General features: G+C 47.3%; 2 protein-coding genes across 4 annotated transcripts in view; both read left to right on the top strand.

The window, feature by feature from the left end:
- Positions 1–9493, top strand: part of LOC144780850 (putative N-acetylated-alpha-linked acidic dipeptidase) — a 375697-nt gene extending 366204 nt beyond the window's left edge. For both annotated transcript variants that reach the window (XM_078659346.1, XM_078659347.1), the window contains exon 18: positions 6339–9493. In XM_078659346.1, the coding sequence (XP_078515472.1) occupies positions 6339–6543 (205 nt within the window). In that variant the 3' untranslated portion in view covers positions 6544–9493. The remainder of the gene's footprint in view (positions 1–6338) is intronic.
- A 124876-nt stretch (positions 9494–134369) lies between these two features.
- Positions 134370–461769, top strand: LOC144780849 (putative N-acetylated-alpha-linked acidic dipeptidase). Of its 2 annotated transcripts, XM_078659344.1 has the most exons (17): positions 134370–134646; positions 146067–146355; positions 213319–213444; positions 241823–242006; positions 247392–247482; positions 265699–265794; positions 271767–271852; positions 291805–291924; positions 296172–296254; positions 316947–317010; positions 317930–317997; positions 319842–319942; positions 320196–320286; positions 383339–383591; positions 395155–395236; positions 436694–436786; positions 460440–461769. In XM_078659344.1, the coding sequence occupies exons 1-17, from the start codon at positions 134450–134452 to the stop codon at positions 460642–460644; spliced, it is 2229 nt and encodes a 742-aa protein (XP_078515470.1). In that variant the 5' UTR covers positions 134370–134449; the 3' UTR covers positions 460645–461769. The 2 variants fall into 2 exon arrangements, with proteins under 2 accessions (XP_078515470.1, XP_078515471.1); XM_078659345.1 differs by lacking the exon at positions 291805–291924.
- Positions 461770–576716: the final 114947 nt, after the last annotated feature.

The raw sequence follows: 576716 nt of genomic DNA, 5'->3' as shown, positions 1-576716 counted from the left end.
TGTCGCCAAGTGTAGGATCACCTTTGCAGTATTCAGAAACCGTGCCGTGCGGCGGATCCGCATCGCCGGTCCCAGCAAGGCCGAGAGTCATGGGGCCGGCCGCCATCTTAGAAGCCCGGCGGGGCCGCTGCAAACACCAACCCCCGCCCGGATACCAACGGGGCCAAATAGGATACCGGCAGCCACCGGCGGAGGTGCCACCAGGGCAGGAAGAGGGGCCACCAGAAGAAGGCGATGCGCCGGCACCCCACACGCCGCCGGCACCGTTCTCCGAGCCCGGGCGGAGGCACTCAAAATGGCCCGGTCGGAGAACAAAGGGGAGACGAGCCAGATGTACGGTTAACCCCGTCCAAGGAAGGCAGCGCCCCAACACCAGGCCGCAGGACCGCCGGACCAGGCCCGGGGGGCCGCAATCGGTCTATTAGCACATCGGCCTCTCCGACCGACTCCACACCACCACCAAGGGCCGGCCACCGCACCCCGTCCAGCCCGGGCGCCGCCAAGGAGTGCCAGGCCCGGCCGCTCCGGAGGCCCCGAAGCAGACAGGGGCGTAACTCAGGATCCGTGACACCCAGGAACCACCGGAGCAAACGGTAAGCGCCTGTGAGGTATCGTCGTTCCACGGCACATCGTAGAATACTTCCCGGGGCAGGATAAAGTACAGGATAGTTGCTGCAGACAGGAGAGTGAACGGAGCCGAGCTAAAACGCGGCCATCTCGGACGCGAGCTTGGCTCCTCCCCCTCTTTTACTGCTTTTAACCATGGTATATAATGTGCCCTATCACATTTTAGGCAGTCTAATATTATGTCTTGGGTCAATATGGCTGCCGGGTTCGTCCATAACTTTAACCAAACAAGGGCAGGCCTTGATCTAACAAAGTCCTCAATATAGGGGATGTTTAATTCACTATGACATATATAATTTGAAGCACAGATAACTCCTCCCAACGATTTCCGACAGAATCTATTTTCTTCCGTCTGAATATGGAGACAATTTGTATATCCCCATACCTCGGCACCATAAGTGCCGGTAGGGATGCATTGTGTTTGGTAAATCTTAATTAATGGTGTTATCACATCCGCATGGTTGGGTTGACGTAAAGAAATTATGGAGTTAATGGCTTTACCAAATTTGTTTCTGGCATAAGAAACGTGCGGTTGCCATGAACCGCTGTTCGAAAACACCAGCCCCAAATATGGAAAAGTACATGTGCTATGTAAAACATTCTCCCCTGAGGTTATCTTTGTGATTTTATGCTTTTTTGGGCCACAGGACATAATAAGGGATTTTTTTAAATTTGTACTTAAACCCAGATCAGCCATAAAACTAACGAACCCTGAGATTAGAGTACGCAGGGCCTTTGGAGTGCGGCCCATTAGGACCGCATCGTCAGCATAAAGAAGGGTGGGTAACGGCATTCCCTTAATATAAGGTACATCTTTAGTTAGGATTCCTAATGAGCTGCTCAATTCATTAATATATAAGATAAAAAGCAGCGGGCCAGAGTCAGCACAGGCAACTTCTGAACCTCCACGTGGCCTAGACCATGAGGAATAGCGACTTCATGCGCCCTGAAGAGGAGTAATTTTCCTAGCAAACAGGAATATGAATTTGTGATTGCCTGTAAGCACAAGAATACTGCACAAGTTGTGTAAGTACCCCTCCCTTTGTGTTTTGTCCTGACGAAAGCTCTTTAGATCCGGCTGGACCAATAAGAGCTGAAACATGTTGACTTTTTTTACAATGTCATATATGATAATCCAGTAACTTGATTATCGAATATACCCAGTTATTTTATTAACAGTACTCACCTTTTTTAATAAAGTCAATTCCGGTGAATAGCTGTTTTTTAATGCACCCTCTAAGTTTGGTTTTTGGACATCTTCCCTATGGAGGTGTCATCTGATCTCTGGACACTTCTACATTCTCCAGAGGTTGCCTCGGGCGAGGCAGGCATACTATACCTTTGACCACCCAATGACTATGCCATGACGCTAGATGAGGGGCGGAAAAACAAATATACCGCATCGTTACAATCTTCAGCGTCTATGAGGGTTGTCAAAAGATAACCAATGGTTACTGTAGATACCAGTGTCCTTTTCTGATTGATTATAAGTAATTGTCCTTGGGGAACTGAACAGGACATGAATTCCTCATCCCTCCTTTCTGATGAATGTCCTTTGAAGTACAGCATTTAATTTTCATACAGAGTCATTTTCTTCATTGCTGGCTCCAGTAGCAGTAGAAAAGATTAAACTCCAGTGTCAGAACGTTTGGAGCTTGGAGAGAATATTTGCAATTTGATTTGTCATAGACTCTGTGAATTTAGAATTCAGCTCCATTGATGATGAACTGCCAGACTGGCATCAGAGGCAATTCTTTTTTCTTTCTTGGATTATTTCTTAAAACATTATTTTGCCTCTCGCTTAGTAAGTAAAAATACATATATATATTTTGCCTACCACCTCACTTATCCAGTCGCTTAGTGGAAAACCAGCATATTAATGGACTCAGAATCTACCTTCAGTTACTACAGCTTCATTTAGTCCACAAGAGAGTAGCTAATCACTGATCAGACAAAGGTAAGAGACATGACAGGGAGGTTGGGGAGCACTCGAAGGGAAAGTGTAGCATGAGTTTAAAGGAAGAGAGCTAATAGTTGTGTTTGTGTGTTACAGATACCTCTCTAGTTAAAAGGAAGTAGCACCACCTGGAGCAGCAGAGGTGCGAGCAGTGGAGTCTCTCTTTTCTCCCTTTCCTCTTTTCCCCCTTTCTACTGGTAGTTGACATTATCCGTTCCCAGTGGGGTGTGGGGATTTTGGGTTAAGTCATCTGCTCCCATGGCAGATCAAGTTTTAAGGTACGTGGTACTCGACACAACCAGGGAAGCTCAAGGAAAATCAGAATGACCTTCGTGGGGACCCACGAGTCAGCGGACCGGGGATCGCAAAGGAGCCCAATGCACTAGGAAATGTGCACGCTGTCCAGGGGTTCCGCTTCCACATCACTCATGAGGGATGCGGGTCTCACCTTTGCTGGGGACTCGTGTCGACCTTCCAGAAATCTGGAAATCCTCTTCATGGGCTGCAAATACTTCGGAGTCCGGCGGGAGCTTTGGAGATGCAGACCAGCAAATGCTTCTTTGGTGCCTGCTTGAGCAGGGGAGTCACTACTTGACCCCAAGGGAGATTCTTCCGCCCTCTAGTCTTTAGTAGAGCATCGAAGTTCCAGGATTTCATTTCAGAGTTTCGTCCAGGTGTAATCTAAAGTCCTTTTGCCAGGAGTTGCTTACTCATACTAAAGAAAGGGGTTGGACATACTCTGGGGAACCACCTATGGGGGGGTTTGGAAAGAGGGGTGGCTAAACCCATTTCCTTTGTCCAGTTTCGTGCCAGTGCAGGGGCTGGGTGTCCATGCAACCGGTTTGAACTGGACTATGCACAGGGACACCAAATGTGCCCCCAGTGCAGACATCAAGGCACTATCAGAGTGTACCCACCCAGCCCCAATACACTAAACCCAGTCTGGGAGGTGGGCACACCTCACTATGACAGGAAACCTATTGTCCAGGCCTCCCCTGCCAGAGTTTCGTCCAGCGGCAGGAGGTCACAGACGTGTCTGTGGCTGCAACATCCATTTTGTGATGCCAGGGCTCTTTTAAACGATTACCGGGCAGACCAGTGTGTACACGTCTCTCCCTCTAGAAGGGTGGAATTCTACCCCCGCTGCCAGGACTGGCGGAGGGGGGGTATGATTCCAACACCAAACACCAAACACAACATGTTTCCGTGCAGCCATTCCAAAGTTAGCATTTACAGCGAGGTTATAATGCACGTATGGTCTGGCTGCATCATTGAACAGCCTCAGAGAATAGATTCCGAAAGCTGCAAAGGGGTCCTGCTCATGCAAGGGAACCCTCTCACACAAAACCAAGCACCTTGCCTTCAGGATTGATAAGGCCTGCCATAGGAGTGACTGATAGATTTATATGTGTCAGTGATTAAAGGTAGTTATAGGTAACCTATATCTTAGTAAGGGGTGCATGCACCACCTTACCCAAGCTGCAGTAGCCGTCCTGTGGTGCCAATTTGGAAGGCTTCCCAGGGGTGGCATAATACATGCTGCAGCCCCTGGTAGGCCTCCGGGGTACCTATGCCCTTAGTACCTAAGGTACCATATACTCGGACTCACAAGGGTACCCCAGTAACCAAACTGGAGAGTACCAAAGTACATGCAATCAATTTAGAGCGGAAGCAGCTAGGATGGGGTCCTGGATAGCAGGGCCCCAGCCAGACTAAAGTCGAAAAACAGCGAAACACCAGCAAAAAGTGGGGGTATCCATGGTAAGCAAATCCTACTCTCCTACATTCATGTTATATTGATTTGTGTGTGTGTGTTGAATACAAACATTATTTATATAAGTCTCTTTTGTGAACCTCATTGTATTTATTGTGAGTTAGTGCTGTGCCAATGCTTTAGACACTGCCTCTGTGGTAAGCCTGACTGCTCAGTGCCACGCTACCCAATGGTGAGCGCCGGTTATACAGGGAGTGTAATCACCCGCTGTTAGATTTGGGGGTCTCTAGTTGGCACAGGTAGGTACTTGTGACAAATAGGGACCCTTGCCTCTAGTCAGGATAAGGGGGTACACCCCTAAAATAACCCCTACTCACCCCCTTGGTAGCTTGGCACGAGCAGAAAGGCTTATCTCAGGGACACTGCGCACTACTGGAGCTACCTCATGTCCTTGAACCTCCCGGTGTATGTTAACCCCCTCCTTCAAGTCAGGCGCCACATCTCTGGGTGTATGTACTGCTCCCTCAGCACTAGATAACTCACTTTTGCTGCCACCATCTGAGCTGTATTGCACCATATACAACTTCTGTCCGTTACAATTGAGATCACGTGACAGGTCACTCTTTCTCCTGGGAAAGGAGAGCCCAGATGATGAAAAGGGCGGCACCGGAAGGGAACTGATGGGCACCTTTTTTCCTAATTTAGGACTTTAGTGTGTCTAGTTATAATTTTGTATTAGTCACTTGGTAGTCTGCTTTAGTTGCGTCACACGTTTGGTTGCACAGTAGAACCACATTCCTCCTTTTCTTTGACCAACAGATATAATTTGTTGTGTATCCACTGCCTCAGTCAACCAGAACGGGCCAGTTTCAAACCTGGGGGAATTACATATATTGATGCCCAAGTACCAACATGCGCGAGCTTCCCACATTATTCAGTAGGAGTTCACAACCACTGTTGCACGGGCAGCCCAGGTGTAGAAGAAATAATCATCCCTTGGCCCAGTTCCCTCCGAGACACAAGACCGCCTTAAACACAGTCGAATCTCCCAGGATTGAATCTGCACCAGGTCATGTTCCTTTCACATACACCAGGACATCACCTGTATATAGTGGAGCAGCGTGTATCTGTCCACGGAGGGTCAATCCCGTTACCATGCCGACTGGTGAAATCTCTGCGCTAGGGGATACGTCACCAGTGCAAAAAGCAGTGGCGACAGTGCGTATCTCTGTCGCGTTCCACACCGCACCAGGATCGGAGAAGAAATCAGCTGTCCAATTTTGACTCTGGCTGTTGGCTGTGTGTAAAGTAACAGCCTGCCGAATCAGGCCCCATCTTCTTCAGTACAGTGAGTGTAAATGTCCATTCTAGTGCATGAAGCTCCTTTTGAAGGCCCGAAACCAGACCAGCAGCAGGGGTATGTAGCTCCAGGGGCCCCCTCAAATAGCCTATGAAGTTGCCCTAAATTAAGTGATGTCGATCTCCCCGTGATCAACCCATTTTGGATCAAATGCGAGACGCAGGCCAGTAAGCACGTGTCCAATACCTAAGTGAGGATCTTATAGTCGGGTCCCATTAAGGCCTGGGGCCGTTAAGAGCCCACTATCAGTGGGTCCCCACCCGTCTTAGGCACGGAAACCAGCAGTGCCTCCTTCATGGAGCCAGGGAGGATGCCAGTGAAGGGGGCTGAGGTACGCTGACTTGGGGATTCTTGGGGTTTTCTTCCATGGGTTGCAGTAATTGGTTGACAGTTGTTATTAAGTTGATGAAGTGATGGGATGGTACCAATGGATAGGATTGTAGCCCTTGGGTTGAATGGATTGGTAGTCTGTGGTTTCCGAGTTGTTTTACATGGAGGAGTTGTTGCCTGATGGTGCGTGAATTGTCTCGTTAGTTCTCCTGATATTTTGTGGGTGACTAAGCTTGTGTCCTGCTGGTACAGTGTGATTGTGCCCCGACTGGTACCTTAGGTGTGTGACGCTCTCTCTCTGTCACATGCTAATCTACTGTGTCTCTTTTACCCTTCTTTGCTTTCTCCAGACATGTCATTTATGCTCCAAGCCAGCACAACAGCTATGCCGCCTCCAGCTTCCCAGGGCTGGCGGCCGCTCTCTTCGACATCGAGAATGATGTGCAGCAGACGGTGCGCTGGGATCAAGTGAAGAAGCAGATTTCCATCATCATCTTCACCATCCAATCAGCTGCTAGTACCCTGCGAGATGCGAGTGATATTGGAGGATTATAGACTGGACAAATGGTCACTCATGGACCACCAGCACCTTGAGACCGTCACGGGTGATTTGCTGTGCTTTATAAATCATGATTGATCAGTGTAATCCACCCCGGAAGACACCAATATGAAACACGCAACACTGTAACTAAGAGGAAATAAAAGAGAAGTAAACAATGTAGATATGGATGAGAAACAACTAACAAAGCACACTACATGAGACACCAATGAGACACAAACAACGCAGGACACCTCAGAAGACAATAATGAGAAACAAACAATGTGAATGAATGAAGTAGTTTTATAGAGTGCGCATTACCCAAAGATGTCGTAGCCCTAGGCGAACCAAGGACTAAGGAACGAGCATCAAACCGAGGTAGGTCTGAGTGACCTTGATGTTTACAGGCGGAAATTGCCAGGTCTTTAGCTGCTTTCTAAATAGCTGCAGGATGTGTTGGGACCGGTGGGCAAGAGGAAGGGAGTTTCACAACTCCCCCCCCCCCGTAAGGTCAGTGTTCATCCGCCCTAGTTTGCTCGTTTAATTCTAGAAATCAGGAGAATATGTGCTGAACTAGATCTGTGTTCTACTGGGCGCATACCAGGTAAATCGCTCATGGAAATAGAAGGAGTCAGTGCCTGGAAGAGTCTTGTGCATTAAGTACAGAGTTTTAAATGAGATTCTCTTCTCCACCGGTAGCCAATGAAGGCCGTGTAACAGATGAGATGCTGGTTTAAACTGAGGGATTTTCAAAAGGGTTCTGGCTACCGCATTCTGTAGGGACTGCAATTTTTTAACCAGGTATTTCGAGGTGCCAAGATAAAGGGCATTGCAGTAGTGCAGTTTATAGCCTATGAGGGCCAGCATTAGTGTCTTCTGAAGGTCCTTGGAATAAAAGGGATTTTTTGAGGATCCGTAACATAAAGTATCCCCCAGAGGGTACTGCATTGATCTGAGCAGCAAAGCATAGTTTGGTGTCAAAAATGACTCCCATGTTTTTTGCCTTCTGTACCGGCTTGGGCAGGTCACCCAGCCCCTGGGGCCACCAGGATGCATTCGAGAAAGAAATCTCATTCCCAAAGAGCAGAAATTGTTGGCATCATTTTCTAACTGAGATGAGACAGACACCACTATCTGTGTGTCATCTGCGTAAGATAGTACGGTCAAGTCGAAGCTCAGAATAAGCTTCACCAGGGGGGTGACGTACACGTTAAAAAGAGTAGGGCTAAGCGCTGAACCATGCGGCACCGCACAAGGGAGGGAAAAGGGGCTGGATTTTACCTCTTCCATAATGATCCACTGTTGCCTATTTTCGAGAAGTGAGCTCAGCAGAGATAGAACAGTGCTCCTAAGTGTTTCCTAAGAAGCACGTGTTGGACCATATCAAAGGTGGCAGAGAGATCAAGTAGAATTAATGCAGCTCTGCTGCCCTTGTTCACCCTCACTCTGATTTCCTCCGATGCTTCCACAAGTGTGGACTCCGTGCAGTGGTTCACTCTAAACACGTATTGAGCGGAATCCAGCAGTTAATGGGTGTCCAGAAAAGTTAGAATTATCAATGTAGACATTCACAAGAAACAAACATATCAGCAAACTTCAGGAGACCTCACTGAGAAACACCCAACGCAGGACTCCTCAGAAGAGAACTATGACAACCAACACAGACACCAATGTGAAACTAACAATGTATATGTGGATGAGAAACATCTAACAAAGCACACTACATGAGACACCAATCAGACACAAACAACCCGGGACACCTCAGGAGGCAAGAATGAGAAACAAACAATGTAGCATACCTGACAAGATAGCAACAAGAAAACACACAGACACCAAAGACACTTCGACACTAAGGACAAACAAAGAACACAGACAGCAGTAAAAAATTAAAAATGCAGTGCACCTCAGAAGAGACCAATGACAAAGAGCATAGACAGCAATAAAAAATAAACAACGCCGGGCTTCTCAGTAGATACCAATGAGAAACAAACAGTGTAGATAGCAATAAAAAATAAACAAACCAGCACACCTCAGAAGTCTCCATTGACAAAGAGTGTACACAGCAATAAGAAATAAAACAAGGCAGCACACCTTAGAAGACACCAATCACAAACAAAGAGCGTAGACAGAAACAAGAAATAATGCATAGTGTTGCTATCTACACTGTTTGTTTCTGATTGATATCTACTGAGAAGCACGGCATTGTTTATTTTTATTGCTGTCTATTCTCTTTGTTTGTCTTTGGTCTCTTCTGAGGTTCACTGCATTTTCAATTTTGTACTGCTGAGGGTGCACCTTATGCACTGGCCTTACCCCCCATTTGCCCTGAGCTTAAGTCCAGAAGTTTTGCTCCCACAACTCAGTGGCCTGCTCATCAGCAGCCACCAACTGGAGGCTCCCTATCCCCCATTGGGCCTCAGCATTCTGCACCCAGCGCTCTAGTGCCGCTGAGGGTATAGCAAGAGTGCATCCTTGACTCTGAGGGACCCCTGAGTCTAACCTCAGAATACCAACTCCCACAACAAAGTACTTATCTGTTAACCAATAAAACTATTTTCCTCCATAGGATAACATTGACTGTTTTTCTATGAAAAGTTTTGAAGTGTGGAAAAGGAAAATCCAAAAAAATCCTTTCAAAATTGTACTAAATAAAAATACGCTTTCACTCACTTGTTTACAGGAAATGTCCCAATGCAGTATCCAGGTATACTGTACTGTGTAAGAAAAGTAATCTGCAACACATCTACATGTCATTTTCCTAAAAAGCCTCTACACGTATATGTACTGTATTTCCAAAGCATTGCATTTTCAGTAACAATACTATAATCAAAACAAAGTACATAAACAATTGCAACCCAAACTGTGTTACAACTGCATTACTACTGTAAAGTATTTATTGCGTACCTGTGCAGGCTTGCTTAGTTTTAGGAAATAAAATTACTAAAAGAATATTTTTTTTATCAAAAACAGTTGGTCTGAAGTTCAGTCGTTGAGTGTGTGAATTCATTTGCTGACTGAGTGTGTACAACAAATGCTTTACACTGTCCTCTGATAAAGCCTTACTGTTCGACCCCACTACTACAAAAGGAGAGGGAGGTGCTATCTACTTTACCTCTGCACTCCTTTGGGGTTCCACTATTCTCTGTGCACACTATAACTCACTTTGGTATAGTATATGCAGAGCTAGCGTCCTACAGAAACAAATAGTGTAGTAAGCAATAAGAAGTAAACAACTCAGAAGACACCAATGAGAAACAAATAGCGTAGACAGCAATATCAAATAAACAATGCAGCGCACCTCAGAAAAAAACTATACGATACAATGTAGACAACAACAAGAAACAATCAACACAAAAAACATTGAGACTCAAACAATGCAGCTCACCACAAAAGACACTAATGAGAAACAACCAATGACGTACACCTAAGAAAACATCAAAGAGAGCACTGCAGCACAACTGGGGACACACCAATGAGAAGCAATGGTGATGCCAAGAAATAAGCCACAAAGAAGAAACCAATGAGAAAGAAACAATGCAGTACACCTCAACAGACACTAATCACAAAGAGCGTAGACAGCAATAAGAAATAAATAACGCAACACACCTCAGAAGACACCAATGAGAAACAAAGGGCGTAGACAGCAACAAGAAGTAAACAATGCAGCACACCTCAGAAGACACCAATGACAATAAAATAGCTTAGACAGCAATAAGAAATAAATAATGGTGTGCATTTCAGAAGATACCAATGCGAAACAAACAGTTTAGACACCAATAAGAAATAAACAACGCAGTGCACCTCAGAACCAGACTACTGCAATGACAAAGAGTGTAGAAAGAAATCAGAACTGAACGCAGTGCACTTCAGAAGAGTAGACTCCAATGACAAACAAAGAGCATGGACAACAACAAGAAATAAGCAGACAAAACATTTCAGAAGATACCAATGACAAACTAAGAGCGTCAACAGCAATAAGAAATAAACAGTGTCTCTGTACGGTAGGATCTGCAGTGTCTCTGTATTGTAAGATCCACTGTGCCTCTGTACGGTAAGATCTGCAGTGTCTCTGTACGGTAAAATCCGCAGCGTCTTTGTATGGTAAGATATGCAGTGTCTCTGCATTGTAAGATCCACAGTGTCTCTGTACTGTAAGATCTGCAGTGCCTCTGTACGGTAATAATACATTTCTTTATTCGGCTTTACACATTGGAAAACCATAAAAGCAGCATTTGATAATACAATTTCATATAAAAAGAGAATTAAAAAGATCATGTTACAGGTTAAAATTCAGACAGAGGCAAATTAATGCATTTAGAACAGAGGAGCGAATTATTTCATTGCGTCATCTAGAACTACGTCTGGCATGGGTTTTACAAGTTTTTCCTGTGCTTCATGACACATTTTAGAAAGTTCAGAACATGAAAGCAAACAGGTTCAGATTCTAACAATTGAAGACGTAGCATTGCAGGACAACATTGTCTAAGTCCCCATCGCCTTAATAGTGGAAATAACCAGATTTTCCGATGTGGATAATGGAATTTACAAAATAATATTGTGTGTAGATTAGTCTGTATTGATTCCTCATCACAGGGGCAGGCAGGGAGAGTTGTATCCCACCTATTTCTGTCGGGGAAAGCTACTAGTCTATGAAAAAAGTCTAACCTGAACCTTGTCAGTAACATTCTATCATACGTACTGATCTGTGATGTTAAATAGGGCTGGATAAGGTATGTAACCTGGATCATATTGGCATGGAGTACCGAGGGTTTTGTAGCCTCAGAGGTCAACCTCAAGGACTCTAGGTGGCTCAGAGCCAGTTGTTTCAGCGCTCTCTTTGATATATTAATAATACCTTCGGGTTGGAGATAATACCTCTCAATGGCAAGGTCCTTGAGGAAATTTCGAATATACCGAAGCCATGTTATTTTTGAAGTTTGGTCGAGAGCCATTGCATCTGCCATAATTGTCTGTGTTAGTGCATTTTTTTCTGAGGTCCAAATGCGTCGCCAAAGCAGTAAGGGTTGGATCTTTAACAAATCTTCTACATAGGGGATACCAAGTTCCAGATGGGATGCGTAGATTGAGGTGGATCTCGGTATTGCTAGGAGAAATCTGAGGAAAGAGTTTTCTGTCACCTGGAGGGGGCTAACATCTACGTGACCCCAGACTCCCGCCCCATATAGTGCAATCTCCTGGCACTTTGCACTATAGATTTTTAATAGCTCCACTGGTGCCCTCCTCCCCAGTCTCTGAGAGAAGCTCATCAGGGCCACTATAGCTCTTTTAAAAAGATGACACCTTGCCTCTACTGCTGGCCACCAATTCAGCCTTTCATCAATCATAATACCCAAGTACGGGTACTGGGCAGTAACCTCAAGTTTTTGGTCTTTGAGGTAGATATCCTTTGCTCGTTTTTTCCCCCTACCTGCTACCGTGACAAACGTTTTTTTAACATTCACATGTAGGTCCAGCCCACCGATGAAGTCCGTATACCTATTCAAGGACTTCTGTAGTTCACGCGGAGTGCGCGCCAGAATGACAGCATCGTCTGCATAGAGCAGAGCGGGATTCAGGCGCTTTTTTACCCGTGGGAGATCCTGGCCCCCCCTCAGCATCTCCTCCTCCAGGCCGTTCGTATACAGTGAGAATAGGAAGGGGGCGCGTACACACCCCTGCCTGACTCCACGCTCCACTCCAAAAGATGCTGTCAACTCTCCCCTCACTCCGAAGCGCACCCTCGCAGAGGCTTTGGAATAAAGTTCTCTCAAAAAATCTAAGAGGGGGGATCCACTCCCATTTGACTCAGAACTATCCAGAGCTTAGCGTGCGAGACGCAATCAAAGGCAGCGGACAGGTCTACGTATACCATATAGACCGTGTCCTTCTTTGCTTGGGTATATTTTCCCACTATGAGGCTAAGATTAAGGGCCTGCTCCACCGTACCAAACTGAAGATCGGAGATAATGCCTTTCTCCTCAGCCCACTGCTGGAGCCTCTCAAGGACTACCCTGCCAGCTACCTTGCCCAGAGAGTCCAGCAGTGAGATGGGACGGTAACATGTGACATCCTGACGATCCCCTTTTTTGAAGATTGGGACCATGATAGAATTGTTCCGAGATTCTATCAGACCCACCTTTGTGGCTGCGGTACACACTCTAGTAAGAATGGGGGCCCAGAGATCCAGATTGTATTTAAAGAGATCCACTGGGACCCCATCTGGGCCTGGAGCTTTCCCATTTTTACTTAATTCCAGTGCAACTAATACCTCAGAGATGTCAAATTGGAGGGATATTGGGTATTCAACTGTTGAAAGTATGTTTTCTGTCCCTACTGGTGTTACTGTGTTTTTAAAGATTTTGGAAAAGTGGGACACCCAGGTGTCTTCCCCTATAGCCACTTCTATCTTGGGACTGTTATCGTCAGTTAAATAGGGAGATCTGACTGTTCGCCAGAAAGCCTCACTGTTTTTGGCAGCAGCACTAGTATGGAGATCGCCCCATAGTTTCTGTTTTAATTCTTGTATTCTTAGTTTACGTGCCCTTCCGTATTGCTGTCTAAGGAGTTGGACCTGGTCCAAATCTCTAGGTGTTTTTTTAAAGCCAGCTTTAGGTTAGGTAGGGCCACGGTACAACTATGATTAAACCACCCTTTGGTAGTTGGGTTCGAACTCCTTGATTTTACTGTAAGAAGTCCCTTAATTTTCTCCAATATCTGGATAAAATTATTTAGGACTTCTTCATCTGTTACTAGTAAATCCAAACATTTAATTATGTTTGGGTATGCCACTTTTACCAATTTTCCGGTTATTTCAGCCGGATTTATCTTCCCCCATTTTAATGTAAAACCGCTTTTTTTACCTATCTCTAGTTTGTTCTGGGCAAGAGTTTTCGCTATAGCTGTAGTTAGGGGTTTGGGATTAGTTAAGTAAAGATCCATCTTCAGGGCAGAATGATCACTTAGTGTGTTAATCAGGACCTCAAAAGATCTAGCTATATGTAGCAATCCAGGCGACAGGAGAATGTAGTCGACTGTCGTTTGACATCCCCTTCCCACATACGTTGGTTGTAGGAAGTTTAAACCCAAGCTTGACCTATTGGCTATTACGAGATCTAAGTTCGATAACATGTTGTTCATAGCAGTCCCCGCCTTAGTATGTGCAAAATGCATGAGTGGAGCGTCATGTTCATCCACTATCCCACATCGATTATTATCAACGTATGGGCATGGGTGCAAATTAAAATCCCATCCCCATAGAAGATGAATCGCCCCTTTTCCTGCCTTAGATTGTAGAAACTGGGTTAGTTTCTCCTGGATGTTAGAGAGAAGGGTTAGGAATTGGGCCTCTTCTAAGTTGTTATACAGGTTAATTAGAAGGATAGATTCCTTGTTCTTAAAGGAAAGGGAAAATAATTGAAAATTTGGATCAGAATCGCCTATCGACACTTTTAGATGGTTCACGGTGTTTGCAATATACGTAGTCAGCCCTCCCTTCGGTCTGCCTACACTACTGGCCAGAGCTGGAATAAAGTATGTTTTATAGCCCAGGAGGTGTAGCTCCGTCGTGGACCATGTCTCCTGGAGGCAGATAATTTTACCCTGCTCCAGAAAGTGTAAGGCAGTTCCATCCTCAATTTTAGGACGGAGACCCGCAACATTCCAGAAGGGAATAGGTAAGGGCGGTGGTTCTGGATTAACCGCCACAGCTTCGTTCACTGAAGAAATTGTTTTTGTTTTTGACATTAGAAAGGGTGGGTTAAGATTAGTAGGTTCAGTCGCCGTTAGTGGTCAATCGACCATTTCGAGGCCACTAAATCTATTCCTCGTCGGAATACTGAACCAGGAGTCCCAGCGGGGCGGTTGTCTATGATCCGTCCTCTGCGTGGGCGGTCCCCAGTCATCCCATCCACCTCCCCGATGGCGTGGGCCCACTGTGTGCCAGGAGCTATCATAGTCATGGCGACGAGGGCCCGCTATTTGCCTTGTGTTACCATAATCAAACGGACGGGGTGCTGCTACTTCCCAAGGAGTGTCATGATCATTGAAGGGGCCATTAAACAGTCTTGCAGGGTAGAAAAAGGAAAGTGGCTTGGTGCTTATACCTCCATTAACACTTGAGTACTCCCAGGAGCAAATGTAGTCTACTACTCGGGGGTCTTCGAATGTGATAACAATACAGTCTCCCGGAATTATTTTTCTACCGTTTCCCACCCAGGGAGTCCTGCGTACCATCAAAATCCTGGATGGCCAGGTTGGTGGGATGGGACGATTGATATTTAGCCAATGTTGGGCCTTGTTTTTCAATGACCACGTAGGTTCTACATTGTAGTCCGCTAACTCGGGGACGCCTGTCATTACCACCACAAAAGGAGATGCTTCCGGTGGCATCTCAACAGGGAATCTTACTTCGGGAGGTCCTCTAAGGCCACCTCTGTTGGATACTGGGGCCGAGGTTTTTTGAGCTGGGTTTTTAGAACCCGGAGTTTTGGAGGCCGGAGTTTTAGGCGCCGGGGTTTTAGGCGCCGATTTTTTAGGCGCCGATGTCTTAGGCGCCGATGTTGTTACTGACGGGGCGTTACCCTGGGGTAGAGTTATGGCAACATTACTGGAGGGTTTCGCTAATCTATTATTATTTGGTGTGTCAGGGGGTATTGGTTTAGATGTTACATTTGACAATATAGGTGCATTGTTTTGTGTGACTGAATGCTTGGGAAGGATCTGTTTGTTATGTTTATTTCCCCCCGTTTTTTGGGCCCCCGGGGCTTGCATGGGTTTTATGAGATTTGTGAGATTTGATAGCTGGTTCTCTATGTGCACTAGTCTTACTTCTACTGGCTCAAAGAAGGATTTCAGTATGTCTGCTAAGTTATTTAGCAGCTGTGAGTTACTATTTTCAGTTATTTCTTTACTACAGGATAGATGGATAGGGGATTCTATGCTAATAGGGTCAGAGGAATCATGTGCTGAGTGGAGTATTATTGCAGAAGCTGCTTCCTGCTCAGCTCTAGAAGGTGCATTCTCTGTCGTACTAGCCGTGTCTCCAATCTCATTGGGGATAGAATTTTTCTGATCATTCTTTCTTTTCCTATGGCGCCATCCCTCCTCCCTCTTGCTTGCCTTATTTCATCCGGTGTAATTTGGGGTAACAGCTCTGGTGTCCTTTCTAAGTCTAAACTTATCTTGGCATCCGAGAGTTGGGAAACCGACAGGTCCACGTTATTTGGTAGGCTACGTCTACCCTCACAAAGGGTCCTTTGCCCAGAATTGCTATCTGTTACAGGGGTTCTTGCGTTCGCTAGGTTACCCATTGAGGATCTCTTAGCGTGCGCTAAGTCCAAGGACACCCTACCTTCCATCAAAGTGATGCTTTGATCAATAAATAGGTTTGCCTTGGTTATGAAGTCATCCATGGGGCCTAGCAGCTTGTCCCCACCCCCCGGGACCTTGGTTTTGTTACCTCTAGTTAGTACCATTGTTCCTGTTAGGCCGGTACGGGAAGTTAGTATCTCGGATAAGCAGGAGATCAGTTAAGCTGGATCTTAGGGGAATCACAAATGCAAAGTTAGTAGTGAAACAGTACTTGCGATTTCAGTATGAATTCCGGGGAATAAGAGTTTAGGGGGGTGGCCCGGTCCGGTCTCTGCCGTCCTCGAACGGCCTCAAACGGCCCGCCCTTTGCCCGGGCTTCGCACGGGCGCATCGCACGTTGCGCGTTAATAGTTGCTTATACAGTTGGTTAGATTGAATTAAGGGAGGGGGGCGGGAAGAGTCCCAGGTGCGCTGGATCAGCTTGCGCACTGCCGCCTGGGACTCGCAGTCCCGCTCCGTCAAACACGCTGACAGCAGCCCTCCTTCGCCGGTCACAAATCACCAGGGATGAGAGCAGGGTCCCCCGAGGTCTTCCAAATTACCAGGAGACAAGAGTTTGCCCAGAAAACGGCTACGAGCGGCGCCCGCGGAGCAGGGGCCGCGAGCCATGAAGTACTGCCAAGGGGGAGGGGGGCGGGAAGAGTCCCAGGTGCGCTGGATCAGCTTGTGCACTGCCGCCTGGGACTCGCAGTCCCGCTCCGTCAAACGCGCTGACAGCAGCCCTCCTTCGCCGGTCACAAATCACCAGGGATGAGAGCAGGGTCCCCCGAGGTCTTCCAAATTACCAGGAGACAAGAGTTTGCCCAGAAAACGGCTAAGAGCGGCGGATCTGCAGTGTCTCTGTACGGTAAGATCCGCAGTGTCTCTGTATGGTAAGATATGCAGTGTCTCTGTACTTTAAGATCCGCAGTGTCTCTGTACGGTAAGATCCACAGTGTCTCTGTACTGTAAGTTCCGCAGTGTCTCTGTACGGTAAGATTTGCAGTGTCACTGTACGGTAAGATACAAAGTGCCTCTTTACGGTAAGATCCTCAGTGTCTCTGTACGGAAAAATATGCAGTGTCTCTGTACTGTAAGATCTGCTGTGTCTCTGTACTGTAAAATCCACAGTGTCTTTGTACGGTAAGATTTGCAGTGTCTCGGTATGGTAAGATCCGCAGTGTCTCTGTACGGTAAGATCAACAGTCTCTCTGTACTGTAAGATCCTCACTGTCTCTGTATGGTAAGATCCGCAGTGTCTCTGTACTGTAAGTTCCGCAGCATCTCTGTACGGTAAGATCCACTGTGTCTCCATGTGGTAAGATCTGCAGTGTCTCGGTATGGTAAGATCCACTGTGTCTCCGTGCGGTAAGATCTGCAGTGTCTCGGTATGGTAAGATCCACAGTGTCTCTGTACGGTAAGATCAACAGTCTCTCTGTACTGTAAGATCCTCACTGTCTCTGTATGGTAAGATCCGCAGTGTCTCTGTACGGTAAGATCCACAGTCTCTCTGCATGGTAAGATCCACAGTGTCTCTGTACGGTAAGTTCCACAGTCTCTCTGTATGGTAAGATTCACAGTGTCTCTTTACTGTTGTTATGTATTATTTTAGGACCTTATTGTAAGTTTCCTGATTCATGCCCTTAAATAGGTATAAATCACTATGGGTTGGATGTAGGTAAATCTTTTTTACCGATTCTAAAATACCGAATTTTACCGATAGAATCGGTAAATTAGATGTAGGTAATAATTCGGTATTTTTTACCGAATCGGAGATTGCCATTCATTCCTATGGGCCTGTAGGCCCAGAGGAATGAATGGCAAATACCGAATCGGTAATTACCGATTCGGTCAATACCGGTCTCTGCATCGCGTTTGTGTCCTAGGAGGTTGCTGCACCGTTGGACGATCCTGCTGGGCTGCTCTTTATGTTACTAGCCTACTGCTCGCAGAACCCGCTTTGCGGGTCCCGCTTCGTGGAGGAGGTCTACGAGGGAACTTGCTGCTGTTGCTGGGGAGCGCAGGGGCAGGGCAGGGCTGCGAGCGATAGTGCGGGGACTCCATCTCCCAGGAGTCCCTGCTTGGCCAACTTGAAACACCTGGCCCGCTCTCCCTGCTAGCCCCGCCCCCTGCACACAGGACATTGAAAAACTCTCCCTAACTGCTGACCGACGGGATTCTCGGCATCGCGTTTGTGTCCTAGGAGGTTGCTGCACCGTTGGACGATCCTGCTGGGCTGCTCTTTGTGTTACTAGCCTACTGTTCGCGGAACCCGCTTCGCGGGTCCCGCTTCGTGGAGGATGTCTACGAGGGAACTTGCTGCTGTTGCTGGGGAGCGCAGGGGCAGGGCAGGGCTGCGAGCGATAGTGCGGGGACTCCATCTCCCAGGAGTCCCTGCTTGGCCAACTTGAAACACCTGGCCCGCTCTCCCTGCTAGCCCCGCCCCCTGCACACAGGACATTGAAAAACTCTCCCTAACTGCTGACCGACGGGATTCTCTGCATCGCGTTTGTGTCCTAGGAGGTTGCTGCACCGTTGGACGATCCTGCTGGGCTGCTCTTTGTGTTACTTGCCTACTGCTCGCGGAGGAGGTCTACGAGGGAACTTGCTGCTGTTGCTGGGGAGCGCAGGGGCAGGGCAGGGCTGCGAGCGATAGTGCGGGGACTCCATCTCCCAGGAGTCCCTGCTTGGCCAACTTGAAACACCTGGCCCGCTCTCCCTGCTAGCCCCGCCCCCTGCATGGTTCATACCCAATAAGAACAAGACCTACCCCCGCTACGCGGGAGTGTCCCGGGAGAAACCCGGGACAAGGGCGGGACAGTCTGTGGCCGTCAGAGGCCGGAAGAGACTGGACTGGGCCAAGGCTCTTGGCTCCTCTCCTGAGACTGTGGTAGCTTTATTATTATTATTATTTGCTGTGCAAGTGTTCCTTTCTCGTATTGAGTTCAACGCTAGTTAGGGATTTTCTGAGTTGCTTAGCTGTCATTTTAGTGAAATATTTATGAGAGTCTAGTGTTCGCGGTTCCCACTGTTTCTTCTCTTAGCTCTGGTGATGAGCATGGAGTATGGCAGCGGCGGGTAGTAAAAAATTGACAGGCACCCTAGATGATTTTATTGTGTGCACCAACTCGTTGATCGATGAAGGTATTGTACTTATGGAAAGAAGGGTTTCCCAGGATTTGGCTTTTGCCAAAAGATCATCTTTGGGTCTCATTGGTTCTGCCCGCACTCCTGATACTTCATCCCATATACCCAATCCTGTGCAGGTCCTTGCTGATATTCACAACGTGAATTGTAGTCAGTCAGGCTCACGAGTTCCATCACCCCTTAATCCCCAGGTTCAGGCTCATAACCTCACAGGGATTTGTTCGGACATTAACCAGGCATATCATCAGGCAGACACCCAGGTAGTGACTGTAAATGAACAAAAGAGGGGGAGGCGGGAGGGGGCAATCCCTAAACGAAAACTCCCAAACACTAACATCACTGGAGCCAAGAAAGCCCATGTTACTATAGCCGGGAATACTAGTATTGATTCGAATGAGAGGGATGGACGGGTAGAGTCGAGAGATCCTGGCAATGAAGTCATTAGTCAGAAAACTGGGACGATAGTAGCCCCGGCTGAGGTTGCCAGTTTACCCCTGAACATCATCGATGATACCATTTTGGATAACTCCCTAGCTGATATCCTCGAGGATAGAATTATAGCCAATAGGGCGAGGGTTGATTCATTAGGGGTGGCTAATGGGGAGGAGGAGTCTATAGGATGCATTATATCCAAAATCGTTAAAACCCTACACGCACCCCTAGAAGCTAGGCTCCATGGCATTGAAAAAGTGCTTCATGATATACATAAGGACATAAGGTTTCATGATAGCAACGTTTCCAATAGGACCACCAATGCCACCATTGAAGCCAGTAAATCAGGGCTTGCGGGCAAGAGCGCAACAGCGACAAAAAATAAGATGCCCAAAAAATCGGTAACAAACCCCCCCAACCATGTGATTATTAAAGAGAACACCCAAACCCCCACATTAAATAAGCCCATTGACCAAGCCAACGTAAAAGGCCCTACCTCAAAGCCCGCCTCAGCCCCCCATCAAAATAACTTGACATGGCGAAATATCCATCTACCCCCAGATGCTTGTCCATATGTGATTATTTTGACAGGGGTAGCGAAACTGGCCCCGCCAATTATAGAAAACTTCAATGCGCTCAAAAATAAGGTATGCCACTTGAGGTTCCGTGACAATTTTAAGTGATGTTTTCGACTCGCACGAATATGGTCGAGTCTGGTATCTAAGAACCGCAAATGACGAGTTTAGTAAGTGTGCGCAGTTTCGCTGTGCTAACTTAAACCGTTCGTTTGATATGTGGGTTTTTCATCTGTACCCACGGGTTCCATCTTAGATACGGCATCCATTTTGTCTCTTGCCCTCAAGTAGCCAGCAAACGGACACTGTCCGCTTCGTCACCCTGGGACTCTCAGGATATTTGTGGAAGACACATGTACTTTGTAAATATCTTTTTCGATGAGGGGGATGATACTGTAAGGCAGATGGCCCCGCTCGAGGCTCATCTTGCCGTCCGGTTTATTGTCTCAGCCGTGCATCTCATTAGACACGTCCCTTTGATGCCTGTATCTCGTGTTTCCCGATACCTCCCCTTTTACACTCTTTTCAATCCCCCACTGTCTCCATCTTCCTCTGCACCTGTCCTTGTCCCTATTTCGATCTGTTTTATTGCCGATTAGAATTCACTAATGTTGGGAAGATGGGCTTTTACAGTTGGGAACCGCCAAATGTTTCCGCACTTATGTTCCGGACCTTATGTGTACCAAAGTGACCAAAGCGACCCCTCTGGGGGATAATTATGGGAACCAGGTTGTAAACTTTTGTGTACCATGTTGTCCTATGAGTTAATTTTGTATAAAAGGAGCGATCCACAGAACCAATTTGAAGCAGTCTCCCCAAGTTGCACGTGTTGTACTTGTCGTGACTTCTGTGTTCCCTGCAGTAATAAACCTTGAATCTTTGACGCCGAAGGAAGTGTCCCGTGTCTCTGTAGTTTGTGCGCCGAAACAGGTATCCCATGAAGGTTATAGGTGTTGTTCCCTGGCACCGCTGGTACTGTAAAAAGTCCAGTCCTTCAGTTGGCGCCCAACGTGGGGCTCGACTTCAGCGGTACCGGTCCAAAGCCTGATGATCGTGAGGAACTTCGTGTGAAATCTCCGAGGGAAGGTGCACCCCGCTTCATCGATCCTGTTATCGAAATAAGTGGCCCGAAGTTTTTCCCTGCGAAGATTCCCGCCTCCTGACGGCTGCGACGGACCGATGCCCTGACTGTCGACCTGTCTTCGACGCCAGGCGTAGACCTTATGTACAAGCGAGACGATAGACGGGCCTTCCTGGTGACGCCATTAAAGTTCTGAGTTAAGTATTTGTGGGTCGCTCCCAGTCCTTAGTGGTTGTTCTAGCTTTTGAAAGCTTTGTGGTTAGCCTTTAAGGCTTTGTGGTTATAGCTCACTGAGCTTTGTAATAGCCTCCTCAGGCTTTGTGGTTAGCTCTCCGAGCTTTGTGATAGCCTTAAGGCTTTGTTGTATTGCATGGTTCCATTGCATTTGTGGTTCTTAGTATTGGTTCTTAGTATTATTTGACAGTTGCAATTGCCAAAAACCGAGGGTTTTGACTTACACGAGGTTTCATTGCTTCGGTAATCCTTGAAGTTTGATACTAGGTTAGTGTGCACGATGCCTAGCCATAGTAATTTGTTTCATATTTTCAAATGTTGCGCAATGGATTCCCGGTTGGAGGACTCGTGTCCGATACCTCCAGTTGGAACTCCGATACATGATCTATATAGTCGACATGGGGTGGGTCCTATAATCTATAATGATTACTGGGTCCGCTATACAAAGAAAGACGGTGACCTTAGATGGCCACCACACGGAACTTTTGAACTTTCGATTTTAGATAATCTTGAGGCTAAATTATTTTTAAAGAAAGCTAGGCCAGCTATGTTTGATTCCTTTCGGATATGGCGTAAAGAGGCCAAGCAGAAAGAAATCAAACAACTTAAAAAGAATCAAAAACAAGAGTTTGTTCCGATAATGCAAGCTATAAAAGAATATAGACAAGACAAAGAAGAAAAAGATATGGAAATCGCTACTAGATTGCATCACATGAAAATAGATAAATGTTACCCAGTTTTACCGAATAATCTAGAAAAGAAAGAAGAAGATTTGAAGGAGGATTCCTTGTTATCATACTTGATGAAATCACCACCTCCTTATGTACAGGGTGCTACTGCTCCTGTAGCTCCTCCTATAGCTCCTCCTGTTGTTCCTCTTGTTGCTCCAGCGGCTGCGGGCCAGCCCGCTGTTAACCCTACGTTTGTTCCACCACCTGTCCTCGTTCCTACTGCTCCTGTACCTGTACCTTCGCAGACTGTTGTTTCTGCTACTCCGACTATCTTGTCCGTTCCTACTATGCCTTCCTTCACCTCCAGTGTTGTTGCCCCTGTTTTTCTTTCCCCTTCTGTTCGTAAGCGTGTTCCTAACTCTGTTGCTACCCTTTATTCACCTCTTTCTGGTCCGTTATTTTCGTCTGATTCATCTGAAACTCCTCAGAGACGGAGTCAGATCCCTAGTGGTAGGGAGAAAGAGACGTTAGTAACAATGGCACATAGGTGGATAAGACATCCTGCTAATTACACTCCACGTGTAGTCTTTGATACGTTTTCTCAGTTTAATGAGCCTACGCAGAGATTCGTATTTGAGGAGATGTGTAACTTTTTGAGGGAAGAATGGTACAATAATGATGTAGATGATGTACCGTCCGACATAATTGAACTTCAAAGTCACTTTTCGAACGGTATGATTATAGGAGACGATGTACGACGTGCAGTGGAACGCTTATTAGCATTCAGATCCACAGCACATTCTCGGGTGACATTAGATGATACCACTGAGAACTGGAAAGCGGTTCCAGGTCAGTATCCCATGAGAGAAGTTCCGCCACTGTGGGTGCCTGGTGATCCTAATGCGAACCCTGTGGTGCTACCGCATTTTCGAAGGGTGTGGATACATCTTCCATGGAAACGATCGGAAGTTTTGCAAGTGAAGCAATCCTTACCCGATCCGCGTAAAAACCCGGCTGGTTATTATAAGGAGTTATCACAACTGATAGAAGCTTCTATTATGAATATTGCCGACATCGACATGTTGTTTGGCAATGTTGTACCGCAACCAGTTTGGGCTAAAATTCGTCAAGCCGATCACGCAGTTGAATTAGGGGGTGATTGGGCTGCACTGCAAGCAGCTGATGCATTACAAGTCGGTGGGGCTAAACCTGAACAGTTGATCTTGGATTTGCCTCAGAGAATCATTACGCTCATGAAAACTCTCATGCCAGCGATGAAGGTGAACTGGGATAAGTTATCAGCTTGTAAGCAAAAGAAAGACGAGAGTGTCTCAGATTTCTTTACAAGGTTTGAGGGAGCGTTTGTCGACCACAGCGGCCAGGACATGGGCGCTGAGGGAGGCCAGCGGTTATTCGTTGACAAATTCGTGCCAAATTTGCTGCCTGAACTAAGCAACAAATTGAAGAATTCAGAGAGTGCGTGGGCAGTTTCAACCCCTGCGCAAATACTAGCAACGGCCCAGTATTATGAGAATAGGGAAAAGGAAGAAAGTGATCGTGTAGAAAAGAAAACTAAAGAACTCAAAACGAAGGTTTTGTTGCAGCAAGCATACCCTCCACGATCAAACCAAAATGATTCGCAACAGCAGTATCGACCACGAGCACAGCCCGATAGGACACAGCCGCGCTCTGACAACTTTGATTCCAGATCTTCACTTGGGTATAATCAGTGCGCATATTGTAGGAAAGAGGGACACCTAAAATATGATTGTCTTGCCTTACGGGACCGCCTGAATGGTGTGTCGACACGTGGAAACCGTGGTGGTGGTCCTCAACAGGCACCACGTGGTAGAGGTCGTGGTTCATCCCACAATCAGAGTGATCGTTATCAAAATCAATCAGACGCAAATAATTGTTTTGACCAGCGAAATGCGGGGTCAGTTCGATCTGCACAGTATAATGTGGATGATTATTACGTAGAGCACGAGACTGTTGTAAATGACCATTACTAGGACAGCCAACGACAAAGAGAGGGAGTAGTGTCAGTTCCGGTCGATCAGAGTGGGCCTTACGTTGCAGTGGCTACATCGGGTGTAGTTGAGCCTTTTCTGTTAGACACTGGTGCGACGAAAAGTTCCATCATGCATTCAAAACTCCCTGGCGCACCTTTGTCTGGCTTAACGAATGTTTCCGTTGGATTCTCTGGCGCCCCTGTTAGTAACCCAGTCTCTAACCCTTTGCCTCTTATGATAGGACCTCGTGAGCTAACCGCTCCACTGATTCTCTCTACAGGTTGTGGTGAAAATCTTTTGGGCCTGGATTTGTTGAAACGATTATATGCAACATTGTATTGTTCCCCCGAAGGAGTGGAACTTACATTGGGACGGAGAGTGATCTCTCCCATGTATTTATCGGTTGATAAATTCCCACCGGAATTGAGTTCCCTCCCTGCGTCTTTATGGGCCACAGGTCCCAATGACGTGGGCCTGTTAGACATTCCACCCTATGTGATTCAATTGAAACCGAATGCGCGATTACCGCGTTTACCTCAATATCGTATTTCTCTTGAGGGCGAACGAGCGCTGTTAGCAATCGTTCATGATCTCATTGGAAAAGGTGTTGTTGAAGAAACTCGTGGAAACGTGTGTAATAGCCCTGTATTGCCAATTCTGAAACGAACTGACCCAACTAAACCTCCTGTGTATCGCTTTGTTATAGATTTGAGAGAGGTAAACAAAATAGTGGTTCCACAATTTCCCGTGGTCCCTGACATTACGGCTTTACTAACAATGATTCCGGCATCTGCCTCCTGGTTCACAGTGATCGATTTAAAAAATGCTTTCTTTAGCATCCCGATTGCAGAGGAAAGCAGAGACCTATTCGGATTTTCATTAGGAGGTCGCAGTTTTAGGCTAAAACGCGCTCCACAGGGCTACTGTGAGAGTCCGTCAATCTACAGCCAAGCACTTAAAGGTCAGCTTGATGCCTTTGTATTACCAACGGGTGCAGCTTTGATTCAATACGTGGATGATCTTTTAGTGGCAGCTGATACAGAAGCTATTTGCAAAACGGCTACAGTATCATTGTTGTACTATCTACATGACTTATACCACAAGGTATCGCCTTCAAAGCTACAGTATTGTTGTCAAGAAGTTACCTATCTAGGTCACTTATTGTCAAAAGAAGGGAGAAGGTTGACCCCAGAGAGAATTGCAGCGATTTCCCGAATGACTGTGCCAAAAACCCAGAGAGATGTTCGCGCCTTTTTAGGTATTACGTCCTACTGCAGACAATGGATTCCAAATTTTTCATTGTTGGCGAAACCATTGATAGCCCTTACGTGCAAGGATGTTTCATCCCCAGTACCTTGGTCTGAAGAATGTCAGAAAAGTTTTTCTGAATTGCGTGATGCGCTGTGTTCGGCTCCTGTGTTGGGTACCCCTGACTACAGTAAGCCATTTACACTATACGTTCACGAGAGGGATGGTTGCGCGTTGAGTGTTTTGACACAACCTTTTGGTGGTAAGCAACGCCCATGTGCCTATTTTTCTTTGACTTTAGACCCAGTAGCAAGAGCCTTGCCGAGTTGCTTAAGGGCAACAGCGGCAGCTGCGGCGTCCATTCGACAGTCCGCAGGTCTAGTCATGGATAATATGCTCACGGTAATGGTTCCGCATGCAGTCGACACTCTATTGAACCGAACGAAAACTCAACATCTGACAAGTGCAAGATTGTCTGGATATGAGTTGACATTGCTGGCCAGTCATATACGGATAAAACGATGTAATGTGTTGAATCCAGCAACATTGCTGCCGATCGACGCAGAATCAAGTGGTGAAGCAGTACATGACTGCTATCTCAAAACTGAAGAGGAAACCAAGGGTCGCATTGACCTAAAAGATACTCCATTGACAAATCCCGATGGTACTTTGTATGTGGATGGTTCTTGTTTCAAGTTGCCGAACGGTGATGTGACGACTGCGTATGCTGTAGTTACATTGAGAATGATTGTGGAAAGTGCAAGATTAAGTCAGAATTCGGCTCAGGCTGCTGAGTTAATTGCTTTGACGAGAGCGTGTGTGTTGTCTAAAGATAAACGGGTGAATGTGTTTACAGATAGCCAGTATGCGTTTGGTGTGGCACATAGTTTTGGACGACTGTGGAGAGAGAGAGGATTCCTTACGTCACATGGTACGAAGATTCAACATGGCCAGCTTGTAAATGATCTTTTGGATGCACTTACGTTGCCTAAGCAAGTGGCAATTGTTAAATGTAGTGCGCATCGTAAGGTGACGGATGATGTTGGTCGTGGTAATGCGTTTGCGGATGAGACTGCTAAGGAGACTGCCCGGAACCTTAGCACTCGAATGTATGTGACGAGTTCGGTTAGGTGGCCTGCAGAATCAAGTATGTGTGAAGACACTATCGAGAGTGTGAAAGCAATTCAGAATGAGGCCACCGAGACTGAAAAGGCGAAGTGGAAAGAAAGTACGGGAAAGTTGGATGCGAATGGTTGTTGGATTGACTTATCGGAACAGAAAAGATGGATGTTGCCTGATGCGTATGTGCTGGCTGTTGTGACTATGGCACATGGGTTAGCACATATTAGCGCGAAAGGTATCTGTAAATTGCTGTTTCCTGTGTGGAAGAATGATGGTATTACGAAATGTGCTGAACGCTTGGTTAAGAATTGTATGGTGTGTTTGATGCACAATCCTGGTAAGGGCACTCCCACTCCACCTGGCCATTTTGCCCCTCCTGCGTACCCTTTCGAAGTTATCCAGTTGGACTTTATCCACATGGAGAGATGCAATAATTTGAAGTATGTGCTGGTTGTGGTGTGTGCATTTTCTAGGTGGATTGAGGCCTACCCCCTTAAGGATAATACGGCTTTATCCACGGCAAAAATTTTACTCAAAGAGTATTTTTCCCGCTACGGAATGCCTCGGGTTGTCTGGTCAGACAACGGAAGTGAGTTTGTTGGGAGCGTGATGAAGAGTGTGTGTCGCGGGTTAGGGATTGTACAGAAATTTCATAGTGCCAATCATCCTCAGTCAGCCTGTTTGGTTGAAGGGTACAATGGCACCCTTAAACTAAAACTAGCAAAAATTCAGGCTACGACAGGTCTTTCGTGGCCTGACGCTTTACCCTTAGCATTACTGTCAACAAGGGCAACTGTACACTCCCGAGTAGGGCTCAGTCCCTATGAAATAGTGTTCGGTCGTCCTGCCAATGTTTGGGGGGTCCCTAGACCGGGTGCCTTTTGTGAACTTGAGTATCCAATGTTGATCGATTATCTTTATGACTTGACTGCTAAACTGAGGTTAATTCACCAACAGGTTCACGAAGCATTGCCGACACAGACGGAGGGTCCAGGCCACCAGCTCCAGCCCGGAGATTGGGTGGTAACGCGGAATTTTTCGCGCAAGAACAATTTGGATCCCAGGTTCACTGGACCCTATCAGGTCCTCCTTGCCACGAGAACTGCAGTTCGTCTCGAGGGGCGGAAGAATTGGGTGCATGCCACCCATACCAAGAAAGTCCCCATTCCGTTGCCAGCAGACTCGTGGGTAAGGAAAGGCATTGCATCAACTGAAACCGAAGGATTGCCGGCGTTTGTACCTTTCAGCGACGCACAACCTGTCGGAGAATCCTCAGTGCAGCAAAAAGGCATTATTGAACATTTGTCATCAGAAGACTCAAGACCAGAACATTTAGCTGATCAACAGGGCGTTGTCCCTTCAACGGATCTTTTGTTTAACGAACAGACACGTCCTGGGAAAACCCGATATTTTTTGAGATCCAGCACTAAAGACTAATAAAAAAACCCCGTTCTGTCCCTTGACAAGTGCATTATCCCGTTTTCCATGATCAGTTTGAACACTCATACTATTGTAAATTATTTTGTATATATTCATTGAGCTTCGTTCCTTACACTTTTTGTTTCCACAGCTGAGAGACATTTGTTTTTTTTTATATATATATATATTTGTGAAATAAAGGCCGTAGGGCCGCGCGTGTACTTCCTCCTGGTTAGTAGGTCTTGACGCTAGGTTAAAGACCGTCGATTTCTGGGAACTCCTAGGAATTGACTATTGCTACACAGAACGAAGTGCGTCAAGAAACGTTGCGGACAGTCATAGGGAATGGCATTTTCGAAGCTGATGGACTTGGAAAGAGCTCAAGCACAAAGATTCAAGCTGCAGCAACTCAGTCGTACCAAATGTTTTGTGTTCCAAATATTCGTACTGTTTGTGACTGTTTCTGCGTTATTGGCGGGTGGAGTGTATTACACAATGTCTTACTTCTTGCCTTCTACTATACCTACTCTTACCCCTGACCTTAAACTCACCTCCACTGTTTCTCCTCATTCTTTTCACATCTTACCTGAACACGAGCAGGCTAGACGTGCAGAATTCCGCAATAATTCCTTTATTCAGCTCCTTCATCAGCATCAGTTAGTGGTTAACACTACTAATTGTTGGGTGTGTGGGTTGATGCCACATACTACGAATAAGGGAATTCCATATCTGGTGTTACCGTATAGCTCCCAAGGGTCTGCTCGAGCATTTCAAACAATGTTTCGAAGCGCACTGGGTTTCCACCCCATTCGAGAACCACGTTCCCCCTACCCTGGTCCTACCTCGTACCAAAAATCTTTGTCTATAGCAATAGAGGATTTAGATAGCGATATCTATGATCCCTCGCTTATCCCTGAAGAAGAGGTACAAGCCTATAGGGTCCTAAGTAGAGGCGAATATAGTGTGTTCACTGGTGAAAAACAGCTTAAAAGCTCGCCTCCGATATGGGTCGTACCCCACACTGGCAATTTTTGTTTAATAGGTCGCGGCCGTAGATCGAAATCCCGACTTGGAGAGAGTGCTTGCACTGAAAATTATATTTTGCCAATGGTCTCGTCCCCTGTATTTTTGGCTGCCAAGGGTACATACTTTATTTGTCATGATCGTGCGTATGCATGGTTGCCCTCTGACTTCATGGGCTCATGTTTTATCGCAAACTTGTTGCCTCCGACATTTACTGTAGATGCAGATCATCACAAAACTAGAGTTGTGAGGGGCGTAATTAGCGAAGAGGATACTGCCGGTCAAGAGGCAGGAGACTTTTTCAAGGGTTTCCTCCCATTTTGGGGACCTATGGTTAATAGTAGGAACCTAAGACAGTTGACTCGAGTGGTAGAATCGACACCTAATATTACTGCCAGTGCCCTTGGTAATATCACCACAGAACTTCAGGCGGATAGACTTATGACGTTACAAAACCGTATGGTTTTAGATGTGATCTTAGCAGATCGAGGTGGGGTATGTAAGGTGATCCATTCGAGCTGCTGTATTTTCATTCCTGATAACGCTCCGACTGTCTATCAAGCCATCTCGAAGTTGCATAAGATCTCCGAATCCATACACGTGGATGTAGGGGATTGGACGCTACTTGGATGGTTTTGGGGCCTGATGTCGACTTGGGGTTGGAAAATTCTGACGATCATTGGAGTTGTTGTAGCGTTCCTGTTCACGTGTTGCCTTTGCGTGCAGTGCGGTCCTGCCTTATGTGGCCTCTGTGCTACAACGTGTATAAGACAGCCACCTGTTACCAAAGGGTCTCAATTGGACAGAGCTATGCTACAGCAACATCTCGAGGGTCTGATGAATATCGAATATGATTCCGACTAGTGCTTGCCTACATGAGGGCAAAAGGAGCGTCTGAGGTTCCGTGACAATTTTAAGTGATGTTTTCGACTCGCACGAATATGGTCGAGTCTGGTATCTAAGAACCGCAAATGACGAGTTTAGTAAGTGTGCGCAGTTTCGCTGTGCTAACTTAAACCGTTCGTTTGATATGTGGGTTTTTCATCTGTACCCACGGGTTCCATCTTAGATACGGCATCCATTTTGTCTCTTGCCCTCAAGTAGCCAGCAAACGGACACTGTCCGCTTCGTCACCCTGGGACTCTCAGGATATTTGTGGAAGACACATGTACTTTGTAAATATCTTTTACGATGAGGGGGATGATACTGTAAGGCAGATGGCCCCGCTCGAGGCTCATCTTGCCGTCCGGTTTATTGTCTCAGCCGTGCATCTCATTAGACACGTCCCTTTGATGCCTGTATCTCGTGTTTCCCGATACCTCCCCTTTTACACTCTTTTCAATCCCCCACTGTCTCCATCTTCCTCTGCACCTGTCCTTGTCCCTATTTCGATCTGTTTTATTGCCGATTAGAATTCACTAATGTTGGGAAGATGGGCTTTTACAGTTGGGAACCGCCAAATGTTTCCGCACTTATGTTCCGGACCTTATGTGTACCAAAGTGACCAAAGCGACCCCTCTGGGGGATAATTATGGGAACCAGGTTGTAAACTTTTGTGTACCATGTTGTCCTATGAGTTAATTTTGTATAAAAGGAGCGATCCACAGAACCAATTTGAAGCAGTCTCCCCAAGTTGCACGTGTTGTACTTGTCGTGACTTCTGTGTTCCCTGCAGTAATAAACCTTGAATCTTTGACGCCGAAGGAAGTGTCCCGTGTCTCTGTAGTTTGTGCGCCGAAACAGGTATCCCATGAAGGTTATAGGTGTTGTTCCCTGGCACCGCTGGTACTGTAAAAAGTCCAGTCCTTCACACTGGTTGGCTAATAATTATCCTTTACCCCCAAATCTTTGTGGCAATATCTTAATGGTTGAGAGAATGCCTTGGGTAGGATAAAATAGGAAAAGAATACAGGGGGACTGCATAGTAGTGACCTTTGAGGATTCCCGCATCGCGGAATATATCTGTGGGGGAATCCTCGTAGCAACAACAATACTTTGGTCACGGCTAGGCCCCTGTCCTATTTTTATATGCCCAATGACCAACGGGATAACAGATCGAGTTGGCTTAAAGACCCAAATCATCATAGAGGAGCGCTGAGACAAGAGGTGCCCAGGGGAAAGAATCCTTATAGCTGGGGCAGGGGTGGTGAGGAGGGGTGGAACCTGGTTCAGAGAAGAGGAGGCAGACAGAACATTGACAATAGACATCATGCAGACAGCTTTAGGGCCAATGGTATGTTTTCTGGTCAACCTTACAACCATGCCCAGGTTTGTCATCCACTAGATAATTTTGGTAACATCCCAATGACAAATCAGTATGACTGCCTGTCCCAAAGGAAATAGGACCAACCCTGCCTCACCCGTAAAAATGGTCGCGGAGACCGGGGTCTTATGTGTAAACATCAGGGAACTAGTTCCCGCTGCCCATGAGTTGGGTAAATGTAGGGATCTAGTATCTAGCCCAAACATTCAACGGATGGGTACAGACGCACCTAGAGATAATAGATATATAAAGGTAGGAACATGGAACATCGCCGGGCTAAGGGACAAAGTCGATGACCCCGTCTGGAGGGAATCTATAGGGACCACAGATATCATTGCCCTACAAGAGACGTGGGATACAAAGAACACACTCACCTTGGATGTATACACTACCTATTCTCTCCCTGCAGTCACCACCACTAGAGGAAGAGCGAGGGGGGCACTGGTAACCTTGGTGGCAGCTAATATTTCTGGCACACACACAGTGATTGCCTCAGGGTCCCCCTATTGTCTGGTAGTCAAAATTGCCCGCAAAGGGGCATATAATGTTTTAATCATTAATTTTTACAATTCTTTTGACAGAGCCACCTCAACTAGCAATCTGACAGCGTTACATTCCTTTTTAACAGATTATAAGGAGCTGTCGGAACAAGAATGCTATATAATATTACTAGGGGACTTGAATATCCATAGATGCCCAGACAAATGTTTGCCCAATGATCCTTCTGCCCCTATTGAACAGAGTGAAGCTCATTTTGAGCATGCGGAGCAGGGAATTCTATTGGAATACATTTTGGCTGAAAATGGTTTAATGTTTCCCATGGGGGATGAGGTGGATATACCAACTTTTAAAGGAAATGGTACTGGGTCAACTATCGATTTTATTTTCACAAGTTTAACGCTAGGTAGTAATATTGTAGACTATTCTCCGGTCTGGTCTCATTTCAGCGATCACAACCCTGTTACTTTACGTGTTAGAGGTGTCCTTAGTGGATCTGAGACACAACCGAACAGGGTTGACAAACAAGACATCCGCGCAACAGACCAGGCTCGCAGGATTAAATGGTGCAAAATTGTTCCTGAGGATTTCCAAGGTAACCTCTCCAATAGCAGAGGTGAGGAGCTGCAGGTATGCATGGATAAGGAAGCTGGGGACATTGAGGTAGCGGAGGCTTACCAAAAGGTTTGTCACCAGATCATGTCTGACCTAACATACCCTGGCAAAAGCAAGGATTTAGGGTCAGTTGGCTGGTTCAATCATAACTGTTCAGCAGCCAACCGTAATTTAAAGGAGGCCTTGAAATGTAAGCCCGTTGATAGACAACGCGTGGCATTGCTAAGGAAAGCATATAAAGCAGCAGTAGAACAGAGGAAACGGGAGATCAGGGAAGATGTCTGGGCAGATTTGACCTCTATTGACGTAATAAAAAACAGCGCCAAATTCTGGGCAGTGATCAATCAACCCTACTTTGTTGACTTGAGCAATAATGTTTTAGACTGTGGCATTCAGGAAGGCAAGTGGCTCACCCATTTTAAGTCAGTTTATGAACAGGTATCCAAAGGGGATGACGATTCAACCTCGGGGGTTAGTCACCCATACACTTTGGAGGTGAACGAGGGTGAGGTGGCTGAAGCCATCAGCAAAATGACAAGCAACAAAGCCCCCGGCCCTGATGGCGTACCAGCCGACCTTTTTAAATCTAACACAGCAACATGGTCCAAAGTTTTATCCAATGTATTTAACAGAATTTCTAAATCTGGCATCCCAGCGACCTGGTCGCAGTCGGTAATTGTACCTATCTTTAAGAAAGGCAATAGAGAAGAGCCGAGCAATTACCGCCCAATTTCCCTTATAGATTCTGCTGTGAAGGTCCTAGGTAGAGTGATCCTGTGCAAAGTATCTGACTGGCTCGAAGAAACAAACTCCCTGTCACCATTACAGTACGGTTTTAGAAAGGGGAGTAGCACGATAGATCAGAGCCTCAATCTCCAATTACTGATTGGAAAGTATACCATAGCGAAGCAAGGCTGTTTGTACATAGCATTTATGGACCTGTCCTCGGCCTTTGATCGAGTAAACAGGTCCAAGCTATGGGCCTTGCTCCTTAGGAGGGGCATCGGCGAAAATATAGCATACTTTCTAGCTGACCTCCACAGAGACCTCACAGCCACAGTAAGATATGATCGCAAGGGGAATTGCACGGGTAAGATAGGTATAGTTAACGGGGTCAGGCAAGGTTGCATTTTAGCCCCTTTACTATTTACCTTGTATATCAATGAGTTAGCCAGTGTCCTGGGAGCAGTTTGTAAGGACATTCCAAAAGCAGGCAAGTTTTCCCTTCCCGCATTATTATATGCGGACGATGCCGCACTCATAGCGCGCACCCCAGTAGGCCTACAAAGTCTTTTAAATTCCTTCTTTGAGTTCAGGTCCTCTTTGGATCTTAGCGTCAACTATACCAAATCCCACGTCATGGCCGTGGGCGCAAAGGGCAGGCACAGGAAGTTGATGACACTCCACTGTAATGGGAATAGGTTATCTAGGGTAGCCAAATTTCCATACCTTGGGGTGGTTTTCGATGAAAGTTCCACTTGGCTTCCTCAATTGTCCGAGAAAAGAAATGCATTTGTTCGGACCATCTCTGCTGTCCTGGGTTTTTCCCGTAAATTAGGGGTAAAACCGTTACAGGCAGTATTACAGGTGTACGATGCAAAATGTGTCTCCATAGCAATGTATGGCGCAGATTTGTGGGGTTTTAAGAACGTTAAGCTGTTACAGGTGGCAGAGGACAAATTCTTAAAGTCCATTTTATCAGTACCACAATCAACCCCAGGTTTTATAGTTCACCAGGAATGTGGGGTGGAATACTTAGAGGATCGGATTGCCATCGCACCCCTTTTAAAGTGGATTATGGTCTGGCTGAACCCAGAAGTGGATGTGAACCACGAGATCCTGAGGGACTGTCTTAGTTTAAAACACTGGGAATTTATCCCGTGGCTAAATTATTTTAAAAAGGTAGCAGTCTCATTAGGGCGCCCAGAAATATTTGAGGAGCCGTCTAAACTGGTTAAGGCCGATATAAAATGGGTCAAGACTGCTTTTAAGCTTCATAGAGGGATGGACAAAGAGGGCTACGAGTTGATTAAGCCGACTGTGAGAGCCCATCAGCTAGTCGTAACAACTGACAAGGACCTGGAATTATATCTGAAGGTTGTTAACAATGCCAACCACAGATATCTACTAACCAAGTTTAGACTTAATAAATTCCATTTACTCCTCTCTGGGCGCCCTTGTTGGACCAAGGTATCAGACCTGAAACTATGTACCTGTGATGGTTTCTCCATACTGGACACTGCCCACTTCATGTTCCTTTGTGGCTATTTTATTAAGATACGGAAAAAATTCATTGTACCGCTACTAAAGGATAAGGGCTTTAAACAAGTAAAACCAGCCCTATTATACCTTCAATTGCCGTCTAATGTGTGGGAAATTAATAATGTTGCCACTTTTTTAAATATAGCCATGAGACTGAGGAAAAAATTAGCCGGTTTGAGTTGATGGGTTTCTGTGATCCTCTCTTATAGTTTGTCAAACAATGAATATTTATCCTCATCTAGATGAATTGTGTATGTTTGTAAATTTAAATATGAACTTGACATCCAATTTTTAATGTTTTTTAATTTTATATTTTCTCTTTGGATGCTGTGTTGTTGTAGATAGCTAGTCATATTATAATTTTAAATGCTTTTTTCCCTTTGTGGTTTTCTGTATACTTTTGTGGTTTTTGTTATGAACCGAATAAAGTATTTTGACTGACTGAGTAGACTCCAATGACAAACAAAGAGCATGGACAACAACTAGAAATAAGCAGCCAAAACATTTCAGAAGATACCAATGACAAACTAAGAGCATCGACAGCAATAAGAAATAAACAGTGTCTCTGTACGGTAGTATCTGCAGTGTCTCTGTACTGTAAGATCCACAGTGTCTCTGTACGGTAAGATTTGCAGTGTCACTGTATGATAAGATCCAGAGTGCCTCTTTACGGTAAGATCCACAGTGTCTCTGTACGGAAAAATATGCAGTGTCTCTGTACTGTAAGATCTGCTGTGTCTCTGTACGGTAAGGTCCACAGTGTCTTTGTACGGTAAGATTTACAGTGTCTCTATATGGTAAGATCTGCAGTGTCTCTGTACGGCAAGATCCACAGTGTATCTGTTCGGTAAGATCTGCAGTGTCTCGGTATGGTAAGATCCACAGTGTCTCTGTACGGTAAGATCAACAGTCTCTCTGTACTGTAAGATCCTCACTGTCTCTGTATGGTAAGATCCGCAGTGTCTCTGTACTGTAAGATCCTCAGTGTCTCTGTACTGTAAGATCCTCACTGTCTCTGTATGGTAAGATCCACAGTGTCTCTGTACTGTAAGTTCCACAGCATCTCTGTACGGTAAGATCCACTGTGTCTCCGTGCGGTAAGATCTGCAGTGTCTCTGTACAGTAAGATTCACAGTGTCTCTGTACTGTAAGATTCACAGTGTCCCTGTACGGTAAGATCCACAGTCTCTCTGTATGGTAAGATTCACAGTGTCTCTGTACTGTATGTTCCGCAGTGTCTCTTTACTGTTGTTATGTATTATTTTAGGACCTTATTGTAAGTTTCCTGATTCATGCCCTTATATAGGTATAAATCACTATGGGCTGGATGTAAGTAAATCTTTTTTACCGATTCTAAAATACCGAATTTTACCGATAGAATCAGTAAATTAGATGTAGGTAATAATTCGGTATTTTTTACCGAATCGGAGATTGCCATTCATTCCTATGGGCCTGTAGGCCCAGAGGAATGAATGGCAAATACCGAATCGGTAATTACCGATTCGGTCAATACCGAAAAACGCAAGGGTGGCAGGGTGTCACTTTGACACCCTGTTGCACCCCTGATAGTGCTTGTGTGCCATGTGGCACACATACATGCCTAGGGGCATGAATGTCTGTCACATGGCACAGGTGTACATGCACAGATTTTCATATACACAGGTATTCGTTATTTACCACCAACTAATAGTTGGTGGTAAATAACGAATCCTTAAAGTCCTGTGGCACTGTTTACAGGGCCACCTACATCTCAAAATACAGATTCTGTAATTTTACCGAATCAGTAAATTTTCCGATTTGGTAAAATTACCGAAACTGTATTTTAAGATGCCCTACATTTCAGTATCCAAATACTGGTCCGGAACGGCCGAAAATACCGACTTTCGGCCGTTCCCGATCATCATCATCAGGATACCTACATCTGGCCCTATATCCCTATATAGGCATAGAAATCATAATCATATTTAGGCATAGCTCATGCAGTCCAAATACGGCAGGGCTACTTAGTTCCGAAAATCCACAACAATTTTTTGGAAAAACCCGCCTTCACCAGTCAGGGACTTCCCCTTGCTTGAGCACTGACTTATCCAAGAACTCATGGAGTTTTCAAAGAACTGAGACTCTTTGATGACCTTATTATGTCCAAGCATAAGGCAAACCAGGCACCTTTAAGGTATAAATATGCCCACACTTGCCCAAGCAAATACAAGGTGGTTTGGAACAGTTGGACTATCTACTTGACCGACGCAGCCTCCTACAGCAAGTACCGAAGAAAGCCGACCCGCCAGTAGACACACTGAGAGAGATGCTGTCTTTTCTCCTGCCGAGAAATCCAGCTCCAGTGTTTGCAAGTTACCCTTGCAGGTTGTTTGGAAATCGAGTCCCGAGACCAGCATTCTCCATTCTAAACTAAGGTACAGAGCTGATTAGACCCTTAGAGAAATCTTGGGCAGATTCTTGGCAAAAGAATACTACATTTATGCTACACCTCACTTACTTCTTCCCTCGTACCAAGCTTAGGTTAGATACATCGGGATAGGCGTATTTTAGAAGCACCAGTTGAGTAGTTTTTTAGCCTCTGTTATTTATGTATGTATTTTTCTATGGTTTAGGAACCATACAATGCTCTTGCAGTATTATTTTATTCTACTATTTATACTGTACGTATTATATTTTGCAAACTGTGTTACGATTGTAGCAGTTCATTTCTTATGCTTGAGAAAGAAGACTGTTCAATAAACCTTTTATTGAAAATGCCCGTCTCTCTATTTTCTGCACCTCTAGTGAAACGAAGCATGCACGATTGACTGAGTAAAATATCTATCTATTGTTTCCACGACTCTGAAAATACGTTTTATCTTGGGGAAACAAAGTTGTCATGTTTATGCGGTTGTCAGAGACTAATCCCTTCTAGTTTATTCGAGAAAGTTTCTAGTGACCTCTGAGCTAGCTGGCACTCACAATTAAGTTTAGAATATTCGGTAGAGACCTAGTCGACCTCAGTCCTACGTCTAATCTATAGGATATATTATTCCAATGCGCAGAGCCTATTGGGAATATAGGAACTACACTACACTGTAAGATCTGCAGTGTCTCTGTACTGTAAGATCCCCAGTGTCTCTGTACGGTAGGATCTGCAGTACCTCTGTACTGTATGATCTGCAGTGTCTCTGTACTGTAAGATCAACAGTGTGTCAGTATTGTAAGAGCCGCAGTGTCTCTCTACGGTAAGATCCTCAGTGTCTCTCTACGGTAAGATCCTCAGTGTCTCTATACGGTAAGATCCTCAGTGTCTCTATACGGTAAGATCCTCAGTGTCTCTATACGGTAAGATCCTCAGTGTCTCTATACGGTAAGATCCTCAGTGTCTCTCTACGGTAAGATCCTCAGTGTCTCTATACGGTAAGATCCGCAGTGTCTCTGTATTGTCAGATCCACAATATGTCTGTACTGTAAGATCCGCAGTGTCCCTGTACGGTAAGATCTGCAGTGTCTCTGTACGGTAAGTTCCGCGGTGTCTCTGTACTGTAATATCCACAGTGTCTCTGTACTGTAAGATCCCTGGTGTCTCTGTACGGTAAGATCCGCAGTGTCTCTGTACGGTAAGATCCTCAGTGTCCCTGTACGGTAATATGCACAGTGTCTCTGTACGGTAAGATCTGCAGTGTCTCTGTACGGTAAGTTCCGCGGTGTCTCTGTACTGTAATATCCACAGTGTCTCTGTACTGTAAGATCCCTGGTGTCTCTGTACGGTAAGATCCGCAGTGTCTCTGTACGGTAAGATCCGCAGTGTCGATGTACGGTAAGATCCGCAGTGTCTCTGTAAAATAAGATCGACAGTGTCTATGTACTGTAAGATCCGCAGTGTTTCTGTATGATAAGATCTGCAGTGTCCCTGTACTCTGAGATCCACTGTGTCTCTGTACTGTAAGATCAGCAGTGTCTCTGTATGGTAAGATCCGGAGTGTCTCTGTACAGTAAGAGCCTCAGTGTCTCTGTACGGTAAGATCCACAGTCTCTCTGTATGGTAAGATCCACAGTCTCTCTGTATGGTAAGATCCACAGTGTCTGTACTGTAGGCTCTGCAGTGTCTCTGTATGGTAAGAGCTAAAGTGTCTTTGTCCTGTAAGATCTGCAGTATCGCTGTACAGTAACATCCGCAGTGTCTCAGTACGGTAAGACCTGATGTGTCTCTGTACTGTAAAATGTGCTGTGTCTCTGTACTGTGAGATCCGCAGTGTCTCTGTATGGTAAGAGCCACAGTGTCTATGTACTGTAAGATCCGGACTGTCTCTGTACGGTGAGATCTGCAGTGTCTTTGTAAGGTATTGTTAGACCTGGCACCATTGGCGTGGGTCTCCCTTCCATTTTTGCTGTTGCCTCATTTGTTTTTGCTGGTGTTAGATGCTTTGGGCACTGTGCCACTGCTGTTCAATGCCACAGTACAAGTACTCCCTATTGTAAATTAATGTATGGATTAGTGATTCCATGTTTGGCTATTTGGTTTATTTGTCAGACCCTAGTCTAGTGCACTGAGTGTGCGCAGGGCATGTAAATCCAAATGCTGCTGGTGGGCTTGCAGCACTGGTTGCGCCACCCACAGAAGCAGCCTTTTAAAATGTGTCTAAGGTCTGCAGTTGCAGAGCCTGTGTGCAGTCTGGTACTGTCATGCTGACTGGACAAGTGCACACACTTGCCAGTCCCTAAACCTTCCCTTTTCTTCATATCAGTCACCCATATGGTAGGCCCAAGGGCAGGGTGCATTGTAAGTATTAGGTAGTACGAGCCCTGATGTGTGTGCCATGTCCTAATAGTGAATTACAGCCATTTTCGTTTTTCACTATTGCAAGGCTACCTGTTCTCAATAGGCCAGAATGGGCTTTTAGAACTATTACATTTTATAATCCTAACTTACTCAGAGAACATGGTAGAAATTCGAGTTTAGTATGCCTGAACTCAGAATGATAATATGCATCTTTTAGTGCAGTTGGTTTTAACATTCTGTGTTTGCAAATACAATGTTTAGAAAGTAGGTATTTGCTTGCCTAACCTTTCAAGCCTGCCTCTGCTAGGTTGTGTATTCCTTTGTCTGGTTTTGTGAATGACAGGGCTCGGGGATTCCCAGAGACAGGATGAGTCAGCCTACTGGGGAATAGAGAGATCTGCATCTAGATGGGAGGGAAGAGTTGCACCTGGGACCTGAATAGGGCTGGGCCTTCCCTCTACAATGCTGGCTCCACCTCCTGGGGAACGGCTGATGTCTCTGCCCTGCACCCTGAAGGAAGAGAAGGAAGACTGTCCACAAAGTGCTCCAGGACTGTACTTGCCTTCCAAAATGCTGGCTCCTCCTCCTGTGGGGCGTCTGATGTGCCTGTCCTGCGCTGTGAAAGGAAAGTAGAAGTCTGGTAAACAGAGTGCTTCAGAACTGGTTTGGACTGGGCACAGGCCCCTCTCCCCTCAGAGAATACAGGATTTTGGGGTATAAATATTGGGACCCTGATCCCAAGAAATTAGATCACTTTTGGGCTACAAGAAGAAACCTTTGCTGAGGAGAGGAACCTGAAGAAACTGAGGAGAGACTATTCCCAAGCTGAAGTGCTGCTTGGGGGATTGGCCTGCAGTGGTTGCCTGACTGCCAAAGAGAGGAGAAAGAACTTTGTGTACTTTCAACTTCTGCAAAAGATTTCCAAGGGCTTGGAAGAGAGCTTGCCCCCTGACCGAAGTCTCAGGACCAGTAGACTTCACCAGCCTTTGTGGATTGCTGCTGGAAACGCTGCTTCAGTGGCTACAGAGGCAGGGAGCTGTGACCGACTCTCACGACCGGCCCGGTTTCCTGTAGGCACCGCATCAAGAAATGTCCACCTCAAACAACGCAAGTTCTGAGCTCACCGACTCCGTCCTGACGCCGTCACCGACCCGTTGTCTGCACCGCGACAGTTGGACATCATGACCTACAACGCCTCTCTACACCTACTCGTACTGTTCTGACCGACGCGGTCACTGCTGCTGACTTCGAGTCCTGTGAACGCACCGGAGTTGGGCACCACCTCACACCCTTCGTGACGCACCGCCCGACTCACACCGCTGTCCGGACTGATCGACGCCAGTTCCAGAACTCCAGCTCTGTTGCCACACCGCAAGCTGGGGGTACCGCAACGAAGCACTGTCTCACCCTGCAACGTACGCCTTGGATCCACAGACTCTGTCAATGGGCCGCTGCCTGCACCGCATCGAGGGACAACGTGTCCTGCAACGCTTTCTTTTCTGCACCGCGACGAACCCCTGGAACCGGCTCGCATGTCCGTGCCGGCCGCATCAAGTAAAAGGTACAGTGACTGAGTCTGTCAACATTTGAGTGGGCCCAGACCGACGCGGTCCGCTGGATTTATTAGACTCTGTGTTATTTCAACAACGATGTAGCCGGCAACCGATTCGCACAGAACTTTGATTTAAGCCTTTTTAACCAGAACTCTTGAATTCTAATAGTATTGTGGATTCTTTTTGTTGTTATTGGTCTTGTGGTAACTCTATATTAAATATACTTATTTTTGATATAAAACCTTGTGTGGTGTCCATTTGTAGTGTTGTCACTGGATTACTGTATGTGGTCACAAATGCTTAACTTACAACACCTCTGAGATAAAGCCTTGCTGCTCGTGCTAAGCTACCAAGGGGGTGAGCAGGGGTTATTTTAATCCCCTTATCCTGACTAGAGCCGAGGGTCCCTATTTGTCACAAGTACCTACCTGTGCCAACTAGAGACCCCCAAATCTAACATCTCCCATCATGATAATCAATGTGCATCCTTCTGACGTGGCTCACTGGTTAGAGGAGGCAGACCTGGAAGCAGAGGTCAGCCCGGGACCAGGGTTCAATTCCCGGCTCGGCGGGGTCTTGAGTCCTAAAATGTCCATGGACTCGACAATTCTCGCTCCGGTGCCTACTCGATTCACGGGTTCACACTCTGCGACTCTGGGCAATAGCTTGCTTAATCTCCACAACGGCCCCTCGCGGCGGGATGCCTGGCTTTCACCTTGCGGATACCCTGCCGGGGTTATCTCACAGGGGAATACCAGGACGGGTTCCCTAAGCAAGCGCTTAGAAACCGCTTGGTGATTTGCGCTATATAAATTCCTGTACATTTACATTTACATTTACATTTACATGTACAAAGGTAGACATGGATTCGACTAGGGAGTCTGTGGTAAATAAATAAATAATACCCTATTTTTGAATGCATAAATGAATAACAGATAGCTCAATAAATAAGAGTCAAGATTCGAGGTAGTAGGAGTTTTTGCAGGTTTAATATAGCATAAGGACAGGAACAGGACGACCTGCACGGGAATAGGATGGCAGCTGCCGGGGACAGGATCGGGACAAGGGAAGCATAGGAAGGAAGGAAGGAAGGAATAACTTTTAATAACAGTACATAAGCATATATACATAACGCAAACACATAGCATTACATTGCAATAGGCGTAGCAGTGGGTGGAGCAGAAAGCGTGAAGCGTAGCAGTCGCGAAAGATAAGGGTGAAAAGTAGGTGTAACAGGGCGTATACATAGACATGTGATGCAAACGTAACAGAATATGTCATGAATGGGGCGGAAACCATGGAGGGGGCTACCTAAGGAGCCGGGACCTCTAACCTGATGGTGCGCGCAAACTGGCAATGACGTGTTACTAGGAGAAGCTGGGGGCTATGAACTCTGTGCTAGGAGCAGAGACTGAAGTCTGGAGAGTCAGGGCGACATGTACCTAAACCCTATCTAGTATCTGATGTTTAGGGAACATGTTGATATAAACTAGAAGTCAGGAGGGGAAAAGCTAACAGACTCTAAGACTGGAGCATGCATTATTCTACATGTAGTACGTGATGAAGAATATTAAATGACCATTAATACAGTATTTCTCTTACATGGGGCCGTAAAGGCTAGACAATGACGGAAACTATTGATGCAGTTCAGTAGCTTAGGAATGCAGAGAAGGAGGGCTGTACTGATAACTCGAATCATACCATACTCTTGGCAGACTCAGAGGCAGAGCCAAGCTGAACCGGGCACTGCGATGCAGGAAATAAGTGAAGGGTCAGGGATACAGGTGGGGGCTGTATCGCTCCTCAGCGAGGACTCAGAAGACAGGAGCTGAATCTGGTGTCCAGGCCCTTTTGAGGCCTAGAAACGGGGACTTTTCAATGGAATAACGTGCACACTGAGAAACGTGGCAACGTAGCTTTACATAGGCCTGATATTCGTAGTATTCACGAGGACTGGAAACTGACATACTAGAGATGGACACAACTGTAATTGCGTCTTTAATCAAACATGGGGAATAACATATGCATATTAATCATGCACATATAACATATGATGGAGGACGCGTAGGGACACAGAACATGGCAAAATTTTACTTTTCCACATTCCCTCCTTGTCACTACGTTTCCTTCAGGAAACATCAATATTCATGATACCATCTATCATTTCATACAGTATCATTTGCTCGTCTCGAATTTTCTTGGAACGGGATTTAGAACGGGGCTTGGGACTAGAAACACATGATGTAGCACAAATGCCGCAAATCGCAGGGCCACATTGTATACAGAGGCAGCAGCTAAATATGATCGCTACTGCAATACCTAGAAAGGACAAGACCTTCCATCCCCAGGCGGAAATTATATTCCAGAACCAACCGGACCAAGTCCAGGTGCCTGGATTTTGGTGTAACAGATGGGCAATTTTATGAAGTCTGGTTATAGCTGAATAAACAGACGGCGCGTTATTTGGAATGAAAATGCAGCAACTAGATCCGATGACTCTACAGGCCCCGCCCCTATCGGCCAATATGACGTCAAGGACGAGACGATTCTGGAGCACGACAATTCTCATAAAGGATTGTTCTTCGGTTAAATTACTTAGAGCAGAAGTAGTCTCAATTACTACTGCTTCGAGGGTTCTGGTTAATCTACGTATCAGTTTACTATTCACAACTGTACCTAAATAAGGAAAGACACCTTTATTGATATCTATATATTGTTCTAGAGCAGTTTCAGTATAATCGACAATCGGGAGGTTTCTCTTGTGTCTAGTATGTACTAGGTGGGAATTCCTATGGTAATCGGGTGGGGCTAGAAAAACCGGTGGCAGTAGGAAGGCAATGTAACAGGTTCCCTCCCAATCGAGGGGCAGACGAACATATGCGGTTTGACCACAAATAAAATAAGAATGACGTGAAGCTTTGAAAATAGATTTCCTACTGTCACTATACTTGACAATAGTAGTACAATCACTATGTCCTACATGTATGGAACCATTATTTCGGACACATAATTCGCCTTTGACTGGTAGTACTGAAATTGCAGGTAAGTCTGGAGTAGTATCAGACTGAACATTCAGGACCATGAAATTCGGAGAATAATTACCTAAATTATACACTTCATTTTCTAGATCTAACCCGGTTCTGTGGGGGAGACCTTGCTTGTCTGGAAAACATGTACTGTTAAGAAAAGACATATCTGTTGAGGATGACGTTAACGTGGACCATGCTCCACACGAACCATTATGTGAAAACGGATAAGGAAAGAGTGGCAGAACTCCCTTCGGTGTCTGAAAAGGGGGGAGTCGACCACACACCCAACAATTAGTGGCATTGCTGGTCTGGTGTGAATAATGTAACATGCGGATGAAAGAATTATTTCGCATAGCGAGGCGGTAAGAGAGTTCATGAGGAGGCAGATCACTAAACGTGTGCTCTACTGTAACATTAGAAGACGTATTTACATGAGAAACTGGAAAATACAGGTAAAACGCATAACTGGTGCAGGAAATCATAATGCTGAGAAATAATATGAAACATAGAAAAACGATACATCGGATTGAGTTTTGACTAACTCTCTCACTATGGGGGTCTATTTTATACATGTCAGAAACAGTCTAACCGTTTCACCTAGGGGAGGACTTAGACAATCAAACTGGCTGACTTATTTTACTAGACCGGAGTTTCAACTTATACTCCTGTTGCGGAGTTTTCTCTAACAGGGGAGGGTTTGTAGCAATGTCTTTTGCGGGACAGTCCTTAAGAATAGTACTTTGGCAATCCTTCGAATCCTGGGAAATGTTCTTTGAGACGGGTTTCAGTCCATAAAACTTCTTTACGTGCGAAAGGTGCACCCAGCCTTTGCGTCCCTCCAACTTCACGGCCGTACGGGTGGCGAGGAGGACCTGTCGGGGCTCCTTCCAGCGTGGCTCCAGCGGACTTGAGCGATCAAAGTTGCGAATTAAGACCATGGATCCTGGAACAATTTCATGCGGTGCCACCTCGGTATTGTCTGGAAATGCGGCGGCAACCTGTGAACGACAAGAGTTGAGGGCAGACATCAAGGAAGCTAGGTAATCTGTCAGCATATTACTTGAAACATCGGTAATACTTCGGGGTCTAGGAGTACCCCACATGTTAGGGGGGCGGCCGAAAACGACCTCATACGGGGACAGACCTGATCTGGAATGTGCGACCATGCGCATATAGAACAAAGCGACTGGCAGAGCTACTAGCCAGTCCACACCTTTCTCTTTACAAATTTTTGCAATGCGAATTTTCAGGGTCTGGTTATGTCTTTCTACGAGACCTGCTGCTTCAGGATGGCGTACACAATGGAACTTCCACTGGTACCCTAACACAAGGGAAACGTGCTTCATTAACTCTGAGGAGAATGGCTGGCCGTTATCAGAATATATGACCCTAGGGAGTCCATAACGGGGGAAGAACTCACGAACCAACTGCTTGGCAGTGGTCGCGGCTGTGTAATCTGGGACTGGATATGCTTCTGTCCACCTGGACAAAGCGCATACAACTACAAGGACATACTTGAAACCTCGACATCGCTCCATCTGAATATAATCCATCTGGAGGACTTCAAAAGGGTGGTCAGGAGGTTGGAATCCCCCTTGTTCCACCGGGACACTTTTACCTGGATTAAACTGACAACATATCATACAGGTACGGACTTTTTGCTTGGCTGCAGCTCGTAAATGCTTGTTGAACCAAATGTTCTGGATACTGTCTAACATAGCTTTTTCTCCTAAATGTGCTGGACTATGTGCAGTATTGATAATGACTTGAACCATAGAGTCGGGGAGAAACCAAGTGGCTTTTCCTTTCGTTACCCATCCCTGATCTGTCTGGACCCCTCCTTGTTCGGACCATTTCTTGATTTCATCGGGAGTAGCATGTAACTGGATATCTATGACATCTTGAGTAGGGTCCTTAACTGTCATACATGTAATCGGATCTGGAGTGTGTGTCATGTTAACTGGAATGTCTGGAGTCTGTGCTGTAAGCTTGGCTGTGCGATCTGCTAGATCGTTACCCTGGGAAATAATGTCAGTAACTTTCGTATGTGCTTTGCATTTCATGATAGCAATGGATGTCGGTAAATGTATGGCATCTAACAGAGCTTGAATAAGGAGACCATGCTGAATCTTGGTTCCATGAGAAGTCATGAAACCTCTCTCCTGCCAGAGCACTCCAAAGTCGTGTACGACTCCAAATGCGTAGCGTGAATCTGTGTAAACATTAACTTTCCGGTTCTTAGCGTGTATGCAGGCTTGTGTCAGAGCAACTAGCTCTGCTGCTTGAGCGGACAGGGTGTCAATACGGTGTGTCTCAATAACTTCGGTGTCAGTAGTCACTGCATACGCGGCGACTAGTTCTCCTGTACTTGTTCTCATACATGAACCATCCACATAAAGTGTCAGGTTGGGATCTGGTAATGGAATATCTGTCAGATCTTGTCTTGGCTTTGTCATGATGTTGACTACTTCCACACAGTCGTGTGTGTCCGGACTTAAAGTAACTGATGGTAACAGTGTAGCAGGGTTCAGGATGTTGCAGCGTCTGATTTCTATGTGTGGCTGGAACAGTGTCAATTCATAACCTGTTAAACGTGCGATTGTCAAGTGCTGAGTCTGTGTTCGATTTAAAAGAACTTCCACGGAGTGTGGAACTTGTACTGTTAGGGAGTGTCCTAATACTATGGAATCACTTTGTCTGATAGCTAGTGCTGTGGCTGCAACTGACTTGAGGCACGCAGGCAGAGCCTGGGCTACAGGATCTAATGTGCTCGAAAAATAAGCACAAGGCTTGTATTGTCCCGCTTGATCTTGTGTGAGAACAGATAATGCTGTACCTTCACGTTCAGTGACGAAAAGTGTAAAAGGCTTACTGTAGTTCGGTGTGGCTAGAACTGGAGCTTGACATAGGGCTTTCTTTAACTCATTGAAACTGAGTGTATGTTCAGATGTCCAAGGGAGGACAGACGATACGGCTGTCTCCTGTGTCGTTAACTGTATCAGTGGCTTGGCTAGAAATGCATACTGAGGAATCCATTGTCGGCAGTAAGAAGTGAGGCCGATAAAAGCACGTACCTCCTTCTGGGTCTTGGGCTGAGGAAGACTCGCTATTAACTGGATACGGTCAGGTGTCAACTGCCTACCCCTCTTGGACAGTAAGTGTCCTAAGTATACCACTTGCTGGACACAGAATTGAAGCTTCGAAGGGGACACCTTGTGCCCCATCTCGGCTAGGAAATACAGAACCGTCAGTGACGCTCGCTCGCAGTCACGTTCAGAACGGGCTGTGATCAGTAGATCATCGACATACTGGAGCAGGGCAGTGTCAGTTGGCATGTGAACATTATCAAGCTGTCTCTTGAGTGCTTGACTGTAAATACTAGGACTTTCTGTGAAACCTTGAGGAGCTCGTGTGAACATATAGCTCCTTCCATTTAAACAAAATCCGAAAAGAAACTGGCTGTCTGGATGAATGGGAACACTGAAAAATGCGTTCTTGAGGTCGATTACAGTAAAGAACGTGGCTTCGTAATCAATGGCTGTCAATAAGGAAGAGATATCTGGGACAACTGGGTACTGGGGAACAATACATTTGTTAAGTTCTCGTAGGTCAATCACTAATCGATATACTGGGGGTGCATTTGGATCAGTACGTTTCATGACTGGAATGATCGGAGAATTGCATACATTGGAGTCAGTTTCTACAACTACTCCTTGAGCGATGAGCTCGTCAATAATTTTGGATAAGGCTGCTATAGCCTCAGGTGGCAATCTGTACTGTCTGATTCGTGGTAACACTACACCTGGCTTGAGAGTCACACGATGGGGTGTGATTTGCATGTAACCTACATCAGTTGGACCTTGCGCCCATAAATGCTGCGGAACATTAGACAATCTCGGATCAAAATCTCGTAATACATAGTGACCCTTAAAGTCACGCAGGAACAATCGTATTCCCTCCGGGGAACAGCATATAACTGCACCTAACTCTTTCAGTGTTTTAATGCCCAATAAATTCTCTGGACATGACTTAGTAAGTAACAGGTCAGTAGTACGGGACAATGGACCTACTTCTAGAGTAACTGGCTTTGATATTTCATTTACGATGGGTTTTCCTGAAAATCCAAGGGAAACATTTCTTGAGCCTGAGAGCGGAGCCCCTGGAACTTCGGCGTGACTAATTGTGGTCCTACTTGCCCCTGTATCAATCAAAAACTTTCTGTCTTTCCCTAATACTTGACTATGAACATAGGGACCTTCTTGATCTACAGGTATCTCGATGAGAGGCAAGCCTACCTCCCTCTCTAGGCTGTTTCATGAGTATGGCTGGTACTCTGGATACTCAGACTGTGCATACTGATACATTTGCTGTGTAACATGCTGTGTTGCAGCGATAGGCTGCGGTGCTGTAACTGTCTGTGGTGCATTCTGTGGCTGAGGAATCTGTAAAACTTGTTCTTGTCTAGGCGGACGTGGTCTTTCTTTAGTCTTACCAGTAGCTATGTTGTGTTTCAGAACTGCACACTCGTTTATAAAATGACCTGGCTGTTTACAATAATTGCAGTTCCCTTTAACGGGAGCTGCCGGATGACTGGCTTGATTCGGACCCCTCTTCTGACTGTCTTGAGGAACAGATTGTGCAACTAGTACTTTCATTTTCGTGTCTTTCATACGTTTTCTCTCGTGTTCTTGCTCTTCCCTGATTCTATTCTGGTGGTACTGGAGCATTTGTAACATCTGGGACGGGGTATTAGCTTGCCAGGTACTTTCGACTTTCAAAACTCGATTTTTAATTGGTGGACTTGAATTCTCGACAATTTAGTAACAAAAAGATGAGGGTATGACTCACTACTTGTCTTGAGGCCACTGTTGATGCTAAAACATTTCTCAAATCTAGAATAAAAATCACTAATGTCGTCGTCTTGTTTCTGTTTACAGGCTGAGATTGCATCCCAGTCTTCCTTTTTCGTTGTTAACAATCTGGGTAAAACTTGAATCAATAATTCAGGTAATTCTTTACATTTCGCTCCAAGACCGGTACCTGGTACTCGTGCCTTATCTTCAGCTTCTAGAACTGCCCAATCGATCTTTTTCTCTCCCACCTCCCATTCTTTTTCCTTGAGCTTTTCATACACCCCTGCGGGCAGCAGAACCTTTAACATTTTAATTATATCTGGATACGTGTATTCTCCCATACGGAGCATGTCTTTTAATTCTCGATGGAACCCTGCTGGATCTTTATCATGACAGGGGATTAATTTTTTCATCTCTAAGAGTTCCATCTTTGTAATCGGAGTGTAAACAAACACTCGTTCTAGTTCGCCACCCGTTCCTCTAACTGGGTGGACTTCTCGTAACGGATTCTGTCTCTCTATGTAAAATGGTTTACTTTCTGGGGGTGAGACATGAACAAAATGCGGGTTCAAAAACGTTCTATATTTGTGACGCTGTTCTAGAATGACACTAATTAAATCGGTACCTAAACCTTTCCATCTATACTGGAGTAACTCGTTCAGGATATCATGTAACGGGCCGGGATCAGAGTGCTGACCCTCATACAATGTAATGAGGTGCTGGATCATATACATACCCACCAGTCGTTGCTCGGCTGGGGGCAGTTTCAGAAACATTTGTGCCACTATTTCGTCTGGAAAAGTGGTAGAATCAGTAATCCATCGGACTGCTGATCGGGCTAGTTCTTGTTCATGCATAGTACTTAACTCACTGTAACCGATTCGTGACTTCAGAATGTGATCGGTAGCTTGAAACACTTGTTCTAGAGAACCTTGTTCTGGTGCTGGGTGATGGAAAGTAGACTTGTGTTCTAGGCGTAAATGGCGATCTGGAAATCTAGATTTTCCTACATACGCTATTCTGGCGGAATTCTCGTCGTCTAACTCTTCAGTATCAGAGTTACTTTCTTTCTCGCTTACTTGTGCTGCTTTACGCTGTTCGTGTAACTTTATTATTTCTTTACGGATTTTCTTGTACATACTCTCCATAGCACCGACGGTCTTGTGCTTACCCTCGGCTATATTATCACTCCACCTTGTCAGGGTTCTCATTTCGGCTTGATCTTTGGACGGGTAATCTTGTTCTCTTATTAGACAGTTAATCAGAAACTTTAATATCATGAGCTGGATCTCGGCTTTCCTTTGAGACATGGCCTCGCTAATGCTTTCTGGATCATCCCCTGTACGGATGAAACGATATATTCTGTCTAGGTCTTCTTTCATATTCGGTAGGGTGACTAGATACTCGGCCACCTTTCTTACGCGAAATGAATATAAAACCATATTATCCTCGCCTGGGACTGGATCATAGCCGCATTCATTAAGGGCTTTTCATATTTCTGCTACAGTCTGATGTCTGGGCGTACGCTGTGACGCTTGTGCATGTAATTCGGCTGACGTTAAACGCTTATGTGGCGGCGGGGTCTGAGGAGGACCTCCTCCTGCGGCCCCTAAACTAGAATCGTCGACTGATCCTCTTCGTACTAGTGTGGCAGGAAATTGAAATGCGGGCTGAACTGGTATGGCGGGCTGGACCGGGGGGACCGTAACAGGTACTGCAAGGGGTACCCCGGTGTCTGGAGGAACGGGAAGTGCCTGATTTACAGGGACTGGCGGAGCGCGAACAGGATTTGCATATTCTGGGACTGTGTCGTCCAAATAGGACGAAATAAAAATATCAGCTGCGGTCGGTTTGTGACGTAGCTTGGTCGGAACTAATGGTGGCGGGAAATTACTGGATGACTCTGAGGTCGCTTTTGGCAAACCCTCGGCAAGAAGAGGATACATACCCTTAATAAGAGCATGCCTCTGTCTGTCTGACTGTTCGGTTTTAACTTGTTCACCAATCTCGATTAATTCCCTTTCTTGGGCTCGTTCTAAGGATTCTCTACTTAATTCTGACTTTCTGATTTCTTTTTCGGTTCTTTTATGAGATTCTTTGCGCCATAACTCGATGGCATCTTTCTGTGACTGTCTGGCTTTCTTTTTCCATAATGCTTCTTCTACTCTCATGATGCACTCGGCATCCCATGTGCCTGACACAGGCCATCTATACTTTTCCTCTAACTGTTTGGTATACTCGACCCATAAATCTAGATACAATATGGCGCTTATGCCATGCTTCTGATACATAAAATGACCTGGACTGTCCCTAGGCGGGACTGGAACTGCTGCTTCCAGCAGACCCTTTCTAGTTTTTAACTGACGTAACTTGGAAAACAAGGGCATGACTGAACTGTAATCTAGACACAATACAATACACAATGAACACGATACTTATTCCCCATTCATACCACGACATTAAAATACATGAAGAACATTCAGAATAACAGTTCGAACAGAATACTACCTGGAATACGGAAAACAGAATACATGAATTTTCACGAGAACAGAACTGACTAGAACAGAAACTAGATGCACTGCTGAAACAGTACGAAACTTACCGGTCTCATAAAGAGACACGTCAGGACCCGTATCCACCGGAGTGGACACTTCGTTTGTGGGTCTGTGTACCACCAACCCACGGACCAGAGTCAATTAAATTGACCCTGTCTAGATACTACCCCAGTAACGGTACTCACCGGGAAGCAAGAACGGAAAGCCTCGGACTGGACTGGACTGCTACGACGACGGACGACGAACTTCGGACTTCAGTTACGGGTGGACCTCCGGATACCTCGGACCTTGGACTCTCGGCTTGGGCTCTGGTCGGGACTCGCCGCGTTCCTCCACCGTCTCGTCTGGATGCTGGACCGCCTCCTCCGTCTCCTCCGTGGGCCTGAGGGATACTTGAAGCAGAAATATCTGCCGGTGCGCAGAAGAGTTCCGTCACGACTGCAGAGGGTCAGGGGGTCGGCGTGGCTTCACCGACGCGTGGGGAAAGGGCAAGTCCCTGTTCGGGCGCCATTATGTGGTAAATAAATAAATAATACCCTATTTTTGAATGCATAAATGAATAACAGATAGCTCAATAAATAAGAGTCAAGATTCGAGGTAGTAGGAGTTTTTGCAGGTTTAATATAGCATAAGGACAGGAACAGGACGACCTGCACGGGAATAGGATGGCAGCTGCCGGGGACAGGATCGGGACAAGGGAAGCATAGGAAGGAAGGAAGGAAGGAATAACTTTTAATAACAGTACATAAGCATATATACATAACGCAAACACATAGCATTACATTGCAATAGGCGTAGCAGTGGGTGGAGCAGAAAGCGTGACGCGTAGCAGTCGCGAAAGATAAGGGTGAAAAGTAGGTGTAACAGGGCGTATACATAGACATGTGATGCAAAAGTAACAGAATATGTCATGAATGGGGCGGAAACCATGGAGGGGGCTACCTAAGGAGCCGGGACCTCTAACCTGATGGTGCGCGCAAACTGGCAATGACGTGTTACTAGGAGAAGCTGGGGGCTATGAACTCTGTGCTAGGAGCAGAGACTGAAGTCTGGAGAGTCAGGGCGACATGTACCTAAACCCTATCTAGTATCTGATGTTTAGGGAACATGTTGATATAAACTAGAAGTCAGGAGGGGAAAAGCTAACAGACTCTAAGACTGGAGCATGCATTATTCTACATGTAGTACGTGATGAAGAATATTAAATGACCATTAATACAGTATTTCTCTTACATGGGGCCGTAAAGGCTAGACAATGACGGAAACTATTGATGCAGTTCAGTAGCTTAGGAATGCAGAGAAGGAGGGCTGTACTGATAACTCGAATCATAACATACTCTTGGCAGACTCAGAGGCAGAGCCAAGCTGAACCGGGCACTGCGATGCAGGAAATAAGTGAAGGGTCAGGGATACAGGTGGGGGCTGTATCGCTCCTCAGCGAGGACTCAGAAGACAGGAGCTGAATCTGGTGTCCAGGCCCTTTTGAGGCCTAGAAACGGGGACTTTTCAATGGAATAACGTGCACACTGAGAAACGTGGCAACGTAGCTTTACATAGGCCTGATATTCGTAGTATTCACGAGGACTGGAAACTGACATACTAGAGATGGACACAACTGTAATTGCGTCTTTAATCAAACATGGGGAATAACATATGCATATTAATCATGCACATATAACATATGATGGAGGACGCGTAGGGACACAGAACATGGCAAAATTTTACTTTTCCACAAGTCAGACGCCCTCCAAGGGGGAATATAATCATTTGCAAGTAACAAGGTGGAGTGCTGTCCTTCTATAAGATTGTCCAGGCCCAGCTTTATGCGCATGCAGAGATTTGACGGAAGGACAAAGACCACAGGATTCCAATTTATACAACCGCTGAATAAGATCGCTAAACCTCCGCTTGCATGACCTTTTATTGAGGGTTATGCTGCACAATAATAAACAAAATAACTCATTATTAAAAACTACACAGCTCCACATTTCCTGTAAACAAATTATCAATTAAAGAGAAGACATCAATGAACTTAGCTGAGAGCAGGGATGTCCCAAACCCGCCATATTCCAGGACAAAATTCTGCCCAGAGGGCTACCTTTGCTGCATAGGGAGTTTTATGTTTTCTTTGGCAGCGTTCAAGGAACCAGATACCCAACTCCAGGGGGCCAACTCATCCCCTCTCTAGACTCGCTGACCGTTTGACCATCATATCCCACAATGTTAATCACTCTTTTCCCTGTAATACTGCCAACCTAAATGATAATATCTTTAGGTTTTACCACTCCCATGCTATTAGATACAAAACTCCCCGAACCGTAGCTATCTTCCCTACAGGAGTTTACCTGAGCCACAACTGTCTCCTTGAGCGGGAAGACATCTATCCCCTTTTTCCTGAGATGATCTACATTCTCCAGGGTTAGCATTATCATGACCCTGGAGCTAAACGTTACTCCCGAGCTCTGGAGACTGCTTCGAGGATCTAGAAGAACTCGTTCAATATCTCCACTTGCTACCAATCTTAGGTCCTCGATAACAGCTGCAATAGACGGTTCCATTTCCCTTTATTGCCGCTTTAGTGGCAGTTTTCTGACGCTAAAGCGGCAATAATTTTTAACGCCGTTCTTGATAATTTGCCCCTAAGTTTGTCATTTGAACCTAGCTCTGCTTCAGCGTTCTCTAGTCGAGAGCCAATCCCCCCTGTTGATATCCTCCATTATTCCCATGTCCTTGAGCCCTTTCTTTTGCCCTTGTCTGCCTGAAACGGGAGCTTCTCTTATGATAGGGAGAGGGGGAGAGTTTACTTCTAGGACCCATCTCCTACGAGCAAAAAGTCCATCTATCTTCCACTCAATTCCCTTTAAACGCTGCGTGGTGTAATCGAACCCTTCAGGGCATTGGAGAACATCGGGGCATATAATCAAGCCCCGGAGATAAAATTATCACCTCTTTAGCATCCGTTTTCGGACGGAAAGTGGCAATAATTTCATCGCCTAATCAGCAAGGTCACGCAATCCAGTGCTTAATTTGTAAAATATGAAGTGCAGGTGCTCACAGTCTTTAACAAGGCCACACCCACTTCCCGAGCTCTGCCCACTCCCTCCAGTGGGCCCACCCACTTCCTTTATTGGCTCCACCCACATACACAAGCCTCAACACATCGGAGTCACCTCATCCCGTATAGAGTTCTGCAAGAAAATGAAGGGCTGGCTCTTCACAAAAGCAACTCAGGCCCCCACACCTACACACCTGCCCAAATCCCCGGATACCCTCCTGGGTGATTAGTGCGCTATACAAATCAATATAACATAATATAACATATTGGAAACCCATGACAAAAACTTAAAAGTGAACTCAAATTAGAGAAAGGTCATTTGAGGACTTGAGGCAGCCTTGCAAACAAAAGAAAATGTCCTTGCACTGCGCCGTTTAAAAGAAAGAAAAGAATGAAGGAAGGAATACATTAAAGAAGGCAGTAACAAATGCAGGCAGGAAGAGGAGCACTGGAGTAAGGAAATAAATAAGTAATGGATGAAAGAAGGAGGAAATCAGAAAAGAATGTGAAAGGAAGAAATGAAGGGCTAGAGGGAGAAACACACCATGTATGTTTGTAAAGCACATATGCACTAGAGGGGGCCTTGACACCAAATTAAACATGTTGTTGCCCAGCTCAATTGCACTCAAGTTTCAAGTTTATTTATTTTTATTTGCTTTGGCACTCAACTGAGGACCACAAATATTTTAAGCATAAAATTCCATTTTTACACCATTTAAAATTGCTCATGTTAATACAAAGTTAAAAATGATTTTAAAAATGTGTAAAATTTATGACAGACAAATTCATTTGGGGGAAATTTGCATAAAACGATCAGTTCCTTTGCCAAGTTAATCTTACATTTGACGTATATAGCTTGCAAAAACTTTTTCCTTGCCATTACCACTTTTGGATTTGGGCATACAAACATTAAATGCTCTAGGTCCTGCTCTCCACCATTACACAAGTTACATATCGAGCTTTCCTTTAAGTGCCATTTAGATGTTACGGTTTTGACTGGTAATCTGCCAAACCGGAGCAGAACGATCGCTCTTCTAACGCCATGATTAAGATTAAAAGTGATATACTGGGATCAAGTCGTAACCACATTTGTGGAGAGTCTCACTCTCCTTTAAGATGATTCCTGGTAAGACTGGAGACCAGAATTCAACAATTGCAGTTTTTGTTTTGGCTTTATCTGGGAACATTACTAGGTTAATTTCATTTCGCGTTAAGGATTGTAGTGGCTGAATCTGTTGTAAAAGATTAATGATTCGACCACGATTGAGTGGAGCTTCATCAGTAGGGAATAGCTCTGTGATTTGTAGATAGTTGGATCTTATCTCCTCTAGTTGTAATCCTTTTCTCTGCGATTCTGAAAGTCCTTTAGAGGTCCCTCTTAATGTTGAATTTACCGGACCATATGTAAATTTAGAAGCCTTTGGATTTAATGTAGACTGTTGATAGAGATTTTTGTTTCCGTGTTTTTCCGGTGACTTCTGGTGTTTTATCCTCGGTGTAGGGGACAGTTCTGGCGTTCCTTCATGTTCTGAAACGGCAGGTAAAGGAGTCGTGTTCTGAAATGTAATTTTATTAGCCTTCTTCCTTTTAAATCTTCTTATCGCCTTTCTCTTTTTTATCTTTCTTTGCCGTTGTTTCTTTTTTGTGTTTTCCAAGTTCTGTGCATCCTCGCTGTTTAGATCGGTATTGACGTTTATTTCAGGGTCAATTGCAGGACTGATCGTATTAGATTTAGTTTTGTTTTTTGTAAAAATTGGGTAATAAGCCACAGGGTGGTGGTGTGGTTCGGGATAATTTCCCTCTTTGAATAAGTTTCTAAGGGAATATGTGATGGTATCTCCCTGCTTACCCACAGTTTCCCCGGATGATTTCCTTCCGGTTTGTGTTGCAGTTTCTTTCTTCAGGGGAAATGGCTCGTTGTTGGTTTTGATTGTTAAGTTATCACCAATTTCCCCTTTACATTTGCCACAGATTCCTGTTATTTTTGATGACCTGAATTGCTCTTTCTTCTTTTTTTCCTCGACTAGAAATTTTAAAATTCCTATTTGTACGTCAAGTGTTTGGTCAGAGTTCTCTAATATGTTGCCTAAATGGTTAAGAACTGATTCCAGAATATTTTGTAGGGTAAACAATGACTTGGATACTGGAGTTTGGGTGTTGATCAAACCAGTAGTACTGAAGATAGAGAGATCTGGTGAATTATCAAGGAGACCCTCTTTATCTGGAGATTTTTGTAGAGTGCTCTTCGGTATGTTATCGGTCTCCGTTTGTGATCCCATTTGACGTACTCCGTCCTTATTGTTAGTATCTAGGCAAATGGAATAACACTCGGGGGACTGTTGTATCTTAAATAGATCCGATGTTTGTAGTCCAGTTGTCATTAGATCCAAAAGTGAATCCTCCTGATTAATTAGAATACTTTTTTGCTCTGCTTCAGAACTAGTATGGGTTTGACCTTGAGTTAGGTATATTCCGCCTTTTCCATCCTCAGTAATAACCACTATTTCTATATTTGTCTGATCTTTTACTTTTTGCTCCTGTTCGTCTGAAATTAGTTTAGAAAAATACTTTCTAATTCCAGGGGTTACTGTTGTCTTTCCAATTCTTATGGCCCTGTTGGTGCTTTTCCTAATTGCCTCATCTGTTCCCATTCTTTTCATGAGGATGGTTCTAGATCTGAGTTTCTTGTAAGCCATTATGCTGTAGTAGGTCTTTTGGAGTTGGCAAGTTGTTACTTAGGGTTCTTAACAGGGCGAAATCTTTATAGTCTATCCCCTTCAATTCAATTCAATTCAATTAATTTATATAGCGCGCTACATACCCAGAGGGTCTCAAGGCGCTTGGAGAAGGGTGGGGGATTACTTGTCGAATATCCAGGTTTTAAGTTGCTTTCTGAATGCTAGGTGGTTCTGAGTGAGGCGAAGGTGAGTGGGAAGTGAGTTCCAAGTTTTAGCCGCCAGGTAGGAGAAGGATCTTCCTCCCATGGTGGTTTTGTTGATGCGAGGTACAGCAGCAAGGGCTTGGGTGGAGGAGCGTAGCTGGTGGGAGGGGGTGTAGAAGGAAAGTCGTGTGTTGAGGCATTCGGGTCCAAGTTCGTAAAGTGCTTTGTGTGCGTGGGTTAGGAGGCAGAATGTTATCCTCTTATTTACGGGGAGCCAGTGGAGGTTTTTCAGGTGATCAGAAATGTGGTCGTTACGCGGGATGTCTAGTATGAGTCTGGCTGATGCGTTCTGGATGCGTTGGAGTTTTTTCTGAAGTTTTGCGGTGGTACCGGCGTATAGGGTGTTTCCGTAGTCCAGGCGGCTTGTAACCAGTGCGTGGGTGACCGTTTTTTTAGTTTCGGTGGGGATCCAGCAAAAAGTTTTTTTGAGCATGCGAAGAATGTTGAAGCAAGATGAAGAAATGGCGTTGACTTGTCTGGTCATCGAGAGTGAGGAGTCCAGGATGACGCCCAGGTTCTGTGCGTGGTCTGTCGGGATGGGTGCTTTTCCAAGGGACTCTGGCCACCAAGAGTCGTCCCAGGCAGAGGGGGAGGTACCTAAGATAAGGACTTCTGTTTTGTCGGAATTCAGTTTCAGACGGCTGTGCTTCATCCACTCGGCTACTTCTTTCATTCCTTCATGTAGGTTGGTTTTGGCGGTGTTGGGGTCTTTGGTGAGTGAGAGGATAAGTTGAGTGTCATCAGCGTAGGAGATGATGTTGAGGTTGTGTTGGCGTGCGATGGCCGCGAGGGGGCTCATGTATACGTTGAAGAGGGTGGGACTGAGTGAGGATCCTTGTGGCACGCCGCAAATGACTTCAGTGGCCTCTGACTTGAATGGTGGGAGGCGGACTCTCTGGGTTCTTCCGGCAAGGAACGAGGTGATCCATTCCAGTGCTTTTCCCTGGATTCCGATGTTTCTGAGGCGTTGTATCAGGGTGCTATGACAGACTGTGTCGAAGGCTGCGAAGAGGTCGAGGAGGATGAGGGCGACTGTGTCTCCATTGTCCAGTAGAGTTCGAATGTCGTCTGTTGCTGCGATGAGTGCGGTCTCCGTGCTGTGTTTGGCTCAGAAGCCGGACTGTGAGGAGTCGAGGGATTTGTTGGTTTCGAGGAAGGCGGCGAGCTAGTTGTTGACAGCCTTCTCGATGACTTTGGCCGGGAATGGAAGGAGCGAGATGGGGCGGTAGTTTTTGAGTTCGGTGGGGTCAGCTGTGGGTTTTTTCAGAAGGGCGCTGAGTTTGGCGTGTTTCCAGCTTTCCGGGAAGGTGGCGGAGTTGAGGGAGCAGTTGATGACGTCTCGGAGGTGAGGTGCTATGATGGAATCTGCTTTGTTGAAGATGTGGTGAGGGCATGGGTCTGTGGGGGATCCTGAGTGGATGGAGTTCATCAGGCGGATGGTGTCCTCAGTGGAGATTGGGTTCCATTCATTAAGGATGTTCAAGGGGGGTGAAGGTACGGCAGAAGGTTGGGTGGGTTGGTCTCCGCGTTGGTTGTCGAAGCTGTTGTGGATGTCTGCGATTTTGTCGTGGAAGAACGAAGCTAGGGAGTCGCAGAGGGTTTGAGAGGGAGTGATGTCGTTGGAGTTAGCAGTGGGGTTGGTAAACTCTTTGACGATGTTGAATAATTCCTTGCTGTTGTGGGCGTTGTTGTCTAGTCGGTCTTTAAATGCGGCTTTCTTGGCAGTCCGGATCAGTTGGTGGTGTATGCGGGTGGCGTTTTTGAAGGCGTCCCTGGTGCTGGTGTTTGGGTCTTTTTTCCAGGCCTTCTCAAGGGAGCGACAGAGTTTCTTGGATTTCTTAAGATCATCGTTGAACCAGGGGGCGTTTTTGTTGCCTAGTTTGATTTGACGTTTTTTCAGGGGTGCTAGGTTGTCGGCGCTGTTGGTTAGCCATTGAGTGAGGTTAATGGCTGCTTGGTTGGGGTTCGAAGAGTGGGCAGGGGGGTTTTGAAGAAGCGATGAGGAGATCTGGTTGATGGTGATTTTGTTCCAGTTTCTTCGCAGAGTAGGTTGAGGATGGTTGTGGGTTGTGGTCTTATTGTAGATAAAGTGAACGCAGCTGTGGTCCGTCCAATGGAGAGCTGTGGTGTGACTGAAGGAGATATGTTTGCTGGAGGTGAAGATAGGGTCAAGTGTGTGACCTGCGAGGTGAGTGGGGGTATTAACAAGTTGTTTGAGTCCGAGGTTGGCGAGATTGTCCAGAAGTGCGGTGGTGTTGCTGTCGTTGCTTTTTTCCAGGTGAAAATTGAGGTCTCCCAATAGAATGTAGTCCTCGGAGGGAAGGGCGTGTGGGGTGATAAAGTCAGTGATGTCTTCACTGAATTGTGCACGGGGACCTGGTGGCCTGTAGAGGAGGGTGCCTCTGAGTGTGGTCTTGGGGTCGGTGTGGATCTGGAAGTGAAGGTGTTCGGTGCTAGCGAGGTTGACGTCTGAGCTGGTTGAGATGCGGATGGAATTCTTGTGGACGATAGCGATGCCTCCTCCTGTTTGCTTGTAGCGGTCTTTTCGGATGATCTTGTAGCCTTCCGGGATGGCAATGGTGATGTCTGGGGATGAGGAGGCGTTCATCCATGTTTCAGTTAGGAAGGTGACGTCCGGAGAGATGGTGTCTAGTAGATTCCAGAGGTCGATGGCGTGTCTGTGGACCGAGCGGGTGTTGAGCAGGATGCATTTTAGGTGGTTGGTGTCAGGTCTCAGTTTGGTGTTAGTGGATGAGGAGTTGGTCTTGGTGCCGTCAAACTTGCAGGAGTTGCATGTGAAGGGTCCATGGGTGTGTCCAGGGGCGGCTTGGGCGCAGTTGGGGAGTCTGCCGGGGTTAAGGGCTAGGAGGGTGGGGGCGGCGTAAGTGATGCGGGTGGGGTGGGTGGGACGGGGGCCAGGGGGTTTGGCGCCGGGCGCGGTCCAGGCGCGGACGGGCGTATACGGGCTTACCTTTGGCGCACCTTCGGCGCAACTGGGGCGCGACCGCTGCGCGTGAACGCTGCGCGAGAATGCTTCTGTCATATATGGATGGAGGAGGGGGAGGGGCGAGGGAGGGTCAGCAGGGAGGCGGGGCGTGCTGTGGGGGCCGGGCTCTGAGGCACCAAAAACAACAACAACAAGCGGAAGATGGCGGCAGCGTAGGGAGAAAACGCAACTGGAGGTAGGCTGGGGCTCAGGTGACTGACTACGCTTGCAGTAGGATCGCGCTATTTAAATTAGCGTTAAAATATCAAGCGCCGTAAATACAATGCCCCCAAAGCTTTCCTATGTGTGCAACTATGAGCGCCGTGTCAGCAGTCCCCCAGAGTCTTTTAAAATGTCCCAATAAGGTGTAGTACCCCTCGCGCTGCAGCGTTATTCAGAGTAGTAGGCAAAACAGATAACAATGGCAAATCACACAACAATGCAGCTCAATGCAACGATACCGAACAGGAGCAAGGCAGCAGGGCAGAGGGAGCGACCGCTTCTGAGCTCGTCAGGGCGGTCCCTTCTGTTCCCTTCTGTTGACTCGCGAAAGAGGAGCAGCTCCGGCCTGTTTCCAGTTGGTGTAAACGGGAGGTTTTGGTTTCGGGGGCCGTGCCCGGTGCGCCGCTCATGCAACTCCGGCGCTGGCGCCCGATTCCGGTTCCCTAAGTCCGTTTCTTGTATATTTATACAATTTTGTAGAACAGTTTGGTGCTCCTCATAGCTCCCGCTGAGACCAGCGAAACTCACACTGGGAGGGGAGAGCTGGCACGTACAAGGGGGATCTTGGGCTTCAGTGCCACTTACGGCAGCTATCACGACCTGCGTTCTCTCTTCGCAGGAATACACCACCTAGCCTTGCCTCACCCGGTTCCTGGGCAATTCGGTGGCGAATTCGAGAACCGCACACCGACCCCCGTCTGGGGCCGAGACTAGAGGGGCTAGGGGGAAGTGTCTTCGGCTCCAGTTGCCAGAGGAATAAGTGATTATTGCTGCTGCACCGGCTACTGAGGGGAATTAATACAACTCCTCCCAGGTCTTCGGGGTCTTGTTATGTTAGTTAAGTTACACCATTTAATTTACACCATTTAATGCCTCTCACAGAAGTCACCCCAAATGACTCACCGAAGTCGGGCCGTACCCTGTTCGCCTGCTGTCCTGGCGGCTGCTCTCTGTGCTCCGGCTTGTCTGGCGGGGCGGCGGCGGTGGAGGGGGGGGCGGCGATGTTCTCACAGCGCTTTAATCAGCGCTCACGCCCAACCGCACCCGTAACATCCTCTCCTCTGCTTTGCTCGCACGGCGTCTGGCTGGACGCACAACGTGGGTTGGATTCCAACAATACTGGCTCAGCGGTCCTCGTTGCAGCTCTGTAGTCGGGGAGTGATTACCGGTTCCGGCAGCGCTGCAGCGCTGCCAGCCTTCGGTGCTGTGCTACCCCTTTCCAGGACTCAGCTTCCTTATGGAGGCAAAGCAAACACTGCCAGTTGGTACTGACCATTGGTTGGCAATCTACGCTATCGGCGTTGGTTCCTATCCGGCACGGGCCCTCTCCCGCCGGTGGGGGGGGGGGGGTCGGCGGCATTGTTCTTACAGCGTTTCAATCAGCGCTCATGCCCGACCACTCACGCCCAACCGCACCCGTAACCTCCTCTCCTCGACTCGGCTCACACAGCGTCTGGCGTCTTGCAAAACATGGACTGTGGATCTAACTCTGACTTCCACAGCTCCATCTGGTTGTACGGAAGAAGTCAGTGAGCCCTTGAAACACTCCTCTGCTCCGGTGCCACTGAACCTGCTGCCCCGGCGCTGGTTCCTGTCCGGCACGGGCACACTCCCGCCGGTGGAGGGGGGGGTCGGCGAGGTTGTTCTTACAGCGCTTCAAATCAGCGCTCACGCCCGACCGCTCATGCCCGACCGGGGGTGAGCGGGGGGGGGGGGCGGCGGCGTTGTTCTTGCAGCGCTTCAATCAGCGCTCACGCCCGTCTGCTCACGCCCGTAACCTCCTCTCCTCTCCTCGACTCGGCTCACACGACGTCTGGCGTCTTGCAAAACGTGGATTGTGGATTGCAGTTCTCAAGCCACACGTTTCAAGGCTTAATGCTCTGGCAAGCAAAAGATTTTCACCACAGGAAGTGCGGTCACTTTATCTAAAGATGAAAGACTGAGTGGTCACACCGAGATTTCAATTCATGACCCTGAGATAGAACACTGATTCCTGGAGTAGATATAAATATATGTGCAAGAAGGAAACAATTAAAAGGGAGAGTGAGAGCGGAGGAGAGGTCTAAAGGCAAAGATAGATGCAGTAGACAACGTGAAGAGAATTGTGGTAAGCAGAGTTTGGGATTGCAAGATTGGAGTGGAATGTGATGAGATGGAAAAGTGAAAAAAGTAGACAGGCAAGGGAAGAAAAGCGAACAGTGGGGAGGGTGTGAGATTAGAGTGGAAGGGAAAGATGGAAAGGTGAACAATGAAAAGCATTTAATGAGGGGAGGTGGCGATTAAGAGAAAACGCAGATGTAGGGCAGAAAGTAAAGTAAGATTGGAGAGAAGTGAAGGTGTGAGGTGTGAAGGGGAGGAAGAAAAGCAGATACTGAGATAGAGCACGCAAAGAGTACAGCTCTGCTTTATTAAATATACAGTCATTAAATTTTTTTTTTTTTTTAATCTGTTTATTGCGTTTTCAAATACAGGCAAGAAAACCAAAACAATACAAAAAGTAAGGCAATCACAAATGGGAAATGGACAGCCAGTAGGACAAGTGCAATGGCAGAACACAAAATGTCAAGAAGGCAATGAAGACATTGTACAACATATCAGTTGTGGTAAATAAATAAATAATACCTCTATTTTTGAATGGATAAATGAATAACAGATAGCTCAATAAATAAGAGTCAAGATTCGAGGTAGTAGGAGTTTTGCAGGTTTATTACAGCATAAAGGACAGGAACAGGACAACCTGCACAGGAATAGGATGGCAGGGCCCGGCAGCTGCCGGGGCTGGATCTGGGATGAGCGCGCTAGCATTTAATAACAATACACAAGCATATATAGTAAAACAGTTGCATTACAGTACATATGACAGGCGGAGCAGTGGGTGTGACGCGTAGCAGTCGCGAAAGATAAGGGTGAAAGTGGGTGTAACAGGGCGTATACATAGACAGGTGATGCAAACGTAGCAGAATATGTCATGAATGGGGCGGAAACACGGAGGGGGCTACCTAAGGAGCCGGGACCTCTAACCTAGTGGTGCGCGCAAACTGGCAATGACGTGTTACTAGGAGAAGCTGGGGGCTACGAACTCTGTGCTAGGAGCAGAGACTGAAGTCTGGAGAGTCAGGGCGACATGTACCTAAACAGTATCTAGTATCTGATGTTTAGAGAACATGTTGATATAAACTAGAAGTCAGGAGGGGAAAGGCTAACTTGATTCTAAGACTGGAGCATGCATTATTCTACATGTAATGCGTGATGAAGAATACTAAATGATCATTAATACAGTATTTCTCTTACATGGAGACGTAAAGGCTAGACTATGACGGTAACTATTGATGCGATTCAGTAGCTTTAAGAATGCAGAGAAGGAGGGCTGGACTGATAACTAGAATCATAACATACTTTTGGCAGACTCAGAGGCAGAGCCAGGCTGAACCGGGCACTGTGAGGCAGGAAGTAAGTGAAGTGTCAGGGATACAGGTGGGGGCTGTATCGCTCCTCAGCGAGGCTCAGGAGACAGGAGCTGAATCTGGTGTCCGGGCCCTTTTGAGGCCTAGAAACGGGGACTTTACAATGGAATAACGTGCACACTGAGAAACGTGGCAACGTAACTTTAAATAGGCCTGATATTCGTAGTATTCACGAGAACTGGAAACTGGCATACTAGAGATGGACACAGCTATAATTGCGTCTTTAATCGAACATGGTGAATACATATGCATATTAATCATGCGCACATAACATATGATGGATGACACGTAGGGACACAGAACATGGCAAAATTTACTTTTCCACATTCCCTCCTTGTCACTACGTTTCCATCAGGAAACATCAATATTCATGATACCATCTATCATTTCATACAGCATCAATTGTTCGTCTCGAATTTTCTTGGAACGGGATTTAGAACGGGACTTGGGACTAGGAATACAAGAGGTAGCACAAATGCCGCAAATCGCAGGGCCACATTGTATACAGAGGCAGCAACTGAATATGATCGCTACTGCAATACCTAGAAAGGACAATACTTTCCATCCCCAAGCGGAAATTATATTCCAGAACCAACCGGACCATGTCCAGGTGCCTGGGTCTTGGTGTAACAGATGGGCAATTTTATGGAGTCTGGTTATAGCTGAATAAACAGACGGCGCGTTATTTGGAATGAAAATGCAGCAACTAGATCCGATGACTCTACATGCCCCGCCCCTATCGGCCAGTATGACGTCAAGGACGAGACGATTCTGGAGCACGACAAATCTCATAGCAGATTGCTCTTCGGTTAAGTTACCTAGAGCAGAGGCAGTCTCATTTACTACAGCTTCAAGGGTTCTGGTTAACCTACGGATTAGCTTACTGTTCTGGATAGGGCCTATAAAAAAGAAGAAACCTCTATTGAAATCTGTATACTGTTCTAGAGCAGTTTCAGTATAATCGACAATTGGGGACTCAATCTCCCTTCTATGTCTAAGGTGTACTAGATGTGTGTTTCTATGATAATCAGATGGGGCTAGGAAAACTGGTGGCAGTAGGAAGGCAATGTAACAGGTTCCCTCCCAATCGAGGGGCAGACGAACATATGCGGTTTGACCACAAATAAAATAAGAATGACGTGAAGCTTTGAAAATAGATTTCCCATTGTCACTATACTTGACAATAGTAGTACAATCACTATGGCCTACATGTACGGAACCATTATTTCGGACACATAATTCATCTTTGACTGGTAGTACCGAAATAGCAGGTAAGTCTGGAGTAGTAGCAGACTGAACATTCAGGACCATGAAATTCGAAGAATAATTTCCTAAATTGTAAACTTCGTTTTCTAGATCTAACCCTGTTCTGTGGGGAAGACCTTGCTTGTCTGGAAAACATGTACTGTTAAGAAAAGACATATCTGTTGAGGATGACGTTAACGTGGACCATGCTCCACACGAACCATTATGAGAAAATGGATAAGGAAAGAGTGGCAGAACTCCCTTCGGTGTCTGGAAAGGGGGGAGTCGACCACACACCCAACAATTAGTGGCATTGCTGGTCTGGTGTGAATAATGTAACATGCGGATAAAAGAATTGTTACGCATAGCGAGGCGATAAGAGAGTTCATGAGGAGGCAGATCACTAAACGTGTGCTCTACTGTAACATTAGAAGACTTATTTACATGAGAAACTGGAAAATACAAGTAAAATGCATAACTGGTGCAGGAAATCATAATGCTGAGAAATAATATGAAACTTAGAAAAACGATACATCGGATTGAGTTTTGACTAACTCTCTCACTATGGGGGTCTATTTTATACATGTCAGAAACCGGTCTAACCGTTTCACCTAGGGGAGGACTTAGACAATCAAACTGGCTGACTTATTTTACTAGACCTTAGTTTTAATTTATACTCCTGTTGCGGAGTTTCCTCTAACAGGGAGGGTGCAATATCATTGTCTTTTGCGGGACAGTCCTTAAGAATAGTACTTTGGCAGTCCTTTAAATGATCTGAAATGTTCTTTGAAACGGGCTTCAATCCATAAAACTTTTTGATATGCGAAAGATGCACCCAGCCTTTGCGTCCCTCCAACTTCACGGCTGTACGGGTGGCCAGGAGGACCTGTCGGGGCTCCTTTCAGCGAGGCTCCAGCGGACTTGAACGATCAAAGTTTCACACTAGGACCATGGATCCGGGAACGATTTCATGCGGTGCCACCTCGGTATTGTCTGGAAATGCGGCGGCAACCTGTGAACGACAAGAGTTGAGGGCAGACATCAAGGAAGCTAGGTAATCTGTCAGCATATTACTTGAAACATCGGTAATACTTCGAGGTCTAGGAGTACCCCACATGTTAGGGGGGCGGCCGAAAACGACCTCATACGGGGACAGACCTGATCTGGAATGTGCGACCATGCGCATATAGAACAGGGCAACTGGCAGAGCTATTAGCCAGTCCACACCTTTCTCTTGACAAACCTTTGCAATTCGAATTTTCAGGGTCTGATTATGTCTCTCTACGAGACCAGCTGCTTCAGGATGGCGTACACAATGGAACTTCCACTGGTACCCTAACAAAAGGGACACGTGTTTCATTAGCTCGGATGAGAATGGCTGGCCGTTATCAGAATATACGACTCTAGGGAGTCCGTAACGGGGGAAGAACTCACGAACCAACTGCTTGGCAGTAGTCGTGGCTGTGTAATCTGGAACTGGATATGCCTCCGTCCACCTGGACAAAGCGCATACAACTACGAGGACATACTTGAAACCTCGACATCGCTCCATCTGAATGTAATCCATCTGGAGGACTTCAAAAGGGTGGTCAGGGGGCTGGAATCCACCTTGTTCCACCGGGACACTTTTACCTGGATTAAACTGGCAACATATCATACAGGTACGGACTTTCTGCTTGGCTGCAACTCGTAAATGCTTGTTGAACCAAATGTTCTGGATACTGTCTAACATAGCTTTTTCTCCTAAATGTGCTGGACTATGTGCGGTATTAATAATGACTTGAACCATAGAGTCGGGGAGAAACCATGTGGCGCTACCCTTCGTTAACCATCCTTGATCTGTCTGGACCCCTCCTTGTTCGGACCATTTCTTGATTTCATCGGGAGTAGCATGTAACTGGATATCTATGACATCTTGAGTAGGGTCCTTAACTGTCATACATGTAGTCGGATCTGGAGTGTGTGTCGGTGTCTTATTAACTGGAATGTCTGGAGTCTGAGCTGTAAGCTTGGCTGTGCGATCTGCTAGATCATTACCCTGGGAAATAATGTCAGTAACTTTCGTATGTGCTTTGCACTTCATGATAGCAATGGATGTCGGTAAGTGTATTGCATCTAACAGAGCTTGAATAAGGAGACCATGCTGAATCTTGGTTCCATGAGAAGTCATGAAACCTCTCTCCTGCCAGAGCACTCCAAAGTCGTGTACGACTCCAAATGCGTAGCGTGAATCTGTGTAAACATTAACTTTCAGGTTCTTGGCGTGTATGCAGGCTTGAGTCAGAGCAACTAGCTCCGCCGCTTGAGCAGACAGGGTGTCAATACGGTGTGTCTCTATAACTTCAGTGTCAGTAGTCACTGCATACGCGGCGACTAGTTCTCCTGTACTTGTTCTCATACATGAACCATCCACATAAAGCGTCAGGTCGGGATCTGGTAATGGAATATCTGTCAGATCTTGTCTTGGCTTTGTCATGATGTTAACTATTTCCACACAGTCGTGTGTGGCAGGATTCAAAGTAACTGATGGTAACAATGTAGCAGGGTTTAGGACGTTGCAGCGTCTGATTTAATGTGTGGCTGAAACAGTGTCAATTCATAACCTGTTAAACGTGCAATTGTCAAGTGCTGAGTTTGTGTTCGGTTTAAAAGAACTTCCACAGAGTGTGGAACTTGTACTGTCAGAGAGTGTCCTAATACTATGGAATCACTTTGTCTGATAGCTAGTGCTGTGGCTGCAACTGACTTGAGACACGCAGGCAGAGCCTGGGCTACAGGATCTAATGTGCTCGAAAAATAAGCACAAGGCTTGTATTGTCCTGCTTGATCTTGTGTGAGAACAGATAATGCTGTACCTTCACGTTCAGTGACGAAAAGTGTAAAAGGCTTACTGTAGTTTGGTGTAGCTAGAACTGGAGCTTGGCATAGGGCTTTCTTTAATTCATTAAAACTAAGTGTATGTTCAGATGTCCAAGGGAGAACAGTCGATACGGCTGCATCCTGTGTTGTTAACTGTATCAGTGGCTTGGCTAAGAATGCATACTGAGGAATCCATTGTCTGCAATAAGAAGTAAGGCCGATTAAAGCACGTACCTCCTTCTGGGTCTTTGGCTGAGGAAGACTCGCTATTAACTGGATACGGTCTGGTGTCAACTGCCTACCCCACTTGGACAGTAAGTGGCCTAAGTAGATCACTTGCTGGACACAGAATTGAAGCTTCGAAGGGGACACCTTGTGCCCCGTCTCGGCAAGAAAATACAAGACTGTAAGTGAGGCTTGCTCGCAAGCACGTTCAGAACGGGCTGTGATCAGGAGATCATCGACATACTGGAGCAGGGCAGTGTCAGTTGGCATGTGAATGTTGTCTAGTTGTCTCTTGAGTGCTTGACTGTAAATACTAGGACTTTCTGTGAAACCTTGAGGAGCGCGTGTGAACATATAGCTCCTTCCATTTAAACAAAATCCGAAAAGAAACTGGCTGTCCGGATGAATGGGGACACTGAAAAACGCGTTCTTGAGGTCTATGACTGTAAAAAATGAGGCTTCGAATCAATGGCTGTCAATAGGGAAGAGATATCTGGGACAACTGGGTACTGGGGAATAATGCATTTATTAAGTTCTCGAAGGTCAATCACTAATCGATATACTGGAGGTGCATTTGGATCAGTACGTTTCATGACTGGAATGATCGGAGAATTACATACATTGGAGTCGGTCTCCACAATTACTCCCTGAGCCATGAGCTCGTCAATAATTTTGGATAAGGCTGCTACAGCCTCAGGTGGCAATCTGTACTGTCTGATTCGTGGTAACACTACACCTGGTTTAAGAGTCACACGATGGGGTGTGATTTGCATAAAGCCAACATCAGTTGGACCTTGCGCCCATAGATGCTGCGGAACATTAGACAATCTTGGATCAAAATCTCGTAATACATAGTGACCCTTGAAGTCACGTAGGAACAATCGTATTCCCTCTGGGGAACAGCATATAACTGCACCTAATTCTTTCAGTGTTTTAATGCCTAATAGATTCTCTGGACATGACTTAGTAAGTAACAGATCAGTAGTGCGGGACAGTGGACCTACTTCTAGGGTAACTGGCTTTGATATTTCATTTACAATAGGTTTTCTTGAAAATCCAAGGGAAACATTTCTAGAGCCTGAGAGCGGAGCCCCTGGAACTTCGGCGTGACTTATAGTGGTCCTACTTGCCCCTGTATCAATCAGAAACTTTCTGTCTTTCCCTAATACTTGACTGTGGACATAGGGACCTTCTTGATCTACAGGTATCTCGATGAGAGGCAAGCCTACCTCCCTCTCTAGGCTGTTTCATGAATACGGTTGATACTCTGGATATTCTGACTGAGCATACTGGTACATCTGCTGTGTAACATGCTGTGTTGCAGCGATGGGCTGCGGTACAGTAACTGTCTGTTGTGCATTCTGTGGCTGAGAAGTCTGTGAAACTTGCTCTTGTCTAGGCGGACGTGGTCTTTCTTTAGTCTTACCGGTAGCTATGTTGTGTTTCAGAACTGCACACTCGTTTATAAAATGACCTGGCTGTTTACAATAATTGCAGTTCCCTTTAACGGGAGCTGCAGGATGACTGGCTTGATTTGGTCCCCTCTTCTGACTGTCTTGAGGAACAGATTGTGCAACTAGTACTTTCATTTTCGTGTCTTTCATACGTTTTCTCTCGTGATCTTGCTCTTCTCTGATTCTATTCTGGTGGTATTGAAGCATCTGTAACATCTGGGACGGGGTATTAGCTTGCCAGGTACTTTCGACTTTCAAAACTCGATTCTTAACTTGTGGACTTGAATTCTCGACTAGTTTAGTAACAAAAAGATGAGGGTATGACTCGCTACTCGTCTTGAGGCCACTGTTTATAATAAAACATTTTTCAAATCTAGAGTAAAAATCACTAGTGTCTTCGTCTTGTTTCTGTTTACATGCTGAGATTGCATCCCAGTCTTCCTTTTTAGTTGCTAATAGTCTGGGCAAAACTTGTATTAACAGTTCAGGTAATTCTTTACATTTATCTCCAAGACCGGTACCTGGTACTCGTGCCTTATCTTCAGCTTCTAGAACTGCCCAATCGATCTTTTTCTCTCCCACCTCCCATTCTTTTTCCTTGAGTTTCTCATATACCCCTGCGGGCAACAGGACCTTTAACATTTTAATAATATCTGGATACGTGTATTCTCCCATACGGAGCATGTCTTTTAATTCTCGGTGGAACCCTGCTGGATCTTTATCATGACAGGGAATTAATTTTTTCATCTCTAAGAGTTCCATCTTTGTGATAGGGGTGTAAACAAACACTCGTTGCATTTCACCACCCTCTGTCTTAACTGGATGCACTTCTCATAACGGATTCTGTCTGTCTATGTAAAAGGGTTTACTTTCTGGGGGTGAGACATGAACAAAATGCGGGTTCAAAAACATACTATATTTGTGGCGCTGTTCTAGAATGACACTAATTAAATCAGTACCTAAACCTTTCCATTTATACTGGAGTAACTCGTTCAGGACATCATGTAACGGACCTGGATCAGAATGTTGACCCTCATACAATGTAATGAGGTGCTGGATCATATACATACCCGCCAGTCGCTGCTCGGCTGGGGGCAATTTCAGAAACATTTGTGCCACTATTTCGTCTGGAAAAGTGGTAGAATCAGTAATCCATCGGACTGCTGATCGGACTAGTTCTTGTTCATGCATAGTACTTAACTCGTTATAACCGATTCGTGATTTCAGAATGTGATCGGTAGCTTGAAATACTTGTTCTAGAGAACCTTGTTCTGGTGCCGGGTGATGGAAAGTTGACTTGTGTTCTAGGCGTAAATGGCGATCTGGAAATCTAGATTTTCCTACATACGCTATTCTAGTGGGATTCTCGTCCTCTACCTCTTCTGTAGAAGAGTCATTTTCTTTCTCGCTTACTTGTGCTGCTTTACGTTGTTCGTGTAACTTTAGTATTTCCTTACGAATTTTCTTGTACATACTCTCTATACTACTGATAGTCTTGTGCTTACCCTCGGCTATATTCTCACTCCACCTTGTCAGGGTTCTCATTTCGACTTGATCTTTGGTCGGATAATCTTGTTCCCTTATTAGACAATTAATCAGAAACTTTAATATCATGAGCTGGATCTCAACTTTCCTTTGAGACATGACTTCACTAATACTTTCTGGATCATCCCCTGTACGGATGAAACGATATATTCTGTCTAGATCTTCCTTCATATTCGGTAAAGTGACCAAGTACTCGGACACCTGCCTAACACGCACGGAAAATATGACCATACTATCCTCGCCTGGAACTGGATCATAACAGCATTCAGTAAGAGCTCGCCTGATTTCTGCAATGGACTGATATTTAGGCGTACGCTGTAACGCACGTTCATGTAACTCGACTGCTCCTGGACGTCTATTTGGCGGCGGGGTCTGAGGAGGACCTCCTCCTGCGGCCCCTAGACTGGAACCATCGACTGACATTCTTCGTACTAGCGCGGCGGGAAATTGTAATGTAGGCTGGACCTGGGGTACCGTAGCAGGTACTGCAAGGGGTGCCCCGGTGTCTGGAGGAGCAGGAAGTGCCTGATTTACAGGGACTGGCGGAGCGGGATTTGCATATTCTGGGACTGTGTCGTCCAAATAGGACGAAATGAAAATATCAGCTGCGGTCGGTTTGTGACGTAGCTTGAGCGGAACTAATGGTGGCGGGAAATTACTGGATGCCTCCGGGGTCGCTTTTGGCAAGCCCTTGGCAAGAAGAGGATACATACCCTTAATAAGGGCATGCCTCTGTCTGTCTGACTGTTCGGTTTTGACTCGTTCACCAATCTCGATTAATTCCCTTTCTTGGGCTCGTTCTAAGGATTCTCTACTTAATTCTGACTTTCTGATTTCTTTTTCGGTTCTTTTATGAGATTCTTTGCGCCATAAATCGATGGCATCTTTCTGTGACTGTCTGGCTTTCTTTTTCCATAATGCTTCTTCTACTCTCATGATGCACTCGGCATCCCACGTACCTGATACGGGCCATCTATACTTTTCTTCTAACTCCTTGGTATACTCTACCCATAAATCTAGATATAATATGGCGCTTATGCCATGCTTCTGATACATAAAATGACCTGGACTGTCCCTAGGCGGGACAGGAACTGCTTCTTCTAGCAGACCCTTTCTAGTTTTTAACTGACGTAATCTCGAAAAGAGGGACATTGCAAACTTGAATCTGAACACAATACAATACACGAGGAACAATAACAATTGAGAAAACAATTCAGGCATACCACGACATTGAAAATACATTGAATAACATTATGAAGCAACAGTTCGGACAGAATACTACCTGGAACACTGAGAACAGAAACACATGAATTTCTCGAGAACGGAACAGACTAGAATTACTGGATGCGCTGCTGAAACAGCACGGAACATACCGGTCCCATAAAGGGACGCATCAAGACCCGTATCCACCTAGGTGAACACTTCGTTTCAGATCTGCGTACCCAGACCCATCAGACCAGAGACAATTTAGATTGACCCTGTCTAGATACTACCCCAGCAACGGTACTCACCGGGCAGCAAGAACGGAAGGCCTCGGACTGGACTGGACTGCTTCGACGCCGGACGGACGAACTTCGGACTTCTGTTACGGGTGGGCCTCCGGATACCTCGGACCTTGGACTCTCGGCTTGGGCTCTGGTCGGGACTCGCCGCGTTCCTCCACCGTCTCGTCTGGATGCTGGACCGCCTCCTCCGTCTCCTCCGTGGGCCTGAGGGATACTTAAAGCAGAAATATCTGCCGGTGCGCAGAAGAGTTCCGTCACGACTGCAGAGGGTCAGGGGGCCGGCGTGGCTTCACCGACGCGTGGGGAAAGGGCAAGTCCCTATTCGGGCGCCATTATGTGGTAAATAAATAAATAATACCTCTATTTTTGAATGGATAAATGAATAACAGATAGCTCAATAAATAAGAGTCAAGATTCGAGGTAGTAGGAGTTTTGCAGGTTTATTACAGCATAAAGGACAGGAACAGGACAACCTGCGCAGGAATAGGATGGCAGGGCCCGGCAGCTGCCGGGGCTGGATCTGGGATGAGCGCGCTAGCATTTAATAACAATACACAAGCATATATAGTAAAACAGTTGCATTACAGTACATATGACAGGCGGAGCAGTGGGTGTGACGCGTAGCAGTCGCGAAAGATAAGGGTGAAAGTGGGTGTAACAGGGCGTATACATAGACAGGTGATGCAAACGTAGCAGAATATGTCATGAATGGGGCGGAAACACGGAGGGGGCTACCTAAGGAGCCGGGACCTCTAACCTAGTGGTGCGCGCAAACTGGCAATGACGTGTTACTAGGAGAAGCTGGGGGCTACGAACTCTGTGCTAGGAGCAGAGACTGAAGTCTGGAGAGTCAGGGCGACATGTACCTAAACAGTATCTTGTATCTGATGTTTAGAGAACATGTTGATATAAACTAGAAGTCAGGAGGGGAAAGGCTAACTTGATTCTAAGACTGGAGCATGCATTATTCTACATGTAGTGCGTGATGAAGAATACTAAATGATCATTAATACAGTATTTCTCTAACATGGAGACGTAAAGGCTAGACTATGACGGTAACTATTGATGCGATTCAGTAGCTTTAAGAATGCAGAGAAGGAGGGCTGGACTGATAACTAGAATCATAACATACTTTTGGCAGACTCAGAGGCAGAGCCAGGCTGAACCAGGCACTGTGAGGCAGGAAGTAAGTGAAGGGTCGAGGATACAGGTGGGGGCTGTATCGCTCCTCAGCGAGGCTCAGGAGACAGGAGCTGAATCTGGTGTCCGGGCCCTTTTGAGGCCTAGAAACGGGGACTTTACAATGGAATAACGTGCACACTGAGAAACGTGGCAACGTAACTTTAAATAGGCCTGATATTCGTAGTATTCACGAGAACTGGAAACTGGCATACTAGAGATGGACACAGCTATAATTGCATCTTTAATCGAACATGGTGAATACATATGCATATTAATCATGCGCACATAACATATGATGGATGACACGTAGGGACACAGAACATGGCAAAATTTACTTTTCCACACAGTCATGGCAATAAATACAGTTTTAGAAGCAGGAAGGCAACCAGTCGCGCCCATTCCCCCAAAGCAAAGCCCACTCCCCACCATGACAACACGTCTAATCACACGTTCCATCATCCATTGACATATCAGGTTCAGCCGCAAAAGCGTCTTCCGCAGTCCCATCCCGCGCACCATCCTCAACCTCAGCAGCCTCATCATGTATAACTGGCAGAAACGTACCATCCAGAATCGCAGCCCAGAAGTTCTTAGGCCTCTTCTTGGGTGGCATCAGCTCACTGTATAGCTCAGTTTGGGTGCAGCAACACATCAATTCCCTCTTCCACAGGCTAAGAGTAGGAGAAGGGCCTCTCATCCAAGCTCTAGCCATACAACGTTTAGCCATAAGGAACGCCATATCAACAAGTCTTCGCTGTGAAGGACGCAAGGGTTTTGAATAGCCTAAGAGGGCCAATAACGGGTCCGGGACTAAGGCCAAGTTCGCAGTTCTGTTGAGTTCAGTATAAACCGACTGCCAGAAGGAGAAGACCACAGGGCATGACCACGCAACATGAAGGAAATCTGCCAGAGGGGCCCTGCATCTCTCGCACTCCTGGGACTCCCGAAGCCTGTATCAATGGAGCCTCTCCGGCGTGTAATATGTCCTGTTCAGGAACTTAAAATGTGTGAGCCTATGGCGGCCGTTGGGAGAGATTTTTCAGACATTAGCGTAGCAATTGCTCCAGAGCTCCTCACTCATATCAGTGCCAAGGTCGTGTTGCCAGGCCAATCACGGCTTCGTATATTCCGCGTATAGCTCAGCTTGAGCAACCCGATAGAGAATAGAAACTAATTTCATTGGGGATTTGGCGGTAACCACATAATCAAAGGTAGCGACCGTCACCGGTTCCTCCATGTCGGCACAAAGGAGCCCACGCAGGGCGCTGCGCACCCTGTGGAACTGAAAACGCGCCATCAAGGGGGGATCTGCCAACGCAAGGGTCACGTCATCCCATGTGCGCACTGTGCCACCTGCGAACAAGTCGCCCATAGTTTGAAGGCCAAGTCGGCGAAGGGCTAAGATTACTCCCTTTTCCCTACAGGGAGCCAACCAGTGGCACCACTCAAGACTCGCATTCGGGGAATACAATAACAAACTGCCTGTGCGTTCGCCATGAAGTGCCAGGCGTGGACCACCGAAAGTAAGGAGTCCAACAGGCCCGTGCGGCGATCCCGGGGTTGCATTAACAAGGCCAAATATACAGTCATTAATTATGTAAAGTTGAGAGGTGACAGGAGTGTATCATTCTTGGCCTGTCTCATCAATACACAGCAGTGTTGTCCAAGACACACAATAGCGATTCTTTAACTGTGTTAATTTTTATGACATCAAAAGATGTTTTGTTATGGCACAATCTGTATTCTGATAAAACATAATAAAGTGTCAGTTATACCATTGGGATTACGCCTTGATGGAGAACCACACTCTCATGCTTCAAACAAATAGTTCTATTACATGATCAGACTATAAGTCGCAAAATCCCACTGCCACCTATTTTCAAATGAAGTCAGACATTCAACTCTATTCAGACAAGGTTCCACACATACTTTTTAACTGATAAATCACAAAATTCAACTGAGTCTGCCGCCTGTGCTATATTAGGATTGTAATTTATGATCAGCGAGTAACAAAAGGACGTCTGTGACAAAAAACAGAAATCCACGGAGCTGTGCACATAATATAGTTCTGTCATCTGCATTGTACATGTTCTACATTGCCATTACCCCTATGTGCTACTGTCAAAACTTCCACTAGACAAAACTCTGACCTCTCTCCGAAAGGGACATAAGGCTATAAGTATCCAGCAGGGGTTTACAGGACATGGGTCTTTGGAGGCGAAGAGAAGGTGTGGGGCGATAGATCTCAGCAGGTTTGTGGGGGTAGGGGAAGGTACAGAGCGCCCAACACAGCCTAGCCCCTCTGATAGCACATTTTGAATCAATGCTATTGTTCTCCTGGTCAGAGCTGAGAAATTCCCTGTGTATCCTTTTTCTGGTTAGGGCGTAATTGGGAAAGCCTCTTGGTTCGAGTGGCCAAGACTGAGAAGGGCTGCGCGGTCTTACGTGCAAACTCAAAGTATGGATACTCAGGGCCCAGTGCATGCTTTAACACAAAGCGATGGTGGGGAGGGGTGGTCTGAGAGTGAGGGAGGGAGCCAAGGGGTACTGTAACAGGAGTGAGCGAGTGTTGTTTCAGGGAGGGACATTGTGATACATAGGGGAAGGGGACTGTAAGCAGAGGGGCGCTGAGATACTGGTGAGAAAGGTACTGTGGAGAGAGGGGCAATGTCAGAGGTAGCGGTGGGGCACAGTCACAGTGGCAGAGATGGGAGGTGTTCTTCTAGGTGCTTGTTGCTAGAACGGTGGCCATTGCAGAAGGGAAAGGACAGGTCCGATAGTGACGAGATGGTACTGGGACAGGGAGGAGCGTGGTACTAATACACTGACTGTCAGGAAGAAATGTTTTCACTTTCGGACCACCCATAACTGCTTCCCGTACTTTGTTATTACACTGCAAGGCCTTGTCTGGGGTCCTGAGGCAGACAGCTACTGGGCAGTTTCCTGCGGGTGCCACTGTGCAGGAATTTATCGATGGTGTCCCACAGCCAAGCACTATTCTGTCACCTGTAGGATAACAGTTGTGTGTAACCTTGGAGCTTTGGCTACACTGGAAAGCGCGGACTGCTGGGAGCACAGCTGAAATTATGCTCCCAGTTCATCGTTTGTGCAGTTTATACTGCGCATGACACAACACACCTGCCCTTCCCCCAACCTGAGGACCAGGCACTGGTGCGCGCCAATAAAAGCGCATTAGCACCATGCACCAAATCTGAACGTACAGCTGCACAAGCCTCGCTCAAGGCTGGGGCTTTTTAATGGCCTGTGCACAGTTCTGGCTGTGCATGGGAGAAAAATTCAATAGACCCAGCCATGAGAAATAGGTGCCGGTGCTCAGCACCCGAACGCACCTGCACAAATTAAGCACTGACGCTATCACATGAATCCTTGCATGATTCCCATTTCCCCCAAAGCAGGGACATATAATCAAGCCCCGGAGATAAAATTATCGCCACTTTAGCGTCCGTTTTCGGACTGAAAGCTGTGATAATTTTATCGCCTAATCAGCAGGGTCATGCTATTGCATGAATCCTTGCATGATTGCCCTTTACCCCAACGAAAGTATAAGAGGCCCCCTGTTGTGAAGGTTCAGGGACCAGGGGAATAAGATAAAAAGAGGTAGAGGTGTCCCTAACATCGAATCCCCCCGTGGGGTTGGTCAATGAAGAGTTCTAACACCCACTGCACTATTTTACTGCACAACCAACGAGAATGTATCTAAAGTCTTGTATCAATACACAACGTTTTATATATCTATAAGACCTAAACAAAGTGACAATAATTTCAACATTTACAGCTTCTTAAAATACTACAAGAGATACATTTTGCACAAATTTGCACACGATAGCATTACATTTAGTAGTTAAAAAGATTTTAGGTAGTATCCAAGGAAATTACAAAGAATCGGTACACAGTATACAATATATTGCACAAAATAAATAAAAAATGTTCAAAAAGACAATAGTCTATGGAGACTGTACAAAATCATACACAATCAATTAAAAATATTGTTGAGAGCAAAAGACTTTTGCTCTCAACAATATTTTTAATTGATTGATTAGGATACTACCTAAAATCTTTTTACATATCATGGGGGTACGGGATGATGGTCGTACTGGCTGCTTCACCTCCGTCGAGTCGGCTCGGTCGTGATGGTGCTCTCGATGGTCCAGCCGGACCAGAGTACTCCTCGAGCCGCGACGAGGTCAGCAGGACTCGATCTGGAGAAGTTCGTGAGGAGCCGCGACAGCGTCAGCAGGGCTCCAAAGGTTCAGTTCAGCTTGAGCCGCGACAGCGTCTGATGATACATTCTCGTTGGTTGTGCAGTAAAATAGTGCAGTGGGTGTTAGAACTCTTCATTGACCAACCCCACGGGGGGATTCGATGTTAGGGACACCTCTACCTCTTTTTACCTTTACCCCAACGCCCACGGGGGATCATTTTGTGGACGTATATCCTGAGCCGAAAAGGTACCCCTTTTTAAAAAATAGCGAAGACGAATAGTGAATTCCTAGGTGCAGATGGATTTGCGTTCTCCCCTTGGTCCGCGAGGCAGTAGACCTCCGGGGTCTGATTCTGGAGCAAGGGACAAGATAATTTACCTAACTGAGAAGACATCTTATCTAACTCTGCCATAACCTCAGGATGCCCCATGGCAGACGTTCCCGGGCACTCGTAAGAGCACGCTTGAGTTCCCATTTCAACCACCTCATGTGACACCACTTTGTGGGTCCGGAAAGACTGAGGTTTCGAAATGTCGCCTTTTTCCCTTTCCCTAAACACAGGCCAGCTGAAGTGAGGTGCTGCCCCCCATTACCATCGGAGACAGTGCGCCCAGCACATGGCCGGAGTTAGCAACTGATTTTCTAGCAAAGCCAAAATTGAGCAAAAAAAGGGTCAGAACTTAGCGCCCCCCTAGCCCCCTACTCGCCCATTCCCGCCAGTTCCCTCGTTCATTAATGGCCGAGAGGTTTAGACCCCTGTGCCTGGGGGTGGCTCTCCTTGCACCTAGTCGCTTCTAGTTGGGAACGCCTACCTTTCATGTCATTAGCGATAATCATCGCTGGCATGCAACGCGATAGGAAAACCGGCCGCTATCGTCAGAAAGCTGTCGACAGCTTGCTGATAGGGTGATAAAAAAAATTGCTGCTAAAGCGGCAAGAAAGCCCTTGCTAATATGCCCCTAAATTTTTCTCCATATGAGCCGCGATGTCCCGCAAGGAAAGGTACTCTGAGTCGCCAAGGTCAAAACTACCTTTTATATATAATTATATATATATATATAATATAAATAAAAAAAATATATAATAATAAATATATATTAAAAATAACTACCTCAACCAGCTGCAGACCCAAGCATGTCCGAGGAAGCGACCAGGACGCGGGCCCCTGGAGGGCATCTCCAGGCAAATGACCACGGATGCCACTCACGCCCTCTTTCCTGCTTTAGAAGAGTTCTGAGGCGCTTTCCTTCTTCAAATCCTGCAGTGATTTCAACATTAAATTCAACTTTATTCAGGGCGAGGGCTCACCAGACGCAGAGGGGGCAGAGAACTCCAGGGGGGACCAGGAGTGGTTATTGATGGTGTGCGTTTAATTCATTTCTTTACAATTGTATTGTCTTTAAAGGGGAGATGTGTAACATCCTATGATTTCATCTCTTTATTATTCTGCTGTGTGTTGCTGTAGGAGAGTAGGGTCTGCTATCCTATGGTCACCCCATTTTTTTGCTTTTTGCTTCACTGGTTTTCGACTTAATGTGGCTGTGGGCCTGCTAATCAGACCCACAGCCTGCTGCTCTCTCTCTAAATTCACAGACATCTACTATAGGTACATCACCAATTGGGGTTGGGTCACCTTATGAGTCCCTGTACAGAGTACTATAGGTGCTCAGGGCACAGGTGCACCCAAGGCCTACCAGGGGCTGCAGCATATCTTTTGCCACCCCTGGCTGGCACTTAAATCGACACAACTGGCTGTTCCCACAGCTGGGGCAAGGTGGAGTACTCACCCCTTGCTTAGATGTAGTATACCTATGTCTAACCCTATATCTGGACACATAGACACCTATAAGTCACTCCTATGGAAGGCCTTAACAATCCTCAAGGCAGAGTGCTTGGTTTTATGTGAGATGGTGCTCTGGCATGAGCTGAGCCTGTCTGCAGTGTTCGGAACCATTTCCTTACTGCTGTTCCAGGATATTGTCATACCATATATAATCCTCGCGGTTATTGCTAACTTTGGTTTGGCTTTATCAGAACATGTCGTGTAAGGTGTCATACGCTTTGGAATACTACCCCCTCGCCAGTTCTGGCGACGGGGGTAGCATTCCACCCTTCTAGAGGGAGAAGACATGTTACTTTACTCAAAACACGGTTAATCCTAAACAGAGCCCCAGCATCACAAAATGGATGCTGCTGCCACAGACACAAGTCTGACCTCCTGCTGCTGGGAGTCCTTCCAGCGAGGGAGGCTTGGACAATAGGTTTCCTACCTTGGGAGGTGCTAGCACCACCCCAGACAGGCCTTAGTGTATTGGGGCAGGGAAGGCTGAATGAAATGAGACACTGCCTGGGGCACACAAGGTGTCCCATGCATAGTCCAGTTCAAACCGGTGCTGGGGCACTCCAGCCCCAGCTCTGCCACGAAACTGGACAAAGGGAAAGGGGTGTAACCACCCCCTTCCTGGGTCCCACCCATAGGAGGGACCTAGCAGGTAATCCAGCCCCTTGATTTGGAATAAAGGTAGGAGCTGTGTCCTTAGACTTTAGATTATCCTGACTGAAACTCTGATACGAAACTCTGGACCCTTCGACATCCTACTCGACGTAGAAGACTGAAGAATCTCCCTTGTGGTCAAGGAGTGACCACCCTGTGCAAGCAGGCACCATCAAGCGCTCAACGGTTTGCTTTGTTGTTTCTCCTGCCGGAGCTCGAACGACAGAGACCAACAAGAACTGGACTTCCAGATTTGCAACAGCCTGATCCAAAGCCCCAGCAAAGCTGAGACCCATGGAGGCGACGAGAGACGTGGGACTGGCCATCTTGGAAAGCCAGCCAAGTGCTTTCTGTGCAGCTCCTGAGGCACCCTCGAAGCTGTGCATTGGGGATTGAGAAGCCCCATCCCCTTGCATCCTTTGCACCGAAGATTACCTCTCCACACTCACCGAGTGCTGTGTAGGGCCCTTTTGCATTTCCCTACTCGACGCATCTGTCCGGTCACTTGCCCGTTGGCTAGTGGCCTCTGTGACGACGAACCTTTGAATTTTCAATGCTGGTCTGGTTGCTCCAGACTGGCCCTTGGTCCCTTGAAAAGGAGCACCCGCTCTGACCTTGCTGGTCTGATCCAGAAGCCATCTTCGATTCCTGCGTAGATGGCATTTGCCAAGGCCTGTTGACTCCGAATTGAGAATCGACACCGCCGACAGCGAGAGCCTTTGTGAGACAATCCGTGTCCAGAGCTCCTGGTTGTCGTCGACACCTCCTGGTCCACGTGGCATCGGAGACTAACTTCATGACATCACCTGATCGCAACCCGACATCGCCTGGTTCCTTCCTGGTCACTGGCTAGTGACACGGACTCTGTTCCCTCTGCTTTCAGGTACTCTACATCTTCGATCCACCCTTGGATCCAACCGGACTCTTCTCTCCTGGTCGCCTGCAGCATCTTTTCTCCAAGGCTCCATAGAACTCCACGGCGAAACCGGACACACTTTGACACCTATGCACCCGCTTCCTGTGGGTGAGGTAACACGAGTACTGCGGTGCTCCTGTGTAGGTTTACTCTCCTAGTATCCTTTTCAAGTGGTTAGTTTCTAGTCCAGTCGGAAGACTCCTAACTCTTTAACTTTCTAACTTTACGCACCCATTGATTTCTATTGGTGCACGCGTGTGCATTTAGACACTGCACCCGCATCCGGTGGGCCTCCCACGTCCTAACTGCTGTTAGTCCAGTGTAGCCCCAGCGATTCCCAAGGCCCTAGGCCTTACCATTGTTCGTGACGTGGTTCTTATACCACTATTTTAGTACATGGTTTAACGGGCCACCAGGGCCTATCCATATTTGTGCAACTTTTGTATGTTATATTAAGTTACTTGTTATACGCTTGTGCTCCTGTGCTTATAAAGAGTTAAGGGGGTTGTTTAGAAATAAATACATATATATTGGTATTGAAAGGTTTGCATATGGTAAAACAGCTGGCTTCACATGCCCTCTGAAGTTTTAGCCTAAGACTGCTTTGTCCATGCTACCCCTAGGATAGCTGGTCTATAAGGTTGACTTACAACCACCACCATAAGGGTTGTTTGGACGGGTGCAAGGTGCCCACAGAACTGTGGACATCATATATCAGGCCAACGTCTCACAGTTGCCTCTTATTTTATGGATTGTTGTGAGTGACACCCCTTCGATGTTCCAGACTCGACCTGTGAGTTAATGGGGTGTATGATGTGATGTGATTGTGCGACCCCGCCGTGTAATACACTCACCTATCGCTTCAGTTCCACCTGGTTTCACCTGTAAAACCCTCAGCTCAACCCTCGATGGCTCTGAGCAGCGCGGCTCACACAGAGGAACACGTTTGAAGCATTTAAACGGCACCAAAACAATTGAAGTAAAAATCGACCGGACACTCAAGAAATCTGACAACAGTTTATAAAACTAGACTGTATTTTTATAGGAAGATACTAGAACAAACAAGCATTTGCAATGCAATAGGTCTCGCATTTACACAAGTTTGAGCTGTTGGCATTGTAAATAACAATGCCTTTTATTTATGTTTTGGTTTTTAAAACATAAATAAAAGCCCTACAAAAAAATGTCAGGGGGGCTGATTCTTCCAGCAATAAGCAGAGTGGAGATGCAGGGGCACTAAGAAGGGGTGAAAACACAATAAAGCCTCGTTAGCAAGTAAATGGTCTTTTAAAGACCTGTGAAGTGCTCGGGTGCGGCTGTGTGTGTGCCCGGGAAGCTGTCTCAGCCTGGGCTAACACACATGACTGGGGGAGGGGGGATTAACCCCTTTGAGACCGATGGGCGTTGCGCGCCTGCTTCTTGGTAACAAGCAGGTACTCTTAAAGAGTCAGCAGCAGCAATCCTATATTTCCGTTTAAAGCACTGGTTTTGTGCACTGGGGACCTCATATGTGTGTAGTTAATGATAACGAGGGATGTCAGTGTTTTTTTGTTTTAAATTATAACATTAATATATACAAAAAGCTGAGGCTTCAGTACAAAATGTAATGGAGGTAAAGTTGTATTTGTGAAACACGGGTCATACTCTGTGGTCGTAGGGCCCGATTCACAGAACTAACTTAAGACAAAATCCTAAACTTACTACTTTTGGTATTCATAGAATTTAGGATTTTGTCTTAAAACAAACTTAAGACAGACTTAAGACAGACTTAAGACAAAATCCTAACTTAAGTCTGTCTTAAGTCTGTCTTAAGTTTGTCTTAAGACAAAATCCTAACTTCTGTGAATACCAAAAGTAGTAAGTTTAGGATTTTGTCTTAAGTTAGTTCTGTGAATCGGGCCCGTTGAGTCCCAGGACATGGATTGAATCCAGTTGTTGGCCTCGGACGTCATCTGTCAGGCCAATCAATTTCCTCTTCAACAGACAGCTGGACCCGGATGCGCCAAACTTCAGTGCAAACACCTGTGTGACGTGCAGGGGCGGGACACAAGGCAAATTGTGAATATGACATTGACTGTCATAATTTGAACGCAAAAGGATTTTTCTGCCAAAAAGCTTTACCCCCTGCAGTGTGAAACCCCTGTCAAACTATGCAAAGTGGGCAGAATGGAAACACCACTGGTGGAAGCACAAACAGGAGTCCACGCACAGCGTCAGGCGCAAAGTGACGCAAATGTGTGCAACCTTTGCGTGAAATCCCACCGCCAAATGAATCCAGGCTCAACCAACGAACAGAGGGTAAATTGTACCATCATCCCATGGGCAATAACTGAAACGTCCTAGAAAGTGAGACATATGGTTGATTTACCCTTGGGGGGCTGTGTGTCTGCAAAGGGTTGTACAGGAGGGTGAGTAAGGAGCACACACACCCGCACCATTACACAATGATAAATCCTCTTTAGCCTTACGCAAACACATGACCAGTGATGTCAGCAAGTAACACGGGGTAAATGCAGCGCTGCGCAGTATTTGCAGTTTGCGCCGGTGCAGCGCTGGCAGTATTTGCAGTTTGGGCCTGTGCAGCGATGCGCAGTATTTGCAGTCTGCGCCGGTGCAGCGCTGCACAGTATTTACAGTCTGCGCCGGTGCAGCGCTGCACAGTATTTGCAGTTTGCGCCGGTGCAGCGATGCGCAGTATTTACAGTCTGCGCCGGTGCAGCGATGCGCAGTATTTACAGTCCGCGCCGGTGCAGCGATGCGCAGTATTTACAGTCTGCGCCGGTGCAGCGATGCGCAGTATTTACAGTCTGCGCCGGTGCAGCGCTGCACAGTATTTGCAGTCTGCGCCGGTGCAGCGCTGCACAGTATTTGCAGTTTGCGCCGGTGCAGCGCTGCGCAGTATTTGCAGTTTGGGCCGGTGCAGCGCTGCGCAGTATTTGCAGTTTGGGCCGGTGCAGGGCTGCGCAATATTTGCAGTTTGCGCCAGTGCAGCGCTGCGCAGTATTTGCAGTTTGCGCCGGTGCAGCGCTGGCAGTATTTGCAGTTTGGGCCGGTGCAGGGCTGCGCAATATTTGCAGTTTGCGCCAGTGCAGTGCTGCGCAGTATTTGCAGTCTGTGCCGGTGCAGCGCTAAAGTTTTCCGTGCAGTGTTGCACACGTTTCGGTGCATCCGGGCCTATGAAAGTGTCCAATGAAGATCACATCAGATACTCGGCCTGCTTCACCCCCGCCCTTCGATCCATCGGCTGCTTCCAGCGGAATGGCTGGCAGGACTGGGACACTGTTGGACCCGGCCTCGTGGCGTGGCCCGTCTCTGTCCCTCAGAACCCTGCGAGCATAGGCCTGCACCCTGAGCCCCTGCGCAGCGTCCCCACAAGAATAGCCTGCACCCAGCAGCCTGGTCGTCTCACCCCCGATGAGGCCGAACCCCCGTAAACCCACGACCAGGCCGCAGGTCCCCGTCCCGCTCCCGGCTCCGAGCGCCTAACATTGCATGCCCCACAAGGCCCGGACGCCATCTTCCCTTCCCGACATCCCTGTCTCCCTGGGCCTAGCGTGACCCCGGCCCCAGTGAAACCCAGCCTCCAAAGGCACGCCAGTCCCGGCTGGGGGGTAAAGGGCTCCCGAGTGAGATAAGCCAGGGAGTTTCGATGGCACCTCCGGCCTCCCCTGAGGGGCTGGTATCTGTCACACCTTTGGCCCTCCCCTGTGGCCCAGTTTCGATCACCCCTCTGGCCTCCCCGAGGGCTGGCTCCAGACCCGCTGGGCGTCTGGGAATTCCCGGACCCATCTTTCAAAGGGATCAAAGAGCCAACCGCCGGACCTCGCCAACGACCAGCCCCCAGGGCTTGAGACCTCCGCCTGTGAGGGTCCGGAGATCAAAGAGCCAAAGGACTATAACTGGGCCCGCCCGACAACTAGCGGGCAGTTGTATCTTGGACCTGAAGCCCTGCTGATCTGATCGCGGCTGACCCTAAGAAGACTCATCCTGAACCTCTGAGCCCTGCTGACGCTGTCGCGGCTCAAGCTGAACTGAACCATCGGAGCCCTGCTGACGCTGTCGCGGCTCGTCCTCTTGTAACCATCGGAGCCCTGCTGACGCTGTCGCGGCTCAAGCTGAACTGAACCACCGGAGCCCTGCTGACGCTGTCGCGGCTCAAGCTGAACTGAACCATCGGAGCCCTGCTGACGCTGTCGCGGCTCCTCACGAACTTCTCCAGATCGAGTCCTGCTGACCTCGTCGCGGCTCGAGGAGTACTCTGGTCCGGCTGGACCATCGAGAGCACCATCACGACCGAGCCGACTCGACGGAGGTGAAGCAGCCAGTACGACCATCATCCCGTACCCCCCGGCTCGAGGATTGAGAGCTGTGCGTAGGGTACGCCTCGTACTGTCCCAGAGACTAAAAGACTGTCCCGCTTCCCCCTTCCCGAATCCTTCAAGACTTTGTGGTCCCTTGACCCCTGTCTATATAAGAGTGCTACCTCGCTATTTGCTTATATAAAGATCTTGTTACTAAAACCCACCGGTGTGGTGTCTGTTCGTAGTGGGGTGTGAGCTCAGTGTGTACGATCCTAGACCCGAAGTCCTCCCCGGTGAGGACCTCACAATCAAGACTCGGCAAGTTCTGTGGAAGAGGTGGGTCCGGGTGTGGTCCGGTGAGCACAACCTGACCCTCGGGGAGCGCCCCTTCTTACAGTGGTGGCAGCGTCGCGATAAGAACCTACGTCTAGGGATCGTACAGTACTGACACACTACCCGAACGAAGAAGCCGCCATGAGCGTCACAGCCGACAAGACCACCTTCCAGATGGAGCTTCTGGGAGACTATTCGCATCGTGAGCTCAAGCAATTCTGCAAGGATCTCCGTATCCCGTCAACGGGATTAAACACCAAAGAGGACTTTCAACAAGCTCTAACAGCCTGGGTGGAGGCCGGAGCACAACCTCCAGCACCGACAGAAGCCGATGGGGGGGAGCCCCTCTGACCGAAACCCACGCTCCAGAGCAAGAAAGAACAGAGTCCCCGACGCGGACTCCCAGCACGGAGAGAGGTCTATCTCCAGAAGAAATGGCCGACCGAGAACGCAACCGAAGCCACGAGCTAGAACTAGCCCGTTTGAAGATGGAGGGAGAACTCAAGCTGGCCGAGAAAAAGCTAGCCATCGAGCAGTTGCGGCTGCAAGGAGAACTGGAGGAGAAGAAGCTCCAACGAGAACATGACGGAAAGAAGCTCCAGCTGGAGCACGAGCGCAGCATGTTGGAAATAGAACTAAAAGCCCGGAACGAAGGCAGCAAAACAGCAGCGACCCGAGAGGCCATTCCCCTGGTGGAACCCAAGGTCCACATCCCCAAGGACGTGGTCAAAGAATATTATAAAAACGATGACATCCAGCAATGGTTCAAGGCCTACGAGGTCGCCATGACCTCCCACCGAGTTCCGCAGAAAGATTGGGGAGCCGGGCTGTGGGGTCGATTCCTGAGTGAGGGGAGAGACACCCTACTCGACCTACCGTCTGCCGAACAGACCTCCTACAGCCACATGAAAGAGGCCCTCCTCACAAGGTACGGGCTCACCCCAGAAATGTACCGCCAACGCTTCCGAGACTGCAAGAAGATCCCTGGCACCACCTGGGTAGAATATGTCAATTTCTACAGCCAGGCCCTGGAAGGGTGGATCAAGGGCAGCAAAGTATCCACCTTCGAGGGGCTCATCGACCTCATTGCCTACGAACATTTGTCCCTGAATTGCTTTGTGGAACTCCGGCAGCACCTCCTGGACAGCAAGTTGGCTGACCCCCGGAAGCTGGCCATCGAGGCCGATCGCTGGGTGAGCACCAGAGTACCCCGGGGGCCCGGGGGAGACTCTGGCTGAAATGAACAGGGGTCCTCCCGCCAGAGGGGAGGAGGGAACCAGAATAGACAGAGGGGTTCCCAGGTAGGGTCCCCGCGTAGTCCCCCCAGAAACCAGCCCGGCACCTCGCCTCCCACAGCGCGCGCAGGGTTTCCCCCAGCTAACCAGGGCCCCGAGCCAGCCAAGCCTGCTACCATTGCCAGCAACCAGGGCACTATGCCAATGACCCCCGCTGCCCGTTGTTCAAAAAGCCTGCCGCTGCAGGCCCCCCAGCGCGCCACATCACCTCAGTAGCCCTAGAAGAAGAGGAGGGAGAAGAGGAGTTCGGGGGAGCTGACCCCGCAGCCATGATGTTAGTATCCCTGGGTGATAGAGAGATGGTCCCAGGAGCCCCCCTACCCGACAATACCGAGAAGTATCGACAGCAGGTGACTGTCAATGGCCATCACACAGGGGCGCTCCGAGACACGGGGGCCAGTATCACTGCTGTGAAACGGCATCTAGTAACCGAAGCCCAGATTGTCCCCCACATCTCCTGCAGGGTGATCGCAGCCGATAACTCCGTCCGCACCTGCCGGATAGCTCAAGTCCCGTTCGAGTGGGGGGGCGTCTCTGGGGAGTTACGAGTGGCAGTCCGCTCTGACATGCCCGTGGACTGCCTGCTCGGCAACGACCTAGAGAGCTCCCCATGGCAGCGGGTTGAGAAGAGGACCCACCTGGAGATGGTGGGCCTGCCCGAATGGGCCTGTGTGAGTACCCGGTCGATGACCGCCCGAAGAATCCCCCCCGCAGGGGCGACCTTAGAGGCGGCCCCAACGACCCCTGAGGACCCCGAGGTCCCTGAACCCTCCGAAGCCCCTGAACTGTTCCCCGGGGAGAGCTTCCCCTCCGACGCAGGTCCCCTCGGCCCTAGCGTCGAGTCGACCCCGAGTCTGGACGACCTTCCTGAGCTGGCCCAGTGGCGCCAGGAAGGGGGACCGTCCCGTGAAGAATTCTGCCTAGAGCAGACCTCCTGTCCATCCTTGGTTGGGCCGCAGCAGCAGGCCGCCGCCCAGGCCACCGGTGACCAGTCCGGCTCCCACTTTGTCTATTGGGAAAACGGCCTATTGTATAGCGAACAAAAGTCCGCCGAACTAGGGTCCGGCCGAGTGCTGGTGGTCCCCCTACGCTTCCGCGGCTTTCTCCTGAACCTGGCCCATGACGTACCCCTGGCGGGACACTTGGGACAAGACAAAACGTACCATCGCCTGGTCACCCACTTCTACTGGCCGGGCATGCGCTCCGATGTAGAAGGCCACTGCAAGTCCTGCCCCACGTGTCAGTCCAGCGGAAAGAGCGGAGGGAAGCGCAAGGCTCCTCTCCAACCCTTCCCCGTGGTCAGTACCCCCTTTGAGAGGGTGGGAATCGACATCATGGGCCCCCTCGACCCCCAGACCTCCTTGGGGCACCGCTTAATCCTAGTGCTGGTGGACCATGCCACCCGCTACCCCGAAGCCATTCCCCTCCGGACGGTGACGGCCCCCGTGGTGGGGCGGGCCCTCATGGCCATCTTCTCCCGGGTGGGATTCCCCCGGGAAGTCGTCAGCGACCGAGGGACAAACTTCATCTCAAAATACATGAAGTCCCTCTGGCAGCAATGTGGGGTGACCTACAAGTTCACCACCCCATATCACCCCCAGGGGAACGGTCTGGTGGAACGCTTCAACCGGACCCTCAAAGGGATGATCATGGGTCTCGAAGAGCCCCTGAGACGTAAGTGGGACGTCCTCCTCCCCAGTCTCCTCTTCGCGTACCGCGAAGTCCCCCAGAAGTCCCTGGGGTTCAGCCCCTTCGAGCTGCTCTACGGGCACCCCGTCCGGGGACCCCTCACCCTGGTCAAGGAGGGGTGGGAGGCGGCGGCCCCAGAGCCCCCTCCCGATGTGTTTCGATACATCTTGGCCCTCCGGAACCAGACGAGGAAGTTCCGAGAGCTGGCCGAGGCAAACCTCGAGGCCAGTCAAGAAGAAATGAAACGGTGGTATGACCAGAATGCCACTCTGGTCGAGTTCCAGCCCGGACAGTGGGTCTGGGTGATGGCCCCCGTAGAGCCCTGTGCCCTGCAAGACAAGTGGACAGGGCCCTTCAAGGTGATCGAACGCAAGAGTCAAGTGACCTACCTCATCGATGTAGAGTCCCCCAGGAACCCCTTGCGGGTCCTTCACGTGAACCGCCTCAAGCCCCACTTCGCCCGGTCCGAGTTGAGTTTGCTCCTCGCCACGGACGATGGGGAAGAAGAAGAAACGGAGCCTCTCCCCGATCTCCTGTCCACGAAAGAGAAAGATGGCTCCGTAGAGGGAGTGAATCTCTCCTCCTCCCTCTCTCCAGAGCAGCGTGAGGACTGTCGCCAGTTGTTGGGACAGTTCTCAGACCTCTTCTCCCTCACCCCCGGCGTCACCAACTGGTGCGTCCACGACGTGGACACCGGGGACAGCCCTCCAGTACTGCACAGAGCCTACCGCGTCCCTGACCGAGTCCGGGCCTGTATCAAGGCCGAGGTATCGAAGATGTTGGCTCTCGGGGTGGTCGAAGCCTCTGACAGCCCATGGGCTAGCCCCGTGGTCCTGGTTCCAAAGGCAGCCGCCCCCGGTGCTGTTCCTGAGCTGAGGTTCTGCGTTGACTACCGCGGGCTCAACGCAGTCACCAGAAGCGATGCTCATCCCATCCCCCGAGCCGACGAGCTTATCGATCGCCTCGGGGCTGCTCGCTTCCTTAGCACATTCGACCTGACCAGCGGATACTGGCAGATCGCCCTCACCGAGGGAGCTAAGGAAAGGTCCGCTTTTTCCACCCCGGATGGTCACTACCATTTCCCGGTGATGCCCTTCGGGATGAAGAACGCCCCCGCCACCTTCCAGAGGCTGGTGAACCAGGTCCTGGCGGGGTTGGAAGAGTTCAGCGCTGCGTATCTGGACGATATCGCGGTGTACAGTTCCCACTGGCCCGAGCACCTCCAGCACCTCCGGGCGGTACTGACCGCCCTGAGGGGGGCAGGTCTCACCATTAAGGCAGGCAAGTGCCAGATCGGACAAGGGCCCGTAATCTACCTTGGGCACCAGGTCGGAAGCGGCCTCGTAGCCCCCCTCCAGCCCAAGATCGATGCCATCGTGGCCTGGGAGGCCCCCACGACCCAGACGGAAGTGCGGGTGTTTCTAGGGCTCACGGGGTACTACCGCCGGTTCATCAAGAGTTACGGCAGCAACGTAGCCCCCCTCACGGAGCTAACCTCCAAGAACCAGCCGAAGAAAGTCAGCTGGACCTCCGCCTGCCAGGAGGCGTTCGAAACGCTGAAGGACGCCATGTGCACTGCCCCCATCCTACAGGCCCCCGACTACTCGCGAGAGTTTGTAGTCCAGACGGACGCGTCCGAGCATGGCATCGGAGCGGTCCTGTCCCAGGTGAACGAGAGCGGCCTAGACCAACCCGTAGCATTCATTAGCCGGAGGCTACTCCCTCGAGAACAAAGGTGGAGCACCATCGAGCGGGAGGCCTTTGCGGTGGTTTGGGCCCTGAAGAAGCTGAGGCCCTACCTGTTCGGTACTCACTTCCGGGTCCAGACCGACCACCGACCCCTCCGGTGGCTAATGCAGATGAGAGGGGAGAATCCCAAATTGCTGCGCTGGTCCATCTCACTCCAGGGGATGGACTTCACTGTTGAGCACCGGCCTGGTGTTGACCACGCCAACGCAGACGGCCTGTCCCGATTCTTCCGCCTCAGCCAAGAGAACCCCCAAGAGGATGGGTAGTTCTCCCCGCCTTCAGCTGGGGGGGACGCGTGTTGGACCCGGCCTCGTGGCGTGGCCCGTCTCTGTCCCTCAGAACCCTGCGAGCGTAGGCCTGCACCCTGAGCCCCTGCTCAGCGTCCCCGCAAGAATAGCCTGCACCCAGCAGCCTGGTCGTCTCACCCCCGATGAGCCCGAACCCCCGTAAACCCACGACCAGGCCGCAGGTCCCCGTCCCGCTCCCGGCTCCGAGCGCCTAACATTGCATGCCCCACAAGGCCCGGACGCCATCTTCCCTTCCCGACATCCCTTTCTCCCTGGGCCTAGCGTGACCCCGGCCCCAGTGAAACCCAGACTCCAAAGGCGCACCAGTCCCGGCTGGGGGGTAAAGGGCTCCCCGAGTGAGATAAGCCAGGGAGTTTCGATGGCACCTCCGGCCTCCCCTGAGGGGCTGGTATCTGTCACACCTTTGGCCCTCCCCTGGGGGCCAGTTTCGATCACCCCTCTGGCCTCCCCGAGGGCTGGCTCCAGACCCGCTGGGCGTCTGGGAATTCTCGGACCCATCTTTCAAAGGGATCAAAGAGCCAACCGCCGGACCTCGCTAACGACCAGACCCCAGGGCTTGAGACCTCCGCCTGCGAGGGTCCGGAGATCAAAGAGCAGAAGGACTATAACTGGGCCCGCCCGACAACTAGCGGGCAGTTGTATCTTGGACCTGAAGCCCTGCTGATCTGATCGCGGCTGACCCTAAGAAGACTCATCCTGAACCTCTGAGCCCTGCTGACGCTGTCGCGGCTTGATCCAGCGGGCTATAGAAAATATATCATAAACTACACTACCCAACTTCATAACCTATAAACAAAATTCTATACTAAATATGGACCCATTTATGAACCTGATATATTTTGGGCCTACTGAATCAGGTGGTCAGAATAAATCTATATACACATTATCTACACACTATATACATATTTATACATTTGCAGAAATAATATTGTCATTAGAATAAAACCCAACCATTTAAACGACCACCATAGGCGACGTGATCTAGCTAATGGTAACCTATACTTCTAAATAATCAAGACCAGCTTGTTTGTCAAAAGTAAGATTTTATTTTCTAAATTATGATATATATGTTGTAAGTTTTATAAATGAAATTTATTTGCAATAAAGTAAGCATGATGGTAAGAAATATGGAAAAATACAATTTAAGCAATTGAATAAATTTTAAAGAAATTATATAAAGTTTAGCATTTCTAAAACCTATTTCCCTAACTGAGCTAAATAGACAGAAATTAAAGTAAAGAATTTTTGAGGATTCTTACGTGCTCCACGCAAAGTCCAGCAGCACATCACCCTCATCGGAAAGTCAGAAAGCAGCAGCCAGCCCAACCCTAAGGGCATGACTTTTTATACCTTTCTACGCTAACTAAACTAGCAAAGGAAAGTTTTCAGAAATCTACGACGTCCCATTGGTTGAGAGTGACAAGTGACATGTCACCCGATTCTTAAAAAGTTCCACAAAATCATGTCTTACAAAGACCATTGTCTCTTCCACGTGAAGCCAAAAACTTCCTGCGATTGCAACTTTGTATTAAGTCATCCTCGCAGCTTCCATAGTCTTTCAGTGCAACTTCCGCGGATGCCAAGTTAAGGACTGACAAAAAGTTCACTTTCGACCTTGGCCATGTCCGACAGAATGATGTCAGCTCATCAGTTTTTGCTTTGTGAATGCAGCTTCAATAAACGTTTTAATTCAGAATGGGCGTCTCGTGACTTTCTGCAGAATTATAGATCAGCTCTTTTTCTGCGGCTCAAATAACTAGGCCTCAAAAGCAGGCAACTTATGATTTCTAGTATAAAACAAACACAAGAAAAGTATTAATGTAAGAAATAAAGTATATTCTGTATCCACCCCATGGTTTACTAATTAATTAACCCACCCGATTAATCAAAATGTTACCTAGCTAATGCAAACAAATAAAGCAGCGTTTATATTTACCAGTCTCCGTTTTTCAATGAGACCCATATGCACCTAGAATAGTAGAAATGACATCACACAGACAAGGAAAAGCAAAACAAGCACATGCTTCGTTTAAGTTTGCAGCAGTTAGTAATGACAAAAACGAAAACAATAAATTATTTTATTATTTTGCACGAACAAAAAGATGCAACATTTATGCACGTTTATGAGCACACATGTTAGTCCCCCCACGTGTAAAGTTTAATCTAAGTTGTATTAGCACGACATATCACAAATCATTAATAATTTTATTCATGTTATGGAAATGTGACTTCGCGAGTTTAAACAAAATTTTGTTTTCTATCTCGCTCCATCAACTCCCTCATCTGGTGATTAACAAATCACCACACCAGCACTCAAAATTTTGGTAAATTAAATTTTTAAGAAATCGATTCAAATTCAATTGTATTAGTAAACCTAAAAGTCTGTTTCAGCATAATCTTTGCAATTAACATGACGCTCTCTATGTAACTCCTGTAACTCGATCTCCCTTTCCTCTTCTTTTCTGAGTTTATAGATTCTCTTCTTTTCCTTCAAATGTTTCTTTCTTTTATGTAACAAACAACCTACTTTAGTCAAAATAAAAATGAATACTATTATAATCAAAGGTGCCAGAATCTTGCCAAGAATTGAACTTCCGATATTATGAAACCAGTTTTTAATTGCTTGAAACCTTTTTGAAAGTTTCCCTGTAAAATCTTCTTCTTCTAAAGGAATTATTTCTGAATGCATTTGTGTAATATTCTTAATATACATTTCAATATTCTTACTTTCATCAGGAATATATGTACAGCAATGTTGAACATGTAAAATGCCACAGACTCCTCCCTCTTTTGCTAGGAGAATGTCTAAAGCAAGACGATCTTGAATTACCATGGATCTAATAGCAATAACTTCAACATTCACTAATTGAAACCCATCAGCAGTGTCAGTTGATAATCTATCAACTATAGTGGACAATTTTCTGATTCTCCCTGCATTTAAGGTTATACCAACAAAAGGTATTACAGCTTGAAAAATATCTCCCAGAACTTCGGTAAAAGTTTCTCTTTTAGCTCTATTTACATAATTATGAATTTTAAACAATCCTTCTGAATCTCTGTCAACATGAAACACTTTAGGAAAAACAATTCCCACATAACAAGTTCCATACCAATGGTCTGGAAGGTTATAGTAAGCTTTGTCACCACAAACAAAATAAATTCCAGGGAAGATAGGATCTTTTCCACCTTTAAATCCCCAACCTCCCATAATCTGATAAGTATCTTCACAGTTGCTTGCACCTACAAAATAATTATCAAAAAGTGTATTATCTCTTCTAATGCAAAGCTTTCCACTAACAGGTTTGTCTATGTGAATTGCAATATTTTCAAGCATTTTGCCATTTAATTTCTCATCCTCTTTTTGCCAGAAGGATGACTTAGTCTGCTTGACTAATTCATTTCTCTTATAAATTGCTCTTCTCTCCTCAACCATATTCAAAAATTTCTTTCCTTCAGCACTTAATTTACATGTTAGATTATTCTTATAAGCATACTCATAATTGAGTTTGTTAGTAACAAGGAAATATTCTCTCAATTGCTTAGCTTTCTTATGCTTATTTAAAGCATTATCAATTTTAACATTAGCAAAAATTTCATCATAATTTGAATAGTAATATTCTAAACGACCAGTTTGATAAAATAAACTAGTTAATACACTACATGTAACAGCATAAGTGAGAGGAAGCATATTATATGTTACTCCCTCAGAAACAGAAGCAGGTAACTTAACACATACATAACAGTCCTTTGCATCCATTACCTTTACATATTCACTCAAAAGCTTTGTGAATGTATTGCTTGAAAAATCACCTATTGATTTATCTTGATGAATGTTAGGCTGATGATCAATTACTTTTGCAGATGTACTATGTTTAGTTTGGCTAACCAAAGCTTTGCTTGTTATGTTAACTTTGTGTAATTCTCTATTCATTTCTAAAGGTATAATCACAGCTAGTATCAACCAGAGCAGAACCAAAATGAGCAGACATACCAGAGTCATCTTACAGCATCTTTTAAAAACAGAACATTTTGAAGTGCTCTCCTTAACGTAAGGCATTTTTAGGTTAGTTTTAGCCTCAAAAATAAAAATAAATTTTAAAATTTATATACACCCCCCTTTTAAAATATATTTTTCTTTTATAATCCTAAACAAGATTTCTTCGACCTTATGTCATACATAAGTTTTCTTCTATTAAACAGTTTTTCTTCGACCTTGTGTCAACTAACAGGATTTCTTCAGCCTTTTGCCAATTTAATAATTTTGTACTTCAATCATTGTCACTAATTTCTTGGATTTCGTTTTCTTCTTCACTACTATCATATATGTCAATAACAGGTGGAATTACTAAGTAAGTCCACTCAGGAGACTTGTATTTCTGGTTTGGTCTAATTATTCTCTTTCCTTTTCTCGATATCACTTCAATTTTTCTTCCAACTCCAATTTCTTTTCCTGGACTCTTTTGACTACTTATTTCTTCAACTTGTTCTATTGGCTTTTTGATCAATCTGACTCTCAATCTTCCACCAGGCCAGTAGTCTGCTTTTCTCACGTACTTCTTCTTTGGTTCAGAATTATTTGATTCTGACTTCCAAGTCCTTTTCTTTCCGTTTTCACTTCCACCTTCCACGTCACTTTCTTCAGTTTCGTAGTCTGAAATTTCAATTGACTCAGGAACTTCTCTATTCGGCAATTTCACTCCTTCAGGAACTTCACTTTGTCTTCTATCACTGGTACTCGGTAATTCGTTCTCCTCTTCTTCTTCAATTACCTCTAGCTTCCCAGATTTTGGATTTCTGTTCCTTACTTCAGAGCTTGTTCTCTGCCTTTCGGTACTCTCCTGGTCTGAAACTTCTTTTGGTTCAGCTTCTTTGTCTTCAATATAGACAACTGAATCTTCAGTTATCTTTCCTTTTAACAGATTCTCTTCACCTTCAGAATCTATTTCAATTATTTCTAAGTCTTTTCTTGTCAGATTTCTATTCACTGGCACAGTTTCCAGATGTCGACTTTCTTGTCGATCTTCAGAATCTGGAATTACTTCACCTTCTGTTCTGTCTTCTGCTTCAGAATCAGAATCATCTGTAGTATCACTTTCAACATCAGAATTCTCAGGAGTTGGTATTGGAATAGTATGACTTGGATGAATCCAGCGCTTCAATCCTCTGCACTTTACAGCATTAGTAGTGATCAAGATTACCTGCCTAGGTTTCTGCCATCTAGGAGATAGACAATTCCTCCTCCGATGTACTTTCGTTCTGACCCAGTCTCCAGGTCTCAAATCATGAGTCAAAACTTTTTCATTTGATTGAGCTTCAGTTCCCACCTGATTAGACACAGAAGTTACCATATCAGATAACCTTTTACAGTAATCCAAAATTGCACTGTCATTTATGCTCAACAGTTTACCTACAGGTACAAAAGCTTGCCTCATAACTCTTCCCATTAAAATTTCATGAGGACTCAGACCTGTCTTTTTATCTGGTGTACTTCTTAATGACATCAAAACAAGTGGAAGAGCATCAGTCCACTTAACTCCTGTCTCTAGACACATTTTTCCAATTCTGTTTTTGATAGTTCCATTTATTTGTTCAACTACACCTGATGCCTCTGGTCTGTATGCACAGTGTATTTTCTGCTCAATGCTCAAAGCTTCACAAATTAATTTCAACAGTTTGTTATCAAAATGGCTTCCTCCATCACTCACAATCGTGACTGGAAAACCGTACCTTGGGATGATTTCTCTGAACATTAGTTTTGCTACTGTAATTGAATCACAATGTCGTGTAGGGAAAGCCTCTACCCATCTTGAGAATAAGCATACAATTACAAGTACATATTTCAAACAGTTGTGTAAGGGCATTTCAATGAAATCTATTTGTAACCTGGTAAAGGGACCACCCTCTCGTCCAATTATTCCTGTCCCCACCACTGATTTTCTGTTTGGATTCATTTGTTGGCATGATAAACACCTTTGACAAAAAGATTCTGCAATGGTTCTAAATTTGGTATTGAACCATGTTTCTCTAAAAAGTCTGACCATAGAATCTCTTCCTAAATGTGCAGGACCATGATATAATCTGGCCATGTCAGCAATCAAGCAATTTGGTAAGACTATTCTGCCATCTTTGTAAACCCACACTCCATCTTCTTCACGTGGTCTACAATCTGATCTTAACCATAGGTCTTTTTCTTCATCATCTGCTTCGTTTTGTAAATCTCTAATCTCATGCCATGTTTCTACAACAGTTGTTAGCATTAATGAATTTGAATCAGTTTCTTTACTCCTATTCCGATTGTAAGAATAATTTTTCCTTGCGCAGTACTTTGCTGTTTCGTCTGCGAAGGCATTTCCCTTGGAAATATAATCAGTTCCTCTAGTGTGCGCTGCACACTTGACTATGGCAATTTCTTTTGGCAATTGTATTGCTTCAATTAATCTTCTAATGAAAACTGCATTTTTAATTGGTGATCCTGTTGATGTCATGTATCCTCTCTGTGACCAGAGTTGTCCATAATCATGCACAACTCCGTACCCATACTGACTATCAGTAATGATGGTAACTCTTATATCTTTCGATATTTCACATGCACGAATTAAAGCAATCAATTCAGCCACTTGTGCTGAACGAACTCCTTCAAGACATGATGCTTCTTCAACATCTTCGACTGTACAAACTGAGTATGAAGCTTTCAAGACACCTCCTTCGGATCTTAAGCATGAGCCATCTACAAAGTAGACAAAATCCGATTCAGACAAAGGTCTGTCTTTGATGTCTTTTCTTGGTTTTGTGCAGAATTCCATGACATCTAAACATTCATGTTCTGTCTCAATGTCATCAACAATTTCAGAATCAGGCAGTAATGTAGAAGGATTCAGATTCAAACATCTTGAAATCGAAACATTATCTGCTCCCAGTATGATTTTCTCATACTTTGTCAATCTGCTACTTGTTAAATGTTGAGTCTTACCTCTTGTCAGTAATATTTCAACTGAATGAGGCACAAAAACTTTCACAGGAAATCCCATAATGATTCCTTCACTTTGTTCAAGGCTGATACTTGTAGCTGCAACTGCTTTCAAACATCCTGGTAATGCTTTTGCAATTGGATCAAGAACTGCAGAGAAGTATGCAATAGGTTTCTTTAGATTTCCATGTCTCTGTATTAACACAGATAATGCACATCCTTCTCTCTCACTGCAATACAGTTCAAAATCTTTCTCATAATTTGGCATACCCAAAGCAGGAGCTTGGCATAAGCTCTTTTTCAGGTTCTCAAAAGATTCCATCTCAGCATCATTGAGAATAATTGGATCTTTTACATCTGATTTGGTCAGTCTTTGTAGTGGTTTTGTAATTACTGAAAATCCACTTATCCATTGTCGACAGTAACCTACCATTCCTAGGAACATTCTGACCTGTCTTTGTGTTTTAGGCGGTAACATTGCTTGAATCATTTTTATTCTCTCTATTGTTACTTGTCTTTTTCCCTTTGCAATTCTGTGACCAAGATATTTTACTTCTTGTTTGCAAAACTGTAGTTTTGCTGGGGACACTTTATGTCCTTCTTCTGCAAGGCGATTTAACAGAATTATTGTGTCTGTTACACAATTTTCTCTTGTCTTTGCAGCTATTAACAAATCATCAATATACTGCACCATCGTAGACCTACCTGGTAAGTCTAAATCTTCTAATGATCTTTTTAACAATTCATTAAAGATTGAAGGACTTTCTGTATAGCCCTGAGGGATTCTTGTCCATCCAAGGGTTTTACCTTGGAATCTGAAAGCAAAGATTTCATAACTGTCTGGGTGTAAGGGAACAGTAAAGAATGCATTGCAAAGGTCAATAACTGAGTACCATTCAGCATCATGTGGAATCTGAAATAGTATTACTGCTGGGTTTGGAACCACAGGACAACATGGAACGACAATTTGATTAACTTTTCTCAAATCTTGTACGATCCTAAATGTTCCGTTAGACTTTTTAACTCCCATAATTGGTGAATTACAAGAGCTACTCTTCATTTCCTTTAATACACCTTGCTTGATTAACTTTTCAATTATAGGTGTAATACCTTCAATTGTCTCTAATTTCATTTTATACTGTGGAGTGTTTGGAAATTCTATTCCCTGTTTCAATGCAATTTTTACAGGATCTACATTTTTCATTAGACCCATCTCATTTCCAGTAAAATCCCATATTTCAGATTTCACTGTTTCTTTTAGCTCTTCAGGTAAATCCTTTTCTTCAAATGCAGGAAACAATTTTGTTTCTTCTGCTTCCATCATCATCATTGTCATTCTGTACAAACCATCTTCCTCCATTGTTTGTAACTCAACTCCTTCAGGAGAACAATATATTCTGCAATTCATTTTACATAGGATGTCTCTACCTAATAGATTTACTGGACTACTGTTACAAACCACAAATCTGTGTTTGTCTCTGTAATTTCCAATTTCAACTGGTACTGGATCAGTTAAGTCTGTTTTAATTTGCTGATTACTTACTCCCACAACTTGGATGGTATCCCCAGAGAGAGGTAGGTTTTCAATTTCCACTGATCTAACAGTAGAACGGGTAGCACCAGTGTCCACTAGAAAAGTGATGTCTACATCATTAACTTTCCCGTTTACATAAGGACCAGACTGGTCAACCTCAAGAGTGGCTCCAACAACACACTCTTCCTCCTCTCTCGGGCACCGTCAGCAATAATCATCAGAATCACTGTCTTGACTTTCTGTTAATAAAAATTGTTGTGAAGCATTTTGCATTTGAACCTTTTGCTGCTTTTGCTGTTTTTGTGGTTTTATTACCTGTTCACATCCCTGAAATCCCACGTTTGGATTATATTTTTGAACTCCCCCACAATTCGGAAAAGGTGGTTGTGGCAATTGGTCTTGACGATTATTCACCTGTTGTTGTTGCTGTTGTTGTAACTGTCGCTGAATATTAAATTCATTTAACCCCTGTTGCATCTGTAGCTGTTGCTGCAGGTTAACACCATTCTGCATCTGTGGATTCAATAAGGGATTCTTTGAGTTTCTAGGAGGATGAGGACACTCGTCCCTCCAATGTCCAATTTCGCCACAATTAAAACAAGCTAATCTTTGTTTCAGCTCTTCTATCTTTGGGCTAAATTTCTTTGGGAAATTATTATTACCTTTAAACTTTCCTTGTATCTGGTTTGTATTTCCAGTTTGAACAAAATTAGTGTTCTTGTTTCCCATGCTGGCAATCTGTTGCTCAGCCACCTTTACCTGAGCCCACATGGCTTTCTCCTTCAGCTTCTTCTGTTTTACTTCTAATTCATCGCTACAATATTTTGCTTTTCTTAGAATATCATCTACAGATAGTGCTTGCCATCCGACAATACTAGTTCTGATCATTTCTCCAATTTCAGGTTTTAGTCCATAAACAAATCTATAGATAAAATGACTCATGTCTTTTTCATCTAATTTTTCATAACCACTGTATTGTTTAAAGATTAACAATAGTCTTTCATAAAAAGAATGAACTGATTCTTTTGTTTCCTGTTCTGTTCTTTCTATTTTAACCCAATCAACTTCTTTGGGTGGAATTTTGTTTTTCATCCAAACAATTACTTTCTCGTAAAAATCCATTACAAGTGGATTTGGGGCACCTGTTTCTTTAATTCGTTCAGGTTCTGCTTTTGGCCAACTAATAGATATTTTACATTCTGTCCAAAGATCAGATGGGACTACAATGTCAAAAAATCCATCCAAATCAATCCACAGAACTTTTGACACTTTGATAAATCTATCGACTTGCCTGTACCACTCAACTGGTTTCTCCCTCAATTTTGGAAAGTCATTTGTGAATAATAGAATGTCCTGTCTTGACCATGGGACATGAACATATCCTCCACCTGCAACTTCCCTCATTGGAAATTGTTTTGACAATTTTTCCAATCTTTCATCTTCCTTCCTTTTGGTCCATTTCACTCTCCATTTGTTCAGTTCTCCTAGCTTTTTGATATAGACAATCAAATCTTTAATGTGAACTATTCTTCCCATTGAGTTCAAACTCTCAATGTCACTTTCTGAAAAGTCTAATCTGTAATGCTTTGCAAAATTCTTTTGTTTACTTACATCGATTTCAAGTTCTGCAGCTAGATCCTCTAATTGATCATATTTATTTTTCGTTTTCCACTGAATACTTTTGCAAATGAATAGTAGTTCATCATCCCGATAGTAATTTAAACTATCTGGGCCAATTGTTCCAATTATTAATTCTTCAATATTAGCTTTTAATTTGGCCACATCAAGTTTTGGTGTGGTTACCCTAACTTCAGGACTTCCTACATCTGACATAGCACCCATTGGTGTTTTTGGAGATAAATCCTCATTAAAGGTTAAATCAGGCATTCTCGATCTAGAAATGTTTAATTCAGTCAAGTCTGAATAAAATTTTTCAGCAGGTTTTTGAATTTCTGTATTTAAAGGAATAGTCAATCCGTTTTTGGTTGTATCTCTTTGATCAAATACAGGCTGAACAGGACCTATTGTTACTGGAACTGTGACAGCTTCCATGCCTTTTGTCATTCTTTTAATTAATTCTTCTTTAGACTTTAAATATTCATTATAATCAACATCCTCAACATTTCTTGTCTCTCTTGCATAATCTTTTGGTGGTTCCCTTGCTCTTGGAGTCATTGTAAAATGTCTACCTTCATTTCGAGCATTCTCAAATTCTGATCTTCTAGGAGTTTCAATGATTTCACTATTATTTGGATAAAGTTTAGGAGCTTCACTAATTGGAGGTGCACTCGGTGAAGTTTCAGTAGAAACCACCGGAGTAGACCATGATCTAGGAGGTCTCAAAGGCTGATTAGGCTGTTTCTTTCTAGCAGTTGTATATATTTCTTCCATAACTGCATCCTCAGATTCACTTTCCATAGATTTCCCTGTAGGAGAACCCATTACCATTTCATGAATTAAATACAATCCTTCACTCATGTTTCCCTGTCTCCACATTCGCAATCTATCTTCATGAGTTTCTCTTTTCCATGATGGATTTTTAGAAGGTCTTTTAATTCCACTAGCTTCTCTTTGTAACTGATACATCTCGTCTTCCCACTCAACTAAAGCTTCAAATTGAGTTGGTCTCGGTTTTGGAACAAGAGCATTCATTTTCTCTCGTAAGTTTCTTAAAACTCTTACATTAAATGAACCATCATCAGGCCAAGCTAAAACACCATCGTTTTTAGTATAACGTTTCCAACTGTCGAACCATAGGACAGTATGATATCCGTATTCACCTTCCATGTACGCTGCAGGTGTTTTATACTTATGAAGTAGTTTACCACCTCGCGTTTCGATTTTCTTGTCAGGTGAAAATAAATTCTTAAATTTCTGAAATAATGTTGTCTTTTTCTCAACATGTTTAAAATGATAACTCATTTTTAAGAGTTAAATTTAATTCACAAAATCGTTCGTAAAATATTTCCGGGATGTTCCGCAAAACAACCAATCCGTGCGCGAAACACACCAACAGGCCAATGGCAGTTGAGCCGCGTCACTTTTCTGCTCAACCAATAAATTTAGAGTTTTTCCGAACGACCAATCAGCTCACAGGCCGTCAGAGACTCAGGAGCCAATCAGAATACAGCTTGTGACGTAGGCCACCCAATCCCAACGCGGCTCTGTGACGTACACAGCAGCTGCGGTTTCTCGCTTCTCACTCCTGGCGCTTACCCCTCCTTCACAAAATCTTTTCACAGCGCCATTTTAAGAACACTTTTCAGTGTAAATTAATTCTTAACAATGACTATAAAGACAACATCTGTTCGTTTCACTAATTAGGATAGTTTACATACATTCAAGTATCCACACTTCGGAATAGACGGCGCTATTCACACTAAGGATAATATTCAATTGTCAGTAGAGTAACCTTACCCCACCCTTCTAACACGTATAATTATGAACTCGCTTTGCTCTGAACCCACCGCGAAGTGAAAGTTCTAAGAGTTCCACTTGATCATAAAATACAATTCAAACTCGCACTTTTACACGGAAAATTCCCTAAATTCAAACACACATGAAATCCGTACAGGACTCTCACCTGTTTATAGAAATCATGCACCGTTAGCAAAATAACGACGTTATCCGTACAGGGCTCTCACCTGTTTATAGAAATGAAACATGTACCCGTACAGGACTCTAACCTGTTTATAGATAATCATGCACCGACGTTAATTTTACCCTTCACTCAAGCTCGGGTATAACTAATACTCTCATCACAGTGAGTTTTATGGAAGGCGCTTTGTCCCTATTCTCATGCTGCTTTGATTTCTTAGAAAATCCTCACTATACAAGATTCAGACCTAGCCCTAAAACTGTGCTGCTCGGCGACAACACTATGGTACACGGCGATACCTCTTGTGATACTCGGCGATATCACTACAAACTGAACAGATGGCTTGCGTGACTAATTTCTCGCCACACAATCTATACCGGTATAGCTTACAGATAGACACAAAAAACGAATTTAACATGTGTTAAAACATCGATCCTATTTCCATACCATGACGCAACCCTTAGCAACCAACATATTACCTTGGTTACCTCTTAGCAACCATCAATTTCTGCTACCAGAGAATTGATCCAGCGGGCTATAGAAAATATATCATAAACTACACTACCCAACTTCATAACCTATAAACAAAATTCTATACTAAATATGGACCCATTTATGAACCTGATATATTTTGGGCCTACTGAATCAGGTGGTCAGAATAAATCTATATACACATTATCTACACACTATATACATATTTATACATTTGCAGAAATAATATTGTCATTAGAATAAAACCCAACCATTTAAACGACCACCATAGGCGACGTGATCTAGCTAATGGTAACCTATACTTCTAAATAATCAAGACCAGCTTGTTTGTCAAAAGTAAGATTTTATTTTCTAAATTATGATATATATGTTGTAAGTTTTATAAATGAAATTTATTTGCAATAAAGTAAGCATGATGGTAAGAAATATGGAAAAATACAATTTAAGCAATTGAATAAATTTTAAAGAAATTATATAAAGTTTAGCATTTCTAAAACCTATTTCCCTAACTGAGCTAAATAGACAGAAATTAAAGTAAAGAATTTTTGAGGATTCTTACGTGCTCCACGCAAAGTCCAGCAGCACATCACCCTCATCGGAAAGTCAGAAAGCAGCAGCCAGCCCAACCCTAAGGGCATGACTTTTTATACCTTTCTACGCTAACTAAACTAGCAAAGGAAAGTTTTCAGAAATCTACGACGTCCCATTGGTTGAGAGTGACAAGTGACATGTCACCCGATTCTTAAAAAGTTCCACAAAATCATGTCTTACAAAGACCATTGTCTCTTCCACGTGAAGCCAAAAACTTCCTGCGATTGCAACTTTGTATTAAGTCATCCTCGCAGCTTCCATAGTCTTTCAGTGCAACTTCCGCGGATGCCAAGTTAAGGACTGACAAAAAGTTCACTTTCGACCTTGGCCATGTCCGACAGAATGATGTCAGCTCATCAGTTTTTGCTTTGTGAATGCAGCTTCAATAAACGTTTTAATTCAGAATGGGCGTCTCGTGACTTTCTGCAGAATTATAGATCAGCTCTTTTTCTGCGGCTCAAATAACTAGGCCTCAAAAGCAGGCAACTTATGATTTCTAGTATAAAACAAACACAAGAAAAGTATTAATGTAAGAAATAAAGTATATTCTGTATCCACCCCATGGTTTACTAATTAATTAACCCACCCGATTAATCAAAATGTTACCTAGCTAATGCAAACAAATAAAGCAGCGTTTATATTTACCAGTCTCCGTTTTTCAATGAGACCCATATGCACCTAGAATAGTAGAAATGACATCACACAGACAAGGAAAAGCAAAACAAGCACATGCTTCGTTTAAGTTTGCAGCAGTTAGTAATGACAAAAACGAAAACAATAAATTATTTTATTATTTTGCACGAACAAAAAGATGCAACATTTATGCACGTTTATGAGCACACATGTTAGTCCCCCCACGTGTAAAGTTTAATCTAAGTTGTATTAGCACGACATATCACAAATCATTAATAATTTTATTCATGTTATGGAAATGTGACTTCGCGAGTTTAAACAAAATTTTGTTTTCTATCTCGCTCCATCAGGCTCAAGCTGAACTGAACCATCGGAGCCCTGCTGACGCTGTCGCGGCTCGTCCTCTTGTAACCATCGGAGCCCTGCTGACGCTGTCGCGGCTCAAGCTGAACTGAACCACCGGAGCCCTGCTGACGCTGTCGCGGCTCAAGCTGAACTGAACCATCGGAGCCCTGCTGACGCTGTCGCGGCTCGCCCTCTAAGACCATCAGAGCCCTGCTGACGCTGTCGCGGCTCCTCACGAACTTCTCCAGATCGAGTCCTGCTGACCTCGTCGTGGCTCGAGGAGTACTCTGGTCCGGCTGGACCATCGAGAGCACCATCACGACCGAGCCGACTCGACTGAGGTGAAGCAGCCAGTACGACCATCATCCCGTACCCCCCGGCTCGAGGATTGAGAGCTGTGCGTAGGGTACGCCTCGTACTGTCCCAGAGACTAAAAGACTGTCCCGCTTCCCCCTTCCCGAATCCTGCAAGACTTTGTGGTCCCTTGACCCCTGTGTATATAAGAGTGCTACCTCGCTATTTGCTTATATAAAGATCTTGTTACTAAAACCCACCGGTGTGGTGTCTGTTCGTAGTGGGGTGTGAGCTCAGTGTGTACGATCCTAGACCCGAAGTCCTCCCCGGTGAGGACCTCACAATCAAGACTCTGCAAGTTCTGTGGAAGAGGTGGGTCCGGGTGTGGTCGGGTGAGCACAACCTGACCCTCGGGGATCGCCCCTTCTTTTACACTGGCAGCAATCAGTGCCCATTGTTAGCTGTGCACTCCTGACTTCTGCAGACAAAGCTTCATAACTCACAAAATGACATATTAATCCGAGCAGAGCTGCATATAGTGTGTTCGCTGAATACAAGTTATTTAAAGGGACCACCGCACAGGAGCTCCGGGGTGTGCAGTGATGTAAAACAGATTACATACAAGCAGATCATGCAATGACCCGTCAGTCCACGGGTGGGGTTGAAGGCAGTGTGGGCGAGGGAGCATTCATGAAGCCCCTCATTCGCGCTCGTTTTTAGGTCTCGCGTGGCGTACTGTGCACATGCGCAGTCGAGCTCGCAAGATTTTATGTTTTAGAGTGAGTTTCTCTTGCAAGGGATAAGCCCCGCCCCTCTTCTCCATTGGCTGGCCTCCTAAACGGTGGCCAGCCATTGGAGAAGAGGTCGCCATGATGTATTTCTTTCTCTTTAAGCCCCGTCCCTTTCAGACTGGGTTCCTTGCCTTACGTTTGTGGTAAAAGCTTTCTTATCTTCTTTATGGGTCCAGATGGCCCCATAAAAAAGATAAGAAACCTTTTAAGTTAGCAGGAAGTCCGGGAGCCCTGAAAAGGACGGGCTAAAAGAGAAAACTCGTGTCATGGCGAGTGCTTGTTTCTCTTTGAACTATGGGTACTGAAGTATTTGTCCCACTGCACCCTTTTGTCAATTTATTTTGCTATATTTACACGGCTGCTAATGTATAAAAGCAGAGAAGGGAATGCATAACTTTGCCTCGTGTCCCTAGTAGAACTGAAGATTTTTGTTTACGAAGAATTCGAGTCTTATGTAAACGTGGTCGCTACAAGAACAAAACCAACTGCAGCCGTTGTTTTTTTTCATTTGGTTGTTCTTATAAACCCTTTCCAAGATAGGCCTTTATTTCTCAACCTAGTATCCTAGGGCGGGTCATGTGCCTGAGAGAAGGACACTTACGCATACCCACCAAATTCCCTTCTTGAGACGATCCACTTTGTGATGCCAACAGTGGGACAATCTTGAAACGCTAAATTCAAGATGGCATCCATTGTGACACCCCAGACTTGGGCAAGAGCCACAGACACCTTTCAAGATGGCCGCCAAAGTGACGCAAACGGAGCGTCATTTTGACTGAAGTCAAACCCCCGCTGCTGATGATAGTCTATTTTCTACTTCTAAGGAGCGAAGCAGGCCCTGGGAACCCTGTGTACACCGGCTACAGTGGGCGGCGGCGCTGCAGAGGCTCTTGTGGCGGCACTGGTGGCCGCTCCTTCTGTACGGTGTGTGAAGCGACAGCCATGCCAAGCAAGAAGAAGAAGTATAATGCACGCTTCTCACCAGTGAGCCCCCGTGCTTTATCCGCTGCCTACCCCCTCCCCCAAATTTGTCTTAACCCCGGGTAACCCACCCATCTCAAACCAGGTACTGGAAAATCAAGAGGTTTTCTCCGACAAACGTATCTTCTATGCAGAATCCTCCCCATTTTAAGAAATCTCCCATACCACCCCTCAAATTGTTAGTTCTACTATAGCGTGACGTGCCCGGAAATTGGCCTAATTTACTGAGTTCCGTCTACCGCCTTTGTTGCCAGTGGAAATCACTTGGTGCCTTAAGAAAAGTTACCGATCTCTGCATAGTCTCCACCTAGTATTGATAACAAGTGTTCTTCCTGGTCCCCCTCCTGCGACTGTCTTCAGCACCCAGTCTCCTTGGGAGCTTAAACCCCTCTACCCCCTCTAACCCCACACACAACCCCCCACACACACAACCCCACACAAATACAACCCCACCCACACACACAAACAACCCAACACACACACACAAACAACGCCAAACACACACAACCACAGAACCCCACACACATAACCCCACAGCCCCACTCACACACAACCCCACACACACAACCACACAACCCACACACACAACCCCCACACACACACAACCACATCCCCCACACACACAACCACAACCCACACACACACAACCCCACACCACGCAACCCCCCACACACAAACACAACCCCACACACACACTCAAGGGTTCTGGACTATGGGGATTAAACATTTAAGGCACTAGTAGTGTTGCTAAATGTCCATTGTAAACACATTCGTATACTATTTTGGGTAAGAGTGTGTGTGTTGCTCTGTGTGTGTGTGTGTGGCTCTGTGTGTGGCTCTGTGGCTGTGTGGGTCTGTGTGTGTGGCTCTGTGACTGTGTGTGTGGCTCTGTGTGTGTGTGGCTCTGTGTATATGTGTGGCTGTGTGTGTGTGTGGCTGTGTGTGTAGCTCTGTGTGTGTGTGGGTCTGTGCTCTGTGTATGTGGCTCTGTGTGTGTGTGTGGCTCTGTGCTCTGTGTGTGGCTCTGTGTGTGGGTCTGTGCTTTGTGTGTGTGTGGCTCGGTGTGTGTATGTGTGTGTGTGTGGCTCTGTGTGTGTCTGTGTGGCTCTGTGTGTGTGTGTCTGTGTGTGTGTGTGTGGCTCTGTGTGTGTGTGTCTGTGTGTGTGTGTGTCTGTGTGTGTGTGTGACTCTGTGTGTGTGTGGCTCTGTGTGTGTGGCTCTGTGTGTGTGTGTGTGGCTCTGTGTGTGTGTGTGTGTCTGTGTGTGTGGCTCTCTGTGTGTGTATGTGCAAATGTAATATGTCTCGCATTTGCGAGAAATTAAGCTATTGCCATTGTAAATGACAATGCCATTTATTTATCTGTTTTCAAAACCAACACATAAATAAAAAGTTTGTCATTTACAATGCCAATAGCACTAACTTTTGCAAAGGCGAAACCGTTGCATTGTAAATGTTTGTTTAAATCCCACACTTGGCTGTCAGCAGCACCGCTTTCTCTGCCCCCTGCAGGGCTGTCAGCTAGACATGGAAAGCCGAGGAGCAAGGCGCTTGACAGCGCAGACCACGCAGGGATGGAAGCCCGTGAAGGGAGAGGGGAGTGATGGGGGGGTCAAAGGAGGAGCCCGGAGCGTAGCAAGGATATCATTGGGCCTGGTGCAAGGAAAATAGCACCAATTATCAGGGTTAAATGGCCCCAGGGCTGTGGGACCGGTGCCACTGCACCTGCTGCACCAATAGAAGATACGCCTTTGGGCTTCACGTTTCTGCTCTCCGTTTGAGTACACTGAAGAGGCGACATACGGGAACTCAGCCGTTTGTGCTCTCGACCTCCTGAGATATGTGAATTAGTAGGTGCAACTCAGCTCTTCATCATAGTGAGGTCGGCAAAAAAGCATCCCTGAGCAAGAGAGCGCACATTATTGTTTAAGATGAATTTTACATATAAGGATTTAGAAGCAGTGTGGCTTGCGCGGGCGCTATAGAGTGTCTGAATTAATAAAATTAAAGAACAGGTCTACGTCAGACCTGGCACGAGCAGCGCCCACCGGAGCACGGTTCATGCACGAGCAGCGCCCACCGGAGCACGGTTCATGCACGAGCAGCGCCCACCGGAGCACGGTTCATGCACGAGTAGAGCCCACCGGAGCACTGTTCATGCACGAGCAGCGCCCAAGGGAGCACGGTTCATGCACGAGCAGCGCCCATAGGAGCACGGTTCATGCACGAGCAGCGCCCACCGGAGCACGGTTCATGCACGAGCAGCGCCCACAGGAGCCCGGTTCATGCACGAGCAGCGCCCACAGGAGCCCGGTTCATGCACGAGCAGCGCCCACAGGAGCCCGGTTCATGCACGACTTTTGCTTCTGTCCTGAGAAACGAAATCTGACCTGCTTGTGAGACTCGCAGCGAGGAAGTTCCTATTAGCTGCACTTTTATATCATCTTTATTAAAGCGGTTCTCCTTTCAAAGAGGCGAGGGCACCTTTTGAGTCCAGTAACATTACCCTCCTGTGTTTACCGTGCCCAGAGCAGGGTGCCAAGAGAGGAACTCTCCGCTGTAAGCAAACATCCCCTTGCATTATTCAAGGGCATTGAAACGCAGCCACTAAAGCTAAGCGGGCTACAGCACCTGCTGCTGCATTCCTACCTGTCGCTGCGTCTACGCTCCAGCGCAGCCTTTCATCTTCCAGTGGTTGATGAAAGTATGGCTAGTGGGCTGCGAAGGGGTAATGTTGCATCCTGGCGGTGCTTTGACGCTACAGACGCTAATTACAACACGATCAATCAGCCAAGTTTCGCCCCATCAACAACCAGCGCTAAATCAAAGAGCCCTGAACTTGGCACCCAGGGTTATCCATGCCACACGGCGAGCCGAGCCAGGAGGAGTGGGCAGAGACTGAGCCCAGCAGGCTGCAGGGGCAGCTCGAGCTCTGCAGAGACCAGGGGAGCCCCTCTGCTGCTGCTAACTAAATACTTATAAAGTCCCAAAAGCGAGACCTATTGGCTACGCCAAGGCTTGTTTTCTTTTGTTAACACGGACTGGCTGGATACAATCGGACTACGATTCATCGCTCTCTACGGAAACAAAAAAGAGTTTTTAATGAATAAACTTAAAGATCCAGGACAAACCCAAGATTCTGCAGAGGCAGAAGACCCGCACTCCCACTGCGGTTCACCTCGATCGATTGATTGATTGATTGATTGACTCCCACTGCGGTTCACCTCGATCGATTGATTGATTGATCGATTGACTCCTACTGGGAATAACAGGCTTACCTGAAGTACTTGCCATCGGGCATTGCCGTGAGGGGAACGGCGGGAGAAGCGAAAAGCGGAGGCACACGCCGGGAGGTGAGGGAGGCGTCCCGAGAGACCGGACCACACTCCCCAGCATTCCCTCTGCCACAAGCGCGCCCGTGACGCGCAGTGAGCGCCGGAGGCGCCGGATAAAGGCTGAACCCCCCTATCGCCCCGCGAGTCGCGCGCGGGAGAAGCCCGGGACAAGGGCGGGGCCGTCTGTGGCCGTCAGGGGCCAGAAGAGGCCGGGCAGGGCCACCCCCCTTGGCACGAGCTGTGAGTACCATTAAAGGATAATCCGTGGAAAAAGCCACATGTTACCCCTTGCATTTTAACTTACAGTCTACTGGATAGTGTCAAAGCAATACCAGAAATGTCTGTCCAAAGTACATTGCCGGATAATTATTTACTTAAAGTGGTGTCAAAAATCAACTGCGACAGGAGGAAGTCATTAGGGAAAAGTACTATTGCAGACCCTCCATTGACTCTGCCCGTCGATGTAAATAATCATGTAAACTCTGACAATATTGCTAATGATAAGGACGCTCCTGTAGAACTTGATAATAGCATCATCAGTATAAACGTCGAAGCGACTAAGGCCTCAGATAAGTCAATAATGGGGGAAGATGACCAAGGTGATAATGTTGGGGGGACACCTCAGCAATTTGGGAGGGCTTCCAAATTTATGCGAGCCTGTAGAAAACCAATAACCAAGCGAGGTAGTCATATCTCTAGAAGAAAAAAAGATACGACCCAACCGGAACATACCGATGATTTAGTTACCCCAAACCAAGATAAATATGCTTTCTTAAGGCCAGACCTAATTGACTCATTAACGAGTACTATTCTCAGCAAACTTAGTATGGTGGTAGAGCCATTGCTTATTAAGATAGGAGATCTCCAGGAGGAAGTAGCTAGGTTAAGGGGTTTGGTGGGTAATCATGCAGACAACATGGAAAAATCCCTAGCTGACATTAAAAAGTCAATCTGTTCCGTTACGGTTCCCAGTAGGGATAAGGAGCAGCCTCAAGTCTCTACTAGTGCCCCCCCCCTAATACTAGGAAACACACCTCTAATGAACAACCAAATCCACAGAAACCACTACCCACATCAACTCAGGAGGTGGGAAGAACTTCAAACCAATTAAATAATGGGGGTACAAGTACCTTGCCGGGTATTTAAACCATCAGTCCCCATGCAAGCCCCCACTCAAGTATCAGCACCAGTGGTGCTAGTTCCAACTGATACGATAGGAGGATCTAATGGGGTGCCCATTAGGACTTGTAGACGCCCTGTTGATCTACCACCCGACTGTGTACCTTATGTGGTGGTTTTAACTAATGTCCCCATTCTTGCTCAGCCCCCAAGTGAATATGAGACACCTGATTCTCTGAGAAATAAAACCATTTCCTGGCTTAACCGTCATTGTGGCTACCCAGTTGGCTATTCTGATCAAATTGTCTCCATCAGAAGAGTCAACTGGATAGGTAACAACAAAAAAAATTGGCAGAGGGGATTGTGTGATAATAAATGTTAAACATCCACAACATGTGGCAACAGTCTTGCTTAGAGCGGCCGCAATTACACAGTCGGAGACTGAAGTAATTGCAAGACCACTGGGCTACTTCTATAATCACCTTGGTGGGCAACTACCATTAAACGGTAAAGAGAGGGCTCCGAGTAACTCTGCCTATCCACCTATGATGAATAGACCAATGATGCCTAACTTCTTTTTTGGCCCACAAAATGGTTCATTCAACCCTCCGCTGCATATGGGGAATTCTATGTCTGGGGGGAATGTTCCCTTAATTTACACCCCCAACCCATTTGTACCATTTGGTAACACCCCTTTGTTTGACAACGGAATGGTTTATCAGGTCCCTACTCAGAATAGGTTTCAGTCCCTGAGTCACCTAGACCAGAATGATTGACATGAGATTGAACCTCCCGGGGATCTAAGGTTTAGTACTCCAATTGAAGGAGACGTTTTGTTAATTGAAGAAACGGGCACTGTATGTTTGAACTGTACTTTGACTAGGGGAGATATCCCAACCCTCACACCTAACATAGAGCTTTTTAATATAGAGAATAACATGCCCTTATCTAGTGTTGAATCGCCAAATGCTAGCAAAGAAAAAGAAAAGATTACCTGTTACATTGTTAGCTGGAACATTGCGGGAATTACGGCCAAGGAGGATGCCTTAGGCTGGAATGATTTTGTGTATCTGTTTGACATCCTGTGTTTCCAGGAAACCTGGAGTAAAAATGTTAAAGGCATTGAGGGATATGTGTCCTATGAACTCTCAGCATCACCCTCAATTCACGGTAGAGCTAAGGGCGGTCTGTTGGTGTTAATTTCTGTCAAATTACCTGTTCTTGTGAAAAAATTTGTTAATGTGGGGGCGCATTCGCAAATTTTATGGCTTACACTAGAATCTGGCAGAAACATTTTACTGATAAATTTCTATAACAATGTTTTTGACAACACTAGACATATAGCAATTAATGAATTAGATACAGCAGTGAACAATTTCGTGAGGAATTTTAATAGTGTTTTTGAATATATTTTTGTGGGGGATTTTAATGTACCTGTGTGCCCATTATCTACCCAGAAGGTTTGTGGTGTGTATAACCGACAGGGGGAAGCTGAAGTCCATTTTCCCCATCACACCTATGGGGAAACTTTGAATAATTTTATGACTCATTATGACCTGGAGGTCAAGGACAATGCTAAAAATGACATGGGTGGAAATATACCAACTTTTAAAGGAAGGGGCGCTAATACCGTCATTGATTTTATTTGCATGTCATCAACTATTGCCCCGCTATGTCCGATGCCCAAGGTGATAGACATTATGTTGAGTGATCATAACTGTTTGTGCACAGAATTAACCTTCTGGGCCAATAATCATGATTGTGAACAAGGTAGTATCAACAATATTGAACCCCATAGACAGAATGGTTATAGACTGAGGTGGAAAGGAGAAAAAGCTGCAGTAATATCAGATTACATTATTTGTAGTTGTCTGATGGATATTACGGCTATTTTAGAAGAGGAAGACACCTCGTCCGACAGTATTGATCACTTTAACAGTATTAATTACATCATCAACAAAAAATTCACCAAAGAGGCTGGGTCTAATGTAAGGGGCCCAAGGGGTTGGTTTGACCATGCCTGTTCAAATGCCCGGAAGGAACTTAAAGAGGCCCTTGCAGCTAAACCAAGGGACAAAGCTTTGGTGGTCCAACTTAGACAGGGATTTAATACGACCCTCAAACGTAGAAAAGCTGAATTACAGCAAGAAGCCTGGGATAATCTCGCCCAAGCAGCGGACACGAATAATTGTATCTTGTTCTGGTCCACGGTGAATAGCCCATTCTTAAAAGATGACAAGGTCCCAGAACTCACTTCTAACGTGAGCATGGATTCGTGGATCCAGCATTATTCTAATATCTTTGACTCTAGTAATCTATCAGATATCAATGGCGATAGATGGCCTATCCTAGCCTTGGATATTACCATCAGTGAGACTATGGCTAGTATAAGAGCCAGTAAAGGAGGTAAGGCCCAGGGGCCAGATGGCGTCCCCATAGACGTGTACAAGACTGCGCCAGATATTTGGGGCCCTCTGCTTACCAAAATTTTTAATGCAGCTATTTGCTACAACATACCGTCCACTTGGGAAGAGTCAATAATCATCCCTATTTTCAAGAAAGGAGATCGGGGGATGCCAAAAATTATAGACCTATATCCTTATTGGATTCTTCAATTAAAATTATGAGTAGGGTTCTCCTTGTAAGACTTGAAGAGTGGGCTGAAACAAACGAGATATTAAGTAACTGTCAGTTTGGCTTTAGGAAAGGCCGTGGTACCATAGAACAGTGTCTGAACTTAGAGCTATTAGTGGGAAAATATACCCAGGCGAAAAAAGGGTCGCTTTACCTCTGTTTTGCTGACCTTAGTAGTGCCTTTGATTTGGTAGACCACGCTATATTATGGGCCAAATTACTGGAAATGGGCGCTCCTGAAGGAATTATTTATTTCTTAGCCCGACTGTATGAAAAACTTCGCGCCAGTGTCCGCTATGGACCCAACGGGGAATGTACTACTAAGTTTGGGATAGGAAGGGGTATCAGACAGGGGTGCGTTTTAGCACCCCTGCTCTTTACACTCTTTATTAATGAGGTTGAATCTGCCCTGCAGGCAGTCGCTGCAGACGCCCCTAGAGTTAATAACTTTAACATACCTGTATTACTCTATGCGGACGATGCAGTGCTACTGTCTAGGACTCCCTTGGGTCTCCAACGTTTAATGAATTGTTTTGTATCCTTTATTAAGAACAGGAAATTGGTCATTAATAAGGCTAAGACTTATGTAATGGAATGTTATTCTGGAAAAGTCAAAAAAAGATGTAAAACCCACTACGTTATCGATGGGGAATCAGTGTAAAAGGTCGATAACTTTTGTTATTTGGGAATAACCTTTTCTAATAATGGGAGCTGGGACACTGAACATAAGGTGCTCAGAACTAAGATGATTAGGAGTGCCAATGGGGTCTTTCTGTTTGCCAAGAAACTGGGGAATAGACGCATTAAAGACATGTTAAATATCTACCAAGCAAAATGTCTTTCTGCTGCCCTCTACGGGGCAGGAGTTTGGGGTGTGTCATATGCAAAGAGCCTGCAGGTAGAGGAGAACCTCTTCCTGAAAAGGCTCTTATGTCTACCCAAGTCTACTTCCAATTCCTTGGTTCACAATGAAACAGGGATCCAAGCATTAAGCGATTTGATCATGCTAAGGCCCATACTACTGTGGCGCTCTATCTGGCTCAGTGATGGTACTTCATTGAATAGAGCAATAATTAAGGACTGTCTTTTACTGGACCAACATCTGAAGATCCCATGGATTAAATATATCATCGATTGGGTACAAAAATTATTCGGGATCAATGTATTAACGGACCCTCATAGTCTCTCGGAAATCCCCAAATCTGATGTGAAAACAACCTTTCTAAATTATTGTAATGAAAAGCATTTCTTAGAGGATTCCAAGCTGATTACTTGTGAATTATACAAAAGCTTGAATGAATTCACTGGTTTTAGCCCATATTTATCACAGGTGACAAGAACCTCGCACCAGTTTGTACTAACCAGAATGAGGATGGGTATAGTGCATTATCTGGTTGCGTATCCTAACACCAAAATGCGCCCTGTTGGCCCCTGTAAATGTGACAATAGAACTGAACAATGTACCAAGCACTTTTTGTTAACATGTGATTTGTACACTGAGCTAAGGAAATACTACTTGAAGCCATTATTCATTAGATTTGGAGTGAGAAATATAACGGAGGCTATGAAATTGATTTTCAACTTGAACCATCCGGACATTTGTTTTTTTACTGCATCCTTTTTGCTTAAAGCGATTAGCGCCAGGAAAAGTATGTGTTTTTAAAATACATGTATACTTTTAAATATTTATTCCATCCCCCTCTGGATGTTTTTATGTTTGTAATTGTAAATTCTTTATTTTTATATTTTACGTTTTTTTCTCTATGAAATTGTATGAAATGTCTGTATTATTTGTGCTTTTATGGACATGTTTTTTAAATGATCCGAATAAAGCTTTATGATGATGATGATGACTCCTACTGTGATGCACCTCGATCGATTGATTGATTGATCGATTGACTCCTACTGTGATGCACCTCGATCGATTGATTGATTGATCAATTGACTCCTACTGTGATGCACCTCGATCGATTGATTGATTGATTGATTGACTCCTACTGTGATGCACCTCGATCGATTGATTGATTGATTGATTGATTAATTGACTACTACTGTGATGCACCTCGATTGATTGATTGATTGATCGATTGACTCCTACTGTGATGCACCTCGATCGATTGATTGATTGATTGATTGACTCCTACTGTGATGCACCTCGATCGATTGATTGATTGATTGATTGACTCCTACTGTGATGCACCTTGATTGATTGATTGATTGATTAATTGACTACTACTGTGATGCACCTCGATTGATTGATTGATTGATTGACTCCTACTGCGATGCACCTCGATCGATTGATTGATTGATTGATTGACTCCTACTGTGATGCACCTCGATCGATTGATTGATTGATTGATTGACTCCTACTGTGATGCACCTCGATCGATTGATTGATTGATTGATTGATTGACTACTACTGTGATGCACCTCGATTGATTGATTGATTGATTAATTGACTACTACTGTGATGCACCTCGATCGATTGATTGATTGATTGATTGACTTCTACTGCGATGCACCTCGATCGATTGATTGATTGATTGATTGACTCCTACTGTGATGCACCTCGATTGATTGATTGATTGATTAATTGACTACTACTGTGATGCACCTCGATTGATTGATTGATTGATTGATTGACTCCTACTGCGATGCACCTCGATCGATTGATTGATTGATTGATTGACTCCTACTGTGATGCACCTCGATCGATTGATTGATTGATTGATTGATTGACTACTACTGTGATGCACCTCGATCGATTGATTGATTGATTGAGTGACTACTACTGTGATGCACCTCGATTGATTGATTGATTAATTGACTACTACTGTGATGCACCTCGATTGATTGATTGATTGATTGACTCCTACTGCGATGCACCTCGATCGATTGATTGATTGATTGATTGACTCCTACTGCGATGCACCTCGATCGATTGATTGATTGATTGACTTCTACTGCGATGCACCTCGATTGATTGATTGATTGATCGATTGACTCCTACTGCGGTGCACCTCGATCGATTGATTGATTGATTGATTGATTGACTCCTACTGCGGTGCACCTCGATTGATTGATTGATTGATTGACTCCCACAACGGTGCACCTCGATTGATTGATTGATTGATTGATTGACTTCTACTGCGATGCACCTCGATTGATTGATTGATTGATTGATTGACTCCTACTGCGATGCACCTCGATCGATTGATTGATTGATTGATTGACTCCCACTGCGGTGCACCTCGATTGATTGATTGATTGACTCCTACTGCGGTGCACCTCGATTGATTGATTGATTAATTGATTGATTGACTCCTACTGCGGTGCACCTCGATCGATTGACTCCTACTGTGGTGCACCTCGATTGATTGATTGATTGATTGATTGACTCCTACTGCGATGCACCTCGATTGATTGATTGATTAATTGATTGATTGATTGATTGATTGAATCCTACTGCGGTGCACCTCGATTGATTGATTCATTCATTGATTGATTGATTGTCTCCTACTGTGATGCACCTTAATTGATTGATTGATTGACTCCTACTGCAATGCACCTCAATTAATTTATTGATTGATTGATTGACTCCTACTGTGATGCACCTTGATTGATTGATTGATTAATTGATTGGTTGACTCCTACTGAGGTGCACCTTGATTGATTGATTGATTGACTCCTACTGCAATGCACCTGGAATAATTGATTGATTGATTGATTGATTGACTCCTACTGCGGTGCACCTCGATTGATTGATTGATTGATTGTCTCCTACTGCGTTGCAACTTGATTGATTGATTGATTGATTGACTCCTACTGTAATGCACCTCGATTAATTGATTGATTGATTGATTGACTCCTACTGCAATGCACCTCGATTAATTTATTGATTGATTGATTGAATCCTACTGCGATGCACCTCGATTGATTGATTGATTAATTGATTGGTTGACTCCTACTGCGGTGCACCTCGATTGACTGATTGATTAATTGATTGATTGATTGACTCCTACTGCGGTGCACCTCGATTGATTGATTGATTGATTGATTGACTCCTACAGCGGTGCACATCGATTGATTGATTGATTAATTGATTGATTGATTGACTCCTACTGCGGTGCACCTTGATTGATTGATTGATTGATTGATTGACTCCTACAGCGGTGCACATCGATTGATTGATTGATTAATTGATTGATTGATTGACTCCTACTGCGGTGCACCTCGATTGATTGATTGATTAATTGATTGATTGATTAATTGATTGATTGTCTCCTACTGCGATGCACCTTGATTGATTGCTTGACTCCTACTGCAATGCACCTATATTGATTGATTGGTTGATTGATTGACTCCTACTGCGGTGCACCTCGATTGATTGATTGATTGATTGTGTCCTACTGCAATGCACCTTGATTGATTGATTGATTGATTGATTGAATAATTGATTGATTGATTGACTCATACTGCAGTGCACCTCGATTGATTGATTGATTAATTGATTGATTGAGTGTCTCCTGCAATGCGCCTTGATTGATTGATTGATTGATTGACTCCTACTGCAGTGCACCTCGATTAATTGATTGATTGATTGATTGACTCCTACTGCAGTGCACCTCGATTAATTGATTGATTGATTGATTGACTCCTACTGCGGTGCACCTCGATTGATTGATTGATTGATTGACTGATTGATTGATTGACTCCTACTGCGATGCACCTCGATTGTTTGATTTATGAATTGATTGATTGATTAATTGACTACTACTGTGATACACGTCGATTGTTTGATTGATTGATTGATTAATTGACTACTACTGTGATGCACCTCGATTGTTTGATTGATTGATTGATTGACTCCTACTGCGATGCACCTCGATTGATTGATTGATTGATTGATTGACTCCTACTGGAATGCACCTCGATCGATTGATTGATTGATTGATTGATTGACTCCTACTGCGATGCACCTCGATTGATTGATTGATTGATTGATTGACTCCTACTGCGATGCACCTCGATTGTTTGATTGATTAATTGATTGATTGATTAATTGACTACTACTGTGATACACGTCGATTGATTGATTGATTGATTAATTGACTACTACTGTGATGCACCTCGATTGTTTGATTGATTGATTGATTAATTGACTACTACTGTGATGCACCTCGATTGTTTGATTGATTGATTGATTGACTCCTACTGCGATGCACCACGTTTGATTGATTGATTGTTTTAATTGATTGATTGATTTATTGACTCCTACTGCGATGCACCTCGATCGATTGATTGATTGATTGATTGATTGATTGACTCCTACTGCGATGCACCTCGGTCGATTGATTGATTGATTGATTGACTCCTACTGCGATGCACCTCGATTGTTTGATTGATTAATTGATTGATTGATTAATTGACTACTACTGTGATGCACCTCGATTGTTTGATTGATTGATTGATTGATTGACTCCTACTGCGATGCACCTCGATTGATTGATTGATTGACTCCTACTGCGATGCACCTCGATCAATTGATTGATTGATTGACTCCTACTGCGATGCACCTTGATCGATTGATTGATTGATTGATTGACTCCTACTGCGGTGAACCTCAATTGTTTGATTGATTAATTGATTGCTTGATTAATTGACTACTACTGCGGTGCACCTTGATTGATTTATTGATTGATTGACTCCTACTGCGATGCACCTCGATTGTTTGATTGATTAATTGATTGATTGATTGATTGACTCCTACTGTGATGCACCTCGAATTGTTTGATTGATTGATTGATTAATTGACTACTACTGTGATGCACCTCAATTGTTTGATTGATTGATTGACTCCTACTGCCATGCACCTCGATTGATTGATTGATTGATTGATTGACTCCTACTGCGATGCACCTCGATCGATTGATTGATTGATTGATTGATTGATTGACTCCTACTGCGGTGCACCTCGATTGATTGATTGATTGATTGATTGACTCCTACTGCGATGCACCTCGATTGTTTGATTGAATAATTGATTGATTGATTAATTGACTACTACTGTGATGCACCTCGATTGTTTGATTGATTGATTGATGAATTGACTACTACTGTGATGCACCTCGATTGTCTGATTGATTGATTGATTGACTCCTACTGCGATGCACCTCGATTGATTGATTGTTTGATTGATTGATTGACTCCTACTGCGATGCACCTCGATTGATTGATTGATTGATTGATTGATTGATTGATTGACTCCTACTGCGGTGCACCTCGATTGATTGATTGATTGATTGATTGACTGATTGATTGATTGACTCCTACTGCGATGCACCTCGATTGTTTGATTGATTGATTGATTGATTGATTGATTGATTGATTAATTGACTACTACTGTGATACACGTCGATTGTTTGATTGATTGATTAATTGACTACTACTGTGATGCACCTCGATTGTTTGATTGATTGATTGATTGATTGATTGATTGATTAATTGACTACTACTGTGATACACGTCAATTGTTTGATTGATTGATTGATTAATTGACTACTACAGTGATGCACCTCGATTGTTTGATTGATTGATTGATTGACTCCTACTGCGATGCACCTTGATTGATTGATTGATTGACTCCTACTGTGATGCACCTTGATTGATTGATTGATTGATTGACTCCTACTGTGATGCACCTCGATTGATTGATTGATTGATTGATTGATTGACTCCTACTGCGATGCACCTCGATTGATTGATTGACTCCTACTGCGGTGCACCTCGCAGAGAAGACCGAAACATATACCATATCCGCCCGCGGTTGAGGTAGGGCACAAGACAACCCACCCGAGGGTTCCAATGTGCCATGAAAATTCTTTACTTATTCCACGCCACACCTTCTCAAACACCCACCATGGAGCCGAGCCTCCCCACAAACCAACAGGCAGAAGCTGCACCGAATCGCTACTAAGTAACTCGCACACGTGTGATATGTTAGCACCTGGTGCAAGCCTCTCAAAGCTCTGTGTGGGCAGCCTTGAGAAGTGGTGTCCAGCCATCCCACTGGCTGCTAGAGCCCGCAGTTTGGGAACAGGACACAGCCTTTGAATCAGGATTGATAGAGTACCCGTGAAGTTAGCTACAAGTGGGCGCCTGTAGTTAGCGGCTCCTACATGCAGGGGCTGCTACTACACTGCAATGGACTAGCGAGCACGGGTCTGTTTCCCATGAAGCCTGCATGCTTCCAGTTCCCCGAGCTCCGCTGCAGGCGTGATCTCAGGGCTGGTTGCTAGGGATTGGAGGCATCAGGGTCTGGAAGGGTTAATGAGGGGGGGGGCTTGAAATGTGAGTAACAGCTGTAATTAGCTGGGACTCCTGGTCTGCTGTCTGTTCCAATTACCACGGCTGCTTGTCTCCCCTTGGCCTAATAATTTTTAAAAGGCAGCCGGCATCGCTCGTGCTGGGTAAATACAAAAGGGTCCTGGGCAGCCCTGATGCCTCTCCGAGCTGCTAATTATGAAGAGAAACAGGAGGAATGTGTTCACTTATGGGAGCGCTGACCTGAGAAGAATGGGTGAGACAGAGATATTATGATACTAAAGATGATTGCCCTACGTGAGCGCAGATCCGCCTGTTTGTGGCATGGCGGACCACAGAGAGAGCAGGCCGTGTGCCAGATTGTCCCTGGGAGTTCCTCTGCGCATCAGTTCACGCATGGCCAAGAACAACAAGCACAAGCGCGTGCGCCTCGCGGGGCAGGAGGGGAGAGAGGAGGGGGCCTGCACAATTCACTTGCGGGAGCAAGCGACTGGCACTGCGATAATTGATAACATATGGCACCAGCCGCTCGCTCCCGCAAGTGAATCGCCACACTTGCACGCATTGCCATTGAAGGCAATGGAACGCGTGCACGTTTTTGGCTGAAAAGCCTTAGCCATTGCTACAGGTCTTTTTGCCTATGCAGCGCATGCGCGCTGCTAGGCGAGACCTAAAAAGATCTACTGGAGGGTTCTGGAGATATAAATTTTACAAGCAACAAAAAAAATAAAAGCAACTTCACTCAACTGTGAACAAACCCTGGCAAAGTCAATTCACTTGACTATCAGAAACATTTTCAAAGAAACGTAGGAGAGTGTCAATATGGTCCGGTAGTGTTACTTGGGGTGACCAGCTCCAGCAGGGAGCTACGCAGGGGGACTAGCAAGTTCCTCCAGAACAGCTCCCTCCACAGAAGGAGCAGTATTCAAAGATTTTGTCCGCATTGCAATGGATTCGTATGGAGTGGTCCTGATGCAAGCATGGGCGTTCTTTAAATGAGGGCATAGGGCTCCGCCCAGGCCATATTTCCTACCTTCTCTTTCGTTTACTGGCACTTGCACCAGTGTCCATGTGCCACTTGTCGCAGGATGTACAGGGCTTACATTCTTCTAGCCATGGTCCTCTGTGGCTTCAACACTGTAGAGCCACACCCCTCTGTGATGAAAGGAGTGCCTCGCTGATTGAAAACAGAGTGGGCGCTATAAGCTTAAGCCCTATGGTGCCCCGGCTGTGTGACACTGTCAATCAGTCAGGGTGTCAGAGGGCGGGCTTTACTACAGCTTTTTTACGTCTGAAAACCCCTCCCTTGGAGAGGAGAAAGGCAAACTGTCACTATGGTGTGCACGTGATGGACTTCATATCTGACGCTAGTCACACGCTGTAAATGCATGGAGCGCTGATGCACGCAGTGTGCTCCGTTAAGAGGGCGGCCACCTTAGTGCCACATTTTGGCTCTTCCCCGCGCTCCACTTACTGGGACCCCCTCAGGAGACATCCACATCCACATCTGGCACATTAGCCGGGTCATTTCCAGCGCTCAAAGGGCAGTGTCAGGTATTTATTTGTATGCACTGCACCTTCGACTAGACAAATGGCTCTTCTCCACGCCATCGGGCCAATGCGATAAAATGTTCACGCCCTCTGCCTGTCATGGGTCCCAGAATCAATCAACAACCGCTTCCAGCACTTTCTGCTCCTCCACACAGCACAAACTGGACCCGACGGCCTTGGGATAAGGGTATTGCGTTGGCCACAAACAATAACTTATTAACTAATGTGCTCATGGCCTTGGAGGTGAACTCCACAATGATTGCTAGGGAATCCTGGAATCGGGGCCTGGGCAGTGAGGGGTAAATGCAGGGCTCAGCCAACCCCTAATCAGAAGGCACAAATTGGCACAGAAGGCACCATCGGGACGCCACTCGGTACGGTGGTTAAAGATGAGAACAGTAGTTCCCAACTCCCGGGGAGGCCACTGAACATTCCTACAGAAGGGTAAATAAAGCCACGTACAAGCCCGCCAGGCAGGAGGACTTGGTTCAACTCAAATCTAAAATCAAACAAAGAAGAAGGGGTTTGTAAAATGAGGCGTGACCTCATGAGGGCAAACACCACATGGTACCCCGATAGGGACGGGGCACACCTGCCAGAGGTAGATGGGGAATGGGTCCAGCTAGAAGGACTGGTAACTGCAGGTTGCAGAGCCTGCCATGCTGGGGGGCCCGGATATGTCGGAGGCCACATCATGGGCGTTGGTGGAGTTACAGGGTGATCCAGAAGCTGAGGGGTACTGTTAGATTTGAGGGTCTCTAGTTGGCACAAGTAGGTACGTGTGACAAATAGGGAACCTCTCCTCTAGTCAGCATAAGGGGATTACACTCCTAAAATAACCCCTGCTCACCCCCTTGGTAGCTTCGCATGAGCAGCAAGGCTTTATCTCAGAGGCGTAGTAGGTTAAGCCGTTGTGACCACATACAGTAACCCAGTGACAACACTACAAATGGATACCACACAGGTTTTATATCAAAAATAAGTAGACGTTCCGACGGCAGGCACAGCGTTGGCGACACGCTTCTTCTCGTTGAGTCACGCTTCCAACTTTGTGTGACATGCAGTTCCTCAGAAGGCCCAAAACAGCAGCAAGCACTTCCAAAGAACTCTGGGGAACTGGGGGTGAAGTCTGTTGTCCCTGAGACTTCAGCAGGAGGCAAGCTCTTTTCCAAGCCGTTGGAGATCCTTCACAAGTTGAAAGCAAAGTGCACAAAGTTCCTTTCTCCTTCCTTTGGCAGTAAGGCAACCACTGCAGGCCAATCCCCCAAGCAGCACTTCACCTTGGGAATAGTCTCTCCTCAGTTTCTTCAGGTTCCTCTCCTCAGTAAAGGTTTCTCCTTGTAGTCCAAAGTGATCTAATTTCATGGGATCAGGGTCCCAATATTTATACCCCAAAATCCTTTGTTCTCTGAGGGGAGAGGGGCCTTTGCCCAGTCCAAACCAGTTCTGAAGCACTCTGTTTAGCAGACTTCTCCTTTCCTTTCACAGTGCAGGGCAGAGACATCAGATGCCCCACAGGAGGTGGAGCCAGCATTGTGGAGGCAAAATCAGTCCTTGAGCACTTTGTTTACAGGTCTCCTTCTCTTCTTTCAGTGTGCAGGGCACAGAATATTAAAATCAACTTCACTAAAAGATGTATTTTATTATTCTTTGAGTCCAGGCATACTAAACTCTAATTTCTACCATGTTCTCTGAGACAGTTAGGATTATAAAATGAAATAACTCTAACAGCCCATTCTGGCCTATGGAGAACAGGTAGACTTGCAATAGTGAAAAACTAAAATTGCTGTAATTCACTATTAGGACATGCCACACACATCAGGGCTTGTCCTACTTTATACTTACAATGCACCCTGCCCGTGGGCCTACCATAGGGGTGACCAATATGAAGAAAAGGAAAGGTTTAGGGACTGGCAAGTGGGTGCACTTGCCCAGTCAGCCTGACAGTACCAGACTGCACACAGGCTCTGCAATGGCAGACCTTAGACATGTTTTACCAGGCTGCTTCTGTGGGTGGCACAACCAGTGCTGCAAGCCCAATAGCAGCATTTAGATTTACACGCCCTGGGATCACTCAATGCACTGTACTAGGGTCTGACAAGTAAATCAAATAGCCAAACATGGAATCCAATCAATACATACATTTACAGTAGGGAGCACGTGCACTGTGGCACTGGACAGCAGTGGCACAGTGCCCAAAGCATCTAACACCAGCAAAAACACACGAGGCAACAGCAAAATTGGAAGCGAAACCCACGCCAATGGTGCCAGGTCTAACAAGAAACATCTAAAAACAAACATTGGCATAGCCAAGAGGCCTCGCCTTTGGGACCTTATAAGTGTTCAGCCATGCAATAGTTGATGTTGTTGCAAAAAGGATATTGTGCTGCATACCTAAATACATATAAGGTCCCAAAAGGAGACCTATTGGCTATGCCAATGCTTGTTTTTCTGTTTCGCCTCTTGGCACCTTCGTCAGCTGTGGTGGTGGCGCCCAAGACCCACTAGAACCAAGGAGCGGGGCCCGGGGCTCGTCTGTTTCAAGTTTTCAAGTTTTGAAATTTGTATAGCGCACTACTCACCCAGAGGGTCTCAAGGCGCTTGAGGGAGGTGGATACTTCACTTATCGAATATCCAAGTTTTTTAGTTGTTTCCTGAAGGAGAGGTGGTTCTGAGTAAGGCGGAGGTGGGTGGGGAGAGAGTTCCAGGTTTTGGCTGCTAAGTATGAGAAGGATCTTCCTCCCATGGTGGATCTATGGATCCGTGGGATTGTGGCGAGGGCTTGATTGGACGATCGTAGTTGGCGGGGGGGGGTGTAAAAGGACAGGCGTGTGTTGAGGCATTCGGGTCCTAAGTTGTAGAGGGCTTTGTGGGCGTGGGTGAGTAGTCGGAACGTTATTCTCTTGTTGACGGGGAGCCAGTGGAGGTCTTTTAGGTGGCCGGAAATGTGAGCTTGGCGGGGGATGTCTAGTATGAGTCTGGCTGAAGCGTTTTGGATGCGTTGGAGTTTTTTCTGTAGTTTGGCTGTGGTTCAGGCGTAAAGGGTGTTTCCATAGTCCAGTCGGCTAGTGACCAGTGCGTACGTGATCGTCTTTCTAGTTTCGGTGGGGATCCAGCGGAAGATTTTTTTGAGCATGCGTAGGATGTTGAAGCAGGATGATGTGACGGCGTTGACTTGTCTGGTCATCGAGAGGGAGGAGTCCAGGATGAAACCCAGGTTCCGTGCGTGGTCCGTGGGGATGGGTGCTGTTCCCAAGGCCGGAGGCCACCATGAGTTGTCCCAGGCAGAGGGGGATGAACCTAAGATGAGGACTTCAGTTTTGTCCGAGTTCATTTTTAAACGGCTTTTCTTCATCCATTCAGCTACTTCTTTCATTCCTTCGTGTAAGTTGGTTTTGACGGTGTTTGGGTCTTTGGTGAGGGAGAGGATCAGCTGGGTGTCGTCTGGGTAGGAGATGATGTTGAGGTTGTGTTGGCGCGCGATGGCTGCGAGGGGACTCATGTGTACGTTGAAGAGGGTGGGGCTGAGAGATGATCTTTGTGGTACGCCGCAGATGACTGGGGTGGCCTCTGATATAAAAGGGGGGAGGCGGACTCTCTGGGTTCTTCCGGTGAGGAACGAGGTGATCCAGTCCAGTGCTTTTCCTTGTATTTCGAAGTTGCTGAGGCGTTGTATGAGGGTGCTATGACATACTGTGTCGAAGGCTGCAGATAGGTCAAGTAGTATGAGGACAGCTGTTTCTCCGTTGTCCAGTAGGGTTCGAATGTCGTCTGTTGCTGCGATGAGGGCTGTTGGACTTGGCCCGCAGGGCAGGTTCACCCCTAAAACTTTTTGCTGTTATTTGTGACCCTGTGTCAGTGATTTTGGGTCTCTGCGCACTTTTCCCTGGGTCCCAGAGTGAAAGTGCGTGCGTGTAGTATGGCTGGCCTGCCCTCCCATAGGAATGCATGGGGAATGTGTGTGTCCCTGGTAGTTCCTGATGCGTGGGGAGTGCAGGCTCGAGTTTAGTATGTGTGAACTCGTGAGAGTGAATGCTGCGAGATGGTGTATGCGGCATGTATGTGTCTAGAAGGGAAGTGCTACTTCTGGACATTGATGTGCGTGTGCAGTAAGGGTGCTGGAGCGTGATTGGCTGGAGCTGGCTGGCATGCCAGGCTCCAGGAAGTCTGGATGGGTCTGCCCGGTGGTGAGTGTGAGATTAGCATGAGTGATGTGTGGGAGGAGTGTACCTGTGTCCTGGATGGGCTGGGTTTTCCCCACACAATGCTGGCTCCGCCCCCCTGTGGTGTGTCTAACGACCCTAGCCTCCCCAGTGAAAGAAATGGGTGATTGGGACATCAAGAGTGCTCCAAAGCCAGCTGCAACTGGTTTTCCCCCACCCTGCACCTTGAAACAAAGGATTTGTTAGTATAAGAAGGGGCTGTGTCCCCTTAGAAAATGTTCTGCTTTTGGATCCTGCCAGAGGGGGCTGTTGCTGCTGCTGGGGCCAGGAGGACCACCACTTGGAGTGTCTCCCTGCCTGGAGACCCAGTGTGCTGGCTCTGGCCTAGCCTTGCCCCCCTGCCTGCCTCCAGCCCCTGCTGGAGCTTGTGCTGTGCCTACAGCACTGAGAGCGTTGCTCTCTGCCCTTCAGCGCTGGGGAGCGAGGAAATCCCCTGCCTAGCGCTTGGAAGAGCTTTATTCTGGCCGTAGCACTGTGAGCGCTGTATTTTGGCCTGTGGTGCTTGGGAGCGCCTACCCTTCGTTGCTAGCGCTGCTAGCGCTTGGTGTGCACAGCCGGTGGCCACCCGGCATCTGATCGCCCCGTGTGGTGATTTGGCGGCGCGGGTGCCACCCCGCTCATTGCCGCTTTATTGTGCCCGTTTTCGTACTTTATCACGAGGGAGCCCACTCCTCGGATAATGGGACCCCGCCTGCCTATCTAAAGCGAGCCGCCGCGCTGCCCGCGGCGACCCGGAAGTCCCGCCTCCAGACCCCCAGGGCCGCGCTGCCATTGGCGGCCCCAGAGGAAGTCAGGCGGATTGCTGCGTGACGGGGCCAGGCGGAGAAGAAGTAAAGCAGCCGGCCGCGTCATAGCCCGGCCGCGCTGGGATTGGCCCAGGCGGTCGAGCCCCTCTGCCGCGTCATCGGAGGGGAGGAGCCGAAAGCAGGAAGCAGCCTGCGCCGTCCATCCCGAGGCTCCCGAGCGAAGGGGGAGCCCCGGGGAAAGAAGACAGTCTCGCCACGGCCTGGAGAGTCCCGAGGAGCGGGAGCTCTCCTCCGACTGCTGCCGCCCAGGAGAAAGGACCGGAGTCCCCTACGAACCGCCCGGTAAGTGAAGGAGGGCTGGCGGGGGCTCCGTGACTGTGCAGGGCTCTGGGGGCAGTCCCTATTTGTTTGCCGAGCGGCCCCATTTGGCAGAGGGCCGCTCCAACGCTTCAGGCGGCATCTTCTTTTCGAGCCAGGAGGCTCAGGGGGCATATTCGTTCTCGGGTTCCCGTGAGGGACCCCAACAGCCCAGTGAGGCTGCATCTTTTTGTTTTAAAGCCCAGAGGAGGCTCAAGGGGGCATATTCGTTTTGAGAGCCAGAGAGGCTCTGGGGTGCCACAGTCATTTCTCTAGAACCCAGCGAGGCTCCTCCGCCCAGTGAGGCGACCTTCCTTCGTTCTGCGAGCCCAGAGAGGCTCTGGGGGTGCCATTTGTTTTGAGAGTCCAGAGAGGCTCCCGGCCAGATGTTGTTTCACGAGCCCTGAGAGGCTCAGGGGCATAATTGATATTCAGAGCCCAGTGAGGCTCTTGAGAGACAGTCAGTTGGGCAGAGCCTGCGAGGCTCCAGCGTTGGCCCATTATTGATGATTCAGCTGCCCAGCACTTTGTGGGCAGCTGCTACGTTTAGGCCCTGACATTGGGACACAGGGACAGTCACAGGTGGTGACTTGTGAATTTGACGCCATTGCAATTGTACTTTTCTTACACCTCTGAATGGGTAGTTTATTCATCATGTGTGGTGCTTTTACACCTCTGAATGTATTGTGATGCATCATGTCTTTCCTTCCTTAGACCCCTACAGGTATAGCGATACTTAGGTGGTTTCCTTCTTGTTAGTACAGGTGGTACTAGCCAGGGATCCCATTTCCAACAAGGGCGGTCTCAGTGCTGTGTTTGGCTCTGAAGCCGGATTGTGAAGGGTCGAGGGATTTGTTGGATTCGAGGAAGGCGGCGAGCTGACTGTTGACTGCTTTCTCAATGACTTTGGCAGGGAATGGGAGGAGCGAGATGGGGCGGTAGTTCTTAAGTTCAGGGGGGTCTGCTGTGGGTTTCTTCAGAAGGGCGCTGAGTTCGGCGTGTTTCCAGCTTTCCGGGAAGGTAGCGGAATCGAGGGAGCAGTTGATGTCTTTGAGGTGGGGTGCGATGATGGAGTCTGCTTTGTTAAAGATGTGGTGGGGGCATGGGTCGGTTGGCGATCCTGAGTGGATGGAGTTCATCAAGCGGGTGGTGTCTTCAGTGGTGATTGGGTTCCAGGCGTAAAGGTTGTTGGAAGGGGGTTTTATTTCGGAGGTGGGGGGGGTGTTGACTGGTTTTCTAAGCTGTTATGTATGTCAGCAATTTTGTTGTGGAAGAATGTGGCTAGAGAGTCGCAGAGGTCTTGGGAGGGAGTGATGTCGTTGGTGCCGGCGGTGGGGTTGGTAAACTCTTTGACGATGTTGAAAAGTTCCTTGCTGTTGTGGGCGTTGTTGTCGAGTCGATCCTTGAATGCTGATTTCTTTGTGGATCGGATCAGTTGATGGTATTAGTGGGTAGCGTTCTTGAAGGTGGACAGGTTGTCAGTGGTTGGGTTTTTTCGCCAGGCTTTCTCTAGGGTGCGACAGGTCTTCTTGGATTTCTTAAGATCTTCGTTGAACCATGGGGCTTTTTTGCTACCTTGCTTGATATGAGTGTTTTTCAAGGGTGCTAATTCGTCAACGCTGAGGGTGATCCATTGTGTGAGGTCGGCGGCTGCCTTGTTTGGGTCCATTGATTTGTCAGGAGGGTTTTGGTGAAGCGATGTGAAGAGCTGGTCTGTGGTAATTTTGTTCCAGTTTCTGCGGAGTAATGGTTGTGGGTGGTTGTGGGTTGTGGTCTTTTTGTAGTTGAAGTGAACGCAGCTGTGGTCCGTCCAGTGGAGAACTGTGGTGTGGTTGAAGGAGATGTGCTTGCTGGAGGTGAAGATTGGGTCGAGCGTGTGCCCGGCCAAGTGGGTGGGGGTGTCAACAAGTTGTTTGAGTCCGAGGTTGGCGAGGTTGTCCAGTAGGGTGGTGGTGTGGCTGTCATTGTTCTTTTCCAGGTGGAAGTTGAGGTCTCCCAGTAGAATGTAGTCCTCGGAGGGGAGGGCGTGAGGGCTGATGAAGTCAGTGATGTCTTCGCTGAATTGTGTGCGAGCTCCTGGTGGTCTGTAGATGAGGGTGCCTCTGAGTGTGGTCTTGGGGTCGATGTGGATCTGGAAGTGAAGGTGTTCGGCGGGTGTGAGGGTGTCATCAGAGTTGGTTGTGATGCGGATGGTGTTTTTATGGACGATGGCGATGCCTCCTCCTGTTTGGTTGATGCGGTCCTTTCGGATGATCTTGAAGCCGTCCGGGATGGCTATGGCGATGTCGGGAGATGATGAAGCGTTCATCCAGGTTTCTGTAAGGAAGGCGACGTCCGGCGATGTGGTGTCGAGTAGGTTCCAAAGGTCAATGGCGTGGCTGTGGACCGAGCGGGTGTTGAGCAGGATGCACTTCAGATGGTTAGTGTCGGATCTTTGTTTGGAGTTTGTGAATTTGGTGTGGGTTTTGATGCAGTCGAATTTGCAGGATTGGCAGGCGAAGGGTCCATGGGTGTGTCCTGGTGCGGCTTGGTAGCAGTTTGGTGGGTGGCCGGGGTTGAGGGCGGAGAGGGTAGCGTCGTCGTACGTGATGCGGGTGGGGGGAATATTGCGGGGGCCAGGGGGTCTGGCGCTGGGCGTGGTCCAGGCGCGGACGGGCGTAGACGGGCTTACCTTTGGCGCACCTTCGGCGCGCATGGGGCGCGTTTGCTGCGCGTGAACGCTGCGCGCAAAAGCATCCTTCATATGTGGGTGGTGGAGGGGGGCGGAGCGAGGGAGGAGCAGCTGTAAGGCGGGGGCGGGCTGGAGATGCTGGTTACAAGGCACAACAAACAAAATGGCGGTGAAAGCAAAACAGAGACTGGGCGAGATTGGGGCACAGAGAAGAAAGACGCTATGGGCAGTGGCACCGGCACAAACAGGTAACGATTTTTAAATTACACGCAAAACAACCTGAGCGCTTCGAGGTCACAGTGCAACTACAGACGGGGAAGCCTCATCAGTCCGTGGGTGGGAGGAGCAGCTGGGCTGGGCTGAGCAGTGGTCTGTCCCCTTCTAGAGATCAGATATGGCAGATTATAAGCATGAGGTGTGGCCGCGAGGTGCTGACCGGCCTGGAGGGGTAGGGCAGGGTCTACAGGTGCCGGTGGGGCCCGGGCTTTAAGTGGGCCGGGTCTCACCGGGTCTGAGCACCGGCAGTTTTTTAAAGGGGGCCTTGAAACCGGTCTCTATCGGGCTCTGTTTTGTGCCCTCGCACAGGCGGACTGCAGTGACAGCAGGCACATCCATGTGCACTCCTCACACTGTGTGCTGTTCACACTGTTCACTTCTCACTAATGTGCTGTTCACACTGCTCCCTTTTCACTAGTGGAGAAGTTACGGCATGATGTCATGCCAGGTGAGCCTTGTATTTGAAGGGAAATCCTTTAATGAGTCATTTTCTCTCTGGATTTCCCTTCTCTGTTTGAAACTCAGGGGCAGCACTATTGTCGTGGTGTCACCAGGGTTTCAAGTGGAAGCTTTTTCAATATTATATGCAACAAGCCATAGTTGCTGCTTATTCATCTTCAGAAACTAACAACCATTGACAAAGCCAATAATGCTGACTTGTTGTATCATATATCTGGATGCAATGACAGAAACAGCAAAGCACAAGTCGGTCGCACACTCTGCTAAGCACAGAGATTGTGGCCTGAAGCCTGTGGTAATATTACTGTCTTAACTACATGTGTTCCTTCTTGAACGGCAGGGGGCAGTGTAACACTGGCACCCCCTCCCCCCCAGTGGAGGGTGCCCCCTCCTTGGCTGCCTCCCCTCAGAGGTGGGTGCCCCCTCCTTGGCTGCCTCCCCTCAGAGGAGGGTGCCCCCTCCTTGGCTGCCCCCCTTCCCCCCGTGGAAGGTGCCCCCTCCTTGGCTGGCATCTTCAGGTCCCTCTCGCTGCAGCCTCTGGCACAGCGCCCTGAGGCCGGCGCCTCTTATTTTGGGCGCTGCGCCTGGGAATCCTGTCTTGACCTTTGAAAGTTGTGTCATGTTCTCGCCTTGGGGGAAAGGGGGTGGGGCTCTGGAGGAGGGGGGGCTCAGAACGAAGGGGGGGTTGAGTGATTCACCCGCGCGGCTCAGCCTGGCTCTCCTCACCCGTGCAGGCAGGAGGGGCGGCAGGTGGCAGAGCTCGTCGGGTGTTGGCACGGCCTCCTGCGGGACAGCTCCACCGTGAGTAGCGGCTTGAAGGTCTCCGTGGAGTGGGCAGCGCTTTCTGGTGCTCACACCGCCTGGTGAGGGCAGAGTCTGGTGAGGGCAGAGCCTGGTGGGGGCAGAGTCTGTGGGCGGGGGTACCCAGTGAGGAGAGGCAACTCTCTGCTCCTGTGGGTGGAGGGCTGGGGCGTCCTGGGGTTGTGTTGGCCCAGCCTGGTGAGGGCAGAGGGTGGAGGTCACTCTCTGCTCCTGTGGGTAGAGGGTTGGCACAGCCTTGTGTTGGCACAGCCTGCTGTGGGCAGAGGGTGGAGGACACTGACGCTGTGGGCAGGAGTTTGCAGATTCCCTCGGTGCTGGCTGTGGGTAGACACATGAGGCCTCTCGGGTGTTGGCATCCCCGGCTGTGGGCAGTAGTTCAGCCTTTGCTGAAGTGCTGTAGTCGCCGCCTGGTCACTACGGGACGTGTAAGGTCGCTGAAGTGTTGTGTTGCCTCAGTTGTTCATCTGCACACACCCTCCTCGTGTGCAGTTGTGCTGTCGGTGCTGGTGTCTGTGCAGTGTGAAGGCTTCCCTGGTGCTGTGCTGGCCCACACCACTGCAGGCTGGAGGGTGGATGCCCGTGGGTCTGTGTTGCTCACCCCTGGGCAGAGGCTTGGGGGTTCTCTCGCTGCAGGTGCACGTTCTGTTGTGGGCAGAGGCGTGTTGTCTCGCACAGGTGTGTGTGGGCAGCGGGTTGGGGTTTGCTTAGTGCTGTGATCTGGCAGCCTCAGTGGGCAGAAGTCTACAGATCTTGGCGCGGTTTTGGCCACGTCTGGTGTTGACACATGTTTGAAGTTCCCCTGGTCCTCTTCTGCTGTGGCCTGGTTTGTGCAGAGGGCAAGGTTTGTTCAGCTTCACGTTGCCACAGCTTGGTATCAACAGAACTCTGAACCAGTCCCTGGCGTTGCACCGGTGCAGACTTTATAAGCAGGAGTTTGAATGTCTCTCTGGTGCTGAAGACATCTCTACTTGTCTCTTCACTTCACTGGCGCAACACCCAGAGTGAGCCGAAAACTGATGGTGTCCCTGCTGTTGTGTTTGCAAGGTTGTCACCGTCAGAAGGTGACCGGTCTCCTGAGATTGTGTGCACACAGGCTGGTGTGTATAGAGGCTTGAAGGTTTATTGGTTGTGAGTTGGCACTGTCTGCTTTGAATAGATGTGAGATGGTATCTCTGGGGTGGTGTTGACAGAGCCTGGTGTGGGTGGTAGTTTAGTGTTCTCCTGATGTTGAGTTGTTATAGTTTGTTGTGTCTAGTGGCTTGAACGTTTCCTTGGTTGGAATTTGGCACTGCTGGCGGCTTTGAAAGGATGTGAGATGGTATCTTTTGGGGCAGTGTTGGCAGAGCCTGGTGTGGTTGGTGGTTTAACGTTCTCCTGATGTTGTGTTGATACAGGTTGGTGTGGACAGACTCCTTCCAGGGGTCCCCTGGTGTTCTCCTGCACCCCCTGCTGTGGCGTGTGTGTAAAGTCTGACCTTCAGGAGGATATGGCCACCCTCATTAAGGTTGTGGCCACCACCTTTGCTGTCGTCACCGCGTTCGTGATTGGACTCGTCATCGGGAGGTTTGCCATCGCTCCGGACCTCCCTGATTGGCTACAAAGGATGAGTCAGGATGGGGACCCCAAATACAGCCGGAGGCTCATGGAGGAGATCAAGGCCGAGAACATTGACAAGAACCTCCGGTGAGTACCACGCGGAACCAGAGAAGTACCCGTCATAGGAACCAGGGGGAAAGGGCTTGACTGTGAGCAACATAGGACAAGAACATTACTGTCAGCAACACAGAAACATGTACTTACTGTCAGCAACACAGAAAGTGGGGTCTTACTGTCAACAACATGGGAAGAGGGTCTTACTGTCAGCAACACAGGAAGAGGGGCTTACTGCTAGCAACACAGGAAGAGGGGCTTACTGCTAGCAACACAGGAAGAGGGGCTTCCTGTCAGCATCGAAGGAAGAGGGGCTTACTGTCAGCAACACAGGAAGAGTGGCTTACTGTCAGCAACACAGGAAGAGGGTCTTACTGTCAGCAACACAGGAAGAGGGGCTTCCTGTCAGCATCGAAGGAAGAGGGGCTTACTGTCAGCAACAGAGGAAGAGGGAAGAGGGGCTTACTGTCAGCAACACAGGAAGAAAGGCTTACTGTCAGCAACACAGGAAGAGGGGCTTACAGTCAGCAGCACAGGAAGAGGGGCTTACTGTCAGCAACACAGGAAGATGGAAGAGGGGCTTACTGTCAGCAACACAGGAAGAGGGGCTTACTGCTAGCAACACAGGAAGAGGGGCTTCCTGTCAGCATCGAAGGAAGAGGGGCTTACTGTCAGCAACACAGGAAGAGTGGCTTACTGTCAGCAACACAGGAAGAGGGGCTTACTGCTAGCAACACAGGAAGAGGGGCTTACTGTCAGCAACACAGGAAGAGTGGCTTACTGTCAGCAACACAGGAAGAGGGGCTTACTGCCAGCAACACAGAAAGAGGGGCTGACTGTCAGCAACACAGGCAGAGCGACTTACTCTCAGCAACACAGGAAGAGGGGCTTACTGCCAGCAACACAGAAAGTGGGGTCTTACTGTCAACAACACAGGAAGAGTGGCTTACTGTCAGCAACATAGAAAGTGGGGTCTTACTTTCAGCAACACAGGAACATGTACTTACTGTCAGCAACACAGAAAGAGGGGCTTACTGTCAGCAACACAGGAAGAAGGAAGGGGGGCTTACTGTCAGCAACACAGGAAGAGGGGCTTCCTGTCAGCAACACAGGAAGAGGGGCTTACTGTTAGCAACACAGGAAGAGGGAAGAGGGGCTTACTGTCAGCAACACAGGAAGAGGGGCTTACTGTCAGCAACGCAGGAAGAGGGGCTTACTGTCAGCAACACAGGAAGAGAGACTTACTGTCAGTAACACAGGAAGAGGGGCTTACTGTCAGCAACACAGGAAGAGGGGCTTACTGTCAGCAACACAGGAAGAGGGCAGAGGGACTTACTGTCAGCAACACAGGAAGAGGGGCTTCCTGTCAGCAACAAAGGAAGAGGGGCTTACTGTCAGCAACACAGGAAGAGGGGCTTACTGTCAGCAACACAGGAAGAGAGACTTACTGTCAGCAACACAGGAAGAGAGACCTTCTGTCAGCAACACAGGAAGAGGGACTTACTGTCAGCGACACAGGAAGAGCGGCTTACTGACAGCCACACAGGAAGAGGGGCTTCCTGTCAGAAACACAGGAAGAGGGACTTACTGTCAGCAACACAGGAAGAGGGGCTTACTGTCAGCGACACAGGAAGAGCGGCTTATTGACAGCCACACAGGAAGAGGGGCTTCCTGTCAGAAACACAGGAAGAGGGGCTTACTTTCAGCAACACAGGAAGAGAGACTTACTGTCAGCAACACAGGAAGAGAGACCTTCTGTCAGCAACACAGGAAGAGGGACTTACTGTCAGCGACACAGGAAGAGCGGCTTACTGACAGCCACACAGGAAGAGGGGCTTCCTGTCAGAAACACAGGAAGAGGGGCTTACTGTCAGCAACACAGGAAGAGGGGCTTACTGTCAGCAACACAGGAAGACGGGCTTACTGTCAGCAACACAGGAAGAGGGGCTTACTGTCAGCAACACAGGAAGAGGGTCTTACCTTTAGGAACACAAGTAAAAGGTCTTACCTTCAGGAAAACAGATACTGGGTCTTATCTTCATGAATACAGGAGCGATCATTGTCATCAGCACAGAGGCAGAGCATGTTATGCAGAAATGGATGCAGTGGGACCTGGTTGTCAGGGGCACAGGAAGGCTGACCATCGCGTACTTATATACGTGTTGATTTATGTCTGGCATGTTGTAGTAGTAGTAAATTTCTTTATTCGGCATTTCATAATAGAAATCCATAAAAGCATTTTTCTGCACATTATAGCATAAGAATAAAAAAATAGAACAGTATTTACAATAAAAACATTTTTCAGTTACAAAGGCCAAATCTTCCTCCATTAAGAACAATTCATTAAGATTAAGACAATTTCTCTCACAGATTATTCCTATGTCTAAAAATACATTTTAAAAAGTTGACCATGTGGTAGCAGGTAATTTCGGAGTCCAAAAATTGAAGGCGCAGCATAGCAGGGCGACACTGTCTTAGGTCCCATGATCTCAACAGTGGTACCAGCCAAGTTTTGCGATGAGCATGATAATATTTGCAAAACAATACTGTATGTATGGTGGTCTGTACAGATATATCATCGCAAGGACAGTGGCCTAACGTTTGTTCCCAGGTGTTTCTCATGGGGAAGGCTACTAACCGGTGGAAAAGATTTAATCTAAATCTGGTTAGTAGGAAGCGATCGAAAATGCCGATTTCAAGCGTTAGGTAAGGCTGAATTGTAGGGACAAGTTGGACCATGATTGCATGGTGAACAGAGGGTTTCCCTATTTCACTTGCAAGTCTTAATCCATCTAAGTGGCTCAGGGCCATTTCTTTTAACTCCTTCTTGGATATGTCAATGATCTTTTCCGGTGTTATATAATAATCCTCTAGGCCTAAATCTGTATGAAAATTTCTAACGTAGGCGAGCCATTTTATGTCGCCCGAATGATCTAGTGCCATAGCGTCTACCATAATTCCTCTAGTTAGCATGTTCTTTTCAGAGGTCCAAATGCGCCTCCATAATAGGAGAGGTTGAATTTTCGCTAGGTCCTCAATGTGGGGAATGCCTAATTCAAGATGGGCTGCGTATATAGAAATACACCTCGGTGCAACCAGAAGAAATCTTAAAAAGGAGTTTTCTGCCATCTGTAGAGCGCTGACATCGGCATGACCCCAAACCCCAGCCCCATACAGAGCAGCTGCCCGACATTTTGCATTATAGATGTTCAGCATTTCCATAGGCGATCGTTTACCTAGTTTTTGTGAGAATGCCATCAATGCAGCTATTGTCCTCTTAAGGGAGTGTTTTCTGGCCTCAACTGCTGCTTTCCAATTTAGTTTGTGATCTATTATGATCCCTAGGTAGGGGTACTGGGCCGTCAATTCAAGGTTTTGGTTGTTAAGGGATATGTTTTTAAGCCCTTTTTTCCCTTTACCCGCCTCCATCACAAAGGTCTTCTTGATGTTAATGTGAAGGTAAAGGCTGCCCATGAAATCCGCATACCTAGTTAACGCTTCTTGAAGCTCACGTGGGGTGCGGGCCAAGATGACAGCGTCATCCGCATAGAGCAGAGCAGGAATAGGGCGTGACTTCACTTTGGGGAGGTCTTGGGCCCCCCTCAAAAGTTCCATCTCCAGGCTGTTTGTATATAAGGAGAATAAGAAGGGGGGCAGGACACAGCCCTGCCTTACTCCGCGCTCTACTCCAAAGGACGCTGTCAACTCGCCCCTAACACCGTAGCGTACTCTTGCCGAGGCCTTGGAATATAATTCCCTCAAGAAGTCTAAAAGTGGGGGGGTCCACGCCCATTTGTGATAGGACTAGCCACAGCTTGGTATGGGACACGCAGTCAAAGGCTGCAGAGAGGTCGACATACACCATGTAGAGTTTATCTTTTTTTGCATGGATGTATTTCCCTACAATTATTGACAGATTTAAGGCTTGCTCCACTGTACCAAACCCCTCCCGGAAACCAAATTGTAGGTCTGACAGTATCCCCCTAGCCTCTGCCCATTGTTGGAGACGCTCAAGTATGACCCTGCCTGCTACTTTACCCACTGAATCCAATAGTGAGATTGGACGGTAGCAGGCAGGGTCCTGGCGGTGTCCTTTTTTAAAAATCAGGACCATAACAGACCTGGTCCAAGATTCCGGGAGCCCTTTTTTTGCAGCTGCCGTACACACCCTGATCAATATAGGCGCCCATAGGTCTGTGTTATGTTTAAAAATGTCCACCGGGACTCCGTCAGGGCCTGGAGCTTTTCCATTTTTGCTTAAATTTATGGCCATAAGGACTTCAGGAATATCAAATTCTATTAGAATAGGATAATCAACATCTAGTTGAGTTATTTCTTCACTCTCAGAAAACACCGGTTTCTTAAAAAATTTTGAGAAGTGAGAAGTCCAGACTCCTTCTTCTATGGCTACCTCTATTTTTGGGGCATTATCGTCAGCTAAGAAGGGGGATTTTACTACTCGCCAGAAAGCCTTGCTGTTTTTCTGTAAGGCACTTTTATGTAGTTCATCCCACAGGGTCTGTCTTAATTCAGCTTTTCTCTGCTTTCGAGCAGAGAGATATTCCTTTCTGAGTCTGGCGATTGTCCTTGAGTCTCTATTTTCGTTATTAAGGGCCAGTTTAAGCTTAGTATATGCCGAGGTACAGCTGTGATTAAACCAACCTTTTTGGTTCAAAGTATCTACCTTAGACGTTTTTGTCAAGAGGTCCTTGATGACAGCTAGAATTTTGCAGAAGTTTATTATAACTTCCTCCTCTGTCACAGTTAAATCAAGGCACTTTATAACGTGAGAGTGTGCGGCTTTAATCACTTTTTCAGTAATTTGCCCAGGGTCTATTGTCCCCCATTTTAGGCTATACCCATTTATCTGTGCCAACTGTAGATTATTCTGGTTCAGGGCTTGAGCTATCGTTGTCTCCAAAGATTGTTGATTTAATAAATTGAGTTCCATCCTTAAAGCAAGATGGTCACTCAATATATTTGCTAGAATCTCAACATGTTTAATCTTGTTTAACAGCCCATCCGATATGAGGACGTAATCAACAGTGGACTGGTGCCCTCTCCCTACATATGTGGGCTCTAAATTTCTTGTTTTGGGATTTAGCTTGTTAGCTATTGCAAGTCCCAGGTCAGACATAAGGTCATTCATAACTATGCCTGATTTAGTATGACAAAAATGCATAGGCGGAGTGTCCGTATCGCTTGATACCTCAGTGCAATTTTTATTGGGGCATGGGTGCAGGTTAAAATCCCCTGCCCAAAGGAAGAAGACAACATCTTTCCCTCCTTTTATCTGTCTAAAGTAAGAGAGTTTTTCATTTAAGTTTATTATTACTCTCATAAAGTCTCCTTTCTCCAAGTTATTATAGAAATTAATGAGTATAATAGTCTCATTTTTTGGTAAGGAGAGGGAAAGAAGCTGGAAATTTGTGTCTAATTCAAGAGTGGCTATTCTTATTTGGACAGTGTTTGCTATATAAATAGTTAATCCCCCCTTTGCTCTGCCCATCGTCGCAGCCAAGGCTGGCGAGAAGAACGTCCTAAAACCCAGAAGGTGCAGTTCCGTTGGTGACCAAGTCTCCTGGAGACATACTATTTGGTGCATGTCTAGGAAACTTATAGCACTACCGTCCTCAATCTTGGGGCGGAGACCGGCAATATTCCAGGACACGACACTTAGAGTTTGGGGATCTCTAGTTAGAGTCTTAGCTATTTGTGGTCCATTATGAGTCTCTAATTCCCTTGTTATGGAGCTAAGGTGTTTTTTATCCTGTGGTGGTCAATCAACTAACTCAAGGCCACTATATCTATTAGACATTGGGATACCGTTCCAACCCTCCCAGAGAGGTGGTTCTCTGTGGGAATCCCTATGATAAGGTCCTCCCCAATCGTCCCTTTCTCTGCCCCGGTGTCGGGGGCCTACTGTATGCCAAGGTCCTTCGTAAAGATAACCATTCCGATTTCTCGGCGGGTAGAAGAAGGAAAGGCGCTTTGTTCCTATAGCCCCGATTGGGGTCTGGTAGTCCCATGAGCAAATGCGATCAACTAGTCTGGGATCATCAAAAGTGATGAGAACACAATCGCCTTGTATCGTTTTTTTACCGTGTCCTACCCAAGGGGCTCTTCTTACCATTAGGATCTTGTGTGAACAGTAGGGAGGAGGTGGGCGATTTACATTTAACCAATGTTGAACCTTATTCTTTAGCGACCAAGTCGGTTCATTAGTTTGATCTCCCAGTTCAGGCACGCCCCTCATTACGACTGTGAATGGGGAGGCTTCCGGCGGGAGGTTGACGGAGAATCTTCCGTCATAGGGACCACTATCCCATCCTTTATTCGACTGAATTATTGGTGTTTTTGGAACTATATTATTGTGTGTCGGATTGGTGTTAGTAGTAATGGTCGGAGTATTATTTGAAGTGTTATCTAAAGTCTTTTTTTTAGTCACTAACGGTTGGACCGGTTTAGCTGCCGATGGAATAGGTTGTTTATTTGGAACATTTAAGATTACAGGAGTTTGCTTCCCCCCCCCCCCCTGTTTTTTGTCCCAACAGGTTCGTTTTTGTTTTTACAGAAGGTGTCAAATCAGCTAATACTTTTTCTATTTGCCCCAGTCTCAGTTCTAAGGGTTTGAGTAATTGTTTGAGGAGGTCTCCGATTTTAGTTAATAGATGGTCATTGGGATCAGTGTTAACATCTGCCTCCTTACCTAGTGGAATGCCAATTATAGTTTCACTGGTAATAGGAACCAAGGTATCGGATAGTGCATGGTGAACAATCACATCGGCATTTTCCTGTTCTTTTCTCTGTGGTTTAGTAGTTCGAGTCTCTCCTGTCTTATTAGAAGTCTTATATGTTCTTTTTGACTTTTGTTTATCGATAACTATCGTTTTTTTCTTACTTATTGCACCCTCCCTCCTCCCTCTTAGCTGTCTTAGGTCCTCTGGTGTATTTTCTATCACCAGATCTGGCGTCCTTTCTAAGTCCAATGATAATTGCAAATCAGAAAGGTGTGAGACCAATAGATCCACCGTGTTTGGAAGGCTAAGCCTTTGGCCACATTCTTCACTCAGTCCGGGATCACTACGTTGCTCCGGCGTTCGTGCATCCGCAAAATGGCCCATAGAGGACCTTTTAGCGTTAGCTAAGTCTTGGGACACTCTTCGTTCTATCAGGGTGATAGTTTGATCTATAAAGGTGTTTGTTCTCGTAATAAAATTATCTATAGGTCCTGTTAATTGTCCCTCCTTAGCAGCAGTTTTGCTTCTACTACTTCGTGTAGACATAATAAACGTTTATAATGCAGTCTTACACAAATATAGAACATTTTGCGGTATAAAAATGCAGACAATACCCCAAATTTCATAAATCCCAATATTGCAGGTAATGGGGCATAAATCAGCAAAGCAACAAATTAGTGGGGTGGCCCAGTCCAGTCTAAAACGGTCTCTAACGGGCACAAACGGGCCCGCCCTTGGCCCGGGCTACGCCCGGGCGTCCCGCGCGCGTCCCGCGATTGCAGGATTAGTGCTCCTAAAATAGAGCAGAGGGGGGGGAGGGGCGGGAAGAGGCACCAGGTGCGCGCGATAACAGGAGCGCTGGGAACCCTGGTCCTCGCAGTCCCGCTTCCCCACAGTCAGCAGCAATCCAATTAGGCGAACAGGGACCCGCTCTTCAGATCAGCAGTTTCCCATGCAAGAAGAAAGCCCAGGAAGGTCCGTGGAGCACAGGACTCGAGCAGTTCATGTTTTTTGATCCAAACAGAGACTGCAAGCGGAGTATTTCTGGATCAAAAAACTTAACTCTCTCCAACCAGTGGGGATGAATGATAGGATTGAATATGCTTGTTTTCTCTAATCCTAATCCCTACTCCATGCCTCGCATTGACAACATGAACTGTTCTGAGCCCCATCATAATGACTATTTGTGTGCTTACTACGTTGTTTTTTTTCTTGCAAAGTGATATATGGTGGTTACCCTAATTATTTAAGAATGTACAATATTATCGTGACTAGTGCCTGTATTTCTTTGCACATCGGTATATTTCTTGCGCACCTATCTCTGAATATATTTTTTTGTGCACTTATTATTTTGATCACTCTTTCTTTTTCTGTCTCGTTTACGACTGAAGCTTCGTGCAACCTCTTTCCTTTTTCGTCTATCTTAGGCAACACTAAACTTTATTGTACACGCTGTTTTCCTTTGTTTACATTCTTTGAAGCCGTTGTCCTCCTATCACGTGACTTACGTCACACGTCACACGTCAGAGCCGTAGTGCCGATCGGTTTAACTTTACAAATGGTTCCTACCATTCACGAACGCTGACACTGAGATGAGCGTCGTCCAGTCTGGATGTAAGTTTTCGGCTGTTTTCGTTTGTCTAACCTTCTGGTTGTGGGTCACTTTTTGCTTCATAGGCACTCATTATCTGCGTTCTCTAGCGAGGTCTAATGGACACTGCTTGCGACATATTTATTTATACTCCGACCGATCACGTACACTCCAACCCTTTAAGCATTCATCCTTTTGCTCATCACGTCGCTTTTCCATTGAATGCATGAGCATGCTCAATCCTTTGCCCGTCACACCCTGATATTGTGTTAAATTACTTTATTGAGTGAGTATTTACTTTGGTCCTGTATTATTCTCCCACAGACCCCTGATGAAGGGTCCTTATTATTGACCCGAAATGCATTGGGTATTTCGAAAGATTGGAATTTACGATCAAGAAATAAATTGATCATGAAGAGAATTTAAAACGTTGGAATAAAATTTTATTGGGAAAATTTTGGAACATTATTTGTTTCTATTTCAGCAACATCAAACATGAACTGTTAAGAAACCCTCCGGTTTCCAGTATGATTGAGCGCACATCCGTGTGAGAAGGCAATCTTCTCACGTTCACGTTCACATATCCTGGGGTACACATCTTGGGTTGCGCATCCTGGGTAAGGCAGTTCCCGGGTGGTGCACATCCTGGGTGGTACATATTCTGGGGGGTGCACATCGGGGGGAGTTCAGCCTGAGGAGTGCACTTCTTTGGGGTTCAGATGCTGGGGTTGCACACACTGAGCCCCGATGTACCAAGCGTTGCGTTAACGCAAGCCCTTAATCAAGATTTCAATCTGGAGCGGCTCTGGGTGGCTCAGTAAATCTAGAGTAACGCGAGATGCTGCCACAAATACTCTGCGTTGGGAGGGTTCCATGTGTAGAGAACGTGCGGTCCCTCACATCCACCCGTGGATCTTGGTGCATTCTCAGATTTATTAAGAACAGTAAACCTAGGATTGTGTCCACCTGGTACGCCGTCCTAACAAAGGTGTAACGAGGGGACATATGTTTATTTCTCCTCGTTATTTCCTCTCTTTACGTGGGCTGCATTATACACACATGAGCACACGTAGAAGGAAGAACATGCCTCAGAGGATTGTTTTTGTGCAGGAAGGCGTCCCTTCTCCTGCAAAAATAAAGGATGCCAACAAAGCAGACACCCGTGCACCGTGGTGTTGTGTTACAGCATGGTGCCAGGGTGCCAACAACGCAGACACCCGTGCACCGTGGTGTTGTGTCACAGCATGGTACAAGGGTGCCAACAACGCAGACACCCGTGCACCGTGGTGTTGTGTCACAGCATGGTGCAAGGGTGCCAACGACGCAGACACCCGTGCACCGTGGTGTTGTGTCACAGCATGGTGCAAGGGTGCCAACGACGCAGACACCCGTGCACCGTGGTGTTGTGTCACAGCATGGTGCAAGGATGCCAACGACGCAGACACCCGTGCACCGTGGTGTTGTGTCACAGCATGGTGCAAGGGTGCCAACGACGCAGACACCCGTGCACCGTGGTGTTGTGTCACAGCATGGTGCAAGGGTGCCAACGACGCAGACACCCGTGCACCGTGGTGTTGTGTCACAGCATTGTGCAAGGGTGCCAACGACGCAGACACCCGTGCACCGTGGTGTTGTGTCACAGCATGGTGCAAGGGTGCCAACGACGCAGACACCCGTGCACCGTGGTGTTGTGTCACAGCATGGTGCAAGGGTGCCAACAACGCAGACACCCGTGCACCGTGTTGTTGTGTCACAGCATGGTGCAAGGGTGCCAACAACGCAGACACCCGTGCACCGTGTTGTTGTGTTACAGCATGGTGCAAGGGTGCCAACAACGCAGACACCCGTGCACCGTGGTGTTGTGTCACAGCATGGTGCAAGGGTGCCAACAACGCAGACTCCCGTGCACCATGTTGTTGTGTTACAGCATGGTGCAAGGGTGCCAACAACGCAGACACCCGTGCACCGTGGTTTCTGTTACAGCATGGTGCAAGGGTGCCAACAACGCAGACTCCCGTGCACCGTGTTGTTGTGTTACAGCATGGTGCAAGGGTGCCAACAACGCAGACACCCGTGCACCGTGGTTTATGTTACAGCTTGGTGCAAGGGTGCCAACGACGCAGACACCCATGCACCGTGTTGTTGTGTTACAGCATGGTGCAAGGGTGCCAACAACGCAGACACCCGTGCACCGTGTTGTTGTGTCACAGCATGGTGCAAGGGTGCCAACAACGCAGACACCCGTGCACCGTGTTGTTGTGTTACAGCATGGTGCAAGGATGCCGGCCTTGGCACTAGGCAGCACTCTATGCCCCACTGCAGGGAGACCGCAGGAAAGAGTCATACCCGTAGTAACTATAGTGCATTCCTGCCGTCTCCATTGACGCAGCGCAGCTCAGCACGTTGTCTTGCTGCATTGAGCGACTTTTAGTAAATCCGGGCCTGGATTTTACACTATTGGGGCCTCCTTTACAATGAGGCTGCACCACGGAGCTTCACTTTTCTGCATTCTGCACCCCACGTGGAAAGAGGAGAACACCTCTCGTGGTTGTTTCTGTACAGGAAGGTTTCACTTCCTGCACTAAAACAATCATCCCTGCAATGCAGCCAACACCCGTGCACCCAGGCACAAAGGTGCCTGCATTGGCGCAAAGGTGCAGCCCATTGTGCGCCGGCGCAGGGGAAAAGGACAGGAATGTGCCATATCTGTTAGAAACTGTATTCCGGCCCTTTTAATTTGCCAGGAAGGCCTGCGGCAGTGCCCTAGGTAATAATCTTGTAAATGAGGCCCTTGGCATCCAGCCTCTTTGCCAGACACATTTGTCAGTAATGTGAACATGTCCATGGGAGGGGGAGGTTCCCTTCAAATTGTCGTGCCCCAAGCACATGAGGGAAGCCCTCACTTGAATATGCGCCCCCTGTAGGCGAGGGTGTGTTCAAGGGGCGGCGGCTGCTGTGATATCATTAATCTGGCCCCTGGGGTAGAGGCCCAGTTGTGGCCCTCAGAGACCTGCATTACCACCCCAGAGTCTGCCTGTAACACGTTGTGATCCTCTCAGTGCCACCTTTAGTGTGAAGTGCCACATACAACTCCCATGACCTTTTCTGTGTTTCTTGTGTAGGTTTTTCTCCAAAAAGCCTCACATCGCAGGCAGCTCTGAGGATGAGGAGGTCCTGGCTGGGTACATCCACGACACCTGGAAACAGGATCTCGACAGCGCCCGGATCTACACCTACACGGTTCTACTCTCCTACCCCAACGCCAGTGACCCCAACTACGTGTCCATCTTACAAGAGGACGGAAGCGAGACGGAGGAGTCGGCCAAAAGTGAGAAGATCCTCAGTCCAGAGCTGGACGACCCCTCTGTTGTGAACCCCTTCAACGCATACTCAGCGACAGGAGTGGTGGTGGTAAGTCAACATCGACAACTACTACCCTGAGGGGGATGCAGGCACCCTGACCTGAGCGAAGAGCCCCCGCTCTCGTAGAACCTCTACGGGGCCACTGACCCCCAAAGCTCAAAGAGAGGGTCCCTTACCTGTCCCAAGAACCAGCACACAACCAATCGGAGACTAGACGCAGGCAGAGGGTCTCCTCACAGGTAGAACTCTATCTCAACAACACTACAATTCCCAAACACCTGTGCGTAAACAAACTAAAGGCTTTTAGGGGAAGTAACAGAATCCAAGAGGGAGGGACCAGGCAATCTCCTATAGGGACTTTTAGACAAAAGATTGGTTCTTTGTAAGACTATCAACGTAACAAATATTGAGGAAAAAAGTATACACGGGTGCGTACAGATTTACGATTCTTAGCTTTACAGCTATGGTCCTTGAAAAAATAAATATTCACTGAGAAAAGCGAAACATTAAAGGGGAAACAACCTTTACAACGCAACTTTTATATCGCACTACCATTACAACCCAGTCATTACATAGCAACATCCCTTACATCGCATACCATTACAACACATGTCCTTACAACGCAGTCATTACAATGCATAACATTACAATGCAAAGTACCCCTACACTATCCAACACTTACCCTACCGTTGCACTCCCTGGAGTTAGAATAGTAATTTCTACCCTCATACTATCCAATACTTACCATAAATTCAATGTAATGGTATGCGTTGTAATGGAATGCATTGTAAAGGTAGTTTCTTAAAATGCAATGTCGTGTCTTGCAATGTAATGGAATGCGTTGTACCGGATGTTGCCATATGACAAATGCATTGTAAAGGCATGTGTTGTAAAAGTATGCGTTGTAATGTCATACAACCACATTAAAGTAGATTTATATGTAGGTCTTCTAATAATAAAAAAAGCTGAAATTCACCAGTTATACATAACTAACATAATTAAAAAGTGCACCGCCAAACATTTCAGATGTCATCAGCAATGTAATATGTGCAGTCATAAGCAGTGCCAGGCAGCAATGCACGTTATACTTATGTCAGATACGTACGACTGGTGAATTTCAGTGTTTTGTTTGGTTTTTAAAATGTCAGTTTTTTTATCATTAGAAGACCCACGTATAGTTTCACTTTAATCATTGTTTTTCTCGGTGAATGTCTATTTTTTTAATGTAAAGTAATATCTTTTTATTCCACGTCTGCGGTCAATCGCCCTGTCGGGGACAGCTTTGGCCGGGGTTTGGCCACCCACCCGACCCCCTTCCAGGACTCTCGCGGGAGATGATAAAATTCCGTATGAGAAACCCGCAGGACTGATAGGAGGAAAACTTTTATTTTGGCCCCTTTGGAGGTTCCTCTTGTACCATCCCATGGGGGCAGGGGATACAGGGTCCCCATACCCAGCCCTGTACCAGTTTGGTTTTGTTTAAATTACAGGAGACATGGAGACTAGAGGGCAGATTTACAAGACCCTTGCGCTACTTTTACGCCACCGTTGCGTCACTTTTGTCACACAGTGGTGGCGCAAAGCCAGTGCCATGCTGCGGGGTATTTACAGCGTGACACATCTGGGAGATGTGTCACCTTGTAAAGCCCTGCACCACATGTGGGCGTTCCGGCGCAGGGTGGGGGTGTTCTGGCGCAGGAACACCTCCTAAAAGTGGCTGAGTGTATCTACAAGATTTCACTCAGTCACTTTTAAGGCCATGCTGCGTCAAAACCCTGCGCCTGCTTAAAGCAGGTGTAAGGATTGACGCAGCATGTTAGAGATAGGGCACCCCTGAGCCTTACTGGAGCTGCATCGCGCTTGTGACGCAACTCCAGCAATGCGCTGCCTTTCCGACGGGGGATGCGACACGCATCTGCCCATCCGTGCACCAAGGTGCGCCACATTGCAAATGCGGCGCATCAGTGGTGGCGCACGGGTGGGCAAATCTTCTGGCGCATCTCTGCTGATTAGCAGACATGCGTCAGAAGTCGTAAATCTGCCCCTGAGTCTTTTAGTCCTGTAATGGCAGCCGCAACATGTCGGTTCATGTTGTGGCCAGCCAATGAGAGCGCTCGGTGCTGGCAGATGGGTAAAACGTTCTTGTGACGCTATCTTTTTTAATATGAGGTCCCACGGGAACAGCTGGTCAGATAGCTCTATTTTTTAAGTTTAATTTAACAAAAAACGAATGAATTATGTTCTGGTTCAAGGAGGACTTTCTCGTATTGGACAGGGCAAGACTGATTTGCATATGGCTGGGTCCAAACAGAGGTGGCTGGTGGGCAAAAGAATGACTTGTTAGAATGCTACCCTCAGTGACTGCCAATGGTTAGACTTATTGAAAGTATTCCTCCAATCACGTTTTGTCTGCTTGATGCACCTCCTATGATGGGGGGAGCATTCCTTTTTTATTTTCAAAAAGAAAATCCAGTTTGGGGATTTTCTTTTTGAAAATAAAAAAAGAATACTGCTTGTTGCAGGGTTGCGTCAATGATGACGCAGCTCTGCACCAAACAGCGGATTGCCTTGACAGAGTCCTCCGTGACGCGGTTACTGACGATGTTTTATAAATGACCACCAGCTCGGTGGACATTTATAAATTTGGAGGTCAGGACCTCCACCAGGGCGATGGAAGAATTGATTCCATCGCCCTGGTGGGACAACGGCCCGACAGCCGAGATCTAAATAAGGGCCTTGTGCATAATAACCGGACAGTGCCTACGGCCTCTGGTCATGCACAGAGGAGGTGGCTGCCCACAGAGGTTTGGGGGCATGCCTTTTGGCCAACCGCTGCTGCACACTGGCGAATGTTGTGCTCAACAGGAGTTGCCGGCCAGCACTTGTGCAGTGGGGATTGGCTGCCTGCAGAGGGTTGAGTGCAAGGATTGGCTAATCCCTGCAGTCAACCCTTGGGCTGTGTGTAGTGTGTTTGGTTGCTCGCGGAGGGTTGAGTGCAAGACTTTGCAGGGCACTGTCCCTGCGGCCAACTCTTGCTGTGCTCGGCCGAAGGGCTTCTCTGCTCACACAGAGTTAGACACAGGGGGGCTTATGTACAGCCCCTTGCGCCACCGGCGTATCACTTTTTGTGACGCACCACTGGCGCAACCTCCTGCCCCATGTTTACAAGGACACATAAAGCCACCCTGCGTGGCTTTTCCTGTCCTTGTTCTTGTGGCCCCTTCTCATGCACCACCCTGTGAAAGGGGTGTGACATGGGTGTTGTTGTGGGCGTTCCCACGCAACACACATGTATTCGCTGCATTTCCAGATTCAAGAGAATTAGTAAACCTGGAAATGCGTCAGAACGCTCCGCCACTCCAGGGGTGGCATAGTGAGGCCCAACAAGGAGATTTTCTATTTCTTAATTTCTCCTTGTTTTTTTGTCTTTTTAGGGGGGCTGCATTCTGCAGCACACATAGGAAGAGGAACGCACCTCTTTTTATAGTTTTTTTTATTGTTTTTGTGCAGGAAGGTACCCCCACAGCGCAGGCACTCTTGCACCATTGTGCATGGGTACCTGCGTGGTGCTCGGCAGCCAATTGTGCACCAGCGCGGGGGGAACGCACAGGCATGCATCATATTGTTGTAAATATGAGGTATGGCTGTGTTTTGAAAGCACTGCAGTGTGGCGCAGCCAAAGGGCTTGCGGTGCCGCGCTGCGGCACTTACTTGTAAATAAGCCCCGAGGGATGTCTGCAGTGATGTCCTCAATGATGTCATTTGAGATGTAACCAATGATATCATTTAACGTGTCATGAGGGATTTCATATGCAGGGCCACAGGAATGATGCACTTGTGCCGCCACAGCGTTATTCGCATAGGCACGGATGCGCCGCTGTTGCCACATAATCCGTCACCTGCTCCATAATCTGCTGATTTTACCAAAAAGATACTATTTCTCGCACAAACGGTTCAAAAGTTACTAAAAATGCACGTGGAAGGCCCTTCGCAAAGGTTGACTAGTCACGTTTCTGTTTTTATTGCTAAATTTAGGTGTTAAACTGGTACCAATGAGGTGCAACCTATGCGCAGACAGCGTCAACATGTGTAAAAGTGAAAAAAATGAAGAAATACTATCACTAAATGTGCCACATTACGCCACATGTTATGCCTTTTCTTGCAGCATGATTAAGTCATCCCTGCCGCATAATTCCAGTGGCCCTGGTAATATGTGATGTCATAAGCAGTGCATGGCAAGGGCACAAGTTATAAACTATGGCAGATGTAGTTCAGGAGTTTTGGGGATTTCAACATTATCTTGTTTTTCATTCAAAAAGCTAACAATAACGTCACTTTAGCCAATGCTTTTTTTGGGGGGGGGTTTCAATGAATTTCTGTCGTTTTAGCATCTAACCGAACTATCACGAAACTCTAAACTTTGTTTTTGCAGTGCATATCCATACTAATATAATAAAGAGAGAGCCCAAACCTTTGAGGCGGGTAATCTCAGGAACCACAGCACCAATCACAACACCCAATACAGCGTTGGAAAGGGCAGTTGCAGCAGAAGGACATAGGCTATGCAGACGCCCACCATATACATTTAAAAGGTAAAAGAACTGTGCCAGCAAAGTAGTCCCTTGTGGACGTGTCTGCGTTGTGCTGTCGGCGTGTGCTGGGGGCGTGACAAACGCTGGGGGCGTGTGGTACGTTCCGCCCTTCATGCCATGTCTCATATCGTGTGCTGTGGGCGTGTGCTGGGGGCGTGGGCGTGTGCAGGGTCGCGGGATTACGGAAAAAAAGTGACCGTTGTGCCCAATATTTCATTGTTTTTTTCTTCCCCGTTTCTGTACATTCCAGCTCCAGGTGTCCACCCTGCTCCCTTTAAATACCCCTGTACCCCATAATTATAACCCACACTTACTCCTTAAAATACCCCAACACCCTTAAACACTAACCCATCTTAACCCTATAAATATACCCTGTACCCCAAAACCCAAACCTATCCCTAAACCCTAAAAATACCCCTATACCCCAAAACCCAAACCTAGCCCTGAACCCTTTAAATACCCCTGTTCCTCAAAAAACACAACCTACCCCTGAACCCTAAAAACACTCCTGTACCCCAAAACCCAAACCTAGCCCTGAACCCTAAAAATACTCCTGTACCCCAAAACCCAAACCTAACCCTGAACCCTAAAATACCCCTGTACCCCAAAACCCAAACCTAGCCCTGAACCCTTAAAATACCCCTGTACCCCAAAACCCAAACCTACCCCTGAACCCTAAAAATACCCCTGTACCCCAAAACCTAAACCTAGCCCTGAACCCTAAAAATACACCTGTACCCCAAAACCCAAACCTAGCCCTGAACCCTTAAAATACCCCTGTACCCCAAAACCCAAACCTACCCCATAAACCTAAAAATACCCCTATACCCCAAAACCCAAACCTAGCCCTGAACCCTAAAAATACTCCTCTACCCCAAAACCCATACCTATCCCTAAACCCTAAAACTACCCCTGTACCCCATAACCTGAACCCTTAAAATACATAAACACCCCAAAACATATACCTCAGTACCCCAAAACATATACCCCTATACCCATACTTACCTTGTCCAAACATTAAAAAAAACATGCTTTTACCATTCATGCATTTACAACGAATTTCGTTGGAATTGTAGGCATGGTAAAAGCATATAAAATGTAATGCCATGCGTTATAATGGCATTGCGGAGTCATGGTACTTTCGTAATGAAAGTATGCGGAGTGATGGTATGCGGAAAGAAAGTTGCGAAATAATGGGTGTTTACCCTCCCCCTGTAAGTACATTGGTGGCACGGCGGCCCACATCTCCAGCAACATACTCATATTTTTTCACCACCCATTTGAAAAATGCACAGGTCTCTCTCATTGATGGCCAGCACCGACATACACTTTTAGACACACCTACCTCCACAAGTTCTAGAATTGCGAACTTTAGAGCTGGGGAGCTACGTTCGAATATCGGCATCAGCTCAACATCCTGTGATTCCAGGCAAATCGCTTTGTCTCCCCGTGTCTACCACAAATGAATGTGTTCTTCTGTAATGTAAATTGTGCTCATGCCATGTTCTCGAGTTTGCGCTATATAATATTGCAAGGAAAAATAAAGTAGGGAAACTCGAGTTCACACACTACTGAACGCGCACTCTTAAGTGCATCAGCAGTGCACTGTCGATCGGAGCATTTCACAGGCCTGTCACAGATAAGAAATGCTATCAAAACAAAATCCTACAAAACAATATACTACTGGCCGGCAGCAATTCATACCCGGACGGGACGGGCTGCTAGTATATATATATTTGGAAACCAAATTGTTACTATTTTAAAATGCGGGAGCTGATGTGGAAGGGGAACGCTGTACTTATACAAACGTCTCTCTGTTTAATATTTGTATCCCTTCTAAAAATATATTAGGCCTCAAATCACTAACAACCCACACCTCACCTTACATTTTTAACCCTTGTGTTTTATGCCTGTATTAACATCTCAATTCTCATTAACCTCATGTGCTAGGCTGCTGCTGTTGTTGGAGAACATGTTTCATTCTGCATGTCAGAATGAATGCTTTAGGGGTGTGTGGTCTGGCCGCCAGGGAAGATGGCCGCCTGAAGAGCGAGCTCCGCTGCGAGGGAAGCCCCTGAAGAAAGCGGCTCGCTTCCCTACATCAAAAGGGTTCCTCCTATCGTGCCAACCAGGGGGTCGATTAGGATTGCGGATTTTCCGCATCCTCCGGGCCGGCGGAAGCCACCGCCGGCCCGGAGGATGCGGAAAATCCGCTGCGGACCCACCAAAGACCCACCGCCAAATTAGGGTGGCTGGTGGGTCTTGGTTTCAGTCCGCCGCTTTTCCACCGCGGTCGGCTTACAACCGCGGCGGAAAAGCTCTAATATGGTGGCGGTGTCTCTCAGACACCGCCAGACATATTAGGATGGCTTCCCAGACATGCTTTTCCGCGGTGGGTTCTCCGCCGTGCAAAAGCATACGGATCTTCACTTCGGGGGCCCGTTGCTGGCCCCCTGGGTGAAGGGAGGTGGGGGGTGCACATGGGGGGTACCTATAGTACCCCCCTGCATTTACATGCAGAAAGCGGCAGGCACCGCGCGGTGCCTGGCGCTTTGTGCATGTAAATGCAATGCATGCGTTTTTAACATTGCGGCGGGTGCAGCTTGAAGCCGTACCCGCCGCAATGTTAAAAATAGAGGATGTGACCGCCAGGGTGGCGGTCACATCCTAATTGCACAGGAGGGAACGCAGCAGCACATGCGGACGTTCCTTCCTACTCAGGGCTCGCGGACGGACGTACCGTGGAGGACTTTTGTAAAACCTTGTCCCTTCTCAAAAGCGGTTCTCCTACTGACCCTGCGCCCATTCATATTATTAAGCTCATCTCTGATACCATCGCCCCTGTAGCCACGGAGCTTATAAATCTCTCCCTTACATGTGGTGTTGTTCCACCCAGCTGGAAGCAAGCCAGGGTGAAGGCTCTTCTCAAAAAGCCATGCCTTGATCCCACAGACCTGGGAAACTATCGCCCAATTTCACTCCTACCGGGGCTTAGCAAAATTGCGGAGAGAGTGGTCAACAAGCAGCTTTCCTCCTTCTTGGAAAACAACCTTCTGCTTCGCAACTCACAAACTGGCTTTCGCCCGGGTCAGGGAAATGAATCCGCCCTGATTGCAGTGGTGGAAGAGGCAAGATGCATCTTAGATTCAGGGGGATCTGCAGTTGCGATCCTCCTGGATCTAAGTGCAGCTTTCGATACGGTGGACCATGCCACCCTTATTCAGCGACTTGCGGGACTGGGAATCACGGGCATGGCGCTACAATGGCTGTCATCTTTCCTGAGCTGTCGCTCTTTCCAGATCTGCGAAAACAGCGCAACCTCGAAATCAATCCCCCTCCAATGTGGAGTGCCCCAGGGCTCTTCATTGAGCCCTACCCTTTTTAATATTTATATGTCTCCATTGGAGGAGGTGGTCAACCCTTTTGGGATAAAAATAGTTACCTACGCTGACGACACCCAACTAGTCGTCTCGCTATCCCAACAAGAGAGTTGCTCTGAGAATCTGTCCGCCTGCCTCTCGGGAATCCATGCCTGGATGTCAAGATCTCGGCTCAAACTAAAAGGAGCAAAAACAGAGATCTTGTTCCTGGGTCACCAACTAACAGCGCTCCCTAAGTCCATCTGGCCTCCCTGCCTGGGTGATGCCCCCGCCCCTAAAGATGAAATCAAAAGCTTAGGGGTCTGGTTTGAGCGGGACCTCACCTTTAAGACCCAAGCAAAGAAAACAGCAGGCATTTGCTATGGGTTGCTTCGGTCTGTTCGAAAGGTTCTCCCACTTCTGCCCTTTCAGTCCAGGAAGCTGTTAGTCCAAGGTCTAATACTATCTAGACTGGACTACAGCAATGCTCTGTTCTTGGCGGCACCCGAAGCAACCATTAACACCCTCCAGCGTGTCCAGAATTCAGCAGCGAGACTGCTGACGGGCTCCTCATTAAGAACCTCTGCTAAGCCAGCCTTAAGATCTCTTCACTGGCTCCCGATACGGGAAAGAATAAAATTTAAATGCCTGTGCATAACGCACAAGTCCCTCCAGGATAAGGGACCTCCTATCCTGAGGACTCTGATCCGTCCTTACAAGTCCTCCCGGTCTTTACGATCTGACCACGGAAACCTCGCCATTGTACCCAGAGTGAGGAGGGCACGCTCGGGGGGGGCGTCGCTTCTCAGTCAACGCGGCATAACTGTGGAACTCTCTTCCGGTGACGATCCGAACGGAACCCTGATCATGTGAAGGTTCGGAAACTTCTCAAGACTTTTCTTTTTCCATTGACCTCTAACTAACGTTGTCCACTTTAGGTTGCTTTTGGTTACCGTCCTGACGAGTTCAGAAGCGGTCGCTCCCTTCGCCCACAGCCATCACCTGGTATCGTAGTTACGCTCGGAATTGCCTTGCCGATTTTCATTTGCTGGCTCCTATATTGCCTAACGCTATAGCGCGTCAACCATTGTAGAACTTTATAATTACTTTTAGCGCTTTTAGAGGTGTAACACTGTGATCGAAATCGCGCATTTGCAGCTGTAGCGCCATTTGTGTTGCGTTATCTAATGTGCATTGCCTGTATTTACTAACGATCATAATCGCACTCGCAAGACAGACTGTCCCAGCCATTATTTACTGTGTGCCCCAGCCTATCTCCACTTTCGTTTCTCGCGGCCATTTTTCCTGTTGTTGTGCCACAGAGCCCGTCCTCCACAACCCGCCCCGCCTCCCAGCTGACCCTCCCTCGCCCCTCCCCTCCCACTATCCACATATGACAGATGCCTCTGCGCGCAGCGTTCACGAGCAGCGGACGCGCCCCATGGTGCGCCAAAGGTAAGCCCGTCTACGCCCGTCCGCGCCTGGACCGCGCCCAGCGCCAGACCCCCTGGCCCCGCCGTACCCAGCCCACTAGAGTCACATATGACGCCGCAACTCTCCTCGCCCTCAACCCCGGACGCACACCACAATGCTGCGAAGCCACCCCAGGACGTACCCACGGTCCATTCGCCTGCCATACATGCAAGTTCACCTGCTTCAGGACCCACACCAAATCCACTTCCTCCAAACACAGCTCCGACTATAACCACCTGAAGTGCATCCTACTGAACACCCGCTCGGTCCACAGGCACGCAACTGAACTCTGGGACTTACTCGACACTGCATCACCGGACATCGCCTTCCTCACAGAAACATGGATGAACACATCATCAGCACCCGACATCGCCATAGCCATACCGGACACTTACAAGATCATCCGAAAAGACCGCACCAATCAAACAGGAGGAGGCATCGCCATCATCCATAGGAACACCATCAAAATCACGACCAGCTCCGATGACAATCTTACTACCGCCGAACATCTCCACTTCCAGATCCACACCGACCCTAGGACCACACTTAGAGGCAGCCTCATCTACAGGCCTCCAGGAACCCGTACTCAATTCAGCGAAGACATCACTGACTTCATCAGCCCACATGCCCTCGCCTCCGAGAACTACATTCTATTAGGAGACCTCAACTTCCACCTTGAAAACAAACACGACTGCAACACCACCTCCCTTCTGGACAACCTGGCCAATCTCGGACTCAAACAACTTGTTGACACTAAGCATGGGCGGAAAATCCGTTCCGCTCGCGGATTTTTCGGATTTTCGGTAAATCCGCAATCCGCGAACTCTCGCGGATGTGGCGAAAATACGCAAATCCGTGCGCTGCGGATTTTTTGCTTGTGTTCGCACTGCTCGCGGGCCGCGGCGTGGGCAGCAACAACCTCGCACTCGCGAAATTACAAAAATTACAATTGGGGAGGGGTGAAGGAAGTGACCCAGACTCCAACTTCCTGTTCCTGTCCAGCAAGCTCCTCCCATTGCTTAGTCCATTTCCTGGCCACTTTGAATTCGATCTTGACTGGGAAGGATTACTTTTTGTGGATGCTGCTGGAGATTTGGCTTTGAGGCTTTTTGGATTACTTTTGGATTCGAAATTTGTTTTCACAAGTAAGTTGATAAGTTGATGTTGTTTGTTTGTGGTGATTTTTGTGTGTGTTTTTCGACTTTCTGGGGTGGGGTTGGGGGCTGGCTATGTTGGTGGGAGGCCATTTTGAGGCATGATCCTGCAGGTCCTGGCCATGTGGAAGGGGTCAAGCGGCCATTTTGAAGTCAGGCAGTGTGCTTTGTGCCCTAGGGGGGCTACCCAGTCTGCTCTGATTTTTTTCATTATGCCCAGGCGAAAATCGGATTTTTTAAAAAAAATGTGCCTGTGTTCGCACTGCTCGCGTCCCGCGCAGCAACAATCTCGCACTCGCGAAATTGTAAAAATTACAATTCTGCACATGAGTTGAAAACTACCAGGCTTAGTTATGGGTGCATGCATGATACAACTGTTTTGTTGAATTGTAACATGATTCTGGCCAGGGCATGGATGGCATTGGATTGTGGTGATATTTGTATGTTTTACGACTTTTTGGGGTGGTGTTGGGGGCTTGCTATGTGGGTGGGGGCCATTTTATTGCCTGGTCCCGTGTGGGTGGGGGTCTAGGGGCCATTTTTAAGGCAGTTTGTGTGCTTTAGGCCATAGGCCTGCACCCAGTGTGCTGTGATTTTATCATGCCCAGGGGGCCCAGAATCAGTCTGTTCGCGGATTTTGCTGGTTTTTCGCCACGTTCGCGTCGTGAAGCAACAACCTCGCACTCGCGAAATTGCAAAAATTGCAATTCTGCACCAGAAAACCACCAGCAGGCAGCATAAACCTTCTGAAACTTGATGGATGGCATTGGATTGTGGTGATTTGATTGGTGTTGTGTTTTTTGACTTTTTGGAGTAGGGGTTGGGGGCTGGCTATGTTGGTGGGGGCAATTTTGAGGCATGGTCCTGGCCATGTGGATATTTGATATTTATTTGATATTTATGAGCATTTGTAAAGCGCAAGCGTTCGCTCCCAAGGGAGCATCATGGCGCTGGGCGAGCTGCAGAGGAATAGCTGAAAAATGGAATGAATGGATGGAAGAGAGAACTAGATGGCTGCCAAGACAGAGGAGTCTGGTAGTTGATAGACCCATGTCTGGGGGTCAAGCGGCCATTTTGAAGGCAGGCAGTGAGCTTTGTGCCATAGGCCTGCACCCATTTTGCCTTGCTTTCACCCATTGTGCCCAGGGGGAGTCAGTGGTACATGAAACTATAACCCTCTCTGTGTGTGCTCTCTTGGATCAATGTTAAATTCCTGTTTCCCAAAAATTTAGCAATTCCTAATTTAGAAATTTCCATATTGTGTGGTGTGCACGTGTGTATTCATAAATGCCTACTTGCAAACTATTTATTGAAGCGCTACATATGCAACATATATTTACTGATGTTCCTCTGTCTTTGTTTGCTTTTAGGTGCAGAAAGTCAATAACTCCGCATCATCGTTGAGCATCAGTGCCTGGAAGAAGTCCTGCTGCGGCCTGTTGTTCCGACATCTGAAGAAGATGGCTCCAAAAAGAGGTGCCCGTAGCTCCTCTTGCAAGAAAGATGTCTCTACTAAGGAGAAGAAGAAGCAAGTGGCACCACTTACCAAGGAGACTGGTTGCTCCACCACTAAATTTTTGTGAAAAAAAGAAAGGCCCACCATGAGTGCTGCACAGGTAGCCTGTTTAGTGGTTCAATCACCAACGGCCAGTGATGTTGGCTCATCGCAAGAAAGTAGCAGCACACCATCAACACAGGTTGTAACTCATCTCACAAGTACTATTCAACAACCAAAGCAGCAACAACAACTGCATGGGCTACTAGTACAAGCACAAGTACATGCGCAAGGAGCTGGCCGAGAAGGAGCTGGCCGAGAAGGAGAAGGCCGAGAAGGAGAAGGCCGAGAAGGAGCTGGCCGAGAAGGAGAAGGCCGAGAAGGAGAAGGCCGAGAAGGAGAAGGCCGAGAAGGAGAGGTCCATGGAGACTTGCAAGTAGAGGTCAGTGAAGATGCCCATGTAGCGGCGCATGGAGCGGTGCAAGTGCCCACAATGGTTGTTCTTCCAGAAGTAGGGGCACAGGAGGAAATTGACTTTGGAGCCGGGGTATCATGTCAGGAAGACGAAGGCATTCCTCCTGATGATTCATTTTCTCCCAGCTCCCCACCAAGGAAAAGATCAAGGAGTGTGTGTAGAAGTTCCTCTTCAAGCCCCGCTCCATCAGATGATGATCTGGATCTAGATTGGCAACCATCTCCGACGTCTGAGAGGGAGGCACACCATGAGCTGCGAAAGGTATCAAATGTTAAAAGGAAGGGCCCCGGAAAGCTCATACTTATGGATCCGAACGTCCGACTTGATGAAGTGGTGCATTCTGATGTTGTTGAACAGGATGACAGCAATGACCTAGTCATCACACACGTCATTCCTGCCACACCGGCCATGCAGCAGACAGACATTTATACCCTATCCTGACGTCATGCTGAGCGTGACCCTGGCGACGTGGCACTGGTTGCACCACCAACGCAGTCAAGTAGTACAACAAGTTCAACAAAACCTACAGCTCCCATATTTTCTCCCCAGAGGGGGACTCCATCCAGCTCGACTCCCTCAAGTAGGGTTGCTGCAATAATTGCACAACCCAGTAGATGTCTGCAAGGCTCATCCACCACTGCTTCATCTGGCATTGGCAGTATCATCTCGTGCGGCAAAACCAGAAGTTTCCAGTCCCCAGTTTGGAACTTTTTTAGTGTCCATGCAAAGTATGATAACATAGCCGTTTGTTGCATTTGTAAGACTAGAGTTAGCCGTGGTAAGACTGATACCAACTATGGAACCGGAGGCCAGATAGGTCATCTTCAAAGAAGGCACGCTGTCGAATGGTTTGCGCACCTAGCAAACATCAAGGGAAAGCAAACCCAAAGGGCAAGTGGCCAAAATATACCCATACTAGGTGTTTCATCTGAAGATGACGGGGAGGTAGAAGAAGCGTCAGACATTTGTCCGGTTGCACCCAGTACCCCTGGCAGCACCACACCCTCCGGAACACATAGGAGGCACACTGAGAGTCTGGGAGACACACCAATGCGGAAAATGTCAACACTGAGCAGAAGTGGGTCGAAGAAGGCATCAGCATCATCCAGTAAATTTGTCCAGCGCACCATTACAAACATGTTCTCCTCAGATGCGCAATTTCAACGCAACCACCCAACTGTACGCCTGTATAACACTAAGCTGGCTAAAATGCTAGCGGTGGACCTTCTCCCTTTTTCGTTTGTCGAAGGTGTGGGTTTTCTTGAACTCGTGGCAACACTGGCCCCTAAATGGAAGGTTCCTAGCCGGTTCTATTTTGCCAGGGTTGCTGTTCCAGCACTACATAAAGAGGTGCTTGAGTTGGTTGGGGCAGCTTTGCAGAAGAGTGCTGTTCACACTATACACCTGACAACAGACATGTGGACCAGTTGCCAAGCCCTTGATTACATGTGCATCACTGCACACTGGGTCACTTTTTCAGGGGTTGCAAAACAGATAAATGCAGGTGGTGACTTGGTCGAGATTTTTAAGGGTGCTCGTAAACATGCAACATTAGCCATGTTTGGCATGGAGAAAAGTCATACTGCAGCCAACATTTTGGCTGACTTTAACAAAAAGGTCTCGCAATGGCTGCCCCCAAGAAATTGCAAGGTTGGTTATGTTTCAACTGATAATGGCAGCAATGTAGTTAAGGCCATAGAGGACGGTTACTATTTCAGAGTGCCGTGTTTGGCGCACTGTATGAACCTTGTCGTGCAAAAGTTCTTGAAAAAAGAACTTGCAGTCGACAAAATACTGACCATCTGCAGAAGAATATGCACACATTTCAACCATTCTTTTAAGGCCCGGAAGGAGCTGAGGCGCCAGCAAAATGAACGTAGAATGCCAGTGAAAGCACTTATCCAGGAGGTGGCAACACGTTGGAACTCAACCTTCTACATGCTTGAGCGTCTGCATGAGCTGTTTCCAGTAGTCAATGAGTATTTCTACAACCTGGGTGGTAATACGACAGAAATGATGCTAGCGGTGGAGCAATGGCAGCTAATAATAATAATAATAATCCACATTTGTATAGCGCACAATCACCCGTTTAGGGTCTCTAGGCGCTGGGGGGCCGTCGGGAAGATTAAGCAAGCTATTGCCCAGAGTCGCATGGTGCTGGGCTAACCTGCCGCCGGAGCCGGGGATCGAACCCTGATCCCCAGATTCCAGCCTCAGTCGCCCTGGCCGTGGCGCCACACCTCTCCCACCTCTCCCACCAGCTAGTTAAAAGCCTGACAGACATGCTTCGTCCTTTTGAGGTCTTCACGCGTGACGTCAGCAGGGAGGACTGTTCTTTGAGCAAAGCTATCCCATTGTTGCTGAAGCTCGAGCACCAAGTCAAGGTGGTGTCTTCAGAATTAAAAGATGCTGGAAAGAATGAAGCATATGAGTTGGCGCAGAGATTATTACAACGCCTAGTTAGCAATAAATGGCTTGTAAATATCAAGAAACAACAGCACTACATTTGTGCTACTATTCTGGATCCACGTTACAAAAAGCCATTGTTTGGCAAAGTAATAATTCCTTTTGAAACATCAGATGTTACAGAGTACAAAGGTTGGCTAGCTAAGTCAGCCATTCGTTTTGAAAGAGAGCGGAAGGAAACTAAAGGAGAAGACCGTACTACTAGTGAATTAGCAGGCCATCAGGCGTCCCAATAAAACACTTCTGCATCTGTGCCTGTGGCAGAAGTGAGTGACTTTTCCTCTGAGCCGTTAACCACACCAGCAACCGTATCATCTGCACCAGGCCCAGGCGATATGTCTGAAGAGGATTGGCTAAGTCAGCTAGGGTTTCCTTGTCCCAGAAAGGACACAGAAGTGCAAAGTACAGGAATCCGGGAGGACATTCTTTCAATGGTGCAGGCCTATCTGGATGACTCAACAGCGGTCAATATTACTGAGGACCCATTGGCGTATTGGCATGGGAAAAGAAACATATGGCGAGAGCTCACCAACCTGGCTATCAATTACTTGTCTTGCCCACTCGCAAGCGTGTCTTCAGAACGTGTTTTTAGTTCTGCTGGTGGCATTGTGACTTGCAAAAGGTCCCGCCTCTTGCCCGCAAATGTGGAGCGGCTCACCATGATAAAGATGAACCAGCACTTCATACCACCAGATTACAAAGTACGAGAATGCACGCAGGAAGAAGACGAGGACACCGACCTACCTGAGGAAAGTTCTCCTCAGTTACCAGAAGTACTACTGACTCAATTTGCGGAGTTTGAGGACGAGCTCTGCTTCCCTGACAGCGAGTTCTGAAAACGAGTCAATGATTCATTAATTTTAACATTAGTCCTTATTCACTTTTATTCCTGTGTGTCTGTCTTTCTTTTTTTAGCAAGTGCTTCATCACATTCACAACAAAACTGTAATCACCCAATCAAACAACAAGCCCATCAACAGAACTGTCTTGATTTTGATGCCGCAGCATTCCTCAGGTTCACAACAGTTAGTTGACAAGAACTCAGTCCTGGTCGTCTATCCTACTCCTCCAGACTCACCCTATCCATTTCCCGTAATGCTGATGCCTGGATTCTGCACAATGAAGAAACTTACGTTGACGAGTCCCCTAAAGAGGGACTGTCTGGAAGTAGTGAGTCCTCATTTAAATACAATTTGCTAAGTGTGACTTTTTTGCGCTTGGGTTTACGGGTCTTGGCTGGGCCATTGCTGGCAAGGTCTATTAAGGGATGAAATTGGTTAGGCATTTACTTTGGAAAACATTTGGCCTATTACACGTGAACGTTTAGGCGTTATTATTGCTCGCTTGCCTGTCTTAGGGGTGCTGTCTGTGGGGCTTCTAGGTTTTTGTGGTGTGTGAGCACCGCTGCCACATTTCTAATGTTGATTGCTTTTGTTTTGCAGAAAATCCACGCCGGGAAACTCCAGTTGGGGCCCTGCTGCAGAACGCCTTAGGACACTGTGAATTCCAGGTGGAGCCAGCCCTCAAACACAAATTACAGGTAAGATAAGCGTTTGGATGGGAGGTAGTATAATGGAGTATTCGGAGAGGCGAGAGAGTGACAGTGGTAGTAGTAGTAAAGTCCTAGGGCTCTTGAATTAACAAACTCTGTGACAGGCATTTACTTTGGAAAACATTTGGCCTATTACACGTCAACCAACACGATGACAGTGTTCAGTTAAATGAACTTACTGCAAAACCACCACCCACCAAGCTCAAAAGTAGTAAAAAACAGGTATGCTCAGATAAAGTTTGAAAAAGTATATTTTTATATCCCTAACAAAATAATCTCCCGCAAGACCCTCCCTAACCCCAACAAATAAATAGTCCTTCAAAAGTCCCCAAAAAACCCAACTCCCAATTCCCACCCCCCAAAAGTCTCTAAAAAAGGGGCAAGGGACACTCTAGGGATGCACGGTGTTGAGTTTGGCCTCCAGGGCATCATGCCTTAGGGCCAGGGCATAGTACTTCTCCTGGAGGGTGGCATGATCTAAGCGGAGGCCCTCCACCACATTCTGATAGTCTTTCCATTTCTGGACCTCCGCCTCTAGGTCGGACACTCTGCGGAGTGCACGGCGCAAGCGAGCCTTTACAGTACTGTGAGGTGCAGCCTTTGCTGCTCGGCGGTGGCGTCTGCCAGCACGGCTCCGTTTCGCCGGAGCACTGCGCTTACCGGCAGAACGTGGGGTCACGGAGGAGGATGCAGATGTCACATTTGATGCAATGGAGTGCGTGTCGTCCCCGTCCAGTTCCACCAGCCGCCGATATTGGGCAACAGTAGCATCCAGCCTCCGTTGCCGGGCCAGTACAGCCAGCATACTCCTCGTCGGTTTTGAGGTTTTAGTATTACCAACTATATGAAGAAAGAAAGACATAATCTGTAACCAATGCTCTTTAAGAATATGATTAACACAAAATGATTCAGCAGGAAGTTGTGTCACAGTACAACTAGCAACTAGCCAGCGCATTCTCCCCAGAGCTGTCCTCGGACTCAGAGTCAATGATCACCACCACCTCCGCGCTGGCCCCGCCACCAGATGTTCCACCTATAAAGTAGATTTAAGAATGTTAGATTACACCACTCACTAGTATTTGGTTTAGGAATGAAGAAATGTGAAAACAACAGAAAAATTAATTGACTGTCTACTCTAGTCTAAAGTAAAAATGTCCCTCCTTCCAGGGAAGGCTGTTGTCTTGCTTCACTTTTTTGTCCCAATTGTTGAATGCTTGCTTAATTTTAACACACACCATTTTTCTCTGAACAGACAGAAGCTGGACTTCTAAGGACAAGAGCAACATCAACTTCAAACCAGGTGAAAGCTCGGCTCGACCACAAGAAATGTGTTCCATTACTCATCAACTCAGCACCAAGCACTTTTCATTTTCCTGCTAACTTTATTTTAATATATGTGTTTACTTTTACTTTTAATAAAGCTTTTAAACTTGAATAGACTCTGTGGTTTTTGGTCCTCCAGACTAGAGTGACTGAGCGAAAGGTTTTGCAATTTTTGCAAGTAGGAGTCCGTGCCGCTGACACTACCAGGTTTATACAGTGTGCCAAACACGCCAGTCTGAAATATTATTACTCTGGTCTTTGGTGTCCATAGTTAGGTTTGTGGAGAATTGTCCCTGCAACAGTAGTATTATTGATTTTGCTCCTATCTAAACACTATTTCGAAAAAATTAAATTAGGAACGCTTGGACAATAGGTCTTCTATATTTAAATGAAAACTTACTGGGGCCAGCAAAGGAGCACTCGCCGCCCTGGCCTGCATCCTCCTCCTTTGGAGCCACTGCATCCGCTTTTTCTGTCCGCTTGCCCCTGGGCGGACCTGACGTACAACATGAAAGAATGAACAGAAAACATTGATGATTGCTGCTTGTCGATGTCCTTGTCAACCAAATCAAACATTTAGAAAGAACAAGAACCAACTATTTCAGCCAACATGAGGGCTACAAAGGAAGGACTGCACCTGAGCCTCTACTCTAGGGGCAGATTTACAAGCCCCTTGCAGCTCTTTTGCTCCGTTCTTGCGTCACTTTTGTGACGCAGCGCCACAACAAGAGAGGCGCCATGGTGTGGCGTATATTAACAACGTGACGCATATGGGAGATGCATCCCATTCTAAAGCCCTGCGCCATAAGGGAGCGTTCCAGCACAAGGGAGGGCGTTCCTGCGCAGGAACGCATGCTAAAAGTGGCTATGGGGAATATATAAAATTTCAATCAGTCATTTAGGACAATGATGCGTCACTGAAACCCTGCGCCTGCATGAAGCAGACTTACGGCTTGACGCAGCATTGCTGGAGCTGCGCCATCGTTGCAACGCAACTCCATCAATGAGCCGCCTTTACGGCACCGATGCGTAACGCTTCGGTGACGTTTTGGGACCATGGTGTGCCGCATTGTAAATACGGCGCACCATGGGTGGTGCTGGCATGCCGCACACTTTGCAGGGATGCGCAGGTAATTGCTAATCTGACACTTAGGGGCATACTTACGAGTTCTGAGCTGGACACCTCCAGATGTGCACCAGAACAAATGCGTAACGCAAAACTAACCTTGCGTCACGGCAGATGCGCCGCAATTACAATGCGGCAAACCCTGGCGCAAGGGTAGGCAGATGCGTGACGCATCTCGTGACGAAAGAGGGGCGCATCTCTAGAGTCGCGTCGCAGGCGCGATGCAACTATAGCAATGCTCAGGGCTGCCCAATACTCAACATACCGCATCAGTCCTTACGCCTGCTTCAAGCAAGCAGGCATAAAGAATTGACGTAGCAGCGTCGCGGAAGTGCCTGCCTTAAATCTTGTAGATTTCACGCAGGCACTTTTGCGAGGCGCACAGCTGCCTGACCGCCACCCCCCCCCCCCCCCCCCCCCCCTGAGTGGGAACGCACCCATTGTGGCGCAGGCCCAGGCCTTAACGTGGCGCATCTCCTTAGATGCATCTCGTTGTACATGACTCGCATGGATTCGGTAAGGCAGCGTAAACGTGGCGCAAGGGGCTTGTAAATCTGCCCCTTTGTGTCTAGCATTACGCAGTTCTGTAAAGTACACTCATACATTACTCAGCCCAATTAAATGAACACAAAATAGAAAACAAATAAGCAGTGGCACCGCCACAGAGAAGGAGAACAGTGCACCTGAAATGCACAGAAGATTTTGAAATATTAATTTACCTCTCTTATCAATGTAATCAGCAGCATTATTGCTCTGTGTAAAAAAGTTAAAGCAAACATTTGCAATATAACACAGTCACACAGAGCAGGAGAAAAAACAGAGTAGTGAGTGATGAAAAAATTGCTACTACTACTCACCAAGCCCGGGGACCTCCACTCCCAGCAGGTCTAGCAGGTCGCGCTCCCGGTCCAGGATATCGGTCCAGCGGTGGGTCACTTGATTGTAGGTGCGCTGGACCCCCGTGATGTTAAAAAGGGCCCGGCACACCTGCCCCCACCGCTTCCGTCGCTCCTGGCTGTTGGTATAACCAGCAGCGATCCTGCCGCCTGCCGCGATGGTCCTGGGGAGACGGCGCTGCACATAAAAAACGAGTGAGCCCACCTCCTCAGGGCTGAAGATCTCCCTGGGCACCACCATTTCCGCCCTCAAACGGCCACACGGGAGCCGGGCACGGGCTGCGGTGCCCGTCTTGGGCAGCTTGACAGCTGTCTTCACCATGTTCTGGGCAGGTGTTAGCAGTAAGGAGACAAAATGAAAAAGAATAAGAGTAGGGAAGAAGGAAATAAAAGTTTAAAAAAGTAGTTGAAAAGTAAACAAAAGTAGCCTAAAACACAAAAATATAGACCTAGAAAACTAGAGGGATAGAAAAAAAGTTAAATAGATCAAAAAATATTAAAACAAGCAAAGGATGGCAGAGATATACAGAGGATAGAAACACCATGCCCAGACACATAGGAATGAATGAAAAACAAGATGGCGGCCCGAACACGTGCGTGTAAGTAAGTTCGCACGCGATTTCTCTCGCGAACTCGTGCGAACTTGCATTCGCAAGGCGCTCATTGCGCAAGATTACACATAGCGGGCGGAAACGGAAATACGTCACGCAAACAAAATGGCGGCGCCCATACTCAACCTTGGGGTAACTCGCACGAGTTCGCGGCTTCCACGGTCGATTTCGCACGACGCCGCGCCTCGCGAATAGGGCGAAATTACCGAAAAAAGAGTTTTGCAAAAGCAAAACCAACGAGCAGGTGCAAAAGTTCGAGCTCATCATTTGTAACCATTTACCTGTAGTGCTTCCTGAAGGGGCCCTCCAGAATCCGGTTGCCTACTTGCAACTATTGTGTGACCCTGCTCTGACAGTCACAGAATAGTTACAAGTATGCCATTGCATCCTGTTAAAAAAAATGTACATTGCAACAAAAAGGAAAGGGAGCAGACAAGCAGGTGCCAGCCTTCATTAATGTCAGTTGGGGCAGGGCAGGTGTTGTTGTTTGCAAAACTTAAAGCACTTAGCAGGTGTGCTTGGCTTTGCCACAATAATGTACACTCACTGGTCAATCAGAGGGTGCTGTGATGATACCGAGGGTGGCATGGGTGTGCCAACCAGAGGGTGGCATGTGTGAACCAGAGTGCCAGTGTTGACAGAGGATGGCAGTGCTTTGCTTTGCCCCAATAATGTACACTGGTGAACCAGAGGGTGCTGTGATGACACATAGGGTGACATGGGTGAGCCAGAGGGTGGCATGGGTGACCAAAGAGAGTGCCAGTGGTGACAGAGGGTGGCAGTGATGAAGAAAGCCTTGCAAACAGGCTGGGCACGTAGAAACAACAAGTTCCCAAAACTGGCGACCCGACAAGTAAGTTCGCAATTTGCGAAATTGTACAAAACCCTCATGAACTTGCAGAAACCCGTGCGAACACACACCCCCCAAAAAAATCCGCAAATCCGCGAGAATTCGCGGATTTTGCGTATTGTCGCAATCCGCAAATACGCAAATACGCAAATTCGCGGATTGCGAATCCGCAAAATCCGCCCATGCTTAGTTGACACCCCCACCCATGCAGCCGGACACATGCTCGACCCTATCTTCACCTCCAGCAAGCACATTTCCTACGATCGCACCACAGCTCTCCATTGGACGGACCACAGCTGTGTTCACTTCAGCTACAAAACCACCTTGACCCACAACCCCCCACAACCTATTCCTCGGAGAAACTGGAACAGAGTCACCCCCGACCAACTCCTCACATCACTCAACCAAAACCCTCCCACCCTCTCATTGGACCCAAACCAAGCGGCCACCAAACTCAAGCAATGGATCACCCACAGCGCTGACAAATTAGCACCCCTGAAAAAGCACCAGATCAAATCAGGCAGCAAAAAGTCTCCCTGGTTCAATGATGACCTTAAAAAATCCAAGAAGCTATGCCGCACCCAAGAGAAAACATGGAGAAAAAACCCAACCACCGACAACATGGCCACCCTCAAGGCAGCCACTCGCAAACACCACCAACTAATTCGATCCACCAAGAAATCAGCATTCAAGGATCGTCTCGACAACAACGCCCACAACAGCAAGGAACTTTTCAACATCGTCAATGAATTCACCAACCCCACAGCAGCATCTAACGACATCACTCCCTCCCAAGACCTCTGCGATGCGTTATCCTCCTTCTTCTACAACAAAATTGCCGACATTCACAACAGCTTCGAGAACACTCCCTGCGAACAACCGTCCCCACTCCCCTCAGATCCTACACCGCCAACTAACAACCTCAGCGCCTGGAACCCAATCACCACTGAAGACACCATCCGCCTAATGAACTCAATCCACTCTGGCTCGCCAACCGACCCCTGCCCCCACCACATCTTCAACAAAGCTGACTCCATCATCGCACCCCATCTCCGCGATATCATCAAATGCTCGTTCAACTCTGCCACCTTCCCAGAAAGCTGGAAACACGACGAACTGAGCGCCCTCTTGAAGAAACCCACAGCAGACCCCTCTGAACTTAAAAATTACCGACCCATATCCCTCCTCCCTTTCCCCGCCAAAGTCATTGAGAAAGCCGTCAACAGCCAGCTCGCCGCCTTCCTTGAATCCAACAACTCCCTCGATCCCTCTCAGTCCGGATTTCGAGCCAAACACAGCACCGAAACCGCCCTCATTGCAGCGACAGACGACATCCGAACACTACTGGACAACGGAGAAACAGCGGCCCTCATTCTATTCGACCTCTCCGCCGCTTTCGACACAGTCTGCCACAGCACCCTTATACAACGCCTCAGCAACATCGGCATACAAGGAAAAGCCTTGGGATGGATCATCTCATTCCTCGCCGGGAGAACTCAAAGAGTCCGACTTCCCCCATTCATATCAGAGGCAACTGAAGTCATCTGTGGCGTACCACAAGGATCATCACTCAGCCCCACCCTCTTCAACGTTTACATGAGCCCACTCGCATCCATCGCGCGCCAACACAACCTTAACATTATCTCTTACGCCGACGACACCCAGTTAATCCTTTCCCTCACCAAAGACCCTAACACCGCCAAAACCAATCTTCACGAAGGCATGAAAGAAGTAGCCGAATGGATGAAACATAGCCGCCTAAAACTCAACTCAGACAAAACGGAGGTGCTCATCCTAGGATCTTCCCCCTCTGCCTGGGACTACTCTTGGTGGCCTTCCGCTCTAGGCACAGCACCCATACCCACAGACCACGCACGTAACCTTGCCTTCATCCTTGACTCCTCTCTCTCGATGTCCAGACAAGTCAACGCAGTCTCATCCTCCTGCTTCAACGTACTTCGTATTCTCAAGAAGGTCTTCCGCTGGATCCCCCTCGAGACAAGAAAGACTGTCACCCACGCACTGGTCACGAGTCGACTGGATTATGGTAACACACTATACGCCGGAATCACAGCAAAATTACAGAAAAAACTCCAACGCATCCAAAACGCATCAGCGAGACTCATATTGGACATCCCCCGCCAAGATCACATCACCGGACACCTAAAAGACCTCCACTGGCTTCCCGTCAACAAGAGAATTACGTTCCGTCTTCTCACCCACGCACACAAGGCCCTCTACAAACTAGGACCTGAATGCCTCAACACTCGACTGTCCTTCTACACACCCACCTGCCAACTAAGATCGTCCAATCAAGCCCTCGCCGCAGTCCCGCGCATCCGAAAATCCACCATGGGTGGCAGATCCTTCTCCTTCCTGGCGGCCAAGACCTGGAACTCACTCCCCACTCACCTCCGCCTTACTCAAAACCACATCTCCTTCAGAAAAGAACTCAAGACCTGGCTATTCGACATAGAATGAACCCCCCTCCCCAAGCGCCTTGAGACCCTCTGGGTGAGTAGTGCGCTATACAAATCCCTGAACTTGAACTTGAACTTGAACTTGGTTCTGCCGCGCTGGGACGCTTTCGGGCAGCCATGCGCGTTACAAATCTAATTTAATTTCATTCATTTCATTCATTCAAGTCCGTCCGCGATCGTAATGTGCCCCCATGTTAGGAAGTCGCTGTTGCAACTTTAGGTGGCTTTCCAGTAACTATCGTTGAAAACTCTCACCCTAATTCTGCACCAACTGTGACCCTCCAGCAACCTTGGTCATTGCGGCTTCTAGCACACCGCGCTTGCCGAGTCCGCGCCTCCCGCCTTTGTCGAGACTGAGCCTCCTATCCCACCCGAGGCAGCACCTCCTACTGGCGTAAAATAACGCTCCTGGAAATTGCAGCTTAAGACTCCTGTTTCTCCACAGTATAAGCAGGACCCACTGACTCTCTTCAGCCTTTGTTTACGAATAATACATTTCACAGTGTAATAAACTAGGAGTCATGTGAATCCTCACTAAAGAACTGTAATTTCAAACTAACTCTTTGAGAAACTAGCACCAAATTTCTGCAATTACAACTCTCTTGACCTGTACATTTATTTTATTGCGACAAACTACCACTAAGTTAACCAAATTTGTCACAGGGCATAACAATGTCTTTTTATACTCACATTTGAACTCAGAAATTCGTATTTGCATTATCTACAAGTGTTGATCACAGTACAAGTTGAATGTCTAACAATAAGTACTTGAACAAGCTCCCTAAACAACCCCTCTTTGCGCGAGTCCTCAAAAAATCCAATACTATGCCTGTGAAAGGAAATACTTCCACTGTAATGAGCTCACCACAGGTTGCACCTCCTGATGCTGAACGCATACCAAGAGGAACCATGGAACGCATATTGCATGAAATTTCAGGAGTCAGTCACCGACTGGATGGCATGGATATCACTATTACGTCTTTGGCTCCGGAGACCAAGTCAATTAGAGCAGACATTGAGGGCTTTCATACTAAAGTTGAAGGACTTGACTCTCGAATGGTGGTAATGGAGAACCGTCTTGACTCATTATAAAACAGAGACCAAGAACTCCTATTTCTTCATAGCAAAATAATCGATGTGGAAGATCGCAGCAGAAGGGACAACATCCCGTTTCTTTGGGTTTCCAGAATGAATTGAAGGCCAATTTACTAGCGCTTTTTTTGTTTGTGACATTCTTCCAAAGTTGACTGGCATTTCTTTTAATCCACCCGTAGAAATTCAACGAGGTCATCACATTGGTCCTCCACGTAAAGATTCCTCAGAACGCCAGAGGTTGCTTATTGCTTGTTTCCTCCGACATGAAAAAACAAGACAATTGTTAGCTGCAGCCCGTTCACAAGGTTCCCTTTCATATGATGGCCACCTCATTCACATGGCAGCTGACTTTTCTAAGGAAACAAATGAGCGGCGGAAGGCATTTCTTTCCAGGCGACCTCAGCTCCGACAGCTAGACATTAAATATGAATTCAAAATGAATGGAGACTCTAAAGACTTTTACGACCCAGCGGACCTTCAGAAATTGCTAGACTGTCTGAAATTCCAAGACATGGAAAAACAGTCTCTGACACAAGATCAGATCCAATCAACCTCTCAGTTCTTCCATCCAGTGCCGGACAACAGTAGACGAAATCTTAGCAGCTCAAAACAACAAGGTAGAGACTTAGAAAGACCTAATCGTTCTCAGGGAGACGAAAACTCAATTCTTCAATCTGCTTCTGCTTCTACCCAAGACACACACACAGATAAATCTAGGTCCCCTTTTAAATCCACATTGGACGTGAGTTGAAAATACTGTCACTTAATTTCCTACCATCACTTACAAACACAATAGCATCAAGGCCTTGATCTGGCTCCTGATCCTTTTCAATCCTACGAGTACTGTGACCACATTGTATATTCTCATATGAAATTATATTCAAGATTTGATAGTATACTGTAGTAGATTGTATTTCTCTATCTTGTACAAACGCTTTGCTTCCTCGTTATTATGAACAACCGGCATATATTTGCATCAAATACTGTTCAAATTCGACTTAGTTTGCCATAGTAGATCCTAATACACTATTTTATATTTATGGGATTTTGTTTACACAATGTTCTCCTTCCTTAGGTTAATTATCTGCTATTTCCTATATGCTCTGTTACATTTTACTATTCTAGGTTGCAATGTCTTATATTAATCTATATTTTTCTATTTGAGGTTTATATTGTTGATTAAGAGTGGGTTTTAGTTCCCCTTAGGATCTTCCTCCGCCAATTTAATGCTAATCACAACTCACATTTCACCACAGGCCAATCAGGCTTCAACCTTTTTCAATATACCATAGCTCATTATATGATTATATTTTGCACCTCTAATGTTCTACCGTAGTAGGTCTTTTGTTTGTTGCTCTTAATATTCTACATCATACTGTACAACTTTAAGCCATATTCTATTATAAATATTTAATTATTCATTTTTATATTCATAATTCCTTACTTATATCGACTTACTATTCTCTCATCTCTATTTATACATATATTGAACATTCGTTCAGAATGACCCATGAAATTAATATCTTTCTTTTTTCTTTACTATCATATTATTTACTTCATATTATCTTATTTTGTGTTTCTCAGATGGATTAATGTGCTATCATAGGCTTTCCTCCTGTAATCACTATTAACCCTCCTTATTATCTCGCTTTCTGATGGGGCCCACCACGTGGTGTTGCTCCAGTGAGCCCACACCCGCGGTTAACAGGTCAGAGTCCCCAGTCCTATCCCATTCCCACTCTCCTTTCCATTTCAACCTTTTTTTTTATCCCCACATAACGTCTCACATTGTTTCTACTTTACTATTTATGTAGACTATTTTCTCTCTCTACTTGATTGTTTTCTAATATCAACATACTGTTGTCTTTGTGGTACCCTCTTTCCTATTCTGCCCTGTATCCTCTCATTGTATTCTCATTAATTTATAGCTCTTTTCACTTTGACAAATATATTGATTCCTGAACTATTTAATTCCTTTTGACTGTATTTCAGCATGACGAGCGCTCACCCCCTACCTACCATTACATGGAATGTTCATTGCCTCAACCACTACATTAAAAGGAAAAAAGTATTTTCTTATCTCCAATCCAAACATGAAGCTATAGCTTTATTACAAGAAACACACCTAGATGCGCTGGAATCTGATAAACTTTGAAGAGATTGGGTGGGGAAGGTAATTCACAGCAGCATCCGAAAAGATGTACCTGCAGATACTAGCTCTGTCCGCAAGTCTGGAGTTGTAATCCTTATTCGCAAATCACTCCCAGTTACGATCTCCGAAACATGGTCAGATCCTGATGGCCGTTATTTGTTTGCTAAATTATGTATTGGGAATTCTTACATCTGCTTAGGATCAGTTTATGCTCCGCCAGGCACTAAAAAATCATTCTTCCTTCCGTTGAACCGCCTACTAACAGAGAATGATGCCTCGCGATATCTCATTGGTGGGGATTTGAAGCTGGTACGAGATTCTATTCCAGACAAAACAGGTCCTGCAGACAAAGTAGATGAGGCAGATAGAGCTATATTAAATGATATACTTTCAAATAACGGATTAGCTGATCATTGGCATCTTAGTCGTCCAACAGACACAGAATACACATTCTTCTCCCCTACCCATGGCACATTTTCTCACTTAGAAAACTTTTTGATATCACATAAATCGGTTTGATTGGTCACAGAGTCTCGCATTTTAGAAGCAGCTTTGTCTGATCATTCTCCTGTCCTACTATCTTTAGATCTAGGACTCTCTCGGCCAGGGCGCAAACCAAGGCGTATGAACATCCAACGACACAGGACACCCAAGGGTAAACTCCAATTACAATCTCATCTATAAGATTATCTTTCTACTAAACAGAGTCCTGTAACTTCCAGCAGGACTAAATGGGCTGCAGCTAAAGCCACAATTAGGGGCCAGTTAATGCGTGACGCAGCGCTTGCTAATAAGCAGAATGCTACTCGGCAAACAAAGTCAGAACAAGACATTCAATTTTATTCTCGCCTGTACACATCAACTCCAACCTGGCATAATCGTAAATTATTAGAGCATGCACGCATGTCCCTAAATAGCCTTTTTACCTCTAAAGCTGAATATGCTTTACATAGAATGAAGGGGCGGGATTACGAACGGGGAAGAGGCTGGGAAGTTGTTAGCTGCACAATTGCGTCAAAGGGAGGCAGCAATGGCCATCCCCGCTATCCGGTTAGCACAAGGCGACATACTCACAAGACCTCAAGAGATTGTCAATATATTTGCCTCTTTTTATCAATCCCTTCATACCCCATGCAACCAAATAGATCTGTCTTCTTTCCTCGCAAGGGTGGATCTTCCCCGTCTCTCTGATGATGGTAGAGCCCTGCTTGAAGGTGACATCACCAAGGATGAGATCTCTAAAGCCATTACTGCCCTACCTCACCACAAGGCTCCTGGGGAAGATGGATTTCCTGCTGAATTCTATGGATGGGCATGATACAATATTATTGATTCACTACATGCTACATTTCTGGAGGCAGATAATAAATCCTCATGAGGTCCTCTTTCTAACAAGGCAGTGATCGTCGTGCTGCCTAAATCTGGTAAAGGCCCTCTGCTATGCAGTAGCTATCATCCCATCTTGTTATTAAATTATGATATCAAAATACTAGCCAGCATCCTAGCGTCCCGCCTTCGCAAAGTCTTACGTTCTCTAATACACCATACTCAAGTGGGCTTTGTCCCGAGGCGTTCCTCTCGGAATCATCTCCGTACGTTAGCCCATACATTGTGGTCTGCTAAACACCTTTCAGAGGATGCATTAGCCCTTTCACTTGATGCAGAAAAAGCGTTTGATCGTATTGAGTGGGGATACCTTTTTTATAATAATGCAACGATTTGGATTAGGTGATCAATTTATAACTAAAGTGTGTTTATTATATGATAATCCCTCTGCTCAGGTGAATTGTGGGGGTTTTCTATCTGATGCATTCCCAATTTGGAGAGAGGAACGTGCCAGAATTGTCCTCTATCCCCCTTTTTTCTTTTAGCAATGGAGCCACTGCTGCCACAACCCGCCAATCTACTGAGGTCATAGGTCTTCCCCTCCCAAGTGGACATTTTAAAATCTACTTATACGCAGATGATATTCTACTTACCCGTACAAATCTTCCTCGATCTCTTCTGGCCCTCCTTCAAATCATTAATGACTTCTCCTCTTTCGCAGTTTATAAGATTAATTGGGACAAGAGTGAGGCTCTACCCATTTCTGATGGAACTACAAAGGCAGCTGTCTACGGCTTTCCTCTTCATTGGCAGTCTTCACACCTCAAGGACCTAGGAATTTTAGTTAATAAGCGTTTGGAAAACATGGTTGCAGACAATTTAGCTCCTCTACTTTCTCAAATGCAGCATGATTTTGTCAAATGGAAAACTCTGGGGTTATCTCTTTGGGGCAGAGTTCAAGGTGTCAAAATGGTCACTCTTCCGCGTTTCATCTATATTTGAGGCATGCTTCCTCTTGAGATCCCTTTCGCTACGCTTCGATCAATAGATTCCAAGATAAAGACTTTTATATGGGGTTCAGCTAGGCCACGCAATTATATGGAGGAATGGGTCTCCCATCTATTGAACACTATCCCTTGCATTTCACATTTCTCAATTCTCTTACTTCTTGCCAGGAATCAGAGATATTCCGCAATGGGTTTCTATTGAACGCCATCTTTTATCCATGGACTCAGGTCTCTCTCTTTTGTACGGCAGCAGCACTAGTCGACCTTATCCCAAAAACCCGATTTTATCAGTTATGCATAGATCCTGGCAAAGAGGACATCGTTTATTAGACTCAAACTCATGTATTCATATCAAAGCTTCCTTGTGGAATAATTCACATATACATATTAATGGTGGCACTTTATCCTGGTGTTTGTGGCAAGCAGCTGGCATCCACTCCCCAGATCAACTTCATCATAGGGGCGACTTCAAATCCTTCTCACAATTAAGGAGGAATTTAATCTTCCTACACTGCATTCTTCTAAATACCTTCAACTCCAACAATGTTTGAACAAATTTGTCTCTTTCATACTGCATTAGCTACAGCTAAAATGTGTGTTTGGCGCCATTGGAAGCCATCATCCCCACCCTCACAGACCCGGTCTCCTTTCCTTAATGAGGATACTGCGAACTCTTCTGTTTCTCCTAACGCAACCTGTCACGTAGACTAATTTACTGTTTTACATCTTTATACATTGAGCTTTTCCATCATGACTTGCTTTATTTCTTCTCTCTTCCATCCTTCCATATTCCTTTACTGTTTCTTTCCCTTCTCTTCTATTCCTCTTCCTTCCCTCTCCTCACTCTGGCTCCACGCTTCCACATTTCTCTTCCGGTTTACTTTCTTCCTCTTATCTTCTTCTTCTCCTTTTCCTTTCTTATATTATCCTACTATCCTTTTCCAAACTATTGTGTCCTAAACTCTTGCAAGGTGAATATTTTCTATTATAGAATTTTTCACTATTATTATGATGATCTTAAGTAATGTCGCTATTTCCTACTTGCACTTGATTTATTGATATTTTATCTATTATTAATATATATAATATCAATTTTTTATTTATATCATCTTTTCACTATTTTTCTATTTATTTATTTAATTATTTATAAACAACGTGATTTCTTATATATTCCATATTTATACGTCCGTATTGATCACAAATACTATTTATTTCATGTTACCTTTTATTCCTATAATATTTCTTAAGTATTTATTAACAATTCATTGCTTCATTGCTTTTACCAATTTTGTTTTACCATGTATTTTATTGTAAAACTCAATAAAAAATTCAAACACAAAACAAAAGAATGTTAATTAAGCAATTGTGAAACATCAATAAAGAGATTTCATATGATAATATGTTTTAAAAAAAAAAGAATGAATGAATGCTTTACTGAAATGGAGGAGGAGGTAATTTGAGAACTCATAGAAACTGTGTCGCGGTGTTTGCTTTCATCAATACTGTAACCATAATTTGCATGACAAATCAAACCCTCTCATTTTGTTAATTTATAAAGGAAATGTTTGAGGTTTTACAGCTTTGAATCCATCAAGAAAGCGTTCAGGTGTGCTGCAATCTTGTAATAAATACAGAAGGTTAGCGCTCTAGTTGTTCATTAGGACACTGTGGGAGGCTGCGGTGGAACGCTGGGGAGTTCATTGACAGGCGCTGCTTCTGGAAGTCTGTTTACGTAGAAAGTCAGACTTTGTTCTCATGTGGCTGAGGAAGATAGTGAGAACTCAAAGAAAATGTGCCTCTACGGGTGGGCGCAGGGCCTGGCTGTAGGTCCTTCTTCCAACCCGACCCCATATCTAAGTCTGTGCGTCCAGGAAGCCCACGAGGGGACTGAGTGTGGGGGTGAGGCCAACCTCACAATGCACATGGCTTAGCAGAGGCACACCCACCTAGTCACTCCACCCTGATCCCAATAAGTTCAGACCAGACCAAATTCACGTTTTATGGAAGAATTGAGGCCGCAGTTTATTAGGCATTTTTCAACTTACAAGCGGTCCTTTAAGCACCATTTAACTTATTAGGCAAGCCTCTGTCCTTGACCCATAAGCTCAGCACTGTGCCTTACATTCAGTGCTGGTCCATTTGCCCAGGTGATCCATCACCTCGGGACGCAGCCTTTCACTTTCACTCCGGGCAAGCTTCTGCTTCCAGCCCGACCGGCTAACCTTTTCACTTCTGGTGTCCACACACTCCCCAGGTAAGCATCCGCTTCCGACCCGGCTGAGTGACCTTTCACTTTCGGTGTCCACACATCTCCTTCTTGGTTAGCATTTGCTTCCACCCTGACCAGGTGACTATTCACTTCCGGTGTGTCCACACTTTTGTTACGTGGGTAAGCATTTTTGCTTCTAGCCCGCCTGACCCTGATTCAATGTTCCCCCACCCATCTCTGCGAAGGTGACCCTGTAACCAGTACCCCACTTCTTCGATGCCACAGGCTCTGCCCTTAATTGTCTACTTAAGTGTTCGCTTCTGGTTCTCGTGAACAAAGGCCATTGGGGAGCTTGCCCGTACCCCCTGGGTCCTGACTGTCACGTTTGTGGTCTGTTCCCGTTTCGCAACCTGTTTTATTTTTTGTTGGATTGCTTTGTAAGTACCACCATGCCTCGCTGGAAGCTTTTGCTGCCAGCGAGGCCCCCCACTATACCTGTGGCCCAGTTCTTCAAAACTACCAACAGCCCCTTGCATTCAATGCCACTAGCATATTCCATAGCAGGACATCTGTTCCAGTATCTGACAGGTACACCCCATCTGCACTGCAATAGTGTGGCTGCCGCAAGGTAATCAGGGTGTGCCTACTGCTGCCTAAGCCTTCCCCCCACAGAAATTTGGCCATGAGACTGTTTAGCCTCCTCCTTGACAACTCTATGCCCGATTGAGAGCGAGCACCAGTCCACACCCTTCTAGGAATGACCTCTGACCATAGAACTTCTGTGGCATCCATGCTCCTGGCTAAATTGGTGTGATCACTCTTTAGCATGTGAAGTAGTTCACCTCTCCCAATTATTGGAAGGTTATTTCCCCCTAGATGAATGACTAAAACATCCGCGTCCTTTGAGTGGGTGTGGAATGCTTGAATGATGCTCCCCAATTCTCTCCAGTGAAACCATGGCTTTCCCAACCATTGCACCTTGGTACGTTGAAACAGGAATGCCACATTCCACCCAATGTTGCGAGCACTGTTTGCCGCCCTGGACACGTATGAGAGCCCAAAGACCCACATGGTTTTAAGCTCTGTGGAGTAGAACAGAAGCACAGAAAGGTTGAGTAATGAGTCTTCAATATGCCCTTCATTACAAGTATAAACTTGGTGTACATAAATGTGGTAACGTCCCCTGAAAACTCACTCACCCCAAACCTGCCGCTTAATACTTTATCTGTTGGGTGTTTGGGCGAATGTAAACCTGAAACCTGTCTGATTCCCGTCTTCCTATTCGTTTTATTGCGTTTGCCGACATCCCTTCCTGGAAGGCTGTGGTGGCTGTCCCAATGCGGAAGGAATGTGTTCGTATAGTGATGCCCTTGGAGCCCTGCCATGTGCACAGTTGCCACTAACACCCTTTTAAACTGATAACGTGTCAGAGGAGTACCATCTTTGTGGGTGAGAAGGTAGTTGTCGCCATGGATCCCTTCCCGTTCCTGGATGTACCCCGCCAGAAGCTTAACTGGGCAACATGGGCTGTGTCCCTCCATCTTACTCAGTGTAATGCACTGTCCCCTTCCCACTTGATCTCTCTTAGAGTGTCGCACCCGTAGGGATACCTGGTGTGTGCCTAAGGATATGTCCTTAACCAACAGGGCCCGGCTGCTACTATCTCCATTGGCTTTGGCTCCTACTTCGCTAATGCGAAAGGCCCCAAAAAAGGCCAGTGAGAAAGTTTAACAAAATAGTGTACTTTCAAAGTCCAAGTGGCACACTAAAGGGAGGTGGTCAATCATAATTTTTAGTGTTTTAAGATCAATCGGAGACCAGGAATCCTCCTTTTTGCTTTCCCCTCTGGCCCAACCATTTAAGGCTTCCCTGAGAACAAATCCTTTAGTGGGATCGTGAAAACCCTTTAGTTTTGAATGGTATGCTATTGCTGCTAAGTGCTCTAGAACCGAGTACCTAGATTTACTGGCTCCCCTGGCCCACACCACAAACTGTTTGACCTTCATAACCAGTTTCTGAAAATTGTTTGGAAAATTGGACACGTCAGCTGTAACGTTCATAAAAGTCTCCACACAACGCCGGTACCCTTGCCGTGTTTCAACAGCCAGAGCCTTCTCCGCCATGCTTTGTAGTTGAATTTCTAATGCATTAGTTTCCAGTATTCCTCTTTGAAGGGCATCATTTCCTGTTGTGCCTGTGGCCATTCCGCCCGGAACCTTTCCCTCCACGGGACCAATTTCAAGTGTTAATGACCCCTCCTTGTTTGCCCGGCCTTTGTCCTCTCCCATTTGCCTACTTGGCAAGGATGCCCGCAAAACAGCTGTTGCTGCCTCTGAGTCTTCCCCTGTTATTGCCCTTCTTATGTCTTCCGGTGGCATCTTTGCCTTTTTTGCTCCTGCATCGCCCCCACCTCTCCCCCTCACCTTCTTTTCAATACACCGCTTCTCCCCCCGTGTCGAAGCGTAAGTATGGCCATTAGTTGTAAAAACTTTCCCTTGGAACTCTTCCATGTCCTTCCATTGTCCACCACCTTCTCTTGTAGAAATTCCCAGGAGAAAGAGGGCCCTGTGCCAGGCGCCTACTATTAACCCCTCCCATGAGCTGAGCTTGTCATCAGCCACGGTGCTCGTGTGCTGATGACAAGCTTAGCTAGTCATGGCTATTAGAACGCCCGCACGCTGGAATAATTCCCCTGCTGTGCTGAGCGTTCTAAGGAAACAGGTGTGGCCGTGACGAGCTCAGCTCGTCATGAGCACAGGAGCACTATAGCTCATGACGAGCTCAGCTTGTCATGAGCACCGGGGTGCTGTGCGCGCCCCCCAGCACAGCAGGAAAATTACCCCAGCAGCAAAGGGGTTAAATACCCCACACCTCCCTGCCGAATTCATTTATGACTGAGCTGGTCCAGCTCCTACCCTGCTTCCATTCCCTTGTCCCCACCCAGTACTGTCTGGGTTCTGCTCCTTGGAGGTGGCCTCCACTAAGGCCCCCGGTCCAGCCACTATCCCTCTCCCCTTAGGGAGTGGGGGCTGAACCAAGGGGATCCATGTTAAAATATTGATATCAAAAATATCGATGAAAAAAATATTGATGTAAAAATATCGATAACAAAAGTATTGCCTCCCTATACTCAAAAAGGTAGGTACAGTAATATCGACTCAAAAATATTGATGTAAAAAATATGTATGTAAAAAATATTGACTTTACAAAATAACATAAATTACATTAATTAAATATTATTATTAACAAATTAAATTAACTTTATTCTCACCAGTGCAGCTCACTCCTCTCAGAGCTGGGATTAGAGCTCAGAGTCCAGTCTTTACTCTCACCTGTAGAGCTCACTCCTCTCAGAGCTGGGATTAGAGCTCAGAGTCCAGTCTTTACTCTCACCTGTAGAGCTCACTCCTCTCAGAGCTGGGATTAGAGCTCAGAGTCCAGTCTTTACTCTCACCTGTAGAGCTCACTCCTCTCAGAGCTGGGATTGGAGCTCAGAGTCCAGTCTTTACTCTCACCTGTAGAGCCCACTCCTCTCAGAGCTGGGATTAAAGCTCTGAGTCCAGTCTTTACTCTCACCTGTAGAGCTCACTCCTCTCAGAGCTGGGATTAAAGCTAAGAGCCAAGTCTTTACTCTCACCTGTAGAGCTCACTCCTCTCAGAGCTGGGATTAAAGCTAAGAGCCAAGTCTTTACTCTCACCTGTAGAGCTCACTCCTCTCAGAGCTGGGATTAGAGTTCAGAGCCTGGTCTTTACTCTCACCTGTAGAGCTCACTCCTCTCAGAGCTCGGATTACAGCTCAGAGTCTGGTCTTTACTCTAACCTGTAGAGCTCACTCCTTTCATAGCTGGATTGGAGCTCAGAGTGCAGTCATTACTCTCACCTGTAGAGCTCACTCCTCTCAGAGCTGGGATTAGAGCTCAGAGTCTGGTCTTTACTCTCACCTGTAGAGCTCACTCCTCTCAGAGCTGGGATTAGAGCTCAGAGTCTGGTCTTTACTCTCACCTGTAGAGTTCACTCCTTTTAGAGCTGGATTAGAGCTCAGAGTCTGGTCTTTACTCTCACCTGTAGAGCTCACTCCTCTCGGAGCTAGGATTAGAGCTCAGAGTCCAGTCTTTACTCTCACCTGTAGAGCTCCCTCCTCTCAGAGCTGGGATTAGAGCTCAGAGTCCAGTCTTTACTCTCACCTGTAGAGCTCACTCCTCTCAGAGCTGGGATTAGAGCTCAGAGTGCAGTCTTTACTCTCACCTGTAGAGCTCACTCCTCTCAGACCTGGGATTAGAGCTCAGAGTCTGGTCTTTACTCTCACCTGTAGAGTTCACTCCTTTTAGAGCTGGATTAAAGCTCAGAGTCCAGTCTTTACTCTCACCTGTAGAGCTCACTCCTCTCAGAGCTGGGATTAGAGCTCAGAGTCTGGTCTTTACTCTCACCTGTAGAGCTCACTCATCTCAGAGCTGGGATTATAGCTCAGAGTCCAGTCTTTACTCTCACCAGTAGAGCTCACTCCTCTCAGAGCTGGGATTAGAGCTAAGAGTCCAGTCTTTACTCTCACCTGTAGAGTTCACTCCTCTCAGAGCTGGGATTGGAGCTCAGAGTCCAGTCTTTACTCTCACCAGTGGAGCTCACTCCTCTCAGAGCTGGGATTAGAGTTCAGAGTCCAGTCTTTACTCTCACCTGTAGAGCCCACTCCTCTCAGAGCTGGGATTAGAGCTCAGAGTCTGGTCTTTACTCTCACCTGTAGAACTCGCTCCTCTCAGGGCGGGGATTAGAGCTGAGAGTCCAGTCTTTACTCTCACCTGTAGAGCTCACTCCTCTCAGAGCTGGGATTAGAGCTCAGAGTCCAGTCTTTACTCTCACCTGTAGAGTTCACTCCTCTCAGAGCTGGGATTAGAGCCCAGAGTCCTGTCTTTACTCTCACCTGTAGAGCTCACTCCTCTCAGAGCTGGGATTAGAGTTCAGAGTCCGGTCTTTACTCTCACCTGTAGAGCCCACTCCTCTCAGAGCTGGGATTAGAGCTCAGAGTCTGGTCTTTACTCTCACCTGTAGAGTTTACTCCTCTCAGGGCTGGGGTTAGAGCTCAGAGTCCGGTCCTTACTCTCACCTGTAGAGCTCACTCCTCTCAGAGCTGGGATTAGAGCTCAGAGTCCAGTCTTTACTCTCACCTGTAGAGCTCACTCCTCTCAGAGCTGGGATTAGAGCTCAGAGTGCAGACTTTACTCTCACCTGTAGAGCTCACTCCTTTCAGAGCTGGGATTAGACCTCAGAGCCTGGTGTGGTAAATAAATAAATAATTACCGGTACTATTTTTCTAAACATTAAATAAAACAGATAGCTCAATAAATAAGAGGCAGGATCCGTGGTATCTGAGTTGAACAGGCTTTAATCAGGCACAAGGGAAGGGACAGGATCGGAATAGCCTGGCATGAAAGGGAATGGCAGCTGCAACGTCTCATTAACAGTACATGGTATATATAGTAAAACTTTACAATTGCATTGAATACAGTAGGCGGAACAAGTGACAAACGTAAGATAAGAACATATGGGCGTGAAAAGAAGGCGTGCACAGGGCGTGCACGAAGACATGTGATGAGAACGTCACAGAAGTGTCATAAATGGGTGGATACATGGAGGGGGCTACCTGGGCAGCTGGAACCTTTAACCTAGTGGTGCGCGCAAACGGACCATGACGTGTAACTGGGGAGAACTGGGGGCTCTGACTTCTGCACTAGAAGAGGAGACGAAAGTCTGGGATGTCAGGACGACATGTACCTATAGCATATCTGGTATCTTGTGTTTGGAGTACATGTTGATTGAATCTAAAAGTCATCAGAGCAAAGGCTACTTGACACTAAGACTGGTGCATGCATATATTCTTCATGTATTGCGTGTGCTATGAATCTTCTATGGATATTAATACAGTAATTCACTTGCATGGAGACAGAAAGACTAGACTATAGCTGAAGATGTTTATGCGGTTCGTTAGCTTAGGAATGTGAAGACGGAGAGCTGAACTGATAACTGTGAGCATAACATATTCTTGGCAGGCAGGCAGACAGAGGCAGGCCGGGCACCGCGCTGCGCGGCAGGAAGTAAGTGAAGGGTCAGGGATGCGGGAGGGGCTGCATCGCTCCTCGGAGTGGTTCAGGAGACTGGAGCTTGATTCTGGTGTCCGGGCCCTCATGAGGCCTAGAAACGGGGACAATTCGATGAATTAACGTGTACAATGTAAAAGGGTGTCAACATAGGCCTAGAAGCCTGATTCACGTTGCTTTCACGGGGACTGGATAACTGGCATACTAAACGTTGGACACAACTATAAGCGCGTCATTATTCGGTCATAGGGGAATATATGCATATTAGTCATGCACATATAACATAGGATGGGGAACACGTAGGGACACATGACAAGGCAAAATTCAATTTTCCTCACTGGTCTTTACTCTCACCTGTAGAGCTCACTCCTCTCAGAGCTGGGATTAGAGCTCAGAGTCCAGTCTTTACTTTCACCTGTAGAGCTCACTCCTCTCAGAGCTGGGATTAGAACTCAGAGTCCAGTCTTTACTCTCACCAGAAGAGCTCACTCCTCTCAGAGCTGGGATTAGAGCTCAGAGTCCAGTCTTTACTCTCACCTGTAGAACTCGCTCCTCTCAGGGCTGGGATTAGAGCTGAGAGTCCAGTCTTTACTCTCACCTGTAGAGCTCACTCCTCTCAGAGCTGGGATTAGAGCTCAGAGTCTGGTCTTTACTTTCACCTGTAGAGCTCACTCCTCTCAGAGCTGGGATTAGAGCTCAGAGTCCAGTCTTTACTCGCACCTGTAAAGCTCACTCCTCTCAGAGCTGGGATTAGAGCTCAGAGTCTGGTCTTTACTCTCACAAGTAGAGCTCACTCCTCTCAGAGCTGGGATTAGAGCTCAGAGTCTAGTCTTTACTCTCACCTGTAGAGCCCACTCCTCTCAGAGCTGGGATTAAAGCTCTGAGTCCAGTCTTTACTCTCACCTGTAGAGCTCACTCCTCTCAGAGCTGGGATTAAAGCTAAGAGCCAAGTCTTTACTCTCACCTGTAGAGCCCACTCCTCTCAGAGCTGGGATTATAGCTCAGAGTCCAGTCTTTACTCGCACCTTTAAAGCTCACTCCTCTCAGAGCTGGGATTAGAGCTCAGAGTCTGGTCTTTACTCTCACCTTTTGAGCTCACTCCTCTCAGAGCTGGGATTAGAGCTCGGAGTCCAGTCTTTACTCCCACCTGTAGAGTTCACTCCTTTTAGAGCTGGATTAGAGCTCAGAGTCTGGTCTTTACTCTCACCTGTAGAGCTCACTCCTCTCAGAGCTGGGATTAGAGCTCAGAGTCCAGTCTTTACTCTCACCTGTAGAGCTCACTCCTCTCAGAGCTGGGATTAGAGCTCAGAGTCCAGTCTTTACTCTCACCTGTAGAGCTCACTCCTCTCAGAGCTGGGATTAGAGCTCAGAGTCCAGTCTTTACTCTCACCTGTAGAGTTCACTCCTTTTAGAGCTGGGATTAGAGCTCAGAGTGCAGTCTTTACTCTCACCTGTAGAGCTCACTCCTCTCAGAGCTGGGATTAGAGCCCAGAGTCCGGTCTTTACTCTCACAAGTAGAGCTCACTCCTCTCAGAGCTGGGATTAGAGCTCAGAGTCCAGTCTTTACTCTCACCTGTAGAGCCCACTCCTCTCAGAGCTGGGATTAAAGCTCTGAGTCCAGTCTTTACTCTCACCTGTAGAGCTCACTCCTCTCAGAGCTGGGATTAAAGCTAAGAGCCAAGTCTTTACTCACACCTGTAGAGCTCACTCCTCTCAGAGCTGGGATTAAAGCTAAGAGCCAAGTCTTTACTCTCACCTGTAGAGCTCACTCCTCTCAGAGCTGGGATTAGAGTTCAGAGCCTGGTCTTTACTCTCACCTGTAGAGCTCACTCCTCTCAGAGCTCGGATTACAGATCAGAGTCTGGTCTTTACTCTAACCTGTAGAGCTCACTCCTTTCAGAGCTGGATTGGAGCTCAGAGTGCAGTCTTTACTCTCACCTGTAGAGCTCACTCCTCTCAGAGCTGGGATTAGAGCTCAGAGTCTGGTCTTTACTCTCACCTGTAGAGCTCACTCCTCTCAGAGCTGGGATTATAGATCAGAGTCCAGTTTTAACTCTCTCCTGTAGAGCTCACTCCTCTCAGAGCTGGGATTAGAGCTCAGAGTCTGGTCTTTACTCTCACCTGTAGAGTTCACTCCTTTTAGAGCTGGATTAGAGCTCAGAGTCTGGTCTTTACTCTCACCTGTAGAGCTCACTCCTCTCAGAGCTGGGATTAGAGCTCAGAGTCCAGTCTTTACTCTCACCTGTAGAGCTCACTCCTCTCAGACCTGGGATTAGAGCTCAGAGTCTGGTCTTTACTCTCACCTGTAGAGCTCACTCCTCTCGGAGCTGGGATTAGAGCTCAGAGTCCAGTCTTTACTCTCACCTGTAGAGCTCACTCCTCTCAGACCTGGGATTAGAGCTCAGAGTCTGGTCTTTACTCTCACCTGTAGAGCTCACTCCTCTCGGAGCTGGGATTAGAGCTCAGAGTCCAGTCTTTACTCTCACCTTTTGAGCTCACTCCTCTCAGAGCTGGGATTAGAGCTCAGAGTCCAGTCTTTACTCTCACCTGTAGAGCTCACTCCTCTCAGACCTGGGATTAGAGCTCAGAGTCTGGTCTTTACTCTCACCTGTAGAGCTCACTCCTCTCGGAGCTGGGATTAGAGCTCAGAGTCCAGTCTTTACTCTCACCTGTAGAGCTCACTCCTCTCAGACCTGGGATTAGAGCTCAGAGTCTGGTCTTTACTCTCACCTGTAGAGCTCACTCCTCTCGGAGCTGGGATTAGAGCTCAGAGTCCAGTCTTTACTCTCACCTTTTGAGCTCACTCCTCTCAGAGCTGGGATTAGAGCTCAGAGTCCAGTCTTTACTCTCACCTGTAGAGCTCACTCCTCTCAGAGCTGGGATTAGAGCTTAGAGTTCAGTCTTTACTCTCACCTGTAGAGATCACTCCTCTCAGAGCTGGCATTAGACCTCCGAGTCCGGTCTTTACTCTCACCTGTAGAGCTCACTCCTCCCAGAGCTGAGATTAGAGCTCAGAGTCCAGTCTTTACTCTCACCTTTAGAGCTCACTCCTCTCAGAGCTGGGATTAGAGCTCAGGATCCAGTCTTTACTCTCACCTGTAGATCTCACTCCTCTCAGAGCTGGGATTGGAGCTCAGAGTCCAGTCTTTACTCTCACCTGTAGATCTCACTCCTCTCAGAGCTGGGATTAGAGCTCAGAGTCTGGTCTTTACTCTCACCTGTAGAGCTCACTCCTCTCAGAGCTGGGATTATAGCTCAGAGTCCAGTCTTTACTCTCACCTGTAGAGCTCACTCCTCTCAGAGCTGGGTTTAGAGCTCAGAGTCCAGTCTTTACTCTCACCTGTAGAGCTCACTCCTCTCAGACCTGGGATTAGAGCTCAGAGTCTGGTCTTTACTCTCACCTGTAGAGCTCACTCCTCTCAGACATGGGATTAGAGCTCAGAGTCTGGTCTTCACTCTCACCTGCAGAGCTCACTCCTCTCAGAGCTGGGATTAGAGCTCAGAGTCTGGTCTTTACTCTCACCTGTAGAGCTCACTCCTCTCAAAGCTGGGATTGGAGCTCAGAGTCCAGTCTTTACTCTCACCTGTAGATCTCACTCCTCTCAGAGCTGGGATTAGAGCTCAGAGTCTGGTCTTTACTCTCACCTGTAGAGCTCACTCCTCTCAGAGCTGGGATTAGAGCTCAGAGTCCAGTCTTTACTCTCACCAGTAGAGCTCACTCCTCTCAGAGCTGGGATTAGAGCTAAGAGTCCAGTCTTTACTCTCACCTGTAGAGCTCACTCCTCTCAGAGCTGGGATTATAGCTCAGAGTCCAGTCTTTACTCTCACCAGTAGAGCTCACTCCTCTCAGAGCTGGGATTAGAGCTAAGAGTCCAGTCTTTACTCTCACCTGTAGAGTTCACTCCTCTCAGAGCTGGGATTGGAGCTCAGAGTCCAGTCTTTACTCTCACCTGTAGAGCTCACTCCTCTCAGAGCTGGGATTAGAGCTCAGAGTCTGGTTTTTACTCTCACCTGTAGAGCTCACTCCTCTCAGACATGGGATTAGAGCTCAGAGTCTGGTCTTCACTCTCACCTGCAGAGCTCACTCCTCTCAGAGCTGGGATTAGAGCTCAGAGTCTGGTCTTTACTCTCACCTGTAGAGCTCACTCCTCTCAGAGCTGGGATTAGAGCTCAGAGTCCAGTCTTTACTCTCACCTGTATAGCTCACTCGTCTCAGAGCTGGGATTGGAGCTCAGAGTCCAGTCTTTACTCTCACCTGTAGATCTCACTCCTCTCAGAGCTGGGATTAGAGCTCAGAGTCTGGTCTTTACTCTCACCTGTAGAGCTCACTCCTCTCAGGGCTGGGATTAGAGCTCAGAGTCCAGTCTTTACTCTCACCAGTAGAGCTCACTCCTCTCAGAGCTGGGATTAGAGCTAAGAGTCCAGTCTTTACTCTCACCTGTAGAGCTCACTCCTCTCAGAGCTGGGATTATAGCTCAGAGTCCAGTCTTTACTCTCACCAGTAGAGCTCACTCCTCTCAGAGCTGGGATTAGAGCTAAGAGTCCAGTCTTTACTCTCACCTGTAGAGTTCACTCCTCTCAGAGCTGGGATTAGAGCTCAGAGTCTGGTCTTCACTCTCACCTGCAGAGCTCACTCCTCTCAGAGCTGGGATTAGAGCTCAGAGTCTGGTCTTTACTCTCACCTGTAGAGCTCACTCCTCTCAGAGCTGGGATTAGAGCTCAGAGTCCAGTTTTTACTCTCACCTGTAGAGCTCACTCGTCTCAGAGCTGGGATTGGAGCTCAGAGTCCAGTCTTTACTCTCACCTGTAGATCTCACTCCTCTCAGAGCTGGGATTAGAGCTCAGAGTCTGGTCTTTACTCTCACCTGTAGAGCTCACTCCTCTCAGAGCTGGGATTATAGCTCAGAGTCCAGTCTTTACTCTCACCTGTAGATCTCACTCCTCTCAGAGCTGGGATTAGAGCTCAGAGTCTGGTCTTTACTCTCACCTGTAGAGCTCACTCCTCTCAGAGCTGGGATTATAGCTCAGAGTCCAGTCTTTACTCTCACCAGTAGAGCTCACTCCTCTCAGAGCTGGGATTAGAGCTAAGAGTCCAGTCTTTACTCTCACCTGTAGAGTTCACTCCTCTCAGAGCTGGGATTGAAGCTCAGAGTCCAGTCTTTACTCTCACCAGTGGAGCTCACTCCTCTCAGAGCTGGGATTAGAGCTCAGAGTCCAGTCTTTACTCTCACCTGTAGAGCTCACTCCTCTCAGAGCTGGGATTAGAGCTCAGAGTCCAGTCTTTACTCTCACCTGTAGAGTTCACTCCTTTTAGAGCTGGGATTAGAGCTCAGAGTGCAGTCTTTACTCTCACCTGTAGAGCTCACTCCTCTCAGAGCTGGGATTAGAGCCCAGAGTCCGGTCTTTACTCTCACAAGTAGAGCTCACTCCTCTCAGAGCTGGGATTAGAGCTCAGAGTCCAGTCTTTACTCTCACCTGTAGAGCTCACTCCTCTCAGAGCTGGGATTGGAGCTCAGAGTCCAGTCTTTACTCTCACCTGTAGAGCCCACTCCTCTCAGAGCTGGGATTAAAGCTCTGAGTCCAGTCTTTACTCTCACCTGTAGAGCTCACTCCTCTCAGAGCTGGGATTAAAGCTAAAAGCCAAGTCTTTACTCTCACCTGTAGAGCTCACTCCTCTCAGAGCTGGGATTAAAGCTAAGAGCCAAGTCTTTACTCTCACCTGTAGAGCTCACTCCTCTCGGAGCTGGGATTAGAGTTCAGAGCCTGGTCTTTACTCTCACCTGTAGAGCTCACTCCTCTCAGAGCTGGGATTAGAGCTCAGAGTCCAGTCTTTACTCTCACCTGTAGAGCTTACTCGTCTCAGAGCTGGGATTGGAGCTCAGAGTCCAGTCTTTACTCTCACCTGTAGATCTCACTCCTCTCAGAGCTGGGATTAGAGCTCAGAGTCTGGTCTTTACTCTCACCTGTAGAGCTCACTCCTCTCAGAGCTGGGATTATAGCTCTGAGTCCAGTCTTTACTCTCACCTGTAGATCTCACTTCTCTCAGAGCTGGGATTAGAGCTCAGAGTCTGGTCTTTACTCTCACCTGTAGAGCTCACTCCTCTCAGAGCTGGGATTATAGCTCAGAGTCCAGTCTTTACTCTCACCAGTAGAGCTCACTCCTCTCAGAGCTGGGATTAGAGCTAAGAGTCCAGTCTTTACTCTCACCTGTAGAGTTCACTCCTCTCAGAGCTGGGATTGGAGCTCAGAGTCCAGTCTTTACTCTCACCAGTGGAGCTCACTCCTCTCAGAGCTGGGATTAGAGTTCAGAGTCCAGTCTTTACTCTCACCTGTAGAGCCCACTCCTCTCAGAGCTGGGATTAGAGCTCAGAGTCTGGTCTTTACTCTCACCTGTAGAACTCACTCCTCTCAGGGCTGGGATTAGAGCTGAGAGTCCAGTCTTTACTCTCACCTGTAGAGCTCACTCCTCTCAGAGCTGGGATTAGAGCTCAGAGTCCAGTCTTTATCTCACCTGTAGAGTTCACTCCTCTCAGAGCTGGGATAAGAGCCCAGAGTCCTGTCTTTACTCTCACCTGTAGAGCTCACTCCTCTCAGAGCTGGGATTAGAGTTCAGAGTCCGGTCTTTACTCTCACCTGTAGAGCCCACTCCTCTCAGAGCTGGGATTAGAGCTCAGAGTCTGGTCTTTACTCTCACCTGTAGAGTTTACTCCTCTCAGGGCTGGGGTTAGAGCTCAGAGTCCGGTCCTTACTCTCACCTGTAGAGCTCACTCCTCTCAGAGCTGGGATTAGAGCTCAGAGTCCAGTCTTTACTCTCACCTGTAGAGCTCACTCCTCTCAGAGCTGGGATTAGAGCTCAGAGTGCAGACTTTACTCTCACCTGTAGAGCTCACTCCTTTCAGAGCTGGGATTAGACCTCAGAGCCTGGTCTTTACTCTCACCTGTAGAGCTCACTCCTCTCAGAGCTGGGATTAGAGCTCAGAGTCCAGTCTTTACTTTCACCTGTAGAGCTCACTCCTCTCAGAGCTGGGATTAGAACTCAGAGTCCAGTCTTTACTCTCACCAGAAGAGCTCACTCCTCTCAGAGCTGGGATTAGAGCTCAGAGTCCAGTCTTTACTCTCACCTGTAGAACTCGCTCCTCTCAGGGCTGGGATTAGAGCTGAGAGTCCAGTCTTTACTCTCACCTGTAGAGCTCACTCCTCTCAGAGCTGGGATTAGAGCTCAGAGTCTGGTCTTTACTTTCACCTGTAGAGCTCACTCCTCTCAGAGCTGGGATTAGAGCTCAGAGTCCAGTCTTTACTCGCACCTGTAAAGCTCACTCCTCTCAGAGCTGGGATTAGAGCTCAGAGTCTGGTCTTTACTCTCACAAGTAGAGCTCACTCCTCTCAGAGCTGGGATTAGAGCTCAGAGTCTAGTCTTTACTCTCACCTGTAGAGCCCACTCCTCTCAGAGCTGGGATTAAAGCTCTGAGTCCAGTCTTTACTCTCACCTGTAGAGCTCACTCCTCTCAGAGCTGGGATTAAAGCTAAAAGCCAAGTCTTTACTCTCACCTGTAGAGCCCACTCCTCTCAGAGCTGGGATTAGAGCTCAGAGTCCAGTCTTTACTCGCACCTGTAAAGCTCACTCCTCTCAGAGCTGGGATTAGAGCTCAGAGTCTGGTCTTTACTCTCACCTTTTGAGCTCACTCCTCTCAGAGCTGGGATTAGAGCTCGGAGTCCAGTCTTTACTCTCACCTGTAGAGTTTACTCCTCTCAGGGCTGGGGTTAGAGCTCAGAGTCCGGTCCTTACTCTCACCTGTAGAGCTCACTCCTCTCAGAGCTGGGATTAGAGCTCAGAGTCCAGTCTTTACTCTCACCTGTAGAGCTCACTCCTCTCAGAGCTGGGATTAGAGCTCAGAGTGCAGACTTTACTCTCACCTGTAGAGTTCACTCCTTTCAGAGCTGGGATTAGACCTCAGAGCCTGGTCTTTACTCTCACCTGTAGAGCTCACTCCTCTCAGAGCTGGGATTAGAGCTCAGAGTCCAGTCTTTACTTTCACCTGTAGAGCTCACTCCTCTCAGAGCTGGGATTAGAACTCAGAGTCCAGTCTTTACTCTCACCAGAAGAGCTCACTCCTCTCAGAGCTGGGATTAGAGCTCAGAGTCCAGTCTTTACTCTCACCTGTAGAACTCGCTCCTCTCAGGGCTGGGATTAGAGCTGAGAGTCCAGTCTTTACTCTCACCTGTAGAGCTCACTCCTCTCAGAGCTGGGATTAGAGCTCAGAGTCTGGTCTTTACTTTCACCTGTAGAGCTCACTCCTCTCAGAGCTGGGATTAGAGCTCAGAGTCCAGTCTTTACTCGCACCTGTAAAGCTCACTCCTCTCAGAGCTGGGATTAGAGCTCAGAGTCTGGTCTTTACTCTCACAAGTAGAGCTCACTCCTCTCAGAGCTGGGATTAGAGCTCAGAGTCTAGTCTTTACTCTCACCTGTAGAGCCCACTCCTCTCAGAGCTGGGATTAAAGCTCTGAGTCCAGTCTTTACTCTCACCTGTAGAGCTCACTCCTCTCAGAGCTGGGATTAAAGCTAAAAGCCAAGTCTTTACTCTCACCTGTAGAGCCCACTCCTCTCAGAGCTGGGATTAGAGCTCAGAGTCCAGTCTTTACTCGCACCTGTAAAGCTCACTCCTCTCAGAGCTGGGATTAGAGCTCAGAGTCTGGTCTTTACTCTCACCTTTTGAGCTCACTCCTCTCAGAGCTGGGATTAGAGCTCGGAGACCAGTCTTTACTCCCACCTGTAGAGTTCACTCCTTTTAGAGCTGGATTAGAGCTCAGAGTCTGGTCTTTACTCTCACTTGTAGAGCTCACTCCTCTCAGAGCTGGGATTAGAGCTCAGAGTCCAGTCTTTACTCTCACCTGTAGAGCTCACTCCTCTCAGAGCTGGGATTAGAGCTCAGAGTCTGGTCTTTACTCTCACAAGTAGAGCTCACTCCTCTCAGAGCTGGGATTAGAGCTCAGAGTGCAGTCTTTACTCTCACCTGTAGAGCTCACTCCTCTCAGAGCTGGGATTAGAGCCCAGAGTCCGGTCTTTACTCTCACAAGTAGAGCTCACTCCTCTCAGAGCTGGGATTAGAGCTCAGAGTCCAGTCTTTACTCTCACCTGTAGAGCTCACTCCTCTCAGAGCTGGGATTAGAGCTCAGAGTCCAGTCTTTACTCTCACCTGTAGAGCTCACTCCTCTCAGAGCTAGGATTAGAGCCCAGAGTCCAGTCTTTACGCTCACCTGTAGAGCTCACTCCTCTCAGAGCTGGGATTAGAGCTCAGAGTCCAGTCTTTACTCTCACCTGTAGAGCTCACTCCTCTCAGAGCTGGGATTAGAGCTCAGAGTCCAGTCTTTACACTCACCTGTAGAGTTCACTCCTTTTAGAGCTGGGATTAGAGCTCAGAGTGCAGTCTTTACTCTCACCTGTAGAGCTCACTCGTCTCAGAGCTGGGATTGGAGCTCAGAGTCCAGTCTTTACTCTCACCTGTAGATCTCACTCCTCTCAGAGCTGGGATTAGAGCTCAGAGTCTGGTCTTTACTCTCACCTGTAGAGCTCACTCCTCTCAGAGCTGGGATTATAGCTCAGAGTCCAGTCTTTACTCTCACCTGTAGATCTCACTCCTCTCAGAGCTGGGATTAGAGCTCAGAGTCTGGTCTTTACTCTCACCTGTAGAGCTCACTCCTCTCAGAGCTGGGATTATAGCTCAGAGTCCAGTCTTTACTCTCACCAGTAGAGCTCACTCCTCTCAGAGCTGGGATTAGAGCTAAGAGTCCAGTCTTTACTCTCACCTGTAGAGTTCACTCCTCTCAGAGCTGGGATTGAAGCTCAGAGTCCAGTCTTTACTCTCACCAGTGGAGCTCACTCCTCTCAGAGCTGGGATTAGAGCTCAGAGTCCAGTCTTTACTCTCACCTGTAGAGCTCACTCCTCTCAGAGCTGGGATTAGAGCTCAGAGTCCAGTCTTTACTCTCACCTGTAGAGTTCACTCCTTTTAGAGCTGGGATTAGAGCTCAGAGTGCAGTCTTTACTCTCACCTGTAGAGCTCACTCCTCTCAGAGCTGGGATTAGAGCCCAGAGTCCGGTCTTTACTCTCACAAGTAGAGCTCACTCCTCTCAGAGCTGGGATTAGAGCTCAGAGTCCAGTCTTTACTCTCACCTGTAGAGCTCACTCCTCTCAGAGCTGGGATTGGAGCTCAGAGTCCAGTCTTTACTCTCACCTGTAGAGCCCACTCCTCTCAGAGCTGGGATTAAAGCTCTGAGTCCAGTCTTTACTCTCACCTGTAGAGCTCACTCCTCTCAGAGCTGGGATTAAAGCTAAAAGCCAAGTCTTTACTCTCACCTGTAGAGCTCACTCCTCTCAGAGCTGGGATTAAAGCTAAGAGCCAAGTCTTTACTCTCACCTGTAGAGCTCACTCCTCTCGGAGCTGGGATTAGAGTTCAGAGCCTGGTCTTTACTCTCACCTGTAGAGCTCACTCCTCTCAGAGCTGGGATTAGAGCTCAGAGTCCAGTCTTTACTCTCACCTGTAGAGCTTACTCGTCTCAGAGCTGGGATTGGAGCTCAGAGTCCAGTCTTTACTCTCACCTGTAGATCTCACTCCTCTCAGAGCTGGGATTAGAGCTCAGAGTCTGGTCTTTACTCTCACCTGTAGAGCTCACTCCTCTCAGAGCTGGGATTATAGCTCTGAGTCCAGTCTTTACTCTCACCTGTAGATCTCACTTCTCTCAGAGCTGGGATTAGAGCTCAGAGTCTGGTCTTTACTCTCACCTGTAGAGCTCACTCCTCTCAGAGCTGGGATTATAGCTCAGAGTCCAGTCTTTACTCTCACCAGTAGAGCTCACTCCTCTCAGAGCTGGGATTAGAGCTAAGAGTCCAGTCTTTACTCTCACCTGTAGAGTTCACTCCTCTCAGAGCTGGGATTGGAGCTCAGAGTCCAGTCTTTACTCTCACCAGTGGAGCTCACTCCTCTCAGAGCTGGGATTAGAGTTCAGAGTCCAGTCTTTACTCTCACCTGTAGAGCCCACTCCTCTCAGAGCTGGGATTAGAGCTCAGAGTCTGGTCTTTACTCTCACCTGTAGAACTCACTCCTCTCAGGGCTGGGATTAGAGCTGAGAGTCCAGTCTTTACTCTCACCTGTAGAGCTCACTCCTCTCAGAGCTGGGATTAGAGCTCAGAGTCCAGTCTTTACTCTCACCTGTAGAGTTCACTCCTCTCAGAGCTGGGATAAGAGCCCAGAGTCCTGTCTTTACTCTCACCTGTAGAGCTCACTCCTCTCAGAGCTGGGATTAGAGTTCAGAGTCCGGTCTTTACTCTCACCTGTAGAGCCCACTCCTCTCAGAGCTGGGATTAGAGCTCAGAGTCTGGTCTTTACTCTCACCTGTAGAGTTTACTCCTCTCAGGGCTGGGGTTAGAGCTCAGAGTCCGGTCCTTACTCTCACCTGTAGAGCTCACTCCTCTCAGAGCTGGGATTAGAGCTCAGAGTCCAGTCTTTACTCTCACCTGTAGAGCTCACTCCTCTCAGAGCTGGGATTAGAGCTCAGAGTGCAGACTTTACTCTCACCTGTAGAGCTCACTCCTTTCAGAGCTGGGATTAGACCTCAGAGCCTGGTCTTTACTCTCACCTGTAGAGCTCACTCCTCTCAGAGCTGGGATTAGAGCTCAGAGTCCAGTCTTTACTTTCACCTGTAGAGCTCACTCCTCTCAGAGCTGGGATTAGAACTCAGAGTCCAGTCTTTACTCTCACCAGAAGAGCTCACTCCTCTCAGAGCTGGGATTAGAGCTCAGAGTCCAGTCTTTACTCTCACCTGTAGAACTCGCTCCTCTCAGGGCTGGGATTAGAGCTGAGAGTCCAGTCTTTACTCTCACCTGTAGAGCTCACTCCTCTCAGAGCTGGGATTAGAGCTCAGAGTCTGGTCTTTACTTTCACCTGTAGAGCTCACTCCTCTCAGAGCTGGGATTAGAGCTCAGAGTCCAGTCTTTACTCGCACCTGTAAAGCTCACTCCTCTCAGAGCTGGGATTAGAGCTCAGAGTCTGGTCTTTACTCTCACAAGTAGAGCTCACTCCTCTCAGAGCTGGGATTAGAGCTCAGAGTCTAGTCTTTACTCTCACCTGTAGAGCCCACTCCTCTCAGAGCTGGGATTAAAGCTCTGAGTCCAGTCTTTACTCTCACCTGTAGAGCTCACTCCTCTCAGAGCTGGGATTAAAGCTAAAAGCCAAGTCTTTACTCTCACCTGTAGAGCCCACTCCTCTCAGAGCTGGGATTAGAGCTCAGAGTCCAGTCTTTACTCGCACCTGTAAAGCTCACTCCTCTCAGAGCTGGGATTAGAGCTCAGAGTCTGGTCTTTACTCTCACCTTTTGAGCTCACTCCTCTCAGAGCTGGGATTAGAGCTCGGAGTCCAGTCTTTACTCTCACCTGTAGAGTTTACTCCTCTCAGGGCTGGGGTTAGAGCTCAGAGTCCGGTCCTTACTCTCACCTGTAGAGCTCACTCCTCTCAGAGCTGGGATTAGAGCTCAGAGTCCAGTCTTTACTCTCACCTGTAGAGCTCACTCCTCTCAGAGCTGGGATTAGAGCTCAGAGTGCAGACTTTACTCTCACCTGTAGAGTTCACTCCTTTCAGAGCTGGGATTAGACCTCAGAGCCTGGTCTTTACTCTCACCTGTAGAGCTCACTCCTCTCAGAGCTGGGATTAGAGCTCAGAGTCCAGTCTTTACTTTCACCTGTAGAGCTCACTCCTCTCAGAGCTGGGATTAGAACTCAGAGTCCAGTCTTTACTCTCACCAGAAGAGCTCACTCCTCTCAGAGCTGGGATTAGAGCTCAGAGTCCAGTCTTTACTCTCACCTGTAGAACTCGCTCCTCTCAGGGCTGGGATTAGAGCTGAGAGTCCAGTCTTTACTCTCACCTGTAGAGCTCACTCCTCTCAGAGCTGGGATTAGAGCTCAGAGTCTGGTCTTTACTTTCACCTGTAGAGCTCACTCCTCTCAGAGCTGGGATTAGAGCTCAGAGTCCAGTCTTTACTCGCACCTGTAAAGCTCACTCCTCTCAGAGCTGGGATTAGAGCTCAGAGTCTGGTCTTTACTCTCACAAGTAGAGCTCACTCCTCTCAGAGCTGGGATTAGAGCTCAGAGTCTAGTCTTTACTCTCACCTGTAGAGCCCACTCCTCTCAGAGCTGGGATTAAAGCTCTGAGTCCAGTCTTTACTCTCACCTGTAGAGCTCACTCCTCTCAGAGCTGGGATTAAAGCTAAAAGCCAAGTCTTTACTCTCACCTGTAGAGCCCACTCCTCTCAGAGCTGGGATTAGAGCTCAGAGTCCAGTCTTTACTCGCACCTGTAAAGCTCACTCCTCTCAGAGCTGGGATTAGAGCTCAGAGTCTGGTCTTTACTCTCACCTTTTGAGCTCACTCCTCTCAGAGCTGGGATTAGAGCTCGGAGACCAGTCTTTACTCCCACCTGTAGAGTTCACTCCTTTTAGAGCTGGATTAGAGCTCAGAGTCTGGTCTTTACTCTCACTTGTTGAGCTCACTCCTCTCAGAGCTGGGATTAGAGCTCAGAGTCCAGTCTTTACTCTCACCTGTAGAGCTCACTCCTCTCAGAGCTGGGATTAGAGCTCAGAGTCTGGTCTTTACTCTCACAAGTAGAGCTCACTCCTCTCAGAGCTGGGATTAGAGCTCAGAGTGCAGTCTTTACTCTCACCTGTAGAGCTCACTCCTCTCAGAGCTGGGATTAGAGCCCAGAGTCCGGTCTTTACTCTCACAAGTAGAGCTCACTCCTCTCAGAGCTGGGATTAGAGCTCAGAGTCCAGTCTTTACTCTCACCTGTAGAGCTCACTCCTCTCAGAGCTGGGATTAGAGCTCAGAGTCCAGTCTTTACTCTCACCTGTAGAGCTCACTCCTCTCAGAGCTAGGATTAGAGCCCAGAGTCCAGTCTTTACGCTCACCTGTAGAGCTCACTCCTCTCAGAGCTGGGATTAGAGCTCAGAGTCCAGTCTTTACTCTCACCTGTAGAGCTCACTCCTCTCAGAGCTGGGATTAGAGCTCAGAGTCCAGTCTTTACACTCACCTGTAGAGTTCACTCCTTTTAGAGCTGGGATTAGAGCTCAGAGTGCAGTCTTTACTCTCACCTGTAGAGCTCACTCCTCTCAGAGCTGGGATTAGAGCCCAGAGTCCGGTCTTTACTCTCACAAGTAGAGCTCACTCCTCTCAGAGCTGGGATTAGAGCTCAGAGTCCAGTCTTTACTCTCACCCGTAGAGCTCACTCCTCTCAGAGCTGGGATTGGAGCTCAGAGTCCAGTCTTTACTCTCACCTGTAGATCTCACTCCTCTCAGAGCTGGGATTAGAGCTCAGAGTCCAGTCTTTACTCTCACCTGTAGAGCCCACTCCTCTCAGAGCTGGGATTAAAGCTCTGAGTCCAGTCTTTACTCTCACCTGTAGAGCCCACTCCTCTCAGAGCTGGGATTAAAGCTCTGAGTCCAGTCTTTACTCTCACCTGTAGAGCTCACTCCTCTCAGAGCTGGGATTAAAGCTCTGAGTCCAGTCTTTACTCTCACCTGTAGAGCTCACTCCTCTCAGAGCTGGGATTAAAGCTAAGAGCCAAGTCTTTACTCTCACCTGGAGAGCTCACTCCTCTTAGAGCTGGGATTAAAGCTAAGAGCCAAGTCTTTACTCTCACCTGTAGAGCTCACTCCTCTCAGAGATGGGATTAGAGTTCAGAGCCTGGTCTTTACTCTCACCTGTAGAGCTCACTCCTCTCAGAGCTCGGATTACAGCTCAGAGTCTGGTCTTTACTCTAACCTGTAGAGCTCACTCCTTTCATAGCTGGATTGGAGCTCAGAGTGCAGTCTTTACTCTCACCTGTAGAGCTCACTCCTCTCAGAGCTGGGATTAGAGCTCAGAGTCTGGTCTTTACTCTCACCTGTAGAGCTCACTCCTCTCAGAGCTGGGATTAGAGCTCAGAGTCCAGTCTTTACTCTCACCTGTAGAGCCCACTCCTCTCAGAGCTGGGATTAAAGCTCTGAGTCCAGTCTTTACTCTCACCTGTAGAGCTCACTCCTCTCAGAGCTGGGATTAAAGCTAAGAGCCAAGTCTTTACTCTCACCTGTAGAGCTCACTCCTCTCAGAGCTGGGATTAAAGCTAAGAGCCAAGTCTTTACTCTCACCTGTAGAGCTCACTCCTCTCAGAACTGGGATTAGAGTTCAGAGCCTGGTCTTTACTCTCACCTGTAGAGCTCACTCCTCTCAGAGCTCGGATTACAGCTCAGAGTCTGGTCTTTACTCTAACCTGTAGAGCTCACTCCTTTCATAGCTGGATTGGAGCTCAGAGTGCAGTCTTTACTCTCACCTGTAGAGCTCACTCCTCTCAGAGCTGGGATTAGAGCTCAGAGTCTGGTATTTACTCTCACCTGTAGAGCTCACTCCTCTCAGAGCTGGGATTAGAGCTCAGAGTCTGGTCTTTACTCTCACCTGTAGAGTTCCCTCCTTTTAGAGCTGGATTAGAGCTCAGAGTCTGGTCTTTACTCTCACCTGTAGAGCTCACTCCTCTCGGAGCTAGGATTAGAGCTCAGAGTGCAGTCTTTACTCTCACCTGTAGAGCTCCCTCCTCTCAGAGCTGGGATTAGAGCTCAGAGTCCAGTCTTTACTCTCACCTGTAGAGCTCACTCCTCTCAGAGCTGGGATTAGAGCTCAGAGTGCAGTCTTTACTCTCACCTGTAGAGCTCACTCCTCTCAGACCTGGGATTAGAGCTCAGAGTCTGGTCTTTACTCTCACCTGTAGAGTTCACTCCTTTTAGAGCTGGATTAGAGCTCAGAGTCCAGTCTTTACTCTCACCTGTAGAGCTCACTCCTCTCAGACCTGGGATTAGAGCTCAGAGTCTGGTCTTTACTCTCACCTGTAGAGTTCACTCCTTTTAGAGCTGGATTAGAGCTCAGAGTCTGGTCTTTACTCTCACCTGTAGAGCTCACTCCTCTCGGAGCTGGGATTAGAGCTCAGAGTCCAGTCTTTACTCTCACCTGTAGAGCTCACTCCTCTCAGACCTGGGATTAGAGCTCAGAGTCTGGTCTTTACTCTCACCTGTAGAGTTCACTCCTTTTAGAGCTGGATTAGAGCTCAGAGTCTGGTCTTTACTCTCACCTGTAGAGCTCACTCCTCTCGGAGCTGGGATTAGAGCTTAGAGTCCTGTCTTTACTCTCACCTTTTGAGCTCACTCCTCTCAGAGCTGGGATTAGAGCTCGGAGTCCAGTCTTTACTCTCACCTGTAGAACTCGCTCCTCTTAGGGCTGGGATTAGACCTGAGGGTGCAGTCTTTACTCTCACCTGTAGAGCTCACTCCTCTCAGAGCTGGGATTAAAGCTCTGAGTCCAGTCTTTACTCTCACCTGTAGAGCTCACTCCTCTCAGAGCTGGGATTAGAGCTCAGAGTGCAGACTTTACTCTCACCTGTAGAGCTCACTCCTCTCAGAGCTGGGATTAGAGCTCAGAGTCCAGTCTTTACTCTCACCCGTAGAGCTCACTCCTTTCAGAGCTGGGATTAGAGCTCAGAGTCCAGTCTTTACTCTCACCAGAAGAGCTCACTCCTCTCAGAGCTGGGATTAGAGCTCAGAGCCCAGTCTTTACTCTCACCCGTAGCGCTCACTCCTTTCAGAGCTGGGATTAGAGCTCAGAGTCCAGTCTTTACTCTCACCTGTAGAGCTCACTCCTCTCAGACTCGGATTAGAGCTCAGAGTCCTTTCTTTACTCTCACCAGTAGAGCTCACTCCTCTCAGAGCTGGAATTAGAGCTCAGAGTCCAGTCTTTACTCCCACCTGTAGAGCTCACTCCTCTCAGAGCTGGGATTAGAGCTCAGAGTCCAGTCTTTACTCTCACCTGTAGAACTCGCTCCTCTCAGGGCTGGGATTAGAGCTGAGAGTCCAGTCTTTACTCTCACCTGTAGAGCTCACTCCTCTCAGAGCTGGGATTAGAGCTCAGAGTCTGGTCTTTACTTTCACCTGTAGAGCTCACTCCTCTCAGAGCTGGGATTAGAGCTCAGAGTCCAGTCTTTACTCGCACCTATAAAGCTCACTCCTCTCAGAGCTGGGATTAGAGCTCAGAGTCCAGTCTTTACTCTCACCTGTAGAGCTCACTCCTCTCAGAGCTGGGATTAGAGCTCGGAGTCCAGTCTTTACTCCCACCTGTAGAGTTCACTCCTTTTAGAGCTGGATTAGAGCTCAGAGTCTGGTCTTTACTCTCACCTGCAGAGCTCACTCCTCTCAGAGCTGGGATTAGAGCTCAGAGTCTGGTCTTTACTCTCACCTGTAGAGTTCACTCCTTTTAGAGCTGGGATTAGAGCTCAGAGTGCAGTCTTTACTCTCACCTGTAGAGCTCACTCCTCTCAGAGCTGGGATTAGAGCCCAGAGTCCGGTCTTTACTCTCACAAGTAGAGCTCACTCCTCTCAGAGCTGGGATTAGAGCTCAGAGTCTAGTCTTTACTCTCACCTGTAGAGCCCACTCCTCTCAGAGCTGGGATTAAAGCTCTGAGTCCAGTCTTTACTCTCACCTGTAGAGCTCACTCCTCTCAGAGCTGGGATTAAAGCTAAGAGCCAAGTCTTTACTCTCACCTGTAGAGCTCACTCCTCTAAGAGCTGGGATTAAAGCTAAAAGCCAAGTCTTTACTCTCACCTGTAGAGCTCACTCCTCTCAGAGCTGGGATTAGAGTTCAGAGCCTGGTCTTTACTCTCACCTGTAGAGCTCACTCCTCTCAGAGCTCGGATTACAGCTCAGAGTCTGGTCTTTACTCTAACCTGTAGAGCTCACTCCTTTCAGAGCTGGATTTGAGCTCAGAGTGCAGTCTTTACTCTCAGCTGTAGAGCTCACTCCTCTCAGAGCTGGGATTAGAGCTCAGAGTCTGGTCTTTACTCTCACCTGTAGAGCTCACTCCTCTCAGAGCTGGGATTATAGCTCAGAGTTCAGTTTTAACTCTCACCTGTAGAGTTCACTCCTTTTAGAGCTGGATTAGAGCTCAGAGTCTGGTCTTTACTCTCACCTGTAGAGCTCACTCCTCTCAGAGCTGGGATTAGAGCTCAGAGTGCAGACTTTACTCTCACCTGTAGAGCTCACTCCTCTCAGAGCTGGGATTAGAGCTCAGAGTCCAGTCTTTACTCTCACCTGTAGAGCTCACTCCTCTCAGACCTGGGATTAGAGCTCAGAGTCTGGTCTTTACTCTCACCTGTAGAGCTCACTCCTCTCGGAGCTGGGATTAGAGCTTAGAGTCCAGTCTTTACTCTCACCTGTAGAGCTCACTCCTCTCAGACCTGGGATTAGAGCTCAGAGTCTGGTCTTTACTCTCACCTGTAGAGCTCACTCCTCTCGGAGCTGGGATCAGAGCTCAGAGTCCAGTCTTTACTCTCACCTTTTGAGCTCACTCCTCTCAGAGCTGGGATTAGAGCTCAGAGTCCAGTCTTTACTCTCACCTGTAGAGCTCACTCCTCTCAGAGCTGGGATTAGAGCTCAGAGTCCAGTCTTTACTCTCACCAGTAGAGCTCACTCCTCTCAGAGCTGGGATTAGAGCTCAGAGTCCAGTCTTTACTTTCACCTGTAGAGCTCACTCCTGTACGAGCTGGGATTAGAGCTCAGAGTCCAGTCTTTACTCTCACCTGTAGAGCTCACTCCTGTACGAGCTGGGATTAGAGCTCAGAGTCCAGTCTTTACTCTCACCTGTAGAGTTCACTCCTCTCAGACCTGGGATTAGAGCTCAGAGTCTGGTCTTTACTCTCACCTGTAGAGCTCACTCCTCTCAGAGCTGGGATTAGAGCTCAGAGTCTGGTCTTTACTCTCACCTGTAGAGTTCACTCCTCTCAGACCTGGGATTAGAGCTCAGAGTCCTGTCTTTACTCTCACCTGTAGAGTTCACTCCTTTTAGAGCTGGATTAGAGCTCAGAGTCCAGTCTTTACTCTCACCTGTAGAGCTCACTCCTCTCAGAGCTGGGATTAGAGCTCAGAGTCCAGTCTTTACTCTCACCTGTAGAGCTCACTCCTCTCAGAGCTGGGATTAGAGCTCAGAGTCCAGTCTTTACTCTCACCTGTAGAGCTCACTCCTCTCAGAGCTGGGATTAGAGCCCAGAGTCCAGTCTTTACTCTCACCTGTAGAGCTCACTCCTCTCAGAGCTGTGATGAGAGCTCAGAGTCTGGTCTTTACTCTCACCTGTAGAGCTCACTCCTCTCGGAGCTGGGATTAGAGCTCAGAGTCCTGTCTTTACTCTCACCTTTTGAGCTCACTCCTCTCAGAGCTGGGATTAGAGCTCGGAGTCCAGTCTTTACTCTCACCTGTAGAACTCGCTCCTCTCAGGGCTGGGATTAGAGCTGAGGGTGCAGTCTTTACTCTCACCTGTAGAGCTCACTCCTCTCAGAGCTGGGATTAAAGCTCTGAGTCCAGTCTTTACTCTCACCTGTAGAGCTCACTCCTCTCAGAGCTGGGATTAGAGCTCAGAGTGCAGACTTTACTCTCACCTGTAGAGCTCACTCCTCTCAGAGCTGGGATTAGAGCTCAGAGTCCAGTCTTTACTCTCACCCGTAGAGCTCACTCCTTTCAGAGCTGGGATTAGAGCTCAGAGTCCAGTCTTTACTCTCACCAGAAGAGCTCACTCCTCTCAGAGCTGGGATTAGAGCTCAGAGCCCAGTCTTTACTCTCACCCGTAGCGCTCACTCCTTTCAGAGCTGGGATTAGAGCTCAGAGTCCAGTCTTTACTCTCACCTGTAGAGCTCACTACTCTCAGACTCAGATTAGAGCTCAGAGTCCTTTCTTTACTCTCACCAGTAGAGCTCACTCCTCTCAGAGCTGGAATTAGAGCTCAGAGTCCAGTCTTTACTCTCACCTGTAGAGCTCACTCCTCTCAGAGCTGGGATTAGAGCTCAGAGTCCAGTCTTTACTCTCACCTGTAGAACTCGCTCCTCTCAGGGCTGGGATTAGAGCTGAGAGTCCAGTCTTTACTCTCACCTGTAGAGCTCACTCCTCTCAGAGCTGGGATTAGAGCTCAGAGTCTGGTCTTTACTTTCACCTGTAGAGCTCACTCCTCTCAGAGCTGGGATTAGAGCTCAGAGTCCAGTCTTTACTCGCACCTATAAAGCTCACTCCTCTCAGAGCTGGGATTAGAGCTCAGAGTCCAGTCTTTACTCTCACCTGTAGAGCTCACTCCTCTCAGAGCTGGGATTAGAGCTCGGAGTCCAGTCTTTACTCCCACCTGTAGAGTTCACTCCTTTTAGAGCTGGATTAGAGCTCAGAGTCTGGTCTTTACTCTCACCTGCAGAGCTCACTCCTCTCAGAGCTGGGATTAGAGCTCAGAGTCTGGTCTTTACTCTCACCTGTAGAGTTCACTCCTTTTAGAGCTGGGATTAGAGCTCAGAGTGCAGTCTTTACTCTCACCTGTAGAGCTCACTCCTCTCAGAGCTGGGATTAGAGCCCAGAGTCCGGTCTTTACTCTCACAAGTAGAGCTCACTCCTCTCAGAGCTGGGATTAGAGCTCAGAGTCTAGTCTTTACTCTCACCTGTAGAGCCCACTCCTCTCAGAGCTGGGATTAAAGCTCTGAGTCCAGTCTTTACTCTCACCTGTAGAGCTCACTCCTCTCAGAGCTGGGGTTAAAGCTAAGAGCCAAGTCTTTACTCTCACCTGTAGAGCTCACTCCTCTCAGAGCTGGGATTAAAGCTAAAAGCCAAGTCTTTACTCTCACCTGTAGAGCTCACTCCTCTCAGAGCTGGGATTAGAGTTCAGAGCCTGGTCTTTACTCTCACCTGTAGAGCTCACTCCTCTCAGAGCTCGGATTACAGCTCAGAGTCTGGTCTTTACTCTAACCTGTAGAGCTCACTCCTTTCAGAGCTGGATTTGAGCTCAGAGTGCAGTCTTTACTCTCAGCTGTAGAGCTCACTCCTCTCAGAGCTGGGATTAGAGCTCAGAGTCTGGTCTTTACTCTCACCTGTAGAGCTCACTCCTCTCAGAGCTGGGATTATAGCTCAGAGTTCAGTTTTAACTCTCACCTGTAGAGCTCACTCCTCTCAGAGCTGGGATTAGAGCTCAGAGTCTGGTCTTTACTCTCACCTGTAGAGTTCACTCCTTTTAGAGCTGGATTAGAGCTCAGAGTCTGGTCTTTACTCTCACCTGTAGAGCTCACTCCTCTCAGAGCTGGGATTAGAGCTCAGAGTGCAGACTTTACTCTCACCTGTAGAGCTCACTCCTCTCAGAGCTGGGATTAGAGCTCAGAGTCCAGTCTTTACTCTCACCTGTAGAGCTCACTCCTCTCAGACCTGGGATTAGAGCTCAGAGTCTGGTCTTTACTCTCACCTGTAGAGCTCACTCCTCTCGGAGCTGGGATTAGAGCTTAGAGTCCAGTCTTTACTCTCACCTGTAGAGCTCACTCCTCTCAGACCTGGGATTAGAGCTCAGAGTCTGGTCTTTACTCTCACCTGTAGAGCTCACTCCTCTCGGAGCTGGGATCAGAGCTCAGAGTCCAGTCTTTACTCTCACCTTTTGAGCTCACTCCTCTCAGAGCTGGGATTAGAGCTCAGAGTCCAGTCTTTACTCTCACCTGTAGAGCTCACTCCTCTCAGAGCTGGGATTAGAGCTCAGAGTCCAGTCTTTACTCTCACCAGTAGAGCTCACTCCTCTCAGAGCTGGGATTAGAGCTCAGAGTCCAGTCTTTACTCTCACCTGTAGAGCTCACTCCTGTACGAGCTGGGATTAGAGCTCAGAGTCCAGTCTTTACTCTCACCTGTAGAGCTCACTCCTGTACGAGCTGGGATTAGAGCTCAGAGTCCAGTCTTTACTCTCACCTGTAGAGTTCACTCCTCTCAGACCTGGGATTAGAGCTCAGAGTCTGGTCTTTACTCTCACCTGTAGAGCTCACTCCTCTCAGAGCTGGGATTAGAGCTCAGAGTCTGGTCTTTACTCTCACCTGTAGAGTTCACTCCTCTCAGACCTGGGATTAGAGCTCAGAGTCCTGTCTTTACTCTCACCTGTAGAGTTCACTCCTTTTAGAGCTGGATTAGAGCTCAGAGTCCAGTCTTTACTCTCACCTGTAGAGCTCACTCCTCTCAGAGCTGGGATTAGAGCTCAGAGTCCAGTCTTTACTCTCACCTGTAGAGCTCACTCCTCTCAGAGCTGGGATTAGAGCTCAGAGTCCAGTCTTTACTCTCACCTGTAGAGCTCACTCCTCTCAGAGCTGGGATTAGAGCCCAGAGTCCAGTCTTTACTCTCACCTGTAGAGCTCACTCCTCTCAGAGCTGGGATTAGAGCTCAGAGTCTGGTCTTTACTCTCACCTGTAGAGCTCACTCCTCTCGGAGCTGGGATTAGAGCTCAGAGTCCTGTCTTTACTCTCACCTTTTGAGCTCACTCCTCTCAGAGCTGGGATTAGAGCTCGGAGTCCAGTCTTTACTCTCACCTGTAGAACTCGCTCCTCTCAGGGCTGGGATTAGAGCTGAGGGTGCAGTCTTTACTCTCACCTGTAGAGCTCACTCCTCTCAGAGCTGGGATTAAAGCTCTGAGTCCAGTCTTTACTCTCACCTGTAGAGCTCACTCCTCTCAGAGCTGGGATTAGAGCTCAGAGTGCAGACTTTACTCTCACCTGTAGAGCTCACTCCTCTCAGAGCTGGGATTAGAGCTCAGAGTCCAGTCTTTACTCTCACCCGTAGAGCTCACTCCTTTCAGAGCTGGGATTAGAGCTCAGAGTCCAGTCTTTACTCTCACCAGAAGAGCTCACTCCTCTCAGAGCTGGGATTAGAGCTCAGAGCCCAGTCTTTACTCTCACCCGTAGCGCTCACTCCTTTCAGAGCTGGGATTAGAGCTCAGAGTCCAGTCTTTACTCTCACCTGTAGAGCTCACTCCTCTCAGACTCGGATTAGAGCTCAGAGTCCTTTCTTTACTCTCACCAGTAGAGCTCACTCCTCTCAGAGCTGGAATTAGAGCTCAGAGTCCAGTCTTTACTCTCACCTGTAGAGCTCACTCCTCTCAGAGCTGGGATTAGAGCTCAGAGTCCAGTCTTTACTCTCACCTGTAGAACTCGCTCCTCTCAGGGCTGGGATTAGAGCTGAGAGTCCAGTCTTTACTCTCACCTGTAGAGCTCACTCCTCTCAGAGCTGGGATTAGAGCTCAGAGTCTGGTCTTTACTTTCACCTGTAGAGCTCACTCCTCTCAGAGCTGGGATTAGAGCTCAGAGTCCAGTCTTTACTCGCACCTATAAAGCTCACTCCTCTCAGAGCTGGGATTAGAGCTCAGAGTCCAGTCTTTACTCTCACCTGTAGAGCTCACTCCTCTCAGAGCTGGGATTAGAGCTCGGAGTCCAGTCTTTACTCCCACCTGTAGAGTTCACTCCTTTTAGAGCTGGATTAGAGCTCAGAGTCTGGTCTTTACTCTCACCTGCAGAGCTCACTCCTCTCAGAGCTGGGATTAGAGCTCAGAGTCTGGTCTTTACTCTCACCTGTAGAGTTCACTCCTTTTAGAGCTGGGATTAGAGCTCAGAGTGCAGTCTTTACTCTCACCTGTAGAGCTCACTCCTCTCAGAGCTGGGATTAGAGCCCAGAGTCCGGTCTTTACTCTCACAAGTAGAGCTCACTCCTCTCAGAGCTGGGATTAGAGCTCAGAGTCTAGTCTTTACTCTCACCTGTAGAGCCCACTCCTCTCAGAGCTGGGATTAAAGCTCTGAGTCCAGTCTTTACTCTCACCTGTAGAGCTCACTCCTCTCAGAGCTGGGATTAAAGCTAAAATCCAAGTCTTTACTCTCACCTGTAGAGCTCACTCCTCTCAGAGCTGGGATTAAAGCTAAAAGCCAAGTCTTTACTCTCACCTGTAGAGCTCACTCCTCTCAGAGCTGGGATTAGAGTTCAGAGCCTGGTCTTTACTCTCACCTGTAGAGCTCACTCCTCTCAGAGCTCGGATTACAGCTCAGAGTCTGGTCTTTACTCTAACCTGTAGAGCTCACTCCTTTCAGAGCTGGATTGGAGCTCAGAGTGCAGTCTTTACTCTCAGCTGTAGAGCTCACTCCTCTCAGAGCTGGGATTAGAGCTCAGAGTCTGGTCTTTACTCTCACCTGTAGAGCTCACTCCTCTCAGAGCTGGGATTATAGCTCAGAGTTCAGTTTTAACTCTCACCTGTAGAGCTCACTCCTCTCAGAGCTGGGATTAGAGCTCAGAGTCTGGTCTTTACTCTCACCTGTAGAGTTCACTCCTTTTAGAGCTGGATTAGAGCTCAGAGTCTGGTCTTTACTCTCACCTGTAAAGCTCACTCCTCTCAGAGCTGGGATTAGAGCTCAGAGTGCAGACTTTACTCTCACCTGTAGAGCTCACTCCTCTCAGAGCTGGGATTAGAGCTCAGAGTCCAGTCTTTACTCTCACCTGTAGAGCTCACTCCTCTCAGACCTGGGATTAGAGCTCAGAGTCTGGTCTTTACTCTCACCTGTAGAGCTCACTCCTCTCGGAGCTGGGATTAGAGCTCAGAGTCCAGTCTTTACTCTCACCTGTAGAGCTCACTCCTCTCAGACCTGGGATTAGAGCTCAGAGTCTGGTCTTTACTCTCACCTGTAGAGCTCACTCCTCTCGGAGCTGGGATCAGAGCTCAGAGTCCAGTCTTTACTCTCACCTTTTGAGCTCACTCCTCTCAGAGCTGGGATTAGAGCTCAGAGTCCAGTCTTTACTCTCACCTGTAGAGCTCACTCCTCTCAGAGCTGGGATTAGAGCTCAGAGTCCAGTCTTTACTCTCACCAGTAGAGCTCACTCCTCTCAGAGCTGGGATTAGAGCTCAGAGTCCAGTCTTTACTCTCACCTGTAGAGCTCACTCCTGTACGAGCTGGGATTAGAGCTCAGAGTCCAGTCTTTACTCTCACCTGTAGAGCTCACTCCTGTACGAGCTGGGATTAGAGCTCAGAGTCCAGTCTTTACTCTCACCTGTAGAGTTCACTCCTCTCAGACCTGGGATTAGAGCTCAGAGTCTGGTCTTTACTCTCACCTGTAGAGCTCACTCCTCTCAGAGCTGGGATTAGAGCTCAGAGTCTGGTCTTTACTCTCACCTGTAGAGTTCACTCCTCTCAGACCTGGGATTAGAGCTCAGAGTCCTGTCTTTACTCTCACCTGTAGAGTTCACTCCTTTTAGAGCTGGATTAGAGCTCAGAGTCCAGTCTTTACTCTCACCTGTAGAGCTCACTCCTCTCAGAGCTGGGATTAGAGCTCAGAGTCCAGTCTTTACTCTCACCTGTAGAGCTCACTCCTCTCAGAGCTGGGATTAGAGCTCAGAGTCCAGTCTTTACTCTCACCTGTAGAGCTCACTCCTCTCAGAGCTGGGATTAGAGCCCAGAGTCCAGTCTTTACTCTCACCTGTAGAGCTCACTCCTCTCAGAGCTGGGATTAGAGCTCAGAGTCTGGTCTTTACTCTCACCTGTAGAGCTCACTCCTCTCGGAGCTGGGATTAGAGCTCAGAGTCCTGTCTTTACTCTCACCTTTTGAGCTCACTCCTCTCAGAGCTGGGATTAGAGCTCGGAGTCCAGTCTTTACTCTCACCTGTAGAACTCGCTCCTCTCAGGGCTGGGATTAGAGCTGAGGGTGCAGTCTTTACTCTCACCTGTAGAGCTCACTCCTCTCAGAGCTGGGATTAAAGCTCTGATTCCAGTCTTTACTCTCACCTGTAGAGCTCACTCCTCTCAGAGCTGGGATTAGAGCTCAGAGTGCAGACTTTACTCTCACCTGTAGAGCTCACTCCTCTCAGAGCTGGGATTAGAGCTCAGAGTCCAGTCTTTACTCTCACCCGTAGAGCTCACTCCTTTCAGAGCTGGGATTAGAGCTCAGAGTCCAGTCTTTACTCTCACCAGAAGAGCTCACTCCTCTCAGAGCTGGGATTAGAGCTCAGAGCCCAGTCTTTACTCTCACCCGTAGCGCTCACTCCTTTCAGAGCTGTGATTAGAGCTCAGAGTCCAGTCTTTACTCTCACCTGTAGAGCTCACTCCTCTCAGACTCGGATTAGAGCTCAGAGTCCTTTTTTTACTCTCACCAGTAGAGCTCACTCCTCTCAGAGCTGGAATTAGAGCTCAGAGTCCAGTCTTTACTCTCACCTGTAGAGCTCACTCCTCTCAGAGCTGGGATTAGAGCTCAGAGTCCAGTCTTTACTCTCACCTGTAGAACTCGCTCCTCTCAGGGCTGGGATTAGAGCTGAGAGTCCAGTCTTTACTCTCACCTGTAGAGCTCACTCCTCTCAGAGCTGGGATTAGAGCTCAGAGTCTGGGCTTTACTTTCACCTGTAGAGCTCACTCCTCTCAGAGCTGGGATTAGAGCTCAGAGTCCAGTCTTTACTCGCACCTATAAAGCTCACTCCTCTCAGAGCTGGGATTAGAGCTCAGAGTCCAGTCTTTACTCTCACCTGTAGAGCTCACTCCTCTCAGAGCTGGGATTAGAGCTCGGAGTCCAGTCTTTACTCCCACCTGTAGAGTTCACTCCTTTTAGAGCTGGATTAGAGCTCAGAGTCTGGTCTTTACTCTCACCTGCAGAGCTCACTCCTCTCAGAGCTGGGATTAGAGCTCAGAGTCTGGTCTTTACTCTCACCTGTAGAGTTCACTCCTTTTAGAGCTGGGATTAGAGCTCAGAGTGCAGTCTTTACTCTCACCTGTAGAGCTCACTCCTCTCAGAGCTGGGATTAGAGCCCAGAGTCCGGTCTTTACTCTCACAAGTAGAGCTCACTCCTCTCAGAGCTGGGATTAGAGCTCAGAGTCTAGTCTTTACTCTCACCTGTAGAGCCCACTCCTCTCAGAGCTGGGATTAAAGCTCTGAGTCCAGTCTTTACTCTCACCTGTAGAGCTCACTCCTCTCAGAGCTGGGATTAAAGCTAAGAGCCAAGTCTTTACTCTCACCTGTAGAGCTCACTCCTCTCAGAGCTGGGATTAAAGCTAAAAGCCAAGTCTTTACTCTCACCTGTAGAGCTCACTCCTCTCAGAGCTGGGATTAGAGTTCAGAGCCTGGTCTTTACTCTCACCTGTAGAGCTCACTCCTCTCAGAGCTCGGATTACAGCTCAGAGTCTGGTCTTTACTCTAACCTGTAGAGCTCACTCCTTTCAGAGCTGGATTGGAGCTCAGAGTGCAGTCTTTACTCTCAGCTGTAGAGCTCACTCCTCTCAGAGCTGGGATTAGAGCTCAGAGTCTGGTCTTTACTCTCACCTGTAGAGCTCACTCCTCTCAGAGCTGGGATTATAGCTCAGAGTTCAGTTTTAACTCTCACCTGTAGAGCTCACTCCTCTCAGAGCTGGGATTAGAGCTCAGAGTCTGGTCTTTACTCTCACCTGTAGAGTTCACTCCTTTTAGAGCTGGATTAGAGCTCAGAGTCTGGTCTTTACTCTCACCTGTAGAGCTCACTCCTCTCAGAGCTGGGATTAGAGCTCAGAGTGCAGACTTTACTCTCACCTGTAGAGCTCACTCCTCTCAGAGCTGGGATTAGAGCTCAGAGTCCAGTCTTTACTCTCACCTGTAGAGCTCACTCCTCTCAGACCTGGGATTAGAGCTCAGAGTCTGGTCTTTACTCTCACCTGTAGAGCTCACTCCTCTCGGAGCTGGGATTAGAGCTCAGAGTCCAGTCTTTACTCTCACCTGTAGAGCTCACTCCTCTCAGACCTGGGATTAGAGCTCAGAGTCTGGTCTTTACTCTCACCTGTAGAGCTCACTCCTCTCGGAGCTGGGATCAGAGCTTAGAGTCCAGTCTTTACTCTCACCTTTTGAGCTCACTCCTCTCAGAGCTGGGATTAGAGCTCAGAGTCCAGTCTTTACTCTCACCTGTAGAGCTCACTCCTCTCAGAGCTGGGATTAGAGCTCAGAGTCCAGTCTTTACTCTCACCAGTAGAGCTCACTCCTCTCAGAGCTGGGATTAGAGCTCAGAGTCCAGTCTTTACTCTCACCTGTAGAGCTCACTCCTGTACGAGCTGGGATTAGAGCTCAGAGTCCAGTCTTTACTCTCACCTGTAGAGCTCACTCCTGTACGAGCTGGGATTAGAGCTCAGAGTCCAGTCTTTACTCTCACCTGTAGAGTTCACTCCTCTCAGACCTGGGATTAGAGCTCAGAGTCTGGTCTTTACTCTCACCTGTAGAGCTCACTCCTCTCAGAGCTGTGATTAGAGCTCAGAGTCTGGTCTTTACTCTCACCTGTAGAGTTCACTCCTCTCAGACCTGGGATTAGAGCTCAGAGTCCTGTCTTTACTCTCACCTGTACAGTTCACTCCTTTTAGAGCTGGATTAGAGCTCAGAGTCCAGTCTTTACTCTCACCTGTAGAGCTCACTCCTCTCAGAGCTGGGATTAGAGCTCAGAGTCCAGTCTTTACTCTCACCTGTAGAGCTCACTCCTCTCAGAGCTGGGATTAGAGCTCAGAGTCCAGTCTTTACTCTCACCTGTAGAGCTCACTCCTCTCAGAGCTGGGATTAGAGCCCAGAGTCCAGTCTTTACTCTCACCTGTAGAGCTCACTCCTCTCAGAGCTGGGATTAGAGCTCAGAGTCCAGTCTTTACTCTCACCAGTAGAGCTCACTCCTCTCAGAGCAGGGATTAGAGCTCAGAGTCCAGTCTTTACTCTCACCTGTAGAGCTCACTCCTCTCAGAGCTGGGATAAGAGCTCAGAGTCTGGTCTTTACTCTCACCTGTAGAGCTCACTCCTGTCAGAGCTGGGATTAGAGCTCAGAGTCCAGTCTTTACTCTCACCTGTAGAGCTCACTCCTCTCAGACCTGGGATTAGAGCTCAGAGTCCAGTCTTTACTCTCACCTGTAGAGCTCACTCCTCTCAGAGCTGGGATTAGAGCTCAGAGTCCAGTCTTTACTCTCACCCTTAGAGCTCACTCCTCTCAGACCTGGGATTAGAGCTCAGAGTCCAGTCTTTACTCTCACCAGTAGAGCTCACTCCTCTCAGAGATGGGATTAGAGCTCAGAGTCCAGTCTTTACTCTCACCTGTAGAGCTCACTCCTCTCAGACCTGGGATTAGAGCTCAGAGTCTGGTCTTTACTCTCACCTGTAGAGCATACTCCTCTCAGAGCTGGGATTAGAGCTCAGAGTCCAGTCTTTACTCTCACCTGTAGAGTTCACTCCTTTTAGAGCTGGATTAGAGCTCAGAGTCCAGTCTTTACTCTCACCTGTAGAGCTCACTCCTCTCAGAGCTGGGATTAGAGCCCTGCCTCAAGCTTTGCTCTTTCAGTTCCTTCTTCTTGTATGGGAAGGTGTTGGGTCTGGTGGGTCGTGACTGTATCTCAGGGCTTCAGAGATCTCACCTGACACACCTTGACCTTTGTCTTGCATTTTAGGGTGACCTGGTTTACGTGAACTACGGCGACGTGGATGATTTCCATTACCTGACGCGGAACCTGACGCTGAATCTGACGGGGCTTGTGGCGATTGCGCGATATGGGAAGATATATAGAGGAGACAAGGTAACCTGTGTGCTGCTGTCATGGCGACACTGTCTGTCTGTGGTGCGGGGGTGCTGGGATATGGGGCGACGTGTAAGTGTCCTCGAATTTCCTTTACTATGTCTGTTCCGCTGTGCTACCTGCCTTCTATATGTGCGCCTTCTATATGTGCTGCTCTGTCTTTTCTTCCCTGTTCTATCTTCTCCCTCTTGAACCTGTAGTAACTGTGTGGTCCCAGAGAGCTGCTTGGGAGAAAGAAACCTGAGATTTACACTCTGGTGTGAAGGTTTTGTTGTGCTCGGAGTATCTTTATAGGCTGGAGTTTTGATTAGTGACAGGGACCTAAACGTAGCAGCTGCCCACAAAGTGCTGGGCAGCTGTGTGAGACAAGGCTGGGACCAACGCTGGAGCCTCGCAGGCTCTGCCCAACTGACTGTCTCCTGAGCCTCTCTGGCTCAACCAACAATAATGCGCCTGAGCCCCTTGGGGGCTCTAAGAAATTAATGTGGCCCTCAAAAACCTCTCTGGGCTCTTAAAACAATGTGGGCACTCAAGAGCCTCTCAAAACCCAAAGTGCCCCCACGAGCCTCTCTGGGCTCACAAAACCAGGAAATGCCACCTGGAGCCCTCGTGGCTCTAAACAACAACAGAGCCTCGTGGCTCGAGCCAACTAATGCCCGCTTGGTGGAGTGCAAACATGCCCCTAAGATCCTCCGTGGCTCTGACTTTGCTCTGGCCTGCTCGTTGGAGTCCCACTCGGGGGACTCGAACCAGGATTTGCCCTCGGGCCCTGGGGGGGGGCGGAGACACTGCTGGAGCGGCCCGCTGCCACTCGGGCCGCTCAAGGACTCTGCCCGGGCTCTCACGACCACCAGCGCCCCAACACTTTAGGCCAGCGATGCGGGGGGGGGTGGGCACCGGGAATGTACCCCGACGCCTCCCCCTCCTTGAAGACCCAACACCACGTGGCCCCACTCACCGGGACTTGGCGCGGGGACTCCTCTCCCTTGCTGCTTCCCGAGCCGGCTCCTCTGGCTTCGTCTGGTGCGGCGGCCTCCTCCTCACACGGTCCCACTTCTGGGGCCGGGTACTGGCAGCGGCTTCTGGGGCCGGGTACTGGCAGCGGGCGGGGCTCTCTTCCTCGGGAGAGCCCCGCAGGGGTACCAGCAAGCTTCTCCTCGGCTCCGGGAGTCCTCTCCTCTTCCCAGGCTGCGGGGGCGGGACTTCCGGCCAGGCCACTCGGCAATTGGCCGGCCTGACAACCACTTCCGGGTCATCGCAGGCAGCGCGGCGGCCCGGCAGGGGGACAAAGGAAGCAAATGCCGGGTGGGCACCGGCTCCGTTTACAAGGAAGAATAGATCGAGGTGGGCACTCGATCGGGGCGGACAATGCCGGGTGGGCACCGGCCTCAGAAGATAAAGCGCCCCCAGGCGCTAACAGCAAATAAAGCGCTCACAAGCGCTCGGGGCATAATTACAGCGCTACCAGCGCTAAAAGGACATGAAAGCGCTCCCAGGCGCTATGAGCACAGGTAAAGCGCTTCCAGGCGCTTTAGAGGCCAAAAAGTCCAGCACAAGTCCTCCTGGAAAATGCAGCAAGATGGTGGGGTCAAGGCTGGGCCAAGAGCCAGCTCACTGGGTCTTCAGGCAGGGAGACAATCCAAGTGGCGGTCCTCTGGCCCAGCAGCAGCAGCAGCCCCCTCAGGCAGGATCCTGGAAGAGAACAACCTCTGTGGGGACACAGCCCCATTTTTATACTGTAAATCCTTTGTTCTGGCACAGGGTGAGGGGAGAAACCAGTTGCAGCCGGTTGGTGAGCACTCTTGATGGGCTCAATCACCCTTTTCATTCACTGGCAGGACTAGGGTCATCAGTCGCACCACAGGGGGCGGAGCCAGCATTGTGTGGGGAAAACCCAGCCTCATTCAGGACACAGGTGCACTCCTCCCCAGCCATCAGCATGCTAATCTCACACTCACCACCGGGCAGACCCATCCAGACTTCCTGGAGCCTGGCATGCCAGCCAGCTCCAGCCAATCACACGCCAGCACCTTCGCAGCACACACATAGCCATGTCTAGAAGTGGCACTTCCCCACTAGACACATACATGACGCATACATCATCTTGCAGCATTCAATCACACGAGTCCGCACATACCAGACTCGAGCCTGTACACCCCACGCATCAGGAACTACCAGGGACACATACATTCCCCATGCATTCCTATGGGAGGGCAGCCCTATCTCACACACGCACTCAGGGAGCGCACGCACTTTACACTGCGCCACAGTGAAAGTGCGCAGAGACCCAAAAATCACCATCAGCAGGTCACCATTACAAGCAAAAAGTCTAGGGGTGAACGTGCCAGAAGGGCCAAGTCCAACAAGATGCAAAGGAGGCGTGCCTGACAAAACACCATGGGAAAATATCGGTACCCCACCTTCGTGGTATCATCAACGAGGGGTAGCAATATTTTAAATCCCTTTAACTGTACCTTAACGCAGGAATTTAACGTCTGTTATATTCCTGACTGAGGCATAGCTAACATGGGAGGTGCATTATGGTGATACAACCACAGGTCATATCACCATGGCTATCTCCGTTTTGAGTGCAGCATCACTGGTTTTCCAGCGATGTTGGCCCATTTACCTGGAATATTATCGCCCTGGAGTAACACATTGTTAATAATGCATTACCAGGGCGATAAATTCCAGCGATAGAGGGTGATAAATAAATAAGCGCTAAGCGCGCTTTGCGTTTATTTATCGCCATCCTAGTAAATATACCCCATTGAGACAGAAGCTGGGGAAATAAAACACAATAGACACTACAACTCACACTGATGTACTCTGCCTCAGTACCACACACATGACAAATCCTACCTCTTGTACAATTGGTCCCACAGCACACACAGGGAAAATAATAACACAATAGACACTACAACTCACGCTGATGTACTCTGCCTCCAGTATCACACACCTGTAAAGACTTCCTATTTTTGACAGCGATGACTCTCCCCAGACCACGGTCCCTGGGACCTGTGGGCATCCGATCACCACACTGGGTTCTGCACTTCCTCGTGTTGCGTCTTGTGACAGGGTAGTACTGTTCCCCACTTTTCATTGCCACGGGGCCACAGCCCCCCTGCTTCCTCCAGTGACAGAGTAGTAGTCTTCTCAGCAGTGGTAACGGGGGTACTGCTCTCCCCCCAGTTGTACTCCAAACCCATGCTCACCCACAAGCCAATGCTGGTAACAGCATACAACACACCTTGAGACAAGCTACCTCCCTCCACCCCCATCCTGTTTATGCACAAGAATCGACACGATGGATTCATGAATCAACAACTCAGAGTTGGGAACCTAATACACTTCCCAAATCTGTCACCCCCACTCCCCTTCTAACTCAAGACACGGAATGTAAGCCCAACTCTCACAGAGCTGGTACCTTCAAACTCCCAGACCTGCCTTGCAGCCAGACTCAGCACAGCACAAGGTTTAGGATGCCACCACAAGATGCCATGCAGGGCACATGTCCCTAAGATTGTTACCAAAGCATCAACAAAAAAAGTCTAACTTTAAAAACCATGGCCTCCGCTTCAGCATAAATCTCCCAGTCCACCTGTGTTTTCAAACCAGTGTTTGTAGCGCTGAAGTTGAATTCACCAAACTGTACTGAACTAAGGGGCATATTCTCAAGGACTTATCACCGAGTTATCTGCACTTTAGCGCAGCAAAAGTGTCAAAAGAATTATCGCCCCATCCCCAAGCTGGTGCAAACTGCCGATATCGCCAGTTTTCCAGCGATAGCTTCCGCCAAAAACATGGCCACGGATGAGAGTGACAACTAATGCTAATGATATGCAGAGTAGTTGTTCCCGTGCAAAAACACACAAAAACACCACTTCGTGATATTCCCAACAACCAGTCAGATCTGCGAAGCGAACCAAAAACAGGTGACAAGGCGCGTTAGCAGCAGGGATTTAACACCTGCCTTGTACTGGTGTTAAGCAGGACGACAACCTGCAGTATGAAAGGAAGCCACGCCCAGAGCCACATCTGAAGACCAACACATGTCATAGAGACACTGATCATGCAGCTCGAAGACCCAAGAGGCCCACAACACCCACCGCCATCACCCACTTGCCACCCTGACCACAACCCCCCCCACCCCCCGGACTGCCACCTGGCAGCACAGAACAGGACAGCGAACGTTCCTAAAACACACCAGCTTCAGAGACTCAACGGCGGAGGAAGTCATTGCCCACTACAGGCACAAAAGGACAACCATCCTCTGCATCCTGACCATCTTTACCCAGAGCCTGACAGTACCAACACAGCGGACAACCAACATCCCTAGGCAGACAAAGCTGCTGGCTGTGCTGCACCTGCTGGCCCCTGGTACCTCCCAACCAACAACTGCCAGAGTCGGAGGACTCTCACGGCCAGCCCTATCAAACCTCCTCACACATGTCTTGGATGCATGTCCACAATAGCAACAGCGGGCCCCTGTATCCACACCACACGACAGTTCCAATTCGTAGTGTTTGTGCACAACAAACCCCTGCGCCAGCTGTTGCCAGATGCCGCTGTGCTCCAGATCCAAGCTTGTAGTACCTGAAATGGGGGTGCACACGGTCATGAAGTCCAGTAGTCAACAGTAGTTCAAAAACAGTCCTTTATTACAAATACACCAATAAACAATACGAAAAGCACAGCCAACGCCCAACGGTGAACTTCATCAGGGCAATGTGTGGATCTAAGTAACTACATATGCTGCGGGAACTCTTCAATACAATGCCATACTCCGGAAGTCAGTATTCAGAAACCTGTTAGACAAATGGTGACAATGGTCAAGCGTCTGTATAGTCAAAAACACAATCTGGTATAGTGTATAGCACTTGGATAAACCGGAATGCTTACAGGAAAGACAAATCCTGCACAAAAGACCGTAACAGAAGGACGTGTGGTCGTAACATTTGTAGGAAAGAAAAGGAACGTTATGGTCACCCGAACTTCTGTTACAGTCTCATGATGCAGGATTTCTCATTCCTATAAGCATCACAGTTTGTATCAGCTGGATACCCCTGCACCTTCACTCCACCCACCCAGCCACGAGGGCGCCACTGTGACCGGTGGTGCCTACGTGATCCTGTGCACCTGCTGCACCTCAGCACTGGTCCCCAGACCGGTCTGCCGCCCAGCGATGACTGCCTGCTCCTGCACACCCAGGCCTCAATGCTAACCTGCCGCCACCAGCGTGTCTCCAAGAGGGCCCCCACGTGCTGGTGCAACCTCCTCAGCCGATCGATGGATTCCACGCCACAGGCCCACAGCGCACCCTCCTGTACCGCGCCGCAGAGTCATGTCTGTGCAGATTGTTGCCTTTGGCGTACACTGTGGTCCAGCAGGGCTCACAATTCAAATCGAATCTGGATTGGCAGGACGGCGTATTGAGGCCTACACATCATCGCAGGCTGCACACCCACTCAGCTCTGGTGCCACTCACTCAGTGCACCGCAAGTCATCGCCACATGGCGTTAGGCCAGTGCTGGCCAAAGTGCCTCGGCTGCTACCAACTCTGTGCACTGCAAGTCACCATCTCATGGCGGTAGGCCCATGCCGGCCAAGGTGCCTCGGCTGCCACCAACTCGGTGCACTGCAAGTCACCATCTCATGGCGGTTGGCGCGTGCCGGCCAAAGTGCCCCGGCTGCCACCAACTCTGTGCATCGCAAGTCATGGGCCCTTTATGATTGAGTCTCGTGGTGCGGACGCCTTCATGTCACCTTGGCCTTGAGCAGGTGTGTCTGGCCCTTCTTATTGGCAGGGCCACATGTCCTGTGTGGGTGTAAACCAGCCCTCAGGGAGTGGCTGTAGCATGCTGACAACTAGACCGGTGATGAGCAGATCACTACAGGGAAGACCTGGGACATGTAGCGTTGTCATCCCCCCCTGTAAGCGTAAGTGGAGTGGGCTGTCCTGGCGTATGGAAGTCCGGCGTAGGGGTGTGAACAATGACCCTGGGGCTCTGGGCGTGGTTCCATTCTGGGCTGGACAAGAAAGTAACTAATGCGTGTGTCTGCGTTGTAGTGTCGGCACCACCCGGACCGCAATCTGCAATGTTGCACCCTGTGACCCAAGTCCCACAACATGAGCAACATGGACGTAAGGGGGAATCACTGACCCTACATTCATCCATACTTTCATACTTGAATGATCATAGACATGACACATCTGTGTGAATTAGAATGTTTAATGCACATTCAGTGGAGTGTTGCAGCTGGAGCAGTACAGAGCCAAGCAAACCCCCCTTTACATTGTTGGGCCGTGGAGGGCCAGCCAGAGCCCTTCAGGGAATGACAAGTACATCGGAAGAGGAGTACGGTCTGCAGTCTGATAGCTGTGTCATTGGTGACCAAACTGAATATGGCCGTCCATGTTGAGGTCCAAGGGGAGTGTCACAGAGTGCATCGGGGGACAGTGGAAGGTGATGATTCAGAGGTCAGAACCAAGCAGAAACAGGCCATATGGCAGAGATGAATGCTACTTCTTCCTTCTTACTAGCAAGGCAGAATCATCCGCATCTTCATCCTCTGATGTTTCATGTGCCTCACGTGTGGGTGGTGGTGTTCTGTCTCCCACACTGTGTGGCACTGACACTTCAGGGGTGGAGATGTGGATGTCGAAGCAGCAGCAGCATTCATCTGCGCCTGGCCTTGTGGCAGAGACGCCATTATGCGGATCTGCAGGGCATGGTAGATCCCAGCTACCTCTCGCTGGTGTGCAGCCGTGGCAGCCATTCTTTCCGCCTACACCCGCTCCATGTTCTCCATGGTCCTTCGCATGTGTTCCATCTCCCGGATGACACCGCTGGAGCTACTTTGAAGCTACTCTGACTAGACAGTTGTTCTTGGCTCAGAATCATGACACCAGCGATGTCATCCATGGATCGTTGGAGAGCATGGAGCAGACTGTGGGTTTCCGTTAGGGACAATAAGTGGTCCCTGATGGGAATTAGACACCCACGTATGGCATCTAGTTTGGCTGCCAGGAGGTCGAACCCTACACGCTCCTGTTCAGCCATCTTCTCCTGGCACCCTAACACACGTCGTTGGAAGGCCATGTGTTGCTCTTGTGGGTCCTGGGAGACATGGGGTGAGGGCTGCTGGATGCAGCTGGGCTGCCCTGCTCCTGGAGGTGAGGTGCCGATGCTGTCCATGAGCTGTTGGAGGGCTTTGGTGTCGAAGGTGGGGAGGTCCTCTTCGTCATCAGTGCAGAGTTGTTGTGTCTGTTCTGCAGGAAGTGTTGATTCTCCCCCAGCAATGTGAAGGGGAGATGCAGATTGACATTTTGTTCACTTGTATGTTGACACATTGAACAAGTTTACATACAGATTGCAGGACAATGTACACTGTGACTGTTTGGGAGGAGCTGCCTATTTGATACGGGACAGTGGACATTTCGTCAACATCACAGATGTGTGTTTGTACTTGTACATCATGATCTCACATGTCCCTGCTACGCCAAATGTGATTTGCCAATTCCTACACACAAGCAGCAGCGGTTGTGTCCTCTGTTCTGTTGTGAATGTGTTGCAGTTTGTACCACATTGTTGTCAATGTTGATGTGCTCTGCTTCTTATGTGTGTGTGCTGCATTGTGGGAGAGTCGCCCCAGCAGCTCTGATTTTGCTGGCCCTTATCCCTTTCAGGCAGTGTACCGTTGACTTCTGTGCTTATACAGTGCTGAGATGTTGCAGACTTGGGTACATTGGGCTCTTTGTGGGATTTGGGACTCTTGGGCATGGTTTGTCCGCAGATGTCTTGTTGACGTCACGGGTTGTGGATGTGTCAGTGTGACCTGCTCCTATACGGATGTGGTCCACACTCAGCCACCTCAGTGTCGTGTCGTGCACCATGTCATGATAATTGGACTGCAGCCATGCTAATCATCATGCAGTGTCACTTGCATTGTCAGTGTGGGTCACAGACCCGCAGCGTTGCTGGGTTCAGCACCTGTGCATGGGTTTGTTGTGAGATTAGTGATGTGTAGGAGGGCCCCCTCGGGCACATAGTCGACGGGGGCCTACCTGCAGTTTCTATGTGTGCTGCAGTGTGCCAAGAGGATCAGGGACAAGATCCAGAGTCATTGTGGGTGTGCACTGTGCTATGCTTAATTGTGCATCTGTGCCACTGTGCCCATCTCCCCCGTCCCCCCAGTCTCTGGTCGATACTCACCCTGTTGCTGTTGTGTCCGGTCAGGTTGAGCAGTGTCAGGTCCCCCAACTCCTGCCACCGTCTCCCCACTGATGACGGTGGACACCATTTCCTCCTTCTCATCCAGCTCCTCCTGTGACACTGGACTCCCACCTCCAGTCTTCATTGCTGCCTTCTGGTTGTTGGCGAGTTTGTGCTTGGTTTTACGGTTCACGTCATTCCAGCATCTCTTGACCTCTTCCATTGTCCTCCTCAGCACTCTGATTGCATTCACCTTGGCCACGATTAACCGCCATAATCCCTTTTTTGTCGCCATTGACACATTGGAGGTGACAAACAGTTGTTGATGGTATTCTATTACCTCCGTTATCAGGATCCTGTTTTCCTGTGGACTGAACTGCGTCTTCTTCTTCTTCTTGTCCTTGCCCTTCCCTGACCCCGAGGTCCTGGCCTGGTCCTCCGGGGGGGGGGGGGGCTTGTGGTGTTCTGGTCGTTCTCTGTTCCTGCTCCGGCTACCTTCATTGTGCTTCACAGTAGTTTTGTTTTTGTTTGTGTTTTTTTTCTGCTTTTATAGTGATTTTTCCCGCCTGACGTGTGTGAATTGCAGGCCTGGCACAGGTTATCACTGATTTTGTCATTGTGGTTGGCCCATTGCTACTTTTTTCACATTTGGGTTTTGATTTTTATCGCCGTCCCAGAAATGTTATCGTGGACATTTGCCGTGTTATCGGGATACTATGGCATATTGCCACTGTGTTGTGAATACAACGTTAACACTGAGTTATTTTCCCGAGGACAGACGCCAATAAGAAAAATTGTGTTAACCTATTTTGGCGATGATTATCGCATGTTCTTGAGAATATCCCCCTAAGAGTCACAAGACCAGTGTCACCGGCACTGTGAGATGTGTCCCGTTGCACTAATACTAGTGCTGCGACTATGAGAAGTTGACCTGATGTATGATGTCCACAATTCTGTGGGCACCTTGTATCAGTCCAAACAATCCCTTATGGTGGTGGTTGTAAGTCAACCTTAAAAGACAAGCTATCCTAATGGTAGCATGGACTAAGCAGCCTTCAGGCTAAACTCAAGAGGGCATGTGAAGCCAGCTGTTTTACCATATGCAATCCTGTAATATCAAATGAAAGGACACCACACAAGTTATATATTATAAAAATATATGTATTTATTCTCAGAATAATCCCCTGTACTCTTTATGAGTAATGAAGCACAAGCGTTTAAACAAAAGCACAGTTTAACATGTGAAAGTTGCAAGTTTATGGATAGGGCCGGTGGCCACTCAAACCATATATCAAAAAAGTGGTATAAGTATCACTTTACGAACAGTGGTAAGGCTTTAGGCCTTGGGAATCGCTGGGGCTACACTGGACTAACAGCAGTTAGGACGGGATTAGCCCGCGGGAATCGGGTGCAGCGCTAAAAGCACACGCATGCACCAATGCAAAGTCAATGGTGCGTAAAAGTTACAAAGTTACTGTTTCAGGAGTCTTCCGACTGGAATAGAATTACCACACTTTAAACTAGGACACTAGAGGTGTAAACCACTACAGGAGCACCGGCGTTCACGAGTTACCTCACCCACAGGAAGCAGGTGCATAGGTGCCAAAGTGTGTCGGGTTTCGTCGTGCAGTTCTATGGAGCCTGAAGATGAAGATGCTGCAGGCGGCCAGGAGAGAAGAGTCCGGTTGGATCCAAGGGTGGATCGAAGATGTATAGTACCTGAAAGCAGAGGGGACAGAGTCTGGGTCACTAGCCAGTGACCAGGAAGGAACCAGGAAGGAACCAGGCAATGTCGGGCGCAATCAGGTGGTTGTCGAGAAGATTGTCTCCGCTGCCACGTGGACTCGGGGGCATCGAGGATGACCAGGGTCAAATAACGAGCTGTCCCACGAAGGCTCTCGCTGTCGGCGGTGTCGGCTTCCGGATTGGAGTCAACAGGCCTTGGCAAAGGCAACCCACGCAGGATTGGAAGATTGCTTTTTTCTTGGACCAGCAAGGTCAGAGGGGTTGCTCCTTTTCAGGGGAGCGAGGGCCAGTCTGAAGCACCCAGACTAGCAGAGCAAATTCAAAGGTTCGTCGGTACTGGGGCCACTAGCCAACGGGCAAGCGACCGGACCAATGCGTCGAGCAGGAAAATACAAAAGGGACCCACGCAGCACTCGGTGAGTGTGGAGGGGACATCTTCAGTGCAAAAGCTGCTCAGGGCTGGGGCTTCTCAAACCTCAATACACAGCTTCGAGGAACCCTCGGGAGCGGCTCGGTCAACACTTTGTAGTTTTTCCAAGATGGCCGTCTCCACGCTCCACGTCACCTCCACGGGTCTCAGATTCGCTCGGACTGTGAATCGGGCTGTTAGGAGTAGAGGGAAGCTGGTTTTGTTGTTCTCTGTTGCTCGAGTTCTGGAGGGAACTGCAACAAATCAAACCGTTGGGCGCTGGATGGTGCCTGTTTGCACAGGGTGGTCACTCCTTGACCACAAGGGAGATTCTTCAGTCTTCTACGTCGAGTAGGATGTCGAAGGGTCCAGAGTTTCGTTTCATAAGTTTCAGTCAGGATAATCTGAGGTGCATTGGCACAGCTCCTACCTTTATTCCAAATCAACGGGCTGGATTACCTGCTTGGTCCCTCCTATGGGTGGGACCCAGGAAGGGGGTGGTTACACCCCTTTCCCTGTGTCCAGTTTCGCGCCAGAGCTGGGGCTGGAGTGCCCCAGAACCGGTTTGACTGGATTTTGCCTGGGACACCTTGTGCGCCCCAGGCAGTGTCTAGTTTCATTCAACCCTCCCTGCTCCAATCCACTATCTCCCGTCTGGGGTGGTGTAGCACCTCCCTGTGACAGGAAACTCTTCGACCAAGCCTCCCCTGCCAGGTTTCGGTCAGCAGCAGGTGGTCAGACTCGTGTCTGTGGCAGCAGCATCCATTTTGTGATGCTGAGGCTCTGGTTAGGATTAACCGCGTTTTAAGTAAAGTAACATGTCTTCTCCCTCTAGAAGGGTGGAATGCTACCCCCGTCGCCAGAACTGGCGAGGGGGTAGTATTCCAAAGTGTATGACACCAAACACGACATGTTTTGATAAAGCCAAACCAAAGTAAGCAATAACCGCGAGGATTATAATGCACTTAAGAGTATATGGTATGGCAATATCCTGGGACAGCAGTAAGGAAATGGTTCCGAACGCTGCAGACAGGCTCAGCTCATGCTAGAGCACCATCTCACATAAAACCAAGCACTCTGCCTCCAGGATTGTTAAGGCCTGCCATAGGAGTGACTTATAGGTATATATGTGTCCAGATATAGGTTTAGATATAGGTATACTATATCTAAGCAAGGGGTGATTACACCACCTTTCCCCAGCTGAGTGATCAGCCAGTTGTGTCGATTTAAGTACCAGCCAGGGGTGGCAAAAGATATGCTGCAGCCCCTGGTAGGCCTTGGATGCACATATGCCCTGAGCACCTATAGTGCACTGTACAGGGGCTGATAAGGTGTCCAGTACCAAATTGGTGATGTACCTATAGTACATGGATATTAATTTAGAGAGAGAGCAGCAGGCTGTGGGTCTGATTAGCAGGCCCACAGCCGCATTAAGTCGAAAACCAGTGAAGCAAAAAGCAAAAATTGGGGTGACCATAGGATAGCAGACCCTACTCTCCTACAGTGACCCTTCACACCCCAGAGCTTGTGGTGTACTTGAAACCCACAGGGATGAGTTGCACATTCTGACCGGTGCCACAGCCCCCCACACACACAGGAGAGGAAAGACCACTGGCAGCAGCTGAAGCACGTGACACCAGGGTCCCGCCATCTCCACTGGTGACTCCACACAGGAGCCTTCAAAGATGCAGCGTCTCAAGGCGCCTGCTAGTGCTAACCTTCCTGAAAGAGCCTGACGTATGAGGGGAAATGAATAATCCAGCGGCTTCCTGCTCCGCCGGCCACATAAATACGCAGGTACCACTTCTGAACTTCTCATGTTCGGTCGACACGTGTTCATCATAATCGTCATCAAGAACTTTATTTTGGTTCCCAGAGCCATAGAAGCAGGGCTTTAAGTGGGCCGGGTCTCGCCGGTGCTGAGCACTGGCAGTTTTTCAAAGGGGCCTCGAAACGGGTCTCTATCGGGCTCTGTTTTGTGCCCTGACACAGGCGGTCCATTTTTTTCTGGACTGCAGTGACCGCAGGCACATCGATGTGCGCAAGCTCACACTGCTCACTTTTCCCTAGTGGAGAAGTTACGGCATGACGTCATGCCAGGTGAGCCTTGTAGGGGAGGGGGAATCCTTTTAAGAGTCACTTTCCCTCTGGATTTCCCTTCTCTTTTTTAAACTCAGGAGCTGCAACATCGTCGTGGTGTCACCAGGGCTGTAAGTGGAAGCTTTTTCAATATTATATACAAGTCATAGTTGCTGCTTATTTATCTTATGCCACTAACAACCATTGGCAAAGCCAATAGTCCTGACTTCTTGTAGGTATGATGTTACTTGTTGTATCACATGTCTGGATGTAATGACAGAAAGAGCAAAATACGAGTCAGGCAGCACACCAAGCTTATGTGTTTTTAAGGCACGTCCTTAATTCCATTGGCCACGCCCCTCTGAGAGACCCCCAGTTTTTTCATCTCACATAAAGCCCTACATAGAAGTACACATACGAACATATAAGAACATAAAAATATTAGCAGCTCACGAAGGTACAGAATACAATGGCACAATGGCTACATTAATTAAAATAAGACATAGGAAGACAACGTTCTAGACAAATATGGTAAATAAGTTTAACCAGTCAGCAAAATCCTCGAAAAGGGTTTTAATTCCATTTATTTCCAGGCCATGGTTCTTACAGAGAAGACCTAGGCCCATATTTACCATGTAGTTGCGTCACACTTGCACCACACAATGGGGTGGCTGCGCAACGCAACTACTAAGTGCAATTTATCAAGCACGCAAAGCCATCTTGCGTGGATTTGAGTGGTTTGATAAATCCAAAGATACGCAAAGCAGTTCAATTTGTTGTGTTGCGTTCCTCTGCCTCAGGAGGCGTTCCATGGGTGGAGCGCGGTTGTTCCCACGCGACGCCCATAGATTTCGATGTATTCCCAGACTTAACATAAGTGGTAGACCTGGAATGCAACAAAACTCTTACGCACCGTGGGGGAGGAGACACATGTTTATTTCTCCTCGTTTTTTCCTCCTTCCATGTGTGCTGCATTGTGCAGTTCACATGGAACGAGGAGAATGCCTGAAGGGATTGTGGTTGTGCAGGAAGGTGCCCCCTTCATCACTAAAACAATCCTGCTTACAACGCAGGCACCCTTGCACCCTGGTGCCTGCATTGGTGCACGGCTGCAAGGTTTGTGCGCCAGCGCAGGGAGAAAAGACAGGAATGTGCCGTACAATGCTAACCGCGAAACAATCCTGTCCTTTCCCTGTCCTGCAGCGCAGGAAGGTGGCTCGTGCGCTGCGTGACTTTTGGATGAACAGGCTTCTAAATCTGTCCAGAGGTTACATAAGCCTTAGGGGTGTTTGAGCGCAGGAGCGTTTCACCGGCAAATGATAAGCCTGGGGCCTTAGAACCAGCCATTAGTGGTGAATGGTTTCACAGTTCATCAGGGAAGAGATACAACCATTAACAAACAAGAAGAGGGCCTGTCACTGGACACATCCCTGACGGACTCCTCTTCCGGCTGAGATGTCCTCCGTGGTTTCCACTTCTGGCCCCATCTGACCCCCATTTTGCCCAGTACCTCCCATATGTTTGCCCTCTGGACTAGATCTAAGGCAGCTCGCAAGTCTACAAGTGAGACCTGCTGATCCATGTCTGCGGACTTCCATTTTACAGTCAGTAACCGTAGGGCGTGGTCAATCTTTCTAATCTTGGCCTTAATCCTAGCTTGGAAGCATCTTGCTGTCAGATATCCCTGCCCAGAGTCTTGTGAGAATTTGCTTACTATAAACCTTCTGGATATTATCAATAAGATATATGAGTCGCTAAGTAGCAGGGATATTTCTAGCTCCTTTCTTGAAAATCGGAATGATTTCAGCTCTTTTCCAAGAACTGAGACTTGGGGCTCCTGCAGATATAGCGTTTGACAGACTATTTATATACGGTCCTCATATAAGTGGTTCGGAACAATATAAGTCAGAGGGGTCTGGTCAAGACCAGGCGCTTTCCCAACTTTTTTGGCTTGTATTGCATGAAGGGTTTCTTCTAACAGGAATTCTTCCAGCTCTCTCTTTTCTTCTTCGTTTGCACTATAGGACATAGGATCAACATAATTGTAGGAAGCTGGTTTAGTATATGGTGCTCCCTTATGTAAGTGTTGCACCTTGCACTAATGCAGACGACCCTTATGGTGATTTTAGGAGTCTTAGACAACCTTGGAAAGCTCTCTAAGTAGTAGCTGTGACAAGCAGCCTTCAGGGTTAGTCCAGAAGGAGTGTAAAGCAGCTTGTTTTATCAGAACATAATCTTATGGTGTAGGTTAAGTGAAAAAGAACCACACAGTGTAGTTATAAAAACATGTATTTATTATGAATACTTACTAACACACTTGTACTATCTCCTACCCAGAGATATAATCAGAATACACACAATACTTTAGTAATAGAACATGTAAGTAGCAAAAATACACAGTGGTCTCCAGGGGGAGACAACACCATATACTAAGAAAGTGGAATGCCAACCACGACCTAAGTCAAGACTGGACCCAGAAGACTTAGAAGAGCCGGGACCCAAGGAACCACCCGAGGTAAGTACGCAGGAACCCCACGGAGGCCGTGTGCAGAGTGGGAACAGGACCGCGTGCTCAATACAAGTCAATGGGCTAGTCGCACTTGCGGAGACCCTGAAGAAACCAAAAGAAAGATGGAAGGTTAGAGAGTCACCCCACCTGTGGGTATCCCAGGAACAAGAATACCTACACCAGGGAAGCCGGGTGCATAGGTGCGAAGTAAAGTTGAAAACGGCCATAGGCCACAACGGAGTACTTCAGTGACGATGCTGCTGGCGAAGAAGGTGAAAGAGTCCGGTGGAACCCAAAGGAGGATTCAGGAAGAGAGGTACCTGCAAGCAGAGGGACCAGAGTGTAAGCAACACAGGAGTGACCAGGAGGCACGGAAGACGAATGCCCACCGATGTTGAGGATGCAGGAGAGTTGACGGTGCCCTTGAAGTTGCAGCTGTGTGGACCAGGTCACGCAGAGGACCAGGAGCTGTTCAAGAGCTGTCCCACATCGGGTGTCAAGAGCCACAAGGTCAGTGTCCGTCAGGAGCACCAACAAGCCTTGGCAAATGCAACAAACACAGTATGCGAAAAAGATGCATTCTCAGTTCCCAAAGCGAAGTCCAGCAAAGTCCAAAGTTTCTAGATGGTTGAAGTGGTTTCAGATCTGAATCTGTCCCACAACAAATCTAAGGAACCTCCCACAGGTAGGCCCTTAAGTACACTAACAAAAGGGTTGGGGTGATTCAGTGGTCCCTCCCAGGGGAGAGGTCACACAGAGGGGAGGATACTCCCATGTCCTTTGTCCAGTTTTGCACCAGAGTGGGACCAATGACTCCCTGAATTGGTTCCAACTGGAGTATGCAAGGAGGGCACCAAATGTTTCCTTCAGAGCAGTCCAGTGGTGCTGGCAAGCTCTCCCACCCAGCCCCAATACACTAACCCCTGTCTGGGAGGTGGTCACAACTCCCTGTAAGAGAAACCTCTCGTTCTGCCTTCCCCTGCTCGAGCTTGGCTCAGCAGCAGGAGGGCAGGAATGTGTCTCTGGCCAGCAGCAGCCCTAGCTTGCTGTCCGGTTCTGGAAGATTGGTACTGGAAGCACTGACGGCCTCCCGGAGGAGCTTTACAGTGCATGGAATCATACCTTCCACACCATTTACGGTGTGGAAGGTATGTTTCCAACATGCTTGATACCAAACACGACAGGGTTCGTTACAGTCAGTTAATGGATAGCCATTGTGTAATGATGACCCATGGCCACTCTATATATCGTAATGTCCGATGCACTTACAACCGTGGAGAAGGGACTCTGAAAGTTGCTCTGGTGTCCTGCTCATGCAGCGGCACCCTCACACTTATAACAGAGCACACTGCCTTTAGGATTAAAAGGCCTGCCTTTAGGGTAGCTTATAGGTTTTCAGTGTAGAGACCAGTAAAAAGTGTGGGGTGACCATGAGCGCATATCCTACTTTCCCACAATTATCATCAACACATGGCGATTCTGAGTAAAGAGATCAAAAACACGCTACCCACTCACCAGGCAGTGTCTGGATTTCTCGATGAACATGATCCTTGCGCCCTCCGTTTGTAACTAATTGTCAAAATCCCTGCCATCTTCTAGCAGATCCTCCCAAGTTTTATTTTCCTACTTGGTCTCGCAAGGTTTGACATGAATTGCTTACCTTTGTCTGCATGCCATTATGTTGGTGCTAACCTTACTTTCTATAGCCTTAAAAATGCTGTGTGGCCTCTCTGCAATCATGGTTAAACCACTGATGCATTTTAAGGAAATATTTTCAATTTTTAATGTCTTTCCGAAATAATTCTTTCAGTCTGAGACGTGATTCTTCGTGAACAACTATGGTCTGAAAGATTGTACAATCCTGATCTTCAGGTGAGGCTAATCGTGCACTTAGAGCCTAATTATGAGTTTGGCGGTCTTGGAGCGGACCACCATGCCATCTCCCTGCTCCAAGACCGCCAAACCCGTAGTCAGCCCTCCCGCTGGATTGTGAGTTGTAGTCCAGGCGGGCAGTCCCACAGCTGTGCCTTTGTAAGGCTCATAGGAGAGCCTTAGAAAGGCACTGCACGGACAGTGTTGTGAATTTCTGTCAGTGCAGGAACAGGGGCTGCAAAAATGCAGGTGGGGCACAACATGTACCCCCTGCATGCACACCCATGCACAGAGACAACAAGGAGCCCTGTAGGGCCCCTTTGTTTCCTCACCGCCAGCAGTTTCATAGCGTGAGAACCTCTGTGAGACCGCTGGCAGTGAAGAAACTGGTAATATGCTTGGCGGTGCTGTAGCGGCACCGGCAGAATATCACAGCTTCACACCGCTGTGCCGGAGCTGCGGGATTAGGGATCCCCAGCAGTTGCGGCAGTTGCGGCAGTGCTGTGGTGGAACCATCACCATAGTTGTAATACGGCAAGTGGATCACCAGTGTGGCGGTCCAGGGACCACAACCATAGGTTCGGCAGTCCCATGGACCACGAAACTCATATTTAGGCTCTTAGGGGCATATGTATGAAAATTTGAAATTGCGATTCTCAAAATGCGATTTCAAGCGAATCACATTTTGAGAATCGCAAAATGCAATTGTAAATAAGAAAATCGCAACATTTTTGCGAATACCAAAATATCGCAGAATTCCTTTGCGAACTCGATATTAGCAATTCCTTAATTGCGAATTCGCAAATAAGGAATCTCAAAAATAGAGAATCTGCAATTCAGGTGCAGCTTGATGATATCACACCCAGGAAGTGTGACTGCCCATGCTGTTCCTGATTGCCTGAGGCTGTGTGAGAGGCTGAGAGGAGAAGCAAACCACTTTGGACTGCAACTACAACAATTTCAAATGGATCCCCAGGAGAAAGGGAAGGACAAGGAGGAGGCTGGGAGGAAAAGGAAGCAAAAGTTCAGCGAGAGGGAGCAGGAGGTGCTCCTAGAAGGAATGGTCCTCGGCCATGAGCTGCTCTTTGGCAAAAAATCACTCCATGTGCCAGAGTCACAAAAAAAGAAAAATATGGCTGGACATCCAGGCAAAGGTCAATGCCATCGGTGTCACCCAGTTCTCTGCTGCTGACCTGCGCAAGCGCTGGTACGATATGCACTCCAGGTCCAAGGACAAGGTAGCAACCAGGCTGGCAGAGGCAAAGCAGACTGGGGGGGAAACCTCCACTGAAACTGAATCTACGCCCCTTGAGGAGTTGGTGGAGTCCACTCTCAGCCCGAGAGCGTCAGTGATGTGGCTGACCGACAGCTCCGACCCTCCCAACACCAGACAAGGTAAGATGCATGCCAAATCAGCACTGGCACATTACCAACTCAATCACACACTCAGGAATGCACCAACTACAAAGTAAAAATACAACTCCCTTACACTTTTTCCAGCACACCCAGCAATGCATCATGGATGATGTAGTCACACGTATCATACAGTGGAGCAATGAGGCACAGCGATGTAGAATCAGTATAAGTAAATCAGTAAAGGCAAAAAAACTCTAGACAGTTCTTAGCAAACCCAAAATCAGAAAACGTTGTACAGTGAACACTGTGAAGCAGAACACACATTTAAAATGTGCCTTTTCGATTACAGTCCTAACTGAAACACAGGATGACTGTTCAGGAGCTGAGGAGGCAGCGGAGCAGGAAGGGTATGAGGACACACAGCAGACAACACTGCCAACACCCGTCCCACAGAGACAGCGTCACATTGAGCCGCCACTTCCCCTCTTAGATGCAGAACCAGATTCCACAGGGGATGAGGCCCAGCCAGACCGGGGACGGCATGCAGAACAGGTTCAAGAACAGCCCCCTGTGCACCTTAGGGAGGAAACACGCGGGACACGCAGGCCAAGGGCGACCCCCAGCGCAGCTGCTGCTGAGGATCACGCGGTGTTTGCCGGACTGGAAGGCATCACGGTAAAGGTACAGCGCCTGCAAATGAAATCAATGAGGTCAATACACTAGCAGCTGGTGTCTGCGAACCATAACCTGAGTGACATGTAGGAGGGCATCAGGGAAATGACGGGCGCAAATAAAGAACTGTGTGCCACCTTGAAGAGAGACCACACAGCCAGACGCAGGGGGAGACAACGTCTCTACAGCCGTTTGGACACATATAGCAGAGCGGTCAACCACCTGTGTACTGCCACTTCGCTGCTGTCACGCCGCTCTGTAAGCGTGCAGGTTGAAATGGCCCACTGCAGCCAGGATGTGGCCAAAGGGTTGGTGCAGGTGACAAATGCTGTAGAACAGCTGCAGACAGCTGCCATACTGGGCACAGGACTCCTGGGCTCAGGGGAGAGTGAAGAGCTCTCAAGCAGAAGCAGCATCACCCCACCTGTTGCCGAACACAGACGGTGCAGTGTGAGGCTGGGAACAACACCGGACGCCTCAAGGGAGGGCAGTCAGCACCCTGAGCGTGCGACAGCAGGACGTGCGCGCAAAAAATTAACTGGCACCACGGTTTGGCCTTCATCCATGCACTGTGGGCATAACATGTGCAACATTTTGTGACACACATGAAGTGTCTGTCAGGCTGTGTGACTGATGTTTTCTTGCAGCTAAAGGAATAATAAAACACAGTCATGCACAAATCCTCTTTTGCATTGCGTCATCATTACTCACCTAGAAATAGTTTTGTGTTATCTTATCACACCTCTGTTGTCCGGCAGCTGCCCCTACACCACCTGCTGGTCTGCAGTGTGGACCTGGGCCCTCATCCTCAGATGAATCTGTATCAGTTAGTTCCACTGGAATGCCTTTTTTCGTTGCCATGTTGGGGAGCATGGCACAAGTAGCCACGATTTTGCAGCGGGTCTCTGGGCTGTATTACAGTGCTCCTCCGCTTTTATGCCGGCAGTGGAACTGGCTCTTTAGTATCCCAAATATCCACTCAATTACACAGCATGTAGATTTGTGTGCGCGATTATATCTTCGCTCCCTGCATTGGGTGGACTGAGGTACGGTGTGAGGATGAAATCTCAACCGGCACATGCACTGTCTCCTACAGGATGGAAGACATGAGGTCAATCACTGTCCTCTCACGTCAGACCTCAACTGTATGTTAGATTGTTAGACATGCATTTACCTAGCAGGTAGCCCTCGCCAAAATCGCCCCCAGTGAGACGTCTGCATATCCCACTGTGTTTAAATATAAAGGAGTCGTGTGTACTGCCAGGGTATTTTGCAACTATATCCGTTATGATATATTTGGCATTGCAGATGACCTGTATGTTGAGTGAATGATAAGATTTGCGGTTCCTGAAAACGTACTCATTGTTTGATGGGGTGAGAGGGCTACAGGGGTTCTATGCAGCCGATGATGTGGGGAAATTGGGCCACCTGGTAGGAGTCCAGTTGTGTTTGCTGTAATGCCATGTGATGATGTAGCCTCTGTACCATTCCATCCAGGAATGCATGGAAAAAGCACGACAGGCAACTCTGGGAGACCCCTCCTGCAGCTGCTATCACCCCCTGTAAGCTCCCTGATGCCAGTAATTGCAGTGAACACAGGACCTGCACATGGGTTGGAATGGTTTGGGTCCTGCGTGTTGGGTGTTCCAGCAAGGGTTTTAGCTCATTTATCACGTCCATAATGGTGGCTGAGTCCAGCCTATACTTCTCATGGATCTCCTCATCAGTCTGCTGGAACAGAGTGATGCGCGCTCTGAAGATCCGATCCTGTCGCCTCCTCCTCTGTGCTGCTGCTCGAATTCGCATCCTCCTGGCTATCACATACAGCGCTGCCATTGAGGAAGTCCCTGTTGCATTGCGGGCTTGTTTAATAAGTTGCATCTGGTTATCACCTGCCTTGAGTTGGTGGTAAATTCCATGTGCAAAATTGCAATTTTCAAGAACTTGCAATTTGCGATTTTTTTTATAAATTTCTTTGAAAAATCGCAAGTTGCGATTGTGCTATTTGCGATTGCGCTATTTGCGATTATCGCAAATAGCGTGTCGCAAATTGTGATTTTGCAGTATTTATTCATAAATTTTGGGGGTCGCAAAATAGGTATTTGCAAAATTTGCGAATACCTATTTTGCACTGCGAACCTATGTTATACATAGGACAAGTCTATTTTGCGATCGGAAACACAGTTTTTTTGTGATTCGCAGTGTTTGCGACCTCAAAATAGCTTGATACATATGCCCCTTAATGTTTTATAGCTCTCTTGCAAAGAGTTCACAGCATTGTACATGTTCACCCATCTCACATTATGCCTATTGTTCGTTATGCTATTGTTTCGAGAGGCAATACTTCTGGACAAGTCATGGCTTTAATTCGAGACCCTTTTAATTCAAATATAAGAGGGTTATGATAACTTTCAGTTCATTCGATAACCTTCATATCGACTATTCCATGCCAGATTCTAACATCAATCAGTATTTCATCAATATTACTTTTGTATTCACCTCTCCCGAAGGTCAGTTTGGCAAATGGATCCGATGGAGAGCGACCATTACAAGCTCTTCGACCATGGGACACAACTAGGTCTACGACTTGTAAAGTAGGCGCAGTTGTCCTCTTATCTGTCGTCGAGTGGAGTAAAGGTGAAATCCCCCAACTCTCGTCCTCATCTTGAATCAGTTTCTTACATCAGGTCACAAGGCTCAAAACAAGTATTAAAATCTTCTGTGATGACCACAAAGTGCCTTTCCCAATAAGCATCTAAAATTGTAGTCCAAAATGGTTGAGGTTCCTTGTTGTGTGGGGTGGTCCTGTTGTATACATATTTATCGAAAGGTAGGGGATCCATTGTTTTGGTATCAATCTAAGACCTAGTAAATCCGGAGAGGCCATTTCAATTCGCTTGATTAATCAATTAAGTGCCTTTTCTATTTATTTACATATCCCTCCGGATAGTCCCCATGCCTTAGATGCTTGAGCCTCAATGCTATGTGTGATTGAACCTGTTCTGTAAACTTGATTGACAGCCCAGGTCCCTTGGCAAAGACATGTGTGCTCTTCATCTATACATCTTTTCCAATTCGCATCGACTACTTTAGATCTAATCGCAGCTGGGGTCCAATTCAATAACCTTTTAAAAGGGGTGCAAGCTGCAATTTGTTCATGTTTCAGCTCCTTAAGCCTTCCATCCATCATGGAACATTGTCGGGCAAGATTATTGTCCAAATGCTCTCTCAGTTCAGGTAAGCTCCCTTGTATATCAGGACGGAGGATCTCATCACTCCTTGTACATCAGGACGGAGGATCTCATCACTCCTTGTATATCAGGATGGAGAATCTCATCGCTCCTTTGTACATTAGGACGGAGGAGCTCATCGCTCCTTGTATATCAGGACAGAGGATCTCATCGCTCCCTTGTATATCAGGACAGAGGATCTCATCGCTCCTTGTACATCAGGACAGAGGATCTCATTGCTCCTTGTTTGTCAAGACAGAGGATCTCATCGCTCCCTTGTATATCAGGATGGAGGATCTCATCGCTCCTTGTATATCAGGATGGAGGATCTCATCGCTCCCTTGTATATCAGGATGGAGGATCTCATCGCTCCTTGTATATCAGGATGGAGAATCTCATCGCTCCTTTGTACATTAGGACGGAGGAGCTCATCGCTCCTTGTATATCAGGACGGAGGATCTCATTGCTCCCTTGTATATCAGGACAGAGGATCTCATCGCTCCTTGTACATCAGGACAGAGGATCTCATTGCTCCTTGTTTGTCAAGACAGAGGATCTCATTGCTCCTTGTTTGTCAAGACAGAGGATCTCATCGCTCCCTTGTATATCAGGATGGAGGATCTCATCACTCCTTGTACATCAGGACGGAGGATCTCATCACTCCTTGTACATCAGGACGGAGGATCTCATCACTCCTTGTATATCAGGATGGAGAATCTCATCGCTCCTTTGTACATTAGGACGGAGGAGCTCATCGCTCCTTGTATATCAGGACAGAGGATCTCATCGCTCCCTTGTATATCAGGACAGAGGATCTCATCGCTCCTTTGTACATTAGGACGGAGGAGCTCATCGCTCCTTGTATATCAGGACAGAGGATCTCATCGCTCCTTTGTACATTAGGACGGAGGAGCTCATCGCTCCTTGTATATCAGGACAGAGGATCTCATCGCTCCTTGTATATCAGGACGGAGGATCTCATTGCTCCCTTGTATATCAGGACAGAGGATCTCATCGCTCCTTGTACATCAGGACAGAGGATCTCATTGCTCCTTGTTTGTCAAGACAGAGGATCTCATCGCTCCCTTGTATATCAGGATGGAGGATCTCATCGCTCCTTGTATATCAGGATGGAGGATCTCATCGCTCCCTTGTATATCAGGATGGAGGATCTCATCGCTCCTTGTATATCAGGATGGAGAATCTCATCGCTCCTTTGTACATTAGGACGGAGGAGCTCATCGCTCCTTGTATATCAGGACGGAGGATCTCATTGCTCCCTTGTATATCAGGACAGAGGATCTCATCGCTCCTTGTACATCAGGACAGAGGATCTCATTGCTCCTTGTTTGTCAAGACAGAGGATCTCATTGCTCCTTGTTTGTCAAGACAGAGGATCTCATCGCTCCCTTGTATATCAGGACGGAGGATCTCATCACTCCTTGTATATCAGGATGGAGGATCTCATCACTCCTTGTACATCAGGACGGAGGATCTCATCACTCCTTGTACATCAGGACGGAGGATCTCATCACTCCTTGTATATCAGGATGGAGGATCTCATCACTCCTTGTACATCAGGACGGAGGATCTCATCACTCCTTGTACATCAGGACGGAGGATCTCATCACTCCTTGTATATCAGGATGGAGGATCTCATCACTCCTTGTACATCAGGACGGAGGATCTCATCACTCCTTGTACATCAGGACGGAGGATCTCATCACTCCTTGTATATCAGGATGGAGAATCTCATCGCTCCTTTGTACATTAGGACGGAGGAGCTCATCGCTCCTTGTATATCAGGACAGAGGATCTCATCGCTCCCTTGTATATCAGGACAGAGGATCTCATCGCTCCTTTGTACATTAGGACGGAGGAGCTCATCGCTCCTTGTATATCAGGACAGAGGATCTCATCGCTCCTTGTATATCAGGACGGAGGATCTCATTGCTCCCTTGTATATCAGGACAGAGGATCTCATCGCTCCTTGTACATCAGGACAGAGGATCTCATTGCTCCTTGTTTGTCAAGACAGAGGATCTCATTGCTCCTTGTTTGTCAAGACAGAGGATCTCATCGCTCCCTTGTATATCAGGATGGAGGATCTCATCGCTCCTTGTATATCAGGATGGAGGATCTCATCGCTCCCTTGTATATCAGGATGGAGGATCTCAGCGCTCCTTGTACATCAGGACAGAGGATCTCATTGCTCCTTGTTTGTCAAGACAGAGGATCTCATCGCTCCCTTGTATATCAGGATGGAGGATCTCATCGCTCCCTTGTATATCAGGATGGAGGATCTCAGCGCTCCTTGTACATCAGGACAGAGGATCTCATTGCTCCTTGTTTGTCAAGACAGAGGATCTCATCGCTCCCTTGTATATCAGGATGGAGGATCTCATCGCTCCTTGTATATCAGGATGGAGGATCTCATCGCTCTTTGTATATCAGGACGGAGGATCTCATTGCTCCCTTGTATATCAGGACAGAGGATCTCATCGCTCCTTGTACATCAGGACGGAGGATCTCATTGCTCCTTGTATATCAGGACAGAGGATCCCATTGTTCCCTTGTCCCTTGTAGTAATAATTGTACTAAAAGTTTGTGGAAATCGAACAAACATACTTAGAGGCACCTAGTGCCAAAGATGGACCTGTGCCCTCATGGATAGCCGAACAGGAAGCTTGAAAGTGGGTGGACCCAAGGCCGGGGGCTCCATTACTGCTAATGTTATGACTCTTGCTTCCTGTGTGAACGCAGCTAATGCAGTCAAAGCTCCCCTCCCCTCTGGCAGCGCCCATCAGACGTGATCCGGGGATGTTTCAGGGGATTCACTTCAGGTGTGTTGGATCCTCCAAGGGTACAGTGGTGGCAAGCCCTGAATGTGATGCCTATAAGACCCCCAGATAGTGTGACCAGAGTGTCCACCACCCTCAAAGTGACTCGCTTTAGGTGAATTCTCTTCCCTCTTAATGCTTCAAGGAGGAGGAGGCTTGCGGCCTCTGCGAGGGTTGTAGAAGAAAAAACCTTCTAAGGGGTTCACTGATACACCTGGTCCTTTAAACCAACAAAGAAGAGATTGGCACGGAAGCTGCAATATCAAGAAAACATATTTATTAACCTCACATGAGGGGGACTGTGTCACACAGTACCCTCAGGCCGATGTATGAGACAGTCTAAGGAGTACAGAGAGCAGGGGCCTTATATATGCATAAAACCAAGGGGAGGTCCTGGAACATAAAATCATGGTTATTTACAAATATGGGTATACAAAATTTGATTGCTCAACAAAGTGGGAGGGGAGACTAATCTGCTTACATCAGTAAAAATAGCCTGATAGTTCAATCAATCAATCAATCAATCAATCAGTGAACGGGGCGGGGGGATGCTGCTACGGCTCAAAGAGCGAGGTCTTGAGGAGCTTCTGAAGTTGAGCAGGTCTTGGGTCTGCCGCAGATGGGTGGGGAGGGAGTTCCAGGTCTTGGCGGCGAGGAAGGAGAAGGATCTGCCGCCGGAGGATGTTTGTTGGATGCGTGGGACGGCGGCAAGGGTGAGGCTGGTGGAGCGGAACTGGCGGGCGGGGGTGTAGAAGTTGAGTCTGGTGTTCAGGTAGGCTGGTCCGGTGTTGTGGAGTGCTTTGTGTGCGTGGGTGAGGAGCTTGAAGGTGATCCTCTTGTTGACAGGGAGCCAGTGCAGGTCTCTGAGGTGGGGGGTGATGTCTCTGCGGCGGGGGGCGTTGAGGATCAGTCGGGGGAGCTGTTTTGGATGTGTTGTAGTCGTTGCAGGTGTTTGGCCGGGATTCCTGCGTAGAGTACATTGCCGTAGTCCAGCCTGCTGCTGACGAGGGCTTGGGTCACCGTTCTTCTGGTTTCGGTTGGGATCCACTTGTAGATCCTGCATAGCATGCAGAGGGTGTTGTAGCAGGAGGAGGAGATGGCGTTGACCTGCTTTGACTTGGAGAGTGAGGAGTCAAGGATGAATCCTAGATTGCGTGCGTGGTCCGTGGGTGTCGGGGCTGTTCCCAGAGTGGTAGGCCACCAGGAGTCGTCCCACACAGAGGGGTTGGGGCCGAGGATGAGGACTTCCGTCTTGTCCGAGTTCAGCTTCAGGCGGCTGCTCCTCATACAGTCGGCGACGGCCTTCATTCCCTCGTGGAGGTTGGTCTTGGCAGTGTGCGGGTCCTTGGTGAGGGAGAGGATGAGCTGGGTGTCATCGGCGTAAGAGATGATGTTCATGTCGTGCTGGCTGGCCACTTGTGCGAGGGCGGCCATGTAGACGTTGAACAGGGTCGGGCTGAGGGATGAGCCCTGGGGTACGCCGCAGATGATGTTGGTGGCTTCGGATCGGAAGGGTGGGAGGCGAACTGACTGGGTTCTGCCGGAGAGGAAGGACGTGGTCCTGTCCAGGGCCTTCTCCTGTATTCCGGATTCTTGGAGGTGTGTTCTTAGTGTGTGGTGGCAGACCGTGTTGAAGGCAGCCGACAGGTCCAGGAGGATGAGGGCTGACGTTTTGCAGTTGTCCAGTTGGCGCCTGATGTCGTCTGTGGCGGCGATGAGGGCTGTCTCTGTGCTGTGGTTCCGTCTGAATCCGGACTGGGAAGGGTCTAAGATGTTGTTGTCCTCGAGGTGGCGGGTCAGCTGTGAGTTGGCGATTTTTTCGATGACCTTCGCCAGGAAGGGGAGGAGGGAAAGGGCCGGAAGTTCTTGAGGTCTTTGGGGTCCACTTTGGGCTTCTTGAGGAGGGCGTTGATTTTGGCGTGCTTCCAGCTTTCCGGGAATGTTGCTGTATCGAAGGAGATGTTGATGACCTTCCGTAGTTGGGGTGCTATGTTTGCATCCGCTTTGTTGAAAATGTGGTGTTGGCAGGGGTCTGACGGTGATCCTGAGTGGATGGAGTTCATGACCTTTCGTGTCTCGTCGTCGTTTACGTGGAACCAGGAGGTCAGCTGGATGGTGCAGGTGGTGTTCGGGGTGAGGTCTGTGGCGGTCGTGGTGGATGGGGTCTTGCGATGGAAGAAGATGGCCAGTGAGTCGCACAGATCTTGCGAGGGCGGGACGTCATTGGTGTTGGCGCTTGGGTTGGAGAGTTCCTTCACTATGATGAAAAGTTCTTTGCTGTTGTGCGCGTTGTTGCCCAGGTGGGCTTTGAAGGAAGATCTCTTGGCTGTTCTGATGAGGTGGTGATGTCTGCGGATGGCGTCATTGTGGGCTACGTGGCTGTCTGGTGTGCGGTTGTGGAGCCATTTCTTCTCCAACTTCCGGCATGTACGTTTGGAGGTCTGGAGTTCTTCGGTGAACCAGGCGGCTTTCTTGCTGGAGTGATTGGTGGATGGTTTCTTGAGCGGGGCGAGGGTGTTGGCACAGTCGTCGATCCACTGTCCGAAGTTTCGGGTGGCGGCGTCTGTGTCGGGGGGTCGGTGGGTGGGTTCTCTTTCTTGCTTTTAGGGTTATATTTATGAGAGATTTGCATCATGCTTGCTCCATACAACGTGGTACATGCATGACGCACACCTCAGAGTCCTATCTATGAGGCCACGCCAAGCCACTCTCCTTGGCTTTGAAAGGCTTCAGAAATATGGAGTAATGCAACGCAGCGCAAATCGATGCGTTGCCTTACTCTGCGCAAGGGAGCTGTTCTTTGGGCGCTGCATTCGATGTTCCTGCGCAAATCCCATGGTTTGTGACACATTCCCAGATTTACCAAAGCTGGGAATGAGTAAAAAAGATGCGCCTCCCCAGGTGAGGCGTAAAGAGGAAAAAATTATTTATTTCTCCTCGCTTTTCCTCTTTCCATGTGCGCTGCACACACAGAAGGAAGAACACGCCTTCATGGATTGTTTCCGTGCGGGAAGGAGCCACTTCCTGCACAAAAACAATCCTGCCTGAAACAGAGGCGCCTTGGCACCGTGGTGCAAGGGTGACTATGTTGGTGCTAGGCTGCAAAACAATGCCAACGCGGGGGTGAAGGGACAGGAATCCACCATATTATTATAATATGGCACATTCCTGCCCTTTCACTTTGACCTATAGCAGCTCAGCAGGTTGACTTGCGGTGGTGCCCTGCTCCACAAATCCTATTAACATGCCCCCAGTCTCTTGGTTCTGGTCGTCTATCCCCGTCCCTGTACTGTGCTTGTCTCTGACCTGCACCCCTCACTCTCCTGAAGCTGTGTCTCCCCCTCTCTCTTGTTTCCTGCACCCTCACTCTCCTGACACTGTGTGCCTCCCCCTCTCTTTTTTCCTGCCCCCTCATTCTCCTGACACCGACTGTCTTACTCCCTCCTCAGGTGCATAACGCAGAGGCCTTTGGCTGTGCAGGAGTGATCCTTTACTCCGACCCTGCAGACTATGTCTCGGGGGAAGGTGCCAGGGTGTACCCTGAGGACTGGTGGCTCCCGGGCACGGGGGCCCAACGAGGAAGCATCCTGCGGACATATGGGGACCCCTTGACCCCTTTCTATCCCTCTATTGGTAAGTAGTCCCTCCTTCAAGGGCTGTGTGTCTGTCTGTGGACCAGGGATTATGTTCAAAGCGAGGTCCCCGGGTGAAGAGGGAAACGCCCTCTCCACCTGGGGTGGGTGTGTGTGTTGGTGGGGTAGAAAACATTACAAGCAAAGGGGGAGATGAAGTTTGGGGTGGTGAGGTGGGGCCACCCGGTTGGCTTCTTCCATCATTACCTCCTGGCATGTCTTCCTCGCCATAAACACCATAGGGAGAGAAAGGGTCATAGGGATATTTAAAGACCTGCCAAGGTTCACAACCCCTATCACTCAATTATAATAACAAGAAAGAACCGGGGGTCTCAAGAGCCTCTAGGGTAGCTCACTGGCTGGTACTCCTCGCTGAGCGAGTCAGGACACAAGTTACCCACAAGCCAACAATCACAGGAAACCAAAGAAAAGCAAGAGCAAGCAATGAGTGATTACCAGTGAGATCCTCATGCAGCTAAATGGATTCCCATCAATTTGTCGTAATGATCAATATTCTCATTTGGTCGTCCATATGTCGGGATGGGATGCCTCCTGATCATCGAGCCTTATTACCATAGCCGGGATATTAGGCTGAATTGGATCAGACCCATAATCACTTTAGACCAAAAATGGTAGATCGTATGAGAATACGGTTGTAACAGTTCCAACCTCTTAACATTGTTTGTATGTTCACTAAGTTTTTGCATATAAATTCTCACTTTTGTACACATCTTTTTGCAGTCGCAAAGCTATAGAGCAGAGGCCCTGAAGAAAGCCATGGGATTTGGTTCCCTATTGGCTGAAACATGTTGGCCCGTTTCCAGTTATTTGTTGAAACTGCATTGTTTGCACTGTTCTTGTTTTTAAATTAGAGGCTGAGCCGATAGTCTAATAAAGCGCTTTGTTTTTCGCCTCATCACCCTATTTTATTCACCCCTTTTTTGTGTTTTTGCACTGCACATTATTCTCAAGGGCTATCTGAGGGTTCAAAAACTCCAACATCCAACATCTTCTGCACTTCAGTCCTGATACAGTCCCTGACATGGTCAGTTTGCCTGTAAATCGTATTTTAACAGGCAGAATGTCCTCAGTGTCCACTTCATGAGTGCACCGGGTAGTCTGACTTGGAGTCAGTGAGAACATGTTCCTATACTGATTGAGCACCTGTCTACAATCAGCTTGTTGTTGAGCAGTGAGACTGCCTGCAAAGGCTATACCATCAACTGACCCATCATCAGGGCTCTGTGAGAGCAGGTCAGGGAGTGGATCACTCTCTTCCTCCTGTCCCTCATCAGTAGCCATGAGCAAGCCCATGTTTGCCCTGTCAACCTAAGGTTTCAGTCTGTTGACATGAAGCACCCTATGGGGGCTCCTGGGAGTTCCAAGGTCTACCAAATAGGTAACCTCTCCCTTCTGTTCAACAATTGTATGAGGGCCACTCCACTTATCTTAGAGAGCTGCTAGGGCCACAGGCTGCAAAACCCACACTTTGTGTCCTGGCTTGTAAACAGTCCGTACAGTCTTTTGGTCATGCCAGGCCTTTTGCAATTCCTGGCTAGTCTCAAGGTTTTTGGTTGCCTTTTTCATGTATTCAGCCATCCTGGAGCGGAGACCAAGTACATAGTCCATTATGTCCTGTTTAGGGGGTTTAAGAGGTAACTCCGATCCCTCCTTCACCAGACACAATGGACCTCTGACAGGATGCCCAAACAGAAGTTCAAAAGGGCTGTAACCAATCCCCTTCTGAGGAACCTCCCTGTATGCAAATAAAAGGCAGGGTAGTAAGATGTCCCATCTCCGCCTGAGCTTTTCTGGGAGACCCTTAATCATACCCTTTCAGGTTTTGTTGAACCTTTCAACTAAACCATTGCACTGTGGATGATAGGGTGTGGTGAATTTATAGTTTACTCCACATTCCTTCCACATTGCAAACAAGGTTCCCATGTCCATGCTCAGCCCCCTGTATCCAAGCTCATCCCCCTGTGCCCATGCTCAGCTCCCTGTGTCTATGCTCAGCCCCCTGTACCCATGCTCAACCCTCTGTTCCCATGCTCAGCCCCCTGTATCCAAGCTCATCCCCCTGTGCACATGCTCATCCCCCTGTGCCCATGCTCAAACCCCTGTGCCCATGCTCAGCTCCCTGTGTCTATGCTCAGCCCCCTGTGTCCATACTCAGCCCCGTGTCCATGCTCAGCCCCTGTATCCATGCTCAGCCCACTAAGGTCCATGCTCAGCCCCCTGTGTCCATGCTCATCCCCCCTGTGTCCATGCTCAGCCCCCTCTATCCATGCCTAGCCCTCTGTATCCATGCTCAGCCCCCTGTGTCCATGCTCTGCCCCCTGTATCCATGCTCAGCCATGTCCATACTTAGTCCCCTGTGTCCATGCTCATCCCCCATGTCCATGCTCAGCCCCTATGTCCATGATCAGCCCCCTGTGTCCATGCTCGTCCCTCTGCGTCCATGCTCAGCCCCCGTGTCCATGCTTAGTCCTGTGTCCATGCTCAGCCCCCTGTGTCCATGATCAGCCCCCTGTGTCGATGCTCAGCCCTGTGTCCATGCTCAGCCCCCGTGTCCATGCTTAGTCCTGTGTCCACGCTCGGCCCCCTGTGTCCATGCTCAGGACCCTGTGTCCATGCTCAGCCCCCGTGTCCACGCTCTGCCCCCTGTGTGCATGCTCAGCCCCCTGTGTCCATGCTTAGTCCTGTGTCCATGCTCAGCCCCCTGTGTCCATGCTCAGCCCCGTGTCCATGCTCAGGACCCTGTGTCCATGCTCGGCCCTCTGTGTCCATGCTCAGCCCCCGTGTCCACGCTCTGCCCCCTGTGTGCATGCTCAGCCCCCTGTGTCCATGCTTAGTCCTGTGTCCATGCTCAGCCCCCTGTGTCCATGCTCAGCCCTGTGTCCATGCTCAGGACCCTGTGTGCATGCTTGGCCCCCTGTGTCCATATTCAGCCCACTGTGTCTATGCTCAGCCCCCTGAGGCCATGCTCAGCCCCCTGTGTCTATGCTCAGTCCCCTGTGTCCTCGCTTGGGCGCCTGTGTCCACGCTCAGCCCCCTGTGTCTATGCTCAGCCCCCTGAGGCCATGCTCAGCCCCCTGTTTCTATGCTCAGACCTCAGTGTCCACGCTCGGCCCCCTGTGTCCACGCTCAGCCCCCTGTGTCCACGCTCAGCCCCCTGTGTCCACACTCAGCCCCCTGTGTCCACGCTCGGCCCCCTGTGTCCATGCTCAGCCCACTGTGTCCATACCCAGCCCCCCCTGTGTCCATCCTTTTCCCCCTGTGTCCATGCTCAGCCCCGTGTCTATGCTCAGCCCCCTGTGTCCATGCTCAGCACCCCGTGTCCACGCTCGGCCCCCATGTCCACATTCAGCCCACGTGGCCACGCTCAGCCCCCTGTGTCCACGCTCAGCCCCCTGTATCCATTCTCAGCCCCCTGTGTCCATGCTCGGCCCTCTGTGTCCACGCTCGGCCCCCTGTGTCCACGCTCGGCCCCCTGTGTCCACGCTCGGCCCCCTGTGTCCACGCTCAGCCCCCTGTGTCCACGCTCAGCCCCCTGTGTCCACGCTCAGCCCCCTGTGTCCACGCTCGGCCCCCTGTGTCCACGCTCGGCCCCCTGTGTCCACGCTCGGCCCCCTGGGACCACCCTCGGCCGTCTGTGTCCACGATCAGCCGTCTGTGTCCACGATCAGCCCCCTGTGTCCACGCTCGGCCCCCTGTGTCCACGCTCAGCCCCCTGTGTCAACGCTCGGCCCCCTGTGTCCACGCTCGGCCCCCTGTGTCCATGATCAGCCCCCTGTGCCCACGCTCGGCCCCCTGTGTCCATGCTCAGCCCCCTGTGTCCACGATCAGCCCACTGTGTCCACGCTCAGCCCCCTGTGTCCACGCTCAGCCCACTGTGTCAACGCTCTGCCCCCTGTGTCCACGCTCAGCCCCCTGTGTCCACGCTCGGCCCCCTGTGTCCACGCTCGGCCCCCTGTGTCCACGCTCGGCCCCCTGTGTCCACGCTCGGCCCCCTGTGTCCACGATCAGCCCCCTGTGTCCACGCTCGGCCCCCTGTGTCCACGCTCGGCCCCCTGTGTCCATGCTTGGCCCTCTGTGTCCATGCTCAGCCCTCGTGCCCATGCTCAGCCCCCTGTGTCCACGCTCAGCCCCCTGTGTCCATGCTCAGCCCCCTGTGTCCACGCTTGGGCCCCTGTGTCCACGCTCAGCCCCCTGTGTCTATGCTCAGCCCCCTGAGGCCATGCTCAGCCCCCTGTGTCTATGCTCAGTCCCCTGTGTCCACGCTTGGGCCCCTGTGTCCACGCTCAGCCCCCTGTGTCCATGCTCAGCCCCCTGTGTCCACACTCAGCCCCCTGTGTCCACGCTTGGCCCCCTGTGTCCACGCTCTGCCCCCTGTGTGCATGATCAGCCCCCTGTGTCCACGCTCAGCCCCCTGTATCCATTCTCAGCCCCCTGTGTCCATGCTCAGCCCCCTGTGTCCACGCTCGGCCCCCTGTGTCCACGCTCAGCCCCCTGTGTCCACGCTCAGCCCCCTGTGTCCACGCTCAGCCCCCTGTGTCCACGCTCGGCCCCCTGTGTCCACGCTCGGCCCCCTGTGTCCACGCTCGGCCCCCTGGGACCACCCTCGGCCGTCTGTGTCCACGATCAGCCGTCTGTGTCCACGATCAGCCCCCTGTGTCCACGCTCGGCCCCCTGTGTCCACGCTCAGCCCCCTGTGTCAACGCTCGGCCCCCTGTGTCCACGCTCGGCCCCCTGTGTCCACGATCAGCCCCCTGTGCCCACGCTCGGCCCCCTGTGTCCATGCTCAGCCCCCTGTGTCCACGATCAGCCCACTGTGTCCACGCTCAGCCCCCTGTGTCCACGCTCAGCCCCCTGTGTCCACGCTCAGCCCACTGTGTCAACGCTCGGCCCCCTGTGTCCACGCTCAGCCCCCTGTGTCCACGCTCGGCCCCCTGTGTCCACGCTCGGCCCCCTGTGTCCACGCTCGGCCCCCTGTGTCCACGCTCGGCCCCCTGTGTCCACGATCAGCCCCCTGTGTCCACGCTCGGCCCCCTGTGTCCACGCTCGGCCCCCTGTGTCCACGCTCAGCCCCCTGTGTCCGTGCTTGGCCCCCTGTGTCCACGCTCCGCCCCCTGTGTCCACGCTCCGCCCCCTGTGTCCACGCTCCGCCCCCTGTGTCCACGCTCAGCCCCCTGTGTCCATGCTCAGCCCCGTGTCCACGCTCAGCCCCCTAAGGCTCGCTGCTCACGGCTCCTGGGAATGGATCCCATGAAGGGAGATCTGAGGGTGTGATCCCTCAGTGGTGGTCCTTGATCCAGTCCTCCCTGTAATCCCTCCGTCCACACTAATGTTTGTGCCTGAAAGACAGTTTTGGTTTCTTTTACAGACTCAGCCTTCTTCTGGGATGAAATGGATCTGCGTTTACCCTCCATTCCTGTGACTCCGATTGGGTACACCGACGCCGTAAAATACATGAGGTAGGTCACAGTTCAGGCGTTCAGTCACTTCCTGGACTCTATACCTCAAAACTTTTTAAATACTTCCATGTAAATGTAACCCCTCACTATCCAGTAGGCTAGAGTAGAGAGGCATAGTGCCAAAATCAGCAACATTCCCCATCCCTCCCACAGCAATAACCTGGAGACATAAACAGACCAGACACCTTCTCTGTGGTGAAAATTGCTACAAGTTTATTTTCATAACAAATATGCCGACATGGTGGGTTATTTTACAGGCGATCCCAGGGCAGGCAGCCCCTCGCCGCCTGCCCACGTGATGAGCCAAATTATACCGTGGACCTAGCCAAATGGTGTTTGCCAGATATGAGGAGGGGATAACCCCTCCCACCGGTGGACTGCCAGTCCACCTCATTACTCAAGTCCCCAATCAATCAAGAACATTTGTAAAGTGCGCTACTCACCTGCTAGGGTCTCAAGGCGCTGGGGGGGGGGTATGCTACTGCTCGAAAAGCCAGGTCTTGAGTTGCTTCCTGAAGGACAGATGGTCCTGGGTGAGTCGTAGGTGGGGGGGAGGGGGTTCCAGGTTTTGGCCGCCAGGTAGGTGAAGGATCTTCCTCGGGTGGTGGTTCTGCGGATCAGTGGGACGGTGGCAAGGGCGCGGCTGGCGGAGCGGAGCTGGCGGGTTGGCGTGTAGAACGTGAGGCGGTTGTTGAGGTATTCGGGGCCCAAGTCGTGGAGAGCCTTGTGTGCGTGGGTGAGGAGCCGGAATGTGATCCTCTTGTCGACGTGGAGCCAGTGCAGGTCCCTCAAGTGGGTGGAGATGTTGCTGTGTCGGGGGATGTCCAAGACGAGTCGTGCTGAGGCGTTCTGGATGCGCTGGAGTCTTTTCTGTAGTTTGGCGGTGGTCCCAGCGTAGAGGGCGTTCCCGTAGTCCAGACGGCTGGTGACGAGGGCCTGGGTGACCGTTTTCCTGGTTCCAGTGGGGATCCAGCGGAAGATCTTACGGAGCATGCGGAGTGTGTTGAAGCAGGAGGAGGTAACGGCGTTAACTTGCCTGGCCATCGTGAGGGAGTAGTCAAGGATGAAGCCCAGGTTGCGTGCGTGGTCCGTGGGCTTGGGTGGCGGGCCCAGAGCAGGGCGCCACCAGGAGTGGTCCCAGGCAGAAATGGATGGGCCGAGGATGAGGACTTCCGTCTTGTCTGAGTTCAGTTGCAGGCGGCTGAGCTTCATCTAGTCTGCAATGTCTTTCATTCCGTCCTGGAAGCTGGCTCTGGCGGTGGCGGGGTCGTTGGTGAGGGAGAGGATCAGCTGGGTGTCGTCGGCGTAGGAGATGATGTTGAGGTTGTGCTTGCATACAATGGCTGCAAGGGGGCTCATGTAGACGTTGAAGAGGGTGGGGCTGAGCGAGGAGCCTTGAGGTATGCCGCAGATGATCTTGGTGGCTTCTGCGAGGAAGGGCGGGAGACGGACTCTTTGGGTTCTGTCGGAGAGGAAGGAGGTGATCCATTCCAGGGCCTTTCCTTGGATCCCGGCGTGGCGAAGGCGGGTTGTCAGGGTGCGATGGCAGACTGTGTCGAACGCGGCCGAAAGGTCGAGCAGGATGAGGGCAGCGGTTTCTCTGTTGTCCAGCAGGGTCCGGATGTCGTCAGTTGTTGCTGGCGTTGGGGTTGGAGAGCTCTTTCACGACGTTGAAGAGTTCCTTGCTGTTGTGGGTGTTGTTGTCCAGTCATTCTCTGAAGGATGACTTTTTGGTGGTGCGGATCAGCTGGTGGTGTTTGTGGGTGGCGTTCTTGAGGGCTGTCATGTTTTCTGTTGACTGGTTGTGGCGCCAGGTTTTCTCGAGGTCACGGCAGGATTTCTTGGAGTCTTTGAGATCGTTGGTGAACCAAGCGGCTTTCTTGCTGTTGAGGTTGCTGGGAGGGTTTTTGAGTGGAGCAAGGGTGTCGGCACAGTCGGTGATCCACTGTGTGAGGTTGCGGGCTCCTTCATTGGGGTCCGTGGTGTTGGTGGGAGGGTTTAGGCTCAAGAAGGTGGTGAGTCGGTCGGTGGTGATCTTGCTCCAGCATCTTCGGGGGGTTTGTTGAGGGCGGTGGTGGGTTGTTGTTTTCCTGAAGTTGAAGTGTACGCAGCTGTGGTCGGTCCAGTGGAGCTCGGTGGTGTGGCTGAAGGAGATGTGGTTGCTGGAGGAGAAGACGGGGTCGAGCGTGTGGCCGGCGTAATGGGTGGGGGTGTTGACCAGTTGCTTGAATCCGAGGTTGGCTAGGTTGTCTTGTAGGGCGGTGGTGTTGTTGTCCTGGTCGTTCTCCAGGTGGAAGTTGAGGTCTCCTAGGAGGATGTAGTCGGGGGAGGCGAGGGCGAGCGGGCTGATAAAGTCTGCGATGGCCTTGCTGAAGTGTGAGCGTGGTCCCGGGGGTCTGTAGATGAGGGTTCCTCTGAGGGTGGTCTTGGGGTCGGTGTGAATCTGGAAGGGCAGGTGCTCTGCGGTGGCGAGGGTGTCGTCGGTGTTGGTCGTGATGCGGATAGTGTTTCTGTGGGCGATGGCGATGCCTCCTCCGGTCTGGTTGACGCGGTCCCTCTGGATGATCTTGTAGCCGTCCGGGATGGCAATGGTGATGTCGGGGGCTGAGGGGACGTTCATCCAGGTTTCCGTGAAGATGGCGACGTCTGGTGCCGTTTTGTCCAGGAGGTCCCATAGTTCGACGGCGTGCCTGTGGATGGAGCGGGTGTTGAGCAGGATGCACTTGAGGTGGTTGTTGTTGGCGGCTGTTTTGCCTGGCACGGTGCAGGACCGAGTACAAGTGAAGTAGCAGGCGTGGCAGGTGAAGGCTCCGTGGGTGCCTTTCGGGGTGGCTTGGTAGCAGGCTGGATGTCGGCCAGTGTTGAGTGCGTGGAGGGTGGCGGCATCGTAGCTCAGTCGGGTTGGTTGGCTCTGGCGGGGTCCAGGGGTTCTGGTGCTGGGCGCGGTCCAGGCGTGGACGGGCGTGGACGGGCTTGCCTTTGGCACGCAATCAGCACGCCAGCTGCGCGTGGCCGCTGCGCGTACGTGCGGTCCCCGCAATTTAAGGCGAAGTGGGAGGGAGGAGCAGCCGGGAGGCGGGAGCGGGGCGGCGAATGGGGAGCGGGAGACAGGAGAAGGGGGCGAGGCCGCAGGAGAGCAGCGGTGGGGAGCCGAGGGGGGGGGGTGGAAAGAGCAGGAAAGCGGAGCGGGGGAGAGCGAGGGCAAGCCTGGGCAAGCCTGGAGAGCGAGGGCAAGCCTGGAGAGCAGGGGTCCTAAGGAGAGGCGGCAGCAAGAGGGCCAAGCAGGCAGCGGCAGCAGAATCCGGGCACACGGGGGCCGTGCGGTAGTTGAGTGACCGGGTCAAGAAGGGGGGCAAAACGTTCCAGGCAACCCCCGGATGCTCAGATCCACAACAGCCCGTAGGACTAACGGGGCGCCGTCGCTCCTCCAGGGTCCAACGCTAGGACCTCCTTGGGAATATTTGGCTTTTGCATTCTTTTTGTGCTCATGCAGAGCGTACCCCTCTGTACCTTGGAGCCTCTGGATCACCCTGTAATTCCGCCTGCAACACAAAACTAATAAGTTAGTCAACACGCCCTCCCCACCCCTTGCCGGTATGCTGAGTAAGTGGTAGGGAGGGAAGCGGTGTCAGGGTGTGGTATATAAATAAATAATACCGGATCTATTTTTGTCTAGGCATAGCAATAACAGATAGCTCAATAAATAAGAGTCAAGATTCAAGGTAGTAGGAGTTTTGCAGGTTTATTACAGCATAAAGGACAGGAACAGGACAACCTGCACAGGAATAGGATGGCAGGGCCTGACAGGGGGGCCCCGACAGCTGCCGGGCAGGATCTGGGATGAGCGCGCTCTCTGGGGAAAGGACTGGCGTAACATTTAATAACAATACATAAGCATATATAGTAAAACAGTTGCATTACAGTACATATGATAGGCGGAGCAGTGGGTGTGGTCAATAGCAGTCGCGAAAGATAAGGGTGAAAGTAGGTGTAACAGAGGCGTATACATAGACATGTGATGCAAACGTAACAGAATACGTCATGAATGGGGCGGAAACATGGAGGGGGCTACCTAAGGAGCCGGGACCTCTAACCTGATGGTGCGCGCAAACTGGCAATGACGTGTTACTAGGAGAAGCTGGGGGCTACGAACTCTGTACTAGGAGCAGAGACTGAAGTCTGGAGAGTCAGGGCGACATGTACCTAAGCAGTATCTAGTATCTGATGTTTAGAGAACATGTTGATATAAACTAAGAGTCAGGAGGGGAGAGGCTAACTTGATTCTAAGACTGGAGCATGCATTATTCTACATGAAGTGCGTGATGAAGAATATTAAATGACCATTAAATGCAGTATTTCTCTAACATGGAGACGTAAAGGCTAGACTATGACGGTAACTATTGATGCAGTTCAGTAGCTTTAGGAATGCAGAGAAGGAGGACTAACTGATAACTGGAATCATAACATACTCTTGGCAGACTCAGAGGCAGAGCCAGGCTGAACCGGGCACTGTGAGGCAGGAAGTAAGTGAAGGGTCAGGAACACAGGTGGGGGCTGTATCGCTCCTCAGCGAGGCTCAGGAGACAGAAGCTGAATCTGGTGTCCAGGCCCTTTTGAGGCCTAGAAACGGGAACTTTACAATGGAATAACGTGCACACTGAGTAACGTGGCAACGTAGCTTTACATAGGCCTGATATTCGTAGTATTCACGAGAACTGGAAACTGACATACTAGAGATGGACACAACTGTAATTGCGTCTTTAATCGAACATGGGGAATACATATGCATATTAATCATGCACACATAACATATGATGGAGGACGCGTAGGGACACAGAACATGGCAAAACTTACTTTTCCACATTCCCTCCTTGTCACTACGTTTCCATCAGGAAACATCAATATTCATGATACCATCTATCATTTCATACAGTATCATTTGCTCGTCTCGAATTTTCTTGGAACGGGATTTAGAACGGGGCTTGGGACTAGGAATACAAGAGGTAGCACAAATGCCGCAAATCGCAGGGCCACATTGTATACAGAGGCAGCAGCTGAATATGATCGCTACTGCAATACCTAGAAAGGACAAGACTTTCCATCCCCAAGCGGAAATTATATTCCAGAACCAACCGGACCATGTCCAGGTGCCTGGATCTTGGTGTAACAGATGGGCAATTTTATGGAGTCTGGTTATAGCTGAATAAACAGACGGCGCGTTATTTGGAATGAAAATGCAGCAACTAGATCCGATGACTCTACATGCCCCGCCCCTATCGGCCAGTATGACGTCAAGGACGAGACGATTCTGGAGCACGACAAATCTCATAGCAGATTGCTCTTCGGTTAAGTTACCTAGAGCAGAGGCAGTCTCATTTACTACAGCTTCAAGGGTTCTGGTTAACCTACGGATTAGCTTACTATTCTGGATAGGTCCTATAAAGAAGAAGAAACCTCTATTGAAATCTGTATACTGTTGTAGAGCAGTTTCAGTATAATCGACAATGGGGGACTCCCTTCTATGTCTAATGTGTACTAGATGTGTGTTTCTATGATAATCAGATGGAGCTAGGAAAACAGGTGGCAGTAGGAAGGCAATGTAACAGGTTCCCTCCCAATCGAGGGGCAGACGAACATATGCGGTCTGACCACAAATAAAATAAGAATGACGTGAAGCTTTGAAAATAGATTTCCCACTGTCACTATATTTGACAATAGTAGTACAATCGCTATGGCCTACATGTACGGAACCATTATTTCGGACACATAATTCACCTTTGACTGGTAGTACTGAAATAGCAGGTAAGTCTGGAGTAGAATCAGACTGAACATTCAGGGCCATGAAATTCGAAGAATAATTACCTAAATTGTAAACTTCGTTTTCTAGATCTAACCCTGTTCTGTGGGGAAGACCTTGCTTGTCTGGGAAACATGTACTGTTAAGAAAAGACATATCTGTTGAGGATGACGTTAACGTGGACCATGCTCCACACGAACCATTATGTGAAAATGGATAAGGAAAGAGTGGCAGAACTCCCTTCGGTGTCTGGAAAGGGGGGAGTCGACCACACACCCAGCAATTAGTGGCATTGCTGGTCTGGTGTGAATAATGTAACATGCGGATAAAAGAATTGTTACGCATAGCGAGGCGGTAAGAGAGTTCATGAGGAGGCAGATCACTAAACGTGTGCTCTACTGTAACATTAGAAGACTTATTTACATGAGGAACTGAAAAATATAGATAAAACGCATAACTGGTGCAGGAAATCATAATACTGAGAAATAATATGAAACATAGAAAAACGATACATCGGATTGAGTTTTGACTAACTCTCTCACTATGGGGGTCTATTTTATACATGTCAGAAACCGGTCTAACCGTTTCACCTAGGGGAGGACTTAGACAATCAAACTGGCTGACTTATTTTACTAGACCTTAACTTTTTCTTATACTCCTGTTGCGGAGTTGTCTCTAACAGGGAGGGTGCAGTATCATTGTCTTTTGCGGGACAGTCCTTTAAATCCTCGGAAATGTTCTTTGAAACGGGCTTCAATCCATAAAACTTTTTGATATGCGAAAGATGCACCCAGCCTTTGCGTCCCTCCAACTTCACGGCTGTGCGGGTGGCCAGGAGGACCTGTCGGGGCTCCTTCCAGCGAGGCTCCAGCGGACTTGAACGATCGAAATTTCGCACTAGGACCATGGATCCGGGAACGATTTCATGCGGTGCCACCTCGGTATTGTCTGGAAATGCGGCGGCAACCTGTGAACGACAAGAGTTGAGGGCAGACATCAAGGAAGCTAGGTAATCTGTCAGCATATTACTTGAAACATCGGTAATACTTCGGGGTCTAGGAGTACCCCACATGTTAGGGGGGCGGCCGAAAACGACCTCATACGGGGACAGACCTGATCTGGAATGTGCGACCATGCGCATGTAGAACAGGGCGACCGGCAGAGCTACTAGCCAGTCCACACCTTTCTCTTGACAAACTTTTGCAATTCGAATTTTCAGAGTCTGATTATGTCTCTCTACGAGACCGGCTGCTTCAGGATGGCGTACACAATGGAACTTCCACTGGTACCCTAACAAAAGGGAAACGTGCTTCATGAGTTCAGATGAGAATGGCTGGCCGTTGTCAGAATATACGACTCTAGGGAGTCCATAACGGGGGAAGAACTCACGAACCAACTGCTTGGCAGTGGTCGCGGCTGTGTAGTCTGGAACTGGATATGCCTCCGTCCACCTGGATAAAGCGCATACAACTACAAGGACATACTTGAAACCTCGACATCGCTCCATCTGAATGTAATCCATCTGGAGGACTTCAAAAGGGTGGTCAGGGGGCTGGAATCCACCTTGTTCCACCGGGACACTTTTACCTGGATTAAACTGACAACATATCATACAGGTACGGACTTTCTGCTTGGCTGCAGCTCGTAAATGCTTGTTGAACCAAATGTTCTGGATACTATCTAACATAGCTTTTTCTCCTAAATGTGCTGGACTATGTGCGGTATTGATAATGACTTGAACCATGGAGTCGGGGAGAAACCATGTGGCTTTACCCTTTGTTACCCATCCCTGATCTGTCTGGACCCCTCCTTGTTCGGACCATTTCTTGATTTCATCGGGAGTAGCATGTAACTGGATATCTATGACATCTTGTGTAGGGTCTTTAACTGTCATACATGTAGTCGGATCTGGAGTGTGTGTCGGTGTCTTATTAACTGGAATGTCTGGTGTCTGAGCTGTAAGCTTGGCTGTGCGATCTGCTAGATCATTACCTTGAGAAATAGTGTCAGTAACTTTCGTATGTGCTTTGCACTTCATGATAGCAATGGATGTCGGTAAATGTATTGCATCTAACAGAGCTTGAATAAGGAGACCATGCTGAATCTTGGTTCCATGAGAAGTCATGAAACCTCTCTCTTGCCAGAGCACTCCGAAGTCGTGTACAACTCCAAATGCGTAACGTGAATCTGTATAAACATTAACTTTCAGGTTCTTGGCGTGTATGCAGGCTTGTGTCAGAGCAACTAGCTCTGCTGCTTGAGCAGACAGGGTGTCAATACGGTGTGTTTCAATAACTTCAGTGTCGGTAGTCACTGCATACGCGGCTACTAGTTCTCCTGTACTTGTTCTCATACATGAACCATCCACATAAAGTGTCAGGTCGGGATCTGGTAATGGAATATCTGTCAGATCTTGTCTTGGCTTTGTCATGATGTTAACTACTTCCACACAGTCGTGTGTGGCAGAATTCGAAGTAACTGATGGTAACAATGTAGCAGGATTTAAAACGTTGCAGCGTCTGATTTCTATGTGTGGCTGGAACAGTGTCAGTTCATAACCTGTCAATCGTGCAATAGTCAAGTGCTGAGTCTGTGTTCGGTTTAAAAGAACTTCCACGGAGTGTGGAACTTGTACTGTCAGGGAGTGTCCTAATACTATGGAATCACTTTGTCTGATAGCTAGTGCTGTGGCTGCAACTGACTTAAGGCACGCAGGCAGAGCCTGGGCTACAGGATCTAATGTGCTCGAAAAATAAGCACAAGGCTTGTATTGTCCTGCTTGATCTTGTGTGAGAACAGATAATGCTGTACCTTCGCGTTCTGTGACGAAAAGTGTAAAAGACTTACTGTAGTTCGGTGTTGCTAGAACTGGAGCTTGACATAAAGCTTTCTTTAACTCATTGAAACTAAGTGTATGTTCAGATGTCCAAGGGAGGACAGTCGATACGGCTGCCTCCTGTGTCGTTAACTGTATCAGTGGTTTAGCTAGGAATGCATACTGAGGAATCCATTGTCTGCAATAAGAAGTAAGGCCAATAAAAGCACGTACCTCCTTCTGGGTCTTGGGCTGAGGAAGACTCGCTATTAACTGGATACGGTCTGGTGTCAACTGCCTACCCCACTTGGACAGTAAGTGGCCTAAATAGATCACTTGCTGGACACAGAATTGAAGCTTAGAAGGGGACACCTTGTGTCCCATCTCGGCTAGGAAATACAAGACTGTAAGGGATGCTCGTTCGCAAGCATGTTCAGAACGGGCTGTGATCAGTAGATCATCGACATACTGGAGCAGGGCAGTGTCAGTTGGCATGTGAATGTTGTCTAGTTGTCTCTTGAGTGCTTGACTGTAAATACTAGGACTTTCTGTGAAACCTTGAGGAGCGCGTGTGAACATATAGCTCCTTCCATTTAAACAAAATCCGAAAAGAAACTGGCTGTCTAGATGAATGGGGACACTGAAAAACGCGTTCTTGAGGTCTATGACCGTAAAAAATGAGGCTTCGGAATCAATGGCTGTCAATAGGGAAGAGATATCTGGGACAACTGGGTACTGGGGAATAATACATTTGTTAAGTTCTCGAAGGTCAATCACTAATCGATATACTGGAGGTGCATTTGGGTCAGTACGTTTCATGACAGGAATGATCGGAGAATTACATACATTGGAGTCAGTTTCTACAACTACTCCTTGAGCCATGAGCTCGTCAATAATTTTGGATAAGGCTGCTACAGCCTCAGGTGGCAATCTGTACTGCCTGATTCGTGGCAGGACTACACCTGGCTTGAGAGTCACACGATGGGGTGTGATTTGCATAAAGCCAACATCAGTTGGACCTTGCGCCCATAGATGCTGCGGAACATTAGACAATCTTGGATCAAAATCTCGTAATACATAGTGACCCTTGAAGTCGCGTAGGAACAATCGTATTCCCTCTGGGGAACAGCATATAACTGCACCTAACTCTTTCAGTGTCTTAATGCCCAACACATTTTCTGGACAGGACTTAGTAAGTAACAGGTCAGTAGTGCGGGACAATGGACCTACTTCTAGAGTAACTGGCTTTGATATTTCATTTACAATAGGTTTTCCTGAAAATCCAAGGGAAACATTTCTAGAGCCTGAGAGCGGAGCCCCTGGAACTTCGGCGTGACTTATAGTGGTCCTACTTGCCCCTGTATCAATCAGAAACTTTCTATCTTTCCCTAATACTTGACTATGAACATAGGGACCTTCTTGATCTACAGGTATCTCGATGAGAGGCAAGCCTACCTCCCTCTCTAGGCTGTTTCATGAATATGGCTGATACTCTGGATACTCAGACTGTGCATACTGGTACATCTGCTGTGTAACATGCTGTGTTGCAGCGATAGGCTGCGGTGCTGTAACTGTCTGTGGTGCATTCTGTGACTGAGGAGTCTGTGTAACTTGTTCTTGTCTAGGCGGACGTGGTCTTTCTTTAGTCTTACCGGTAGCTATGTTGTGTTTCAGAACTGCACACTCGTTTATAAAATGACCTGGCTGTTTACAATAATTGCAGTTTCCTTTAACGGGAGCTGCAGGATGACTGGCTTGATTCGGACCCCTTTTCTGACTGTCTTGAGGAACGGATTGTGCAACTAGTACTTTCATTTTCGTGTCTTTCATACGTTTCCTTTCATGTTCTTGTTCTTCTCTGATTCTATTCTGGTGATATTGAAGCATCTGTAACATTTGGGACGGGGTATTAGCTTGCCAGGTACTTTCGACTTTCAAAACTCGGTTTTTAATTTGTGGACTTGAATTCTCGACTAATTTAGTAACAAAAAGATGAGGGTATGATTCGCTACTTGTCTTGAGGCCACTGTTTATGGTAAAACATTTCTCAAATCTGGAATAATAATCACTAATATCTTCATCTTGTTTCTGTTTACAGGCTGAGATTGCATCCCAGTCTTCTTTTCTAGTTGTCAATAACCTAGGCAAAACTTGTATTAATAATTCTGGTAATTCTTTACATTTATCTCCAAGACCGGTACCTGGTACTCGTGCCTTATCTTCAGCTTCTAGAACTGCCCAATCGATCTTTTTCTCTCCCACCTCCCATTCTTTTTCTTTGAGTTTCTCATATACCCCTGCGGGCAACAGGACCTTTAACATTTTAATAATATCTGGATACGTGTATTCTCCCATACGGAGCATGTCTTTTAATTCTCGGTGGAACCCTGCTGGATCTTTATCATGACAGGGAATTAACTTTTTCATCTCTAGGAGTTCCATCTTTGTGATCGGGGTGTAAACAAACACTCGTTGCATCTCACCACCGTCTGTCTTAATTGGATGTACTTCTCGTAACGGATTCTGTCTGTCTATGTAAAAGGGTTTACTTTCTGGGGGTGAGACGTGAACAAAATGTGGGTTCAGAAACGTTCTGTATTTGTGGCGCTGTTCTAGAATGACACTAATCAAATCGGTACCTAAACCTTTCCATTTGTACTGGAGTAACTCGTTCAGGACATCGTGTAACGGACCTGGATCAGAATGTTGATCCTCATACAATGTAATGAGGTGCTGGATCATATACATACCCGCCAGTCGTTGCTCGGCTGGGGGCATTTTCAGAAACATTTGGGCCACTATTTCGTCTGGAAAAGTGGTAGAATCAGTAATCCATCGGACTGCTGATCGGACTAGTTCTTGTTCATGCATAGTACTTAACTCACTATAACCGATCCGTGATTTCAGAATGTGATCGGTAGCTTGAAATACTTGTTCTAGAGAACCTTGTTCTGATGCTGGATGGTGAAAAACTGGCTTGTATTCTAGACGTGAATGGCGATCTGGAAATCTAGATTTTCCTACATACGCTATTCTGGCGGGATTCTCGTCCTCTACCTCTTCAGTATAAGAGTCATTTTCTTTCTCGCTTACTTGTGCTTCTTTGCGTTGTTCGTGTATCCTTATTATTTCTTTACGAATCTTCTTGTACATACTCTCTATACTACTGATGGTCTTATGCTTACCCTCGGCTATATTATCACTCCACCTTGTCAGGATTTTCATTTCGGCTCGATCTTTGGTCGGATAATCTTGTTCTCGTATTAAACAATTAATCAGAAACTTTAATAACATGAGCTGGATCTCAGCTTTCCTTTGAGACATGACTTCACTAATACTTTCTGGATCATTCCCTGTACGGATGAAACGATATATTCTGTCTAGATCTTCTTTCATATCTGGTAGGGTGACTAGATACTCGGTCACCTTTCTCACGCGTAATGAATATAAAACCATATTATCCTCGCCTGGGACTGGATCATAGCCACATTCGGTAAGGGCTTTTCTTATTTCTGCAACAGACTGATATCTGGGCGTACGCTGTGACGCTTGTGCATGTAATTCGGCTAACGTTAAACGCTTGTGTGGCGGCGGGGTTCCTGGAGGACCTCCCCCTGCGGCCCCTAAACTAGAGTCGTCTACTGATGCTCTTCGTCCTGGCAGAGTGGGAAATGGAAATGCAGGCTGGACTTGTATGGCGGGCTGGACCGGGGATACCGTAACAGGTACTCCGGTGTCTGGAGGAGCGGGAAGTGCCTGATTTACAGGGACTGGCGGAGCAGGAACAGGATTTGCATATTCTGGGACTGTGTCGTCCAAATAGGACGAAATGAAAATATCAGCTGCGGTCGGTTTGTGACGTAGCTTGGTCGGAACTAATGGTGGCGGAAAATTACTGAATGCCTCCGGGGTCGCTTTTGGCAAGCCCTCGGCAAGAAGAGGATACATACCCTTAATAAGGGCATGCCTCTGTCTGTCTGACTGTTCGGTTTTGACTCGTTCACCTATCTCGATTAATTCCCTTTCTTGGGCTCGTTCTAAGGATTCTCTACTTAATTCTGACTTTCTGATTTCTTTTTCGGTTCTTTTATGAGATTCTTTGCGCCATAACTCGATGGCATCTTTCTGTGACTGTCTGGCTTTCTTTTTCCATAATGCTTCTTCTACTCGCATGATGCACTCTGCATCCCATGTGCCTGATACAGGCCATCTATACTTTTCTTCCAAAACTTTGGTATACTCTACCCATAAATCTAGATACAATATGGCGCTTATGCCATGCTTCTGATACATAAAATGACCTGGACTGTCCCTAGGCGGAACAGGAACTGCTGCTTCTAGCAGACCTTTTCTGGTTTTTAACTGACGCAATTTTGAAAAGAGCGGCATGACTGAACTATAATCTGGACACAACACAATACACAATAAACACGATAATTACTTCACACTCATACCACGACATTAAAATACATGAATAACATTCAGAATAACAGTTCGAACAGAATACTACCTGGAATACGGAAAACAGAATACATGAATTTTCTCGAGAACAGAACTGACTAGACCAGAAACTAGATGCACTGCTGAAACAGTACGAAACTTACCGGTCTCATAAAGAGACACGTCAGGACCCGCATCCACCGAAGTGGACACTTCGTTTGTGGGTCTGTGTACCACCAACCCACGGACCAGAGTCAATTAGATTGACCCTGTCTAGATACTACCCCAGCAACGGTACTCACCGGGCAGCAAGAACGGAAGGCCTCGGACTGGACTGGACTGCTTCGACGCCGGACGGACGAACTTCGGACTTCTGTTACGGGTGGGCCTCCGGATACCTCGGACCTTGGACTCTCGGCTTGGGCTCTGGTCGGGACTCGCCGCGTTCCTCCACCGTCTCGTCTGGATGCTGGACCGCCTCCTCCGTCTCCTCCGTGGGCCTGAGGGATACTTAGAGCAGAAATATCTGCCGGTGCGCAGAAGAGTTCCGTCACGACTGCAGAGGGTCAGGGGGTCGGCGTGGCTTCACCGACGCGTGGGGAAAGGGCAAGTCCCTATTCGGGCGCCATTATGTGGTATATAAATAAATAATACCGGATCTATTTTTGTCTAGGCATAGCAATAACAGATAGCTCAATAAATAAGAGTCAAGATTCGAGGTAGTAGGAGTTTTGCAGGTTTATTACAGCATAAAGGACAGGAACAGGACAACCTGCACAGGAATAGGATGGCAGGGCCTGACAGGGGGGCCCCGACAGCTGCCGGGCAGGATCTGGGATGAGCGCGCTCTCTGGGGAAAGGACTGGCGTAACATTTAATAACAATACATAAGCATATATAGTAAAACAGTTGCATTACAGTACATATGATAGGCGGAGCAGTGGGTGTGGTCAATAGCAGTCGCGAAAGATAAGGGTGAAAGTAGGTGTAACAGAGGCGTATACATAGACATGTGATGCAAACGTAACAGAATACGTCATGAATGGGGCGGAAACATGGAGGGGGCTACCTAAGGAGCCGGGACCTCTAACCTGATGGTGCGCGCAAACTGGCAATGACGTGTTACTAGGAGAAGCTGGGGGCTACGAACTCTGTACTAGGAGCAGAGACTGAAGTCTGGAGAGTCAGGGCGACATGTACCTAAGCAGTATCTAGTATCTGATGTTTAGAGAACATGTTGATATAAACTAAGAGTCAGGAGGGGAGAGGCTAACTTGATTCTAAGACTGGAGCATGCATTATTCTACATGAAGTGCGTGATGAAGAATATTAAATGACCATTAAATGCAGTATTTCTCTAACATGGAGACGTAAAGGCTAGACTATGACGGTAACTATTGATGCAGTTCAGTAGCTTTAGGAATGCAGAGAAGGAGGACTAACTGATAACTGGAATCATAACATACTCTTGGCAGACTCAGAGGCAGAGCCAGGCTGAACCGGGCACTGTGAGGCAGGAAGTAAGTGAAGGGTCAGGAACACAGGTGGGGGCTGTATCGCTCCTCAGCGAGGCTCAGGAGACAGAAGCTGAATCTGGTGTCCAGGCCCTTTTGAGGCCTAGAAACGGGAACTTTACAATGGAATAACGTGCACACTGAGAAACGTGGCAACGTAGCTTTACATAGGCCTGATATTCGTAGTATTCACGAGAACTGGAAACTGACATACTAGAGATGGACACAACTGTAATTGCGTCTTTAATCGAACATGGGGAATACATATGCATATTAATCATGCACACATAACATATGATGGAGGACGCGTAGGGACACAGAACATGGCAAAACTTACTTTTCCACAAGGGCAATGGGAAAAGAGGGCGCCCAGTGGGCGGGAGAGGTATATGTACCTCGCCCCCGTCCACTCCTGCCCGGAAGTGATGCGCACGTGGACCCTAGGGGTCGCAAACACTGGGAGGCTACCTCATGTGCCCTCATGTGGCACTGAAAGGGGCCCGCCCTCTTAGGAGGGTCCCCTTTGTGGACCCGGGGCAGCCCGCAGTAATCTAGAGTACAGAGGCCAGTAATCTGGATTACAGAGGCCAGTAACCTAGAGTACAGAGGCAGTAATTGTAGGAGAGTAGGATCTACCTCTTATGGTTACCCCCACTTTTGGCTGGTGTTTCACTGTTTCTCGACTTTAGTCTGGCTGTGGCCCTGCTATCCAGGACCCCAGCCTAGCTGCTTCCTCTCTAAATTGATTTCATGTACTTTGGTACACTCCAGTTTGGATACTGGGGTACCCTTATGAGTCCCTAGTATATGGTACCTTAGGTACCAAGGGCATAGGTACCCCAGAGGTCTACCAGGGGCTGCAGCATATATTATGCCACCCCTGGGAAGCCTTCCAAAATGACACCAAAGGACTGCTACTGCAGCCTGGGTAAGGTGGTGCATGCACCCCTTACTTAGATATAGGTTACCTATATCTACCTTAAATCACTGCACATATAAACTTATCAGTCACTCCTATGGCAGGCCTTATCAATCCTGAAGGCAGTGTGCTGGATTTTGTGTGAGAGGGTGCCCATGCATGAGCAGGACCCTTCTGCAGCCTTCGGAATCTATTCTCTGTGGCTGTTCTGTGATGCAGCCAGACCATATACTCTTAAGTGCATTATAACCTCACTGTGAATGCTAACTTTGGACTGGCTGCACGGAAACATGTTGTGTTTGGTGTTTAGTGTTGGAATCATACCCCCCCATACCAGTCCTGGCGGGCGGGGGTAGAATTCCACCCTTCTGGAGGGAGAGACATGTACACACCGGCATACCCGGTAATATTTTAAATGCGCCCTGGCATCACAAAATGGATGCTGCAGCCACAGACATGAGTCTGGCCTAATGCTGCTGGACGAAACTCCGGCAGGGGAGGCCTGGACAATAGGTTTCCTGTCACAGGGAGGTGTACCACCTCCTAGACAGGCCTTAGTGGATTGGGGCTGGTTGGGTGCACTTTGAGAGTGCTTTGAAGTCTGCACTGGGAGCACAATTGGTGTCCCTGTGCATAGCCCAGTTCAAACCGGTTGCAGGGGCTACCAGCCCCGGCTCTGGCACGAAACTGGACAAAGGAAATGGATGTAGCCACCCCTCTTTTCAAACCCTCCCATAGGTGGGTCCCCAGAGTTAGTCCAACCCCTTCCTTGGGTATAAGAAATGAACCCCTGACTGCATGATTTTAAATTACACCTGGAAGAAACTCTGCTACAGAAATCTCGGAACTTCGACGATCTACACAACTAGATGACTGAGGAATCTCCCTTGGAGTAAAGGAGTTACTCTCCTGCTTGACAGTCACCAAAGACGCAACTGCCCGGTCTGCATCTCCGAAGCTCCCGACGGACTCTGAAGTAATTACAGCCCAGGAGGTGGATTTCCAGACTTCTTCGAGGCTGACCTGAGTACCCAGCAAAGCTGAGACTCGCAGCCCTTGTGAGTGACTTGGAACCACAGCCCCTGGACACTGTGCACATTTGCAAGTGCATCAGCTTCTCGATGTCCCTTGAGGCTGTGCTTTGGGTTACTCGTAGCCCAGACCCGAGCACCTTTTCCACCGAAGATTGTGGGCCTACACTTCATGAGTGTTCCGTGAGCCGGCCCTTTGTGTTTTCACTCGAGGTACCTTTGCGATCCCCAGTCCGTTGACTGGTGGGTCTCTGAGAAGGAACTTTGACTTTCCTTGGGTTTCCCTGACTGCTCCCGCAGTGTACTGACTCTCCACCACTTGGTGAGTCCCTCGGACCTTGCTGGTTCGCACCGAACCCTATTTTCTTTTCCTGCGTGGGTTGCTGTTGCCAAGTCTTGTTGGGGCCAATCCGGGCAACGACACCGCAGCACTTGACATTCTTTGTGGGACAGCTCAAATCGAATACCTGGTTGTCGTCGACGCCTCCTGGTCCTCGTGGCTGAAGAGTCACGTTTCACCTTCTTCACCTGAAATCACCCGACATTGGTGGGCATCTGCCTATCGTGCTCCTGGTCACTAGCAAGTGGTCCAGACTCTGCCCCCTCTGCTTTCAGGTTCTTCTTATCTTCGATCCAGGCTTGGATCACCCCGGACACTTTCGTCTATGACGGCAGCAGCCCTCTTCAGCAGATCGCCATTGAAATCAACAACGATTTCCGACACCAAAAGACACCTATGCACCCGGCTTCCCTGGGTGAGGTAACTTGAGTACTCCGGTGCTCCCGTGGGTGTTGGCCCTAGAACCCCTTAAGTCTAAAGGGGTTTGCTCTAAGTCCTCCTCTAAATGTCCTTTATCTTTAACTTTCCAACCGCATCTTACCCCATAGAAGTTAATGGTGATTAGCAGCTGTGTTTAGACACTGCACGCGTCCCACGTGGGTCCCCTGTGTCACTACCTTGTGCGGTTCCTGGTGGCCCCAGCGGTTCTACAGGCTCTAGAACTTGTGTCTAGCTAAGTCGTGGTTCTTATACCACTTTCTTAATATATGGTTTGGTACGCCCCTAGGGCTCAACATAGATTGTGCTAATTTACTGTGTGATATTAAGTTTACTGAATGTACTTTTGCCTCTAGCCTCATAAAGAGACTAGAGGGATGTCTTTAGAATAAATACATATATTTTATATATATACCTGGTGTAGTTCTCCTTTCATTTTGTCATTCAGGAGATTATAGACTGGTAAAACAAGCTGCTTTACATTCCTCCAAGACTTGGCCTGAAGGCTGCTCTCCACAGCTACCACTAGGATAGCTTTCTATAAGGTTGTCTTTAAACCTACCATCAATAAGGGTTGTTTGGACTGGTGCAAGGTGCTCGCTAGAATAGTGGGCAGCATATGCCAGGCCAACTTCTCACAGTATGATTTCTTTCACATGGGTCCTGGACTCTGCTTTTGTCTTTGTGCTGCATGTGGACTCAGCAGGGAGGTCTCCTCAGTGCCTGGCCCTTTGTAAAGCGCTGTGACGTCTGCACCACACACAATTCTCAAATAAATAAAATAAAGGTCCCTACCCTGTGCCTCTCGCATCATCCGCTCCAGTCCTTCAAGGTCAGCCTGCAGCAGTCCGGTGCTGAGGCGAGCTCAAGTATTCTCATCTATTTTAAAGTGTTTTATTTTTATTTTTATTTTTCAATTCAGTAAAATAGGAGGCGAGGCGGCTCCCCCGTCCTGGCGAGGAGCACTCAACATCTCCTACAGAATTGGGCCAGGCTTCAGTTCACCCCATGAAAAAAGGTGAGACATTCTTAACCTTCCTCCAACACTTGTGTCCACACTGTTAGCTCATGTGTGACCCTCTGCACAACTGCAGAGCTTGGGTAGAAGTGCATTGACAGAGCTGTGTGTGGGTAGGACAGGACTGAGGTGCATTGGCAGAGCTGTGTGTGGGTAGGACATGACTGAGGTGCATTGGCCGAGCTGTGTGTGGGTAGGACAGGACTGAGGTGCATTGGCAGAGCTGTGAGTGGGTAGGACAGGACTGAGGTGCATTGAACAGAACTGTGTGTGGGTAGGACAGGACTGAGGTGCATTGGCAAAGCTGTGTGTGGGTAGGACAGGACTGAGGTGCATTGACAGAGCTGTGTGTGGGTAGGATAGGACTGAGGTGCATTGGCAGCGCTGTGTGTGGGTAGGACAGGACTGAGGTGCATTGGCAGAGCTGTGTGTGGGTAGGACAGGACTGAGGTGCATTGGCAAAGCTGTGTGTGGGTAGGACATGACTGAGGTGCATTGGCCGAGCTGTGTGTGGGTAGGACAGGACTGAGGTGCATTGGCAGAGCTGTGAGTGGGTAGGACAGGACTGAGGTGCATTGAACAGAACTGTGTGTGGGTAGGACAGGACTGAGGTGCATTGGCAAAGCTGTGTGTGGGTAGGACAGGACTGAGGTGCATTGACAGAGCTGTGTGTGGGTAGGATAGGACTGAGGTGCATTGGCAGCGCTGTGTGTGGGTAGGACAGGACTGAGGTGCATTGGCAGAGCTGTGTGTGGGTAGGACAGGACTGAGGTGCATTGACAGAGCTGTGTGTGGGTAGGACAGAACTGAGGTGCATTGGCAGAGCTGTGTGTGGGTAGCACAGGACTGAGGTGCATTGACGGAGCTCTGTGTGGGTAGGACAGAACTGAGGTGCATTGGCAGAGCTGTGTGTGGGTAGGACAGGACTGAGGTGCATTGGCAGAGCTGTGTGTGGGTAGGACAGGACTGAGGGGCATTGGCAGAGCTGTGTGTTTGTGAGACAGGACTGAGGTGCATTGGTAGAGCTGTGTGTGGGTAGGACAGGGCTGAGGTGCATTGAACAGAGCTGTGTGTGGGTAGGACAGGACTGAGGTGCATTGGCAAAGCTGTGTGTGGGTAGGACAGGACTGAGGGGCATTGACAGAGCTGTGTGTGGGTAGGACAGGACTGAGGTGCATTGGCAGAGCTGTGTGTGGGTAGGACAGGACTGAGGTGCATTGAACAGAGCTGTGTGCGGGTAGGACAGGACTGAGGTGCATTGGCAAAGCTGTGTGTGGGTAGGACAGGACTGAGGTGCATTGAACAGAACTGTGTGTGGGTAGGACAGGACTGAGGTGCATTGGCAAAGCTGTATGTGGGTAGGACAGGACTGAGGTGTATTGGCAGCGGTGTGTGTGGGTAGGACAGGACTGAGGTGCATTGAACAGAACTGTGTGTGGGTAGGACAGGACTGAGGTGCATTGGCAAAGCTGTGTGTGGGTAGGACAGGACTGAGGTGCATTGAACATAGCTGTGTGTGGGTAGGACAGGACTGAGGTGCATTGGCAAAGCTGTATGTGGGTAGGACAGGACTGAGGTGTATTGGCAGCGGTGTGTGTGGGTAGGACAGGACTGAGGTGCATTGAACAGAACTGTGTGTGGGTAGGACAGGACTGAGGTGCATTGGCAAAGCTGTGTGTGGGTAGGACAGGACTGAGGTGCATTGCCAGAGCTGTGTGTGGGTAGGATAGGACTGAGGTGCATTGGCAGCACTGTGTGTGGGTAGGACAGGACTGAGGTGCATTGGCAAAGCTGTGTGTGGGTAGGACAGGACTGAGGTGCATTGAACAGAACTGTGTGTGGGTAGGACAGGGCTGAGGTGCATTGGCAAAGCTGTGTGTGGGTAGGACAGGACTGAGGTGCATTGACAGAGCTGTGTGTGGGTAGGACAGGGCTGAGGTGCATTGGCAGAGCTGTGTGTGGGTAGGACAGGACTGAGGTGCATTGGCAGAGCTGTGTGTGGGTAGGACAGGACTGAGGTGCATTGGCAGAGCTGTGTGTGGGTAGGACAGGACTGAGGTGCATTGGCAAAGCTGTGTGTGGGTAGGACAGGACTGAGGTGCATTGACAGAGCTGTGTGTGGGTAAGACAGGGCTGAGGTGCATTGGCAGAGCTGGACGTGGGCAGAAGGGGGTTGAGGAGCATTTTCAGTCAGTGAGTGTATTGTGACTTCCTGTACTGCATTGTGGGTGCTGGAGTTCAGGACTGAGGTGCATTGGCAGAGCTGTGTGTGGGTAGCACAGGACTGAGGTGCATTGGCAGAGCTGTGTCTGGGTCGCACAGGACTGAGATGCATTGGCAGAGCTGTGTGTGGGAAGGACAGGACTGAGGTGCATTGGCAGAGCTGAGTGTGGGTAGGACAGGACTGAGGTGCATTGACAGAGCTGTGTGTGGGTAGGACAGGACTGAGGTGCATTGACAGAGCTGTGTGTGGGTAGGACATGACTGAGGTGCATTGACAGAGCTGTGTGTGGGTAGGACAGGACTGAGGTGCATTGACAGAGCTGTGTGTGGGTAGGACAGGACTGAGGTGCATTGACAGAGCTGTGTGTGGGAAGGACAGGACTGAGGTGCATTGGCAGAGCTGAGTGTGGGTAGGACAGGACTGAGGTGCATTGACAGAGCTGTGTGTGGGTAGGACAGGACTGAGGTGCTTTGACAGAGCTGTGTGTGGGTAGGACAGGGCTGAGGTGCATTGGCAGAGCTGGACGTGGGCAGAAGGGGGTTGAGGAGCATTTTCAGTCAGTGAGTGTATTGTGACTTCCTGTACTGCATTGTGGGTGCTGGAGTTCAGGACTGAGGTGCATTGGCAGAGCTCTGTGCATTGGCCCTGTACTCTACTCCTTCCTGGTCCCAGAGCATGGTGTTTCTCACAGACATCATTCTCCCACCCTCCCCACATGGCCACTGTAGGAAGAGCCCCTCCTGTGCCACAAACAGGAGCTGTTGAGCTGGGAGACCTGCTGCTTCTTTTTCTGTCTCCTGCCAGATAAACCCACATATTTAGATAAGTGTTTTTAAACTTTGTCAGTGTTTTATTATGTTATATTTTTTTGGTTGTGGTGTTAGCCTGCCATGGCTGCTTTCACTTTTAATATGGTTGTTTATGGGCCACGTCCCGCATTGCTATCCTTATAGGCCAATGCCCCCCCACCCCGCTCAGCCCCCGCTCGTCGCTCAGACCCTGGGTCCCTGCTGTCCTCTTGGGCCTGGTCACTCAAAGATCATTTGGCGCAGCTGTTTGGTGCCTATAGGGATTAAATATATTCAATATGGCGTGTTTTGGAGCCCAATGGGACCGCTTGGCAACCCGGGGTGGCAGTGCATGAAGCAGGCCCAGTCCCTGACAATTGGGTGGGCCAAGGGTGCGCTCAGTTGGCCAAGGGTGCGCTCAGTTGGCCAAGGGTGCGCTCGGGTGGCCAAGGATGCGCTCGGGTGGGCCAAGGGTGCACTCGGGTGGCCAAGGGTGCGCTCGGGTGGGCCAAGGGTGCGCTCGGGTGGGGCCAAGGGTGTGATCGGGTGGGCCAAGGGTGCGCTCAGTTGGCCAAGGGTGCGCTTGGGTGGCCAAGGATGCGCTCGGGTGGGCCAAGGGTGCGCTTGGGTGGTCCAAGGGTGCGCTCAGGTGGGCCAAGGGTGCACTCGGTGGGCCAAGGGTGCGCTCGGGTGGGCCAAGGATGCGCTCGGGTGGGCCAAGGTTGCGCTCGGTGGGCCATCCCTCGAGTATTACAGCTAATTTCCAATGGCAGATATGGGGTTAAAGCACGCTTGCCCAGCCTCGACCGTGCTCACTAATGTTTTGGGCTGATTAAAAACGTTACTGAATTTGAGCTTCAACTCGGGCACCTGCTTTATTTATCTGGCCGTGCTTCCTGTTGAGGTTTAATTTTTGTGACAGGAGCCTCATGCCATGCTTGTAACTATTCTCTGACCCTGCTTCGAGGGTCAGAGCAGGGTCAGAGAATAGTTGCAAGTACGCAACGAGGCGCCGCTCAGGAAGCACTTACAGGGTTACAGCAGGTGCCCGAGTTGAAGTTAATTTTTTTGTGACCATTTTGTAAATGGTTACAAAGAAATTAGCTTCAACTTGGGCACCTGCTGTAACCCTGTAAGTGCTTCATGGAAAAAATGTGTCCCGCTCACGGAATCGCAGATTTTTCTGCAATTTCGCAAGATTCGCGGATCGCAAAATTGCTGAAAATCCGCAAATTCCGCGAGCGAAACAAATTTTCGGGTGTCATGTTTGACAACAAGCTGTCATTTATGCACCATGCAGTCATCCTTCTACATCATCAAAATGATAAACAAACTTTTACCCCTCCTCCCAATCAGCGCTGGTAGAACCCTCATCAGCATACTAGCCATGCCCAAGGTCGATTATTGTAACGGCCTATTCATCAATGCCCAAAAAAGAGTTCTAAACAAACTACAACTAGGGCAGAACGCTGCCACTAGACTTCTAACAGCTACCCCCAAATTCCAACCGATATCAAACGTGATACGAAAGCTCCATTGGCTGCCCATTAGAAGCAGATCCAAGTTCAAGGCACTATGCATTGCATACAAGGCGGTCCACGCCAGTGGACCAGAGTTCTTAAGGAAATCGCTCTGCCCCTACAGCCCCACCAGACTCTTACGCTCTTCAGCAGAAAACCTCCTGATTGTTCCCCACACTAAAAAGGCCTCCTGGGGTGACAGAACATTCATGTTCGCCACCACCAAACTCTGGACCAGTCTCCCACTCCACATCAAGACAAGTCCCACTCTTCTCACTTTTAGGAAACTACTAAAAACCTGGCTCTTTAAACAATAGTTGGCCGTGTCAGCCTATCTTGGTCCAGTCCACAGCGCCGAGACACCCAAGGGAATTTTAGCGCTTTATAAGTTTCATAAATAAGTCTGAAAGATTGCCTTGTAAAACATTCCAACTAGCATGAGAATTTCCCGGTGTAGCTCCTTGAGATGAGGTGTGTGAGTGTGGGAGGGTGAAGGTGATTCTGCCGCCCAGTTCTAGATCTTCTGCAGGCTTCTAATCAGATGTTTGTTGATTTCAGCATAGAGGGGGTTCTTGTAGTGTAGTTTCATGGTAACAAAGATGCGGGTGGCGGTTTTCCGGGTGTTGACTGAGAGCCATTTGTAAGTCTTCCTCAGAATGTTCCGGGTGTGGAAGCATGCGACAGAGACATCTCTGACTTGTGCTGTTATGTCAAGTTTACAGTCGACGGCGATACGAAGGTTCTTGGTGGGGGTGGTGAGGGTGATAGCACGTCTTACTCTGTCGCTCACCATGTTCAGTCGCAAATAAAGGAGCTCACCCCGAAGATCATGACTTCAGTCTTGTTGGGGTTCAATGTCAGGCAGTTGGACCTCATCCATCATCCATCGGTCATTCATGTCAATGAACTGAGGATCTCTTCATTGGCTTGAGCGCTACTCTTGCTGAATGTCCCTTTGGATGCTGATGTGTTTCCCGACTGGTGATAATGGAACAACTGTTGAGTTCTCTGGAGTCTTCTTTTTGGTTGTACTGGTACTTACCTTTGGGGGTTTGGCGGGAGACCTGGATTCTGCCTTCATCCACCTCTCGTTTTGCAGTCCTGGCCTTGAATCCGACTTGATCTCTGGCCTTCCAGATGTTGTACCCTTGGTAACTTTCTTCCTTCCCCAGAGCGAGCGGCATACGGATGTGCTTGTTTCTTGTCATGGGCTAGGAGGTGCTCACGTGACGTACAGTGCATGGTTTCATTGGGGTAGATGTTTGATGGATTTGGACATTGTCTTCTGTTGTGTTGTGATAGCACTACTCTCTTGTGTTTGTCTGGGGTTAGATTGCGGCTCATCAGGAAGCGGTGATTACATCCAGCGCCTCTGGCATTATCACCCAAGGCGCTGTGTGCTGTCTGAGCTCATCTCCTCTACCTTCTCTTCCATTTCAGCAAAATCAGACTCTACGTCCAGACCTACAACGTAAGGAAGCAGATCAAGAACGTGATTGGCTACATCCGAGGCATGCACGAGCCAGGTGAGGCCGCGCGCTGCTTCAGCGAAGGCTAGATGCTGAATGAGGAGGATGTGATGGCAAATCGAACCCTTGTGATGTCAAGGAGCTCAGAGGTCACTGTGACCTTCAAATTCATACAGTGACACGTGGACACTACTGTCAAGACAGGCCACTGGCTCCATCTAGGTTTTACCGCATGCCACGCCCAATGGGTCAAACATTGCCATATTCTTAAAATATATTGAACAGCCTGTAAGACCTGATGAAGTAATCATCTTCCCAATCCTGTACCAGCACAACCAGCGCCTCACTCCTCACCCTCTCTGCTGGGATCAGCCGATCCCTCTGTCTCTCACCCTCTCTGCTTGGATCAGTGGATCCCTCTGTCTCTCACCCTCTCTGCCTGGGTCAGTGGATCCCTCTGTCTCTCACCCTCTCTGCTGGGATCAGTGGATCCCTCTGTCTCTCGCCCTCTCTGCTTGGATCTGTGGATCCCTCTGTCTCTCACCCTCTCACCTTGGATCAGTGGATCCCTCAGTCTCTGACCCTCTCACCTTGGATCAATGGGTCCCTCTGTTCCTCACCCTCTCTTCTTGGATCAGAAGATCTCTTTGTCCCTCATCCTTTCTGTCAGGTTAAGCAGATCTCTTGCTCTCATTGCAAAAAAATTATGAGCACCCACTATTTTTTTATTAGCTCCAATACTCCATCAAAATCGAGTTAGAGTATTGCAATATTGATTAAGTCTCAACAGGTGTTCTAAATCACACTAGATAGATCGCGATCAAATGTATGGTGACGCTTTTGTTGATTTGAAAATCCTCTATTCTTTACAAAAATGATCCTTCAAAAGTAGCCAACGCGTTTCGTCCCGTCTTGGGACTTCTTCAGGGCTTATGTTACGATCAATAGCTTTCTTGTTTCAGACACATATTTTTTATTTTCTAGCGTTCCAATAGAAAAGTTGTTGATCTTTACAATTTGAATATTAATCATTGAACCTAGGTGCAATTGGACTCACCTGAAATAGGTTCTGGCCCATGTCGGCCGCCGCACCAGTTCAATTGATTAGTAGTTGTGCACGGTTCATCTCTATGTGCAATCCCCTTCGTTAGAATCCTCACCATCTTTGCTGGAATTGTTGAGGTGCCGGGTTTTTAAGAACCCGGTGGTGCCAGGGGATAACACCCGAAGACCTCTGAGTTCTCCCTTGTTCCGGACCACAGAAACACTGAGTCTTCTAGTCGCAGTCAGAGATCAAGTTTTATTGGCAGCTACCAAGTAACATGTGTCCTAGAAGCACGACAACACAGGTTGTGTGTTCTCAGGAGACTGTTCGTTTTTACTGAACCAGCCTTCTCCTTATATACAGAAATAATAGCTGCAAGCAAGAATTCTTGAGTTTATGATGTGGCTGTAAACATATTTCTACAATAATACAAAGAGCGAAGTCATGTAAGCAAGCCCACATTTTAGATGTCCAGTTCGTTGATAGATTACCCAGCCAGGCCCGGAACTCCCATCAGATATCGATGAAACGCTAATAAAGAAGGGCACCTCCTAGTCATAAAACTGGCCATAAACAAGGAACGTGGACAGGTGCGTGTGTGTGTAGAAAACATGATTTGTACGTAGTGAATGGTTTGTGGTATGTTATGCATTGATGCTATCGTATTCGGCCACTGGGCGAGGAGCTGCCCAAACAGGTTTGGCTGGAGGCAATGGAGTCAGTTGGGACAGGTCAGGGGGGAGTCAGGGAGAGGTGGACGTGTCCTTTTAGACCAGGCTCGACCTTACTCAATTGACTTATCATGAGGGCAAGACACAAGATGGATGCCGTTTACAAAATGGAGTCTAAGGGTTCGGGATGGAAACTACGGTTTAATGGTGTTGGCATCCCTCGATCATGACGCAAATGCATAGGAATGATGTCCTAATCATTACCGGTCTGTTGATACCAAATTCGTCATGGGATATTGATATTTTGTGGCACGGGTATTGGATCTCGATATCGTGATAACAGTAGGGTCCAGAATTTCAGAACCACAGACCCTCCTTTTGCCCTTATGTAAGGCAATAACCCATGTTAATCTGAGTCCAAATCTGTATGAATAAATTCATGGAGATGCTGCTGTAGCATCATTCTGTTGCTCAGTTCGTCCCTTGACACAGGCTTCCTTGTACATGGGGTAGCACAGAGGCCACAGAGTGCAGGAGCGCACTGTACACACAGGCAGAACATAAACAGAAGCGCTAAGATCATCCCAATGAAGATCAGTGTTTTCCATCCCCAGGCAGTGATCAGGCCCCAGAACCACCCTAGAAGGGACCAATCTCCTTTTTCCACGTGAAGGGAACCAGATATTTCGTGTAGTTTGGAGATGGCCTGGTACACTGTTGGTGCATTATCAGGGATGAAAATACAGCAACTAGATTGGATCACTCTTCATACACACCACGATCGGCGAGTATGATATCTAGGGCAACTCGGTTCTGAAGGGTCATAAGTCGATCCGACTGAAGCTCGGTTGTCAAGTTGTCAAGGGCTCCGGCCGTTGTAATCACGGCGGATTCAACTATCCTCGATAACTGGCGAATATTCCTGCTGTTCACCATAGGCCCCCAAAATGGCAGAAAACCCTTTGCGAAGTCTGCAAATTCCTGACCCGCGGTGTCGTCTTTACTCACGACACCTCTAGCTGTCCTTGTCCGATGGTAATCTGCTCTGGCCGTGTAGGTGGGAGGCAGCAGAAATGAGATGTAACACGTGCCTGAGAAGTCAGGGGGCAACCATGTATAGGCTTGGTCGTGGCAGACGAAATACGTGCCTTTGGCTGCTAAGAATAGGGGGGAAGTTCGGGAAGCGAATACATATGTTTCCGAGCATATGCTCTTTCCTAATTGTGCTTTTGGATCCCTGCCGATACCTTGTAGACATAAGCGACCTTTGTGGGGCACTATCCAAACTGGGCGGGATTTCTTTGCTGTCTGTTCCTTACTCAGGGAAATCCCATTCTTAGTTATGTTCCAACGACTGTATGGAGTGAGTTCATCTTTGGGGATCGTTTGATACGTGTCAAACTCCCTACTCATATTTCTTATCCCTGCCACTAGTGCCTTGTTGTTGGAATCGCTTTCAATGGAACGGGTCGGGTATGGTTCTAGGGCGAACAGGAACATGGTCTGGAAAGCCCACAGAGAACCATAATAACTGAATGGCAGGATGAAGTATGGGATACCCTTATCCGTTGTGTGTGGCATGAGTCCACATATCCAACAGTTCGATGTGTTCATTATGGACTGGTTTTGGTGTAGGAGTTGAATAAATGAGTTATTTACAAATTCGAGTCTTCTGGCAGACTCGTGTTCAGGTAGAGGGTGAAAGTAGTGTGGAGAGATAGTAGGAGGAGGTGGTGGCCGGGTGTCATTTGAAAAAGTAACTTGGAATACGAATAGAGTATAACCAGTCAAAAACATCGTTATGCTACACAACATTAAAATACATGTTATCAAAAACCTTCTTTTGGCCAGTACAGTGCATAGTTGTCTTTCAATGTTCGTGAATCTGGTAGGTCTCTTTACCCTAGGAAACTCCATCCTCTAGTTGCTGCCCGCGGTGGTGGGTTGATTCTGCCAGGGAGTACGCTCTGTTCAGTCCGGGGTAACTCCCTTGGACCAACCAGAACCGTTGACCTAAACGTCCCCAGCTGCACTCCCCAGACTTCAACCGCGACCCTAGCAGCAGAACCGGATGGCGGTTCGAAAATCAAAAATGAGCAAGTTCCCTGAGAGTGAGAGAGCTGAAAAATCAAAAATAGTTCTTGGGGGAAGGGAAATCACATTAATTTGCCTTTTATTAGTCTCTTTGTCTTGACCTTAGATTATATTGTTGTTTCCCAGGTACGGTTTGGTCTTCAAACAATGTCTTAGGTTCTGAAGTGTCCAACTGCATTGACGGTGGCACAAGTCCTTGTAAAATATGATCACTCTCCTTTTCGGTACCAGTTTCTTTTAAACGTGCATCGCTGAAAGGGATGAAGCGAGGTATGGATTCTGTCTCGGAGTCGGCAATTCCTTCGTTGACCCACCGGTCGTATGGAAGGGGCAGAGGGACCCGTTTGCAGTAGGTCCCGTGTATCCAACTTTTCTTTCCTTCCACCCGAACGGCTGATCTCGTGGAAAGAAGCACAAGGTACGGTCCGGTCCACCTGGGTTGTTCGTTGTTTGTGCGCCGAAAATTCCGCACCAGAACCCAAGTGCCGGGTTCGATGGAGTGACCTGGATCATCAGAGGCTGGCGGAGAGGAACTGTGAACCTGTTGGTGTAAAACAGGCAATTTAGTTGTCAATTCGCACAAATAGTCAAGCAGTACGGGGTGTTCTATTTCGCTGAGTTTCTTTGGCCTTGGCACGCCCCAGACGTTGGCTGGGCGGCCAAACACTATTTCATGGGGGCTAAGTCCTAATCTGGAATGGACGGTCATTCTGGTCGACAGGAGTGCTAGAGGCAAGGCGTCAGGCCATTTAAGACCTGTACTGGCTTGGATCTTGGCTAGCTTGAGTTTCAACGTGCCATTGTAGCACTCTACTAATCCAGCTGATTGGGGGTGATTTGCAGCGTGGAACTTTTGGCGTATGCCTAGACACTCACACACTCTCCTCATCACACGTCCTACGAATTCACTTCCATTATCACTCCAGACGATTCTAGGCATACCAAATCTAGGGAAGAATTCTTTGACAAGGGCTTTGGCAGTTGACAAGGCGGTGTTGTCCTTAAGGGGGTACGCTTCCACCCACCTTGAAAAAGCGCAAACAACAACGAGCACATACTTCAGATTGTTGCACCTCTCCATGTGGATGAAATCGAGCTGCAAAACCTCGAACGGATACGTTGGAGGCGCAAAATGACCAGCTGGAGTTGGGGTTCCCCTACCGGGATTGTGTTTTAAACATACCATACAGTTTCTGACCACATTCTCTGCATATTTTGGGATATTACTATTCTGCCATACTGGGGCCAATAGTTTACATATTCCTTTCGAACTGATGTGCGCAATTCCGTGAGCCATCGTTACTACTGCAAGTACGTATGCGTTAGGTAATAGCCATCGCTGGTGTTCCGACAATTCGACCCAACAACCATTCGCATCTAACCTACCCTTACTTTCTCTCCATTCATTCACCTCTTTCTCAGTTGCCTCGGCTTGTATAGATTTCACGCTTTCAATGGTGTCCTCACACATTCCCACATCAGTAATCCATCTAGCGGGACCTACAACATACATCCGACTCATTGTGTTCCTTGCAGTCTCTTTCGCAACCTCGTCTGCAAATGCATTCCCGCGGCCAACATCGTCTTGAATCTTTTTGTGTGCACTGCATTTCACAATGGCAACTTGTAGTGGCAAGGTCAGTGACTCGAGGAGCTCATTAACTAGCTGACCATGCTGTATCTTTGCACCATGTGACGTCAGGAACCCACGTTCACGCCACAATCTCCCAAAACTGTGAGCCACACCAAAGGCGTATTGGCTGTCAGTGTACACATTCACTCGCTTTCCTTTCGCCAACACACATGCTCTTGTAAGTGCAATTATCTCTGCAGCTTGTGCAGAATTGTGGGAAATGTGCGCGGTCTCTATAATGGTGTGTAATGTTGTTACGGCATAGGCTGCAGTCGTATCACCATTTGGCAACTTGAAACATGAACCATCAACCCATAAAGTATCATTGCATTCAGGAAGGGGAGTGTCCTGTAAGTCTACTCTCCCTTTTGTCTCTTCTTCTGTCCTAAAGCAGCAGTCATGTTTATCAATCTCGTCTGTTTCTGTCGGGATGGGTAGTAGCGTAGCAGGGTTCAGTGTATCACACCTCTTTATGTGGATGTGACTTGCTAACAGTGTAAGTTCGTAACTGGATAGTCGAGCGCTAGTAAGATGTTGTGTCTTCGTCCTGTTTAGCAAGATGTCTACTGCATGCGGAACCATAACAATCAGAGTATTATTCATGACTAATCCAGCAGACTGTCGAATGCAGACAGCTGCTGCGGCGGTAGCCCTCAGACAACTTGGTAGGGCTTTAGCCACAGGGTCTAGAGTTGCCGAAAAATACGCGCATGGGCGCTGCTTGTCCCCAAAGTGTTGTGTTAGGACTGATAATGCACAACCTTCCTTCTCATGGACGTATAATGTAAAAGGCTTACTGTAGTTAGTGTGTCCCAACACAGGAGCCGAACACAATGCATCACGCAACTCGTGGAAACTCGTCTGACAATCTTCAGACCAGGGCATAGGATTGGGCGTGTCTTTACAGAGTAGTGCCAGCAAGGGTTTGGCTAGTAGTGAGAAATTCGGTATCCATTGTCTACAGTACGATGTAATGCCCAAGAAGGCTCGAACCTCTCTCTGTGTCCTTGGGGCACTCAGCTCTGCTATTGCCTGCATTCTTTCTGGTGTCAGTCTCCTTCCCTCCTTCGACAAGATGTGACCTAGGTAGGTTACCTCTTGTCGGCAAAATTGTAGTTTGGAAAGAGAGACTTTGTGCTTCATGTCACATAGGTGACGCAATAATGACAACGTGGCTTGTTTGCAAATTTCTTCAGTGTCTGCAGCGATCAGCAGATCGTCTACATACTGAATCAGAGTTGACCCATCTGGCAGAACAATAGTGTCCAGTTGTGTTTTCAGGGCCTGACTGAATATTGATGGGCTTTCGCAGTAGCCTTGAGGAGCGCACTTGAAGCGGAAGCTTCGTCCTCCTAAATTGAATCCAAAAATATCTCTACTCTCCTCAGCAATCGGGATGCTGAAGAAAGCGTTCTTCAGGTCGATCACCGAGAACCAATTTGCTGAAGCTGGAACCATCGTCAACAAGGCAGTAATGTCGGGGACAACTGGAAACTGTGGGATAACTACCTTGTTCACTTCTCTGAGGTCAATCACAAACCTGTACACAGGGGGCTGTGAAGGATCAGTACGCTTTAAGACTGGTAAAACTGGACTGTTACAAACATTTCCTGTTGTTTCTTCGATGACATCTTTGTCAATCAGATCATAAACAATCGTCAACAATGCTTTTTCGCATTCGCTGGATATTTTGTATTGGGGAATACGAGGCAACCTAACGTTGGCTTTCAAAGTTATGACATACGGTACTATCTCCAAACGACCTACATCAATAGAAACGTTAGCCCAGAGTATATCAGGAAGACATGACAATTCAGTTGTAATATTTTCCTTTGACACATACATTGGAGAAATGACTTTCTTACCTAAAGTAAGCTGTACTCCCAAGGGAGAACAGTACAAAGTCGCATACAACCTCTTTAGTAAATCCAAACCTAACAAATTTTCACCGCAACCTGTTGTCAAAATGAGGGGTGCTTCTAATTCGCATGGGCCAACAGAAAGGGACATGGGACTAGAGATTGGGTTTCTAACAGGGGCGCCAGAGAAACCTACTGAGACATTCATTTCGCCAGACAAAGGTGCGCCAGGAAGTTTTGAGTGCATAATAGAACTTTTTGTAGCACCAGTATCCAGCAGAAATGGCTCTGACACTCCTGAGGCAATCACCTCGACATAAGGTCCATTCTGATCTACTGGAACTGAAACAACTCCCTCTCTTTGTCCATGGCTGTCCTAGCAATCATTACCCTCATTTTCGTGTTCGGTGTAATAGTCGTCAGCATAGTACTGAGCTGACCTAGACGATGCATTATTCTGTTGGTCAAAGCTGTTCATGGAATTCTGAGGCGGAAAAGAAGCTGTGTTCTGGGAGAAATTTCCACGGCACCTACCCTTATGAACATTTTGAACACCTCTACCCCTTATACCTGAAACACCGTTAAAATGTCGCGCAAGAGCCGGACAATTACCTTTAAAATGACCCTCTTCCTTGCAATATGCACATTGATTCGGGCCATACGGAAGACGCTGATGGGAAAACTCGTTTCCTTGCGCGTTTCTCGAATACTGCTGTTGTGGTTGATAATTGGGCTGACTAGCCGTGCGAGGCGGATAGGCCTGCTGGAAAAGAACCTTAGTTTTCAAATCTTTAGTCTTTTTGTCTACCTTATCTAGCTCGTCTTTGCGCCTATTTTCATAGTACTGGGCTGTAGCTAAAATCTGCGCTGACGTAGAGACAGCCCAAGCACTCTCTGAATCTTTTAGTTTAGTACACAGTTCAGGAAGCAAATTATGTACGAATTTGTCTACAAACAATCTTTGACCACCCTCGGTAGCCATATCTTGACCACTATGATCGGTGAAAGTCTCCTCAAATCTCGTGAAAAAGTCAGACACATTCTCATCCTTCTTCTGCTTGCACGCAGATAGCTTGTCCCAGTTTACCCGTAACTCAGGCATTAATGTTTTCATGTACGTGATAATTCTACCGGGAAGTTCGGCTATTAACGGCTCAGGTTTAGAACCACCTATTTGTCTAGCATCTATAGCGGTAATATTAGCCCATGAGTCACCTAGTTCTTGGTCATGGTCCGTATGACGAATTTTACTCCATAAAGGATGTGGGACAACATTCCCAAACAACATGTCTACATCTGCTAAATTCATTATGCATGAGTTTGCAGTCTACGATAACTCCTTATAATACCCAGTCGGGTTTTTACGGGGATCAGGTAGTGTTTGCTTGAGTGCTAAAACTTCTGATCTTTTCCAGGGGACATGTACCCATACACGCTGGAAATGAGGCAGAATTGGCGGTACTACATTCGCATCGCCTTCCCTCCAAACCGGAGGAACCTCTCTCATGGGGTACTGTCTCGCTCTTTTCCTACCTGATACGTCGTCTTGGTACAATGATCTAGAGACGTTTCCCTTACTCCTATAAGAGAACAGCAACTCTATCGCTTTCTCAACATCTGCACCTATAATCATACCTTCATGGAACTTAAAACGCGTACGCCATAGTTCGTCCATTGTGTATTTGGGATCATTCGTCTCCAAATCTTCGTACAGATATACACACATCTCTTCGAATACGTGTCTCTGAGTGGGTGCATTCCATTGACGGAAAACTTCCATAACAGACTGAACATCATATCTAACAGTATCCGCAATCCATTGGCGTGCTAGTTCATTCAGCACTTTTCTTTCCTCGTAATCAGGCAGTTGACTACGTAACTGTCTATCTTCTAAAACAGAAGGGCGACCCGAAGAAAGGTGAAAGCAGACCAGTGACGGTACCTGTCACTCTTTGTCTAAATAGAAGGAGAAGCTTGCGGAGGGGCAAATGCATCAGAAAAGACAGGCTGAGGCGAAGAAGAAATCGAGGCCATAGCAGAGGAAGTTGAAACAGTGGCAGACGTAGTATCATAGGGAACAGTTGGAGCTGTAGGCCAAGTGGTAGAAGTAGATGGAGTATGTAGCAAAGATGGCGGCCCTTGAGAAGGCTGCGCCAGAGAAGTAGAAACCAGCTGAAGAGGAGCTGGCGTTCGTGCAAGAGCTGGGTTACGTGCGCCGGGGCGCGGTATAGTAAAATGCTTTGGTGGTGCGGTAGCGTCTAACGCATACGGCGGTGGCGAGTTTAATAAGTGGGACATTAACGGATCTTTCTCGGATCTTTCCTCTTGACCTTGTCCCTTATTTGGTAACATCGGGTAACATTTATCTACTGCTAGTTTCTTGCTCCTAAGTATTTGTTCGCTTTCCTGCTCTTCCTCGTTATCTCTGTATGCAACGGCAGCTTGTACCATCGACATACCTCTTTTATTCCTTTTTGCTAATTTCATTTCTTTCTGTTTGGCTTCTTTGCGCCATAAGCGAAAAGAGTCAAACATTGCCGGCCGGGCTTTTTTCTTGAACAATTTGACCTCTAGGTTGTCTAAGATTTCTGGGTCAAAACTACCATATTGGGGCCACTTTAAAACACCATCCTTGCGGGTGTATTTTATCCACACTTCATTATATGTGATAGGACCTACGCCATGCTTCACATAGAGCTCATATGTTGGAGTTCCAATCGGAGGAACCGGACAAGAATCATCTAATCGGGAGTCCTTACTACAACCAAGACAAAACAAGTTTCCAAGTCTGCTAAAACCAGGCATCTTCGCTCACTAGTCTAGCTTCAAACTTCAAAGGATTATCTATTACGATATTTCTCGTGAATACACGAGTCCTTCGGCTTTGGGGCTTGCAAGTACCAAATCAAAGCGTATCTCAAGGATACCAAAAACTAAGGATCAAACTAAGGACTGGGAGACGCTCCACTTATACTTAACTGAAGTATTTGAAGATCGATGACGTCGCTAGAAGACTCGTCTATCGTTTCGCTCTACCAAGGATCACTGGGTCCAAAACAAGGCGATAGTCAGGGCAGCAGTCCTTTGTAGCCGTCGGGACGCGGGGAACCTCGCAGCAAAGACCTTCGGAACCACGTCGACATACAGGGGTCGCTGAAGTGGCTGGCCGTCCTCTGGAATTTTCACACGAAGCTCCTCACGAACATCTAGCTTGGACCGTCGCCGCTTGATACCGCCCCGAGTTGGGCGCCAACTGAGGTGCCGGGTTTTTAAGAACCCGGTGGTGCCAGTGGATAACACCCGAAGACCTCTGAGTTCTCCCTTGTTCCGGACCACAGAAACACTGAGTCTTCTAGTCGCAGTCAGAGATCAAGTTTTATTGGCAGCTACCAAGTAACATGTGTCCTAGAAGCACGACAACACGGGTCGTGTGTTCTCAGGAGACTGTTCGTTTTTACAGAACCAGCCTTCTCCTTATATACAGAAATAATAGCTGCAAGCAAGAATTCTTGAGTTTATGATGTGGCTGTAAACATATTTCTACAATAATACAAAGAGCGAAGTCATGTAAGCAAGCCCACATTTTAGATGTCCAGTTCGTGATAGATTACCCAGCCAGGCCCGGAACTCCCATCAGATATCGATGAAACGCTAATAAAGAAGGGCACCTCCTAGTCATAAAACTGGCCATAAACAAGGAACGTGGACAGGTGCGTGTGTGTGTAGAAAACATGATTTGTACGTAGTGAATGGTTTGTGGTATGTTATGCATTGATGCTATCGTATTCGGCCACTGGGCGAGGAGCTGCCCAAACAGGTTTGGCTGGAGGCCATGGAGTCAGTTGGGACAGGTCAGGGGGGAGTCAGGGAGAGGTGTACGTGTCCTTTTAGACCAGGCTTGACCTTACTCAATTGACTTATCATGAGGGCAAGACACAAGATGGATGCCGTTTACAAAATGGAGTCTAAGGGTTCGGGACGGAAACTACGGTTTAATGGTGTTGGCATCCCTTGATCATGACGCAAATGCATAGAAATGATGTCCTAATCATTACCGGTCTGTTGATACCAAATTCGTCATGGGATATTGATATTTTGTGGCACGGGTATTGGATCTCGATATCGTGATAACAGTAGGGTCCAGAATTTCAGAACCACATTGTACCTTGCCCTCCCAGATTTTTCTAGCTCAGCAGATCCTTCTGTCACTCACCCTCTCTGGATTGTGGAGAAGTGTGGCTCAGGGGTTAGAGGCGGCAGACCCGGAAGCTGAGATCGGTCCTGGACCAGGGTTCAATTCCCCGCCTCGGCGGGTCTTGGACTAAAAATTCCACGGACTCGATAATTCTCGCCCCGGTGCCTCCTCGACTCACGGGTTCACACTCTGCGACTCTGGGCAATAGCTTGCTTAATCTCCACAACGGCCCCTCGCGGCGGGATGCCTGACTTTCACCTTGTGGATACCCTGCTATCTCACAGGGGAATATCAGGACGGGTTCCCTAAGCAAGCGCCGGGACACCCACTGCGGGTAGCCGTGCGCTATATAAGCACAATCTACATTTACATTTACATTTACATTTACATCAGCAGGTCTCCAAGTCTCCATGTCCTTCACCCTTCCTGCCTGCATCTGCTATTCCTTCTGCCCCTCACTGTCCTAACCTGGATATACAGCCCTCTACCCTCACACCCATGCTGCCTGGATGGACAGCCCTCTACCCTCACACCCATGCTGCCTGGATGGACAGCCCTCTACCCTCATGCCCATGCTGCCTGGATCATGTTCTGTCCCTCCATGTATAGGTAATCGCTCTACCCGCATCTCGACCGTTCGTCTGTCTGGATCTGCACTCTCTCTGCCCCATGATCTGCCCCTCTGTGAAGGGGCAGTGTCTCTGCCCTCACCCCCCGCCTTGTGAGAATCTTGTGCCCTATTTTCTTTTTTAATGTACAATATTTTACACACATCCCCTCCCAAACACTGTGTGTCTACCCTGCGGAGTCCACCCGTAGAGGCGACAAAATAATCATCAAGACATTAAACATCAAGACTAAGTTACTCACCTTCGGTAACACTTTTTCTGATGTAGTTTTTTTCTAACCACAGATCCTCACCTTGTACATTTCCTTGGACACCAAAGTGGACCCAGAAACCTTTGTTTGCAATTCTCTTTTCCATTGGCATATGGCGTCATGAGGCTCCGCGTCAGATTTGTCCTACCCCACGTGTGACATTGGGGCCCCGATATATATGCCACATCCGCGTGCTGGCATCAGAGGCTTTCTGATCTCTGTTCGCACCTTCGATGCAGATCCACTGAAAGGAGAATATGGTGGTGTAAAGACTTCCAGATTTTGGGATCTTATTCATGGACTGAGTGAGAACATTTCAGAAAGTGAGGAGGACGGGCGGGTCAGTGAGGAACCTGCGTGAGATAGAGGGGCATATTTACAAGGAGCTTGCGCCTCACTTACGTAATTTTTCATGACTCACGGGCAACACTGTCTTGCTCTATATTTACAAGGTGACTCTTCTAGGCCGATACGTCACTTTTCGTTGGCCTGCATCGTTTTTTACCTTTGTTGGAATCAGCTGCGTCACGTTAGAAATAATATATGCAAGGTAGACATTCCCATGTAAAATCCCTCTTAAAACGTACGCCCTGGTATTCATGAAAAGTGACGCATCATCGGGAAGCGGGCCGCTGCACTTGAATGCATCAAAATTCACAAGCCTCTGAAATGCAGGCATAGGAATGACGCATTGTGTGTGGCATAGGAATCTGACCAGCTGAAGTCACTTCCAACCATGTAATCTGCAAGGAAATCACGTCCCCTAAACAGGTAAGTTCACATATAAGGTGGGTGACTCAGTAAATGTTACGTTACACAACATTAATGACTTGTGTTCACACACATATAGTCTCACACAATACGTCACCATTACGTAGCTATAGTGGTACACAGAGGTGCACTATGCCCACTTGTATGAGAGACATACAGGTCCAATGTAATGGAGTCCAAAGTGAGTTTTACACTTGATCGCCTTACAGTCGGCTACTTTCATCAGTCAATACTGATGCATCGCCTCTCTGTTTTTGACGCATTGCTGTAGTTGCGTCAGTCTTATTTCCAACTACAGCAATGTGCCACTTTTAGGCTTGATGCCTTGGGGCATCCTTCCCACAGAACCGTCATATTAATGAAGTATCCGTGGGTTGTAAATATGGCGCATCCTTGGCATCGTAAGGATTTTTGCTGCAGGCACAAGTCATTTTGACACATTGATGTGTTACCGCCGTGATGCATCATTTCTTGTAATTAAGGCTCAGGGGGCATATTATCAAGCAATAGTGATAATTATCGCTATTGCTTGGTTAGAGACAAAATTTTACCGCAGAGCTGCGGCGATTTTTATCGCAGATAAACCTTGCTATTACCAAGGTTTATCGCAAATGCGATAAAAAACGGCCGCAATGCATGAATATCGCTGAAAAGTCTGCGATATTCGTGCATTACCGAGCTAATGCTCTTAGCCATGTTATCCACCTCCCATTGGATAACATGGCTAAGAACTGCTCAGGGCAGGTGTTAGCTTTTGGAGATATTCGCGCTTAGCGCGAATATCTCCAAATGTCGGTAATAGGAGATAGCGATGTTAGCGACTGTTTCCAGTCGCTAACATCTTGGCACGCCCACTTTGCATGTCATTAGTGATAAATATCACTGACATGCAAAGCGGGGCCCAAGATGGTCGCTATCTCCTACTAGCTGTCGCTAACTGGTGTTAGCGACAGCTAGGTAATAGGGAGATCATTTTATCTCCGCTTTCTTGGCTTTTAAAGCCAAAAAAGCGGAGATAAACAAACCCCCTTGATAATATGCCCCAGAGTCTCGACCAGAAAAGGCGTTTCCGAAGGAAAGTAACTTCCGATAGAGACGTCTAACCGCGGAGTCCTCACCTTGTGAATAGACACCAAAGCAGCACCGCCCAGGTGGTGGGTCTGTGTAACGGCTCAGACAAGGAAGTCCGGCAGGACAGATTGGGCGCAGTGCCCGTCCTGTGGACCTGACTGTCCAGCAGGTAAAGCTTCATGAACATGTGGAGGGACGCTGACGGGGCTATCTAACAAGTGTCCAGAACTGGCCACTGCTCACTAGTGCAGTCGTGGCCGCCTTGGCTCTGGTGGAATGAGCACACAATCCTTCGGGCCTTGCTTCTTGTCAACCCAGAGCAGATCTCCACGCATAACTCATTCTTTCTGGAGATGGTTCTCTTTGCACCGCTTTCAGCTTTTTAACTCGACAGAAACTAATGAACAGCTGGTCATCTTGTAGGTACTTCCTGGTCCTGTCAATGTAGAAACTAACAGCCTGATTCATCATAGTCCCGTTTTGCGAGCCCCTAATAGCGATTCATAAGGAATCGCTATTTAGGACTTGCAAAACGGTATTCATGTAGGAATTGCTAAATAAATAGCGATTCCTACACATTCCTTATTTGCGAGTAGCAAATTGCTAATCGCAAATAAGGAATAACTCCCCATACATTCCTATGAGCCAAAAGGCCCATAGGAATGAATCGGGAGTATTCCTTATTTGCGATTAGCAATTAGCTAATCGCAAATAAGATAGCAATTTAAAGGGTGCCAGGGGTGTCCAAAGGACACCCCGTAGCACCCCTTAAATGCAAATTGAAACAGGTGTTGCGCACACACATGTCCAAAGGACATGTGTGTGTGCAACATGCAACTTAGAAAAATGCTTTTAAAAGCATTTTTCTAAGTTTTTGCTATTTACCACGAGGTTTGACCTCGCGGTAAATAGCGGGCCGAAATTGCGAATTCGCAATTTTTAAATGGATGATGAATTGCATTTAAGGAATCTCAAATAGAGATTCCTTAAATGTAATTCCTCACAAAATAGCGAAATCGCTATTAGCGATTTTTGCATTTGGGATGATGAATCCCAAATGCAAAAATAGCGCTCGCAAAGGGCCAGATTCTCAGAATCTGGCCCTTTGCGAGCCGATTTCGGCTTGATGAATCAGGCTGTAAGGGTCCACTTCAGATCCAAGCGGTGGAGCCTTTCCTCTTCTTTGGAGGGATTTGTAGGTTGTGCAGGTTCAGGCGTTGGACCATTCCATGCTTTTGCAACAGAAAGTCCTTTCGAAGAGGCAGCCACATTTGAAGACAGCTGTCCATGGCCAGAAGCTCTGGGTGCCACCCTCTCCTTGCCATGTCCGGAGCCACTGGAATGGCTTGTGCCTTTTTCAACCCTCTGGGCAGGAGAGGCAAAGGTGGAAAGACATACAGGAGTCCTGAGCCCCCATTCGGATGGAAGGCCTCTCTGAGGCAGAGCTGCCTTGGAAACTCCAGTGTGCCAATGTTTTGACACTGCGCATTCTCTGCAGTGGCGAATAGATTGCGCCACATTTCTTCCATCGTTGGAAGACGCCCTGTGCCACCTTCTAGTGCCAACGCCATCGCTGATCCTCCGGGCAACATCGGCTCTGTGTCCGGCAACTTACTCAGGAGACTTCACAAGCGGACCAGCTTATCAAGGCCCAGTGTCTGGTCAGGTACTTTCTATCATAGCGTAGAAACACACATTTCATGGACATTTCAGAGGCTTATTAAGGCTTCTTGGTCTTTGACTTCGTGTTGCTTTAAGGACATGTTTGCTACTATAGAGTTATTTTCAGTGAGGTGCTTTCTGCTTACCTGCTGAGTACCATCGGTGGTGAATCCCAATATCCTTTTCTGCCTTGAAAAAGTCTTTAGGACGAAACACGTGTCGGCTGCCTGTTTGTACTGGATAACACATCCGGATCAAGGAATGTGGATAACTGTGGAGACAATAAATCACTTGCAATATAACCTCAACTTTACGTAAGGAAACTTGTTTGTCATTTAATACGTAGCACGCTTTTGGATTACTGTGTGTGCTTCAGTGTTGTTCTCTAACTTCTGCCAAGTTTGTCCGCCCTGGAGTTTAAAGATCCTGACAGGTGCTGGGGGATGAGGGAACGGCCCTGTGTATTCAGCCATCTCCAGAGATGTCGAGCCTACAGGCACAGGACCCAGGACCCCACTCCGCCCGTTCGTTGCAGTACAACACGTCATGCTGTCTGGGAGAACATGTATCCGGTCTCTCCTGATGTGGTGGCGGGCTTCCACAGGAGACCAGAGTCCTCAGATCTCCTCGTCTCCCAGGCAGTCTCCACAACAGAGCAGCAAGGCCTCTGCTATGACCATGAGCTCTGCATGCAGTCGAGAGAGGGGTCTTGTGCAGGTCTGACCACGGGTGGACATCTTCCACTGCAGATCTTTCCCAGTCTCCTCCAGCACGTGGATGGACTCTGGTAGTTCCCCCAGGGACTGAGCTCACTGACACTTCACACTACACTGTGGAGCCTGCATGTGTCACCGGCGCGGCCCACAAGCAGTCGGGAGGAGAACTCGGCACATAAAAAGATAGGTCCGGTCTATCTATGTCCAGCGTTCTCCGCCGCGACTGTGGAGTGTCCCCACTCATGAACTTACTATTGAATTGTAGTTTTGTGAATTCTGAAAAAGAGTAAACTATCACAAATGTGTACGTTTACCTTTGTGAATCACGCAGATGGTCTCTCAGCTCAAGCCTCAATCATTGACTCCGCCTCTTCTCTCAAGCCTCAATCATTGACTCCGCCTCTTCTCTCTAGCCTCAATCATTGACTCCGCCTCTTCTCTCTAGCCTCAATCATTGACTCACTTTGTCCTCTGCAGCCTCAATCATTGACTCAGCCTCTTCTCTCCATCCTCAATCACTGACTCAGCCTCTTCTCTCTATCCTCAAGCATTGACTCAGCCTCTTCTCTCCATCCTCAATCACTGACTCAGCCTCTTCTCTCTATCCTCAAGCATTGACTCAGCCTCTTCTCTCTATCCTCAAGCATTGACTCAGCCTCTTCTCTCCATCCTCAATCACTGACTCAGCTTCTCCTCTGTAGACTCAATCATTGACTCAGCTTCTCCTCTCTACCCTCAGTCATTGACTCAGCTTCTCCTCTGTAGCCTCAGTCATTGACTCAACTTCTCCTCTGCAGCATCAATCATTGACTCAGCTTCTCCTCTGTAGCCTCAGTCATTGACTCAGCTTCTCCTCTCTACCCTCAGTCATTGACTCAGCTTCTCCTCTGTAGCCTCAGTCATTGACTCAACTTCTCCTCTGCAGCATCAATCATTGACTCAGCTTCTCCTCTGTAGCCTCAGTCATTGACTCAGCTTCTCCTCTCTAGCCTCAGTCATTGACTCAGCTTCTCCTCTGTAGCCTCAGTCATTGACTCAGCTTCTCCTCTCTGTAGCCTCAGTCATTGACTGAGATTCTCCTCTGCAGACTCAATCATGACTCAGCTTTTCCTCTCTAGCTTCAGTCATTGACTCAGCTTCTTCTCTAGCCTCAGTCATTGACTCAGCTGCTCCTCTCTAGCCTCAGTCATTGACTCAGCTTCTCCCCTCTACCCTCAATCATTGACTCAGCTTCTCCTCTGTAGCCTCAGTCATTGACTCCGCTTCTCCTCTGTAGCCTCAGTCATTGACTCCGCCTCTTCTCGCTAGCCTCAGTCATTGACTCCGCCTCTTCTCGCTAGCCTCAATCATTGACTCCGCCTCTTCTCTCTACCCTCAATCATTGACTCAGCTTCTCCTCTGTAGCCTCAATCATTGACTCCGCCTCTTCTCTCTAGCCTCAATTATTGACTCAGCCTCTTCTCTCTAGCCTCAATCATTGACGTAGCTTCTCCTCTGCAGCCTCAATCATTGACTCAGCATCTTCTCTCTAGCCTCAATCATTGACTCAGCCTCTTCTCTCTAGCCTCAATCATTGACTCAGTTTCTCCCATGTAGCCTCAATCATTGACTCAGACTTTTCTCTCTAGCCTCAGTCATTGACTCAGCCTCTCCTCTCTAGCCTCAATCATTGACTCAGCCTCTCCTCTCTAGCCTCAATTATTGACTCAGCTTCTCCTCTGCAGCCTCAATCATTGACTCAGCCTCTTCTCTCTAGCCTCAATCATTGACTCAGCCTCTTCTCTCTAGCCTCAATCATTGACTCAGCCTCTTCTCTCTAGCCTCAATCATTGACTCAGTTTCTCCCATGTAGCCTCAATCATTGACTCAGACTTTTCTCTCTAGCCTCAATCATTGACTCAGCCTCTTCTCTCTAGCCTCAATCATTGCCTCAGTCTCTCATCTCAAACCTCAATCATTGCCCCAGCCTCTCTTCTCTCTAGCCTCAATCATTGACTCAGCGTCTTCTCTCTAGCCTCAATCATTGATTCAGCCTCTTCTCTCTAGCCTCAATCATTGCCTCAGTCTCTCATCTCAAACCTCAATCATTGCCCCAGCCTCTCTTCTCTCTAGCCTCAATCATTGACTCGGTTTCATATCTCTAGCCTCAATCATTGACTCAGCATCTTCTCTCTAGCCTCAATCATTGACTCAGCTTCTCAGCCTCTCCTCTCTAGCCTCAGACGTTGACTCCGCCTCTTCTCTCAAGCCTCAATCATTGACTCCACCTCTTCTCTGTAGCATCAATCATTGACTCAGCCTCTTCTCTCTAGCCTCAATCATTGACTCCGCCTCTTCTCTCTAGCCTCAATCATTGACTCAGTTTCTCCTCTGTAGCCTCAATCATTGACTCAGCCTCATCTCTCTAGCCTCAATCATTGATTCAGCCTCTTCTCTCTAGCCTGAGTCATTGACTCAGCCTCTCCTCTCTAGCCTCAATCATTGACTCAGCCTCTCCTCTCTAGCCTCAATCATTGACTCAGCCTCTCTTCTCTCTAGCCTCAATCATTGACTCAGCCCCTTCTCTCTAGCCTCAGTCATTGACTCAGCCTCTTCTCTCTAGCCTCAGTCATTGACTCAGCCTCTTCTCTCTAGCCTCAGTCATTGACTCAGCCTCTTCTCTCTAGCCTCAATCATTGACTCCGCCTCTTCTCTCTAGCCTCAATCATTGACTCAGTTTCTCCTCTGTAGCCTCAATCATTGACTCAGCCTCATCTCTCTAGCCTCAATCATTGATTCAGCCTCTTCTCTCTAGCCTGAGTCATTGACTCAGCCTCTCCTCTCTAGCCTCAATCATTGACTCAGCCTCTCCTCTCTAGCCTCAATCATTGACTCAGCCTCTCTTCTCTCTAGCCTCAATCATTGACTCAGCCCCTTCTCTCTAGCCTCAGTCATTGACTCAGCCTCTTCTCTCTAGCCTCAGTCATTGACTCAGCCTCTTCTCTCTAGCCTCAGTCATTGACTCAGCCTCTTCTCTCTAGCCTCAATCATTGACTCCGCCTCTTCTCTCTAGCCTCAATCATTGACTCAGTTTCTCCTCTGTAGCCTCAATCATTGACTCAGCCTCATCTCTCTAGCCTCAATCATTGATTCAGCCTCTTCTCTCTAGCCTGAGTCATTGACTCAGCCTCTCCTCTCTAGCCTCAATCATTGACTCAGCCTCTCCTCTCTAGCCTCAATCATTGACTCAGCCTCTCTTCTCTCTAGCCTCAATCATTGACTCAGCCCCTTCTCTCTAGCCTCAGTCATTGACTCAGCCTCTTCTCTCTAGCCTCAGTCATTGACTCAGCCTCTTCTCTCTAGCCTCAGTCATTGACTCAGCCTCTTCTCTCTAGCCTCAATCATTGACTCCGCCTCTTCTCATCTCCCCTCAGACCGGTACGTGATGCTTGGCAATCACCGTGACGCCTGGGTCTTCGGTGCCATTGACCCCTCCAGAGGGACCGCAGCCATGATGGAGCTCAGCCGCGCAATGGGACGGCTTCTTAAGGATGGTAAGAGGTGCCCGGGAAATACAGCACAATCTGGCACAGGGGCACAGTGTCACTGCACGTGTGCACAATGCACACAATAAATGCAGATACACACACATACGGGACACTGGGGTCGAAGTAGCATTGACATCCCACAGATTCTGTGGCAAGAAACTTTAGAGATGGAGAAAGCTCCCCTGCATGGCTCGGAGAGTGGGCGCCGCCGCCCCGAGTTCACGATAACAAACTGACTTTTGGCACGCATTTCAGCACACATGGCAGTCATGGATGTGTGGTGGAGGCATGTTTGATAGAGTGAGGATCTGCAGTCTGGAGGGCACAAGAAGAACAGGTTCTTTAAATATAACCATAGCTCAATCCTGACGAGCCGTAGCACAGTTCAGGGTAGCACAGCTTGGCACCTTGCTGTGCTGCCCTGTGTCAAAGTGAAAGGGCAGGAATGCACCACACTTATGCAATATGGGGCACCCCTGTTCTTTGCCCTGCACTGGTGCCATTTGGCCCCACGGTGCAAGGGGGCCGGTGTTGTCAGCAGGATTGTTTTTCTGCAGGAGGGGGACGTTCCTGCACAAAACCAATTCTGGGAGTCATTTTCCTCTTTCCATGTATGCTGAAGAACGCAGAACGAAGCACTCCTGGAAAGAGGAAAAAATGAAGAGGAATGAAGTTATTGCTCTTCGTTGCAGCTGCCCAGGTAAGGCGTCAGGTTTTGGCGCTTCCCCAAGTTTACACGGTTTTATAAATCTTGGGAAGCGTCAAAATCTATGGAAAACCCACCACAACGCCCATGGAACACCTCCCTGGCACAGAGTGAAGCAACGCAGAGACTCGCGCTGCCTCGCCTCACTCCATATCTATGAGGCCAGACAAAGCCAAGCAAAGCAGCTTAGTGTGACCTAAAAAATAGGATGTTATAGTTTGTGCTGTCAAAGCGCCACAATAAGTGATGCTCCAGCACTGCACGGGGCTCATAAATATTCCACAAAGTGTAAAGCATTTATCAGCAGCAAAACAGTCAATAAGTAAGAAACACAACACAATAAAAATCCCACTTGAACATATGATACCAGGGAAGGATACGACTACCAAACTGAGACAAAACCCTAACTTAACGACTTTCGGTATCCAAACAAGGCATCTAGTGGCAGTAAAGTTAGGAATCCTAACTTCTATAAAAACGGATCCATGGTCGCTTGATGGTGACCTGGTTAGTTTCAGTGGTAAAACAGGGAGATGTTTCTGGAATACAAGGGCCCTAAGGGGCTTGTCCATTGTATTGGATAAAACTGTAAAAGAACTCCCTAGTTGGAAAGGGTCGGAAATATTGTATTTTGCGGGGTTTATGAGGGAGGTAGCCCTGGTCACAAGAAAATCTAATTCGCACAGAAATACGAGTCCTGTTCCGAGCTCCCTACGCTTGCTTAATAAAGAAATAAACACACTGGTTAGGGAACAATACTTGAATAGGTCTGCAGAAAGGTCTCGTAAAATAACCTTACTAAGGAGAAGGAGAAGTAGAGTAAAGTTAAAGATTAAAAAAGAGAGGGAAGACTCCTTATGGATAAAGTTAAGGGAGGCTGTAAATAGAGGGAATGTAAGACTATTTTGGTCTCTCATTGGTGAGGGTAGTGGAACAAGAATCAGGTCCCTTCCTCCTCCTATTTCCGAGAAAGTTTGGGTGGGTTATGTTGCGCAATTATATGCTGGTAATGGGCCTGTTGAGGACGACAGAAGGTTGGGCGATGTCGGACCGTTGTTTGAGCCGCCCTCTGAAAAGATCATCGAATCAGCCATAAAGGATTTGCGCTCTTCTGTTTTGGTGTTAAAACAGGATGCCGAATCATGGAGCAAGATCCTATTTCCAGTGTATAGATTTTGCTTCCTACATAGAACTGTTCTCCCCTCTTGGAGGGGGAGTATACTGGTACCCCTGTTCAAGAAGGGGGATAGGATTGTGCCCCAAAATTATCAACAAATAGCTTTGCTTGACGCTATAGGGAAAGTATTTGCGAAATGTCTTTTAACACTAATTTCTGACTAGGTAGATGGAGGTCAGTTGCTGCCATTGGAGCAGACGGGTTTCCGTAAGGGTCACAGCACAATGGATAATTTATCCCCCTTGCAGATAATTTCGGATAAATACATAGGGGCCCGAGGTGGAAGAGTTTATGCTGCGTTCATAGATTTCTCCACAGCATTCGACAAAGTCGATCGCCCCCTGCTGTGGAGGAAGCTATCTTCCCTCGGAATGCCCTCACTGCTCTTGGATTTAGTTAGGGATCTCCATTCTGATACCTGGTGCAGGGTTTTATTGGGTGTCGAAAGAGGGCTATCCCAGGCGATACCCACTGCAAATGGATTGAAACAAGGATGTCTATTAGCGCCATTACTATTCTCCCTATACATTTCTGACTTACCTTTGTTTTTGTCTTCAAGTGATGGTAACGCCCCACTATTAGGGGGCTCTCCGATTGTCTGTATGCTATATGCGGACGATATCCTGATATTGAATTTAACACCGAAAGGCTTGAACAATCGTCTACAAGCACTTTCCGCATAAGCAGAACATCATCACCTGAAAATAAACGTAGCAAAAAGTAAAATCATGTGTATGGCTGGTAGGAGAAAGACGAAATATGAGAACTTTAGGTGGACGGTGGGAGGACATAGGCTGGAGGTGGTGAATTCCTGTGTTCTAAGGGAAGATAATATCTGCCAATTTGAGCGATAAGGATCATGTTGCTAACAATTCTCGAAAGGCTCTGGCTCAGGGTAAAAGTCTGAGTGCTTTTTATTGCGCAACGGGGAAAAGACATTTCCCTTATTTGCTAGAGGTTTTTCGCGCAAAGATTTCAGCATCCCTGCTCTATGGTGTTGAACAAATTGATTTGGGGCAATGGAGTTTTCTGCATACTGTAGAGGGAAAAAACCTCCGACAATTAGCCTCAGTTAATACTGCCTGCACAGCGGCTGCCCTTAGATTAGAGTTTGGAATTCGCAGTAGTTGGGTGCAGGCTTTAGCAGGGATCGTTCGCTGGGTGTCGTGCCTGGCCCGGGGGGACTCAGGGACCATGCAGAGTCTTATGAAAAAAGAATTGTTGGGATCCTTAAAAGAACACTCTAGAATTGTGAGGAATTTTAGAAAGGCGGTTGAATACCTGCAATTAGATGAACTAACTTTATTCACATTGTCCCCAGGCCAATTGAAAGCTGTTTTAAAACTGGCCACTTGGAAACTGAGTTTTAGCCTAGACAGGGAGGCAATTCTTGCAAAAAAAGGCCCCTCTCCATTTCTTGACTCCTGCCTATATAAGAAAATGCAACCGTACGTTTCTTGGAATATACCTCACGGTATACGGCGTTTTTGGTTCCTCTTGAGGCAGGACCTCCTTCCTCTAAATAATTTAACATCTAGATGGTATGGGTCCCCTGCAATTTGTCACCTTTGCAATATGTCCACCCAGGATATTGTACATGTCCTCTTTATATGCCCAGCCTTGCGGATATCACGTAGAAAGTGGTTTAGACATATATGTTTAAAATTGGGTCTCTTGACGGCGAGCTCTTTTTTGAATGCTTTGTACAATCCGCCCAATGAAATGTTCTGTCTTAATATATTTAACTTTTTAAAATGTTTTCTAGATATTTATTAGAGGGCTTGGGAATCAAATGCTTGTCAGTATTTTTTTTTATTTTTTTAATGCAAAGTTTGTGTATGCACAAATATATGTTGTATTTCTTTTATGTGGATCTCTTATGAGTTCCAAAACATAAATAAAGAATTGAATTGTGTGAAATGCCTTCTGTGAATATCAAAAGTAGTAAGTTTAGGATTTTATCTCAGATTAGTTCTGTGAATCAGTCCCTCTCTCTCCATCTTCCCATCCCTTCCCACTCTCCCACTATCTCCCATCCCTCGCCTCACTCACTCTCTCTCCCTATATCTCCTCAATGCTCTCTTCAGTCACTCACACTCCCTCTATCTCCCTCTCACTCACCACGCACTCTCTTTCACTTCACTCACTCTCTCTCCATCTTCCTATCTCTCCTCACTCTCCTGCTATCTCTGATCTCTTTCCTCACTCTCTCTCTCTCTATCTCCCAGGCTCTGTCCTCACTTTCTCCCTTTATCTCCCCAGCTCTCTCCTCACTCTCTCTCTCTCTTTATGTCTTCTCAGCGCTCTCCTCACTCTCTCCTTTTATCTCCCATCTCTATTTCTCCTAACTCCCTCTCTGTCTCCCCCCAGGTTGGAGGCCACGTCGATCCATCTTGTTTTGTAGCTGGGGCGCAGAAGAGTATGGTCTCATTGGCTCATCAGAGTGGGTTGAGGTAAGTGTGTTGTATTGTATTTTATTATGTATATAACGCTTACTACTCCAATGTGGGCCACTGAAGCTCTTGCCTACATGAATAGTACACTGAGCTGTGTGGGGTGTGTGGTTAGGTGGATGTTGCTTTTCTTTTGATCCTATGTGGGAAGTTTTTCCATGTTGTGTGTGATGACCACCAAGGTGCAGTTATTGTGTTAGGGGACACAGCGCGTAACAGTGTTTTGGATGAGGAAGAGTGAGACACAGACACACAGTTTTATAGTTTTCATTTTTCCGGTAGCTGTGAACAGCTCTGCAGGTCCCTTCATGGCCTTTCGTATGATATAATCTGTTTAGTTGGTTACTGCACTGGGTTGTCCAATCTGAGAATTGTGTATAGTTGTGGTCATGAGCTGGAATGTTAGAAGCGTCCCATATTGGAATCTCTTTGTGAGACGTATGGAAGCTGTCAGATTCTATACATATTTGGAACCTGCCATTGTGGACTATCTTAAAGTCTTTCAAATGTCCAGTGGCGTGTGACATATCTCTTTGGTTAGGGCTTGTTTTTTGACTGTACCGTGCTGGGGATGGACAATCTGCATAGCAAGTATGTGTGAATTTCATCGGTGTATGGTTTCAGTACTATTGTGAGCTATAACTGTTTTATATGCAAGTACATAACTATATAATGCCCCGGTGAACCACAGGGCAGCCCTTTTTAGTTTACACGCATGATGGAAGCAGTTTGCTGGTTGAGTTCTTTGCACTCTGTTGTTTGTAAGCTGAGGATTGTGCTTAAGAGTGCTACTGTTTTCTGGGCTGTGTTGCCCTGACATGGGTGATGCAGTTATGGAAGTTGCCATGCGTTCAACTGACTTCCGAAGTGTATATGGTCCTGAGTGCTTCCAATGCTGGCTGGTAGTGAATTCCAGAGCTTGGTGGCTTGTACAGGTTTTGGGGCTCATTAGGATGACGAGCGGACTTTGTCCGCCTGCCATCCTGTCAGAATTCGGGACCGACCACCATAAGGGCGGGGGTCCCGTGGGGGGTATTAGGATGTGCCCGCCACAGTGGCGGGCACATCCTGCATTTTTAGCATTGTGACGGGCGTTGCTCTCTGCACCGCCCGCCACAATGCTAAAAATGCACATTTGCATTTACATTAAGAAAGTGGCAGGCACCGCGCGGTGTCTGCCGCTTTGTTAGTGTAAATGCAGGGGGGTACCACAGGTACTCCCGTGTGCACCCCCCACCTGTCCTTCACTCCAGGGGCCCGCAGGGGGCCCCCAAAGTGAAGACCGCATGCCTTTCCGTGGCGGCATTGCCACCACGGAAAGGCATCTGTTATGGGCAATGCTAATATGGCTGGCGGTGTCTAATAGACACCGCCACCATATTGAACCTTTTCCGCCCCGGCCGCAAGGCAACCGGGGCGGAAAAGCGGCGGACGGCCTTTCCGTCCGCCGTGGTCACCCCCGCCATGCTAATATGGCGGGGGGTGAATAAGGGTAGGATGACGGGCGGATTAAAAAAATATTTGGATGTCGTCTGCATAGCACCAGGTGAGGTTGTGTGATTTAATCAGAGTTGGTACAGGGTTAGGCAGATGTTGAATAATATGATGGACCCCTGAGGACTCTGCTCTGTTGTGTGTGAGGCGGTGATGTGAAGGAGGGTTGGTAGACTACACTTTCCCAGTCTGTGAGCTTTTTCACTGACTCCTCGATTGTGGAGCGTTTGCAGTAGTATCTGGTGGGAGACCGTTTCAAATGCAGGTGATAAATCCAGACGTTACACGGCGGCATCTCCCTTTTTGTTCACTGTGAGGTTTAGATCATCCCAGGTGGATATGATCGCTGATTCTGTGCCTGGTCTGAAGCCGGACTATTGGTCTGACATGAAGCCATCGTTTTCTATATAGCTGGAGATTTGGTGTCATGTCCTTTAGGATAGTCCTGTCATGTATACCCTTTTTTACATACATTGTCCCATCAAAACGATGATAATGGTTGTGAACAAGTGACCTTTTACCTAGTCGCTTGCTGCTGTCTCTTCGACGCCAGCCTCTTAGTGTACTATCATATTCCCTGTACCTGACGTACATAAACCTGTCCTCAGGGACGGCAGAATTATTCTGTGTAAAGGTCCTCTCTTTTTTTTCATCCCTGGCCCACAGCCCCGCTGTGCATGATCACAATTGTTTAGAAAAGCATTGGCAATTGTTTTCAAAACCTTTATGATTGTTTTAAAATATATCGATTCTAGAAGAAACCCTGGAGTGACCACTCGAGTATATAAGACCCTTATTCCCCCCTGCAAATTAGAGAAAATTCCTTCCACGCTGACACGGGTCCTTCATGCTGAATCTTCAACACGCAGCGGTCTGACATCCCTTGCGGGGTGTCATCCTTGGTGCAGAGGTAGGTCTCTTCATTCTCTATCATCTACCATCAGGTGAGGGGGTTAGTTCTTCAGTAAGGAATTCTTGGATATATATATACCTCCCCTGCACAGGTTGAGCGAAGGATATCTCTAAAGGTTTTTGCTGTTGCTGGCTCTGAAGGTGGTTCTGAGGATCTGACTGCAATGACAATTTTGAGGACATCTTTATGTGGCCATGTGTTGAAAGCATGCGTTGATGGATGATTGTTGGTGTCTCTCCCTGTGGTTGCTAGATTATGTGTTGTGTTGTGTTGTTTGCCTTTCCATCAGGTAATGTTTCATCTTTTTTTTTTCTTTAGATCAATTCACTGGAGGTTTTGTGACTCAAGTCCTGTGTTTGTGGTGTGTCTGTGTTTAGACACTCTGGATTGTGGAATTCTGTTATAATTCTACAAAGCTCTTTAGTAGGGCAGTCTTCTTCAGTTACTTGCATGGACTACTGTTGCCTGTTTGTAGTTCTGATGGCTCGTTTTTAGGCTTAGTTATAGTTCATGTTAGAAATTCGGTTGTTGGTTGACTGAGGTCTGAGCCGTAGGCAAGCAAAAACCAAAATCCTAGTCAGGGTAGGAGGCTAAATTAACCTGCGCTCACCTCCTGGTAGCCTGGTCCAGAGCAGTCAAGCTAAACTTAGAGGCAATGTGTAAAGTATGTGCCACACTTCAAACAGGTAAACTGTGAGAACACCACATAAAAAGATTTCACATCACGTTAGAAGAATATATCTAATTTCATAAATAAAACAAGATCAAAACGACAAAAATCCAATAAGCAGAACTTGAAATATTGAATTTTAAATTTTATAGTAAAGAATTGCGCCTAGAAGCACAAAGCGCAATTGGGGATATCGGTCACGCTAAACCGGGTCAAAGTCAAACGTTCAGACTGACTGCGATGGAGTGCAGGCCCTCTCCAGGGACTCAGTTAGACCTCCGGTACCAACGTACCTTTATCCTGGTGTGGGGTGATGCGTTGGATCCGAGTCAAAGATGTGTTGCTCAGCAGAGACAATGGTTGGTTACAAGATGCGACGAGACTGCGGTGTGAGATCCTGATGTGACGGGGCTTGCGATGCAAAGGCTGGCATTGAGCATGCTAGATGCATTAGAGAGGAAGCGTCGGTTCCGATGGGCAGTGAAGCTGTGATGCGGAGGTTAGTCGTCTTCATTGTTGAGGCTGCTTTGACGAGGGATGCGAGGCGCTTACGCCAGGATGAGTGTTGTACAGTGGCAGTTCTGAAGACGATGCGTCGGTCCCAAGATGCGGGATGCAGTGGCAATGCGAGTCTATTGCGGCGGGTCCAATCCACGCAACATTGGTGTTGTGTTGGTTCTGCTCAATGATGCGCCACTCAGCGGAGGAGATGCGTTGGTTCTTCTCGGGGATGCGGCGCATAGCAGAGGATGCTTCGGTTCTGCTGGAGAAACACCTTAGGCCCACTTCCATGGACAGCTCCTCTGCTAAGGTGGAGGAGCTTCGCCCCACTGATTCCAGCAGTGGAAAGAACGGAAAAATGAAATGATAATAACGCGTTGTTCTTATCATATTTTTTCCTGCTGGGGCGTCTTTGCGGGGTAGGGTGGGGTCGGGTTCTCTACTGTCGGAGCTGGGGGGAGGAGTGATGGGCACTCTGTAAGTGTGCAGTGACAGTTTGGCCGGCCCTCTCGGACCGGTCAAACAGGCATGCGAGCTTTGCATGTTCTCCACCCAGGCTGCATTACAGCCTGGGTGAATAACATGTATAGGCTCCCATTTCCTGGGTGAGTGCTGAACCACCGCACTCAGACCAATAACAATGCTGCATTGCAGCATTGTGATTGGCTTCGGGAGCCTTAAAGCTTGGTGCTTTCTGTTCCGGAGCAGAGGGACGACCATGAGGGACAACTAGGAGAGACTTGACGCGGAGGTACTTTTTATTTTTTCTCTCCTTCACCCTCTTACCCACCCCCCGGCCTCGAACTGCGCCATCCGCCACTGGGTGGAATCCTTCCTCCGGAGCTGCTGTAGGGCCCTCTCGTCTCTTTCCCCTCAAGCCCTCTCCTCACTATCGTCTGGAGCCTTCTCCTATCATTTCCTTCACTTCCCCCTCCCTCTCTCCACTTCTCCCTGGAGCCAAGAGGCTGCGTGCTATAAAAAGGCCTGCAGTATTTCATTGCACTCTGTCTGCCTTCCATGCACGTTTCTCGAATTTGGCTCTCCCAGTGAGCAGGCAATGCCAGCCCCTTCTCGCACCAGTGTCAGGGTACGGTATTTATTAGACGCTGATTCACGGCACTCAGCTGTTATCTGAAATGTCAGCCGAGGGCCAGAGAATTAGGCCTGGGCGGCAAATTCCGTTCCGTTCGTGGAATTTGCGGAATTTGGGTAATTTGGGTAATTTTGCGTTCCACGGAGAACGCGAAATTGCCCAAAATTCTGCGTTCCGCGACTTTGCAAAAAATGTTCTTGTTTGCGTTCTCAAATGCGTGTTTGCGAGATATTTCCCCTCAAGCTCGCAAACAGCGATTGGGAACAGTAAAAAAACAAAGCGAACAAGCAATTCCGCGTGTTTGCAGAATTTCTGCGTGTTTGTGGAGATTTTTACCGTTTCGCGGAGATTTGCGTAACGTGATTATGCAAATTACGCCCACCCCTACAGAGAATTACAGGCGGGTCAGAGGGACAAGGAGTGAGCAGGAGTTGGTGGCGGATGCAGAGGAATGTCAGGAGGATTCATGATTCGGTAAATGCACATCTGGAAGAGCGATTGAGAGGGCGATTTTTTTGATACATACCATTTGCGATTCTCAAATAGTGATTCTCAAAAAATCGCTATTTGAGAATCGCAAATAGATATCTTGATACATCTGCCCCCAAGACTATTATTAAAACCACTCTTGAGTCAAAGTCAGATTCGAACATGTGGACAGGCATTGAAAGCTTGGTTCAAAGGAGGAGAAGTGGAGAAGTGTGGCTCAATGGTTAGAGCGGCAGACCCTGATGCAGAGGTCTAGCCCGGGACCAGGGTTCAATTCCCCGCCTCGGCGGGTCTTGGGCTCAAAAATTCCTCGGACCTGATAATTCTCGCCTCGGTGCCTAGTCTAATCATGGAGTCCCACGCTGCAACTCTGGGCAATAGCTTGCTTAATCTCCACAACGGCCCCCACAACGCTAAGGATGCCTGGCCTCCACCTTGGGGGTGCCCAAGAGTGGACACCTCACAGGGAAAGCCAGGAAGGGTTCCACAGCGGTATGCGTACAAGCGCCGAGGTACCCTCATGGGTGATTCGTGCGCTATACAAGTACTACTACATTTACATTTACATCCAGTTAGCCTGAAGGCTGTTCCGCTTTCTGAGGATAGCAAGAAGAAAGTTCAATCCAGTAGCCAGCTGACAAACTGGTCATAAATCTGCGAGGATAGCTAAATCTAGACCCAGCTGTATAATCTTTTATTGGCAAAAATTGAACTGGTCTTAAACACTCCTCATCGAAACCCTGAAGATCACACTAGCCTTCTATGTTAGTTCTTTCATGGCTTTTAGGGCCTAGCACCTAGAAATCAGCATCAGTCTAATAACTGTCAACTTGAACTCTTACGTTTTTTCATTGCACTTTAATGCTTGCACGATATGTGAGGTTTTATATGTTATTACCCTATAGGAGCATAAACACATTGCAATTTTTAAATGGATTTTAAATCAACCTCACTGTGATGGAATATCTTGTTTTGTGTGTTTTGCACAGGTGTTCTCTGATGTAGCACATTGCAATGGTTTTTATTAATCACGCAATAAAGATTATTACTTACTATTGTATCAAGTGGGACATCTTTAGATTTGACATTGCTGTGTGGTGGTCCATATATTAGGAGGAAGGAGTAGGTACTCGATGGAGTGGGGGGACATCTCATAGTCAAGGAGTTACAGCCCTCCATGGTGTGATTTTTAATGATTGTTATTTGTAGTGTTGTATTTACAGACGGCAGCTAGGCTTCCTCCAGTTTTGCCAAAACTATTTTGTGATGTTAAAATCAGGAGGAATGGGTTCATGGCATGCGGGGGCAGAATCTTCGCTGGAGTCAAGCAAGCCCCGCTGACGAAGGCTGTAATGCCAGAAACCGGTCCTTGGATGCCTGATTCCGGTCCAGGGAAGACATGGCTTGGCAGTTCGGTCTGGACTGTTCCCATGAGGCACAGGGTCAAGACTGATTTGCATATGGCCATGTCTGAACTGAGGTGGCTTGGTGAGTAAAATAACGATGGATTAAACCCAGATCTGTGACTGGGGGTGAATGTTTTGCCAATGTGCAACATTCCGTCCATCATCTTGTGTGTTTTGCTGTTTGCCCTATGTGGGAAGTGTATGCCCAGATGTGAGTCCCGTGCTCTCCACACCACTGGAGTCAAGCTATCCTGGCTGAAGACGGCTGATAGCCAGAAACAGGTCCTAGGATGCTTGATTCCGGTCCAGGGAAGACATGGCTGGGGGTGAAGACATCACTGGGGGTGAATGTTTTGCCATTGTGCAACATTCCGTCCATCATCTTGCGTGTTTTTGCAAAATCTTCGCTGAGTCATGCTTCTGTAAAGAAGGTGAGGTCCGGTGTTGTTCCTGAGATTAGGTTAAAGATGTTAAAATGAATGATGCTTCCTAATGGATCTTGCGTTGAAGAGTCAGCATTTTAGTTGTTTTCTTTCTTTCTTCTTCATGTCCTGTAGTTAGTGTACAGGTGGAGTGGAGGATAGTTTGATGTTGCTGGTATGGGGTGTATTGTGATTGCGGGTTTTTGTGGAGGTGGAAGGAAAGTTGTCTGGTTAGAGAAATGAAGACTTTGAGACCTGTATGGGTGTGGTCTTTTTGTGGTAGGTCATGGTGTGGTAACTTCTGAGTTGCCTTATGATTTGTGAGGAGTTTGGGGGGTTGTGATGGGAAGGTACGATTATGATAAGATTAGGGAACCTTGTGATCATACGTCTGTCCCTTCCCTTGAATCTTTTGTGTCCTTCTGGCAAGTGACATTGTGTTTGGAGGTTCTTTGGGTTGTGGTTATTGATGTTTTGATTTGTTGTATTGCGTGGTGTTGGTGTTGTGGTTGTTTTTGGTTGGAAAATTTAGATGGTTTCTGGGGAGATTAATGAGAGTTGAAGTTACTCAGGCCTAGATTTAGTAAGCTTGTGTGTTCCCCTTGCGTCGTGCGTGTGACAAAGGTCAACACAAAGGCTTATTTAAAATTTACAAAACCACACAAGGCTGATTTGTGTGGCCTTGTAAAAAAATGTAATGCAACGCAGCCGCTTGCAATGTGTCACGTTTCATTGCATTGGTGGAGCGCTGACTTACTACAAAAGTGTAATTTACTGCAAAAGCACAGTTTGTGAATACCGAAAAGTAGTAAACTTACTCAAAAGCTTAAAATTACTCAAAGGAGTAAGTTACTTTGTGAATCAGGCCCGATATTTCAGTGTTGTTTTGAGCAGCATTCATACATTTATGTTTGGTTGTAGACAGTTCTATTGTAAAGCTCTTAGAAGCTAAACAGTGGTATATGGGGCCTTGTTATGGGTTTGGGGGTACAGGAGCTCCCGCACCGCCAAACCCATTTAGAACTACCCACCAGATCAGGAGTTTTCTCCTGGTTCGGCAGGCGGTTCTTTTTGCATTCCCAGGGTGGTGACTATGAAATAGAAACCACAATGGGGACGCCAAAGGCAGAACCTGCAGAACATGGGCTGCTGCAGGCCATGCCGTGCAGCTACTGGCACAAATCAGAGATCACATTATTCTTCGACTGTGTATTGTGTCTGTTGTGATTTGTTTATTAGTCTCTGCCATTGTTTTTTGATTTCATATATGTTTATTTTTTTTAACGTATTAATCATGAGTGTAATTGTTTGAGCGCCCGTGTGTTTTCATTTCACTTTATTAAATTCATTTGAGTATTTACTTATGTATTGCTTTTTTGTGACATTGTGGCACTTATAGGCTTTTCTCCCTTCACTTTTTTTGGTGGGCTTGTTCCCCTTATTTTAGTTAAGTCTGATAATATAGCTCAAGAACCATTGTTTGGAGTATATTGTTTGTTATCCCTGGTTCTTGTTCTAGGGCCGCCCGTGTGGTTACCTACTGGTGTACATGCACACAGCGGAGCACAGGTTTTGCCTCCCTGGGTGCATCCACATGACGTGAGGCACTAAGGGTCCAATAGGGCCCCCTTTGTTACCTCACTGTCACACTTTTATTGGCGGTCCCACCGCCATGAAAAGTGTAGTGGTGAGAAAACTCTTAATATGCTTGGCGGGACAGCAGAAGTCCTGCCAAGCATATTGTGGCCTCATGACCGCCGCACAACTGCCAGGGAACGGTGGTTCCCTGATGGTTTCAGTGGTCCCAGGGCAGCCGAACTGCCCTTCTCGTAATAGGATGTTTGGGAGACCGCCACCGTGAGTCTGGGGGTCCATAGACCTACAGACTCATAATAATGCCCAAAGGCATTTGGACGATGGGTTCCAGAATGGTATGTATCAGAAGAGGATGTCCGAGGAGTATTTGGGGGGAGGCCGCAGTGTATACTAGTGTCAATCCCTTGGGCCGGGCTCTGTTTTGTTGAAGAGGTGGCCAGCTTCATGGCGATGAGGCTCAGAAGGGGGTCTGTCTAGGCAGATTGTATCAGGTGCTAAAGTGAGGACCTTCTTGAGGGGGCTGTCACCAGTGCACCTTTATACGAGTCCATTCTGTCAACCACCAGTGAACGGATGTGTATTATTTTTTGTACTGGATAGGATATGTGAGTAAATCCTGTGTGCGTTCAATGCTTGGTATAGTGCAGCAGTGGCAGTCTGAGCTACGAGTGATTCCATTACTTCCTCACCTATCTTCCTGATCTTAGTCCGTACTGACACTGATGCCACGCTGAGCTGTTTCCAGTGCAGTGTCCTCATTCACCCTACAGACACCACACTGAGCTGTTTCCAGTGCAATGTCCTCATTCACCCCACAGACACCACACTGAGCTGTTTCTTGTGCAATGTCCTTATTCACCCCACAGACACCACACTGAGCTGTTTCTTGTGCAATGTCCTTATTCACCCCACAGACACCACACTGAGCTGTTTCGTGTGCAATGTCCTCATTCACCCCACAGACACCACACTGAGCTGTTTCTTGTGCAATGTCCTCATTCACCCCACAGACACCACACTGAGCTGTTTTGTGTGCAATGTTCTCATTCACCCCACAGACACCACACTGAGCTGTTTCCAGTGCAATGTTCTCATTCACCCCACAGACACCACACTGAGCTGTTTCTTGTGCAATGTCCTCATTCACCCCACAGACACCACACTGAGCGGTTTCCAGTGCAATGTTCTCATTCACCCCACAGATACCACACTGAGCTGTTTCTTGTGCAATGTCCTCATTCACCCAGCAGACACCACACTGAGCTGGTTCGTGTGCAATGTTCTCATTCACCCCACAGACACCACACTGAGCTGTTTCGTGTGCAATGTTCTCATTCACCAGACAGACACCAAACAGAGCTGTTTCCAGGGCAATGTCCTCATTCACTCCACAGACACCACACTGAGCTGTTTCCAGTGCAGTGTCCTCATTCACCCCACAGACACCACACAGAGCTGTTTCCAGGGCAATGTCCTCATTCACCCCACGGACACCACACTGAACTGTTTCCAGTGCAATGTTCTCATTCACCCCACAGACACCACACTGACCTGTTTCTTGTGCAATGTTCTCATTCACCCCACAGACACCATACAGAGCTGTTTCGTGTGCAGTGTTCTCATTCACCCCACAGACACCACACTGAGCTGTTTCTTGTGCAATGTTCTCATTCACCCCACAGACACCACACTGAGCTGTTTCGTGTGCAATGTCCTCATTCACCCCACAGACACCACACTGAGCTGTTTCGTGTGCAATGTCCTCATTCACCCCACAGACACCACACTGAGCTGTTTCGTGTGCAATGTTCTCATTCACCCCACAGACACCACACTGAGCTGTTTCGTGTGCAATGTCCTCATTCACCCCACAGACACCACACTGAGCTGTTTCGTGTGCAATGTTCTCATTCACCCCACAGACACCACACTGAGCGGTTTCCAGTGCAATGTTCTCATTCACCCCACAGATACCATACAGAGCTGTTTCTTGTGCAATGTTCTCATTCACCCCACAGACACCACACTGAGCTGTTTCCAGTGCAGTGTTCTCATTCACCCCACAGACACCACACTGAGCTGTTTCGTGTGCAATGTTCTCATTCACCCCACAGACACCACACGGAGCTGTTTCCAGTGCAATGTTCTCATTCACCCCACAGACACCACACTGAGCTGTTTCTTGTGCAATGTCCTCATTCACCCCACAGACACCATACAGAGCTGTTTGCAGTGCAATTTCCTCATTCACCCCACAGACACCACACTGAGCTGTTTCCAGTGCAATGTTCTCATTCACCCCACAGACACCACACTGAGCTGTTTCCTGTGCAATGCTCTCATTCACCCCACAGACACCACACTGAGCTGTTTCTTGTGCAATGTCCTCATTCACCCCACAGACACCACACTGAGCGGTTTCCAGTGCAATGTTCTCATTCACCCCACAGATACCACACTGAGCTGTTTCTTGTGCAATGTCCTCATTCACCCAGCAGACACCACACTGAGCTGTTTCGTGTGCAATGTTCTCATTCACCCCACAGACACCACACTGATCTGTTTCCAGTGCAATGTTCTCATGCACCCCACAGACACCACACTGAGCTGTTTCTTGTGCAATGTCCTCATTCACCCCACAGACACCACACTAAGCTGTTTCGTGTGCAGTGTCCTCATTCGCCCCACAGACACCACACTGAGCTGTTTCTTGTGCAATGTTCTCATTCACCCCACAGACACCACACTGAGCTGTTTCGTGTGCAATGTTCTCATTCACCAGACAGACACCAAACAGAGCTTTTTCCAGGGCAATGTCCTCATTCACTCCACAGACACCACACTGAGCTGTTTCCAGTGCAGTGTCCTCATTCACCCCACAGACACCACACAGAGCTGTTTCCAGGGCAATGTCCTCATTCACCCCACAGACACCACACTGAACTGTTTCCAGTGCAATGTTCTCATTCACCCCACAGACACCACACTGAGCTGTTTCTTGTGCAATGTTCTCATTCACCCCACAGACACCATACAGAGCTGTTTCGTGTGCAGTGTTCTCATTCACCCCACAGACACCACACTGAGCTGTTTCGTGTGCAATGTTCTCATTCACCCCACAGACACCACACTGAGCTGTTTCTTGTGCAATGTCCTCATTCACCCCACAGACACCATACAGAGCTGTTTCCAGTGCAATGTTCTCATTCACCCCACAGACACCACACTGAGCTGTTTCGTGTGCAATGTTCTCATTCACCCCACAGACACCACACTGAGCTGTTTCTTGTGCAATGTCCTCATTCACCCCACAGACACCACACTGAGCTGTTTTGTGTGCAATGTTCTCATTCACCCCACAGACACCACACTGAGCTGTTTCCAGTGCAATGTTCTCATTCACCCCACAGACACCACACTGAGCTGTTTCTTGTGCAATGTCCTCATTCACCCCACAGACACCACACTGAGCGGTTTCCAGTGCAATGTTCTCATTCACCCCATAGATACCACACTGAGCTGTTTCTTGTGCAATGTCCTCATTCACCCAGCAGACACCACACTGAGCTGTTTCATGTGCAATGTTCTCATTCACCCCACAGACACCACACTGATCTGTTTCCAGTGCAATGTTCTCATTCACCCCACAGACACCACACTGAGCTGTTCTTGTGCAATGTCCTCATTCACCCCACAGACACCACACTAAGCTGTTTCGTGTGCAGTGTCCTCATTCGCCCCACAGACACCACACTGAGCTGTTTCTTGTGCAATGTTCTCATTCACCCCACAGACACCACACTGAGCTGTTTCGTGTGCAATGTTCTCATTCACCAGACAGACACCAAACAGAGCTGTTTCAAGGGCAATGTCCTCATTCACTCCACAGACACCACACTGAGCTGTTTCCAGTGCAGTGTCCTCATTCACCCCACAGACACCACACAGAGCTGTTTCCAGGGCAATGTCCTCATTCACCCCACAGACACCACACTGAACTGTTTCCAGTGCAATGTTCTCATTCACCCCACAGACACCACACTGAGCTGTTTCTTGTGCAATGTTCTCATTCACCCCACAGACACCATACAGAGCTGTTTCGTGTGCAGTGTTCTCATTCACCCCACAGACACCACACTGAGCTGTTTCGTGTGCAATGTTCTCATTCACGCCACACACACCATACAGAGCTGCTTCCAGGGCAATGTCCTCATTCACCTCACAGACACCACACTGAGCTGTTTTGTTTGCAATGTCCTCATTCACCCCACAGACACCACACTGAGCTGTTTCCAGGGCAATGTCCTCATTCACCCCACAGACACCACACTGAGCTGTTTCCAGGGCAATGTCCTCATTCACCCCACAGACACCACACTGAGCTGTTTCGTGTGCAATGTCCTCATTCACCCCACAGACACCACACTGAGCTGTTTCTTGTGCAATGTCCTCATTCACCCCACAGACACCACACTGAGCTGTTTCCTGTGCAATGTCCTCATTCACCCCACAGACACTACACAGAGCTGTTTCCAGTGCAATGTCCTCATTCACCCCACAGACACCACACTGAGCTGTTTCTTGTGCAATGTCCTCATTCACCCCACAGACACCACACTGAGCTGTTTCTTGTGCAATGTCCTCATTCACCCTACAGACACCATACAGAGCTGTTTCCAGTGCAATGTCCTCATTCACCCCACAGACACCACACTGAGCTGTTTCGTGTGCAATGTTCTCATTCACCCCACAGACACCACACTGAGCTGTTTCGTGTGCAATGTTCTCATTCACCCCACAGACACCACACTGAGCTGTTTCCAGTGCAAGTTCCTAATTCGCCCCACACACACCACACTGAGCTGTTTCCATTGCAATGTCCTCATTCACCCCACAGACACCACATTGAGCTGTTTCTTGTGCAATGTCCTCATTCACCCCACAGACACCTCACTGAGCTGTTTCCAGTGCAGTGTCCTCATTCACCCCACAGACACCTCACTGAGCTGTTTCGTGTGCAATGTTCTCATTCACCCCACAGACACCTTACTGAGCTGTTTCGTGTGCAGTGTCCTCATTCACCCCACAGACACGACACTGTGCTGTTTCTTGTACAGTGTCCTCATTCACCGCACAGACACCACACTGAGCTGTTTCCAGTGCAAGTTCCTAATTCACCCCACAGACACCACACTGAGCTGTTTCCAGTGCAGTGTCCTCATTCGCCCCACAGACACCTCACTGAGCTGTTTCTTGTGCAATGTCCTAATTCACCCCACAGACACCTCACTGAGCTGTTTCCAGTGCAGTGTCCTCATTCAATCCACAGACACCAAACAGAGCTGTTTCCAGTGCAATGTCCTCATTCGCCCCACAGACACCTCACTGAGCTGTTTCCAGTGCAGTGTCCTCATTCACCCCACAGACACCACACTGAGCTGTTTCCAGTGCAATGTCCTCATTCACCCTACAGACACCACACTGAGCTGTTTCCAGTGCAGTGTCTTCATTCACCTCACAGACACCACACTGAGCTGTTTCCAGTGCAATGTCCTCATTCACCCTACAGACACCACACTGAGCTGTTTCCAGTGCAATGTCCTCATTCACCCCACAGACACCACACTGAACTGTTTCTTGTGCAATGTCCTCATTCACCCCACAGCCACCACACTGAGTTGTTTCCAGTGCAATGTCCTCATTCACCCCACAGACACCACACAGAGCTGTTTCCAGTGCAATGTTCTCATTCACCCCACAGACACCACACTGAGCTGTTTCTTGTGCAATGTCCTCATTCACCCCACAGCCACCACACTGAGTTGTTTCCAGTGCAATGTCCTCATTCACCCCACAGACACCACACAGAGCTGTTTCCAGTGCAATGTTCTCATTCACCCCACAGACACCACACTGAGCTGTTTCTTGTGCAATTTCCTCATTCACCCCACAGACACCACACAGAGCTGTTTCCAGTGCAATGTTCTTATTCACCCCACAGACACCACACTGAGCTGTTTCTTGTGCAATGTCCTCATTCACCCCACAGCCACCACACTGAGTTGTTTCCAGTGCAATGTCCTCATTCACCCCACAGACACCACACAGAGCTGTTTCCAGTGCAATGTTCTCATTCACCCCACAGACACCACACTGAGCTGTTTCTTGTGCAATTTCCTCATTCACCCCACAGACACCACACTGAGTTGTTTCCAGTGCAATGTCCTCATTCACCCTACAGACACAACACTGAGTTGTTTACAGTGCAATGTTCTCATTCGCCCCACAGACACCACACTGAGCTGTTTCTTGTGCAATGTCCTCATTCACCTCACAGACACCACACTGAGTTGTTTCCAGTGCAGTGTCCTCATTCACCCCACAGACACCACACTGAGCTGTTTCTTGTGCAATGTTCTCATTCACCCCACAGACACCACACTGAGCTGTTTCGTGTGCAGTGTTCTCATTCACCCCACAGACACCACACTGAGCTGTTTCGTGTGCAGTGTTCTCATTCGCCCCACAGACACCACACTGAGCTGTTTCTTGTGCAATGTCCTCATTCACCCCACAGACACCACACTGAGCTGTTTCGTGTGCAGTGTTCTCATTCGCCCCACAGACACCACACTGAGCTGTTTCTTGTGCAATGTCCTCATTCACCTCACAGACACCTCACTGAGCTGTTTCCAGTGCAGTGTCCTCATTCACCCCACAGACACCACACTGAGCTGTTTCTTGTGCAATGTTCTCCTTCACCCCACAGACACCACACTGAGCTGTTTCGTGTGCAGTGTTCTCATTCACCCCACAGACACCACACTGAGCTGTTTCCAGGGCAATGTCCTCATTCACCCCACAGACACCACACTGAGCTGTTTCTAGTGCAGTGTCCTCATTCACCCCACAGACACCATACAGGGCTGTTTTTTGTGCAATGTCCTCATTCACCCCACAGACACCACACTGAGCTGTTTCTTGTACAATGTCCTCATTCACCCCACAGACACCACACTGAGCTGTTTCGTGTGCAGTGTCCTCATTCACCCCTCAGACACCACACTGAGCTGTTTCGTGTGCAGTGTCCTCATTCACCCCACAGACACCACACTGAGCTGTTTCTTGTGCAATGTCCTCATTCACCCTACAGACACCACACTGAGCTGTTTCCAGTGCAAGTTCCTAATTCGCCCCACAGACACCACACTGAGCTGTTTCCAGTGCAATGTACTCATTCACCCCACAGACACCACACTGAGCTGTTTCCAGTGCAATGTACTCATTCACCCTACAGACACCACACTGAGCTGTTTCTTGTGCAGTGTCCTCATTCACCCCACAGACACCACACTGAGCTGTTTCCAGTGCAAGTTCCTAATTCGCCCCACAGACACCACACTGAGCTGTTTCCAGTGCAATGTACTCATTCACCCCACAGACACCACACTGAGCTGTTTCCAGTGCAATGTACTCATTCACCCTACAGACACCACACTGAGCTGTTTCTTGTGCAGTGTCCTCATTCACCCCACAGACACCACACTGAGCTGTTTCCAGTGCAATGTACTCATTCACCCCACAGACACCACACTGAGCTGTTTCCAGTGCAATGTACTCATTCACCCCACAGACACCACACTGAGCTGTTTCCAGTGCAATGTACTCATTCACCCTACAGACACCACACTGAGCTGTTTCCAGTGCAATGTACTCATTCACCCCACAGACACCACACTGAGCTGTTTCCAGTGCAATGTACTCATTCACCCTACAGACACCACACTGAGCTGTTTCTTGTGCAATGTCCTCATTCACCCCACAGACACCACGCTGAGCTGTTTCCAGTGCAATGTACTCATTCACCCTACAGACACCACACTGAGCTGTTTCTTGTGCAATGTCCTCATTCACCCTACAGACACCACACTGAGCTGTTTCGTGTGCAATGTCCTCATTCACCCCACAGATACCACACTGAGCTGTTTCCAGTGCAATGTACTCATTCACCCTACAGACACCACACTGAGCTGTTTCTTGTGCAATGTCCTCATTCACCCTACAGACACCACACTGAGCTGTTTCCAGTGCAAGTTCCTAATTCGCCCCACAGACACCACACTGAGCTGTTTCCAGTGCAAGTTCCTAATTCGCCCCACAGACACCACACTGAGCTGTTTCCAGTGCAATGTACTCATTCACCCTACAGACACCACAATGAGCTGTTTCTTGTGCAATGTCCTCATTCACCCTACAGACACCACACTGAGCTGTTTCCAGTGCAAGTTCCTAATTCGCCCCACAGACACCACACTGAGCTGTTTCCAGTGCAATGTACTCATTCGCCCCACAGACACCTCACTGAGCTGTTTCTTGTGCAATGTTCTCATTCACCCCACAGACACGACACTGAGCTGTTTCTTGTGCACTGTCCTCATTCACCCCACAGACACCACACAGAGCTGTTTCCAGTGCAATGTTCTCATTCACCCCACAGACACGACACTGAGCTGTTTCTTGTGCACTGTCCTCATTCACCCCACAGACACCACACTGAGCTGTTTCCAGTGCAAGTTCCTAATTCACCCCACAGACACCAGACAGAGCTGTTTCCAGTACTGCAACCTCATCCACTCCACAGATAATGCAGGGAGCTATTTCTAGTGCAGGGTCCTCATTCACCCCACAGACACCACACTGGGCTGTTTGCAGTGCAATGTCCTCATTCACCCCACAGACACCACACTGAGCTGTTTCCAGTTCAAGTACCTAATTCGCCCCACAGACACCTCACTGAGCTGTTTCGTGTGCAATGTCCTCATTCACCCCACAGACACCACACTGAGCTGTTTCGTGTGCAATGTCCTCATTCACCCGACAGACACCACACTGAGCTGTTTCCAGTGCAAGTTCCTAATTCGCCCCACAGACACCACACTGAGCTGTTTCGTGTGCAATGTCCTCATTCGCCCCACAGATACCACACTGAGCTGTTTCGTGTGCAATGTTCTCATTCACCCGACAGACACCACACTGAGCTGTTTCATGTGCAATGTCCTCATTCACCCCACAGACACCACACTGAGCTGTTTCCAGTGCAGTGTCCTCATTCACCCCACAGACACCACACTGAGCTGTTTCTTGTGCAATGTTCTCATTCACCCCACAGACACCACACTGAGCTGTTTCGTGTGCAGTGTTCTCATTCACCCCACAGACACCACACTGAGCTGTTTCGTGTGCAGTGTTCTCATTCGCCCCACAGACACCACACTGAGCTGTTTCTTGTGCAATGTCCTCATTCACCCCACAGACACCACACTGAGCTGTTTCGTGTGCAGTGTTCTCATTCGCCCCACAGACACCACACTGAGCTGTTTCTTGTGCAATGTCCTCATTCACCTCACAGACACCTCACTGAGCTGTTTCCAGTGCAGTGTCCTCATTCACCCCACAGACACCACACTGAGCTGTTTCTTGTGCAATGTTCTCATTCACCCCACAGACACCACACTGAGCTGTTTCGTGTGCAGTGTTCTCATTCACCCCACAGACACCACACTGAGCTGTTTCCAGGGCAATGTCCTCATTCACCCCACAGACACCACACTGAGCTGTTTCTAGTGCAGTGTCCTCATTCACCCCACAGACACCATACAGGGCTGTTTTTTGTGCAATGTCCTCATTCACCCCACAGACACCACACTGAGCTGTTTCTTGTACAATGTCCTCATTCACCCCACAGACACCACACTGAGCTGTTTCGTGTGCAGTGTCCTCATTCACCCCTCAGACACCACACTGAGCTGTTTCGTGTGCAGTGTCCTCATTCACCCCACAGACACCACACTGAGCTGTTTCTTGTGCAATGTCCTCATTCACCCTACAGACACCACACTGAGCTGTTTCCAGTGCAAGTTCCTAATTCGCCCCACAGACACCACACTGAGCTGTTTCCAGTGCAATGTACTCATTCACCCCACAGACACCACACTGAGCTGTTTCCAGTGCAATGTACTCATTCACCCTACAGACACCACACTGAGCTGTTTCTTGTGCAATGTCCTCATTCACCCCACAGACACCACGCTGAGCTGTTTCCAGTGCAATGTACTCATTCACCCTACAGACACCACACTGAGCTGTTTCTTGTGCAGTGTCCTCATTCACCCCACAGACACCACACTGAGCTGTTTCCAGTGCAATGTACTCATTCACCCCACAGACACCACACTGAGCTGTTTCCAGTGCAATGTACTCATTCACCCCACAGACACCACACTGAGCTGTTTCCAGTGCAATGTACTCATTTACCCTACAGACACCACACTGAGCTGTTTCCAGTGCAATGTACTCATTCACCCCACAGACACCACACTGAGCTGTTTCCAGTGCAATGTACTCATTCACCCTACAGACACCACACTGAGCTGTTTCTTGTGCAATGTCCTCATTCACCCCACAGACACCACGCTGAGCTGTTTCCAGTGCAATGTACTCATTCACCCTACAGACACCACACTGAGCTGTTTCTTGTGCAATGTCCTCATTCACCCTACAGACACCACACTGAGCTGTTTCGTGTGCAATGTCCTCATTCACCCCACAGATACCACACTGAGCTGTTTCCAGTGCAATGTACTCATTCACCCTACAGACACCACACTGAGCTGTTTCTTGTGCAATGTCCTCATTCACCCTACAGACACCACACTGAGCTGTTTCCAGTGCAAGTTCCTAATTCGCCCCACAGACACCACACTGAGCTGTTTCCAGTGCAAGTTCCTAATTCGCCCCACAGACACCACACTGAGCTGTTTCCAGTGCAATGTACTCATTCACCCTACAGACACCACAATGAGCTGTTTCTTGTGCAATGTCCTCATTCACCCTACAGACACCACACTGAGCTGTTTCCAGTGCAAGTTCCTAATTCGCCCCACAGACACCACACTGAGCTGTTTCCAGTGCAATGTACTCATTCGCCCCACAGACACCTCACTGAGCTGTTTCTTGTGCAATGTTCTCATTCACCCCACAGACACGACACTGAGCTGTTTCTTGTGCACTGTCCTCATTCACCCCACAGACACCACACAGAGCTGTTTCCAGTGCAATGTTCTCATTCACCCCACAGACACGACACTGAGCTGTTTCTTGTGCACTGTCCTCATTCACCCCACAGACACCACACTGAGCTGTTTCCAGTGCAAGTTCCTAATTCACCCCACAGACACCAGACAGAGCTGTTTCCAGTACTGCAACCTCATCCACTCCACAGATAATGCAGGGAGCTATTTCTAGTGCAGGGTCCTCATTCACCCCACAGACACCACACTGGGCTGTTTGCAGTGCAATGTCCTCATTCACCCCACAGACACCACACTGAGCTGTTTCCAGTTCAAGTACCTAATTCGCCCCACAGACACCTCACTGAGCTGTTTCGTGTGCAATGTCCTCATTCACCCCACAGACACCACACTGAGCTGTTTCGTGTGCAATGTCCTCATTCACCCGACAGACACCACACTGAGCTGTTTCATGTGCAATGTCCTCATTCACCCCACAGACACCACACTGAGCTGTTTCCAGTGCAGTGTCCTCATTCACCCCACAGACACCACACTGAGCTGTTTCCAGTGCAGTGTCCTCATTCACCCCACAGACATCCCACAGAGCTGTTTCTAGTGCAATGTCCTCATTCACCCCACAGACACTGACGCCACTCCGAGCTGTTTCTAGGGCGGTGCTCTCATTCATCCCCCAGACACTGACGCCACTCCGAGCTGTTTCTAGGGCGGTGCTCTCATTCTCCACATGAACACTGACACTTCACTGGGCTCAGTGCCGCATCCTCATTTAACCCGTGATCACTGACCCTTCCTGAGCTGTTGCCATGGTTACGGTGTCACAGCACCCTCACTAGCCTACACTAACCACTGCATCCTCTTTGGCCCGACGCTGACCTCACTCTGACCTATAATCTCGCCCACTGATTCCCACAGTCTGTGCTTTGGCTCTATGAGGGTTGTGCAGGAGGGGATTGGTTTATGATTGTGATGTAGGAATAAGAAGGGAGTAGTGTAAAGATGTGGTCTCTCTTCGCAGGAGCTGTCCAAGGTGCTGGGCTCCAGGGCCATCGCCTACCTTAACGTTGACATGGCTCTAGAAGGTGAGTGCCCCAGGAGTGAGAGGATAGATTTGAAAACATTAGGCATTTTAATTCATTGACTCCAAGACATGATGGTGGCAGCCGCAAGGCATGCTGGGATACCTTGCTTTAGTTGATGGTGTTTCGTATTCTTTACTGTGCCTGGATGTGCGTGGATTGTGGAGTGGTCTTCATGTGACGCCACATGCACGCACAATGAAGGGTCTCCAGCAGGGGGTTCAGCGACAGTCTGTGATGATGTCATCAGCAATGTCGCTGTGCTCTCCTATCCCTGGCAGGACACAACCCACCCATGGCGGTATCTAATTCACTGGAAATAAAACATACCAATGCAGACCTACCATTACATCATTTCTGAAGGTGGACCCCCAAACCACCGGTGTTTCCTGAAACAATACCAGTGGTACCCCAACACATGGGGGTCTTCTTCCTGCACTGTGGGGAGACTTCTAGACTGTTACTATCTGGGACACCCTGGGTGCGATGATGGAGCGTTCCACTTTTAGTGCATGGATGAGGTGAAGGGCGTTCATTTAAATGGAGCTGGTTTGAGGCAATGGAACAGTCCATTTCTATTACAGGGGTGAAATGACAGGACAGTTGACTTATTTGATAGGAGTGAATGATGGAGTGGTTCTTGGGTGAGGTAATGGATCTGGCCATTTATATTATGGGGGTGACATGACAGAACAGTTGATTTCTATGATAGGAGTGTGTGATGGAGTGGTCCTTGGGTGAGATAATGGAACAGTCCATTTATATTATAGGGTGACATGACAGAACAGTTGATTTCTATGATAGGAGTGTGTGATGGAGTGGTCCTTGGGTGCGATAATGGAACAGTCCATTATTTGTGGGCTTAAGGGAGGGAAGGATGCATTTCACTCACTGTCTGACTGTGAATTTGTCTTCTTCTCAGGGAATGCCACCTTCAGGGCGATGGCGACCCCTCTTCTTAACTCTCTTCTCTATGAGACGGCAAAGAAGGTGAGTCTGAGGATTGGGCACTCAAGTTCCCACCTTCACTTTGGAAATATGTTTTTATTTGTGAATTTGTATTCACAACACATGTCCCCTTCAGTGCTAGGAAGTCTGCAAAATGGTTAATAGACCAGAAATCAGCAAGATTTCAGACAAGACTTATCTGAAGAAAGAGCAGGTTTTGGAGGATCGTCTCTTGGTCCAGAGGTGGAAGTCTGCAAAGAGTGAACGTGGGTGGGCTCTTAGTGAGAGGCCGCGAGGGTCCCTAAGAAGAGTCCAAGGCACGTAGGACCTTTTACACGCTGGTTGTGGCCTTTGAGGCATGCGCTTGCAGGAGGGTGTTTGAGGCATGAATGACTGGTGTCTTCATGGAGGGAATGGAAACAACCTTGGCATGGGGGACCTTGATCTTTGTATGAATGGGCACTGCTCCTTGGGTGAAGGGAGGCTGATTTTGGGGTGAACAGGCTCTGGTCTTGGGGTGAAAAGGGCTGTGTGTTAGGAGAGCATGTTTGGGACATGCACTTTCGCTGCTTTTAATGGTTTGATTTGGCAAAGGTTTCGGAGAGAAGTAAGACTGCTGCTGCGATGAAGTGGCATTGACCTTGGGGTTCTGGTATTAAAGGAAACCCCGCCCGGGGTTTGTTTGAGGTGTTGGGGTGGACGCCCCAGCGTATGGAGGCACCGTTCATGATGTTGGTACCTGTGCCGTGGCCTTTGGTGTGGCTCTGGGTTGAAGGGGCATTGATTTTGCAACGTGGTGTTTGGGGGATGTGCTTCCGGTGCAGCAATGGTCTGAATGATTTTCACGCCAGCGGAGGGGCTTTACGACAATTTACTGCCTTTGCATGGGCTTTTGCCCAAGGATGGAGGGCTGAGGTTGTACCTGTTTTTTTTGTTGTTTTTTTTGCAGAGTTTTATAAAGCGCGAACTAGACCCGAACCGAATCAGGTATCAGAGCGCTTTACATAACACCAGTTACGTTACATGAGGACACACTTTCATTTTAGGCACGGGGAGATTAAGTGATTTGCCCAGAATCACAGGAGGTTTTGACGTCATTACCGAGACTCGAACCCAGATCCCCAGGTCCGAGGTCGAGCACCCTAGCCGTTAGGCCAACCCTTCTTCCCATCCCCAGTTTGTTGCCATCACTCTGGTATGGTGGTAGAGATGCCCATTTGGTGTAACCTGAGGGTGAAGCGGCACTGGTGCTGGGGTCGAGTGTTGGGGTCCTTCCATATTTGTTGCCATTGGCGGGTGAACATGAGTATATTCCACAGTATGACCTAGAAGCTCAGACCTGGGGTAATGCTCAGGGTGTGAGCCTGAGGCGAAGGAGCATCGGGCCCTGGGTGGAGCTTTGGCCCCTTTAATGCCTTTGTGCGGAGAAAGGGTTTTGGCCATCGAGTCAAGATAATGGGTTGTGTGATCGTTGTATAAAGGAGAAAACAACAAAGTGAAGAATACTAAAAGGTGATAGATGGAATGCTTGAGTCCACTGTTTCTTGGCCTACCATACCACCTTCATCATTCGAAGAAGGGGCGTCAGTCCTGGAGTAAAGTTTTAGAGTTATGCCCCCATGGTTCCTGCTTGGGTTGAAGTGGTATTGTTGGGTTTGTGCCTACATGGTTCGTCCACTGGGCCCATGGGTCTTCAGTTCAGGGTCTGAAGTGTTGGGGTTGTGCCCACATGGTTGCAGCATGGTCTCAAGGTACATTGGTCCTTGGGTGAGCTGTTGAGGCTGCACCCAGATGAATCCATACGGGCTCATGGGGCATTAGTCCTTGGGTGAAGGGCACTGAGTCTGGGTTGCTGGTTTCTTACATTCTTCCCTTTTCTTCATGAGGTTGAGAATCCCAACCCATCTGAGGTCGCGGCGGGCAGGAAGACGGTGTATGACACTTGGCTGGCGAGCATCCCATCGGAGCATGACAAGTCCGTCCCAGGGTATGTGCCTTTCTGGTACCGATGAGGGGGGAGAGGGCTTGAGCAGTGAAAACCCATATCAGATACAGAAGTTCAGGAGTAGTTTGGGGAAGACGGAAGTTGAGAATTTAAGAAAAGTCATTCTGACCTGGTCTGGAATATTAATGATTACAAAGTGTGCTGTTCCAAATAACTTGCTGGGGGTCAAACCTGAGACCTGCCTTAAGATGAAGACCTCAGCATATCTCAGCTAATCTCTTCCTTCTTTCTGTAGCGTTAAAGGCCCCGGCGCTGGCAGTGACTATGTACCTTTCCTTCTCATCACTGGCATCTCTGTGGCAGACATTCGGTACACCTATGACAAGGTAAGCATCACCTCCCCACTGTCCTGCTCCCCTGCATGGAGAGATTTATGTGCCATGGACAAAGCAGCAAGGGGTGCTCTGGGGCTGTGGGGATATCAGTACTGCACTTCACCGACTAAGGTTGTGAACCGAGGATTACAAATCATCACAGTACACGGTACACTTCACTGCCTGTATAATAGGCTGGATCCTGACATGTTCTTTTAAGGGTTTTTTCGTTAATGATTTACAGGTGATGTCTCATGGCATAACTCACTGATAGTATGAAAACAGTGGTATGTCCTGCACGTCACAATGCACTCACCGGCACTGCCAGCACACGCGTTCTTCCCGGGCAAGGCTGGTCATTGTGCCCTCACTGGCAGCTCCTTGACAGTCAAGGGGGCTTCTTCTCAGGCCTAGGCTTGCCTACAAGCTGGGGGGGGGGGGGTAAATTCTGATCTCCGTTCTAACAGGATTTTGCACAGGGAATACTTACCGCAACCCTTCTGTTTTCGACTGGTAGATTTCAGCAAATCAGACTTGCCATTCAGAAGATTGGAGAAGGGAGACAGAAGACTCGCAAATAAAGATCACACTCTATTCTGGAGAATAATAGCACATGGTAGCAAGGATGCCTTTACCAACACTGACTAGTATTTGGACCCTGGTACCTGCAGTAGGCATTTTACTAACATATTCTGAGGCAATAGAGACTCAGAAAGAGTTTCTTGGGCTTATACAGGCTCCACCGAGCCAAGATATAATATTTAGCTGACATGTAAGCATAAGTGAGACCATAGAACCCATTGCTGTTAATAAAACAGGGAAGGCACCGGGCCCCAACAAAATTCCTGGGTACCTGTCGAAATATGATGCAGAGGTTTGGGCATCACATGTAAACCGGCCCTTCAATGCAGTCGCTTCAGGAGCACCGGTGCCAACTACATGGAAGTGGGCTGGAGTAGTGCCTATATATGAAAAGAGTAAGAAGCCATTTATGGGCCAATCAGCTTAATAGATACTGTAAGAACTGGGACCGCCAGTTCTTTGGGGGTAGCTTGGCTCGAGCAGGTAGGCAACCAGGGGCTTACGTGTAAAGTAGCTACACAACACACTCATCCACTGAGACAATAAGTGGGCGCAATAATGGAGACCACACCAGTACTTTTGATTAGAATCGATAGCTTTTATATAGGATTAAGATCAGGGCAATCCATACATCAGGGTATCAAGAACTCATTAGTGCATTTCATTAGGGGAGCAATTCAATATTCACTGTAGTATATCACCCTACACATTTTATGAAACCAGCACCTGCAAGGAATTCATTAAAGAGACATTCAAGTACATTTCAGTTAGCAGGAATAACGTTTCTCATGTAAAGCATTTTCATCGGAGGAGCAAAGGGAGCAGTGCAGTATAGCAATAACCATTTCAGCAAAGGTATACTGTTTCATTTAGTACGAGCAACAAAACATTTCATTAGGTAAAAGTACCTTTCATCAATCCCTTTGGCAAGAGCTAAACACTAAACATTTCATGAGGCTCTAATTAGCAAGGATTAACATTTCATTACCCATGAATACACATGGCATCAAGCACAGGTGAAGCATATAAAACTCTGGGTCAGGGGACCGATCAAACAGCCCAAAACATTGCTACCTGGAGGACCCGCCTAGGGGCAGGTAAGAACAATCAGTCCCCCAACGTGGGGTTAAACCTGTAAAAGGCTGAGGCCCCAATTTCGTTCCAAGGGGCTGTGGCCCCAGTTCCAGTTCACACAGGGCCAACGGGGCCCCACCACAGTCTTTCCCGGGGGAGGGGCGCACTCGGAGGCTCCTGCCCGCCTCCCCGGGTATTACCTGTCTCTTCGGCCTGCTTAGGGCCCTTGCGTAGATTCGCTGCAAGCAGGAGGGCTGCGGCCCTCTGGCAGGCCTCATGCGGCCCAGCGCGGCAATGGGGGAAGTTGCGGGGCAGGCCCAGCATGTGTGGCTGATCGGAGGATGGTGGAGTCGGGAGGGCCCGGGCTTCCTTCGGGGCCCTCCGACTAGTCTGCTGGCTGTTCCCGGGTCTTCAGGCGTCTCCAGGGTCCGGGGACCAATCCCGGGCCCACAGAGGAGGGGCCGGGCTGCAGGAACCAATCACAGAGCCCGCCTCAGGGGCGCACCAGCCAGGACCAATGGCTGCGCGGCGCTCGGAGGGGCCGGGCAGAGGTGTTCCCCCGTCACGTGGGGCGGGAGCTGGCTTCAGGCCTACCGCGGCCAGACTGGAATATGCGCTGACAGGGATTCACTAGGCCCGGGGACAGGGGCCTCCAGTCGTGACCCAGCCAGGCCGAGGGTCGCGGTGGCCTCCCCAGAGCTCCGGAGGCCGGCGCAGGGACAGCGGAGTCTCGGGCCGGGCGCGGCCCACACGCACACGGCGGCAGCCCTCTCCTGGCACTGAGGGCCGCCCGGTGGCAATTTCGGCGCTTCACTGGGCCCCGCAGTTAAGCGCTTTAAGGGGCACACAGCGCTTGGTGAGGTTTGCGCCTGGGGGGCTTACAGCACTCCTTATGAGGCACAGCAAGGAAGCGCTTGAGGCAGTTCTCGGGCGAGCGCCCAGCAGTCTCTTCAGCCAGGGCAGATGACAGCGCTAATGAGGGGAGCGGGATACAGCGCTCCTCACGCGATTCAGCAGGGGGTGAGGCAGGACAAGAATTTGATCAGTTCAGTCAGGGGGAGACAGGCAGGACAGCACAGGCCTAGGTGGAGGCAGGGAGTGCGCAGGGGCAGCACAGTCCAGTACCTGGTCGATCCCCCAATAGTCTCTGAATGAAGGGCAAGTAGTCTTGGTTGGTTCTGCACCCTTATGAGGTGGTTTCTTGAAGAGGGGGGGGGGGCTTGAGTTGGAGGCTTACAAGATTCCTCAGGTCACTGAAGATGGTCCCTGGGTTCCCCTACCGCTGGGCCAGATCAGTGGGCTAGCCTAGGATACCTCACTCAACTTAAGAGGCAGCACCTAAGTCCTGTCACTCCCAGTGGCATAAGTCCCTGACTAGGCCCTACCGCCTCCTGCGTGGGTTCCCCAGGTCAGTGATGCCCCAACTGACTAAAAAAGTTCCCTCCCTTGCTTAAATATGCCCAGGTCAGGTGACCACTCTCTAAGTCAGCAAAAATAGGCTCCGCCTTTCTTCTGGAAGGTTCCAGGGGCTTCCCCACTCTACCTATGGGCAGGCGATGGCAGGCTGGCATTGCAACAATGTATGGGGTCCCAGCCAGCTCCTGGCAACTAGGGTGCTACACTAAAAGACCACGCTGCAGTAGCAGGGGCCAGTGGCAGCCATGTTTGGAGTAGAGAGCACCTGCACCCTAACATGGATTGGCCATGGAAGGGTGCCCGGAGACCTAAGGGCCAACAAAAAGAAGGTGTTAAAAATGAGGCAAGGGCGAAATAAATAGGGAAAGACCACCCTAGGGCTGACAGGTCTAACATGCGTCCCCCCCAGCCGAAAGAGGGGAGAGCTACCCATCCTCTAGGGAGTTCTCGTCACTAAGGCGGGAAAACCGGGAGAGACCGTCAGCATTGGCGTGGTCAACTCCGGGCCGATGTTCCACCCTAAAGTCTATCACCTGTAGGGAAATGGACCACCTTAGCAACTTGGGATTTTCGCCTCTCATCTGCATGAGCCAGCGAAGGGGACGGTGGTCGGTTTGAAATAGGAAGTGAGAGCCAAAAAGGTATGGCCTCAACTTCTTCAAGGCCCAGACCACAGCGAAGGCTTCTCGCTCGATGGTACTCCATCGCCGTTCCCGAGGGAGGAGTCTTCCAGAGATGAAGACCACAGGTTGATCTAGGCCGTCGTCGTTGAGTTGCGATAGCACGGCGCCTACGCCATGCTCTGAGGCATCCGTCTGCACGATGATTCTTTCTGGAAATCCAGAGTGGCCAGCACCGGAGCGGTGCACATCGCGCACTTCAGTGTTTCCAATGCCTCCTGGCAAGCAGCGGTCCAGATCACCTTGCGTGGCTGCTTTTTGGACGTTAACTCGGTCAAGGGGGCCACGATGGTGCCATATCCCTTAACGAACCTGCGGTAGTAGCCAGTGAGGCCGAGGAAAGCTCGGACCTCAGTCTGAGTCTTGGGGGGCTCCCAGGCCATGCTGGTCTCAATTTTGGCCTGGAGGGGTTGCATCTTACCCCCGCCGACCAGGTGTCCCAGGTAGACGACAGATCCCTGTCCAATCTGGCACTTGCTAGCCTTGATGGTGGGGCCAGCACGTTGCAAAGCCCGCAGCACCTCCTGGAGATGCTGCAGATGGTCCTCCCAGGTGCTACTGAAGACAGCTATGTCATCCAGGTACGTCGCTGAGAAGGACTCCAGGCCAGATAGCACCTGGTTCACCAACCGCTGGAAAGTTGCCGGAGCATTCTTGAGCCCGAAGGGCATCACTCTGAATTGGAAATGACCCTCGGGGGTGGAGAACGCTGTCTTCTCCTTCGCTCCATCGGCCATGGCAATCTGCCAGTACCCTGATATCAAGTCGATGGTGCAGAGGTACTTGGCAGCTCCCAGCCGGTTACTCAGCTCATCTGCCCGTGTGATCGGGGGAGCATCTGTCTTGGTGACAGAGTTAAATCCCCGATAGTCCACACAGAACCGAAGTTCTGGTGTGGTGCCCGGTGGGGCCGCTTTCGGCACCAGCACGGCCGGACTAGCCCACGGGCTGCTGGAGGGTTCGATCACCCCCAGCTCCAGCATTTTGGTCACTTCACCCTGGATGCTGTTCTTCACTTTCTCGGACAGCCGGTAAGACTTGGTTTTTACTGGCGGACTGTCCCCTGTGTCCACATCATGGGTACACAGATGTCTAATTCCAGGCGTGAGGGAGAACAACGAGGCGTGATGCGCCAATACCTGGCGGCAGTCCCTCTGTTGCTCTGGGGTCAAGGATGGGGAGAGGACAACTCCCTCCACTGAACCATCCTTCTCCTGGGCCGCCAGAAGGTCAGGAAGAGGCTCACTCTCCTCCTCCTCGCTCCCATCCGTCACCATGAGGAGAGCAAGCTCTGATCGCTCTTGGTGAGGCTTCAGGCGGTTGACGTGGAGCACCCGATGGGGCTGACGGGGGGTCTTCAAGTCAACGACGTAGGTGGTCTGGCCTCGACCCTCCACAATCACGTACGGACCAGTCCACCGGTCCTGGAGGGCACTAAGCTCCCCAGGCTCCATGACCCACACCTTCTGTCCAGCATCCATCTCCACCGTCCGAGCATTGCGGTCATACCACTCCTTCATGACGGCTTGGCTAGCCTCTAAGTTGTCTGAGGCTTCCTTCCACAGCTTGGCCATCTAGCTGCGGAATGCCAGCATGTAGCTGACAATATCACGGGGTAGCTTCTGCGAAGTCTTCTCCCACCCCTCTTTGACAAGGCTGAGGGGTCCCCTAACGGGATGGCCATAGAGCAGTTCGAAGGGGCTGAACCCGACTCCCTTCTGTGGTACCTCGCGGTACGAAAACAGCAGGCAAGGGAGGAGGATGTCCCATTTCCGCCTCAAGTCCTCTGGCAGGCTCCGGATCATCCCCTTCAAGGTCATGTTGAAGCGCTCTACGAGCCCGTTAGTCTGGGGGTGGTAAGGAGTGGAGAACCGATAGGTCACTCCGCACTCCTTCCACATGGCCTGCATGTAGGCCGACATGAAGTTTGTGCCCCTGTCCAACACCACGACCTTGGGGAATCCCACTCGGGTAAATATCCCCATCAGGGCCCACGCCACCACAGATGCAGTAACGGTCCTCAGAGGAATAGCCTCCGGGTACCGAGTGGCGTGGTCCACTAACACCAAGATGAACCGGTGTCCCGCAGAGGTCGGAGGGTCCAACGGCCCAACGATGTCGATACCGACCCACTCAAAAGGGGTCCCGACCACCGGAAGCGGTTCCAATGGGGCCTTCACTTTGGTCCCCGTCTTGCCACTTGTCTGGCAAGTCTTGCAGGTCTTGCAATAGGTGTCAGAGGCAACTCTCATCCTGGGCCAATAAAAATGCGGGACCAACCTCGCAAAGGTCTTGTCCTGGCCCAGGTGTCCAGCCAAGGGTGTCTCATGCGCCAATTCCAACAAAAAGGCCCGGTAGCATTGGGGAACCACTAAGGCCCTCGAGGATCCATGCATCGGAACCTTAGGCTCACTGTAAAGGAGGCCATTCTCCCAGTACACGTGAAAACTGCCGGTCTCCTGATCAGTCACTTGGGCTTCGGCCTGTCGCCGCATGCCTTCAAGCGTGGGGCACTCCTTTTGCGCCCGACATAATTCCTCCCGGGTAGGCCCTCCTTCCACATGCCACTCGGCAAGGGTCGGCAAGTCCCTCACGGGAACGACATCCACCTCCACGGACTCCGGGGATACCTCCGCGGGCTCCCCATCCATCACACGGGGTGTGTCCTCCACAACACTATCCTATTCACGACCAGTATTGGGTTGGGCCGTTGTCTCAGGCTCCAACCCGGGTTGAGCTTCTTGCCGGGCAGCCATGGACCGCGTGACTACGCAAGTCCACCCTGGTAACCCCAGCATCTCAGTGTGGGCCTTAAACTTCACTTCCTTCCAGGCGGTATGTTCCAGGTCATTACCTAGCAGACAGTCCACAGGCAAGGCAGGGCTTATCGCAACTCTCAACTGGCCTTTCACTCCTCCCCACTCAAAGGGACCTTGAGCCACGGGATAGTAGCTCATACTGCCGTCAGCCAACAAGGCCGGATGGAACACATGAGGTACTACCTGCTCAGGGGACACCAGCCGCCTCACTACGGTGGTCATGCTGGCACCTGTGTCCCTCGGAGCGTCTACCTCCTCCCCATTGACCTTCACCCTCTGCTGGTACTTAGCAGTATTCGATGGTAAGGGCGTCACTGGGACCATCTCTCTATCCCCAAGTAAAACCAGGGTCAGGCCTGTCCACTCCCCTTCCCTATCTAGGGGCAGCTCCATCCCAAGCGCTACACTAGCCACCCCGGGACTCTTGCCACCAGTGGGGGGTGGGGGTCGTTTGCGACACTGGGCATCTCCCTTGTAGTGTCCGACCTCTCCGCACTCATAACACCGGACCACTTTTGGCTGCTGACTCTTGTCAGGGTAAGTGGGTTTTGGGGAACGGGACTGAGGTGGGGTACCTACTCCTCTCCCAAACTGTCTAGTTTGTGGACCTCGTGAGAACTCCGTCCTTTTATCTCCCACCTCTTTCCTCTGGGGGGCGCCCTGTCCGCCTTTCGGGCCATCTCCCCCGGGGCCCTTGTGTGACACCCGGGTGCTGACCCAGATGTCCGCCTCCTCCGCAAGCTCACGGGGATCAGTAAGCTTGCGGTCCACCAGATGTTGGAGCAGCTCCGGAAAACACTTATCCAAGAGGTGCTCTCTCAAAAAAAGATTGTACAGGCCCTCATAATCATGCACCTCGCTGCCACGCACCCAACCATCCAGAGCCTTATGGGCATAATCAAAAAAATCCACCCAATTCTGCGTGGACAGCTTATGGCTGCCACGGAACTTCTGGCGATACCTTTCGGGGTTGAGGCCAAACTTTTTAATGAGCGCCTCCTTTATGAGGGGGAATACCTGAAATGGTCTGCCTTTTCCAAGTACAGGAGGGTGTCCCTGACATCTGGAGGTATATAACGGTACAGGCCACCTCCCCAATGTTTCTCGGGCACCCCATGGGCGGTCAAGGCCACTTCATACGCCTCCAACCACCTAGCAATGTCATCCCCCTTGGTGTAGCTCGCTATCACCTCCTTAGGTTACCAGAATCTGGGCTCCTGCTGAGCTCCTGGTACGCTGCCACCATAAGGACTTCCTGGCGCACCCAACTGCAATGCTTGCAGCTCCATTTCTTTCAGCTGGAGCTTGTGCGCCAGTCTTTCTCTCTCCAAATCAAACTTCTTATCTTCCCTTTCTCTCTTCCTCTCGTGCTCTAGCTTGGCAAGCTCCCACTTCAATCGCCTCTCCTCCCTCCTGTCCTCATACTCCTGCAACGACGCACTCCCCTGGATACACTACTCCCTGCCCCGGAAAGTCTTCCTTGCAACACATTGTCAGACATGTCAATGTTGAGCAGGCCTGGGTCTTCTGGAGTGCCCGCCTCCCTTTGTATGACCTGTCCCTCCTGTTCCTCATCCTCTCTCTCCCCTGGGTGGGCCCTTACCCATGCCCTGAAGGCGGTGCGGAGTTCTTCCTTTGCGGCTTTCTGCCCAACCGGCACCCCATCCCCTGACAAAATTCCCTTAACTGCACTACCTTGTACTCATCAAGGTCAGCCAGCTGGAACTCCATTTTGTCAGGTGGGGACCCAGAGAACTTGAAAGAAAGATACTAGGACGTAGGCAACAATGCTGGGTCAACACAGGTCCCTACACACTCTGCAGGCTAGGCAGTGGGGGGGTCAATTGAGTAAGCTTGTAGGCACAATAGGTGTCCAACTAATTGCAGCGCACTCTGTCCCACTCGAGGGTGCTGGGTAGCTACAGGTACTGAATCCCACCGCTCGCCACCAATGTAAGAACTGGGACCGCCAGTTCTTCGGGGGTAGCTTGGCTCGAGCAGGTAGGCAACCAGGGTCTTACGTGTAAAGTAGCTACACAACACACTCATCCACTGAGACAATAAGTGGGCGCAATAATGGAGACCACACCAGTACTTTTGATTAGAATCGATAGCTTTTATATAGGATTAAGATCAGGGCAATCCATACATCAGGGTATCAGGAACTCATTAGTGCATTTCATTAGGGGAGCAATTCAATATTCACTGTAGTATACCACCCTACACATTTTATGAAACCAGCACCTGCAAGGAATTCCTTAAAGAGACATTCAAGTACAGTTCAGTTAGCAGGAATAACGTTTCTCATGTAAAGCATTTTCCTCGGAGGAGCAAAGGGAGCAGTGCAATATAGCAATAACCATTTCAGCAAAGGTATACGGTTTCATGTAGGACGAACAACAAAACATTTCATTAGGTAAAAGTACCTTTCATCAATCCCTTTGGCAAGAGCTAAACACTAAACATTTCATGAGGCTCTAATTAGCAAGGATTAACATTTCATTACCCATGAATACACATGGCATCAAGCACAGGTGAAGCATATAAAACTCTGGGTCAGGGGACCGATCAAACAGCCCAAAACATTGCTACCTGGAGGACCCGCCTAGGGGCAGGTAAGAACAATCAGTCCCCCAACGTGGGGTTAAACCTGTAAAAGGCTCAGGCCCCAATTTCGTTCCACGGGGCTCTGGCCCCAGTTCCAGTTCACACAGGGCCAACGGGGCCCCACCACAGTCTTTCCCGGGGGAGGGGCGCACTCGGAGGCTCCCGCCCGCCTCCCCGGGTATTACCTGTCTCTTCGGCCTGCTTAGGGCCCTTGCGTAGGTTCGCTGCAAGGGGAGGGCTACGGCCCTCTGGCAGGCCTCACGCGGCCCAGCGCCGCAATGGGGGCAGTTGCGGGGCAGGCCCACCGTGTGTGGCTGATCGGAGGATGCTGGAGTCGGGAGGGCCCGGGCTTCCTTCGGGGCCCTCAGACTAGGCTGCTGGCTGTTCCCGGGCCTTCAGGCGTCTCCATGGCCCGGGGAGCAATCCCGGACCCACAGAGGAGGGGTCGGGCTGCAGGAACCAATCACGGAGCCCGCCTCAGGGGCGCGCCAGCCAGGACCAATGGCTGCGCGGCGCTCGGAGGGGCGGGGCAGAGGTGTTCCCCCGTCACGTGGGGCGGGAGCTGGCTTCAGGCCTACCGCGGCCTGACTGGAATACGCGCTGACAGGGATTCACTAGGCCCGGGGACAGGGGCCTCCAGTCATGACCCAGCCGGGCCGAGGGTCGCGGCGGCCTCCCCAGAGCTCCGGAGGCCGGCGCAGGGACAGCGGAGTCTCGGGCCGTGCGCGGCCCACACGCACACGGCGGCGGCCCTCTCCTGGCACCGAGGGCTGCCCGGTGGCAATTTCGGCGCTTCACTGGGCCCCGCAGGTAAGGGCTTGAAGGGGCACACAGCGCTTGGTGAGGATCGCGCCCGGGGGGGCTTAGAGCACTCCTTATGAGGCACAGCAAGGAAGCGCTTGAGGCAGTTCTCGGGCGAGCGCCCAGCAGTCTCTTCAGCCAGGGCAGATTACAGCGCTGATGAGGGGAGCAGGATACAGCGCTCCTCAAGCGATTCAGCAGGGGGTGAGGCAGGACAAGAATTTGATCAGTTCAGTCAGGGGGAGACAGGCAGGACAGCACAGGCCGAGGTGGAGGCAGGGAGTGCGCAGGGGCAGCACAGTCCAGTACCTGGTCGATCCCCCAATAGTCTCTGAATGAAGGGCAAGTAGTCTTCTCGGCGCTTGGTTGGTTCTGCGCCCTTATGAGGTGCTTTCTTGAAGAGGGGGGGGGCTTGAGTTGGAGGCTTACAAGATTCCTCAGGTCACGGAAGATGGTCCCTCGGTTCACCTACCGCCGGGCCAGATCAGTGGGCTAGCCTAGGATACCTCACTCAACTTAAGAGGCAGCACCTAAGTCCTGTCACTCCCAGTGGCATAAGTCCCTGACTAGGCCCTACCGCCTAAATCTCCTGCGTGGGTTCCCCAGGTCAGTGATGCCCCAACTGACTAAAAAAGTTCCCTCCCTTGCTTAAATATGCCCAGGTCAGGTGACCACTCTCTAAGTCAGCAAAAATAGGCTCCGCCTTTCTTCTGGAAGGTTCCAGGGGCTTCCCCACTCTACCTATGGGCAGGCGATGGCAGGCTGGCATTGCAACAATGTATGGGGTCCCAGCCAGCTCCTGGCAACTAGGGTACTACACTAAAAGACCACGCTGCAGTAGCAGGGGCCAGTGGCAGCCATGTTTGGAGTAGAGAGCACCTGCACCCGAACATGGATTGGCCATGGAAGGGTGCCCGGAGACCTAAGGGCCAACAAAAAGAAGGGGGGAAAAATGAGGCAAGGGCGAAAAAAATAGGGAAAGACCACCCTAGGGCTCACAGGTCTAACAGATATCTTGCAAAAAGTTTACACAAAAAAGATCTTAAGTAAACGTAGTCACTGGATAGCCGAGAATAATATCCTACCTCCATGCCAGGCTCGGTATAGAACAAGAGGGAGTACAGCCGACCTGATTTTTCAGTTAGGGATTGCACACAGGATTACACAGATATCCTTCATTCCTTACAAGCTGATATGATAGCTTCCAAGCACCTACACACATGTGTAAACCCCACAAATTTGGTGATCTGTGTTATAACGGGCCAATCTGGGTACACTTACCTATCTTTCAATGCAGACGAAACAGTACCTATAGCATATAAATCACACTTGTACACAAACGCTGAAATGCGTTTTGCTTCCACAGAAAAAATTCTGACAGCAGTACAGACCACTGTAGTGAGAGAAAATGCACTGGCTGAGGGGAAACTAATAATTGTCGTGACTCCAGTCCCAGCCTTAGAGGCTGCTACAAAGGCAAGAATTCCAAATGATAAAGCTTTACATCCAAGATGGATACAATGGGCAACAGATGTAGATTACAAATTCGACTCTACACAAGCATTCCTGCAATATGAACAAGAATATCCTCTCCCGAAGGAAATAATGCCTCTAGATCAGTATGAATATATTATTTACACTGACTGATCTGCTCAACCGACCGTAGGGAGTAAACAACAATACAGTGATGCATGTGTGATTGTAAAAGGTCGTATGCGGGACGGAAAGTTCCATCCTAGCTGAACGAAGACACAGTCTATGGGAGACTGCACTGCTCAGCTGGTAGAATTAAAATCCGTATTACTTGCACTTATAAATACAGATCGAGAATTCCCCACACTGATTGTGTGTGATTCTTTTTTCTGTGTCTAGTCATACAACACATATCGTCCCTCCTGGGGTAAGAATGTGTGTAAATACTCCAAAGGTTGCACATTTAAGCATAAATTGCTATGAGAACAGGTAGCTGAGTTAAAAAACGAACTACCAAGAGCTCACGTGATACACATGCTGTGTCATCAATGTGATGGCGTTCATGTTGAAGGAAATTCATTGGCTGATGAAGCTGTAAAGGGGCAGTATGAACTGCTTCCGTAGCTGCAATCACCCGTTCTAGTACGAGAATAGACGAAGACATAATGGTAGCTGTCATTGCTTCACGCAAAAACAGCTCAGCAGTATCAAAGACATTTCCACTCAAGTACTCCCACAAGTTAGATGCAAACAACATTCTATATGCTCAGATTCCAGGAGTGGGGGATCAAGTTATACCAAACATGGATCGCAGATTAGGTTTAATACTAGCTGCACACGAGGGTCTGGGTTCTGCACATGCAGGAGTTACCGCAACGGTTTCTTTAATGAAACAATGCTGTTGGTGGCCATGGTTAACTAAACATAGAAAGAATTTTGTCTTAAAGTGTGACATCTGTCAGCAGATGAAGTGTTCCACAGTAGCACGTACAGCGCAGACACCATTATTGATATCAGACAGACCACTTGCGTGTGTCTATTTGGAAAATTGAGGCCCCCTACTATCAGACGGGGCTTACAAGTATATCTTGGTAGCAGTGGATTCATGCTCCTGATTCCTATGGATATATGGCCTCAGCTCTTGGATGACACTCAAACTGTTATACAAGATTTGCGAGTCTTTACAGGGACATACGCAGTTGGTACATTACATTGACAGTGGCCCCGCATTTAGCTCCAGTGCTTACATGGAAGTCATTGGAAGTTTGGGTGTTGCATTGTGGTACTCCTCTCCGTACCAATCTGAGGGAAACTCGGTCATGGAGAGGAAAATCCGGGACTTAAAGCAATCTTTAACAGCAAGGGTATTAGCTTCAGGTGGTAGTTGGGTCAATCACCAAAATGGGGTCCAGAGAGCTCTCAACAATATGCCAAGAAGTTCCCTAGGAGGTGTAACTCCTTACAAAGTCCTATTTGGGATGAGAATATGGGTATCTGATCTCAATTATGAATGCACACTGGCAAAAGATAAATAATTTGACATCAATAAATGTTTGGCTGCTTTACAGGATCTCAATGAATTCTGGGCACTACAAAGCAATGTGCAAGTAAAACGCACCGCCACTGGGGAAGTCAAATCAATCACAGCAAGACCTGCTTGGATCCCAAAAGTTCATGGTCTGGTCCGATAAAAAATAGTGAACAAGAAATAATTTGGACCTTCATACAGAAAGCCTGTACCTGTCCTGGCTGTCAAAGGAACGAGAACAGTACTTCTTCTGCCTCTTGCCGGCAAAAAAGAAAAGAGCTTGTCTCCATCGATCTGATCAAACCACACTATGTAACCAATACTGAATAGAAGGCCTCATGGGCTCCTGGGAAGTAGCGCTCTCTTCTCGCTACCATACAGGAAGTTCAGACAGAAAGGCTCATAACATTCGAAGAGTCACCAATACAAAGTAATGGACTTACCAACAATGAAATGGAACGAATTCCTGTTGAAACAGAACATCAAAACACAAATAAAAGCCAAATATCAATTTGGTCTACCACTGATATATACATCAATTTGTCTCTACACAAGACATTTGCCTGTTCTACAAAACCTGCTGAGCAACCAAAGATAGATCGAACTGCATCTGGCTACTTCAACGATTTTGATACCTTCTTTCTTGATCCGAGTGAACCTGAATTAGCACCAGATCCAGTTTCCCGTACACAACTACTTCATGACTTCTACATCTTTCTTTACTAGACTGACCTAGTTTCGCCATGGCTAAAGCTCTGGATAATAACTGGAATATTGTTTTTTCTATTCTGGATTGGCCTAGTGACTGTCTTTTGCTTACTCATGAATGAAAACTATCTCCCAGAACTCTCTGCAGTATCAAATGTGAACTTGGTGCTGAAACCTCATGCGTCATCTCATCGTGAACAAAGAGACCTGTCCTTCGTGAACATTTCAGCTTTTCCAATTCCTGATGTTATAGTTTGGAACAGAGTTTCATATGATGTATTTGGTCCTACAGAACTTTTGAAAATACCTTATGTATTTAAAATGTCCTTAAATTACATAATTACCTCCAGTACATTTTCTGACGATTGGGATTTTGAAACTGTTAATAACATGTCTGATTTAGAACAATCTGCTGCATTTTCAAGCATTGAATGTTACAGGGCACAACTGATTACGACACAATGTACTGTTACCGACATTATGGCCATCACTTTTAACATAAATCCAGCCCCCCACATAAAGGGGCCGATTATGATGGCGGACGGACCTGAGTCCGTCCGCCACCATAGCGTAGGAGGGAACCTCCGCATTGCCTGCGGAGTTCCCTCCTGTGCAATTAGGATGTGACCGCCACCCTGGCGGTCACATCCTCAATCTTTAACATTGCGGCGGGTGCAGCTTCAAGCTGCACCCGCCGCAATGTTAAAAGTGCATGCACGGCATTTGTGTGCACAAAGCAGCAGGCACCGCGCGGTGCCTGCTGCCATGTGCACCCCCCACCCTCCCCTTCACCCAGGGGGCCCGCAACGGGCCCCCGAAGTGAAGCTCCGAATGCTTTTCCACGGCAGAAAAGCCGCCGCGGAAAAGCATACTTTGTACTCCATCATAATATGGATGGTGGTGTCTGATAGACACCACCAGCCATGTTAATGCTTTTCCGCTGCGGGCGGAATCCGCCCGCGGCGGAAAAGCGGAGGACAGATTGTGAGACCCACCAGCCATCCTAATATGGCGGTGGGTCTTTCAAGGCTCCCCGGCGGATTTACCGCATCCTCCGGGCCGGCGGTGGCTTCCGCCGGCCCGGTGGATACGGGAAATCCGCCATCATAATAGGCCCCAATGTTTTTACATACCACCAATGGGAGCATTGGCCAACACCAGCAAAAGGTAGTTCAAGAAAGTTCGCACAGAAGTTTTCCTATTTTTCAGGGTGTAATACTTCAGACCCAGCCTCATATTACTATAAGGTTGTACCTAGAACTGCACAGAAAAATATGTTGACAAACACCAAACAGATATACTCTGCATCCTTTTTTGCCGACCTGTCTGAACAGTGTTTCAACTTATGGAAGACCACTATAGACATAAAATCAGTCTGGGGTTAGCGTTTCTCATTCCGTAGCAAATCATATTTCTGAGTGGCAGTGTGCAACAGACTTCCTGTCTTGGACTGGCCAAGAACAATGATTTGAACACACCTCGGATTCCCTCCCCATCACACTTTGAGGGGTGGCAAAACTTTACAACAAATGGTGGGGATATAGTAGAAGACATGACACATACAATTTCATATAATTCATCGGAATCTGATTGGAAGGGATGATTAGTTTGGCCTACAGACACAAATAGATGTCAAACAAGATTCAGAGGTACCACCGAAGGGTTAACTATCCATAGGCTGGACCAACGTTATGTACAACGAGAACATCCGGGGTGGTGACATCATACAGTGTTGGGAAGTTATGACTTGGTTGGCTAAAAACCTCAACAATATCACAGGTGAAACAACACTTATCCTTACTGTCAGAAGACATGGATTAAAGGGACTTTTTATAGGGCCCCCCAAAGCCATGTCAGAAACGCTTCTTATACGCTGTTTTTAATTACATTTAGAAAATCTCTCAACAGGAAGCTGCGGAGAGACTTTGTGAAATTGATAGGATTAACTTAGAAAAGGCCTTAGTGGTGGTTGATGTTGGTATGACCACATTAACATCCAAGATATATTCACTGGGCAACATTGTATCTTCTACTATAGATATAATAGAGCAGGATTTGTCCATACTACAACACAGACAATCTCAGTTACGTTCTATTATGTTGTTAAGCTGGACGCTACAATCGTTGCGTTCTGGTTATGTGCCTTGGCGATTTATCAACAGTACATCCCTGTTCTCTGCATACAATGTAACTAAGAAGCAGAAAACAATGGCACAGAGAGGAGCAAAATATACGACTCATATTGAAAAACTGGAGGCGCCGTTATGGCCTTCTTTGAATGTTTCCTTTATACGGTATGATACTCTGAGCCGAATGAAAGCCATGCTTTTACAGAAAACCGTGCCCTTAACCAACGCCCATGAGACTTTTGATCTTCTGGGTTGCAAGATCCCCAGCTGATATATAGGCATTTGTACGAACTAACTGCCCTTTCCTTTTCACAGAAATAGTACAACGTATCTTTAACATGCCTCATACGAAGGGTGTAGTACACCTATTTAAGACCATAGGTTCTGGACTGTTAAGCACCTTTCAGTGATTCCATCCTTCATACACTCTGTATTCTGAAGAATTTTTGAGGACTTCTGCTGATCCTGTTCCATATAGCAGGAATCCTTATTGTAATTTTGTTCCTGCTATGCAATGGATGTCCCAGTCACCAAGGAGATGGAAAAAACACTCTTGGAACGCCAATACCGTGATCGTATGGTACTCCATCTGGGCACACCTCGACTTTGGGAGCTAAGCAAGGCTGGCTTCCTATCATTTCGACCAGTCTGGATTGACTGTGTTCTTCCTGTCCTCCGATGCCTGTTCTGCAGACAAGAATGCATGTTGAATCTCTGTCTAACACTTCCATCGGTTGTGACACCAGATATGGATGATCTACTGGACCCGTTAATGGACCATATCCTGCTGTGTCCTCAGCGTATTCCCATGTTGATGTCTGCATTCTTAGAGGCCCCACAGGACACTTCAGCTCCTGTTCGAATGGAGACTGGCTCCTCTACAGGCATCTAGGCCTTGGATATCGTACAGGCTTCCCCAGCATCAGCTGTGGGCACTACAGAAGATCATCTGTGCTCGATTGACCTGATCTTTGAGGTGTTGCAGGGATCGTTGTCTGCGATAGCAAGCAGCAGTGATGTTGCATCTCCCACACTGGACATATAAACATTTGGCTCATCGTGTGCTGCGAAAAATTTGGCCTTTTTCAAAAACAACCAAACTTGGAATTTTAAAACAATAACACTCTTTTTAATGCTTATCTTGCTGAACAGCATGGCTTTCAGGCACTCATAGTTGTTCAGACCATATATATTAACATATTTTATTGGACTTCTACAGCTTATGCTATGTTTTTTGCATTTTTTACGCGTTTAGTATTATTAAGTGTGAGCTTATTTTAGAAGTACATTTTTAGTCCTTTTTAGTATGTTGTTCAGTCGGATGAGGAGTGGGTGTTATGTTTCATACAGGTATACCGATATAGTCTCAGATAGTAACCAATCCTTTCACCTATATTTCCCTTGCCATTACACTACACAACGGTTCTTAATACTGACCTTTTACCTAGTTACGGTACTGCCTAAATCACATGGGGTTTTCTCCGAAAACTAGCCTCATCCATTATGCATGAGGAATATTGGAATTTCAGCAGGTCTACCATCTTCTGTATAATAACTATGTATGAAGGTCATTACTTCTATCATCCTAGCCTGACATGACACAGCAAGGTACAACCCCTGAGGGTACCACTTTGGGTATATAAACATCATATCTTTGCTGAGGTAGTGAGAGGAGAAAAAGGACTTCCATGCGGACACAATGCCGCAAGATCCTGAGGTTCCTGCATAAAGAAACTCTAGCTTGCAGTGGTCTGAAATTCCTCGCGGGGTGTCCATCTTGAGACCAAGACAGGGCCCCACAGTCTCTCACTTCAGGTAGCGGGGTTGGCTTTATCCTAGGGGAATTCTTGGCTCTACACCTACATACATGTTAGGTACACGTAGGTACATCTAGATAGGGTGGCATCATAGGAATACGCATTTATTACTGCCATATATTTTATATACGTAGCTAATAACCTTCACCCGAGTCAGTCTGGTTTTAGATAGAACCTTAGTACAGAGACGGCATTGCTGGAGGTCTCCAAATCTATCAAAGAGACCCTTGATAAAGGAGGCAAAGTGGTTCTTATCCTTGTAGACCTCTCTGCGGCCTTCGACACCGTGCCCCACAGTCACCTCCTGCAAAGATTACGGGAGTGTGGACTCAGTGGCATGGTGATGAAGTGGTTTTCCTCCTTTTTGGAGGATAGAAACCAAGAGGTCTGGTCACCCCCGTTTGTAGCCAGTATTCCGCCCTTGAACGTCGGTGTGCCACAGGGGTCTATCTTAAGACCAGTACTTTTTAATTTGTACATGGCTCCCTTGGCCACAGCGAAACAAAAGGGGATGATGGACGGAGCGTTTGAGCAAATCAAACACTCACCCCCAGTCAACTGATCTGGGTTTAATCCATCACCATTCTTTAGCTCACTCAGCCACCCAAGTTCAGACATGGTCATATGCAAATCAGTCTGACCCTGTGCCTTGTGGGAACAGTCCAGCCCGAACTGCCAAGCCATGTCTACCCTGGACCGGAAACAAGCATCCTGGGACCGGTTTCGGATTCATAATCCTCATCAGCCAGGCTATCTTGAATCCAGTCGCCAGAAACCGGTCCTCAGAAGCTTGTTTCCGGTCCAGGGAAGGCATGGCTTGGCAGTTCGGGCTGGACTGTTCCCATGAGGGACAGGGTCAGACTGATTTGCATATAGCCATGTCTGAACTGGGGTGGCAGAGTGGGCTAAAGAACGGTGATGGGTCAAACCCAGATCTTTTGACTGGGTGTGAGTGTTTGATTGGTTCAGATGCTCCGTCCATCACCACCCCCTTTTGTACCATCCCTTGGCCACCCTGGCAGAAGTGGGTGAGGCAATGATTGTATCTTATGCCGACGACACTCAGTTGTTGTTCACATGTAAGAAGGCGGAGGAGGAGGAGTTAAACAGGAAGAAGATTAATAAATGTCGGAGAGAAGTCTTTGCCTGGTTGTGGTAAATAAATAAATAATACCTCTCTTTTTGAATGCATAAATGAATAACAGATAGCTCAATAAATAAGAGTCAAGATTCGAGGTAGTAGGAGTTTTTGCAGGTTTAATACAGCATAAAGACAGGGACAGGACAACCTGCACAGGAATAGGATGGCAAGCCCTGGCAGCGCTGCCAGGATCTGGACAAGAAGGCTAGGAAGGATAACTTTTTAATAACAGTACATGAGCATATATACATAACGCAAACACATAGCATTACATCGCAATAGGCGTAGCAGTGGGAAGAGCAATAGGCGTGACGCGTAGCAGTCGCGAAAGATAAGGGTGAAAAGAGGTGTAACAGGGCGTATACATAGACATGTGATGCAAACGTAACAGAATATGTCATGAATGGGGTGGAAACCATGGAGGGGGCTACCTAAGGAGCCGGGACCTCTAACCTGATGGTGCGCGCAAACTGGCAATGACGTGTTACTAGGAGAAGCTGGGGGCTATGAGCTCTGTGCTAGGAGCAGAGACTGAAGTCTGGAGAGTCAGGGCGACATGTACCTAAGCAGTATCTAGTATCTGATGTTTAGAGAACATGTTGATAGAATCCAAATGTTATCGGGGTAAAGGCGAACAGACTCTAAGACTGGAGCATGCATTATTCTACATGTAGTGCGTGATGAAGAATATTAAATGATCATTAAATGCAGTATTTCTCTTACATGGAGACATAGAGGCTAGACAATGACGGAAACTATTGATGCGATTCAGTAGCTTTAGGAATGCAGAGAAGGAGGGCTGTACTGATAACTCGAATCATAACATACTCTTGGCAGACTCAGAAGCAGAGCCAGGCTGAACCGGGCACTGCGAGGCAGGAAGTAAGTGAAGGGTCGAGGATACAGGCGGGGGCTGTATCGCTCCTCAGCGAGGCTTCAGGGGACAGGAGCTGAATCTGGTGTCCAGGCCCTTTTGAGGCCTAGAAACGGAGATTTTACAATGGAATAACGTGCACACTGAGAAACGTGGCAACGTAGCTTTACATAGGCCTGATATTCGTAGTATTCACGAGAACTGGAAACTGACATACTAAAGGTGGACACAACTATAATTGCGTCTTTAATCGAACATGGGGAATAACATATGCATATTAATCATGCACAGATAACATATGATGGATGACACGTAGGGACACAGAACATAGCAAAATTTACTTTTCCACATTCCCTCCTTGTCACTACGTTTCCATCAGGAAACATCAATATTCATGATACCATGTATCATTTCATACAGTATCATTTGTTCGTCTCGAATTTTCTTGGAACGGGATTTAGAACGGGGCTTGGGACTAGGAATACATGATGTAGCACAAATGCCGCAAATCGCAGGGCCACATTGTATACAGAGGCAGCAGCTAAATATGATCGCTACTGCAATACCTGGAAAAGGACAAGACTTTCCATCCCCAGGCGGAAATTATATTCCAGAACCAACCGGACCATGTCCAGGTGCCTGGATTTTGGTGTAACAGATGGGCAATTTTATGGAGTCTGGTTATAGCTGAATAAACAGACGGCGCGTTATTTGGAATGAAAATGCAGCAACTAGATCCGATGACTCTACAGGCCCCGCCCCTATCGGCCAATATGACGTCAAGGACGAGACGATTCTGGAGCACGACAATTCTCATAAAGGATTGTTCTTCGGTTAAATTACTTAGAGCAGAAGTAGTCTCAATTACTACTGCTTCAAGGGTTCTGGTTAACCTACGTATCAGTTTACTATTCACAACTGTACCTAAATAAGGGAAGACACCTTTATTGATATCTATATATTGTTCTAGAGCAGTTTCAGTATAATCGACAATCGGGAGGTTTCTCTTGTGTCTAGTATGTACTAGGTGGGAATTCCTATGGTAGTCGGGTGGGGCTAGAAAAACCGGTGGCAGTAGGAAGGCAATGTAACAGGTTCCCTCCCAATCGAGGGGCAGACGAACATATGCGGTCTGACCACAAATAAAATAAGAATGACGTGAAGCTTTGAAAATAGATTTCCTACTGTCACTATACTTGACAATAGTAGTACAATCACTATGTCCTACGTGTGTAGAACCATTATTTCGGACACATAATTCGCCTTTGACTGGTAGTACTGAAATTGCAGGTAAGTCTGGAGTAGTATCAGACTGAACATTCAGGACCATGAAATTCGAAGAATAATTACCTAAATTATACACTTCATTTTCTAGATCTAACCCGGTTCTGTGGGGGAGACCTTGCTTGTCTGGAAAACACGTACTGTTAAGAAAAGACATATCTGTTGAGGATGACGTTAACGTGGACCATGCTCCACACGAACCATTATGTGAAAAAGGATAAGGAAAGAGTGGCAGAACTCCCTTCGGTGTCTGAAAAGGGGGGAGTCGACCACACACCCAACAATTAGTGGCATTGCTGGTCTGGTGTGAATAATGTAACATGCGGATGAAAGAATTATTTCGCATAGCGAGGCGGTAAGAGAGTTCATGAGGAGGCAGATCACTAAACGTGTGTTCTACTGTAACATTAGAAGACTTATTTACATGAGAGACTGGAAAATACAGATAAAATGCATAACTGGTGCAGGAAATCATAATGCTGAGAAATAATATGAAACTTAGAAAAACTATACATCGGATTGAGTTTTGACTAACTCTCTCACTATGGGGGTCTATTTTATACATGTCAGAAACAGTCTAACCGTTTCACCTAGGGGAGGACTTAGACAATCAAACTGGCTGACTTATTTTACTAGACCGGAGTTTCAACTTATACTCCTGCTGCGGAGTTTTCTCTAACGGGGAGGGTGCAGTATCATTGTTCTTTGCGGGACAGTCCTTAAGAATAGTACTTTGGTAATCCTTTGAATCCTGGGAAATGTTCTTTGAGACCGGTTTCAGTCCATAAAACTTCTTTATATGTGAAAGGTGCACCCAGCCTTTGCGTCCCTCCAACTTCACGGCTGTACGTGTGGCGAGGAGGACCTGTCGGGGCTCCTTCCAGCGAGGCTCCAGCGGACTTGAGCGGTCAAAATTTCGCACCAGGACCATGGATCCTGGAACGATTTCATGCGGTGCCACCTCGGTATTGTCTGGAAATGCGGCGGCAACCTGTGAACGACAAGAGTTGAGGGCAGACATCAAGGAAGCTAGGTAATCTGTCAGCATATTACTTGAAACATCGGTAATACTTCGGGGTCTGGGTGTACCCCACATGTTAGGGGGGCGGCCGAAAACGACCTCATACGGGGACAGACCTGATCTGGAATGTGCGACCATGCGCATATAGAACAAAGCGACTGGCAGAGCTACTAGCCAGTCCACACCTTTCTCTTTACATACTTTGGCGATGCGAATTTTCAGGGTCTGGTTATGTCTCTCTACGAGACCTGCTGCTTCAGGATGGCGTACACAATGGAACTTCCACTGGTACCCTAACAAAAGGGAAACATGCTTCATTAACTCTGAGGAGAATGGCTGGCTGTTATCAGAATATACGACCCTAGGGAGTCCATAACGGGGGAAGAACTCACGAACCAACTGCTTGGCAGTGGTCGCGGCTGTGTAATCTGGGACTGGATATGCTTCTGTCCACCTGGACAAAGCGCATACAACTACAAGGACATACTTGAAACCTCGACATCGCTCCATCTGAATATAATCCATCTGGAGGACTTCAAAAGGGTGGTCAGGAGGTTGGAATCCACCTTGTTCCACCGGGACACTTTTACCTGGATTAAACTGACAACATATCATACAGGTACGGACTTTCTGCTTGGCTGCAGCTCGTAGATGTTTGTTGAACCAAATGTTCTGGATACTGTCTAACATAGCTTGTTCGGACCATTTCTTGATTTCTTCGGGAGTAGCATGTAACTGGATATCTATGACATCTTGAGTAGGGTCCTTAACTGTCATACATGTAGTCGGATCTGGAGTGTGTGTCATGTTAACTGGAATGTCTGGAGTCTGTGCTGTAAGCTTGGCTGTGCGATCTGCTAGATCGTTACCCTGGGAAATAATGTCAGTAACTTTCGTGTGTGCTTTGCATTTCATGATAGCAATGGATGTCGGTAAATGTATGGCATCTAACAGAGCTTGAATAAGGAGACCATGCTGAATCTTGGTTCCATGAGAAGTCATGAAACCTCTCTCCTGCCAGAGCACTCCAAAGTCGTGTACGACTCCAAATGCGTAGCGTGAATCTGTGTAAACATTAACTTTCCGGTTCTTAGCGTGTATGCAGGCTTGTGTCAGAGCAACTAGCTCTGCTGCTTGAGCGGACAGGGTGTCAATACGGTGTGTCTTAATAACTTCGGTGTCGGTAGTCACTGCATACGCGGCGACTAGTTCTCCTGTACTTGTTCTCATACATGAACCATCCACATAAAGTGTCAGGTCGGGATCTGGTAACGGAATATCTGTCAGATCTTGTCTTGGCTTTGTCGTAATATTAACTACTTCCACACAGTCGTGTGTGTCCGGACTTAAAGTAACTGATGGTAACAGTGTAGCAGGGTTCAGGATGTTGCAGCGTCTGATTTCTATGTATGGCTGGAACAGTGTCAATTCATAACCTGTTAAACGTGCAATTGTCAAGTGCTAAGTTTGTGTTCGGTTTAAAAGAACTTCCACGGAGTGTGGAACTTGTACTGTCAGGGAGTGTCCTAATACTATGGAATCACTTTGTCTGATAGCTAGTGCCGTGGCTGCAACTGACTTGAGGCACGCAGGGAGAGCCTGGGCTACAGGATCTAATGTGCTCGAAAAATAAGCACAAGGCTTGTATTGTCCTGCTTGATCTTGTGTGAGAACAGATAATGCGGTACCTTCGCGTTCTGTGACGAAAAGTGTAAAAGGCTTACTGTAGTTTGGTGTAGCTAGAACTGGAGCTTGACATAGGGCTTTCTTTAACTCATTGAAACTGAGTGTATGTTCAGATGTCCAAGGGAGGACAGTCGATACGGCTGTCTCCTGTGTCGTTAACTGTATCAGTGGCTTGGCTAGAAATGCATACTGAGGAATCCATTGTCGGCAGTAAGAAGTGAGGCCGATAAAAGCACGTACCTCCTTCTGGGTCTTGGGCTGAGGAAGACTCGCTATTAACTGGATACGGTCAGGTGTCAACTGCCTACCCCTCTTGGACAGTAAGTGTCCTAAGTAGACCACTTGCTGGACACAGAATTGAAGCTTCGAAGGGGACACCTTGTGCCCCATCTCGGCTAGGAAATACAGAACTGTGAGGGATGCTCGCTCGCAAGCACGTTCAGAACGGGCTGTGACCAGTAGATCATCGACATACTGGAGCAGGGCAGTGTCAGTTGGCATGTGAATGTTGTCCAGTTGTCTCTTAAGTGCTTGACTGTAAATACTAGGACTTTCTGTGAAACCTTGAGGAGCTCGTGTGAACATATAGCTCCTTCCATTTAAACAAAATCCGAAAAGGAACTGGCTGTCTGGATGAATGGGGACACTAAAAAATGCATTCTTGAGGTCTATGACTGTAAAAAATGAGGCTTCTGAATCAATGGCTGCCAATAGGGAAGAGATATCTGGGACAACTGGGTACTGGGGAATAATACATTTATTAAGCTCTCGTAGGTCAATCACTAATCGATATACTGGGGGTGCATTTGGATCAGTACGTTTCATGACTGGAATGATCGGAGAATTGCATACATTGGAGTCAGTTTCTACAACCACTCCTTGAGCGATGAGCTCGTCAATAATTTTGGATAAGGCTGCTACTGCCTCCGGTGGCAATCTATACTGTCTGATTCGTGGTAACACTACACCTGGCTTGAGAGTCACACGATGGGGTGTGATTTGCGTTTAACCAACATCAGTTGGACCTTGCGCCCATAGATGCTGCGGAACATTGGACAATCTGGGATCAAAATCTCGTAATACATAGTGACCCTTAAAGTCACGCAGGAACAATCGTATTCCCTCTGGGGAACAGCATATAACTGCACCTAACTCTTTCAGTGTTTTAATACCTAATAGATTCTCTGGACATGACTTAGTAAGTAACAGGTCAGTAGTACGGGACAATGGACCTACTACTAGAGTAACTGGCTTTGATATTTCATTTACAATGGGTTTTCCTGAAAATCCAAGGGAAACATTTCTTGAGCCTGAGAGCGGAGCCCCTGGAACTTCGGCGTGGCTAATTGTGGTCCTACTTGCCCCTGTATCAATCAAAAACTTTCTGTCTTTCCCTAATACTTGACTGTGAACATAGGGACCTTCTTGATCTACAGGTATCTCGATGAGAGGCAAGCCTACCTCCCTCTCTAGGCTGTTTCATGAATATGGCTGATACTCTGGATACTCAGACTGTGCATACTGGTACATCTGCTGTGTAACGTGCTGTGTTGCAGCGATGGGCTGCGGTGCTGTAACTGTCTGTGGTGCATTCTGTGGCTGAGGAATCTGTGAAACTTGTTCTTGTCTAGGCGGACGTGGTCTTTCTTTAGTCTTACCAGTAGCTATGTTGTGTTTCAGAACTGCACACTCGTTTATAAAATGACCTGGCTGTTTACAATAATTGCAGTTCCCTTTAACGGGAGCTGCAGGATGACTGGCTTGATTCGGACCCCTCTTCTGACTGTCTTGAGGAACAGATTGTGCAACTAGTACTTTCATTTTCGTGTCTTTCATACGTTTTCTCTCGTGTTCTTGCTCTTCTCTAATTCTATTCTGGTGGTATTGGAGCATCTGTAACATCTGGGACGGGGTATTAGCTTGCCAGGTACTTTCGACTTTCAAAACTCGATTCTTAATTTGTTGACTTGAATTCTCGACTAATTTAGTAACAAAAAGGTGAGGGTATGACTCACTACTTGTCTTGAGGCCACTGTTGATGCTAAAACATTTCTCAAATCTAGAATAAAAATCACTAATGTCTTCGTCTTGTTTCTGTTTACAGGCTGAGATTGCATCCCAGTCTTCCTTTTTCGTTGTTAACAATCTGGGTAAAACTTGAATCAATAATTCAGGTAATTCTTTACATTTCGCTCCAAGACCGGTACCTGGTACTCGTGCCTTATCTTCAGCTTCTAGAACTGCCCAATCGATCTTTTTCTCTCCCACCTCCCATTCTTTTTCCTTGAGCTTTTCATACACCCCTGCGGGCAGCAGAACCTTTAACATTTTAATTATATCTGGATACGTGTATTCTCCCATACGGAGCATGTCTTTTAATTCTCGATGGAACCCTGCTGGATCTTTATCATGACAGGGGATTAATTTTTTCATCTCTAAGAGTTCCATCTTTGTGATCGGGGTGTAAACAAACACTCGTTCTAGTTCGCCACCCGTTCCTCTAACTGGGTGGACTTCTCGTAACGGATTCTGTCTCTCTATGTAAAATGGTTTATTTTCTGGGGGTGAGACATGAACAAAATGCGGGTTCAAAAACGTTCTATATTTGTGACGCTGTTCTAGAATGACACTAATTAAATCGGTACCTAAACCTTTCCATCTATACTGGAGTAACTCGTTCAGGATATCATGTAACGGGCCTGGATCAGAGTGCTGACCCTCATACAATGTAATGAGGTGCTGAATCATATACATACCCGCCAGTCGCTGCTCGGCTGGGGGCATTTTTAGAAACATTTGTGCCACTATTTCGTCTGGAAAAGTGGTAGAATCAGTAATCCATCGGACTGCTGATCGGACTAGTTCTTGTTCATGCATGGTACTTAACTCACTATAACCGATTCGTGATTTCAGAATGTGATCGGTAGCTTGAAACACTTGTTCTAGAGAACCTTGTTCTGGTGCTGGATGATGGAAAGTTGACTTGTGTTCTAGGCGCAAATGGCGATCTGGAAATCTAGATTTTCCTACATACGCTATTCTGGCGGGATTCTCGTCGTCTACCTCTTCAGTATCAGAGTTACTTTCTTTCTCGCTTACTTGTGCTGCTTTACGCTGTTCGTGTAACTTTATTATTTCTTTACGGATTTTCTTGTACATACTTTCCATAGCACTGATGGTCCTGTGCTTACCCTCGGCTATATTATCACTCCACTTTGTCAGGGTTCTCATTTCGGCTTGATCTTTGGACGGGTAATCTTGTTCTCTTATTAAACAATTAATCAAAAACTTTAGTATCATGAGCTGGATCTCGGCTTTCCTTTGAGACATGACTTCGCCAATGCTTTCTGGATCATCCCCTGTACGGATGAAACGATATATTCTGTCTAGATCTTCTTTCATATTCGGTAGGGTGACTAGATACTCGGCCACCTTTCTTACACGTAATGAATATAAAACCATATTATCCTCGCCTGGGACTGGATCATAGCCGCATTCATTAAGGGCTTTTCTTATTTCTGCTACAGACTGATGTCTGGGCGTACGCTGTGACGCTTGTGCATGTAATTCGGCTGACGTTAAACGCTTATGTGGCGGCGGGGTCTGAGGAGGACCTCCTCCTGCGGCCCCTAAACTAGAATCGTCGACTGATCCTCTTCGTACTAGTGTGGCAGGAAATTGAAATGCGGGCTGAACTGGTATGGCGGGCTGGACCGGGGGGACCGTAACAGGTACTGCAAGGGGTACCCCGGTGTCTGGAGAAACGGGGAGTGCCTGATTTACAGGGACTGGCGGAGCGCGAACAGGATTTGCATATTCTGGGACTGTGTCGTCCAAATAGGACAAAATGAAAATATCAGCTGCGGTCTGTTTGTGACGTAGCTTGGTCGGAACTAATGGTGGCGGAAAGTTACTGGGTGCCTCCGGGGTCGCTTTTGGCCGGCCCTCGGCAAGAAGAGGATACATACCCTTAATAAGAGCATGCCTCTGTCTGTCTGACTGTTCGGTTTTAACTCGTTCACCAATCTCGATTAATTCCCTTTCTTGGGCTCGTTCCAAGGATTCTCTACTTAATTCTGACTTTCTGATTTCTTTTTCGGTTCTTTTATGAGATTCTTTGCGCCATAACTCGATGGCATCTTTCTGTGACTGTCTGGCTTTCTTTTTCCATAATGCTTCTTCTACTCTCATGATGCACTCGGCATCCCATGTGCCTGACACAGGCCATCTATACTTTTCCTCTAACTGTTTGGTATACCCGACCCATAAATCTAGATACAATATGGCGCTTATGCCATGCTTCTGATACATAAAATGACCTGGACTGTCCCTAGGCGGGACAGGAACTGCTGCTTCTAGCAGACCTTTTCTAGTTCTCAACTGACGCAGTTTTGAAAAGAGCGGCATGACTGAACTATAATCTGGACACAATACGATACACAATAAACACGATAACTACTTCACACTCATTCCACGACATCAAGATACATGAAGAACATTCAGAATAACAGTTCGAACAGAATACTACCTGGAATACGGAAAACAGAATACATGAATTTTCTCGAGAACAGAACTGACTAGAACAGAAACTAGATGCACTGCTGAAACAGTACGAAACTTACCGGTCTCATACAGAGACACGTCAGGACCCGTATCCACCGGAGTGGACACTTCGTTTGTGGGCTTGTGTACCACCAACCCACGGACCAGAGTCAATTAAATTGACCCTGTCTAGATACTACCCCAGTAATGGTACTCACCGGGCAGCAAGAACGGAAGGCCTCAGACTGGACGGGACTGCTTGGACGCCGGACGGACGAACTTCGGACTTCTGTTACGGGTGGGCCTCCGGATACCTCGGACCTTGGACTCTCGGCTTGGGCTCTGGTCGGGACTCGCCGCGTTCCTCCACCGTCTCGTCTGGATGCTGGACCGCCTCCTCCGTCTCCTCCGTGGGCCTGAGGGATACTTGAAGCAGAAATATCTGCCGGTGCGCAGAAGAGTTCCGTCACGACTGCAGAGGGTCAGGGGGTCGGCGTGGCTTCACCGACGCGTGGGGAAAGGGCAAGTCCCTATTCGGGCGCCATTATGTGGTAAATAAATAAATAATACCTCTCTTTTTGAATGCATAAATGAATAACAGATAGCTCAATAAATAAGAGTCAAGATTCGAGGTAGTAGGAGTTTTTGCAGGTTTAATACAGCATAAAGACAGGGACAGGACAACCTGCACAGGAATAGGATGGCAAGCCCTGGCAGCGCTGCCAGGATCTGGACAAGAAGGCTAGGAAGGATAACTTTTTAATAACAGTACATGAGCATATATACATAACGCAAACACATAGCATTACATCGCAATAGGCGTAGCAGTGGGAAGAGCAATAGGCGTGACGCGTAGCAGTCGCGAAAGATAAGGGTGAAAAGAGGTGTAACAGGGCGTATACATAGACATGTGATGCAAACGTAACAGAATATGTCATGAATGGGGTGGAAACCATGGAGGGGGCTACCTAAGGAGCCGGGACCTCTAACCTGATGGTGCGCGCAAACTGGCAATGACGTGTTACTAGGAGAAGCTGGGGGCTATGAGCTCTGTGCTAGGAGCAGAGACTGAAGTCTGGAGAGTCAGGGCGACATGTACCTAAGCAGTATCTAGTATCTGATGTTTAGAGAACATGTTGATAGAATCCAAATGTTATCAGGGTAAAGGCGAACAGACTCTAAGACTGGAGCATGCATTATTCTACATGTAGTGCGTGATGAAGAATATTAAATGATCATTAAATGCAGTATTTCTCTTACATGGAGACGTAGAGGCTAGACAATGACGGAAACTATTGATGCGATTCAGTAGCTTTAGGAATGCAGAGAAGGAGGGCTGTACTGATAACTCGAATCATAACATACTCTTGGCAGACTCAGAAGCAGAGCCAGGCTGAACCGGGCACTGCGAGGCAGGAAGTAAGTGAAGGGTCGAGGATACAGGCGGGGGCTGTATCGCTCCTCAGCGAGGCTTCAGGGGACAGGAGCTGAATCTGGTGTCCAGGCCCTTTTGAGGCCTAGAAACGGAGATTTTACAATGGAATAACGTGCACACTGAGAAACGTGGCAACGTATCTTTACATAGGCCTGATATTCGTAGTATTCACGAGAACTGGAAACTGACATACTAAAGGTGGACACAACTATAATTGCGTCTTTAATCGAACATGGGGAATAACATATGCATATTAATCATGCACAGATAACATATGATGGATGACACGTAGGGACACAGAACATAGCAAAATTTACTTTTCCACAACACTCCTGGACGCCTGGAAACAATGGTGGCCAATGGATATGTCTCCTCCCAGTCAGCAGTTAAGATTGTAAAAAACTTGGGAGTGAAAATGGACAACGCCTTATCTATAACACCTCAAGTACAGTTGGTGGCAGGTACGTGTTTTGGTCTCCTGAAAATGCTCCGTAGGTTTTTCTTTCTGCTGCCGATCTCTCACAGAAAGACGGTCATTCAAGCCCTTATTACCTCAGGACTGGATTATGCCAACATCCTTTATTTAGGCCTACCAGAGTTCTTACTGAATAGACTTCAAGTCGTACAGAATGCGGCTGCCAGGGCAGTTCTGAAACTCGGACCTAGAGACCGGATCTCTCACCGTCTGAAGAATCTGAATTGGCTGCCTGTCCGATGCAGAATTCTCTTTACAGCATTAGTCCTGGCTTTCAAAGGGGAGACAGCCATGACAACGCGGGTTTTACACCGCGCTGCCATTACGACGCTGCCATCACAACGCAAGTCATTACAACGACTTGCGCTGGAGGGCGCTCTTGGTAAAGGAATAGTTTTATTTTCTATTCCAACTCCTTCCCTACTGTTACGTGGGCTGGAGCTGGTATAGAAAATTAAACTATTCCACAATCCAGCACCTACAGTGCAAGTCTTTGTAACGACTTGGGTTGTAATGGATGCTTCGTAATGGCAGCGCGGGGTAACACCCGCGTTGTCATGACATACATCCCTTTCAAAGCTCTACATGGCATGGGGGCTCGTTACATCCGCAGGAGAGTCTCACACTACGTTCCAGGCAGATCCCTTAGGTCAGCGGACCAATATCTAAATGTGATACCTAACTATCACAGAGCCCACCGCGGCGGCCGCTCGTTTCAAGCGCAAGTGGCTAGATTTTGGAACAAGCTGCCACTATCGCTCAGGCAAGCCACGAAAATACTAGCCTTCAGGAAACAACTTAAAACCTAGTTGTTCCAGCAAACAGCATAATGGACGCCACCCCGGTAATGGAGTTTTTCCTCTTCTGGTTCATGTATTTTCTGTCTCCGCGCCGGGACACTCTGTTGAGTAGCTGCGCGCTCTACAAACCCTTTTAACATCAACATTAACATATACGTGCCTGTATTCATTGTTTTAGCGCTATGGTAGGAATCTACCATCCTTTTACTCTATTGGTTCTTGCAATCACTTATATCTGTTTCAGCACACCTATTTTCATGGTCAACAAAGTTTTATTTCGATATGTGATATCATAAAAGCACAGATAAAGATTAAAAACACAATTCATAATAAATACATAAAAATGGAAATTTCATCAAAAGACTTTTTACAGCGGGTTGATAAAAGATATATTAAACATTAGCAGCTTTGCAATTGATTAAAAACAGTTAATTACACGGATTCTTTATAAAACCATTCGTCTGATTAACCATGCCCAACTTATGAATTTAGCCACCCCACAGGCTAGAGTTGTACTAGGGTCAGCCTTAAGTATTCTTAGTGCAACAGAGTGGTCCCTAGTTTCAAGCTGCTGGCACACAGGTTTGAGCCATTTCAGTCTGGGTTTTGTATAGGCTGGGCAGACAAAGAAGAAATGAGGGATGTTTTCAGCGACTCCTGCACAATTTGGACAGTCCGCATGCGTTTGGTGCTATTTTACACTCTAATGACTGGTTCAATAAATGCTTATTTAAAACGTCCCCACCGTTTATTCTTTGTATCTCTCTGAGACAAAGAGAGCACGAGTGACTGAGCAAAACGTACTGTACTGTTTCCATGATTCTGAAGGATCAGGGTTGTCATGTTCGATAGTTGCCAGAAACTATTCACTCCATGGTAAGAGGGTTGCATAGGGGCACGGTGAGCTACCAGGACTACAGACTAACTTATCTTGTGGGGGTATCTGGAATCAGTCTGGATACCAATCCCATAGTCTATGTTGTCTAAACGTGCAAATCCTATATAGGTTTATAAGAACTACACAACACCGTATTGGATAAATACAGTGTATCCTGCCATTTCACTTGGCATAGTGCAGCGCAGTGAGGCACCTTGCTGCGCTGCTCTAAGCCGAAATGCCATAAATGAGGCCCGTACTCTTGAGTCTTGAGGGAAGGTTCTTTAAAGACGAGACAGGAGCTACTTAGGTAAAGGAGGGCATCTTCTTTCTTGACAAGTTAGGCACTCACGTACAGCATTAGGTGCATGGGTCCAGTGAAGTCTTCACTCCTACTAGCTGTCGTGCAGGAAACTGCACTCAACCGTCAACCCCACCTTGTGATCATGGACTTTGGGAGGGAACATGAAAAAGAAACAATCTTTCTTTTTCATTTTATAGAAGTCTCAGCAGAACCTACAAACTACAAAACATAGGCGCTGTAACTCCTATCCAACAACGTATTCTGCTTTCACAACGAACAATTCTGTGTTTGACTTAAAAATAAAAGAGAAGGGGACATGGCTTGCAGCCGACCAAGATGGCCGCACACTGAACGAACTCCGCTAGCCGACAGTGTGTAGCCCCCGGGAAACACCTATAATGATCCGTTGGTCATCATGCTGCTTACCTTGGTAATTGGGGCATAGGGAAAGCTATCGCCGATGCTTGGGGGTGGCCGGAGGAGGCGTCAAGGACCAGCGACGAGCAGCAAATGCGGCCCAAGATGGTGCAGATCGAACAAAACCGCGAGACAGAGTAGCGGGAGGCGAAGACAGTCCAGACCAATGTATTCCACCCGGGTCCGGACGGTGCATCGTCTGGAGGAACTGACGATCCCTGCATCTCCAGAAGAAACAAGGGTGGACTGTGTGGGGAGGCCTGGAGCGGCAGAGCTGTTGGCGGGCTCAAGTGGAGGGCGGCGACAGATGTGAAGGTCGACCTCCCAGTATTTAAAAGGAGTCTCCTAGAGGCACGAAAAGCAGATATGCAACAAGTCTAAGGCTAAGGCTACGATGGGAGCGGTGAACAGTTAGCCCCCCCCCAGGCAGTTAATCTGGAGGCTCTCCGGTGGTTGCGGAGGCAGCCCCCTCAGACCACCCTCAGAGTGAGGGTGGCCGTGGGCAATTCAAGATAAACAGTGGCGCACCTATGCGCGGCCTGCCCAACCCAGCGCCTCATGACTTTGATACACGGTGGGTGTGGAGGCTAGGAATCATTATGGGGGCACTGTGAGCTGCTGTGGCCTGGCAGGACTACTCGAACGCAGGGCGGAGAGGGGCAGCCTCCCGAACAACACCGCAAGTAAATCGACCTAATCAGTGACCATGAGAGGAGTCAAGGGCAACCTCCCCCCAACCTAGGCAATATATCCAGAAGTTCCCTCCCGGGCCTAACGGGTCTGTCGAATGGAGAGTGTGGGCTGCTGAGGGCCACCACACTGAGAATTGTTGAGGCCAGGCGGGTCCACTCGGGTGCAGGACACACCTGGCCTTCAAGAGAGAAGGTGGGGCTGGTAGACGAACGATGCCGGGTTAAGACCCAGAAACCTCTAAAGTTGGGTGCAGTGCGGGGGGGGGGTGAACCTGGATAACACATTAGCCTATCAGAGTGGACTAAACTTAAGGGAGGCACCCCACCATTTTACCAGGGCTAAAAACTGGTTAAGGGCTATTGCGGAAAATGGTCCGCATCAAGGGCACCCACACGGGTCAGTCCAAACAAATCGATAAATACACAGTCACAATTGGACAGCTAGGAGAGGTTGGGGGAAGTCTGCGGACTCATCGGCCATAGGAGGGAGAGACTCCACACAGGAGCCCTCACTGAAAGACATCATGAAAGCTATCAGAGATCTTCGGGGCACCCTTGACTGTGGAAGTGAGCTTGCTTTGTGCTGTCACCAAAAGTTTCATGGCGCTAATCATGTGTGATGTTGTAGCGGGAGACCGGGTTAGCAGGACTGCCCGAATAGCCATGTTTTCAGGGCCTTTCTAAAGCCCAGTAAGTTGTCACAGGGGGGAGGGGGAGGGAATTCCAAAGCCTGGAGGCAAGGTACGAAAAACTGTGGCCTCCCTGCCTTTTCAGTTTGATAGTCGGAATGGTGAGTAAGTGAAGGTGGGCTGAACGGAGAGTGCGGATAGGGACGTGCTTTGTGATCAAAATGCAGAGAAATTTTGGTCTGTTACAATGCAGCGCGTTAAAGACTAAGCAGCCCGTCTTGAAAGCAGCTCGTTGCGCCATTGGCAGCCAATGGAGTTTTTGCAATGAGGGCCTGGCCGATTGCCATCTCGGCTGTTTGTGAATTTAGTCTTGCCGCCTGATTCTGAACCGTTTGTAAACTGTTAAGCAGAACCTGAGGTACCCCTATATAAAGGGAGTTTGAGAAGTCTAGGCGTGAGAGCACCAGCGCTATCACTACCTGGACGAGGGCTGCGTGAGATAGCAGATGAGCAATCTTCCTGATTTTGCGCAATTGGAAGAGGCTAGTAGAGACCACTGCCCCCACGTGTCCTCTAAGAGAGAGATCAGCGTCGATGACCACCCCTAAACTTTTCGCTGAGAGGGAAGGGGTGGGAGGAGATCCTAATTCACTCGGCCAAAAATGGGGTCCCCAGCAAGCAACACTGTTCCCGGGCTGCACCAGTTCCCTCTTGCCCGGGTTGAGTTTCAGCTGATTGAGATCCATCCAATGCTGGATGTGAAGCATCGTAGTTTGGAATTCTGCGGCGGCATTGGGGGAATCCAGGGGGAAGACAATCTGAAGGTCATCCGCGTAATTAAAGACAGTTATTCTCCTGGCTTTGAGTGAGTGGATCAGTGGCCGGATATAAAGGTTGAACAGTGGTGGGGAGAGGGACGAACCCTGCGGGACCCCACATAAGGTGGACAATTTGGGGGCAGTAAAGGCCCCAAGACGTACTGCTTGGGTTCTGCCTGTGAGAAAGGACTTTATCCACTTGGAGGCAGGACCATGTATGCCTGCTTGTTCGACATGGTGCAACAAGATGTTGTGATCGACCGTATCGAATGCAGCTGACAAGTCCAGGAGCACGAGGGCCTGGGGGACCCCCATGCCGCGTTGGCTCTCAGTGTGTCCAGTACCGCCAGAATAACTGACTCAGTCGAGTGAGCTGGCCGGAAACTGGCTTGGTTAGGCTCCAAGAATTCTGATTTTTCGATAAAATTTGAGAGGCGCCTAGCCACGTGGGCCTCCAAGATTTTAGCCAAATAGGAGAGGAGGTAAATAGGGCGGTAGTTAGAGGAGTTCGAGGGATCTTCCCCTGGTTTCTTTAAGAGAGGAACTAACGTTGTGTTTTTGAGGGTGCTAGGTACTTCGCCCTTGCTGAGGGATTCATTGAGAAAAGGGAGGATAATGTGAGGTAAAGCCAAAAAGATGTCCCTCTGGACAAAAGCAGGGCAACAATCCTTCGGAGAGCCCGACTTGACACGGGTCATTAGTTCTAAAAGTGTGTTAGGGCATATATCTGTGAAGTGATTCATAATAGATGAGTTACTGGAGATGTCAACTAGAGAATCCGTGTGGGCAGTAGGGTGAATGCTAGCCCTGATAGTCACGATTTTTTCCACAAAGAAGTTGTTCAAAGAGTTGCACAACTCTTGAGTGGGGGCTTGGCTACGTAAAATTCTGTCATCACTGCTAAGATCATTCACCATCTTAAAAACTTCCCTAGATTTATTGTGGGCAATAAGTATTCTCGCTGAGAAATACGCAGCTTTAGCGTTCAGTATGGATGTCTTATAGTTCTTACGAGCTGACAGATACAGCAGTCTATCTTCCCTGGAGTAACAACACCTCCATTTCCTTTCTAGTTGACGGAGTTTTAGTTTTTGGTCTTTTAGTTCACTTGTGAAACATTTGTGGGCATCAAAGTGTCTGGCACGCGAGTATTTAATGAGAGGGGCGTGCTTGTCACTGACCACCAATAGCCAGTTCGCTATATCATTTTCCATAGAGTCGACGTTGGAGTTGGGATGGACGGTGGGTAGGGAGCTGGCTAAGGAGTTGATTAATCCCTGAGTATCAAGTGTTCTCCACTTTCGAGTCAAACCTCCTGCCACCTTGGGAGACTTAGTCCTGCCATTGAAGGTGGCTATGAATTTGATCAGAAGGTGGTCAGACCAAATGCAGGGGGAGATTAATGGTATTGACAGTGTGACGTTGTGAGACCAAATTTGGTCAAGGGTATGACCCTTGGTGTGGGTAGGGGCAGATAGGTGCTGGATCATGTTTAAGTTAGAGAGCAGTTCAGGGAGTTCTGCCGCCTGTGGCCCACCGCATGCACCGTTGAACCAGTAGTTTAGGACCCCAATTAGTAGGACTCTAACATGGTTGATGATAAGATTCGCCATCTGTTCACTAAGAGAGAGGGGGAAGGAGGGCATGGATTGTGGGGGGAGGTAGATAAGCACCAGTGCCAAAGATCCAGTGTTAGTGTTTAGATTAATGACAATTTTCTCGACTTCTGGCAGTACCAAAGATGTTATGGTGATGAACTTATGGTGTTTGTGTATAATGGCAGCAACCCCCCGCCTATCTTCCCTGGGGGCCAGTTGACATTCAGGATGTAGTAATCTGAAGGGAGTGCCGCTAAAATATCAGGTGTGGAATCCTGGGTAAGCCAGGACTCAGTGATTAGTAGTACATCCAGTTTTTCCGATGTTAACAACATGAACATGTCTAATTGGTGCTTCACCAGGGAGCGCATATTAAGGTACAGAACCCGGAGAGTGGTTGAGTTAGCTGTGGTCGGGCCAAACATAAGGAAAGGGGGTGGAGTCAAAGAAGATAGAGTAGAATGGCCTACTTGGTCTTGGAGAATACCGTAAGCTGAGATATGACCAAGGACATCAGGCGCTAGCGAAGTTAGCGGTTGCTCTAGAGATCTAAGTGCCATAGAGGAATATATGGTGATTTGGCCATGGTTCGTGGCCCCTGGGCCCGTTCGGGCGCGGACGGGCGCAGACGGGCTTGCTTGTCTCTGTGGCTGAAACGAACATAGGGGGCCAACAAAGCAAGACAAAAAAACTAGAGGAACAGGTTTCGTGCCTCACAAAACAACAAAAGAACATGATGGCCCGCATTGAGGATCAGGAAGGAAGGGCCAAATGCAACAACATCAGGAGCTTGCAGAACGTGGCTGGGTAGTGTCTTGCGCAAAACCAATAAAGGTAGAAAGAACAGAATTATAATGGTGGATGCTCTAGGGAACACGAAGGCAACGACCACTAACGTGCCAAAAACAATCTCCTGTAAGAACAGAAGAAATAACTAAAAACAGACTTTGTTCCCGAGCAGTCAATTACAGTACTTAAAGAGCAATTTCTTCAAAATCATAAATACTTTGTGTGACCATGGATGGTAGTTAGTCACCACACGTACCTTACTTTCTTCATTTTTGGCTTTTATATTAGTTGTTTTCAAAGTCTCAGTGCGTCTGATTTTCATAGTTCTTTCTTTAGCTTTGCAAATAGATTCCCCAGAGTATCCTCGTTTCTGGAATCTTCTTGCAATGTCTCCCAAATTGTCTACAAAGTCCTCATCTCTGCTACAATTTCTGCGGGCTCTCAGCATCTCCCCGTATGGTATAGCATTAATCTGGCTCCTGGGATGGGCGCTATTGGCATGCAATATGGAATTGAAGGAGGTAGTCTTTCTGTACATTTTACTCTGTATTTTTCCATTATGATGAAGTTCCAAATCTAAGAAGACAATTTTGTTTGGATCTGATATCATGGTAAAGGTCATGTTGAATGAGTTGTTATTCATATGGTCAAAAAAATCTGACAATTCTTCCTCTGTACAGGTCCAGGTGATTAAACAATCATCTATATAACGGCCCTAATACAGGATATATTCCTGCCACTTTGCTCCAGATGGACCCCAGATATGCCCCCCCTCAAGCCATCCCATAAAGAGACAAGCAAAAGACGTAGCAAATCTGGAACCCATCGCAGTATCACAGATCTGTAGGTACCACTCACTATTGAACAAAAAGGCATTGTTCTTGAGAATCAGCCATGCCATCTCGATAAGCATTTCAGAGTGCTCCAATAGTTCTATCGGGCGTCGAAATAGGAAATGTTTAAGTGCCTGTATGCCATGGTCATGCAAAATATTTGTATACAATGAGCATACGTCCATTGTTACAAAGATCATACCTTGGTCCCAGTTAAGGTCATTCAGTATATTCAGGACATGTTTACTGTCACGAATAAATGACGGGAGATTGATCACATAGGGCCAGATGTAGGTAGAATTGATTTACCAATTCTTAATTACCGAAAATTACCGAATTTTACCGATTCGGTAATTAAGAATCGGTAGATCAGAGGGGTGGATATGTAGGTATTCCAGATGTGCTGGAATACCGAATCGGAACAATTCGGTATTTACCGATTCGGTAAATACCGAATCGGTAATGCCCATTCATTCCTATGGGCTTTGAAGCCCATAGGAATGAATGGGCATTACCGATTCGGTATTTACCGAATCGGTAAATACCGAATTTCACAAGGGTGCAGGGGGTGTCACTTTGACACCCTCTGGCCCCTCCAAAACAGGCTCGGGTGCCATGTGGCAGGCATACATGCCCTAAGGGCAGGTCTGCCTGTCATATGGCATAGGTGTTCATGCACACATGTGCATGCACACCGGAATCGGTATTTTACCATCAAATTGGATTTGATGGTAAAATACCGATTCGGTAAGGCTTGTGGGACTCAGAAGAGTCCCACCTACATCTCAGATTTACCGAATCGGTAAAAATACCGATTCGGTATTTTACAGAATCGGTAAATTTACCGAATCGGTAAATTTACCGATTCTGTAAAAAAGAGCCCCTACATACCGAAAACCCATTTACCAGTCGGTAAATGGCCTGAAACGGCCACCTACATCTGGCCCATAGTTCTGTAAAAAACCATCCACAAACTCAGCAATCCTCTCAGTTGGCCCCCCAATCCCAGATATTATCGGTCTACCAGGGGGTGCTTTCATGTTTTTATGTACTTTTGGGAGCGTATATAAACAGGGGGAGCGTGGTTTATCTGTCTTGAGGTACAGGAATTCCTCTCTGGATAGGAGACCCAAGTCAAGCCACCGTTGTAATTCTGTATTGATAGTCTTCACGAGGGCTACCATAGGATTATTATCAAGCTTTCTGTAGCAGCTCTGATTATTTAGCTGTGACATAATCTCCAAATCATATTTGTCTCGGTCCATTACGACCATATTTCCTCCCTTATCTGCTTCCCTAACTATAATGTCAGGGTCACTACATAAGTCCTTGAGAGCCTGCCGTTCTTTGAATGTCAGGTTACGTGATTTGGGTATATAGCCCTTTTTAATTATTTGCTTATCCCAACTATCTAGTTCCATATTCACTTTCTGATGGAAAAGGTCAATATTATTACCGCTAGAAAGTTGTGGAGTCCAACGAGACTTATTTTTTAGGCCGCTATTGACACTCAATTGGTACACTGTTCCAAATCAGACGCAACTTGAGATACAGTAACAGGTGCATCCACATGTTCATTCCATGATAACAAGGTGGTGACATTATACACATCCTGAATAGACATATACCCAAAAGTTACTTCATGTAATTTAGATGCTAGAGGTTTCGGGTTGTTTTCAAAGAACTTTTTTAATTTCAGATGGCGTACAAATTTGAACAACATCAGTGTGGTGGGGGTCCCGGAGGGTGCTGAGGGTCAATCAGTTGATCTTTTTCTTTTTTCTTTTTTTTTTTATTAATATTTTTATATACAGTATGCAATCACAGTTATTGTTGCAGGGTAAACCACGAATGGTGAAAATCGTTCTTACATTGATGCTTATGTAGTTACCCCTTACTACTTATGTTTTTTAAGAGTAAAAGAGATGTAAGGAGGAAAGGACAGAAAAGTTAGAGGTGAAATAAAAGGGGGATAGGGCAGGGCTGTAGAGAGGTACCTTTTCTTCGTATTACTTTGGGGACAGCTTTACAAACTGCCTTCCGTCTTTCAGTCATTTTAGGGTTCATTATTCAGCCTGTGAGCCCATCCTCTGTTTTGTTCTGTGCCTTTGGTTCTGGTTTTGGTATGTTCCTTATGAGGGCTCTTTGTTTATAGGGGATCATAAGAGTCCAGGTACTTGTCCAGAGCTTCCCAAAGCCCCCTCGAGGTCGCTTTCCGGGGTGAGTACTGTAGTGCAATGCTGTCCGCTCCTCTGAGGTGTGATACTCAATTGATCCATCCTTTGTAGCTAGCTTTGCTTGTGTCTTTCCAGTTGGTTAGTACCAATTTAACCGCAGCTGTCATCAAAAGGTCTATTAGATCCTTATTCCGTTCAGAGGTTACAATCGCACATACAAACGCTGTGGTGAGGGAGGAGAATTCCATCTCAAGTTTGCAGTTAAACACTTTATTAACAAAGTCAAATACCTTACCCCAGAAGACTTTGAGTGTAGGGCATTGGAAAATCAGGTGTGCTAGGTCCCCCTTCTCTTTGTTACAATTGCAGCAGAGGGAGTCTTCCCCGAGTCCTAGTGTGTGTAATTGGGCTGGGGTCCAGAATGCTCTGTGGAGCAGCCAAAATTTATTTTGTGCTAGAGCTGGGGTGATCTTATTTCGCGAGGCCGAGGACCACAGAGATACCCATTTGTGTTCATTGAGTGGGGTGTTGGACTGGTTATTCCAGTATGCTATTGTTTTCTCATTAAGTTTGTTGGCTTTGGGGCGTAATAGCATGAGACTTGGTGTCCTAGTTTGTTAATGTGGGATACATATCGTAAGATTGAGGGGTTGGGCGCTTGTTAGATTCCTCTTTGATAAGGCTGTTCTTATTTTCAAGACTCTGTAAAGGTGTATGGGCCAGATGTAGGTGGCCCAATACCGGTCGGTAACAGCCGAAATTACCGAATTTCAGCCGTTACCGACCGGTATTGGGCATTTGGGATGTAGGGGGCCTAAATTGCAAATTCGGTAATTTACAGATTCTGTATTTTAAGGAAACGGTGAATTACCGATTCCTTAAAATACCGAATCGGTAAATTACCGAATTTGCAATGTAGGGAGCAATCAAATGAGAGCTTTTCCCATTTTAGGATTCGTTATTTACCACCAACTATAAGTTGGTGGTAAATAAGGAATACCTTTGAAAATGCAAATCAGTGCATTTTCAACTGTGCTATGTGGCAGACATACATGCCCTTAGGGCATGTATGTGTGCCACATCTGCACACAAGCACGATTCAGGGGTGCAACAGGGTGTCAAAGTGACACCCTGGCACCCTTGAATGTTTCCTCCATTTTACCGAATCGCTACTTACCGATTCGGTAATTGCCATTCGTTCCTATGGGCCTCCAGGCTCACAGGAATGAATGGCAATTACCAAATCGGTAAATACCGATTCGGTAAATACCGAATCTTACAGATTCGGTAATACTTACCGAATATTTAGCTACATAGCATTAACCGATTCTAGAATACCGAATCGGTAAAATTCGGTATTCTAGAATCGGTAAATGTACTTTACCTACATCTAGCCCATAGTCTTTTAGGTGGTGGCTGGTTTTTAGTTCGGAAAAATTATTAGGGTATTCCCCATTTTCTAGTTGGTGCGGGAAGCATATATCTTTTTCTATCCATGTGTCGAAGGTGAGGCTTTCTCCCTTGTACTTAAGTTTGCTATTCGTCCACAGTCACTCTGACTTAGACCCTTAGTTGTTAACTTCCAACTTCTTGCCAACTTTTAGGAGTGCTATTTTTGTGTTTTTAAAGATAGGTTTGAATGTTTGGGAGTACGAGTTAGCAGGGCCAGTGGGCTCAGGTTGTTCAGAATAGCTTTCTCTACCTGCGGACATACTGGTGTGTAGTCGGACACCGGGGCAATCCAGTAAGCTTCCTGTTTTGCCAGAAGGGCTAGTTGGAACACTCTAAAGTCTGCTAAATTTACCTCGCCTTGTGTTTTCTCTAATCTCAGCTTCCTAATGCTAATCCTTGCTTTTTTACCACGACACAGGAATTTAGTGAACATGATATCGATTTTCCTTTGGAAATCGTCTGTGAGTAGGAGTGGGAGCATGCTTATCAGGTAGTTAATCATTGGGGTGATCATCATTTTTATTGTTTCGATTCTTTCTCACCAAATTATGAATTTAGGGCTCCAGAAGGCCAGAAGTTTCTTAATTGTTTTCTAGGAGCGTCTTCTCATTGTGGTGTAGAGTGTTGACTAGGTCGTTACCAAAAAATATTCCTAAGTATTTGATGTGTCCAGTCTGCCAGGTCAAACCCGAGTCTCCTTGAGTGTCTCGTGTGCAGTGGATGTTTAGTGGTTTACATTCAGATTTATCATTGTTTGGTTTATATCCTGATAGCCTGGAGTAATCTGCTATTGTAGTCATTAGTGCACTTATTGAGGGCTTTAGTTGTTCTGTTACCATCAATATGTCGTCCGCATATGAAGCTAGTTTAACTATGGTTCCTTTGATGTCGACCCCTTTTATGCTAGTGTTCAGCTTTATGTCCTGGAGGAGGGGTTCAAGGGCCAGTAAGAAAAGTGCCGGTGACAGTGGCATCCCTGCCTGGTTCCTTGCTGCAGTCTGAAGAGGTCAGAGAGTGGGCCATTAACTGTGATGCGAGCTGTCGGGCCTGGTAAAGGGCCATAGTCATCCGTATATATGACTCTACCAGGTTGAAGGTCTGCATACATCTCTCTAGGAGGGCCCAGGAAACCTTATCAAAGGCCTTTTCTGCATTTAGTGTTATAGCTACCGCCAGCAACGGTTTGGCGGACACTTGTTCTAGTGTATGGCAAAGAAGCCGGGTATTGTCGCTAAATATACGGTTGCGCATGAAGCCGACTTGGGAATTGCTTATTAATTTGAGTAGAACTGTGTTTAGTCTGACCACCAGTATTTTGGCGTAGATTTTGCAGTCCACATTGTTGAGACGTATGGGTCTGTCGTTTTTTGGTAATTGGTGGTCGTTACCCTCTTTTGGGATGACTATTATATTAGCCTCTGTCATGGATTGAGGTACTTTCCCTATATTAGCAGCATGGTTAAAGACCCTTTTCATGGTTGGGTTTAGTTGAGTTAAAAAGGTCTTGTAGAAATCCGCTGTGTATCCGTCTGGTCCGGGGGCCTTATTTATTTTCAGTGACTTGACTGCCCTTTCGATTTCCATGCAATTGATTTCCGGGCCTAGCCTCAGTGTGTATGCAGTGTTTAGCTTCGGGAGCCCTAATCTGTGAAGGTGTTTTGTGCATTCTTCCTGGTTGAGAGTCTGGTCATTCCTATATAGCTCAGAGAAGAACTCCTGGAATGTCTCGAGAATATCCTTGTGTCTTGTGTGTGTGTTTTATTGTTTGAGTCGGTGATAGATGAGACCGCAAATTGGTTGCGTTTGTGTTTCAGGTAGGAGGCAAGGAGCTTTCCCGCTCTGTTTGCCTTGCACAGGTTAAGGGCTTTGCACTTGTTGAACCACCGCCCTGCTCTCTCACTCAGGATTTTGTTATATTCATATTTCTTCTGTGTTAGTCTCGCTAGGAGTTTGTTGTCTCTTGTGGCTTTTGCGTGGTCAAGTTCTGATCTTTTCATCTCTTCCTCTAGTTGAGTTAGTCTTACGTTCGCATTTCTGTTCACTTTTGCCTTAATCCCAATTATTTTCCCCCTAATCGTCGCTTTTAGGGCCTCCAATAGTGTGTTAACACTAGTCTCTGGGGTGTCATTGTGGCTTAGGTAATCTATTATGGCGCCCTCGATTTCTTTTTTGTTTGCTGGGTCTGATAGGATTTCACTGTTAAAGCGACATATCCTCGGGGCGGCTTCGTTGTGGCTCCCACTTATTTGTAGGCTGATGCATGAGTGGTCTGACACTAGTCTTGGTGCTATTTTGGAGTGTTCGATTAGATGTGTGTGTGTACCTGAAATTAGTATGTAGTCTATCCTGGTGTAGGAGTTGTGTGGGTTGGAGTAGAAAGTGTAGTCGCTAGTGTCTGGGTGTTGTAGTGGTCATGCATCTTCGAGGTTGAATTTGGATCAAATGTTATGGAGTGAGGAGTGCGAGTTGGTCGGGGGGCAGTGACATGATGATTGCCTGTCTATTATGTGATCTAGTGGGATGTTAAAGTCCCCTGCCACAACCATGAGTTCGTCTTGAGGGGAGTTGTCTACTTGTTTGATACCTCCGCCCAGAAGGCGTGGTCGTCTGTATTGAGGCCGTATATATATTTGCTACGTGGAACTGCTCCTTCCCCCTCCTCAGTTGTGTTATTAGGAATCTGCCCTCCTTGTCGTGGGAGTGCGATTCTATTGTTATTTTTGATCTTTTGGATATTATGGTCAGGACCCCTCTCTTCTTTTTGTCGGCTGGTGAGCAAGCCATTTGCACAATCCAGTTAGCTCTGACTAGTTTGGCATCTTCCTTGGACAGCTTGGTTTCCTGCAGTAGAATTATATCTCCTTTGGTCTTTGGTAGGTAGTCCACTATTTTCCTGTGTTTAATGGAGTGATTTAGACCCTTAACATTGAGAGATACTATATTTAGGTCAGTTGTCAGGGTGAGAATTTTGTTATGAGCCATCAGCTATAGTGTGGTGTGGCGGTTCTGTGTGCCCAACACTCAAGTGTCTCTTGCCCCATCCGTATTTCTCTCTCTAATTGGTCCCCCTCTATTGTGTATTGTTTTGCTGGCTTTGTCAGATAACATGTGCAGTGAGAACGAAGGTGGGAAAAGACGAAAAGACTGAAAAATACAGAGGACAGTAAATTGAGATATCCTAGGGCAGATTTCCCTCCCTTGCCCCCTGCCCCCCCACCCACCTCCCCGCGAGTTACTCGTATGTTGGAGGTGCGACGGCAGGATCACCGTTCCTCCTCCCAGAGAAATGTTGTCTGGTGAGTGACTTGCATGCTCCATTGTCCGCACTGTTCGTTAAGGTTGGTAAGTACATCCATGAGTTGTGATCAAAAAGGATACGCTGCTGTGCCTTCCGTGATCTCATTTGGTGGTCTATTCTTCCTCCCTGTGAACTTGTCGAGTCAGGCTAGTTGGTTCTTGCTGTTGACTGCTGGTGTGAGGTAGTTGTTGTGTCCTTATGAGGTAGGTAATGTTTGAGGTAGTTCCTGGTATCTTTGCAGTAGATATGTTTGCTGATTCTTTAGTGAGGTAGTTCTTTTCAGGTTACTGCTCACCCGGTGTTTGGTTCCGGTGAAGGTCCTCTCTTTGCGGAGCCGGGTTGTGAGGTGTCCATGTTCAGGGCTGCTGGGCCGTCTAGGAAGTTCACCAGGTCTCTTGGGTTGGTGAAGAAGTGATTTTAGCCTTTATCAATTATCTTGAATTTTGTGGGTGCCACAAACGAGAATTGAATGTTCTTACTCCTAAGTCTTTGGCGTAGGGCTAGAAAGCCTTTCCTGCTGTCGACCGTGCGTTTAGAATAATCCTGCATGAGGATGATCTTGTGGCCTTTCCAGTTAATATGGTGCTTTTTGCAGGCATAGTTAAAAATGTCTTCCGTATGTTGCGATCTCAAGGGCTTACATATGTTAGGCCGAGCGGTTTGGGATGTTGAGGATTTGAAAGCAGGAATTCTGTATGCCTTATCTAGCTCTAATTGGTGAGTGAATTTTAGGTTGGTGAGATTGGGAATCAGGTCTTCGAGGAATGCTGAGCAGGACCCCACCATGTCCTCTACCCCTTCCGGGATCCCAAGTATGCAGATGTTCCCTCTGCGGTTCTTGTCCTCCATCTCCGCTACCTGCTTTTGGAGTGCTTATACTATCTCTGATATTGACTTAACCTCCTTGCTTGTGTTGTGGGAAGAGTCCTCTAAATCGCTGATCCGTTGCTCTGCAGCTGTGAGTCTAATGTTGACTGAGTTCAGGTCTGCTCTGACTGCCGCTATCTCTAGTTGGAGTGTGTCTGTGGTGAGTTTTGTAGTTTTCGCCAGGTCGTGCACTTCCGCTAATTTTTTTAAGATCATTTCCAGGGTGCTGTTTATGTCCGGTTTCCGTTTGATCAGTGAGTCTGCTGTTGCTGGTTCACCTTTGCTCTTCTTTAGTTGCTGTTGCTGTAGTCTCACTTCTCTGTCTGCCATGTTGTTTTTTCTACTTTACTTTCCCTCTTTGTCTTTCCCTCTTGGAGTTTCTCTCTATGCCCTCTTTTCTTTGGTTCACTTCTGACTTTGTTCCTCTCTCTATGTCGCCGCTCTCTATATGAGCTTTGTCTCTCCCTTTTGTTATCTGCTGGTTTTCTTCCGCTAGTAGCGGGGACCTTCTCTCTGGGGAGCTGCCTGGATGATATGTTTTGGGGGTCACCCACTAGCTCTTGTGCTTGTGCCTCTTTGCCTCCATGGTAAACCTCTTATCATGCTCAATGGGCTGTGGGCATTAAGTTTATTCGGGCACTGTAGACTCTTTTTGTTGTCCGCAGAGATTCCCCAAAGTTCCAGCCCCCCTGGCGTACTGCTAGCGCCGTCGATACCTTTCTGTCCTCCCTGACCTCCCAAACGGAGGGGCTTGGTTATTTCTCGTTGGGCTCTCCCGTTGTGTTACCTTAGCTCCGTCTGGTCTGGGGCGCTGTGCATATGTGTCGGTGCCTAGGGGCATGCAGTCGTGGGTCTGAGCTCCTCTAAAGGGCTTCCATTGGTTTGGCTGTCATCTTGGGCTGGGAGACCCTTGCAGTTTTGTTAGGCACTTCTTTCCATGTGTCGTGCCTCTGTCTTGTTGCTGTAGCGCTGCCTGCTCGCTCCTTTTCATGCATGTGAGCGTTTACTGCTTCTTCCACGCTTTATTTTAGTGAATAACTCATAGTTCGCCCGCCATTGCTGGTGTGTTTTTAGGGGCCGCTCCCGTTTTGGTTTTGTTTCTGGGTGCGGTTGCGGGGTAATCTCACGGCTCGGTCTTGGGCGGTTTCTTTTTTCGGTCTTAGTAACCAGACTGCCCACTCCCTCCCCCGCTACTTTTGCACTTCTTTGCGGCGCTGGGGAATCTGTGCACTAGCTATCGATGTGTGCTGCATGCGGGTAGACGTTGGCTCGTGCTCCACTCCTGAGTTTCGGTTTTGATTTTGGGCGTTGGTGTGAGTTGAGGTCGCGGTTCGGTTTTTGGTGGTTTTCTCCTTGGTCTTAGAAATCAGACCGCCTGCCCCCCCCCCTCCACCCTGCTGCACAGTCTTGCGGCGCTAGGGAATCTGTGCGCTAGTTATCGGTACGCCCTGCACGGCACTGTAATGCAGCTAGACGCTGGCTCACGCTTCCCTCCTGGTTTTAACTTTCCTGTTTACTGACTGTTATTGTTGGGTCGGTGAGCGTCTGTAGTCCTTGTGTGCAGAGGAGCCTTTTCCCGTCTAGTGCGACTCTTTGATCCCCTGCTCGGTTTCGTTTTCGCCATCGCCATCTTTCTTCCCTTTGTACTCGCTCTGCTTCGCCCTTTAAAGTACTTTTTCCTCCTTCCTGGTGGCGTCTAACTTCTTGAAGAGGACAGCATCTCAAGGCGCTTTGTTTCTGAAGCCTGGATATTGTTTTTGTAGGGTTATATCCTCTCTCGTTACCGGAGCAAATAGCTTTGTTATCTCCGTTTTGGCGCAGCAGTAGGATCAGGCAGACATCAGCTCTGCCGTCCAAGCCACGCCCCCAGTTGATCTTTTTCTTGAAGACCTAATCCTCCATCCCCTCCGACCCAAGCGTCTGTCAAATTACTTTTCTGTCGAACAATCCCATAGAGCTCTGGGGTTGCTGCCATATCTAGGCGCCCCCTCCCCATGCAAATCATTACCCGAATACTGAACTTTAGGGACCATGATGCAATTCTACAAGCGGCACGCTCTCACAGAGACCTACAATACGAGAACGCAACAATATGATTTTTTCCAGACTTTACCCTTCAAGTGCAGCACCAAAGAAGGTCATTTGATATGGTCAAGAAAGCCCTAGGAGACAAAAATCTCAAATGCATGATGTTATTCCCTGCCAAGCTCAAGGTCCTGATGTAGGGGAACTGTTCTTCTTCATGTCGCTGGAAGAAACCTGGGACTGGCTGGAGGGCTGAAGGGTTGCCGACTGGGGGAAGAACCAGAGAAAAACAAATGTCTAGAAGGGCTTACCTCCGGACGTGAGCGACCCAGCGTCTCTGGCCGGCCAGTCAAACCAAGAAACAGAAAGAGACAAAAGCTGACAGATGGAGTATGGAGCTCCCCATTTCTTGAGCTCCAGATGCTTCAGATGGGGACCAAGCCATGAGAAAACTGATCTATGTCTATTACGAGCCTATGCCATATACCAAGGTAGCAGTTGGACCAATGCCTTCGAAGGCCGGCGGCCACATGATTTCAAGGGGTTAACCATAATTTGATAACCTTGAGTTGGCCATGTACCACCTCCTAATTGTTTAATTCACAGTTTTGGGTGATAGGCACTCTGCAGGTTGGGGAAGTGGGGGGGGGGGGTTTCTCTCGCTAAGCAGGGATGCACGGAGGGGGGTATTTGGGGCTTTAATTGATTACTTGTTTGGTTCTACAGGTATGCTTATCAATCTAGCAGTCAATGCATAGTACAAACACTCAGAACCGTAACTCCGGAGGGTTGGAAAGATGGGAAGGTATTGACAGCCACTAATGGAGGTCCCTATTTAAGTGACCCTACGAATATGGTCTTGGAACATAAATGGATTGGAGAATAAAATTAAATGTACCCTTGTCCTACAATACATTAAACGTCACTTCCTTGACATCAAACTGCTACGAGAGATGAATCTGAAGGGGAATCATTATAAGTCCTTAGACTGATTTTGGATACAAAGTAGTAGCCCACTAGGCGTTCACATCCAGTTCCTGCGTGGTGGGAATCCGGGTTATGAAGAAATCAAATACTCCTTCTCAGGGGTCTCACTGATACTTGGTCCTTTTAAACCAACAAAGAAGAAATTGGCACAGAAGCTGAAATATAAAAAGAATGCATTTATTCACCTCAGATGAGGGAGACTACGTCACACGGAAGTCTTAGCAACTGTATGAGGCAGTCTAAGGAGTACAGAAAACAGAGGCCTTATATATGCTTGGGGTTACATAGTCAGCATAAGACCAAGGGGCAGTCCTGGCTCATGTAAGCATGCAAAATCACTAATATGGGCATGCAAGATCTGCTTGTTCAACAAAGTGGGAGGAGAGTTACTTCTTAATACAGCAGCAAAAATAGCCTGACAGTTATACTAGAGAAGCAGGTGCATTCTACTAGCTAGGCCCTACTGGGCATGTGCGAAGTGGAAGATGCTGAATATAGTTTGTCTCTAGGCAAATTTCAATAGCAGTTAACACTGAGGGAGGACAGAGCACATGGCAAACAAAATGGCTGCCAGAAATACAAAATGGCTTTCACAAAGCGGATAAGATAACTTCTAATTACAAGATGGCTTCTGCTAATGCTAACCCATTGCTGCCAATTTACAACAGACAACCGTTTTAGCATTAGCTGAAGACATTCCTATGATCCAGTAGGAACATAGAAAATATTTACACATTAATTTTTTCATAAATGTTATCAATTTCCTAATTCATTGCTAGGTGGGCATTTTCCATTCTAAACATTTCATTACGCTGGCATGAGCAGGAATACAAGGGGAACAGAGCATTTAGTCATCATTAACATTCAGATAGCAGTAGAAATTAATGACCACTATTACAAAAAGAATTATCATTTTTCTAGTCCTAAGCAAAAGCAAATCCTAAAATCATCTAATAAACACCTTCAGGGCTCCTATGCATTTCAGTGACTATTATATACTCAGGTGAGACAGTGGCGATCCTTATCAATGCTCTCAGGTGAAATGGGAATACCCTTTATCAGAGTACAGACAGAACACTACTTTAAAACGATGCCAGCGGAACAGTAAGAACAGTCACACAACTTTACTTATGGTGGACCATTTTTGGATGCTAGAGGCGGAGCCACTAGAGGCTATTCCTCTTCCATGGCAGTTCAGTTCAGTCAAATGGGAACATATCCAACACCCACTTTATATAGTGGCACTGGAAACACTTGTGCAACTATGTCAAAGTCCGTTCTGAGCTCCTTTGGTAGGCTTCTATCATCCATCAAATCTGCTTCCGTTGTCTTCTTCCACGTTGGACCTCTTGATTCAGGTCTTCCATGAAAATAATGCTTCTCAGTATCTGTTGGAGTGCCCTCCTGGCAAACACTCACAGCTCACTCGAAAGTCTCAATGTCTCAATGCAGTGCACCAGTGTCTCTCCTCTGCGGCAGGCACTACAGATATTGTGCTCTTTGTTGGTTGTGGGCACAGATCATCTCGTGCAGACCCGGGTCTACATTCTCAGGCTCCAACGCTCATTATTCAGTGTCAGAGGACGCTCGGGCTGCTCTTTCATTTTATTTTTTCTTTCATCATGGGTACCACAATGTAGTGCTTTTTGCCAATCTTGGATCCTCCGGTGCACTGCCCTTCCGTTGGAGCAAAGAAAAGGGGGGTGGCCAAAACTCAGGCCAGGGGGCTCAAGGGACCGTGCGCTGTCAGAGGTTACCAGCACATGACAAGTAGAAAACTAAAGCCTCAAACCAGCCCTGCCATCAACAACAGGGATCCTTCTCTTTCGCTCTTTTTCACTGAAACTCTTTTTCTGTGGCAAACAGGGAACCAGCTCCTCCTTCTTGTCTGATGTCCAACGCCGTCTGATGGAGCAAGCATGATGCTTTGGAGATGCCATTGATCGCTGTCCAGCCTTGCTACTATCTGGGTGATGGGACTGTAGGTCCAAGACGTCTGCCCTTCATCTGTAGCTGTCACTGATGGGATTTAGGACTCAGCTTAAATCATTGTTCTGCAGGTTATTATGACTCTTCCTTTTACTCTGGAAGATCCCACAGAACCTACTGACGTAGGAAATGTGACACAGTTGTTAGTTTCCTTCAAATTAGCGGAAAAACTGTTCATTGTATTTAACAACGGGACTGCAAGCAGGTGGCCTTCAATCTGCGAGGGAGTGGCCATGCACCATGGGATTACTCTGATCTTGAATGCACTGTCACTCTCAAAGGATACAAAGGCAAAGGCAAAGGCAGTACTTCTAGTCTCTTCAATTGGGTACCATTCATTATCCTCACTAACTTCAATGTGGGAGCATTATCCTCTGCCATTTAAGGGTAGGTAGCTACATGGGAATTCTATCTAAATGTGTGCCCTCACACATAGTGGCATTGTCTAATGGGGTAAACATTATTTTTTTGAATGATTACGTCTAGGTGTTCCTAAATTCCTTATCTAGAGCACCTCAAAAGGGAAATCACATGATACAGATTATCAGGGACATGTAGATACCTCCCTTTAATAACTGTGCATCAGGTGCACTATACAATACACAGGCTAATGATCAAAATGTGGAAACAAAAGACAAGAACTAGAGAGTCCTGGTATTTCCATGATTAGAACACATCTGATCCCACCAAAAATTAAAGCAGCAGGAACAAAAGGGTAAAAAAACAAATTAAAATAGGCATTGAAAATTTGTCATGTTCAAAAAACAAATGTAAGGTATCTCCTATTGAGGTGGAAAACGTGTCTTACTATAGTATATTGAGTCAGTTAACCAGTCCATCACTACCCTGACAGTCAGACTGGAAAACATCAAAGTGGGCCTAAAGAAAATTCTTGAAAACCAGTCTGGTCATACAAAAGGGAATTATACATAATATGGGGGTCCCTGGTACATCAATGCAGTCTGGAAGTGTGAACTTGAACAATACACCAACAATAATAAAAGGGCTGACTGGTGAAAGGAATACAAAAAAGGGAAATGGGACTAGGACACAGCTAAAATCCCCAATAACTAGGCAAAATGCGACATTGATCAGGGGAGAAGCGGCAAAAGAAAAATCTATAGGAAGAACAAGAAATTACTTGGGTGATAGTCAGGCATGTGACACAACACCAAGAGTATGGGTGATACACAAAAGACCAAAGTAGTACACAAATTTTAACTCTACCACCGGCCGCTACACCATATACTGTAATCTCGGCTACTGTTCCAGTTCCTTCCCGGGGAAAATGAAACTTGGTTTCCTTTAAGGAACAAAGCCATACACTACCTAGGAAGCAGAACAGGATTAACTAGTGCAATATCATGAGAAAGGTTTAGGTCACCTTTAGCAAGAGCCGTAGATTTATAGTTCCTCCTTAGGGTCCAATCAGGGAACATTTAATCAAGGACTGCCCCTCCCTTAAGGGAAGGGGCAGTAACATGGCTAACTGCAGGTGACACACTTTTAATCCTATATATCTCTTTTTCTTTTCTTCAATGCCATTATAGCCAAATAGACAAACACTGATGAAGTTTTGAAATACAAAATGGCTTTCACAAAGCGGATAAGATAACTTCTAATTACAAGATGGCTTCTGCTAATGCTAACCCATTGCTGGCAATTTACAACAGTTAGGAAACTACTGCCACTCATGAGAAGGTAAATATCCTGGGGTGTCACGTAGCCTTGTCTGGCATTTGGGAGGGCCTATCATTAAACCTCTGTTCCCTATACGTTCCACCCAAACTACATGTGGTTAAACTGCCACAACTCAGTGCTCGACTCCTAAAACTGCCCCACGGGATCCTCCTTGTAGGGGGAGACAAGAATGAAGTGATGGACCAGGCGCTTGATCGACTTGGTTCAGCAAGTAGCCAAGCCGGGAGGAGAACTCTCCTTGACTTTGCCTTAGCGTTGGACCTGACAGACCTGTGGGGAATCCAGAACCCCCTCTTAAAGCAATGCGCCTGTTACTCAGTGACCTGTGGGTCCTATTCACACACTGACTATTTCTTTACGCAACATGACCAAGTCAAGGCTCCGAACACTTGGCACAGAGCATATGAGACCACTCGCCTGTGCTAGTGTCACTTAGGGGACCCACAGTTCACACCAACAGCTACCCTAGACTAGACCCTGGTATTAAAGAGATAGGGACGTCAAAAACAAGCTGAACTTGAGGGCAGAGTTGTACTTTAAGGAAAACGATGGTTCAGTCTTCTCTCCATGCATCCTATCGGAGGCATTTAAGGCAGTGATACGAGGCCAGGCTCAGGCCACGATAGGTTGGAAGAGAAAGTTGACACAAGTTGCATGCAACATGATAGAAGAGGACATCCTGAGGTTGGAAACAAGTGACCAGGGAGTGTAGCGCCGACCTCCGACACAGATTAGCACTGAGGCAGCATGACTTGAGGAACCTGGCTGATGAAACAGCCCGATCATACGGCCTGGCCACACAGCGCTGACTCTCCGAGGTCAGCCACAAGGCCTCCAAACTACTGGCTTGGCAGGAAAAGAGGGATAGGGATAGGTCTTGGGTGGTGAGAGTTAGAGATCTGGGGTGGACTACAGACGAGAAGCGCAAGATCGCGGACACCTTAGCTTCATACTATCAGAGCCTCTACAAACCAATTAGCAGGAGGTCAAACACCGAGGAGCTCCTGAGTGATTTTATCATCCCAACACTCTCGGGTGAGGCCAGGGACAGTCTTGAAGCCGAACAGACAGAGGTAGCAACTGCCCTGGGTTCTTTGCAGTCCGGGAAGGCGGCAGGGCCTAAAGCTCTGCCGGTCGAGTTATACAAGGGGCTTTCAAGTAAAACCACATGGCCAATACTGGAGATGTTCCGAGCGGCAATGTGTTCCGTGTGGCAGTGGAGACAGGATCCCTCCCGGAAGACCAATGAACGGCCACACTTGTGGTCATTCGCAAAACTGGCAAGCCTCCAGAGGACTGCAGCTCCTACAGACCGATCTCCCTCCTAAATGTGGAGGTGAAGATTCTTGCAAAAGCCCTGGTGTTGAGACTCACGGTTGTCCTCCCAGACATTAGTCACGTAGACCAGTCAGGCTTTATGCCACGTAAGGAGTACCAGACTCAACTTGTGCAGAATGTACAGAGTTCTTCACATGACGAGTGAGCCCTCAACTCAGCAGACCGCACTGCTGGCATTGATGCTTTCATGGCATTTGATAGTATAGAATGGACATACCTGTTCGCCCTCCAAGCAAGATTGGGATTTGGCTGGAAATTCTGTGTGTGGGTCAAACTGCTTTACCAGGGCCTGCTGCCAGGGTGCGGGTCAGCTGTGCCATTTCTCGGGTCATTGCGCAGGGCAGGGGCACCAGACAGGGATGCCCACTGTTGCCCCTACTTTTTGCCTTGGCCCTGGAGTCACTGGCAGTATGGTTACAGGGTGAGCCGCTGATATGGGGCATTCCATCGTCAGCTGGATGGGAGGAACTATCTACCCATATGCAGACAACATCGTCTTCTATTTCTCCATACCATATACCTCCATTGCGCGCATCCCACATACTTTTGAACTATTTGGGAGTTATGCGGAATACAACTTAAACTGGGATAAGTCATTAATATTTCCCCTGTCTGGTCCCGTGCTAAACCTCCCATCAATGTCTGCGGCACTGATAGTATTGGAAGGCTTTAAATACCTTGGGATATTTGAAACCAGAGATCAGCAATTATTCCTGCAGCGAAACTTCATCCCACAGCTGCATCGCCTCTGCGTAGACACAGAACATTGGTCCACCCTCCCTCTATCGCTACTGGGCAGGGCGGCACTGTGCAAAATGATGGCCCTTCCCAGACTATGATATGCCTTACAAAAGACACCTCATCAGGTCCCACAAACCTTTTTCAACCAAATTGCTCAAGAGCTCCGCTCATTAGTCTGGCAAGGGGGAGCACCACGTATAGCCCTGCGCAAGTTACAAAGAGGCATCTATGACGACAGTCTGGCAACCCGGTCAATAAAAACTACTATTGGGCCTCACAACTCCTAATGGTCCATGACTGGGTATACACAGACGGGCCTATAGGGTCGCCTGAGATGCTATGCCAGCATGTAATCATGAAATCATCCTATGCGCCCGCAAAAAAGAAAATAACGCTACCAATATATACTGAGACAGTGGTGAGGAGCTGGACTGAAGATAATCGATACCTGGGATGGCAATCTAGATTGGCAGCTATGACCCCTCTTTGGCATAGCAACCAGCTGGGGGAGGTGTCTGGCCTGCAGGGGTTGACACAGTGGGCAAAGATAGGAATTGAGCACCTGGGAGACATACGGAGAAACTGCTGGATGCTCCCCTCTGAGGCCCTTAGTCAGGGGTTTGATCTCTCCCCCACGCAGAGACTTCCCTATGTCCAGCTTGGAAACGCGCTTAGGAAGCATATCCGAGAAGGCGCTCACCTCCCCGACTTTTCCCCCCTGGAGGACAGACTGCTGGCCGACCCCATCCCTGAAAAAGGAATATCAGTGATCTACCGGAAAGTAATTAACAACTCCCCTGACCTGTTGGGACAACTCAGACGCACTTTGTTGTACTCTGCGCATTGAGAGACTGGTAGCCTTGTAGTATTATTCAAGGTCTTCTTTATTGGTTTCAGTTCAGGGTATTACGAATCTCAGTTCAGCCATGTACCAGCTCCTACATCTCCTATACCAACTCCACCAGGAGCCGCCTGCCTGCTGCTCAGCCCATCTCCATCTGTCCCCACTCATCCACACAGGCACCCAGGCATTCCACGCATCACGGTCACACCAACATTCCACTCATCACAGGCACACCAACATTCCACGCATCGCAGGCACACCAACATTCCACGCATCGCAGGCACACCAACATTCCACGCATCACAGTCACACCAACATTCCACACATCACAGTCACACCAACATTCCACGCATCACGGTCACACTAACATTCCATTCATCACAGTCACATCAACATTCCACGCTTCACAGGTACACCAACATTCCACGCATCACAGGCACACCAACATTCCACGCATCACAGGCACACCAACATTCCACACATCACAGTCACACCAACATTCCACTCATCACAGGTACACCAACATTCCACGCATCACAGTCACACCAACATTCCATTACCATCTCTCACTCTGGCTGAGCAGCTGGGAGGACCAAGGCTGATTACTCATAAATGTAATACTTAGGATATAACACACTTGGACAGAGGACATCGGTGATATTGATGATGTAGAATGGGAGGAGGCCCTGCAAGGCCTCCGAGACATAGCGATCAGAGGTAGATTTAGGCGAATCCAGCTGAAGGCCCTACATCGATGGAATTACTCACGAATCCTGCTGCGTAAATTAGAAAAGGTGGAGACACCCCAGTGTGCGAGAGGATGTACACAGGTGGGATCCTTTTACTATATCCTCTGGGACTGCCCGGTGATTAAAGGGTATTCAAGAGGGGCGACGGACAGCCTGGCCGTGGCCCCGGGGGTGAGAGTACCAATGAACGCAAAGTGGTCAGTCATGTTGATCCAGGGTGGGGAAGAGTGGTCACAACATACTAAGATCTGGGTGGCACTGGCTACAGAGTTGGCCACAAGAAATATAGCAAGGAGATGGGGGTCCGACCTCCCCCAATGGTAGCAGGGAGGGAAGCAGATATGGACTGGTGCCAGAGGGCAGAGGAAGTGATCTATAAGGCAAGAGGGTTCCCCAAAACATGGGGGAAAATGTGGTCCCCATGGAAGAATTACAGAGGAACAACATTGGGGTCATGAGGTACCTGGGGAAGGCATATAGGACACTACATAATAAAACTAAGGGTACTCCCAGACAACCACAAATTGGGGGGATACGATGGAAGATTAAGACTTCCTTGCTCACCATGTAAGACCAGTTCTTGGGGAACAGCAACACATGGTAATGTGAGGCGATGTTTGTACTAAATGATCAGCTTATATACTGTATCTTGAGCTTGTTTAATAAATTATTATTTTTTTTAATTAAAAATAAAAGATGTGGAGGAGGAGCTTTGCGCGCATCCGAGATGGCCGCGTGAGCAGAGGGCTCCTGAGACCCTCGCCGCCCTCCGCATATATCCTGCAAGATATCCTGATTATGAAGACGGGTTATTGGAGATGAAACTCAGCTGATATCTTAGTTGCTTTCAAAAATCGATTTGGACTTCGGGAACCGTCACAACGACAATTTGAACTTTTGAGGCCCACCCTACGGCGACACCTGGGGCTCGAGTCACTGAGACGCCTGGGAAGTAGTTGAACAACAACGGCTCAAGGGGTTCTGCTCATTGCCTTGGAGTTAACTTTCGGTTTCGTTTTGAGTGTCTTTGGCTTCATTCGATCGCCAGACTGACCCGACTGCCCGAGGTCTAGCCGAACTCTGCGGGTCAATCGTGTGCCACTGATCGCGAGTGTCTGTGTGCTGAGCTACGCTGCCTCTACTGCCACTGGCACCCGTTTTTGAAAACTCTGGCGGGTTGACCACGAACGGCCATTTTCACCAGGTCCCACGGGCCCCTCGGGGGCACACTGCCCAATATGGCGGGCAGGCCCGACAACGAGAAGCGGAAAACCAAGACGCCTCTTCGGGGGGAAACTGTCCAAACGAATGTCATGGATCGATATACCCATCCCAAGGGGTCCCCCGGAGGTATGAGTAGAACCCTGGAAGAGGCTAAGGGCGACCCAGCCGCGCCGATCGCCTTGACTCTACAGGATGTCATGGGCGCCATTGCCAATATGAAGACCTCCATTGGCCAACAATATGAGGCTCTCGCCCTTAAACTCGACACTGTAGCCATTGACGTTACTTTGATTAGAGCGGACTTATCGAAGACTAATGAGAAGGTCAAATCATTAGATCTGAAGACCTCCAGCCTCACGACCGATGTGTCCGACTTGCAGACGGAGGTCGGCAACCTGCGATCCTCCAATTATCTCATGGCTCGTCGGCTTGAGGAGTTTGAAAATAGGGTCCGACGCAATAACGTAGGTATTATTGGGGTCCCTGAAAACTCGGAAAATCCTACGGCAGATCTCCTTGTGGAGGACCTCATCCTAAATCATCTCGCCCCCACGGGACTGAGTAAATTCTTTGCTGTGGAGCGTACGCACCGAGTGCCGGGTGGGAAACCGAAGCCGGGTGCCCCTCCGAGGCCGATCATCGCTAGAATTTTTAACTTCCGAGACAGAGACACTATCCTGCAGGCATCGAGGGTGGCCGGCCCCGTGAAGTTCGAAAACACAACGGTGAGCTTTTACCCGGACTTCACCCAGTTCGTTCAGAGGCAAAGGATGGAGTTCCAGGGGGTGAAGCGAAGGTTGAGAGACATGGACTTAAAATATGCGATGCTATTTCCAACTAGGCTTCGTGTCGAATATGAGGACCGGACGTTTTTCTTTGATCGTCCCGAGAGAGTGAGTGACTGGCTGGATACATTACCAAAGCGGAGCGACTGAACGGAGCACTCGGGTGGAGCTGAGGGGGGCGTGTCGGAACAAGAATGACAATATGGTTCCCGTCTTCCGAACAATTAACATGCTGCACAACTGGGTTTGATGTCTTTCGTACTAATCTGACTTATTGTTGCATGCCCGAGGGTGGCGGGGGGAGTGGGACTCTTTCCTCCTCCGGGTTTCTTTTTGTAGACTAGTTTAATGTCAGGGCGACAGGCACACTGCAAGTTGGGGTGGCTTTTGAGTCTAACGCAGAGGTGCAGGATGGGGGTATTGTAACGGGTTCAAGTTGGGGGGTGGTGGGGAGTGTTTGGGTGTGTTTTATTTTTTCTCAAGGCAACGTATTGTTTACTTCTTGGATCTGGTCACTGTGTTCGCGATGGGGTGGATTCTGCATTCATTTCCGGGATGGGGGGTAGTGGGTTGAAACTATTGTGTTGGAATGTCAATGGGTTGGGGGATAGGATAAAGCGGGGAGTAGTGCTACAGTTGTTGCGACGCCTCTCCCCTGATGTTGTGTTGTTGCAGGAGACGCACTTGATTGGAAATACTTGTCACGACATGAATCAGCGAGGATACCGTTTCGCTGTACACTCTGGGTTCACCACTGGCTCTAGGGGCGTGGGCATCCTAGTCAAGACCTCTCTCTCCCTTGAAATAGACGAGGTGATTCTTGATGAAAGGGGGCGCTATGCCGCTCTCACTGGGAGATGGGAGGGGAGGACCGTTTCGCTGATCTCTGTATATGTCCCGCCCGGTCTACAGACCTCGACCTTTGCAGATCTTGGGCGTGTGGTGTTGGGGCTTCCAGAGGGCATCCTGATAATAGGCGGAGATTTCAACTCGGTTGTCTCCGGTACCCTAGATCGCTACCCCCACAGAGATCTCGCTAGGTCGCAATCCTGTTTGAGTGGGTTCTTGGATACACTGGGGCTGGTAGATTGCTGGAGGCTGATGCACCCGGACCAGACACAATACACTTTTCACTCCAGGGCTCACGGCAGTCTTTCTAGACTTGACTATGTTTTGATGCCGTCGGCACAGGCCTCCTCTAACATGGAGATTAGACACCTGGCCCGGGGCATATCAGATCACTCCCCACTATGGCTCCAGATCAACACTAGTATGGGTAACGAGGGTCGGGTTGCTCCGATCAATCCCTGGTATCTTCGCAATCCCAAAACCCATGCAGAGTTGATCAAGTGTCTGGATCAGTATTTTGCTGAGAATGAGGGGTCCGTGTCCTCTTCTGTATGACTGTGGGAGGCATTTAAGACAGTCATCCATGGTCAGGCACTATCGTTAATCGCTGGTGCCAAGAAAAGTAGAAATGAGGAGGTGGTCCATTTAGAGACTGAAATAGCTGAGCTTGAAGGAAATTGGACCTGGGAGTGACTCGTGATAAGCTTCATACCCTCAGCCTCAAACAACTAGATTAGAAAGCCCTGGTTACGGATGCTGCGAAAGTCATGAGTAGAGAGCAACAGGGCAGACTGTATGATGTGGGAGATAAGGCAGGGAAATTGCTTCCCTGGCTAGATAAAAAAGAGAGGGCGAGTTATGTGGTTCCTGTGATTGTGAAAGCTGATGGAGTGTGTGTTACTGATCCGACTGAGATCGTTGAGTGTTTCGCAGGCCATTTCCAAACTGTGTACTCCCCAGTCTCTGATAGACCTGAGGAAGACTCTCATCTGTTGCTGCGTGACATTGCATTGCCCCGCCTGTCTGAAGCAGACAGGGACCTAATGGACGCAGCGCTCTCTGCGGAGGAGGTGGCCATTGCTATTCGCTCCGTGCGTTCGGGCAGAGCCATGGGGCCTAACGGTCTGCCCATCGAGCTATACAAGTTGCGTCCTGATACAATGGCCCCGTACCCCCGCGACATGTTTTTAGATTCGCGGGACATCGGCTCCCTCCCTCGTGATCAGAGTCTCGCTACCATCGTGGTGATCCATAAGGAGGGGAAACCGAAGGATCGCTGTGCGTCCTACAGGCCCATTTCACTTTTAAACACTGAACCGAAGATTCTTGCCAAGTTGTAGGCAAACCGCTTGATAAAAGTAATTAGTGACTTGATTCACCCGGATCAGTCTGGTTTTATCCCACACCGCAATACTGCGCTCAACCTGAGGCGTCTGCACGGTGTTCTCGCGAGGGCCGCGTTTCTGCGCGGGCCGGCCATTTTGGCTTCCTTGGACGCTACGATGGCCTTCGATACACTGGAGTGGCCATATCTCTGGGCCACTCTTGCGAAATTCGGCTTTGGTCCTGGGTTCATTGGTTGGGTGAAACTTTTGTACGAGGAGCCATTGGTGCAGGTGGTAGTGAATGGTCGAGTGTCTGGACCCTTTGTCCTTGGCAGGGGCACGCGGCAGGGCTGTCCGTTGTCCCCACTTCTTTTCGCCCTGGCCCTGGAGCCTCTGGCCGCCTGGTTGCGATGGGAGCCTTCGATGAAGGGTATTCAATGGACCCCGGAATTCGAAGATCGAATATCGCTCTACGCAGACGATATTCTGTTGTACCTTAGCTCCCCTCGAAAATCATTGAATGTTTTGATTGATGTGCTCACCTCGTTTGGTAGAAATTCTGGCCTAGTGATCAATTGGGCCAAGTCTTGTGTGTATATGCTTTCGGGTGGTGCCCCCTCCCTGCCGCGCGGGTGCCCCGTCCAGGTCTCGCAAACCGGATTTAAATACTTGGGGATTTTTATATCTTTGAATCCGGTGGCTCGCTATGAACGTAATCTGCTCCCTCCTCTTCAGAGGTTAAAACTTGACGTCGTGGGTTGGCGCAAGCTACCGCTTTCGCCACTCGGGCGCGCAGCTCTTTTTAAGATGATGTCCCTACCGCGATTTTTATACGCTCTCCAGAATACATTTGATATTATTCCGGCTAGTTACTTTCGAGAGGTGGAGAGTCTTCAGAGGCAATTGCTCTGGGACGGACGCCCGCGTATTGCCCTTCCTAAGCTTACACTCTTGTATGACGGGGGTATAGCACTTCCGGATATCAGATGATATTACTGGGCCTCTCAGCTGGGAGCGATTAATCATGGAACTTACGCGCCGGCCTCTAACCCGGCATTTGAGATGGATAAATATTTATTACCGGGCGGGAATTACAATAGGGCGCTTTATTCCAAAGTAGCGAGAAGGGAACTATCGGGACCCACTAAGATTGCGGTACGGGTGTGGCACGACGCGAATGCGGCGATGGAATGGAGGGATCGACTGACCCGAGCGACTCCGCTGTATGCATCTGAAAGACTGGGATGCCTTTGGAAGACGATAGGATTTGAAAAATGGGAAATGATTGGTATCAGTAGGGTGAGTGATCTTTGGGTCAAGGGTAAAATCAAGACCTTTAGGGCATTGAAGACAGAGTATGAGTTGAGTGACAGGGAATGAACACTTTTGAACTGAACTGAGCGAGAAATAATGAACTACATGAACCATCATGCAAAAGGTAATTTCGTTGGGGCGTGTCTGGTGCGCTCCCACCTCCCTGAAAGTATCAAATTCCTGTGAGCTGACGAGCTCGGGAGCCTGCACCTTCATGCTGTGAGTGGAACTGGTCCTGAGAAATAAGGCAGCATGCCCTGAAACCTACGAACTTTGCTTTTTTTCCCTACTGACGATTGAGGAATCATGAAACACGTGTCTAGGGATACGAATTGAAACTAATAATACAGCACTGGCTATGAACACTTTTGAACTGAACTGAGCGAGAGATAATGAACTACATGAACCATCATGCAAAAGGTAATTTCGTTGGGGCGTGTCTGGTGCGCTCCCACCTCCCTGAAAGTATCAGCTGCCTGTTGAATGTCTCGCAGCCGAATGATTATGATGTGGCACAGACACAGTGGGCGACGCTTGGGAATATGATTGCCAAGAGAGACATCGCACAGTTGTGGGGTTCCCAGCGGCCGCCCACGGTATCGGTATGGAAGGAGAACATGGACTGCTGCATGTTTAGAGAGAAGACAGTGTATGTGGCTAGGGGCAGACCTAGGAAGTGGAATAAAATCTGGGGCCAGTGGAATTCTTACCGTGGAAACATATGTACGCCTCCATTCGTTGAGACTCCAGAAGTTCCTCTTTCCCCCTGATCCGACATTCCATGTCTTGTGTAACTTATGTGATTACTGTTCTTGTTTCCTCACTGAACCCCCCCCCCTTGCATCAACGATTTCTGTATTGTATTGTACTGCGGTTCCCCCCCCCCGATGTAAAACATGTCCGAATGTACAATTTACTGCCTTGTGTGTAAAAAATAAATAAATAAATAAAAGATGTAAATGTGATGTTTATACTGTTTTTAACAGTGGAGTTTCATTAGGTTGACTTAAGTGTACAAAGTTGTGTTTTCAATTGCATGTTAAATGGTTGTGCGGTGAAGGGTCAGACTGTCATGCCTTCTCTTGCAGAGTAATTTCCAGGGGCTGAGATTAATTGAAGCATTCCATCCATCACTGTTTTGTATGCTTCTTGTGTCGTCCTAAGTGGGACGGGTAAGCCTGGACGAGGGTCTCGTGCACACTGCCTCACGGGAGCCAGGCTGTGCCCGGCTGATGAGCCCTGATATTGGCGAAACCAGACCCGGGTTGCTTGTATTCCGGTTTGGTGTGGACCGGGCCAGGTAGTTTGGTCTGGACTGTTCCCATTGGAGCAGGGTCAAGACTGATTTCAATATGGCTGGTTTCAAACTTGGGTGGCTTGGTGTTTAAAATAACGATGGACTGGGATGCGGCCGAGTAATTACCAGTGACTGAGATTAATTCAAGCATTCATCCATCGCGTGTGCTTTAGTATTCTTATATTGGATTGTCTTCAGGGCGCTATGCAGTGTGGGTGCTGCTGAAAACCTGTCTCTTTTCTGCTTCTCTCAGAGTTACTCCATCGACTCCTACCCCTTGTACCACTCGGTGTATGAGACGTACGACCTGGTCGCGCGCCTGATGGACAGGGGCTTTAAGTACCACCAGGCCATGGCCCGGATGTGGGGGGAGATGGCCCTGGTCCTGGCCGATAGAGTCATCCTGAGGCTGGATGGTCTGGAGTATGCGACCACTCTGGAGAGGATCGTGGCCGAGGTGGAGATCACCCAAGGACCCCTGCTGAGGAGCCGGAACATCACTCTGGGTATGGGGTCAGGGGTCAGAGGGAGGGGTGGAGGTGGAGGGGGAGGGGCGGAGGGGGCTGCAGATAGACCAGTGAGAGCTGGGGGTGTAACACAGATCCCCGCTGAGGAGCGGGAGCATCACTCTGGGTATGGGGTCAGGGGAAGGGGGAGGGGGAGGGGAGGGAGGTAGACCAGAGAGAGGTGCAGAGCGGGAGGGAGGAGGCTGCCAGAGAGACCGGCCATTCTCCGACTCCCGCGCTTCCTGGAGGCCGTGGCAAAGCACGAGTGGCCTGGGTCTGACAGACAGAGGTGAGAACGGACCCTCTGCATCTCGGGGTGATAATCAAAGACATGTGTCATTGGGGTGCATCGGCCCCTCACCCTCCTGTCCCCGGGTGTCACTGCACCTGCTGCACTAACAATAGCAAGAGCTTTGAAAGAGCCTTCCCCTATCAACAGCCTCTCTCCTTCCCTCCCTGGCTCCTCCCCTCCTTTCACCTTCTCTTCTCACTGTTGCTTCCTGTCTCTTCCCTCTCTTCTTACTTGTTCTTCCAGCCTCCCTCCCTTTCTCTTACTATCTCTCCACTTGTTCTATTGCCTTTGCTCTACCCCAATGCTCCTGTATTCTGTCTCTTCTGTCTGCATCCCAGCCTTCCTTATGTCCCCTTAACTAACTGGGCCTGATCAACAAACGTAAACTTAGACTTAAATTCTAACTTTACTACTAGTAAAGTTAGACTTTTCTTCTAAGTTAAACTTTAAGTCTAATCTTATCTTTTAGTTCAAGTTTACCTTTGTGAATCAGCCCTCCGTTTTCTCGCTCTCTCTCATCCCCCTTTTCTTTCACATCTATATCTTGTCTCCGCTCCTTTATCTTCCGTCTCCTCAATGTTTCCAGCACACACGCAGTCATACAGAGACACATGTACACAAATACAGACATCAACACGCAGCACACATATGAACCCCCAGATACACCAACACACGTGCACACAGGTTATTTGCGTGGTCACACCGGCATAAAGAAGTTGATTCACAAACAGATACACACATACAGCAAGCACCACAAACACACAGATGCTGGCACACACCCACCTACACACACATGCACACATGGACATATATAGGCACGCCAGCAGACACACACATATATGCACACTGTTAGACCTGGCACCATTGGCGTGGGTCTCCCCTCCATTTTTTGCTGTTGCCTCATGTATTTTTGCTGGTCTTAGATGCTTTGGGCACTGTGCCACTGCTATCCAGTGCCACAGTGCAAGTGCTCCCTATTGTAAATTGATGTATTAATCAGTGGTTCCATGTTTGGCTATTTGATTTACTTATCAGACCCTAGTCTATTGCACAGAGTGTGCACCGGGCGTGTAATCAAATGCTGCTGGTGGGCTTGCAGCACTGGTTGTGCCACCCACAGAAGCAGCCTTGTAAAATGTGTCTAAGGTCTGCCATTGCAGAGCCTGCGTGCAGTCTGGTACTGTCATGCTGACTGGGCAAGTGCACCCACTTGCCAGTCCCTAAACCTTCCATTTTCTTCATATCAGTCACCCCTATGGTAGGCCCAAGGGCAGGGTGTATTGTAGGTATATGGTAGGACAAGCCCTGATGTGTGTGGCATGACCTAATAGTGAATTACAGCCATTTTTGTTTTTCACTATTGCAAGGCTACCTGTTCTCCATAGGCCAGAATGGGCTGGTAGATTATTACATGTTTTTAATCGTAACTGTCTCAGAGAACATGGTAGAAATTGGAGTTTAGTTGTATGCCTGAACTCAGAATGATAAGATACACCTTTTAGTGAAGTTGATTTTAACATTCTGTGTTTGCAAATACCACTTTTAGAAAGTAGGTATTTGCTTGTCTAACCTTTCAAGCCTGCCTCTGCTAGGTTGTGCATTCCTTTGTCTGGTTTTGTGAGTGACAGGGCTGGGGGATTCCAAGAGACAGGATGAGTCCGCCCAGTGGTGAATAGAGAGATCTGCATCTAGATGGGAGGGAGGAGTTGCACCTGAACCTTGAATAGGGCTGTGCCTGCCTTCCACAATGCTGGCTCCACCCCCTGGGGAGCGGCTGATGTCTCTGCCCTGCACACTGAAAGAAGAGAAGGAGTCCTGTAAACAAAGTGCTCCAGGACTGTACTTGCCTTCCACAATGCTGGCTCCACCTCCTGGGGAGCGGATGATGTCTCTGCCCTGCAAACTGAAATAAGCGAAGGAGTCCTGTAAACAAAGTGCTCCAGGACTGTACTTGCCTTCCACAATGCTGGCTCCACCTCCTGTGGGGCGTCTGATGTGCCTGCCCTGTACTGTGAAAGGAAAGGAGAAGTCTAGTAAACAGAGTGCTTCAGAACTGGTTTGTACTGGCGAAAGGCCCCTCTCCCCTCAGAGAACAAAGGATGTTGGGGTATAAATATTGGGACCCTAATCCCAAGAAATTAGATCACTTTGGACTACAAGAAGAAACCTTTACGGAATAGAGGAACCTGAAGAAACTGAGGAGAGACTATTCCCAAGCTGAAGTGCTGCTTGGGGAATTGGCCTGCAGAGGTTACCTTACTGCCAAAGGAAGGAGAAAGGAACTTTGTGTACTTTGCTTTCAACTTGTGAAGGATCTCTAAGGGCTTGGAAAAGAGCTTGCCTCCTGCTGAAGTCTCAGGGACAGCAGACTTCAACCCTCAGATCCCCAGAGTTCTTTTGGAAGTGCCTGCTGCTGTTCTGGGCCTTCTGAGGAACTGCATGTCGCAAGGAGCTGGAAGCGCAACTCATCGAAAAGAAGCGTGTCGCTGTGCCTGGCGTCACAACTCCGAAGGAGGGTGTCGCCGCTGGTACTGTCGCACTGCACCGCATCGGAGAGATGCGTGCCGCAACGAAGAGGAACCTTGTCGCCGTCGCTGCTGCTGCCGTCGCAACTCCAAAGGAGGGTGTTACCGCTGTAGTTGTCGCATTGCACTGCATCAAGAGAAGAGTCTCACAACGAGGTCGGAGCGTGTCGCCGTCGCTGTGCCTGCCGTCGCCACTCCGGAGGGTGTCGCCGCTGGAACTGTCGCACTGCACGCATTGAAGAAAAGCACCTCGCATCCCCAAGAAGCGCGCCACCATCAGAGCTGCTGCCGTCGCATCGTGGATGTCGCCGCTGTAGTTGTCGCATTGTGTGGAAGCTTCATGCATCATGGGAGAAGAGTGTCGCAGTTGGAGCTGCTGCCGTCGCATCACTGAATCAGGGTTTCGCCGCTGCAGTCCACGCATCGAACCGAGAACTTCTCGCATCCCCAGAGAAGCGTGCCGCATCTGGAAGATCTTCACGTGTTTATATCTTTGTACTTGAACTTTGCCGCATTTCCCATCGCTGCAACATTGCTTGTCGTGGAAGCGCAACGCAACCTAAGGTACATTGACCCAAAGTGTTGCATCTTAAGAACTGAACTGAACTAAGCTAAATCTACCATCTTAAAGTAACAGTATTGTGTATTTTTGTCATTCATGGTCTTGTGGTAACTCTATATAAAGTCTACTTATTTTTTATATAAAACCTTGTGTGGTGTCTATCTGTAGTGTTGTCACTGGATTACTGTATGTGGTCACAAATGCTTAACACACAACGCCTCTGAGATAAGCCTTTCTGCTCGTGCCAAGCTACCAAGGGGGTGAGCAGGGGTTATTTTAGGAGTGTAATCCCCTTGTACTGACTAGAGGCAAGGGTCCCTATTTGTCACAGGTACCTACCTGTGCCAACTAGAGACCCCCAAATCTAACACACAAACATTCAGATATGCATGCTCACACATGCACAGACATGTCAACCCATACACACTCTCAGACAGTCATGGCCAAATGCACACTGTGAGGAAATGCGGTTTATTATAAAGTGTGGTTGTGGGACTTCAAGTGCAATAAACTCAAAAACCCGTCTTGGGTCCAGTCAACCTTGTTTGTAAAACCTCTAGCTCAACCCTGAGTAGCTGTGGCTTCCAGCAGTCAGGGCTTAAACAAAGAAACACGTGCAAAGCACTTAGAAGCAGCAAACCTACTGAATAAAAAAGAACCAACACAAAGGAAATCCAAAACCAATTTAGAAACATAGTTCAAATGTTATTAATTTTCAGACACCAAAATGAACAAACTCCACTGAATGGATATGGAGATATATATAATCAAACACATCATAAATCACAGCTTTTTACACAGAATTCAAACAATCATTTGCAACTGCTGCAGTCACTTTGAAAACCTTTGAAATCTTTTGTAAAGTTGTGTTCAGCTCCTCTGGCTCACTTTGGCCAACCGGCTCCCGCAGGTAGCGAGTCACACAGGCCAGTGAGGCTTAGAAGGACTGTTACCGTGCAGTCAAAGCCGTCCTCTGTCCAGTTCCACGCTCTATGGACAGATATCGATGGAGTGGCCCTGATGCAAGGCACACGGGATGTTAAAGATACTGAAGGATGCTTTTGAGGCTGATCTGGTCGACGGGCTCTTCCTGGGGCCATCCCTCGATCCACAAACACTGTGGGGAAACTTTGGCCACAGAGTTCGATGCCCAGCGAGGTCCTGGTGAAATCCAGCTAAAACTAGTTGCCACTGTTCTACTGGTCTCAGGTCAAAGGAAAACCAGTGTGTCCCTTTAAGTGAGGCTAGTGTACGTCTTGGGTGACCAATCTGCTCTTCAATTACTCTTCCAGAGCCAAAAGACTCAGGTGCAACTTTGAAGTGTCTGTACTTAGTCTCCCTGGCTGCACTTCAGTGGTCAGTGACGATCAAACAGTTGTGGCTACTGACTCTCCAAGAAGGCTTCTTCCCATCTTGTGTCCCTGGAGCTGTGACTCTTGGAGTCACTTCGGTCTGGGGCTCGGTGATGACTTTCTTCGAGGAGGGCACCACAGGCAGCGTCCTCTCTTTGCTAGCCCAAGGATCCGCAGCCGCAGTCCAGTCTTGTTGCAGTCTCTCTTTATCGGGCCCAGGGAACAGCAGGGTAGTCCTTCCTTGGTCCTCTCCTTAGTTCAGATGTGATCTGAGGTCTAGGTGCCACTTTTTATGCCCACACGTTGCCCTTGGGGGATGCGGTGTCTACCAGTCAATGGGCTACCAGGTCCCCTCTCAACTGATGATGACTTCCTGCAAAGTCTCACAGATGCTGACACCGACTAATTAGCGGTGAATGACGTATTAAGGCTCGGATTAACAACGAACATCTGTCCATTGGAATAAGTAATATACTACACGATACAACGTAAACAGGAAGGTCTCCTGTACATTTGAAGACGGCTTACCACGGCGGCCATCAGTCAAGATTGGACCCCCTAGAGCCTACAATTCCCAGTGCCCATATACCAACACTTGTCCTGAGGAAGACCCCAGAATGAGGACCAATTAACCCTTTGTAAACAGGGGTCGAAACGTCGACAACACTTCTCTAACAACATACACCATATGATTGCGAAAGAATTCATTAGTGCCCTATGTGTAATGTTTTATTATGGGAACTTTTGATCAACTCTAGACTGTAAAGGTTCCATTACATGTCACTGTATTGTGTCAGTCAATCAATCAATCAACGCATTTATATAGCGCACTACTCACCCGGAGGGTCTCAAGGCGCTGGGGGGAGGGGGTCCGCTACCGCTCGAACAGCCAGGTCTTGAGCTGCTTCCTGAAGGCGAGGTGGTCTTGGGTCAGGCGGAGGTGGGCCGGGAGGGAGGTCCAAGTCTTGGCGGCCAGGTAGGAGAAGGACCTTCCTCCTGTGGTGGCTCTTCGGATGCGGGGGACGGCAGCGAGGGCGTGGCTGGTCGATCGAAGCTGGCATTTGGGAGCGTAGAAGTTGAGGCGGCTGTTTAGGTATCCTGGGCCTTGGTTGTGTAGGGCTTTGTGTGCGTGGGTGAGGAGCCGGAAGGTGATTCTTTTGTTGACCGGGAGCCAGTGCAGATCTCTCAGGTGTCCGGATATGTGGCTGCGGCGGGGGATGTCCAGAATGAGTCGTGCTGAGGTGTTCTGGATCCGCTGGAGTCTCTTCTGGAGTTTGGCGGTGGTACCGGCGTAGAGGGAGTTGCCGTAGTCCAGTCGGCTGGTGACGAGGGCCTGGGTGACCGTCTTCCTGGTCTCGGTGGGGATCCACCGGAAGATCTTACGTAGCATGCGCAGGATGTTGAAGCACGACGAGGAGACGGCGTTGACTTGTCTGGTCATGGAGAGGGAGGAGTCCAGGATGAAGCCCAGGTTGCGTGCGTGGTCTGTTGGTTTGGGTGCGCTGCCCAGGGCGGGGGGCCACCAGGAGTCGTCCCAGGCGGAGGGTGAGGATCCCAGGATGAGGACTTCCGTCTTGTCCGAGTTCAGTTTCAGGCGGCTGTTCGACATCCATTTGGCAACGTCTGTCATCCCTTCGTGCAGGTTGGCTCTGGCGGTGGCGGGGTCGTTGGTGAGGGAGACGATCAGCTGGGTGTCGTCGGCGTAGGAGATGATGTTGAGGTTGTGCTGGTGTGCGATGGCTGCGAGGGGGCTCATGTAGACGTTGAAGAGTGTTGGGCTGAGCGAGGAGCCTTGAGGAACGCCGCAGATGACTTCGGTGGCCTCCGATCTGAACGGGGGGAGGCGGACTCTCTGTGTCCTTCCGGCGAGGAAGGAGATGATCCACTCCAGTGCCTTCTCCTGGATTCCGACGTTGCTGAGGCGCTGTACTAGGGTACGGTGGCAGACAGTGTCGAAGGCCGCGGAGAGGTCCAGGAGGATGAGGGCCGCTGTTTCTCCGTTGTCGAGCAGGGCTCGGATGTCATCGGTAGCTGCGATCAGGGCGGTCTCGGTGCTGTGGTTGGCCCGGAAGCCAGACTGCGAGAGGTCGAGGGAGCCGTTCGTCTCGAGGAAGGCAGCCAGCTGCTTGTTGACGGTCTTCTCGATGACTTTTGCCGGAAACGGGAGCAGCGAGATGGGGCGGTAGTTCTTGAGGTCGGTGGGGTCGGCTGATGGTTTCTTAAGTAGAGCGGTGAGTTCGGCATGCTTCCAGCTCTCCGGGAAGGTAGCGGTGTCAAAGGAGGTGTTGACGATGTCCCGTAGGTGGGGTGCGATGACAGCGTCGGCCATGTTGAAGACGTGGTGAGGGCAGGGGTCGGTCGGAGATCCGGAGTGGATGGAGTTCATCGTGCGGATGGTGTCTTCGGTGCTGATCGGGGTCCATGCGCGGAGGGTGGTGGTGGGGGGCGGTGGTTCGGTCGTGGCGTGCGTCGGTTGAGTGCTGAAGCTGTTGTGTATGTCCGCGATCTTGTTGTGGAAGTAGGAGGCGAGGGAGTTGCAGAGGTCTTGCGAAGGGGTGATGTCGTTGTTTCCGGCGTTGGGGTTGGAGAGCTCTTTCACGATGTTGAAGAGTTCCTTGCTGTTGTGTGCGTTGTTGTCCAGTCGTTCCTTGAATGCGGTTTTCTTGGTGGTGTGGATCAGTTGGTGGTGTTTTCGGGTGGCGAGCTTGAGGGTAGTCATGTTGTCCGGTGTTGGGTCTCTGCGCCAGGTTTTCTCGAATGCTCTGCAGTTCTTCTTGGAGCTCTTGAGTTCGTCGTTAAACCATGGGGCTTTCTTGCTGCCGGGTCTGCTCGGCGGGGTCTTCAGAGGGGCGAGGTCGTCTGCGCAGTCGCTGATCCACTTCGTGAGGTTGGTGGCCGCTTGGCTGGGGTTCGTTGTGCTGGTGGGAGGGTTCTTGCTCAGGGAAGTAGCGAGCTGGTCTGCAGTGATCTTGTTCCAGCTTCTGCGGGGAACCTGTTGCTGGTGATGGTGGAGCGTGGTCCTCCTGAAGCTGAAGTGGACGCAGCTGTGGTCCGTCCAGTGGAGTCCCGTGGCATGACTGAAGGTGATGTCCTTGCTGGAGGAGAAGACCGGGTCGAGTGTGTGTCCGGCATAGTGGGTGGGGGTGGTCACCAGTTGCTTGAGTCCGAGGTTGGCGAGGTTGTCCAGCAGGGTGGTGGTGTTGCGGTCGTTGTTGTTCTCCAGGTGGAAGTTGAGGTCCCCGAGGAGGATGTAGTCGGCGGAGGAGAGGGCGTGTGGGCTGATGAAGTCGGCGATATCTTCGCTGAATTGGGTGCGTGGTCCCGGGGGTCTGTAGATGAGGGTGCCTCTGATGGTGGTCTTGGGGTTGACGTGGATCTGGAAGTGCAGGTGTTCGGCGGGTGCGAGGGTGTCGTCGGTGTTGGTCGTGATGCGGATGGTGTTCCTGTGGATGATGGCGATGCCTCCTCCTGTCTGGTTGACGCGGTCCCTCCGGATGATCTTGTAGCCGTCCGGGATGGCGATGGCGATGTCGGGCGCTGAGGAGGCGTTCATCCAGGTTTCCGTGAGGAAGGCGATGTCTGGGGCTGTGGTGTCGAGCAGGTTCCAGAGCTCGACGGCGTGTCTGTGGGCGGAGCGGGTGTTGAGCAGGAAGCGCTTCAGGTGGGTGCTGCTGGAGGTCGGCTTGGTGGGTGCTGGTGTGGCGTGGGTCCGGTTGCAGGTGAACTTGCAGGCGTTGCAGCAGAAGGGTCCATGGGTGCGTCTCGGGGTGGCTCGGTAGCATCCCGGGGATCGGCCGGAGTTGAGTGCGTTGAGGGTGGCGGCGGCGTACGTCCGGCGGGTGGGCTGGGGTCTGCGAGGGCCAGGGGTCCTGGCACTGGGCGCGGTCCAGGCGCGGACAGGCGTAGACGGGCTTACCTCTACCACAACGCCTTTACCCTGTCCCTCACTGACTTTACCACCTCCATCCTACTTTAATTACCCTTCCTTCTCTTGCACGTATGAGCACTGTAAAATATTGTACAAGATACTACTGTGTACTTTTTAAGATGTTGAAATTGTCTTGTGATATAGAATTATGTATAGAGATGTTTTACTGAATGAATTAAATTCAGGCTCCATCATAGGAATACACGTGTATCTTTTGATTTTATTATTGGTCCACCGTTAAGTTGTGTTTGTAATTCAACACTACGCCGACCACTTCACTTTTTGTACCTATGATATGACCCAGGTCGGATAGTTTTTGGGGCCACCCCGTTAAAACTTACTACTTCCTGCAAAGTGTGGCATTTAGCTATCCCAGAGTACAACATTTTGCCCACTCCCAAGATGGCTGAACCCTTTTACTGGTGGGTGGAGCTTGGTAGCCCACCATACAGATGTGGCTACATGAGGGCTACACGACCACTGGAAAAATGCTTTCCTCTCTCTGTCCCCAACGCTAACCGGTCTACCGGAACAAAAGAGCAGCCCCCCCATCTGTGTCCACTATTTGCCCTTCAATGGTGGCTTCCCCATTGAAGGTTGCCTATAGGGCTCACCCCCTGTGCAGCTTCCTGCCAGGGAGAGATAACACCTCGTCCAATGGCAGGCCTCTATTATGTCATTTCCTGTGAGTCCTTCACTCTTCTCCCCAGGAGGGCAGACGGCTGCCTTGTTGCCAGCATCTGCGATTGGCCACGGGAAAACTCGGGCAACAGAGTGGCAACTTTCTAAAGCTTCCTTTTACTCAAACGATACATCAAATTCGACTTGTTCATTAAGTCAGGTTTAATGTACTCATTATTTTGATACCTTGAGGTACCAACTTCAGTAGTTCCATTCAGAAGTCCGCACAGATGAGTTGTCAGTGTTTAACCATTTACTCTCCAATGGGGCTACTAGACTTTCCACAGTGAAAATGACAATTTGAGGGATTTGCAGTCAGGGCATATAAAAACACCTGTCTGCTTTTCCATATACAGCATATATATATATAAGTCCAACCTCGTCTTGCTGCTTTCAGTAACCTTAAAAAGACCAGCGCGGACCCAAAAAATTCTCAGTGCATTATTTTATTTTGCCGATGCCGCCATGCCGCGTTTCGGGAGATCCCTCCCTTGATCACATGACTAGTAGTTCAGGAAACAAAGCTCCTGACATCAACTAAGGGCTACGCTATTGGGACATAAGCAACCAATCCCTTTCCTCCATTCATGAACTGCGGCCAATGAGAATCCATCTTTCATTTTAAAAGACATTGTTGAAGTGCATGCTGTTTTATTTCAAGGCAAGCTGAGGAAGGCAAACGCTGAAACGCGTCCTCGCACGAATAAAGCAAATTTGATGGAACCCCGTGAGTGCAGTATGTTTCCTATGGAGACTTGAGCTTGCATTTTTAAATGGACCCACCTCCATTTTCGAGCACCGATCACTAAGAGTGCAGCACGCCATTAGGTGGAAAATGGAGCGGGATATATAGATTCAGATTCATTTGCTTTTATCTTGTGCATAATAGTTTTAGGTATTAGGAACAGTGCTACTCAATTTGCCATTATGTATTTATACAGTTATTGTGAATGTCATTGTGAATGTGTATTTGACTTGGATATTTCTTATGTTGGTTTTAATACTCAACATGTGTTAGAACTACCATGCATTTAGGCACATAGTATGTTTTTTATGTCTATCACGCACTTGTGCACTTTAAAAATGGTGGCCTGGCCTTTCGACTGCGTCATGTGATCAAGGCTTTTTGGGAGCCGAAACGCGTCGTGGCAGACTGGTGTTGGGTGCAATAAATCTCTAGAAACACCACGAATTGGGTCTCGTCTCGTCTTTGTCAGAATTTGGCTGTTGGCGCTACGTACCGCATGTATATATATATATATATAGAGAGAGAGAGAGAGAGAGAGAGAGAGAGGGAGGGAGAGAGAGAGAGAGAGGGAGAGAGAAAGAGAGAGAGAGAGAGAGAGAAAGAGAGAGAGAGAGAGAGGGAGAGAGAGAGAGAGAGAGAGAAAGAGAGAGACAGAGAGAGGTCTGGACTGTGTCATTTGTTTAATAATGTCTAAGTCGAGTTGCCAGTTTGAACCTGCTCAAGAACGGGAAACATGTTTGACTTTGTCACACATGTGGTGGCACAATAAGTGCTGCAGGCTACAATGGACACTTTAACTACAGGCCCTGGGCTCCCCTGGTGCCATATACTAGACACGTATAAGTGAGTTAACTTATGCCAATTGGGTATAAGCCAACTAAATATACACTTGTAAGCGTCAGAGCACTGGCAATTAGGTCTGGGTAACAGCCTCAGTGCACTCTCAGAGTCATCATACCAGCACCTAATAGTGAACAAGTGGGCAGAAAGTGGCTGTGAACCCGCGAAAAGGTAATTTTCTCACATGCCCGTTTGCACACACAGACACACGCACACACACACACACACATACACAGATGGGCAGACACATACAGATGTACACACAAGCATACATATATGCTCACTCATGCATACTCATGTCGTGTGTGTCACAAATACACATATCCAGTCCTAGACACATGCACACACACATCCATTAACAGACAAGACACACACATATACTCATACACCATCATATGCACACACACTGTACCTCAAACTGTGATGTGATGTGAGAGAGATTTATATAGCGCACGAATGCCCAAGGGCGTCTAGGCGCTCATAGCAGCAGAAGAAAGGCCTGATTTCCTGGGATGGGTCATATGATTGAGTAGGTTAGTTTGAGAAAAGCCATGTCTTTAACAGCTTTCTGAAACCAAGTAATGTTGGACAGTTCCTGATATTTTATTAACTGGTTCTTGTTTCCTGATTCCCAGATGGTGTCCGAAGAGCCACCGCTGACTTCCGAATCGCAGCAGAGACTCTACATAGGAAGATTGGAAGCCTCAACCTGAAGAAGTAGGTGCGAGTAGTGGTTCATTTGTAGAAGACTAAATGATGGATCCAGAGGTCCGTTCAGAAGCCCAAGACAGTGCCATCAAAGGGCTGAATACCAAGGCTGCATGGCCCTGATCCCACCTCATTTCTCTTTCATCGACCACCACAAACCCCCTGCACCTTTCTCTCTTGTTATTATTCTTTTTCATCCTTAATTGCTACCCTTTTTCATAATATTTCTATTTTCTCTTCCTCCTTCTTTCCCCCTTTTGCATTTTACTCTCTCTTGCTTTGGGTCAAAGTACAACGAGGAAAAATAAATGTAGGGGGCCCTGCCTGCAACAACCTGCTTAAATGTAGACCTAGGTGTGAGCAGAGATCTTTCAATGTGTGGAGGAAGGAATCCTTGCAGATGACAGACTACCCACCGCCCCCCCAAACGCCCACCGGCTAACCAGAGGAGCATCGCCCCACTTCTTTTTTGCATTGAAACACAGAGAAAATAAAATTATGATAACTTGCGTTATTATCATTATATTTTTTCCTACTTCCGCCCACAGGTATGAGTGAGGGGACAGTGAGGAGTGATAACGCCCTCTTAAAGTGGGCAATGGCTGCTTTGATGGCTCTCTCGGGCCGCTCAAAACAGCCCCCCACCCTTTGCATGTTCTCCATGCAGGCTACATTACAGAACATGCCCAGGTCCCCAATCAGCGTCTGAGCCCCTAAACAAGGCAGCAATGTGATTGGCTGACTGGGAGCCTGGGTGTTCTTCCTGTGGCCGAGCGAGGGAAGGATTATGGAGGAGAGACACCTCTCTTATCCTCACCTGGGGATCTGCCTGTGCAGTGGAAACAATGGAAAAAACTGTTCATTACATATGTGTTAGCTATTGGTGGTGATTGTTATGGACCTCTTAGGCATCAAGCAATTCTTCTTCACCACTTGGGTATTGAAGGGAGAAGAATATATGAAGATTTACCTGAAGTATCCTTGGAAATGGGTAATGGACAACTAAGCAATGTTTTTGATATGTCACTGCAAACGTTTGATATTCATTTTACTCCCAAAACCAATTTAGTGTTAGAACGACATAAAGTTTTCTCTAGAATACAAAGAATGGACGAAGACATAGCATCTTACGTTGCGACCTTGAGAGGCTTAGTGTTGTCATGTTGTTTTGAACAGCTAACGTATTCCTTGATTAGGGGTCAGATAGTGTGATGTACTAACAATAAGACAATTAAAGAAAGATTGTTGATGAAAGACCCCAATTTGGAAGAGACTATCCGGATAGCCAAAGGCATGGAGCATACAGCAATATGGTAGAAGGAAGTGGACAGTGTAAGAGACAAGAAAAGAGAAACTGTCATTGGTGAGGTAGGGACTGTGCAAGTATTAGAAAAATACGGTGAAAAAAGTAATGATGTGAATAGAATGGAAGAAGGAAAAGGTAAAGGGGGAGTAGAAATGAAACAAGGAAGTGGAAATTGGAAAGAGGTGAAGTGCTTCCGATGTGGTACCGCGGGCCACATTGCATCTAGTAGGAGGTAGGCAGCCAGAAATGTAGTATGCAGGAAGTGAGGGAAAGAGGACATCTCTCAAAGGTGTGTAACCAGAATAGAAGTCAAGGATGAGCAAAGTATTCAACAGGTTGATCAACAAGAGGATGATAGTTGTGAAAGCATCCAAGAGATAGCTTTGACTGTGAATGGAGAAGTGCAAGGGGAAGGAAATGAAGTAAGTATGGGTGTACTCGGTGTGAAACTAGAGAGTGTTGAAAAATTGGAGAAACCGCACTGTCTTGTGCTCCTGGAAGGAGTGTCTGTTCAAGTGTTAGTGGACTCTGGTACTTTATTCACCCTGATATCTGATATGAGTGTAAGTGGAATTGTGCTAATATGATAAAATATGTAAATCAGATATAAAAGCTGTAGGCTATCGGGAAGGAAGATAGAAATCTTAGGAATGAAATAGATGACTATTAGTTTTAAGGGAAAGGATGTGTACGGTAGAGTGTACGTTACCGACTATGGCTCAGAATCGAGTTACTCCGATCCAGGTGAAGGAGCTGAAAACAGGTGTAATTTTTTGAGGACATGCATCGTAATAAGACACAAGAGGATACGATAAGCTTTCCGTAGTTCGCGTAGGTAGCGCGCCGAGAGAAGACGCACGACTAAGCGTCTAGGAACGAGAAACGTCCCGTCCTTCTAAGATTAAGACTCCATTCTACATAATTGATTTTAAGCGAACATTCAGCCTTGACTGTGATCCAATCCTCCGCGAGAGAGGTAGTGTTGTCCTTTACCGCCAACAAATAGTATATTATTTGTACAGAAGAGTTAGTCCTGAGCCTGAAGAAATCGATAGAGGCCAGTTGTATAGATATTAACAGACAATTGACAGAGCCCTGATGAAAGTCCAGGAACTGGTTTCCTTGGACTAGAAACGCGTCGGTACATCTGAAGGAGCAATTCGTAACATCAAGCGTTGCAACTGGCTGCGGCCAGTTGTTAAGTTGTTTTCTCAACTAAAGTGTTGCTCTTTCCTTTTTAGGTCGAGCTGGCGTTGGAGCGCGAAGCGCTCCCGCCAGCGAGACTATAGTCACCTTCCTCCCTGTCAAGGGAGTAACAGCTGTGAACGAGCCCGATACAGACCTGGGCACGAGCCGACCCAGGTCTGTGAACGAGCTTCAAGGTTGAGCAGCTTGTGCACGTTTGTTGGACGTCAGGCGCTGCAAGCCCGCCAGACCAATTATCCCAGCATGAAACTCTACTTCCTGAGGCCCACAAGACCAATTATCCCAGCAGGAGTCTCCACTTCCTCAGGCGCTGCAACAATTATCACAGCATGAGACCCACTTATCACAGCATGTCAACAGGCGCCCCAGGCTGCTGGAGCACTCAACTATAATTATTGTGCAGTTGAGTGCTCCAGCAGCGTGGGGCGGCTCTCTGCATGCTGTGATAATTATCACTTTGGGGCCTCATGCTGTGATAATTACGGCGGCATGCTCTATTTGCAGCACTGAACATTTTCAAAGAAGGCGAAGCAGTGACATTCATTGGAGACACTCACCCTCACGCCCTCACCCCCTCACCCCTCACACACCTCCTCACCCTCACACACCTCCTCACCCTCACACCCTCACCTTCACACCCCCTCACACACACCCTCACATACCCTTACCAGCACAGCAAAACACAACACAGCACAGCAAACCACAACACAGCACAGCACAGCAAAACACAACACAACACAGCACAGCACAGCAAAACACAACACAACACAGCAAAACACAACACAGCACAGCAAAACACAGCACAGCACAACAAAACACAACACAGCACAACAGAGCAAAACACAACATAGCACAGCACAGCACAGCAAAACACAGCACAGCAAAACACAACACAGCACAGCACAGCAAAACACAGCACAGCACAGCACAACGCAGCACAGCACAGCAAAACACAGCACAACACAGCACAGCAAAACACAACACAGCACAGCACAGCAAAACACAGCACAGCACAGGACAGCACAGCAAAGCACAGCACAGCAAAACACAGCACAGCACAACACAAAACAGCACAGCAAAACACAACACAACACAGCAAAACACAACACAACACAGCACAGCACAGCAAAACACAGCACAGGACAGCACAGCAAAGCACAGCACAGCAAAACACAGCACAGCAAAACACAGCACAGCAAAACACAGCACAGCACAACACAACACAGCACAACACAGCACAACACAACACAGCACAGCACAACACAGCACAGCACAGCACAGCACAACACAGCACAGCAAAACACAGCACAGCACAGCACAACACAGCAAAACACAGCACAACACAGCACAGCAAAGCACAGCACAGCAAAACACAACACAACACAGCAAAACACAACACAGCACAGCAAAGCACAGCACAGCAAAACACAGCACAGCACAGCAAAACACAGCACAGCACAACACAGCACAGCAAAACACAGCACAACACAGCACAGCAAAACACAACACAACACAACCCTCACGCCCTCACCCCCTCACCCCTCACACACCTCATCACCCTCACACACCTCCTCACCCTCACACCCTCACCTTCACACACCCTCACACACACCCTCACATACCCTTACCAGCACAGCAAAACACAACACAACACAGCACAGCAAAACACAACACAGCACAGTACAGCAAAACACAACACAGCACAGCACAGCAAAACACAACACAGCACAGCACAGCAAAACACAACACAGCACAGGACAGCACAGCACAGCACAGCAAAACACAGCACAGCACAACACAGCACAGCAAAACACAACACAACACAACACAGCACAGCAAAACACAACACAACACAGCACAGCACATCAAAACACAGCACAGGACAGCACAGCAAAGCACAGCACAGCAAAACACAGCACAGCAAAACACAGCACAGCAAAACACAGCACAGCACAACACAGCACAACACAACACAGCACAGCACAACACAGCACAGCACAACACAGCACAGCACAACACAGCAAAACACAGCAAAACACAGCACAGCACAGCACAGCAAAACACAACACAACACAGCACAGCACAGCAAAACACAACACAGCACAGCAAAGCACAGCACAGCAAAACACAGCACAGCACAACACAGCACAGCAAAACACAACACGACACAACCCTCACGCCCTCACCCCCTCACCCCTCACACACCTCATCACCCTCACACACCTCCTCACCCTCACACCCTCACCTTCACACCCCCTCACACACACCCTCACATACCCTTACCAGCACAGCAAAACACAACACAGCACAGCAAAACACAACACAGCACAGCACAGCAAAACACAACACAACACAGCACAGCACAGCAAAACACAACACAACACAGCAAAACACAACACAGCACAGCAAAACACAGCACAGCACAACAAAACACAACACAGCACAACAGAGCAAAACACAACATAGCACAGCACAGCACAGCAAAACACAGCACAGCAAAACACAACACAGCACAGCAAAACACAGCACAGCACAACGCAGCACAGCACAGCAAAACACAACACAACACAGCACAGCAAAACACAACACAACACAGCACAGCACAGCAAAACACAGCACAGCACAACACAACACAGCACAGCAAAACACAACACAGCAAAACACAACACAACACAGCACAGCACAGCAAAACACAGCACAGGACAGCACAGCAAAGCACAGCACAGCAAAACACAGCACAGCAAAACACAGCACAGCAAAACACAGCACAGCACAACACAGCACAACACAACACAACACAGCACAGCACAACACAGCACAGCACAGCACAACACAGCAAAACACAGCACAGCACAGCACAACACAGCAAAACACAGCACAACACAGCACAGCAAAGCACAGCACAGCAAAACACAACACAACACAGCAAAACACAACACAGCACAGCAAAGCACAGCACAGCAAAACACAGCACAGCACAGCAAAACACAGCACAGCACAACACAGCACAGCAAAACACAGCACAACACAGCACAGCAAAACACAACACAACCCTCACGCCCTCACCCCCTCACCCCTCACACACCTCATCACCCTCACACACCTCCTCACCCTCACACCCTCACCTTCACACCCCCTCACACACACCCTCACATACCCTTACCAGCACAGCAAAACACAACACAACACAGCACAGCAAAACACAACACAGCACAGTACAGCAAAACACAACACAGCACAGCACAGCAAAACACAACACAGCACAGCACAGCAAAACACAACACAGCACAGGACAGCACAGCACAGCACAGCAAAACACAGCACAGCACAACACAGCACAGCAAAACACAACACAACACAACACAGCACAGCAAAACACAACACAACACAGCACAGCACATCAAAACACAGCACAGGACAGCACAGCAAAGCACAGCACAGCAAAACACAGCACAGCAAAACACAGCACAGCAAAACACAGCACAGCACAACACAGCACAACACAACACAGCACAGCACAACACAGCACAGCACAACACAGCACAGCACAGCACAACACAGCAAAACACAGCAAAACACAGCACAGCACAGCACAGCAAAACACAACACAACACAGCACAGCACAGCAAAACACAACACAGCACAGCAAAGCACAGCACAGCAAAACACAGCACAGCACAACACAGCACAGCAAAACACAACACAACACAACCCTCACGCCCTCACCCCCTCACCCCTCACACACCTCATCACCCTCACACACCTCCTCACCCTCACACCCTCACCTTCACACCCCCCTCACACACACCCTCACATACCCTTACCAGCACAGCAAAACACAACACAACACAGCACAGCAAAACACAACACAGCACAGTACAGCAAAACACAACACAGCACAGCACAGCAAAACACAACACAACACAGCACAGCACAGCAAAACACAACACAGCAGAGCAAAGCACAGCACAGCAAAACACAGCACAGCAAAACACAACACAGCACAACACAGCACAGCACAGCAAAACACAACACAGCACAGCAAAACACAGCACAGCAAAACACAACACAGCACAGCAAAACACAGCACAGCACAACACAACACAGCACAGCAAAACACAACACAGCACAGCAAAACACAACACAACACAGCACAGCAAAGCACAGCACAGCAAAACACAGCACAGCACAGCGCAGCAAAACACAACACAACACAGCACAACACAACACAGCACAGCACAGCACAACACAACACAGCACAACACAACACAGCACAGCAAAACACAGCACAGCACAGCACAACACAGCAAAACACAGCACAGCACAGCAAAGCACAGCACAGCAAAACACAGCACAGCATAGCAAAACACAGCACAGCAAAACACAGCACAGCACAGCAAAACACAGCACAGCAAAACACAGCACAGCAAAACACAGCACAGCAAAACACAGCACAGCAAAGCACAGCACAGCAAAACACCGCACAGCAAAACACAGCACAGCACAGCACAGCAAAGCACAGCACAGCAAAACACAGCACAGCAAAACACAGCACAGCAAAACACAGCAAAACACAGCACAACACAGCACAGCAAAGCACAGCACAGCAAAACACAACACAACACAGCAAAACACAACACAGCACAGCAAAGCACAGCACAGCAAAACACAGCACAGCAAAACACAGCACAGCAAAACACAGCACAGCAAAACACAGCACAGCACAGCAAAACACAGCACAGCACAACCAAGCACAGCACAACCAAGCACAGCACAACCAAGCACAGCACAACCAAGCACAGCACAACCAAGCACAGCACAACCAAGCACAGCACAACCAAGCACAGCACAACCAAGCACAGCATAACCAAGCATAGCATAACCAAGCATAGCGTAATAAAGCACAACAAAAAATAGCATAACAAAAAATAGCATAACACAACACAACAAAACATAGCATAGCAAAACAAAGCATAGCATAGCAAAACACAACACAACATAGCATAGCATAACAAAGCATAGCATAACAAAAACAACAAAACATAGCATAGCATAACAAAACATAGCATAACAAAACACAACATAGCATAGCATAACAAAACACAACTTTAGCATAGCATAACAAAACACAACATAGCATAGCATAACAAAACACAACATAGCATAGGATAACAAAACAAAGCATAGGATAGCAAAACAAAACATAGCCTAACAAAACATGGCATAACAAAACATGGCATAACAAAACATAGCATAGCAAAACATATAATAGCATAGCAAAACATAGCATATCAAACACAACAAAACATAGCATAGCAAAACAAAGCATAGCATATCAAAAGATAGCATAGCATAACAAAGCATAACAAAGCATAGCATAGCATAACAAAACATAGCATAGCATAACATAACAAAACATAGCATAACATAGCATAGCATAACAAAACACAACATAGCATAGCATAACAAAACACAACATAGCATAGCATAACAAAACACAACATAGCATAGGATAGCAAAACTAAACAGAGCATAGCATAACAAAACAAAGCATAGGATAGCAAAACAAAACATAGCCTAACAAAACATGACATAACACAACATGGCATAACAAAACATAGCATAGCAAAACATATAATAGCATAGCAAAACATAGCATATCAAACACAACAAAACATAGCATAGCAAAACAAAGCATAGCATAGCAAAACAGAGCATAGCATAACAAAGCATAACAAAGCATAGCATAACAAAACATAGCATAACAAAACATAGCATAACAAAACATAGCATAACAAAACATAGCATAGCAAAACAAAGCATAGCATAGCAAAACACAACACAACACAACATAGCATAGCATAACAAAGAATAGCATAACAAACACAACAAAGCATTGCATAGCATAACAAAACAAAGCATAGGATAGCAAAAAAACATAGCAAAGCATAACAAAGCATAGAATAGCAAAACAAAACATTGCATAGCATAACAAAACATAACATAACAAAACATAGCATAGCATAACAAAACAAAACATATCATAGCCTAGCAAAACATAGCATACCAAACACAACAAAACATAGCATAACAAAACATAGAAAAACAAAGCATAACACACACAAGCACACACACACAAGCACACACACACAACCACGCACACATAACCACAACCACACACACAACCACAACCACACACAACCACACACACAACTATCTATCTATCTATCGCCCTCACTCTATCTGTCTATCGATCTATCGCCCTCACTCTATCTGTCTATCTATCGCCCTCACTCTATCTATCGGCCTCAGTCTATCTATCTAATCGCCCTCACTCTATCTGTCTATCTATCGGCCTCACTCTATCTAATCGCCCTCACTCTATCTATCTATCGCCTTCACTCTATCTTATCGCCCTCACTCTATCACCCTCACGCTATCTATCGCCCTCACTCTATCTATCGCCCTCACTCTATCTATCGCCCTCACTCTATCGATCGCCCTCACTCTATCTATCGCCCTCACTCTATCTATCTATCGCCCTCACTCTATCTATCTAATCGCCCTCACTCTATCTATCTATCAATCTATCTATCGCCCTCACTCTATCTATCTATCGCCCTCACTCTATCTATCGCCCTCACTCTATCTATCTTTCTATCGATCTATCGCCCTCATTCTATCTACTTATTTAGATACTGATCGCCATCACTCTATCTATCTGTCTAGCTATCTATCGCCCTCACTCCTATCTATCTATCTATCTACCTATCTATCTCGCTCACTCAATCTCTCTATCGCCCTCCCTCTATCTATCTATCCCACTCACTCTATCTATCTATCCCACTCACTCTATCTATCGCATCACCACAGCATCACTAAGGGGCACAACAACATCACTATGCGCTACCACAACAACATCACTATGCGCTACCACAGGATCATTGAATGCCACAGCATCACTAGTCGCCACCACAACATCTCTCAGCCCCACCACAGCATCAATCTGTGCAACCATTTACCAACAACTGGGTCAAATATGATCTCTCAATGTTTCAAGCTTTATTACAAATGTCACAAAAAGAGGTTAGTATTTCACTTCTGTTCTTGGATTTTCGTCACAATAAAATACACTGAACATATTCTTCAGAAAAGTTATTTACAAAAGTTTAAGCTATTGCCATTATAAATTACAATAACTTTTATTTAAGTATTAATTATTAAAAAAATTCAAAGCCATTGTAATTTGTAATATCAATACATCTAAGTCACGTGAATACAACACATATTGCATTACAAATGCTATAGGTGTCACAAGTTATAACTATTGGCATTGTAAATGACAAAGCTATTATTTTTGCTATTTTCAAAACCAACACATATATAACAAATGTGTCATTTACAATACCAATAGCTCAAACTTTCCTAATGCGAGACCTTATGCATTGCAAATGCTTGTTGACTTTGTCTCTTTCTCTTTGTTTATGGATATAGATTAGGTCTATCAAAGAACAATTTATGTATTTTGTTTGTATTGTCTAATTTGTGTAGAATGTATGATATATTGTATATTGGAAATGTATATATATTTTGTTTTGTTATGTAAATAGTGTTGTACAGATCTGATTGAAACTTATTGAATGTTTTCTCCTTTTTTGTATAAATTCACTCCAAAAGATTGACAAAATAATGAAGTAGACTGGTTTAAATAAAATACCAGGTCAAACATAAAAGAATATTTGTTTGCTCTATTTGATTAAGTTTTTTTTAAAGAAAAAAAAGTGGGGGCAGGCATTTTTTGTTTGCTACTATCAACGAGATCTGGGCATAATCATAAATCCTAATGCTACTGAACCAGTAATGTTGGCAGAACAAGAGGAAGTAGAAGAAGTGTGCGAAGGAGACCAAGATAATTTGATTAGAAGGTATCTTGATGTGTTTTCCAATGAGTTAGGTTTGTTGAAGGGGTTTTCGCAAAAAAGTATTTTGAAAGAAAGGGCAAAGCCGATAGTGCATAGGGTGAGGAATTTTACGAACATGATGAGACAACAACAAATTTAACCCATCGAAGCTTCCGAGTGGTTGGCGCCAATTGTGGTGGCACCCAAAGGCGAAGGGAAGATTTTTGTTGTGTATTGAGCTACGTGATTTGAACAGATGCATTTGGTTGGATAGACAACCACTTTCTAATATCTCAGAAATATTAACGATGGAAGGCTATGGTGTCATATTCAGTGTTCTAGACATGTCATCTGCGTTCCATCAGGTGAATTTGTACGTGCAGTCTAGACAGCTGATCTCCTACTTTCCTCCGTTGGGTGCGTTCCGTTACAAAAGATTGCCTTTTGGGCTTGCCACAGCGGGTTTTCAAAGGATAATGAAAACTATCTATGGTCACTTGGATCATGTGCTGTGTTTCCAAGATGACATACTAATTGTGGGGAACAGTGTCTGTGATCATGATAGGTTATTTGAGGAAGTGATGATGAGATTGTAGAAACATGGTTTGACTGTGAAAAAGGAGAAGTGTCAAATCAAGATGGAAGAAGTAGCGTATTTGGGACACACCATTTGTGCTAATGGTATAAGTCCAAAGAAAAGTATAGTGACAGCAATAGAGAAAGCGCATATTCCATACACCAGGGAGGAATTAAAATCATTTCTAGGACTGGTGGAATACTGTGCAAAATGTGTGAGAGATTTTACAGGGATTGTAGAATCTTTGAAAGGTTTCATGAAAAAGGAAGTGTAGTTTGGATGAAATGAAGACTTCGAGAGTGCATTTGTTGAAAATAAAGGAGAGTATTGTTCATGCTCCTACTTTGGGACATTTCAATGTGGCAGGAAAGAGGTATGTCACGACAGACGCTAGCAAGGTGGGAATTGGTGCAGTGTTGACACAGGTTAAAGATGGAGTAGAAAATATGATTGGTTTTGCATCCAGGAGGTTGCAAGGAGCAGAAACTACATATTCTGTAATTGAGAGAGAGGCCTTGGCATGTTGTTGGGGGATCAATCGTTTCAGGTTGTGGGGAATTCCTTTCGAACTGAGGACCGATCACAAACCTTCAACAAATCTCTTCAAGGGTGGAAGAGGTTTGGAAGGGAACATTACCCATGCATCACTAGATGGTTATTGTCAGTGATGGATTTGTAGTACTGGAAATATATCCTAAGGGCCACACTTACCAATAGCCCAACCACTATTACCAAATAACCAGTCAGTTGGCAGTGAAGAAAAGGCAATCGTTTATTAACACAAAAGGCTCTGTGCAGAGGAGTCCCCTCATCCACACCCAATCAGTGCGCCGAGAAGACTGATGATTTACACATGAGACAAATGCTTTATACCCTAGTTGCATTACATGAAATAACCATATTTGGCAACGTACCAATAGGTCCGAGATCTCAAGGAAGAACCGTATATGGCACACAAAGCCTGCTCTGTAGTCTGTTTCTGCTATTGTGGGGAAGGTCGGAAAGGGTAACTCCCTTTTGTCTTGGTACAGGGGTGTAACAGCCCGGCGCCGGCAAGAATGTGCTTATCACCTCTAAAGCCAGATGCAACATTGGGCCTTAGAGCAGAGAAAACATCACGAATTCAGCTGTCCTGCAACTCAACTAATTGGGACTTGCTCAGTAACAGGAAAACAACACATGATCACTACCCAGGCCTGAGTCGACAAATACAAAATGGCGTTAGTGTGGTTTCTCTAACTACTGTGCAACTTAACCTATATGTAAATAACAAAAACTACTTTCTGTTACTAGCATCAAATGATACATAAACTATGAATATACGTGTATGCAGCTACATCATGCTAACAATTATCATGTTAGCAATTCCGGTAAAAGGAATTCTGTTCCACAGATTACAATTTTGAAATGGAATTTGTGTAGGGCAGCAAGAATGTTGTAGTGGATTATTTATCAAGGATGCTAGTGGAAGTAGAGGAAACTACTGCAGAGGTAGCATCCAGAGAAAAGGTGTTTGTGGATGGGGAGTTGTCTATGGTTGGGGGAGAATATACAGTTGCAAGCGAAGAGGATGTTGTAACGATCAAAGTTTAGAAGAAGTTTGTGCATGGGTGGGGAGAAATGGATGGAATAGGAGGGGAGATGCGTGACTATTTCAAAATCAGAGTAAAACTGGGCATTTCTGGTGGTAAGGTATTGCAGAGAAGTCAGCTTGTTCCACCCAGTGAGTTTTCGAATGAGCATTATTGACATCGTTCATGAGGGACATCTAGGACGGGGGATCATGAAAAGGAAGTTGAGGCAATCATTTTGGTGCCTGGCATGGATCGAGATGTGGATGAAATGGTGAAGAACTGTGACAAGACCAAAGTGATTAGACAACCTTGGTTGGAAATCATGAGTTTTCCGGAGAGGCCATGGGAAAAGTTTGCCATCAATTTCTTGGGACCTGTAACTTGGTTAGGAACAGCAAATAAATGTATTGTAGTCTGAGTCGATTACCATACTAAATGGTTTGTGGTCAAAGCTGTGGGGGAAGTGAACTCTTCAAGTGTTATCAAGTTTTTGCAGGAGGTTTTCATGGAGGAGGGGATACCTAAACATATTTTGTCAGACAATGGGCTGCATTTCAGATCTAGGGAGATGATAGATCATCTTTCTGACATGGGGATTGTGCATGTTAATGTTAATGTTAATGTTAATGTTAGTGAAACTTATAAAGCGTGCGAATACCCTGAGGTGCCTTGGCGCTGGACCAGAGTAGTACCTGCAAACGAAGAAAGAAACGATGCGACTAGTTTGAGAATAGCCAGGTTTTTAATTGTTTTCTGAAGGAGGAGAGGGAGTTCAGCCCTCTCAAAGAAACAAGGAGAGCATTCCATAGTTTTGCTACACAATAGGCCGTGCTCCGACCTCCCCAGCTAGCAGTTCGGATCTTAGGAACCAGCATTAATCTGGTGTTTGTCGATCTTAGCTGCCTGCCTGGGTGGTACCATGAGAAGAGATGTTTCAAAGGTACTTGTCCTGCCCCATTCAATGATTTATGGGCAAGGCAGAGTGCCTTAAACTTAGAACGTTGCACCACAGGCAACCAGTGGAGATTTCGTATCTCTTCTTTAATCGATTGGTACTTAGGGATTTTCAGTAGAAGCCTGCTGCATGAGAAAGTGGCTCTTTTCCGACCTCAGGCTAACTGGTTGGTAAAGAGATTAAACCGTTTTGTGAAGAAGGAACTGAGGAAAATGATGTGGTCGCATAGGAGAACACCTAATTCCGTGGCAGGAGTCTCGCCGTTTGTGTCCTTGAAAGCAAGATAGACAGGTGTAAAAGAGTGCCCTGTGTGGCTGAAGGGAATAACAACTTTTGAAGTGGATTGTGGGTAAGTGAAAGAGGGAGCTCTAAGCGTGCAGAGGAGAAATGTACTGTATTATAACAAAAGGAAGGGTGTGAAACAATGCTGAGTAAGACCTGGAGATTGGGTGGTCATAAGGATAAAAGAGTTTGTTTGGAAAGGGGAGAGCAAGTACTCTATTCCTTGCAGAGTGAGGGAAGTCAAACGTGGTGTGGTAATCTTGGAGAATGGCACTACGAGGAGTATGGGAGATGTACGTAGAATTGAGGGATACGTTGACCCTATCTTATGAGTAATAGCATGAACTTAGATACACGTTGTATATTCAGCTATTAGCAATTTAGAGTTATTGTTATATTTGTAATTTGATTCTGTAATTGATTCTGTAATTGATATGTTGATCATTTTAAAGTTTGTGTTATAATATTTTAAGGGGAAAGATGCGTATAGACATGTTGTGCTGGCAGCATAGAATGTGGTGAGGTCAGAGCTCAGCTAAGAGAGAGAATGTTAGGGGTTGTAACTGAAGAAGCTGAAGAGCGTTGAGCTCAACTGGAGATGATGTATCCAAATAAACGTTCGAGAAGATATTGAGACCCAGGGGATCGTTACAACTGGGTTAGTAGAGACACAGGAATGATGCGTCATTTTCTGCATTATTATGGATTTGCTGAATTTGCCACATAACTCATCATATGCTGCATTAGCTACCGATTTTAGCAAAACAAAAAGGTTCTTGTTCAAATGGAGTAAAAGTTACTAACATGTCAGTGACAGGTGTTGTTGTGCAGTGTAAGGCCCTATGCAGAAGTTGACTGGTCTCCTTTCTGCTGCTTTAACTCTATTTGTATATTAAACTGGCTCAAGTGAGGTCAACCCTTTGCCCAGGCAGTGTTAATGTGTTAAAGCAGCATTGGCAAAGCCAATTGGTCTCGCCTGTAGGACAAAACCATTTTGCCTATCCTGATTTCAGTGTTTAGGGTACATATAAACCTGTGCTCCAGATTGCCACAGAATGTCTGACAAAATGTCGATATACAAAATATCGACCTACAAAAATATTGCAACAAAAATATCGATGTCAACAATATCGACATCCTACCTCCAACAAGGTAAGTACAAAAATATCGAGAAAAAAATATCGATGTAAAAAATATCATTATTAAAAAATATAGTTTTTTTGTACATAAAAAATGTAAAATAAATTAAATAATACTTATAAATGTAATAAACATAGTTAAAAATATGGTATAGTATTTAAAATGAATAATTAATATACATCATTTAATAACAAAAATTAATTAAACATATACATATAATACATACTATATACTTCCTTAATAATTACTTGAAAAAATTATTTTAATAAATTATAAATAAATAAAAATATTATAAATGACAAATACATCTATGCACATAAAATAATAATATTAATAAAAATTTATAAAAATGTAAAACAAATTTAAAAAAAGTAAGTAAATGTTGGATATCGTAGGGGTAAAAATTAGTATTTCCACTCCAGAGAGTGAAACAGTAGGGAAAGTGTTGGAAAGCGTACGGCTAAAAATGGCTATTTCAACTCCAGAGAGTGCAACAGTAGGGAAAGTGTTGGATAGCGTAGGGGTAACAATTACTATTCCTACTCCAGAGAGTACAACTGTAGGGAAAGTGTTGGATAGCGAGGGGGTAGAAATTACTATTCCCTCTCCAGAGAGTGCAACAGTAGGGAACGTGTTGGATAGTGAAGGGGTAAAAATTACTATTCCAACTCCAGAGAGTGCAACAGTAGGGAAAGTGTTGGATAGCGTTGAAATTAAAAATAACATACTTATATATAAATTAATATTTAAAAATATTAAAAAAATTAATTATTAAATAAATCTAAACTATTTACAAATACCAATACATAATTATTCGAAACATAATTACCAATGAATAATTAAGTAAATTTGTTTTATTAATAAATACCAATTAATAATAATTAAATACCAATTAATAATTAATTACCAATAATATAACTAACAAAAACAATTAATTAAAATAAATTATTAGTTAATTACATTTAAATTACTTCCCGCCCTACTCCCCTATAAACTCATAACCCGCTATAGAAGATAATTATTAATTAATCAATTAATTAAAACTAATCACCAATTAATACAAAATAATTACCAATTAATTAAAATTAATGTATAATTCCTAAAAATTTATAATTAATTTTGTATAATTACATTATTTCCCACCCTATTCCCCTATAAACCCACAATCTGCTACGTTACTAAAATACAAAATGTACTTAAATCACATTAAAAAAAATTACATATTAAATACATAGTAATATACATAAAAATCATATAAGAATCGATATTAGTAACATTGATATTACTAACATCGATATTAACAAAATTGATATTATTTACCTTCGAAATTAAGTCCCATCCATATTAAAAATATCGATATTGCTTACCTTCTATATTCTGCCCCTTCGATATTTAAACATCGACATTATTGTAGGTCAATATTCAAAAATCGATATTTTGTCTGCCTACCCTTGCCACAGCCACCTGTGTTTACTAGGGGAGGGGGGGGTCGTTTCTGGGTACCACTAGCAAGTGGCAACAACATTCTCTGCCTAGGGCCCTTCCCATAGTGATGCCTATGTTCAGCCAAGCAGCCCATGGACATTGTGCTTGTATTTACAGAAACGCTGAGGATGGTCGCATCAAGAAAATAGCTGTTTTGGATAAAAATAAATATAAATTCAGTGCCCTTGAGTCAAGGGTCTCCATGGAGTTACAGGTGTGCACATATTTTTAATTGGAAATCAATTATTTCGAGCTGTGCTATTATTCCAGAAGGGGTTCATGGCCAGAGTCTCCTCTTATTCTGTGATTCTGGGATTGCAGCTTCGAAGGTGCTGCAGCAATCCGAGTGCACTCTGCAGTGTCGCTGCGTCATTCATTGCCCCCCACCCCAGTTCTGAGCGTCAAGGCGATGCCCGGAGAGGGGTGCAGGGGGTCGCAGTACCTCAGACCTTGAAAGTGAGTGGGTTGTCGGCGCCCCAAGAACCACAGCCATCCCCGATTGAAGCTGCTTGTTTTGTTTCTCGTGTCCAGATGGGGAGTGAGTCTCTGAATGATGAAAATGGGCCGGTTTGCGCCTGTACTTCCGAGCAGCCTATTTACAATGTCCTCGTGACTCCCCCTCGTCTGCGCAGCAGGGGTTCATAAAATAGTTTTGTGTATGTGAGGTGTGTGACGTCATTACCCTCTGCAGAAACCCTCTTCACAGGACATGTGCAAACCCTTGAATGTTCTTAACCGCATGCCATTTATTTATTTTATTTATAAAGTTTCATTTCTAAACTTTGAAACAATGGAGAAAATCTGCTCAAAGTGCACCAACATTTAATTTTGCACATGGAAAAAAGTGCACAATTATACCTTTGTTTAGGTATTTAAAATGGATTCCAAAGACTCTGATGTCTGGAGGGGTTTATTTCTCCTTCCGGAATGAAGGCATTAGGGCACACGACCCAATGAAAACCAGTGGCAGCCGCAACAAAGCGTGGTGGGGCGGGTGGAGGCAACGCAGGCGGGACCGCACGCGGGGTGCTGTTAGTAATAATATATATTTTTTTCAATAACCCACCTGAAGCAGCCAGCCGCCTCCTGTGTCGTGTCGCGCCTCCTGCCCTCTTCCTGGTCCCAGCAGCCCATGGGACAGACTCCCATCCAATCTGCGGGGATTGGCCTGAGCGGGCTGGAAAGATGCTCCCCTCACACCAGGGAGTCTGCGTGGTTTCACCAGCCTGGCTGCTCAATGTGATTGGGCAGGAGAAACTTAAGTGCAAATGTGGGTCTTGGCGGGAAACAGCCTTTACAACGCAACTTTTACAATGCACTACCATTACAACGAAACTTTTACAACGCAACATCCAATACAACGCATGCATTTACAACGCACACCATTACAACGCATGTCATTACAACTCAGTCATTACAACGCATAACATTACAATCCAACACTTACCCTACTGTTGCACACCCTGAAGATAGAACAGTAATGTGTACCCCTACACTATCCAACACTTACCCTACTGTTGCACTCCCTGGAGTTAGAATAGTAATTTTTACCCCTACACTATCCAACACTTACCCTACTGTTGCACCCCCTGGAGTTACAATAGTAATTTTTACCCCTACATTATCCAACACTTACCCTACTGTTGCACCCCCTGGAGTTAGAATAGTAATGTGTACCCCTACACTATCCAACACTTACCCTACTGTTGCACCCCCTGGAGTTAGAATAGTAATTTTTACCCCTACACTATCCAACACTTACCCTACTGTTGCACCCCCGGAGTTAGAATAGTAATGTGTACCCCTACACTATCCAACACTTACCCTACTGTTGCACCCCCTGGAGTTAGAATAGTAATTTTTACCCCTACATTATCCAACACTTACCCTACTGTTGCACCCCCGGAGTTAGAATAGTAATTTTTACCCCTACACTATCCAACACTTACCCTACTGTTGCACCCACTGGAGTTAGAATAGTAATTTTTACCCCTACACTATCCAACACTTACCCTACTGTTGCACCCCCTGGAGTTAGAATAGTACATTTTACCCCTACACTATCCAACACTTACCCTACTGTTGCACCCCTTGGAGTTAGAATAGTAATTTTTACCCCTACACTATCCAACACTTACCCTATTGTTGCACCCCCTGGAGTTAGAATAGTAATTTTTACCCCTAGACTATCCAACACTTACCCTACTGTTGCACCCCCTGGAGTTAGAATAGTAAATTTTACCCCTACACTATCCAACACTTACCCTACTGTTGCACCCCCTGGAGTTAGAATAGTAATTTTTACCCCTACACTATCCAACACTTACCTTACTGTTGCACCACCTGGAGTTAGAATAGTAATGTGTACCCCTACACTATCCAACACTTACCCTACTGTTGCACCCCCTGGAGTTAGAATAGTAATTTTTACCCCTACACTATCCAACACTTACCCTACTGTTGCACCCCCGGGAGTTAGAATAGTACATTTTACCCCTACACTATCTAACACTTACCCTACTGTTGTACCCCCTGGAGTTAGAATAGTAATTTTTACCCCTACACTATCCAACACTTACCCTACTGTTGCACCCCCTGGAGTTAGAATAGTAATGTGTACCCCTACACTATCCAACACTTACCCTACTGTTGCACCCCCTGGAGTTAGAATAGTAATTTTTACCCCTACACTATCCAACACTTACCCTACTGTTGCACCCCCTGGAGTTAGAATAGTAATTTTTACCCCTACACTATCCAACACTTACCCTACTGTTGCAACCCCTGGAGTTAGAATAGTAATTTATACCCCTACACTATCCAACACTTACCCTACTGTTGCACCCCCTGGAGTTAGAATAGTAATTTTTACCCCTACACTATCCAACACTTACCCTACTGTTGCACCCCCTGGAGTTAGAATAGTAAATGTTACCCCTACACTATCCAACACTTACCCTACTGTTGCACTCCCTGGAGTTAGAATAGTAAATTTTACCCCTACACTATCCAACACTTACCCTACTGTTGCACCCCCTGGAGTTAGAATAGTAATTTTTACCCCTACACTATCCAACACTTACCCTACTGTTGCACCCCCTGGAGTTAGAATAGTAATGTGTACCCCTACACTATCCAACACTTACCCTACTGTTGCACCCCCTGGAGTTAGAATAGTAATTTTTACCCCTACACTATCCAACACTTACCCTACTGTTGCACCCCCTGGAGTTAGAATAGTAATGTGTACCCCTACACTATCCAACACTTACCCTACTGTTGCACCCACTGGAGTTAGAATAGTAATTTTTACCCCTACACTATCCAACACTTACCCTACTGTTGCACCCCCTGGAGTTAGAATAGTAAATTTTACCCCTACACTATCCAACATTTACCCTACTGTTGCACCCCCTGGAGTTAGAATAGTAATTTTTACCCCTACACTATCCAACACTTACCCTACTGTTGCACCCCCTGGAGTTACAATAGTGATTTTTACCCCTACACTATCCAACATTTACCCTACTGTTGCACCCCCTGGAGTTAGAATAGTAAATTGTACCCCTACACTATCCAACACTTACCCTACTGTTGCACCCCCTGGAGTTAGAATAGTACATTTTACCCCTACACTATCCAACACTTACCCTACTGTTGCACTCCCTGGAGTTAGAATAGTAAATTTTACCCCTACACTATCCAACACTTACCCTACTGTTGCACCCCCTGGAGTTACAATAGTAATTTTTACCCCTACACTATCCAACACTTACCCTACTGTTGCACCCCCTGGTGTTAGAATAGTAATGTGTACCCCTACACTATCCAACACTTACCCTACTGTTGCACCCCCTGGAGTTAGAATAGTAATTTTTACCCCTACACTATCCAACACTTACCCTACTGTTGCACCCCCTGGAGTTAGAATAGTAATTTTTACCCCTACACTATCCAACACTTACCTTACTGTTGCACCCACTGGAGTTAGAATAGTAATTTTTACCCCTACACTATCCAACACTTACCCTACTGTTGCACCCCCTGGAGTTAGAATAGTAAATTTTACCCCTACACTATCCAACACTTACCCTACTGTTGCACCCCCTGGAGTTAGAATAGTAATTTTTACCCCTACACTATCCAGCACTTACCCTACTGTTGCACCCCCTGGAGTTAGAATAGTAATTTTTACCCCTACAATATCCAACACTTACCCTACTGTTGCACCCCCTGGTGTTAGAATAGTAATGTGTACCCCTACACTATCCAACACTTACCCTACTGTTGCACCCCCTGGAGTTAGAATAGTAATTTTTACCCCTACACTATCCAACACTTACCCTACTGTTGCACCCCCGGGAGTTAGAATAGTACATTTTACCCCTACACTATCTAACACTTACCCTACTGTTGTACCCCCTGGAGTTAGAATAGTAATTTTTACCCCTACACTATCCAACACTTACCCTACTGTTGCACCCCCTGGAGTTAGAATAGTAATGTGTACCCCTACACTATCCAACACTTACCCTACTGTTGCACCCCCTGGAGTTAGAATAGTGATTTTTACCCCTACACTATCCAACACTTACCCTACTGTTGCACCCCCTGGAGTTAGAATAGTAATTTTTACCCCTACACTATCCAACACTTACCCTACTGTTGCACCCCCTGGAGTTAGAATAGTAATTTTTACCCCTACACTATCCAACACTTACCCTACTGTTGCACCCCCTGGAGTTAGAATAGTAATTTTTACCCCTACACTATCCAACACTTACCCTACTGTTGCACCCCCTGGAGTTAGAATAGTAAATTTTACCCCTACACTATCCAACACTTACCCTACTGTTGCACTCCCTGGAGTTAGAATAGTAAATTTTACCCCTACACTATCCAACACTTACCCTACTGTTGCACCCCCTGGAGTTAGAATAGTAATTTTTACCCCTACACTATCCAACACTTACCCTACTGTTGCACCCCCTGGAGTTAGAATAGTAATGTGTACCCCTACACTATCCAACACTTACCCTACTGTTGCACCCCCTGGAGTTAGAATAGTAATTTTTACCCCTACACTATCCAACACTTACCCTACTGTTGCGCCCCCTGGAGTTAGAATAGTAATGTGTACCCCTACACTATCCAACACTTACCCTACTGTTGCACCCACTGGAGTTAGAATAGTAATTTTTACCCCTACACTATCCAACACTTACCCTACTGTTGCACCCCCTGGAGTTAGAATAGTAAATTTTACCCCTACACTATCCAACACTTACCCTACTGTTGCACCCCCTGGAGTTAGAATAGTAATTTTTACCCCTACACTATCCAACACTTACCCTACTGTTGCACCCCCTGGAGTTACAATAGTGATTTTTACCCCTACACTATCCAACACTTACCCTACTGTTGCACCCCCTGGAGTTAGAATAGTAAATTGTACCCCTACACTATCCAACACTTACCCTACTGTTGCACCCCCTGGAGTTAGAATAGTACATTTTACCCCTACACTATCCAACACTTACCCTACTGTTGCACTCCCTGGAGTTAGAATAGTAAATTTTACCCCTACACTATCCAACACTTACCCTACTGTTGCACCCCCTGGAGTTACAATAGTAATTTTTACCCCTACACTATCCAACACTTACCCTACTGTTGCACCCCCTGGTGTTAGAATAGTAATGTGTACCCCTACACTATCCAACACTTACCCTACTGTTGCACCCCCTGGAGTTAGAATAGTAATTTTTACCCCTACACTATCCAACACTTACCCTACTGTTGCACCCCCTGGAGTTAGAATAGTAATTTTTACCCCTACACTATCCAACACTTACCTTACTGTTGCACCCACTGGAGTTAGAATAGTAATTTTTACCCCTACACTATCCAACACTTACCCTACTGTTGCACCCCCTGGAGTTAGAATAGTAAATTTTACCCCTACACTATCCAACACTTGCCCTACTGTTGCACCCCCTGGAGTTAGAATAGTAATTTTTACCCCTACACTATCCAGCACTTACCCTACTGTTGCACCCCCTGGAGTTAGAATAGTAATTTTTACCCCTACAATATCCAACACTTACCCTACTGTTGCACCCCCTGGTGTTAGAATAGTAATGTGTACCCCTACACTATCCAACACTTACCCTACTGTTGCACCCCCGGGAGTTAGAATAGTAAATTTTACCCCTACACTATCTAACACTTACCCTACTGTTGTACCCCTTGGAGTTAGAATAGTAATTTTTACCCCTACACTATCCAACACTTACCCTACTGTTGCACCCCCTGGAGTTAGAATAGTAATGTGTACCCCTACACTATCCAACACTTACCCTACTGTTGCACCCCCTGGAGTTAGAATAGTAATTTTTACCCCTACACTATCTAACACTTACCCTACTGTTGCACCCCCTGGAGTTAGAATAGTAATTTTTACCCCTACACTATCCAACACTTACCCTACTGTTGCACCCCCTGGAGTTAGAATAGTAATTTTTACCCCTACACTATCCAACACTTACCCTACTGTTGCACCCCCTGGAGTTAGAATAGTAATTTTTACCCCTACACTATCCAACACTTACCCTACTGTTGCACCCCCTGGAGTTAGAATAGTAAATTTTACCCCTACACTATCCAACACTTACCCTACTGTTGCACTCCCTGGAGTTAGAATAGTAAATTTTACCCCTACACTATCCAACACTTACCCTACTGTTGCACCCCCTGGAGTTACAATAGTAATTTTTACCCCTACACTATCCAACACGTACCCTACTGTTGCACCCCCTGGAGTTAGAATAGTAATGTGTACCCCTACACTATCCAACACTTACCCTACTGTTGCACCCCCTGGAGTTACAATAGTGATTTTTACCCCTACACTATCCAACACTTACCCTACTGTTGCACCCCCTGGAGTTAGAATAGTAAATTGTACCCCTACACTATCCAACACTTACCCTACTGTTGCACCCCCTGGAGTTAGAATAGTACATTTTACCCCTACACTATCCAACACTTACCCTACTGTTGCACTCCCTGGAGTTAGAATAGTAATTTTTACCCCTACACTATCCAACACTTACCCTACTGTTGCACCCACTGGAGTTAGAATAGTAATTTTTACCCCTAAACTATCCAACACTTACCCTACTGTTGCACCCCCTGGAGTTAGAATAGTACATTTTACCCCTACACTATCCAACACTTACCCTACTGTTGCACCCCCTGGAGTTAGAATAGTAATTTTTACCCCTACACTATCCAACACTTACCCTACTGTTGCACCCCCTGGAGTTACAATAGTGATTTTTACCCCTACACTATCCAACACTTACCCTACTGTTGCACCCCCTGGAGTTAGAATAGTAAATTGTACCCCTACACTATCCAACACTTACCCTACAGTTGCACCCCCTGGAGTTAGAATAGTACATGTTACCCCTACACTATCCAACACTTACCCTACTGTTGCACCCCCTGGAGTTAGAATAGTAATTTTTAGCCCTACACTATCCAACACTTACCCTACTGTTGCACCCCCTGGAGTTAGAATAGTAATTTTTACCCCTACACTATCCAACACTTACCCTACTGTTGCACCCCCTGGAGTTAGAATAGTAATGTGTACCCCTACACTATCCAACACTTACCCTACTGTTCCACCCCCTGGAGTTAGAATAGTAATTTTTACCCCTACACTATCCAACACTTACCCTACTATTGCACCACCTGGAGTTAGAATAGTAATGTGTACCTCTACACTATCCAACACTTACCCTACTGTTGCACCCCCTGGAGTTAGAATAATAATTTTTACCCCTACACTATCCAACACTTACCCTACTGTTGCACCCCCTGGAGTTAGAATAGTAAATTTTACCCCTACACTATCCAACACTTACCCTACTGTTGCACCCCCTGGAGTTAGAATAGTTAATTTTACCCCTACACTATCCAACACTTACCCTACTGTTGCACCACCTGGAGTTAGAATAGTAATGTGTACCCCTACACTATCCAACACTTACCCTACTGTTGCACCCCCTGGAGTTAGAATAGTAATTTTTACCCCTACACTATCCAACACTTACCCTACTGTTCCACCCCCTGGAGTTAGAATAGTAATTTTTACCCCTACACTATCCAACACTTACCCTACTATTGCACCACCTGGAGTTAGAATAGTAATGTGTACCTCTACACTATCCAACACTTACCCTACTGTTGCACCCCCTGGAGTTAGAATAATAATTTTTACCCCTACACTATCCAACACTTACCCTACTGTTGCACCCCCTGGAGTTAGAATAGTACATGTTACCCCTACACTATCCAACACTTACCCTACTGTTGCACCCCCTGGAGTTAGAATAGTAATTTTTACCCCTACACTATCCAACACTTACCCTACTGTTGCACCCCCTGGAGTTAGAATAGTAATTTTTACCCCTACACTATCCAACACTTACCCTACTGTTGCACCCCCTGGAGTTAGAATAGTAATGTGTACCCCTACACTATCCAACACTTACCCTACTGTTCCACCCCCTGGAGTTAGAATAGTAATTTTTACCCCTACACTATCCAACACTTACCCTACTATTGCACCACCTGGAGTTAGAATAGTAATGTGTACCTCTACACTATCCAACACTTACCCTACTGTTGCACCCCCTGGAGTTAGAATAATAATTTTTACCCCTACACTATCCAACACTTACCCTACTGTTGCACCCCCTGGAGTTAGAATAGTAAATTTTACCCCTACACTATCCAACACTTACCCTACTGTTGCACCCCCTGGAGTTAGAATAGTTAATTTTACCCCTACACTATCCAACACTTACCCTACTGTTGCACCACCTGGAGTTAGAATAGTAATGTGTACCCCTACACTATCCAACACTTACCCTACTGTTGCACCCCCTGGAGTTAGAATAGTAATTTTTACCCCTACACTATCCAACACTTACCCTACTGTTGCACCCCCTGGAGTTAGAATAGTAATTTTTACCCCTACACTATCCAACACTTACCCTACTGTTGCACCCCCTGGAGTTAGAATAGTAATTTTTACCCCTACACTATCCAACACTTACCCTACTGCTGCACCCCCTGGAGTTAGAATAGTAAATTTTACCCCTACACTACCCAGCACTTACCCTACTGTTGCACCCCCTGGAGTTAGAATAGTAATTTTTACCCCTACACTATCCAACACTTACCCTACTGTTGCACCACCTGGAGTTAGAATAGTAATGTTTACCCCTACACTATCTAACACTTACCCTACTGTTGCACCCCCTGGAGTTAGAATAGTAATTTTTACCCCTACACTATCCAACACTTACCCTACTGTTGCACCCCCTGGAGTTAGAATAGTAATTTTTACCCCTACACTATCCAACACTAACCCTACTGTTGCACCCCCTGGAGTTAGAATAGTAATTTTTACCCCTACACTATCCAACACTTACCCTACTGTTGCACCCCCTGGAGTTAGAATAGTAAATTTTACCCCTACACTATCCAACACTTACCCTACTGTTGCACCCCCTGGAGTTAGAATAGTAATTTTTACCCCTACACTATCCAACACTTACCCTACTGCTGCACCCCCTGGAGTTAGAATAGTAAATTTTACCCCTACACTACCCAGCACTTACCCTACTGTTGCACCCCCTGGAGTTAGAATAGTAATTTTTACCCCTACACTACCCAACACTTACCCTACTGTTGCACCACCTGGAGTTAGAATAGTAATGTTTACCCCTACACTATCTAACACTTACCCTACTGTTGCACCCCCTGGAGTTAGAATAGTAATTTTTACCCCTACACTATCCAACACTTACCCTACTGTTGCACCCCCTGGAGTTAGAATAGTAATTTTTACCCCTACACTATCCAACACTAACCCTACTGTTGCACCCCCTGGAGTTAGAATAGTAATTTTTACCCCTACACTATCCAACACTTACCCTACTGTTGCACCCCATGGAGTTAGAATAGTAAATTTTACCCCTACACTATCCAACACTTACCCTACTGTTGCAACCCCTGGAGTTAGATTAGTAAATTTTACCCCTACACTATCCAACACTTACCCTACTGTTGCACCCCCTGGAGTTAGAATAGTAAATTTTACCCCTACACTATCCAACACTTACCCTACTGTTGCACCCCCTGGAGTTAAAATAGAACATTTTACCCCTACACTATCCAATACTTATCAAACATGCAATGTAATGTAATGCGTTGTAATGGTATGCGTTGTAAAGGTAGTATGCGTTGTAATGGAATGCGTTGTAAGTGTAGTTTTTAAAATTTCGTTGTAATTGCATGCGTTGTAATGGAATGTGTTGTAAAAAATGTGTTGTAAAGGTATGCGTTGTAACATCTTACATCCGTTTTCGCCATACGAACACTTAGGCGCACTTAGGAAGTACACATAGCACTTCTCCCCACTTCCATGCCTCGGCCAGCCCCTCCATACAGTGCTGGCTCAGAGCCGGCCTATAAAAAATAAAACAATGCTAGAACATTGTTTATTTTTCAATTGCTGGCTCTGGGCCAGGCAGTGGGGCGACACTCCTCCGCCATTGCAGAGGAGCCGCCACTGAAAGACACACAAGAGGCTATGTATGTATGTCCTTGTGCATGTAATTCCACAGATGTATGTATGTCCTTGTGCATGGAGGGCCACAGATGTATGTATGTCCTTGTGCATGGAGGGGCCACAGATGTATGTATGTCCTTGTTCATGGAGGGCCACAGATGTATGTATGTCCTTGTGCATGGAGGGGCCACAGATGTATGTATGTCCTTGTTCATGGAGGAATGTATGAACGGGGGCTGCACACTAAGTGTTACAGTTTTATGCAAGTTTAACCAGTGCGTGTGCTGTGTAAGGATTAGTGCCTGCACACTTTGAACATAGACTGTATATGGCCTGGTGTCAACCGACCACCAGGGCTCCAAACACGCACAACAAAATTAAATATTCCTTTTATCAAAATATGGTATTTTTTATCCGGTATATTACAACAACCCCCCTTGGCATCAAGAGTAACAAGGCTTTCCTTTTTCTTCTTGTTTCTTTTTCTCCTTTTACACAGACCCCTGACGAAGGGGCTTGGCCCCGAAATGCATTGGGTGTCATTGCAATGTTTTGGTTATAATCTATGATTTATTGATTTAATAATGAAGTTTTGATGTACATATGAATTTTTATGATTGTTCGTGATCCATTATACAAAAGCATATGATGACTGTAATGATATGAACCTTTCGTGATGAAATATACCGGATAAAAAATACCATATTTTGATAAAAGGAATATTTAATTTTGTTGTGCGTGTTTGGAGCCCTGGTGGTCGGTTGACACCAGGCCATATACAGTCCTTGTTCATGGAGGGGCATATAGCCATGTCTGAACTGGGGTGGCAGAGTGGGCTAAAGAACGGTGATGGATTAAACCCAGATCTGTTGACTGGGTGTGAGTGTTTGATTGGTTCAGATGCTCCCTCCATCACCACCCCCTTTTGTACCGCTTTTGGCCGCCATAAGTGTGGCAGGGTATGCTCAGACGTGAGTCCCTTGCTCACTTTGCCACTAGATTCAAGCAAGCCGGGCTGAAGACGGCTGGAATGCCAGTAACCGGTCCTCGAGGCTTGTTTCCGGTCCAGGGAAGACATGGCTTGGCAGTTCGGGCTGGACTGTTCCCATGAGGCACAGGTTCAGACTGATTTGCATATGGCCATGTCTGAACTGAGGTGGCAGAGTGGGCTAATGAACGGTGATGGATTAAACCCAGATCTGTTGACAGGGTGTGAGTGTTTGATTGGTTCAGATGCTCCGTCCATCACCACCCCCTTTTGTACCGCTTTTGGCCGCCATAAGTGTGGCAGGGTATGCTCAGACGTGAGTCCCTTGCTCACTTTGCCACTGGATTCAAGCAAGCCAGGCTGAAGACGGCTGGAATGCCAGTAACCGGTCCTCGGAGGCTTGTTTCCGGTCCAGGGAAGACATGGCTTGGCAGTTCGGGCTGGACTGTTCCCATGAGGCACAGGGTCAGACTGATTTGCATATAGCCATGCCATGTTCTACACTCTTGAGGCGGAAAGCCGGGAGTCCTTTTGTTTGTTTTAAAACTTTGATGTCACTATAACTTTGTGCTTTTAAACATTACTTACCCCCTGCCACCTCCCGGTTTGGGAAAGCCGACTTAGCGCTGTTCCACATCTGGCGCGGGACGATTATCACCAGCGCCTCGCCAAGCCCGCAGGCCACGCCCCCTACGGAGGCCACGCCCACCGCCCAACCTAATAAAGGGACGCTGACTGCTAGCGCCGCCATTGCTGTTCTACACTCCTGAGGCGGAAAGCCGGGAGTCCTTTTGTTTGTTTTAAAACTTTGATGTCACTATAACTTTGTGCTTTTAAACATTACTTACCCCCTGCCACCTCCCGGTTTGGGAAAGCCGACTTAGCGCTGTTCCACATCAGGCGCCGGACGATTATCACCAGCGCCTCGCCAAGCCCGCAGGCCACGCCCCCTACGGAGGCCACGCCCACCGCCCAACCTAATAAAGGGACGCTGACTGCTAGCGCCGCCATTGCTGTTCTACACTCCTGAGGCGGAAAGCCGGGAGTCCTTTTGTTTGTTTTAAAACTTTGATGTCACTATAACTTTGTGCTTTTAAACATTACTTACCCCCTGCCACCTCCCGGTTTGGGAAAGCCGACTTAGCGCTGTTCCACATCAGGCGCGGGACGATTATCACCAGCGCCTCGCCAAGCCCGCAGGCCACGCCCCCTACGGAGGCCATGCCCACCGCCCAACCTTCCTTTTCTCTATAAATCATGTGTCTCCCCCGGAAGCGCAGCGGACGAGAGCAGCGGGCGCGACGTTTGCGCGCCGAAGTCGCGCCAAAGGAAAGCCCGTCTGCGCCCGTCCGCGACCGACCGGGGCCGGGGGCTGATCATTCTGCCCTTCCTACTCAATACTCATTTGCGCAGCTGATTGGTCTCCAAGGCCCGTGGCCTCTAGATGAGATCGTATTAGCCCGAATAAACAGCCTGGGTCTTTCTTCAGCGTTCGTTCATCCCCTCTCTTACTCCCCACCCCCGGCCCCTGCCAGCTGCCCCAGCGCTCCTTTACTCATTGGCCCTTCCCCCACTGCTGTTTCCACGATGTATCTGAATACTAGATCAGCAGTCAAGCATCAGCGCGACCTCTTCACGTTATTGGACTTACACAAACCTGATCTCCTATTCCTTACCGAGACCTGGTTTTGTGATAGTTCCCTCCCCTCCCTACTGGCAATGCTCCCTCCATCTTATTATGCTCTTCGAGCCGATCGCTCCCCTGGCAAGCCAGGAGGTGGAGTCGCACTGATTGCTCGTAAAGAAATTATTTTCCAACCTCTAGTTTTTTCCCCGTTGGGATCATCAGAGTGTTTAGTGGCCCGTTCACTTTCATTCTCTTCCCCACTTACCTGTGTCCTTATTTATCGACCCCCCTCTTCCCCTCAACAATTTCTTTCAAGCTTCCAAGACTTGGTGGCTACCCTAGTAGTTAACCATTCGTCCATTGTTGTTCTTGGGGTTTTCAACTTCTGGCCCTCTGACCCTGCTGAGTGTTCAGCATCCAAGGAATTTTCGGAGTCGCTTCGTTCTCTTAATTTTACCTCTGCTGTTCACGCCCCTACTCACAGTCTGGGCCACACTCTCGACCAAATTTGGTATCGAGACTGCCCGGTCACTTCACTGTCCATCTCCCCCTGCACTTGGTCTGATCATTTTCTTATCTCCTTTTCCTTATTCCTATGCTCAGTTCTCAAGCCTTCCCGAGCCAAAAACATCTGGGCGCGCTCATGGAACCGCGTGGACGTAGCTTCCCTGTCTGCCATACTCACTGCGTCCAGCCCGGATCTTTTCGGGATGTCATCTTTCGGACAAGCGGAAGCCATCAATGGTTGGTTGCGGGCCGGCTGTGATTTAGTCGCCCCGCTAAAGCGCATATCATCTAAGCGCTCTAAAGATGCAAACCGCTGGTTCAATGACGAACTGAAGATTCAAAAACGTAATCTTCGCCGAGCGGAGCGCCTCTGGCGGCGGGACTACTGCCCCACATCAAGAAATCACTATGTCACCCTTTCTGCCCTATACAAGAAATCCATTTTGGCAACTAGGAAGGCCTATTTCTCGTCCAAAATTCAGACCGCCGAAAATCGGCCCAGAGAAATCTTTGCCATTGTTCAAGATCTAGCATATTCTGATAGGGCCACACTTAAACCCTCTCCCTCACAGTTTCTCTGCGACTCCCTTAACTCTTTTTTCCTTGATAAAATCAGTGCAATTAAAGCCAATATCCCCTTCCCTTCCCCTTCCTTCATTAGCCCTCACTGTCCTCCAGCCGCCGCTCGTCTGGACTCTATCCCTCTTCTCACTCCAGACTCTTTCCTCTCCCTTCTCCCCTTGATTAAGTCTGGCTCCCCTCTGGATCCCTGCCCAGCCTACATTCTGAAACAGATCTATTCTGCTTGCATTTCACCACCCCTTACCTGTCTTAACAATTCACTTTCCCACGGCATTGTCACTCCATCACTCAAATCGGCGGTAATCCTACCCATCTTAAAAAAAAACTGCGCTGACCCTTCGGTTTCAGCTAACTACCGCCCCATCTCACACCTGCCTTTCTTGGCCAAGGTACTGGAACGCCATGTAGCAAGAACTCTGAGCACCTTTGTGGAAAATAACATCGTCTTGGCCCCCAGGCAGGCTGGCTTCCGCCCCGCACACTCCACAGAGACCGTGGTTATATCGGTCCTGGACAACCTCGGGGAGGGTATGGACACTAGTCATCCCCAGGCCTTGGTCCTCCTCGATCTCTCCGCCGCTTTTGACACCGTGGACCACGCCATCTTACTTTCCCGTGTCGGAGCGGCGGGAATCGAGGGTTCTGCCTTGGTCTGGCTGTCCTCCTTCCTCAGTGGCCGCACTCAAGCAGTCCGCTTGGGTGACTATTCGGCGGACTTCCGGCCAGTACAGTGCGGGGTCCCCCAAGGCTCCTCCCTTTCCCCCCTGCTATTCAATCTGTATATTGCCCCTCTTATTTTTGCCCTTCAAAAGCTGGAGGTCTCTGTTTGCAACTATGCAGATGACCTCCAGCTCATTTTCTCTTTATCCTCCGCCCCCGCCTCAATATCTAATTTTCACTTTGTTATGACCTTCATTCAGGACTGGATGAATCACAACCACCTGAAACTCAACCCCGACAAAACGGATTTGGTGTTGACGGGTGGTTGCTCCAGTTCTTGGTCTTCTCTCTTTTGGCCCCCTTCCTTAGGTCCCCCACCTACTTCCTCCTCCTCTGTTAAAACTCTCGGTTTTAAACTCAATGACCAACTCTCCCTTCACTCCCAAGTCAGTGCGGTTGTGTCCTCAGCTTTTCTTTCCCTTCGCACAATTCGCAAAGTATCTAGGTTCTTTTCCTCTTCAGCGCTCAAACTTATACTCCTGGCGATGGTGACATCCCGCTTGGACTATGGCAATGCCCTTTATTATGGCATGCCGGCGTACCTAGTGAGGCGTCTCCAGCTGGTTCAGAACCAGGCGGCCCGCCTGGTTTTTAACTTATCTAAATCGCATCACGTCACGCCCCTCCTTAAATCCCTACACTGGCTCCCCATACAGTATCGCGCCCAGTTCAAGATGGGCTGCATCACTTTTTAATGCCCGGCTTGGCTCTGCCCCTGCCTTCATCACCTCTGCAATTCACTCCTACACCCCGTCTAGGGAATTACGCTCATCCACCCAACAACTCCTTGACGTCCCCCGCTTCAAACGAAAAAAATGGGGAGGTGCCAAATTCTCTACTCTTGCCCCTGCCTTTTGGAACTCTCTCCCGATGCACTTGAGATCCTGCCCTCAGTATTCCCTCTTCCGCAAGGCACTTAAAACTTTTCTATTTACCCAAGCCTTTCCTTCTTAAATCCCCCCCTGGTTCCCTAGTCTTTTCTGTCCTTTGGGTTTTGTAGTACTGCATAGCGCCATGAAACCGCTTGGTGTACGTGCGCTCTAGAAATATTTTTAAACTCAAACTCATGTCTGAACTGGGGTGGCAGAGTGGGCTAAAGAACGGTGATGGATTAAACCCAGATCTTTTGACTGGGTGTGAGTGTTTGATTGATTCAGATGCTCCGTCCATCACCACCCCCTTTTGTACCGCTTTTGGCCGCCATAAGTGTGGCAGGGTATGCTCAGTCATGAGTCCCTTGCTCACTTTGCCACTGGATTCAAGCAAGCCGGGCTGAAGACAGCTGTAATGCCAAAAACCGGTCCTCGGAAGCTTGTTTCCGGTCCAGGGAAGGCATGGCTTGGCATTTCGGGCTGGACTGTTCCCATGAGGCACAGGGTCAGACTGATTTGCATATAGCCATGTCTGAACTGGGGTGGCAGAGTGGGCTAAAGAACGGTGATGGATTAAACCCAGAACTTTTGTCTGGGTGTGAGTGTTTGATTGATTCAGATGCTCCGTCCATCACCACCCCCTTTTGTACCACTTTTGGCCGCCTTAAGTGTGGCAGGGTATGCTCAGACGTGAGTCCCTTGCTCACTTTGCCACTGGATTCAAGCAAGCCGGGCTGAAGACGGCTGGAATGCCAGAAACCGGTCCTAGGAAGCTTGTTTCCGGTCCAGGGAAGACATGGCTTGGCAGTTCGGGCTGGACTGTTCTCATGAGGCACAGGGTCAGACTGATTTGCATGTGGCCATGTCTGAACTGGGGTGGCAGAGTGAGCTAAAGAATGGTGATTGATTAAACCCAGATCTGTTGACTGGGTGTGAGTGTTTGATTAGTTCAGCTGCTTCGTCCATCACACCCCCTTTTGTACCGCTTTGGCCACCATAAGTTGGCAGGGTATGCTCAGACGTGAGTCCCTTGCTCACTTTGCCACTGGATTTAAACAAGGCGGGCTGAAGACGGCTGTAATGCCAGAAACCGGTCCTCTGAAGCTTGTTTCCGGTCCAGGGAAGGCATGGCTTGGCAGTTCAGGCTGGACTGTTCCCATGAGGCACAGGGTGAGACTGATTTGCATATAGCGATGTCTGAACTGGGGTGGCAGAGTGGGCTAAAGAACGGTGATGGATTAAACCCAGATCTTTTGACTGGGTGTGAGTGTTTGATTGATTCAGATGCTCCGTCCATCACCACCCCCTTTTGTACAGCTTTGGCCACCATAAGTTGGCAGGGTATGCTCAGACGTGAGTCCCTTGCTCACTTTGCCACTGGATTCAACCAAGCCTGGCTGAAAACGGCTGGAATGCCAGAAACCGGTCCTCGGAAGCTTGTTTCCGGTCCAGGGAAGACATGGCTTGGCAGTTCGGGCTGGACTGTTCCCATGAGGCACAGGGTCAGACTGATTTGCATATAGCCATGTCTGAACTGGAGTGGCAGAGTGGGCTAATGAACGGTGATGGTTTAAACCCAGATCTTTTGACTGCGTGTGAGTGTTTGATTGATTCAGATGCTCCGTCCATCACCACCCCCTTTTGTACCGCTTTTGCCCGCCATAAGTGTGGCAGGGTATGCTCAGACGTGAGTCCCTTGCTCACTTTGCCACTGGATTCAAGCAAGCCGGGCTGAAGACGGCTGGAATGCCCGAAACCGGTCCTCGGAAGCTTGTTTCCGGTCCAGGGAAGGCATGGCTTGGCAGTTCGGGCTGGACTGTTCCCATGAGGCACAGGGTCAGACTGATTTGCATATAGCCATGTCTGGGCTGGGGTGGCAGAGTGAGCTAAAGAAAGGTGATGGATTAAACCCAGATCTTTTGACTGGGTGTGAGCGTTTGATTGATTAAGATGCTCCGTCCGTCACCACCCCCTTTTGTACCGCTGGTTACACTAAAGAACAGTGTGTCCCCGCAATGAATACAGATTATTTCATATAAAGTTCTACTGAAGAATAATGTGCAGGCCTTTGCAAAATCTTAAAACATGAAGAGAGAGAGCAGGCAATTTTCTCCGGTAATAGTGGCGGCCCGACCTATGGGCAGTCATTTCTGTGCTGCCTTTTACCTTCTAAGAGAAGCAGTGCTCTGTCGAGGGTGCTCCCTTCAGGGGCCCCACCAGCTCATGTATGGTCCCTGGCTCAGACTGAAGAGAAAAAAATAAGTTAGTTTCTTTCTTTCCAGTCGAGGGTCTGCAGAGTGTTAGCTCAGAGTGTGCTGCATACACACTGCAGCTGCTTTAGAGAGACACACTGCACAGACACGCTGAGGGGGTCCCTTCATATAGAGAAGACTGGGCCCCCCTGCATCTCAGGGCATCCGTTACCTCCCTGCAGGAAGCAAACATAGAGCCGCTCAGTCACCCCTGGGATAGGTAACTCCTCGGTAGCTCGACCCCCAAACATATAGGGACCGGGGATGGGAGGGCCTAGTTGGCATGACCTTGGGGTGTTCCTGACCAGTGAGGCACCCTGCTTCAGTGTCCTCTGGGGCTGTGATGGGTGAGTGTGAGTTTTGTCTCAGGGGGGCTTTATGTTGCATCATGCCCCTCCCTGGGGGCACCAGGGTCCCCTTCCACGTTCTCTACTGGATGGCACATCGCTGAGGGTGCCCGGAAGGGATGCTCTCCAGACCCTCATGAGCAGGTTGTATGTATGTATAGGCATTTATATAGCGCACTACTTACCCGTAGGGTCCCAAGGCGCTTCGACCGCTGCGAAACCCTTCCTGGCTTCCCTGAGAGATGGTCCCTTAATGGGTATCTCCAGGGTGAGACCAGGCATCCCCGGCGGTCTGGTGGGGCCGTTAGTGAAGATGAGGCAAGCTAATGCCCAGAGTTGCCGAGTGTGAACGCTGATCAGAGTGGGCACCGAGGCGAGAGAATTATCGAGTCCGCTGACCCTGGTCCAGAAACCTGCCGCGCCGGGAATCGAACCCTGGTCCCGGGCCGTCCTCTGCTCTCGGGTCTGCCGCCTCTAACCAGTGAGCCACACTACTTCACAGGTTTGATCCTCCGGGGAGGAGTATCCTGACCTGCACCGAGTCCTCATCTGGGGACCCGGCAGCCACAGGCTGCTCGACCAGCTGGCCCTCGTGAGGGGCACCGGTCCCTGTGTCTGGGCTCAGGTTGGTAGGCAGCCGGAGGTTTGGGCTGTACCCATCAGGTGCTGGTCATTAGTGACCCTTCCCTTTACCCATGGAAACCTTCTTACAACTTTTACCTCCTCTAGATAGCAAAGTTTGATATTCTTCCCCAGCGGACAATCCACGATCCTCAACAAACCATCCAATCAGCAGTAGCGGCAGGCAGCGAATCAAAGGTCTGAGTCTTAATCAACTCAAACTTATGGCCCGCACTTACTTGGAATTCCTCGTTCATGTGAAATAGTAGCACTCCCCAATCCCCATCACAATCGGGGGCAGTGCTTTATCTGCATGTGTTGTCGAAGGGTAGACACACGCTGAGTGCTTATTTGGGCCGGTGGGTTCAGGTGTTCGGCACCTGCCCTTCATCGTCAACACCGGCTCTTATGACAGCCTGCCACATGGTCCGAAGAAGCAGAGCGAGCCGCTTTCACCGAGTCTAAAGTTGGAACAAGGTACCCAGCCACCAAAAAAACAAAACGTACAAAAAATCTCCTTCCACCTGGATACCACCAAAATGATTTATTAACAACCGGAGAAAAATGAGAGGCACTCAAGAGCTTCTATTGCCCTGCATCCGCAACCAGAGGCCAATGCCTTAAAGAATTAAGGGCCAGATGTAGATCGCCAAATACCGGTCGGTAACGGCCAAAATTACAGAATTTCAGCCGTTACCGACCGGTATTTGGCTTTTGAGATGTAGGTGGCATGATTCCTGGATTCGGTATTTTACCGAATCGGTAAATTACCGAATTCTTAACATACCGATTTGGTAAATTACCGAATCCGTAATGTAGGGAGCACACAAGTTAGTGTATTCCTGAGTTAAGGATTCGTTATTTACCACCAACTACAAGTTGGTGGTAAATATCGAAAACCTTTGAAAAAGCAATTCTTTTGCTTTTACAACAGTGCGATGTGGCAGACATACATGCCCTTAGGACATGTATGTGTGCCACATGTGCACCCATGCACTATTCAGGGGTTCCACAGGGTGTCAATGTGACACCCTGCCACCCTTGAAAATGTTCCCCCTATTACCGAATCGGTATTTACCGAATCTGTAATAGTGAATGGTTTCCCATTCATTCCTATGGGCCTCCAGGCCCATAGGAATGAATGGGAATTACCGAATCGGTAAATACCGATTCTTAATTACTGAATCCTACCGATTCGGTAAAATTTACCGAATTATTATCTACATCCCATTTACCTATTCTTAAATACCAAATAGGTAAAATTCGGTATTTAAGAATAGGTAAATTGAGATTACCTACATCTGGCGCCAATTACTAACATATAATTTTTGGGTGTCCTGCTCGAGACAAGCAACCTCTTTTTTCAACAAACTCTGACAAGCTGCACCATGTTCTAAGAATTTGAGAATTCCAATTTGCGTGCCCAAAGAATTCCCTCAGCCCTGGTCCTGAGGAGAACCTGCAAAGAAAATTTGAGTTCAAAACGCGTTGACCTTCACTCGAGGGGGATCTCAGTCCAATGAACATCAATGTGGAAGACTCTTATTAAGTTCAAGTAAAGAACTATATTGTGCTGAAGCCCACATTAGATTTTATGGACCCCCCACAATATTCCAAGAGCGATAGTTGTGAATCTTTTGCTCTGTTTTTCTTCTATAGGACTAGGGAACACAATAGTTACATATTTCCTTGTATGTTTTTACAAATATAATGTTCACGTTTGAGCAAAATATTGGTTTCCTACTGTGCACAATGTTTTTAGACAAATTTCATATTTGTGATGTGACTGTGGTTTTCTATTGCTTTCTTGTTTCTATGTGTGAGTTTGAATAAGTATGAATTACATGTGTAAAATGAACCTGAGGCCAGGTTTATTTAATAAAATGTTCTCTATTTGTTAATAGTTTACAGCCTGTCCCATGGTGGCACTGTTTGTCGTATTTATTTGAGGTACACACCAGTTGTTGTGTAATAATTAAGTATACATTAAAATCATCTAATGCCTGCCATGCGAAGCTGTAAGAATAGTTTGGGCAGCATGTATTAGTCACTTTATTGAATATTTAAAGTCTGAACTATCACATTGCTTGAGAGCGAGGGCTACTGGTGATAGTGCTGTCCTTGGCCGCGCTAGCGAGAGCAATGGGCGGTGCACGCTGCAGTGGCCTCCTAATAAGGGCCTGGCACTTTTCGTTTTTCACAAATTAAGCACTGCACAGACTGTCCCATTGTGCAGCCCCGGACATCCAAGGGCATTGCAGACCTGTTATTGCGCAATCTGGTCCATCTGAACTGCACATCTCCCTCTAAGAAGTTCAACACCGACTGCTGGGGTCACATAGCGAGAGAGTATGGAGGAATCTTGTTCGTTACATATAAGCAGACAAATTGCTCCACCAACTCGCACAAGTGGCTCACCAACACGACCTCAACATCATCTCCTACGCTGATGACACCCAGCTCATCCTCTCCCTCACCAAGGACCCGCACACCGCCAAAACCAACCTCCACGAGGGAATGAAGGCCGTCGCCGACTGGAAGAGGAAAAGCCGTCTGAAGCTGAACTCGGACAAGACGAAGGTACTCATCCTCGGACCCACGCCCTCAGCCTGGGACGACTCCTGGTGGCTGACCACACTTAGAACAGCACCAACACACACCGACCATGCACGCAACCTTGGATTCATCCGCGACACCTCCCTCTCCATATCCAAACAGGGCAACTCCATTTCCTCCTCCTGCTACAACACCCTCCGCATGCTCCGCAGTATCTACAAGTGGATCCCGACCAAAACAAGAAGAACGGGGACACAGGCCCTTGTCAGCAGCAGACTGGACTACGGCAACGCACTCTATGCAGGAATCCCAGCCAAACACCTACGACGACTACAATGCATCCCAAACGCCTCCGCCCGACTGATCGTCAACGTCCCCCGCCGCAGCCACATCACCCCCCACCTGAGAGACCTACACTGGCTCCCCGTCGACAAGAGGATCGCCTTCAAGCTCCATACCCACGCACACAAAGCACTCCACAATGCCAGACCAGCCTACCTGAACAGCAGACTCAGCTCCTACACCCCCACCCGCCAGGTCCGCTCCTCCAGCCTCACCCTCGGCGCAGTCCCCCGCATCCAACAAAAAACCTCCGGCGGAAGACCCTTCTCCTACCTCACCACCAAGACCTGGAAACCCCTCCGTGCCCACCTACGGCAGACCCAAGACCTACTCGCCTTCAGAAGACTCCTCAAGACCTGGCTCTTCGAGCAGTAGCGGCACCCCTCCCCTCAGCGCCATGAGACCCTCACGGGTAAGTAGCGCGCTTTACAAGTACTCTGATTGATTCATTGATTGAACTAAGAACGACTGTGCACCGCAACCCACAGAATTGAGAAAGCGCTATCAATCTGTGAATCCTTTCTGGGTGACGGTTCTAGTGATGAGTCAAAGTCAGCACAGGCTCCGCTCCGGGCAGGGCCCTTCCATCAATTCCTTTAAATTCAGCTTTGCAGCCATACTCACCCCAGAACCCAAAGACTGTTCAGCGAGTCATGCGACTAATACCATCTGATCACTAGTCGGCATCATTTATGGTCAGAACTACAATGTTATCAGATCATCTTTGAACCTCTGACTTTCGTTCTTGATTAAGGATATTCTTGGCAAATACTTTCTCTATGGTTCAAGAATTTCACCTCTAGTGGCACAATACAAAAGGCCCCGGCCGCCTGTTTTAATCATTGCTCCAGTTCTGTCCCTCTAAATTCCAGTATTGTTGTGTTCCGTCATTACCTACCAGCGTCGAGGGTGGGTAATTTGCGCACCTGCTGCCTTCTTTGGATGTGGTATCCATTTCTTAGGCTCCCTCTCTTGAATCGGCCCTGTCTCCCCATTCCCTGTTTTCACCAAGGTAGGCACAGATAGTACCTTTGAAAGCTGATGGGGCAGACATCCGAATGTATTGTCACTGTCACAGGGACGTGCAATCAACCCAAGGCTATCTAGAGTCACCAGTGTGGCAAGCCTAGATTGATTTTGGTATGATAAAGGCACGCATCTCTAGTGGTCAGCGCGTGTTTGTATCTATTAGCTCTAGAACTTCAACAGTTATCCAAGTAAGAGATGGTGTAATCAAAGGCACCATAACTGATATAATGAGCCATTCCCAGTTTCACTTCACCAGCTGTGTGTACTTCCAGGTGGACGGTTTAATGTTTGAGACAAGCATGTGCTACTGTCAGGATCAACCAGGTACTTGTACCTGCTGGAGTGGGAGTGGTGTGGCCGACCAGGACTGACCTTCGCACCCCTTGAGAGCCTGCTGCAAGAGCCCCTGGTCAGACAGGCACTGGCGGGCTGAGCCTGCTCCAGGAAGGCAAAAGGGAGAGACGGGTTGAGGTGCAACCTGAACGAGACACAGGGGTGCAGGCCTGGGTGTCAGAGACACCTCGCAGAGTGGTCCTTCTGAGCTGCTGCAGAAATGTCTTTAGTGGATAAGGGTGACATCCTACTACTCAGAGGAATTCCACTAGTCATATGTGTCATTTATGCACGCCAAGTGATGGAGATGTGTAGTCGAGCATTTGTATCAGATCACCTGGCGCACTGGCTAGGCTGCAAGCTTCCAGGACAGCTCAGAATTCTGAGAACTGAGTAACACCTAGAAATTATGTGTATTACTTATTTATTTTATGTACAAAATGTCATCAGTGACGTTGGCATGTCACATTTTGCACCACCCCATGTGCAAGGTAAATGTGGCACAGGTGAAATTGTGCACGCCTCAAATTATAATTGTGCCTAGCCTTAGGTCCAGGTGTGCACTGCCCAGCTAACAGGGATGGCATCTCTCTCTTCTACTTCTGAGTCCCACTTTGACTATTAATGTATCTTTTGCATACCTGGTACAGCGCCACAAAGCCTGAAATGGACTTGTCTGCACTTAGCAAAAGCCATAAATGAATAAATATTTTCTTTATGTTATGTTAGGTTGTCTTGTAAAGCGCATGGCTACCCCAGCAATGGGGCGTCCCAGCACTGTAGACCACTGGGGAACCCGTCCTGGCTTTCCCTGTGGGATGATCCCTGCTGGGTATCTCCAAGGTGAAACCAGGCATCCCCGGTGCATGTGGGGGGCCGTTGTGGAGATGAGGCAAGCTAATGCCCAGAGTTGCGGAGTGTGATTCCCTGGTTAGAGTAGGCACCGAGGCGAGAATTAATGAGTCCTCTGACCCTGGTCCACGACCCTGCCGCGTCCGGAATTGAACCCTGGTCCCTGGCCGTCCTCTGCTTCCGGGTGTGCCGCCTCTAACCAGTGAGCCACACCACTCCACTCCACTTTACAAAATGAGGAGTTATGAAAGGCAGTGCTCTGATTTTTTATCAAGTTGTAAAGCTCACTGCAACTCAGGGTCTCCTTCAGGGTTTTGGCAGAGCCTAACTAATCCTAGATATGGCGACTGTCCCCTCCCGGGGACCAGATTGATCTCTCCACTGACCTGGTGAGACGACGGGCCACCTGCCAAGAGCTTAAGAAGTGCAAACTGGGGCTAAATAAAGGGGGATGACCACTGTGACCCAGTGGTCTGTGGAAAACATGGACCATTGGATTAAGGGTTATCCATGGTAACTCAGTGGCGCCCTAAACTTTAAATAGAGTTTGGCAGGTTGGGAGGTTCACTGGTTTAAAGCCTTCTTGCCGGCCCCCCAAACCCTGACAGAGGTCTACAGTCCACACTGTTAAGACACTGTTTAATAGTTTTGTTTCTTTTTTGTTTTAAATAACTGATATTCAATATTTAAAACTAAAGTACATTTGTGACTGTGGGTGTTCCACAAGTGAAGGATTCATTGTGTTTCTGTCTCTGTTGCAGCCCCTTGGAAGTCCGCAGAGTGAATGACCAACTCATGCAGCTGGAGAGAGCGTTCATTGACCCGCTGGGCATAGCTGGAGCGCCCACGTACAGGTACTGGGGTACTCCAGGGTGCCTCGAGAATACAGGGGCTGGTGGTACACTGAGGAGGAAGGGGCTGTGATCTACAAATACAGGTACAGCAGGAGTGGCTGATGGCCTGCAGTTGGTAAGAGGTGCGGTTGAAGCCTCTCTGTGATAAGTGGTGTGGTTGATGCCCTCTTGCTGGTAAGTGGTGTGGTTGATGCCCTGTTGCTCGTAAGAGGTGTGGTTGACGCCTCTCTGTGGTAAGTGGTGTGGTGGATGCCCTGTTGCTGGTAAGAGGTGTGGTTGACGCCTCTCTGTGGTAAGTGGTGTGGTGGATGCCCTGTTGCTGGTAAGAGGTGTGGTTGAGGCCCTCTCTGTGGTGGGTGGATTGGTTGATTCCTGGAGGTGGTAAGGGGTGTACTTTGTTTGTGAAATGGTATACGTGGTAATAGGTGTGTGAAATGCGGTAGGTGGAAACGGGTTTCCTATATGCATGGAATGGGGTAGGTGGTAAGAGGTGTCCTCTGTGGGTGAAATGGGGTAGGTGGTAAGAAGTGTCCTATATGCACAAAATAGGGTACCTATTAAGGTGTGTCCTCCAAACGTGAAATGGAGTCGGTGGTAATAGGTGCCATCTATATGTGGAATGGGGTTTTATTTATACATGAAATGGGGTCACTGGTAAGGGATGTCCTCTATGCGTGAAATGGGGTAGGTGGTAAGGGGTGTCCTCTATGTGTTAAATGGCATAGGTGGTAAGAGGTGTCCTCTATGTATGAAATGGTGTGCGTGGCAATGGGTGTGTTGTCTGTGTGTTAAGGGGGTAGGTAGTAAGAGGTTTCCTCTACATGTGCAGTGAGGTAGGTGGTAATGGGTGTCCTCGATGCATGAAATTGGGTAGGTGGTTAGAGGTGTCCTCTGTGCGTGAAATGGGGTAGGTAGTAAGGGGTGTCCTTTGGTGTGAAATTGGGTACGTGGTAAGGGGTGTCCTCTATATGTGAAATGGGGTGGGTGGTAATTGGTGTCCTCTATAAGTGAAATGGGGTAGGTGGTAAGGGGTTTCCTCTATGTGTGAAATGGGGTCCCTGGCAAGGGGTATCCTCTATAAGTGAAATGGGATAGGTGGTAAGAAGCGACCTTTATGCGTGCAGTGGAGTAGGTGGCAAGATTTTTCTATCTGTGTATGAAATTGGGTTGGGGATAAGGGGTGTCCTTTATTCGTGAAATGGGATAGGTAGTAAGAGGTGTCCTCTGCGCTTGAATGCCTTGTAAATAAACAACTTACCGCTCATTTGGAAAATCACAGACTTTTTGATCCATCGCAATCAGGGTTTCGGTTGGCACATAGTACCGAAACAGCAGTAGAAGAGATAGTTGATAATATCAGGCTGGCCCTGGATAAAAGAGAAGCAGCTATGCTCATTCTTCTGGACCTGTCACCCGCCTTCGACACCATCTCCCACTATATTTTAGAACAGCGGCTCTGGGAGGTGGGAGTCAGGGAGAAATCCCTGGACTGGTTCAAAAACTACCTAAGGAATCGTTCAACCACCGTAGATTTAGATACCCTGGCCTCATGTAGTAGGCCAGTAAGCATAGGCGTCCCCCAGTGATCTAACCTGAGCCCTATGCTTTTTAACCTCAATGTAGCACCTTTGGCTATGGTAATCAGTTCCTATGGTTTTGAGGCCGTGTCATACGCTGATCACACTCAGCTCTTGATTACGTTTGGTCCCAACCCTACAGACACAATGATTTGGTTTAAAAACTGTATGATCCACATAAACAACTGGATGGGCAATGACAAACTACAGCTCAACGGTAGCAGGACAGAGATCATCTTGTTTGGCAGGGCTGAAGAGTATTGGTCTAACAATTGGTGGCCCCAGGCATTAGCCCATGCCCAACCCCTAAATAAGCAGGGCGTAATCTTGGAATAACTATTGACAACAAACTGTCCATGAAAAATGATGTCAATCTTGTGTTGGGCACTTGTTATGGGATCCTGTGGAAACTACGTAAAATCTTCAAATGGTTACCTATTGAATCCAGGAAACCTCAGGTGCAGGGTCTAATTGTAAGCTGTTTGGACTATGAGAACGCCTTATTAGCTTCCCTAAATGAATATTTCTTTTCGAAACTGCAGATCCTGCAGAACACTTCTGCCAGACTTATCTTAAATCTTCCACAAAGATCCCCCTCAGCCCCTAGTCTGAGGTCCCTCCACTGGCTTCCGGTAAATAAGGAGGCCATTTTAAAATCCTCCGCCTCACCCGTAAGGTCATATATGGAACTGGGCCTTGTTATTTAGCAAAAAAGCTCAACAGGTACCAGCCAGGAAGAATGTTAAGATCCCGTTCAAAATCTCTTCTTACCCTACTACAAGTTTGCACTGTACAAAGTGGGGGACAATCTTTCTCCTTTCTTGCCCCCTATCTCTGGAATAAGCTTCCGTCTCATCTTTTCTCCATCGCCGATCACAAGCATTTTCGGAAGGAATTAAAAACGTGGTTATTTGATCAGAAATAATTCTGTCCAAATTTGACTGCCAGTCTAGTGAAGTTCTTCAAGCGCCATGAAACCTTTTTGGTGATTAGTGCACTCAACAAGTTCCTTTGGCTTTGACTTTGGGTGAAATGGGGTAGATGGTGAGGGGTGTCCTCAGTGTGTGAAATGGGGTAGGTGGTAGGATGTGTCCTCTATGTGTGAAATGAAGTAGGTGGTAAGGGGTTTCCTCTATACGTGAAATGGGGTCTCTGGTAAGAGGTGTCATCTATGCTTGGAATGGGGTGCGTGGCAAGGGGTGTGTTCTCTATGTATCGAGTGGGGTGGGTGGTAAAGAGGTGTCCTTTATGCCTGCAGCGAGGTAGGTGGTAAAGGTTGTCCTCGATGCGTCACATGGGGTAGTGGTTAAGAGGTTTCCTCTCTGTGTGACATGGGGTAGGTGGTAATGGGTGTCCTCTATTCATGGAATGGGCAGGTATCAAGGGGTGTCCTCTATGAGTGAAATGGGGTAGGTGTTAAGGGGTGTTCTCTATCCGTGAAATGGGGTTGGTAGAAAGGGGTGTCCTATATTCATGAAATGGGATAGGTGGTAAGAGTTTTCTCTTTGTATGAAATTGGGTTGGTGTTAAGGGGTGTCCTCTATGCATGAAATGGGGTAGGTGGTAAGGGGTATCCTCAGTGTGTAAAATGGGGTCCCTGGTAAGGGTTATCCTCTATGTGTGAAATGGGGTAGGTAGGAAGAGGTGTCCTGCATGCTGTAAGTGGGGTAGTTCTTAAGAGGTATCCTCTGTGGATGAAATGGAGTATGTGGTAAGGGGTATCCCCAGTGTGTGAAATGGGGTCCCTGATAAGGGTATCCTTTATGCGGGAAATGGGGTAGGTGGTAAGAGGTGTCGTCTATGCGTGCAGTGGGGTAGGTGGCAAGAGTTTTCTCTGTGTGTGAAATTGGGTTGGTGGTAAGGTGTTTCCTTTATGCATGAAATGGGGTAGGTGGTAAGACGTGTCATCTGTGGGTGAAATGGGGTAGATGGTGAGGGGTGTCCTCAGTGTGTGAAATGCAGTAGGTGGAAAGTGGTGTCCTCTATCTGGCAAGTGGAGTAGGTGGTAAGAGGTGTCCTTTATGCGTGCAAGGGTGTCCTTGATGCATCAAATGAGGTAGGTGGTAAGAGGTGTCCCTAGGCGTGAAGTGGGGTTGGGTGTAAGAGATGTCCTCTCTGTGTGAAATGGGATAGGTCGTAATGGGTGTCCTCTAATCGTGAAATTGGCAGGTGGCAAGGGGTGTCCTCTGTGTGTTAAATAGGGTAGGTGATAAGGGGTGTATTCTATCCGTGAGATGGGGTTGGTGGTAATGGGTGTCCTCTATTCATGAAATGGGGTAGATGGCAAGAGTTTTCTCTTTGTGTGAAATTGGGTTGGTGGTAAGGGGTGTCCTCTATGCATCGAATGGGGTCGGTGGTAAGAGATGTCCTCCATGCATTAAATGGGGTAGGTGGTAAGAGGTGTCCTCTGTGGGGGAAATGGGGTCGGTGGTAAGTGGTGTCTTCAGTGTGTGAAAAGCAATAGTTGGAAAGGGGGGTCCTCTATATGCGAAATTGGGTATGTGGTAAGGGGTGTCCTCTATATGTGAAATGGGGTGGGTGGTAATTGGTGTCCTCTATAAGTGAAATGATGTAGGTGGTAAGGGGTTTCTTCTATGTGTGAAATGTGGTCCCTGTTAAGGGGTATCCTCTATAAGTGGAATAGGGTATGTGGTAAGAAGTGACCTCTATGCGTGCAGTGGGGTGGGTGTCAAGAGTTTTCTATATGTGTGTGAAATTGGGTTGGCGGTAAGGGGTGTCCTTTATTCGTGAAATGGGATAGGTAGTAAGAGGTGTCCTCTGCGCTTGAATCCCTGGTAAATAAACAACTTACCGCTCATTTGGAAAATCGCAGACTTCTTGATCCATCGCAATCAGGGTTTCAGTTGGCACATAGTACCGAAACAGCAGTAGTAGAGATAGTTGATAATATCAGGCTGGCCCTGGATAAAAGAGAAGCAGCTATGCTCATTCTTCTGGACCTGTCACCCGCCTTCGACACCATCTCCCACTATATTTTAGAACAGCGGCTCTGAGAGGTGGGAGTCAGGGAGAAAGCCCTGGACTGGTTCAAAAACTACCTAAGGAATCGTTCAACCACCATACATTTAGATATCCTGGCCTCATGTACTAGGCCAGTAAGCATAGGCGTCCCCCAGTGATCTAACCTGAGCCCTATGATTTTTAACCTCAATGTACCACCTTTGGCTAGGGTAATCAGGTCCTATGGTTTTGAGGCCGTGTCATACGCTGATGGCACTCAGCTCTTGATTAAGTTAGGACCCGACCCTACAGACACAATGATTTGGTTTAAAAACGGTATGATCCACATAAACAACTGGATGGCCAATGACAAACTACAGCTCAACGGTAGTGTAGTAAGTTGACTCGCAGGCAGGTTAATCATTAAGATGATTTATTGGAACAAGTGCTGCGCAGCAGCTCACACAGCCAGTTGATCATCAATAACAGTTCAAGTTCAAACAGCATTCTAAATAAGAATACAATAGGCAGAGGAGATAGAACATAGAGCATGGATAATTCTTACAAAGACTAGAAAGCCAACCTAACAGAACACTACATCATCCTCTCTCCTACAAAACAAAAGCAGAAGAAGGGAAGAACAGTAAAAGATCCAGAACAGAACAACCATGGAAATTAGCGGAACCTGGCAGGAGTGACTCGAGTGCGAGAGCTCCTGCGAGGTAAGACAGTAGCATAGGAAGTAGAGGGCAATGCAGGAACATCATGAGAGGATAGGGCAGGAGAACTCCTACGAGGCAACACAGAAGGAGCAGAAGAAGAAGAAGAAGAAGAAGAAGAAGAAGAAGAAAGAGAAACATCAAGAGGCAACATATGAGCATCATGAGAAGACTGAAGATGAGCAACAGATTTGCCCACTTTTACAACCCTGGCAACATTCCACCAGTTTTTCATGTTGACTCTCACAGAATTGCCACATACTTTGTCAATGACAAATGGTTCAGAGAATTTAGGATTACCCTTGGTAGAGTGAGTGGGTAACTTGATTCGAATTCTATCACCCACAACAAATGACTGGGAGACCACCTTCTTCCTGGAATCAAAAATATCCTTCTGTTTGGACTGGGCATGTACGACATTAGACCTAGCAACTTCATCAACATTGTCAATAGAGTTCAATTTCACCCAACGTGACATCCACCCAGGGCAAACCTTTGAACATGGTTTTCTCCCACGCAGCAGTTCAAATGGGGAAACCTTGGTGGAGGAGTGGGGAGTGGTGCGATAGAACCACAACATGGACCTGACAGCGTTCGGGACGTGACATCGTTGAGCAATGGCCCACTGAATGCAATTGTTAAGTACCCTGTTCATGCGCTCAACGAGACCATTCGTCTGAGGGTGATAAAGCGCACTCCTCAAATGATCAATGCCACTCAAATTCACAAAAGAACCAAATTCCTGACAAATAAATTGAGGACCATTATCGCTTACAATGGAGGAAGGAAAACCTTCACGCAAAAACAAGTCTTTCAAAAAATCAATATTCTTGGATGTGGCTTCACTTACAAAACGGACCTCTGGCCATTTAGAATAGTAGTCGACTGCAACTATCGCAAATCTGGAGTCAGGAGGAAGTAAATAGAACGGACCAACCAGATCGATACCAATCTTTTCCCACGGCCTATCCGGAAACTGGATGGGTTGAAGGGGAGGGGAACGTGTTTTCAAACACTTTTCAGCACTAGAGCAGACCACACACTCAGCAACGACAGTGTCTATGTCCTGATCCATCTTGGGCCACCAGTAATGCTCTCTAACCCTTCTTTTGGTTAGTGTTCTGCCAAGATGACCTTCATGCGCACCTTTGACTATCCTAATTCTAAGGTCACTGGGAGGAACAAGTCTATCACCACGCATGAGGATACCACCCTCAATAGAGAGTTCATCAGAAACTTTGACAAAGGTCTGAAGGGACACATGAACATTCTTTTCCCTGGGCCACCCTCCTCTGACAAATTTGATCACTTCACAAAGTAAGGTGTCACTGGACAAATGCTCCCTCCACTCTTTTTCACTAATAGAGCGCATATCATCAACCCCAACAAAAGCTACGAAACAGTCCTCCTCATCATAATCATCCTCACAATCCTTGTCAGCACCAACATCAACAGGATTCCTGGAAAGATAATCAGCCCTTATGTTCTTATTGCCAGGTATGTAACTGACCTCAAAATCGTACTGGAGTAGTTTCGTTGAAAGTCTGGCAATCCTAGGAGAATGGCCTTTAATCCGAACACCAGTAAGGATAGAAACTAAGGGACTGTGATCAGTCCTCAGACGAAAGCGTTTACCCCAAATATACGGATTAAATTTCCTAATGGCCCAACAACAAGCTAAGAGTTCTTTTTCAATAACTGCATAATTGGACTCCGCTCCACGAAGAACTCTTGAAGCATATCCAAGAGTGTGCTCCACCCCATTAACTTCCTGAGTGAGGACAGCCCCTAAACCAAAACCACTGGCATCCACAGTGATAGTGCACAACAAATTGGGATTAAAGGGCTTCAAAATTTTAGAACCGGTAAGTTCTTGTTTGATCCAAGAAAAAGTTTTTTCACAATTTGCATCCCATAGGAAAGGTACTTCTTTCTTAAGCATGTTGGACAATGGTTGAACTTTAGTGGCATAATCAGGTAAGAATCTAGCATAGAACTCACACAGTCCAATGAACGACTTCAAACCACACTTGTCTTTGGGTGCAGGACTGTCGACGATGGCCTTGACAAGACCAGGTCTGGGTTCTACACCCTTCTCAGATAACACATGTCCAAGATATTCTACCTTGGGCGCTCTAAAAATGCACTTTTCTTTCTTTAAAACAACCCCCGCACTACTCAGAGCTTTTAAAACTTCCTTCAGAGTTTTATCATGGTCATCACAATTTTTACCATGGATAAGTACATCGTCTTGAAAAACGACCTCCCCACTGATGTTTTTCAAAATATTGGTCATGATCCTTTGAAAGACAGCTGCCGCAGAGGCCAACCCAAAGGGCATACGGCAATACTGAAAGGAACCTATAGGGGATACAAAGGCAGTAAAGTGTCCGGAAGCAGGGTCGAGGACCACCTGGTGATATGCGGATGCTAGATCCAGCTTGCTGAACCACCTGGAACCATCAATAAGTGACAACATGTCGGGGATCTTGGGCAGGGGAAAGGAATCGACCCATATATTCCTATTTAGGCTGCGTAAGTCGACACAGACACGAAGCTCCCCAGTCTTCTTTTTAGCAACCACAAGGGGAGAAAGCCATAGGGAGGATTCAATGGGTTCAATTATTCCCCTGCTACAAAGGTCATAAAGTTCTGACTCGAGTTGCTCTCGCACACTGAATGGGACGTTTCTCAGTTTGTGTTTAATTGGGATTGCATTGTCTTTGACACGGATGGTATGCATGAATCCTTTCACTTCCCCCAACTTACTGCTAAAGACCCCAGGAAAATCTTTGGTTAAAGTGCAGACAAAATCAGCATTTTCAGTGGGAAGGAGATCGTTTGTGGGAGGACTGTCATCAGATTGAACAACAGCAATGGAAATGGGATCTTTGGTTCCAGGGCGGAGAACCATCTTAAATAAACCTTGGTGGAACCAACCAAGGATGTTCAACCCTTTGACTGACACATACACTTTGCCAAAAGATTTCCTCCCTCTGAATTCAATTGAGTCTTCAAAATATCCCAATAGTTCAATCTTCCTGCCCTCGTAATTCAAAGGTAGTCTGTCTGGAGGAAAGAGTTTGCGATCACCCCAAACCTCCTCGAAAAGTTCCTGGGTTAGCATAGTTATTCGTGCCCCGGAATCAACCAACAGGCAAACTACCTTATCTCCGATACCAAAATCGGAGTAAGGATCCACACATTCTGACTCAGGATCTTCAATGCTAACCACAGCTACCATGTCTCTCAGATCATCTTGAATACTAGTATCGTCCTGAGGGACGTCAGACACATAAGCAACTGAAGTGGGGGTATAATTACTGTTCCACTGTTTACCAGATTGAGGGAAAGAAGAGTTTCTTTTTACATTTTGGCACACTTTTGCAAAATGTCCAACTCTCCCACAAAGTCTACATGTGACACTCCTGGCTGGACAAGGACGACCAGATTTCGAATGAGGAAAATTGCCACACTTAAAACATATATTAGTTTGTTTGAAGAATTTGTTGTCGGCACGACCTAAAGTGCCCATCTTATTATCAACAACCTTAACAGAACTGACCACGGTTTCATCTTTAGCAATGGATGAGGAAGATCTAATATCCAATTCCTTGACAGAAAGTTTAGAAAATTCAATACTTTTCGCTACTCGCACAGTCTCCTCGAGAGAGGGATTATCAAGTGAGAGTAACTTCTGTTGAATATTTTTATCTAAACATTTGCAAATGTACTGGTCTCTTATCATTTGGTCCCTAAAATTTTCGAACTCGCACTCCGCACTCAGCACCCTAAGCGTAGAAATAAAATCTTCCACCTTCTCCCCCTGTTTTTGCTCAGATTTGAAGAATTTGTGCCTTACAACAACTATACTAGGCTTAATATCAAAACGCAGTTCAAGTATTTTTACTGTTTGATTGTAGTCATCCAAATCTTCTTCTTCAGGAGCAGGTACCAAGGGGGGTAAATGCTTGAAAATTGAGCGTCCTTCAAACCCCAAACTGTTCAGCAACAGGTATTTCTTCCTTTCTGCCCTGTATCTGGATGCACCAATAGCCCCTAAGTAAGTGGTGAAAGCGTCAAACCACTTTTCCCAGGCGATTGGAGGCTCACCTGGAAGATCAAGAAATGGTGGAGGGGGAGAAACTGCTTGCAAACTCATGTTTGTATGGATGTTGCAGAGCGCTGGGGAGAAACTCAGTCAAAATAATTATTGCAAGATAAATGTAGGAGAAAACAAAAATCGTGACTTAAATGGCCACTGCAACTGTGATGGACCAACACTGTCTCCTTGTTATGTGCTTAAAATAGTTACCAGCACTGTCTCCTCGTTATGTGCTTAAAATAGTTACCAGTACTGTCTCCTCGTTATGTGCTGAAAATAATTACCAGCTCTCAAGCACTTTAAAGTGTTCGAACTGTCTCCTCACTCCGTGGTAACAAAAGTGAATTTGTTGTCACTCACCTCATGAAAGTTAATTACATGGAGCAGTTCCACCTTAAGTAACTAGTCGCGCTTCTGTTTTTGCTCTGAAATTCGCTAACTTCTGCTGTACGTTAGCGGTGTGACAATAAACATTGAAAGAAAAAAAACGAAGATGATCTTAAAAAGGCCTCCAACGTTGCGTTTCAACGTCAGGGCGTTGCGTTCCAGTGACGTTTCTGGAATTAGTTTACGCCAGTTGCGTTGAGAAAGACATTTGCTCCAGTGGCTGGGCGTAATACAATACGCAAAGAGCGTAGACAATATACGCTTGGAGCGCAACTGACGTGAATAAACTGACTGACGGGAGACTGCTGCCGCTTCCCGTGAGAAGTCTTAAAAGTAAGTACAGTACCTTTCCTCAATTTCTTTGGTTCAGCGAGGTTGAGGGAAAGAGCGGGTGAACGGGTTCTTACAGCTGCTCGACGTATTCTCGAGTGGCGGTTCCGTTCCTCTGGATGCTCATCGTCCTTTGTTTCCAATGTACAGCTGAACTCTGGAATTGCCGAATTTCACTCCATAGACGCACGCGTGGAGGGCAGTCACTTGTTCAGATATCGTCGCCACGTATTTTGTAGTAAGTTGACTCGCAGGCAGGTTAATCATTAAGATGATTTATTGGAACAAGTGCTGCGCAGCAGCTCACACAGCCAGTTGATCATCAATAACAGTTCAAGTTCAAACAGCATTCTAAATAAGAATACAATAGGCAGAGGAGATAGAACATAGAGCATGGATAATTCTTACAAAGACTAGAAAGCCAACCTAACAGAACACTACAGGTAGCAAGATGGGGATCACCTTGTTTGGCAGGGCTGAAGAGCATTGGTCTAATAATTGGTGGCCCCAGGCATTGGGCCCATGCCCAACCCCTAAATAAGCAGGGTGTAGTCTTGGAATAACTATTGACAACAAACTGTCCATGAAAAATCATGTCAATCTTGTGTTGGGCACTTGTTATGGGATCCTGCGGAAACTACGTAAAATCTTCAAATGGTTACCTATTGAATCCAACAAACCTCAGGTGCAGGGTCTAATTGTAAGCCGTTTGGACTATGGGAACGCCTTATTAGCTTCCCTAAATGAAGATCTCTTTTCCAAACTACAGATGCTGCAGAACACTGCTGCCAGACTTATCTTAAATCTTCAACCGAGATCCCCCTCAGCCCCTAGTCTGAGGTCCCTCCACTGGCTTCCGGTAAATAGAGAGGCCATTTTAAAATCCTCCGCCTCACCCGTAAGGTCATATATGGAACTGGGCCTTGGTATTTAGCAAAAAAGCTCAACAGGTACCAGCCAGGTAGAATGTTAAGATCCAGTTCAAAATCTCTTCTTACCCTACTATGAGTTTGCACTGTACGATCCTTCACCTTTCTTGCCTCCTAGCTCTGGAATAAGCTTCCGTCTCATCTTCTCTCCATCGCCGATCACAAGCATTTTCGGAAGGAATAAAAAACGTGGATATTTGATCAGAAATAACGCTGTCCAAATTTGACTGCCAGTCTAGTGAAGTTATGCAAGTGCCATGAAACCTTTTTGGTGATTAGTGCACTCAACAAGTTCCTTTGACTTTGACTTTGGGTGAAATGGGGTAGATGGTGAGGGGTGTCCTCAGTGTGTGAAATGGGGTAGGTGGTAGGATGTGTCCTCTATGTTTGAAATGGGGTAGGTGGTAAGGGGTTTCCTCTATACGTTAAATGGTGGCTCTGGTAAGAGGTGTCATCTATGCGTGGAATGGTGTACGTGGCAAGGCGTGTGTTCTCTGTGTATCGAGTGGGGTAGGTGGTAAGAGGTGTCCTTTATGCCTGCAGCGAGGTAGGTGGTAAAGGTTGTCCTCGATGCGTCACATGGGGTAGTGGTTAAGAGGTTTCCTCTCTGTGTGACATGGGGTAGGTGGTAATGGGTGTCCTCTATTCATGGAATGGGGAGGTATCAAGGGGTGTCCTCTATGAGTGAAATGGGGTAGGTGTTAAAGGGTGTTCTCTATCCGTGAAATGGGGTTGGTGGAAAGGGGTGTCCTATATTCATATTCAGCGCTTTTAACGCGATCATTATTTTAATTTAATTGTAATCTGATTTGTGGGCTCTGCAGTCTGCCGGGTTTGTGTTAGGACACACTTGCACATTAATAGTGAATTGCACCGCGGTTGAGCGGGTCTTTAGTCGCTACCTTTGGGGTGGGAGCCATCTTGGGGGAGGAAGCGCCGGGTCGGGACACCATCTTTGTTTACAGGCTAGTTGCTGCCTGACGACCTCGCACGCTCGAGGCCATTTAAACCTGCCCCCATGCAAGCGCGCAGCGCACGCGCGCAGCGGGCGCGCTGTGGGCACGCCGGAGGCTCGCCAGAGGCGAGCCCATCTGTGCCCATCCATGACCAAACGGGACCCGGGGCCATGACCCCTGGTCCGCGTGTTATCTACACTGGCGTGGAGTTGGAGGCTCTCAATTCCGGCAATATTGCCATCAGTCAGGGATGTGTTGCTAGACTTAGGCAGGAAGGACTATTGATAGCCCCCAGTTCCTATCTAGGTCGGAAGGCCGCTGCTAAGGTCCAAGGCCTGCGCTATGGTCTCCTTAATACACGCTCCTTTCAACGCCATCATTTAGAAGTTTTCACTCTTCTGGAAGAAGGAGAATTGGACCTTCTTGGAATAACAGAAACATGGCTAGAAGACTCTTCAATGCCGGATCTCGTAGCCTCTTTGCCATCTGATTTTTTGTCACTTTTCTATAATCGAACGGAAGCTAGGAGAGGGGGAGGTGTGGCCCTTTTGTATAGCTCAAGCCTATTGGGCGAAAGGTTTCTGACCGAAAATCTGGCTGGCGTGGCAGTGATGGGGGTTAAGCTGAAGCTGGAGACAGACTGTTTGATCATTCTGTTAGTATATCGCCCCCCGTGGGCTTCGCCGGAATTTCCCGATCTGTTCATGAGATTGACCCAGGACATCCGCTCGAGATATGACAAAGTAGTCATAATGGGGGACTTCAATTACCATTAGGAAAAGGTCCCGAAAGAAGGTCAGGCATCACAGATTGAGGAGGCGCTAATTTCACTGGATCTGGCTCAACAAGTGAAGGGCCCGACACATGTTAAGGGACATACTCTAGACTTGGGTTGGATGACAGTCCCTGCGCAGGGCGCGGTAACGGCCCAGCCATGTGTATGGTCCGATCACCACTTGGTGAGAGGTGAGCTACTAGTGGACAAACAAATTACAACGACTAGAGGAGGGTGGAAGGCAGTTAGGAAGTGGAAAAACATCGATGGAGATAAAATGGTAAATCTACTTCGAACCAACCCCCCCCTTAACAACCGGACAGATAATCCAGAGCTCGTTTGTAGGGAACTTATGGATAAACTCTCGAAGGTCGTGGACCGAGTGGCACCAATCCGCAGGATGAACCTAGTGGACAGAGGACGAGGGGCCCTGTGGTATAATGAACCACTTAGAGAGAAGAAACGCGGGCTACGAAAATTGGAAAGAGCCTGGCGTAAGGACTACAATCCTGATTCTCGATGCAGATACATACAGGCACTTACTAGCTATAAGCAAGCGATTATAGCCAGGAAGTCCGAGTTTTTTGAAGAGAGGATTACAATGGCAACGAATCCCCAGAAAGAAGTCTTCCGAGTTCTCACGGAGCTTAGAAAAAATAAGGAACCGACTTCGGACTTCACTCTGGAAGATTGCCAAAAATTTCAGGACTTTTTTACTAATAAAATTATTGATATTGTCACTGAAATCACGGTGACCCCTAAGATAGACTGCCCGCCGCTGGTTATGCCAGTTAGAACGTCAGTGATAACTCCATTATCTACCTTACCCTTGATTACAAAGGAGAGGTTGTCTATTCTTATGGGGCGGGTCAAGTCGGGCTCCAGGTCGGATCCGTGCCCACCTGAAGTGCTTAAACTTGCACTCCCTGGCATAGAGGAAGATGTGCTGAGCCTCCTAAATCTATCTCTACAGGTAGGACAAGTGCCTGCCTCCTTTAAGGAAGCCCGGCTGATTCCCCTGCTAAAAAAAAACAGGGGCGGACGTGAAATGTCTGAAAAACTTCAGACCAATCTCCCAGTTGCCGTTTTTGGCGAAAGTACTGGAGCAACATGTTCTCACCACTCTGTCGGAACACCTGGAAACCAATATGTTGTTAGAGCCGAATCAGGCAGGTTTTCGTGCGAACCATAGCACGGAGCTTGTTATGCTGTCGATTGTAGATGAGCTAAGGAACAGAGCAGATAAGAAAACTCCGGGTGCCCTGGTGCTGCTGGACCTCTCCGCGGCATTTGATACCGTGTGTCATAAACAACTATTGTCGCGGATGAGGGACTTCGGTATTCAGGGCACAGCACATGCATGGTTCACATCTTTTCTTCAAGGGAGGATGCAGAGTTTGCAACTAGGTGACCTGCTTTCCACCGCAACAACGATCACCTTCGGAGTACCGCAAGGGTCTGCTCTGTCACCCCTTATGTTCAATATATATCTACAGCCTCTGATTCTAATGCTCAATCAAATGGACTGCCAGGTGTATAACTACGCGGATGGCACCCAACTTATCATCCAATTGGATGATAGTCAGGATGCCCCTGCAAGATTGCAAAATATTCTGAAAAACACAGCTAACTGGATGTCCGGGAACTCCCTAAAGATCAACCCGGATAAAACCGAGGTGTTGCCAATCACCATCGCTGGCAACCCATGGAGCGATCAGTTCTGGCCCAGGGAGCTGGGTATGCCCCCGGAACCGGCGGCAGTGGTTAAGAGCCTGGGCATCCATGTGGACGGTAAACTGTCCATGAAAAAACAAGTCACAGCTGTGGTGGGCACCTGCGTCGGCCTCCTCCGACAACTTAGGAAAGTTTCCTCGTTGCTGTCCTTTTCTACCCTGAGGAGTGCGGTCTCTGCTATGATTCTAGCCAGGTTGGACTATGGCAACTCGTTGTACATAGGACTACCACAAAGACTCCTAAACAGAATGCAGATTGTTATGAACGATGCCGCGAGACTCATTTTTAAAAAGCCGAGGAACACTCATGCATCCCCCCTCCTGCGCGAACTACATTGGTTGCCAGTTAAGCAGAGGCTAATGTTTAAGGGGCTATGTATTGTCCATAAAGTTCTTTATGGCAGGGCTCCTAATTACATGAAAGCACGTCTGCTTCCCTACAGACCGGGAAGGTTGCTTAGATCTGCAGAAGCTTTCCTCCTTGTCCAGCCACGCTGCAGACTGGCCACTGTGGGAGGTCGTGCTTTCTCACATACTCTCCCAGCTCTGTGGAATAAATTGCCATTGGAACTGCGGAAAGACACTAAGCTAATGTCTTTTCGAAAGAAATTAAAAACGGTGCTCTTCCAGCAAGCGTGGGACTGTCTTTAATTTGTAACCAACTGTATCCTTCTGAATCGCCTAGCGGACCCTGTCAAAGCGCTTAGAGACCTCTGGGTTATAGTGCGCTATATTTATCAAATAAATAAATGAAATGGGGTAGGTGGTAAGAGTTTTCTCTTTGTGTGAAATTGGGTTGGTGTTAAGGGGTGTCCTCTATGCATGAAATGGGGTAGGTGGCAAGGGGTATCCTCAGTGTGTAAAATGGGGTCCCTGGTAAGGGCTATCCTCTATGTGTGAAATGGGATAGGTAGGAAGAGGTGTTCTCCATGCTGTAAGTGGGGTAGTTCTTAAGAGGTGTCCTCTGTAGATGAAATGGAGTATGTGGTAAGGGGTATCCCCAGTGTGGGAAATGGGGTCCCTGGTAAGGGGTATCCTCTATGTGTGAAATGGGGTAGGTGGTAAGAGGTGTCGTCTATGCGTGCAGTGGGGTAGGTGGCCAGAGTTTTCTCTGTGTGTGAAATTGGGTTGGTGGTAAGGGGTGTCCTTTATGCATGAAATGGGGTAGGTGGTAAGACGTGTCATCTGTGGGTGAAATGGGGTAAATGGTGAGGGGTGTCCTCAGTGTGTGAAATGCAGTAGGTGGAAAGTGGTGTCCTCTATCTGGCAAGTGGAGTAGGTGGTAAGAGGTGTCCTTTATGCGTGCAGTGGGGTAGGTGGTAAAGGTTGTCCTCGATGCAGCAAATGGGGTAGGTGGTAAGAGGTGTCCTCTAGGTGTGAAACAGGTTGGGTGTAAGAGATGTCCTCTCTGTGTGAAATGGGATAGGTCGTAATGGGTGTCCTCTAATCGTGAAATTGGCAGGTGGCAAGGGGTGTCCTCTGTGTATTAAATGGGGTAAGTGATAAGGGGTGTTTTCTGTCCGTGAGATGGGGTTGGTGGAAAGTGGTGTCCTCTATTCATGAAATGGGGTAGGTGGCAAGAGTTTTCTCTTTGTGTGAAATTGGGTTGGTGGTAAGGGGTGTCCTCTATGCATGGAATGGGGTAGGTGGTAAGAGGTGTCCTCTAGGTGTGAAACAGGTTGGGTGTAAGAGATGTCCTCTCTGTGTGAAATGGGATAGGTCGTAATGGGTGTCCTCTAATCGTGAAATTGGCAGGTGGCAAGGGGTGTCCTCTGTGGGGGAAATCGGGTAGGTGGTAATTGGTGTCCTCAGTGTGTGAAAAGCAATAGTTGGAAAGGGGTGTCCTCTATGTGTGAAATGGGGTAGGTGGTAAGAGGTGTCCTGTATGCACAAAATAGGGTACAAAGTGATGGGCATACTCCAAGCGTGAAATGGGGTAGGTGGAAATAGGTGTTGTCTATATGTGAAATGGGGTAGGGGCTAAGGGGATTCCTTTATGCGTGGAATGGGGTCACTGGTAAGAGGTGTCTTCTATGTGTGAAATGTGGTAGGTGGTAAGAGGTTTCCTCTATGCATGAAATGGGGTGCGTGGCAAGGGGTGTGTTCTCTATGTGTGAAGTGGGATAGGAGGTAAGAGATTTCCCCTATGCGTGCAATGGGGTAGGTGGTAATGGGTGTTTTTGATGTGTCAAATTGGGTGGGTGGTGAGAGGTGTTCTCTATGTGTGAAATGGGGTAAGTGGTAAGTGGTGTTCTTTGTGCCTAAAATGAGGTCGGTGATAAGGGGTGTCCTCCATGTGTGAAATGGGGTAGGTGGTAAGGGGTGTACTCTATGCATGAAATCAGGTAGGTGGTAATGGGTGTTCTCTATGCATGAAATGGGGTAGGTGGTAAGGGGTGTCCTGTTTGTGAAATGAAGTAGGTGGTAAGGGGTGTCCTTTATGCGTGCAATGGGATAGGTGGTAAGGGGTGTACTCTATGCATGAAATCAGGTAGGTGGTAATGGGTGTTCTCTATGCATGAAATGGGGTAGGTGGTAAGGGGTGTCCTGTTTGTGAAATGAAGTAGGTGGTAAGGGGTGTCCTTTATGCGTGCAATGGGATAGGTGGTGGGGGTGTCCTCTATTCAGGAAATGGGGTAGGTGGTATTGGGTGTCCTTTATGCGAGAAATGGGGTAGGTGGTAATGGGTGTCCTGTATGCATGTAGTGGTGTAGGTGGTAAGGGATGTCCTCTATGTGTGAAATGGGGTAGATGGTAAGGGATGTCATCTATGTGTGAAATGGGGTAGAAGGGAAGGGGTGTCCTCTATGCATGAAATCGGGCAGGTGGTAATGGGTGTTCTCTATGCATTAAATGGGGTAGGTGGTAAGGGGTGTCCTCAGTTTGTGATATAGGAAGGTGGCAAGGGGTGTCCTCAATGGGTTAAATGGGATAGGTGGTAAGGGGTGTCGCCTATTCAGGAAATGGGGTAGGGGGTAAGGGGATTTCATTATGCATAGAATGTGGTGCGTGGCAAGGGGTGTGTTCTCTTTGTGTGAAGTGGGATAGGAGGTAAGAGGTTTCCTCTATCTGTGCAGTGGGGTAGGTGGTAATGGGTCTTCTTGGGTAGGTGGTGGGAGGTTCCTGTGTGCATGAAGTTGGATAGGTGGTAAGGGTTGTCCTCTATGCATGAAATGAGATTGCTGGTAAGGGGTGTCCTCTGTGTTTAAAATGGAGTTTGTGGTAAGACGGATAAGATGTGTCCTCTGTGCATGAAACGGGGTAGGTGGTAAGGGGTCTCCTCTATACGTGATGTAGGGTAGGTGGTAAGAGATGTCTTGTATGCGTGAAATGGGGTAGGTAGTAACGGTTCTCCTCCATGCGTGAAGTAGGGGAGGTGGTAAGAGATGTCTTCTATGCGTGTAATGAGGCAGGTAGTAAGGGGTGTCCTCTGTGTGGCAAATGGGGTAGGTGGTAAGGGGTGTCCTCTATTCATGAAATGGGGTAAGTGGTAAGGGGTGTCCTCTGTGTGTGAAAGGGGGTAGGTGGTAAGAGGTGTTCTCTATTCATGAAAGGGGGTAGGTGGTATGGGGTGTTCTCTATTCATGAAAGGGGGTAGGTGGTAAGGGGTGTTCTCTATTCATGAAAGGGGGTAGGTGGTAAGGGGTGTTCTCTATTCATGAAAGGGGGTAGGTGGTAAGGGGTGTCCTCTATGCGTGAAGTAGGGGAGGTGGTAAGAGATGTCTTCTATGCGTGTAATGGAGTAGGTGGTAAGGGCTGTCCTCTGTGTGTGAAATGGGGTAGGTGGTAAGGGCTGTGGCTCATTCCTTCTTGGTAGTCAGAGCTATGGCTGATGCACTGTGTGTGAGGGATAGTGTAGTTGATTCCTTGTAGCTGGTGTTTGAGGTGTGGATGAATGATTGATTTATTGATCAATTCATTTATTGAGAGGTTTATTGATCGCACTGTCCCTGAAGGGGTGTTCTGAATCCATGGTCTGCAAAAGCAGCTCATAGAAAAGATTGATCTGAGAAAAGGTGTGACATAGTTCTGATAAAGTTTTACATTTTTTCCTGAAGACAAGATGAGAAGTGATGTGGGATTGGCTCCGGGCTTTGCAGTGAGGTACCGAAAGGATCGACCTCTGATCCTCTATTCCTATTGGTAGATGATTGAGAGGTTAGCCAAAGTCGAGTGGAGCGTAGGAGAGGGCATGTAGCGCCTGAAGGCCTGCGGTATACACAGCCATGCCAAGTACCACATTTTACAGGTTGGATTAATGTCTTTTAGGGTTGGTGTTCTCATCATTACAGTAAAATGCTTCGCCAGTATGATAACGACAACATATACGATGTCTGTACCCCTCATCCCATGACTCCCCACTGTGTCTTTCAGCCCAGACTACACTAAGATTAAACATGTAACGAATGTTGTGCCACTCATGGACTCCACTGTGGACATGATCAGTCTGCCATCTAGACTTAGGGGCATATCATCAAGCCCATTATCGCTGCTTTAGCGGGTGTCCTCGACAAAAAGCGGCGATAATGGCATCGCACTATTAGCAAGGACACGCTAGCGCTTCTTTCCTTGTCTCAGCACCGGTTTTCCTTATGCCTTGCATCGCATCGCTAATGAGATGGTAAGTAGGCGTTCCCAAGAGAAACAACATTAAAAATATTGCTATCTGTCCTTCGCAGTATTTACAGGCCCGCCCAGGACACCCATAGCGATATTAAAAGCTGCGCTAACCGCTGTTATCACTGGTATTTTACGTCTGATAAAATTCTGACTTCACTAACTTTTACATGGGAGGTGGATAATGCAAAAATCCATATCTCCCTATTTCTAAGGGTTCCCCAATCGCTGCAGGTTTTTCGCTGGATTCACAGCGATAAACCTGCATTTAGCCACTATCGCCGGATTTTTCATTGCCGTGGAGATAAGCATTATAAATAACGCAATATCTCAGCGATCCAATCCGGCGATAGCTGGAGTTAATCAAAATCGCGCTAAGCGAGCTCGCCGATATTTATCGCTGATGGTTGATGATATGCCCCTTAGTGAGTCATTTGCTAATTACGAAAGAGCCGCTTTCTGGGGCATATTACCAACAACTAGCGATAATTTTTGTCTCTAACTTGTTTAGAGACAAAAATTATCGCCGCACATCGGCGATTTTTATCGCAGATAAACCTTGCTATTAGCAAGGTTTATCGCAAATGCGATAAAAAACGGCCGCAATGCATGAATATCGCTGAAAAGTCAGCGATATTCATGCATCATCGAGCAAATGCTCTTAGCCATGTTATCCACCTCCCATTGGATAACATGGTGAAGAACTGATCAGGGCAGGTGTTAGCTTTTGGAGATATTCGCGCTTAGCGCGAATATCTCCAAAAGTTGGTAATAGGAGATAGCGATGTTAGCGACTGTTTCCAGTCGCTAACATCTTGGCACGCCCACTTTGCATGTCATTAGTGATAAATATCACTGACATGCAAAGTGGGGCCCAAGATGGTCGCTATCTCCTACTAGCTGTCACTAACTGGTGTTAGCGACAGCTTGGTAATAGGGAGATAATTTTATCTCCGCTTTCTTGGCTTTTAAAGCCAACAAAGCGGAGATAAACCCCTTGATAATATACCCCTCTGACCCTGCAACTGGCGCTGACTCGTGAAAGCCAGGACCGCATCGAGATCCACCCTGACCTGTAGAAGGACACTTCTCTGAGCTGAAAAATCCATCGAAGATGAGTTTTAAGACAAGTCCAGTTAGGTGTCCAGTATTGAGACTGCTCAGACCCCTCCCACACAGGGGGAGCAGGAGGATGAAGCAACAGGCAGTATCAAACATCTTTGGGGTGCCTTTTCATGGGGGGAGTCTAGCAGGGTGTTGGGGGATTGCTGGAGTAGAGTCAGCCGGACCCCCTGAGTCTGGCCAGTCTTTCAGTAACCAAGCAGAGCCCGGTGCCACAAGTAAAGCCGGGGTCCGGCTGTTCCTGGGCCGGCTTTGAGCACAGAGGACTCCTGACGGAAGAGTCCAGTCGTAGGTGAATGTTGGGGTTGAGGGGTGCACCGGGGCAGCCACAGTCTGGAGCCTGGCACCTACGAGGGGGGAACCGCAACTGCAAGCGATGCCTGAAAACACAAGGTCACAGGTCAGAGCCCTGCACCGACTCTCAGGCAAGGAACCCTACCCCAGACCCTGGCCCCAGCCTCTGCTCACCCTAGTACCCCTTCCCCCCTCCCGGGCCCTTCAGAGCCAAGAGAAAGGCGCGATGTACATGGCCAGGGCCCTTAATAGACCCAGAGGAGGTGGCTTCTTCAGTGACTGAATCACAGCTCGAGACAATTGTGATCCTCTGCAGACTTTAGAGCATGGGTAAAATTGACCTATTCCCAGATGGTAGCCAGGCTCACACCAGGAGACCTTCCTTGGGCCGCGCGCCATGAATGAATGATTGATTGATTGAAGTCATATCCGTGGAGTGCGAGGGTGGCTGAGGTCCCGGTGTGGGGAGAGTGGGTGTAGGGCTGTATGTAGTCATGTCCTGTACAGGGACGTTCAAGCCCTTTATGCTGAGTTCTGGCCCAGTGGAGGCCACTGTGGGTGAACGTCAGTGGAGTCTGTGCCTTTAAATGTAAGGGTAGCATGATTTACATCCTGCAGAGTGGGTGTGGCGTGGGTGGAGTCCCTGCAGGCCAGGGGTTGGTGTAGTCATGAGGCTCAGGCAGGTTGTCCATGGTTTCCTAATAGGGTGTCAGGTGTGTGTGACCGGGTGCAGAGGTGCTACTGACGTTTTAGAGCCACTGGGGTTGGTGCTTCCTTAGGGTGAGTGGGTGTTCCTCTGGGGGGTGCCTCTGTTGCTTGGATTGACCCCCTATAGGATGGAAGATGGTGTGGTGGTGGCACGTGTTCTGTGGGGACACCTGTGATTGGTTGCTCAATAAGCGTGGGACATGAGTGGCCACGCCTTTGTGGGTGCCAATTGTGGCTCTGCCTTCAGTGGATTGGTTGACTCTGGGTCATACAATCTGCTCTGTTGGTCTTGGGTGAATGCTTTGGGGGTTTGCTTTCTTCAGTTTGTAGGGATCAGTGATAAGGCTGCAGAGCTCCCATACTGCCCTGTGCTCCATGAATAAAAGTGAGCCATGCTGGTGTGAACTGTGAGGTGATTGGTCCCTGGTTGTTATGAACTGCTGGGATTATTTTCCCAGAGATTAAGGAACACGCACCGCGTCAGGTTGTCACGGGCTGTGTGCGTTGAGTTACACTGTGATGAGGGTTTTATTCATGTTTCTCAAACAGGAGCTTTGCTGTGGCTGGTCCTTATGAAGCGGAGGGTCGGTGCCCCGGGTTTAGGAACAAGCACAGGTGCTCCCACTGATACTGTCCTTTGTTGGGGTTGATGCCTCTTGTTTGCATGGATTAATTATTGGATTCTTATCCATATGATGTTAAAATGAGGGGGTTCTTCCGCAGCTCAATCTATGGCTGAATCAGGCACACCTCAGTCTTCCACAATTAAAAAGGGAGAAACATGTCCGCTGGTGTGTCCGCCGGCAAGATCTCTGGCATATATCTGGCCGATTGTTGTGAGTGTGTGAAATATAAAGCTCCAATGCAATGTTCTCCTGAGTGCCACCAACTGAGGAGTCTGTTGTTCTTGGGTGTATTATGAGTCCTGGGTGGGTCACAATATTGTCTATGTTGTGTCTTGGTTGTATAAAAGTACAATTATGTCAGCCCTGGGGACGGGAGTTGGTAGGTTGCTGTTCTTGAATATTGTGCATTAATTCTATCAATTTGTGATGTTGTCACCCCTGGGACTCTGGTGTTGTTGTTTGTCCGTATTTCCATACATGAATGGGGTTGTTGACTCTGGGTATAAGAACTGCTTGATAGTTGTGCTGGGTCGTTGGCCTGGTTGAATACATTGGCTGTAGTTCCAGGGTTTTATGAAATGGTGGGACTGTACCCCTGGGTGAGGTGCTGATGTAGTGTATACTCCTTGGTGGTATGTTTTTTTTATATGGTATGGCTTTTGTCCGCCGGTTGTAAGAGTTATTTTTGTTGATGATTTTTTTCAGCAATATTTTTATAATCCCTGTGTTGGGTTCTTTGCGTTGAGTTCCATGGGTCGGTGGGGTTCTCGTCCATAGGTTTCATAAGCGTGTGGTGCACCAATTGTGCTATTACTTGTTTTCTGTTGATTGATAGGTTGCTGGTTGCTCTTCGATTGAACAACTTGCCATTGCTGGGATTCTGAGGTTTTTAGTCGGGAGTAGTATTTACTGCGGGGTGGTATGAATTGTTGGGCTTGTTGTCCATAGGTTCTACAGATTACCGGCATTGTTGGTCCTCAGCTATGCAAAGCCTTGGTGCTCTCATCTGTTGGTTGCATAAATTCCCAGGATGGTATGTATGGGTAGGATTGTAGCCCTGGGGTTTGAATGGATTGGTATTTTGGGGTTTCTGAGTTATTTTACATGGAGGAGTTGTTGCCTGATGGTGTGTGAATTGCCTGGTTAGTTCTTCCAATATTTTGTGGGTGACTGAGCTTCGTGTACTGCTGGTACAGTGTGATTGTGGTTGACAGACCAAATGATTATTGGTGCCAGGGTATACAGGCTGCCGCACCACTACCTGTGTTTTTAAAGTACTTGAAACCAATGCTGGTTTCCATTTCAATCTCCAAAAAACATCAACCTCACAGAACCAGCCACCATTAATGGTCCTTAATATCACAAGATGAAAAACAAAATAATGTATATTCTTAGTTTCTTTTATTTGTTTCTTGGCACCCCACATGCACTTTTTACAAAACAGCCAACACGTTTCGCCCACAATTCGGGCTTCTTCAGGGCGTGATCAGACTGGGTAATCCCCCGCTGGGAGTGTCCTAGAGTTGGAAAAAAAGTCCTCATCACAATTTTCATGTGTAGTGCCATGAAACGAATAAAAGAAACTAAGAATATACAAAGAACAAATGACTCTGTCATCGTGATTTCGCTGTTTTGTGGATTATCCCAAGGACTTTGTTCAGATATCCCCATTTATATCCCTCTCTTATGTTGTTTTTCATGTTGTGATTGTGGTTGACTCCTTATGCCCCCACTGGCACCTTAGGTGTGTGACGCCCTCACTCTGTCACATGGTAATCTTCTGTGTCTCTTTTACTCTTCATTGCTTTCTCCAGACACATCATTTATGCTCCAAACCAGCACAACAGCTATGCGGCCTCCAACTTCCCAGGGCTGGCGGCCGCTCTCTTTGACATCGAGAATGATGTGCAGCAGACGGCGCGCTGGGATCAAGTGAAGAAGCAGATTTCCATCATCATCTTCACCATCCAATCAGCTGCTAGCACCCTGCGAGATGCAAGTGATATTGGAGGATTATAGACTGGACAAATGGCAGTCATGGACCACCAACACCTTGAGACCATCACGGGTGATTTGCTGTGTTTTATAAATGCTGATTGATTGATTAACCACATCATGTAATCCATCTCAGAAGACACCGATCAGGAACATGCAACAGAAGCAAACAATGTAGATATGATGAGAAACAACAAAACACACTACATGAGACACCAATGAGAAACAAACAATGTAATCCCCCAAAAGATAGCATTATCCCATCCAACCACAAACTCAAGACTGATCTACGTATGAAGCATCTAACTGCCCTCAACTGCTCACCTCACATTATAGACTCTGCAAGATCTCTGGGAATTACAATTGACAAGCACCTGAACATGCAGATTGCATCAGTACTGCAACCAAAGGAGAGAATTATCAGTTGAGCATATTAAGGACATTAAGACCTTTCCTCCCCCATGACGACCTCAAATCAGCGGTCCAAGCTCTAGTTATTCCCAGGAAGGACTATGGAAGCTCAACCCTTTGTGGCCTTCCTAGGTCCAAGCGGGTGCCTCCAAGGGACTCTCCTAACACTGCTGCCAGGATCATCACAGCAACAAAAAGAAACAAACACATCTCCCGGATCTCACATCCTTCAATGGCTCCCATATGAGGCAAGAATCCAACTAAAAATGGCTTACATGACTCGCAAAGCCGTACACTTCGGCACACCAAGATACTGGGCACAACAATTAGAATTACCTGGTGGAGGCAGATCCATCTCGAAGCACCAGCACCTTGTTGCTAAAACCACATATATTCCACAAACAAAAAAACGTGCAACAGATCCTTCCCTGGTATTGCGCTGAAAATGTGGAACTCCCTGCCTCCGAGATTCATACTGATCCCTTCGGCTGCATCCTTGAAAAGAAATTCAAATAACTACTTAGGAGCAAATGCCTGCTCGAGGTTCACACATTTCGACTCTTGTTCTTCACCCATGATCATTATTTGTCAGTTGTATATCTCCCTTTTGACTTGTCCGATGGAGGCTGTTGTCCTCTGTTTTCTATTTACACAGTTTGAACCTTTCTAATGCATTATGCTTTTCTCTTGTTTCTTACTTGTTACATACTTCAGATCACCTTTAAAGTGCTCTGATACCCTCAAGGGTCACATTTGTGCTATATAAAATATTATGAATAAATGTGTGCAAAACCCAACGTCAGCATGGCACGTTTACATGTCCCTCCTGTGAACGAAACACCCCCTCAACAGCATCTGTGCCATCATCTAGTTCACATGCAAAGGACGTCAGTGTCACAACACCTGCTGCTGTGCCTGAGATGTGGGTCTGCACGATGCCGGGTGTTGCACCGCTGCTGATATGCAATGGCCTTTATCATGCCTGCGATGTGGTTGGGGGTAAAATTTGCTTTGTTCAGCATTCCGTCCATAATTTGTTCATTTTGCTTTTGTTGCCCTAAGTGGGAAGGGTATGCAGAGATGTGGGTCCCATCCTCACTACACCACTGGATTCAGGCTATCCTGGCTGATGATACCCCGAAACCGGTCCCAGTATTCTGGCATGGCAATTCAAGCTGGACTGTTCCCATGAGGAACAGGGTCAAGACTGATTTGCATATGGCTAGGTCCAAGCTGGGGTGACATGGTGAGCAAAGGAACGATGGAATAAACCCAGATGTTTGTGACTGGCGGTGAACGTTTGTATTGTTCAGCATTCCTAGCATCATGTGTTCCTTTTGCGATGTGGGTCTGCACAGTGCCAGGTGTTGCACCCCTGCTGATATGCAATGGTCTCCTTCACGCCTGCGAAGTGGGTCTGCACGGCGCCAGGAGTTTCACCACAGCTGATCTGCAGTGGCCTCTTTCACTCTTGTGATGTGGTTCTTCTCGTGCCAGGTGTTTCACCGCTGCTGATATTCAATACCCTCTTTCACCGCTGCAATGTTAGTCTGCACGGTGCCTGGTGTTGCAGCACTAGTGATATGCAATGGCCTCCTTCAGGCCTGTGATATGTGTCTGCACAGTGCTAGGTTTTGCAGCGCTGCAGGTATGTAATGGCCTTTTTGACACCTGTGATGTGGGTCTGCTCGGTGTCAGGTGTTGCACAGCTTCTGATCTGCAATGGCTTCTTTCAATCTTGGCCTGCTGCGCTGTTCCTCGGCTGTTCGTTATGGACCCTGTTTTCTGTTACTTTGCTGTCTTTTCCTTTCTGGCTGTGGTTGTGTGTCATGTGGGGAGGTCTTTGCCAGAAACAGGACTAGCATTGTGGTAGTCTATCCAGCCCCAACCCATTTTCAGGTCCACACACACTCGTCTTGTGTCATCTGTCAGGGCTACTTTGAGTCGTGTGGAAATATGAGCATGTATGTGATCCCTGCCGCTTCGAGCCGCCTCTTCACTTACCGGAGTGAGAGCCTGTTTTGTTGAACTACAACTGTTGCTGGAATATGGATTTACCTTGAAAAAACAAAAGACAAGAGGCATTTTCAAAACAGGAACAGTTTGTTTAATTAAACGCTTCAGCCGGGAAACAGTCGGAGAAATGTGTCTAAAGACTCTCAACATACACAACATACATTCGTTCTGAGTGCCATTACATACAGTCTTTGGGGAACCATAAAACAATTGTGGAAAATTAGTACAGTTTGGTAAACATTATCTGCGCCATCTTGCCTTTTCCCCTGATGCCACACTTTTTGTCGTGCGCACCCGCCATTTTAGGTGCCTCGATCAGAACCACCCTTTTGCACGCCACTGGCCCCCAGCATAGCCCTTCGCCCTCACAAAGCCCGCACGCTGACAAACCCCCTCGCTCGCACATGCTTTGGGTCATAAACCCCTCTTCAGCGCAGCTCTGCCTCAGAACCCCATCCTGTTCCCAGCGCGACACCTCCCTTCATTCCTTTCATGGTCCCAGGCCCTTTTGATACAAACCCCCTTTTCCTGTGTGCCCGTTTGTCTTCCTCGTTCCCAGGCCGACACCTAGCTCTGCCGATACTGTTTATTGCCCCTCCCCGTACAGTAGAAAGCTTCCCTCATCAAAGGACCCCCGAGTTGATCAAAGCCCCCACCCTATGAGATCCGATCAAACCCCCACATTCCATGAATCGGCGGAATGTCCAGCTGCGCGATAATCATCACCTGTTGTGACCGGGGTGGGGACTTCAACTGTAAATGTGTGTGGGAACGGGCCTGAAGGGGAGATTCGGAGGATATCCTTTCATACTTCAAAGCATTACAAGACTGTGTTACCTGCAATAAAATTCATTTAACTGTGTATAAGAGGCCAGGCCTCAGAGATGCGGTTAGAGCACCTCAGGACGATACCTGCTGTCTGAACTGATGTGTTCTCCTCCGGAGAGAATAAACCTTGTTTCCTGCCTTCCCGTCTCCAGCGCCTGCCTCTTCATTGATTAATATTTTGTGGGTTAAAGAGGCGATACCGCCGGGCAAATATCGATTGTCCCTGACTTAGATTTCACAATTGGCGTCCCAAGCGTGGGGCCCATCAGCGACTCGTGGATCCAGTGGGAGAGGTCCTGACGACAGAGTGAACGACTGCAACGATCGGGAGAGCTCTTGCCCAATAGACCCTCGTCTGGCAGCCGATCATCCGAACTTCACTGGTTCCGAACAGACCTCTCTCGAGTGATCTACGGTCCTGACTGGGAACCATCAGGAGTGCCGCGAGGAATACGAGGAAAAGAGGACGATCGGGCGCTGGATTCGGAAGACAGGAAACTGTCCATACGGTCCGGGTAAGGTCGTGTAGACACGACGAATTGCGAAATAATTGTTTAATTGTTCAGAAAATACTAGTATTACTCTTTGTTGACTTATTTGGAGATTCACTGTCTGCATACGGAGAAACAGTAGGCTCTTTCTCTTTGCAAACAGTGAAGGATAGGTAACGCAGCCGTCGCGCCTATCTTTCTCCCCCACTGAATTGATTATTTATTAACGGATTATTTTCGGGAGATTCCCATTCCCACACTGATTAACTGTTTTTGACCCCGAGCTACTGTTCGCGGATTGTTTTCTGGAGATTCTCTGTCTACAAACAGGAAAGAACAGGTTCCCCTTTGCAGATAGTGAAAGGGTAGAGGACGCAGACCTTTTGCGGATCTACTTATTCTTCCCACTGGTCGTTTATTAATTGTTTTGATATTGGTTCATGAGGTATTCACTGCCTGCAAACAACGTAGAATAGAAATATTCTGTCTAGTCTTTGCACACAGTGATAAGATAGGCAGTGCTGACTTTTTGTCCCTCGTCGCGAGCTGTCATGTCTGTCTTCTCCCCACTGGTCGATAGCTGGTTCAGCCCGGACCGTTTATTAGAGGTGGATCATCTAGCTCCGCTGGAAGGCACCCCTAATAAAGACATGTTCATAAACTATGGATTAGTTACTATAGCCTATAGTAAACTATGGCACAGGTATACCAAAGAAAAGAAACAGTGGCCACTGATAGGATCCTTCGATCTTGATAAAATAGAAACGTTAGAAATAGCCCTTCGTGATAATAAGACAACGCCTATTATGCTCGACAGTCTCGGTATGTGGCGCAAAGAAGCAATGCAACGAAAGAAGAGAGACGAGGACAGAGCAGGTAAAGGAATATATCGACAGGACAACCCCAGGACACAACGTCCCGAAAGTAATCCCCCGACACTACGCACAGGACGGCCAGACTTAGGGCAAAGCCAATGTGCTTTTTGTAAATATGCCGGGCACTGGAAAGCCCAATGTCCGACTCTACTGAACGAGAGTAGGAACAGAGGACCGACAGGAATAACAGGCCGGCAGAAAGGGAAAAGGCGCGAGACAAAGATGAATCAGACTGACATGGACAGGCCAGATAGAACCACCACGTTCGATTATGCCCGATGGCACAGATTTCGCCAGGCCGATTTCAGCGACATGTTCGAGTCCTCATAGATCAAACAACGCTAAGACGGGAAACCCAGTCTAGCTCTAAATTAACAGACGACAAACCCCGAATAAAGCAAAAAGAATAATGTACACACGTGATCAAGCATTCTTACGTTTAGCCAAGTAGGGAAAAGTTTAGGGTATTTCGAGGTAAGGGTTACACAAGTATCCTCCGCCGAGAGGACTAGGGATATTGCCAATGTTTGAAAACCTACTACCTCCTTTTTCCGCATCCTTATAGGCATATAACTAAAAACTGCCCCATTGCTCTAACGATAAGTATGCGCAGCATACAGAAAAAGATAATTATGGCCAATAACTGTTTTATGTTTGTCTTGGGTCTTTGTATATAATACTTGTACTGTCTCCCCGTCTGAGTTTGTGTGTACGTGATGCATGAATCTACGTCATCCCTCCGCCTGTGTTTCCGTGTTACTTAACTTCTGTTAACAGAAGCTTTAGCATGAAACAACCTGGAAAGAAAGGAATGGGAAAACGAAATCAGTAGGCCACTGATGAACATGAACTTTTATTTAACATAACGAGCAAGAAACAATAACAATACGTAATAATAACACCTATTAGTGCCCTAACAACAGGAAACGTTAGAAACAAGAACGGTAAACTGTAGAAAATGAAAGTCAGCAGAACATCCGCCCCCCCCACTCTGGAAACTTCCAAGGTAGGGCAGGGTTGCGGCTACGCCCAGCCGGCAGCAACCCATATAAGGCGGGTCCTGCTGCCAACAGTCGGCCAGGAAATCGTAACATAGGGTGGAGCCGGAGGAGAGACAGGGGCCAGCGGGACCCAGCCAGGGGATCGCCTTGACCACACTGGAGAGTTTTAGGGGGGGGAATGTCTATGTCCTCGACCCCCCCCTCTCTCTCTCTCCCAGTCCGGCCGCGGTGGCACGTGACAGTTGCAGATAGTCCCGCCACATGCTCTCCCGGTCCGGCCCCCAATGGCCAGGGACTGGGGGCCAACTAGATCGGGCTGCAGCCGATGAGCCAAGGAACCCGTTCATGGGGCCAGAGCAAGGGGCGTCCGGCCGACATCCACCGGAAGCCCGGCCCAGAGACGGACGGGACACTTCTTTCTTTTCTCCTCCGTAATGGCAGCACGGAACAGGCACTGTGGCGCCAATACCTGCGCAGCACCGAACATGCCATGGTGGCACCCCGATACTTGCGCAGCACGGAACATGCACTGTGGCGCCGATACTTGCGCAGCACCGAACATGCGCCGCAGGTGGCCATACTTCCGCAGCACTGGGCATGGGACTTGTGGAGCACGGGATGTGGAGAGGCCATCGTGCATGCCCATGAAAGAGAGCGGCATGGAGTGCACCGGGAGAGGGAGACGGCGCGAACGAGTCTCCCTCGCCCCCCCAGGTGGGGGCACCACAGCTGCACCCTAGCCGAATGTCCTGCTTCCACAACACGGAGTTCCATTTCTTTTTCCCCAAAAAGGTCTCTTCCACTCTCGCAGACTCGACGAGGGGGGCTGCTGCAGGGCCTCAAAATGACGTCTGGGTCCCCTGGAAGGCGGGTCTAGGCCGCTAGAGTAACTTTGACCAGCAATGTAACTCGGGCGCTTGCCCTCCGGGGCACGAGCCCCCACCTCCGACGGCATCTCCACAGCCTTGAAGATTCTACAAAAGTCCCAGGAGCCCTCGGCCCCTGCAGGCTTCCGGTGAGGGACAACTGCCTTGATCGCTAACGAAATAAGCATGACATAGCCACTCCTTCTGTTAGCATGAATTCTTGAACTGCCGAAAAGGACTCTGATCCAACTGCCGGTTGTAGGAAACATTTTTCCTTGATACTACTTCCGGACTGACCCGGCCCCGCCCAAAATGGCGCCGGTAACAATAGGAACTTACGAACACCTCGTGGTGTTTTCTTTTGCTAAAAAGACTCGATGTTCCGAGATATGTTATGATCCTTTGTACACTTGACGGAAAAGAGGGAGGATTCACTCGACGAACATGTAACAGGACCACGTGAAAAATGTTTTTTTTCAATGTACGATTCATTATGATATTATCATAACTGACATGTAACCTCGCTTATGACACACACCCATGGTATACCTATAGGAAATTTGATTGCAACTAGTCCAACTGTGTTTCCAACTATGAAATGAATGCCCCTTGATCCCTCAACTATTCGATAGACGTTTTTAGTTCCCTGCAAATGAATGAATAAACCTTTTTAACATGTTTTTAATCCTACAAAATAGCCCCCCCCCTACTGTACGCACTTTAGCCATTGCCGTGTCCGACCAACCACGATCGCACTGTCATATCAACATGCTGAACGATTGTGCAAATAAAGGTTTTCCAAACTATGAAATGGGTATTGCATGCTTTTTGTAAAATGTGGGATCAGCGGGAGAGATTTTCTGTGCACCCTACTCTGCTCTCTCTTTAAGGTTATTAGAAGATGGTTGCCCAGCCCCGGATGGAGGATCGAATCTAAGACCCGATACTCTGCCTTCAAATATGCGACTGACTCAGGGACTCGCGCATGGAGAAAGACCTCGACTTCTGAGGATGGGTAAAGCGAAACGGTGTAAATGATGGAATATAAAGGATGGGTAAAGTGAAACGATGTAAATGATAGAATATTATAAAGATACGACACTCAAAGGTACTAGGGAACAGAGTTGACCGAAGAGCTGATAAACCTTAGAACATCGCAGCGTTGAAAGAGATTTAAGGACCCCGATTGCTAAATACACCTACCAACTAGAAACCTCAAGCTAAGTGCTTCTGATTCTCTAACGTTTCCCTACTCACAGCCTATAAGGACACACTGCCCCCCCCCCTTGGCTCCAGAAACCAAAACCCCAGGGATTCTATCCCGAGGAGATAAGACGAGTATGAGGTAAGTAAAAGACTTTCGTACCCGTGCTTTTGATATGCTCGAATGTTGTCCCCCCTCCCCTCCCCTCTTTTCCTCCCCCTACAGGCCACATCGGAATCACGACCGAGGTATGGTGAAGATCTGAAGCCTCGCCATGTCTGATACACGAAGCGGACTAACACTGCCAGGTGGCACCTAAGCACACCCACAACACTGCTCTTGTAACGAAAGAACCAATAAGTTGTATGACATGATGAAGAACGATCACCCTTAATCCGTGTTGCGTGAATGGACACATGTCACGTATGTCTGAAACTATGAGAGAATGTTTGTGTATGACTGAAGCGTTGACTTAACTGGTCAAAGGACTGAGAATGCAAGAAATGCGACACAATGGTGCCCTTTTTACTCGATGCATGTCCCCTGTACCCGGCCTAATGCTCGTCCATCCCAAACTGCATGCTTTCAAAATTCTAACACAGACCCGTAATGTCTTATGTTGTGTAATGCACTGAATAGCCTATCTTAATACACGGCCACTCCCCATGTCGCACGTGTACTATTTAGCCTTTTGTTGCACATCTCTCTCTCTCTCTCTCTCTCTCTCTCTCTCTCTCTCTCTCTCTCTCTCTCGCTCTTCCGAACGACTAGCACCTAAATTGGCAAACCGCCACCCCTAGTGCACCACCCAATGGGCTCCAAATACCGCAAGTATTTGCACAAAATGTATCCTAAATAAAATCACCCTGACGCCGTGTCACTACCTCTCCTTTCTGCTAAAAATTGATGAAACCGAGAATTGGCCATAAGGGAAAGGACAGGTAAGACGACTGAGGTTCCCTAATCTGACCCGTAATAAGGGAACTACATGTCAGCGGCTTCTATGACAAAAAAGATGCCTCAGATAACGCGACCTTCCCCGTCCCGAATTGTCGCAATACCCAAACAGTAAAGGTGATCGAAACATCCCCATCTTCCCAGAACGCCCCAGTTTTGTATCAGCTGCCCCAGACGAGAGTTTTAAAACTGTCCCTCACCCCCGGTTGTAAGAGATGGGTCGATTTACGACTAACGCAGGCCAGCCATTGTTCCTAGAAATGATTTGTTGATAAGCAAACTACAGAGTTTGGAATTCGAGAAATATCACTGAACGCTTACCAACTGAACTGTGGCCTTCTGCTAAATAATGCCCTTATAACACAAAGCAAGATGATAGTCCCTTACCACAGTTTTCTATGTCCCTAGTCGCTTTCCATAAGACCCCGGTTTTTAATTAAGTAGTCAGGATGTAAGAGGCTATGTAGGAACTAGAATGATGTTTGCAAAGTTAAGATTAGACCGAAGTGAAGAAATCGTTGCAATGAACCCTGTTGAAAGTAAAATGTTTAGCTGAAAGGCAGGATGCATTGATAGAATGAAAAATGTTTAGCCTATGTTCGCCCCTGAGAAAGATACCTATCAGACCATGGTGATAGCACACTGCACCCTTTTTTAATATAAAGCCCTGGAGAACGGCATAGCTTTGTAAGGCTCGTATTAGGAAGGTGGGTCTCCGTCAGAAGAACTGACGTAACTGTAATGCAATAAAAGGTACCAGATCTCGTACCACGGCCGACAAACACCAAAGAAATAGTTGCGAAGGAAAGTTATAGTAAATCCAGCAAGCCCATCATCAATCATTTATATGTTAGTTGTGAACCCCAATATAACGGACGTTTCCCATTTGCCTGGAGCTGGGAGAGAAATAGACTTATGTGATTACCTTCCTCTGCCAATTCTCTAAAGACTGTCTTTTCAAACTCATTTAAGGGTACAACTGTCGGAGGAAAGAAGGACCGGATGTGGGAGCACGTGGCCTGACTACAGATTATGGAACATCTGCGACATTGGCCAAGGCGAGACCGCGACAGTAAGGAGCTGCAGGACGAGGCACTGTTTTCGACAAAATGAGAGGAAAGGGCTGACCTGATGCCCCTGCTCGATGTTCAACGTATGCCGAAAAGTCCCCGCTCTCTGAACTCGGTCATGAGCCCGCCTACCTGAAATTTTCCGTCCCCCTAGTCTGTTCCCGATCTGGCCCTGCTCCATCCCCCCCCTTTTTTCCCCGACCTACCCTAAAGGACTGCTCACACACACATCTCTTCCATCTGAACTTTTTGACAATCAACTCAAAGGACACAGGGCGAAAAGGACCTTTTTGACCAGAAACGCGAGGAAAAGGTCGTGCCCTGCAACGCGGGACCTAGAATAGAGCTGGACCCGTAGCTCCACCGCCGGTGCTCCACAGTGCCAACAGAAGACGACAAAGAATGCTGAGAACTCACTAACTTCGAACATTGACACCCTTAATTATCGTTTCTACTATGTCTCATTTCTCTCCCAGCCACCATTGTATTGATTATGCTCCAACCAAATATGAACAGAACTTACATATGTAATGACCTATCAGTTTACATTCCGAACGACTATAAGTATCTATGAAATGTACTCAATGCTCTCACTACAGAATCGTTTTTGTCCGATATTGCATTACTATGACTTTCCTGCAAACGAGTTTTATCGATAGACCCGCCTCCCAAGACGAAAGATTTTAAATGTAATGTTTATAGCTCCTTCACCTGGGTACCTACTTCTTTTCTTATGACCACCACAGTAGACATGAATAGGAAATAGGCCAGCAAGATGTCTTGGATATGTTAAAGGGAGGACTGTGGAAAATTAGTACGGTTTGGTAAACATTATCTGCGCCATCTTGCCTTTTCCCCTGAAGCCACACTTTTTGTCGTGCGCACCCGCCATTTTAGGTGCCTCGATCAGAACCACCCTTTTGCACGCCACTGGCCCCCAGCATAGCCCTTCGCCCTCACAAAGCCCGCACGCTGACAAACCCCCTCGCTCGCACATGCTTTGGGTCATAAACCCCTCTTCAGCGCAGCTCTGCCTCAGAACCCCATCCTGTTCCCAGCGCGACACCTCCCTTCATTCCTTTCATGGTCCCAGGCCCTTTTGATACAAACCCCCTTTTCCTGTGTGCCCGTTTGTCTTCCTCGTTCCCAGGCCGACACCTAGCTCTGCCGATACTGTTTATTGCCCCTCCCCGTACAGTAGAAAGCTTCCCTCATCAAAGGACCCCCGAGTTGATCAAAGCCCCCACCCTATGAGATCCGATCAAACCCCCACATTCCATGAATCGGCGGAATGTCCAGCTGCGCGATAATCATCACCTGTTGTGACCGGGGTGGGGACTTCAACTGTAAATGTGTGTGGGAACGGGCCTGAAGGGGAGATTCGGAGGATCTCCTTTCATACTTCAAAGCATTACAAGACTGTGTTACCTGCAATAAAATTCATTTAACTGTGTATAAGAGGCCAGGCCTCAGAGATGCGGTTAGAGCACCTCAGGACGATACCTGCTGTATGAACTGATGTGTTCTCGTCCGTAGAGAATAAACCTTGTTTCCTGCCTTCCCGTCTCCAGCGCCTGCCTCTTCATTGATTAATATTTTGTGGGTTAAAGAGGCGATACCGCCGGGCAAATATCGATTGTCCCTGACTTAGATTTCACAATGTAGATCTTATGTCATAGGAAGGAATGTGGGCTTAGTCATGGAACCGTAAATGAGACCACCTGATGCGAATGCAGGGGGTCTCGACCTCGTGTGGACACAATGAGGGCCAGTGGCTGCAGTGTCCAGATGTCCGGTATGGGGAGAGCTAGATCTCGGCATGCTAGATCTCTGCATGTACTGTGTCTGCTGTGCTCTGATTGGCTGAGTGTTCCCAATATCATGCGGCATCTGACTTTATTGGGTTCAGGAATGCTCGCACTCCTCCAGCCATGTGTGCTTTATTGGGGCCCATCGCCTGCGACCATTGTGGTCTTGGTGCCTATCGGTGGGACTAATCAGGGTTTTTCCTGTCCGCGTGTTTGTCCGGCAGAATACGTGCCACCCCACCTGTGATCTGTCAATCAGTAGCCTGAGGCCTTGGTCACTAGCCTGCCTGACCACTTATTTCTTACTCGAGGTTGATGGAGAGGTCATCTCAGGAGATGTCGACAATAGCTACTCGATCTCACGTTTGAATACACATGTGTTGTTGCATAGATTGACATCAATATTACCTCGTACATATAATCAGGAAACAACATACATTTGACGTCATCTATTTTCATGTGTCTTCCATGTACCACTGGTCTCAGAGGAACCCGTGGCGGTGGTGGTCTGGCAGGGACCCGATGTGCACATTCAATCATAAAAAAAAATTACAAAAAGAGTGAGGTGCTGCTTCGTGCTGTATCTAGTGTTTGGGGGACACTATCAGCTCTGGTGGTATTTCCTGTAGAGAGAGGGTGATAGAAATGTCAGCCTTTGGGTGGTCTTCAGGGCCAGACTGGCTACCGGGCGTTTTGGCATGCTGCCGAGCTGGGGGCTAATTTCACTGCAGTGGGGGCTGATTTCGTTGATGGGGACCTGTGTGTGCTTCGAAATAAATAAAGCAAAACGAATGTTTTTCAGCACACGCAGGTCCCTATCAACGAAATCAGCCCCCAGCTCGGCAGCATGCCAAAACGCCCGGTAGCCGGTCCGGCCCTGGTGGTCTTCCCTCAGACTATTTGACTTACTCCTCCATATTTTCCTGATCTCCTTTCTGTTGGCCTTAAGACTCTGTGCGTTTTACCACTGCTAACCAGTGCTAAACTGCATGTGCTCATGCCTTAAAGTATGGTAACAATGGCTTATCCCTCAATTGGCATATTTTATTTACTTAGTATTATTACCTGTGCCCAGGGCCTGTAAATTAAATGCTACTAGTAGGAACGCAGCTATGATTGTGCCACATACTTAAGTAGAACTTTAGACATGTCTCAAGTCATCCACTGTATCCTGTGTGTGCAGTTTACACCGCCATGTCAACATGGCAAAATAAACCTCTTGCCGGGCCCAAATTCTTCTTTTTAACACACATAAGTCACCCCTAGGGTGGTCTGTACACAGACCAGAGGACAGGATGCAGTGTATTTAAAAAGTAGGTCAAATACGTTTAAGTCTTACATGTCGTGGTCATGAAAAACTCTCCAATTTGTTTTTCAATACTGCAAGACCTGCCTGGCCCAAAGGATAACATTGGGTTTACCTTATTATTTTTAATAAGGTATAACTTCAAATTGGTAGAAGATAGGCAGTTTATGTTTGATGTCTTTGGAATCGTAATTAAAAACTATCTTTAATGGTAAAGTGGGATTTTAAGTTAGAAGTTTGAAACTTTCGCTTTTGGAAGGTTGGCATTTTTCTACGTTAGCCATTTTGTCCCTGTAGCCTGTCTCTTGGTCACATGATTAGGTGTAGTTGTTGGCTGTGAGAAATTGGGTGTTGGTTGACTGGGGTGTGAACCCTAAGCAAGCAACAGCAACAATTTCTCGCAGAGTCAACCACAAAAAGTCACTAAATTAACCTGTGCTTAATCCTGGGGAGCTTGTCACAAAAAGCAGCCAGGCTTAACTTAGAGGCAATGTGGAAAGCATTTAGGAAGCACAGAAACAGTAATAAAGCGAAAACACAACACAAGAGAAATCCCACACCAATTTAAAAAACTGGGGTACATTTTTATAAGTGATTTGACACAAATAAATGCCAAAATTCCAATCAGTAGAACTGGACTTATGAGCTTCAAAAGTTTTTAGTGAAAACTAGCACCTAAAAGATCAAAGCTCCATCTAGTCACATGAGACCGGATCAAAGTCTAAAAATATGAACGACCGTGATGGAATGAGATTCAGAAACAAGAAGTGGATTGAGCCCAGTCAGGGCTTACATTAGGACTTAGACAAAATTTTGAGAACAATTATTTTGGAGGTAAAGTTCTGCAGGAGGTGTCCGAAACGGGAGCGTTGTTGTCAGATAGCCTTGGGTCGCAGGCACAGTGAAGATTTCTAAGTTCGGACATAGTCTCTTTTTTGGAAGTCGAAAATATCCAGTAAAACGAGACAGCAGGCTGTAGCTTAAGAAAATTCCATGAGGCCAGGTACCCCTTTAGCCAAGGGCCGCTAAACAGGATTTGCTGCTGCGGAGAAGAACGAAGCGGGAGAGGCAGAAAAGTCAATATGACCGGCGATGCACCTCGCTGTGATAGGTAAGCAAGTTAGTTTAGGTCTCCTTCTAGTTCTCAGAGCAGTTTTAGCCAAAATATTCTGTCTTCAATTTTGGGATTTGGGCGTCTGGGCACCTTGGGCCTGATGAAGCAAAGCTTCGCATATTTTGCGACCTTGCTGTATTCAAGAACCTCGTTTATGTGTAACAAGGTAATAAATGTACGTCTTACTAACATTTATATTAAGTTTGAGTAAAGTTTATGAAGCTTGCTTACGTGTATTTCTAATGCATTTAATCCGTGTACTTAAAAATGGCCGCCGCTTGTATTTTAGTTACTGCGCATGCGTCAGCCACACTCACGTGTCCTGACGCGTCTGCAGAAGTGGAGGGAAATTTATGCGCATGCGTAATACATAGCTGTGCCCATCATGTGGTACTGCTCGTGCCACTGCTCTTGTGCCTGTTTCCATGTAGCTAACACTTAGACTGCATAAGTATATGTTATAATGATAAGTTGAAAATACAACCCTGTGAATGTGATTTCATAACGTTATTTCTGTGTATTAATTTGTTCTCGCTTACTTTTCATGTACCGCGGGGAATGGGGGTCCAAACTGATTGGGAGCCATATTGACGGTCTCTTCTGCGCATGACCAGAGAATACTGAAAGGTGGCCGCTTTGGACAGTGGAACTCAGCCAGCTGGCAGCCACAGTCAAGATGCGCCTGGGAAAGCCACCTCTGCGCTACGAGAACGGCGAATGTTGCTCCTCATGTGTTACAATGTTAATTTTCACTCGTATTTCTGCACAATTTCTCATGAGAACCCCAATCTCTCTAGGCGGTACCCAAGTATGCTAATATAGGCTCGAATTAGCGTGTTCTGATTGGTGTGTTACCCAAATCCTACTTTAGGACCAATCCAAATTGAGGGATTCTGACACTTTGCAACATTGGGGGGTGGTACACCGTCCCAAAAGAGTATATCTACCCTGGGTTTACCTAGGGAATTGTCCGACTTGTCTGGTTTAGCTGACCTGTCACTGACCCATCGTACTCAATAGGTGACTGAAGATACAGAGAGCTGCGGAGCACTCTGTCCGAAATTGACCATAGACTGAGGTTCTACTGAACCTTAAAGTGCTGGCGAAGCACTTTGCTGGGAGTTCGTTGACCCAATCGGGGTCTTGATCGATAGCTGCAGAGAGGGTGGAGCGCAGGCGTTGCTTCCAAACTGTGGGTGCGGTCCTGTCCTGAGCGGTCCTGTCCTGAGGGTTTGCTGTCCTGTCCTGAGGGTCCTGTCCTGATTTCCTAATCTGAGGGTATCCTGTCCTGTCTGGGGTGTCCATTCTGCACCTGCTGTCTTTGAGGGGTATCCTTCCTTGAGGGTTTCCTGTCCTTAAACTGACCCGTGGCCAGGGTTTGGTTTCCACACCAGTCTAGGTAAATACTGCTCTAAGTTCTTTAAACTTGCACCTTTCTATATTTCTACCTTTTGCTAAAATAAAGTGACACCTTTGCATATGTTGATTTTCCATGCTTTTACCGCAAACTATTGAACGAAAGTCATCTGCATATTTTCATGATATGTTCCCATGTCTCTCAATCTTTTAGAGATTATATTTTGCATTGCTGTTTGTCATTTTCTGATATGGTCTAGAATCTCCTTACCTAGACTGTTTAAAGGTCCCTTTACTTTAAGTTTAGCGTGTTACTCTTTATAGGCCCTCCTATAGTAACCCATGCATAGTCTGTCCATGCTTAAACATTTCTGAGATTATATAGTATTTTTCCCAATTGCATTTCATATTGCATTTGAATGGTTACCCTGTCGTTATTTCTCTATAGCTATATAATTTACATTATTTTGGTTATTGATTGCCTCATTCTAGTGTACCTCATGCTTGATGATAACGAACTTTAGATAAACATTTTAAAACTTCCAGTTGTCCGTGGTCATTTAAACAATATTGAATGTCATTTGAAATTGCATTTTGCTGCCTTTCCTTTTACAGCTAGGCCCCTGATCCATTGAAGTCATAGGTACCCGTGTCGGTGGATGGTAAGTCGGGTACACTGAGTCATAACAATAGGGAACACACACACAATTGGTAGCAGCCCGTGAAGTCGCCTGGTCAATGAATAGTGTGAATTGAAAGTATATGGGCCCTGAAGCCGGAAACGGCGTAATCATTGGCTGGGTGACCTCGCGCGCTCTACCAGGCCCCATAACCAAGGGTCAAGGAACAGTGGAACACCTCTTGGGGGTTCAGGACTCAGGCTGGGTCAATTTGCAGGTTCAAGTTGATGGGAGCATTTTGTGTCCCTGTGGCTCAGAACAACAAGCCAGCATACTAGCCATTGGAGTCATTCTGGTAGTCCTGGATTCTGGTGACGATGCAGGGCTCAACAGTGGTTCTGGCTTCTGAGAGTTTAAGGCAGGTTCCATGCAACAAAGCAGTCTTTCCAGGTGCAGAAAAGCAGTCTTGCAGAGTGCACAGCAGGTCACAGCGTTATGCAGTCCTCCAAGTGTCATTCCAGCAGGTTCAGGACTGAACTGAAGAGTTGGTGTCTGAGGTCCTATTTTTATACCCTGGTGCCCTATTCTGGAAGGTGGGAGAAGCGTATAGACAGTGGCTTTGAAGTGCATGGAATTTCCTGTCTCCCCTGCACAGACTCCAAGCTGCCTGAAGTGATAATCTGGAGGTGATTAGGTCCTTTGGGTGAAGGAAGAGCACTCCCTATTCAGTTGCAAGTGGGGCTGTGCTCAGCTCAGCTCAGACCCCCCACCCTGCCAGCAGATGGGCTATTCAGGCACACATAATACCTCTATTGTGTGATGGTAAGGGAGGAATTCACAAAGTCTAACTGTCAGTTACACCCAGATATGCTGCCCAAGGCAGGCTACAGGCACAAAAGGGCTAAGCTTTCCAAAAGTATACATATGACGATGTAGGGTCCTTGTTACCCAGCTAGATTGGGCCTCTAATAATATTGTAAGCAACAAATGGATCTAACTGCGATAGTTAACACGTGAATTGATTTTCACATTTAGGGCCAGCGAATCAATTGGCTGGACCCTTGTATTTATTAACAATTTTTCATAACCATTGTAGAATATCACATAACTTCTTACATACCAAAAACAGAGGGCCCGATTCACAGAATGAACTTAAGACAAAATCCTAAACGTACTACCATTTTGTTATTCACAGTATGCACTTTCTACTTTTGGCATTCACAGAATGAACTTACTACTTTTGGTGTTCACAGAATGAACTTACTACTTTTGTTATTCATAGAATAGACTTACGACTACTAACTTTACGTCCACACCTGGCCTGGAATTTCCACCCAGGATCGGAAATTACGATTCCGGGCCAGAATTTCTGACTCTATGTCGGAATTTCCGAGTCCGGGACGGAATTTCCAATTCTGGGCCGAAAGATACGATCTGTGGCCGTTGATCATTTTAGCCACGGATAAACACCTGTCCAAGTGCCTACCATCCCCACCATGGATCAGCTGGCTCACTGCAGCCAATCCTAGCCCTGCTGCATGTATAAATGCAGAGAAGACACACACAAACCCTTTCAACATGTCACTGAATGTGGTTGTTGCACTGCCCCTTGCCATGCGCCAACACTACTTGAGGAAGAGGAGGAGAGCAGAAAGTGGAACAACCTATTTGGAATGTCCAGCCAAGATGTAAGAGCCAGGTACCGTTTCCCTTCTGAAGTCATCCTGAATATGGTATGTGAGTGGGAGCAGGAACTGGACTCTGTGACCTGCTGCTCACATGCAATACCAGCATACCTCAAGATCCTTTCTACTTTCAATTTCTATGCCACTGGGTCTTTCCAGAGGGTCTCCAGTGACCATGTGGGCTTTTCCCAGGCGAGCCAGTCGCGGTGCCTGCATCAGGTACTGAGATGTATCACTGTTAGAGCCCCCAACTACATCAAAATGCCACATACACTGGCCATGAGACAAAGGGCAGCAAGAGATTTCTATCTCCTTTCACAATTCCCACGTGTGTTGGGTGCAATTGATTGCACCCATGTGGCCCTTCAGCCTCCCTGCCACATTGCACACATCTTTAGCAATAGACACCAATGGTATTTCATCAATGTGCAGGCTGTCTGTGATGCCAGTGGGAGGTTCATCAATGTGCATGCACTGTTCCGAGGCAGTACCCATGACAGCTTCATATTCCGCATGTCACCTCTTGCCCGGCGGATGGCTGCTGGAGAATTTGGCAACATGTGGCTACTGGGTAAGTACCGAGCACTAAAAATTAGTGATATGTGTCATTGAAATGTCTGATGCCCCCCAATATTAACTATTGTACAATAAGAATCCCGGCCCAACAGACACTGCATGTACGAACGTATAGATCATGTCCTGTGCAAATCAAAGAGGGAATTGTAACCAACTGCCCTTTTTTCCCTCCTCAGGTGACGCTGGCTATGCACTCTCTCCACATCTCAACAATAGGGCGCACATACGGACTTGAGCCATCATAGAGCGCAATTTTGGTCTGCTGAAGTCGCAATTCAGATGTCTCGACCGTACAGGGTGGGTGCTGCTGTACTCCCCAGAAGTTGTATGCAAGATCATATTAGCCTGTTGTGTTTTGCACAACATTGCTTTAACGCATGGCTTACACATACCTCTGGAACCTCGGCTAGTTCTGAATCTGGGAAACCGGGCCATTGCACATATCCGAGGTCAGGGCATGCAAGTCCGTGATCACCTCGTTACCACGTTTTTCACATGAGCAACCTGTAGTGTCATGGACAAAATGTGGTTTGTTGTCTGTTGTCAATGGTGAAACTTGGATAGACACGACTGTGTCAATAAATTCCATCCTGAGACGACTTTGCAAGCCACACCAACTTCATGTAAATCACAGCCGCTGACAGTAGTCAAAAGGTGGAGCGTGCCTCAAGTCATGTGCCCATGTCAGCGGTCAGTGTAGTGGATGTCCCTGAAAAGAACTATTCACGCAGATGACAAACAATACATGTCCTGAGAGACCTACTTGGACCTCATGAGGATGGGTCACTTAATCACAAAAGGCCATAACCATTGCATACTCAGGCCTGTGACCTCAACAGATTTGACTCCCCCACAAATGATGGGCCCAGAACGTGAGTGATGTTGTCATGGGTGAATCAGGCACCATAGGGCAGATTTACAATAACTGGCGCATCCCTGCATATCAGCAGGGATGCGCCAGTTATTGTGCGCCATGGCAGACACCTCTTGTGCCACCATCTACAAGATTTCACTCAGTCACTTTTAAGGCCATGCTGCGTCACACCATGGGCAAGAATAGACAGATGTGTGATGCATCTGCTGCCGTAAAGGTGACGCATTGCTGGAGTCGCGTCGCAAGCGCGAGGCAGCTCCAGTAAGGCTCAGTTGACCCTATGCCTAACATGCTGCGTCAATCCTTACACCTGCTTCAAGCAGGCGCAGGGTTTTGACGCAGCATGGCCTTAAAAGTGACTCAGTGAAATCTTGTAGATTTCACTCAGCCACTTTTAGGAGGTGTTCCTGCGCCGGAAGGCCCCCCCTGTGCCGGAACGTCCACATGTGGCGCAGGGCTTTACAACGTGACGCATCTCCCAGATGCGTCATGTTGTGAATACCCAGCAGCATGGCACTTGCTTTGCACTGCCGCTGCATCAGACGCAACAGCGGCACAAATGTGGCGTACGGGGCTTGTAAATCTGCCTCCATGTGTCTATGATAAATCCACACTGCTCCACCCCAATGTCACGTAACACATCACCCAACTCTGGACTCAATATGGACTACATGTACCATAATGCAAAGTAGGAGAAAATTAAACTGGGGTTTGATAATGTGTAGGGGTGGGCGGAATTTGCGTAATCCCGTTACACAACTCTTTGCGAAAATGTCAAAAATCTCCGCAAACACACGGAAATGTCACGTAGATGCGGAGGTGCTTTTCCCCCCTGTTCGCGATATTTTCAGCGTGAACGCGTTGGAAATGTCTCACCAACTTGCCCATGCGGTTGCTTATGAGCACAGCCATCTTGTTTTCACTTATTCCGCCCGCTCACGATGCTTATTTCCTGTTCCGGGTCGCGCAATGCATGCTACGTATTTCCTGTTCGGGAACGCTATTACGCGTTCGCGACACATTTTGTGTGCACGGGGGAAAATATCGTGCAAGCTTGCCCACGCGGTCGCAATGTGCGCGGCCATCTTGTTTTTTACTCTATTGCTATGGTTCTGGGGCCTGCTTTTCAATCCTCTCTGTATCTTTTCAATCATTTGTTTGTGGAAACTTTTTTTGATCTTTTTTATTTATTATCTCTAAGACTATTTTCCTGATTCTATATTTTTTGTTTTTGTCTACTTTTGGTGTGTTTTTTAACTACTTTTTCACTCTTTATCTATTACCTGCTTTTTCCATTTCTTTTACTTACTTTTTTAATTTTTACCTTTTCTTTCCCGCCCCGCCTACCCCAGAACCATGTCAAAAGGCAACAGGGCTCGACGCCGTATTCATATCCGTGACCGCTTTCCTTGCGGAAGGCGGCACCCACAAGGGGTGCAGGCACGGGCCTTATTTGGGGAGGTGGAGTTGGCTGCACTGGTTTTCTTTGTGCAGCGCCACCTCCCCTTAAGCCTGGCAGCAGGCGGCAGGCCTGGGTCTGGGTCCCGGCTCCGGGAGCATCGGCAGCAGTGGGGAAAGGTGCGCCGGACAGTGTTTCGCTGCTCTGGTGTCCGACGCACACAGAACCAGCTGACGCACAGGTGGTCCAATATCCTGGACCGGGAGCAGGACCTGCTGGACCTGCTAGGAGTGGAGGTCCTGGGTCTTGGTGAGTAACTATTTAATTATTAATACTTTGGGGCCGATTCCAATTTCGTCCGGAAGGGCTCCGAACCATGTTCAGAGCCCTTCCGACTGAATTGGTCAGTGCCGGACGGATTCCTTCCCGACCAAGCCATTCCGATGGGCTCGGTCGGGAAGGAATCCGACTCGGATTTCTGGATTGCAGACGACAGGCTCGGAGAGCCTGTCCGCAGTCCGGAAATCCTCCAGTACTCCCCCAGTCGCCTCAGATAGCTCTCATTGGCATCAGAATCGTCATCCACGGAGTGGATGGACCTGTAGTCATCATTTATTTATTTATTTAAATTTATATAACAGCGCGCAGCTACCCCAAGGGGTTTCCCGGCACCGACAGAAGAACAACAGAGACAGAAAGAGACTATTGGCTGAAAAGCCAAGTTTTGATAGATCTGTGGGAAAGTCAGAAGGTCAGTTTGTAGGCAGAGGGGCAGTGGAAGCGCATTCCACAAAATGGGGCCGAGGTAAGAGAAGGTACGCCCTCCCATATGAGCCAGTCTGACTCTCAGGACTTGGAATTTCTCTTGAGTAGAAGATCTGAGAGTGCGGGAGGGAACATAGGGGGTGGCCAGCTGTTGTACATAGTCCGGAGCCTTAGCATGCTTAATGCGGAACATGTACGTGAGGGCCTTAAACTTGACTCGATTCTCCACTGAAAGCCAGTGGAGATCGATCAAATACCTGGAAGCGGAGACAATTTTGGGAACTCGACAGAACAATCTAGTGGCAGAGTTTTGTACTCGCTGTAGTTTACGAGATATTTCTTTGTTGACACCCAGATAAAGAATATTACCGTAATCCAGTCTGGAAGTCACCAGGGCCTGGACCACAGTACGCTGGGTATGAAAGGGGAGCATCCACACAATCTTCTTTAGCCATTTCAAAATGGTAAAACAGGTGGCAGCAACCTTGGTAACTTGCTGCCGCATGTAGAGAGAGTCATCCATGATGAAGCCAAGGTTGCGCACCTGAGTAGCCGGTTGAGGTAGCGTACCCATTTCTGGAGGCCAATGTTGAGGGCCCCAGAGACCACGATCCTTGCCAAGGATCAGAACCTCAGTTTTGTCGCCATTGAGTTTCAAAAGATTGGCGCTCATCCAAACCATGACTTTACTGAGGCCAGATCTAAGTGCCGAGGGCTCAGATTGTTTATCGGATGACAGAGAGAAGAGTATCTGGGTGTCATCAGCGTATGAAAAAAGCAACAACCCAGATTCCTCCACTAAAGCTGCCAGCGGTCGGATATAGATATTAAACAGCAGAGGGCTGAGAATTGAACCCTGGGGGACCCCAAAGGGCAAGAGATGAGGTTTGGATTCAGAGGTAGATAAAAAGACCTTGAAGGCGCGATCAGAGAGGAACGAGCAAAGCCAACTCAGGGCGGTCCCGGTGACACCCGAGCATTGGAGGGCCTTAAGGAGCACGGTATGAGAGACCGTATCAAAGGCCGCACTCAGGTCAAGTAGCACTAAGGCCATGGTCTTGCCCTCATCGATGTTGTGACGGAGTGCTTCTGTAACTCCGAGCAAAGTGGACTTGGTAGAATAACCGGTCCTAAAGCCGGATTGGGTTGGATGAAGCAGCCCGTTTGTCTCAATAAATTTGGATAACTGTCCATTAATGTGTCTCTCAAGAATCTTTGAGAGAGCCGGTAGAAGAGAGATAGGGCGAAAATTGGAAAGAAGGGCAGGATAAGCGTTGGTTTTTTTAACAGTGGGACCACCATTGCGTGCTTCCAACTTAGAGGAACGGTGGAGGTCGTTAAAGAGTTGTTAAGCAATTTAAGAACATGAATAAGTGAAGATGGTTCAATTTGTCGCAAAACTGAGATGGGCAGTATATCACAGGGGGATCCCGATTTAATATGGCCAAGATGATGTGTAAGTGCCTTCATGTCCAAAAGTGGCCAGGATTCCAGGGTAGGCCCATTAGTCATCCCGGCGCAATTGTCAGGATATGTCTCAGGGCAGTCAGCAGGTACAGTGGGGAGAAGCAAAGGTACAGGGGTAGAGTTGGCCAGTGAAGAATAGATAATCTCCACTTTATTTACAAAGAATTGCGCAAGATATTCGCATTGTGTAGAGTTAAGTATGGGAGAGGGTTGTATGGTGGTTGAACCGGACAGGTCCTTGACCATATTAAACAAAGTTTTGGGGCAGTTATTTGCCTGTAGAATAGATGCGGAAACATAGTTAGCTCGCGCAACTCCACAGAGGGAATGATAGGCCCGTATGGTAGTCTTATAGGTCATTTTCGCTTCAACTGTATAGTTTTTGCACCACCGACCCTCCAAATTTTTGCATTTGGTTTTCACTTTCTTTAGTTCGTCGGAGAACCAGGGGGCGGGGGGGCGGTGATTGTTAAACTTTCTCACAGAGGTGGGGAGACAGATGTCAAGGGCCGATTGAATCCATCCTTGAAAAGCTGCAAGATCAGAGGCGACATTATTGTGAAAGGTGGGAGGGTTTATAGAAAACAGAGAGTTAAGTTTAGTAGTATCAAGCTTCGTCAAATTCCTGGAAGGTGTGGCAGAAATGTTGCAGTTAGTAAGTGCAAAACAGGGGATTTCCAAACTGAAGCCTACCAGGAAGTAGTCAGTCCAACAGAGAGGGGCGGATGTACTACATTGTAGTGAATATAAATGAAAAATTGTCTAGCAGACGCGACAAAGAATTTTCAATTCTATTAAGGACAAGGAGGCGAGGATTATGCTTCTCTTAACTTTACTGACATACACAGCAGCCAATAAAACTTTAAACTGGCATGACCCCGGAAGGACAACCCCCTCCAACAGTCTGCACCAATCACTGCCAAGTCCAACATATAATTGTCCATGTTAACCATACGACCTTCTCTTTCTTTGCGATTTCACCATCAGTCCAACAAGACCGGAGGCCAACGTGGCAACTATCGCATCCACCGCCGAGGAAAGTCATCTTCTTCACAACTGCACACAGTCCCAGTCCCAGATCATAGGCTGTTCATCTCAAGTCTGCTTGTGCTGATCACCTGAAACGAGAATATATGTCGTAATGGCCATTCCCAAACTTGGGAATACTGTCAAGCCATAAAAATCATTCGGTTGGGTACAATACTTTACATATTCATACAATAATGCAAGAAAAAGACAGTTCTGCAAGCCTGGGTGGGATAATCCTCGCCTCCGTGTCCTTAATAGAATTGAAAATTCTTTGTCGCTTCTGCTAGACAATTTTTCATTCTTTGTCAGTCCACGGAGGCTCAGATTATGCTAGTTTAAAGTTTCTCCACCACCACCGAGGCCACATCCACAATAGGTTTATGATAAAACGTCTTAAAGGTGGAGTCAGATGACCAATCTGCCGCAGTCATGATATTCTGAAGAGAACCGGCACCAAAGGACTTGGAGGCCATAGCCCCCCTCACAGAATGAGCTCCAAATTTGGAGGTATCAATACCGGCCAGACTCAACAACCAGGTAACCCACCTGGCCAGAGTCGCACTGGCGACTGGGCGGAAAGGTCTCTGCAATGAGATCAACAATTGACCAAAATCAGTCCTAAATTCTCTAGTACAATCCTCATATACTTTTAGACATTTAACCACACATAATTTACTGTGATGAGGAAATGCAGGATAAGAAATACATTTTGTATGTGTTTTTGTACGCTTCGAGATCGTAAAAGAAACTCCTGTGGGAGTGAATACTCTACCTGACAAATCCAATGCTCGAATGTCCGATACTCGTCTGCATGAGATCAAACAGAGCAAAATCGTAAGTTTTTCTGAGAGTTGTTTCCGAGATAGGCCCTCATTAGCCGGCCAAGCCGCTAAAAAATGCAAGACCACTGAAACGTCCCAAAGCTCAGTATACTTGGGTTGAGGGGGATTCACTAAATGGATCCCCCTAACTACCTTGCACACCAGGGGAGGTTCCCCAACAGGTTTGCCATCTACATGCGGATGTCCTGCCGAAATAGCTGACCGGAAATTATTCACCGATCTATAAGCCATTCCTGACCGTGCCAATTCTGACAAGAAATTCACTATCACAGTGATATCGGATCCCATCGGATCTCCCTGTCGCTCGAAACACCAACCAACCCATCGTCTCCAACCTGACTCATAACGCTTGTGGGTGGAAGGTGCCCATGCCTGTGATAAGAAAAAGAGAGTGTCTTGTGAAACTCCCGGCACTTGCCAACGGCGCCGGAAAGTCTCCATGCCATGAGGGACAACTGATCCTGTAGGACCAACGGGTGGCGAAGACCCACCGGGTCCGTAAGAAGGTCCGGAAACGATGAGATCCGCACCGGCGATGCACAGGTGAGACTCATTGCGACCGGGAACCAGACTTGTGCCTTCCAACACGGGGAGATCAAGATCACCACCGCCTTCTGCCTCCAAACTTGAGCCAGAACCCTCGGGATCATGATAAACGGAGGAAACGCATATAGAATGCCCGTCGTCCATGACTGAAGAAAGGCGTCCGAGCTGATCGCCAAGGGATCCGGATGCCAGCTGTAAAACTGGGGTAACTGTCTGTTGAGCTGAGAGGCAAACAGATCTACCACACACGGACCCCACTTGTGGTCCAATGCCCTGAAAATCCTGGGATGCAACCTCCAATCGCTGGCATCCCTCAAATACCGAGAGTACCAATCCGCTGTCACGTTGACAGATCCCGGTATATACTCCGCCGTCACCGAAATTTGATGTGCCAGGCAATAATGCTAAAAGTCCTTGGCTATCTCCGCCAGGAGACGCGACCTGGTGCCTCCTAGGCGATTTATATACCGTACCGCGGACACATTGTCCATGCGTAGGAGAATGCAGCATGAAACCTTCTGAGGAGACAGAGTACGAATCACAAAGGAACCCGCCAGGAGTTCCAGGCAATTGATGTGGAGACTCAGCTCTTCATGGGAACAACGACCACCCGTCTCCACCGAGCCGCAACGGGCTCCCCAGCCCCAGCGGCTGGCATCCGACTCTATCACCACCTCCGGGGTGGCCGTGAAAATGGCTCTGCCATTCCACGCATCCATATGCTCTAACCACCAGTTCATCTCCGTACGAGCCTCTGCCGAAAGGGACACCTGCTGGGCATAAGTCAGACCCTTGTGCAAGTGCAACGCCTTCAACCGTTGCAGCTACAAACCAACACAAGCACCAATATTGCCAACCTGTTTCTACTGTGAACCTTACTTGTCACTCGAATTACAGAAGAAAAACAGTAACTCTTTTGGAATTCCTTTTCCAGAATCAATCAAATGAATTTAATTTTTCATTAAGGTGACCAATTCAATGGTCTCAAGTTTTTTTGTATTTTTTGCACAACATAAAACTTTTTTGTCAAATCCACATCACATATAAAAAGACATAATCATCCAACATGACAGCTTTCACTCAAAACACTCATACATCACAGCACATCAATATATACAACATATATTTACTTTGCAACAATATTTACAATTTCCTGGTCAAAGTAAAAAATAGCACTGGAAAAATTCAAATACAATGTTTGTATAATTTGAAATCAATCCGATAATCCTAATGCTTGTTGAGGGGGTCTACGCGTTTCGAAAACCCCTTAATATGGGGAAATCTCGTCAGGACCATGTGCCTGTAAGTAAAGGACAAAAATGGATCAGCCTGGGGGGGGAAGGGGGAAGCCCGGGGTTTGTCACAACAGTATGAGAGGGAAAGATAATCCTACCTCTTGGGTGCTCGGATTTCCTTTCTAAAAGATGTCACTAAAAACGAAAACAAAACGTCTATTTAGGCTCCATTTCCAGAAAGAGTTACACACTATGTGATTCTCCGATTCATACGTGTATACTTACATACCTAAGCTACCGCAGTCGAATGTGGGTTCAGGATGTGGAGATCTGTAAGAATTAGATAGAGGGTTTGAGCGCGGGACGGCGAGTGTTTGCATAGAATGCAGGGCAGAGGGTTGGCAATCTTACTTGTTCAGTGTAGGCGTCTGCCGGAGTTTGGGCGGCCAGTGAGTCCGCTTGTGTTTAGCTGCAATGAAATGAAAACGGAGACCTGAATGAGATCTCGGTTGGCGCCTTATGTGTGTCCTGGGTCTAGGCAATGCTCATGCCAGTGTATTACCTCTGAATTCCGGTAACTCTGGATCAATCAGGGTTACTGCGCTGTCTCGCCTCTGTTTGATCAATGCGGGAACCAGCGTCGGCTGAAAATACAAACGGAGACCTACGTAAGATCTCGGTCAGCGTCTGGTGTGCCTTCTAGATCTAAGCCATCATCGCGCTGCTGTGTTACCTCTGAATTCCAAGAACGCTGACTTGATCAGGGTTTCTACGCTGTCTCGCCTCAGTCACTCAATGCGGGAACCAGCGTCTGCTGCACGGTGTTGGAGTCCTCGCGTCTTTATGTTTAACCCACTTCCTGTTTCCAGGGATTCTGGGAGTTGTAGTGTCTTCTGTTGGTCGTCATGACGACGATTGCTTTGAAGGGAAACAGGTCAGATCGGACTCCGTGTAATCGACCTCTATGGCTCCAGTGGAGGAGACAGTTGTACAAACAGCTATATAAGTGTAGCAAAAAATAGGTTTACAAACGGTATATTTCAGAAAGTTCATTTAACCCGTTTGTCGCCGTCTCAAACTTGACAATTAGCATGGCCTCGTGGCGTGACAGTTTTTCTTCAATATCTCCACCTCTGGAGTCTTTTTCAATTTTTGAGATCACTGTCCACTTAAGTTCTTCTAATGTGTGTTCATGATTTTTCCAATGGTTGACTAGTGGGGCAGTCGTCACGTTCTTCTTTATTCGTGACTTGTGTTGGGTAATGCGACACCTCACCTCCTGGCTTGTTTTTCCAATATATAATTTGTCGCAGGGGCATCTTACGCCATATATAACATACCTCGATTTACAATTGGTAAATTTATCATGTCTCCAGAATTTATGTTGGTGTTCAAACACCTGTCCTTCCTCAGTGCTTGCACAGCAAATGCAAGCTCCACATCTATGATGACCTTGGATGGGTGGTAATCCTAGCATTGTCCCAATGGTAGCTATTTTCTTTTTCATACCTGCTCTTACCAAATGGTTTGCAACGCTTTGGTCTTTTTTGAAGGCAAAAAGCGGTTTCTCCTTTAGCGTTTCATCGATGTTTTCCACCAAGTGCCAGTTTTGTAGAATCGTTTTTTTGAGCTGGTTAGAGTTTGGGCAAAAAGTTGATACGCATACTATCCTGTTGAGGGTTGGTTTTTCTTTCTTTACTAGTAGCGTCTCTCGAGGTATCCACCATACCCTTTTCATTGTTCTTCTTAGCAATTTCTTGGGGTATCCTCTTTCGGCTAGGTTGTCCGTCAGGTTTGAGGCATGGAACATGTATTCGTCCTTAAAATGACAGTTTCTTTTGATCCGGAGGTACTGTCCGAACGGGAGGTTTTCTTTTAGATTGCGTGGGTGGTTGCTCATGAAGTGTAGCGCCCTGTTTCTGTCTGTCTGTTTTTTGAAAAGTGTAGTCACCAAGCCACTTTCTGTGGGATAAACCTCGACATCGAGGAATGCCATTTTTATTTTCGAAAAGTTCATGCTAAATTTTATTTCTTCCGTTCTTGCGTTGAGCCACTCGTGAAATTTTTGTAGTTCTTCTTCATTCCCTCTCCAGGTGATGAAGACGTCATCAATATAACGGCTCCAGCTCGTTATATGATGGGCAAATGGATTATCCTGGTATACAAATTTCTCCTCATATAATGCCATATAAAGTACGGCTAGTTCTGGGGCAAAGGGGCAACCCATAGCTACTCCACTTATCTGGTAGAAGTATTCTCCATTAAAGTTAAAATAGTTCTTTTTGAGAGCTATAGACGCTAGTTGAATTATGAAATCAGTTGGTACTCTAGTTGGTCTAGGTCTTTGATCCAAATAGAATTGGATAGCGTCCAGGCCATCGCTCTGGGGGATCTGAGTATACAATGAACAGACGTCCTTTGTGACCATCAAATCTTGGTTTTGTTCAAAATCGATGGTAGGGAGTCTGTTGATGAAGTCAGATGTATCCCGAAGGAAAGATTTGACTTCGGACATACAAGGTTTAAGGAAAAAATCCACGAATTTAGAAATAGGTTCAAAAAGTGACTCGCACCCGGAGACAATTGGTCTTCCGGGGGGGGCATTTATGTCCTTATGGATTTTAGGTAGGACGTAAAATAAAGGTGTTCGGGGACACTTACATCTCAGGTATTCGAACTCTTTTTTGCCGATGATCCCATCTATTAGGCCTTTTTCCAACATAGGGTTTAGCTGTTGTTGTAATTCAATAGTGGGGTCTTTTTTTATTTTTCTGTAGCATCTTGGATTGTTAAGTTGGCTCATAACTTCTGTTATATATTTTTCGGTGTCCCATACCACGATTGATCCTCCTTTGTCCGCCTGTTTTATTATAACTGACGTATCTTTTTTGAGGTCTTCCAGCGCACTTTTTTCTGCTTGCGAGATATTAAATTTGGTCCAACTACGTTTACCTTCCATTTTAGTTATGGCTGATAAGATTGTTTTTTCGAAAGTCAGGACTTCCTTTGCAATTTTGTTTCCTGGTGGGCAAAATGAAGACTTTTTCCTCAGTCCTGTCACTTCAAGTCCAGACGCAGCATCCAATCCCGAGCTAACAGGATGTCGCGCAGCAAGTGTATGCCTTCCATTTTGAAGTGTTGATACACAACCCATGCGTTGAAGTCCCTGAGATTTAATACTTGACGATATCCCTGGTCTTTTTTGGGAACCACGAAGACGGTGCTCACAAAGCCGTGGGCGTGTAGAACCGTCTCTACCACTGCCCCTTTTTGGATCAAAGCCAGCACCTCTGCATCGATGAAACTCTGCTCTGGTAGGGAAAAATGTAGTGGGGCAGGTGGATGACGCTGCGCGGGGGAGGCATAAAACTCTATGTGATAACCCTGTACTGTTTGCAGTACCCTGGGATCGGTCGTGAGATCTCGCCACCTGTGAAGAAAGTGAGCAAGCCTGCCCCCCACCATGTGTTCTGTAGCACATAGAACACGTACCTGAATAGGAGTTGTCTCCTGAATTATTCTGCTGTCCTCGATAGTTTCCTCTCTGTCCTCTGCCACGACCTCCTCGATTACGGGAGGTCTGATTATAACCTCGGCCGGACCCTCGACCACTCTGACGTCCGGCCCTGTCAAAAACACCGGTGTGGAACACCTTCTTGATATTTGCCTGCGCTTTGTCCAAAGCGGAGAAGGTGGCAACGTACTTGCCCATCTCCTTTACAAATTTATCCCCAAACAGCATACCATTAGCCAGGGAGCCTGGTTCAGTTGGGGCCATCTCCGCTAACTGTGAGTCAATCCTCATCAGAAAAGAGCGCCTCCGCTCCGTAGAAAGAGCTACATTAGCGTTCCCTAAGAAACACAGGGCGCGTTGCGCCCATTCCAGGACATCTGAAACGTCCAGTGGCACATTTTGCTCTTTTGCCTTAACGGCGGCATCTAGAATCTTCGTGAGGGGTCCCGACACGTCCAACATCTTGTCTTGACACCCTCGCCACGCCCTGTCCAATCCCTTTTTGGGGTCCTTCGCAAACTTCCTCATAAACGCCGCCATATTGGGATCCAGGTCCGGTGTATCTGCTACCTTCCCTGTCAAGGAGGGCCTGGGACATTCCGACCTTAAAGTGGCTCTAACTCCACTCTCGAAGCCCTGACACAAATTATTGCCCACATAATGCGCCACCTCCGGGCAGGGTACCCATTCCGTAGATCTAGGGTGTATAATGCTATTGGGGTCTAACAACAGAGTCTTAGGAACATGCCTATCATCCGCCTTATACGCTGTGTGCTTCGCCTTCTTATTTTTCTTCCTGGAAGCCACCGACTCGACCTCCGAATCCGAGGTATCAGGCGGGGACGGGGAAGACTCCCCCGAAGTCGCATTAGCCATTGAGCCATGATCCCTGATGACATTCCTGGCCATCTGTGCCAATACCTGGGCCGAGGGAGTAGAGGTATCACCCTTACGGGCCGATTTAAACTTTCTCTTGCCATATTTCTGCAGGGGTTTAGTAAAAGGCTTGAGAGCCTTGATCAGGGCTTTATTAACTGACCCTTGGACATGAGTATCTAGGGCCTCAACCAAATTCTCCTCCAACTGTTCTTCCTGTGGCTCATACACTTCATACTCATTATAATCAATCCATTGGTCACCCTCCTCGGCGTAGTCCGCCATGGCTCTAAAGCTGGGAGGTATGGAGGAAGTTCTCAGGGGGGGAGCAGCCCAGGGGTGCCTCAGACACACACACACACACTCAAAGTCCAACTATCCACACAGTGAGGCAAGTTTGAAGGTGGAAGGAGACCCCTATCAAAAGCACACAAAAGCTCCCCTCGAGCCTTGCTCTAATCCGGACACGCTCCGGTAAGCGTCCTGTGAGGCCAAGGATTTATGCAAGCTAATTACACGCGATGCGCGAGGCAGACGGTGATTAAAAACAAAAGCGGCACCTCGCGCATGCGTGCAGCGTATGGGCCCCGACTCGCCTGCTCCTTGTGCGTGAGAGACTCGCGTCTGCCTTCTCCTGCTCCACCGCCCCCTAGCGCGTAGACTGCGCTCCGCTGAATCGCGCTACACGCGCGCGTCCAAAACCTGCAAGAAACGGCTAGAAAAGCACACTGCAACACAATCGGGGCAATATAATGAACGCGCTATAGCGCCAGTACCATAAAGAATCCACAAACGCTAATTGGCAATAAAATCACATGTAAGCACAATCGGGCCATACAAACGGAAGTGCTAGAGCGCCACTACCATGAATAATCCGCAAATGCCAACATTAACCAGCAAATATTAATGAAGAAAAAAGGCACTTAACTCGCTGCTGCAGCAGCAAAGAAAGAGGAGGTCGTATGGTTAACATGGACAATTATATGTTGGACTTGGCAGTGATTGGTGCAGACTGTTGGAGGGGGTTGTCCTTCCGGGGTCATGCCAGTTTAAAGTTTTATTGGCTGCTGTGTATGTCAGTAAAGTTAAGAGAAGCATAATCCGAGCCTCCGTGGACTGACATAGAATTGGAAAAAATGGGATCAAGGAGATGACCTGCGTTATGTGTGGGCCCATTATTTAAAAGAAGAATATTCATAGCTGACAAATTAGAGACCAAAGTGCTGGCAGTATTACAGCTGGTGTCCTCAAGGTGGAGGTTGAGGTCCCCCAGAACAGAGAAATTGGCTGCCTGCAGCAGCAGAGGGGAGATAACATCAGGAAACTTTGTTACCCAAGGACCAGCCGGTCCTGGGGGACGGTACACTCTTATACCAGAAAAAGTGAAGTGCGGAGTTAAAGTGAGTTTGAAAGCAGCAGCTTCACAGTCTGGAATTGGGAGAGAGTCGAATTTACAGCAGAATTCGTTTTTAAAAATGATGGCAATCCCGCCACCCGCCCTGGCTTCTCTATCCTTCCTAACAATGGCATAGTTAGGGGGCAGGGCTCGCGCCAAATCGGGCCCCGAACAGCTGGTAAGCCAAGTCTCAGTTAGGAACATGGCGTCCAGTTGTAGGTCAATTAGAAGGTCAAAAATGTCTGCCTGATTTTTGGGGAGAGAGCGACAGCTGACGCTAAAAAAGGAAAATCTCTTAGAAGATCCAGGCTTTTCTTTGAGAGTATGATACATAGGCTGGGGGGGGGGGGGAGTCATGTCAGGCTTAATAGCTTTATCCGAATCATCAAGGTGGGCGTTGAATGAAAAATTGCAGCCAGGGCAGGTGCTGAAATTATCTACCGTCTCGAGACAGGCACACGGGATGGGGGAGGTTGCGCAAATCGAGCAACTGGGTAGAAGAGAATTTCAAGGCAGCTCTATTGCGGGGAGCAGGGGTTATGGCCCTGGGTCCTGGCCTGGCGCGGACCGGCGCAGATGGGCCTGCCTTTGGCACGCCTTCGGCGCGCCATCGGCATGCCCACTGCGCGCGTCCGCTGCGCGCTAGCCTCATAGGCTGTTTTTAAAGGGCCCATCTTGGGAAGGGAACGCAAAGACTAGAGCGTCCCTTGCCCCACGATGGCGGCCGCGTATGGCACAACCCGGAAGTGGGTTCAAAAATCGAGTGGCGGGTTCCCCTGTGACCTCCCTCCACTCAAACAGTCCGCTCTTAACTGCGGTGGACCGGGGGGCCACAGGTAACGCCGTGCAATCTCCAGCAGCAACACAGGTAAGGCGGGCTCCACAAGCACCAACCAAATCAACCCTCCCTTAAAACTCACCCCCGTTACAAATTAAAAACATGTACAGTATTGCAAAGCAAAGCCAAGCACAAAAAGGCTAAGTAGTAAAATTGATTTAAAAGAGAGCAGCAGCAATCAGAGAAATGACTAGCAGCGCTGAGTTGTTCAATCATCATCCACAAAGTCAACGTCCTCAGGAACTTCCTCCTCTTCTTGAGCATGACTTGCTGTAAACATAACTGCCTGGAGGATCAGGGGATTCTCCCCTCTGATTCCCCGTCGGCCGCACTGGTCGTAGGTCTGTCATCCTCTTCCTCAGTTAGTGATTGACCTGGTATAACATGTGGTGAAACACCAGGGTTGTATTAACTGTACTTTGCATCAGCAGATGAGGATCATGTGACCTAGTTAGGGTACCACCACAAATGACCGCTCACACCATAGCACTGAGGTGTTACACGGAGATGTACATAATACTAGTAAACTCACCAGCTCCAGCCACAACTTTCTGTCCCTTCTCGTCCCCCCTGGTGTAGCCTGCTGAACCTGTCTCCTCATAGATGTTGTAGACATAGCTGTAGAGGGTATAGAGAACATTCTCAATTATCTGCATCACCAATTGTCAGACAGGCACATGTGACACTCCTGATTTGTATTTCACTTTGTAAACAACAACTGTTGATTCCATGCAGAAGGGGCTCTTGATCTCATGCCGGAATTACCTAAAGGACAGGTGCGCGAGGGTTTCATCTGCTGCAACCAGGATGTCATGCATCCCCCGGGATGGTGTCCGCTGCAGTGGTATCAACCTGTCAGCAGCTGTGATGAGACATATGCAGCATTGCCAGCTGTTACCTCCACACAGCACTGACATCAATAAGATGATACATCAACAGACAAACTTGTTTGAGAAGCTTACTGATATTTCAAGGAAGGGGATAAATGACCCGGACTCCTCCGCATTACACTGATTTCACCTTTACCATTAAGACTAACATTTTTCATGAGTGTAATATTGTCTGTTGACAAGTCAGAAAGGAGTTCATGTGTGAGATGTGCAGTAGTCAGGGACATGATGTTGCTCATTTGTGCTTCCCTACCCGTGAGGTCACACAGCTCATTTTTAAATGAGAGAACACAGATTTCTTATTTCCATCCTTTGAGTGTTCTCTATTCCCATATTCTATTTCCAACATCATGGTACTACTTAGCTGACAATGGATGGTGTCTTCTGCAGCAGACATCCAGAAACTCATATGTCAAACACTCACCTATACATGTGAATACTGTAGAAGAGGAGGCAAGCAGAAAACAACATTTGGGGCCAGATGTAGGTAATTTCTCTTTACCAAATCCTAAATACCGAATTTTATCGATTCGGTTTTTAAGAATCGGTAAATAGTATGTAGGTAAAAAATCAGTAATTTTTACTGATTCGGTAATATTCGTTATTATCGATTCGGTAGTTACCGAATCGGTAATAAGGAATACCGTCCCATTCATTCCTATGGGCCTGGAGGCCCATAGGAATGAATGGGAAGCCATTCACTATTACCACTTCGGTAAATACCGAATCGGTAATAGGGGGAGCATATTCAAGGGTGGCACATTGACACCCTGTTGCACCCCTGAATCGTGCATGTGTGCACATGTGGCGCACATACATCTCCTTTTTAATTTGTACCTCCAACCACTTTTAGCTTCCCTCCGCAACTCCCCTGTCACAATTTGTAATTACGCGGACGACCTTCAGTTAATCTTTCCCATAGATTCCCTCCCTTCCTCCCGGACCAATTTCCAGACCATCATGCTGACCATTGCGGAGTGGATGCACCACAGCCATTTAAAGCTGAACCCTACCAAAACTGAGCTCGTCTTGGTAGGAGGCCCCAATCACACGTTGGCATTCTACCTTTTGGCCAACATCCTTGGGGCTTGCACCCTCTCCCGTGAGTTCAGTCAAAAGCCTGGGGGTGATCATTTCTGAAGACCTATCAATGAGACCGCATATCAACGCGGTCACTTTTGCCTGTTTTTTCCACCTCAGGCGGATCCGTAAGATCAGCAGGTATCTTAGCAAAGAAGCCCTGACCCAAGTGGTTATTGCGCTCATCACCTCCAGGCTCGATTATGCGAACATTCTATATGCAGGTATTCCCGCATGTCATCTCCAACGACTGCAGCTGGTGCAGAATCAGGCTGCCCGCCTGATTTTCCACCAGCCCAAACATCAGCACGTCACCCCCCTCCTCCGTAGTCTGCACTGGCTTCCTGTTTCTAAACGCTGCACGTTTAAATTGGCCTGCACTACCTTCAAGGCCCTGTCGGGCGCAGCCCCAGCTTTCATTACGGCGGCCTTGTCCCGTCATACCCCTACTAGAGCTCTTCGCTCAGCCTCATTAAACTTTCTCGAGGTCCCTAGATTCAAAAGGAAAAAGCACGATGGCCTGAGCTTCTCCGTCCTGGCCCCCACCACTTGGATCTCCCTTCCACTCTCTCTTCGTCTTTGTCCTAAGTATGACTGTTTTCGCAGACTTTTAAAAACCCTGCTCTTCCAAACCGCATATGACTAACCCTTCTGCCTCTGGTCCACGCTACCTGTCAATGAGCGCCAAGAAACCGATGGTGATAGTGCGCGTTATAAATATTTTTAATAATAATTTAATAATAATAAGGGCATGTATGTCTGCCACATCGCACTTTTAAAAAAGCACAAAATTGCTTTTTTAAAGGTATTCATATTTACCACCAACTTGTAGTTGGTGGTAAATAACAAATACTTAAATCAAAAATGCACTCACTTGAGTGCTTCCTACATAGGATTTAAGGATTCGGTAATTTACCAATTCGGTATTTTGAGGATTCAGTAATTTACCGATTATCAGAACTATGAGTGAACTCTTATCATCACGGCTTGCACAGGAACAGGCTGAAGCCTTTTTCCCGACTCCACTCCAAAGATACCTGGAGTCAGTAGTAGAAACTTGACCCCAAAGGACCTCCAGGGGGGAAGGGGGAATTGGATAAAATAATAAACCAAAGAAGAGACTGCTCTGGAACTGTTCTCTCCGTCTTTTCTTTTTTCTCTGTTTAATGACCGAAGCTTGGTCCTAATGCACCAATAGAAGGAAATATTTAAAATACCTTTCCTACTCTCCCTGGCTTCCTCTAACCACCTTATCTCTTCTTACCTAATGTTCCAAAGCCTAAAGCCTCTCTTCGTTATGTTTTGTTATATTTCTTCTTCTGTCAACAATTGTCTTCAGAGATTGTTTTCTGTGATTTTTGGACATTTTCTTAATATGATATTTAAGAAATATGTTAATTTTTGGTCAAGTCATGAATAGAGTTTTTTGCCCACTGGGGCTGTATTTCAATTCCTAGTCATATCATGACAAGTACATCATTGGCAGTAAGTTGAAGTACTGGGTTTTTCAGAACCCAGCGGTGCCAGGGAACACACCCTAAGACTTCGAGTTCTTCCTGTTTCAGACTACAGAAACACAGAGTCTTCTTGGTGAAGTGAAAGATCGAATTTATTGGCTGCAGCCAGTAACAGGTATCCTAGAAGTACAACACGGTGTATATTCTCAGGAGACTGCTCAATCTTACAAAGCCAGCCTTCTCTTTTTAAACAAAATATTAGGCTTCAGGCAAACATTCCTTATTTTACAGTTGACCATTCACATATTTTCACTACAAAGAAAAGGCAGAGTCATGATGACAAGCTTATTTTCAGTTTGTCCAGCCCACAATAAATCACCCGGCAAGGCCCAGCATTTTCATCAGATATCGACGGACCCCTAATAAATTCGGGCACCTCCTCCTCATAAAGCAGGTCATAAAGTAAGGAACAGAGACAGGTGTATGTAAGATTAGGCGAAGTTTGTGTGTGATGAAAGGTTTATGGCAAGTTGTGCCTTGATACTATCTCGATCGGCCACTGGGAGAGGAACTGACCGAACAGGTTTGGCCTTGGGCAGTGGAGTCAGCTTGCACAGGTCGTGCAGGAGTCAGCAAAGGTGTACGTGTCCTTCAGACTCGTTTTTGGCTTTAGTCACCGGCCTATGTGAGGGCAATCACAAAATGGCTGTCGTTCACAAACTGGAAACCGAGGGTCCAGGACGGAATCTCTGGTTTCAGGGTGAAATCGTCACTCGAATATGACGAAAATGCTTGTGCATAGTATACTAGCCATTCTCGGTCTGTTGATATCAAAATCGTCATGATACGACGATGTTTGTAACACAGGTCCAGAATTTTCAGTACCAGAGACCCTCCTTTTGCCCTTACATAGGCAATAACCTATACTCATGCTAATCTGAGTCCAGGTCTATATTCATAAAGTCGTTGAGATGTTGCTGTAGCATCATCCTATTACTTAGCTCGTCCCTCGATACAGGTTTCCTTACACACGATGTAGCACAGAGGCCACATATAGTAGGAGCACACTGTACGCACAGACAGAACAGGAAAAGAATGGCTAAGATCATCCTAATGACCATTAGAATCTTCCATTCCCAGGCGGATAACAGTTCCCAGAACCACCCATCAACGACCAATCTCCTTTATCCACATGAATGGATTCGGAGATCCTATGCAGTTTGGAAATGGCCTGGTACACTGTCTGAGCGTTATCTGGAATGAAAACACAGCAACTTGATTGGATCACTTTACATACCCCACCTCGGTCTGTAAGTATGACGTCTAACGCGACCCTATTCTGAAGAGTCATAAGACGATCCGACTGGAGCTCAGCAGTCAAGTTACTAAGGGCACCGGCAGTTTCAACTACGGTGGATTCCACTACCCTCGTCAATTGCCTTATGTTCCTGCTGTTAACCATGGGTCCCCAGAACGGCAGGAAACCTTTCACGAAGTCTCCAAATTCTTGTCCTGTAGTGTCTTCTTTACTGAAGACACCTCTAACTATCCTTGTCTTATGGTAATCTGCCGTGGCTGTGTAGGTGGGAGGCAAACAGGGACGAAACAAAACATGTGCCCGAAAAGTCAGGGGGCAACCATGTATAGGCGCTATCATGGCAGATGAAATAGGTACCCTTAGCTGCTAGGAACGAAGGGGAAGTCTGAGACGCAAAAACATACGTCTCATTGCAGATACTCTTCCCTAGCTGAGCTCTGGGATTTTTGCCATTACCTTGCAGACATAGGTCACCCTGATGGGGTACAATCCAAATCGGGGAGGATCTCTTTGCTTGCTGGTTCTCACTCAGAGTAACTCCATATCCGGTCACGGTCCATCCAATGTACGCTAGTGTCTCATCTCTCGGGATAGTCTCATAGGAAATAGCTTCCCTAATCATATCTACTATACCCTTAACTAGAGCACTATTCTTCGGATTATCTTTCACAGAACGTAGGGGGTTGATTTCATGAGCGTAGATGAACATTGTTCTGTATGCCCACACAGAACCATTATGGCTGAATGGCAGGACCAGGTAAGGGATACCTTTGTCCGTAGTGTGAGGCATACGACCACACACCCAACAGTTAGTCGTGTTTATTACTAATTGGTGTTGGTGTAAAAGCTGAATGAAGGAGTTATTAAACTCTAACCTTCTAGCGGACTCATGTTCAGGCAGAGGATGAAAAGAATGCGAGGAAATAGTGGAAGGAGGTATGGGCGGTGTAGTGGGTGCAAATGTCACTCGAAAAGAGAATAAGACATAACCTATTAAAAAGATCATTACACTAAACAACATGAAAATGCATAATATCAAAAAACGTTTCTTGGTCATCATTCTGCAAATTCTAGCTTTAAAGTTCATTTCTTTGGCAGGTCTCTCCATCTCGAAAAACTCCATCCTCTCTAATTGCTGCTCGCGATAGTAGGGTGTTCTATGCTAAGGAATGCTTCTGTCAGTCCAGGGCAACTCCCTTAGACCAACCAGAACCGTCGACCTAACGTCTTTGGCTGCACTCCAAAGACTTCGGCAACCGCGACCCTACAGCTGAACCCGGATGGTGGTTCGAAAAACAAAAATAAAAAGTTTCTCAGATAAGAGAGCTGCACTTTTAAAAATAGTAAAGAAAAAGAAATGTTTTTATTTGTTCATAGTTCTCGGCCTCAGGTTATATCGTCTTTTTCCAGGTAATGTCTGGTCTTGAAACAAGAGTTCAGGCTCGGTAGTGTCCAATCGAGTTGACGGTGGCACAGCTTCTTGAAAAAGATTGTCACTTTCTCGTTCAGAAATTGTCCCTTTTACACGTGCATCACTGAACGGCAAAAAACGAGGCACAGTCTCAGTCTCAGAGTCAGCGTTACCCTCCTGGACCCACCGGTCGTACGGCAGAGGCAAAGGGACTTTCTTGCAATGCACGACGTGGATCCAGTTTTTCTTTCCTTCCACTCGAAAGGCTGATCTCGTTGAGAGAAGGACTAGGTGGGGGCCTGTCCAACGGGGCTGATCGTTTTTCGTCCGCTGGAAGTTTTTCACCAAGACCCATGAGCCAGGATCGATGATGTGGCCCGGATTTTCAGAAACCTGAGGCAGAGTGTCATGAACCTGTTGGTGTAAAACACGCGATTTAGCCGTCAATTCATACAAATAATCAAGCAGTACAGGGTGTTCGATCTCCCTGAATTTTGTCGGCCTTGGCACTCCCCATATGTTGGCCGGACGGCCGAACACTATTTCATAAGGGCTAAGTCCCACTCGCGAATGCACAGTCATTCTTGTTGATAGGAGTGCTAAGGGCAGAGCGGCAGGCCATTTAAGGCCAGAGCTTGCTTGTATCTTGGCCAATTTCAGCTTTAGTGTGCCATTGTAGCATTCTACTAGTCCAGCTGATTGGGGGTGATTTGCAGCGTGGAATTTTTGCTGGATTCCTAGTCCCTCACATACTTTCTTCATCACTCGGCCCACAAATTCACTCCCATTATCACTCCAGACCATTCTCGGCAAACCGAACCCAGGAAAAAATTCTTTGACAAGGACTTTAGCTGTGGACAGGGCGGTGTTGTCTTTCAGGGGATATGCTTCTACCCATCTTGAAAAGGCGCAAACAACAACGAGTACGTATTTCAAATTGTTGCACCTTTCCATGTGGATGAAATCTAGCTGCAAAACCTCGAACGGATACGTAGGAGGCGCAAAATGACCAGCTGGAGTTGGGGTTCCCCTACCAGGATTGTATCTCAAACACACCATGCAATTCTTGACCACATTCTCTGCACACTTGGGAATTCTAGCATTTTGCCATACTGGAGCCAACAATTTACAAATCCCTTTCACACTGATGTGCGCCATTCCATGGGCCATTGTAACCACTGCAAGCACATACGCATCGGGTAACAACCATCGCTGATGCTCTGCAACTCAACCCAACAACCATTCGTATCCAATTTACCCGTACTTTCTCTCCACACACTCAACTCTTTCTCTGTAGCTTCAGCTTGAATAGACTTTACACTCTCTATTGTGTCTTCACACATTCCAACGTCACCAACCCATCTTGCAGGGCCTGCAACATACATTCGGCTCATCACATCCCTTGCTGTTTCTTTTGCGACTTCGTCAGCAAACGCATTACCACGACCAACATCATCAGTAACCTTTTTGTGTGCACTGTATTTCACAATCGCAACTTGTAACGGCAAGATAAGTGACTCAAGAAGCTCATTCACCAACTGACCATGCTGAATCTTGGCTCCATGCGAAGTCAGAAACCCACGTTCTTTCCACAATCGTCCAAAACTATGAGCCACACCAAACGCATACTGGCTGTCCGTATATATGTTCACTTTCATTCCTTTTGATAACACGCATGCTCTCGTAAGTGCAATCAACTCTGCTGCTTGGGCTGAATTATGCGGGATACGTGCAGCTTCAACAATCGTATGCAAAGTTGTAACAGCATATGCCGCAGTCGTATCACCATTTGGAAGCTTGAAGCATGAACCATCCACCCATAAGATACCATCACACTTCACAAGAGGAGTGTCTTTCAAATCTATCCTCCCTTTCGTTTCTTCTTCTGTCCTGAGAAAACAATCATGCTGTTCAGAAGCATCTGTCTCTGCTACAATCGGCAACAATGTAGCTGGATTCAACGTTCTGCATCTCTTTATGTGTACATGACTCGCTAAAAGTGTCAACTCGTAACCTGACAATCGAGCACTAGTTAAGTGCTGTGTCTTGGTCCTGTTTAACAAAGTGTCCACTGCATGTGGAACCATCACAATCAATGTATTATTCATCACTAAGCCAGCAGACTGCCGGATAGAAACAGCTGCTGCCGCTGTGGCTCTTAAACAACTTGGCAACGCTTTAGCTACCGGATCCAAAGTCGACGAAAAGTACGCGCATGGACGCTGCTTGTCTCCGAACAACTGGGTCAACACTGACAATGAACAACCTTCTTTCTCATGGACATACAATGTAAAGGGCTTACTGTAGTCGGGGGTACCCAACACAGGAGCAGAACACAATGCATCACGCAATTCGGAAAAGCTTTTCTGACAATCTTCAGACCACGGAAGGGGATTAGGTGTATCCTTACAGGTCAATGCCACCAAAGGTTTGGCCAGCAAAGAAAAATTCGCTATCCATTGTCTGCAATATGATGTAATACCCAAGAAAGCACGCACTTCTCTCTGTGTCTTTGGCACACTCAATTTTGCTATTGCCTGAATTCTTTCTGGGGTCAGTTTCCTTCCCTCCTTCGATAAGAGATGACGTAAGTAGGTCACTTCTTGTCGACAATATTGTAATTTTGAAAGAGACACTTTGTGGTGTAAATCAGACAAATGACGCAACAACGACAACGTGGCTTCTTTACAAATTTCCTCAGTATCTGCAGCGATGAGTAAATCATCGACGTACTGAATAAGGGTAGCGCCATCAGGTAAAACAATCGTATCAAGCTGTGTTTTTAAAGCCTGACTATATATCGATGGACCTTCACAGTAGCCTTGGGGAGCGCGTTTGAAGCGGAAGCTTCGGCCTCCTAAACTTAAGCCGAAAATATCCCTACTCTCTTCGGCAATCGGGATGCTGAAGAAAGCATTCTTCAAGTCAATCACCGAAAACCAAGTCGCGGAAGCTGGAATCATAGTCAATAGGGCAGTGATATCAGGAACAACTGGAAATTGTGGCACAACGATCTTGTTCACCTCTCTAAGATCAATCACAAACCTGTAAACAGGTGGCTGAGAAGGGTCAGTACGCTTCAAAACAGGCAGAACAGGAATATTGCAAACGTTGCCTCTTGTCTCTTCAATTACATCTTTTTCAATCAAATCATAAATGATCGCTAGCAATGCTCTTTCACCTTCACTAGAGATTTTATATTGGGGAATGCGTGGTATTTTAACATTGGCTTTCAATGTCACAACATATGGCGGTATTTCCAAGAGACCCACATCTTTAGGACCAGTAGCCCAAAGAATATCAGGGAGAGACGACAATTCTGTCGGAAGTTTATCCTCCGACAAATACATTGAGGAGACCACTTTCTTACCCAGTGTAAGTTGTACTCCCGAAGGAGAACAATACAAGGTTGCATACAATCTTTTCAACAAATCCAATCCTAACAAATTCTCACCACAACCTGTTGTCAGAATAAGGGGTGCTTCGAATTCACAAGGTCCAACAGAAAGGGACATAGGACTAGAAACCGGGTTCCTAACCGGGGCGCCAGAAAAACCTAATGAAACATTTGTTTCGCCAGACAAAGGTGCGCCAGGGAGTTTAGAGTGCATAATAGAACTCTTTGTAGCACCAGTATCCAACAGAAAAGTCTCTGACACGCCTGATGTAATCACCTCAACATAAGGTCCACTCTAATCTACTGGAACTGAAACAACTCCCTATCTTTGTCTATGGCTGTCCTAGCAATCATCACCTTCCATGTTCTCAGTTTCCGCATAGTAGTCATCAGCATAGTACTGAGTTGTCCTAACAGACGCGTTATTCTGCTAAACAAAACTATTCATTGAATTTTGGGGAGGAAAGGGACGCAAGTTCTGGGGGAAATTTCCACGTCCTCTACCTCTAGGTGCTTGTGGGACACCTCGACCTCTTGCGCTAGAAACACCATTCATACGCTGTGACAAAACAGGGCAGCTACTTTTGAAATGACATTCTTGTTTGCAATATGCACACTGATTAGGGCCTACAGGAAAACGTGGTTGAGAAAACTCGAACCTTTGCGAGTTTCTCTGAAATTGCTGAGGCTGCTGGTAGTCATGCTGACCACCAGGAGGCAGATACACCTGCTGTAGAAGAACCTTTGTCTTCAATTCTTTAGTTTTCTTGTCTGCTCTCTCCTTCTCATCTTTATCCCTATTTTCGTAGTACTGCGCAGTAGCTAGTATCTTTGCTGAAGAGGAAACAGACCACAAACTCTCGGAGTCTTTCAATTTCTTACATAGCTCGGGAAGCAAATTGTGCACAAACTTTTCAACGAACAACCGTTGACCACCTTCCGTACTCATATCTTGACCACTGTGGTTGATAAACGTCTCTTCAAACCTAGTGAAGAAATCGGAAACTGTCTCATCTTTCTTCTGATTACATGCAGACAATTTGTCCCAGTTTACTCGTATAGCAGGCATTAAAGTCTTCATGTAAGTAACTATCTTACCAGGGAGTTCTGCTACTAAAGGCTTAGGTTTAGCACCACCAACTTGTCTGTCGTCTGCAGCACTAATATGAAGCCCATGTGTCGCCTAGCTCTTGCGCATGATCTGTATGGCGAATCAATCCCCATAAAGGCTGTGGAACAACATTCCCAAACAACATGTCTATGTCGGCTAGATTCATAATGCATGAATTTGCCGTCTGAGACAACTCCTTATAGTACCCTGCAGGATTTTTACGGGGGTCAGGTAAAGTCTGTTTGAGAGCCAAGACTTCAGCTCTTTTCCACGGAACATGTACCCAGACACACTGAAAATGCGCTGGTATAGCTGGTGAAGGACTGGACTTTTAACAGTACCAGCGGTGCCAGGGAACAACACCTATAACCTTCATGGGATACCTGTTTCGGCGCACAAACTACAGAGACATGGGATACTTCCTTCGGCGTCAAAGATCAGCGTTTATTACTGCAGGGAGGCAAAAGTCACAAGAAGTACAACAGTGTGTAGGTTCTGAGAGTCTGCTTCAAATTGTATATGTAGGTCGCTCTCTTTTATACAGAATGTTGCCATTGCATAACATGTGGACAAAAGATTACAATCCGGTTCCCACAGTAGACTTCAAAAGGGTCGCTTTCATGTGTTCAGAATCCCGGAACATAATTACAATAGCCATGCCGGTTCCCAACTGTAAAAGTACATCTTCCCACCATTAGGCACACCCATTAGAGTTGTAAATGACAAAGAAGGAGAGACAAGAGCAGCTGCAAGGAAGTCAGACACGTGTAGAGAAAAGAGTGTGGGGGTAATATCGGAAGCATGATCGCGAGATCAAAAAGAGTTGGATCCATTGCCTGCAAGGCTGTCACAATAGACCGGTACAACCAGATTACCCTCAAGCTGTGCCATCTGCCTTTGCTGTGTCATTCCTCCGGCCATAAAGACGCATGAAAGGAATATGCGTCTTCCGCAAGGCTTGGGAACTAGAGGGTCAAGGGGGCGAACAGTTATCTGCTCGCTGACTACGTGAGGGCAAGAAACAAAATGGATGCTGTATCTAAAATGGAACCCGAGGGTTCAGATGAAGAACACGTAATATTAGACGAACCCTGGCAGGTAGTGTAGCGAAAATCCACACACTTGCCGAACTCGTCATTTGCGGTTCGTAGATACCAAACTCGTCCATATTCGGCAATGCCCAGAACATCGTAATAATTTTTACGGAACCTCAGACGGTCCTTTTGCCCTCATGTAGGCAAGCACTAGTCGGAATCATAATCGATTTCGATACTCATCAGATCATTCAGATGTTGTTGATACATTATTCTATCCTTCAATGCCTCTTTGGAGACAACAGGCTGTCTTATACACGTCGTAGCACAAAGGCCACATAAGGCAGGACCACATTGCACACAAAGACAACATGAGAACAGAAATGTCACAACAACCCCTATGATCATCAGAATCTTCCAACCCCAAGTCGATATCAGACCCCAAAACCATCCCAGAAGCGTCCAATTTCCTTCGTCCACGTGTATGGACTCCGAAATTTTGTGCAACTTAGAGATGGCTTGATAAACCGTTGGAGCGTTATCAGGTATGAATATGCAGCAGCTCGAATGGATGACTTTACAAACCCCACCTCTATCTGCTAGAATGATATCTAGAACCATACGGTTCTGCAACGTCATCAGTCTATCCGCCTGGACTTCGGCTGTCAAATTACCAAGGGCATTTGCAGTTATGTTGGCAGTTGATTCTACTACACGAGTTAACTGTCTCAGGTTCCTGCTATTGACCATCGGTCCCCAGAACGGTAGGAAACCCTTAAAGAAGTCTCCAGCTTCTTGTCCGGAAGTATCTTCTTTGCTAATCACACCTCTTACAATTCTATTTCTGTGATAATCAGAGGCCACAGTGAAAGTGGGAGGCAAAAGATTCGCAATATAGCAGGTACCCGAGAAGTCATGAGGTAACCACGTATAGGCTCGATCATAACATACAAAGTAAGTACCCTTGGCAGGCAGGAAGACAGGGGAAGAGAGCGTCGGTAAGACATACGTCTCGGTACAAGCACTCTCCCCAAACTGAGCTCTCGGATTTCGACCAAGACCTTTCAAGCAGAAATTACCAAGGTGAGGTACAATCCATATCGGTGGCGAGCTTTTAAGCTGCCTCTCACCCACTGATAAGCTGTACTCAGCTTCACTTAGTTCCTTATATGCTCGCACTTCTTCCTCTGGGATGAGCGATGCGTCAAAAATATCTCTATCTAAGTCTGCAATAGCTCTCGCCAGAGTCTTGTGGTACGGGCCAGGACCAGAGTTTGCTGAGCGTGGTTCTCGATGGGGGTAGGAATCTAGTGCGCTACGGAACATAGTTTGTAATGCTCGAGCTGACCCTTGTGCACTATAAGGCAGAACTAAGTACGGAATACCCTTATCCATGGTATGTGGCATTAACCCACACACCCAACAGTTGGTAGTGTTTACCACTAACTGATGCTGATGCAAGAGTTGGATAAAAGAGTTGTTTCTGAATTCCGCACGTCTGATTTGTTCGTGTTGAGGCAGAAGATAAAAGGAATGTGGAGAAACAGTAGAAACGAAATATTGATCATGAGATGGAAGAGTAGGTGTAGCAGAAGACAATAAGAACTGAGACCCATAATATATTCCTCCTACCAATAGCATAGATATGGTGAGAAACAGTATGATTATTTGTGAGAAAAACCATTTTGTATGACATATTTTCTGCAATGTAGATCTTTGCGCCAACATTTCTTCTCTTTTCGACAGCTTAGACAATGATGATTCCATCCCCTAACGACCGTCCGCGACGTTCTTGACGCACTTCGTTCTGAGTAGCGGTTATCAATTCCCAGGAGTTCCCAGAAATTGATAATAGAAACCAACCTTGTGTCGATAGCTGCTAAACAGAAGGAAGTACCCGCACGGCCTTACGGTCAACCTGGATGGTAGGTTCTAACTAAATAATGTTCTTGGCTGTATGAAAAAAGAAAAAGATACACAATATATAATGTCCACTGTTTTCAGAGCAATGTAGAACCTATAAACAAAAAAATCTTTTTATTTATGGCTTGTTCGTGGACGAAGAAAATATCGGCTACTTCCAGGGCGAGTCTGATCTTCAAACAATGGATTGGACGGCAAAGGAGTGTTCAATTGTTCAGGCAATTGTTCAACAGTCAAATTTTCCAAAGTTGACGTGGAGGAAATTGTTTGAGAGGAGTCAGCAACGGTGTCAGATACAAGCCGAGCTTCGCTGAATGGAACGAAATGTGGTGGAGTGTCGGTCTCAGATGAAGAAAGACCTCTTCTCATCCAGGTGTCCGACGGCAGAGGAAGCGGGACTCTTTTGGTGTGGGTAGCGTGTACCCAGTTCCGGCGTCCGTGTAGTCGAACCGCCGTCCTCGTAGCCAGCTGTACTTGAAACGGGCCCACAAATCTTGGTTCTAGGTTTCGTTTTCGTCCGTAGTTTCTGACGAGGATCCAGTCCCCTGGTTGAAGCCGATGACCAGGACCCTCTGTTTGTGACGGCAGAGCCTCAAAGACCTGTTGGTGAATCAAACTCAATTTAGCAGTCAGATCATAGAGATAATCGATCAACATAGGGTATTCAATTCTGTCAAATTCCTTAGGTCTTGGGACTCCCCATATATTAGCAGGACGACCGAACACAATCTCATACGGGCTGAGCCCTACTCGAGAGTGTACAGTTGCCCTGGTCGACAGGAGAGCCAGAGGCAAAGCGTCGGGCCATGATAAACCAGTTGTTGCCTGAATTTTAGCCAATTTCAGTTTTAAAGTGCCATTATATCCTTCCACCAATCCTGCTGATTGTGGATGATTTGCACTATGAAATTTTTGTACAATCCCTAAACCGCGACACACACTCTTCATCACACTCCCAACAAACTCACTTCCGTTGTCCGACCATACGACCCGAGGCATTCCGTAGCGGGGAAAATACTCTTTGAGCAAAATTTTTGCCGTGGATAAAGCCGTATTATCCTTAAGGGGGTAGGCCTCAATCCACCTAGAGAATGCACACACCACAACCAACACATACTTCAAGTTATTACATCGGTCCATGTGGATAAAGTCCAACTGGATAACTTCGAAAGGGTACGTAGGAGGGGCAAAATGGCCAGGTGGAGTGGGGGTGCCCTTACCAGGATTGTGCATCAAACACACCATACAATTCTTAACCACTCTCTCGGCGCACTTAGTAATCCCATCATTCTTCCATACATGAGACAACAACTTGCATATGCCTTTCGTGTTGATGTGTGCCATACCATGAGCCATTGTAACAACAGCGAGCACATACGCATCCGGTAACATCCATCTCTGCTTCTCTGATAGATCAACCCAACATCCATTCTCATCCAATCTTCCCGTGCTCTCTCTCCATTTTGTCCTTTCCGTCTCAGTGGCTTCATTCTGTATTGCTTTCACACTTTCAAATGTGTCTTCACACATACCAGTCTCTGTTGGCCATCTTACTGAGCTCGTAACATACATTCTGTTCGTCAAATCTTTAGCCGTCTCTTTAGCCGTTTCATCCGCAAACGCATTACCACGACCCACATCGTCCGTTACTTTCTGATGTGCGCTACATTTGACTATGGCCACCTGTTTAGGCAATGTGAGTGCATCTAAAAGATCATTTACAAGCTGACCATGTTGAATCTTCGTGCCATGCGACGTAAGGAATCCTCTCTCTCTCCACAGTCGTCCAAAACTATGTGCCACACCAAACGCATACTGGCTATCTGTAAACACATTCACCCGTTTATCTTTAGACAACACACACGCTCTCGTCAAAGCGATTAACTCGGCAGCCTGAGCCGAATTCTGACTTAGTCTTTCGCTTTCCACAATCGTTCTCAATGTAACTACAGCATACGCAGTCGTCACATCACCGTTCGGCAACTTGAAACAAGAACCATCCACATACAAAGTACCATCGGGATCTGTCAATGGAGTATCTTTTAGGTCAATACGACCCTTAGTTTCCTCTTCAGTTCTGAGATAGCAGTCATGTACTGCTTCACCACCTGATTCTGTGTCGATCGGCAGCAATGTTGCTGGATTCAACACATTACATCGTTTTATCCGTATGTGACTGGCCAGCAACGTCAACTCATATCCAGACAATCTTGCGCTCGTCAGATGTTGAGTTTTCGTTCGATTCAATAGAGTGTCAACTGCATGCGGAACCATTACCGTGAGCATATTATCCATAACTAAACCTGCGGACTGTCGAATGGACGCCGCAGCTGCCGCTGTTGCCCTTAAACAACTTGGCAAAGCTCTTGCTACTGGGTCTAAAGTCGAAGAAAAATAGGCACATGGGCGTTGCTTACCACCAAAAGGTTGTGTCAGAACACTCAACGCACAACCATCCCTCTCGTGAACGTATAGTGTAAACGGCTTACTGTAGTCAGGAGTGCCCAACACAGGAGCCGAACACAACGCATCACGTAATTCCGAAAAACTTTTCTGACATTCTTCAGACCAAGGTACTGGGGATGGGACATCCTTGCACGTAAGGGCTATCAATGGTTTCGCCAACAATGAAAAATTTGGAATCCATTGTCTGCAGTAGGACGTAATACCTAAAAAGGCGCGAACATCTCTCTGGGTTTTTGGCACAGTCATTCGGGAAATCGCTGCAATTCTCTCTGGGGTCAACCTTCTCCCTTCTCTTGACAATAAGTGACCTAGATAGGTAACTTCTTGACAACAATACTGTAGCTTTGAAGGCGATACCTTGTGGTGTAAGTTATGTAGATAATGTAACAATGATACTGTAGCCGTCTTGCAAATAGCTTCTGTATCAGCTGCCACTAAAAGATCGTCAACATATTGAATCAAAGCTGCACCCGTTGGTAAAACAAAGGCATCAAGCTGACCTTTAAGTGCTTGGCTGTAGATTGACGGACTCTCACAGTAGCCCTGTGGAGCGCGTTTTAGCCTAAAACTGCGACCACCTAATGAGAATCCGAATAGGTCTCTGCTTTCCTCGGCAATCGGAATACTAAAGAAGGCATTCTTTAGATCGATCACCGTGAACCAGGAGGCAGATGCCGGAATCATTGTTAGTAAAGCCGTAATGTCAGGGACCACAGGAAATTGTGGAACTACTATTTTGTTTACTTCTCTTAAATCTATAACGAAACGATACACAGGAGGTTTAGTTGGGTCAGTTCGTTTCAGAATTGGTAATACAGGGCTATTACACACGTTTCCACGAGTTTCTTCAACAACACCTTTTCCAATGAGATCATGAACGATTGCTAACAGCGCTCGTTCGCCCTCAAGAGAAATACGATATTGAGGTAAACGCGGTAATCGCGCATTTGGTTTCAATTGAATCACATAGGGTGGAATGTCTAACAGGCCCACATCATTGGGACCTGTGGCCCATAAGGACGCAGGGAGGGAACTCAATTCCGGTGGGAATTTATCGACCGACAAATACATGGGAGAGATCACTCTCCGTCCCAATGTAAGCTCCACTCCTTCGGGGGAACAATACAATGTTGCATATAATCGTTTCAACAAATCCAGGCCCAAAAGATTTTCACCACAACCTGTAGATAGAATCAGTGGAGCCGTTAGCTCACGAGGTCCAATCATAAGAGGCAAAGGATTAGAGACTGGGTTACTAACAGGGGCGCCAGAGAATCCAACGGAAACGTTCGTTAAGCCAGACAAAGGTGCGCCAGGGAGTTTCGAATGCATGATGGAACTTTTCGTCGCACCAGTGTCTAACAGAAAAGGCTCAACTACACCCGATGTAGCCACTGCAACGTAAGGCCCACTCTGATCGACCGGAACTGACACTACTCCCTCTCTTTGTCGTTGGCTGTCCTAGTAATGATCATTTACAACAGTCTCATGCTCTACGTAATAATCATCCACATTATACTGTACAGATCGGACTGACCCCATATTTCGCTGGTCAAAACAATTATTTGCATCTGATTGATTTTGATGACGATCAATCTGATTATGGGATGAACCACGACCTCTACCACGTGGTGCCTGTTGAGGACCACCACTACGGCTTCCACGTGTCGACACACCATTCAGACGGTCCCGTAAGGCAAGACAATCATATTTTAGATGTCCCTCTTTCCTACAATATGCGCACTGATTATACCCAAGTGAAGATCTGTAATCAAAGTTGTCAGAGCGCGGCTGTGTCCTATCGGGCTGTGCTCGTGGTCGATACTGCTGTTGTGAATCAGTTTGGTTTGATCGTGGAGGGTATGCTTGCTGCAACAAAACCTTCGTTTTGAGCTCCTTCGTTTTCTTTTCTACACGATCACTTTCTTCCTTTTCCCTATTCTCATAATACTGGGCCGTTGCTAGTATTTGCGCAGGGGTTGAAACTGCCCACGCACTCTCTGAATTCTTCAGTTTGTTGCTTAGTTCAGGCAGCAAATTCGATACGAACTTGTCAATGAATAACCGGTGGCCTCCCTCAGCGCCCATGTCCTGGCTGCTGTGGTCAACAAACGCTTCCTCAAACCTTGTAAAGAAATCCGAGACACTCTCGTCTTTCTTTTGCTTACAAGCTGATAACTTATCCCAGTTCACCTTCATCGCTGGCATGAGAGTTTTCATGAGCGTAATTATCTTTTGAGGCAAATCCAAGATCAACTGGTCAGGCTTAGCCCCACCAACTTGTAATGCATCAGCTGCTAGCAGTGCAGCCCAATCACCCCCTAATTCAACTGCGTGATTGGCTTGACGAATTTTAGCCCAAACTGGTTGCGGTACAACATTGCCAAACAACATGTCGATATCGGCAAGGTTCATAATAGAAGCTTCCACCAGTTGTGATAACTCCTTATAATAACCAGCCGGGTTTTTACGTGGATCGGGTAAGGATTGCTTTACTTGCAAAACTTCCGATCGTTTCCATGGAAGATGTATCCACACTCTTCGAAAATGCGGTAGAACCACAGGGTTAGCTTGCGGATCTCCAGGCACCCACAGTGGCGGAACCTCTCTCATAGGATACTGACCAGGAACCGCTTTCCAATTCTCGGTGGTATCATCTAATGACACCCGAGAATGTGCTGTGGATCTGAACGCTAATAAGCGTTCCACGGCACGTCGTACATCGTCTCCTATAATCATACCGTTCGAAAAGTGACTCTGAAGTTCAATTATGTCGGACGGTACATTATCTACATCATCATTATACCATTCTTCCCTCAAAAAGTTACACATCTCCTCAAACACCAATCTCTGCGTAGGCTCGTTAAACTGAGAAAACGTATCAAAGACTACACGTGGAGTGTAATTAGCAGGATGTTTCATCCACCTATGTGCCATGGTTACTAACGTCTCTTTCTCCCTACCACTAGGGATCTGACTCCGTCTCTGAGGAGTTTCAGATGAATCAGATGAAAATAACGGACCAGAAAGAGGTGAATAAAGGGTAGCAACAGAGTTAGGAACACGCTTACGAACAGAAGGAGAAAGAAAAACAGGGGCAACAACACTGGAGGTGAAGGAAGGCATAGTAGGAACGGACAAGATAGTTGGAGTAGCAGAAACAACAGTCTGTGAAGGTACAGGTACAGGAGCAGTAGGAACAAGGACAGGTGGTGGAACAAACGTAGGGTTAACAACGGGCTGGCCCGCAGCCGCTGGAGCAACAAGGGGTACAACAGGAGGAACAACAGGAGCAGCTACAGGAGCAGTAGCACCCTGTACATAGGGAGGTGGTGATTTCATTAAGTACGATAACAAGGAATCCTCCTTCAAATCTTCTTCTTTCTTTTCTAGATTATTCAGTAAAACTGGGTAACATTTATCTATTTTCATATGATGCAATCTAGTAGAGATTTCCATTTCCTTTTCTTCTTTGTCCTGTTTACATTCTCGTATAGCTTGCATTATCGGAACGAACCCTTGCTTCTGATCCTTCTTAAGTTGTTTGATTTCTTTCTGCTTGGCCTCTTTACGCCATATCCGAAAGGAATCAAACATAGCTGGCCTAGCTTTCTTTAAAAATAATTTAGCCTCAAGATTATCTAAAATCGAAAGTTCAAAAGTTCCATGTGGTGGCCATCTAAGGTCACCGTCTTTCTTTGTATAGCGGACCCAGTAATCATTATATATTATAGGACCCACCCCATGTCGACTATAAAGATCATGTATCGGAGTTCCAACTGGAGGTATCGGACATGAGTCCTCCAACCGGGAATCCATTGCGCAACATTTGAAAATACGAAACAAACCACTATGGCTAGGCATCGTGCACACTAACCTAGTATCAAACTTCAAGGGTTACCGAAGTAATTAAACCTCGTGTAAGTCAAAACCCTCGGTTTTTGGCAATTGCAACTGTCAAATAATACTAAGGACCAATACTAAGAACCACAAATGCAATGGAACCATGCAATACAACAAAGCCTTAAGGCTATCACAAAGCTCAGAGAGCTAACCACAAAGCCTGAGGAGGCTATTACAAAGCTCAGTGAGCTATTACAACAAAACCTTAAAGGCTAACAACAAAGCTTTCAAAAAGCTAGAACAACCACTAAGGACTGGGAGCGACCCACAAATACTTAACTCAGAACTTCAATGGCGTCACCAGGAAGGCCCGTCTGTCGTCTCGCTTGTACGTAAGGTCTACGCCGGGCGTCGAAGACAGGTCGACAGTCAGGGCATCGGTCCGTAGCAGCCGTCAGGAGGCGGGAATCTTCGCAGGGAAAAACTTCGGGCCACTTATTTCGACAACAGGATCGATGAAGCGGGGTGCACCTTCCCTCGGAGATTTCACGCGAAGTTCCTCACGATCATCAGGCTTTGGACCGGTACCGCTGAAGTCGCCCCACGTTGGGCGCCAACTGAAGGACTGGACTTTTAACAGTACCAGCGGTGCCAGGGAACAACACCTATAACCTTCATGGGATACCTGTTTCGGCGCACAAACTACAGAGACACGGGATACTTCCTTCGGCGTCAAAGATCAGCGTTTATTACTGCAGGGAGGCAAAAGTCACAAGAAGTACAACAGTGTGTAGGTTCTGAGAGTCTGCTTCAAATTGTATATGTAGGTCGCTCTCTTTTATACAGAATGTTGCCATTGCATAACATGTGGACAAAAGATTACAATCCGGTTCCCACAGTAGACTTCAAAAGGGTCGCTTTCATGTGTTCAGAATCCCGGAACATAATTACAATAGCCATGCCGGTTCCCAACTGTAAAAGTACATCTTCCCACCATTAGGCACACCCATTAGAGTTGTAAATGACAAAGAAGGAGAGACAAGAGCAGCTGCAAGGAAGTCAGACACGTGTAGAGAAAAGAGTGTGGGGGTAATATCGGAAGCATGATCGCGAGATCAAAAAGAGTTGGATCCATTGCCTGCAAGGCTGTCACAATAGACCGGTACAACCAGATTACCCTCAAGCTGTGCCATCTGCCTTTGCTGTGTCATTCCTCCGGCCATAAAGACGCATGAAAGGAATATGCGTCTTCCGCAAGGCTTGGGAACTAGAGGGTCAAGGGGGCGAACAGTTATCTGCTCGCTGACTACGTGAGGGCAAGAAACAAAATGGATGCCGTATCTAAAATGGAACCCGAGGGTTCAGATGAAGAACACGTAATATTAGACGAACCCTGGCAGGTAGTGTAGCGAAAATCCAGACACTTGCCGAACTCGTCATTTGCGGTTCGTAGATACCAAACTCGTCCATATTCGGCAATGCCCAGAACATCGTAATAATTTTTACGGAACCTCACTGGGGGGTTATTATTTGCACCAGCAGGTATTTCTTCCTTCCATGCCGGAGGAACCTCTCTCATTGGATATTGTCGCGCTTTTCTCCTAACAGAGGAATCAGGTTCAAACAACGACTGAGTAGGAGACTCACTCCTAAACGACAACAACGTCGCAACTGCTTTCTCAACATCAGAACCCAAAATCGTGCCCTTTGCAAACTCAAACCGTACATGGCACAACTCAGGCGGATTGGATTCCAAATCATTATCCTCTAATTCTACACAAAGAAAAACACACATTTTCTCAAAAACATATCTCTGTTTCGGTGCTTCCCATTGACGGAAGACATCCATAACAGACTCTAACTCATATCTTGTAGGGTCGGTAACCCATTTACGCGCCATACGGTCAAACATTTCTCTCTCTCGAGAATCAGGCAGTTGACTACGTGACTGTTTACGCTCCGAATCAGGGGTAACACCAGACGACCCAAAGAGAGGAAATATAAGACTAGCAACAGTGTCAGTCATTCTCTGTCGAACAGAAGGAGAAGTCGACAGGACGGGAGAAAATACGGGCTGAGACAGGGTCAATGTAGGAGCAGTGGCAGAGGATGTAGTAAGGATAGACGAAGAAGTTACAGGAGTTAAAGTCGGAACAGGTAGCGAAGCAGGTAGCATAGTCAGTGGCCCTTGAGAGGGTTGGACCAGAAGAGCAGGAGCCAACTGGAGAGGTGCTGGCGGTTGTGGAGGAGCAGGAGGCACAACAACCAGGGGTTGCGCAGCTAAAGGTTGCGGAGGTGCTGTAGCACTCTGCGCATAAGTGGGTGGTGAACTCAATAGATGAGACATTAAAGGGTCTTTCTCAAGTTCCTTCGCTGCCTCTTGCTGGAGAAGCGGCAAAGCAGGGTAGCATTTATCGATTACCATTTTACGTTGCCTGTGCAACTGTTCACTCATCTGTTCTTCTTCGTTATCTTTAAACTGTATAGCAGCTTGCATTATCGAGATACCCTTTTCTCTTTTATTTTTCTTTACTAATTTAGTTTCCTTCTGTTTGGCTTCCTTTCGCCATAGGCGGAAAGAGTCAAACATTGCCGGCCGGGCATTCTTCTTGAAAAGTCTAACTTCTAGATTATCCAGAATTTCGGTGTCAAAACTACCATATTGGGGCCACTTTAGGACACCGTTTTTCCTTGTGTACCTAACCCATACTTCATTGTACGTGATAGGGCCTACGCCGTGCTTCACGTAGAGCTCATAGGTTGGAGTTCCAATTGGAGGAACCGGACACGAGTCCTCCAATCGGGAATCCCTATTACAACCAAGACAAAACAAATTTCTAAGTCTGCTAAGACCAGGCATCTTCGCTCACTAGTCTAGCTTCAAACTTCAAAGGATTATCGAATACGATAGTCTCGTGAATACACGAGTCCCTCGGCTTTGGTACTTGCAAGTTCCAAATCAAAGATCCCAAGGGGATACCCAAACTAAGAACCAAACTAAGGACTGGGAGACGCTCCACTCATACTTAACTGAGGTATCGATGACGTCACCAGAAGACTCGTCTATCGTTTCGCTCTACAAATCATCAAAGGTCCAAAACAGGGCGATAGTCAGGGCAGCAGTCCTTTGTAGCCGTCGGGAAGCGGGAAACCTCGCAGCAAAGACTTTCGGACCACGAACGACATGCAGGGGTCGATGAAGTGGTTGGCCTTCCTCCAGAATTTTCACACGAAGCTCCTCACGAACCTCTGGCTTGGACCGGTACCGCTGAAATCGCCCGAAGTTGGGCGCCAACTGAAGTACTGGGTTTTTCAGAACCCAGCGGTGCCAGGGAACACACCCTAAGACTTCGAGTTCTTCCTGTTTCAGACTACAGAAACACAGAGTCTTCTTGGTGAAGTCAAAGATCGAATTTATTGGCTTCAGCCAGTAACAGGTATCCTAGAAGTACAACACGGTGTATATTCTCAGGAGACTGCTCAATCTAACAAAGCCAGCCTTCTCTTTTTAAACAAAATATTAGGCTTCAGGCAAACATTCCTTATTTTACAGTTGACCATTCACATATTTTCACTACAAAGAAAAGGCAGAGTCATGATGACAAGCTTATTTTCAGTTTGTCCAGCCCACAATAAATCACCCGGCAAGGCCCAGTATTTTCATCAGATATCGACGGACCCCTAATAAATTCGGGCACCTCCTCCTCGTAAAGCAGGTCATAAAGTAAGGAACAGAGTCAGGTGTATGTAAGATTAGGCGAAGTTTGTGTGTGATGAAAGGTTTATGGCAAGTTGTGCCTTGATACTATCTCGATCGGCCACTGGGAGAGGAACTGACCGAACAGGTTTGGCCTTGGGCAGTGGAGTCAGCTTGCACAGGTCGTGCAGGAGTCAGCAAAGGTGTACGTGTCCTTCAAACTCGTTTTTGGCTTTAGTCACCGGCCTATGTGAGGGCAATCACAAAATGGCTGTCGTTCACAAAATGGAAACCGAGGGTCCAGGACGGACCCTCGGTTTCAGGGTGAAATCGTCACTCGAATATGACGAAAATGCTTGTGCATAGTATACTAGCCATTCCCGGTCTGTTGATATCAAAATCGTCAAGATACGACGATGTTTGTAACACAGGTCCAGAATTTTCAGTACCACAAAGTTATCTAGCCTTGACCCATGGTTCAATGATCCAACCTATGTGATTTAATAATGTTACTATTTTTTGTAAAATATTAACAAAATATGTGTGATTGTATTAGAATTTATCCAATTATGTTTTATTCAATACACATTTGACAGAAATATATTTTCTAATTCCGAGCCTTAGAAGCACAATGGAGTGCTAATATTGACAGGCTGCATTTTTTGGAATGTTTGCTCACATGAGCTTTATTGTAACAGTTGTACGAGGTATAGTCAGGATGCAATGACTACAGAACTGCAATGTAGGCAATTAATATTGATCGGATCGTTGAACCGTTTACGAGGGATTCTTACTTGTTTTGTTTAGTTGCGTAACTATGAATCATGGGAATTGTAGTTCGCTGCAAAAACGGGTGTACGTTATGGGTTTCCCCACTGTGGATTTATTGTGTATAATACGACTAGTAGCACTATAATGTGAGACTTAATTTGTGCAGAGGATTATACTTAGAATCCGTACATGATTCATTTAATGGCGTAACTACGAATCATGGGAAATGTAGTTTGCGGCAATGTTGGTGCACGTTACAAGTTCCCCCACTGTGGGTTTATCGTTTAAAATATGAGTAGTGGCACCGCATTTGTGTGAATCAATTCATGTAAATAATTATGACCAACTATGCACGTAATTCATTGTGGCTTATATTTATAAATTGCACACAAGTCCATTATGATGTTTTTTATTATTTTTTCCAAGTGTGCAAACTGGAATTTTCAGTTAAATTGCAGGTTGAAAAACTTTTATATTTTATGTTAAATGTATATACCTCCGAAATTCTTGAAACGAAAGTGTGTTTTCACTTTTTAGTCACATGACGTTATTATGGGACGTGGTGTGCGCGACCGGTATGCGACCGGTCCACGACTCCTGCTCCCGCGCATTCGCGACACATGCACATTATGGTACGCGACACTTGCGCGGTGGTGAGCCCCAGGTGATGTCATATACGTGCTGGGGCGCGCTGGGTGCGCGACTCCTGTGAAATTTTTTATGTTCTAAAATTATATGTACGTGTCTTTAATATACATATTAGGGCAAAAGATTATCTAAGGTATTCATAAAAATAATATATTTCAACTTGTAATAAACGTATATTATTTTTAAATATATTTTCGCGAAGTCGCGTCGGGTGCGCACTTCGTGAGCACACGGTGTGCGGATCCCATGTGACCTAAAAAATATATATATTTGATTGGTTCATAACATTTCCCACTGTAACTATTGAAGGTTCCCACCCATTTTAAATATTCTGTTTGGAGTAGTTGATGAGAGACATCTCTTCTTCTTCCAGAGCTGGTTTTGGAATTTAAAAAAAAATTGCATTGGAGAAATGGCATCTGGTCCACAAGCTCCTCATCATTCTTCAGATGAAGATATCTTGGAGGAAGATCCACCCTAGCAGAGGCCTGAATCAGTGGTATGGACATTTGTCACCTTTCCTGCTGGAGAAAAAAAGGTAAACGTAAAAAAAGTCACATGCTTGCTGTGTGACAGGGTCCTGTCTCGAGGCAGTGACAAGAAATACTCCAGTTGAACAGCGAGTATGTATAAACATCTGCAGACCATTCACCCGAAGAATCTGGTACGAGAAGAAATGAGGCGTGCAGCAAAAAATCCGCCACCAGGCATTGCTAGCACCTCCGGAGCGTCCACTTCAGCACCACCAGTAGACATTCGTCCAGAATTTGCTTTTCTGCAGCAGCACTGCACTAAGTGCAAAACCATCATCTGTTATGGTGAACAGTCAGTGGACGCTATTTGTGCAGCTCAACGGAACCACAAATGCAATTTTTTTTGGTTTTTTGTTTTTGGAATGATGTTGAATTCTAAAACCTAACTGTTTACTTAGTTCCTTTTTTGTTCAATTTTTTAAAAACACCAAAAAAAGTACAAAATTGTAAAAAAAAAACGACAAAATAAATAGAAAACAAAAAACAGAAGAAAAAAAAGTTCAGAACTACCTTATCTGGTTTTCAAAAAGAACTATAATTGCATGGTAATGTCTGAAAGTCTGGTTGAATGTATGTGTAGAGCATGATTGACTGAAGGATGCATTAGTACTGTATGGTGAATTTATACGGGCAGGTCTATGAGGAAGTGCTGCAGCGTGACACTGCAAGCCCTTTAGCTGCCTCCACTGCGGCACTTCTGAAGCACAGGGATGTGACATATTTACATGAGTATGTCGCAGTTCTGTGCTCCCTCTGCACTAGCACACAAACTGCAGCCATGTGGTGACGCAGGCACCCTTGCACCATGGTGCAAGGATATCTGTGTCATGGGGAGATTGTTTTAGTGCACGTAGGGACTACTTCCTGCACAAAAACAATCACTAAAGGCATTTTCCTCCTTCAATGTGTGCTGTGGAATGCAGCATGCCTTGAAAGAGGAAAAACGAGGAGAAATGAAAACATTTCTCCTTGTTGTGCCTCACTACACCACCTCTAGGGTGGCGCACCATTCACACGTATCTACAGATTTACACTTTCTAGTAAGTCTTGAGATGAATTATTCCATGGGTGCTGTTTGGGAACAGACACAGCAACACCCAATGGAACGCCCCTTCAATGCAAAGTGCTGCGTTGAATGGGTCGTATTTTCAAGGAGAGGAAAAGCCATGCAGGGTGGCTTTTCCTCTCCTTGTAAATATGGAGGAGTCCCCAGTGCCATCACTACGTTACAAAAAGTGACGTACTGCTGGCTCAGGGGGCTTGTAAATCTGCTCCATCGTGCTTAGGTATTGGCAGAGATATACAATAAGAACATAGTGCTGGATGGCTGATTGACGAACTGCATGAGACTGACAGGAGGTATCCTAGGCTGCATGAGTACTACTCAGTATTTAGTGGAGTGCACCAATAGTATGTATCTGCTTAGAGGTTTGTAGGGATTGTGCACAGAATATTGTACGTGTACTTGTGTTGGTGCTTAGGTCATTCTATAAGAACATCACTAGTAACTAGAATGATGACAGTGCTGCAAACAGACGGCTCAGTTAATTTATAAGTGCTTAGGTATTGTCTCAATGCCTGAGTCATTCTGCAAGTGCATAGACAGTGACTGGGTTCTTAGAGGGCTAGTAGTGGACAGCAGGATACGTTTATAAGCACATATGTTTCAGCAGAGTGATTAGATAAGAACATGTTTCTGTCGGGATGATTGTCGGAGTGGACACAGACTCACAGTGTGATTCCAGACAAACATGACTATTACCTGGACTTTTGCAGGACTGACTCAGTAGTCTGCAAGGAGTTAAGGGACGTATATATTGTGCACATGTGACTGTACCACTGGTTGTCTCAATGCCTGAGTCGTTCTTCAAGTGCATGGATAGTGACTGGGTTCCTAGAGTGCTAGTAGTTGACAGCAGAATACATTTATAAGTGCTTATGTTTCAGCAGAGTGATTAGATAAGGACAAGCTTCTGTCAGGATGATTGTAGGAGTGGACAGAGCTGCTTTAGAGCCATAGAACATGTCAGCAGAGCTGCTTTAGGGCCAGAGAACCAGGTCAGCAGAGCTGCTTTAGAGCCATAGAACCAGGTCAGCAGAGCTGCTTTAGGGCCAGAGAACCAGGTCAGCAGAGCTGCTTTTGAGCCAGAGAACTAGGTCAGCAGAGCTGCTTTAGAGGGAGAGAACCAGGTCATCAGAGCTGCTGTAGAGGGAGAGAACCAGGTCATCAGAGCTGCTTTAGAGCCAGAGACCCAGGTCAGCAGAGCTGCTGTAGAGGGAGAGAACCAGGTCAGCAGAGCTGCTTTAGAGCCAGAGAACCAGGTCAGCAGAGCTGCTGTAGAGCCGGAGAAACCAGGTCAGGAGAGCTGTTTTAGAGCCAGAGAACCAGGTCAGCAGAGCTGCTTTAGAGCCAAGGGACCAGGTCAGCAGAGCTGCTCTAGAGCTAGAGAACCAGGTCAGCATGGCTGCTTTAGAGCCAGAGAACGAGGTCAGCAGAGCTGCTCTAGAGCCAGAGAAGCCAGGTCAGCAGAGCTGCTTTAGAGGGAGAGAACCAGGTCAGCAGAGCTGCTCTAGATAGAGAGTACCAGGTCAGCAGAGCTGCTTTAGAGGGAGAGAACCAGGTCAGCAGAGCTGCTCTAGCTGACACTGACTGACTGACACTGACTGATTGACACTGACTGACACTGATTGACTGACACTGACTGACACTGATTGACTGACACTGACTGACTTTGATTGACTGACACTGACTGACACTGATTGACTGACAGTGACTGACTGGCACTGACTGACACTGATTGACTGACACTGACTGACACTGATTTAATGACACTGACTGACTGGCTGACACTGCCTGACTGACGCTGACACTGACTGACTGCTCTCTACTACTCTACTACTCACTCTCTACTACTCTCTCTCTACTACTCACTCTCTACTACTCACTCTCTACTACTGTCTACTACTCACTCTCTACTACTCTCTCTACTACTCTATTACTCACTCTCTACTACCACTCAACTACTCACTCTCTACTACTCTCGACTACTCATTCTACTACTCACTCTCTCCGACTCTCTACTACTCTCTCTCTGCTACTCACTCTCTACTACTCACTCTCTACTACTCTACTACTCACTCTATACTACTCACTTTCTACTTCTCTCTACTACTCACTCTACTACTCACTCTACTACTCTCTACTACTCACTCTACTACTCACTCTCAACTACTCTCTACTACTCTCTCTCTGCTACTCTCTGCTACTCTCTACTACTTACTCTCTACTCTCTATTACTCACTCTCTACTCTCTACCTCTCTCAACCTCTCTCTCTACTACTCTCTACCTCTCTACCTCTCTACCTCTACCTCTCTACCTCTCTACCTCTACCTCTACACCTCTAGCCTCTCTACCTCTCTCTACCTCTCTCTACACGCACACATATGCACATATAGAGATATAAATGCATACATTTGCATATATACATACACATATAAACATATTTATAATCTGCATATCTATATAAATACAAATATAAATGCAGGCATACATATACATATACATATATGCATACATATGTATGTTATGTACGTGAAAGTTTGAAAAACAGTAATAAAAGCAAAGCTAAAAAGCCACCTAATTACAAACAGAATTACTTTAACATAAACGAGGGCGAGACCTATTGCATTTTCAATGCTTGTTTACTTTGGTTCCATCAAGAGGGCATTCAGATGTGTCACACATTTGTCATAAATTCTGAATGTTAGCACTCTAGTTGCTCATTAGATCACTGTAGTAAAGCTACTGCTTGCCAGGTAAGTCTGCTGCTGTTATTCAAAGTGCATGTTTCAGTCTGCATGTCAGAATTTTTTAATGAAATATAAGAGGATTTGAGAAGTCAAAATGTGCCCTAATTTTTCTTTCTGCAGCACTAATCATAATTTCTATGGCAAAATGAAGCCCCTCATTTTGTTCCTTTTAAAATTAAATGTTTTAAGTGTTACCACTTTATTCCAATCAGGATGGCTTCAGGTGTGCCATACATTTGTCAATAGTAAGGCTGTTAGCACTCTAGTTGTTCTTCAGAACACTCTGGGAAGCTGCAGTAGAACACAAAGGAATCAGCTAACAGCCCCTGCCCTTGTTGGATGTACTTGCTTAACTGAGAACGAGAAATTTCCTTGTTAGCACAAAGGAAAGTTTCAATTCTATTAAGGACGCGGAGGCGAGGATTATGCATGTCCTTTCTTCATTTTATTGATAGCAAGTTCAAAGACAAAAACGAAAAAACACACTCCATGAACTACATAACCCATGAGGCTCAGCGGTAGCCATGGGAAACAAGTAACCAATCATAGTCCAACCAAGTCCATATAGTAACTCCCTCGACGAAGTCCTTCCTCTTTCGCTGCTGCAGGAAGTTAAGCCATCCACAGCCTAGTCCGCTTTCTGATCAGAACCTAGGAGAACAGAGAACACTATAATCTCTAATCGATATAAGACTCATAATTGGGAACAGTAAAGAACCATAAGGCAAGACATATAAAGCAGTTACGAGAACAATTTCAGATGAAATACATAAAGCATAAGCTGTAAAATAGCAATGCAAAAGGAAAAGGAACAGTAGAGGAATGATCAATGTACAAAAAGCGATCAATAGCCAAATGAAACATTACTTTCCTCATACGTAGAAGTGTCAGGACATCTAATAAGACAGACATTTCATCAGGGAGGGAGGCACAACAAATTGCCAGGGGGGGACAATCCTCGCCTCTGCGTCCTTAATAGAATTGAAACTTTCCTTTGTTCTAACTAGGAAATTTCTCATTCTATGTCAGGAAGCGGCGGCGAGGATTATGCATGTTCAAAGCTTACTTACCACCAGCGCAGCGGCCTCATGAATGGGCTTGAAATAAAATTTTTAAAGGTAGATTCCGAAGACCAATCAGCCGCATTCATAATGTCCTCCAATCTGCCACCTACCTGGACAGCCTTGGAGGCCATAGCTCCCCTAGTAGAATGAGCACCAAATTGTCTGACATCCATACCGGATTCTGACATAATCCATTTGACCCACCTAGCAATGGTAGGAGAAGAGACCGCCTGAAACGGTTATTTAATGGCAATCAATAGTTGCCTTTCACCAGGAGGTCGAGCCTCCAAAGTCATATCCTCATAAGATTTTAAGCATCTAACCACACACGATTTAGGAGAATCCGGGAAAGCAGGATAAGTTACTGACCTTGTACTCGACTTAGTCCTCCTGGAAATGGTAAAAGTAACCCCTTCCGGGGTAAAAACCAGGGCGGTAATGTCAAGCGCTCGGACATTTGACGCCCTCTTACGAGAAATAAGACAAAGGAGCATAGCGAGTTTAGCCGAGATCTCCTTCCGAGATAGGAAATCATTATCTTGCCGAGATAAGAGCAAACCAAGGACCAAGTTAACGTCCCAGAGGCCTGAATAACGAGGCTCTGGAGGACACGAAAGACAAATTCCTTTCAAAAGCTTACAAACCCATGGATGTTCACCGACCGGAGCCCCATCCACCAGAGAATGACCAGAAGAAATGGCTGTCCTGAAAGAGTTAATAGTACAATAAGCCAGTTTCTAATGGAAAAGTTCTGCCAAGAAGTTTACAACTTCAGCAACGCAGGCGCCCACGGGATCCAGGTGTTTCGCCACACACCAACGAACCCATCTTCTCCAGGCGGATCTGTATCGCTTGGTAGTACCCGGGGCGCAGGCCTGTTGGATAAGGAGTTCAGCTTCTCACGAAAGCGAGACGTCAGTCCATCGCATCCTGAAATCCTCCAAGCCATAAGATGTAGATGGCCTTGGAGAACCAGGGAATGAGGATGACCCAGAGGATCCGACAGGATGCTGCTGAAAGACGGCAACCGAAGAGGTCTGTCCCAAGACAATTCCAGAAGGGACGGGAACCAAATCTGGGCTCGCCAAACTGGAGTAGTCAGGATCAGAGAGGCTTTCTGTCTGCGGACCTGGGCTGCAACTCTTTGGATGAAAAGGAAGGGTGAAAATGCATAAGCTCGGATCCCCGACCAATCCTGAAGGAAGGCGTCCACAGCTTCCGCTCCCGGGTCCGGCTTCCAACTGAAAAATCGGGGAAGTTGGGCGTTCCATTCACCTTTTATTTTTTCTACAATAGGCTTTTTTATACTCCTTCTGATTTATATAAATTTAAGTTACTTGATTCTAGAAAATGTTGGTGTTGCTCACATGACAATAGCGATTTTCTACATATGTTTTTTTACTGTCCGTTAGTTAGATCCCTTTGGTCTCGCATTTGGTTAAAATTAAATGATTTTTTTAGCTACTGATTTCCCCTTTGAGGTTGTACACATTTTCTTGGGTGTCAGTCAGTCATGAATACTTTTATTTGATTTCAATTAAAAAATCATAAAAGGGTGGGAAACCACCTTAAATAAAAATACATTTTAAATTTTAAAACAGAGGAATTTAAAACATTAAGGCTATGCCATTGATGGGTATGCTGAAACTATTTAAATTAGTGAATGGTTTCCTTTTTATCGAGCTCTCTTGCTGCCATTTTGAGGAATGTTATTGCCCTACAGGACAGTTGGATTGATGACCCTCCAAGGCATTGGATGACAGCTGCTCTACATGTCCGTATTTCTTCCTTCCTTAAGGCTTCCCGAAGGACCGTTCTTGGGTGGTTCTTCACCTATTTGGAATGACCACTGTAATGTTCGTAAATTTATAGATCTTTTTATAGCAATTTCTTTGCAGATAATCACAACTAACTGGAAGGATACATCCAAGATAACCTATACTGCTTGGTGGAATCTGTTGTGTCATCATCACAGGCTTGACTGAGCTTTTGCCACAACTGCTCCTTTATTAATTAAGAGAGACTTCTTGTGGTTGCCATTAACAGATTTTCATTCTAGGAAAGTCTTGTGATTGACTTTCTTATTTTTTCTTATTTCAATGATGTTTTTTACTGTTTTGCACTTCTAGAAATGTAGAGAGTTAAGTTTGTTTTCCAGGTTATCCTGCCCCTTTCTCCCTACCTCTCTTCTTCTTTTTCCTTTCTTTCTCCTCTAATACCAAAATACCCTTTAAAAGCTTGTTTATTGGTACAGTTCATTTACCCTATATGGGTTTGTTTATGTATTGTTCAACTTTTACTAATCTCTTGATTCTTTTTACTGCCATATTTTGTTGTAATAATGTTTTGCTTTGGTTTACCTACATTAATAAAGCTTTCTAAACTCAAAAAAGAACACACCACAATTCCTAACATGAGTATGGTACCATCAAAAAATGATTTATAATGTAACTAAAAAGTCTTCAAACCTTCTATTAACTGCAATGCTTTTTAATGAGGTGCTATCATGTGTATTGGTCCCAAGATGGCTGCCAACACTTCTTGGATGAAGTGCTGACAGCCAATCAGATCTCACGATGAGATGTGTGGTTAGGCTCCGCCCAGATATATATGTATTTTTTTCCTTTAATATAAAAAAACTACTGAACAGATTTACACCATTTAACCAAAAGGCACTAGTCTGAACCAAGGACTACCTCTTTGCCAAATTTGGTGTCATTCCGCTCAGCCGTTCATTTTACTCACAGTCAGCTTTGATCCAAGTTAGTGAAGTAACTCATTTTTGATCCGACTTAGGGAAGTAACTCACCTTTGATCCGATTTAGGGAAGTAACTCACCTTTGATCCGATTTAGGGAAGTAACTCACCTTTGATCCGATTTAGGGAAGTAACTCTTCTGCTCATAGGAAAGGTGGCAGGGAAGAGCGCGGAGCTACATTTTCACCGGGTGCCCAGCTTCACACTGCTGACAGGAAGAGGCAAGCCATATCCAAATGTCAGCTGTCCTCACTGAACCAAGATGTCACGACAGGGCCTGCACCATTCCCAGCCCCAGGGGCGGAACCGAGCCCACGGCATAGCAGTGAGAGCTCCAGACGGGTCAAATGTGACGGCCAAACTCTTAACTGGAAAGACGCTGATCCGTTCACATAGTGCCGATATCGGCAACCCTCCCTGAGCATAGTAAGGTGCCTAGTACACACTGCAATAAATAATAACACCACACAAGTTTTTTGGAAAACAGTTTGGTGCAGGTTTATTTCATTCATGAAGTATGCCAACGTGGTGGGTTAACTTGTGGGCGATCCAAGGGCAGGAAGCGGTGACTGACCTAAGCTGCCATGCCCGCCTGATGAGCTAAAATGTACCATGGCCAACCCAATCGGTGCTACCTTTTATGTGTGGAGTATCACCCTCATATACATTGACCACCATTCCATGACTTTACTAACGCCATTTTAGAGACGGAGCGTTGCAAGGCAAGACCCCGTGAAGGACTAGCAGAGCGCTGACGTTTTCATCCAGGGTCCTGCTGTAAAGACTCCTGGTGTTTGGCATAGGGCACCCCTATTGTGCTCCTGAAGAGTGTACCCCTTATCTTCCGAATCAACATGTAACTCCATCAACGCCCATGATGTGGCCTCCGACATATCCGGGCCCCCCAGCATGGCAGGCTCTGCAACCTGCAGTTACCAGTCCTTCTAGCTGGACCTATTCCCCATCTACCTCTGGCAGGTGTGCCCCGTCCCTATCGGGGTACCATGTGGTGTTTGCTCTCATGAGGTCACGCCTCATTTTACCAAGCCATTCTTCTTTGTTTGATTTTAAATTTGAGTTGAACCAAGCCCTCCTGCCTGACGGGCTTGTACATGGCTTTATTTACCCCTCTCTGGGAATGTTCAGTGGCCTCCCCGGGAGTTGGGAACTACTGTTCTCTTCTTTAAACGCCGTTCCCAGTGATGCCCCTATGGTGCTCTCCATGCCAATTTGCGCCTTCTGATTAGGGGTTGGCTGAGCCCTGCATTTACCCCTCACCGCCCAGGCCCCGATTCCAGGATTCACTAGTAATCATTGTGGAGTTCGCCTCCAAGGCCACGAGCACATTTGTTAATAAGTTATTCTTTGTGGCCAACGCAATACCCTTATCCCAGGGCCTTCGGGTCCAGTTCGTGCTGTGTGGAGGAGCAGAAAGTGCTGGAAGCGGTCGTTGATTGATTCTGGGACCCGTGACGGGCAGAGGGCTTGGGGGAAGCGTCATTTGTCTGGTTGATGGTGCAGTGCTTACATGGTTCGAGTGCTGCGGGGGTCAAGTGTGTAGTTTTATTTCCTCTATAATCATATGTCGCATAATTTATAGGAAACGGTTTCGGTGTGGGTCGGGGGTGGGGATGGGGGGTAAAACATGCTGATTCCCCCATCAGTATATATTCATGAGTTGCTTTTAAATCATGGCACATTGCAATTCTCAGAATGGCTGAAAGGGAAGGTTTCCACTTGATTTATTATGTGCTCCAGTAAAAACACAGAGCCCCTCCGATCCTTCCATCCTCTATAGTGCCATAAGGCGTTTAGGCCAACAGCTGGCACTGCTGCACTGTTGTTCCTCCCTTCGCCCTAGTTTTCATGTTTTCTATTCGCTTTGTGGAAGTGTTGAATAAAAAGCCTTTTTAAGCTGTAATATTAAAGAGAATAAATGTATTAACCTCAAATGAGGGAGACTGCGTCAATACTGTACCCTCAGGCCAATGTTTGAGGCAGTCCAAGGAGTACAGAAACCAAGGGCCTTTTATGGCCCGTTTATTGCTGAGTTAGCATGAAGAATCAAAACGAGGCGGTACAAGTGTACACTTGAATACCAATTACACATATAAGGACAACTGGAAACTACTTAGTCAACAGAGTGGGAGGAGTAACAAAAGCCCTTACATCAGTTGGAATGGCCTGACAGTTTTACACTAAGACAGATGCATTCTGGCAGCTACAGGCCCTTCTGATCATACAATGCTCTGGCTCGGTGCTGAAAGAGTTAACTGTAACCGATGACTCAAGCAGAATAATACAAGGGCAGGCAGCAGTGAAGAGGGGAGAAGCACATGGCGAGCACATGGCTAACTAAAATGGCTGCCAACAACAAAATGGCTTCAGCTCATGCTGGCAGCAATTTCAGCTAGTTTCCACAGAAGGCTGTCAATTCTGTGGTAAAAACTCAAGTTTTGGGGTAACAGTGCCACTATTATGGGCAAACCTTTATTGGGATATTTGTTGCATTATTGTCACCTGGGTCCATGCAGCATCTGTAACTCGAGGGGTCAGCACCTGGGGGAGGAGGCCTGAGTCTGATTTTGACAAGGAATTGTGCAGACGGGGGGGCCTAGGGGGTGACACTAGCTGGGTGGGTTCAGGCATACATGTGTGTGTCTTCGAGCCGATGGATATTTATTCTACAGGCAAACTGCAGCTGCCTCTCTGAGACTTTAATTAAAACTGGGACAGACGAATGTTCAGGCGCAAACTCTTCACGCCGCGTGCCACGTGGGCAAATTGCTGGGAGAGGAGGAGTGCGTTTTTTTTTATTCTGTTGACCGGATACTTGGCTGCTTTGCCAACTAAGTACTTGTGCCACCAAGGGTGGTCGCACTTTGTTGTCATTTATATTTTTTGAAGGAATGCTGCCGCTGTCAGATGACGTTAATCTGCTGTGGCCAGGCGGACCCGGCAAGCAGGGATGAACCTTTCTCACATTTGGTGATATGACTTGTAATCAGTATAGGTGGAAGGACCGGTTTCAGATCCTTATTTTAGTTTCAAGTGACATTATTGTTGAGCGATATTAAAGACGCTGTTATGTTAATACCTCCTCGTGTCATATGGGCAAAGGGACTGTGGAGTTCTTAGGACAGTAAAAGTGGAGCTAAACCTATTGGTTTGTATGTCAATTCTGGTAAATCCAAGGGTGCATTACGAGGTGGTGCATAGGAATCCCAGATGGAGCATGGGTAGAATAGTTGTCAGTAGGTCCAACCACCTCACCCTTAAGCCCAAAGTGGCCGTGCAGAACCCGGACCAGGCTTTGACTAACACTGCCCTACTGCCTGGGTGTTCAGCTGGCCACATCTTGCCGCTAAGGGCAGGAGAACCATTTCTATACCATATCAATATATGGATTCGATATTTTTTGTACTTACCTGTTTGTAGATAGGAAGTCGATATTCTGTCACTCCATATTTTTACCTCGATATTGTGGCAGCTCGATATTCTTCTCCTCGATATTCTGTCAGTGATCCTGTGGACACACACAAGTAGGCCTGAGCCCACCCAGCTAGTGTTGTCCCCTAGGGCCCACCATCCACACAACGCCTTGTAAAAATCACGCTCAGGCCTCCTCCCCCAGGTGTTGACCGCTCGAGTTACAGATGCTGTGTGGACTGAGGTGAAAATAATGCAACAAACATCCCAATAAAGGTCCATAATATCAGCATTGTTACCCCAAAACTACAGTTTTTACCACAGAAGTGAGAGCCTACCACATAGTGAATAGAAAACATAAAAACTAGGGCGAAGGGAGAAACAACAGTGCACCAGTGCCACCTGTTGACCTAAACACCTTATGGCACTATAGAGGATGGAAGAATAGGATGGGCTGTGTATTTTGACTGGAGCACATAATAAACCAAGGGGAAACCTTCCCTTTCAGCCATTCTGAGAACTGCAATGTGCCAGGATTCAAAACCAACTCATGAATATATACTGATGGGGGAATCAGGCTGTTTTACCCCCCCCCCCCACCCCGAAACTGCTTCCTATACATTATGTGACATATGATTATAAGGAAATAAACCTACGCACGTGACACACGCAGCACTCGAACCATGTAAGTGAGAGAGCGCAAATTAAGAAAAATGTAGAAGTGCACCCTATTTACAAGCAAGTTGCATTAGCTTAGTAAATCTTTTATTAGAGTGTAAAATATATAGAGTGGAAATATATAAGAGTGTTTAAATTAGGATAAGAATACATATACCAGTGTGAAAACTAATGTAGAGGTTTGTAGAAATGTTAGAAAGATGTTGAAATCCCATGTTATGTGGCTGCTGTAGGGAAAATGTAATTCTGCTAAACGTAGAGATGTGTAGGCCACATGGCAGTTCACAGAGAATACAAGTAGCTGGTGCATTTCCACACAATATGGATCTTAATGTTATTGTAGTTCAAAGTGTTATTGATCTTAGAACTGAAATTTTTTTTATATAAGTGTTACACTTAAACATTGTGTGTTATAGTTAAGAATAATGTTTAAACGAAAGAAATTGAAATGTTTGCAGAGTGCAGAGGCTTGTTTCATGTAATTCTAGTAGGCCTGAATAGATAAAGTCATTTCGTTTGATCTGCATGTGCTCGTTGGAGAAAGGTCATGTTAAGCACAAGACGCAGAGCCTGCTAGATAGTTTACGACTTAGAAGATATGGTGGAGGCCGGAATTTTGGGCCCACAGAAAAAGTGTCTGTTTGCAGGTGCAAGGGGGTTTAATCAAGAAAGTGATGAATGGGCTTTGTTCAGAGAAGCCTGGCACAGGCCTGGAGGAGTCTTCAGGAATTTCCTGGGGGGTACCGTCCAGCCGAGAGGAGCCTGGGAAGCAAGGTCAACGCTAACGATGGACCCAGAGGAGTACCAGCACGGAAATTGCCGCCAGAACTAACACCACGTGAGGGGCGTCTCTAAGGGCGTTTCTATAAGAAATGTGATTTTGTATTAGGGACAGCACCCTGGGGTGGAGTTAGAGCAGATGGTCTGAGGAGCCTAAGAGAGCGGATGGGTAGGCAGATAGGTTAACTGCAAGAGATCGTTTTGCAACAAAGACTAAGGGAAGTGTGTGATCTTCTTTGGAAGTCACCACGGCTGACACCTTTTTAGGTAAAGATCTTGTTAAGTAGGGATGTCACTTAGTCTAGTGTAGGGACAGTCTAATCTGAACTTTCCTTTCTGTAAATGACGCATAAGTTACAACTTGTGTCGATTCTTGCAACTTTGATGCTATTTGAATTTGTTTTAGTGATATCATTCTGCCGACTAAGAGCATTTAGAGAATTCTTGTTTGTATTGATACCTGTATACCTTTTGAATCTTATTCTGAGATGTTTGTATCTCCAGATAGCTTTGACTTTATAATAAATTCCTAAAACTAATTCATAGTAAGTGTTTCTTTAGAGTGGTGTAAGTCTTTAATTGATTGACCTAGTAGTGGATTGCCTTTTACTCAATGACAGGTACCAACGGTTCAGTCGACCTGAGTTGGGATCTAGATCTGTAACAATGGACTAGAAATCCCGCGTTAACAGTTGGTAGCAGAGTGAGGATGGTTACCTTCTTGAGGAGGGTGATCTAGACTAGGTTAGATTATCCCAAGGCCCCTAGAGATCGAGAGATGAGCAGCGGAAGAATCGCGTGCCGAAGAAGGTGCTGACGGTACGAGAGAAGCAGCAGTGTCGGAAGAGAGTGAGTATAACAAGGGTCATGCGTTGACAGATTGCGGTGTTTTGTGTTGTATTTGTATTGTGATGTCATGCGGAGTTGAATGCCTGTAGTGTGATTGAGAGAAGGTTGTGAGCGCGCGCAACCTGGTAAACTGGTAAACTGGTAAACGGGTGAACTGGTGAAAATCTTAAGTTCGAAGTAGAGCTTAAGTGGTTCGGGTGTATCGAACATCCATAGTAGTTGTCGACCAGAGTAAGGGGGTCATGAGGTACCATTGATCGCCCGCAGGACCGAGATAGGGGGAATGCAAGAGTGAGTGTGTGGGTAACGGACGCAGGTCGAAAGTTACCGTGTGCAAGTAACCTATTGAGGTTCTTTGAAATCTGAACCTGTGTTTAAAATATCATTATTCTGCTATGATTTTGATATCAGAGAAACGAAAATGGCAAGTTTTATATGTGTGTGTATTTTCATCACAATACAATGATGCATGCAGGAGTTATTGGCAAATTCATTCTGAGCCCACAGGCACCCATGTTGTGAACAGCGTCCATTTTAGGTGTTGCCCTTTACATAGGCATATACATGAGCCAATGATTCTGGTAGAGCAAGTATGAAAGGACACGTACCCCTTAGCTTGAGTTCTTCCTGATTCCCATTTGACCTGAACAGGCTGAATCTGCCTACGTGATGTTGGCCTCACCAAACCAGTCCATGCCCTCTAGTCAATCTATATTAAAGATCTGAGCAACTTGTTGTGTACATTGGCCTGAGCAAGATAAGAAGGCCGAATACAGTAGCCATGCCTGTTTATGGTCCATAAGCACCCCTTATCCTACATTTCTATCTTCCACACCTGGCTCTGTTTCTCTGCTTCTGGGCTTTTACAATGGGGAGGTGACTGTTTATATGATGGGGAGGAAACCAGTTCTATTGTGAGCTTCTCCGGCCTGCACAGGAAAATATGTGAAGTTTGACATATGTTCATGATGGAAGATGGGTTGGTCAGTTTGGGCAAGTAGAATGGAATTCATAATTATAGCCTGCTTTGTTATGGTACCATGGGAGCGACCTACAATGATGTGTGTCACAGCAAGAATGTGAGCCTAGGGGCAAACTTTTCGTATAAAAGGCCTGCCTGAGAAAGCTCAGGCAGGCTCCCTCTTTCAGCTGTAAAACTACGGTTGGACGACGAAGCCTCATAATTAATTATAATAAAGATGTCTTTTAATTTTACAGATTGCCTGTCAATTCCTTTGCTGCTTTATTATGCAAACTGCTGGATAGATCCCTGGTGGGGAGAGTGAGTCAGGTTATACTTTTCTTCAAATGGCGCATCCAACTGTGGGCCTTATAATGGAGTGGTTATCTTCAGTAGTGTTTTTGTCAACGGATGGAAAAACTGCTGGGGAAGACAAGACAGAATTCTACCAAAAAGAGGTACTCTGGGCACAGGGTTTTCTGGGGGATTATCTGTCTCTGTGGCCCAGTATGTTTTTTTTGATGTTTCTGACTTAAAACTCTCCTAAAGATGCCACTCCTGACTAAGGAACCCATTCTTTTTTTTGCTGTAAGTATTTTTTAACAGACTGTTAGTGCAGTGGGGAATTGACAGTTATAATTTGGACAAATATTTGTGTATATGCAAATTGCAATTTGTATAGGCAGTTAATGAAGAGATATTTTCTCCATCTGCTTTAATTGAAGAATAAGTGGGTCGCTCCCACTCCTTTTTGGTTCTGAGTCCTCAGTTATTTATTGGTCGCAGAAATGTGACGCAGTCCTTCGTAAGATTCTCGGTTCAGTTCGGTTTTGTAAGATTATCTGGTTACGATAATCATTCGGTTCAGTTCAGTTCAGTTCGGGTATCGATACATTTGGTTCGTTTGGTAGGCCTTTGGTTGCTGTGGTTCAGATTATCGCCGGTTGCTTTAGTTGGATAATCTTCCTCAGTATTGGTTCCTTAGTATTATTTGAACACTGCAGTATTCAAAAACCGTGGGTCACGTACATTTGCGTGTATATCGTTGGAGATAGCCCCATGAAGTCTGAAACCCGACTAGTGAGCGCAGATGCCTGGTCGCGGTATTTTGTTTTGTATTAGTATTGACTAGGTTGCAACAAAGGATTCCCGGTTGGAGGATTCGCGTCTGATACCTCCGGTTGGAACTCCAATTTATGAGCTCTCTCTAAAGGTCTGTGAGGCTGTCCCTTTTGCAGCCTTCTGGAAATCTGTTGAAGAATTTAACAAAAAAAAAACGAAAAAAAAATAGGAACAAAAAAGTTTTTGTTGTAAATATGGTTTACAACTAATATTGGCAGGTTATTTTTGAGCACAGTCTGTAGGCTGTTCCTTGTTTCTGTCCTAAGTGTTGACCTATGGGTTAAAATGTGTGTTTAAATGTCTATGTTGTTTGTAGGTTTTGTTGTACATTGCGACGGCGCTATGTACAAGAACGGCGCTATGTACAAGAAATGGTTAGAGAGCGCTGTTTTGTGTGGCCTGAGTGTTTGACTCCCCTTCTGTTTTGTGTCTGGAATGAGCTCAATGTATGTATGTGTATGGGTCACGTTCAATAGATGTAAATAAGGCTCCAAAGAAAAAAAAATGAAAAAAACGAAATTGCCTGTTCTTTAGACGCACGGTGTTAGATGTTCACAGCCAAGTCTTTTCAGCTGCAGTATATCTAATAAGAATGTTCATTCAGCCAACACCTCTTTAGTTAAACACGGGTGGTGGAATTTTGCAAATAGTCCTTTTTACATAAATATGGCGCAGTAATCTCACGCAGTCCCAGTTAGGCAGCTGCGCCTAAGCTTGTGTGTTAATATGTATCTAAATAATAGGCTAGGGATATAGTGAGCGTTTTACATGTAGAACAGTCACAAATAGCAATAATTAGGCTTCATTAGGAGGAAAAAATTATTAATTATGAAAAATAATAATTAAAAACAAGTGCTACAAAAATCGTTTTTTAATATTTGTGAAGCTTAACACTCATACTATGACCCCCTAGCATTAAAATGTTTGATTTAAGTTATGTTGTACCACGAAAATGACCAAACACTTCTGTGCGCAATTTCCCTTACCCTAGGCGCAAACAAGCTCATTTCTATAAGGTATAAATAATTATTTTCAAATGTATGACTCCTAAATTTGATATTAGACATTCTAGTAATACCCATTATAAAAAAAAATTGTAGGATATTTATTTCTTAGTATCCAGAATGCAAAAGTCGATTTTCAGATAAATAGACTGTTTTGAATGGTTTCAGGGCCCCTTTTTAAAGCGTCACTTCAGTAAAATGCATACATTTAGGTCATAATATATGTTTGCAGTTTGTGCCTTCTTATGATTCAGCGAGTCAATGTGTCATAGAAATTGTTTTAAATATAGTGAAATATTGCAGGTTATGTGGAAGTGGTTAAACCTACTGGCTTTGTCAGCTTCAGTTACCACGAGCAGGGGACTGGCAGAACCTGTATAACGTGTTCCAGCAGTAGCGGCGAGATGTTATCTTGTAAGGCTGTCTTGTTGACATTTGTGACCTTTTAATTAGGGCCTCGCCTGTGGAATGCAGCATGACATGGTTAAACATGCATTTGATGCTAACTTCAGCTGCCTCTTTATATTTAAATCCCTGCCCCAGCCATGGTCCTGACCTGAGGTCACTTGAATAGCCTGACTTGCTCCGATAAATTTAATTCCTGCTCATGTTCATAATTTAAAAGTGTCTTCTTAAAGCGTTACAAATTTGACATTAGCTGGGATGGGGTTTCTGTTTTTGAACTAAAATGAGCAGAGGATGCAGGGCACATGTACAGCAAATGATGATTGCATTTTAGCCAAAGAATAAATAATAGCTCCAGCATGTTCCCACAAAACGCTTGTTGTTCGGTAAATTATGTCATCAACACATTTATCTCAAATTAGAAATACGGCAGGGCTGACACAGCATTGCATCCCGCTAATAATAATAAAAGGAACACTATTTAATTTGAAAAACTGCAGCCTCATTTGTCAGTACCATGAAGGATTCTAGAGCCCACACGTGGTTTGCATAGCTCCCAGTTGCTTTCAAAATGCTGCACACAAGCGCTTTATGTGAGATGTAGTTGATTGTATATGATTTAAATCTGTAACCTTCATTCATTGCAGGCTGCCTTGTTCTCATTTGCCGCATTCACATTACATCTGCGTTAAGAGCGCACATCTGAGATAATAAACAAATAGGAAAGGTATTCCTCATGCAAAATTATAGCACCTGCACTTCATGTCTTACAAATTAAGCACTGTGTAAAATGAGGTAACATGATTTAAAAAGGGCAAATGCAAAAGTGATTTCTTTAAAAAAAAATATCAAACATTCTGCTAAATGATCTGTAGAACTGGTATATGTGTGTCTCCATGCTAGGAACTAATGATTTTTTTTTAGTTAAGTTTATTTGACAAAAAGAAAAACGAAGTGTTACATTAAGTTTTAGATAGGCAATAAGTAGAAGCCCTTCCCCAAAATTCTGCAACTTAAAGGCCTTAGGCCTGAGTGAGAATGGGCGTTTTTGCAAGGTGCATGGACAAAAAGTTACAGGTAAATAATGAAAAGTTTTTGTATGTCACATTGTGTCATGTTTGATAAAAAGGGTTATAATTGATGTTGTATTATGAGAAATGTGTGTGTTGTGTATCTTTTCTGCTTCTTCCAATAGATAATTCATGGATTAATTCACAAGACACGTGAGTTGGCTGGTTGAAGAGAAATGTTTTTTTTTGCGTAATTTCTTTAAAAAAAAAAATGTGTGTTTATGTTTCATTTATACATTTGGTCCACTGAAACGCGTTATTTGACACAGCGACATTATATTTTTTACAGCAGAGTATCAATTACCTGATGCCCTGCTGTCAAAAGTAGGGTATAGGATTTTAGACTTGACAATTGAGATTGGGCTGCAGGTTTATAGTATACAGTACATGTGCCATGGTATTATGCATGACCGCTTATTCATATATGCTGTTTGTTTGTCTGGGCTGTTTTTTTCCTTGTGCTTGATATACAGCAAGTATATCTTATGGCTTGAGATGGCTTGATATGTATTTTTTTTTTTATCCCCTGTGCTGTGAAGGAACACATATGATGATATGTGTTATTTCACAATAAATTGGATGAATATTGTATTAAGATAAATTTCACAGATATGGACCTCATACTGTGAGCGAGTAAGGCAGCAGTTTTTCTAGTGCATGCCTAAATTTGGCTGTAATGATATTTTAAGAAAACTAAAATGATATACTGGATCAAAGTGTGCCATCCGTTGTTAGTCACTTAACTGCCCTTTTTCCTTAAGGACAGGCAGCTCTGCATTTATGTATCCTTGATTGGGCCTAAGGATGGAATTATAGATCCGTGACTAAAGGTGGCCTAATTTCGATATCGCATTTTTTTGATCGCATTTTTTTGATTAGCCTATGGATTCATTTTTTTCTCTTTCCCTGAAGAGACAACTGAACATTAGTTGGAATTACCGTGTAGGGTATAGATTGTCAGCGGTAGAGTTAAATTTCTGTAACATTGGTCTTTCATGTATCCCCGTGCTCTTGGTGCTGCGTCACACGCCTTAGGCCACCCAGGCAAACTCTTGTCCTTCCTATAGATTTTTCTTTTTGCTTCTTACCTGACCAATGTTGCATCATGTTTATTTATTGAAGATTTTAGCTGTGTTCTACGTCCATTTTCCCTTCTCCATCTTCCTTTCACCAGTCAGCCCATTTATTATTATGGGTGTATTGTTCATGTTCACACTTCTAGACTGCAGTGATGTATTAGGAACCCCCCTTATGCTACATACTATCCCCTTTTGTGTGACCAGACTGGTTTTCAAGAATTTTCTTTAGGCCTACTTCAAATGTCTTTTCAGACTGACTGTCAGGATAGTGATAGCCTGGTTAATTGACCCAATACAAGTTTTCCATCTCAATAGGAGATATCTCAAGTTTACATTCTTTTTAGTACGACATATTTTTAATGTCTATTTTAAATTTTTCAGTTCTCTTCTGTTTCTGCTGTTTCAATTTTTTTAATTAGATGTGTTCTAATCATGCAAATACCAGGACTTTCTAGTGTTTGTTCTTTGTCTTCACATTTGATCATTAGCCTTTGTGTTGCATAGTGCACTTAATGCACATTTTTAAGGGACTTTTCTTCATGTCCTTGATAATCTGAATCATGTTATTTTTCTATTCGAGATGTTCTAGATAAGGAGTTTAGGAACACCTAGGCTTCATCATTAAGGAGAATATGTATTTACCCCATTAAATAATGTATCCCATTAGATAATGCCACTGTGTGAGGGCATCCATTTAGGTTCCCATGACGTATTGCCACTCCCTTGCAGAATTACAGGCCACTTGCTTGCAGTCCTCTTGCCAAAAAAGCCAACCCATGAACTGTTTTTATATCTGACTTGAAGGAAACTAACAATTGTGTTACACTTCCTATATCACTAGGTTCTGCGGGAATCTTCCAGAGTCAAAAAGGAAGAATGTTACCCTGCAGACCGGTGATCAAGAAAAAGTCTGGTCCCCATCAGTAAACATGGCAGACGACTACAGACTTCTTGGCCTTGCAATTCCTGACAGCAATCAGCAGCATGGGCAGCGGTCATCAGCATGGACAGCGATCATCAGCGTGCCTTCAGTGGTACCTCCTAAGCAAGCCATTTGTTTCATCAGAAGGCGTTGTAAAAAGAAAAAAAAAGGAGCTGATTTTCTGTTTTTGCCTCAGAAGTTCAGTGCAAAGATGCGGAGGATCCCTGCTTCTGATGGCAGAACTGTCATCTACTTTGTTCAACTTGTTCAAACTGTCATGTGCTTGAACCTCTGACAGCGCGCGGTCCCCTGACCCCCCTTGGCCTGAGTTTTTGGCCTTTCCCCACACACACCTCTTTTTCTTTGCTCCAGCGGAAAGGCAGTGCACCTGAGAATATGAGTTTGGAAAAAGGCACTACATTCTGGTGCCCGTGAGAGAGCAGCTTGAGCGTCCTCTGACACTAAATAATGAGTGTTGGAGTCTGAAAGTGCTGCTGATCTTGCTGGCTTGTTTTTCAGTAGTGCTTGGATCTGCATGAAATGCTTTGTGCCCTTGATCAATGAAGGGCGCATCATCTGTAGTATCTGCCACGAAGAAGAGACACTGGTGCACTGCCTTGAGACATTGAGACTTTGTAATTGAGCTATGAGTGTTTGCCAAGAGGGCACTCCAACGGATACTGAGCCATGAAGAGCCTGAATGGAGAGGCCCAACGCGAAGAAGACACTGGAAGCGGATTTGATGGACAATAGAAGCCTACCAGTAGAGGCTTTGACGGACTCTGGGTATTTTCTGTGAGCTTGTCTAGAATTGGAGTTTGGAAACTAATTTTTGCAGCTTTGCTAGCATTATTTTAAAGTACTATTCCCTTGAGTTGAAGCAGAATAACGTCCATTTTCTGTGAAAGAGTACCCCCTTTTCACCTCAGAGCATTAATGAGAGTCACCACTGTTTCACTTGAACATATGATGAATTACAGAAATGCATAAGAATACCTAAAATGTACTAGATAATTTTAGGATTTACGTTTGCTTAGGGTTGTGGAAAATTATGATTCATTTGTAATAGCGGTCACTGCTTTGTTTATATGTTCCTAATGACGTGTTTTCTAGTGTGTTTTAAACATGGCGTTGTCTTTTATGGGTAGGATTGTTTGTTTTTTTTCTCTGCCCAATTCACATCTGCACCCACCTCCCACACCTATGTCTTTCTTCTACTTCTTTGCATCTTTCCAGATGTTTCCCGAACACGGATAGTTAGGAGATCAGAGTTTACTGATAATTCCTTTTGTATCGTTTTCATCAACACCAGTTAGTAGTTGGACATCACTTATTGTTGGGTATGTGGCCTTGTACCACATACTACAGATAGAGGCACTCCCTATTTTTGTCCTGCCATATATGGCCTTTGTTCTACTACGTGTGTAGGGAGACCTGTCCCGAGAAAGATGCTAGGTAATAGGATTATGCTTCAGTAACATCTTGAGGATTTTTATAAAATATAGATCTGGACCCAGACTAGCGTGAGTATAGGTTATTGCCTATGTAAGGGCAAAAGGGGCGTCTGAGGTTCTTTGAAATCTGAACCTGTGTTTAAAATATCATTATTCTGCTATGATTTTGATATCAGAGAAACGAAAATGGCAAGTTTTATATGTGTGTGTATTTTCATCACAATACAATGATGCATGCAGGAGTTATTGGCAAATTCATTCTGAGCCCACAGGCACCCATGTTGTGAACAGCGTCCATTTTAGGTGTTGCCCTTTACATAGGCATATACATGAGCCAATGATTCTGGTAGAGCAAGTATGAAAGGACACGTACCCCTTAGCTTGAGTTCTTCCTGATTCCCATTTGACCTGAACAGGCTGAATCTGCCTACGTGATGTTGGCCTCACCAAACCAGTCCATGCCCTCTAGTCAATCTATATTAAAGATCTGAGCAACTTGTTGTGTACATTGGCCTGAGCAAGATAAGAAGGCCGAATACAGTAGCCATGCCTGTTTATGGTCCATAAGCACCCCTTATCCTACATTTCTATCTTCCACACCTGGCTCTGTTTCTCTGCTTCTGGGCTTTTACAATGGGGAGGTGACTGTTTATATGATGGGGAGGAAACCAGTTCTATTGTGAGCTTCTCCGGCCTGCACAGGAAAATATGTGAAGTTTGACATATGTTCATGATGGAAGATGGGTTGGTCAGTTTGGGCAAGTAGAATGGAATTCATAATTATAGCCTGCTTTGTTATGGTACCATGGGAGCGACCTACAATGATGTGTGTCACAGCAAGAATGTGAGCCTAGGGGCAAACTTTTCGTATAAAAGGCCTGCCTGAGAAAGCTCAGGCAGGCTCCCTCTTTCAGCTGTAAAACTACGGTTGGACGACGAAGCCTCATAATTAATTATAATAAAGATGTCTTTTAATTTTACAGATTGCCTGTCAATTCCTTTGCTGCTTTATTATGCAAACTGCTGGATAGATCCCTGGTGGGGAGAGTGAGTCATTTTCTACTTTTCTTCACTATCAGAGAAGGCGATTGTCTGGACGTACACGGAAAGACATTTCGTCGGTTAAGGTGACAATTACAGTTAGACTGTGGACGTACAGTCAAGGAAAGTGATCGCTTGGACGGAAGTAATCACTTTTCGAAGTATGAATGGGATGCATGTATGACCGCGGAGACGAGCGGAGAAAGAAGGGGAACTGCTGCGAACGGGGGAGAGTGACGTCGACAAGAGCCGCGCTGTGATAGGGCGGTTGGTGTGACGTCGGCGAGAGCCGCGCTGTGATAGGGCGGTTGGTGTGACGTCAGTGAGAAGCCGCGCTGGGATAGGCCAGTTAGCGAGAACCGCGCTGAGATTGGTGGATTGTCATCAGGAAGTAAACAAACGCGGAGAAAATAGAAATTTTGTAGGTTTTGAACATGAAGTGTTTTAAATGTTTGAGAGAGATTTTTAAGAGAAAAAGAAGAAATTCTTATTATGGGGAAGAGGCACCGCCAGAGGGTACACCAGCTTACTATATGGCAACGAATGTTGGCTTGCATACTATACTGTGGATTAGTGAGTGGAGTAAGATTACGGAAGGGAATGAGGAACTGACTTTTCCGAAATACGGAACGTTTAGACTAGAAGTGTTACATCAGCTGAAAGCAGTTATGTCCTCATTGAGACCTTTGCCTAGACCAACACAGTTTGAGGCCCTTAATGCATGGATTAGGGCGGCGCGCGACAGGAATCTGAACAGGCGCCAAGAAAGGGTGAGGCGATCAGTAAGGGCAGTGCGAGATGCCCAATGGGATGCGGACGCCAAGAGATGGAGGATACAGGCGATTGAGGTAGATAAGTTGTACCCCATGAGAGAGGTTACAGGAGGAAAGAAACCCATAGAAGAGGATGAAGAGAGCGAGTCGGAGGACAACGTGATAGATAGGTTGTTGATGGATAGACCGCCTCCGGACAATAGGGAGACGGAAGGTACGGGGCTCCCAAAGGAAGACAGGGTTGGCATAGAAGGGTATAGGCCACTCCCTTTAGCGGATTGGGTACCTACCAAAGATGAAGGGTCACCTCAACATGGTATTGTACAGAGTGTAGTCGGAAGGGTTGTGGTACAGAAGACGCCAGCAACAGAAAGGGTAGAGTCCTATGAATTGCCAGATGCTCTTCAAGTACCCGTCTCTATAGGTCCTATACGATCGATTTATCACCCAGAGAAGGGGAAAGAGGGAGAACAGGTACAGTTAGACAGGGAAAGAGTTGAGATGGAAAAGAGGAATAACACGACAAATGCCTGGAGGCAATTGCCGGGACCGATAACGTGGAGCACCCCATTGAATTCAGCAGTGGATCCCGTAACAGAGCAGGGGGGTCAGAGAGGACCGATGGACCTGAGGGGACCACGGCCGAAATCCTATAAAGAGCTGAGGGCTGACTTGAGAGAATGGGATGGGTCCACGGAAGCACCGAGCAACAGGTCAAGAATAGAAGCAGAATGGGGAAATCGAGGAAAAGAGACATTGTCTCACTGCGGGGCTAGCGCAAGCAGTCAGGAGTGGGACGGTAAAAGTCAGGAGAGTAGAGGAGTTATACGTCACATTGACGGGGGAAATGGGCAGGAGCGAAGAGAGAGAAATACAGGATGTGGAGAGATGTCTCGTCTCATGCAAAGTGAGGGAGACCAAAGGACACAAGAATACAGAGATAGGTTTAGGTGCACTCATCACGCACCTAATGATAACGTACAGCACTGGAATCGTGGGAGCATAGGGAACAGCGAAGGATCTTGCCATGTGCCGAGTGATCAGAGATCACCGCCAAATTGTGAAGGAATGGGGAATAATGAAATGTCTTACCATGCACCTAGAGAAACCAGGCAGGATGGACATTCTGGGACTATGGGAAATAGAAAAGTGTTTCACCATACACCCAGAGAGGATGGAACTGCATGGGACCTAGAGGGATGGGAGCAAGGGAGGACTCCTCATAACACGCCTGAGCCCAGACGTAGGACTCAGAGCTGTGATGGGAGAGAGGTAAATGCACCCTCTAGAGATAGCGTACTGAAAGCTGTGGTGAAGGCTAAAAGACTCGATGTGTCCAGCTTAAGATCTGATCTGGATGATATAATAGATGGCTCGTTATCTTTGGAAAGGATTGACGTGTACGAACAAGATGAGCTGCTATTTATAGCAAAGGATATTACTCGAAAGGCAAGAGCAACTCATGAAAAACTGTCTGAACTGGCAGACAGGTATACGGTAGATTTGTCTAGAACAAAGACATTGCAGGGTAACCATAGGTTGCAGTATACAGACCAGGACTTAGATGAGAAGAGAACTACAGGATTAAAAACACACATAAGGGAACTGATCACAGGAATAAGAGCATGGAGAGATCTGGACAAATGGGAAGAGAGGTGGTCCAAAAAGGGAACTGTTAGGCGGAGTACGAATGTGATGTCTCCGGAGGGAAGGCTAATGCAGATGGAGGCATTCCCTTTGCGAGAAATAGCGAATGGGAGTTATGTACACGTGCCCTGGAGTAGAGGAGATCTAGCTGCATTTACCAACTCATTTCCGAAGTTAAGGGAGAATCCAGTAGAGTGGTACAAGCAGGTAGAGAGGTTTGTCAAGATTTCAAAGGTATTGTGGATTGATTTGTGAACACCTTGTTTGACATTGTGGTTCCAGGGGACTTGTGGACAACATGCAAGACCAGTGTCGAATGGCCAACTGTAGAACCAGAAAGGGATACTCGTACTAATGGACCGTCAGAAAGTGTAATGTTAAAGTATGAAAGAGTGATGACATGGCTGAAAGAGAAGGTGCCACCACAAGATATAGATTGGGTAAAAATAGACCGAACAAGGCAGGAACCCAAGGAGACAGTTCATGAGTATTATGAGCGATTGCTGAAAGCATTCAAACAATACAGTGGATTAGATGTAATGGATCCCAAGGATATAGGACAGTTTGTATCAAAGTTCGTTTTAGGGTTGAGACCTGATATCTGTTTGATGATTCAGCAACATTTAATTTGTTGGCAAAACAAACCATTTGATGAGATTTTGAGGTACGCAAGGTATTGCAGTGATGAAATAGATTCTAAAGCAAAGAAATTAAAGGAAAAGCTGATGATGGTGCAGATGCAGTCAGCTGGAAAGGGTGGACAGCAGCAGGGAACAGGGACAATGGGACGAAAATCGAGTAATCAGAATAAAGACAGCGAGGAAAACTCGAGACCTAGAATAGACTTTGCTACGTTGAAGAAAACGACAAAGAGCCACCAGTCTCACCAGGTGGGACATTGGAGACGCGAGTGTCCCTATAACCCTGAAAACGGAGAACTAGAGGTAGAGGAGGAAGTTCAAGAGGTTCCAGTTCAAAGGGTGACAGTGGCCAGAAGTAATGTGGCCAAAGGGGGGACTTCGGCTCCACGAGCTCAGTTCCCGCAGCCACCAAAGATTGCGACAGGAAGAAAAGTCTATAGACAAATGCCTCTTTTTATAGATGAAGAAAAATGTTACTACGTTGATCCATTGACAGGACAACGTGTAAGCAGAGAAGAGGACTGTACCCTCGGGGCAGTTCTAGAGGTGGATCAAAGAGGTCCGTTTGTTGAGGCTGAAGTGGCAGGGTGTCCTACAACATTCTTAGTGGATACTGGAGCTACTCGATCAACTCTGAGATCAGCAGTGGTTCCAGATCTACCGATGTCGGGGGAAACAATTCAAGTGGTAGGAGTTGCAAACAGAAGAATGACTAGCCCTTTGACGGAACCAGTGTCAGTGAAAATAGGAAACTACATCAATGAACATCAGTTTGTAGTATGTGATTCAAGTCCTGTGTGTCTGTTAGGAAGGGACTTATTGTGCAAACTGAATTGCACCATATACTGCACACCTCAGGGAGTGGAGGTAAAGTCCGCATTTGTAAAGCGCACAATCACCCGTTAGGGTCTCTAGGCGCTGGGGGCCGTCGGGAAGATTAACCGAGCTATTGCCCAGAGTCACATGGTGCTGGGCTGACCTGCCGCCGGAGCCGGGGATCGGACCGTGGTCCCCAGATTCCAGCGTCAGTCGCCCTGGCCGCGGCGCCACACCTCTCCCACGTACAGAGGTACAGACTACAGACGATGATGCTACCTTTAAAGTTGCTAATTCGAGAACATGCATAGAACTGTATCCCACTCTGACTGTGGAGGACCTTCCTTGGGACTTACGAGATGCAGTAGCATCAGAGGTATGGGATTTTACTGGAGAAGAGATAGGATTGATTAAAGGGGTAGAACCAGTGAAGATCATGGTAAAACCAAATGTCGATTATCCAAGAACGCCACAATACAAATTGTCCCAGGAAACAATGGCAGAAATAAAACCTGTAATAGACTCTATGATTCAGCAGGGAATACTGAAGGAAATCGTGGGTAGTCCATGTAACTCCCCGATTATGGGTTTGCAGAAACCTAGTGGGAAATTTAGAATAGTACAGGATCTTCGAAAGATTAACAGCATAGTTGTTTCATGTTGTCAAGTGGTACCGAATCCATCAGTGATATTATTTCAGATACCATTCCAAGCTGAGTGGTTTACAGTGATAGATCTTTGTCAGGCCTTCTTTTCAATTCCATTAGATGAAGAGAGCCAGTATCTTTTCGCTTTTAAAATGGAAAATCGCGTCTTAACATGGTGTCGAATCCCACAAGGGTTCACAGATAGCCCATCAATCTTCAACCAGCTGTTGAAGAAGAATCTTGAAAGTCTAGTACTGCCACAGAACTCGGTTCTGGTCCAGTATATAGACGACCTACTTGTTGCGTCAGGAACAGAAGAAGCTTGTAAGATAGACACCATCGCCTTGCTGAACCATTTAGCTGAAAATGGACACAAGGTATCTCCGAGCAAATTACAGTACTGTCTGACCAAAGTACAGTATTTGGGTCATCGGATAGAAAAGGGAAAGCGCAAAGTGTCACCAGATAGGATAGAGGCGATAATGAAAATGAATGCGCCTACGACACAGAGAGAAGTCAGGATGTTCCTAGGAATGGTTGGTTATTGCCGACAGTGGATAGCTAACTTTTCACTGAAAGCAAAACCCTTACAGAAGCTGACGCACAAGGAGGTGAGTGATCCGGTACCATGGGACAGAGAGTGTTTGATGTCGTTCCTACAGCTGAGAGAGGACTTGTGTCGTACTCCAGCTTTGGGGATGCCAGACTATGAGAAACCATTTTCACTTTACTGCTGTGAAAGAGAGGGATGTGCTTTGTCAGTTTTAGTACAAACCCATGGAAATGCCCGTAGACCAGTTGCATATTTCTCGGCTATTTTAGATCCGGTAGCCGCAGCGTTGCCCGGATGTCTCAAATCCGTTGCTGCAACGGGTGTCAGCATTGAAAGGTGTGAGAACATCGTGATGGGACACCAATTAGTGGTGTATGTACCGCATTCTGTGGAATTGTTAATGACCAGGACCAAGACACAGCACATGACCAACAGTAGGCTCACGCGTTACGAGCAAGTTATTCTTGCTGCGGAAAACGTGACCCTTAAGAGGTGCTCTGTTTTGAATCCTGCTACACTGATGCCACTTCCTAAAGATATAGAAGGCGAAGACTGTGAAGATCACGATTGCCTTGATGTGACTGAACTATGCACGAAGCCCAGACCAGATATTGTGGATGAGCCATTGATTGACCCGATGAAATTTTCTTTGTTGATGGCTCATGTTTAAGAGACAATACTGGTCGGTTGGGAGCAGCTTATGCTGTTTGCACCATTACTGGAGTTGTGGAAGCCGCTTGCCTGGAAGGAGTACACTCCGCACAGGTAGCAGAAATCATTGCATTGACACGTGCCTGCATAGCAGGTAGGAGAATTAGAGTCACCATTTATACCGATAGCCAATATGGTTTCGGTGTAGTTCATGATTTTGGGCAATTGTGGTCTCAGAGAGGTTACATGACCTCCTCTGGTTCGCCTATTCGAAATGGAGAATTTGTGCGACTGCTTTTAGAAGCATAACAGGGTCCAGATGCAATCGCCATTGTCAAGTGTGTAGCCCACACTAAAAATACAGATTTTGTGTCACAAGGAAATAGATACGCAGACGAAGTTGCCCGTTACTGCGCGGAGCACGGGTACTCTTTCACGGAGGTGGAAGTAGGTGGGGTTCAGGAAAAGACAGAATTAAACATGATGTTGGAAATAGTGGATACTTGGGAGGATTTGAAGGTAATGCAAGACAATGCACCTGATTTTGAGAAGAAGGCATGGGAAACAGCAGGTTGTGTGAAGAGTGAAATTGACTTTTGGGTTTCAGCAGATGGAAGGGCAGTGTTACCTGAGGAATTAGTGAGTCCAATGGCAAGACAGATACATGGTCCAGTACACTTAGGAAGGGATGCCATGCTGAGGGTGTTTAGGCAAACTTGGTATTGTCCGAAGTTTAGGGTTGCAGCAGAAGCAGTCTGTAGGAGATGCGTTACATGTCAGCAACTGAACGTAGGGAAAAGAACACCAGTTACAATGAGTCACATTGGGAGGTCTGGGGGGGCTTTCAACAGAATGCAATTAGATTTTATCGAGATGCCAAAAGTCAACCGCCTCAGGTATGTTCTGGTGGTTGTATGCATATTTTCCAGATGGGTCGAAGCATACCCTACACGCAGGTGCGATACACTCACAGTAGCAAAGTTGTTACTTAGAGAGTTGATCCCGCGCTACGGGGTGCCAAACTCCCTGGAATCAGATCGAGGAACTCATTTTAACAGTGAAGTTGTGAAGATGCTCTGCTCTGCATTGAACATTGATCAGAAGTTGCACTGTAGCTATCGACCAGGGGCTTCAGGTATCGTGGAGCAGATAAATGGGACTTTGAAATGCCGAATTGCCAAAGTATGTTCATCGACTTCCTTAAGTTGGCCTGATGCTTTGCCCTTGGTGCTTATGAGTATGCGTAGCACACCCGACAGGAGGACAGGTCTCTCGCCACACGAGGTGCTAATGGGAAGGGCGATGAGACTTCCAACCGTCCCAACCACTGCTTTGTTGAACATTACAGATGACCTGATCCTGAATTATTGCAAGGGACTGTCTGACGCCATTCATTCTGTGTCCCTTCAGGTGCAGGCTGCTGAAGTCCCATCTTCCAGAGATCTATGTCACGACTTGTGTCCAGGGGACTGGGTGCTAATAAAGAAGCACGTCCGGAAGAACTGCCTAGACGTGCGCTGGAAGCGGCCATATCAGATTATCTTGACGACGAACACTGCAGTGAAGTGTGGAGGGCTGCCTAATTGGATCCACGCTTCCCATACTCGAAGAGTTCCAGCACCCCTGGAAGAAACAGCTCCTCTCACAGATGAAAATCCAGCTGTGGACGACGAACCACTAGAGGGGATCAGTCAAGCTGTGGGGGTGTCAGAAGAAGTTGGGAGTGTTACAGATCCAGAAGAAGAAAGGCAGGACGGCAGTGAAACTGAAGTTGCCACTGAAGGAGAAAGCTGTTGTGAATACGGCTCAGACACAGACCAGTACCAGAGTGATCAAGAACAGAGTGTGAGGACGAGAAATAGGAGAACAAGGCGTGGAGAAGTTAGTTGGCCCGAAAGAAAGCAGAGGCCGAACTTAAAGCCAACTCCAGAGAGAATCCTTGCTCCTATATCCGAAGATTCAGATCCGGACGTAAGTGCACAAGGACAAGTACAGGAAGGTCCGAGACGATCAAGGAGGGTGCGAGTGCCTTGCATAAGATACGCTACTCCTGAGTGGACCTACCTCGCTGCAGATGTCCCAAGCACGCAGAACTGGGAGGGTGAGTGGAAGTGACCCTGACCAGTACTGACCCCATCATAATAGTGGAAATAAAGTTGCTGATACCAGGGGTGGAGGTCGAAGGGTTGCTGACACTCAATATCGTTTATCCTCCTTACCTGAGCGGAATAAGGGACTTGGTTTTGAATAAGGTAGAATTTCCGGTTTGTTGTTCAAGGTGTCCAATACTTGAGGAACTCCTTCTTCGTTTGGAAATCTTAGAGTGCGTGATGAGAGTCGTTGGAACACGTATAATTCCAGATTGCTAAAGACTTTAAAGAACTTTGTAAATAAACAGATTGAGAGATAACCTAGCGCCAAGTGGAAGAAGAAGAAGAAACTAGGGACTTCCATTTTAGCGGATGGAGAAGGGCTAGGGTTGTCTATTGCTACAGAACTCAGAGACTGATTTTGCGGAGGGGATTATCAGCTTCCAGGAGTGGTCCGAAAGGGCTGAAGAAGTAAATAAAAGAGCAGAACTACACTGTCTTGAGATCATGGAGGCTGGCAACCCGAACCGCAGGGCAAAATGCATAGTAGGCACACTTTTAGTGGTAGTGATTTCTCTTATAGTTTTAGTGGTTACTATATCATATGTAGTGGGACATGAAAATGAAGTAAAGGCAACAAAGGAAGCAAAAAGAGTATCAACACAGAAACCTACTACTGCTGGTCAAAGGGGGGACAATACAGAGAGAGAGAAAGCTTTACTAGCAGCTGAGATTCGTAGGTTACATGTTGATGAATCCCAGGGAAACTTTAAATCAAATGCTTATGCTAAATTGCTTTATGAATATATCGATGTTATGGAGGCTAAAAACTGTTATGTCTGCATGCAGTTGCCAGCCTCGGTAGATGAAGGCATCAGATATCATCATCTTCCATTGACTTATGGAATCACATGTAGTTTGTTGTTGAGCATATTTTATGGGCGTGATGGTTTCGAATACTATTTCTCAAACTTTGATTCCGTATTGCCAGAGGTGCCAAATTACAAGCACCTCAACAAATGGGATTATTACAAGAGTGAAGACAGGTTACAGAAATGTTTCCTTCCATGGAAAACTTTAGATACTTCACATGCCCGAAGAAATAACTTGACTTGTAAAGTGTCAGAAATTGAGAAAAAGTTTATAGGGCAGGTGGATGATCGGTACAGGAGACAGAAGATTTTGAAATCTTCAGGTCATTGGAAAACAGATTGGACCGAAGAAGAAAGATCGCACAAAAGAAAGGGTAGCAGTGGTCCAATAGCTTTAGATCGAGAGAAAAAGGGGAAACTGTGTATACATAGGGGTCAAACCTATTACGAAAATGTGTTTGTGGGAGAAGTAAGTTGTGAACATGCTTTCCAATTAGAGTACTATTCTAAAGATTTCTTGAGGGAAATGCAGGTGATCCCAAATGTATACTTTGTTTGTGGGAGGAATGCATACGTGAAACTACCGGATAATTGGTATGGATCATGCTATTTAGCGATTGTCTTCCCCAAAATATACCATGCTAAGGATTTAGAAACTAAAGAGGGAAGAACTCAAGCTAGGGGAAGAAGGGATGTGAGCACTGAGGAGATAGTCGGAGACGTTTTTGGTGCTACACTTCCTCTTTTGGGGGTAATACTAAATGACATCAAGATTAGAAGATTGGCAACAGTTGTAGATAGGTTGTCCGCCAGTACTGCTAGATCACTAATGCTGGTGGAGGGAGAGATGCAATCGATAAGGCAATGGTTCTTCAGAACCGACTTGCTCTAGATGTTCTGTTAGCCAAAGAGGGAGGAGTCTGTAAGGCTTTGAAGGTCCAGGAATGTTGCACTTACATTCCAGACAATTCAAAACCTCTAGAGAAATACATACGAAACATTACTGAAATACATCATTAGATTGAGGATTTGACAAAGGTAAATGTGTGGGAGAAAGTAGGTCAAGGAATGGGTAAAGTTGGAGGTTGGTTTGCCAACGTAGGAAAGAGTTTCATTTGGTACATACTGAAACCCATCATCATAATAGTGATTTGTGTAATCACTTTGTGGGGATTGGTGCGGCTGTACCAATGGTATAGATCAAACAGGTTGCAGAGATCCATGCGAGAGCAGGAGAGGAGATTGACTGCGATGCAGGATAATCAGTACAGGAGCCTGAGGGCCCTAGAGATGATGAAACGAGGGGGTACTGCAACGACTTCAGTTTGATCTAGTCCATACCTTAGGGATAGTGTTGTGATGGTGATGACTACTAAAAGTCATCAAAGGGGGGACTGAGAGAGCGCAAATTAAGAAAAATGTAGAAGTGCACCCTATTTACAAGCAAGTTGCATTAGCTTAGTAAATCTTTTATTAGAGTGTAAAATATATAGAGTGGAAATATATAAGAGTGTTTAAATTAGGATAAGAATACATATACCAGTGTGAAAACTAATGTAGAGGTTTGTAGAAATGTTAGAAAGATGTTGAAATCCCATGTTATGTGGCTGCTGTAGGGAAAATGTAATTCTGCTAAACGTAGAGATGTGTAGGCCACATGGCAGTTCACAGAGAATACAAGTAGCTGGTGCATTTCCACACAATATGGATCTTAATGTTATTGTAGTTCAAAGTGTTATTGATCTTAGAACTGAAAAAATGTTTTATATAAGTGTTACACTTAAACATTGTGTGTTATAGTTAAGAATACTGTTTAAACAAAAGAAATTGAAATGTTTGCAGAGTGCAGAGGCTTGTTTCATGTAATTCTAGTAGGCCTGAATAGATAAAGTCATTTCGTTTGATCTGCATGTGCTCGTTGGAGAAAGGTCATGTTAAGCACAAGACGCAGAGCCTGCTAGATAGTTTACGACTTAGAAGATATGGTGGAGGCCGGAATTTGGGGCCCACAGAAAAAGTGTCTGTTTGCAGGTGCGAGGGGGTTTAATCAGGAAAGTGATGAATGGGCTTTGTTCAGAGAAGCCTGGCACAGGCCTGGAGGAGTCTTCAGGAATTTCCTGGGGGGTACCGTCCAGCCGAGAGGAGCCTGGGAAGCAAGGTCAACGCTAACGATGGACCCAGAGGAGTACCAGCACGGAAATTGCCGCCAGAACCAACACCACGTGAGGGGCATCTCTAAGGGCGTTTCTATAGGAAATGTGATTTTGTATTAGGGACAGCACCCTGGGGTGGAGTTAGGGCAGATGGTCTGAGGAGCCTAAGAGAGCGGATGGGTAGGCAGATAGGTTAACTGCAAGAGATCGTTTTGCAACAAAGACTAAGGGAAGTGTGTGATCTTCTTTGGAAGTCACCACGGCTGACACCTTTTTAGGTAAAGATCTTGTTAAGTAGGGATGTCACTTAGTCTAGTGTAGGGACAGTCTAATCTGAACTTTCCTTTCTGTAAATGACGCATAAGTTACAACTTGTGTCGATTCTTGCAACTTTGATGCTATTTGAATTTGTTTTAGTGATATCATTCTGCCGACTAAGAGCATTTAGAGAATTCTTGTTTGTATTGATACCTGTATACCTTTTGAATCTTATTCTGAGATGTTTGTATCTCCAGATAGCTTTGACTTTATAATAAATTCCTAAAACTAATTCATAGTAAGTGTTTCTTTAGAGTGGTGTAAGTCTTTAATTGATTGACCTAGTAGTGGATTGCCTTTTACTCAATGACAGGTACCAACGGTTCAGTCGACCAGAGTTGGGATCTAGATCTGTAACAATGGACTAGAAATCCCGCGTTAACATAAGCACTGCACCATCGACCAGACAGATGACACTTCCCCAACGCCCTCTGCCTGTCATGGGTCCCAGAATCAATCAACAACTGCTTCCAGCGCTTTCTGCTCTTCCACACAGCACAAACTGGACCCGAAGGCACTGGGATAAGGGTATTGCGTTGGCTGCAAACAATAACTTATTAACAAATGTGCTCATGGCCTTGGAGGCGAACTCCACAATGATTACTAGTGAGTCCTGGATACGGTGCCTGGGCGGTGAGGGGTAAATGCAGGGCTCAGCCAACCCCTAATCAGAAGGCGCAAATTGGCACAGAGTGCACCATGGGGGCAGCACTCGTAACTGTGGTTAAAGAAGAGAACAGTAGATCCGTTCTTCTGAGGCCATCGAACATTCCTACAGAAGGATAAATAAAGCCATGTACAAGCCCACCAAGCGGGAGGGCTTGGTTCAACTCAAAATTAAAATCAAATAAATAAAAAAGGCTTGGTAAAATGAGGCGTGACCACATGAGGGCAAAGACCACAGGGTACCCCGATAGGGACGGGGCACACCTGCCAGAGGTAGATGGGGAATAGGTCCGGACTGGTAACTGCAGGAGTTTGCGGAGTGTGCCTTGCTGGGGGGGGGGCGGACATGACAGAGGCCACATCCTGGGCATTGGCAGAGATACAGGGCCACCCAGAGGCTGAGGGGGTACCCTCTCAGGAGCTCGATAGGGGTGCTCCATGCCAAACTCCAGAAGTTTTTACAGCAATACCCTGTGTAGGAGAGTAGGATCTGCTTACTAAGGTTACCCCCACTTTTTGCTGGTGTTTCACTGTTTTCGACTTTAGTCTGGCTGGGGCCCTGCTATCCAGGACCCCAGCCTAGCTGCTTCCTCCCTAAAAAGATTGCATGTACTTTAGGTACACTCCAGATTGGTTACTGGCGTACCCTTGTGAGTCCCTAGCATATGGTACCCCTTAGGTACCAAGGGCATAGGTACCCAAGAGGCCTACCAGGGGCTGGAACATGTATTATGCCACCCCTGGGAAGCCTTCCAAAGTGGCACCACTGGTCTGCTACCGCAGCCTGGGTAAGGTGGTTCATGCACCCCTTACTAAGATATAGGTTACCTATATCTAGCTTTAATCACTGACACATACAAACCCATCAGTCACCCCTATGGCCGGCCTTATCAATCCTGAAGGCAGGGTGTTTGGTTTTGTGTGAGAGGGTGCCCTAGCATGAGCTGAGCCCCTCTGCAGCCTTCGGAATCTATTCTCTGAGGCTGTTCTGGGATGCAGCCAGACCATATACTCTTAAGTGCATTATAACCTAGCGGTAAATGCTACCTTTGGAATGGCTGCATGGAATCATGTTGTGTTTGGTGACAAACACTTTGAAATGCTAACCCCCCCCCGACCTGGCGGCCGGGGTAAAGTCCCACCCTTCTAGAGGGAGAGACATGTACACACTGACCTAACCAGTAATAGTTAAAAAGAGCCCTAGCATCACAAAATGGTTGATGCAGCCACAAACACGGGTCTGACCGCATGCTGCTGGATGAAACTCCGGCAGGGGAGGCTTGGAAAAAAGGTTTCCTGTCACAGGGAGGTGTAACCACCTCCCAGACAGTCTTTAGTGTATTGGAGCTGGGTGGCTGCAGTCAGAGAATGCTTTTCAGACAGTGCTGGGGGCACACTTGGTGTCCCTGTGCATACCCCAGTTCAAACCGGTTGCAGGGGCACTCAACCCCCCCCCTGATCTAGTGTGAAACTGGACAAAGGAAATGGGTGTAACCACCCCTCTTTCCTGACCCTCCCATAGGTGGGTCCCCAGAGTATGTCCAACCCCCTTTCCTTGTATAAGTATGGGACCCAAGTCCTTGGGACTTCAGGTTACACCTGCAGGAAAGTCTGCAACATATATGTTATGTTATGTTATGAGTTTGATTAAGCGCGAACAGCTGCCCCGCAACGAGGCGTCCCGGCGCTAAAGAACCTCGAAATACCTGCTGAGGGGAAAGGGAAGGGAAAAACAGGAGGCCTAAAACAGTGGGAACAGATGAGTTTTAATTGCCTTCCTGAAGGCGGACAAGTTGTTCATAGAGCGAATGTTCGGTGGCAGGGAGTTCCAAAGTTTAGCCCCCAGAACTCTGAAGGAACAGCCCCCAACACAACAGAGTTTCGTTCGAGGGACAGTCACAAGATGTTGACCTAGGGAGCGCAAATTGCGTTGAGGGATGTAAGGTACTAAGAGTGGGCGTAGAAGTTCAGGACATTCTGAATTAAGAATTTTAAAAGCAATAGTGAGGGTCTTGAATTGAATTCTAGATTCAATAGGAAGCCAGTGTAGTCTTTGGATAGTAGCTCTGACGGAGCACCTGCGGGGGAGGCCCACCACGGCCCTTGCTGCTGAGTTCTGTACCCGTTGCAGGCGTGCTATTTCTGCTTTATTAGCGCCCAGGAATAGAACACTGGCGTAATCCAGCCGGGATAGAATGGTGGATTGGATTATTAGCTGGCGTTTTTTTGAATCAAAGAATCCGAGTATTGGGTTAAGGCTCCTCAGCAGGCCCACACAAGTAGCAGCCACTTTCTTTGTGTGGGTCTGAAAGCTGAGCGAGGAGTCCAGCCAAACACCCAAGTTTTTCACCAGAGTTTTTGGTGACGGGATGGGGCCCAGCGCGGAAGGCCACCAGTAATCACTCCAGAGACTTCTCAGAGGCTGACACAAGATACCAGCAAAACTGAGACCCGCAGCCCTCATGAGTGACGTGCAACCGGAACTCCTGGACACCATGCACATTTGCGAGTGCATAGACTTCCCGAGTTTTCCCGAAGTTGTGCGTTGGGCTACTTGTAGTCCAAGTACGAGCCCCATCTGCACTGAAGATAGTGGGCCTACACTCCTTGAGTGTTCCATGAGCCCGCTTCTAGCATTTCCGCTTGAGGTCCCTTTGCGATCCCTGGTTCGTTGACTGGTGGGTCCCCACGAAGGTACCTCTTCTTTGCTTTGGGCTTTCCTGGTTGCTCCAGATGTGCCGTGACTCCCCATTTACACTTTATACATAAGGAATTGTATTATACATGTAGTGTGACTCATCCAGTTTTTGTTGCCAGGACTCTGCACTGCACATAAACAATCATCCCCACTTGTATGTCATCGGTTGGTCAGGCTTCGCACATCTTGCCCAAAACTCTGGTGCTTTCGCACTTTGTATGTTAAGGATTTTTATTATATACAGAGGGTGGTTTATCCTGTTTTTTGCTGCCACATTCTCTACATTGTATACAATTAATATGAGACCACTAAACTGTTTGCTTTTAGAATGTATTTTATCTTGTTTTTAATAATTGTAAGATTTGCTGTTGTCTTTTTGCTTTTGTATGTGGAACTTCAAGGAGTTCTGAAGCATAATAAAAAATTGTATTTGACAAGAAACTGAAAGTACAATAAGTTTAACAATGAATTTAAGACAAACCATAGTCTTGAGAGACATAGGTCTCTTATCTTTTCGTGTACTGTTGCCCAGCAACACCCGCTCCATAGAACTGTCTCTGGTCATTCGCGCGTTCTTCTTGAACACCAGGAAGCAATGAGCCTTGCGCAGCAACAAGATAATCCTCACTAGTAATTTGGTCACTCAGCACTGAGCTTGACTCACTCACTTCATGACCTGAAAACTTACCCATAAGCATTCACCAATTCAATCGATGTCCAATCCTATCGGACAAACTAGAGCTTGCGCCACTCAACAACCCATCACACCAGGCCATACCTTAGACACAGTGCTCTTGCTCCACTAACATCCATCCTCCGCTCTCAAAGTGTGGAAAGTAGAAACTTGAACAATAGTAGATTTTGAATAAATGTCGAGCGGCCCTTCCTCAATCCAACCAGACTCCTAACTCTCACAATGTCCCCACCTCAGAATTCACCTCTTTGACTTTCAGCCGCCGGTCATATATCACTTTGCTCTTACATTCCACATATTTAACTCTGTGACGTACTTCATGAACATCAGGAATGAACCAATCTTTTCCAAAACCCAATCTGGAGACAGTTCACTTAAAGAGTGAGGCCCCCCTCCACATTACAACTGGTGAGACATGTGTGGGCGAATGAGGAGTGGAACGGGACCTCCACTCTCTTTCATCCACAGTCGCTTGAACTTCCTGCCCAGACAATGTTTCCTTTCATGAGGCGTTCACTCTTTCCACCATTCCATTACCTCGTGGATTGTACAGAGCAAAAAGGTAAATGTTTGACCCCCAAAGAAGAGAGAAAAGCCTCCATAGAGAGTTACTAAACTGCGTTCCACGGTCAGTGACTAACAATGTGGGTATCCCGTCAGTGTGAAATTGTTTCAGAAGTGTGCACGTCGCCACCATGGTACTGGGTCGCTGATGAATTTATGGTACACACATTTTAAGTGATAATCAGCAATTACTAGGGAATATCTTACATTTTCATTAGGAGGATACAGTGGCCCAATAAAATCATTGCCTAGTCTTTCCCAGGGCAATACAGGGAACTACCTGTGATAAAGGGGCATTACACACACACAAGGACGTATCTGCCATGTTGTGCCCTCACAACCTGCAATGGATGTCTCCACCTCACCATCCATACACTGCTACCAATTACAAGAACGCAACTCTTTCTTAGAACCAGTCAAACCCGCATAGCCCAAATGATTCCATCTGATTATTCTACCCCTTGATTCCATAGCTGGAGGTTATCTTGCAAAATCAATCCACCCTCAATGGTTAATTCATCTTTGATTTGTGAAAATGCTTCATCTTTCCCCAACAACACCCTTGAGCTTTTAAGCAAAGTTTTACAATTATCCTGAGCTATTTCTTCTCACTCTTTCTGAGTAATTATCCCATCCGCAGCCAGATCTCCATTGACCCAACCCACTGCACACTCTGCTCCCTCTGGATAATCCCCACTTTGATCACTCACAACAGGACAACTTGAAAGAAACTCTTCTCTGCAGTTTTTTAAAAGGAAGAAAGGTAGTGCGTTGATATCTGTCTTAAACCTGCCTCTCCTCAGCCTCGACCCTACTTCATTCGACTGGTTCATGCTGCGCAATTCAGCCACTCATAGGCTGATGTTTTGTTGAAATGTTTATTTTGAGCAGTTGAACCTCACCCTGGAACATGAGATCAATTAGCATCCGTCATAGTCGAAGCACACAACTTGCGTTATGTTGTGTCAGATGTGTTGGTCTGTTCCAAACTTTACACAAATAACAATTGAAATACCACTATTTTGTCTTATTTCTTTTATAGCGCTACTCAACCCAATCCAGGGTGTCGGAGCGCTTTACATCACACATGCACATTATACATTGACAATAGCTCATGCTTGTGTAAATCAATACACAGGATGTGTTACATCAGACAGTGAGGGTTACAAGGTGTGGGAGTCACATGTCCTTCACAGCTCACTGTGGTATGTTACAAGGATTATAGTTTATGAACTGCAAGTAACCAAAGGATCTCTGTGGTAAAAGCAGTTATCAACTCACCCAACTACTTAAAATAATCCGTCATCTGTGTGTCACATGAAGTGCTTTGGGGGAGACACATTGACCCTCTGCTACTTTGATTCCAAACTGGGACTTGACAGAAGACAGATCTCTCCAGCAGGTGCCCTGACCTCCAGAGTTATCTCACCATTATTATTATTGCCTGAGATTTACTGAGTATATAAAGTTCTCTGCAGCTGGTGCCTTAACCCCAAAAGATATTTTAAAATGCAGACTTTGCAACCAAGTAAGCTGAAGAGATGTACTGTCAGGTTTCTCCTTGTTGACAATTTCTTTCTGGCAGAGTTTTAATGAATAAATGTATAAGTGGAGACCCAGATCTTGCACCGGCGTTGCTTCACTTTTTTGGCACATCTCCGATGAAAAATCTAATTTGTTAATTATTGTAATATTGTCAAATCTGCTCATGACAGATCTGCTTAACAAATGTGAGGTCTTAGAATCTGATGTCATTTTTGGTGATAACACTTCCTGTGAGGTCATGGGTTGTGATGTCACGTTAGATGTCACTTACATACTGCCTAACTTGGTTCGTGCCCCACTTCCAGGACTTGTGTCCTGGTGGGAAAAGTATAATGGAGACCTGGTGTTGGTGGCTGTAGGAGGCGGGCTTAGGATATGGTGAACACTCTCAGGAGTGATGTGCCTTGCACTAATCCTGGCAACCCTTATGGTGATTGTAGTGGTCTTCGATAACCATAGAAAGCTCTCAAAGCGGTAGCTGTGGAGAGCAGCCTTCAGGCTTATCTTGAAGGAATGTAAAGCCGCTTGTTTTACCACATTCAATTGGGAGTGTAGATTAGATGAAAAAGAACCACACAGTGTTTATAAAAAATAAGTCTATTTATTATGTAGCACAATCACTAACACATTCACACAAGAATACTTCAAAATAATCAGGTAAGAAGTACAATTATACACTGGTCTTCATTTGGAGACCAAACCATATACTAAGAAAGTGAAATGCGAACTGAAAAGGAGAACGGGACTGGAACCAGAAGACTCAGAGGAGCCGGGGACACAAGGAACCACTCACGGTAAGTACCCAGGAACCCTACGGAAGCTGTGTGCAGAGTGGAAACACAGCTGCGTGTTCAATAGAAGTCAACGGGAAGGTCGCGGTTGCAGTTATAATGAAGAAGGACCATTCCCAGAGGACCCCGAAGAAACCTTTTGGAACACAGGAGGTTGGGGAGCTACCCCACCTGCACCAGGGAAGCCAGGTGCATGGGTGCGAAGTGACGTCAGAACCTGCCGTAGAAGACAATGGAAGTCTACGAAGAAGGAGCCTGGAGGATTCAAAGGGTGAATTCTTGAAGAAGAGAACCTGCACGCAGAGGGGCCAGGGTCTATGCCACTTGGAGATGACCAGGAGGCACGGAAGCACAATGCCACCGATGTCGGGAGGTTCAGAAAAAACAATGGTGACTTTGTCACTGCAGCTGTGAGGACCAGGTGATGCTGAGAAAGATCAGGAGCTGTGCACGAGCTGTCTCACATCGGGTGTCGATGTCCAGGTGGTTGGTGTCCGGCAGGAGCACCAACAAGCCTTGGTAGCTGCAACTGGAGTGGAAAGCAAAAATATGCAAACGTTGGGACTGACAAGCTTCAAGGAACTCACTAAGTGCAGGAGAGTCAGAGCAGACCCCAGGCAAGCAGGGGAGCCCACTGAAGCAAAGGAAGAGCCTTGAGAGGACCTTAGGCAGCTCACCATGATGGAGGCTCAAGATGCACAGGATGCAGTGAGGATGCTGATCTTCAAGGGGTGAGGTGCAGGATGCCAGAGCTTCTTGTAGCCCAAATATCTCTGGGGTGCAGCGCCAACCAGCCTTGCAATGGCAAGTAGATGTGTTTCACAGGGATTTAGTCCCAGCGGCTCCGCCAAGGGATACTGACCTCGAAATTGCAGACAAGACAGGTCAGGCCTCTATGGAGCTGCAGAACCACCACCTGTGTTACTGGGCCTCGGGAAGTCCATAGGACGACAGGAGCAGCAGATCGGTCAGCTTTGTTACGGTGCCTGAATAAGGAAGGGAGTGACCCCTTCACTCCAAGGGAGATTTCTTCAGATGTTCTTGATTCCCACAGGTCTTCTTCAGAACCTGAGCGTAGCAGACACAGATGAGACAGAAGACTTGAAGAACAGAGAGACCAGGAGCAGCAGGAGTCTTCCTAGATGCAGTTTGGTTCCAGTCGAAGTCCAAGTGTCCAGACGGTCGAAGAGTGTCTTGGTTTCAGAGGTGAGTCTTGTTTCACGGCGACTTTGAGGACCCACCTACAGGGGAGTCCTTAATTAACCTACGGAAAGGGTTGGAATGACTCAGGGGTCCCTCCCAGAGGAGGGGTTGGACAGAGGGGAGGACACTCCCATGTCCTTCGTCCAGTTTCACGCCAGAGAGTGAGCCCAGAGCTCTCTGAACTGGCTCAAACTGGAGTATGGGAGGAGGGCACCAAATGTGCCCTTCAACGCAGTCTGGTGGCGCTGGCAACCCAACCCCCCCCCCCCCAGCCCAATGCACTTAGCCCTGTCTGGGAGGTGGTCACACCTCCCTGTGACAGGAAATACATTGTTCTACCTCCCCCTGCTTGAGCTTGGCTCAGCAGCAGGAGGGCAGAATTGTGTCGGTGGTCGTCAACAGCACTAGCCTACTGCCAGACCCCAAAAGGCTGTTACCAGGAGTACAGGGAGGTCCCCTAAGGAGCCCCCCAGTACATGGGATCATTCTTCCAATACCGGAATCAGTGTTGGGGTATGATTCCAACATGTTTGATACCAAACATGACTGGGTTCGGTGCAACCATTATATAGTTAGACATCTCGCAATGACTGATGTCCACTATATACCCTAAAATGGCTGACAGCACTTACTAACCCTAGAGAATCGACCCGGGGATTGTAGGGGTGTACAGCTCCTGCAGGGGCACCCTCACACTTGTAACCCAGCACCCTGCCCTCAGGACTGAAAGGCTTGCCACAAGGGTGACTTATAGGATTTAAGTGCAGTGACCTCAGATATAAGGAAACGTATCAGCCGTGAGAGGTGCTAGCACCAGCTCACACAGGCTGCAACGGCGCTGTAGGAAAGTAGGATCTGCTCTCATGGTTACGCCCACTTACCCCCACTTTTTACCTGATGTCAGTGTATTTCTACTGACGTCTGCTGGTATCCTGCTAACCAGGACCCAAGCAACTCTGCTCTCTCTCCTAAATTGGCTCTGGAAAGTACTGTGGTACATCCACAATTGGCACAGGGGCCTCCCATGGGCTGCAGTCACAGTTGGAGTAGTCTCCCATGGGTGGCACAATACATGCTGCAGCCCATGGGAACTGATTGGCGGCGTCATTACCTTTGTAATGACAAAGCGCTCTATAAGAAGGCTCTAAATGTCTACCATCATTGAATTAAGGACGATCAGTCTGACTTTTTTACAGATCAGAGTGACATGTCTCAAAACAAGTCCGGGGAGATATTTAAAATCGTCAAAATGTTTACGCACCCAGAAAACTTGCTTCAGTCTTTTATTCCTTCTCTTAATTTATGTACTCACTTGTCCAGCTTCTTTGACATTAAAATCCAAACCATCGTGGAAGCTTACATCTCACGGACGCTGCCTTGATGAGGATCAGTGACCACATGGCAGTGTATGTAGAGATAGTGCCCTCTCGTGGCCAATTGCTTCAGGAATTTGCCTTGATTTCACTTGAGGAGTTTGCTCGGGCCTTGAGTTCCTGCAAATCAGGGCTGCCAGATGACCCCTGTGCTCCTCACATTCTTGTCGCCACCTGTACGGCCATTAACCCTGTTCAAAAACAGCTTCTAAATCAGTCAATTCATTTGGCCACGATGCCCAGTGGTTGGAAGCAGGTCAAGTTGATTTCTCTTTTAAAAAAACCCTCGGCAGACAAGATCCATCCTGCCAATTTACTTCCCATATCTTTACTGCCGAACTTTACCAAGATTTTAGAGAAGTTCATAACCAAGCAGCTCTCTGTCTTTTAGAACAAAATGCTCTTCTTCACCCTACCCATTCGGGCTTCCGTCCGGGTTTCAGCATCGAGACCGCACTGTCAGAGGTCTCGGATACAATAAGGCTCATGGGATATCAAGGGAAGCAGGAGGCACTGCCCCTCCTTGATCTATCCGTGGCTTTTGACGCGGTCTCGCATTCGACACTCCTGCAGCACCTTGAAGCCGCATGTGTCCGCGGTTCTGCTTTGGCATGGGTCCATTCCTTTTAGACAGACCGGTCCCAGTCCACCTGGGAGGCCCCATATGCCTCTGATCCTAAATCACTGAGTTATGAGGTCCCTCAGGGGTCTGCACTAACCCCAAATTGTTCCCAATGTGTGTATGACCCCTTTGGCATGCCTAATTGAATCCTTTGGAGTGCAGACAATATCTTAGGTAAGATGATACGCAACTGTTTCTCACCTTTGACAGAAATTCACCTAATGCACTGCGTAACGCCCAGACCTGCTCGACGTCTGTGTTTCAGTGGATGCGCAATAGAGGCATCCAATGTAAAACTAACAAGATACAAATTCTGCTCTTCGGGGTCCCCCCGCCCAGCTGAGACAATGACCATTGGCCCAAGGATGTCCCCGCCACCTCCCCCTTCCATGGTAGCACGCAATTTCAGGATAAAATTTAATACTATAGCCTTATAGCCCGCCGTAGCGGGCTACACCGGCTATTAAAGGCCCGCTGAATCGTTAAAGGCCCGAGCCGAAGGCGAGGGACTTTAACGAGACAGCGGGACTTTAATTGCCGGTATAGCCCTGCTACGAAGGGCTATAAGGCTATTAGAACATTCTGCCACTAGAGGGCAGAATGTTCTAACAATTTAAACAAAGGGTTCTCGAACCTCGAGGGGATAAAAATCCCCTCGAGCTTCGAGAAGCCTTTGTAGAACATTGGAATGTTGCTCTGCGGGCCTTTACCGGCCCGTAGAAGCAGGGAGCACTCCACTGTCTGCAATGGAACTCCCAACATTCCAATGTTCTAATACTGGTTGTTTCACCCTCCCAAGTGAGGGTGGGGAGGTAGTAGGCACCTGCCTTGACCTGCTAAAAACTCCAGCAGCATAAAAGAGTGATCCAGGCCTTGATGACCTCAAGTCTGGAGTATGCTCAATCTCTGTACTGGGGTCGACCTGCCTATCCCCTGACGCGATTACAGCTGGTGCAGAATGCGGCTGCCAGGCTTCTACCGCGCCTTCCCAGCCAGGCCGAAAGGAACTGCACCGGTCGCCTATAAAAGAATGTATCAGGTACAAAGGTTTGGTTTTGGCACACAGAGCTTTTGACCACAAAGGACCTCAGCATTTGTCAACAGATTCACACCTTCCCACCAGCTTGATCTCTTCAATCATCCAACTCCTCACTGGTCGTAATTTCCCCATTTGAGTCTAAAAATGTGGAGCGGTCGCTCCTTCTCTTTTCCGGCCGCTGGTGAAATGCCCTCCTAGTTCAGCTCCGTGCTTCCAGGGATATTCTGACCTGTAGGAGACTCCTTGAGATCTGGCTCTTTGATTCTGCCTTTTTGTACCTCTGTTATTTAGGGATCGGACTTGCTACCTAGATCCGGGACACTCCAGTGAGTAGCTGTTGCGCTTTACAAATCTTTAATTAATAATAATAATAATATGAAATAAAGTGTAATTGATTCAGCAGGTCATTGTTGAAAGGCTTTTTATCCTTGGAGAAGAACAGGATGAATTATTTGTTTGTGGATTTAGAATAGAGAAGTTCTTTAAATGTTGTAAATGTTTACAAGTACAGAACGCGCATGTACGATCATGAGGACGTGTTACGGTAGATTAGGTGCGGTCAAGGTATTGTTAGATGGAGACATCTCTGTCCACCAGTTACATAGCTTGGCGACCTGGGCCCTAATGCAGACATGTAAAATGAGACCGCCAGACGCCTGTCCCAAATCCTCATGAGCCTTGCTACTCTCTGACCTTCCTCAGAAGTTTCCCGTCTGTCTCTCACAGGAGGTGGCAGCAGTGACGTACCTTCACTTAAGGTTAGATATAATAGATGTCGCTGCCAGCACATCACTTTGTCTTTTCTCTTAGTGTTCATGATGGCTCAAGTTTGCACAAAACCATAATTAATACAAGCCCCATTATTAAAACATTCTGAAGACAGTCCGAACAGAGTACCCCACCCCCGCACGTATGTGCTATGTTTCTAGAATCCTATACGAATGATTGTCTGCCTATTTTTACTCCGTCCAAAGGAGAGTAGTAGGGCACTGTTTTGCCCAGTGGTGACAGTGACGCTGTGATGCACATGTTCGTATTTTCCACAGTGATGCTGTAAAGTTCACATTTCCCAATGTCGATTAACCTTTGTGGTGTTCCACGTGGCTTTTTCTTTGTGTAGGCAAAACTACCAGTTTTTCACCAGCATTCAGTTATCTGCACGGTTTAGAAGAAGTATTTATGTATTTAGGATTTTTATATAGCACTGGCCAGACATGAAGGTATTGGAGCGCTTTACAACATTCGCAACGGGGAAATCACGCAATATAGCAGTAGTATACATATTGTATTGTATTGTATTATAATTGCATTTATATAGCGCTTACTACACCTGACGAGGCGTCGAAGCGCTTTTTCGGCGAGTATCAAGCTACTCCGGGACCCATAAAGGATTAGTGTTAAAAATTAGTATAGAAAAATATTAGTTAATTTGAGTAGTGGATATGTTATTCTGTTATTTGGGTAGAGAAGGGTAGGTGGCGGGATAGTGAAGGGAAAGAGGTTTGTATTGATATAGTACTTGCTACCCCTGATGGGGTTTTGAAGCGCAAGTAGCACGCTACTCTGGAACCCATCAGGATTAGTGTTGAATTAATATGGTGAAACATGAAAGTAATTTTTGTGGTGGATATGTTAGTCAGTTATTTGGATTGAGAAGGGTTGAGGAGGGGTAGAAAAGAGGGAAGAGTTTAGAAAGGTTTGTTTTGGGGATCGGTATAGTAAAAGAGGTGTAAGATGATGCAAGGAGGAGTAGAGTAGGAGAGAGTCTAGAAAGGGTTATTTTGGGGATCATAGTAGTGGTATGGGGTTGGGATAAATGAGAGAGTGGATGTAGAGGATATATTGATAGATGTCTAGGATGAGAGATATGGTAGTGCATTGGAAAGAGTAGTAGAAAGAAGTATGAGATGAGTCAGAAGGTTGGGCTAGAAGATATATTGAGCGAAGTATAGGCTGAGAAATAGGGAAGTGCATTGGAAATGCTAAATTAGAAGAAAGTGATAAATATATAGATCCATAGGTACATTGAAAGTATATAGATTCATAAAGGAGGTATGTATATTGGGCAGCATTTCTGGCCCTGGTCAGTCTCAAACAGGCTCCAACAGGCAAGTGCCCTTGTCCTCTCCGCCCTTAACAGGCTCAAAAAGGCAACTGCCCTTGGCCTCCCCGCCCTTAGCCTCGACGCCCGAGCTGAGACGCCCTAACCCTGGCCTTTTATAGCCCTAGTAATCAGGAGACCCCGTCAGACAATGGGAACCCTAGCCCCAACACTCTCCAATCACAACACTAGCACTAAAAATCTAGAACCAATAGGAGACCAGGACGTTACAGCCAATCTTAGCCCTACTCCAAGCACCCAATCAGTTCAAAACCCCTGATCTCTACGTCCAATAGTGGCCCTAGACTTTCCAGTAGTCTCAACCCAAGTCCAAGCAACCAATGGCACAGGAATCCCTTGTCCCTACTTCCAATAGAAAGCCTAACCCTACTCTTAGTCCCACAACTACTCCAGCAACCAGTCACACCAGAAGCCCTAATCGCTACTTCCAATTAAAGGTCTAACCCTAGCCAAAGTCCTACCCTAGTCCCAACAACCAATAACACAGGAAACCCTAGTCCCTGCTTCCAATAGAAATCCTAACCCTAGCCCTAGTCCCAACCCTACAATGATTGAATCAGACACAGAAACCAATCGGAACACTCAAATACCCAACCAATGAGGACACTAACCCTAATCCAATAGAAACATCAGATACAACCAACAATCAGTGTAGACATGTGCCAACCACTAGCAGACCATATAAGGTCCCAGCAACCTCAGACAAGGTTTGCTGGCCAGGGAGTTGGAAGCAGCTTCTCCTGTTCAGAATCTCCTTGGAGACAGACAGGCTCAATCCACTCTTAGGACTTCAACAGGTAAAGGCCTCACTAACTTGAAATCTAACAATACTGTTTGAATAAAACTTTACTCCCTCTCCTAGACAAAACATGAAGTGCACAGGCCCCAGTAAACACAGTTTAAACAGCTCACATAAGCATCCTCTGATGTAGAATATCCCTGTTGCTGGGGGAGGGGGATCAGGGGGGCTGGTTTTACTGGCTTGTGAACACATAATGGTGGCTGGGGGTGCACTGTTTTAACATACAGGTCTTTGCACAGAGCAAAGGAGAAATTTGGAGGGAAAACTGAATAGTCCCCAGGAATGAGAGGGAAAAACTACAGAGTTTGGACTGCAAATCCCACAATTCAACACGATTAAATGGAAGCAATCATGGGCAGGAAAAAACACAAGTTTAAAACACAAAACAGGTGATAAAATATGCAATCACAGGGAGGTTAAAACTACAATTTTAAACTGTAACAACCACAGGCAAAGACAGTAATCACAAAAAGGGAAAATCGTTTTTTAAAAAACTTTTGTCTTGGGGAAGAGACAGCACTAGTCAAGGCATTAAGGGGCCTGGGCAGGTGTGAGGAGACGGCTCAGAGTTGCCTGGTAGTTGAATAGCCAATCCCCAGTCCTGGGTCTGCTAGCCTTGGGCGGGGATGGGGGGGCTGGGGAGCTGCTTTTCCTGTTCAGAATCTTCTAGGAGACAGACAGGTTCAATCCACACTTTGGACTTCTGCAGGTAAAAGCCTCACTAACTTGAAATCTAACAATACTGTTTGAATAAAACTTTACTCCCTCTCCTGGCCAAAACATGAAGTGCACAGTCCCTAGTAAACACAGTTTAACCCCTTCGCTGCGGCGGCTATTCCGCCACAGCGCTAAGGGGGGGCGGGGCCGCGCCGCGGTCCCGTGCTCGTGACGGAACCGCTCCGTCACGGCCCGCTGGTGAGCTGTGCTTGTGACGGAATGGTTCCGTCACGGCCCCGCCCGCTCTTTAGAACGTCAGCGCAGGCGCAGAATTCACGCCGCGCAGACGCGGCGAGGGGGCCGTGACGGAACGGTTCCGTCACGAGCATGGGAGGGGTTAAACAGCTCACAGAAGCAGCCTCTGATGTAGAGTATCCCTGTTGCTGGGGGGGGTAGCAGGGGGGCTGGTTTCCCTGGTTTGTGAACACAAAATGGTGGCTGGGGGTGCACTGTTTTAACATGCAGGTCTTAGCACAGAGCAAAGGAGAAATTTGGAGGGAAAACTGAATAGTCACCAGGAATGAGAGGGAAAAACTACACAGTTTGGACTGCAAATCCCACAATTCAACACGATTAAATGGAAGCAATCATGGGCTGGAAAAAACACAAGTTTAAAACACAAAACAGGTGATAAAATATCCAATCACTGGCAGGTTAAAACTACAATTTTAAACTGTAACAACCACAGGCAAAGACAGTAATCACAAAAAGGGGAAATCATTTTTTAAAAATGTTTTCTCTTAGGGAAGAGACAGCACTAGTCTGCCTCCTTACCACTTCCTGGACTCTGCTCACTGCAATCTGGGGCGCAGCTTAACGGCACAGCGTTCCGTCAGAGGTTTTAAATAACCACTGAGCTAAATAAAACAGCGAGAGACCCAGAACCCAGGGTACTGCAATGGAGAGAATAGCCCTGGAGTGTGCAACTCAGAATTATAGGTTCTCAGCCAGCTCATCCCTCGAAAGTACACTGCACTTGGTCACCCTGCTGGTGATGGCTACTATCACAGTTTCTGCAGAAAACTGATATACTCTAGAATCTTTCTACCTGCAACACTGCCACATGGCCCCCACCCAGTCGGTTTTGTTACCCTGCTACACTTACTCGAAGGCAAGGATGCAGGAGAGAAACCCGAGTAGCTTGCAGGACTTGGGAAACTCCAACATAAAAGGAAACAGTAGGATTTACCCCGGGTCTCCTGTTCAGGATCGATCTAATACATTTTACAGGTTTCTAGCAATACCCAGGGTGGAACGAGTGAGATTAGAAGGTGCGCTGGATTTGAAAGCTATATGAAGTCATTATAGGATTGGTCGAGAAAAGTCGGACTTTTAACATTTTTTATTTCTTTTCCAAAGAAAACTACCACTGAAGGTTACTGGTCCCTGGATTATTGAAAGACTGTTGCACATTAGGTAGCTAATTAGGGTTTTTGAGGTGCTTCCACCAACAAGTTTTATTTAATAAAAGAAGTAGAATAAATCGCAGTAGTGTGCATCTTGACTCGAGCTGAGCCTCCTTCATGGAGGGGGGATAGAGGGAGGAGTCGGGATGGGGATGAGGTAGAAGTTGTAATGACAAAGGGGCATATTACCAATGATTAGCGATATTTATCGCTAACTAGGCTTAGCAACTAATTTTTTATCGATAAGCATCGCCGGAAATTATCACTGAGATAACGTGCTATTAGCAACGTTTATCTCCAAAGCGATACATTTTCCGGCGATAGCGTGAATATCGCTGAGAATACAGCTATATTCACGCATTAGCGACAAAATGCTCTTAGCCATGTTATCCACCTCCCATTGGATAACAATGGCTAAGAACTGGTCTGAGCAGGCATTCGTTTTTGGCGATAGTGGGAATATTTCCATCGCTACGCCTGCCTTGCTAATAGGCGATAGCGACGTTAGCGACTGCTTTCAGTCGCTAACAGGTTGGGTACGCCCACTTTGCATGTCATTAGCGATAAATATCGCTGACATGCAAAGCGGGACCCAAACCGCTCGCTATCGCCTAAAAGTTGTCGCTAACATCAGTTAGCGACAGCTTGCTAATGGAGTGATAGAATTATCACCGCTTAGCGGCCGAAAACGGCCACTAAAGCGGCGATAATTGCCTATAGCCCTGCTTGGTAATATGCCCCAAAGTGTTTCTGTGCTGCCATGTGCAGCTATCCATTCGGGGGACAGCGATTGAGGAACAGTTCTTTGAGCTGTCTTTTGAATTTTGGACAGGAGGGTGTGGTCCTTATATGGACTGGGATAGAGTTCCAGATTTGGGCGCCTTTCCAGAGAAGGATCGGGCTGCGGGGTGAGGAGGAGAGTGTTGGAACTCCTGAGGCTCCTTGTCTGACCGGCCTTCGTGAGTTTGGAGGCCAGGTAGGAGGGTTTCCCTGTGTGCAGGGCTTTGTGCGTGAGGCAGGCAGTTCTGAAGTTGGCACATATTTCAATTGGGAGCCATTCTAGCTCTCTGAGTGCGGGTGAGATGTGCTCATATTTCTTTACTCCGGTGACCATTCTGGCTGCAGCATTAAGAGTTGATCTGAGGGGAGCTCAGTGAGATTTTGCTGTACCTGTGAGGGCTGCATTCCCGTAGTCCGGTCTAGACAGCACCAGGGATTGAGTAGCTTGTTTGAGGTCATTAGGAGGGATGAGGGGTTTTATTTTGTTGAGTAGTTTCAGGTTGATGAAGGTGCTCTTTGTGGAGTCCTTGGTGTGTTTTGCCATTTCAAGTTTTGGGTCTAGGGTGATTCCCAGCGATTTTACGGAGTCAGCCAGGGTGAGATTGCCGTTGAGAGCATCAGTGGCTTTTAGCCATTCTGCGATTTGTGGGTTCTCCTCTTAGTTGGAAATGAGGAGCATTTCTGATTTCTCTTGGTTGAGTTTCAGATGGTTTAGGGCTACCCAGTGTTGGACTTCTCTTAGAGTGTCGTTGAGTCTCCGTATGTCATCAATGGAGGAGGTTTCAAGGTAGATCTGGGTGTCGCCTGCTTAGAGGTGGAAGGGGATGTTTTTTTTTTAGTATAATGGTGAGGGTTACCATGTAGATGTTGAAAAGTTGCGAGGAAATAACTGATCCTTGAGGGACACCCCTGCTGATGGGGAATAGGTCAGACATGAAGTTTTTGATTTTTATTCTTTGGGTGCGGTTCCAAGAAAGGAGGTGAACCAGTGTAGGACCACCTCTTCTTCACCTACCCTTTCTTGAAGTACATTAATGAGTAGCTTATGGTTCACCATGTCGAAGGCTGCCGATAGGTCCAGGAGTATGAGAAGGCAGCATTGGTCCGTATCGAGCGACTTGCGTACGCCGTCTATGACATTAAGGATCGCTGTCTCTATGCTGCAGCCTTTCCTGAAACCCGGTTGGTGGTGGTCTAGAAGGTTGATGCTGTCCATGTGTTGCTGTAGCGGACGCCCATGTGTTCTGAGCAGGGAGGCCATCAACATTCCTTTTACGGACAACTTTGGTCCCCTTAATTTTCACAATTACACCAGGCTGTGCTGTTCCCCTGCGAGAAGCCCCAGGAGTTTAAACGTTCTCTCGCACTTCTCTATGGAGAGGTGTGGCGCCGCGGCCAGGGCGACTGACGCTGGAATCTGGGGACCACGGTTCGATCCCCGGCTCCAGCGGCAGGTTAGCCCAGCACCATGTGACTCTGGGCAATAGCTCGCTTAATCTTCCCGACGGCCCCCAGCGCCTAGAGACCCTCACGGGTGATTGTGCGCTTTACAAATGTGGACTTTACTTTACTCTATGAACTCTAGAGGCTGCAGCAGCCCCTTCCCGACCTCGAGCAGACTGTGGATAGGCCCATTGTCATTCTGTCTGCTGCTGATCATCACATAATGTTATGTTATGTTATGTTATTTCCATTTTTAAAGCGCACAGCTCCCCCAGCAAAGGGGTATCCCAGCGCTGAATCTGGAAGAATAAAGAATGACAATGGGCCAGCTGCCTTTAACGTGCCTCGCAGACATCTTACCTGTGTTTTTTTTTTTTTATTAAAGAGTGTCAGCAAACACCATCACAGCAGGGCGGACGCCGAGACGCTCTGCTCTATGGGGGCTGGGTGATTCACAACAAAGCCTCATTAACAAGTAAATGGTTTTTTAAAGACCTGTGAAGTACTCGGGTGCGGCTGTGTGTGTGCCTGGGAAGCTGGGGTGAAGTGACAGGGGGTGACAGACAGAGGGTGACAGACAGAGGGAGAGAGAGAGAGAGAGAGAGATGGGGGGACAGAGAGGGAGGGAGACAGAGTTTTTGAATTTTGAATTTAAAAAGCATTTATTAAGCGCACATATACCTAGCGGTTTCTTGGCACAGAGAGAGAGAGAGAGGGGGAGGGAGACAGAGACAGAAAGAGATAGAGATAGAGACAGACAGAGACAGATGGAGGCAGAGACAGGGACAGGGGAAGACAGGCAGAGACAGACAGAGAGACAGAGAGGGAGACAGAGGGAGCGAGAGAGAGAGAGGGAGGGAAACAGAGGGTGACAGAGGGAGGGAGACAGAGAGAGGGGGACAGAGAGAGGGAGACAGAGAGAGGGAGACAGAGAGAGGGAGACAGACAGAGGGGGACAGAGAGAGGGGGACAGAGAGAGGGAGACAGAGAGAGGGAGACAGAGAGAGGGAGACAGAGAGAGGGAGACAGAGAGAGGGGGACAGAGAGAGGGAGACAGAGAGAGGGAGACAGAGAGAGGGAGACAGACAGAGGGAGGGAGACAGACAGAGGGAGGGACAGACAGAGGGAGGGACAGACAGAGGGAGGGACAGACAGAGGGGGGAAGACAGAGGGAGGGCAACAGAGGGAGAAAGACAGGGGGAGGGAGAGAAAGGGAGGGAGACACAGAGAGAGAGGGAGACAGAGGGAGGGAGACAGACAGAGGGAGGGAGACAAAGAGAGAGAGAGACAGAGGGAGGCAGACAGAGGGCGACAGACAGAGGGAGACAGACTGAGGGAGACAGACAGAGGGCGACAGACAGAGGGAGACAGATAGACAGAGGGAGACAGATAGACAGAGGGAGACAGATAGACAGAGGGATGAGGGCACCAGAGGGAGGGAGACAGAGGGAGGGAGACAGAGGGAGAAGAGAGGGAGGGAGAGAGAGATAGACAGAGTGAGTGAGACAGAGGGGACAGCGAGATGGAGAGGGAGAGATAGACAGAGATAGAGAGAGGGAGGGAGACAGTGAGAGAGAGAGAGAGATAAAGAGAGAGAGAGAGAAAGAGAAAGAAAGATGTGTGTATGCCGGGTCTGGTAGCTAAGTGGACGAAGGCGTCCGCTGCAGGGACCTGTGTCCAACCTCATGGTCATAGTTTTTTTTGTTGCTAGCCCCACCTCCCTCCCCCACTTACCCCGCCCCCACTGGTGCGACCTTCAGCCACAAACCACACTGTAAATTTGGCCCCTGAGAGAAAGTTTGTGAGTACCCATGCTCTAGAACCACATCAACCTGATTTAGAATGTTTTTGTTTTTTTCCGGCCATTTTTAGTTTTTCCCTCTGTTTTATTGCAGTTGCCAGGTCGTCTGCTGTGGCGCCTCACAAGATTTTTCTCTTCCCCTTATGGGTTTCTTTGTTTATTTAAGCTCTTTGTCTTATTAGATTTTTTTTAATGTATTTAATACTTGTGTTCAACCATTTCGGAGGATGGTGATGAAGTTAAAATTTTGCCCCCCCCTGGAAACATTTCTGCAGACGCCCTGCCACCCTTTTTTTCTTCCTTTTCATCGATGAGCGCGTCTCTACGCATGCCGGCTTCACTTCGTCTCCATGTTTTTGTTTTCTTCCCTGAAGCATGGCCCAAGTACAGTTTTTCAATGGTTTCTTATCCCATCTTCACCTACAAACAATTTTCCTGTACTGCGAAGCTGGCCAAAAGGCAAATACAATTCTTTCTCTTCCTGCTGCTAGATCGCCCTCGCCACACTTCCCAAAAGTTTTAGGTTTATATATATAAAATTGTCCTCAAATGCATTCAAGCAGATATTTGACAGATTCATTGTATTTTACCTATATTTTACATGCATTTTATCTGTATTTTACCTGTATACAAATATTATCTTTGAAACAGTATTGAACAAAGGAAAGGACAAATGATAAGTATTTCTTTCATGTCTAATCATGCACAGTCACTTTAAATAGAGGTGTGTCTCACGACATTGTTGTCATGTGATCAAGGCAGGGATCTGCCGAAACACGTCGTGATGGCTGGTGGCACTTATGAAATAAACAAAAAATCAGCACAGAATTGGGTCTACCTCGTCTTACTTGCAAGTCCGTGGTGAAGGTGTGGTGGAGGCGAGCTTCTGAAGCATATATATATATATATGAGAGAAAACAATCCTGCTTCCATGAAGAAGAGGCACATACATGAGGCATGAATGGATCAGGCTTCTTTATTGTTATTTGGGTCTCCCACGACCCTGCAGTAAAAGAGAGACGCGTTTCGCCTGCGCAGCAGGCTTTATCAATCTAATTGGTGCCATGACATTGTTGGTATATATATCCCTCCTCCCTCCTTCAGGGATACATAGACATAAAGGATAGACTGCAAGGTTGACATTATAGATAGAAGACATACTGGCCTTCGACATATGCGTGCCTTGCAAAGTGCAAGACATTCAAAGTTATAAATAACTGCATATTGCACTACAAACAGATAATGTCAACAATAAAACATGAACTTCCTAGCATCAAGAGCTTGGAACAACCTCCCCGTTAACCTTAGGCTAGCTGCTACTGAGAGCCATTTCAGGAAACTCTTGAAAACCTGGGTATTCCAGCAATCCGACTCCTCAGTTTTCGCAGCCATCTGATTCATTCATCACTATGTTTCTTTTTCTGCACGCTCAGCGCCAAGATGCTCCTTCCGGAGCGATAGTCGCGCTTTACAAAATCCCATAAATATATAAATATAAATATAAAACTAATTCATGAGATATGCACAGAAACGATTATACGCAACAGTCTGTTTAGCCTGAAAGTCATGATGACATGCAGAGGTACTATCATAATAAAACACCGTACTGGCGTCAAATGCGCTGCCTTCCTGATAATAAATCTACTGCATACAGAAAGATGCTCCGAGTATACTACTATAAATGGTATTTACTCACAGAAAACTCCATTACTGTCACACAAGACACAAATCATCGGCCTAAGTGCAGCACACGCAGTTCTACAAAGAGGTGGTTAAATACACGCGCCCATCAACTACCGCAGCCACAAATGAGAAGTTATTTGATTGTATCTATAATGTTCTATTCCATAAAATATGGGAAATGGTGTTTCACAATGGCATAGTTAATCTGTAACCCCTCCGTGGCTCAATGTTTTCCATTCTACCAGATCAAGGGATCTTCACTCAAGCTTCTCCAAGCAATGAAAACATGCATCTCAAAATTCTGTAACATTTGGGCAAATATCAATCAATCGATCAATCTGGGGTTTATAAAGCGTGCTACTCACCCGTGAGGGTCTCAAGGCAGCTCCGGCTCAGTCGAAGAGTTAGGACCCCTTTTTTCTCCTATACTGCTTCTATGTCAACATGTTTCAGCAACTACTGCCACCCACAAAGGGTCATTTGGCCTTCCTCAGGACTAGCGATCCCGTTTAGTACAAATCCCTTTTCTGGTAAATATCCATATCTTCAAGGAAATATGGGTGTTTGACGAAATAAGTGTTTCTATATACAGTGACTTTGCATGTCACTTTCTGTGTACACACTCGTGTTTCAGGTTTCATCGATAAAGTTGCTCAAACTGGAGTGTAAGCAGGAGCATCTCCCTGTATTCACACTTTCCTCAAGGGTTGGATGCCACTAATCAGTGCCTCTCGCCACTCCGTGCAGTTGGTTGTAGGCATGCTAGCCATTGATTGTGGACATGCTAGCCATTGTTTATCAGCATGCTAGCTATTGTTTATCGGCACGCTAGCCATTGTTTGGGAGCACGCTAGCCATTGTTTATCAGCACGCTAGCCATTGTTTGTGAGCACGCTAGCCATTGTTTATCGGCACGCTAGCCATTGTTTGTGAGCACGCTAGCCATTGTTTATTGGCATGCTAGTCATTGTTCATTGGCATGCTAGCCATAGTTTGTGAGCGAGCTAACCATTGTTTGTGGGCAGCTAGCCATTGTTTGTGGGCATGCTAGCCATTGTTTATTGGCATGCTAGCCATTGTTTGTGGGCATGCTAGTCATTGTTTATTGGCATACTAGCAATTGTTTGTGAGCACGCTAGCCATTGTTTATCAGCATACTAGCTATTGTTTATCATCACGCTAGCTATTGTTTATCGGCACGCTAGCCATTGTTTGTGAGCACGCTAGCCATTGTTTATCAGCATGCTAGCCATTGTTTATCGGCACGCTAGCCATTGTTTGTGAGCACGCTAGCCATTGTTTATCAGCACGCTAGCTATTGTTTATCGGCACGCTAGCCATTGTTTGTGAGCACGCTAGCCATTGTTTATCAGCACTCTAGCCATTGTTTATCGGCACGCTAGCCATTGTTTGTGAGCACGCTAGCCATTGTTTATCAGCACGCTAGCCATTGTTTATCGGCACGCTAGCTATTGTTTGTGAGCATGCTAGCCATTGTTTGTGGGAAAGCTAGCCATTGTTTATGAGTACGCTAACCATTGTTTATTGCCATGCTAGCCATTGATCATTGGCATGCTAGCCATTGTTTGTGAGCGAGCTAACCATTGTTTGTGGGCATGCTAGCCATTGTTTGTGGGCATGCTAGCCATTGTTTATTGGCATGCTAGTCATTGTTTATTGGCATGCTAACCATTGTTTGTGGGCATGCTAACCATTGTTTGTGGGCAAGCTTGCCATTGTTTATTGGAATGCTAGCCATTGTTTATTGGCATGCTAGCCATTGTTTGTGGGCATGCTAGTCATTGTTTATTGGCATACTAGCAATTGTTTGTGAGCACGCTAGCCATTGTTTATCAGCACGCTAGCTATTGTTTATCAGCACGCTAGCTATTGTTTATCGGCACGCTAGCCATTGTTTGTGAGCACGCTAGCCATTGTTTATCAGCATGCTAGCCATTGTTTTTCGGCACGCTAGCCATTGTTTTTGAGCACGCTAGCCATTGTTTATCAGCACGC

Source organism: Lissotriton helveticus, chromosome 9 (assembly GCF_964261635.1).
Source record: "Lissotriton helveticus chromosome 9, aLisHel1.1, whole genome shotgun sequence".
Taxonomy (NCBI): Eukaryota; Metazoa; Chordata; class Amphibia; order Caudata; family Salamandridae; genus Lissotriton; species Lissotriton helveticus.
Note: the sequence above shows the minus strand (reverse complement) of the source record. Positions and strands in the feature narration are given on the sequence as shown.

Coding starts and splice junctions, on each gene's coding strand:
- LOC144780849 (XM_078659344.1), top strand. CDS start 134,450: ATGGCCACCCTCATTAAGGTTGTGGCCACCACCTTTGCTGTCGTCACC. Junction 317,011..317,929: donor CGTTGACATGGCTCTAGAAG/GTGAGTGCCCCA, acceptor TCTTCTTCTCAG/GGAATGCCACCTTCAGGGCG. Junction 317,998..319,841: donor TCTATGAGACGGCAAAGAAG/GTGAGTCTGAGG, acceptor TTTCTTCATGAG/GTTGAGAATCCCAACCCATC.